The 559,013-nt window shown below is 52.3% G+C and overlaps 4 protein-coding genes and 3 long non-coding RNA genes across 10 annotated transcripts; 3 read left to right on the forward strand and 4 right to left on the reverse strand.

Annotated features, from left to right (window-relative positions):
- The first annotated feature begins 1,579 nt into the window (after positions 1 to 1,579).
- LOC142821010 (uncharacterized) lies at positions 1,580 to 14,024 on the forward strand. The gene is made up of 2 exons (XR_012898057.1): positions 1,580 to 2,064; positions 13,387 to 14,024. It is a non-coding gene; the product is annotated as an uncharacterized LOC142821010 (long non-coding RNA).
- An 11,138-nt stretch (positions 14,025 to 25,162) lies between these two features.
- Positions 25,163 to 42,012, forward strand: LOC106732308 (uncharacterized). The gene is made up of 3 exons (XR_001368588.3): positions 25,163 to 25,330; positions 37,589 to 37,672; positions 38,886 to 42,012. It is a non-coding gene; the product is annotated as an uncharacterized LOC106732308 (long non-coding RNA).
- A 39,698-nt stretch (positions 42,013 to 81,710) lies between these two features.
- On the reverse strand, positions 81,711 to 82,279 carry LOC142821003 (uncharacterized). Its single transcript, XR_012898051.1, has 2 exons — positions 82,155 to 82,279; positions 81,711 to 81,819 (listed from the first exon to the last, which is right to left on the reverse strand). It is a non-coding gene; the product is annotated as an uncharacterized LOC142821003 (long non-coding RNA).
- Positions 82,280 to 83,482: 1,203 nt separating this feature from the next.
- MYO1D (myosin ID) lies at positions 83,483 to 385,400 on the forward strand. Of its 3 annotated transcripts, XM_075911435.1 has the most exons (23): positions 83,483 to 83,650; positions 153,741 to 153,949; positions 155,648 to 155,741; positions 157,616 to 157,781; positions 167,503 to 167,556; positions 168,560 to 168,655; positions 175,094 to 175,210; positions 175,660 to 175,863; positions 178,894 to 179,039; positions 179,129 to 179,243; positions 181,244 to 181,414; positions 191,776 to 191,846; positions 196,968 to 197,042; positions 201,933 to 202,065; positions 214,004 to 214,170; positions 226,042 to 226,249; positions 259,162 to 259,385; positions 262,339 to 262,483; positions 263,146 to 263,250; positions 280,390 to 280,503; positions 290,671 to 290,825; positions 371,995 to 372,113; positions 383,417 to 383,555. In XM_075911435.1, the coding sequence occupies exons 1-22, from the start codon at positions 83,556 to 83,558 to the stop codon at positions 372,104 to 372,106; spliced, it is 2,976 nt and encodes a 991-aa protein (XP_075767550.1). In that variant the 5' UTR covers positions 83,483 to 83,555; the 3' UTR covers positions 372,107 to 372,113; positions 383,417 to 383,555. The 3 variants fall into 3 exon arrangements, with proteins under 3 accessions (XP_075767550.1, XP_075767551.1, XP_075767549.1); XM_075911436.1 differs by lacking the exons at positions 371,995 to 372,113; positions 383,417 to 383,555 and adding an exon at positions 326,006 to 326,242; XM_075911434.1 differs by lacking the exon at positions 371,995 to 372,113 and having other exon boundaries at positions 83,485 to 83,650; positions 383,417 to 385,400.
- An 840-nt stretch (positions 385,401 to 386,240) lies between these two features.
- Positions 386,241 to 390,643, reverse strand: CDK5R1 (cyclin dependent kinase 5 regulatory subunit 1). Of its 2 annotated transcripts, none has more exons than XM_075911439.1 (2): positions 390,346 to 390,643; positions 386,241 to 389,814 (listed from the first exon to the last, which is right to left on the reverse strand). In XM_075911439.1, exon 2 carries the CDS (start codon positions 389,782 to 389,784, stop codon positions 388,927 to 388,929), a length of 858 nt encoding a protein of 285 aa, XP_075767554.1. In that variant the 5' UTR covers positions 389,785 to 389,814; positions 390,346 to 390,643; the 3' UTR covers positions 386,241 to 388,926. The 2 variants fall into 2 exon arrangements, with proteins under 2 accessions (XP_075767554.1, XP_075767553.1); XM_075911438.1 differs by having other exon boundaries at positions 390,374 to 390,642.
- Positions 390,644 to 403,311: 12,668 nt separating this feature from the next.
- PSMD11 (proteasome 26S subunit, non-ATPase 11) lies at positions 403,312 to 430,069 on the reverse strand. The gene is made up of 14 exons (XM_075911722.1): positions 429,910 to 430,069; positions 427,379 to 427,480; positions 420,815 to 420,939; positions 415,176 to 415,247; positions 413,283 to 413,340; positions 412,501 to 412,695; positions 411,161 to 411,305; positions 410,742 to 410,802; positions 409,165 to 409,227; positions 407,624 to 407,749; positions 407,131 to 407,166; positions 405,822 to 405,873; positions 404,737 to 404,879; positions 403,312 to 404,607 (listed from the first exon to the last, which is right to left on the reverse strand). The coding sequence occupies exons 1-13, from the start codon at positions 429,998 to 430,000 to the stop codon at positions 404,737 to 404,739; spliced, it is 1,269 nt and encodes a 422-aa protein (XP_075767837.1). The 5' UTR covers positions 430,001 to 430,069; the 3' UTR covers positions 403,312 to 404,607.
- Positions 430,070 to 489,757: 59,688 nt separating this feature from the next.
- Positions 489,758 to 493,052, reverse strand: FZD2 (frizzled class receptor 2). Its single transcript, XM_075911223.1, has one exon. It carries the CDS (start codon positions 492,928 to 492,930, stop codon positions 491,260 to 491,262), a length of 1,671 nt encoding a protein of 556 aa, XP_075767338.1. The 5' UTR covers positions 492,931 to 493,052; the 3' UTR covers positions 489,758 to 491,259.
- Positions 493,053 to 559,013: the final 65,961 nt, after the last annotated feature.

A 559,013-nucleotide genomic window follows, 5' to 3' on the forward strand; every position in this document is an offset into this window, starting at 1 on the left:
GTTAGCCCGGCGGTGGCCTCGAGCTTCCCGCCATTATCCTCTCAGGCGCGTCCGGCCTGTGCCGCCCTGCCCAGCAACTGCTGCTTGCGCCGGCGGGGCGCCTCGCTAGTCGCTCCCCCATCTGTCAGAAAGAGGCGGGGGGGCCGGGGTCGCCCCCTTGGAAGCTACACAGCCCTGGGGTTCTCCAGAGCAGCAGCGCCCGCCTCCCCTCAGGCAGGCTTAACGCCCCTAGTCCGGCCAGGCAGGCTCGGGCCAGGGGCTGCGCAGGGTGGGCGGGGGGCCGAGCCCTCAGGGCGTGGTGTTCCTCCCGCTGGCGAGCTGCCCTTCGGGGGCCTGCCCGCCCAGGCCCATGTGCCCCGTTCGGCTTCACAGCGTCGCCCGGCCCCTAAGTAGGGACACGCCGTCAACGTGCTTCGCGGCGTCGCCCGGCCCCTAAGTAGGGACACGCCGTCAACGGGCTTCGCGGCGTCGCCCGGCCCCTAAATAGGGACACGCCGTCAACGTGCTTCGCGGCGTCGCCCGGCCCCTAAGTAGGGACACGCCGTCAACGGGCTTCGCGGCGTCGCCCGGCCGCTAAGTAGGGACGCGCCGTCAACGGGCTTCGCGGCGTCGCCCGGCCCCTAAGTAGGGACGCGCCGTCAACGTGCTTCGCGGCGTCGCCCGGCCCCTAAGTAGGGACACGCCGTCAACGTGCTTCGCGGCGTCGCCCGGCCCCTAAGTAGGGACGCGCCGTCAACGTGCTACGCGGCGTCGCCCGGCCGCTAAGTAGGGACGCGCCGTCAACGTGCTTCGTGGCGTCGCCCGGCCGCTAAGTAGGGACGCGCCGTCAACGTGCTTCGCGGCGTCGCCCGGCCGCTAAGTAGGGACGCGCCGTCAACGTGCTTCGCGGCGTCGCCCGGCCGCTAAGTAGGGACGCGCCGTCATCGTGCTTCGCGGCGTCGCCCGGCCGCTAAGTAGGGACGCGCCGTCAACGTGCTTCGCGGCGTCGCCCGGCCGCTAAGTAGGGACGCGCCGTCAACGTGCTTCGCGGCGTCGCCCGGCCGCTAAGTAGGGACGCGCCGTCAACGTGCTTCGCGGCGTCGCCCGGCCGCTAAGTAGGGACGCGCCGTCAACGTGCTTCGCGGCGTCGCCCGGCCGCTAAGTAGGGACGCGCCGTCAACGTGCTTCGCGGCGTCGCCCGGCCGCTAAGTAGGGACGCGCCGTCAACGTGCTTCGCGGCGTCGCCCGGCCGCTAAGTAGGGACGCGCCGTCAACGTGCTTCGCGGCGTCGCCCGGCCGCTAAGTAGGGACGCGCCGTCAACGTGCTTCGCGGCGTCGCCCGGCCGCTAAGTAGGGACGCGCCTTCAACGTGCTACGCGGCGTCGCCCGGCCGCTAAGTAGGGACGCGCCTTCAACGTGCTTCGCGGCGTCGCCCGGCCGCTAAGTAGGGACGCGCCGTCAACGTGCTACGCGGCGTCGCCCGGCCGCTAAGTAGGGACGCGCCGTCAACGTGCTTCGCGGCGTCGCCCGGCCGCTAAGTAGGGACGCGCCGTCAACGTGCTTCGCGGCGTCGCCCGGCCGCTAAGTAGGGACGCGCCGTCAACGGGCTTCGCGGCGTCGCCCGGCCGCTAAGTAGGGACGCGCCGTCAACGGGCTTCGCGGCGTCGCCCGGCCGCTAAGTAGGGACACGCCTTCAACGGGCTTCGCGGCGTCGCCCGGCCGCTAAGTAGGGACACGCCGTCAACGGGCTTCGCGGCGTCGCCCGGCCGCTAAGTAGGGACACGCCGTCAACGGGCTTCGCGGCGTCGCCCGGCCGCTAAGTAGGGACACGCCGTCAACGTGCTTCGTGGCGTCGCCCGGCCGCTAAGTAGGGACACGCCGTCAACGTGCTTCGCGGCGTTGCCTGGCCGCAAAGTAGGGACACACCGTTAATGTGCTTCTACGCACCCAGTAATGGGTGGACCGGAGTGCCTCGTTGCAAAGGAGGATATTGATATAACAGGCATCACAGAAACTTGGAACAAGACAAGCAACGTGACCGTCATACCAGGGAACAACATCTATCGGACACAACACGTCGTGTGGGTGAGGGAGTGGTATTATACGTGAAAGAAAATGTAGAATCAAATGAGGGATAAATCTGAAATGAGCCTAAATGTTCCATAGAATCGCTATAGGAAGTAATTCCATGCTCTGATGAGAAGAATATAGCAATATGGATATATTACTGACCACCTCACCAGTAGGGTTGCCAGGTGTCCGGTTTTCAACCAGACAGTCCAGTATTTGAGCTTTCTGTTCAGGAAACAAATTGAGAAAATAGAAATGTCGGGTATTTTCTAAATAAGATGTAATGTAGATTGTGATGTAATGTCAAGTGTATCCAGTATTTTTGTTGAAACCATCTGGCAACCCTACTGACCAGGAAGTGATAGTGACTATCACTGTCCTGGTCAGGTGGTCGGTAATATATCCCCACTGCTATATTCTTTTGCTAAGGGAAATTAGAGAGGCTGTAAAAATAAAAATAATAGTGCGGGATTTCATCTATCCCATATTGACTGGGTACACATTGCCTAAGGACGGGATGCAGAGAGAAAATTTGTTGACACCTTCAATGACGGCTTCTTGAAGCAGCTGTTTCTGGAACCCACAAGAGAAGAGGCAATTCTTGATTTAGCCCTAAGTGGAGCACAGGATTTGATCCAAACAGGTGGATCTCTTGGAAATAGTGACCATAATGTAATAAAATGTAACATCCCTGTGGGGTAAGAAACACCTCAGCAGCCCAACACTGTAGCATTTAATTTCCGAAAGGGAAACTACACAAAAATGAGGAGGTTAGTTAAACAGAAATTAAAAAGGTCCAATGCCAAAAGTAGAATCCCTGCAAACTTTGCACGGAGACTTTTCAAAGACACCGAAATAGTCTCTCAACTTAAATTTATACCTCAAATTAAAAACACAATAAGAGAACCAAGTGTCGCTATGGCTTAAGAACCAAGTAAAAAAAGCAGTGAGAGATAAAAAGACATTGTTTAAAAAGTGGAAATTAAATCCTAGCGAGGAAAATAAAAAGGAACAAAAACTCTGCCAAATTAATAAGGAAATCCAAAAAGGAGTTTGAAGAACAGCTAGCCAAAATCTCAATAAGTAATAGCAAAATGTTTTTAAGTACATCAGAAGCAAGAAGCTCGGTAAACAACCAGGCTGTGTCTAGACTGCAAGTTTTTCCACAAAATCATCTGTTTTTGTGGAAAAACTTGCCAGCTGTCTACACTGGCCGCTTGAATTTCCGGAAAAGCACTGACGACCTCTTGTAAAATCATCAGTGCTTTTCCGGAAATACTATGCTGCTCCCGTTCGGGCAAAAGTCTTTTTCCGAAAGACTTCTGCGCAAAAGAGCCAGTGTAGACATCACAGAACTGTTTTCCACAAAAAAGCCCCAATCACGAAAATGGCGATCGGGGCTTTTTTGCGGAAAACCACGTCTAGATTGGCCACGGACGCTTTTCTACAAAAAGTGTTTTTGCGGAAAAGCATCCTGCCAATCTAGATGTGCTTTTCCAAAAATGCTTTTAACAGAAAACTTTTCCGTTAAAAGCATTTTCGGAAATTCATGCCAGTGTAGACGTAGCCCCAGTGAAACCACTGGACGATCAAGTTGCTAAAGGAGCACTCAAAGACAATAAGGTCCTTGCGGAGAAACTAAATGAATCCTTTGGTTTGGTCTTCACAAATGAGGCTGTTAGGGAGATTCCCAAACCTGAGCCATTCTTTTTAGGTGACAAATCTGAGGAATTGTCCCAGTTTAAGGTATCATTAGAATAGGTTTTGGAACAAATCGATAAACTTAACAGTGACAAGTCACCAGGCCCAGATGGCATTCACCCAAGAGTTCTGAAAGAACTCAAATGTGAAATTGCAGAACTATTAACTATGGTTTGTAACCTATCCTTTAAATCAGGGCTACTCAACTTTGGAAGCCCTGGGGGCCACAGTGATACTCATAGCACATGGCAAGGGCTGCAACTTAAATGTGGTTGCATATCCATGCAAATATATGCAAATAGCTTCTTTCACACTGTCGGGTATGAATAGAAAGATTAAGGCAAGACTACACAACACTTAAGTCATTAAGCCCCATTTAAGTCAGTTCTGCTGATATTAATAAAATGCATATTTACCCAATTTCGACCCATATGAGAGCACTTTTAAGGAGCAATGACAGGTCAGGAATTTTACTACTAAAACGCATTTCAACAGAAGACCATTATATTAACTACTTTTTTGTTTTGGCTTCATAATTTTAACAAATCAAACAAAAACTGCCAGTACAGTACTGGAATTTACTGGAGTATAAGTACAATCAGGCTATGTCTATACTGGCAAGATTTTGCGCAAATACTTTTAACGGAAGAGTTTTTCCATTAAAAGTATTTGCGCAAGAGAGCGTCTACACTGGCACGTGCTTTTGCGCAAGAGATGTGCTTTTGCGCAAAAGCATCCGTGCCAGTGTAGATGCTATCTTGCGCAAGAAAGCTCCGATGGCCATTTTAGCCATCGGGCTTTCTTGCGCAAGAAATTAATGTTGCCTGTCTACACTGGCCTCTTGTGCAAGAGGGCTTATCCCTGAGCAGGAGCAGCAGAGTATTTGCGCAAGAAGCACTCATTTTGTACATTACAACGCCAGTGTTCTTGCGCAAATACTCGTGGCCAGTGTAGACAGGCGGCAAGATTTTGCGCAAAAGCACTTGCTTTTGCGCAAAATCTTGCCAATGTAGACACAGCCTGAATGTGAAGACTGTGTCTGCAAACTTTTCATCAGCTGTTTCACATCAGGCTTGTATTCCATTGTAGCAGCACGGAGACAGTTGGTCAGATGTCTGTCAGTAAGAGAGGTGTGCAGTTTTGACTTGATGATTCCCATAGAGGAAAATGAACTTTCACAGACATATTTAGACCCACAGCAAGTTAGCACTTTTCTGGCATATTTCAGTAATGCAGGGTACATGTCTTCCTATACATAGGACATCCAAAATATTCCAGTGTCCTCTTTCTTATGCCTAGCTGTTAGAATACTATTGTTTTGCAGTTCTATCATCTCTTCTTCAAATATAGCCCTCTCAACACCAAATCTCACTGCTGAAGGTGAGACTGCCTTTATGTCAACTGAAAATAGAGTCCGTCGCTCCGTGCGGGATGGAGGCAGGGTTGCCCAGCTGTGGCGCCAGATCCAAACATGCAGAGCTGGCTGAAGATATGGACTGACTGGGCTACCGCCCCCATTGTAGGGGGTGCCGGGCGGGGGCGGGCTCCTGGGGTCCAGGGTGCACAAATGGCTCAGGCTGGCCCTGCAAACATGGTCAGTGTGAGCTAATCAGCTCTCAGGCTCTGCCCACAAGGCTAAGCAGCCAGCACTTCCCACAATGCCTTGGCACTTCCAGCACCTCCTCCCTGGGGGCTAGAAACACTGACACCCTGTATCCGTCTGTTCCAGCCAGCCCATCCGCTTGCATCTTTCAATGCTCACAATACCTGGGAGACGCCTCACCATTGTGGAGTGTGTTCCCAGTGGAGGCCATGTTCAAAGGATCCCACCCACAGGCCATGTGTTGAGCCCCACGTAAACCCAAACCCCGCTGCAGGCCGCAAACAAATGCGCAGCAGGCCCTGTGTTGAGTAGCCCTGCTTTAAATCAACTTTTTTACCTAATGACTGGAAGATAACTAATGTGATGTAAATATTTTAAGAGGGCTCTAGTTACAGACCAGTATATCTAATGTCAGCACCAGGCAAATTAGTTGAAACTATAGTAAAGAATAAAATCGTCAGACGCATGGATGTACATAATTTGTTGGGGGAAAGTCAACATGGTTTCTGTAAAGAGAAATCCTGCCCTACTGACCTACTAGGGCTCTTTAAGGGGGTCAACAAACAGGTGGAAAGGGAAATCGAGTAGATGCAGTGTACAGGCAGTCCCCGACATAAGTCGGATCCGCAGTTACGAACGGGGCTGCCCCGGAGGACACAGACTGCGGGACCTCGCGGTCCTGCCGCCCGTGTACTCCGGGGCTTTCTCCGCGTCTCCCTGGTCTGCAGACCAGGAAGACGTGGAGCAAAGCCGCGGGGGGGCTCGGGCAGCGAGGCAGCCCAGGCACGCCTGGGCTGCTCCGCTGCCGGCTTCCCCGAAGCTTTGCAAAGCCGCGGGGGGGCTCGGGCAGCGAGGCAGCCCAGGCACCCTGGCCTGCTCCGCTGCCGGCTTCCCCGAGGCTTTGCAAAGCCGCGGGGGGGCTCGGGCAGCGAGGCAGCCCAGGCGCCCTGGCCTGCTCCGCTGCCGGCTTCCCCGAGGCTTTGCAAAGCCTCGGGGAAGCCGGCAGCGGAGCAGCCCAGGGCGCCTGGGCTGCCTCGCTGCCCGAGCCCCCCCGCGGCTTTGCAAAGCCTCGGGGAAGCCGGCAGCGGGACGGCCCAGACGCCCCGCAGCTGTCCCGCTGCTGGCGTCCTCAGAGGCTTTGCTCCCTGTCTCCCTGACAGACCAGGGAGACTGGGAGCAAAGCCGCGGAGGACCCAGGTGGCGGGACTGCGGTGCGTCTCGGTCCGCCGCCCATGTCTTCCTGGTCTGCTGGGGTGGGGGGGGGGACGCAGCTAGTACGCCCCCGCCCTCCCAGCAGACTAGGCTTTTCTCCAGACGCCTGTGGCAGAGCAGCTGGGGCGCTGCTGGTTGGTCCCGCAGCGCCGCTCAGCAGCTGACTCAGGACGCCTGGGGCAGAGCAGCTGGGGTGCTGCTGGGTTGCTCCAGTAGCGCCGAGGAGCAGCGCTACTGGAGCAACCCAGCAGCACCCCAGCTGCTCTGCCCCAGGCGTCCCCAAGTCAGCTTCTGCTGAAACTGACCAGCGCTGACTACAGGAAGCCCGAGGCAGAGTTGCTCTGCCCCAGGCTTCCTGGAATCAGCTGCTGATCAGTTTCAGCAGCAGCTGACTTGGGGACGCCTGGGGTTCTTAAATTGATTCTGTATGTAAGTCAGAACTGGCGGTTAGTTTCAGCAGTGGCTGAATCTGGACGCCAGTTCCAACTTACATACAGATTCAACTTAAGAACAAACCTACAGTCCCTATCTTGTACGTAACCCGGGGACTGCCTGTACTTAGATTTCCAGAAAGCCTTTGACAAGGTTCCTCACCAAAGGCTCTTAAATAAAGTAAGTTGTCATAGGATAAGAGGGAAGGTCCATTTATGGATTGATAATTAGTTAAAAGACAGGAAACAAAGGGTAGAAAGAAATTATTTGTTTTCAGAATAGAGAGAGGTAACTAGTGATGTCCCTCAAGGGTCTGTATTAGAACCAATCCTATTTAACATATTTATAAATGATCTGGAGAAAGGGGTAAACAGTGAAGTGGCAAAATTTGCAGATGATACTAAACCGCTCAAGATAGTTCAGACCAAAGCAGACTCTGAAGAGCTTCAAAAGGATCTCACAAATCAAGGTGACTGGTCAACAAAATGGCAAATGAATTTTGATGTTGATAAATGTAAAGTAATGCACATTGGAAAAAAATAATCTCAACTATACATACAAAATGATGGAGACAAATTTAGCTGTAAGCACTCAAGAGAGATATCTGAGGGTATGTCTACACTACAAAGTTAGTTCGAACTAACATCCGTTAGTTTGAACTAACTTTCCTAGGCGCTACACTAGCGCTCCGTTAATTCGAACTTAATTCGAACTAACGGAGCGCTTAGTTCGAACTAGGTAATCCTCATTTTACGAGGATTAAGCCTAGTTCGAACTAACTAGTTCGAATTAAGGGCTGTGTAGACCCTTAATTCGAACTAGTGGGAGGCTAAGGCTTCCCAGGTTTCCCTGGTGGCCACTCTGGCCAACACCAGGGAAACTCTATTGCCCCCCTCCCGGCCCCGGAGCCCTTAAAGGGCCACGGGCTGGCTACACACTTTGTGCCAGTTGCAAGGCTGCAAGCACCCGTGCCTGCACAGCCTGCACCTGCCACACAATGAGCCAGCCATCCAAGGGCTCCCAGCCCTCCACTGCTCCCCAGGACCAGCCTGGCGGCTCCCAGGAGCCTGCCCGGGGGCGCAAAAGGCGGCCACCCGCCTGGTCAAGTGCGGAGATCGTGGACCTCATCGAGGTTTGGGGGGAAGCCTCCAATGTCCACGATCTCCGCACTAGCCACCGGAACGCGGCCGTCTACGGCCGCATGGCTGCCAGCCTGGCCGCCAGGGGCCACCAGCGCAGCCGGGAGCAGGTGCGCTGGAAAATTAAGGACTTGCGGCAGTCCTACTCCCGGGCCTGCCTGCCAGGGGCCGACCCGGAGGCCTGCCCCCACTTCCATGCCCTGGACCACCTCCTGGGGGCTTATGCCGTCCCTGCCCCCCGGGACGTGATTGACCCCGGGGCAGAGGGACCGCTCCTGGACACAGAGGAGGAGGAAGAGGGCTCTGAGAGCCAGGAGCCTGCCGCCAGCCTGCCCAGGACCCGGGACTCCCGAGGCACGCCACAGAGCCGCTCACCTGCGTCGTCTGAGGTCAGGGAGGCATCCACCTGTGAGTACCCTCGTGTTCCCCTTATGTGTACGGGGGGCTGGGGCAAGAGGGAGCCCCGGGACCGTGCGCCTGGGCCTTGCCCACCACGGAGCAGCAGCTGGGGATCCTGCAGGGGCCCTGGCCTTGCAGAGGGGAGCTGGGTTTCACACACCTGGGCCCCTGGGGTAATTGACCGCTGGTCTTCTTGCACCACAGCCGCAGCACCTGGGACTGCAGGGCACACCACCCCGCCTGCAGCAGCCGCCCGCGCCTGGGCAAGCAGGACAGCCAGGAACCAGGACTACCACCAGAGGCAGCACGTCCGGTTCCTGGATCGACAGCTCCGTCTCCAGGACCACTGGGTCCAGGAGGACCTCAGGCTGCGCCAGAGGAGTCTGGAGGCCCTGGAGGAGCAGGGCCGTGCCCTGCGAGGCCACCTCCAGAGCCTGCTGGACCGCTTCCCATTTCCTCCTCCCCCTGCTCCCCCTCTTGCTCTCCCTCTTGCTCCCCCTGCTCCCCCCGCTCCCGCTCCTGCTTCCGCTCCTGCTTCCACTCCTGCTTCCTCCACACCCCCTGTCCCTCCTGCCCCCCCCTCCACAACCATTTCCCACCGACGCCCCCGGACCCGCAGTGTGGCGAGACGGGAGAGGCAGCCGGACTCCCACCCCTGAGCTTTCCTTTCCCTTCCTCCCTTCCCTCCCCTTCCCTTTCAGCTCCCTCGTCCCAGGTTTCCCCCTCCCCTCTTCCACCCTCATTCCTCCCTTCCCGCACCCAGTTATGTTCAATAAACAGACGTTTTTGTTTCAAAAACAGGTGTCTTTATTGTACAGTAGGTAGGGAGAGGAAAGGGGAAGGGGGCTAGGGTGGAAGAAGGCCCCAGTGGGGCATGCAAGGGAGAGGTCAGTCCTCCTCCTCCTCCACCAGGAAGCTCTCCCGCAGGGCTTCCCGGATCCGGACAGCCCCCCGCTGGGCTTCCCGGATGGCGGTGGTGCGGGGCTGACCGTAGTGTCCAGCCATGCGGTCAGTCTCAGCCATCCAGGCTGGCAGGAAAGCCTCCCCCTTCCGCTCACACAAATTGTGGAGCACACAACATGCCGCCACCACGGGAGGGATGTTGTGCTCGGCCAGGTCCAGACGGGTGAGGAGGCATCGAAAGCGGGCTTTCAGTCGCCCGAAGGCCCCCTCCACCACGATGCGGGCCCTGGTCAGCCTGGCATTGAAGGCCTGGCGGGAGGGATTGAGGTGCCCCGTGTAGGGCTTCATGAACCAGGGCTGCAGTGGGTAGGCGGCATCCCCCACCAGGCACACGGGCATGTCCACATCCCCGACCCTGATGTGGCGGTCGGGGAAGAAGGTCCCGTCCTGCAGCCGCTGGCACACGGAGGAGTTGCGGTACACCCGGGCGTCGTGTGCTTTGCCGGACCAGCCCACATTAATGTCCGTGAACTGGCCCCGGTGGTCACACACGGCCTGCAGGATCACGGAGACGTACCCCTTTCTGTTGACGTACCGGGACGCCTGGTGTTCCGGGGCACGGATGGGGATGTGCGTCCCGTCGATGGCCCCCCCCGCAGTTGGGGAAGCCGAGGGCACCGAATCCCCGGATGACGGTGTCCGGGTCGGCGAGGCGGACCACCCTGCGGAGCAGCACCCGGTTGATGGCCTTGACCACCTGCGGAGAGAGACCCAGCAAAGCGCCAATCAGTGGGGCGCCCGGGTGGCTGGGAGCGTGCGTGCCCTGGCAGTGCCCCGCGCCCCACTCCCAGAAGCAACCCCCCCGGCGGCGTGTAGTACGGCCGGGACAGCCCGACCCCTCCGGTGCGGGGCGCTTTCGCCTCCTCCCGCCCCCTCTTTGTCCCTTGGGTGGCCCATCCCCTCCTTGCAGCCCTCCTCCCCCCCGGCTCGGTGGCCGACGAGCGCCGTACCTGCATGAGCACCGCTCCGACGGTGGATCTCCCCACGCCGAACTGGTTCCCGACGGATCAGTAGCTGTCCGGCGTGGAGAGCTTCCAGTGGGCGATGGCCACCCGCTTCTGGAGGGGGATGGCGGGTCTCATGCGAGTGTCCCTTCTGCGCAGGGCAGGGGCGAGCCACTCGCAGAGCTCCAGGAAGGTGTCCCTCCTCATCCTGAAGTTCTGGGTCCACTGTCGGTCCTCCCAGTGCTCCAGGACGATGCGGTCCCACCAGTCGGTGCTGGTGTCCAGACGCCAGACGCGGCGGGGCACGCCGGTGCCGGGGCGCCGCCGCAGCTCCTCCACGGCCCCCAGGGCAGCCAGGCGGAGAGGCAGGGGGCTGACGTTCACCAGGTGGTACCAGGCAGCCTCGTGCCATTGCTGGCAGGCTTGCAGCAGCAAGTCCAGAATGTGCACCAGAAGGTGCAGGGCGAGCCGTGGCTCCATGTTGCCACCTGCGGCGGCCCCCCCGAAGGGAAGCACCGACACAGACGGGCACAGAGACCAACGCTTTGCTGTCCCTCGGCGAGGTTGGCAAGCAAGCAGGAAAGCTGAGAACCGGCTGTCCAGGGGGGGTCCCTTTAAGCTCGAGCCTCAGATAGCCTCAGACAGCAGCCACACAAAGCAACTACTGACCTGATGCCCTGCCAGAACCGGTTTCAGCTGCTCTTAAATGCCCCCCTGCGTCCAATCAGTGTGGACGCGCTAGTTCGAATTAGCAAAACGCTAATTCGAACTAGTTTTTAGTTCTAGACGCGCTAGTTCGAATTAGCTTAGTTCGAATTAACTAATTCGAACTAAGTTAGTTCGAATTAGCGCTGTAGTGTAGACGTACCCTTAGAGTCATTGTGGACAATTCTCTGCAAACATCCACTCAGTGTGCAGCGGCAGTCAAAAAAGCAAACAGAATGTTAGGAATCATTAAAAAAAGGATAGGGAATAAGACAGAGAATATCTTATTGGCTCTCTGTAAATCCATGGTACACCCACATCTTGAATACTGCATGCAGATGTGGTTGCCTCATCTCAAAAAAGATCTCTTGGCATTGGAAAAGGTTCAGAAAAGGGCAACAAAAATGATTAGGGGTTTGGAACAGGTCCCATATGAAGAGAAATTAAAAAATTTGGACTTTTCAGCTTAGAAAAGAGGAGACGAAGGGTGATATGACAGAGGTCTATGAAATCATGACTGGTGTGGAAAAAGTGAATAAGGAAAAGTTATTTACTTATTCCCACAAAAAAAGAACTAGGGACCATCAAATGAAATTAATGGGCAGCAGGTTTAAAACACATAAAAGGAAGTTATTCTTCACACAATGCACAGTCAACCTGTGGAACTCCTTGCCAGAGGATGTGAAGGCTAGGACTTTAACAGGGTTCAAAAAAGAGCTAGATAGATTCATGGAGGTTAGGTCCATAAATGGCTATTAGGCAGGATGGGTAGGAATGGTATCCATCTCCGGAGGTGGGTGACAGGGGAGGGATCACCTGAGGATTCCCTGTTGTGATCCCTCCCTCTGGGGCACCTGGCATTGGCCACTGTTGAAAGACGAGCTGCTGGGCTAGATGGGCCTTTGATCTGACCCAGTATGGCCATTCTTTTGTTCTTATGTTCCTCAGGTGCAGGTCAATTTTCCTTCCCACACCTACATGTGCCTTCTGTCAGCAACCTGAGCGGCGTGTCCCAGTGAAAGGGGCCTGTTGGCCCCTCACTAGAACTCAGTGAAGGGGAGTTGGTTGGCTGTCCCCAGTACAAAAAGGAAGGGATAGGGTTGATGGGAAATCAGGACCCTGAGACTGAGTGCACAGGAGCAATGGGGAGAGGCCAGTGCTCCAGGTTAGCTTCATGGCCAGTGAAGGAATCCAGAGGTGCGGGGAATCCCATTCTCTCTGTGAGCTGGAATTGCCTGGATCAGACAGAGTGGGGCTGAGCTAAGGAGAGACCAGGGGCCCGAGCTAAGCTGGGGAGCAGAGCGGTGCCAGACAGAGAGACAGCTCAGAGAGCAGGTCCCATGCTGGGAGGGGAACTGCAGCCACTAGAGCCAGAGGGGCCAGAGAAGGAGCTGGAGGCAGGGCAGCAGAGGATGAGGCTGGAGGAATCTGAAGCTGGATGTGGTGAGCAGCTGGGGAGAGCCAGTGGGACTCTGGGCAGAAGCCCAGCACAGGAAACACCACCAGCCAAAAGGCCTTGCAGGCCAGACTTGGAAGAGGATTGTAACCTTGACACGGGTGAGGGAAGCTAACTCTGGGGATAAGTGTCCTGCCACCTAGAGCCTGAAGGTGTGTGGCCAGTGCCAGAGCAAGTGCTTGACCCTCAGCATCCCTGTGGCACTGCCAAGGCCTGAGAAGGAGGCCTGGGAAGTGTGAGGAGCAGACTGTGAACTGCGCGTCACAGAAAAAAAGTTTGTAGTGGGGACGGGGTGCCGGCTCTGCGTGTTCTGGTACCAAAAACATTTGTGCAAACCTGGTGCCCCTGGCTCTTTGTGGTTTCCCCTTGCCACAGAGTGAGGTCATGTGTTTTCTTTTGACCTTTCCCATTTTTCCTTATGCTTTTTCAAAATTGGTTGCTGTTTAATACATTATATTTGCTTTGCATGGTATGATCAGTGTGTCAAGAAGTCACCCATTGCAGAGAGAGCACCCCAGAGTGGGGACACCCTAACTATGCACTAAGTGACAACAACAAGGTTGGGGGTTGTGCAGCCCAGAAATCTTTGGCTTAGTTTTGTTGGGATTGCAAGAACTCTGCCACACAGGAGAGTGGAAGGGAGGCTTCTGGGTAAAGGAAGTGGAAGCGGGGACTCAGATCCTTTCCCTAGCCCATTTCACCGGGGTCATGGAGAAGCCAGGAAAGTTCCCCACAATAGCAAAACCATTCCTCCACTGATACAAGAATATTTTTTCTCCTCAGCAAAGCACTGAAGCTACTAAAGAAATTCACAGCTAAGGAATGAATCAACACATCTACCAGCACCTGCGTCCTGTGGACGCAGTTCAGCGCTTGCAAGGCAGCGCTTGCAAGGCAGCACCTCTTACGCACCTCAATGTCCCTTTTCCCTGTTTAAGAACAATAAACTAATCTCAGCCCTTTTCCCCGCAAGGCACTTTGGAATGACAGGAACTCTACTGCTCTCCTCCCACGCTGCAGCTGACTTCCAGGGCTGTGATGCTACATTGCTGGCTGTTTACCAGGTCTGAGGGTTTGGCAGAAGTACCTTCCTAACACAGTGCTGCAAGTTTCTCCCTGAAGGCCAAGGCCAGTGAAAAGAAACATAAAAAGGGCTGTATTTAAGACAATTTTTTTCTGCTCTCTTTTTGGTTTACTTAGCAAATCCTGTCACTCTTCAGTGCTAGCATTCTGTACAGAATACTTTGCATATCAGGGACACCAAAGCTCTGACCATTAGCTGCCATGCATGCCCTGGGCATTTCGTCTGGTCTCTTTTATTTATAGCCAGTAAGCCATATCATTGTGATTCTTATAGCTACCAGCAGTTCCTCCCTGCTTACTATTGCTCAATCTTGTAATTAAAACCTAAGGCATTTAAATGAAGTTTTTCTACATTTCTTTCTTAAACCACGGAATTTTAATTTGTCCATAAGTGCAAAGGAAAAGTAGTTCTGCAAGTTGTTATCGTTACAATGTGTGTGTAAATTATTATTATAATTCTATATATTATTTTTTTATTAAATACCCAACTGTTCCATGGGCCAAAATCCAAGGTCCTTAGTCCTGCATATTCCCATTGACTTTGTGGGATTTCTGCTCCTGTGGTTTTGCTGGTCCTCCACCAGTTTTGATGTAGGTGATATCATTTTAAAGATAGCAAGCTGTAGCTCCATAAGATCTTTTTGAAATTCAGATTTGATTTTAGAAATCATTGCCAAATATACTATTAGACAACTGTAATCCCTTTTGTGTAGGATTGATATGTGTACACCACTGTCAGCTATTGGAAGTGAGGTCACACTTTTTCAAGTGTGAGTGTCATAAGCCTTACTTAGTACAGTAAACTTCCGATAATCTGCACCTTTAGGACCCAGGGGGTGCCGGATTATCAGATATGCCGGACTATCAGAAGGGGGGGCTATGAGGGGTCTGGAGTGGGGTGGGAGGGGATGCCACCCCAGACCCATCATAGCCCCCCCTTACGATAGTCAGGCTCTGCCCCAGGAGTCACTGATTCAGCCACTGCTGGTCAGTTTCAGCAGCAGCTGAATCAGGGATGCCTGCAATAGAGCAGTTGGGGTGCTGCCGGGTTGGTCCCGTAGCGCTGCCCCTCGGGGCTGCGGGACCAACCCAGCAGCACCCCAGCTGCTCTTGGGGACGCCTGGGACAGAGCAGCTGGGGTACTGCCTGGTTGGTCCTGTAGCGCTGCCCCTCGGGGCTGCGGGACCAACCCGGCAGCACCCCAGCTGCTCTTGGGGATGCCTGGGGCAGAGCAGCTGGAGTGCTGCTGGGTTGGTCCCACAGTGCCAAAGGATGGCGCTGCGGGACCATCCCAGCAGGACCCCAGCTGCTCTGCCCCAGGGGTCCCCGATTCAGCCGCTGCTGAAACAGATCAGCAGCTGATTCCAGGAAGCCCGGGGCAGAGCTGCTCTGCCCCGGGCTTTGCTCTGCCCCGGGCTTCCTGGAATCAGCCGCTGATCTGTTTCAGCAGCGGCTGACTTGGGGACCCCTGGGGCAGAGCAGCTGGGGTCCTGCCGGGTTGGTCCCGCAGCGCCGAGGGGCGGCGCTACCAGACCAACCCCGCAGCACCCCAGCTGCTCTGCCCCAGGCATCCGGATTCAGCCTGCTGGTGAAACTGATGCTGCTGGTGTTGCAGGACCAACCCGGCAGCACTCCAGCTGCTCTGCTCCCGGCTTCCCCGATTCAGCTGCTGGTCAGTTTCAGCAGCAGCTGAATGGGGGAAGCCTGTCCGGCTGCCCCAGCACTTCCGGGTTCCTGATGGTGCCGGACCATCAGGAGTCCCGGAGCATTGGATGCTGGACTAATGGAGTTTTACTGTAAAAGCCAAAAAAAGGAAGTTGTCCTTTAGTTAAGGTCTTGAAATTTAGGATGATTTGAGAAGGAGGAACCTAGTTCTCACCCTTTCTAAATTGCAAAGTCCTTGGTGGCCACTGTTCTCTCACAGTCCTATCACTCAACAATTGGCTATTCATACAGCAACTAAGAATGTTAAAAAACATTTATTCGGATAAACGTGGAACCACTGAAATTTTCAGCAGTTACATGTTTATATATGGGGGGGGGGCAACTCCTACAGAGTCACCTGCCATCCCCCTGCTGTATCAGAGGCGGGAGAGGGGAGGGAGGCAGGAGCCAGTGTTTACTTCCCCTCTGCTGCTGCCTCTGTATCAGGAGCAGCAGCATGGGGTGGGAGAGTGGGAATATGCAGCTCTGGTAGAGCCAGTGTCCATGGGGAGCCTGCTTAAAACCCAGCTTCCTGGGAGCACTGGCTCTTGCCTGCTTCTCCCCGTCCCCCACCCCCACCCCCTGCAGTGCAGCCTCTGATATAGAGGCTGCAGGAGGGGTATGCAGCTCCGTGTGAGCCAGTACGGGTAACCCCACTAATACCGGCTCCTGCCTGCCCTCCCCAGGAGCCAGTACTCATAAGGAGCTGGCTTAAACACAGAGGCAGCAAAGTGCTGCGTGTAACCATGAAGCTTAAACGACGTTAACTGTTTTGATGTTTACACATTCACATCCGTGTAGCATGTGAGCAAAATGTGGAAAAGAGTGAAATGGGGGAGCTATGCCGTGAAAGCTCCATCAACATGTACAGCGTCTCCTCAAGCATCAGGCCGTGTTTGCCTACAATAGTATCAAGTAAGTCAGAAAAGGAGAGGAGAATGAGCATGGCCGCACCGAGATACTGAGCTCTGCTGAATGTTTCTGCGCTCACCAGCAGCTGCTGGGCAAGGTGAAGTAGTAACATTTACAAGGCTCTCTCTTCATTAGTGTTTATGGGCGGGGCGGAAAGCCTCTGTTATCACAGATCCACTTAAGACAGATCCACTTGAAGGCAGACCAAATTAAACCTTTTCAAGAATTAGAACTGGCCCCACTGGTATGTGACCACCTTGCAATAGTCAGCAATGAGGTTTTCAGAAGTTGATCTAGATAGCCTTTCCCCTTCTTAGTTCAGCCTCTTCTCATCTGGGAACGGCTGCTTACATGGTATCATATGCTGCTGCTGCTCAAGAGTCTTTAATCGTTATATATTTCCCACCGTGACCAGACAGCGAGTGTGAAAAATTTGTATGGGAGTGGGGGGATAAGACCCTAAGACAAGGTCATAAATAGCAGGACTGTTCCTATCAAACCATGATATTTGATCACCGTACGCAACTGATTTGTTTTCAGCTTCTGTTTTACATGGATAGATGACTGTATTCATGGTTTCAATACGAGAAATAAGGATTTGCCCATGAGATTTCAGGTCTTCTCTCTAGGACAGATACAAGTTAAATGTAAACGAGACCATAGATTGTAAGAAGTTTTGAGGGAAAGGAGTTTGTTTAGAAACTGTGGCCTGGTGTTCCCTCTGCATTTGTGCAGCATCTGGCCACCCACTCACTCCCTTTGGATTGGCTGTGGGCGGCAGACTTCTTGTGGCCTTTGTAAGTGACATGCTGTATGTCTTGCGGGAGGATGACTAATACAGTCTGCAGCAAGGAAGCTTCAAACAAAAACCACCAGGGACGATGCTCTGAGCAATCTTGAAACTTTAGCTGTAGCAGGATCCTGTTTTTTCTGGTTAAAGATACTCTGTCAGTTCCCTCCACTTCAAGCGCATGCTGTCTGAATGCAACCATGTGCCCAGCCTTCCCTCTTGTCACTGGGCCATTATGCCCTTAGGGTAGCATTCCTCAGCCTTCAACTGGAATAAGAGTCTTTCATAAAGAAATGGAACTGCAGCAAGCCACAAGACAATCTCATTGTAATATGCAAATTGGGTTATAATCACCAAAGTATTATACTTTGCAGTTAGCTGGCCTTTCCGTGACTACTTAGTCCAAGTCAGCACACAAGGAGACCCTGAATAGTGACCCCAGGCATCACCAGTCATTTCTGAGTGCTCAAGAACCACAGGATCTGATATGTTTTCATCAATTCCTTTCTACTGACTGTACCAACCTCAGGAATGCTCAGTGGAGATAGTGTTGCAGTGCTTTAGACTATTATCGTGTCAAGTCTCTTCTACCTCTTAGGTCCATGGTAACCTTCCCTCCACAGATGAATGTGGAACTATAACTGCCACAAAGAGGAGGAAGATTGAAAAATGTCACAGCCATAAAAAAACATTTCTGAGTATTGGAAGATTTTATTAAGGTTCAGTCATGGAGCTTCTGATTGTTTCTTCGCCAGATTATCTTTGCTAGAGTAGTAGAGTTTGCACCAAGCAGAAAAGGCCTTAATGGTTCTTGTAGGCTTTCGTCTCACTGGGATTAAATATGGTTAGAGCAGTGGGAAAGAGACACTAGTCCCAACCTTTGACAAAACAACAGAAACTGGAAATGAGTTGCTAACTAGTCAAGCCACATTTTCTTCCTCGACAGAGCCTTAAGTGTGGTATTCTGATTCACAATCCTTCATGTCCAACCCTACTATAAACATGTACTCTTCCAACATATTGCCCAAAACAAAATGAATACTTCACTTTGGTTTTTGGTACCGATAACAACGGGGAACATCTGCATGCAGACAGTACAACTAATGGAAATGAGCAAGTAGAAATGGAAATTACCATGTCTGAGGTGGAAGAAAAACTTAAAGATAATGAGCTCAGATTGGAGGAGGACCAGATAATTTCCAGCCCAGAATACTGAAAGAATTGACATTTGAGATTGCTAGTCTAGTAGCAAGGATTTTTAATACTTTTATCTATTCAGGGATCGTACCATATGACTGGAGAATAGCTAATGCAAATATATTTAAGAAAGGGGAAAAAGTGATCTGGATAATTAAAACCTGCTAGTCTGACCTCAATAGTATGCAATGCTTTAGAACAAATTGTGAAGGAAGAATAACTGCATTAGTGGAGGGTAAGTTGTAAGGGGATGCAATGCTATATGGGTTTATGAAAGGTCCTTTAATAAAGGAATGGATCGACACCAATCATGGAATCCTGGGGCTGGAAGAGACCTCAGGAGGTCATCGAGTCCAGCCACAAGATAAGCCATGCCAAGCTAACTGGTGTTTAGATAAGGGAAATGCATTAGCTCTGATGTTCTTGGACTTCATAGTGTTGCAAGGGAAATGATTAGGGAAGATGAGGCTCAGTCAGGAATTGTCAGGTGGATAAGGAACTGGCTAATGAGCAGGAGGCAACAAATGCTGAAAGGTGAATTATCAGACTGGAGAGGTAATTAGTGGAGTTACTCAAAGACTGGCCATTGAACCAATCTTATCTAATATTTTTATTAATGACCTTGGCACAAAAAGTAGGAGTGTGTTAATGAAATTTGCTGATAATTAAAAGTTGGGAGGCATCGTCATTACAAAGGAGAACCAGAATATTATACAGGATGATCTGTATGACCTTGAAGATTGGAATGAAAGAAAATATAAAGTACAGGATCATGCCTGTAGTGTCTAACAATAAGAATTTCTGCTACACTACAAGCATCAGTCAGAAGTGACAGAGAAGGAGAGAGACCTGAGTGTGTGGGTTGATCATAGGATGACTGAGCCACGAATGTGATGCAACATGAAAAGGGCAAATGTGATCTAGGATGTATTAGGCGAGGCATTTCCAGTAGAGACAGAGGAGCACTCAGGCACCTATGAGACACTGCTGTAACCTCATTTGGAATACTGGGGGCAATTCTGGATGACTTTTAATTGTGAAAGATGCTGCAAAGAGCTCCCAAGATGATTTGGAGAATGGAAGGAAACTAGAAGAGCTTGGTTTAGTCTAGCAAAAGAAGGCTTGTTTAGTTGAGAAAAAAAAGTCTTGCGAAAGAGAGGATCTGGTTGCTCTCTATAAATACATCAGGGGGTAAATACCAGGGAGGAAGAAGAACTATTTAAGATAAAGGACACTGTTGGCATGAGAATAAATGGATATAAACTGGCCCTGAACAAATTCAGGCTGGACATTAAAAGTTTTCTAGCCATTAGAAAGGTGAGGTTCTGGATGTTAGGAGTGAACTCCTTCAACGGAGCTTGAGGGCTAGCTAATCCAGGCAGTTTAATGGGCTGATATGGGGGTTGTGATAAGTCTGCCCAATTGACTGGCTCACCTGATTGTTGAAGGGAGCTGCAGGCCAGCTTGTAAACTTGGTGGCGCCAGCAGCAGGTTGCTAACTGCTCAGTGTTTATACCAGCACAGTAGGTTGGTCATGTTTCAAAAAGGGAAAACAGGACAGCATGTGGTGCTGGCCCAAGCCCTCCCCTTGCCCTGTGTGTGGGCTGGCCTGAGTTGCTCAACTGAGTCCCCTCACATACCTGCAGGGCTGGACAGAGCCACCCACCTAATCCCTGGCTAGACTGTCGGGCCCAACGGGTAGTGATCAATGGCTCGATGTCAGGTTGGCAGTCGGTTTCTAGCCGAGTGCCCCAAGGATCTGTTCTAGGGCTGGTTTTGTTCAAAATCTTTATTAATGACCTGGATGAGGGGATGGATTGCACCCTCAGCAAGTTTGCAGATGACACTAAACTAGGGGGAGAGGTAGATATGCTGGAGGGCAGTGGAGCAAAAACCCCTAGTCTGAATCCGGTTAAGCCCGGCCTTGCCTGTTTACTCTTGCTTTCGCTTGTTCTAGCCAGTATGCCCTGGGTTTTTGATCAAAGTTCAAACTCTGGCCCAGGTCTCTCACTCTGGAATTGCCACTCGTCAGTGTCAGCGGACGTGGTGCCGACTCTCTGGCCCCTCAGAGTCTCTGGGGTTTCACCCCCTTGTCACGGCACCTGGGGAGAGGGAAAGCAGGACTTCCTAGTCCACCCCGAAGCCTCTTTCTTCCCGCTGCTCCTCTGGGCTCCAACTCCCCTTTTAAACCACCTGCCCTTACCTGGGTCAGCCCCTGGAGATGATGTCTGCCCTCCCTCGCCCCTCCTGCGGGGAGGCGCCCGGGGATGATGTCAGCCTGCCGTGACTGCCTACTCCCGGAGACGCCCCACCCCCACCTCCCGCGCAGGTGCTGGCCTCTTCCTCAGGGCGCGGATGGCCGCCGGGTCGCCAGGTCTCCGGCCGTGGGGCCACCAATGCGCATGTGCGGCAAGCCCGCAATGGCTAGAGACGGCCGGATGGCGGCTGCTCACACTGCGCAGATGATCACGAGGCATACCTGTGCCAGTCGACAAAGGCTTCCTTGTCAACAGCGGTGCGTCCAGACTGCCCCGATCTGCCGACAAACAGCTGATCATCAGCTGGTCGGCAGAGCGCAGCAGCCATTTAAATTTAAATGAAGCCCCGATTATTTAAATCACGGCTTCATTTCCCTCTGCCGATCAGCCTAATCTACATGGCTCCATCGACAGAGCCATGTAGTTTAGCACACCCTAACAGCTGAAGTCACTGGTTTGTCCTGGAGCCAGACTCATTGCGGCCAGCAGAGCGGCTGGTGGGAATGAGTGGCAGGCGGCCGGTATGCGCAGCGGCAGGCAGCCAGCAGAACGGCTGGCAGAAACAAGTGGTGGGCGGCCGGTAGGAGCAGCAGCAGGCGGCCAGCAGAGCGGCTGGTGGGAACGAGTGGTGGGTGGCCAGCAGAGCGGCTAGCGGGAACGCCTGGTGGGCGGCCGGTAGGGGAAGCAGCAGGCAGCCAGTAGGGGGCTGGCAGGAGTGACCAGCCAGCAGGGGCAGCACACAGGTGGCATCACATCAGGTTCTATGATGGAAGTCATCAGAGTGATGTGTCTGGGTCCGCACTGACTGGACAGAGCTGTAAGTGGGGGTACGTCTACACTACAGCGCTAGTTCGAACTAACTTAGTTCGAATTAGTTAATTCGAACTAAGCTAGTTCGAACTAACGCATCTAGAACTAAAAACTAGTTCGAACTAGCGTTTTGCTAGTTCGAACTAGCAAGTCCACATTGAGTGGACTCTGAACAGGGCTTAAGGATGGCCGGAAGCAGTGCCGGCAGGGCATAAAAGGAGGACTTAGAGCATGGAGATGCTGTCTCAGGCTAGCCGAGGGCTGCGCTTAAAGGGTCCCGACCCCCACCCCGGACACACAGTTCTAAGGGGTGCCCTGCTTGCAAAGAAGTTCTGGCTTGGAGTGCCCTGAGTGCCCACACTGGGCACATCACACAACTCGGCCATCAGCCCGGCTGCACTTGCCGCAGGCTGCCATCTGGGGAGAGGGAGTAATTGGGGGGCTGCAGGAGAGCTTCCACCCCCAGAAGCCCGCAGAGCCAGCCCAGTCCTCCCCATCGGGGGCTCGTACCGCATTCCTCCCTCACCTCCTTCCACTTACCCTTCCCTAGCCCCCCTTCTTATTGATGTACAAAATAAAGATAACGTTTCTTCCAACATTGACTCTGTCTTTATTGAACAAAACTGGGGGAGACTGGGAAAAGGAGGTGGGAGAGGGGAAGAAAAAGGCTGGGAGAGGGGAGGGCAACTAACATGATCAGGGGTTGGGAACAGGTCCCAGATGAAGAGAGGCTACAGAGACTGGGACTGTTCAGCTTAGAAAAGAGGAGACGGAGCGGGGACAGGATAGAGGTCTCTAAAAGCAGGGGTTGGGTGGAGAGGGTGCATTCATAAAAGTTCTTCCTGAGTTCCCATAAAGAAGGACTAGAGGACACCAAAGGAAAGGAATGGGTAGCAGGCTTGAAACTAGTAAGAGAAAGTTGTTGTTCTTCACAAAGCAAATAGTTAACCTGTGGAACTCCTTGCTGCAGGAGGCTGTGAAGGCTACAACTAGAACAGAGTTGAAAGGGAAGTGAGATCAAGTCATGGAGGTTGGGTCCATGGAGTCCTATTAGCCAGGGGGTAGGAGTGGTGTCCCTGCCCAAGGTTTGTGGAAGGCTGGAGAGGGATGGCACGAGACAAATGGCTTGGTCACTGTCTTCGGTCCATCTCCTCCAGGGTCCCTAGGGTTGGCCGCTGTTGGCAGACAGGCTACTGGGCTAGATGGACCTTTGGTCTGACCCAGGACGGACATTCTAAGCTCAGGGCTCAGGGGTCTCACTGGACCACTCTGATTTTCATGCACTCCTGCTCCTGGGTGTCCAGGCTGGCAGCTCTCCTGCCCTAGACGGCCACTTTCCTGTGCCTAGTGCGGAGATCGTGGACGAGGTCCACGATGTCCGCACTAGCCCAGGCGAGTGCCCGCCTCTTGCGGTCCCGGGCAAGCTCCCGGGAGCTGCCAGCCTGGTCCCGGGAAAAGGGGGAGGGCTGGGGGGCATCAGGTGGGTGGCTCAAGCTGTGCCAGGTGCAGGGTCTGCTGGCTGGGTGCTGGCAGGCTTGCACCTGGCACGGGCACCGTAGCCAGCCCGTGCCCCTTTAAGGGGTCCGGGGCCGGGAGGGGGGCATAGAGTTTCCCTGGTGTTGGCCAGAGTGGCCACCAGGGAAACCTGGGGAGGGCTAGCCTCCCACTAGTTCGAACTAAAGGGCTACACAGCCCTTAGTTCGAACTAGCTAGTTCGAACTAGGCGTTAGTCCTCGTAAAATGAGGTTTACCTAGTTCGAACTAAGCGCTCCGCTAGTTCGATTCAAATTCGAACTAGCGGAGCGCTAGTGTAGCACCTATTAAAGTTAGTTCGAACTAACGTCCGTTAGTTCGAACTAACTTTGTAGTGTAGACATACCCTGGGGCTTTAGAAGTGGGGTACAGAGAAAGTTTGGGTATGTGAATGGGACCCTTACATTGTTGAACTAGTGAGCCTGAGAGGCAAGGGACATTGCTCAATGCATTTAAGCTGGGATGGCCACTCATGGGTTGGTTATGAACTATGGTTATGGTATTTTCCCAAGCTAATGCCATGTGACTTCTCTCTCTTTCATAAAAGTTCTTTTCTACGCTCTGACTCTGTGCTTGTGAGTGCGGAAGCATTGCCGCTCAGAGGCACCCAGGGTTGTGTGAATTTCCCAGGCTGCTGGGTGGGGGCTTGAGCCGGTTGTGTGTGAGATGGATGAAAAGGGACCCCTAGATATTGAACCTGGCTCCGGCTGCTGCTGGCACTACCTGGCAGAAGGGTTACATAAGTATGATTTGATTGGAATAAGAGAGAATTGGTAGGGTGACTCACTTGACTGGAGCACTGTCATGGAAGGATATAAATTGTTCAGGAAGGACAGGTAGAAGAGAAAAGGAGGAGGAGTTGCACTGTATGTCAGAGAGCAGTACAATTGCTCAGAGCTCCAGTAAAATTGGGAGAAAATCCTGTTGAGAGTCTTTGGTTAAGTTTAGAGGTGGGAGCAACGGGTGATGTCATGGTTGGTGTCTGCTAAACCCTAATTGGTAATAGGCTCAGGTGTAGAACAGTAATTGATACTGGGCATTAGTTGAAAGCACATGGTACCAGCAGCTCATTAAAAAAGACCTTGGTACCCACTCCCCACAGATACCGACCCAGGTTCAGAAAAGGGTCTAAACTGACAGTATGATGGATAGAGATGATCTAATCCAGGCCTGGGCAAAATACAGCCCATGGGCCGCATTCGGCCCACGGAGGCAGTGGGGAACCCCAGGCAGGCTCCCTAGCTTGCCCCACAGCCCCAGCCGGGCAGAAATGCAGCTGCAGGGCTCTATTTCTGTTTTAAAACTGAGGAGGAAGGGGGAAGTTTTAGGATCTGCCCCGCCCCCAGCACATTCCCATTGGCCAGTTTTAGGCAGACCCCAGCCAATGGGAGCTGCTTGTTGGAGTAACAGGCATCTAAGAAGAACCAAGCCCCCTCTCCTTGGCTCACTTATTCATGAAGCACATGGCCAGGCAGGCTGGCTGGGAAACATTTTAAGCTCTACAGGCAGGTGGGCTAGTTTGGCAGCTGACAAGTCTCTCTCTTGGCCACAGCCTGCTTCTGGCACCGCAGCCCTTTCCTGCCCCAACTCTCTGCCCCACCCCCCAACATACCCAAACCCTCTGTCCCCCTCTGACACCCACACCCCCTCCCAGATCTGGCACCCCAATCTCCTCCCCCAGATCACAATCCCCTCCTACCCTAGGTCACATCCCAAACGCCTGCACTCCAGTCTCCTGCTCTACCTCACAACTGCCTGCCTCATCCCAACTCCCTCTCAGACTCCAGTCTCCCCCCTTCACCCCAGACCATTACCCCAAGCTCCCCTGTGCACCCAACCTCCACCCAAGACCCTGCATCTCCATTAATAGCATGGAAGAACGCAGCCCTCAATCACTTTCCAAAATCTTGGAGTGGCCCCTGTCAAAAATTATTGCCCACCTTGATCTAATCAAACCACAAGGTACAGGGTGATGTGGTATCTAAGTAGCATCAGAGGGTGGCAATCTGACATGTCAGCAGTGATGTGTAACTGGTTTGTACCTGTATATACAGTCATAGGCGGCGAGTTGTATGGGCTCGTGGTGCCCGTGCTCCAGCAATACTCAGAGCCGGGGGCCCTGCTCCACCAATATGGAGCGAGGTCTCTCCCCCGGCTCTGCCTGGAGAGTGTCCCAGCCCCCACTGCTCAGGAGGCTGTGACGAGTGGGGCAAGTTGGACTCCTTGCTTCCGGGAGGCTCCTTTGCCTCCTGGGGGCGGGGGGTCGAGCTGCTTTGTGTGTGAGCTGCTCAGCCACATACCTGCATACCTGCGGGGGAGCGTGGTGGAGTTAGAGTAGACTCACCACTCGCTGCTGGCTGCCATGACCCCAGCGATTTCCCAGCCACTCCAGGTTATTTGCCGCCTCTCATCTCCTGATAAGACTCTGTCTCCCCGAGAGGTTAGTTCCCCTGCCCCCTCATTGCTGCTTCTGCTCAGTGTTCTTCCTTCCCTGAGGAATTATCTCCCCTCCCTGTTGCAATCCGCATTGAGATGGGGGGTCGGTGTTGGTGCAAGAGGGTGGGTTGTATTAGCTACAGAGCTGTCACCTCACTAGGTTTTGTATTCATTACAGGCTGAGGGAAATCTGGGAATGGAGGGAAAGTAGGGGGATACATGGCAGGAGTAAGGCTGCAGTGTGTGTGCCAGGAAGAACTATATACCTTAATGCTCTTGGTGCTGCTGGTGAGAGAGAAGCCAGCTGTCTGGCATTATGGCTCCATATGTGCACACACATACCTTCTTTTGGGGGAGCCTCCTCTTTTGTCCTTTATTTTTGGTTAATGTCTTTAGAGAAAAAGGAATTGGAGAGGGGCTGATTGGCTATTAATAGATGTCTAGAGAAGGCTTTGAACAATCTTGGTGTGTTAGTTATGAACACACAGTGTCAAACTGCTTGGTTGTCAGTAGTGTAATAATGTTTCTTTTTATTTCCACTGTAGTGGTTGGCTTTTAACACTGTTACCAAGCTCTGTTTAGAAATGCCATAGAGGAACTGGATATTTTTTGGTACCTGGTTTCTGAATACTGTGTGGCTGCGTCTAGATTGGCATGATTTTCCGGAAATGCTTTTAACGGAAAAGTTTTCCATTAAAAGCATTTTCGGAACAGAGCGTCTAGATTGGCACGGACACTTTTCCGCAAAAGCACTTTTTGCAGAAAAGTGTCCGTGCCAATCTAGACGCGCTTTTCCGCAAAAAAGCCCCGATCGCCATTTTCGCAATCGGGGCTTTTTTGCGGAAAACAATTCTGAGCTGTCTACACTGGCCCTTTTGGGCAAAGGGGCATGAGGGGAATGGAAGCAGAGGGTGGTGAGGGGGTGGACATCGGGGAAAAAGAGGGCAAAGGGGGCAGGATAGTGAGGAAGGGGGAGGCACCAGGATGGTGCAGGAGTAAGGGAAGGTGCAGGTGCCAGGGGATTCTGGGAGTGAAGCAGAAGGGCAGACACCTGCAGGGGAGGGATCAGCACCAGAGGAGAGAGGCAGGGCAGGTGTGTAGAGGGAGGTGTTAGGAGAGGGGATGAGGAGGGGTAGCTCACATGATCAGAATAGGGCTACTGGAAGAGTGGGCACAGGGGGGAGAGAAGGGCTGGTGGAGGGGGGCAGGTTGCAGGAGGGCTGAGGGCAGTGAGAAGGGCAGGAGTCAGAACAGCAGGGGAGGGTGAGGAGTTGAGGGGCAGAAGGCACCAGGGGAGCTGACGGAGCAAGGGGACGAGACATGGCAGCAGAGAGAAAAGGTAGAGGTTTATAAGATATTTATTAATAACTTGGGTGCCATGGTGGCACATCCAAAGAAGCCACATGAACTCAGTACTGGTGCACAACACAAAATTCATTCTGCTCATGAGAGGAAACTCTTAGGCTATGTCTACACTGGCGGCTTCTTGTGCAAGAAAAGTCTTGCGCAAGAACATGTCCACACTGCCATGTGCGAGCTGTGCTTTTGCGCAAGAGCATCCATGGCAGTGTGGATGCTCTCTTGAGCAAGAAAGCTCCGATGGCCATTTTAGCCATCGGGGTTTCTTGTGCAAGAAATCCCTGCTGAGTGTCTATGCTGCCCTCTTGCGCAAGAGCTTACACCTGTTAGAAAAGAGCGTAGCTCTTGTGCAAGATGCCCTCTCTTACCACGCCATACTGTAAATTTGGCGGAAGGGCAAGGAAGGGCAGTGTGGATGCTCTGTGAGTTCTTGTGCAAGAATGGCTGTACTTGTGCAAGAAGCCATGAGTGTAGACATAGCCTTAGAGGGAACACATCCCCCAGCCTCTCTGCCCCTGAGTTAATGTCACACACGTTGGGTTAAATGCAATTTCAGGATAGTTGCATGAGGGGGGTTTATTGGGGGCCAAACTAATCCCTGTTGGTAGGAGGATGGTGGGAAAAGTCCTTTGAGAGGGGTGACATGACACCTTTTACTTCTGGTCATGTCTCCATCTTGCCCCAAGCGTATTACCTCCAGAGGTCTGACTAACATGGGTCGGGGGCGTGGCTAATGGGGGTCAGGGGTGTGACCACCGGGGGTCAGGGGCATGGTTAACAGCAGTCAGGGGGTGTGGCTAATGGGGCACCACCAAAAATTATACAAACCTGCCGCCCATGTATACAGTGGTGTGTTGGATGGGGGGGAGGGGCGGGGGAGGCAGTCTTTGTCCAGCCAGGAGGAAGTGGGAGTTTCCCACTGTTTGTGCTGAGGCCATTGTTGTAAATACTTGTGTGTAGTGATTCGGTAGAGTTGACTGACAGCTATGACTGTACTTCACTTAACAATAAACCTGACTGGGCACCTTTGATCCTTATCTGATTTGTGGTCTTTGGGGTGCTCTCTTGGGGTCTGCGGTGGTCATGGGGCCCACATCACTGAGAACACACACAAGCTGCCTTCTGGTTATTATTATCAACAGAGCCAGAGACCCATCTGGACACCACGGCAGAAAATCTCCTGACTACAAGAGGTAGATATGCTGGAGGGCAGGGATAGAGTCCAGAGTGACCTGGACAGATAAGATTGGGCCAAAGGAAATCTGATGAGGTTCAACAAGGACAAGTGTAGAGTCCTGCACTTGGGACGGAAGAATCCCAAGCATTGGTACAGGCTGGGGACCAACCAGCTAAGTAGTAGTTCTTCAGAAAAGGACCAGGGGGTTACAGTGGATGAGAAGCTGAATAGGAGTCAACAGTGTGCCTTTGTTTCCCAAGAAGGCAAATGGCATATTAGGTTGGGCATTGCCAGCAGATCTAGAGACGTGATTATTCCCCTTTATTCGGCTCTGGTGAGGCCACATCTGGGCTATGTCTATACTGTGCATTGTTGCACAAGATGATATGCAAATGAGACACGGGGATGAATATCGCCGTGCCTCATTTGCATACCTAATGAGCCGCCATTTTGCAGAATGGGGTTTTGCGCAAGAAGGAGCTGTCTACACTGCTCCTTCTTGTGCAAAAGCCCCCTCTTGCGCAGGAGCTGTTCTGTCGCTTATTTTCAGGAAGAATGGCTCTGCGCAAGAGGGGTTTTTTTTGTGCAAGAAGGAGCAGTGTAGACAGCTCCTGCTTGTGCAAAAGCCCATGCTGCAAAAATGGCGGTTCATTAGGTATGCAAATGAGGCACGGTGATATTCATCCCTGCGCCTCATTTGCATCTTTTATTGCGCAACAGTGCGCAGTGTAGACATAGCCCTGGAGTATTGTGTCCCGTTCCGGTCCCCCCACCACAAAAAGGATGTGGACGCATTGCAGAGGGTCCAGCGGAGGGCAATAAAAATGATTCGAGGGCTGGATCACATGACCGACAAGGAGAGGCTGAGGGATTTGGGCTTGTTTAGTCTGCAGAAGTGAAGAATGAGGGGGGATTTGATCAGAAGCGCTTTCTAAAATGGGATGTTGTGATCCAGGGACTTCTCAGTGCAAACTGGAAGAGAATACCAGGGAGAGCCCAGGGTTTTAGAGGGATCCCCTTTCAGATATGTGCATAACAGTTCACAGAAGAGTGCAGGTGAGTTCTCTACCGAGAGCCGGTAATCAGCCCACTGGCCACTGTCATCATTGCAAAATGTAAGTAAGAAGTTATGTTTCTATAGTACAATGTGTGTTCTTATGGTCTTGGAGTTAAGGCAGCTCTCAGGCAGTTACATGCACTGGAAATGTTCTTTTCAGGCAAGAGGGCACTTTCTGGTATCGGACACCTCTCTCCCTGTCTGGTCATGTGATGTATGTCTCAGAATGGGTGCCCATGTGCATTGAGTCACAGGTAAACAAGAGTGTGGACAGGACAAAACACACAGCAGGGGAATGTCTGGCTTTTGAAAAACACAAAGGCATGTCTAGGTGTATCTTGAACTCCAGGGTTGCTTGGCTCTCCACCTGGAGCCATGGAAGGAGAATCACAGCCAGTTTGGCTGTGAAATGTTGCTAGGTGTCTGGGGGAGCAATGTTCTCCAAGACATGAGAATATCCTGTTAATTAAATCCAGGCCCTATAATGCGTATTATGATTCTGTTTGATATACAACCATTGATTTCTACTTGCCCTTACTTGACTCTATAGGCTTTATAAAATCAGTCTGTGCTGGAGTTCACATAAGCACATGTAAGTGCTGCATGTTAAGCAGAATGGGGCTCTCCAGTGGGATTGGTGAGTTGTTTGTTTCTCTGGATGCAGCGACTCTGTTAATCTGGATAGAGATGCAGCCGTGTTAGTCTGGTGTAGCTGAAACAAAAGACAGGACTATGTAGCACTTTAAAAGACTAACAAGATGGTTTATTAGGTGATGAGCTTTCGTGGGCCAGACCCACTTCCTCAGATCAATATGTGGAAGAAAATCAGCACAACCATATATACCAAAGTGATACAATCAAAAAAATGAATTCATGTGAAATTGAAATTTGATTTCTCCACTTGGAAATCCATTGCACAGACATGGCTGTTCCATTGTGGGGACTGGACCAAGAGATGAAGAGTCTGTCTGAGTTCCTCGTCTCCTGGGTTCTCGCTAAGTAAAAAGTGAGGGCTCATCTGGCATCTAGGCAGGGGTGGGCAATACATTTTGAAGGGGGGCCACTTCACAAATTTCAGAAGTGGCTGTGGGCCTCGGGTAGAAGGGGCGGGGTTGAAAGCTACCCTACTGGGAGCTTTGTTTGTCCTGGGGTCCCTGCCCCCTGACTTCTGACCAATGGAAGTGACCTGGAGAAAGTGGGAGGGTCCTGGGAGCTAGCCTCCTCCCAGAGTTGTCTGGGGTAGAGGCTTAGAATTCACATAACAGGCTGACAGCTCCTGGCCCCACTGCTAACCTGTTGCCTGGCAGCTGCCAGGCAGGTACAAGTCCTTTGAATAGAAGCACTTCAGAGTCCTCGTGTCTCCCAAGCAATGGGCCAGTGGGACCGAGAGCTGCGAGCCCTTTCAATTGTTTCTGTTTAAAGGACTTGCACCTGCTGGGTGGCTGTCAGGCAATGCAGCCACCCAGGAGATGCGAGCCCTTTAAAGAGAAGCAATTAAAAGGGTTTGCACGTCTGCGGCTCCCAGGCAACGCACCAAGGGGCGGGGCATGGAACTGCCTCACGGACCACATCAAACCCCTAGGCGGGCAGAATCCGGCCCACTTGAGAGGCTTTTGCCCACCCCTGATCTAGGGTGTGAACATGGATTAGTAAAGTATGTGTGGGTATGTCTACACTACCCTCCTAGTCCGAACTAGGAGGGTAATGTAGGCATACCGCACTTGCAAATGAAGCCCGGGATTTGAATTTCCCGGGCTTCATTTGCATAAGCGGGGAGCTGCCATTTTTAAAACCCCGCTGGTTCGAACCCCGTGCAGCGCGGCTACATGGGGCACGAACTAGGTAGTTCACGAGGAGTAACGGTAGTTCGAACTAGGAAGCCTAGTTCGAACTACCTAGTTCGTGCCCCGTGTAGCCGCACTGCACGGGGTTCGAACCAGCGGGGTTTTAAAAATGGCGGCTCCCCGCTTATGCAAATGAAGCCCGGGAAATTCAAATCCCGGGCTTCATTTGCAAGTGCGGTATGCCTACATTACCGCGCTAGTTCGAACTAGCGGGGTAGTGTAGACATACCCTGAGTAAGTGTATGGGTTCATTCAGGTGCAAGTCTGACATAACTTTGGGGAGGAACGTGGGATGAGGCCTGAGCATGACCCTGTCCTTAGTGATGGTAGTGTACGGTGGGTGGGCTATGAGGGCTGCCATTTTGCAGATGTTATTGCCAGTATGAAAGTCACTTGTGGTGAGACCATGGCTAGTGGTTCAAAGGGTGGAGAGTTGGGGGAGCCAGTCCAGCAAATGGTGACGGTGTCTCCCTCTGATCTCTTACCCTGACCTGCTTGGGAACAGAACCGGTGTCACTTGTGGTTGGTTGCTGTGGCAAATAGCTCTATGATTGGGAATCCCAATTGTCGGAAAATCGTGAGGAGAACATTGAGACTGAGTTCCCATTCACATTGTTCGGAGAAGTGTCTGCTCAGTTTGTCGGCCCTGGTGTTCTGTTGGCCTGGTAAGTAAGTGGCAGTTGGGGTTATCAGGTTCTTGTGGCACCAGTTCCAAAATCTGATTGCTTCTGCACATAGTGAGCGTGATTGGGCACCCCTCTGTCGACTGATGTAGAACGTATAGGGTGTGTTATCCATGAGGACACGAATGATGCTCCCCTTTATCGGGGAGGAAGTGAATACAAGCTTTGCAGATGGCCCTGAGCTCCAGGATGTTGATATGGAGATGCATCTCGAGTTGAGACCATCTGCCCTGTACCGTTTTTGTGCCACAGTGGGTGCCCCAGCCCAGAAGTGATGCATCGGTTCTGATCACTACTGATGGGTCTGGGTGATGGAAAGGTACTCCGGCAAGCAGATTGCTTGGAGAGGTCCACCAGTCAAGAGATTGTAGGACTACTTCTGGGAGTGTGAGGCACTTTGCAAGGCTGTGTTGGTTGGGAATGTAGACGGTTGCAAACCAGGACAGCAGTCTCCCAAATAAGGTGACGAAGGTTGTGGCTGCCATGTGTCCCAGAATTTGAAGACATGTGCGTGCTGTGGTGAAGGGAGCATGTTTGACTCTCTCAATAAGGTTGCATAACGTTTCGAATCATTGCAGTTGGAGGTAGGCTTTGGCTGTCACTGCTTCTAGGAGTGCCTCAGTGAATTCTATCTTTTGGGTAGATTGTAATGTAGATTTCTGGATATTTATAAGGAGGCCCAGTTGGGAGAAGCAATCTCTGGTAGTGTTTGTCATGGTTATTGTTTGTTGACATGTGGGTCCCCTGATTAGGCAGTTGTCGAGGTAAGGAAAAATAATAATGCCCTGCCTGCTGAGGAAGGCCAACACCATGGCTAAAGTCTTGGAAAATATTCAAAAGGCCATGGACAGACCAAAAGGAAGGACTTGACATCGGTAGCATTCTTGTCCTACCACAAACCTGAGAAATCTCCTGTGGGCAGCATGTATGGTCAGGGCTCGACAAATGCACTTGCCCGCTCGCCCGTGGCGAGTAGATTTTTCCAGCTAGTGAGTGCAGGGGCGGACTGGCCCGGTGGGCCGTTATGACGGGCTGGCCGAAGCCCCCACTACAGTCGGCGTGGCCCCATCCGATCTGCCGGACGGCAGAGGAGTACAGCACCGCTGGGAAGGGAGAAGTGCGGTGATACTTCCCACCGGGTTACCTGCGTGCAGCTCTGGCGTGAGGAGGTGGGGCGGGATGCCAGGATGCTGGCGTGACCTGGCCCCGCTGATTTTAAAGGGCCACGGCAGCTTGGCTCTGGCCACGTGTCCCTGGGAGCTGGCTGTGCATGCGGCACAGCCAGGGCCCGCCCCACCAGCTCCCGTCTTGCCCTGGCCTCAGCCCCCCTTTGTCTCCGTGCCACCCGTTCCCCATGCCTCCCCTGCACCCCAGACCCCCTGCTCTCCCTCTTCCCTGCGACCCTTTGGCTCTGCGCCACCCTTACACCCCGCACACTGCTCCCCCCGATCCCTGCCCCCCCAGCTCTGTGCTGCCCGTTCCCTGCACTGCCCCTAGACCCCAATCTCTCTGCCCCTCCTGTTCCCCGCGTCCCATTCCCTGTGCCTCCACTGCACCCTGCTACCCCCGATCTCTGCATCCCTCTGGCTCTGTGCCTCCCATTCCCCGTGCCACCCCCGTACTCCCCCACTGTTCCCAGCACCCCTCTGGCTCTGTGCTGTCCCTGTGGGTCGGGAGTGAAGGGTGCTTGCCCATAGGGAGGGGCTGGACAGGGCAGGGAAAAGGCTGCTGTGACCCAGCAGCGAGTGAAAGGGGGAGTTCACTTGAAGCGCCTTTGCCTTTATGGAAAAAAAGAATGAAAATGCTATTTGCTATTTATAGGGCTAAAATGCGGGGACAAAAAAGAAAACAAACAAAAAAAAAAACCCATTGCAAAATGCAAACGTGTAAAAGACAACAACAAAGGAGGGGGGGCAGCAAACAATGTTTTTCTTGGGGCAGCAAAAAACCTAGAGCTGGCCCCTGGGGAGGGGCAGGGGCTGGCCTGGGCTGGGCTGTGGGGAGGAGAGGGGAGAGGAAACATATGGGGAAGGGGCTCGTGCTGAGGGGAGGAGGTTAGGAGAAGAAGAAGAAGAAGAAGAAAGGGGCAGGCACCAAGGGACAGGGGTGAGAAGAGACAAATGCCAGGGGGCCAAGTGCAGACAATGAGGAAAAGGGCAGGAGGGGAGGTGTCAGTGGGAGGGGGACAGGGTGATGCTGGGAGAGGAGAGGGTAAGGGCACTGGGGGCTAGAGGGCGGATGGGTAGTGCTGGGAGAAGGCTTGAAAGAAGAGGTGGGCATGAGGAAGGTGGGGATGGAGCAAGGCATCTGTGAGGGCACAGAGGCATGAGGGAAATGGGGGCAGAGGGTGGTGAGGGGGTGGGTATCAGGGAAAAAGAAAGCAAAGGGGGCAGGGGCAGAGAGGGAAGGGGGAGGCACCAGGAGGGTGCAGGTGCCAAGGGATTCTGGGGGTGAAGCAGAAGGGCAGACACCTGCAGGGGAGGGAGCAGCACCAGAGGAGAGAGGTAGGGCAGGTGTGTAGAGAGAGGTTTTAGGAGAGGGGATGAGGAGGAGTAGCTCACACGATCAGAGTGGGGCTACTAGAGGAGTGGGCATAGGGCGGAGAGAAGGGCTGGAGAAGGGGGGCAGGTCTTAGGAAGGCTGAGGGCAGTGAGAAGGGCAGGAGTCAGGACAGCAGAAGGTGAGGGGCTGGGGGGCAGCAGGCACCAGGGGAGCTGATGGAGCAAGGGGAGGAGACATGGCAGCAGAGAGAAAAGGTAGAGGTTTATAAGATATTTATTAATAACCTGGGTGATATTTATTATTAACTTATTAGTAATTACTGTTCTTATTCTTATTAGGAATTTATGCCATTAAAAAAACACTTTTTGTGGGGGAGGGTGGCGAGTCCCTTTTTTGTCTGATGAGTAGGATTTTCCATAATTTGTTTACCCCTGAGTATGGTTATATGAAAATATGTGTCTTGAAGGTCAAGGGCTAAGAACCAGTCCCCTGTGTCCAGTGCTGGTATAATAGTTGCAAGAGTCACCATTCTGAATTTGCTATTGCGGACAAACTTGTTGCACTTTCTGAGATCAAAAATTGGCTTCTGACTGCCTGTTTTCTTGGCAGTTAGGAAATAGTTAGAACTTGATATTCTGTGGGAACTAGTTCTATTGCCCCTAGGCCAGGGTTTCCCAAGCTATGGGTCGGGACCCAAATATGGGTCACCATTACATTTCAAAAGGGTCCCCAAGTGTCTCCGCAGGTGGCTCTGCCCCCTCTCCTTTCCCCACTTTTGAATTGCCTTGGGTCACCAAATCTTCCTGAATTGTCAAAATGGGTCCCCATCTGGAAAAAGTTGGGAACTGCTGGCTGAGCAGCTTTTGTGCCTCTGCTTGTAACAGGGGCTCATGAGAGAGGTCCCTGAAAAGGGACGGGGAAGGGGGTTGGTAGAGGGTATAGACATAAAAGGGATTGTGTAGCCCGATTTGATGATCTCAAGAACCCATTTGTCCTTAGTAAGAAGGGCCTGTTGTTGGTTAAAGGGTTTCAAATAGTGATGGAAAATTGTCTGGGGATGCACTGGCTCTTTGGGGTGGTTGCTCAGACCCCTGACCAAAACTTCAAACCCCCTCTGAAGCTTTCAAATCTGCTGTTTGTTTGAAGTGGGTTGAGTATTGGAGGATGGGTTGTGTTGAGCCCCCCTTCTATTGGGATGTTGCTTGGGCCCGTTGTCATATGGCCTCTGCTGTTGCCTGTGATAATTCAAGTTTCTTGGTCTTTGGTATGCAGCGTATCTGCGTCTTTTATTAGATGGGGTGTACATGACGAAAGTGTGCCGTGTGGTACAGGAATCTTTCACTGAGTGTAACACCTCATCCGTTTTTGTAGTGAAGAGCTGGTTCCTATCAAAGAAGAGGTCCTCTACCTTTGTAATTCTTTTTGGACTCCTGATGATTGTAACCATGACGCCCTGTGAATTACTATTGCTGTACTTGTGGTCCTAGCTGCTGTGTCCATTGCAGCCTGGAGAGCTGTTTTTGGCCCTCTTTGATGATGGACTGGAGATGGGGTCTCTTGTTTTCAGGAAGATCCTGTAAGAGGTCTTGTAATCTGGAGTAACTGGCATGATCGTAGTCAGCCAGAAGGACTGGGGGTATGTCTACACTACAGCGCTAATTCGAACTAAGCTAATTCGAACTAACGCATCCAGACTAAAAAACTAGTTCGAATTAGCGTTTTGCTAATTCGAACTAGCATGTCCACACAGAGTGGACCCTGAAACGGGGTTAAGGATGGCCGGAAGCAGTGCCGGCAGGGCATCAGATGAGGACTTAGAGCGTGGAGCTGCTGTCTCAGGCTAGCCGAGGGCTGCGCTTAAAGGGACCCGACCCCTACCCCGGACAGACAGTTCTCAGGGGTGCCCCGCTTGCAAAGCAGTCCTGGCTTGGATTGCCCGGAGTACCCACACTGGACACATCAGAGCACTCGGCCATCAGACCGGCTGCACTTGCCGCAGGCTGCCATCTGGGGAGAGGGGGCAATCGGGGGGCTGCAGGAGAGCTTCCACCCCCAGAAGCCCGCAGAGCCAGCCCAGTCCTCCCCATCGGGGGCTCGTACCCCATTCCTCCCTCACCTCCTTCCACTTACCCTTCCCTAGCCCCCCTTCTTGATGTACAAAATAAAGGACAATTGTGTTCAAAAATAGAATCTCTCTTTATTGAACAAAACTGGGGGAGACTGGGAAAAGGAGGTGGGAGAGGGGAAGAGAGAGGCTGGGAGAGGGGAGGGCAACTACAATGATCAGGGGTTTGGAACAGGTCCCATATGAAGAGAGGCTAAAGAGACTGGGACTTTTCAGCTTAGAAAAGAGCAGATGGAGGGGGGATATGATAGAGGTCTATAAAAGCACGAGTGGGGCGGAGAGGGTGCATACAGAAAAGTTCTTCATTAGTTCCCATAATAGAAGGACTAGAGGACACCAAAGGAAAGGAATGGGTAGCAGGCTTCAAACTAATAACAGAAAGTTCTTCTTCACAAAACAAATAGTCAACCTGTGGAACTCCTTGCTGCAGGAGGCTGTGAAGGCTAGAACTAGAACAGAGTTTAAAGAGAAGTGAGATCAATTCATGGAGGTTGGGTCCATGGAGTGGTATTAGCCAGGGGGTAGGAGTGGTGTCCCTGCCCAAAGTTTGTGGAAGGCTGGAGAGGGATGGCACGAGACAAATGGCTTGGTCACTGTCTTTGGTCCATCCCCTCCAGGGTCCCTAGGGTTGGCCGCTGTCAGCAGACAGGCTACTGGGCTAGATGGACCTATGGTCTGACCCAGTACGGCCATTCTAAGCTTAGGGCTCAGGGTCGGGGGTCTCAGTGGACCACCTTGATTTTCATGCAAACCTGCTCCTGGGTGGCCAGGCTGGCAGCTCTCCTGCCCTAGACGGCCACTTTCCTGTGCCTAGTGCGGAAAGTGGGAATAAGAGATCCTCTGGAAAAGAGCTTATTTTCCGGAGGATCGCGTCCAGACTGGCGCTTTTCTCCGGCTTATCTACAAGCCGGAAAAAAGCGGCAGCCATGAAAATGCAAATCCCGCGGGGGATATTTAAATCCCCCGCGGATTTGCCTATTCCCAAGTGCTACATTAGCATCCCTATTACGGAATAGGGGCCAATGTAGACACAGCCTTGAGGTGCAGACTTACATTGAAGGTGTTTTGATCTGTGATAAAAAGAGTCCACAACCAATTAATCCCTTTCGCCAGGACAAAGTACTTTCTATCCGCTCTCCAGTTGGTGGAAGGGATAGAGGCCAGCCTCTGCCAGAGTAATAATATATGGAGATATACCTATCTCAGAGAATTGGAAGGGACCTTGAGAGGTCATCAAGTCCAGCCCCCCACCCTCACAGCAGGACCAAGTACCATCCCTGACAGATTTGCCCTAGATCCCTAAGTGGCCTCCTCAGGGATTGAACGCACAACCCTGGGTTTAGCAGGCCAATGGTGCACATAGCCTCATTGATGGGTAATGCTATCCTGGAGGATGTAGCCAGTTGGAGTACTTTGAGTAGCTTGTATGTTTGTCTTGCACTTCTTGGTGTGTGATGTCCTAAGATTGAGCCACTCGTTGGAATAATTCCTGGAATTGTTTCATGTCGTCTGTAGGTGGAGAGGACAATGGTTGGAAAACAGCCTCGTCTGGAGAAGAAGACAGTGGGGCCTGTGAGGAGCTCTCTGATTTAGATTGAGGTAAATTCTCGTCATCTACTGGATCCGCCTGAGTTATTATCAAAGGAGTGGGGTGAGACGGTGAAGAATGTGCTGTGGTGGCCGGAGACTGTGTAGCTGTATGCGCTGGTGTAGAGGCTGGTGTATCTCATGAGCGGTGGCGATGGGAGGAGCAGGGGCGATATTGGTGCCATGGCTCTCACAGAGGCCACTGAGGTTGAAACTGTTGTGGTGGATACAGCCATGGATGGTTAAACCACGGAAGTTACGGAGGTTGTTGAAAGGATTGGTGTCGAGTGGAGCGCCATGAAGCCACTGATCCCATTGGTGATGAGTACCATAATGCAAATCTACTTTCCTGCACGCTGCCATGTTCAGGTCGCAGTGACAATGGCGTGGGGGAGTAAGAAAGAATTTCTGCAGTTTGTCTATGCGGGCTAGAGTGAGGTAATATTGGAGAGCATGGTGAAGCTGTTCTCTGCACCACTGGAGATGGTGTGTCCAGGGCAGGGCTTTTTTTACGTGACGTGTCTTGTTAGCTGCCTTCTTATGCTCCAGTGCTGGAGTGTTCTTTATTCCGGCTGTCGGTGCCGGGTTGCCTGTGGGTGCCAGTGGTGGCAGCATGTCCAGTACCGGTTGGTCAACCTCATTGGCAGGTGCCAAAGGGGTTTTGCCATTTTGGTTCCGACTCAGCTCTCTTAGCTGAGGTCGTTTTTTGCTTCTCTGCGGTGCCGGAAGTTGACACCGAGCGGCCTAGGACGTAGCTGACAGTGATAATGCCAGGGAAGCCCGCAGCACTCAAGAGCCTCTGTCGGGTGATAAACTAGCCCTCTCATGGGGCGTTGAGTGCACCTGTGTCTCCGGGGACTTATCCCCTGGTGGCTGGAGGGATTTGTCCCATAGGAGAGTCTTCAGCTTCATTTGACGGTCTTTCCTCGCTCTGGCCATGCAGATTGTGACAATGCGGGCATTTTTGCGCTATGTGGCTTTTGCCTAAGCATTTAATACAGAACGAGCGTCCGTCAGAAACCGGTACTGAGTCCCGACATGAATCACATTTCTTGAAGCCGGGGAGCCTGGCATGTTGAACGAATGTGAGGAATCAGAACTTGGAGAAAAATGGAGTAGGGAGGAAAGAAACAGGGAAGCTTATTTTTAGCATAAAAGAAAGAACCCAACTCAAACTATTCACACGTAAATTAACCATGCTATTTTTCAATTTTCTGTCACAAAGGAGAGTGCTGCTGTGACTCCGTCTTCAGCCAAGGACGGTAGAAAAGGAATGGAGGGAGGCTCGTACCGCGCGCGCACCTAACTGACGAAACCAGCACGAGTTGGGGACTGCGCAGGCGCGGGGCGGAAAGGCACTGCTGAGCAAAACTCTGATCAGCGGAGCGAGGACGCACTGAGACCTGAGTGGAGCACCCACAGGGATACCACTCAAAGGAGAAATCATCTCCCCCCACCCGCCCAGCTGCTATTGGGTATAGGGGCACCAGTTGAATAGTATTGAGTAGGGCCCCATAAAACCCAAGGACAGCCCGGCCCCCACTATTAAAAGGGTTCCAGCTCCATTGATGAGGTTTCCTTATGCTAAAAGCAGGTAGGGGCGATGTGTCTTACAACCCTGGCTACCCCGGAAGTGTCACATGCCTATTTCCTCTTCCCCCAACCCGACTTGATTGTTTTCTATGATTCTCTTGGTTGACTTACATTTCTCTAACTTAATGGTCAGAGTCTCCTCATGGGCCCTTGAGTAATTCCATTGATTTCCAGGGGGTTGGGCCAGACGTACACCAGTTTTACTGAGGTTGGAATTTGGCCCTTAGTTTGTTCCAGACAGCAGTTCCATCTGACAGGCTGTTTGCCCTGCACTGGCCCTTGAAGGGCAAAACTCCAGCCCTAAGAGAGGGCTGAGAGTGAGGGCCCAGCTGGGGGCTGTATAAAGAAGGACTCCTGGAGGGAGGGAGGGAGAGAGGACTGACGGCTGCTCTGGCTGGAGAGCAGGAGGGACCTTACTGCTAGGGAAGCAGGAGGCTTCCTGGAGGTAGAGCAGTGCTGGGGAGGCTCTGGCCTAGTAAGCCCCAAGGCTGCAAGGCCTGAAGCTGCTGGGGCTGCGGGAAGCAGCCATGGCAGGGAGGGGCAGCAGGTCCACACCTTTGCCAGTGATGAGTGGCCGTGACAGGCTGCAGTCTGCCCCAGAGGCAGGGGCTAGATGAAGGCTGGCAGTGGGTCACTAGGCAAGGTGGGTACAGAGGATGGGGTGTTCCCTTAGAGAAGAACTGGGGGTGCCCTCGGAGAAGGGAGGACCCCGGAGTCTGCAGTGGAGTAAACAACATCCCCCCCGCCCCCGAAGGGGGTTCAGAGAGACTGGAGGGGGCACTGCCGGAGGGCAGTGTCCTGAAGAGGACTCTGGGGTTAAAGGAGGACATGGGGAGATACCAGCTGGAGCAGTGGTCCCCAACACAGTGCCTGCGGGCACCATGGCGCCCGCTGGGCCATTTCTGTGCACCCGCTGACTGATCGGGGCCGGCCCCGGGCACGTGGCACAGGAGCAGCGCTGGCCCCAGGTGCGCGGCACATGGGCGCTGCCAGCTCCTGGGCATGCAGCACAGGAGTGGCACCAGCCCCGGACACATGGCATACAAGCAGCTCCACCCCTGGGCGTGTGGCACAGGAGTGGCGCTGGCCCCGGGAGTGTGGCGCATGGGTGGCACCGGCACTGAGCATGCAGTGTGTGCGCAGCCTCGCTCCTAGGCCACTGAGCTGGAGGAAGGCGCCCAACAAAACAACAAGCTAATTCCCCAAGGCAACCAGCTGGAAGCGCCATGCTGGTGAGTCTGCCCCGTGACACCACCTGTTCGTATTTTCATTCAGAGAAACCAAGTCTTGTAGCTTTAACTCTTTTCTCTACCTTCTTTCCCTCCCACAGCCACTCAGTTCAGTAGCCCTCCGGACTGCTGCCTCCAGGACTCCTCCAGGAAGCTCTTTTTCAGTGCCCTGTGCAATGAGCGACGCTGGAGATCGAAACAACTGAACCGAAACCTGAAGCAGCTAGTTGAAAACTTCGCCATTAAGAAGTTTCACTTCCCAAATAGAGCTGTGCTATAAATAGGCTGTGCACTGGGATATGACATTTACTCCCACGCATGAGACAAACAGTGCTTGTTGTAAACAGGGTGTGACAGGCCCTAACCCATGAGTTACCTGAGGGCAGAAAAGGGCCAGAGACCACCTCTTCCCTGGGAAACTGTACCCAAGTCAGCGGGGATTGCGCTGGTGAGGTCAAGACAAAACTGGACCCAGGTTTACAGCATCCACACACAGGAAAACTCTTCTGGTGTCATTTCCAACTGTCAGATCATTTAACGTAGCTTCTGCCTCGGGTCTTACTAGACTTGGCACTTCTATAGGGGCAGTGGACTTACATTGCCCCTCCTGTGCATCATTCCTTGTGAACTATGTGCACGTGCAAGAGGGTGAATGCAAGAGCAGGACCCAGGATTTGGCCACGGCGCAGGTAGGCACCTCACCCGGACCCTGCCAAATCTCAGTTCCCCTCACTCCCCGTGTGCCCTCCTATCCCTGACATCCCAACTTCCCCACTCTGCCCCATTGCCCCTGACTCCCACCTGCTCCCCCTGCACAGCTGGCTTCCTCTGCATAACACTTCTGTGGTACCTTTCATCTGAGGAACTAGAAGCACATCACTTCAAAGAGAGCAAGGATGATTAAACCAAAGCAGCTGGTGGCACTCAGGAAAACGTTATTAAATTCCTGGCTCTGCTGCAGACTGCGTGTGTGACCGTAAGCACCTCACAATCGCTCTGCCTCAGGCCACATCAAGAATTACCACGCCGGAGATCAGTAACCCTCAGCAACAGCTGGATTTCTGAGCACAGAAAATGGCTCAGTGGTGGAAACCTACAGATGGGAATGACAAAACCTTGAAATCAGAAGTAACGTGGAGCTTCCTGACCGTGCCGAGATGTGTGGAGAGTAATTGAAGTCTGAGGAGTGATGACACCATGATCGAAAGGCAGACTTGGTAGTGAAATCCTCAAGCTAAAGAATCCACCAAAAAAAAAAAAAAGTTTAAAAAATGGAAAGGCCAGTGGATTCAGTGGTGATAGCATGGCTTATATGGAGGCAAAAAAGGACCCAAGGCATCAAATTATTTTACAAATCTGTTCAATTATATTCCTATGAAAGAGGAAAAGCCATATGAATGTCGTATAAGCTATGTTGTGCCGTGAAAAAAAAGACGATATTACACTGGGAGCTGATTATCACCCGGTTAAGCTGATGTCACTGTGTATGAGAAGAGATTGTTGAAAAGCATCGGCATGGAAAAGTGGAAATTCGGAAGAGCCAGGATGGATTTATGCCAGGAAGTACAGTTGATAGTGTATGAATCCTCATGGAGATATTCAAAGAAGAGATGGAGTGTGTGAACTTGGAGAAGGTGTACAGTCACGTACAAAGAATTAGTTTAGTGTAGTTTGCTATTGAGTGGTGAGCCAGTAGGATGTGTCCATTTTTTCGGGATACATATGATGGAGTGACTATTGTAACCAACACCAAATGTTGCTACCACAGAGAATTTCCAGTAAATGCTGGCCTGTACCAGGGGTCAGAGTTGAGCTTTGTGTTTGCTGAGCATTGTCTTGGACATAGAATTATAGAACATTAGAACTGGAAGGGACCTCAAGGGGTCATCAAGTCCAGTCCCCTGCCCTCCTGGCAGCACTCAGTACCGTCTAGACCAGGTGTGTATCTAACATGATACAAAAGGGGATGCCTTGGAACATGTAACATCACTGATGACTTAGTGATATGTGCCAAAAATTGAGAGAGACCCTACAAGAAGCAACACAGTTTTTAGCAGAAGAGATTTAGTCAGAACACTGGTGAGACTTAGGCTGTGAAAGCTGAGGGAGAAGGACCCACATAAAGGATATCACAGGCACAGACCTTATAGTGAAAGAATTGACCTACCCTAGGGTCAGTGGTTGCTGACAATGGTGCCCTCCTGAATGCTGCCCTCCTGAATGCTGCCCCGCATTGTACCATGGCCACTTGGTGCAACTGCTGGGAGTTGACTCCAGTTCTCTGCCATAAGGATGCCAATGAAGTTAAAAGGTGGAGGGTATAAACCTGCAAATCAATCCATCCAAATGCACAGACCAGAGACGTGGCCAGCACCAAGCAAAGAAACAAGCATGCTTCCCCATCAAAATGAAGATTTTGAGATGACGTTGGATGGTCCAGGAAAGGAAAGGAGCAAGGCAAGGCAAGGCTGTGTGGGGTTCAATGCACTCCAACCTAAGACAAGTTGAGGGAAAGGCAGCTACATTGGTATGGGCACGTCTCATTGAGACATGGGAGTTCTTTTGGCAGGAGGTTCTTATAATGATCATGAATGGGCGATGACCGAGAGGGAGGCCAAAGACTCAGTACATGGACTGAATATCAACAGGTTTTAGAGCAATTAGCACAGCAGCCGGGCATACAATCCAATGTGTGAAAGTAGGCTGCAAAGGCTGCTGACCCTGAATAGGGAAGTGGCAAAAAAGCAGAAGAGTAGGAAGCAGAACCCAGAAATCAAGGTTCCCAGCCCTGTGATTTAGACACAAAACCATCCTTCTTGGGTGCAACAGGAATATTGAAGGCTACGTTTTGTGGGCTCCTTACGGCACAAGGAATGCAGGGTTTATCCACTCCGATCAGGAATAGATAAAAGAGGGAGGGAAAAAATCAATAGGTGTTTGCCATAAACGGAGTTGAATCTAAGTAGCATGGGCTTGGTTCTGATCTAACTTAGTCCAATTTTACACCAATGTAAATCTTTTGATTTCACTGGAATTACTCCTGATTCACGCTAGTGTGAAATCAGTCAGGCTCATTGTGTTCCAAAGCTTTTCCTTGGCTTTTTAAACATTTATCAGAGTGCAGTTATCAGAGTTTGCCCTTGCGGTGAATCTGCTTCTGCAAGGCTTCCTCTTATCTGTGCCAAATTATGATCAAATTAGTTGTCTTTCTGCAGAAGTTCTGCTTTTGGCTCTGCTTTATTGTCAGGAAACACATGTAATTGTTTCAACAGCTGTGTGTCCTGTTCCATGCGAGCTCTCAGTCTGAGTTGCATGTGGGAGAGGACAGTGAGTGGTCCTGGCTTTCATTTAGGCCTGAGGAAACATAACTACATTTGGCCTCTTTGTTGCACATCTGAGCATGTCAGGGGTCTGCAAACCAACCCCAGTCAAGCTGAAGCTTCCCGTTTACCTTGCGAGAGAAGTGTCCTTACCCCAGTGGACAGCAAACTGGGGCGCAGAGCAGCTAACGCCAGGATTTCTAAAAATAGCCTCTGATTTTGGGGCCCAATATTCCCTTCCAGAGCCCATCACTCCAGTTGGAGCTGTGTGCCCAGCAGTGCTGAAAATCAGGGCAAAGGCCTTTCAAGCCAGGCACTCAAATACTGAGACTGTCAAAATCAGCCCTCAGGGAGTTGCCCAAGCACATTAGAAGTAGAACCAAAACCCAGACCCTGGACCTCTGATCCCCCAGCCCTACAGAGTCTCCCTGCACCGAGCACTCACGTACTTGGGACAGAGCTGAGAGCATAGGGGGAGGCAGACCTTGCACCTAGCATGGGGAAGGCCCAGTGTGTTAGGAACTGACAAGACACCACCTGGGTGAGACAGGGAAGAGAGAGGAGACAAAAGCTGCAGCAGGAAGAAAAGGCTTCTCCTGGGTGGAAGGCTGGAAAACCAGCCCAGGAGCAGCTGCTTGGGGATGGGCAAGTGACCAGGAGCCGGCATCCTAAGGCTACGCCCGGCAGGGGAAGGTATTTCTGTCTGCGTGGTAAGTTTGATTCCTTTCATTGTGCTTAAGAGAACTGGTTGGGCCTGCCGAGTAACCCTGAAAAAGAACCCAGAGTGAAGAATAAAACCCCTGTGGAATAGGCCTGATTGGCTGCCGGAAGGAGAACAGCCTCAGATTGACTGAGGAAGGAAAGGAGGTGCCTTAGCACAGGACACAGACATGCGAATATGTAGCAAGAGGCTTCTCCTCCTACCCTTCCAGTGATGCCAAAAGGGACTGAAGACTAGGGTAGAAAATAACACCTCAGACGTTTCCTCGGGAGTCCTCATTTTAAGAAACGCCTGGCCCTCCCAGCTGCAGATTCAGTCTGAGCATGTGCAGCTTCCACCCAAAGCGCAAATAAATAACCCCTCACTCATTTCAAGTTTCCTTATTTCAGGGAGGGACCTCGCCCAGGCTTTCGAACTCTAGTGCAGCTGGACTTTGCACTGCCCACATGGGAGGCAGAGAGACACACCAGCTGCTTGTGGCTGTCAGATGCTTGACGCTGCAGCTAAGATCCAACTTCCAGCTGCTCGCCAGGCTGGGGCAGTGCATCATCACAGCCCCTCGGAAACGCAGCAGGACCTTAGCGTGAGTCCTGGGACGAATGGTCCTTGCAAATCCACCGGAGCCATGGACTTTCCTGCCAAAAAGGCCATGCCAAGGGCTGAAGCGTCCAAGCAGAGCAAGGTCTTGTTTGCTTTGCTCGGGGTGAATTTTCAGGGTAGGGCTGAGGCATAGGGGAGGAGCTGGAACTGCCCTTTCCCACGATGGCTTTGCTATGTAGAGAAAGACTTTGGTCTCCCTCAGGCTGTCGGTCTAGTGCCTTTCCTCAGGCGCTTTGAGTCCTTCTGGAACACGGACGAGCTGTTCACCTGTTTGGATACCTGGGAATGACTGTGCCACCAAGTGAGGGACAGAGCCTACGCTTCACTAAGTGCAGCCAGTGGCAGCCAGAGGCCAGGATTTCCACTGGACACGGTAGCTTCCCATAGTTACAATTGTTCCGAGGTATGAAAATACTCCCATTATGCTGATGCAGCTACGAGTTTGCTTAGATCCTCCCAGGGTCCTTTGGAAGCCGCAGTCGTGTGTGCTGTGTGCCGTTAGGTCTGGGGCACCGGCACATTCACGTGGAAAAGTTTCCCCCTAATTGCTGGGAATCGCCCATAAAAATGGGCTGAACAGATTTGTTGCTCCTTATTTTGAAGGGTGTCAGCATTGTTCCTGAGTACGGTTGTGTAAGAGGCCTTTTTTGGTTCCCTTCCCTCTGATCTGCTGATCTTCCCTTCCTCAGGCACTCCAGACAGGCTCAAAACTCGGGCCCGTGGGGGGCAGTGGTTTTGGAACCCAACTATTAAATGAAGTAAGATGGGCCTGAGCAAAACCCAGCTGCAAAGACCTGAACTGTGGGGGAATCTGAAACCCAGACGGACAAGGCATGGCATGAGCCTATCACTACTCAACAGTGGCTCTCCTCTAGCAGAGCTGAATGTCAGCCAATGGGGTGCAAAGCCTCCTTTGGCAGCTGCCCAATATTGTAACATCAGAACGATCGGCTCCAACATCTTAGGCGGGGCCGAAGCCTTCAGAGTCATTTGAGAGCTCTCACCCGTTTCCTGTGCAAACCCGAGCAAGAGAGAACCAGCGTGCGGTGGGGGAGTGAAGAGGAAATCTGGAGAAGGTTCCATTTCTGCCAAATGCGAAACTTCTCTGCAGCAGCAAGACGCTTGGCTGCGGGCCTGCTGCCAGCCAGGTTTTATCTGAGGCTTTGTCCTCTGCTTGAGTCCAGGAACTGAGCATTGATGAGCCTCTTACAGACCTGCACGTGGCTTGAATTGAAAGCCGGGAGCTGCTCCCTGTGGATTTGTGCAAAGGGCCACACGAGGGCTGCGTGACTGCACGCCTGCTTGGCCTGGAGGGACATGCTCACACCTCCTGCCCCTCACCCCCAGGACTATCATGATGCTGCGCAGGGTCCGTCTCTTCTTCACCCGGTCCACCTACTTCCCTGTGGCCTCCCTGGCCCGCCGCTGTCCTGGTATCTATTGACTCTGGGACAGTAGGCTTTGTAGGATTAGGCCCCTGGGGGGAGAAAGAAACACAGGTCCCCAGATGAGACTCCCTGGTTATTTCTAAGCCAGAAAAAAGATTTAAATGAAGAAAGAGAAAAATGTGTTTACAAAAGCATCAAATGCTTGAAATAGGCGAGGGACTCTGATTGCCGAGGAGCGTTTATCACCCGAGCGTCTAACCCTGCCAGCGTTAGCACAGGAGTGACGCAGCAGAGTGCCCCACTGACCCAAAAAAAGTCTGCTAGGCCCCAAGAGCCTGGCTTGCACGCTCAGCAGCTTGTGTCTCCTGCGATGCTTGCAGGGGTGTGAGCTGGGGCCTTTCCCAGGGAGCCCCAGACACCGCCCACGCACTTTGTAATGTGGAAACTCGGCCCCATGCGCTGTCAGAGACCAGCTCAGCCCTTTCCTATGGGCTCAAGTGCTCCCACGAGCACAGCTCAGCCCCCTGGTGCCTCAGTTCCCCAGGGCCGCTCAAACCTTGGTAACAAGCCCCCTGTCTGAGAGAGTCGGCAGAACCCACCTGGCCCTGCCTAACAGGCTTAGCACCTGGGGGCAGCCAGGTTGGGTGTTTCAGGCAAACTCTGCTGCCTGGTGCAAGGTGCTTGTTCCCGGCGCCCATGCCTGAAGCAGGGGGGGCAAGTTTATAGAAATTTTGGTGGTGCCCAAAAAGCTCAAAGCTTACACTCCTCTCCCACCCAAACTCCCTACTCCCCACCCCGCCTATGGGAGGGAGTTTGGGTGGAGAAGAGGGTCTAGGCTGCAGGCTCAGGGCAGGAGCAGCATCTGGAAACTCAGCCCCCTCCCCCCAGCCCAGAGGACACAGAGACGTGCCAGCAGCCACGTGGAGCGAGTGGCTGGAAGTTGCTCTAGCCAGCAGGGCTCTCAGGCCAGAACTATTCCTGGAGCCCGGGCACCAGGGCCCATAGAATTCGCTGGCCCTGGCCCTGGCCCAAAGCCCGGCCTAGAACTTTTGTTTCAGTGCTAGCCTGGCTTCCCTGCCTCCAGGGGCGCTGGGCCAAACCCATAGTGAAACCATGCATACGAGTTACTGTATTTCTCTGACTAGGGGGTGCCACCAAACTGTCACTTTTTCAAAGGACAATACAGGGCAAATCACGAGAGACGTAAAAGAGCAGGCTCAAGAGTTAAAAACGACTCTCTGCCCACACAAAACACCCACTCCCAAAGGGAAACCGCAGGAGCAGTAGCTGGGTCTGGCAGTGCAGACTCAGACCGAATCCCACCGCACTGTCATCCCAAGGGGTGCCTGGCCCCATTCCCACGAGCGAGCCACTGGGGAGACAGCAGCACCTAGCACAGCAGTGACCACGCCGCATGCTTCATGCAGCCCCCGGGCCTATTTCCCAGGGAGCCTGTGGGGATGAGGGCTTGGGGCAAACCGAAAACCAGTGTTTCCATGTAGCTTGAGACCCCTGCTGAAGTCATGGGTTGCCCTACACCTGCCTGCACGTTTCCCCATGTGCCCACCCACCATCCGTGAAAGGCTGTGTCTTGTTGTGCACCATGTTCAAGGCGCGACACTCAGAAGGCTCAAATAAAAGCCCTTCCCGTGGCCACTTGGGGGCTGTCCACACTGCAGAGAGGAGTGACCCATTGAGCCCCAGGGCCAGATCATGCTAGTCCAATCAGGGGAGCTCAGGCTCTCAAGCCCACCTGCCATGGTGTACGTCAGAGCCGGCGCTCCCGCCTGGACCAGAACCACCTCCCATTGGTATTTTTGCATGCTAGTTCGAACCCTCCCAGCGCTAGTCTCAGGAGTCTCTCTCCCAGGCTGGGAGGTCAATTCCAGGGCTGTCCTCACCCATTCACAGAATGTGCAGCTGCATGGGGCACCTGAAAATTTGGGGCACCGCTAGGTCTTAATGTCCTCCCACCTGCCTCTTCCCATCCCTGCTCTATGGCTCTGCCTCCTCCGGAGAGGATCTAGGTCATATGAAAGTGACAAACCCTGCCAGAGCGGTTAGCAGCCACTGACGAATGACATCCATTTGCAAACCCCAGGTACAGACCATCAGGTTCTGAGTTTACTGGGTGAGTCACCGGGGCCTGCGTTTAACATGTTCTTTAAAAACATTTCATTGGTTTGTTGCTGAGGGTTATAAAATTGCTTCTCTACAAAATCATCCCTCCCGTGGCCATGGGGCATAGTGCTGCGTAAGGCCCCAGACATCCTAAAGACAGCCCTGGTTGGCTCCCAGCTGGCACTAGCCTGCGTCCATGCTGCAGAGGGCCATGTTACAGCTGTCAGACGGGGCTCGCTAAAACTAGCCCACTAGCGGCACCACGCAGGTGTCTGTGTGTGGACAGGACTCGGGTGGGCAGCATCGCTCTAGTGATAACTTCCGTGAACTGACAGCACAGACAGGCCCCCAAGCACCGAGGAGACCAGCTGGGCATGTGCCCTTGATACACAGGAACCATCCATCCCAAAGCCAGCACCTTGCACCAGCCTTCCAAAGCCCGAGGGAGGGGAAGGTTCTGGGCGTGGCCACGCTGGGCTCGGCGGGTGGGCTGCGAGGGGAGTGACCAGGGCGTGACTGTGGCTCCAGAGGCTTGTTCCCAGGCGAAGGTGGGGAGCTGCCGTGGGCAGAGCGGTGCAGTAGCAATTGGCTGCACGGGAGACTCTTCCCTGACTGATGCTGAAGCCGGGTGCAGCAGCCACCAGTGGGCCTGGGAAACGAAACATGAGCTCCACAAGAAATAAGCTGCATGGGAAAGTCTGCTCGGCTCCCACTGCTGCACATGTGTGCCCGTTTTCACGCTCCATTTGCTGCCAGCGGCCCTCCTCTCCCTGGGATCTCCAGCCATGGGGCACCCCTGCCACTGCTGGGAAGGGGGCGTGCTGCGGGCAGGGAGCCCGCGGGCTCTGGCCAGCCGTCCACCTCGCTCCTGGTCTGTGTCTTTGCGGGATGGGGGTTGGGTTAGTTCTAAAGCTTCCGAGGGGGAGCCGAATGTCACGTTGCTGAATTGGAGGGAAGCAGCCAGATCGCTGCTGCACCCCTAGGTGGGGGTGTTGGCCCCAGAAATTGGTGTGGGGGGAGCCATGTGGGGTATTGAATGGGAGATTATTGTTTGTTGATCTTATGTACACTATTTATGTGAGTGTATAATGTCTGTGTGTGTAGGTAGGAATCTGTAATCTGTGTGGAAGCTGAATATTTCTGTGAATGTGGTTGAGCATTGCTATGGACAGGCTGAGTAGTGAAGCCCTGTGGAACAATGGCCCTTGATGGCCCAAAGACACACCTAAAGCAGGAGGGCGGAGATCCAAGAGCTGGCAGCAGAGAGAGGCTGAGGACCAGGTGACCTGCTACATACTAGAAGAGGCGAGGAAGGAGGTATAAAGAGGCCATGTGGTCGATGCCATTTTGTTCTCAGCTCAGCACTTCATCCCAGAGGCAGCACTGCAGGGATTGAAGAGCCCGGAAGACCTGTGAACCCATCCTGATCGTAGGATGTGCAATAAGAACTTTTAAACCAGCAGCTGCAACATCTCTGCTAGAGCCTGCATCGAGGATTGGGAGATTCGGTGCATGTAACGTACTGTACTTTAATAACCTTACTCTCATGCTTTTCTTTCCTGTAATAATAAACCTTTAGATATAGATTCTAAAGGATTGGCCCAGCGTGATTTGTGGGTAAGGTCCAGAGGATAAATTGACCAGGGATCTGTGGCTGGTTTCTTGGAACCGGACAGAACTTGTTCGGGGTAGGTGGGATTGGGTGCTAGGACCCCCCACCTGTGTATGAGGCCCGGGGCCATCTGGGGCACGGATATTGCTGGGGTGTCGGAGGGGTTTTGCTCGGGAGGCTTCAGGCAGGCAGCTGAAGCGCTCTGTGACTGGTTTGTGGCCTGTTTGGAGAGGTCACCAGTCAGGGGGGGCTGTAAGGAGCCCCGGATTCGAGCAATTCGCCCTGAGCGGACGCCCTCAGCTGTGCCCAGACACGGCCCGGTCCGTCACACCAAGTTCGTCTGTAACTGGACAAACTTAAAAAACAACGTAGGCCTGTCCCTGGCTGAACGCAGCAGCCTGCCCTGGCCGCTTGCCATGTGCCTGCCAGGGCCAGGAGCAGACGGGAGGGGCAGACGTGTCATCTGAAGAAGTGGGCTGTGCCCACAGAAGCTCTTGATCCCATCGACATGTTTTGTTGGTCTCTAAGGTGCTGCCAGACTATATTTTTAGCTGTAAAGTCGACTTTTCTGCAATTGTCGTTTTGAAGCTGCAGTTACGTCAGCATTGGAGCCGGCAAGCATGTGATTTCCCAGTGCCTGGAAATGAAAGTAGGTCTGTTCCGGGTGTGGGGGAGGTGGAGAAGGCCAACATGGATTCAAGGAAGGAAAAGGCTTTTCATGGCTTCTGCGAAGGTCGCTGCCCAAAGGGCCTTCCGTCTGCCCCTGGCCCTGGCAGGCACATGGCAAGCGGCCAGGGCAGGCCGCTGTGTTCCGCCAGGGACAGGCCTACATTGGAGCCCTCCAGGAACGTGGCAGAAGGGGGAAATCACAGCCCATGATGAAGGACGCTCAGGCCAGAAGTGCAGCTCCTGGGAACGGCTCGTGTCTGGCTGAGCCAGGCAGACCAACAGTCAACGTGCACCTAAGGCTGGCCCCTGGGCCCAGCAGTGCAGAGGGCCGGGGTGTGAGAGGCTGCTCGCGGGTCCCATGTGACAGCAGGTGCATGCCAGGAAGGAGGCCTGGGAGGGGAGCATGTGGCTAAGTGCCTCCGTGGCAGGAGAGGCTCTCAGTAGCATCCACGACATCTCTGCCCCGTTCTCCTGCGCCTTGAAAGTAAGAGAATGGGTGGGCAGGGAGCTCAGTGCAGAGAAAGACCGAGTGATGAACCTTCTCGCCCAGCAGAACCCCCCCTTGTGCTCTTTGCTGCACATAATTGGGGGAGCGTACAGGGCCCAGGTGTGCGTGCAGGGCCCAGGTGTGAACGCGGGATGTAGTTGTGCCTGCAGGGCCTAGGTGTAAGCGCAGGGCCTAGATGTGCCTGCAGGGCGTAGGTGTGTGTGCAGGGCCTAGGTGTGCATGCTCTGTGCTGCACACACCCGAGGGGCTGAGGGCCACATGCAGGGAAGCCAGGTAAGTGCCTGCTGGTTTATGACCAGAGATCTGCCTGAGGGCTAGTGATTCTGAATCCTGAGCTTCAGTGCACTCCTGCCTCCTCAGAGCAAGGCTGCAGGGGTCTGCAGAGAGGCCAGGATCAGGAGTTTGTAAGTTGCAGATGAGTCAGGAGAGGATTTCCTGAAAGCTCCGTTCTCAGGGTCGTGGCCCCTTGCCAGCCCTTACGGCACACCCTGGGCATGGAGAACCGGCCTGCACAGTGGGGAGGCTGGCGAGGGAGCTTCAGTTTGCGTCTCCTGGTGGCGGTTCAGTTGTTTTCTGACAGGGACATTTAACTGAAAACTCCAAAATGTTTGGCAGGTGCGATAGCTGCAGAAAGCGAAACCCCCTCGCGCGCCGGGAGTCCGGGACCGGAACCCTTGTCTCTAGAGCAGCAGGCACCGACCCCCCTGCACGCCAAGCAGGGAGTGGGACACGTCCCGTTCCTGGGCCCACTCCTGCACAAAGCTCCTGCCCCGCTGTTGCCCTCGCGGGGGGCAGTGCCCCTGCTCCCGTCACACAGCAGCAGCTGCTGGCGCCGGGGGCCAGGCAGCAAAGGTGACGAGACCCCGCGAGAAGCGGGTGAAAATGTAACCCTGGAGCGAGCAAATGGAGCGGCTCTTGAATGGGTCTCCGACCCGGCCCCGGCTGGTGGGACTGGTGACTCAGAGTCACGCTCTGTTGGGCGGCCGTGTCGACTCGGGGCCACATCTCACTGCGCTGGGGGGCCTGGTGAACCCCGGCTGAAGCAGGCAGATGCAGCCACAGCACTGCCCTTCCTCCAGGCTGAATGGGAGGGACAATATAGCTTCTCCTGGAGCAGAGCTACAAGAGCAGGATCCTCCCTCCCAAGCACTCACCTGGCCCAGGCTGGAGCAGGCGCTGACCCACATGCCCCAAAGGGTTTTCTGGGGGCTGGCACAGCCAAGGCAGGCGGGGCTCTGATTGCTGGCGCTGTGTCTCCGGCGGGGCTCTGCCCCTTTCTGCGCCAGAGAGGCCGGCGCTGCCTGGCTGCAGCAGTAGACGGCTATAATGAACGGCATGTCAGCTCCCGTCTGATCCTCAAGAGACCCAGTGACCTGCCCTGGCAGCAGCCTGGGGAAGGGGCTGGCTGAGGGGTGCAGCAGGACGGTGAGGGAGAAGCCTGTGCTGCAATGTGACGGCCTGTGCTGCTGTGTGACAGCCGGTGCTGCCATTGCCTGTGCTGCCATTGCCTGTGCTGCCGTGTGACAGCCGGTGCTGCCGTTGCCTGTGCTGCCGTGTGACAGCCGGTGCTACCGTGTGACAGCCGGTGCTACCATTGCCTGCGCTGCCGTGTGACAGCCGGTGCTGCTGTTGCCTGTGCTGCCATTGCCTGTGCTGCCATTTTCTGTGCTGCCATTGCCTGTGCTGCCGTGTGACAGCCGGTGCTGCCATTGCCTGTGCTGCCGTGTGACAGCCGGTGCTACCATTGCCTGCGCTGCCGTGTGACAGCCGGTGCTGCCATTGCCTGTGCTGCCGTGTGACAGCCGGTGCTACCATTGCCTGTGCTGCCGTGTGACAGCCGGTGCTACCATTGCCTGTGCTGCCGTGTGCCGGCCTGTGCTGCTGTTGCCTGTGCTGCCGTTGCCTGTGCTGCCGTGTGCCGGCCTGTGCTGCTGTTGCCTGTGCTGCCGTTGCCTGTGCTGCCCTGTGCCGGCCTGTGCTGCTGTTGCCTGTGCTGCCGTTGCCTGTGCTGCCGTGTGCCGGCCTGTGCTGCTGTTGCCTGTGCTGCCGTTGCCTGTGCTGCCCTGTGCCGGCCTGTGCTGCTGTTGCCGGTGCTGCCGTTGCCTGTGCTGCCGTGTGCCGGCCTGTGCTGCTGTTGCCTGTGCTGCCGTTGCCTGTGCTGCCCTGTGCCGGCCTGTGCTGCCGTGTGGGCAGAGCCTGTCAGCCTCCAGCATCCAGCGGATCAGGCTTCCCAGGCCCCTTGAATTGCAGGCCTCAGATAGGCGGCCGCACTCTCCGGGTCCCCCCCTTAGCTGGACCTGAGAACGTGGTGCTGAATTTGTGACCGAACAGCCCCACCTACTGGTGTTTTCCAGCTTCTGCAGTGACACCCCATGACCCTCACAGCCTCACTGCTCATCACAGTGGTTAGGGGCCAGACCCTGAGTTGGTGCAAGCCCATGGAGCTGCAGCTGCATGCAAGTCAATGAGGCCATAACTGATTGGCACCAATGGGGATCTGGCCCTGTGATTCTTAATCTAGGACTGGAGTGAAGTGGCAAACCAGTTCCTGTGTTCCAGTTCCAAAAGGGCACTTTGGGGGTCACTGGAGCTTTGCTGTGACACCCAGCAGCCAGGAAACTGCTGCATTGAACCTCCCAGCTGTGCGATGGCGTTAAGGTTACTGGTGAAAAACAGGACTGTGCCCTTCACTGCACTCCAGCGCTGGGGAACCAGGAAATGCAGAATGACTCCAGGCCCCTCAGTCGTTTCTGGGGCAAAGGGCTTAGAGGTTCAAAGAGGAGTGTAACTAGCAATGGGCGGGACTGTGAGGTGGGGGGAATCGTTCTTTGGCGTAGGTCCCATTGTGCCAGGTGCTTTCCAAATGCCCAAGGACGGTTCCGCTCTGGCAAGCTCACAGCCTAAGGACAAAGGTTACGAGAGCCAGAGTCGTCTGTGTGCGGTTTATACACAGTGGGGCTAGAATCACTGCAGAAGGGCAGGCGAAGGCAGGGCTGAGCTTGCAGGGGGTTGGGATCACAGTCACAGGGGAGGGGCTATGGTAAGACAACAATAATGGGGCACTTTGGTGCTTGGCGGGAGAAGATGGGCAGGGCTCTACAGCTCCAGGAATCTCCAAGCTCCTGAACTTCTCCTGCAGTCGGCTTTCTCCTCATCCACTTGCCATCCCCTCTCCTCCCGCGCCCGTCATGGCAACGTCTCGGCGAAGTACATTAGTCCCTGACGAGTGTTCCTGTGTCCTTCGAAGGCCTGTCTCAGCTGGACTCACTGCACGGGGTTCCCAGTGGCATTGGGAGTCTGGCCTGCTGAAGGGATGTCTGCAGGACTCTGTTCTAAGGCTGGAGCCATGGTCTGATGCTGTGGGTCTGTCACACACTGAACTCAAAGTAGCTGGGTGGGCGTGAAGCCCATAGCAAACAACTGTGCTTCACAGAGATCCAGCGCAGCCTCTGTCCAGGGCAGGCCCTGAGAAGGCAGATTACTTGGGTATCGTCCAAGCATTACCCGGAACAGGCTCTTAGTAGAAGCAAACAGCTCTTTCTATCCAGCCTGCTAGTATCCGATCGGTCTCTGCCTGTTCCTGGCCCCTCTTCATGCTGGAGGACCAGATCACAGAAAGCCTCTCCAGGCAACCCCAGGAGGTCTGAACTCTCTCTCTTCCCATCTGCCAGGACACCTTGAAGGCAGTAGAGCCTCTGGTAGGGCAGCAAATACCAGCTATACCCCCTTGCGCTATCACTATCCCTGTTGGTCAGCAACAGTGTAGGTCATAATCAGGCACAGTCAGTCTATCAACAGAGCTGTAATGGCAGGAACTTTTGAAGTATCTATTCCTATAAAATCCTTTGACACTTTCAACAAACTTTCTTCCCAACTACTCTTAGCAAAGAATCAGACGTGTTGAATCTCACACCTCAGCCTGCTCTTCTAGTTGTTTTAAAAAGGGATGGAAAAAGTTAGATGCTGGGAAAATTGTAGCTAAATGGCACCTTTAGGAACAGTCATAAGTCATTTTCGGCTTTGCCCTTTAAGATGCCCTAATCCAAGCCATTCATAACATTAAGCCTTTGAAACTGATCCCCTAAACACAGAGATTTTAGACAATGTTTTTGGTCCTGCCTGCCCAAATGAAAATCTGGGCGCAGTCTTGACAACCATGTTGTGACTTCTCTGCTCTGTTACATCATGTCACTGTGATACTGTCAAGTACATTAAGCCCCATGTCTGAATTTTACAGACTCTCATACAATCATTGTTCCATTGCACCATTTTTATTGCTTCAGTGAAAATCATTTCATGTTGTAAAGCAGGGCTACTCAACTTTGGAAGCCCTGGGGGCCACAATGATACCTCACAGCACATGCCGAGGGCTGCAACTTAAGTGTGGTTGCATATGCACATAGCTTATTTCACACTGATGGGCATGAATACAAAGATGAAGGCAAGACTACACAACACACAGGCCCCATTGAAGTCAGTTCTGCTGATATTAATAAAATGCAATAGTTACCCCATTTCCACCCATATGACAGCACTTTTAATGAGCAATGGCAGTCCAGGAATTTGACTACTAAAATGCATTTCAACAGAGTACCGTTATATTGACTACTTTTTTTGTTTTGGCCTCCACCCATGGGCCGAGTGTTGAGCCCTGCGTAAATCCAAACTGCACCACGGGCCGCAAACAAATGGGCCACGTGTTGAGTAGCCCTGTTGTAAATGTCTTCGGCAATGAGCAATGGACACACAGTGGCATGCCCAGGCAGTGAAACGGACGGGAAACGGTCAGAACTTCAAGAATACTTCCCCACTCTTTATGTTTTGGAGGGATAGTGACATAGCCAGAATGGCTTCATAGAATCATAGAATATTAGGACTGGAAAGGACCTCAAGAGGTCATCGAGTCCAGGGCCAAACACTGTCTAGACCATGGCAGGGCCAAACACTGTCTAGACCATCCCTGATAGACGTTTATCTAACCTACTCTTAAATATCTCCAGAGAGGGAGATTCCATAACCTCCCTAAGCAATTTATTCCAGTGTTTAACCACCCTGGCAGTTAGGAACTTTTTTCTAATGTCCAACCTAAACCTCCCTGGCTACAGTTTAAGCCCGTCACTTCTTGTCCTATCCTCAGAGGCCAGGAAGAACAATTTTTCTCCCTCTTTCTTGTGACACACTTTAAATACCTGAAAACCGCTATCATGTCCCCTCTCAGTCTTCTCTTTTCCAAACTAAACAAGGCCAATTCTTTCAGTCTTCCTTCACAGGTCATGCTCTCTAGACCTTTAATCATTCTTGTTGCTCTTCTCTGGGCCCTCTCCAATTTCTCCACATCCTTCTTGAAATGTGATGCCCAGAACTGGACACAATACTCCAGGGCTGTGTCTACACTGCACCCCTTTTCCGGAAAAGGGATGCAGATGAGACAAATCGGAATTGCTAATGAAGCGGGGGATTTAAATATCCCCCGCTTCATTTGTATAAACATGGCTGCCGCTTTTTTCCGGCTCAGGGCTTTGCCGGAGAAAAGCGCCAGGCTTTATTTTCCGAAAGATCCCGTCTAGACTGGCGCTTTTCTCCGGCAAAGCCCCGAGCTGGAAAAAAGTGGCAGCCATGTTTATACAAATGAAACGGGGGATATTTAAATCCCCTGCTGCATTTGCAATTCCGACTTGTCTCATCTGCATCCCTTTTCTGGAAAAGGGGTGCAGTGTAGACACAGCCCAGTTGAGGCCTGATCAGTGCAGAGTAGAGCAGAAGAATGGCTTCTCATGTCTTGCTCACAACACACCTGTTAATGCATCCTAGAGTCATGTTTGCTTTTTTGTGTAAGCAGGGGCTGAACTGCTGCTTGCTATCAGCCAGCTAAAAGGAGGGGTGAGTGTGCCCACTACAGTTGTTTAGCTCTGCAAGGTAATTAACTGTTAACTGTTGATATGTAAATACAGCTCTGGAGAGAATACGAGGTGTGGCTATGTAAATCCCATTCAGCCAGGGCTGATGGAGGGTCAGTGTTGGAATGGAATGTGGAGACTTGTAAAGAACTTGGGAGTGTTGTAGGGGTCACTAATCATGATACCCCTAAATGTAGGAACTGTGAAACATGCCACCAGTGCTTGCAGGAGAGACACCACCGTCATGGTAAGAGGTCTCTGAGGACAAGCCTCCCCCCTTCCAGAGATGAGTGAACTAAGCTGGGGCGAAGGGCTAAAGGGCTTGAGTCAGCCTGTTTCACACCTGCCAGGTGTGAGCTATAAGAGTGGCCCAACCTGCCCCTTTCCCCCTTTGTTTTAAGGACAGACCTAAAGCAGACTGGATGGCTGTGTCTACACTTGCGGTTTCTTGCGCAAGTATGGCCATTCTTGTGCAAGAATCCGCAGAGTGTCTACACTGCCCGCCTACTCTTGCGCAAGTACATTTACAGTACGGCGTGGTAAGAGGGGGCTCCTTGTGCAAGAGCTGCGCTCTTTTTTGACAGGTGTAAGCCCTCTTGTGCAGGAGCTCTTGTGCAAGAGGGCAGTGTGGACGCTCGGCAGGGATTTCTTGCACAAGAAAGCCTTATGACTAAAATGCCTGTTGGAGCTTTCTTGCGCAAGAGAGCGTCCACACTGCCATGGGAGCTCTTGCGCAAAAGCACAGCGCGCACATGGCAGTGTGGACGTTTTCTTGTGCAAGACTTCTTGCACAAGAACCCTTGCGCAAGATGTTCTTGTGCAAGAAGCCACGAGTATAGAAATAGCCCCTGAGGGCTGTGTCTAGACTGGCCAGTATTTCTGGAAAATCAGCCACTTTTCTGGAAAAACTTGCCCGCTGTCTACACTGGCTGCTTGAATTTCCGCAAAAGCACTGACTTCCTACTGTAAGAAATCAGTGCTTTTGGCAGAAATACTATGCTGCTCCCGTTTGGGCAAAAGTCCCCTTTGCAGAAAACTTTTGCGCAAAAGGGCCAGTGTAGACAGCACAGATTTGTTTTCCGCAAAAAAGCCCTGATCGCGAAAATGGTGATCGGGGCTTTTTTGCACAAAAGCGCGTCTAGATTGGCTTTTGCGGAAAAGCATCCGTGCCAATCTAGATGCTCTTTTCCGCAAATGCTTTTAACAGAAAACTTTTCCGTTAAAAGCATTTGCGGAAAATCATGCCAGTCTTGACGTAGCCAAGGAGTCTTTTCTTTTGCTAGTCTAGTGGAAGCTTGATTCCTTTGCCAGCTGGTGGCTAAAGAGTTGAAATCACTGAGAGCTGAAATCACTGGTTTGGCTGAGAGCCAGACCCATTGCAGCCAGTGAAGCGGTAGTGGCCAGCAGAGTGGCTGGTGGGAATTGCTGGCTAGTGGCGTAACATGGCCGGTAGGAGTGGTGGCAGGCGAGGCGCAGCGACCAGGGGCGTGGTGTAGAGCGGTGGCAGGCAAGGTGCGGTGGCAGGCAAGGAGCAGCGACCAGGGGCGTGGTGTAGAGCGGTGGCAGGTGAAGAGCGGAGCTGAGACAGCTGGTGGAGCATGGCGGAGTGTTGTAAGGTGCCTCCTCTCTATCCCCCCACCCCCATTTCTACCCAGGGTGGGAGATGAAACCCTGCGGGTGAACTTGGGGACTCTGGGTGGCACAGACCAGGGACAGAGACTTTTGGGGTGTCGAACTCTTTGGACTTCAGGTGATTCTTGGCTGGGGGAGGCTTAGCTCATGTTTGGGTTATGAACTCTGTTTGTGGTGTTTTCCCCAAGTTAATGCCGTATGACTTCTCTCTCTGTTTCATTAAGGCTATGTCTAGACTGGCATGATTTTCTGCAGATGCTTTTAATGGAAAAGTTTTTCCGTTAAAAGCATTTGCGGAAAAGAGCGTCTAGATTGGCACGGACGCTTTTCCGCAAAAAGTGCTTTTGCGCAAAAGCGTCTGTGCCAATCTAGACGTGGTTTTGCGCAAGAAAGCCCCGATCGCCATTTTCGCCATCAGGGCTTTTTTGCACAAAACAGTCCTGAGCTGTCTACACTGGCCCTGAGGGCTTTTTCCCGAACTAGAGCATCATAGTATTTGCGGAAGAACACTGACAATCTTACATCAGATCGTCATTGTTCTTGTGCAAATTCAAGCGGCCAGTGTAGACAGCTGGCAAGTTTTTTTTGTGGAAAAACTTGCCAGTCTAGACGCAGCCTAAATGTTTCTTTCCTACACTTAGACTCAGTGCTTGCGAGTGGGGAAGCATTGCCTCTCAGAGGCACCCAGAGGCGTGTGAATTTCCCAGATTACTGGGTGGGGGCTCAATCTGGTTCTGTGTGAGATGGACCCCAAGATATTGAACCCGGCCCTGGTTACTGCCAGGCCTCCTGGCAGAAGGGTTACATTTGCAACAGGGTCACACTGTTGACCCATAGAATCAGAGAATACTAGGACTGGAAGTGATCTTGAGAGGTCATCGAGTCCAGTCCCCTACCCTCATGGCAGGACCAAATACTGTCTAGACCATCCCTGATAGACATTTATCCAACCTACTCTTAAATATCTCCAGAGATGGGGATTCCACAACCTCCTTGGGCAATTTATTCCAGTGTTTCACCCCCCTGACAGTTAGGAACTTTTTCCTAATGTCCAATCTAAACTTCCCTTGCTGCAATTTAAGCCCATTGCTTCTTGTTCTATCCTCAGAGGCCAAGATGAACAAGTTTTCTCCCTCCTCCTTATTACATCCTTTAGATACCTGAAAACGGCTCTCATGTCCCCCCTCAGTCTGCTCTTTTCTAAACTAAACAAACCGGCTGTGTCTACATTGGCGTGATCTTGTGCCAAAGCGACCGCTTTTCCGCAAAAACATGCTGCCTGTCTACACTGGCGGGGAGTTCTCGCGCAAGAACACTGATGTTCTAATGTGTGAAATCAGTACTTCTTGCGCTAGAACTATGACGCTCCCGCTCAGGAATAAGCCCTCTTGCACAACTGTCCTTGCGCAAGAGGCCAGTGAATACAGGCAACATGAATTTTTTGCACAAGAAAGCCCGATGGTTAAAATGGTCATCAGAGCTTTCTCGTGCAAGAGAGCTTCTACACTGGCACGGATGCTCTTGCCCAAAAACACATCTCTTGCGCAAAGGCACATGCCAATGTAGACGCTCTCTTGCGCAAATACTTTAACGCAAGAACTCTTGCATTAAAGAGTATTTGCGGAAGATCATGCCAATGTAGACGTAGCCACCCAATTCTTTCAGCCTTCCTTCATAGGTCATGTTCTCTAGACCATTAATCATTCTTGTTGCTCTTCTCTGGACCCTCTCCAATTTCTCCACATCTTTCTTGAAATGCGATGCCCAGAACTGGACACTGGACTCCAACTGAGGCCTAACCAGCGCAGAGTAGAGCGGAAGAATGACTTCTCAGCTATGTCTAGACTGGCATGATTTTCCGCAAAAAAAAGTTTTCCGTTAAAAGCATTGGCGGCAAAGAGCATCTAGATTGGCATGGACGCTTTTCCGCAAAAGCACTTTTTGCGGAAAAGTGTCCGTGCCAATCTAGATGTGCTTTTCCACAAAAAAGCCCTGATCGCCATTTTCGCGATTGGGGCCTTTTTGCGGAAAACAAATCTGAGCTGTCTACTCTGGCCCTTTGGGCAAAACTTTTGCACAAAAGGGACTTTTGCCCAAACGGGAGCAGCATAGTATTTCTGCAAGAAGCACTGATTTCAGACAGTAGGAAGTCAGTGTTCTTGTGGAAATTCAAGCGGCCAGTGTAGACAGTGCAGACAGTCTAGACACAACCCTCATGTTTTTCTCACAAAACACCTGTTAATGCATCCCAGAATCATGTTTGCTTTTTTTGCAACAACATCACACTGCTGGCTCATATTCAGCTTGTGGTCCACTATAACCCCTAGATCCCTTTCTGCAGTACTCCATCCTAGACAGTCGCTTCCCATTCTGTATATGTGAAACTGATTGTTCCTTCCTAAGTGGAGCACTTTACATTTTCTTTATTAAACTTCATCGGCTACATTTAGACTGGCATGATTTTGCGGAAATACTTTTAACGGAAAAGTTTTTCTGTTAAATGTATTTCCGCAAAAGAGCATCTATATTGGCACAGATGCTTTTGCGCAAAAGCATCCGTGGCCAGTCTAGACGCGATTTTGCACAAGAAAGCCCTAGATTTTAGCCATCTGGGCTTTTTTGCGCAAAACAGTTCTTCCCTGTCTACACTGGCCCTCTTGTGCAAGTATTCTTGCGCAAGAGGGATTTTTCCCGAGCGGGAGCGTGAAAGTATTTGCACAAGAAGCACTGATTTTGTACATTACAAAGTCAGTGCTCTTGCACAAATTCAAGCGGCCAGTGTAGACAGCTGGCAAGTTTTTGCCAGTCTAGACACACCCGATCCTGTTTACCTCAGACCATTTCTCCAGTTTGTCCAGATCATTTTGAATTATGACCGTATCCTCCAGAGCAGTTGCAACCTCTCCCAGCTTGGTATCATCTGCAAAATTAATAAGCGTACTTTCTATGCCAATATCTAAATCATTGATGAAGATATTGAAGAGAGCTGGTCCCAAAACAGACCCCTGCGGAACCCCACTTGTTATACCTTTCCAGCAGTATTGTGAACCATTAATAACTACTCTCTGAGAATGGTTATCCAGCCAGTTATTCACCCACCTTATAGTAGCCCCATCTAAGTTGTATTTGCCTAGTTTATTGATAAGAATATCATGCAAGACCGTATCAAATGCCTTACTAAAGTGTAGGTATACCACATCCACTGCTTCTCCCTTATCCACAAGACTTGTTATTCTTTCAAAGAATTGTATTTCTCTAGTTTATTGATAAGAAGGTCTGATGAGAGAGTGTGTCAAATACCTCACTAAAGTCTAGGTATCCCACGTCCACCGCTTCTCCCTTCTCCACAAGACTCGTTATCCTATCACAGAAAGCTATCCGATTGGTTTGACATGATTTATTCTTTACAAATCCATACTGGCTGTTCCCTATCACCTTGACACCTTCCAAGTGTTTACAGATGATTTCCTTGATTACTTGCTCCATTATCTTCCCTGGCACAGAAGTTAAACTGACTGGTCTGTAGTTTCCTGGGTTCTTATTTCCCTTTTTATAAATGGGCACTATATTTGCCCTTTTCCAGGCTTCTGGAATCTCTCCTGTCTCCCATGACTTTCCAAAGATGATAGCTAGAGGCTCAGATACCTCCTCTATCAGCTCCTTGAGTATTCTAGGATGCATTTCATCAGGCCCTGGTGACTTGCAGACATCTAACTTTTCTAGGTGATTTTTAACTTGTTCTTTTTTTATTTTATTTTCTAAACCTCCCCCCTTCCCAGTAGCATTCACTATGGGTACGTCTACACTACAGCGCTAGTTCGAACTAACTTAGTTCGAATTAGTTAATTTGAACTAAGCTAATTCGAACTAACGCATCTAGAACTAAAAACTAGTTCGAACTAGCGTTTTGCTAATTCGAACTAGCAAGTCCACATTGAGTGGACTCTGAACAGGGCTTAAGGATGGCCGGAAGCAGTGCCGGCAGGGCATAAAAGGAGGACTTAGAGCATGGACTTCGAACTAACGGAGCGCTAGTGTAGCGCCTAGGAAAGTTAGTTCGAACTAACGGACGTTAGTTCGAACTAACTTTGTAGTGTAGACATACCCTATGTTAGGCATTCCTTCAGACTTCTCGGTGAAGACCGAAACAAAGAAGTCATTAAGCATCTCTGCGATTTCCAAGTTTCCTGTTACTGTTTCTCCCTCCTCACTGACCAGTGGGCCTACCCTGTCCTTGGTCTTCCTCTTGCTTCTAATGTATTTATAAAAAGTCTTCTTGTTTCCCTTTATTCCCATAGCTAGTTTGAGCTCATTTTGTGCCTTTGCATTCCTGTATTGTTTGCCTATGTTCATCCTTTGTAATTCGTCCTAGTTTCCATTTTTTATATGACTCCTTTTTTATTTTATATGACTCCTTTCAGTGGAGAACTGCTCAGAGCCTGGCACTGGCACTTCGGTATCCGCCAAGAGATTGTTGTTGCACATCAAGAGGCATTTCCTACCCTTTGGACAAATCTCACTTTCACTAGGACTCCCGGCACTTTCAGGAAAGCCCAAAGGATGCAGGTCACTAAGGGGCATATGATGTCATTGGCACAAACCCAGCTGAGGCATTTCCTTCTGGGTAAGCCAGGGCCGGAGTAAGATCTTTAGAGGCCCTAAGCACTAAAAAGATTATGGTGCCCCCCATATGTAATTCAAAATAAAAACAATACTTTACCATCAAATCTCATTTTTTTGGTGCCCCTGCTTTGCTGGTGCCCTAAGCATGTGCTTAGTCTGCCTATTGGGTAATCCAGCCCTGGGGTAAGCCCATGCCCCCCTAAAGGTTGCAGGATGAAATCAGGACATTTGGGCCTGTTGGGAGAAATGTGGGGTTCTCCACCCAAGTGCATTGGGCTGGAATTTGGGGAAAGCTTGCAGGTAGGATGACATGTGTAGTCAATTCCTTTTTATCAAGGTACAGATTTCTTGGTCAAGGAATAGTCCAGGTCCAGACTCCATAGAAAACAATGATAACAACAATAAGTAAACTCAAAGATTGGGGTCTGTTCAAAAGCATATGGTGATCCAGATTTGGCCCGTGGTCCACCTACTGGCTACTCCTGCCCCACAATAACTCAGCTTGCCCACAGTAATGACAAAGCATCATCTGCAAAGGAGGCACTTCAGACTACTCCAGGAACCTGGTCCAAATCTCTGAGATGTAGTAAGAACTTTGCCTGCCCTTAGCAATGATAATGGGATCACTGAGCAGGAGCTGCCAAGGAACCATCTAACCAGCCTGCAGAAGGGATGTAGATTGTAATGTGGTTTTCACTGTTAGCCCTTTTGGTACGATGTTCATTTGTTTGCGCTTGGATAGGCAGATGATGCCTGTTTGGATCTGTGCGAGTTTTCTTGCGCAGTTGATGGATTTCCACTTCATTCTGCTGAATGCAATGCCTTGCATGTTTAAAAATCTCAGAGGGGTGGCCATGTTAGTCTGTAACTTTAAAGACAGCAAGTAGTCCAGTGGCACCTTAGAGAGTAACAAAAATACATCTATCGTACCATGAGCTTTCGTGGGAAGATGAGCTTGAGTAAAAAAAGGGGGGGAAACCTCGCAATTTATAACAGAGAAAGAAGGAGAAGGAGGGGGAAGAGGTGCCCTTCAGTTTCAGTGCTAGTGCTCCTGAGGCTAATTGAGTGGGGTGGAAGTGTCCCATACTTAGCTTTTGATGTCAATTGGGTGTTGAACGTAAGGAGAGCTGGAGTTATAATGGGCCATCCAGATCTAGTCTTTGTGCCTAATTTGCATATGAAGGTCAATTCCGGGAGCCGCCAGCCTGGTCCCGGCAAGAGGGGGTGGGCTGGGGGGCATCGGGTGGGTGGCTCTGTGCCGTGCCAGGTGCAGGGTCTGCTAGCTAGGTGCTGGCAGGCTTGCACCTGGCACGGGCACCGTAGCCAGCCCGTGCCCCTTTAAGGAGTCCGGGGCCGGGAGGGGGGCATAGAGTTTCCCTGGTGTTGGCCAGAGTGGTCACCAGGGAAACCGGGGGCGGGCTAGCCTCCTACTAATTCGAACTAAAGGGCTACACAGCCCTTAGTTCGAACTAGCTAGTTCGAACTAGGCGTTAGTCCTCGTAAAATGAGGTTTACCTAGTTCGAACTAAGCGCTCCGCTAGTTCGATTCAAATTCGAACTAGCAGAGCGCTAGTGTAGCGCCTATTAAAGTTAGTTCGAACTAACGTCTGTTAGTTCGAACTAACTTTGTAGTGTAGACATACCCTAAGCGTGTCTCTCTTGGACCAATGTTACCTAAGCCACCTTCTCTCTCTAGTGTCCAGGAACCAACACGGCTGCAGCAGCACTCCCTACTAAATGCTTTCCATTTTCTCCGTGAAATATTCCAGTTTTTCAAGTCAAAATGACTTTTTGTTTCAACATTTCTTTCAATTGTATTTGTTTGCTTAAACATTAAAAAAACCAAAAGTCTAAATATTTTATTTGACTTGAAACAATTGAATTGATTTATTTTTCAATTCAATAGATTTAAAAAATAATTATCTGTGAGTGACCTGAAGTGAATTTAAAACATATTTTCAGAACTGTCAGAAAACGAAAAGAAAAACAAACAAACCCTGCCACCCAAAAAACAAAAAAACCCTCACAAAAACCCACTGTTATTCAGCCAACTCTAGAGGTGATAGCTTAGCATTAGGCTACTCTTAAAGTTGTGCTTGAATTTCTATTTCAACAGGAGTAGGAAAATGCAATTCAAAAGTCAGTTTTGAGTCAGAGAGTCAATTTCAAATTATTGTAATTTCTTTTAATGGCTTGAATTTTCTACAGCAGTTTCTGTTGAAAAACATAAAGTCAATTATGATTGTCATGTGATTCCAATTTTTCTGTTTTCTTATTTTCATTTCAGATCCCTTTTCAAAAATGTACCAGTGCAGTCTGAGGTATGAAATTCAAAATGTGTGATTCTTTGTCATAAGTAGATGGGAAAAAAGTCTGTTAAAAGCCCCCTCTCCCCACTTTGTAGAGCTAGCCATTGAAGGTTTCCAGGGGTCCTGTTCTGAAAGCTGACATGAATGCACTGTTGCTGCTCAGTCCACATGGATCTTGACGCCAGTAAGGGATAATAGCAGCTGGTTTATGGTACAATTATGCAGCTGAATTCCCAGGCTGTAATGAGAACATTTACGTTATCTCGACATAGTGACTGAGGATTTAATGAGACAGTCCATCATCAGACTGTCTGCTGCTTGCTGCCTTGGCAGCAGGACTTCAGAAGATGCCTCTGTACCCCACCCTCCAGTAGTGCAGGAACATTTTTAGGAGTGGGGGGGGGGGAGGCTAGCACAACCCCCTTACTTCTGTCCTGCCTGCCCCACTGAGGTCTGGAGCAAAGCCAGATGTGAGGCAGCAGCTAGATCCCGGGGCTGAAGCAGACATCCCCAATGCACAGAACTGGCCCAGAGCCAGCAGCTGAGCCCCGGGTGCACGGGGGAGCAGCAGGAACTCCAAGTGCAGAGCTGGTAGCAGAGCCCCCATATTGCTCTGGGCACCCCTAATTCCCACGCCTGTGCCATCTTTTATCCCAGTGGAGATCACTGTCCCTTGCAGGGCTAGATAGACCCCAGAGAGTGGTTTGTAAATCGGGTGCTGCCTTTGATATGGTGATTGAGTTCAGGCAGTAACGACTCCTCTTGTAGAGGGTCAGGACCTGCGGATGCACATGGAGATTTGAGCTACTCTGCATCCCTGCACTTTAGGACAAGCTGCCGTGCCCGGAGGCTGACAACATGCTCAGACTGTGGATTTTTTTGTCCCCTGCTCGGCTCTTGCCCGTTAATAGATCTTAAGGCCGGGAGGGACCCTGATCATCACCTTGACTGGCCTCATGAATGAAACAGGCCAGAGAATCGAACTCATTGCTACTTCAAGCACGTAACTGCTCTCTGAAGGACACCATCTTTCCTAGTTTGTGCCATGATGCCCCTAGACTCAAGGCTACCGGGCCGGGCTCCACATGGCCCTCCCACCATGCAGCAAAGTGCACTTCCATGTCCGGCAAGAGACCCCGCCCTGCCCGGTGCTGGTTAATTTTAGAGAAAAGAAACTGCCCCCCAGTAAAAAATTTGGCCAGGCCGCTCTTGACTCCTTGAGAGAAACCGGCTGCACCCTTCCTGCATACCATTGCGGGAAGGTGTGAAAAGGGGAAAATAGCCTGACTCTCCCACCCGTCACCTTGGCGTGAGAACTACGGGGCTTACCTGGTCGCATGAAACCTGCACAGTTTCGGCCCAACCCCTGGGACACCGACCCCTCCACTTGGTGACCATTGGGCCATATATGGTAATATGTAAGCGCAGGAAAGCGATGTGCAGATTTCGGGATAAATACCCATGGCACAGTTCGCTCTAGGAGGTCTTCGCAACACACATACCACTGTGCATGTGCCTTCTTGTATACTTCAAAGTGCTGCCGGCCTGATCAACCGACCAGCCACCTCCCCCGACTCTCGGGCGTAACCAAGGCCTTCGCACCCGAACCGATATCTGTGAAATGTTCCGTGTGCTGTGTAAGTTGGTATGTATGATTTGATTTTTTCTTGTTGTATAAGCTTAGTGTTGTAGTTGTTTGTGGGAAGTACATAAGAGTTTGTAGTTATCACTGTTATTTTATTACTGTAGCTGGATATTTTAAGATTAGAGACTATTCCCCTTGCCATTCCCATCCCTATATCTCTGACACGTTTTACTAGAAACCATAGAATAAATATAATAAATACTGTAAATTCATTATTAACACGGTCTATTAAAAATCTTAGAATAATACTATAAATTCACCACTGTCATAAATAAATATTTTTTATTTGATAAAACTGTCCACCTGGTTCTGTCCTTCCCCCCTTGGGTATTCATCATCAGACCTGTGATTCTCGCGACAGTTAGCTGAGAGTCAGGGCAGACTCTCCCAACAGCTGTGGCGGGAGTGGTGTATTCCAGCTCTGGCCCCCAGAGCCGCCACCGCGGCCCAGCAGCCAGAGGTCTGTGGACCAGCAGCAGGCCATGGACCGGCGGTTGGAAACCGCTGCCCTAGAGGGTCATCCACAGAGGAACAAACCCATGGCCTCTGGCTTTAGAAGCTCAAGGTGCTCTTGTTTGAACTAAAAGAGGGGCTAAGGCAGGAACAGAGTCCAGAACTTCAGTAGGTGGGAGAGCTACAGCAAGAGGCCACAGAGCAGCACTGGGCTAGTGTAGACGTGGCATAGGAGTCACAGTCCAGGGCATGTTGGGACAAGCGTGTTGTACTCAACCATTGTACAATGGGGTCTGTATTGAACATCGCCAATAGCAGCTGTCATCTCTGCCATCACTCATGCCGAGGCCTCATTGTTGGCAGAGGGGAAAGAAGCTTGTTTCCCCGTTCATGTGCCCCAGCCCCATTAACTCTCCCTCAAAGCTCAGTTCTGGTGCCACGTGCTCCCATCGCTGCATCCCACAACAGACTGGTAAGATAATTAACTCATTTCGAGAGGTGAGTGCACAGCTGATCTCTGGCTTGCTGCACTTCTGGGGGCAAAGTGTGGACTTTTCCAAATAAAAGGAGGCAGCAAACTCCTCTATTTGAGAAAAACACAAGGGTCCGTTTGCTTTTTTCAAGCTATCCAAAGGAAGTTAAGAGTTACTTTCACAAAAATAGCAAGATTAAAAGGGATGGATATAAGCAAACATCACAGGTGTGTAGGGGGAAGATCAGAAAGGTAATGGCACAAAACAAGCTCAATCTAGCTAGTTCAGTGTTTCCTAATTTTATTTGTCCACGGAACCCTTTTAAACTCGAAAGAATTTTGCGGAACCCTTAATAACAGTCTAATATATAGAGCTGAAAAAGTAGACCACAAATAAGTAAGGATAATAATAAACAAATGCTAAACAAGGTCATGAGATCAACATTTAGTTTAATTGCACATATTTAAAAACAAAAATCACATAGTATTATTTATTATTATTTTTTAATCATAAAATGTTATTTTAATGGAATTTTTTCACAAAACCCTTATTTTCACTTTTAGGAACCCTGGCATTAGGAAACACTGAGTTAGAAACATAAAGGGGAATAAGAAGACCTTCTATAAATATATGAGAAGCGAGAGGAAGACTAAGGACAGGGGAGGCCCATTGCTCAGTGAAGAGAGAGGCAACGTCTAGACTGCACTACTAAATTGGAAAAAGAGTATTTTTTTTATTAATTTTCAAAAGAGGCTCTTTCAAAATTTGGCACGTCCATACAGCGCCAAATTGCGAAAGAAAGTGCTCTTTAGGCACATCCCTTATTCCTCATAGGTTTTCAGGGATGGCAAAAGAGCACGTCCATTCTTTTGAATTTTTTTTTGAAAAAGTGTACACATTCCTTTATCTCTAGTATCCCGAAAAAGCAGTGCAGTCTAGGTGTAGCCAGAGAAACAATAACAGGAACCTTGGAAATAGCAGAAGTGTTTAACGACTTCTTTGTTTTGGTGTTCACCAAGGAGTTTGATAATAAAGGAATGCCTAACATGGTGAATGCTAGTGGAAATGAGGTAGGTTTAGAAGTTAAAATAAAAAAATTAAAAGTTAAAAATTACTTTAAAAAGTTAGATGTCTGCATGTCACCAGGGCATCCTAGAATACTCAAACGAGACCATTCAGTTTAACTTCTGTGCCAGGAAAGATAATGGAGCAAGTAATTAAGAATTTATCTGCAAACATCTGGAAGAAAATAAGGTGATGGGTAACAGCCGGCATGGATTTGTAAAGAACAAATCATGTCAAACCAATCTGATAGCTTTCTTTGATAGGATAACAAGTCTTGTAGATAGAGGAGAAGCGGTGGACATGGTATACCTAGACTTTAGTAAGGCATTTGTTACAGTTTCACATGACCTTCTTATCACTAAACTAGGCAAAAACAGCTTAGGGTATGTATAGACTACATGGCTCCGTCAACGGAGCCATGTAGATGAGTTTACTAGACATAGGAAAATGAAGCGGCAATTTAAATAATCGCCGCTTCATTTACATCAAAATGGCCACTGCGCTGAGCCGATCAGCTGTTTGGCGGCACAGCTCGGTAATCTGGATGCTCCACTGTTGACAATGGAAGCCTTTGTCGACTGCTCCATTATGCCTCGTGGAATGAGGTTTACCGGAGCGGTCAACAAAGGCTTCCGCTGTCGACTGCGGACCATCCAGACTGCCCCGCTGTGCCACCAAACAGCTGATCGGCACAGCGTGGTGGCCATTTTGATGTAAATGAAGTGGTGATTATTTAAATCGCCACTTCATTTTCCTATGTCTAGTAAACTCATCTACATGGCTCTGGCAACGGAGCCATGTAGTCTCGACACACCCTTAGATGGGGCTACTGTAAGGTGGGTGCATAACTGGCTGGATAACCGTTCTCAGAGAGTAGTTATTAATGGTTCACAATCCTACTGGAAAGGTATAACAAGTGGGGTTCCGCAGGGGTCTGTTTTGGGACCGGTTCTGTGCAATATCTTCATCAACGATTTAGATATTGGCATAGAGAGGATGCTTATTAAGTTTGCAGATGATCCCAAACTGGGAGGGGTTGCAAGAGCTTTGGAGGATAGGGTCAGAATTCAAACTGATCTGGACAAACTGGAGAAATGGTCTGAGGTCAATAGGATGAAGTTTAATAAGGACAAATGCAAAGTGCTCCACTTTGGAAGGAACAATCAGTCTCACACATACAGAATGGGAAGCGACTGTCTAGGAAGGAGTCCTGCAGAAAGGGATCTAGGAATTATAGTGGACCACAAGCTAAATATGAGTCAACAGTGTGATGCTGTTGCAAAAAAAGCAAACATGATTCTGGGATGCATTAACAGGCATGTTGTGAGCAAGACACAAGAAGTCATTCTTCTGCTGTACTCTACACTGATTATGCCTTAATTGGCATATTGTGTCCAGTTCTAGGCACCACATTTCAGGAACGATGTGGAGAAATTGGAGAAGGTCCAGAGAAGAGCAAAAAAAATGATGAATGATCTAGAGAACATGAGCTATGAGGGAAGACTGAAAGAATTGGGCTTGTTTAGTTTGGAAAGGAGAAGACTGAGAGGGGACATGATAACGGCTTTCAAGTATCTAAAAGGGTGTCATGGAGGAGGGGGGAAAATTGTTCTCCTTGGCCTCAGAAGCTAGGATAAGAAGCAATGGACTTAAACTGCAGCTGCAGCAAGGGAGGTTTAGGTTGGACATTAGGAAAAAGTTCCTAACTGTCAGGGTGGTTAAACACTGGAATAAATTGCTGAGGGAGGTTGTGCAATCTCCGTCCCTGGAGATATTTTAGAGCAGTTTGGATAGACACCTGGAAGGTGCTTGGTTCTGCTGTGAGGGCAGGGGACTGGACTTGATGTTTCTTGAGGTCCCTTGCAGTTCTAGTGTCCTAGTAGTCTATAACAGGGGTGGGAAAAAGGGCCTCCCCTCCCAAGTTGGTTCATCCGGACCACAGAGGTCCTGCTATTCCCTCGCCCCCAGGCTAATCAGGGTCTGGGGGGAAGCACACAGAGCTTCCTCTGCCCTGCCAGGAGCGCATAGTGCTTAGAAGCACCTGGCAGAGTGGGAGGAGACTTTGCATGCTCCCCCGCCCCCAAGCTCTGATTGCCAGGGGCATGGGTGCCTAGGGGGAACCTGGTGAGGGCAAAGACTTCACCTACTCCCCCACCCCGAGACCAATCATGGTCTGTGGGGAGGGAAGCATTCTGGCCCCGCTCCTTCTGGTGCAGTCCCGGGCTACTTCAAAAATTTCGGAAGTGGCTCCCAGCAAAAAATTATTGCCCACCCTTGCTCTCTAAGATGATAGCAGCAGCGCCCCTTAATAGGCCAGTGGTTAGGGTTCTCCCCTAGGATTTAGGGGAGCCAGTCCTCCACTTGGCTGGGGTGGATTCCTCTTCTCAAAGCTCTTCCCCTTTGTGCACAATACTCAGCTAGTCACTGAGCCAGAGAACGAACATGTCTCTATAGGCTGGTGGGGGGTACCCGGCTTCCAGCCTCTGTGCCCTTTATTTATACAAAGTGGAACAGCTTCCCGAGGAGAGATTTAGAGCTGAGAGTTTGGACCCGCCCACATGCTGGGAAACCTAGCAGGGCCTGGTCCCCAGCAGGGATCTGAACCTGAGTTTTCCCCACCTCAGGTGAATACCTGATCCCCGGGATATTGGGCATAAAGGGGCCAGGGCAGCTCCCTCTCCTGCAGGTTTGTAATCAGTCACCTAAATCCCACTATTAATCGAGCCCCCCAGAACAATTTTGACAGCTTCAGATTTAGTGTGTCCATCCCAAGCTACATCTCCAGCAAATTAACTGAACAGCCCCACACTGCATGGCTCCCTGGGTGGGCGGCGAGCCAGAGCCAAGACTCTGGTGTCGAGAGAAGGGGGTACAGCCGGGTTGTCAAAGTTCTAGTAATGGCGTTTCGATCGGGGTGGGCAATAAGCCGCCTGTGGGTGTGTCGCTTGGCTCCAGGTGGGCCAGCAGCTGCTCTCCTCACCCACCACCGTGGCATCCCACCAGCCATGGCTCACCACTCCTGGCCCTTGGGAGCTGCGAGAGGGGGCACAGGCTGGGCCACCCTTTCCCATAGCTCCCAGTGGCCAGGGATGGTGAACTGGGGCCAGTGGGGGCCACGAGAGGCCATACCTGCAGGCATGCAGGTAAATAAAGCATCTGGTGGCCTGCCAGGAGCAGAGTTAAATGCACCTGGCTCGCAGCCCACTTACTGTCCGTTCCAATTTAGACTGCAGCTACGGGCCACAAGCAGGTGGTAGGACCCCCTAAGGAACTGCACAGGGTATAAGTGTCTCCGGCATCGGCCGTCAGCAGACAAGGCTGCGGGTGGAGGGGCGCTTCTCCACTCCCTGCCAGCGCCCCGGCTCAGCCACTGTGGCGTGCACTCGTGCGTGCGGCTGCTGTGCCCACTCCACTGGATCCCGTTTCCACCCCAGACCAGGGCTCCTTTGAGGAAGCAAGTGACAGACTGCGGAGGGACGCTCCCTCCTGCTGACAGGCTGGCGTCACTCCTAGCTGCTGCACTCCTGGTAGAGCCACTGCCCGTAACTTTGCAGGAGCGAGCGTGGTGGAAGGAGCTGGCGGCGTCCTGCCTTTCCAGGAGGGTTGGGACAATTAGGAGCAGCACAAGGGTTCCCTGTGGAACGGCCCCAGGGCCCAGCGCAGCTCTGCAGCCCGTGGGGAGTTGGAGGCTTTTATAGAGCAGCTACAAGCTCAGCCACCAACTGCCGTGATCACTGGCAGCTAAAGGCGCCTGTGGGCATCCTTCCATGCTAGGAAGGGAAGTTTATGGTGGAGGCTTCCTCTGCTGTGGCTACAGGCTCCCTGCCTGTGGCTTTCACGCCCAAGGCTCCTGAAAAACCCACTTTCCCCGCTTCACGCAAAGCCTGGGCACAGCAGCAACATTAAGGCCGAGCGACTTCCCAGCGAAGGGACGCTTGACTCGGCAGCTGCTGCCCGAGTAGGGTGCTGGGAGCAGAGTTCCACGTGGCCAAGCAAGTTGGCTGCCGTTAGGGTGCGTGGGTTAGACCAAAGGAGTGGCTGATGCTCAGCAGACTGTGAGAAAGGTTCCACGTGCTGGATAAAAGCCACCATTAGTACTCGCACACCTAGCAAAGGCCAATATTGAATGGCCCCCTACCCCGGCCACAGCCACCCCTGCTAGAGGAGGCATCAGACAGGAAGCATGCTGTGCAGCCCTGTAAGCTGACCCCATGCACCACTGCAGGCACTGCCCAGCATCTAGGCATCTGCTTCACGTCACACCTTGGAGGCCGAGGCTCTAGCCCAGGGTGCTAGGTGCGGTGTGGACAACACAGCCACTCCATGCTCCAGGGAGCTTTCAGTCCAAGGGCAGGTTGGACACCTAGGCTATGTCTACACTCGCGGCTTCTCATGCAAGTAATATGCAAATGAGGCTAAGCATGGAATATTGCTGAGCCTCATTTGCATACCTGATGAGCCACCATTTTTGCAGAAGAGGCTCTTGTGCAAGGAGCAGCATCTACACTGCCCCCTCTTGCGCAAGAAAAACCCTCTTGCTCAACGCCGGTCTTCCTGAAAAGTAATGTGTAACGGCATTGCACAAGAGGGCTTTTCTGGCACAAGAAGGGGCAGTGTAGACGCTCCATCTCGTGCAAGAGCCTCTTCTGGGGGGGAAAAAAAAAAGTGGCTCACTAGGTATGCAAATGAGGCTCGGCAATATTCCACACTTACCCTCATTTGCATATTACTTGCACAAGAAGCTGCAAGTGTAGACACAGCCCTATAGTGGGTGGCACCAGAGCACCTGCTCCAGCAGGACTGACTACCGGGGGCTCAAGCTTAGGGAGATCCCATGTTTCCAGGCCTGGTCTACAGAGCTTGGAGCGGCCCCAATGGCGATTGAAGGATGAAAGTTGGGCACAGCCCCTTCCTCCAAGTGGCCCCAGGCAAGCTGACTCCACAATGACTTGAGCAGTTTGGAGTCACAATCCCTTATTCTGGAGAGGCTGCCTGCTGGAGCAAGTCCTCAGTCGACCTTCACAACGCACTTGAAGCCAGGGCTGGCCCTACCATGAGGCCAACTGAGGCAGCCGCCTCCGGTGCCAGACTGTGTGTGAGGTGGTGGGGGGGGGGGGGGGGGGGGGGGGGGGGGGGAGAGGTGCCAGTAGGACCCAAAGTGTAGAAAGTTGTTCTGCTGCTGGTGCATCTATATCCGTGGTCCCCAACCCGGTGCCCGCGGGCGCCATGGCGCCCGCCGGGCTCTTTACATGCGCCCGCGGAGCAATCTGGGCTGGCAGGTGCCAGCCCCGGGCGCATGGCCGGTCCCGGCCCCGGGGGCGCCGCACGTGCCCCGGCCCTGCGGCGCTTACGGGGGGGCGCGCCGCGCTTGCCAGGGGCACCTTCCCTGGGCGTGTGGCTATGGAGGGGGCCCTGCCCCCTGGCGGGTGAACAGCCACGCCCCCTGCTGCCTGCCAACCTGAAAAGGTTGGGGACCACTGATCTATATTGTCTCTGCTCTAGGTGCACAGGGATGGTGCTGTGCTGGAGGGCACAGGAGACCTTTTAAACTCTTGGCCCAAGTGAGGGGGCATCATTTGAGCTCCCTGCCTCAGGTGCCAAAATATTGTGGGCCAGCCCTGCTAGAACCCTTCAGCCTTAGAGCAGCTAGAGATGTGATGACTAGTTGCTGCCCTGTCCCCTTCCTACCTCCATCAGAAGGAGGCAGCAGGAGAGGGAGGGAGAAGAGAAGGGAGTGCTTCAAAGCAGCAGAGCTGTGTGGAGCTTGGGGTCAGCTGGGGACCCCCCAGCTCACCCTGTGGTGCTGCTGTGGGACCACAGGGCCAGCAAGGCCCCTGGTGGCCCCATGCTCCCCAACCATTTGGAGCTGCCAGGCACCAGGGGGCAGGGCCATTTGCCTACCAGGCACCAGAGGGTGGGGACACATGCGCACCTAGGGGCGGGGCTGCACATACACCACACCCCCATGAGCCACATGCCTGGGACTAGCAACCCCAAGCACCACGTGGCCACAGTGAAGCCACCCATTCGCTGCAAGGCTGGGGCTGGCACCTTCCAGAACTGTGTGCTGGGGGCTGGCACCCCCCCATAGCTGCACACGCGGGGCGGGGAAGCCAATTTGCTACACAGCTGGGGCCAGCACTCCCCCCAGCTGCGTGCCCAGGGCCTGCACACACCCCCACCCCTCCTCCTCATGTGCCCAGGGCCATGTATGCGCAGCACACCTGGGGCTGGCACCGCGCATGCACCTGGGGCGGGACTAGCCCTGAGCACTTGGCAGGGGCACACAAATGCCCCGTGGGCACCATGTTAGGAGACCACTGCCTTAACACTGTCACCTTTGACATGTAGCAAGGGGGACTGTTTACACTTCAAAGGCAGAAGCTCCCTTATCAGTTAAGGCAATAAGTAATACAATTTGCCTTGACTATTGATTAGTTATTTGGCTAAAGTTTTCCATCCCCCCAGCAGTGAGTCCTCATGCAGTTCCCAGGGCTGCAAAGCAACAGCTGCCTCCTCTCAGCAGTGACAAACCTAAGCAGCGGGATTTCTCCAAGTTGCTTGGACAGGCAGCTGCCAACAGTGAGTGAGGAAGTTCCTCTGCTGACTCCTTCACCCTATTTAGAGCCACTCAGGATTTTCCACTTCACTTGCCTCACCATGTCAGGTTGCTAGAATGGCAAGGGGCAGGCCCAGCATACTGCCAGGAAAGCCAGTGGCATGTCCTCTCCTGGACAGCAGAGTGGATCTTGCATGGACGGGGCAAGTGTTATTTGTTGCTGGATGCCAGAGGTGGAGGGCACACATGGCACCTCTGCAGCTTTCCTGGTGCCTAGGCCTGGGGAGGCTGGTAAAGCAGCCTCCCTACCTTCCCCCTCCCCCCCCCCAATAGAGGCAGCAAAGGGGGCACAGGCAGAAGTGGCTTCTGGTCCTGCCCCCACCCTCATAGAGGCAGCAGGGAAGTAAGGTAGCAGGGAGTTCTTGACTACTTGTTCCATTTGGCTACCTGATGAGCTTATGCTTGTGAGGAGTGACTACCCAACTAGCATCCCCAGTACTGGAATACCTCCTGCCTCAACTGAAGAAACAGTTCAGTAACTGACCCTCACAAAGCAGCCAGAGTTCCAATACTTTATTATATGTTCATCCTTCACAAGCATTAAAAGTCATACAATATAAAAGTTCATTTACAGCCAACAGACTTGGCGACAGCTTTGATGGTCTCACACCTGTCTTGCTTGGAGAGCTCATGCAGAAGCACCAACTTCATTGCAGCATGGACCTCCCTGCAGGTCATGAGGCTTCTCTTGTTGTAGAGAGACAACCTGGCAGCTTCCAAGGCAACTTTCCCGAACAGTTGTGGTTTGTCCAGAGAATTTAAGACATCAGCAACCCAGCAGGAGACCCCTGAGACTTGAGGAGTCTGGCAGAGAAGGAACAGCCGTGACAGGTCATTTATTCAGAAGTGCACCAATTCACTGCATGTTCAGCAATGCACCACTAGCCCTAAGACATCTTGCTGCTAGTGCAGGCTAACAGGAACCGGGGATTCTGAACACCTGGCTTCCACACACCAACAGAGCTGCCGTACATGCAAATGAAGGGTGTTCGCCACTGGCTGATACTCCTCCAGAGTATAAAAGTAAGGCTTGAGTGCACGAAAGCCTACAGCACACAACTTGGCCATGAAAATCATAACCCTCCAAGGCACAGCAGCTTTGTTAGGGAAACTAGTTTTGAGAACTTCCATAGATTTTGGTAGCCATAGGGGATCACTGCAGTGAGTCTGATCTCCTGCATGAGATGGCAGATAAGTTTTTACAGCCTGATTCCTGACTGCACAGGAAGTGGCAGGGTTTCCAAGCTATGGAAAAGGGTTTGTAGTATTTACGAGGCCTGTTGCCACCTCCATGTGGAGTTAGGCCATGAAATGGAAAGTTAAGGTGTGTGCTTTAATTTTGATACCCTTCCAGAGAAAGGAAATGAAGCAACATTCAGCAACCTTCTTAACTTTAACAAAGCAGCTCTTGGAGTTATGGATAGTTAATTCAGGTGACCCACCCAAACTGGTGTTGGAGCACAGGATCTGGTTCAAGTATAACTGTAACTGGACTGCTTGGAAATAGTCATAATGTAATAAAATTTAACATCCCTGCGGTGGGAAACCCCAGCAGCCCAACACTCAATTTCAGAAACGAAACAAATTAAAAGGTACAGCGACAAAAGTAAAATTTCAGCAAGCTCCATGGAAACTTTTCAAAGACAGAGGGGCCCAACTTAAATGTATACCCCAAATTTAGTACAGTAAGAGAACCAAAAAAGTGCCACTGTGGCTTAACCAGGTACAAGCAGCAGAGACATATGTTTTAAAAAGTAGAAGTCAAATCCTATGCTGTGTCTAATTTACATCCCTCTGAAAGAGGGATGTAGTCTAGACACTTCAAAATTGCAAATGAAGCAGGGATTTAAATATCCCATGCTTCATTTACATAATTGTGTAATGGCACTTTCAAAAAGCACCATTTCAAAAGTAAAACTGGTCTAGACACAGTTCTGTCGAAGATGGCAGGCTTTTGAAAGCTCCTGTACTCAAAAAAGAGTGAGGAAAAAGCCTGCTGTTTGACAGAACTGTGTCTAGACAACACTATTTTGAAAGAATCGGTGTTCGAAAGAGCGGCATTATGCAAATGAAGCCCAGTATATTTAAACCCCTGCTTCATTTGCGATTTCAAAGTAACTAATTTACATCCCTCTGTTGAAAGAGGGATGTAGTCTAGACAGCCCTAGTGAGGAAAATAGAAAGCAAACTTGGTCAAATTAAGTGTACAAATATTAGAAAAGCCAAAAAGGAATTTGAAGAACAGCTAGCCAAAACCTCAAAGAGTAATAGTAAAATGTTTAAGTACATCAGAAGCAGGCTAATCAACCAGTGGGGGCCTTGGATGATCGAGATGCTACAGGAGCCCTCAGACAATAAGGTCATTGCGGAGAAGCTAAATGAATTCTTTGCTTCAGTCTTCATGGCTGAAGATATTGGGGGAGATTGTCAAACCTAAGCCATTCTTTTGGTGACAGATCTGAGGAATTGTCCCAGATTGAGGTGTCATTAGAGGAGGTTTTGGAACAAATTGATAAACTTCCCAGTTACTTGTTACTGTTACCAGATGGCATTCACCCAAGAGTTCTGAAAACTCAAATGGGAAATTGTGGAATGGTTGTTTGAAACTTATCCTTTAAATCAGCTTCCATACCTAATGGCTAGAAGATCGCTAATGTGATGCCAATCTTTAAAAAAGGCTCTAGAAGTGATCCTGGCAATTACAGAGTGTTAAATCTGACATCAGTACCTGGCAAATTAGTTGACGCTATAGTAGAGAATAAAATTGACATATGGATGAATAAAATTGGTTAGGGACATCAACATGGTTTCTGTAAGGGGAAAAATCATGCCTTACTAATCTGCTAGAGTTCTTTGGGAGGGGTTTAAACATGTGGACAAGGGGGAATCCAGTGGCTATCGTATACTTAGATTTCCAGGAAGCCTTTGACAGGGTCCCTCACCAAAGGCTCTTAAGTGGTAGGTGTCACCCCACCTAGGCTACATCTACATTGGTGTGATCTTGCACAAAACCTCTTTAGCACAAGAGTTCTTGCATTAAAGTAGTTGCACAGGAAAGTCTACACTGGCAAGGATGCTCTTGCACAAAAGCATCCTTGCCAGTGTAGATGCTCTCTTGAGCAAGAAAGCTCTGATGACCATTTTAACCATAGGGCTTTCTTGTGCAAGAAATTCATGTTGCCTGTCTACACAGGCCTCCTACGCAAGAAGAGTTGCACAAAAGGGCTTATTCCTGAGCAGGAATGTCAGAGTTCTGGTGCAAGCAGCCCTGATTTCATACGTTAGAATGTCAGTTTACTTGCACAAGAACATGCAGCCAGCATAGCCAGGCAGCAAGTTTTTGCACAAGATCGCACCAGTTTAGACACAGCCCTACTGTGAGGGGTGGCAGCCCAGTGAATGCTGCATGGACAATGGCTCTTAAGTGTTGCCCATTTACACCTGAGGAGCACACAATGATCCCTTGCCTAAGGAGGGCACATCTGGTACCCCAGGTCTCCTTGCCTGAAAAAGACATGATGAATCAGCTCCATTTGAGGCAGCATCTCAGGAGAACAATGGATTTCCCTTCACATGGGCAAGGTTATAAGAATACTGGGGTGCCTCCATTTTGGGCTTCACTCCTGCTCTGACTTCAGAAACACCTTGGCTATGGACAAAGGCAGGAAGGAGCGTTGACCCATCCCAACTCAGGATGTACACTAGAGACATTCAAGCTGGCAATTTGTTCCATCTCTGCTAACAGCCTGCATCATGAGCTTGGTGACTGAAGTATGTAACATGCTTTAACAACCCTACTCACAACCTTCTCTTTTTTATTAAAAACCTTTAGATTCTAGAGGATTGGCCCAGCAGGCTCTTTTGGGCAAGACCTAAGGTATAAGTTGACCTGGGACTATGGCTGGTCCTTTGTAACCAGGAGAACCTGTTCAGAGTTGGTAAGATGGGTTATAACCTCTCACCTGTGTAAGATAGGGCACAGGAAGTGCTGGGGTTTCTGAAGGGAGGTGGGTTATTGTGGCTAAACCCCTATAATATTCTCTCATATCTTGTCCTTTTAGATATATCTTTGTTAAGAGTTCTCATGGAATCTAACATTTCTCCTATAACTTTGTATTAAGGGAAACTTTCCTTTTTATATATAAATCTTGTAAGAAAAATGTCTTTAGCTCTCCCGTTCCCTTGATTGTCCTGTTGAAATGAATGAGGTGTGAATGGAGAATGGAAGGTGAGCACCTCCAGCAGCAGTTGCAAGGGTGGAGAAGGTCTGGGAGCCAGATCTAAGACAATACCTGTAAAGTGATCTCATTAAGAAGACTGGACAGAGACACCTTGGGAGTCAAGCAACAAGTACCTGCCCTTGGAAGAACTTTCATGCAGCCAATTAGTCATCACCTTGCCTTTAAGGCTGCTTCAGAGGGATAAATGAGAGGCATATTGCAGAGGGACCCTGGGTTTGTGTGTTTTCAACATGGGAGCATTGATCCTGATTGGCAGAAGCCCAGCTCCAGCCCTCCCCCATCTAACTCACCTGGCCCGTGCAGTTAGGGAGAGCAACTTTTGGTAACAACAAGATAGTTTGTGCTTGTATGAGAGCATGAGTGTAATGTATCATGCATGTAGTAAGTATTGATCGATCTAGGTATGTTTAATAAATTCAGCATGTTGCCTTATCCCCCTGAAAGAGAGCCTAGGTGCTTCTTTTAAGCACATTATAACCTCTCACTTGTTAGGTGGGGCACATGAAACACTGGGGGGATTTGCTTGTGAGGCTTCTTGTTGGCCAGGGTAGCAGCTGAAGTGCTGGGTGTGTCTGGTTTGGTGCCTTACAGCCCCGGACTAGGGTCCTCTGTAAGTAGCCCTGGTTCTAAACAATTTGCCCTGATTGGACCCTCACAGCGGTGTACCCAGATCTCCTGTCACATTACAAAGACTGAGCAAGATGCTGTGCTCCCCACCTCCCAGCATTGGTTGGGTGCCCCTGGAAGTAAGCAGCAACATCATATCCAGACACAGGCCACTGACATGTTTTAGACACAAGGGTTACAGTCTTTTAAGGGAAAGCAGCAGCACAAGTAGCTGGTAATGGCTTTGTGCTCCCCAGAAGGAGGGACTCTGGTGTATTATGGGTAGGACAATTAACACAGCCAGGCAAATATGACAGTCACTCCTACATTTCTCCAGCTGCCTGCTGCTTAGGAAGCATGTCTTAGAGGCTAAGTAACCATAACAGGTCATATTATCAGGATCCTAGCCAAAACCTTCCTTACACTGCAGCAATGCAAAGACAATCATAAGTGGCATTGGAGCCCTGGTACAGAGAAAGCTCCTGCAGCTTGTTAAAGGAGAGGTCAAAAATACTGTTACCCTGCTCCGAGCAGGTCTCAGTCACACAGCTGTAACCACTAGTGCCTAACATAGGCCAGCCATGCTTGCCAAGAACACTGAGCAGCTAAAGTGGGAGGGACTGTTTGAATTATCACACTAAGCACCAAGGCAACATTTTGCTTTAAGCACTTACTGTAGCACAAGTAGAATCAGGACTTACTTGCTTTAGGACTTTATATATGTAGGTGGAGTAACCCACCTTCCTTTTACTACTGTAGAGCCTGACAGCCAGAGCATCTCCCCAGGCACAGTTTGGCTTCCTTGGGCAGGGAACAGGAGGAAGCTGCATCTCAGCTGTTGTGTTAAAGATCACAAAGAGGAAGAAGGGCATTTACAAGCTTATTGACAGACTCAAGGCCCCCTCAATCCTGCCAGCAAAGTGACAAGTGGGCAGCTGGGACAGCACAGTTGACTGAGCTCTTTGTGGAGCCTTTTTATACAGGTTTACACTTCCACATAGACCTAGTAGTTAAAAAGGTACACCTCCCCCCCCCAGAGTTTCAGATCTTTAGAAAGACAACAAATAGCAAGTCACATTACTAGGTAGGCTCTGGGAAAGCACTCATCCTACAGATAAAAATTATAACACAATTGCAAACAGGACATTTTGTATAACTACCATGCCTTACCTGACAGGCCCAGCACTGGTTTTTTTTAAAAAAAGTAGAACTAGTACTACTAAAGGCACTCCTAGCCCTTGCCAGGGCACTGCACTGCTTATAATGGAACAGATACCTCTACAGAGACCAATGAGATAGCATAGCTTGTCTTATTGGCTCATTGGCTTCACCTGCAGATTTCATGCCAGCCTAAAGACCCTGATTTCAATTAAAGAGATGGTAGCTCCAATATCAGATTTACACACGTTTAACTTTTCATGAGTAAAAAACAACAAATGGTCTGGTAGCACTTTATAGACTAACAAAACAGGTCGATGGGATCATGAGCTTTTGTGGGCACAGCCCACTTCTTCAGGTGACTGAAGAAGTGGGCTGTGCCCATGAAAGCTCATGATCCCATCTACACATTTTGTTAGTCTATAAAGTGCTGCCAGACCATTTGTTGTTTTTTCCTGTACAGACTAACTCAGCCACCTCCAAAGTTTTCATGAGCAGTCATGCTAAAATCAATAGGTAAACAAGTCTTTGCTGGCTTCTTAGAATTTCTGGACATGTCTCCAAAGTATGTTGGAGGTGGGGGTCCTCTGAGTCACCGGGATTCACATAAGTACATAAGAACAGCAGCACTGGGTCAGACCAAAGGTCCATCTAGCCCAGTATCCCATCTTCTGACAGTAGCCAATGCCAGATGCCCCAGAGGGAGTGAACAGAACAGGGAATCATCAAATGAGCCCACTCCTGTTGCCCATTTCCAGCCTCTGACAAACAGGCTAGGGACACCATTGCTATCCATCCTGGCTAATAGCCATTGATGGACCTAATCTCTGTGAATTTACCTAGCTCTTTTTTAAACCCTATTAAAGTCCTGGTCTTCACAACCTCCTCTGGCAAGGAGTTCCACAGGTTGACTGTACACTGAGTGAAGAAAAACTTCCTTTGGTTTTAAACCTGCTACCTATTAATTTCATTTGCTGACCCCTAGCTCTTATGTTTTGGGAACAAGTAAATAACTTTTCCTTATTCACGGACTGTAGGATTCAGCTCTCTGATGTGGGGCTCTGGAATGGGGTTCTCCTGGGGCTGAGGGATCCAGTTTCCCAATGCAGGGTGCTGGGGTCCCCTGTGGGCTGTGGGATCTAGCACCCTACTGTGGGGTCCTGAGTATGGGTCCCCCCAGCACTGTGGGCGCTGGGATGGGGGACCCCGTGAGGGGCGCTGGGGCCCAGGCCGGGGAGCGCGGGAGCCGCAGCCTGCAGGGGGCGCTGCGGGGCCGTGGCGGACCGGCGGGGCGGGGCGTGGCGCGCGAGGGGCGGGGCGCGCGCCGCTCCACCCCGGGCAGGCCCCGCCCGCTCCTGGCGGGCTCCGCGCGCCCCAGGTGAGGCGGGGCGGCGGCAAGGATCGCGCGGCGCCATGGCGGAGCAGGAGAGCCTGGAGTTCGGCAAGGCGGACTTCGTGCTGCTGGACTCGGTCTCCATGCCCGACTTCATGGCCAACCTGCGGCTGCGGTAGGGGGGGGCCCGGGGGGGTCCCGGCCTCAGCGCCCGCCCCGGGACGCCGCTGTGTGGGGGTGGGGGACTGGTGCTGGGGGGGTCAGTAGCCGGGGGGGGCGCTGTGTGGGGCCCGGGGGGGTCAGTAGTCGGGGGGGCGCTGTGTGGGGGCCGGGGGGGGTCAGTAGCCGGGGGGGGGCGCTGTGTGGGGGCCGGGGGGGGCCAGTAGCCGGGGGGGTCAGTAGTCGGGGGGGCGCTGTGTGGGGGCCGGGGGGGGCCAGTAGCCGGGGGGGTCAGTAGCCGGGGGGGCCGCCGTGTGGGGGCTGGGGGGGGGGTCAGTAGCCGCGGGGGGCGCTGTGTGGGGGCCGGGGGGGGTCAGTAGCCGGGGGGGTCAGTAGCCGCGGGGGGTGCTGTGTGGGGGCCGGGGGGGGTCAGTAGCCGGGGGGGCGCTGTGTGGGGGCCGGGGGGGGTCAGTAGCCGGGGGGGGGCGCTGTGTGGGGGCCGGGGGGGTCAGTAGCCGGGGGGGGCGCTGTGTGGGGGCCGGGGGGGTCAGTAGCCGGGGGGTCAGTAGCCGGGGGGGGCGCTGTGTGGGGGCCGGGGGGGTCAGTAGCCGGGGGGGGGCGCTGTGTGGGGGCCGGGGGGGTCAGTAGCCGGGGGGGCGCTGTGTGGGGGCCGGGGGGGTCAGTAGCCGGGGGGGCGCTGTGTGGGGGCCGGGGGGGGTCAGTAGCCGGGGGGGGGCGCTGTGTGGGGGCCGGGGGGGTCAGTAGCCGGGGGGGGCGCTGTGTGGGGGCCGGGGGGGGTCAGTAGCCGGGGGGGGCGCTGTGTGGGGGCCGGGGGGGTCAGTAGCCGGGGGGGCGCTGTGTGGGGGCCGGGGGGGGTCAGTAGCCGGGGGGGGTCAGTAGCCGGGGGGGCGCTGTGTGGGGGCCTTGGGGGGGCGGCCCGTGAGTCTCCCGCCCTCAGCATCTGCCTGTCAGTGCCCGCCCCGGGACGCGCCCCCCCCCGCCGGGCCCCGCGTGCAGGTGTCCGAGCTGCCGGCCCGCCCCGCCCCGCCCCGGGTCCGCGAGCCTGGGGAGCGAGTCTGCCCCCCCCCTCCCCCGCACGCGACTTCAGAGCGCTTCGCTTTCGCTTTGCAAACGCAGCCCGCTCGCTGCTCCCCGTGCGCAGGCAGAGCGCGCCCCGGTCCGCAGGGGCAGGAATCCCGGTGGGAAGCGACTAGGACTCGCCCCTAGTCCCAGCAGGACACTGTCAAAGCCACCATTAAGGAAATTCCTGACTCCGAAGCCAGTGCTCCAAGAGTTGCGCCCCACTGGGTTTCCGTGGGTCAGTGTCAAACTAAAGTTGTCTCTTCTCTGGTGTTCAACTCACATTTGTGGCTGCTCACAGCTCTCCTCCGGCAGCTGCAGAATGAGTTGACAGGGCCTTTGTTAATAAAGCTGTTAAGAATCCTGCTGGCAACAGCATACTCGATCAGTGTCAGCATCCTAAGCAGTAGCAGAATTAAATTATCTGCAGAACCACTGGATGTGTTGGAGTAGAGGAGCACCCAAAATGAGACTGTGGGAGGAGCAGTGTTGCAAAGACCCTCTGTGAAAGTCAGGAAGAGACTTTGTGAAGTTAGAACTCATCTCTGCAGCTAGGGGGATATTGGGAGACATTTCAGATTTGTTGCACCTTCTAAACATAATGGAGTCTAGAGTAGGGATGTTAAATCCTGTTTGTTTGGTTAACACCTTAAACATGATGTTTAATCCCTTAACTGATTAAAGAGGAAGGGGGTGGGAGGCCACTCCAGCCTGGCTGGAGCAACCCCTGCCTGTGAAGCACCCAGGGCTGCTGCTGATGGGCTGATCCAGGTGTTGGGGCTATGAACTGCGGTCCCTGCGCAGCTAGAGCAGCACGCTGACTGGAGCTAGAGCAGCGCGCTGCCTGCGCCCGCCGGGTGAGGAGCTGCTTCAGCTCTCACTGGTTAACCAGAATTGGTAAGCATCATCCATTAAAGGTGTTAATTACTGGTTAACCTTTCACATCCCTAGTCTAGACAGAGACAGCTTTGGGGTGGGAATGCACCTTACTCCTTTCCATGAATTTGAGTGAGGTTTGCTTCTGTCCTGGTTGTCATCTCACCAACAAGTTCCAGAGATTCACAGGGCCACCTTAGATCTCTCTTCTGGATCTTGGGACATGGTAGTGCAACTTATGCACCCACCATCTTGCACTAAGTCTTCTGCTCTGCCAGCTAACATAGTAAGTGCTGGCATACAAGTGGTAACTGTCTGTGATGTTATGCTGAAGGTTCAGAGTTCCAACCTTATGAACACCTGAAGATGTGGCTACATGACACACAACATTCATTTTTTACTTATAAAATTTTAGTTTTTTTAAAATATGCAAACTACACTAAAATAGCTTTAATTGCAAAATTCAGCCCTCAAAAGATAGGAAATACAGGCAGTCCCCGGGTTACGTACAAGATAGGGACTGTAGGTTTGTTCTTAAGTTGAATTTGTATGTAAGTCGGAACTGGTACATATTGTAGGAGAAACTGTAGCCAAACATTTCTCCAGAGCTCAGTTTTATTCTCCCACACCTCACTTCCCTCAGTCCTTTTATTCTCAAGCTGAGGTGTCTGCTGAGAAAAGCCACTCCGCGTCTCCCTAGTCTGCTGGGGGAGGGGGGGGGGGGAAGTGTGTGCTAGCTTTGCGTCTCCCTGGTCTGCTGGGGGGAAGCATCTAGTGCGGGGTTGCCTCACCCTGTTTGTAAGTAGGGATCTGATGTAAGTTGGGTCCATGTAACCCGGGGACTGCCTGTATCAGGTTTGAGTTTGGCCTTCCAACCATTCTGTATGAATCATGATCATCTTTTATACATTATCTCTGAGAAACTTTATATAAAACAGGGAGGTTAAGTAATTTTGTTTAAGATAATTTCTTGCAGTTCTTGAGATCTGAACTCTGTTCCTTAAAGTGCAGTCTGGAGAAATAGAATTTAAAGTCAATAAGAGGCCAAAAGACAAAATAAAGGTGGTTAAATAATAGTGTTTCAAAGTGCTTCACAAAGGAGGAGAGGTGAAGGGATTTGCTGAAGATCAAGGAAAAGGTTAGTAGCAGAGTGAGAGGTAGAAACCCAGATCTTCTCCCAGTTCAGTGCTCTGACTACTACACCATTTTACTGTTTGGTTCAATACCAGTAGTTTTAGTTACTACTGGTGAAGTACAAAATAGTTAATCCCAGTCTATACCAAACTTGATTATGCCCTTCCTCTTAGAAGAAGGTAGGTTACAGTTGGTGTCAGCAAATAGAAATGAACAGTGGATCAGGCCGATTGGTCATTTAGGCCTTTCAATATTTTGATAAGTTTCATCTTAAATGTTTTCACTGTGCATTTGCAATGCATGTTGTCATACTAGCCTCTATCTTATTTAATATAGAACAAATACCTTAAGCTTTTATTTGACATCTCACATGGCCCACTTTGCACCAAATTTGGGGCAAACACACACTAGCTGGTGCAACAATGATCTGCCTACTCACATTAAAACCCAACAACGTGACATAGGTCCTACTCCTTGGCCCCGCAGCAGCCATGTGGTCCTGCCACTAGCTTCACCATTACTGGGGGCCTACCACCCAGCCCTTTGCGCCCATCATGGCCAGCTGTCACTGGTGTTAACTGGCAAGGGCTGGGTAACCAGTAAGCATACCAGTAAACTTCCTGCTTACTGGTTAACATTACTAATACCAGGACAATAAGATGAGCCCAGCGAGGAGTACTGTATCTGTGAGAGGCTTTGTAAACCTGTTTCCATAATGAGCCACAGTAAGGTGTGCCACTTATTTGCATTGTGCCTTCTCATACTATCTTCTCTGTTGCAGCAGTTTCCCTGTACCTCCCCCCACCTCCAATACCTCCTGCATGGAATAAACAGAACATTTCATTCTTAAAAGAAACTGAAAGAACTGAAACGGAAAGAACAAGAATATAGTTTAACTTGAGGCAGAAGGTATCATTAAATTGGGAGGGGAGAAGCCAAGTCAGCTTGTCTGAAAGCACAGAAGTCTTGCATCAGAGGTTTTGTGAATGGCCCCCTTTTGTTTTAGTACCTTTTTGTAGTATGGATTGGATGGGATACTGTGTATTCCCCCCCCCCCCCCACACTTCTTGAAATGTTGGAAATAGGGTAATATTTGTGGGCTGCTCTATAGAGGCTGCAGAGGGAGTCTAGTAAGCTATTTTCTTGACATTCAACCAGACACCAACATGTCTGTCTGGTCCTTCATAATTCACCGCATATTATCCTGCATGTTATGCTTGTACTTCTGGGATGCTCTCCATGTCCAGTTTTCAGATTATGAAACCCTCCAGACTCTTGAGTTCGCTAGCACCTGTACCTGAGGCATTCCTTATCTCAGTGAATGTGTTATCATTCAGCCTTTTTTCAATCTTCTAATCTCTCCATTAGTGTGGATGTGCCGAAGGTCAAGCTTTCCACTGTAAGGCATACAAAACACAAGGCATCGATTGTCTCTGCATATCTGGGGTCCAGTAAAAAAAGCCAGAAAATAATCAGAATCCCTGTCCATTCATTGAACAAGTTTGCTGTTCTAGCCATGGTGAGAATGGCCCAGCAGAATGGGTGATGGTCATTGTATGCTGCTTGTAGACTGGGCACCAGCGTTGTCTCCCCAAGTCCAGTCCAAAGTGGCTTCAGGAGGAGGAGGGTGTTTGCAGCCATGACCGAATACAAGAAGCCTACTCCTCCCTTACCATAATGCTGCTGGTGGTATTGCAGATTCTGAGGTAAACACCAAAACCTGCTGTCCAAACCACCAGCATGTTAGGGAAACCATGGTAGAGGGACCTGAAAATCGCCATGAGCGGTGGATCACATCTTGTATTATTTGCGGGACAAGCTCTTTTAATGAGACCTACATCATGTACCCTACGTGATATCAATCTCCTGAGGGTGACAGGCTGAAAGGGAGCAGATGCTGCAAGCATCTAGGTACCCACCTTGTTCTTATGCTACTATTCTGTACATCACAATGCCGCCAGCTGAGTTAATACTAGAGAGCTGTGTGAAAGTGTCCTACTGTGGTGGGAAAAAATAAGGCAGCTTTCCCCAGAAACCTTTGAGATGTTTGTCCAATGTACATAGCAGACGGACACTTTCGGCACATGATAGCATAAATTATATTTCTGGATGCGCAGGAATATGTGTTCTTGGTCTTATAACTCACTTGGTTAGGTCCAATAATGGTATCAGCAGAATGAATATGTGGACAAATGGATTTCCTGCCGAAAGTGTCCGTCTGCTATGTACATTGGACAAACATCTCAGACACTTCGCCAAAGGATTAATGCCCACAAAACAGATATCAGACAAGATCACAAAGAAAAAACAGTTTCTTGCCATTTTAACCACAAAGGGGACACTCTCTCAATGACTTAACCACCTGCATTCTGCTACAAAGACCTTTTACATCTGCCCTTGAAAGGGAATCCTCTGAACTGTCATTTATGTTAAAATTCGACACTCTCCGAGAAGGAATGAACAAATACTCAAACTATCTTACCCATTACCAAGATAGCTTCCCCAATTATCACCTCTAATACCATTAGCTCACAGACATCCCACTCTCCCCACCTCTAATATAATCAATTCACAGACACTTACCTTCCTTCCCCCCCCCCCCCCCCCGCATCCCCCTCCTGTTCTGAAATGTGATTTGTCCTTTTCATATGTGTTCATTTTTTTAATTGTATCCTTTGGTATATATGGTTGTGACTATTTTCTTCCACTATTTGATCTGAGGAAGTGGGTCTGGCCCACGAAAGCTCATCATCTAATAAACCATCTTGTTAGTCTTTAAAGTGCTACATTGTCCTGCATTTTGCTTCAGCTACCCCCAGACTAACACGGCTACATTTCTATCACTATTACCAGAGGTGTCTTTCCTCGAAGCATGCTTGGCTGCCAAGCTGTCCTGCAACTGACTGAGCTGCTCTGGGGTTAAAAATAGCCCCTGGATCTTGAGGGGAATGGATTTCCTGCCTCCCATTCTTCTCTTGTTGCCTGAGATGGCCTGGGACTCAGACTCCTGGGAGGTATCCATGCCCTGTTTGGGGAGCTATTGATGGAGTTGCTGCTGATAATCCCATGCAACTCATTGTAGAAGTGGCATGTCTGTAGTGCAGAACCAAAATGATTGTTTGCTTCCCCGCATGAAATTGTTTGATTTTCATGCAGTACTGTTGTATGTCCCTGGTGTAGCCTGTCTCGGCTATGCCCTGCTTGATCTTTTTGTAGATGCCTGCATTTTTTTTGTCTGGATCGAGTTGTGCCTGATCCAGACTATGCTCCTTGCAGACCAATAAAATCCAAACTTCCTGTGTACTCGAGACTGGAGTACGTCTGGGTCATTGAGTTGCTATTATCAGCTGGCCTGATGAACTCTGCTGATCAAACAGGAAATGGGAATTCCAAAACTCCTGGGGCTTTTACAGGAAAGGGGCTGTTTCCTGTGTATTTGGCTGCTATACAGTGGAGTTGAAAACAATCTCCAGAGCAGTCATAGCAGAGAATTGTGGGACACTTGGAGGCCAGTGGGTTGACTTGCACAACTCTGCATCTACACTGCCTCTCTGTTGCTCCATCGACATCAAATGAAGTGCTACAACTGTCACAGAGGTGGAGTAATGAATTTGATGTTACAGATGAGTTAGGTTGATGGCAGGCATAGTGTAGATGCATGCATGACATGACATGAGGCGGCTTCTGTTAATCTAAGTTTGTAGTGTAGACCTGGCTTTTTTGCCTTCCTCTGCAGCATGGGGCATGCGTCATTTGCAGCTTTAAATTACTGTATATTCTGGATTCTCTTTAACATGAAGTCTGTAAATTATTAATTGAGCACTTCAGTAATCCATCCAGATGTTATGGGTCTATTTCAGGAGTGGGTGAGTGGAGTTCTATGGCTTGCAATGTACAGGTCAGGCAGATGATCATGATGGTCTCTTCTGGACCATATGAGGCTAAATAATAGCTTGATCTATTATGTATGTGTTTTTTGAACTTACAAGACTATAAAACATGTAATCCAAACCAATAGGCACTTCATCTCTCTTTAAGTGGATGGATGCATGTGGAGGTAGAGTTAATACTGCCCAAGCAGCCTTAAATCTGGCATTCCATAACTTTTGAGTGTTTGAGTTTGCAATCTACAAGTTTTATGAAGTTTTCTGTATGTAATATTAAGGGTACGTCTAGACTACATGCCTCTGGCGACATCCCAGGAGGCATACCTGGGAGGTCGACAAATGCCTTTGATGTCGACCACGGAACATCCAGACTACCGCGCTGAGCCGACAAACAGCTGACCGGCTCAGCGCGGCAGCCATGTAAATTTAAATGAAGCGGCGATTATTTAAATCGCCGCTTCATTTTCCTATGCCGGGTAGCCTAATCTACATGCCTCTGTTGCCAGAGGCATGTAGTCTAGACGTACCCTAACAGATTCCTGCTGATTTTGAAGAACACCCATTTTGTCTATTTTTAATGTACAAAACAAGTAAAATATTATAAAAATTACAAAAGTATCTCAAAGTATTTTGTGGTCTGAATCGAATACGATCAGATACAAACACTAATTTAGGGAATACTTAGCATAGAGAAAATGTGTTAAATATTTAGTTTGTATATTTTATGCACTACTAAACAGACTTTTTCCTTTCGTCCTATAAATATCCTTTGTCTTAATCGAAGAACTGATAGATTCTTCTCTTGCTCTTATCCTTTGTGTGATTTGTCTAGCAGTGAGATCAATAGCCAAATAGCTAAGTATGGTATGATCAGCTCTAAGTTCTTATGGTTTTATGTTTGGCTTTGAAAGTTGCTATGTGTAGCTCCTTGAAGGCTTTGCAGAAGGTTTAGATGCCATTGGATTTGTCTGTGCTTGTGGCATGTGTTTACCTCAAACTGGGAATATTTTTTCCATTCCGTCTGGTTACACTCATACTAATTTGAAATTGTGGGTTTCTTTAGAACTCATACTTGGACTGGGTCCACTTTGTGCCGTAATTCTGGCTTCTCCAGGACTATTTTTGTTCAGGGTCATTGGTTAACACAGGCAGGTTGTGTTCAATTTAGTTCCCAGAAAAGCCAGATGTGGGTGGAGTGGAAACCATATCAGCTTCAGTGCCTACAACAACATCTCCCAAGGGATATCTTCAGTGGTAGAAAGACAAATGGTTTAGTTCAGTGGTTCTGAACTCGTTTCAGTCCATGGAACACCAGGCCAATCAAAAAATTTTCGTGGACCACCTCCTTTTTGAGATCTGATAGAAAAGAGCAGACAACGAACATTTTGGTTTGAAATTTATTTTACTAACACATTCTTGGATTCTCTTCTCTCTGACAAGCTTTTCAGTGTTTGGAGTGGTACTTGATAATGCACAACGAATATCGCTTTCCACTGCAAGCCGATTCCTCTGTTTGGACTTAATATGCAAAAAACAAGAAAATCCAGTCTCTCTCATGAGAATTGATGCAAATGGCAAAAGAAATCTGACTGCGTGTGCTGACAGATTTGGGTAACTCCCGGTCACGCTGGCCCAAAATTTCTCTATGGTAGACTGCTGGTACATGTCTTGAGCCACAAAATCATTTTTCAGATCCAAGAATTCCTCCTGTGGATCGATCCTCTGGAATACTATTAACATCTGTTGTAAATGGATTCCTGATGAAAGATAATCCATCCTTTGTCCTGTCCACTTCCGGAAAGCATAGTTGGAATTCATCTCATAGTTTCCATAAGTGATCGAGAATTTGCGTCCGAATGGCTTCCTTTTCCCTGAGCATGGCATCCACATATGGAAATTGAACCAAATTATTGCCTTCGACTCTTCCGATCCAGTTCCAATTTGTCAAGAAAAGCCTTGATGATGCTTTGGTGAGAGAACAGATTTGCACCTTTCCCTTGCAGCTGAAGATGTAGTTGGTTCAAGATTCCAAAAATATCGACAAGATACGCAAGTTCTAAATTTGACTGCGTCAGCACATTTCGGGATTCCTCTTTCCCTTGAGCCTGGAGAAATAAATCTAACTCCTGTCTCAATTGAAAAACTCTGAGTACGTTCCCTGCTGACAACCACCATACAGAAGTGAAAAACAGCAACACATCAAAGTCAGAACCCATATCCAGGCAAAATCTTTTGAACAGTCTGGTGTTCAGAACTGATGATTTGAGGTGAAAGTGGTGAATCACCAACCCTTTGAAAACTGCATTCATTTGATCAGGCAATGTTTTTGATGCCAAAGCTTCCCTATGAATGAAGCAATGAACTCCGGTTACCATTGGAGCGCGCTGTTTCACCAGCGCTTGGAAGTCTGATCTTGAGCCCAGCATGGCAGGTGCACCATCAGTGGTAACATCCACAAGATTTACCCAATCCAGACCATGTACTTCAAAGAAATTGTTAACAATTTCCATCACATCCTGAACCTTTGTGGTGGTATCAAGAGCCTTACAAATAAGAAACTCGTCTTTTAAGGTCTCCCTCAACCATGTATCGTGCGAACACCAATAGCTGAGAACACAATGCGACATCGGTCGATTCATCCAATTGTATGGCAAACAATAGAAACTTCTTTATTTCATCCACAACTTGTTCACTGATGTTCTGTGATATATCATTTATCCGTCTCGATACTGTGTTGGTAGAGACAGATATACCGTTCAGCTTCCTTGCTGCTTCCTCACCAAGAACAAGCCACACCGTCTCTTTTGCACAGGGGAGCACAAGTTGCTCTACAGTGATAAGAGGCTTCTTGGTCTGTGCAACTTTGTATGCAACAATCAATGTAGGAAGCACACACTGCATTGCTTGTCTTATTGTAGAATGCACTTGTTGAGTCAAGGCGCTGCCATTTCAGACCTGATAACTGCCACTAAGAATAATCTTCATCCTTTTGCAACAAGTTGGGGTGACACTTTTCTAGATGGAGTTTCAACTTAGCTGGCTTCAGTGAGTCATTCCCCAAGACTTTGAAACAAATAACACATTGTGGCAAATCCACGCCTTCTTTTTCTTGACAAGTGAAGCTGAATTTGATGTAGTCCTTCGAATACTTGTGCTTGACGTTTCTTCCTGTCATTGCCATTATTAACAAACTACACCACACCTGTAAAACAGTACATGTAGCACAGGACGAACGACACAGCAACTGGTCAGCACGATGGTGGCAGCTACATTGACGCTCAGAGCCTCAGATGGAAGTTACTGGCAACACAACGTGGTTGCCTCCAAGGTGATGCTATGGATGACGCGCCGCGTGCTTGTGAATGCGGCGTAAAACAGCCTAATGGTGGCACCTGCTCATGCCATGTGACTTTGGACAATGTTCCTGTGGACCACCAAAAAAATCTCCATGGATCACCAGTGGTTCATGGACCACTAGTTGAGAACCACAGGTTTAGTCGCCCTGTTCAGCTTTTAAATACGTGGGTTAGCTGGATATATACAACTTGTTGCTAGCATGGATAGCTGCAGTATATGCTTGCCCATGTGCTTTATCTGACCGGTGGACTGTTTTTAGGAATTACGTTAGATACCATATCATTTCACTTCTTCTTTTGTGAGCCAATTGGTTTCCAGTGCATGACTTTTTTTGTGATGTGGATATCTCTCAATTAGGTATTGAAATAGTAATTTCACTTAAGCCACCCACCAACTACGGAATGTTCGCTTCTGGTTACTATAGTTTAGGCTGTATTGGACTATTCAAGATAGAGTGCTGCACTTCTACCTGCACAACCATTTCAAGAAATAAGCTAGGAGCTTAAGTTCATTGCTTTGCTAGATACCAGAAAATATGGACTAAACAGAGACCCTGAATTTATGGCTTATTTACAATGATTTGTAACATCTTGTCCTATGACTGCAGTCATGGATAGCAGGTATCACAGGGATAGGGGCGGTGTGCCTCTCAGAACAGCCTGGTGTGATACCAGACCCCCCTCTGCTGTTCCTGGTGCTCGGCCCAGGCTGGCTGGCCTGCCTCCCACAGAGACATGGGGCTGCTGCTGATGGGGCTGCACTATCCACCCATCTCTTGGACTACACCATCCAGCACTGGTGGCACTGTGGCTGTGCTGTCTGGGCATCAGGCTGGAGGTACTGCGGCTGTGCCAGCTGGGAGAGTGGACGGCCAGAGCACTGAGTCTAGGAGGCTGGGGGACACTGCGGCCACATTGCTCAGCACTGGGGGTGGGGGCTGCGGGAATGTGTGCATCCTCCAAGCTCCTACAGAGGAGGGGGCAAAAGGGGAGGGACAAGAGTGGCACATCGGGCACAAAGGGGAAGGGCTTTTGTCCTCCGGGGGGCTAGTGTCCTCTAGCGGCTGGGTCACGGGCTACCCATGGCTGCAGATACTCCTTCACGCACCTTGTGACTAATATCCTGGGACTGACAGTCTTGTTGTAATGGGCTACTATTTTCTTGTTGGTCAGAAAGAAAGTAATGGATGCCTCTCCTGTCTCACTGTGATAGTATCATTGGTGACACGGAGGGGGAGAGCACATGGCCCCTCAGACTTCCTCAACACAAGCAGGAGGGCAAGGAGCCCGAGCATCTGGATGGCCAGAGGACCGGGGGCGGGAGGCTGGTCCTGCAGCAGGGTTGGGCCCACTGACCGCTGGGGTAAGCAGAGCAATGTGGCTGCCAGTGCGTCACGTGGGGCGATGCAGCTAGAGAGTGGAGTCATGTTACTCAGCTTCCCCCCGCTGCCACCACCAGTGTGTGTGGGGGGGGGGACTGGGCCACTGCTGCGGATGCTGAGACCTGGGCCCCGCCCCCTCATCCCTCGTGTGCATCTTCACCAATCACCTGTGGATTAGGGATGCTAGCAAATGTTTATTTTTGTGAACATGTAACTGCTGATTTTTTCAGTGGCTGCATATTTACATGAAGGGGGCCAGGCGGGAGCCAGTGCTTGGGGGAAGCCGGTTTTTAATACAGCTCCCTGTGAACAGCAGCTCCTGCCTGTCCCCCCTGCCACTCCTTTGCTGCTGCCTCTGGAGGTGACTCCATGGGAGCCGGTATGCACAGGGAGCTGGCTTGAAAGCCAGCTACCTATGTGTACTGGCTCCCATCTGCCCCCCTCACACTCTGTGCTGCTGCTGCCTCTCTGTCAGAGGCAGCTGTGTGAGGCAGGGGAGGAAGGTGGCTTCATGGGTGCTGGCATGTGGGAGGTGCTAGCTTAAGCTGACTCTTCACCAGCACTGACCTCCTCCCCCCCCCGTGGGGTGCACGAATGTAGTCATTAGGATTAACCGATGAACCCAGGCTTATTGGTTACCCTGGATAGCATTCATCAGCTTTGGAGAAGTGGAAGATTCCTAATAAAATGTCTGGGAGTGGGGGTATGGTGCTGTTGACAGAGTGCTAATTTACATTTGTTGCTCCCAGTCATGTACTTGAGTTCCCAAACATGCCTGTGTTTGCATAGGGTGTTTCCCGTTGCTTGATGACGTATCTGTAATACAGTTCTACCTTTTAAATATTTCCTTGTAGGGAATATAGGCTGTAAATTCCCATTCTACAAACCTAAACACTGGTGAAAGAGTATATAAAGGACTGCTACTTTGCCTGTTTTTTTGGTTCTTTTCTTCAGCTTTGTGCCTTGCTGATTTTTAGTTGATAGTTTTAATAGTGTATTTTAGAAACTTAATTGGGTTGGCTAGATTGCTTGGACCTGCCATCCTGATGACTTTTTTTATATTTGACCATGCATGAGTGTCAATCTTTTTGTGTAGAGGGCCCAAATTCTCTGTTTAAGCCCTGTGGACCTGGTTTTACATTTAGGACTAGATAGTCCCTCAATCCACAGTGATCATCTAGTGGTGATATCACTGGGAGAGTCCCAGAAAAATCAAGTGAGAGAACCTGTTCGTTATGTAGTATATAAACTTTTAGGGATGGTTTACATATCTTTATGGTCACATTTTCTTCCTTATTCTCTTTTCCTTTTTCTCTCCCTCTTCCTTGCATGTCTCCTTGCAGCAACTCTCGATTCCTATCTGGCGTGTTTCATTCACTGCAGAAATGATCAGCAAAATAGCAATTAATGTTGATTCTGGGAGTGAAGCACGCACATGACCTGGGCATGAAGCCACCACCCCTTACGAAACTCCCAAGTAGTGGAGAATTTGTAGCACTGCTTCCTTGTCAACATAAACCACAATCAGTTAATTAGACTCGTATGTTATCTATGCTGGCTTACTTTAGGGATGTGAACTTATAGTCGTTTACATGATTAACCGATGAGCCCACTCAAGGAGGTGCTCTGTATAGACGCTATATTGTTTGTGCCTGTCTCCAATGAAAACAAACTCTTGCTTCTTTTCCTGGATGAAGTGTTGAAGACTGAGGCCAAGGATGTTTTCACATTGGTCCAGAGTACCTTAAACTGATGCTCTCTGTAGCTAGGCTGTTTTGGATCTGAGGAACTCAGACTATGTAGGGTTAATCACAGTGGCTTTCAATCTGTGGTCTGGAGATTAAGGGGTACACTAATGATTTTCATTACCATAGAACAGCAGTTTTCAACCTGTGTTCTGTGACTCCATGGGAGTCTGCAAGACAAGATTTCCGAAGGCATCCACGCCTCTATTCAAAAATTTTGTAGGGGTCTGCAAATGAAAAAGGTTTCAAACTTTTGGTCTATCTGACATAATCTCCCTGTTGAAGTATTTTTTTATTCAAAAAGCTATAAGAATGAAGGATTTAGAAAAGACATGTCAAACTCGAAGCCTACTGAGAGCTGCACAAGCAAAAACTGATAGAAGTAAATTTTCTTTGGTAGCCCTGAAAGCTATCAGAAAGTCATAATTATTTATTATAATAGTTTGTTTTAGTTATATTTTATATTATTTCAGGACTTGTTTTAATATAATACAATAATTTCATGTGTAAAATTGTTGTTTGCCCATATAAAAATTTTTAATTTAAATATAAATTTAAGGTACTTTTTAATTTTTTATGATACATATCTTGTTTTGTTGAAATCAAAACAATAAAAACAAGTATAGTGGTTAATCAAATAGAACAGCCTTCTGTGAAAATTTCAGATACTTTGTAAGTTTGAGATTTTGCATAAACATATAATAATCATGCAGTTGCAAAAAATTGAAATATTTATTGATCTAAAATTAATATACATTTTGTGATTTTTATTTGGGAATAAATAGATAAATAACAAAATGTTAACAAAATATCCCTCTCCTCTAGAACCAGGCACTTCTATACCCCTGTTCTAACCCAATCCTCCTGTGTTCCCTCAGAGCTCCCCTGATCTAACCCAATGCCTCATCCCTCCCCCAGAACTAGCCCCCCCCCCAACCTAATGCCTCCCACCTCCCCTAGAGCCAGGCACTCCCAGCCACCCCTGCCCTCACTTAACGCCTGGGTCCCGGAGTCACTGCCACACATTTCTTCCACAGGCATTGGGGCAGCATGAGCATAGTGACTAGCTGTGAGCAGGTACTTGATGCCTGTGCAGAGTGGCCCGGCTGGCAGTGAGCAGTCACTGTGGTGCTGTGCGCAGAGTGGCCGGCCGGATGTCTGTGATCTGCACTTGGCCACATGCGCCGAGTGGCCAGTGGGCCGCACTCTGTTTTATAAAAACGTAGTGGCGGGCCACAAAAAATTTCGATCTGGCCACATGCAGCCCTCCAGAGGCCTGTTTGAGATACCAGGTTTAGAAGATGCCTGCATTCCATAGTTGGCCATCCTGAAAGGAAGGAATAAGCATGGTTTCCAGAGGTTGACTATGATGTCCTGTAAATACTGTTGGAGACATGGATCAGATATGAAGAACTGCACTACTGTTCCCTCACTTGATGTCCTCAGAATTTCCTAGCTTTTGGCCCTGGGTGGTATGGATCAGGTGTCAGCTAGGAAGTCTAACCCCAGCCTTGGTGACCCCATTAAAAAGGGTCCGTAATCCACTTTGGGGTCCCAATCCACAGTTTGAGAACCGCTGGACTATTCTAATTGTAGGTGGGATTTGAATCAATCTTATTACAGGATCATAGAGTTGGAAGAGACCTCAGGAGTCATTGAGTCCAGCCCCCTGCCCAAAGCCGGACCAATCCCAACTAAATCAGCTTTGTCAAGTTGGAACTTAAAAACCTCTAGGGATTGAGATTCCACCCCCTCCCTAGGGAACCCATCCTGGTGCTTCACACCCTCCTAAGGGAAATAGTTTTTCCTAATATCCAACCTAGATTTGCCTCGCTGCAACTTGAGACCTTTGCTCCTCATTCTGACATCCATCACTACTGAGAACAGCCTCTCTCTATCCTCTTTGATCCCCCCCCCCCCCGATTCAGGTAGTTACAGGCTATCAAATCCCCCCTCACTTTTCTCTGCTGTAGACTAAATAAGCCCACATCCTCAGCCTCTCGTAAGTCATATGCTCCAGTCATATATGCACTTTCTTTGGTGCATCCACATCCTTTCTGTAATGGGGAGCCCAGAGTTGGATGCAGTGCTACAGATGTGGCCTCACCAGTGCTGAATAAAGGGCTCTTCCCCTCTAATCTTTTGTATGTGCACCAAAAGATGTGCAAACGTGTAAAGTGCTCCACTTAGGAAGGAACAATCAGTTTCACACATACAGAATGGGAAGCGACTGTCTAGGAAGGACAACAGCAGTAAGGGATCTAGGGATTATAGTGGACCACAAGCTGAATATGAGTCAGCAGTGTGATGCTGTTGCAAAAAAAGCAAACATGATTCTGGAATGCATTAGCAGGTGTGTTGTGAGCAAGACATGAGAAGTCATTCTTCCGCTACTCTGCGCTGGTTAGGCCTCAGTTGGAGTGTTGTGTCCACTTCTGGGCACCGCATTTCAAGAAATATGTGGAGAAATTGGAGAGGGTCCAGAGAAGAGCAACAAGAATGATTAAAGGTCTAGAGCAGTGGTCCCCAGCGTGGTGCCTGCGGGCGCCATGGTGCCCGCCGGGGTATTTGTGCGTGCCCGCTGACAGCCTGGGCCGGCCCCAGGCGCTTTGCGCCAGCCCTGGGCCCGCGGCACAAGGCGCTTGGATGGCCCCAACCCCGGCCCTGGGGCACAGGCCGGCACCGGGTGCAAGGGCATCCCCGTCCCCTGGCGTGCCCCCGGATGCACGAGTGGCCCCGCCCCCTGGGAGCCTGGGAGCCTCTAAAGGTTGGGGACCACTGGTCTAGAGAACATGACCTATGAAGGAAGGCTGAAAGAATTGGGTTTGTTTTGTTTAGAAAAGAAGACGGGGGGGGGGGGGAAATGAGAGCCATTTTCAGGTATCTAAAAGGGTGTCATAAGGAGGAGGGAGAAAACTTGTTCATCTTGGCCTTTGAGGATAGAACAAGAAGCAATGGGTTTAAACTGCAGCAGGAGAGTTTTAGGTTGGACATTAGGAAAAGGTTCCTAACTGTTAGGGTAGTTAAACATAGGAATAAATTGCCCAGGGAGGTTGTAGAATCCCCATCTCTGGAGATATTTAAGAGTAGGTTAGATAAATGTCTATCAGGGATGGTCTAGACAGTATTTGGTCCTGAAATGAGGGCAGGGGACTGGACTTGATGACCTCTGGAGGTCCCTTCAAGTCTTGGTATTCTATGATTATGTTGACCAATAGAAGCACAAAACTGATCTGTGAGCACTCTTCTAATTAGCTGAGCAGCATTTGAATTTCTGCTGAGTGGCTGCACAAGCACCCTGCTTACAGGAAACACTGATTTCAGTGTTTGCTTGCAATGTGGAATAGTGTGTTGCTCATATAATGATGGAGTCTGGATCTTCAGACTTTAGATTTTGTTTGAGAGAGGTGGTGTTACAGGTATCTCTGCCTCCTGGAGAGGCATGCTGCCACTCTTTGGCCCTCCTCTTTACTCAAACAGTCTGAGGGGTAGCCATGTTAGTTTGTGCCTTTAAAAACGACGAGAAGTCCTGTTGCATCTTAGAGTCTTAACAGTTGTATTGGGTCATGAGCTTTAAGTCTTATCAGTGTCTCTTGGCTTCCTTAGAGTAATTTAGTTTTGGAAGAGCTGTCTTGTTGTCAGCATTTGGACTGAATGGAATGAAAACCCCTTCCAGTCAGTCACAATGAAGCTTCTGAGCTTGGGCAGGTTCCACTTGAATCTGTGCTAGTGGAAAGGGGCATAAATCTTATTTAAATAGGAAGTATCTACCGGACAAGTAAGAAATAGGAGTATGTAGGTCTGACTTTTCAATTTTCTTAAGTGTATTTTAGCTTAGTTTTTGGAAACTGATGTGACAGGAGGGCTTTGAGCAAAATCCACATGAACAAATCTTTAGACAAAGATGTTTAAAGTAAAATTTGTCTGAATGCAAGCTTAGCTTAACTGTAACCTCACAGAATCTTTCACACATCTGTTTTGCCTCTCCATTTCATGAATATCTCCTTTTCTTAGCATAACATTTTGCAATAGTTTGTTTATAGTAGCGTGAGTGAGGTGGTGATTAATGAAGTGTTCTAATGCTTGTCACGTGAGGAAGTTGTGTGATGTAATATGCTAGATACAAAATTATCCCTTAAAGAGAAATTTTGAATCTCATCTCAAGCTGGTAGTGACATCCTAACTAATGCATAGCCATGTATGTGATGGATACTTTCAAGAGAGAGCAGTGAACAAAATTAAATAGTAGACAGCTAGCAACAAATTAGGGAGTGACTCTTCCGTAAACTTAGTGAGACATGAGAGAGAAATCCCATGCAGAAAAATATTACTGTAATTTCAGAGTTAATTTGTGCTAGATTACCTTCCCGTGTGCATCCTTTAAGACTCATTTCTTCTGCTTTATCTTTTTAAATTCAACCAGAGTTGGAAATCTGTATAAACTTGGAATCTCATTTGCCCTATTCCTTGTCTGTCCTTCACATCCTCTCTGAGGCCATACTTTTATAAGATGGGAGACTCTGTCCTAGGAAAGCATAACTCTGAATAAGATTTGGGGGTTGTGGCACTGCAGATAAATAGATGAATGCGAGCTCCCATGTCTGGCAGTGGCTGAATAGGTTAATTCAATCCTTGGATGCATAAGGGGAATCTCGAATAGGAGCAGAGAGTTTTTACCTCTGTATTTGGCAGTGGTGTGATCATTGATGGAATATGGTCTAGTTGCAGTGTTTGTCAACATCCCTTTGGAACTGTAAATTAAAAAGCTTTCAGAGAAGAGACATGAAGAATAATTAAGGGATTAGAAAATATGCTTTATGACTAAACTCCTGAGAAGATTAATGGGTGACTTGATCGCAGTCTGTAATTGTGTACATAAGAACGGCCATACTGGGTCAGACCAGCGGTCCAGCCCAGTATCCTGTCTGCTGACAGTGGCCAATACCAGATGCCCCGGAGAGAGGGAACATGACAGGGAATGCTCACGTGATCCCTCCGCTGTCAACCACCTCCAGAGAAAGAGGCTAGGGACACCATTGATGGACCTAACCTCCATTAATCTATCTAGTTTTTCTCTGAATCCTCTTAAAGTCCTAGCCTTTACCACCTCCTCTGGCAAGGAGTTCCACAGATTGACTGTGTGCTGAATGAAGAAAAACTTTTTTTTAAACCTGCTGCCTATTGATTTAATTTAGTGACCCTCTAATTCTTATATTGTAGCAATGAGTAAATAACATTTTTTGTTCACTTTTTCTACACCAGTCATGATTTTATAGACCTCTATCATATCCCCCCTTAGTCTCCTCCTTTCTAAGCTGAGAAGTGCAAGTCTTTTTAATCTCGCTTCACATGGGACCTGTTCCAAACCCCTCATCATTTTTGTTGCCCTTTTCTGAACCTTTTCCAATGCCAATATATCTTTTTTGAGATGAGGCGATCATATCTGTATGCAGTATTCAAGGTGTGGGCGTACCATAGTTTTATATAGAGGCACTAAAATATTTTCTGTCTTGTTCTCTAGCCCTTTTTAAATGATTCCTAACATTCTATTTGCTTTTTTGACTGTCGCTGCACACTGGATGTTTTCAGAGAACTATCCACTATGACTCCAAGATGTCTCTCTTGAGTAGTTGTAGCAAAATTAGTCCCCATCATATTGTATGTATAGTTGGGATTTTTTTCAAATATGCATTACTTTACATTTATCAACATTAAATTTCTTTTGCCATTTAGTTTCCCAGTCACTTCTTTTGAGATCTTTTTGAAGCTCTTCACAGTCTGCTTTAGTCTTAACTGTCTTGAGCAGTTTGGTCTCATTGGCAAATGTTGCCACCTCACTGTTTACCCCTTTCTCTAGATCATTTATAAATAAGTTGAATAGGATTGGTCCCAGTAATGACCTTGGGGGGGACCCCACTAGTTACCTTTCTCCACTTCGAAAACTTACCATTTATTCCTACTCTTTTTTCCTGTCTTTTAATCAGTTACCTTTTAACATGAGAAGTCATTCTTCCGCTCTACTCTGCGCGGATTAGGCCTCAATTGGAGTACTGTATTGTATCCAGTTCTGGGCACCACATTTCAGGAAAGATGTGGAGAATTTGGAGACGGTTCAGAGAAGAGCAACAAGAATTATTAAAGAACATGTTCTAGAGAATATGATCTATGAAGGAAGGGTGAAAGAATTGGGCTTGTTTAATTTGGAAAGGAGAAGACTGAGGGGACATGATAGCGGTTTTTCAGGTATCTAATGTCACAGGGAGGAGGGGGAAATGGTTCTCCTTGGCCTCTGAGGATAGGACAAGAAACAATGGGCTTAAACTGCAGCGAGGGAGGTTTAGGTTGGACATTATGAAAAAGTTCCTACCTGTCAGGGTGGTTACACACTGGAGTAAGTTGCCTAGGGAGGTTGTGGAATCTTCATCTCTGGAGATATTCAAGGGTAGGTTAGATAGACACCTGTCTGGGATGGTCTTAGAGATGGTATGGGTCCTGTCGTGAGAGCAGGGGACTGGACTTGATTTTCTTGAGGTCCGTTCCAGTTCTAGTGTTCTGTGATTGTATGATCAGTCCATGAGAGGACCTTCCCTCTTATTCCGTAACAACTTACTTAAGAGCCTTTGGTGAGGGACCTTGTCAAAGGCTTCCTGGAAAAACTGGGGGGCACATACAGCTAGAAAATGGGGGGCACATACAGGTTGAACCTCTGGACATACAGTAGGACCATGGATGTTCCAGGACCAAGAGAGTCCCAGTGGAGGGCTGATGCTGCATCTGGGCTGCTAGGTACAACGCAGCGGGGTGCCCAGTAGGTCCAGGACCCTGGTGGGGTCAGTAGCCCAGGGTGCAGGGAGCTGGGCTGCCTGAAGTAGCAGAGGCAGCAGTATGGAGTGGCAGGGGGCAATTCGGGAGTGGGGCTGGAGCTGCCAGCCCCACCCCTGGGGGCTATAGAATAGTCGAGTAACTGATAAGACTTCATGAGGTTAGCGACTATTCAATTAACCAATATTTAATATCCCTATTCCCTTCTTCCCTTTATATAAGTTCATTGAGATGTCAGATACTTCCTCTATTCTGCAAAATATGTCCATCTGGATTTCTCATTTGGTACTTTCCAACAAGCACTTTCACACTTTCTCTCATGCTGTTCCTCTTGCAAGGAATTGTATCCTCCTCCTTCTTTTAAATCCATCCTTAAGCCTCTCCTCATTTGAGAGTTACAAAAACTTGATGGTGGTTAGGCAGGTGGTGAACGGTGTTTACTCCGTACTGTGCTGATCAGTATTTTCATTGCTTTCTTGTGCTCCCCATCTGTCTGTATCCACCTGTTGCCTCATTTTACACTTAGCTGTTATTGGCATGGGCTGTCTTGTTCAGTGCCTAGCACAATGGAACCTTAGTTGCTTTGCAGAACAGTAATAAAAATAAAGAATAGCTTCCTATAGTGATTATTTCTGTGGCTCCTCCCATTTGAATTATTTTTGTTACTATGATCACCTACATGAATGTCTCTGCAGGCTTGGTTACATCTTCCTGCAAAGCAAAATGTTAGTCAAAACTGTATGATTAGGGTGACCATGCTCCCCCCAGCCACTCACCCAAGGTTCCTTGTCCACTCCCCCATATGAGGCTGTTGTCCTTAGCTGGAACCCTGCAGGGGGTACATGCTGGAATGCTGCTCCTTCCCTCCTGCCCCCCCCCCCCGTCTGACTCCACCCCTGCAGAGGGCTGTCATCTCTGCTTTCTCCCCACATGTTTCTCCTCACCACACTTTGCTTTTTTGACAAAAGTGGCCATTTATCCCATTTGTTCTTGCCAACTTATCAAACCTTGAAGAAAAAAAGTGGGGTGGCTGGCACAGAACTTAAAGGGGCTGTCCTGGCCAAAACAGGGATATAATATATGGAGATATACCTATCTCATAGAACTGGAAGGGACCTTGAAAGGTCATTGAGTCCAGTCCCCTGCCTTCATGGCAGGATCAAGTACCATCCCTGACAGATTTGCCCCAAATCCCTAAATGGCCCCCTCAAGGATTGAACTCTCAATCCTGGGTTTAGCTGTCCGATGCTCAAACCACTGAGCTATCCTCCCCCTTAGCACCATAGCAATCAGCTTATAATATTATGAGCGCTCCTAAACGAAGCCTTAAAATGATCACTGTCTCTCTCTACCTCCACTTACATGCATATGTAAAGTTTTAAATTTGCATGTGTGAAGTGTGCCTAACCTAAGATATGGGATTAATTTTTTAATGCTTTAAAATTCTTGGTGGACTGAGAAAATATACTTTTTCTATTTCAAAGTTAGTATACTGGAATTTCTTCTGTGCCATTGATCAAACTTCTGAGATTCCTAATGATGAAAAGATTACAACAGTTGGTTTGATTGTTTTGCGCACAGTTTCAGCTGTTTTCCAAAAGATTAATTAGTAATACCCGTTTCATTGCCTTATTCTGGCTGCTAAACTAGCATTGCCTTTACCAATAATTCTTCTGTTTTACTTGCCTTTAGAATGAACTCAAAACCTGGAGGTTTAAAAAAGCCCCATGAGCAATCCAATTTGTGACATTTAAGAACATAGGAATGGCCATACTGGGTCAGACCAAAGGTCCATCTAGCCCAGTATCCTGTCTTCCAGTAGTGGCCAATGCCAGATGTATTGAACATTTCTCTGTAGCAGGACAGACTGTTTAATTTGTTTAGCAGGTTAAGGTGTGACTTCTCTCAACCGAGGAGCTGGACTTCTTTCCCTTTTCCAGTAGCTAATAAATCACTTTCCCCTCCCACTATAGTCATCACAGCCCCCTTCATTGGAACAGTCCTCTGTATTACACTCACACAGTGAAATCTGGCATTATTAGCCTATGGAAATGCTGATAGTTGTACAAACTTAGTGCCTATCCTTATCTCAATAAAAATGGGGCTATGACCTGGATTTTTCACTTTTAGGTACTACAGTGATACCAATAATAAAATGGAATGACTTTTTTTTTTTGCTTGATTAAATAAAAATTACACTTGTTTACAAGAAATAAAAACAAAAGTATTCATTTGTCCTCTCTTTCTAGAGATAACCTTTGTCCTTCATGCATAGCAAAACACACTGTAACTGAGCTTTCTAGGTTATGAGTACAAGTAGTCCTGTGGCACCCTAGAGACTAACAAATCTATATGTAGTGTCGTGAGCTTTCGTGGGCAAACCCTACTTCTTCAGATGAGCTTGAGAGACAGACTAACACTGCTGCCCCATTGAGACTTTTAGATTATGAAAAGCTAGGAAGTAGTGTCATAAAGCTGTTGTCTATATTAGTTTGTTTGAGATTTATTTCTTAAATATAGATTTATTTCTTAAATATAGATGTAAAGCCTAAAGGAACCTGCAAAAGGCAGTTTTAGATGTAACTTATATTGTTGGGGTCCTAGAACATTGGCGCTTGAACACAGGCAAAATTTTGTCTTCGCTTTCTTCGAAAAATCTCATTATAGCTTCTGACTTGTATGGAAGGCTCTCTTGTTTCAGCTGACTTTAAAAAAAGTTGGAAGAAATAAGTGCTTTGTTCTGAGACGATCAACTAACACTTATTTTCCAGTTCCCTGCAAAAGCAGAAATAGCACTGGTATTCTTCTAAAGCCGGATGTAAACAGCTTAGTGGGACAGTAGCTATTAACCTTCACTGAAAATTGTTCAGGAATGATGAAAAAAATGTTATTTCCAAAAGGGTTTCTGTAGCATTGAGTTCTTTTGCAAATGAAAGCCCAAATTCACCACAAAAATGTCCTTGTAACCTCTCATAATTCAAAACACGTTACTTACTTTTCCAAAGCACAGGCAAATTAGTAGGGAGAGTTGCTAAAATAAGATCAAGGGTTAGACCTATAATTTGTGGGCAATAGACCTTGATAGGAAAGTTTCTTTTTCAGTTTGATCTGCATCACATCAAGATAGCAACAATGTTTAATGCAGCCAGTTTACAGATGTTTTACAAATGAGCAGTGCGTATAAATTATGTCCATGTGTAAGTGTGTAGAGAGTATGAATCTTCTTTCACATCCCCTGCACTGATGGCATGATGATCTCTAGCCAGACATAAATGTTAGGGATCTTTACTCCATTCTTTCTGTGTGATGGCTTTGGTTTGTTTATGGTTATATGGAATTTCTTTCAAAGAAGCATTCTCTTCAGAAGTAAGACATCTCAGGCATCTCTTGTCTGTTGGTAGGTAATTCTTTGAAACTTAATGAGCTGTACTAAACTGCATCCTCTGAAGATATGTCAAGAGTACCGTAGGTCTGAATTACCCTTCTAAAACTTATATGCAGTTTAAAGTTGATTGGGAAAATAAGTATTTACTATACAAATATTTTGAAAGCATTGAAAAGAATCTTTAAATTTTTGACAGAAATATTCCAGCTTTTGATAAAAATCTTTGTTTTATCAAACTTGAAATTATTCAGAAAAACAACTTTAACAGCTCTACTATACACAGAACTGACCATTATTTTTGTTGTAGCATTTCACCCCTGAAGTAGGCACTACATAACCAACAGTCACACTTAATCCCCCTCTCCTGAAGTATAAAAGCTTTGCTGCAGCAAGTACTAGTGTAAACAGTACTTTCGTTTTTTGTCAGCAAAAGTGCCAACAGGGTTTACACAGCCTAACTTAATGACCTACCTTTATATCTCAGTGGCCAAGTTACATTTTCCCTTTCAGTAGTATTGACAGATATTGACTTAGTCAGTGTTGCCAGTGTCTACTTTTAGGAATAGCAGCTGCTCACTTTTTTTTTTTAACTGCTGCTATATGTTGGGAACTGTTCATGGCTTAGATCTTGATAGCTGATATCTTTGTATAAACATTGTGCAGTTTCTTTCTAGATGGGTTTACATAAAACACTATTAATCCGGCAGCTCTCCCGAAAGCATTTCTGCTAAGATGACCTCAGCTGCACCATGGTCTATCTTCTTAGTGTTCACACTTATTATAAAAGCTATAACTAAGGTGCTGTAAAATTATATTGCAAGTAAAAAAGATAAGAGTTTTCTTTTGAAGCATGAGTGAATGTGATATTTAACCTTGATCTCTTCCCTTCCTATACTGCGCCCATCTCTACAAAGTTTATTTTGAAATTTTGCTTCAAGTAACTTCTCTCTTTCTCTTCAATTTAAAGGCAAATTCCTGTGCTCTTGTAACCCACACACTGCATGAATGTAGCTCACTCTCCCATATAATGACACTTAGACCACTTACAGAAAGAGAATGAGTTTGCTCCACCTACAGCCTTAGCTGAGAGCCAACTAGCTCAAGTGGTAGATGCTCATGCACTATGCTTCAGAAATACCTGGTTCTGTCCCACCGGTTGGTGTTACGCTGGGACTCTTAAATTTGCATACACAAGGCATTTCAGGAATGCTACATCTGTGCCATCAATAATAGGCCACAATAAATTGCAGGATAGCAAACAGACAGGGATAATAAGAGTGGGTATGCAACAGTGTCAGTATGAGTGTTTAGAAGAAGAAAGGGGAAAAACCTGTTGGAGATCTCAAATAACCAGCAGTGGTATACATAGCAGCCCTATTAGGTAATTGGCACCTCCAAATGCCTCTTCTGGTATCTTAGACTTTAGCATGTGCTAGCATCCAGTTAAATATACTTCGCTGTGCTATACTCTTGTGAAGGTGGTTATTACAGCATGGCTGTCAAAATAGTTCTCCATTGTAACTTTTCTTTCTACACCCTCCCCTTTCAGTGGGGTGACAAAGTACTTCTGCGCTACAATTGCTGGACTTGGGTTTGGACTAAACGGCTGCTGAATCCTGATGTGGATGTTTGTGTAGGAGGATCCCGGAGGTTAGGCTGTGTCTTGAGCCTGAACATCTACGCCATGATTAAATGGCCTTTTTGCTTGCGCCCTGTGAACCTATGTCAGCCGGCACAGGCCAGCATGGATGTCTAATTGCAATGTAGACATAATCACACAGAGTTTTTCTACATCGAGTGTCAACTTCTTGCCACTTCACTATGGGGACTAGATAAAAGGCACAGATTTGGAAAGTTTTCATCTAAAAAAATTCACTTAACTTTCCATATGAAAAGACAGGTAGGCCTGTTTTATCCTTGAAGCACTCTAAAGTAAGTGAATTATCCCAACCTCTCCATAATGTGTCTAATTCAAGAGCCTATTGGTGACACTAATGGCCACCTTTTAAAATAGGTTGGGTGTTTGACTTGTGTGTCACATAATTAACACAAACATGCTCACTAATCTAGATACACATGCAGATGGACAAAGACAAATACAGTAGCAGTCTTCCATGTACCCTGCATCATTTTTTATCCGTCACTGAGGAGTACAGAATGCAACACACATTTTTCTAATAACCAAGTTGCTGCAAAAGATTGTCAGCTTTGTTCCTGTCTGTATGAGTAATACCAAGCACATTGTGAGGACTAAAATGCCAAGTACCCTTTTCATCAGATTATATGACCATGGAAGCTCACGATACTATATATATTTTGTGGTCTCTAAGGTGCCACAGGGCTACTTGTTTTTAAAGTTCAGATTAACACAGGTAACTCTGAGACTTAAAAAAAAAAAAAAAAAAAAAAAAAACCAACCACCCAACCACTCTTAACTTTCGTGGAATGCTTCCATTTCAGTAACAGCATCCGCTTGTGATTTGAGGGGGGAATATTCAGAATAGTAGGCCCTGTGCTTTCAAAAGTCCAAAAGTATGAGGGGTTTTTATTTACAACTTTTTTTTTTTGCCCTTTGCTTTTGGGCCTTAAGGGTACACTGGGGTCAAGGCTTTCTCGAGACCCATGGGACTAGAAACCTTTTTAAAATAAAAGATGAGATTCTCACACAATTGCATTATTCTAGGAGATGCATCTTTAAGAATACTGAATGCCCTTAGACTTATAATATAATTATAGCTGCATACAGTAATTATAGAGTCTAGCTTTGTAGTCTTGACCTGGAGATCATAATCCAATGCAGTGTGCTCCTAACCATGTTATTAGAGATATCTTTGTTTCTTGTCAAGTTATTATTGCATTGCACACGTTGTGTGTTGTTTAAGCACTATGTATTTGGGAAGAGGCTACTTTGGGGTGACCTCTTTCACACAGGGACCTGAAGGGCATAGCTAGTCAGTTGCAGTAGTGTAAAGAATATTGGGAATAGCAGAACTTGGATGACCAGGTAGCATCAGTTCCTCAAAATACTGCCTTTTGGCTTGCTAAGAGGCTCTCCTTTTGCTGCCTATGGTAACCTATGCCTTTGTCATCACTGGGCTGTTACCATAATGTCTCTGAAGCTGAATGGGAAGAACTGCACAAGCAGAATGTTGTTGTATGCCTTCTACATGGTTTAAACCACTGTGATAACATCAGGCCCATGCTTGTGTCCCTCTAGTGCAGTGTTTCCCACTTTTATTTGGCCACAGAATCCTTTTAATCTCGAAAGAATTTTGTGGAACCCCTAATAACAGTCTTGTATATGGAGCTGAAAAAGTAGGCCACAAGCAAGGAAGGATAATATTAAACAAATGCTAAACAAGGTCATGAGATTAGTTTAATTGCATATATTTAATAACAAAAATCACATTTACTGTGTACAATTTTTTTTAATCATAAAATGTACCGTATTTTCTGGTGTATAGGGCAACTGGGCGTATAAGACGACCCCCTATCTTTTTAATTAAAAGATAGGGTTTCATCTTATACCCCAGCGCCCCTCCGCCTCCTTTGCTCCCGGTGTCCCTGGTCTGCTGGAGATGGTCCCCAGCAGACCAGAGGCACCGGGAGCAAAGCCGCCAGGAGCGCCTGGGCTTCCCTCCCCCCCCCCCGCCGGAGCCCCTCCGCGGCTTTGAAAGCCTCGGGGGAAGCCGGCGGCGGGGCATCCCAGGCGCGCATGGGCTGCCCCCCCGCCGGAGCCCCTCCGCGGCTTTGAAAGCCTCGGGGGAAGCCGGCGGGGGGCATCCCAGGTGCGCCTGGGCTGCCCCCCCGCCGGCTTCCCCCGAGGCTTTCAAAGCCGCGGAGGGGCTCCGGCGGGGGGGCAGCCCATGCGCGCCTGGGATGCCCCCCCCCCCGCCGGCTTCCCCCGAGGCTTTCAAAGCCGCGGAGGGGCTCCGGCGGCGGGGCATCCGGCGTACAAGACGACCCCCGATTTTTGGGGGATGTTTTTTAACTTCAGAGGTCGTCTTGTACGCCGGAATATACGGTAATGGAATTTTCTCACGGAACCCTTATTTTCACTTCGTGGATCCCTGAGGTTCTGTGGAACACCATTTGGGAAACACTGCTCTCGTGGCTTTAGATGGGCTTCTGATGCCAGTTGAAAGCATTGGCTCTAATTTTTAAAGCAATTAATAGATCACACCTCAGCTACTATGGATCAAAGACTGAATTTTGATCTGTGAATCGCTGTGGTACGTGTGCTTTTTTGGGGCAATTCAGATCACAAATCCCAGGAAGAAGCATGCAGGAATAGAAGACTTCTATGATGAGGTTAACTGGCTTAGTGGATATGGGAAAGTCAGTGGACGTGATATACCTTGATTTTAGCAAGGCTTTTGATACGGTCTCCCACAATATTCTTACCAGCAAGTTAAGGGAGTATGGATTGGATAAATGGACTGTAAGATGGATAGAAAGCTGGCTAGACTGTTGGGCCCAGTGGATACTAATCAATGGCTTGATGTCAGGTTGGTGGTCAGTTTCTAGTAGAGTGCCCCAAGGATTGGTTCTATTGCCGGTTTTGTTCAACATCTTTATTAATGACCCGGATGAGGGGATGGATTTTACCCTTAGCAAGTTTGAAGATGACATTAAGCTAGGAGGAGAGGTAGATATGCTGGAGGGCAGGGACAGGGTCCAGAGTGACCTAGACAGATTAGAGGATGGCGCCAAAAGAAATCGGATGAGGTTCAACAAGGACAAGTGTAGAGTCCTGCACTTGGACGGAAGAATCCCAAACTTTGTTACAGGCTGAGGACTGACTGGCTAAATAGCAGTTCTGCAGAAAAGGACCTGGGGATAAGTGGATGAGAAGCTGGATCTGAGTCAAGAGTGTGTCCTTGTAGCCAAGAAGGCTAATGGCATATTAGGTTGCATTAGTAGGAGCTTTGCCATCAAATCTAGAGAAGTTCTAAGGCAAAGGGCAGGAGATGCGCAGCAGTAGGGGGAGGGACAGCTGAAGTGCTGCCACTTGACAGCCTCTTGGCCTAACCAGTCAGGATCACTTGTCAGAGGCTCCAAAATCTACCAGTGGAACCCGATCTACTGATTGGTGACCAATGTCCTACACTTAATGAAGGACTCTCATGCCACACTGCACTCTGGATGTACACTCCACCTAATAAGAGACACTAATATACCCCCTACCAAAGGTCAAGGGACTATAATTATAAAGATTACAGACAACAGAGACCATATGACAACAGGCCCAAGCAATGCTCCAACAGGAGGACACAGCAAAACCAGTCCTCCAACACTGTCGACTTCACAAGAAACAAATTTGAAGCCTTGGTCGGGGGTCTGAGTGACTACTCCATAGATCCAGTGCATTCAAATGACACCTTCCATCACCGCCTGAGACCCTTCTACCAACAATGGGCCCAAATTTATAAACAAGTACATCCTGGAAATTGTCAAATCGGATTACACAATCCCCTTCTCATCCATGCCCCCTACACAGCCCCCTACCCTGTCCCTCTTCAGGGACCCATCTCATGAGCTCCTATTACAAGCAGATGTACAAAAGTTACTAACCCTAGGAGCAATAAAACCCGTTCCCACAGAATACCGAGGAAGAGGTGTCTACTCCAATTATTTCCTAACAACCAAAAAACCAGGGGGATGGAGACCAATCTTGGATCTCAGGAAACTCAACATGTTCATCCTCAACACAATTCAGAATGGTGATCGTTGCACCTATCATACCCGCACTGGACAAAGGGGACTGGTTCTCAGCCCTCGACCTTCAGGATGCATATTTCTACGTAACTATCCACCCTGCCCATAGGAGATTTCTCAGATTCGTCGCAGGTTAAGACCATTCCCAATACTGGGTCCTCCCCTTTGGTTTTTCTATGGCCCCTGAAGTGTTCTCAAAGGCGCTAGCCATAGTCACAGCCTTTCTCATAAGACAGAATGTCATCATCTTCCCCTACCTCGATGATTGTCTTATTAAATGATCCACATGTCAATAAACTATAGCGGTGACACCAGGGATTGTTTCTCCTTAATTGGCCTGCTGATCAATATATGTAAGACCACCATACAGCCCACACATGAGAGAATTTATTGGAGCACTCCTACATTCCGTGACAGCAAGAGCCTACCTGCCACCACAAAGAATCAAGGCACTTTGCGACCTTATTCGGGGGATCAAGCATATTCACTTTTCCACAGCCCAGATGTGCCTCCAATTATTGGGGCACGTGGCAGCCCCAACCTTTGTGGTCCAATTCGCAAGGATACACATGCGCTGCCAACAGTATTTGCTCACAACCACCTATATTCTAATGCAACACACCTCTGGGTGAGGTGTCTTACACTTCCTCTGCCAGTACTACAGTCTCTCAGCTGGTGGACTTCTCCAACCAACCTACTTGCCGGTATACCCTTCCACCACCCAGATCCGTCAGTAACTATAATGACAGACTCATCACTTATGGACTGGGGCGCCCATTGTGGCGCAAGGGCAATTCAGGGCACGTGGTCCCAATGGGGGAGAGACCTTCATATCAACATCCTGGAGCTCAAGGCCATTGGTAAGGCATGCACCCACTTCCTTCCCCGATAAAGGGCAGAACCATTCGTGTCCTCATGGACAACACATCCTCTGTGTTTTACATCAATTGACAGGGAGGTGCCCGATCACCCTCACTATGTGCAGAAGCAATCGGATTTTGGAACTGGTATATCAGGAACTCCAACCGCCACATATATATCAGGACAGCAGAATGTGAGGGCTGACAAACTGAGCAGACACTTCTCAGAACATCATGTGGGAGATCAACACCAATGTTCTCCTCCGTCTTTTGCAAGTGAGATTTCCCAGCTATAGACCTTTTTGCAACAGCACTCAACCACAAATACCACAAGTTCTGCTCTCGAGCAGGACTGGGCAAGAGATTGGAGGGGGATGCCTTCACCATCTGCTGGACGACTACCCTACTCTATGCCTTTCCACCAATCCCTCAACTTGCCAGAGTGATCAACAAGATTTGTTCTGACCAGGCCACAGTAATTCTGATAGGCCCTTCCTGGGCAAGACAACCTCAGTTCCCTTACCTGTGCTACCTCTCAGTAGATCAGCCCATTCCTCTCCCCACAGTGCTGAACCTCTTCATGCAGCACCACGGCAGGACATGCCATCTTAACATTAAAAACTCTGAAACTCACATGGCTTCTGCATGGTTCCAGAATGAAGAACTTACCTGTTTGGACAAGGTCAAACACATCCTACTGAACAGTCAACAGCCCTCCACAAGAAGCACCTACCAGAACAAATGGACACGTTTTCAACAATGATGCACAACTTGCCACCTACACCCCAATACCGCCCCTATCCCTACCATGCTGGAGTATCTTATGGACCTTAGTGATACAGGTCTCTCTATCAGCTTGATCTGTGCCCACTTTGTGGAATGCCATGACTGCCACCAACTTGTGGACCACTTCTCTCTCTTTGCACATCTGATGGTGAAGTGATTCCTCACAGACCTGCAGAAAACGTGCCCAAACCTGCATCTCCCGGTGTCACTGAAGGACTTGAATTTGGTTCTTGACATGCTCACCAGGCCACCCTTTGAACTGCTAGCCACTACATCAACACAATCCCTGTCCATGAAGATGGCCTTCGTAGTGGCAATAACATCAGCAAGACATGTAGGTGAAATTGCAGCCCTCATGGCCGACTCACCTTTCACTACCTTTATGAAAGATAGCTATACTCAGGCCTCACCCAAAGTTCCTCCCAAAGATCATATCCGACTTCTACCTAAACGAATACATTTACTTACCTGGATATTTTCCTAAACCTCATACCTCCTCCAAGGAGGCAGTCTTGCACACATTAGATGCGAGATGAGAGATTGTGTTCTACCTGGAGAGACCTAGAGGAATCAGAGAATTGGATAGACTCTGTTGCTTGGTCTGGGCCACACACAGGAACAGCCGTCTCGGCAAAATGTCTATCCAAATGGATTGCCAGCTGCACATACACAGCTTATGAACTTCCTGAGAAGCAGCCACCACAGATTATCAGGGATCATCATGGATGTGATGGCCACAACAGCAGCCTTCCTAAATAATGCAGCACCACGGCAAGACATGCCATCTTAACATTAAAAACTCTGAAACTCACATGGCTTCTCCATGGTTCCAGAATGAAGAACCTACAAGGTCCATTGGTGGACATTTGTAGAGCTGCTACATGGTCCTCCCATCAAACCTCGCACAACATTACATCCTACAGAAAGAGCTAATACCCTCCACATCTCTGGCAGATGCAGTCCTTCCTTCCTCTACATAATGATTCCAATGCCCACCACTATCTGATGGGTACTGCTACTGAGTCACCTGAGTGGAGCACCCACAAGGACACCACTTGATGAAGAAGTTACCCTATGCAGTAACGATGGTTCTTTGAGATGTCTCCCTGTGGATGCTCCACTACCCCTCTTTCCCCTCTGCTTGGAGTCTTTAAGGGACTTCAGGTAGAAAAGGAACTGAGGGGGCTCGCACTGTGTGCACACTAAGCAAGCAGCAGGAGTGAGAGATGCTGGTTGTGCCGGTGCGGTGCAAGGAGCACTGCTCACCAAAAACCTCCAATGAGTGGCATGAGGACTCACCGAGACCTGAGTGGAGCATCCACAGGGACACACATCTCAAAGAACCATTGTTACTGCACAGGGTGAGTAACTTCTTCCTGTTGCTTGGCCTGCCAGTAAATGTGAAGTGTTCCTTCCTCTCTCCCTTTCTCCTAATTCTTTCCTAATGTCTTTTTCCCCCTCTGCATCTTTTCTTGCTAAACTTGGATTGTACCCATGTCTCATTTGTTCAACATAAAGCACAATATAGATAGTGTCTCTCTTGAAGTTGCTGCGGGAATACTGAACAGAAGGCTGTTTACCTTGAGGTCATTATAAAGACTAAATTGGTGTATTGTAGATGGTTAGGCATCAGGGACTGAGGAAGTGACTTTGAAAATTACACTTTAGACAGGAATGTTCAGAGCCTATGGGAGCAACATAGAGACACTAATGATTGTTTGCTCCCTAAAGAAACTACAGTAAAGACTATAATCGCAATATAGGTCTTGTTTAATCTTGAATAAGGGAGGGTGTTAACTATTCCTGATTAACTTAATGCATGGCTGTGCTTATTCTGAATTAGCTTATTTGGAATAAGACTGTTTCATTGTGGAATAAAAATGTATTTACATGAGGTTAATTGGTGCTATTCAGTTGCCTCTCTTCTTAGTCTTGCTTCCCATGGGACCTTACCTACCAGTTATCTGAATTTACTAAAATCTGCTTTCATGAAATTCATTGTCTCTCTCTATTTTGCTGGTCTACCGTTTGCCATTTGTTAGAATCATGAACTCTATGATTTCATGATCACTTTCACCTAAGCTGCCTTCCACTTTGAAATTTTCAACCAGTTGCTAGTTTTTCAAGGGGACATTATTAAGGGTCCAAAAGCAAACTACTCCACTGTGTAGAAAAGATAGAAAAAATGGCAAGACACACCTTGGCATAACCAGGAGATTTTACATGATCTAAAAAACAAAACAGAGTCTTATAAAAAGTGGAAACAAGGTCAAATTACAAAGGATGAATATAAGCAAATAACGCAAGTATGTAGGGGCAAGATTAGGAAGGTGAAGGCACAAGCTCAGTCTAGAGATGTAAGCGACAGTCAACTGGTTGATTAATCTGATAAGCAAAAGTTTATTGGATAGTTGACACACTAGTTGCTTCACCCCCTTGCTGCATCTATCAGAGAGCGGCAGCAAGGCGGGGGGTGGGGAGAGAGAAGAGGAGGGGTTTCTGAGGGGAACAGCGGCAGCATGAAAGAGCCCCTGCTGGGCTCCTGTACATTTCCACTGGCCCTGGGCTCCATGCAGCATTTCAGACTTTGAAATGAACAAGAGTCCCCACTGGGGATCTTCTACATTTCAAAGGCGGAAGGCTGTGCTCTCAGCCAGCTCCTTGAGTGACAGATGGGCCAGCCAGGGGGGTGGTGATGTAGGCTTCCAAGGCCTTGGCTATGTGGCCTGAAGGGGCAGCCTGTCCCTCGGTTGTAGGCAGAGGCTCTGCTCATGCTGTGGCAGCTTGGCCAGCTGCGAGCCATTTGGCTCCATGCTAGCTGCTCCACTCACCAGCAACTCTAACGTGCGGAGGTCCCCTTAGCAACGGCAGTGGCCAGGAGGAAGAGGTGGCAGCGTGGCTGGACTGGAGGCTCCACATGATAGAGGCAGTCCTGCGGGGGGAGCGAGGAAGCTGCATGGTGCACAGTGGTGGGGCAGTGGGTGGCAGACTGGCCAGAAACGGCACGTTACCGGAAGCTGGCAGGGGAAGGCAGGAGGCTGCTGTGCCGCACAAGGAGCAGTGTCAGTGCACGGAGCCATTTCTCAGTCACTTCCTATTAAGTAGTGAAATGTCTGGCAGGGCTTTCGAGGGCGCATGGTCAGAGTAGATCCGGTGGGGAGGCTCGTGTGCCGTAGGTTGCTAACCCTTGGTCCTGCCATGAGGGCAGGGGATTGGACTTGATGATCTCTCAAGGTCCTTTCCAGGTCTAGCGTTCTATGTTTCTATTCAAAAGCTTCTATGAGTAGGTGTCCAATAGTGGAAACCACCTAAAGATGGGAAATTAGTACAAGTTGTTTTCTTTCATTGGAATGGGACTAGCTTTTGGGTAATGTTTTTAGCATTATGTCTCTTGCTAAATGATGGGGCTTGTTGATGGTTTCACAATGGTTATGTCATGGGGATGGGTACTGCTTTTTAGTCCTATTATTACAAGCCATACTCTGCCTTTAAAAGGTCCCAACTTTTTCTACCACTTTGCTTTACCCTACATGATTGGCACATGCTCCTGTAACTGCAGACTGTCTGAATGGCCTAAGGTTGCACAACAGCATAATGCTGTGGGTTAGCCAGCTTCAGCAAAGCAGTCATGTTGGGCAGATGTTTCAGTGAAACAGTGATTAACTAGGGAAGAATGTTAACAACCTTAAATGGTACTAAATTCATTCTTAGCAAATGGAGGAACTATGTAAGTCATTGTTACTGTTGAATGCATAAATGCTTTGAAGAATCATAAGAATAAAGTTTTACTTCCCATAATATTTTTATATATTGTATTTAAGAAACTTTCCCCAAAACGTGCTGCAACATTGAAAATTTCTTTTATACAAAACCCTGTTATTTCTTTGTGCAGGTATAGTCTGGTCTATCCAGTTGGGGATAGACAGCGAGAGTCTGACAAATATCAGGGCACTGAGAAGGTGTTCTGTCTGCTCAGTATCGCAATGTGTAGGTTTGTGGACAAGGGGTAAGATGTATAAAGGCTCTCTTTTTTTAAAAAAACAAACAAAAAAACCCCCAGAAATCCTGTTGGTAGTTCTAACTTAGGGTCTACTGGCCTTCAGTGTTGTCCTCCTTAAACGTGTATGTATATGATACTCATTGAGTTATAGCCTGTTCTCCATCACTCCTGTAGCCCCACAGGTGGGGCTAAGCCTCGGGTGACCATATTTCCCTTTGCTAAATATAGGGCATTTGATACAATTACTCATATTCAAGTGAGTTCAATAGCAAACAAATGTACAAACATTCAAGTGAACGTTAAGTTGGCTGAGCCCCTATTAAAAAGAAATCTTGCCCAGCTGAGCCCTTTATGGTGTTAAGGCTTTGGGGTTCAGGCAGGGAGGTTTTACACACACATACTCCCATACCCTTCTCACATGCAGAGTGACTGACTGACCCAGCCCTCTTTGCCTGGAGCTCTCTGCCCTCCTTGCCTGTCTGGGATCTGAAGCTCTCCTGGTAATTGACAGTGTCTTCCTCGGGTAATGCGTGGGGGGCACAATGGGTCATGTCCCTCTCTAATTTCTGCCAGGGATCACATACCATGTGGCCAGCAAAAGTCTTTCAGCACTGTGTGGGAAGAAAGGGATGGGAGCTGCAGGGGAGGGGGGTTTGAAAGATGATATAGGGGAGCTCATTTCTCTCCCTTCCCCCCCCACCGCTGCTCCCATGGAGCTGGAAGCAGCTTGTCCCTTCTTTTTGCACAGTGTGAAAAAGAAGCTCGCACCTGCAGGCTGCTGCTGGCCACCAGCAGAACCCAGCCAGCTCCTGCTCCTTGGCTACAGTGCGAGCAGGAAGAGGTTAAGCCCTAAGGACGCATTATACCTCGGGAACCTGACTGCAGGGGCTTCAGCAAACCCAGCCAGAGAGGCTTCAGCAAACCCAGCCAGCAAACCCAGCAGAACCCAGCCAGCCAGAGAGGCTCCGCATAGGAGAGTGCTCCTGGGACAGAGCAGCCCCACACTCCCCGGGGCAGAGCACAGGGCCAGGGGGCAGGTGAAGAAGATGCTAAATCCCTGGCCTGGGGGCTGCTGTGGAGCCTATGGGCTTTGGGTGTGAACAGGATGGAATTGCTTAGCTGAGGGGCAAGGAGGCTTCCCCATGCCACTGCTCTGGGGAGGGTTTGGCGTTTCCGGGCTAGCACCCTGGGCTTGGAGGAGCAGCGGGGCTGGGGGGTGGGAAAGGGACAAAGCAGGCAGAGGACAGTGCAGGGAGGGGGGAGGGCACATAAGGCAGGTGGGCGAGTGGCAGTGGTGATGTGTAACAGGCTGCGGCCTGGCACCTGCCCGCACTCACCAAGCACCGCAGCCAATGCCTGCTGGAAACAGTGGGGGCGGGGCCCTGCTGGCTGGAGCGGGGGCTGCTCTGACAGACCGGCAGGAGGGGCAAGTGGCCCTATACACTTTGCCCCCCCCCCCCCACCTGCCTTACTCTGATGATCTGATCAGCTTTCTATCCACCTTACAGTCCATTTATCCAAACCATACTAATTTAACTTGCTGGCAAGAATATTGTGGGAGACGGTATCAAAAACTTTGCTGAAGTCAAGGTATATTATGCTCATCATCTTCCCATGCCCACAGGATCAATTACCTCATCATAGAAGGCAATCAGGTTGGTCAAGCATGACTTGCCCTTGGTGAATCCATGTTGATTATTTCTGGTCATTTTCCTCTCTTCCAAGTGCTTCACAATGGATTCCTTGAGAATACCCTGCACGATCTTTCTGGGGACTGAGGTGAGGCTGGCCGGTCTGTAGTAGGAATGTTAAATTTAGTTTAATCAACTAGTCCACTAGTTCAGTGGTCCCCAACACTGTGCCCGTGGGCGCCATGGTGCCCGCGGTGCCATTTGTGTGCGCCCGCCAAGTGCTCGGGGCTGGCCTGGCCCTGGGCACGTGGCGCATGCATGGTGCCGGAGTCAGCCCGGGCGCATGGCGCACGGTGAGTGCTGGCCCCGGGAACGCCGCGAATTAGCCGCCCGCACTCTGGATGCGCGGTGCTTGGGGGGGGGGGACGCCGGCCCCGGGCGCTTGGAGGGGGGGCCGGCCCCGGGCACATGGCACTTGGGCGGGGGGGGGAGGGGCGGCTCTGGGCGTGCGGTGCTTGGCGGGGGGGCGGCTCTGGGCGCGCGGCGCTTGGCGGGGGGGGGGCCGTCCCCGGGCGTGAATTAGCCGCCCGTGCTCTGGGCGCGCAGCGCTTGGGGGGGGGGGCGGTGCAGCACTGGGGGGCGCCAGCCCCAGGCGCGCGGCTATGGGGGGAGCCCCGCCCCTGGGCGCCCAAGTGTCCCCGCCCTCTGGCGCCTGGCAGGCGAATGGCCACTCCCCCTGGAGCCCGGCAGCCTCAGATGGTTGGGGACCACTGCACTAGTTGATAGATTTTCCATTGTTTAGTTGATAAGTGGGGGAGCAGCAGTGGCCAGGAGCTAACCCCGTTGCGGCTCGGCATTCTAAATGTATTAGGGTCCCATCAGCTCTTAATACATTTAAAGGCTGGTGTGCTGCAAGGGGGACCCGGCAAGAGCCGGGAATCCGCAGTCCCAGCTCGCCCTGGGTCCCTCCTGCTGCGCTTCTGATTTTAAATGTGTTAAGAGCTGGCAGGCTATTAATACATTTAAAAAGCAGTGGTGCAGTGTCCCTGCTACCGCCCTGCCTCCTCGTCCCCACTGTGGAGACAGTGCTGGGGGAAATGACTTGTTTAATCATCTCACCCTAGAACCGGCTCCTGCTCCCCACCCCTTTGCTGCCTCTGGTGGGGGCACTTACGTCCCTAGTCTGTAGTTGCCCAGATTCTACTTCCTGTTTTAAAAATGGGCACTGGGATGCAACAGGGTAATCATTTACATGGTTAACCGATAAACATTGTGGCTACGTCTAGACTGGCATGATTTTCCACAAATGCTTTTAACGGAAAAATTTTCTGTTAAAAGCATTTGCGGAAAACAGCGTCTAGATTGGCACAGACGCTTTAATGCAAAAGCACTTTTTGTGGAAAAGTGTTCGTGCCAATCTAGATGCACTTTTGCGCAAACAAATTAAAAGCTGCATGGAAAAACAGAAATTAAAAGGCACAGTGACTAGAGCCAAATCCCTGAAAGCTGCATGGAAACTTTTTAAAGACACCACAATAGAGGCCCAACTTAAATGTATACCCCAAATTAAAAAACATAGCAAGAGACCTAAAAAAGAGTCGCCGTAGCTTAACCACCATGTAAAAGAAGCAGTGAGGGACAAAAAGGTATCTTTTAAGAAGTGGAAGTCCAATCCTAGTGAGATAAATAGAAAGGAACATAAACACTGTCAAATCAAGTGTAAACATGTAATAAGAAAAGCAAAAAAAGATTTTGAGGAACAGCTAGCCAGAAACTCAAAAAGAAATAACAAAATGTTTTTTAAGTACATTAGAAGCAGGAAGCCTGCTAAAAAATCCTGTGGGTCCCCTAGATGATCGAGCTATAAAATGAGCAATCAAGGACGATAAAGCCATTGCGGAGAAACTAAATGATTTCTTTGCTTCAGTCTTTACGGCTGAGGACGTTGGGGAGATTCCTGACTCCGCACCGTCCTTTGTGGGTGATGAATCTGAGGAACTGTCCCGGATTGAAGTGTCATAAGAGGAGGTTTTGGAACAAATAGAAAAACTTAATGTTAACAAATCTCCGGGACCGGATTGCATTCATCCAAGGGTTCTAAAAGAACGTAAATGGGAAATTGCGGAGCTATTATCTGTGGTTTGTAACCTATCCTTTAAATCGGCTTCCGTACCTAATGACTGGGAGGTAGCCAACGTGACACCAATATTTAAAAAGGGCTCTAGAGGCGATCCTGGCAATTACAGAAGTCTAACTTCAGTACCGGGCAAATTAGTCGAAACAATAGTAAAGAATAAAATTGTGAATCATGTAGAAGAACATAATTTGTTGGACAAAAGTCAACATGGCTTCTGTAAAGGGAAATCCTCTCTTACTAATCTATTAGAGTTCTTTGAAGGGGTTAACAAACATGTGGACAAGGGGGATCCAGTAGATATAGTATACTTGGATTTTCAGAAAGCCTTTGACAAGGTCCTTCACCAAAGGCTCTTGTGTAAATTACATGGCCATGGGATAAGACTCATAGACTCATAGACTTTAAGGTCAGAAGGGACCATTATGATCATCTAGTCTGACCCCCTGCACAGTGCAGGCCACAGAATCTCACCCACCCCTCTTAGAATAATCCTCTCACCTATGTCTCAGATATTGAAGCCTTCCAATACTTTGAAGGCCCCAACATGCAGAGAGTCCTTCAGCTGTGATCTGTGCCCAATGCTACAGAGGAAGGCGAAAAACCTCCAGGGCCTCTGCCAATCTACCCTGGAGGAAAATTCCTTCCTGACCCCAAATATGGCGATCAGCTAAACCCTGAGCATGTGGGCAAGACTCACCAGCCAGACACCCAGACACCCAGAAAGTTCCCTATAGCAACTCCTATCATCCCTCCATTGACCTATTTCCAACTGGAAATGAATGGTCAATTAGTTACCAAGATCATGTTATTTCATCCAACCATCCCCTTATCATAGAATCAGAACTGGAAGAGACCTCAGAAGGTCGTCAAGTCCAGCCCTCCGCTCTAGGCAGGACCAATCCCATCTAAATCAACCCGGCCAGGGCTTTGTCAAGCCGAGACTTAAACACCTCTAGGGATGGAGACTCCACTACTTCCCTAGGTAACCCATTCCAATGCTTCACTACCCTCCTAGTAAAATAGTTTTTCCTAATATCCAATCTGGACCTCTCCCACCACAACTTGAGACCATTGCTCCTTGTTCTGCCATCTGTCACTACTGAGAACAGCCTCTCTCCATCCTCTTTGGAACCTCCCTTCAGGAAGTTAAAGGCTGCTATCAAGTCCCCCCTCACTCTTCGCTTCTGCAGACTAAACAGACCCAAGTCCTTCAGCCTCTCCTCGTAGGTCATATGCCCCAGACCCCTAATCATTTTGGTTGCCCTCCGCTGGACCCTCTCCAATGCGTCCGCATCCTTTTTGTAGTGGGGGGCCCAGAACTGGACACAGTACTCCAGATGTGGCCTCACCAAAGCCGAATAAAGGGGAATAATGACATCTCTGGATCTGCTGGCAATGCTCCTCTTAATGCATCCTAATATGCCATTAGCCTTCTTGGCTACAAGGGCACACTGTTGACTTATATCTAGCTTCTCATCCACTGTAACCCCCAGGTCCTTTTCTGCAGAACTACTACTTAACTGGTTGGTCCCCAGCCTGTAACTATGCTTGGGATTCTTCCGTCCCAAGTGCAGGACTCTACACTTGTCTTTGTTGAATCTCATGAGATTTCTAGTGGCCCAATCCTCCAATTTGTCTAAGTCACTCTGGACCCTATCTCTGCCCTTAAGCGTATCTACCTCTCCCCCTAGCTTAGTGTCATCTGCAAACTTGCTGAGGGTGCAATCTATCCCCTCATCCAGGTCATTAATAAAGATATTGAACAAAACCGGTCCTAGAACCGAACCTTGGGGCACTCCACTAGAAACCGACCGCCATCCTGACATCGAACCGTTGATCACTACCCGCTGGGCCCGGCCTTCTAGCCATCTTTCTATCCATCTTACCGTCCATTTATCCAATCCGCATTCCCTTAACTTGCTGGCAAGAATATTGTGGGAGACGGTATCAAAAGCCTTGCTAAAGTCAAGGTATATAACATCCACTGACTTTCCCATGTCCACTGAGCCAGTTACCTCATCATAGAAGCTAATCAGATTGGTCAGGCACGACTTGCCCTTTGTGAATCCATGCTGACTATTCCTGATCACTTTCCTCTCATTCAAGTGTCTCAAAATGGATTCCTTTAGGATCCCTTCCATGATTTTTCCAGGAACCGAGGTAAGACTGACCGGCCTATAGTTCCCTGGATCGTCCTTCTTCCCTTTTTTGAAGATGGGCACTACATTTGCCTTTTTCCAATCATCCGGGATTTCGCCCGATCTCCACGACTTTTCAAAGATAATGGCCAAAGGCTCCTCAATGACGTTTGCCAACTCCTTCAGTACCCTTGGGTGCATTAAGTCTGGACCCATGGATTTGTGTACGTTTAGTTTTTCTAAATAGTTCCTAACCTGTTCTTTACCCACCAAGGGCTGTCCATCTTCTTCCCATCTTGTGTCGCTTAGCACAGGAGTCCAGGAGCCGACCTTGTCCGTGAATACAGAGGCAAAGAAAGCCTTGAGTACTTCAGCTTTCCCCACATCCTCTGTCACTAGGTTACCTCCTTCATCCATTAGGGACTGCACACCCTCTCTGATCACCTTCTTTTTGTTGACATGCCTGTAGAAACCTTTCTTGTTATCCTTCACATCCTTAGCCAGTCGCAACTCCATTTGCGCTTTCGCCTTCCTGATAACCCCCCGGCATTCTCGAACTATACATTTAAGCTCCTCCCTAGTCATTTGTCCAAGTTTCCACTTTCTGTAAGTTTCCTTTTTGTGCTTAAGTACACCAAGGATTTCCCCTGTAAGCCAATCCGGTCTCCTACCAGGTTTGCCTCTCTTGCTATGTGTCGGGATGGTTTCTTTCTGTGCCTTCAATAAGGCTTCTTTAAAATACTGCCAGCTCTCCTGGACTCCTTTCCCCTTCATGTTAGCATCCCAGGGGATTCTTTCCATCAGATCTCTGAGGGAGTCAAAATCTGCTTTTTTGAAGTCCAAGGTGTGTATTTTACTACTCTCTTTTCTTCCTTTGGTCAGGATCCTGAAATCTACCATCTCATGATCACTGCTTCCCAGGTTGCCACCCACCTCTACGTCCCCTATTAGTTCCTCCCTGTTTGTGAGGAGAAGGTCAAGCTGTGCACGGCCCCTGGTCGGATCCTTCAGCACTTGTACCAAGAAGTTATCCCCAACATTCTCCAAAAACTTCCTGGATTGCCTGTGTACTGCCGTATTGGTTTCCCAACGGATGTCAGGGTGATTAAAGTCCCCCATGAGAACCAGGGCCTGCGATCTGGAAGCTTCGCTCAGTTGTCCGAAGAAAGCCTCATCTACCTCATCCACCTGGTTCGGTGGCCTGTAGCAGACACCAACCACAACATCACTGCTGTTTGCTCCTTTAAACCTGACCCATAGACTTTCAACAAGTTTTTCTCCCTCTTTATACTGGAGTTCAGAGCAATCATAGTGCTCTCTTACATATAGTGCAACTCCTCCTCCTTTTCTCCCCTGCCTATTCTTCCTGAACAATCTATACCCTTCCATGACAGCGCTCCAGTCATGCGAGTCATCCCACCAAGTCTCTGTTATCCCAATTAAATCATATTTCTTGGCCTGGGCCAGGGCCTCCAGTTCTTCCTGCTTGTTGCCCAGGCTCCTCGCATTAGTGTACAAACACTTCAGGTAACCAGTTGATTGCACTATCTTCTCCATTCGAAACTGGGGTCCTCCTTTCTCGCTCCTTGCTCTATGCATTTCTTCCCGGTATCTGACTTTCCCACTCCCCTCAGGGTTTTGGTCACCGTCCCCCGACGAACCTAGTTTAAAGCCCTCCTCACTAGGTTCGCAAGCCTGCCCGCGAAGATGCTCCTTCCTCTCTTCGTTAGGTGGATCCCATCTCTTCCTAACAATCCTTCCGCCCGGAACAGAGTCCCATGGTCGAAGAAACCAAAGCCCTCTCTGCGACACCACCTGCGCAACCACGCATTTACGTCTTCAATTCGACGATCCCTGCCCAGTCCTTTCCCTTCAACAGGGAGGATGGACGAGAACACCACTTGCGCTCCAAAGTCTTGGATCCTTCTTCCCAGTGCTACATAATCCGCAGCAACCCGCTCAAGGTCATTCTTGGCCGTATCATTCGTTCCTACATGGAGAAGCAGGAAGGGGTAGCGATCTGAAGGTTTGATCAGCTTGCTAAGCCTCTCAGTGACATCCCGAATGCGAGCTCCCGGTAAGCAGCACACCTCTCGAGATTCCAGGTCCGGACGGCAGAGGGATGGCTCAGTCCCTCTTAGGAGGGAGTCCCCGACCACCACCACCCGTCGTTTCCTTTTGGGGGTGGTGGCCGTGGAACCCCCAGCCCTAGGACTACGCATCCCATGCCTTTCAGTAGATGGTGCTCCCTTCTGGTTTCTACCTTGTGAGGTCCCTTCCAGAGCATTCAGCACTGCAGAGCCTGTGGAGAGAGCTTGAAAGCGATTGCTTACCTCTATAGCATCGGGGGAATCCCGTGCTGGCCTTTTTCCCCTTCTAGAAGTTACATGCTGCCAGTTCTCCTCTTGGTCGCGTACTGCCCTCACTGGCTCCTCTGCCTGCCGTGCTTGAAGGATCAATTGCTGCCTTCTATCGAGGAAGTCTTCATCCTCTCTGATCAAGCGTAAGGTCGACACTTGGGCCTCCAGTCCTCTAATTTTTTCTTCCAAAATCTCGACCAGCTTGCACTTGGTGCAGATGAAATCCGTTCTTTCTTCCGGGAGGAAGACAAACATGGCACACGCCGTGCAGGTAACAACAGCAGCAGACGCATCATCAACCATCGCTGCTGTCCTGGAGAAGGGATTTAAAAAGAAAGACAAGAGAACCTCCCGCCCTTCCCAACTCCCTCTCAAAACTCCCTGTTAGCAATCACCTGTTCGCAAGCTCCTTGGTCGCTTGCCCACTGCCTTATAAAGCCCCTCCCCCTACCAAGGCTCAGCCAATCAGCAGAGGCTTCTACAATTCAAACTTTAATTAGAAGCCAACAGTTTCCACCTGCCAATCACAGCCCCTACCAATCACAGCACAAACTCTATCAAGGGGAGGGGGGAAGGGGAAAAAAAAAAAAAAAAAACCTCACTCTCAAACACAGGGGAAAATAAATAAATAAATAAATAAACAAAAAAGAACACACACAACCCTCACTCACAAACACAAGCTCAGCATACAGCAAGAAAGCCCCAAGCACAACACCCACTTCTCCCAAGACTCCTGTATCTACTTCTCCTCTACCTGGAGAACTCTCCCTCTAAAGCCTCACTCAAACAGGGGGGGAGGAGGGAAGAAGAAGAAGAAAAAAAAAAAAAAACACACAAACCACCACACACCAAACAAACACAAGCTCTGCACACACTGAGAAAGCCCCAATAACAAAACACACTTCCCTCAAGAGTCCTGTATCTGCTTCTCCTTCACCTGGAGAACTCCCTCTCAAAACTCCCTGTTAGCAATCACCTGTTCGCGAGGGAAGGTCCTTTCTTGGATTGAGAACTGGTTAAAAGACAGGAAACAAAGGGTGTAGAAATAAATGGTACATTTTCAGAATGGAGAGGGGTAACTAGTGGTGTCCCCCAAGGGTCAGTCCTGGGACCAATCCTATTCAACTTATTCATAAGTGATCTAGAGAACGGGGCAAACAGTGAGGTAGTAAAATTTGCAGATGATACCAAATTGTTTAGGATAGTCAAGACAGAAGCAGACTGTGAGGGACTCCAAGAAGATCTCGCCAAACTGAGTGATTGGGCAACAAAATGGCAAATGAAATTTAATGTGGATAAGTGTAAAGAAATGCACATCGGGAAAAATAACCCCAACTAGACGTGCAGTATGCCCATCAGGAAAATCAGGAAAGAGATCAGGAAAGAGATCTTGGAGTTATCGTGGACAGTTCTACTTCCACACAGAGTGCAGCGGCGGTCAAAAAGGCAAATAGGATGCTAGGAATTATTAGGAAAGGGATAGAAAATAAGACCCAAAATATCTTACTGCCCCTGTATAAAACTATGGTATGCCCACATCTTGAATACTGTGTACAGATGTGGTCTCCTCACCTCAAAAAAGATATTTTGGCCTTGGAAAGGGTTCAGAAAAGGGCAACTAAAATGATTAGGGGTTTGGAACGGGTCCCATATGAGGAGAGGTTAAAGTGACTGAGACTTTTCAGTTTAGAAAAGAGGAGACTGAGGGGGGATATGATAGAGGTCTATAAAATCATGAGTGGTGTGGAGAGGGCGGATAAAGAAAAGTTATTGATTAGTTCCCATAATAGAAGAACTAGAGGACACCAAATGAAATTAATGGGGAGCAGGTTTAAAACTAATAAAAGAAAGTTCTTCTTCACACAGCGTGTAGTCAACCTGTGGAACTCCTTTCCAGAGGAGGCTGTGAGGGCTAGGCCTATAATAGAGTTTAAAGAGAAGCTGGATAAATTCATGGAGGTTAGGTCCATAAAAGGCTATTAGCCAGGGGATAAAATGGTGTCCTTGGCCTCTGTTTGTCAGAGGCTGGAGAGGGATGGCAGGAGACAAATCACTTGATCATTGTCTTCGGTCCACCCTTTCTGGGGCACCTGGTGCTGGCCACTGTCGGTAGACAGGATAGTGGGCTAGATGGACCTTTGGTCTGACCCAGTACGGCCGTTCTTATGTTCTTAAGCCCCGATTGCCATTTTCGTGATCCGGGCTTTTTTGCGCAAAACCAATCTGAGCTGTCTACACTGGCCCTTTTGCGCAACAGCTTTTGTGCAAAAGGACTTTTGCCTGAACGGGAGCAGCACAGTATTTCCGCAAGAAGCACTCATTTCTTACATGATATCGGCAGTGTTCTTGCAGTAATTCTAATGGCCAGAGTAGACAGCTGGCAAGTTTTTCCACAAAAGCAACTGCTTTTGCGGAAAAACTTGCCAGTCTAGACACAGCCCGTCTGTGTGGATACAGACTCCCACTCCACTCCTGGGGAGCTGTCTGCTACCCTGTGGTGCTGGCTCTGTAATGTGGTGCAGGTGCATTTAACAGCTGAAAATTTCAGCAGTTACATGGTTATCTGCTTTAACATTCCCAATGGGGTCTACGTTTGTTTTTTTCTCAATTGTCTAGGACCTCCCCCCGATTGCCACAAATTTTCAAAGATAATGGCCACGGGCTCTGCAGTTACATCAGCCAACTCCCTCAGCACCCTCGGATGCATTTTATCTGGCTCCATGGAATTGTGTATGTCCAGTTTTTCTAAATCGTTCTTAACCTGTTTTTCCTGCTGATCTCCTCCCTGTACTGTGCTGTTGAGTGCAGCCTTCTGGGAGCTGACCTTTGAAAAGAGGGAAAAAAATGAGTACTTCAGCTTTTCTCACATCATCTATCACGAGGTTACCTACCCCATTCAGTAAGGGTCCTGCTCCCTCCTTCCTCCCCCAGATCTCCCTCTTATTGCTAACATGTCAGTAAAAACCTTTCTTATTACCTTTCCCTCCCAAGTCCCAGCCTGCAGTGAACTCTAGCTGGGGTTGAACTCCCTGAATTTTCAAGGAGTCCTGTTGACTTCACTGGGGCTCCATCAGTACAGGAATTTACCTGCATAGAGCTCATTGCAGCATGGTGGCCTAGATTTGTATGTCTTATTCAATTTTAGTACAAGAAACTAGGGAGAAATTGATTTCAATACATTTTTAGATGTGTTTAAACAGTTACAAATGTAAGCAAGAGGAAAAATAGAAGTGATTGGATGATGCTGTAGTTCAAAGAGGAATTACTATGGAGAAGTCTTGCGGTGCATAATACAGGAAATTATACTGAATGTTCACAGTGCCCTTTTGGCTCTCTACTCTGTGAATCTATCTGGCAAAATGCTGTTCGCTGTCATGGAATTTTCTTGTCTGCTCTGTGCTGCTAAAATTGTTCTGTCTGTCTGTGTGCACAAGCTCTTCCTACAGAAGTCAGCAATCCTTGGCCCATCAGTGTAATCCACTGGTGGGCTGTGAGATATTTTGCTCTGACTGCAGCTCCTGGTGGCCACAGTTTGCTGTTCACAGCAGTAATTCCATTTCCACTGGATGTTGGCAATTTGCATCTACCACAGAGGAATCCAGATCAGACTGAATATAATTCCCATATTTTTTATAATTTTATTATAATTCCCTTTTTCCCTGAGTCTGAGCTAAACTGGCATGTTTCTGATGAAGAAAGATATTTAGCAGGCAGGAATTTTGTTTACTTTGGTCCATAATGCCACATATACTGCAAAATATTGCTGAACTAATAGCCAGAGTTTAGTATTGTTGTGAAGAGAGGTTATCTAACACAGTTGCTCCATTTAAATAATCCGAAGTTAAAACTTTTTTGGGAAAAAAATGTAGACAAAGCCCGTATTATGGAAAGGTAGCTTTGTAGTATCAACTTCAGCGTCTCCTCCACGGGCAGATACAACTGTGCCAGTGATACAGTTTGGAATTTTGGCATAGTTTGTCTTCTGTTATGATTCATATTTGCCAGTATTATGTTCATTCTTAAAGAGAATAAGACACTGATGGGATGCAGCCATTAGGAACCATTCTAATTTATTTAAGTTATTTAGAATTTTGTCTAATAGCCCCTGAATTCAACTGGTGTCTATGATCCCCAGTTTTCTTTCACAGTATGTCTCCATTACGGGTGTAAGTGGTTAACCAGTTACTTACTGGTTCTGGTTAACTGGTAGGGGATGGAGCATACCCCCACTGGACCCGGGTAGGGGGCTGTGCCAGTCCCTTGGGACCCACTGGAGCAACCCCTGTCTGTGGCAGGCCGAGCCTGCAGGTCACACGCTGCTGGCATGCTCCTGGGGAGCTGGCTGGCAAACCTTCAGCGAAGCCTCCCTGAAAGCGGGACAGGCAGGCCTCTGGGGAGGCTTCGCTGCATACTGCAGAGCCTAGTGGAGCCTTCCTGGGGGGCGTCTTTGCTGCAGGCTCTGTAGTATGACATTTATTAAAGCTTTGTGCTGCAGAGCCCACAGTGCACGTAACTAGGGATGTGAAAGGTTAAATGGTTAGCTGATAAGGTCTGTAACAGCGCTCTGCCTGCAGCAGGCAGGGACTGCTCTAGGAGCGTGGGGCCTGCCACGGACAGGCACTGCTCTGGACAGCCAGAACAGCCCTGTCTGTGGTGGGCCCAGCCACGTTGCAGGCGGGGCCGTTCCAGCCCAGTTGCGGTGGACGGGGGGGTTGCTCCCACCCTGCTCCTTAATTGATTAACCATTTAAAATGTTTAACCGGTTAACCAGTATTTTACATCCCTAGCTATAACATTAGCTAGCGAAGTGAGCCATTATGGCCGACCCTCTCTCTAGTCTCTAGCAAATGTTGTTTTTTATCCTCTCTCCCGGCGATTTGCTTAAAATAGGAACAGACCCAAACAGTGACTCTCAGTCTTCTTTCCCAGACCTCTTATTCTGGGGAGGTGAGGTTACAGATGTTTGGCACTATTTTTTTTAAAGTACCTTTTACTTTAATGGATCAAAAGAATGTAGGAAAGCTCCTAATCCATTTGTAGAATATGGTGATCATACAGATAAGGCTATCGCTGGACAATATCTGTCCAAATGGATCAGACTTTGTATTGCATGTTAAAGGAAAGTCAACATCTATAAGGCTTTTGAGGGACATTAGCTAGTGCCAAAATGACATCTGTGGCTTGTCTTAGCTGTAGTCCCAGACTGAGTGTATATTATGATAAAACAACTGTTGACCATCACAATACATTATAATAATTTGAAGTGAAAGCTGATCAGTGTCCATTCATGCCTTTCATTCACACACCAGCTCTTCACCTCAATAGGAATGTTTTGTGTGGATTGGGGATAGGATTGTAAAGTAGCAGCCGGTGTATAAAACTTTGAATTTCAACCTCTTTCAAGTAGGAATGTAATACCCAATCTACTTTGGCTACGTGTTACGAGTATTGTCAGGGAATGTAAATTATAGTGGTTCTGTGAATACTGTATATCAATTTTGAAAACTCAGTAATGTACCAATGAGTCTTCTAACTCCTCACCAAAGTTTCTACAGCTTATGCAGACCCATCTTTGGGAAATGTTTAAATAATTTTTCTACTTTAAGTAAAGTCAGCTTAGTGGGGCAAGTCTGTTCAACTTTGGCATGAAAACTCATTATGTATACTTTCATTGACTTTTTTTGTGTGTTGTGACTATTGAAACTTCATGCTGGTAGAGCTTGATGTGACTCTCTTCTGCTTTCAAGCACTGTCAACAACATCAAAGTTATGTGGACTGAAATTGTAGTTACTTTAAAAAGAAGGGGTTGCTTTCAGGACCTGTTAGAAATGTGGTAATGTTTGTTTTTACAAAGACATATTTTCCCTATTAGCCTTGCATTAGTTTTTCTTAGAAGGAAACATTTCATTTTTTTCCTCTGTCATGCTTTTGCGAAGCCTGAAATAATATTTACCGTTGTGAATGAAAGAAGGGCTTTACTTCTGAACTACAGTTTTGGTGAAATCACCCAGCCAGGGGTATGTGATAAATGGCGGCTTAATGGCTTGGAGCAAATTGTGAAGAATATGTAAAAAAATTACCGTGCTGTTGTCACTAGTAAGTATTTTATTCTATGGTAGTGACCAAAAGCCTTAGTTGGGATTGGGGCCCATTGTGAAATGTAAATAAGATATTCTTGCACCCAGAGGACATAGAATCTAAAAGACAAAATGGAGAAAGGTTAGGAGTTGCATCTATAAAAATAGATAAACTTAAAAAAACGAATAGTCTGGTAACACTTTATAGACTAACAAAACATGTACAGGCAGTCCCCGGGTTACGTACAAGATAGGGACTGTAGGTTTGTTCTTAAGTTGAATCTGTATGTAAGTCGGAACTGGCGTCAGCCGCTGCTGAAACTGATCAGTTTCAACCACGGCTGAATCTGGATGCCAGTTCTGACTTACATACAGATTAAACTTAAGAAACCCAGGCGTCCCCAAGTCAGTTGCTGCTGAAACTGATCAGCGGCTGATTCCAGGAAGCCTGGGGCAGAGCAATTCTGCCTCGGGCTTCCTGTAGTCAGCCTCTGGTCAGTTTCAGCAGTGGCTGACTTGGGGACGCCTGGGGCAGAGCAGCTGGGGTGCTGCTGGGTTGCTTCAGTAGCGCAGCTCCTCGGTGCTACTGGAGCAACCCAGCAGCACCCCAGCTGCTCTGCCCCAGGCGTCCTGATTCAGCCGCTGCTGAAACTGACGAGCAGCGGCCGAATCAGGACCCCTGGGGCAGAGCAGCTGGGGTGCTGCCGGGTTGGTCTCGAGCGGTGCTGTGGGACCAACCTGGCAGCCCCCAGCTGCTCTACCCCAGGTGTAGGCAAGAAAAGCCTGGTCTGCTGGGGGGAGGGGGCACTAGCTGAACCCCCCCCCCCCCCAGCAGACCAGGGACACAGGAGCAAAGCCGCGGAGCACACCCGCAGCGGCTTTGCTCTGGTGTCCCTGGTCTGCTGGGGGGGGTCCAGCGGCTTTGCTGGACCCCCCCAGCAGACCAGGGACACCAGAGCAAAGCCGCTGAGCACGCCTGCAGCGGGACAGCCCGGGCGCGCCTGGGCTGTCCCACTGCGAGCATGCTCCGCGGCTTTGCTCTCCATCTCCCTGGTCTGCAGGGAGACGGGGAGCAAAGCCGCTGAGCACGCCCGCAGCGGGCGGCTTTGCTTGTTTGCCCGGGAGCAAAGCCGCCCAGGGTGCGGCTTTGCTCCGGTTTCCCTGGTCTGCTGGGGGGGGAGGGGTCCAGCGGCCTTGCTGGACCCCCCCAGCAGACCAGGGGGACAGGAGCAAAGCCGCCAAGGCGGCGGGAGTCCCGCTGCCTGGGCGGCTTTGCTCCGGGGCAAACGAGCAAAGCCGCCCAGGCAGCGGGACTCGCGCCGCCTGGGCAGCTTTGCTTGGGTGTCCCTGGTCTGCTTGGGGGGGGGGGGGGCGGGTCCAGTGGCTTTGCTGGACCCCCCCAGTAGACCAGGGAGACCGGAAGAAGCTTTTCTTGCCCCAGAGGACACGGGTGGTGACCCGCCGCCCGTGAGCTCCGGGGCGAGAAAAGTCCCGTTTGTAAGTGCGGATCCGACATAAGTTGGATCCGCGTAAGTCAGGGACTGCCTGTAGATGGCATCATGAGCTTTCACTGCCCACTAACTCAGCTACCCCTCTGAAGCTATAAAAATAAAGCAAATGAATATAGTGAACAATTGGCATAGCTTTGTTAGCTGAAACCAGTCTTGAATAGAGTATGGTAGAGTTTATGGGATTTGAGAAAAATGAGGCCCTGTTGAACCAAGTTTTTAGTTTTTAATGATTGCAGATTATGGTAAATTAGAAGGTAAAGACAAGCCATTTGATTAGTCTGAATTAATAAGGCTTAAGAAAAATAAACATTGCAAGGCCCAGGACTAGAACCCACAACCCTGTCCTTCCCAGGTGAGCACCCTAGGCCATGTGGGAACCCACCCTACTACCAGGGTGCCCCTTATCTCTCCAGCCCTGGGGCTGACCAGACCCAAGCCTACCTGGGGGAGGTGTGACCAGAACCCATGACCCTGTCCTTCTTAGGCAAGTGCCCAAGCTGCTAGGCCATGCAGGAACCCAGGAACCTGCCTCACCACTTACTGTCAGGGTGCCCCTTATCTCTCCAGCCCTGGGGCCCACCGATTTTGGTTGTCCCGACCTGACCTGCGGGAAGTCAGGTCGGGACAGCAAAATATTAAATATTTAAATTATGTTAAATAATTAAAAAAATACACTTCTCAAAAAGCCCATTAATAAAATTGAGAGTTTGTACAACTCATTTGAAATTTTGTACTGTTAAAAGTTTAAAATAAATAACTATCAATAGTATGTTTTTTTTAAATACCACTTCTGGTAGGTATATTTGAGTTTTATAATCTAGTAAAGAAAATGAAGGCCCTAATCCTGAAAACAGTGAAGCAGATATGTAATTTTGCTCATCTGAATAACCCCATTGAATTCAAGCATACAAATACAGGCAGTCCCCGGGTTACATACAAGATAGGGACTGTAGGTTTGTTCTTAAGTTGAATCTGTATGTAAGTCGGAACTGGCGTCCAGATTCAGACACTGCTGAAACTGACCACCAGTTCTGACTTACATACAGAATCAACTTAAGAACCCCAGGCGTCCCCAAGTCAGCTGCTGATCAGTTTCAGCAGCAGCTGATTCCAGGAAGCCCGGGGCAGAGCAACTCTGCCTCGGGCTTCCTGTAGTCAGCGCTGGTCAGTGTCAGCAGAAGCTGATTTGGGGACGCCTGGGGCAGAGCAGCTGGGGTGCTGCCGGGTTGGTCCAGTAGTGCCCAGAGCGGGCGCTGCAGGACCAATCGGCAGCGCCCCAGCTGCTCTGCCCCAGAGTCCAAAACAAAAGCCTGGTCTGCTGGGGGGGGGCGGGGGGGAGCACACTAGCTGCGCCCCCCTCCCCCAGCAGACCAGGGACACGGGGAGCAGAGCCGCAGACCCCCCCGCGGCTGCGGCTTCAGTCCGGGAGCCTGTGGTCTGCTGGGGACCGTCCCCAGCAGACCACAGGCACCCAGACTGAAGCGGCAGCAGCGGCGGTTCCCCGCGCCTCTGAGGCTTTGCTCTGGCAAAGCCTCAGAAGCGCGGGAACCCGCCCGGTGCCCCTGGTCTGCTGGAGACGGTCTCCAGCAGACCAGGGGCACCGGAGCAGCTTACGAACGGGGCTTTCTCGCCCCGACCTCCGGGGCGGGAAAGCCCCGTTCGTAAGTGCGGATCCGACATAAGTCGGGGACTGCCTGTAGTCCTACTGAGGTTTAAGATGAGTGTTAGAGTTTGTAGCATCTAGTGCTCAAATTAGGGATGCTAGCAAATGTGTTTCTTGGTACATTTTTCAGTGGTTATATGTTTTTAAGCCAGCTTCCCATGAGCACTGGCTCCCACCTGTCCTCCCCCACTTCCTCCTGCTGCCTCTTGATACAGAGACAGCAGTGCAGAGTTAGGGAGGCAGCTCTACAGCAGCCAGTACGCTCAGGGAGCCATCATGAAAGCTGGCTTCCTGCATATACTGCTCTTGCCGGACCCCTCACTCCCCCCGCTGCTGCCTATCTGAGGCAGTGGTGCAGAAGTGGGGTAGGCAGCTTCACAGGAGCCGGTTCTTGTGGGACAAGCTGGCTTTTAAGCTGGTTCTCCCCAGGGTCCCGCTCCCGCCTGTCCCCTCATGCAGCTGTCTTTGTGGGAAATAGCAGGGGAAGGGGCAGGCAGGTAGCTCTTTGGGGGCTGGCACACATGGGGAGCTTGTTTAAAATCCAGCTTCCCAAGGGCACCAGCTCCTGCCTCCTCCCTTTCCTGCCTCTAATAGGCAGAAAGGGGTGGCAGAAGGGTGCGTGTAGTTAGGATAAACTGATGAGCTCAGGCTTATCGATTAATTGTATAAACTACACACTGACATCCCTAGCTCAAACTGTAATTTTCATGGAATCATAGGGTTGGAAGAGTTCATCAAGGAGGTCATCAAGTCCAGCCCCTTGCCCAAAGCAGGACCAACCCCAACTAAATGGTCTCAGCCAGGGCTTTGTCAAGCTGTGACTTAAACCTCTTGGGGGATGGAGATTCCAACCCCTCCCTAAGGAACCCATCCCAGTGCTTCACCACCTTCCTAGGAAAATAGTTTTTCCTAATATCCAACCTAGATCTCCCCCACTGCAACTTGAGACCATTGCTCCTTGTTCTGCCATCCATCACCACTGAGAACAGCCTCTCGCCATCCTCTTTGGAACCTCCCTTCAGGAAGTTGACGGCTGCTACCAAATCCCCCCATCACTCTGCTCTTCTGTAGATTAAATAAGCCCAAATCCCTCAGCCTCTTCTTGTAAGTCATGTGCTTCAGCCCCCTCATCATTTTCGTTGCTCTCTGCTGGACTTTCTCCAATGTGTTCACCTCCTTTCTGTAATGGAGCCCCCAGAATTGGGACACAAGACTCCAGATGTAGCCTCACCAGTGCTGAATAAAGGGGAATAATCACTTCTCTGGATCTGCTGGCAATGCTCCTCTTAATGCACCCTAATATGCCATTAGCCTTCTTGGTTCCTAGGGCATACTGTTAACTCATATCCAGCTTCTCATCCACTGGAATCTGGAAAGACAGCTGTGGGAGATGGGCCCATCCCTCACTTTGAAAGCTAAGAACCTTAAAGGGTCACATCCGGAGTCAGCACCTTTTGAAGAAAGCCGCCCATACAGCGCCGTTGGCTCCAGTGCCACTGCTGGACCCTTCGAGTCGAATACAGCTGGACTCCTTATCCTTGGAGAGTCCAGATGGGGGATGTGAATATGCCATCCACCCCTGAGACCTATGAGGTGGCCCAGGACCTCATTCTGTTGACATTGGGCTAATCTGTAACGCCAAGAGACTCCCCTTGGGGCCCCTCCGACACTGTGAGGGGTGGCAGGACACTGCCTGGTAGTGGGGCAGAGCATGCTGGCTGACAGCCCCGCCCCCGGGGACTATAGAATAGTCGACTAAACGCTTAGTATTCATGCAGTTAATTGACATTTCTGTTACCTGCTATCTAAAACCCCTACCTGGCAGGGTTCCTATATTCCACGGTGCTGCTCCAGCTTGGTCTCTGCGTCGGGAGGGCTGGTTCTGGGCTCTTGGAAGGAGTGGGGCCGGGGCAGTCAGCCCTCACCACTGCCTGGAGTGTGCTGTGCCACCCCCTTCTCAACTCTGAGTCATCTGGGGGCAATTTAAAGGGCCTGGGCAAAGCAGGACCAGTGGCCAGGCACACCAGGCCACCAGCTGGCGGACCGGCTCGACATCAAATTGTAAAGGAGTCTCCTTACCCCAGGCAACAAAACCTGCGGGAGTTTCCCTGTGTTGGAATGCGGCCCAGTCTTGTTTGTACAAAGAAGATTTCTAGAGCTGCCCTAAACGTGCCGGAGGGGCAGCTCATGCTGCCCGTTGATGCAAACAGAAATGGAAGTATTCAGTGTCTCCTCTGTTCAGTGGTTTAGCTCACCCGTCACCACTACAAGGTTAGTATCTTGTAGCTTTTTAAGGAAAGGGCTTTATTAAATATTCAAGCGTCTAGTTTGACAAAGGGAATCTGTCCATAATCTGTGATTATCACTTGATAGGTCTCAGAACTTCAGTTTGTTGTGAAAACTCTAATTCGAGTTAGAAGAGGCTCAACAGGTTGATATTTCTCTTTATTGCTAGCTACCGTAACCATCTCTCTATGGCTTGCAAAGTTGGTTACAGGCAGTCCCCGACTTATGCGGATCCGACTTATGTCAGATCCGCACTTGCGAACGGGGCTTTCTCGCCCCGGAGGTCAAGGTGGCGGATTGCTACCTGCGAGCTCCGGGCCGAGAGCCCTGTTCGTAAGCTGCTCCGGTGCCCCTGGACTGCTGGAGACCGTCCCCAGCAGACCACAGGCACCGGGACTGAAGCCGCAGCCGCGGCGGGGTCCCGCGCCTCTGAGACTTTGCCAGAGCAAAGCCTCAGAGGCGCGGCACCCCGCTGCCGCTGCGGCTCTGCTCCCCGTGTCCCTGGTCTGCTGGGGGGGAGCGCAGCTAGTGTGCCCCCCCCCCCAGCAGACGAGGCTTTTGTTTTGGACCCTGGGGCAGAGCAGCTGGGGCGCTGCCGATTGGTCCTGCAGCGCTGCTCTGGGCACTACTGGACCAACCCGGCAGCACCCCAGCTGCTCTGCCCCAGGTCGTGATTCAGCCGCTGCTGGTCAGTTTCAGCAGTGGCTGAATCAGGACGCCTGGGGCAGAGCAGCTGTGGTGCTGCTGGGTTGGTCCAGTAGCGCCGAGGAGCGGTGCTACTGTAGCAACCCAGCAGCACCCCAGCTGCTCTGCCCCAGGCGTCCCCAAGTCAGCCGCTGCTGAAACTGACCAGTGCTGACTACAGGAAGCCCGAGGCAGAGTTGCTCTGCCCCAGGCTTCCTGGAATCAGCCGCTGATCAGTTTCAGCAGCAGCTGACTTGGGGACGCTTGGGGTTCTTAAATTGAATCTGTATGTAAGTCAGAACTGGCGGTCAGTTTCAGCAGCGGCTGAATCTGGACGCCAGTTCCGACTTACATACAGATTCAACTTAAGAACAAACCTACTCTTGTACGTAACCCGGGGACTGCCTGTATATAAAACAAGAGTTGTGGTGTCTAAACTGAGTCAGCCTTGTAAAATGAATCTTTGCTGTAATATGACTGACTGAATGATGATGAAAAGGCTGTGGCACTGCTGTTTAGTTGATTTCCTGTGGGAGTCAGTGTTATAGTTTCCTATGCTCATAGCCTTCCCAGTGTATAGCCTTGAAAGGAGACTTTACCCTGTTTCTTAGCAGGTCATTGTGAAAGTTGCTGATGAATGAATTACTTATTTCTTGCCCTGCCCTTTCTGTTCCATCCCATACAGGAAAGGAGTGGTGCAGAATGCACAGTGAATGGCATTTCCTATTTTATTAAATTGGCAACATTTTAACTAGGAGTTCAGAACAGTGCGATGAAATACTTTTTTTCTAGAGCACAGTCCACCAGCGAAAACTAGATTTGAAATTTGATTCATGGCACAAATGAAAACATTTGGTGACATACTAAGAATTCTGTGAGGACTTGGACTGTGGGGGTTTTTTTTTTTTATAGGGGCAAAAGGGGTAATAATGACTTGACTGGATGTTCTTTATTCTAAGTGTAGTAAGGAGAAAGTATTGGCTGAACATTTCCCCATCCCTGTTTCAATCTTAGTTCTTTTGGTTTGGGGATTATTTGCTTTCACATGATTTATGAACAATTTATTGTAAGACTTTAACTTAATTCTTCTGTGCCTGAAAGACAAATACGCATTTTTAATGTAAATCTTTAAATAGTGCTTAATATTGATGAAAGAAGATTGGAGTTGCATATAAAAAAATTGCAGTTGTAACAGAGAAGCACACAGAAGGCCATTTGACCAGAGCAATTCAATTTCTTCAGAAGCATGCGGTAACCATCTGTTGCTGATTTGTGTCCAGAGAGGAAGCTATACATGTCTAACTTATTAAAATTAGTGTGTGTGTGTGCAACTTCACTGTCAAAGTGGAGTTTAATAAATCAGTTTTCTCTATTAATAACATCCTATTCTGTCCTCAGTTAGCTAACGTGCTAACATCAAGCTTGCACAAGCTACAGTAGAGTTTTAATCAGTTGATGTTAGCTAGCATGTTTTAAAAAACCCTAAACTGTTTGAGGTTAAGTATTTGAAAAATAATTTTATGAACAACCATCTATAGCAGTGATCCCCCAACGCGCTGCCCGCTGGGGCATTTATGCGTGCCCGCTGAGCGATCAGGGCTGGCCCAAGCCATTCTTGCGCCCCGGGCGCGGGGCGTGTCCCCGGCCCCGGGTGCCCAGCAGCCCCAAAAGGTTGGGGACCACTGATCTACAGAGATCCTTTCTCTAATAATACATAGCAGTTAGAGCTTGAACATATCAAGCATTCTTATCTGAAAACTAATTTTCCTAGCTTCGTTTGGATTGTCCCAGCAGGGAGAGAATCTGTTATTTTCAATGAATTTATGTCAACCTACATGTATATTCTATAACTTCAATGCTCTGTTAGTGCATGGTTCTAAAAGTGTAGGGTAATAATGACTTAATGATTTTTTTTCATTTCCCCCCCTGCAAGCTAAATATGGCATTTAGTAGGAATTTCTCTGCTGTGGTGAAAGTAATAGTCTCTAATGTATGTATCAATGGTTATAGTTATCTGTTTTCATAGGGTCGGCCTATGTCACAATCTTTTGCATGTATCTTTGTTTATAAACTCCCCCTCCCTTCCCCTTCAGTGTAGAGTATGAAGGTACTGTTCTCCCCTTTGTGCAGATCAGGACAGGAGGCACCCGACTTTGTCAAGTCCAAGGCCATGCAGGAAGTCTGTGGCAGAGCAGGGAATTGAACCTTGATCTCCTGAGTTTCATAGTAGTGCTCTAAGCCTCTGGCGCTCTTTTTCCCCCATGCATTTGTATGGTAAGGAGAAAGGGGGAAATAAGTGATATTAAATGTTCCGTTTATTGTTTATAAACTGTTACTGATTAATGTTTTAATCAAATGTGAGCACAACATCTAGTCTTTAACAACCTATACAGTCTTCTACTGATGTACTTATAGGACAAGGTTGGGGGTACCCCATCCAATGTAGGGGGGAGTGTGGTCAGTTTTCCTTGCAATGTAGAGCATTTATGTCTTTGTAGCCACAATCAATATACAGTAAAACTCCATTAGTCCGGCATCCAATGCTCCGGGACTCCTGATGGTCTGGCACTATCAGGAACCCGGAAGTGCTGGGGCAGCCGGACAGGCTTCCCCCATTCAGCTGCTGCTGAAACTGACCAGCAGCTGAATCTGGGAAGCTGGGAGCAGAGCAGCTGGGGTGTTGCAGGGTTGGTCTGGTAGCACTGCCCCTCGGGGCTGCGGGACCAACCCGGCAGCACCCCAGCTACTCTTGGGGACCCCTGGGGCAGAGCAGCTGGAGTGCTGCCGGGTTGATCCCGCAGCGCCAAAGGATGGCGCTGCGGGACCAACCCGGCAGCACCCCAGCTGCTCTGCCCCAGGGGTCCCCAAGTCAGCCGCTGCTGAAACAGATCAGCGGCTGATTCCAGGAAGCCCCGGGCTGAGCAGCTCTGCCCCAGGCTTCCTGGAATCAGCCGCTGATCTGTTTCAGCAGTGGCTGAATCGGGGACCCCTGGGGCAGAGCAGCTGGGGTCCTGCCGGGTTGGTCCCGCAGCGCCGTCCTTTGGTGCTGCGGGACCAACCCGGCAGCACTCCAGCTGCTCTATTGCAGGCATCGTAAGGGGGGGCTATGAGAGGTCTGGGGTGGCATCCCCTCCCACCCCACTCCAGACCCCTCATAGCCCACCCTTCTGATAGTCCGGCATATCTGATAATCCGGCACCCCCTGGGTCCTAAAGGTGCCGGGTTATCGGAAGTTTACTGTATTTGCCACCAGGTAGCAAGGCCTACTAGCCAGAGTTAGTAGATTTGCCCTAATCTGCAAGGCAGTAAGGTTTAGTGGCCAAAGTCAATGGCTTTGTTTGTGTTAGCAGGGCGGTAATGCCTAGCAGCCAAGTGCTCTGTTAGGGGAGGGAGTGACCCTCTCAAAAAGGGAGTAGGGGGTCCTTTCTCTACACTGGGCACTAGCCTAGCACCCTGGTAGTGGCGAGAGCATGTGCCGCTGTGTCAGCAGGAATTTGATCGAAACGTGCAGATTCAGTCCTGGTTCACTAGCTGGGCCACTATCTAATTTCTCTGAGCTGCTTCCTGCCATTGTTCCCACTGCTGTGGTCTGAGCATCTCGGGAATAAGACCTACAGTGCACAGATGAGTAATGAACGTGTACCAAACCAGACAGCCTTCCTCCCACAAATGGCTAGTAATGTCTTTGCTTATCAGTTCTTTTAAGATGTGTTCCAATGAGATTTTCTGGTGGCTTTATTCTGGAATGCTTTTCTTAGTCATAAAAACGAAGTCCTCACCCCAAAATACTGGACAGTTAGCTGGAAGGGACTTAAAATATTCATTTATCAATTGAAGTTTTGTTAATACTTATGCAATAGTGAGAAGAATCTAGCTCTGACACATCAGTAAGTTTATAAAGTTATTCTCTGTATTCACTATCTCAGAAAGTAAACTGAATTGTATACACAGTAGTCCTGCAGAGTGAGCTTATCACTTGATGGTCCCAACTATGCATGTTGCTTTCAGTGCAGGGGAGCAGTGTTGATAATTGCTGCTCTTAACTGGCACATTTGGAGTGGGAGTTGCATGGTAGGGTGCCTTTAACAGCATGTATTCTGCAGATGTTTTGAAGTATGGGTTCCAACTCTTGCCAAGTAACTTTTTCTTTATTTGTACTTAGTGCGTTTGAAGTTGCATCATTTCCTCAATAAGAACAATGTTTTATTTTTGATGTTCGCATTTGTGAGGTGGGAGGAATTCTAGCTTTCAACTAGAGAGAGCTAAATATTAGCGCACTTTGGCAGTGGGTCTCAGTAGCTTTCTGATTTTTGTAGTGCCTCTTTCTATGGCAGCTAGATTTATTGAATCCTTAACTTTGGGGGTGAAGTGAGTTTCACTATTCTTTGGTCAAGTTACTCTGACTTATAAAAAGTTGCCATGCACTACCCTGTAAAATGTCCTTTCTTTCAAGTACTAAGGACCTCTCAGAAAACTGACTGCTAAAATAGCTTTACATGTGCTCTGTGTCTGGTATTCCTTCATTGTATTAAGGACACTATATTGCCTTTTTTTTTTTTTTTTTTTTTTGTGAACTTGAACTAAAATAGTCAAACTAATGGGTTTCTCTCCCCCCTCCTGTCATACAATCATAATGCTGGAAGAGACCTCAAGTGGTCATCCCCCTGCCCAAAGCAAGACCAATCCCAACTAAATCAATCCAGCCAGGGCTTTGTCAAGCCGAGACTTCAAAACCTCTAGGGATGGAGATTCCACCCCCTCCCTAGGTAACCCCTTCCAGTGCTTCACCACCCTCCCAGTGAAATAGTTTTTCCTAATATCCAACCTGGACCTCTCCCACTGTAACTTGAGATCATTGCTCCTTGTTCTGCATCCGTCACTACTGAGAACAGCCTCTCTCCATCCTCTTTGGAACCTCCCTTCAGGAAGTTGAAGGCTGCTATCAAATTCCCCCTCACTTTTCACTTCTGCAGACTAAACAAACCCAAATCCCTCAGTCTGTCCTCATAGGTCATATGCTCCAGCCCCGTAATCATTTTGGTTGGCCTCCACTGCACCCTCTCCAATGCGTCCACATCCTTTCTATAGTGTGTGTGGGGGGCGGGAGGGGGGGTCCAGAATTGGACACCATACTCCAGATGTGGCCTCACCAGAGCTGAATACAGGGGAATAATCACTTCTCTAGATCTGCTGGCAATGTCCCTCCTAATGCAATCTAATACGCCATTATCCTTCTTGGCTACAAGGGCACACTGTTGACTCATAGCCAGCTTCTCATCCACTGTAATCCCCAGGTCCTTTTCTACAGAACTGCTATCTAGCCAGTCGGTCCCCAGCCTGTAACCATGCTTTGGATTCTTCCGTCCCAAGTGCAGGATTCTGCACTTGTCCTTGTTGAACCTCATCAGATTTCTTTTGGCCCAATCCTCTAATCTGTCCAGGTCGCTCTGGATCCTGTCCCTGCCCTCCAGCGTATCTACCTCTCCCCCATCTTAGTGTCAACTGCAAACTTGCTGAGGGTGCAAGATGTTGAACAAAACTGGCCTTAGATCTGATCCTTGGGGCACTCTGCTAGAAACCAACCGCCAGCTTGACATCGAGCTATTAAACACTACCAGTTGGGCCCGACAGTCTCTCGCCAGCTTTCTATCCATCTTACAGTCCATTTATCCAATCCATACTTCCTTAACTTGCTGGCAAGAATGTTGTGGGAGATCATATCAAAAGCTTTGCTACAGTCAAGGTATATCACATCCACTGACTTTTCCATGTCCACAGAGCCAGTTACCTCATCATAGAAGATAATCAGATTGGTCAGGCATGACTTGCACTTGGTGAATCCATGTTGACTATTTCTGATCACTTCCCCTTTTCAAGTGCTTCAAAAAGGATTCCTTGAGGATCCCCTCCATGATTTTTCCAGGGACTGAGGTGAGGCTGATTTACCTGTAGTTCCTTTGGTGGTTGTTCTTCCCCTTTTTAAAGATGGGCACTACATTTGCCTTTTTCCAGTCATCCGGAATCTCTCCCAATCTCCACGAGTTTTCAAAGATAATGGCCAAAGGCTCCACAATGACATTTGCCAACTCCCTCAGTACCCTCAGATGCATTAAATCCAGCCTCATGGAATTGGGTATGTCTAGTTTTTCTAAATAGTTCCTAACCTGTTCTTTTCCCACCAAGGGCTGCCCACCGCCTCCCCATACTGCATTGTCTGGTGCAGTAGTCTGGGAGCTGACCTTGTCTGTGAAGATGGAGGCAAAGAAAGCATTGAATACTTGTTTTTCCCACGTCATCTGTCACTGTTATCTCCTTCATCCAGTAGGGGCCGCACACCCTCTCTGATCACCTTCTTCTTGCTAACATGCCTGTAGAAACCTTTCTTGTTATCCTTCACATCATTTGCCAGTCGCAATTCCAATTGTACTTTTGCCTTCCTGATAACTCCCCTGCATTCTCGAGCAGTATATGTATATTCCTCCCTAGTCATGTGTCCAAGTTTCCATTTCTTGTAAACTTCCTTTTTGTGTTTAAGCTCACCAAGGATTTCCCAATCTGGTCGCCTATCATATTTGCTTTTTTTTTTAAATTTTTTTTTACTGTGCCTTTAATAAGGCTTCTTTAAAATACTGTCACGCTCCTCTCCTATACCTTTGTTTCTGTTGTTGTGGCTTATCTGTTTGTATTCACTTCTTGTCGTTGTTTGTAACAATTCTGAATTGTAAAGACTTAATTTAAAAAATAAACCCAGCATTCCTGACCCTTACTGCAAATGATTTATATAGGGGTTAAATATTGTGACTTCCCTTAATGGTGACTAGATCTCAAAAGTAGCAAACCATGAACCCCGGAACAATGTAGAGTGTAATTGTAGTTGTGTTGGTTCCAGGATATTAGAGAGATCCAGAAAATAATGGCGATACTAGATGTAGTTATTCTTTATGGCAACATAATCTCTACAATAAAATGCTACATCTTTTAGGTGAGATCAGAGCTGCTTGTTACTGGAAATGTAAACTTTTAGGGAAAGGGCATGCCTATGGAAGTGTCACTGATATATGCAGGTATGGACAGTGGTTTGTCTACTGTTCTCCTGGCTTTTAATGAAAAATCCACTACTGTTCTAAACACAGAATTGAATTATTTAATACAACATGTGTGTTGACATGCATCTGGTTGGCAGAGGATCTTTCCCATTGAGTTTTGTAATAATTTTGAATGGATCTGGAACCTGGATTTTGTGTAACCTTGCAATACAGCAGATTAGGAGTTTCAGAGGGGTAGTTGTGTTAGTCTGTAAGGGCAAGTCTACACAGCAACATTATTTTGAAATAACTTAGTCTGCATCTACATAGCAGGCAGTTATTTTGAAATAACGTTGAAATACTGTCAAGCTGGAGGATTTCTTACTCCCAACTCCTGTAACCCTCTTTGTATGAGGAGTAAGGGAAGTTGGAGGAAGAGTGCTCTATTTCAAAATAAGTGCTGTGTAGATGCTCCCAATTTCAAAATAAGCTACGCAATTGATGTAACTCAATTTGCATAGCTTAGTTAAACCCTGCTGTGTAGACACACCCTAACCAAATAAACTTAAAAACGACATAATCCACTTCCTTGCCGTTACAGTAAGATTACACAGCCACATTTCCACCCCTTATACACCTATCTACATGCTTTTAACTTCCATCCAACACACATTTCACAGACAGGCCCTACGATACTACGGGATTTGTTCCAATTCCACAAAGACAAACACCTACAGGATCTATATCAGGCATTCTTAAAACTGAAATACCCACCCGGAGACATTCAGATTGATAGAGCCAGACGAGTACCCAGGTATCAGCTTTTTCAAGATAGGCCCAACAAAGAAAACTGAACCCCACTGGTCATCACAGCCCCCCTCCAGTGCATTATCAACAATATGTACAACCTAGCCTGGAAAATGACCTCTCACTCTCATAGGCCTTGGGGGACAGGCCAATCCATAGACAACTCCCTAACATCAAACACATTCTTTCCAGAAACTATGCAGCACACCTCCATCATACTCACCTAGGAATCCAACCCTGCAATCAGCCCTTGGTGCCAACTCTGTTCACATAGCAACACAAGCGACATCACAGGATGTAACCACATCAGAGGCTCATATAACTGCACATCCACCAATGTGAGAGATGCTATCAGATGCCAGCAATGCCCCTCTGCCATGGATATTGGCCAAATTGGACAGTCTCTACAACAAAGGATGAATGGACACAAATCAAATATTCAAAATGGTAACACACAGAAGCCTGCTGGGTAACGTTTTAACTTACCCGGGCACTCACTACTGCTTCTAAAGTAGGGCTGTTAAATAACTGTTAATATTATAGTTGAGTAACCTCACAAATTCTTATTGGTTAGTCGACTATTCTATAGTCCCCGGGGACTGGGACAGCGGCCAGTGCGTTCTGGCCCCACTCCGGAGGAGTCCCCTGCCACTCCGTGCTGCAGCCTTTGTATCAGAGGCAGCTGCATGGGATGCCAGGTGGGAGCTGGTCCTCTCAGGACCTGGTGCAGGCTGGAGCAGAGCTGGGCTGCATGCACGCCCAGCTCCTAATACACTTTAAATTCAGAGCTGCAGCAGGGGTAGGTCCTGGACCCAGTGTGAGCCAACCTGCTGGCCAGCCTGCTAAAATATTTACTGACAAGGGGAGGGAGGAGGAGGAAATGCATGTAGTCTATAGCATTAACCTATAAGCTTTTGCTTACCAATCAATTGACTACACTAGTACATCCCTACTCTAAAGGTGTCCATATTATTTCAAGGCATTTTCAAAAACCAGCCAGAGAGAGAAGCTGCAGAGTTTGATACCTGCACTAGAGATTTAAACAAAGACGGTAACTGGATGACTCCTGACATTCCACACCCTAATGACACAAAAAGCCAAGCACCTGGTACTTAGCATACTTAGAATCTACTTTGCCAGCCTCATTTACCATGGACACTCTAATTGACCATTTTTTCCCCTTTCTCTTTCCCTCCCCATCCCCTTTCTTTCTCTATTTATTTGTCTCCTGGGCACCTTAATTCCATTCATCTGAAGAGGCTTGTGCCCACAAAAGTTCATGATACCGTCTACATTGTTAATCTCTAAGGTGCTTCAAGACTATTTGTTGTGTTTTTTTTTTTTTTTTTAAGTTTGTTCAGTGGATATGGGGAATCTCATATTTGCTGAACCTTCCAGTTTGGACTGTAGTCATTACAGGCTATTTTTTACTTTCATTAGTTCTTATTTTTCCTTACTCGAGAAGAATCATAGCCAAAATGTAGCTAGGAAAACAGCCATTGCTGTTCTTGGCCTGCAGCAGGGCAGCCCTCCACTGCCTGATGAAAAGAGGCTTTATCAACAAGGAGGGTGAGGGAGAAAAGCTCAGAATTTAGGAACATCTGAGCCGGGGCAGTGGATGAAGATTGGGCTTGGGGGGGGGAGAAGAGGAGAGGGAGGCAAGTCCTCAGCCTAGCCCATCTGCCCAGGACCTGCTCCCATGGGAGCAAACCCAAGTTCCCAGCCCCACAGGGAGGTGGGGCAGCGTGCGGCAACAGTCTTCCCAGCCCTGGACCATGGGGAAGGCGGGCGGCATGTGGCCCCAGCCTTGGAACGTGGGAAGTCAGGCGACACGCAGCCCCAGCTTTCCTGGCCCGGAGCAGTAGGCCTTCCACGGGCAGAGTATGGGTGGGGCCAGGCTGACGGTTTGGGAAGGCAATACCTTCTCCCGTCCATTATACCCTCCGCCCATGAACTCAGCACAGCTCTGTGCAGTACTTAGTAGAATTTTAACTAGGTGTGGTGGGCCCCTCCCGCCTGAGTCCAAAACGCAGTTTGTCTGGCCCTTTAAGGCAAGGCCCTTCGGCCTTAGTCCGAAACACAGTTTAGGGTTGTAGCGATGATGCACCCCAGGTAGGGAGACCTGTGCCTACCCTACTCCACCAGGTCCTGGCCCAGGGCCCTGTGAGTGACCGGATAGCGGGTCACTCCCTCGGTGGGGCAATCGAGCCGAAATGCGCCGAGGTTCTCGGGGCTGGAGAGGCGGTTTCCGCTCCTGCCCTGGGCCACTTCCTACCTGGTTCACTGGGGTTCCTTCCCATGTACTCGTCCAGCTTGCCGCGGCCTCCGGGCTGGTGTCTCCTTGGCGGGCAGTCTCTGGGGTGCACCAGCTTGCCCCTGCATCCCCACCAGCCTCTTCTGGAGTCTCTGACCGCTGTGCAGGAGCCCCCTTCACCGGTCCTTCTCCTCCGGCTGCCACCCCAGACTGAGTTCTTCCCCAGGCTTTTATGGTGGAGCTACATCCCGGGCATGCTTGGTAGGGCTGCGGAGAAGGGGCCTCTGCAGCCAGGTAACCCTGGCTGGGCCCTGCAGGCTCAGTGCGGGGCTGCCTCGCCCCATCACACTAGGGTACTAAAAATCTAAACTTTGGACAGAAGCACCCATGATCCACAAATTCAGAGCCCCTTAGAGACAAATTTGTTATGGTGAGACATGTTTCCTTGTTATACCTCAGAGGGAAAACCTCTTCCTCTTCCTCCTCTACATAATTGATCCAGAATCCTGGGAGCTCTTCCAGCCTTGGCATCGCCTGGGAAATAGCAAATGTGTGACTCTGTTGTATGACAAAGTATTACCATGTTAACCGTTTACAAGTAGAAAATTGCTTTATCAGCAGGCGTGTCTCAGATTTCCTTAAATTTTTGACAAACAGGGAGGCTTCTGAAGCAGATCAGTAGATGGTTGGCTATCATCAGCCTGTACCAAGTAGGGATGTCAGTGTGTAGACTCCATGATCAACCAGTAAGCCTAGGATTATCAGTTAATCCTGCCAACTACATGCATTCCTCTCTCCCCCCCCCCGCCCCCCCCACGCTGCTGCCTCTGGTAGAGAGGCAGCAGCATCGAGGGTGAGAGGGGCAGGCAGAAGCTGATACACGCAGGGACCTGTGCGTTCCAGCTCTGCAGACCTGCCTCTCCCCCCACCACTGTCTCCTGCAGCGATGGGGTGGCAGGCAGGAGCCGTTGCTTCGGGAGCCAGCTTAAAAGCCTGGGCCCGCTGTGGACAGGTTAGGGTAGTGGTCTCCAACCTTTTAAAGCATGATCACTTTTTGAATTTAAGTGCAATCCAAGATCTACCTCACACCCAAATACCCTGGCCCCGCCTCCTTTGTGCCTGTTATCCAAGGCCCCACCCCTGCTCTCTCCATCCTCCCTCCCCCATCCTTTCTCACTTTCACCAGGCAAGGGCAGCGGGTTGGGGTGCAGGCTCTGATCTTGGATTAAGGGATCTGGAGTGTGAGGGGCTCTGAACTGAACCTGGGGCAGGCTGTTGGGGGGGCCGGAGGGAGTTCTAGGTGCAGGCTCGGGGAGGGTGTTTGAATGCAGGGGTGGTCCCGACTAGGGCAGGGTTTGGGATGAACCAGGGGGTTCACGACTGGGGTGGGGGTTCAGGATGTGGACTCCGAGCACTGCTCACCTCGGGGGGCTCCTGGGTGGGGGCGCAGTGGGGCTGAGGCAGGCTCACCCCTGCCCTGGCCCTGCACCACTCCCAAAAGCAGCCTGCACACTCCATCCCAGGTCCTGTTGTGCCCCCTCTCTGCTCTGTGGGGAAAGGGTACAGAGTGGGAGAGGGGGCACCTTGACATCAGCACCCTCCCCTTCCGCCCCTGCCCTGCACAGCAAGCGGGAGGCAGATCCAAGGCAAAGGGCAGGAGGTGCGCAGCTGTAGGGGGAGGGGCAGTTGAAGTGCTGGCACTTGATAGCTTCTTGGCCAAACCCGTCAGGATCACCTGTCAGAGGCTCCAAGATCTGCCACTAGATCCCCATCTACTGGTTGGTGACCGCTGGGTTAGGAAAAACATTAAAATATGGTAATGAGTTGCAAAACTTTGCTTTGGATTTTCAGCTCTCTAATGAGCAGGATGTTCATCAGGACCATGTGCAGTTCAGTTGTCCTGGTGTGACCAAAACTACTTTTGGTGATGCAAGCCGATCTTTTTGGAAACTGATCTGCTGAATCACGTGCTCTAACAGGTGTGCCACAAAGCTCACCAAGCCTCCACACGGGGACTGCAGTGTGTACTGTAATTACTACTGTACTCCATTCATCATTCTTCTTTGTAATAAGCAATGGAAGAACCAGAGTTCTCCATTGTGGTGAACAAGGCATTTCGAAAGCGATTTCAGAACTGTTCCTTATTCCATGGGCAATCTTGAAATCTCTTGCTTTGTTTTTTATAAAAGTGTTATGGTGCCACCTAATGTTACAGAGTTGTATCACCAATTAGATACTGTTACATAGTGGACCACAAGCAAGGACCATATAGTTAAGTTTGTAAATAGATGGGTTAACTTCCGCAGTTTCATTCTTTCCAAAACAAACACCCCCCCTAAAATTTCCTTAAATAATGATCTGAAACTATTCACGTGAGTTCTATTTGGCTAAGAGAACCACTTTTTCAAAACGAGGCGTCTTATTCTGAATAGATTTTTAGGGGTTTTGAATTGTATTTATAATTTTTTATATTAATATAGAGGGGGGCTAGGGGCCTGTCTCTGGGGAAAGGGAGGGGGATTGGGTTGGGGTGTGTGTGTGCCTGGCTCTGGGGAAGGGGAGGGGGATTGGGTTGGGGTGTGTGTGTGCCTGGCTCTGGGGAAGGGGAGGGGGATTGGGTTGGGGTGTGTGTGTGTGTGCCTGGCTCTGGGGAAGGGGAAGGGGATTGGGTTCGAACAGGGGGAGGTACCTGGGGGAGGGAAGGGGAAGACCAGCTAGCATGCTTCCTGAGACCCGGGATCCCCAGGTACTGGCCCCAGCTGTCTGTCCCCTTCTCCTGGCCAGACCCCCCTCCCCTCCACAAGTACCCTGACCCAACACTCACAAGCACCCTGCCCCAGCACCTTGTCCTCTGCCCCCACCAGCACAGTTGGGGCCACATTTTTGCATCTCGCTTGTGTGGCCCCGACTGACTTTTCTGTGGGTTCCCTGCCCCTCTCATAAATAAAGACAAGGCTGAAACATTTTGTGTTTGACACAATATTTTATTTAAAAATGAAGCCTGGCCAACAAGCCCTCATCTGGCCACAGCATCATAACACTCCTGCACCCCCCCCCCCCCGACTCCAAACCTGAGCCTGTCATATACTGGAACCCTGTGTCCTGAGCCTCTCATATCCCCAAACTCCTGCACCCCCACATCCCCAGTCTTCTGCCACAACACTCCTGCACCATCCACACACTGCAAATCTGTGTCCTGAGCCCATCATACTCCCAGCCTCCCTACCCTGAGCCCCTCATGCACCCCAGCCCAAACTCCTGCACCCTCACAGCCACAAGTCTGCAGCTTGCTCAGCACCCCAACGCTCCACCTGACCCCAACACTCTCCAGGCTGGAACCCCATTCTCTGAATCAGCAGCCTCTTCTCTACTTCCTCCTGCACCCAAATTCCCTCCCAGAGCTTGCACCTCTCACCCCTTCCCAGTGCTTTTTTTTGAGAGCCACAATAGCAGTGAAGACAGTGTAAAGAGCCGAGGCAAAGTTGTTGAGCCCTCCTTCCCTTCCTCCCCACCCCCCCCCCCCCCAAAAAAAGAAGGGCAGGGCTGCGAAGACCTGGTGAAAAATTGTTTTTTAAAAAAAAGCAAGCCGTGCCCTGGGATGGATGTACCAGCACCTCTTTGCCCCCAGCGCGGTGGGTTTTTTCTTCTCCCCTTCCCTCAACAACTTTGCTGTGTCCACTGCTATGGTGGCTCTTCGTCTGCAATGGGTTGTCCACCTCTGCCCCTAAGGACTTTAGAACTTAACATCTGATAGCAGACTTCTCTGGTTTAATTAGGCAGGTGGATTAGAAACACCAGTGGTTTTTTATACATCTTTGTATTACTGAATTCAAAAAACGATTTAATATTTACTCCAAACAAGTAAAATAATGTGTACAGCATATTCAGCATCTTGGTAGGGCTCAAGCTGTAATAGAAATATCTCAAAAGAATGCGGAATGGCTGGTGGGGTGGTATATGCAGAGCAAAGGTGTAATGTGTGATTCTAAACTATCTTTGCACTGTTGCTGTAACCATGGTGGTCCCAGGATAGGAAATAAGGTAGGTGAAGTAATATCTTTTGTTGGACCCACTTTTATTAGTCCCTTTCACTAACTATCCAGCTTTACAGAGCTCTTCTTCAGGTCACCTGTGAAGCTTAAAAGCTTGTCCCTTTCACCAACAGAAGTGAGTCCAATAAAAGGTATTGCTTCACTTGTTATAGACTTAATCAGTTTTGCAGTCGTCCTCATCAGGCAAAATTTTATCAAACATTTTCAAGTGAAACATTAATGGCGGTAATTTCTATAAGCAGATTTGATTCAAAATCGGTCTTGATTCATAGTCCCGTTACCTGAATACCTAGAGTGACACATGGATGTGCCATGTGTGCTGAATAGAGAGCTTTTTTGTAGCAGTATTTTTATTATATTGCAAAAAAGTAAAAAGTACTTGGATGCAGAGTACAAATTCTGAATGATTACGTTTGACTAACCTCTCCTCTCTGGCTTTCCCTGCATAGGTTTGAGAGAGGACGGATCTACACATTTATTGGGGAAGTGGTGGTTTCTGTGAACCCTTACAAAAACTTGAACATTTATGGTCGTGACATGATTGATCAGTACAAAGGCCGTGAGCTATATGAGAGGCCCCCTCACCTCTTTGCAATTGCTGATGCTGCTTATAAGGCCATGAAGAGACGCTCAAAAGACACCTGCATTGTAATATCAGGTAAGGTGGAAAAGCCTGTTCTCACTACCTGAGGATTATTTGACCCTCCTTATGAAATTCAAGCAAGCAAGAATGTAGAACAGCTTGGCTACTGATACATTTGCTAACCGGAGAACTTTGCTCAGTTCATCATTTAATTAACATATATCTGTATCATTCAAATACAGTTGTCTAATTCAAGAACTTGTAGATTGATTTAAGTATCCATACATGTTATGCTCCTGAGGGAACTGTGCTCCAAAAAGTAAACTTGGCGTGCACAAAAACATTCTGTATGCTGTTTCACAATTGTGCAAATTGTATTTGTCAGTAAATATACGTAGAGATTGCAACATGGCAGTGGGAAGCACAGGCCACTGACTGCTTGGGAGTGGGGTAAGCCAACACCCGGCCTTGACACAGCATAAACGTTGGGCCTTCCCCAGAAACATCGGCCCCTTTGCATCAAACACACCAGGTGTGGTCAGACAGGCTCAGCCCTGGAGGGGCTCACTGTGTGGGGATCCATATGTGGAGCAAGTGGGTTCTGTGTGGGACATTCTGAGTATTAGGGGCTTAGTGGCGGGCCCAGGTGCAGGTGTTCTCTCGATGCACAGGGGCTTTCTGGGACAACGCCATGTGCAGGAGCAATGGGACACTGCAGGGAAGTTCAGTTAAGGTAGTTAGGGCTCTGCAGAGGGGGAGGGGACTGTCTGTGCATGTTTTAGCAGGGGATGATTTGGATCCAGAGGTGGAGGTGTGGATGCTAGGGGATAGGGCTCGTTTGGGATCCAGATGCAAGATTGCATGGGGCTTGGCAGGAAGGACTGGGTATGATGGAGTGGGGCTTGGCAAGGGGGATTGAGGCTTGGAAGGGTGCGGGTCCAGATGCAAGGGGCTTGGATGGATGTGAAGTGGGGTGCTATCCTGGCATTGGCTAGTGTGTCCCTACTGCCTGCAATGACTTACACCTCTGCCAGCTGCTGTGGATGCCTGAAAACACATGCCCATGCTGCTGTGGAGCAAGTCCTGAAGCTTCCCTTTGCTTACCTCTCCAATTAATTTTTGTGCTGGAAAGCAAAGGCAGCTATAAATTCTGCTTGTGCATAGTGCCATAGAATTCCTCCAGGAGCAATGGCATTGTGTGGTGGTAATTTGAGCATGAGTTCCTTCCATGTAACACTCAGTCTGGTTGAAGAAATGGTTGGGAAGAAACCTGCTGTCTTTTCTTCAAGGACTCTCTCTTCCACCCAGATGACTGTGCTTGATGTTTGTCTTCTGTTTTGATGGCTGAAGCTAATTGCTTGCCATGGCTGTAAATAGTGGGGGAGATGCTTATATAGTGAACTGTTGCCATTCAGATCCTGGCACGTAGTTTCCATGGTATCCATATGCTCTAGCAGCCTGCGGAGCAAAAGACCCAAGATAGCTGCTGAACAGTAGTCTCTTGTATTACAGCTCACAGCATTGTTGCCAGGAAGCCGCTTCATGCCAACCTTTTCCCTCTAACAATATCCCCTTTGATCCTCTGCCAACCTGTGAAATCTTTTCTCATTATTAGTTTAAAGTTAGCACAGTAACTTGATTAGGCAAGGTTACATTGGTATCAGACACCTCCTATCTCAAAATGTAGAGAAGCAGAATGACATGATTAATGTTTTGATTGGTTTTTTTTTAATCTCTCCTTGGCTTATGGTACTTTGCTGTTTGCGTCCTCAGGTGAAAGTGGGGCTGGAAAAACTGAGGCCAGTAAATACATTATGCAATATATAGCAGCCATCACAAATCCCAGTCAGAGAGCAGAGGTGGAAAGGTAAGGACTTTACAGAAATGTACGGGTGAAAAAATAGCTCTATGTTCTTATACCATGATATTGGTAACTCCTGATGTATATTTCTGCATTTATAATTGCGTGAAGTTTTCATGTCCATTCATCGTTTCTTGAAGGTAGTTTTGACTTGAGGAACATTTTGAAAAATAGATAATATAATTCAAGCCTTTGCACTTTCCATTTGCAAACAATGCCCTGAAATTAAGTTTTTAGCTAAGGTATCAGATAAACTTCATGGAACTAAATGTACATTCAGTTCATGACAAATAAGATGTTGAACAGAAAGAATACACTCTTAATTTTAGTCCAGCATTTTATGTTCATGCACTTCTAAATATGCCCATCAGGCAACACTTCAATTCTTCTGATGACATGAGTTTTTTTATGCATTAAAATGTATTTTGAATGCAGCTAAGTGTAAACTTATAAATCTAGGATCAACTAATGTAGGTCGTACTTGCAGGATGGGAATATATCCTGGTAAGCAATGACTCTGGAAAATATTTGCGGTAAATGGTGCATAATCTGCTGAACATGAGATCCTGGTGTAATGCTGAGGCTAAAACAGAGAACACAGTCCTAAGGTGTATAAATATGGGAATCTTCAGTAGGAGTAGAGAAGTTATTTTGGCTGGTGCTGATGTGACTGCTGCAGGAATACCGTGTCCAGTTCTGGTGTCCGTAATTCAAGGATGTTGAAAAATTGGAGAGGGTTCGTAGAAGAGCCACAAGAATGATGAAGGATTAGCAAACATACCTTAGACATAGATTGAGCTATTTGATTCTAGCTTAACAAGAAGAAGTCTGAGGCAACTTGATTACAGTGTTGATTACAGGATCTACATAGGGAACAAGTATTTAACAATTGGCTATCCAGTCTAGCAGAGAGGTCTAACATGGTCCAGTGATTGGAAGCTGATGCTAGATACACTGAGACTTGAATGTCTATTAATGTTTATTAAACCATTGGAAAAAATTTCTGAGGCTCATGGTCTATTCTCCCTCTTTCTTTTGGAAAATTATTTTGGAAAAGTTTTCTGGCCAGAGTTTATACAGGAGTCAGACTAGATGATCCCTGTACTCCCTTCTGGCTCAATCAGGACACACATTTGAATGTAATACAACTTTGCTGCTACTAATGCCCTCCCAAAGGCATAGAATACTAGGACTGGAAGGGATCTCGAGAGGTCGAGTCCAGTCCCCTGCCCTCATGGCAGGATCCAGTACTGTCTAGACCATCCCTGATAGACATTTATCTAACCTACTCTGTGGAATCTCCATCTCTGGGCAATTTATTCCAGTGTTTAACCACCCTGACAGGCAGGAACTTTTTCCTATGTCCAACCTAAACCTCCCTTGCTGCACTTTAAGCCCATTGCTTCTTGTTCTGTCCTTAGAGGACAGGAGGAACAAATTTTCTCCCTCCTCCTTGTGACACCCTTTTAGATACTTGAGAACCGCTATCATGTCCTCTCTGTCTTCTCTTTTCCAAACTAAACAAGCCCAATTCTTTCAGTCTTCCTTCATAGGTTATGTTTACTCATTCTTGTTGCTCTTCTCTGGATCTTCTCCAATTTCTCCACATCTTTCTTGAAATGCGGTGCTCAGAACTGGACACAAGACTCCAACTGAGGCCTCATCAGTGCAGAGTAGAGTGAAAGAATGACTTCTCATGTCTTGCTCACAACACACCTGTTAATGAATGCTAGAATCATGTTGGCTTTTTTTGCAACAGTGTCACACTGTTGACTCATATTTAGCATGATTTATGTCTGCAAAAAGATTGCACTTAACATCTAGGAACACACTACCTACACTTGTACTGTTCTCTTGCCTTTTCTGATTATTTCTCCTAGAGTGAAAAACATCTTGTTGAAGTCCAACTGTGTATTGGAGGCCTTCGGCAATGCCAAAACCAATCGTAATGACAACTCCAGCAGATTTGGAAAATACATGGATATCAACTTTGATTTCAAAGGAGACCCAATAGGTGGGCATATCAATAACTACTTACTAGAAAAGGTAAGCTGAGTTTGACTGCACAGAGCTAGGCTTTCTTCCCAAGCATGATGATTATATGAAATATTGAACGGCTATACTGGGTCAGACCAAAGGTCCATCTAGCCCTGTGTCCTGTCTGCTGGCAGTGCCAGATGCCCCAGAGGGAATGAACAGAACAGGGAATCAAGTGAATCCTCCCATCACATTCATTTCCAGCCCCTAACAAACAGAGGCTAGAGGCACCATTCCTACCCATTCTCATTAAGAAGTATTGGTGGACCTAACCTCCATGAATTTATCTAGTTCTCTTTTGAACCCAGTTAAAGTCCTGGTCTTCACAACCTCCTCTGGCAAGGAGTTCCACAGGTTGACTGTGAGCTGAGTGAAGAAAAACTTCCTTTTGTTTTAAACTTGCTACCTATTAATTTCATTTGGTGACTCCTAGTTCTTATGTTATGGGAACAAGTAAATAACTTTTCCTTATTCACTTTTTCCACACCAGTCATGGTTTTATAGACCACTATCCTGTCCCCTTTAGTCTCTCTTCTGAGGTGAAAAGTCCCAGTCTTTATAATCTCTGTTCATATGGGAGCCATTCCAAACCCCTAATTGTTGTTGCCCTTTTCTGAACCTTTCCCAATGCTAATATTGTTTTTAGATGAGGTGATACATCTGTACACGGTATTCAAGATGTGGGCATACCATGGTTTTATATTGAGGCAATAAGATGTTTTCTGTCTTATTCTCTATTCCTTTTAAAATTATTCCTAACGTTCTGTTTGGTTTTTTTGACTGCCACTGCACATTGCTAGCCACAATGACTCCAAGAGCTGTCTCTTGAGCAGTTATAGCTAAATTAGTCCCCATCACATTATATGTACAGTTGGGATTATTTTTTCCAATTTGTTACTTTACATTTAACAACATAACATTTTGTTGCCCAATCACTTAGTTTTGTGAGATATTTTTGAAGCTCTTCACAGTCTGCTTTGGTCTTAACTATCTTGAACAGTTTAGTACCATCTGCAAATTTTGCCACCTCACTGTTAACCCCTTTCCCCAGATCATTTATAAATAAGTTGAATAGGATTGGTCCCAGTATGGACCCTGGGATAATACCTCTAGTTACCTCTCTCCATTCTGAAAACTTAATGTTCGTTCCTACTTGTTGTTTCCTGTCTTTTAACCAGTTACCAATCCATGAGAGGACCATCCCTGTTATCCCATGACAACTTACTTTTACTTAGAACTTTGTTCAAAAGCTTCAAGGGGTAGCCGAGTTAGTCTATAACAAGAAAAACTTAAAAAACAACTAATAGTCTAGTAGCACCTTAAAGACTAAATAGTTACAAGAGGCTGATGAGAACCACTAGCACCTTCCTTGGTTGGCTGGTTAAGTTAAGAAGTGGAACATAATATGTGAGCCAGCTGACATGCCAATTCATACCATGTTGGAAATTAAATTCCAACCCTTCTCTGTGTATTTGGCTTGCGGAATTGGTCTGAAACGAAACAGTGACTTGGAGATCCGTTAATGAGCGTCCAAGACGATTAAAGTGTTCTCCAACAGGTTTTTGTGTATTGCCTTTTCGGATATCGGTTGTGGGTGGCAACCTGGAAAGCAGCGATCATGAGATGGTAGATTTCAGGATCCTGACCAAAGGAAGAAAGGAGAGCAGCAAAATACACACCTTGGGCTACAGAAAAGCAGATTTTGACTCCCTCAGAAAACTGATGGGCAGGATCCTCTGGGATGCTAACATGAAGGGGAAAGGAATCCAGGAGAGCTGTCTGTGTTTTAAATAAACCTTATTAAAGGCACAAGAAGAAACCATCCCGATGCACAGTAAGAAAAGTAAATATGGTAGGAGACCAGATTGGCTTACCGGAGAAATCCTTGGTGAGCTTAAACACAAAAAGGAAGCTTACAAGAAGTGGAAACTTGGGCAGATGACTAGAGAGGAGTATAAATATATTGCTCAAGAATGCAGGGGAGTTATCATGAAGGCAAAAGCACAATTGGAATTGCAGCTAGCAGGGGATGTGAAGGATAATGAAAGGTTTCTACAGGCATGTTAGCAATAAGAGGGTGATCAGGGAGGGTGTGGGGCTCTTACTCAATGTTTTTTTTTTTTTTTGCCTCTGTCTTCATAGACAAGGTCAGCTCCCAGACTAGTGCACAAGGTGGAATCTCCATCCCTAGAGGATGTGGGCAGGCAGAGGTGGAGAAAACAAGTTAAGAACTATTTAGAAAAACTTAGACATACAAAAATACATGGGCCCAGATTTAATGCATCCGAGGGTACTGAGGGAGTTGGCAAATGTCATTGCAGAACCTTTGGCCATTATCTTTGTAAACCCAGAGAGATCGAGAGAGATCCCAGATGATTGGAAAAAGGCAAATGTAGTGCCCATCTTTTTAAAAAAAGGAAGGACGACAACCCAGGGAACTACAGACCCGTCAGCCTTACCTCAGTCCCCGTAAAAATCATGGAGGGGATCTTCAAGGAATCCATTCTGAAGCACTTGGAAGAGAGGAATATAATCAGCAGGGCTCGACAAATTATACCATCTACTCGCCCATGGCGAGTAGATTGTAACCTGGAAGAGCTGGGTTTGGGCAATCTGTGCATGTGCAGAACGATTTGCGCACGTGCAGATCGCCGGACAGCGCGGCTGGCGAGCGGGGCTCACCACGGTTCGGCGAGCCCTGATGATCAGGAATAGTCAACATGGAGTCTTTGGTTTCTTCGACCATGGGACTCTGTTCCGGGCGGAAGGATTGTTAGGAAGAGATGGGATCCACCTAACGAAGAGAGGAAGGAGCATCTTCGCGGGCAGGCTTGCGAACCTAGTGAGGAGGGCTTTAAACTAGGTTCGTCGGGGGACGGTGACCAAAACCGTGAGGGGAGTGGGAAAGTCAGATACCGGGAAGAAATGCATAGAGCAAGGAGCGAGAAAGGAGGACCCCAGTTTCGAATGGAGAAGATAGTGCAATCAACTGGTTACCTGAAGTGTTTGTACACTAATGCGAGAAGCCTGGGCAACAAGCAGGAAGAACTGGAGGCCCTGGCCCAGACCAAGAAATATGATTTAATTGGGATAACAGAGACTTGGTGGGATGACTCGCATGACTGGAGCGCTGTCATGGAAGGGTATAGATTGTTCAGGAAGAATAGGCAGGGGAGAAAAGGAGGAGGAGTTGCACTATATGTAAGAGAGCACTATGATTGCTCTGAACTCCAGTATAAAGAGGGAGAAAAACTTGTTGAAAGTCTATGGGTCAGGTTTAAAGGAGCAAACAGCAGTGATGTTGTGGTTGGTGTCTGCTACAGGCCACCGAACCAGGTGGATGAGGTAGATGAGGCTTTCTTCGGACAACTGAGCGAAGCTTCCAGATCGCAGGCCCTGGTTCTCATGGGGGACTTTAATCACCCTGACATCTGTTGGGAAACCAATATGGCAGTACACAGGCAATCCTGGAAGTTTTTGGAGAATGTTGGGGATAACTTCTTGGTACAAGTGCTGAAGGATCCGACCAGGGGCCGTGCACAGCTTGACCTTCTCCTCACAAACAGGGAGGAACTAATAGGGGACGTAGAGGTGGGTGACAACCTGGGAAGCAGTGATCATGAGATGGTAGATTTCAGGATCCTGACCAAAGGAAGGAAAGAGAGTAGTAAAATACACACCTTGGACTTCAAAAAAGCAGATTTTGACTCCCTCAGAGATCTGATGGAAAGAATCCCCTGGGATGTTAACATGAAGGGGAAAGGAGTCCAGGACAGCTGGCAGTATTTTAAAGAAGCCTTATTGAAGGCACAGAAAGAAACCATCCCGACGCGTAGCAAGAGAGGCAAACCTGGTAGGAGACCGGATTGGCTTACAGGGGAAATCCTTGGTGTACTTAAGCACAAAAAGGAAGCTTACAGAAAGTGGAAACTTGGACAAATGACTAGGGAGGAGTTTAAATGTATAGTTCGAGAATGCCGGGGGGTTATCAGGAAGGCGAAAGCGCAAATGGAGTTGCGACTAGCTAAGGGTGTAAAGGATAACAAGAAAGGTTTCTACAGGCATGTTAACAAGAAGGTGATCAGAGAGGGTGTGCAGTCCCTAATGGATGAAGGAGGTAACCTAGTGACAGAGGATGTGGGGAAAGCTGAAGTACTCAATGCTTTCTTTGCCTCTGTATTCACGGACAAGGTCGGCTCCTGGACTTCTGTGCTAAGTGACGCAAGATGGGAAGAAGATGGACAGCCCTTGGTGGGTAAAGAACAGGTTAGGAAATATTTAGAAAAACTAAACGTACACAAATCCATGGGTCCGGACTTAATGCACCCGAGGGTACTGAAGGAGTTGGCAAATGTCATTGAGGAGCCTTTGGCCATTATCTTTGAAAAGTCGTGGAGATCGGGCGAAATCCCGGATGATTGAAAAAAGGCAAATGTAGTGCCCATCTTCAAAAAAGGGAAGAAGGACGATCCAGGGAACTATAGGCCGGTCAGTCTTACCTCGGTTCCTGGAAAAATCATGGAAGGGATCCTAAAGGAATCCATTTTGAGACACTTGAATGAGAGGAAAGTGATCAGGAATAGTCAGCATGGATTCACAAAGGGCAAGTCGTGCTTGACCAATCTGATTAGCTTCTATGATGAGGTAACTGGCTCAGTGGACATGGGAAAGTCAGTGGATGTTATATACCTTGACTTTAGCAAGGCTTTTGATACGGTCTCCCACAATATTCTTGCCAGCAAGTTAAGGGAATGCGGATTGGATAAATGGACGGTAAGATGGATAGAAAGCTGGCTAGAAGGCCGGGCCCAGCGGGTAGTGATCAATGGCTCGATGTCAGGATGGCGGTCGGTTTCTAGTGGAGTACCCCAAGGTTCGGTTCTAGGACCGGTTTTGTTCAATATCTTTATTAATGACCTGGATGAGGGGATAGATTGCACCCTCAGCAAGTTTGCAGATGACACTAAGCTAGGGGGAGAGGTAGATACGCTTAAGGGCAGAGATAGGGTCCAGAGTGACTTAGACAAATTGGAGGATTGGGCCACTAGAAATCTCATGAGATTCAACAAAGACAAGTGTAGAGTCCTGCACTTGGGACGGAAGAATCCCAAGCATAGTTACAGGCTGGGGACCAACCAGTTAAGTAGTAGTTCTGCAGAAAAGGACCTGAGGGTTACAGTGGATGAGAAGCTAGATATGAGTCAACAGTGTGCCCTTGTAGCCAAGAAGGCTAATGGCATATTAGGATGCATTAAGAGGAGCATTGCCAGCAGATCCAGAGATGTCATTATTCCCCTTTATTCGGCTTTGGTGAGGCCACATCTGGAGTACTGTGTCCAGTTCTGGGCCCCCCACTACAAAAAGGATGCGGACGCATTGGAGAGGGTCCAGCGGAGGGCAACCAAAATGATTAGGGGTCTGGAGCATATGACCTACGAGGAGAGGCTGAGGGACTTGGGTCTGTTTAGTCTGCAGAAGCGAAGAGTAAGGGGGGACTTGATAGCAGCCTTCAACTTCCTGAAGGGAGGTTCCAAAGAGGATGGAGAGAGGCTGTTCTCAGTAGTGACAGATGGCAGAACAAGGAGCAATGGTCTCAAGTTGTGGTGGGAGAGGTCCAGATTGGATATTAGGAAAAACTATTTTACTAGGAGGGTAGTGAAGCATTGGAATGGGTTACCTAGGGAAGTAGTGGAGTCTCCATCCCTAGAGGTGTTTAAGTCTCGGCTTGACAAAACCCTGGCCGGGTTGATTTAGATGGGATTGGTCCTGCCTAGAGCGGAGGGCTGGACTTGACGACCTTCTGAGGTCTCTTCCAGTTCTATGATTCTATGATAAGGGGATGGTTGGATGAAATAACATGATCTTGGTAACTAATTGACCATTCATTATAGGGAACTTTCTGGGTGTCTGGCTGGTGAGTCTTACCCACATGCTCAGGGCTTAGCTGATCGCCATATTTGGGGTCAGGAAGGAATTTTCCTCCAGGGTAGATTGGCAGAGGCCCTGGAGGTTTTTCGCCTTCCTCTGTAGCATTGGGCACAGATCACAGCTGAAGGACTCTCTACATGTTGGGGCCTTCAAAGTATTTGAAGGCTTCAATATCTGAGACATAGGTGAGAGGATTATTCTGAGAGGGGTGGGCGAGATTCTGTGGCCTGCGCTGTGCAGGGGGTCAGACTAGATGATCATAATGGTCCCTTCTGACCTTAAAGTCTATGAGTCTATGAGTCACCAAGGGCAAGTCATGCTTGACCAATCTGATTAGCTTCTATGATGAGGTAACTGGCTCATGTGGTCAGTGGATGATATATGCTTTGACTTTAGCAAAGTATTTGATACAGTCTCCCACAATATTCTTGCCGGCAACTTAAGGAAGTATGGATTGGATAAATGGACGGTAAGATGGATAGAAAGCTGTCTAGATTGTTGGACCCAACGGGTAGTGATCAATGGCTCGATGTCAGGTTGGCGGTCGGTTTCAAGTAGAGTGCCCCAAGAATCGGTTCTGGGGCAGGTTTTATTCAACATCTTAATTAATTACCTGGATGAGGGGATGGATTGCACCCTCAGCAAATTTGTTGGAGGCAGGGATAGGGTCCAGAGTGAGCTGGACAGATTAGGAGATTGGGTCAAAAGAAATCTGATGAGTTTCAACAAGGACAAGTGCAGAGTCCTGCACTTGGAATAGAAGAATCCAAAGCATGGTTACAGGCCGGGGACCGACTGGCTAGGTAGCAGTTCTGTAGAAAAAGACCTGGGAATTACAGTGGATGAGAAGCTGGATCTGAGTGTGCCCTTGTAGCCAAGAAGGCTAATGGCATATTAGGGGTGCATTAGGAGGGACATTGCCAGCAGATCCAGAGAAGTGATAATTCCCCTTTATTTGGCGTTAGTGAGGCCACATCTGGGGTATTGTGTCCAGCTCTTCCCCCTCTCCTTCCCGAAAGGATGTGCACGCCTTGGAGAGGGTCCAGTGGAGGGCAACCAAAATGATTAGGGGGCTGGAGCGTATGACCTACAAGGGGAGGCTGAGGGATTTGGGTTTGTTTAGTCTGCAGAAGAGAAGAGTGAGGGGGGATTTGAGAGCAGCGTTCAACTTCCGGAAGGGAGGTTCCAAAGAGGATGGAGAGAGGCTGTTCTCAGTAGTGGCAGAACAAGGAGCAATGGTCTCAAGTTATGGTGGGGAGGGGTCTAGGTTGGATATTGGGGGGGAAAAACTCTTTACCTAAGAGCGTGGTGAAGCACTGAAATGGGTTACCTAGGAGGGAGGTGGAATCTCCATCCCTAGAGGTTTTTAAATCTTGGCTTGACCAAACCTGGCTGGGTTGATTTAGTTGGGGTTGGTCCTGCTTTGGGAAGGGTGCTGGACTCTGACTCCTGAGGTCTCTTCCAGCCCTACGATTCTATGATATCTGATGTGTGTCCGTTAATTCTTTCCTGTAGATACTGTCTAGTTTGTCTATTATACATGGCAGAGGGGCATTGCTGGGACGTCATGGCATAGAACACATTAATGGAAGTGCAGTTAAATGAGCCTGTGATTTGTGGCTGATGTGGTTGGCTCCAGTGATGAAATCGCTGGTGTAGATGTGTGGGCAGTGTTGGCACTAGGCCTGATTGCATGGATGGATTCCTGGATGATGATGATGGAGATGTGTTGGGTGGTGACTGGAAAGAAGTTGTTCATGGTTAGGGGGTTGTCTGTAAGTGAGAATTGGCCTTCCTCCAAGGCCTGTAAGAGTGAGGGGTCATTTTCCAGGATAGGTTGTAGATTGTTGATAATGCGTTGGAGGAGTTTAAGTTGTGGACTGGAGGTGATGACAATTGGAATTCTGTTTTCTCTTTTGGGTCTGTCTTGAAGTAGTTCCTATCTGGGTACTTTCTGGCAATCTAAGTTGATCCTATCCACTGGACCCCCTTGTCCACATGTTTGTTGACCCTCAAAGAACTCTAGTAGGTTAGGAAGGCAGGATTTCCCTTTATGGAATCCATGTTGACTTTCCCCATCAAATTCTGTTCATCCATGTGTCTGACGATTTTATTCTTTACTATAGTTTCGACCAATTTGCCTGGTACTGATGTTAGACTTACTGGTCTGTAACTGCCAGGATCACCTCTAGAACCCTTTTAAAATATTGGTGTCGCATTAGCTATCTACCAGTCATTAGGTACAGAATGTAAAGCATTTTTGCCCCCAGAATAAAGTTATAATAGCTAAAGTTAAGAAGCTGTCAGAGTTCTGCATCTCATTTGTTGCCACACAGACACCTTAAAACCATTGTTTTCAGAGCTCATTCCATCATAGAATTTGAGAGATAAATAAAAAGGTTTTGGAATGTTTTGTACTCAGAGTAAAATCTGAGATTAATTTAACATGTATAAAATTGCTTTTCACTGAAATTCTTGCACTGAAATCTCACTGAAGCATAAATCATAAAGATTTCTGTGTGTCTGCAAGTAGTGATGGTGTGGTTTTAGAAATATTACATTGAGTTGATACCATAGTTTTACATGATTGTCTGTTAACTTTTGTTACATGTTCTATGAGATTGAGGGAAAGTGTCTTTTGTGTCATTTTAGACTGTACAGATTTGACAGCATCTGGCAGCATTTTTAAATTTCTATCTCTTTCTTTTAAACCTAGTTCCAGAAGAAACATTTTCTTGTATTTAGTTTTAAAATGTATTGCGTTGACCCTAGCAACACACTAAGGGAACATGTGTACAGCTGCAATGGCGTTTAATCCAAAGGCTTTTTATAAAAAGTGTTTGTTTGCACTCTACTTAATTCTGGTTTCTTTTTTAAAAACATATTATTTTGACAGTTTAATATTATCCCAATTGGCTGACGAGAGCAGGTAATGATTTTCCATAGCTGCATAGAGAGATCTGATTTTAAGTCACCTAAACTTCCATGATCATACAAATCATATTTACAGCAGTCACCTCACTAATTCTCACTGAGTTTTTTGCTAACCCATAATATAATAGTAGTAATTCTCAAAGGAAAACCCCAGTTGTTTCACTCTACTTCTCAGCAAAGGTTTAATAGCAAGAGGTGGCTCTTTATTACTAAGACTTTATTGCTGCAAAATATTCTATGCTTCACCAGCTGGTTAAGGATTTAAGCAAAACTACATTATTCCAGTCAAAGTTTTGCCATGTGCTATGGGTGGCTTCTGCCTTTTAATCATTAAGTAAAAGCAAAAGTTTGTAGCTGACAGTGGTTCTGTGTCACTACTGAAGTTAATTGCATTCTCCTACATCTTACATTGGTCTGGGACAAAGATTCTGTGGTGATCTTGCTCCTACCAGTATTGGTCTCGGATTAAAGATAAGCATCACTTGAACTGTGGCTTGGTGCAACTGCTTTACCTGTTCTGGTTTGTAGAAGAAGAGTTTGCCAAAGGGTGCCCCAACTGGTGCCTGGAGGACTTGCAGGTGATCACGTGGTTCTGTTTCCAATTTCCAACTGGTAAATCATATTAATTTAAAAATAATTTGTGAGCTTTGCATGTAAACAGTTACCATGGTCACCACTGGGGGTGTCGTATTTAAAAACAGCCTGTTTAATTGTCTTGGCTGTGCACTCCATGGGACAGAGATTACTTATCATACACATTTGTAAAAAGTGCTAGAGGGATTTTGGGAATGATAGTTTTTTGCATTGGCAGTCTGTGGTAAGAAGCACACTACCAGTGTAATATATGTCTTTTTGTCTTTCCCCCCAGTCCCGAGTGATAGTGCAGCAGCCAGGAGAACGAAGTTTTCACTCATTTTATCAGGTTAGTATTTGCCTACGCGAACACATGGAAATTAGCTGACTCATTCCCCTCTCACAGGACATACAAGCAAGCAACCAATGCATTCTCTTACATGCGTTTTGTAAGCGGATGCTCTGTTATCTCACACTGGGCCAATTTTCTACCTTGAACTTTTTTTCAGTTGGCTGAAGTTGCCTAATTTTGGAGAGGAGGCCATGGGAAGGTGAAATATTCCCACTCCTCTTCCTATTCTTTAACTCATTTGTAAATGTATTAGTCCTTCAGAGCATATAATACTATCCCTGGGCTCTAGATTAGTGCTTGATTTGCCGTACAGCTAATGTCCTCCTTTTTCATGAGGTTTCTGTAATTTGGGTGGCGCTAGTTTTGTGGCACTGAGTATGTTTATAGCTTACCTTTTATTTCTGTGCCTTCACTATTTTTTTGGTAGTCTCATGCCTCTGTAGGCTCTTCTGGGACGGAAATGCCCTTTACCATAACTCTTTATAAGGAAAATCATCAACATACTTGCCATACTTTGTTCAGCACAGTTGCTGATATTTGCCAAGTGTATATACAGCACTTTATTTCCAGCATGTGGCAATTTGACAATATTTCATTGCGGAAATTACATATGTTCTCTCCTGCATGCTAACCTGAAACCATCTGTATGATATTGCCCCTGTTGAGACGTTTTGACTTGTTTTCAGGGTTGTTGCTTTAATATCCTTAAAGGAAACCACATGAAAGGTGTTTTTGGCTCTGTCATGATGGAAATGTGTATATCACAACTGCATCATTTACACAGCCTTTCCCTATAATTGGAAAATTCATTGCATGATGCCCACTAACGTCAGGTGCCACGACTGTTTGCTTGTTAGTAATGTATGTGGAAAGTTGTGGTCATGCCTCACTATGCGTAAGGAGGAAGGATCAAAGCATATTCAATGTGTCAATAAATGACGCCAACTATGAAGATGGTGGTTTTTTTGAATGTTTGTTTTGTAAAATCCTATTTGTGCAGCTTCTCCAGGGAGGTCCTGATAAAATACTACGCTCTCTACATCTTCAGAAAGATTTCTCTGCATACAGCTATATCCGGGCTGGAGGACAGTTAAAGGTGAGGATATAGACCGTTAGTTTCAGGTAACTTGTTCTAAAGTTGTACGTATATCTGAAAGTGGCACATTGACATCCATGCTCATTATCAGGGGAAGATATTGTAAAAAATGGATCATTCCTGCCACAATCTAAAAGACTGGGCAACTGCCAGGCTGTCACCCTAGCTGCTGTGGTGGATTGCTGGAACTTTTTGCTGCTTTCTCCCTGCAGTAGCTGCTGGTGTGGTAATGAGAGCAAACCGCGTGGGTGTGATGTACTTAGCGTAGTGGTCATGGACCAGAAGATCTTGAAGCCTCTGACAGGTGATCCTGACTGATTTGGCCAGGAAGCTATCAACTACTGGTGCTTCAGTTGCCCCTCCATCTACCATCATGTTGCTCCTGCCCTCTGCCTTGGAGCTGCCCCTGAGAGCCTCCTGCTTGCTGTGCAGGGTGTGGGAGGAGAGGGGGGCTCTGATGTCAGGGTGTCCCTCCTGCACCCACTTCTCTACCCTGTCTCCACACAGAGAGAAGGGGATGAAAGGAGCTTGGCAAGGCAAATCTCTCTCTCTGTCTCTCAACACACATGGGGGGGTGATGGTTGCTGCTTTTACTGCTTGCAAAATGTGTTATGTCCCCCCTGGTCCCCCAGGAGCAGGCAGGATGAAGGGCGCCCTGAGAGTAAGGAGGTGGGGTGGGTTCCGGTGTGGCCTGGAGGATAGGGCATTCGCCTGGGGAGGGCAGGGTGGCAGGCACGAGTCCCGGGTCCCCCGCCCCATGGAGAGGAAGGATAAAGGGCACCCTGGGTATGTCTACACTGCAAAGTTAATTCAAACTAACAGACGTTAGTTCGAATTAACTTTGATAGGCGCTACACTAGCGCTCAGCTAGTTCAAACTTAATTCAAACTAGCGGAGCGCTTAGTTCGAACTAGGTAAACCTCATTCCATGAGGACTAAGCCTAGTTTGAACTTACTAGTTCGAATTAAGGGGTGTGTAGCCCCTTAATTCAAACTAGTGGGAGGCTAGCCCTGCCCAGCTTTCCCTGGTGGCCACTCTGGCCAACACCAGGGAAACTCTACTGCCCCCCTCCCGGCCCCGGACCCCCCAAAGGGGCACGGTCTGGCTACAGTGCCCGTGCCAGGTGCAAGCCTGCCAGCACCCAGCCAGCAGACTCTCCACCTGGCACTGCTCGAGCCAGCCACCCGATGCCCTCCAGCCCTCCCCCTTTTCCCAGGACCAGGCTGGCGGCTCCCTCTTCCCAGGACCAGGCTGGCCGCTCCCAGGAGCCTGCCCTGGTCCACAAGAGGCGGGCACCCGCCTGGTCCAGTGCAGACAGCATGGACCTCATCCACGACCTTTGCACTAGGCACAGGAAAGTGGCCGGCTAGGGCAGGAGAGCTGCCAGCCTGGCCACCCAGGAGCAGGTTTGCATGAAAATCAAGGTGGTCCAGTGAGAACCCCGACCCTGAGCTTACAATGGCTGTACTGGGTCAGGCCAAAGGTCCTTCTAGCCCAGTAGCCTGTCTGCCGACAGTGGCCAACCCTAGGGACCCTGGAGGGGATGGACCAAAGACAGTGACCAAACCATTTGTCTTGTGCCATCCCTCTCCAGCCTTCCACAAACTTTGGCCAGGGACACCATTCCTACCCCCTGGCTAATAGCACTCCGTGGACCCAACCTCCATGACTTTCTGTAAGTTCCCTTTAAACTCTGTTCTAGTTCTAGCCTTCACAGCCTCCTGCAGCAAGGAGTTCCACAGGTTGACTCTTTGCTTTGTGAAGAACAACTTTCTGTTATTAGTTTGAAGCCTGCTACCCATTCCTTTCCTTTGGTGTCCTCTAGTCCTTTTATTATGGGAACTAATGAAGAACTTTTCTGTATGCACCCTCTCCACACCACTCTTGCTTTTATAGACCTCTATCATATCCCCCCCTCCGTCTCCTCTTTTCTAAGCTGAAAAGTCCCAGTCTCTTTAGCCTCTCTTCATATGGGACCTGTTCCAAACCCCTGGTCATTGTAGTTGCCCTCCCCTCTCCTACCCTCTCTCTTCCCCTCTCCCACTTCCTTTTCCCAGTCTCCCCCAGTTTTGTTCAATAAAGAGAGATTCTATTTTTGACCACACGTTTTCTTTATTTTGTACATCAGGAAGGGGGGCTAGGGAACGGTAAGTGGAAGGAGGTGAGGGAGGAATGGGGTACGAGCCCCCGATGGGGAGGACTGGGCTGGCTCTGCGGGCTTCTGGGGGTGGAAGCTCTCCTGCAGCCCCCCAATTGCCTCCTCTCCCCAGATGGCAGCCTGCGGCAAGTGCAGCCGGGCTGATGGCCGAGTGCTGTGATGTGCCAAGTGTGATGTGCAAGTGGGGCACCCCTGAGAACTATCTGTCTGGGGTGGGGTTTGGGACCCTTTAAACACAGCCCTCGGCTAGCCTGAGACAGCAGCTCCACGCTCTAAGTCCTCATCTGATGCCCTGCCGGCACTGCTTCCGGCCATCCTTAACCTCTGTTCTGGGTCCACTCTGTGTGGACATGCTAGTTCGAATTAGCAAAACGCTAATTCTACCTAGTTTTTAAGTCTAGCTGCGCTAATTCGAATTAGCTTAGTTCGAATTAACTAATTCGAACTAAGTTAGTTCGAATTAGCGCTGTAGTGTAGACATACCCCCTGAGAGTAAGGCGGTGGGGCAGGTTCCAGCATGACCTAGGGAATAGGGCATCAACTAGTCTTTGTATTTCATAATTTTTATTTCTCTTACACTTAAATTTAATTCTTTGAGTAGTGAGTTCTAAAATTCCTAATCTGTCGTGGCAGGAGTCATTATCCCATTGGTAATTGCTGTTTCTGGAAGTGGCTGGCATGTCCCTGCACGTCATGAGAGGCAGAGCAGGGGATCTCCACATGCTGTCCTTGCCTGCAGACACCTCTCCTGCGTCTCTCAATAATGGGGAACTGTGGCCAGTAGAAGCTGTAGGCTCAGTGCCTGTAGATGAGGGGCAGCATGTGGCACCATGGTTGTACCTGCCAGCTGCTTCCAGGAGTGGTACAGGGCCCAGGTCAGGAGTAGCTCCACTGCTCAGCCACCTGGAAGCCATCTCAAACAGTGCTCAGCCAGTGCCTGCTTCCTGAACCCCTGTCCCAGCTCTGAACCACCTCCTACACCTAACCTCCTGCCCCAGATTTGAGTCCCCCTGCACCCAAACTCCTTCCCAGAGCTTGCACCCTGAAATCCCTTCTGGACCCCAGTCCTCTGCCCTGGGCTAAGCTCCTCCGACACTCCAAACCCCTTGACCCAAGACCACAACCTGTACCCCAACCCCTTACTCCAGTCTGGTGAAAGTGAGTGCAGATGGTGGAGGAAGTGTGATGGAGTGAGCAAGGTGAGGCCTTGGAGAAGGGGTGGAGCAGGGGCTAGGTCTCTAAAAGGGTGTGGGAAGGAAGTGGGGCAAGGGTATTTGTGTTTGAGGTAGGTCTTACATTGCACTTGAACATAAGAACAGCCATACTGGGTCAGACCAAAGGTCCATCTAGCCCAGTATCCTGTCTGCCAACAGTGGTCAATACCAGATTTCCCAGAGAGAGGAATCACAACAGGCAATCTTCATGTGATCCCTCTCCTGTTGTCATTTCCAGAGAAACAGAGGCTAGGGACACCATTCCTACCCATCCTGGCCAATAGCCATTGATGGACCAAACCTCCATGAATCTATCTAGCTCTTTTTTGAGCCCTGTTAATGTCCTAATCTTCACCACATCCTCTGGCAAGGAGTTCCACAGGTTGACTGTGCACTGAGTGAAGAAAAACTTCCTTTTGTTTGTTTTACACCTATTAATTATACCTATTAATTTCATTTGGTGACCCGTAGTTCTTATATTGTGGGAGTAAGTAAATAACTTTCTTATTCACTTTTTTCACACCAGTCACGACTTTATAGACCTCTATTGTTTCCCCTCTTTGGTCTCCTCTTTTCTAGGATGAAAAGTCCCAGTCTTTATAATTTCTCTTCATATGGGGTCTGTTCCAAACCCCTAGTCATTTTTATTGCCCTTTTCTGAACCTTTTCCAATGGCAGTATATCTTTTTTGAGATGAGGCGCCCACATCTGTACGCCGTATTCAAGATGTGGGTGTACCATGGTTTTATATACAGGCAATAAGCTATTCTCTCATTCTGTATTCCTTTTTTAAGGATTCCTAACAATCTGTTTGCTTTCTTGACTGCCGCTGCACACTGAGTGAAGCTTTTCAGAGAACTATCCGCAACGACCCCAAGATTTCTTTCTTGAATAGTCATAGCTAAATTAGTCCCCATCATATTGTATGTATAATTGGGATTATTTTTTCCAGTGTGCACTACTTTAAATTTACCGACATAAAATTTCATTTGCCATTTTGTTGGCCAATCACTTAGTTTGGTGAGATCTTTTTGAAGTTCTTCGCTGTCACAGTTTAAATTGAAAAAGTGATCTCGTGGTTAAAAATTTTGGAGACCACTGTACTAGGAGGTGGTAATGGGGCCCTAAGAATCAACCTCAACAGTTCGTGGTCTAAGTAGCTTCACAAAAATTGTATCGGAGCCTCCAGTACAGGGCGGCAGTCGGGGCTGCAGGCAGCAATTGGTGTATGCAAATACCTGGCATAAGAGACAGCAGCATGGGGTGGCAGCCGGCTCCCGCCCTGTGTTGCCAGTGTGTGTAACCACTGAACACTTTAGCAGTTAGACGGTGACCCAATTACCTGCTTTTTAACACCTCTAATTATAACTAACAGCAAAGTTTGGCCATTAGTTCCATCAGGATCCACGTATCAGTAGCTTTCCAACCTCTGATTCTCTTTTTTACCAATATCATGTCAATCAGATTTTTGAAGTGTCTGGACTGGTTATTTCCTTATAGCGGATCCTGTTTACACCTGGGAGCTTAAATCTAGTATTGACAAAGCTAGGCTGGTATTGATGAAGCCAGGCTCACAAAGTTCATAATGGACACACTGAGGGAGAACTCTCCAATAACTATGCATTGGGCATGAGCACACACCTGAAGTGGACTAGACATGTACATTGTTTCTTGTAGACCCGTTGTAGAATAGGGTAACCCTTTTGTCTTCATCAAAGGCTGTATGTATGTCACTAAATTCTAGCTTCAGCAAAGTAGAACAAACAGAGCAGGTCTGTCTGTCTGAAGGTGAGGCTCTGCAAGTGACTTTAAAAATGCCTTGCCACTAAAGGCTTGTGTTAAAACTCCCTAAGGTCACAGATTTCCTGGCCTTGGATGGGTATTGTTGCAAAAATCCCTTTGAAAACCCAGGAAGGCGCATTTGGGAATTCCTTCCTGTGAGGTACCCTTAAGCTCTCTAACCCTCCCTCTGGAGAGAGCTTGAAAACTGTAATTTCTTTTAGCAGTCTGGCTTTGCAGCACTAGGTATGTGCACATGGAAACTCCCACCTTCTAGGACACAGGAACCAGATCATGGTCTTAAAAGGGGGATTTTTATTAACAAAGAAGAAACACTTGATGAAACATTACTTGGTTGCTAGGTAATACAGAGCAACTAAAGAAAGAATTAAAACACAGAGAATTGCTTCTCTGGGATTGAGTTTAGAAAGTTAGTGTAGGGGTTAGTTATATGTGCTCAGCACAGAGAAGTCCAGAGAAACCCAAAAATAATCTGATTGCATTTGACTAAACATTCCCTGTTCTACTTACATATCTATAGTTTCAAGATTTAATCCTTCCCTTGGCATGGATGTTGCAGGATTCTCCATGCCTGGCTCCCTGCTTATTCATGTCCTCCCAGACTGCTCTGGTTATACAACAGGCACAGGAAGGTCGCTGCTTCCAATTCAGAAGCCCCCATAGTATTTCCCTTGGTTCTCCTGGATTTCTGCCAACTCACTTCCAGCTTCCCTAGCATTCCTGGGGACTCTCTAGGATTCACTGTCTATTGTTTTAGCACTTGCAGGCAAGACAATTTGCGTTTGATAATCAGAGAATCCTAGGGCTAGAAGACACTTCAGGAGGTCCAGTCCAGCCTCCTGCCCAAAGCAGGACCAATCCCAACTAAATCTCAAGAGTTAACCACTGTGAAAAGACTTTGGTTAATTAAAGGGCAGGAATGTACAGAAAAGGGCATCATCCCTCATTCAGAACACCCAGTTTTTCAGATGATAGGATTTTTGTACAAAGGAGGCAGGATTAAATTGTATGGGTACCTGTGAAATTGGCATTTCTTAACTTTTGACTGGTTGACTGAAGGTTTTTTATGTGATAAATAGAATAAAAAGTGGCTGTGACCTACTATTGTGAGCAATATTCACTTTTTTCACATCTGATTCTGTGGCCGTTGCATAATGGCTGCCACATCAAGTCCCTGAAGCCATACAATGGTGATGCTTTGTATTCTACAGTGTCTGTCCAGAGTGTGAAAGGTACTGAATCAGAAATATCTCCATTCTCTTCAGTGTTCCATCAGTGATGGTGCGGAGTTCAAAGCCGTGGCCGATGCCATGAAAGTGATAGGCTTCAAACAAGAGGAGGTTCAAACTGTCTACAAAATTTTGGCTGCTATTCTTCACTTGGTGAGTTCTCTGCATGTGGACTTGTGCAAGCTATTCTTCCAAGATGGCAATGACAGGGCGGCCAGGCTGTATTACTGTGGGTATTGAGATGTTCTTCTATCCAGATGCAGATAGAAGTGCTGTTTGGTTGGAAAAGTACACACTATTCCTGCCTGCCAGCAGTGGGTCAGATTTCCCTGTGGGGCAATTTTGATTTTCTAGTCTGACCTTCTGTACAACACGGGACATAGAATTTCCTCACAACAATTCAGACTAAGTTGGGAGTGGAGCATAAGGACAATTCAGTCTGAATTAAGAAGTGTGTTAATTTCTTAGAAATGTGGGGTTTTGTTTGTTAATGAACTGAACAGCAGATCACTCCCTAGAAATGAAGTGCTCACTTCAGTATGGCTGGCAGTGCTCTCAGCAGAAACACACTGAACAGTCTTGTCTTTCACCACTTGCTACAGGGGAACTTGAAGTTTTCAGTGGATGGCGACACGCCTGTGATTGAAAACAGCAAGCTTGTGTCCATCATTGCAGACTTGCTGTCAACAAAGTCTGACATGGTGGAGAAGGCTCTGCTTTTTCGAACGGTAGCTACAGGCCGGGATGTCATTGACAAGCAGCACACAGAGCAGGAAGCCACCTACGGCAGAGATGCTTTTGCGAAGGTGAGTCTGAATTCTCTTTCTACAAGTTGGTGCTAGTTTGTCATGCAACCGTTTCCCAAATCCCTGTCAGTTTTTGCTCTAATTTCACAAATGGTAGGAGCCTATGGATGAATGAAAGTATTGCAGAGTCCGAAATCTCTAGGGAAAGGTGCAGCAAAGAGAGAAGTTGTCCAATGAAATTGTAAGAAGATCGATCGCAAGGTTTTGGGGCTGTTAATCTGGATGCTTCTTTTTCAATATGTAGTTTTAGAATGTTCAAATAGTGAAATACTTGAATGCAGCAGAGTTCAAATATTATCTGAACTAGGGCAATCATAGAACCATAGAGCTGGAAGAGACTGCAGAAGGTCATCAAGTCCAGCCCCCTACTCTAGGCAGGACCAATCCCAACTAAATCAACCCAGCCAGGGCTTTGTCCAGCTGAGACTTAAAAACCTCTTGGGATGGAGACTCTGCTACGTCCCTAGGGAACCCATTCCAGTGCTTCACCACCCTCCTAGTGAAATAGTTTTTCCTGATATCCAACCTGGACCTCTCCCACCACAACTTGAGACCATTGCTCCTTGTTTTGCCATCTGTCACTACTGAGAACAGCCTCTCTCCATCCTCTTTGGAAACTTCCTTCAGGAAGTTGAAGGCTGCTATCAAATCCCCCCTCACTCTTCTCTTCTGCAGACTAAAAAGACCCAACTCCCTCGGCCTCTCCTCGTAGGTCATATGCTCCAGCCCCCTAATCATTTTGGTTGCCCTCTGCTGGACCCTCTCCAATGGGTCCACATCCTTTTTGTAGTGGGGGGCCCAGAACTGGACACAGTACTCCAGATGTGGCCTCACCAGAGCTGAATAAAGGGGAATAATGACATCTCTGGATCTGCTGGCAGTGCTCCTCTTAATGCAACCTAATATGCCATTAGTCTTCTTGGCTACAAGGGCACACTGTTGACTCATATCCAGCTTCTCATCCACTGTTACCCCCAGGTCCTTTTCTGCAGAACTACTACTTAGCTGGCTGGTCCCCAACCTGTAACAATGCTTGGGATTCTTCCATTCCAAGTGCAGAACTCATCAGATTTCTTGTGGCCCAATCCTCCAATTTGTCTAAGTGACTTTGGACCCTATCTCTGCCCTCGCGCGTATCTACCTCTCCCACTAGTTTAGTGTCATCTACAAACTTGCTGAGGGTGCAATCCATCCCCTCATCCAGGTCATTAATAAGGATGTTGAACAAAACCGGTCCTAGAACTGAACCTTGGGGCTCTCTGCTAGGAACTGACCACAAACCTGACATCGAGCCGTTGATCACCTGTTGGGCCCTACCTTCTAGCCATCTTTCTATCCATCTTACCGTCCATTTATCCAATCCACATTCCCTTAACTTGTTGGCAAGAATATTGTGGGAGACTGTATCAAAAGCCTTGCTAAAGTCAAGGTATATCACGTCCACTGACTTTCCCATGTCCAAAGAGCCAGTTACCTCATCATAGAAGCTAATCAGATTGGTCAGGCACGACTTGCCCTTTATGAATCCATGCTGACTATTCCTGATCACTGTCCTCTCTTCCAAGTGCCTCAAAATGGATTCCTTAAGGATCCCTTCCATGATTTTTCCAGGAATCGAGGTAAGACCGGCCTATAGTTCCCTGGATCATCCTTCTTCCCTTTTTTGAAGATGGGCACTACATTTGCCTTTTTCCACTCATCCGGAATCTCTCCCGATCTCCGCGGCTTTTCAAAGATAATGGCCAAAGGCTCTGCAATGACATTTGCCAACTCCCTCAGTACCCTCGGACCCATAGATTTGTATATGTTTAGCTTTTCTAAATAGTTCCTAACCTGTTCTTTCCCCACCAAGGGTTGTCCACCTTCGTCCCATACTGTGTCACTTAGTGCATTAGTCTGGGAGCTGACCTTGTCCGTGAATACAGAGGCAAAAAAAAACATTGAGTACTTCAGCTTTCCCCACATCATCTGTCACAAGGTTACCTCCTTAATCCAGTAGGGGCCCTACATCCTCTCTGATCACCTTCTTCTTGTTAACTTGCCTGTAGAAACCTTTCTTGTTATACTTCACATTGTTTGCCAGTCGCAATTCCAATTGCACTTTTGCCTTCCTGATAACCCCCTGGCATTCATGAGCTACAAATCCACAAAACAAGTTTAGCCACAGGGCTTAGCCAGATGTTGGAAGTCTCTCCTTTGTTGGCTCATGTATTTATTCAATGGAAATGCAATTAATGAGATTGAACTGTCAAATATCTGTGTTCTCAAGCACAGCCGAGAGTGGTAGGATATCCTTAAATGCAGTTTAAAGATTGACATGCTACACCTTTGGTTTTTTGCCAACAGTAGCAGCCTCATTTGGAAGAATGATGGTGACAGACTATTGGAGGCATGCTTACCTACTCATTTATTTTAATTGCGGGAAGGATGAATGGGGGGCGTTGAACAGTGGCATTGGGAAAGGACTAACATTTGGGCCTGTCAACGAGAATGTCCTTTTAAGGTGGTTATACTGCCACAGTTACACATTACAAGTTTCGCTAATTTAAATTACTAGATTCTGAAGACAGAAAATAGCCTTACTTGTGACTACTTCTTGAAAAGTTAATGATAGTAAAATTTCATAGTACTGTATTTTGTGCTGTTTAAGTGCTCAGTAACCGTGGATAAAAATCTTATCCTGCATTCATCTGTTCTCCTATATATTTTCCATATTTATGCAATTCTTTGATGTGGAGACAAGTTGCAATATGGACTGCAGCTTTAATTGGGAGACGTTGGTAGAAGAATTGGTAGAGCTGTTTAAGATTCTGTTCCCATATAAACAAATTTAGAAAGAACAGCAGTTATTTGAAAAGAATAGAGGGCTTCTTAAACAGACTTTTGATCTAATTTTAGCAGTGAATATGGGTTTAATCAGAAAACCAGCTTGAACTAAACTATTACAGACACTAGTATAGAGACTTGGCAGAAATTCAGTTAAATCAGTTAGAGATTGGACATTAAGCTCAATGTTTGTTATCCTTCCAGGCTATATATGAGCGCCTTTTCTGTTGGATTGTTACACACATCAATGACATCATTGAAGTGAAGGACTATGATACCACAATCCATGGGAAAAACACAGTCATTGGAGTCCTAGATATCTATGGTTTTGAGATTTTCGACAACAACAGGCAAGCTGCATTGCTAAATAAGGAAACTGATGTTTCATTTTTCCTCAAATGAAAAACTAATCATTTCTCTCTCAACTTTATTTTTGCAGTTTTGAACAGTTCTGCATTAATTACTGCAATGAAAAGCTGCAGCAGCTTTTTATTCAGCTAGTTCTAAAGCAAGAACAGGAGGAGTATCAGCGAGAGGGCATTCCCTGGAAGCATGTGAGTGAATTGGCAGCAGAGCTTTGGTTGAATCCAGTGTAACAGTATAGGGCCCAGTCCTGAAGTTGCTTCTCACCTGGACTTCAGTTAGTCAGTGAGAGCTCTGTACTCAGAACACATACAGCGTCTCTCCTGTTAAGAAGTCAGACTCTAGAGTCTAGCTGAAGCAAAATGGAAAGTACATAAGACACCATTTGTATACAGTGTTTGGCCTCTGTGTGGCCTCTTTGACTGCTAGTGTAAAATGCCTCTTGGCCTTGTGGCTAAGATCATTGTTTTGTCCAGTTCAACAGGTGTTCAAGTAGACAGGGTTTTTTTATTGATCCTTTCTAACAGGTAGGATTTTGGTTAGGAGATGCTGGTTCAGAGTAAGGATATAAAGGACTAGTTGACTATCCAGTAAGTAAATGTAACCTGCAAATGTCCAGGAAAATTGTGCAATATCTTGTATAAGAACAACCGAACTGGGTCAGATCAAAGGTCCATCCAGCCTAGTATCCTGTCTGCCCACGGTGGCTAATGCCAGATGCCCCAGAGGGAGGGAACATAACAGGGAATCCTCACGTGATCCCTCCCCTGTCACCCATTTCCAGACAGAGGCCAGACACACCATTCCTACCCATCCTGGCCAATAGCCATTAATGGACCTAACCTCCATGAACTCATCTAGCTCTTTTTTGAACCCTGTTAAAGTCGACATAGCACTGGTATAAAGGTATACCACTACCTTGCGGTCACAACTTTTAAATTAAATTAATAGAGATTGCCTATCTCCTAGAACTGGAAGGGACCTTGAAAGGTCATCGAGTCCAGTCTCCTGCCTTCACAGCAGGACCAAGTACCATCCCTGACAAACTTTTGCCCCAGATCCCTAAATGGCCTCCATAAGGATTGAACTCTCAACCCTGGGTTTAGCAGGCCAATGCTCAAACCACTGAGCTATCCCTCCCCCAGCTTCTTCTGCCATAAGTGTATGTCTCATTAAGCGCATTCATGAAAGATTCTGTAGTTGGATATGGGATTGGTGCAGTTGTAATCTGAAACGTGAAAGGACACCCGTCTCCTCTGTGCCTCTTAGTGCTGCAAATATGTCTTCTATAGCTACCCCCTTCTTTTAAAATAAAGCTCTTCAGAGCTGTATAGGAAAGAGGATTAACTATAGACACACACATGGGGTACGTAGTGGATCACGTTAAAGCTGCCTGGCCAAATAGTCAAGAGATGAACCCCTTCCACTAGTTTGTTTTGTGTTAGAACTTCTGTGCTCTAAAAGGAAGAACAGATATTGGGCCAGATTCTCATCTGTTATGTTTGTTCCCAACTGGACCAGGGGGATAACTTCACAAAGTTAAACCTATTGTTTAATGCTAGTTAATGACTAGGTGGGTTGTGTGTGTGTGTGTGTGTGTGGGGGGGGGGGGGGGGGGGGTGTTTTTGCTGGCTTTAGTACAATCTAATCCTGATTCAACTACTCTGCTTTTGGTCACTAAAGTCCAAGTAAGGGATGAAGTTTGGATACGAGCACTCAACACCTGCTACAAGTACACTTCTCTTAGAGCAGAGAGTCTCTGCTCTGCATGGTCTGCAGTCCAGGATATTTTCAGATTGTCTGGAAAGCAGTAATTTTCATTATAATTTATATGTATATTATTTCCACTACCTCACTGGATCTCAAATCCTGGTCATGGCACATCAGTAGCCCACAGATTGGCATGCTTTGAAAAGCAAGAAGTGGGATATTTTGAGGATGTTGAGGCCTAGGAGGAAAAAATGGTCTACGTGGTCAATAGAATGAGACTGTTGAGCACGGCATTACTACTTCATAATGAGCTTAGTGCTTCTTAGTTTAGTTTCTTTATTTCACATTTAATACAACTGTATTGCACATAATTCCCCCTGTCTGGTTGCTGGTGTGTGCATAGATATGGGCACTAATTGTATATCTGCTTCTTTCTTACTCAGATGACTTCTACAAATACTTGTTCTTTTGTGTTCTGTAGATTGATTATTTCAACAACCAGATCATTGTGGACCTTGTGGAACAGCAGCACAAAGGGATCATTGCCATTTTGGATGATGCCTGTATGAATGTTGGAAAAGTCACTGATGAGATGTTCCTTGAGGCACTGAATAACAAACTGGGGAGACATGCTCATTTCTCCAGCAGAAAGGTAGCCAGTTCCTATGTACTCAAAAGCCACCTCCTTTCACATGCAGCACATGCTGTAACATTCTAATTGGGGTAAGGAAAAGGATTTACACAGTGACTTGGATAGAGGAAGGCCTCCTTAATAAAACTTCAGTGTCTGCTGCTGTACATAGTATTTCTGTAATTACATGGCCAATCAGGTTCTCTAGTTTAGAATGAGCTAATGAATGTTATAATGGTTTGTATCCAGAAGAGGGAGCTAAAGTATGGTCAATGCAGTCAATTTTATTTCAAGGGGAAAAATGGGGAAGTGTGAACTTGTCTTGACATATGATGTCATGTATAACCAATGGATGCACAGTTCCATTCATGTGACTGTTCCCTATTCAAGCAGCTTTAATATGCTGTGGCAGTGAAAATGTCTCACATTTCTTCATTACTGTATAATCTTAATCCTCAGTAACTACAATACGTGCTTATCTTAAATTGTGCCCATAACCCTCCAGGCCCTTTGATTTGCTTTGTTTTTGTATGACTGCCATTTGAGACTTTCACACCTTAATATTTTAAAAATACAGGGACTAGCCTGATAAATTTGAGAACCATTCACACAGAATAATCCAATATAGGCAGTCCCCGGGTTACGTACAAGATAGGGACTATAGGTTTGTTCTTAAGTTGAATTTGTATGTAAGTCGAAACTGGCTCCAGATTCAGCCGCTGCTGAAACTGATCAGCGGCTGACTACAGGAAGCCCTAGGCAGAGTTGCTTTGCCCCCGGCTTCCTGGAATCAGCCGCTGATCAGTTTCAACAGCGGCTGAATTTGGACTCCTGGGACAGAACAGCTGGGCACTGCCGGGTAGCTCCGCGCAGGACCAACCCGGCAGCACCCCAGCTGCTCTACCGCAGGCGTCCTGCAACAAAGGCCTGGTCTGCTGGGGGGAGGGAGGGGAATGGTTGCGCCCACTCCCCCCCCCCCCCCCCCCCAGCAGACCAGGGAGACCCGAGCAAAGCTGCGGAGGCGCAGAGGTCCTGCCGCCTCTGTGGCTTTGCTCCTGTCTCCCTGCTGTGCTGGGGGAGTCCCCCCCCCCCCCCCCAGCACAGCACGGAGACCCCAGCAAAGCCGCACAGGCGGTGGGGTCCCCCGCCTCTGCGGCTTTGCTCCGGTCTCCCTGCTGTGCTGGGGGGGGGGCAAAGGAGCAAAGCCGCACGGGCAGCGGGGTCCCACCGCCCGTGCGGCTTTGCTCGGGTCTCCCTGCTGTGCTGGGGGGGAGTCCCCGCCAGCACACCAGGGAGACCCGGAGCAGCTTTTCTCGCCCCGGAGGATGCGGTGGCGGGACTGCTGCGCTGTGGGCGGTCCCGCCGCCCGCGAGCTCCGGGGCGAGAAAAGCCCTGTTCGTAAGTGCGGATCCGCGTAAGTTGGGGACTGCCTGTAATGTCCTTTAAAACTGATGTCTTTTCATTGAGAAATAGTATTTGACATCTGTTCATTAGAATACTATTTTCTCCACTGCCAAGTGTTCTAGGTAGGGCACGAATATCACCTTAGCATACTTGTATAAGCAATGTGCATGAGACGGTCTTAAGAGCCCCAACTTCTGTACTAATCTGATTTCAGTTTAATAATGTGTTCACTTTTTTCATTGCATTCCCTTGGTATATATGGTCATGCCAATTCTCTTCTAGAATATGATCTGAGGAAGTGGGTCTGGCCCAGGAAAGCTCATTAAACCATCTTATTAATCTTTAAAGAGCTACATAGTTTTTCCTTTTGTTTTAAGAGTCTCTGAATTCAAACAATAGAAAGAGCTGGGTCTGGCTTGTTTTAGTGAGGAATAAAATAGGTTTTCATTTGGCTCTGGGTTGTCCTTAAGAACATTTCACTTGAAGTATAACCTGTCAGCTAAACTGCCATATACCATTATTTGGTAAAGAGCAAACAGTACTCTTGCTGTTAGCACTAAACTGCAGGGTTGCTGTGTAGTTAAGGTAGGTGCATATGTTATTGAATAGTTCAAATGTTATGAGTAAATAGCTGCGTCTTTACTCTGTATGGAAGTGTTATGTCTGTCATGCATAATTTGGGGCTAGGGGATTTGGATGCAAATTCTTTCCTTTTTTGATGATGATGCGTGTCCCAGGGACATGGGGAATGAACTCCATTTTCAGCACAGGAATAGCAAGGGCAACAATAGTCCAGATTCCCAATGTGACCCTACCAATATACTCCTAGGGCCTGTTCATTTGTAGGTCTCTTCTCTGCTTCTCAGGAAGTACAATGTGGTGGTGTGGGGAAAGTGAATCTGATGATGAGTGAGGGGCTATAAATGGGAAAACCACAACTGACTGAACCATTTCCTTCGGGAGCTTGTTTCTTCTATAGGACACATTCCACAGTATGGTGTAGTGCCAATACCAGTGTTCCTCAGCAGGGAGCAGCATCTTCAAGAAATCCTGTATTGGCACAGACTGAATGAGAAAACAAGGAAAGCAAAAACAAATGAGCACTTCCTTGTGTGTAGCCAATATTAATTACGGGGTGGGGGGACCAGTCCTATCAGCTAGTGTAAATCAATATTACCTTGAAGGTTTTGACCCATATAATCATCAGCATCTTGCTGCTTCTTCTGACCTTTTACTCCGCTGCAAACATCATTCTTCTCACTAATACCGAAGATATCTTGCTTACTGGTTGTTGCTTCCTCCAGTTACTGGCCAATACGTGTCTGAGTTGTTTCCATCTTCATATTTTAAATTACAATAAAGATCTGGCTTCATTTTGCTTCCACTTAGTTACTTAGCTTTATGGACAGCAATTAAAATTCGATGGTGTCTGTCGGGTAAAGTCTTAGCTTAAAGAAATTGAGGAAGCTGTTCTTGAAAGAGTTAAAATACATGTGCTAGTATGTTCTGGGAATAGCTGCTGTTTTCAAGGCTTGCAGTTGCATCACCCCCTCCCTCCCAATGCAGTATGTTGCACTCCACATCAGTGTGGATAAGCTCTAAGGGGCTGCTGTGCCCTAAATAGTCGTGTCCTAGTTTATATACTGCATATTTAATCTATTGCTTTCTGCGTGGTTGTCCTGCTTATTCTCGTGAAACCTAGACAATCTAGGATAAATACAGAATTTTCTCTGTGGGAATAAATAGCAAAAATGTATTATCTATAGAGCAGAATAGTAGATCTTTGAGACTGTTGTCCAAATCACCTGGTAACATAGTTCTGTATGCAACTTAACGCTTGGTCACAGCACCTGTTATGTAAGTAGCAAAGGATTATCAAAGCTCAAGACTTGTCTTACATTGAGTTTTCTAATTGATTCATCTGATGGGGGTAAGACTCAAGTGCACTGAATTGTTTGTATCTAAACTAGCAAGGTTTAGTATGCTCAGATGTAAACATTCCCTATTTATATCTCTCATCTAATATACCAAGGAAATAACACATGCATACACCTGTCATTAACAGATTCAGACATACTTCTGCTATGAATCACTGAATGCAGTGATTCTCAGCATTAATATTGACATGTGACTAATGTCCATTGCTTTAGAGTGAAACGTGTTCATTTCATAAAGCCCATATTTATTGGCGTCGCTCTCAAACTCATGCTTGTGAGAGTCCACATTGAGAGAACTAAAGCCAGTGTTAGAATATGAACAACATTCTCAGCAAACTAGTTAGATCAGAATGTGGTGGAGACCTGTCTGCTCCATAATCAGAAGCCCAGACACTTGGCTATTCCTCTGCTGTTTTTGCCTATGCTGTGTGAACAAAATCCCCTCACACAAAGAAACTAGACCCTGTATTTACTGCAGCCTGCCATTATATTATGGGATGCCTTAGACTTAGAGGCTGAGGGCATGACTAGCCAATGCTCCTGCAGCTATTGCTCCTCCTACTGCACATTGGCAAACAGTTTTCTTACCACCATTAAACATTGTTGCCCAAATAAGGTGTCAGTTATGGTAAATGGGAGGCTTCAGGGTTGTTCTCTGCTCATCAGTGGAGCACCTGCCATCCGATGAAGATCAGCTCTAGGGTACGCAGCATTTGTGTTAATCAACTTTGCTGTGATATCTGCCAGTCTAGCGATGCAGTGATGAAGTGGGGCTGTGACTGGATCCAGTGGCTGGCAGCTCCTTGACCATGAATGCTCTGCAAGTGAGCGGACATAGTATAACGATCAGGCAATCACATGTGTGTAGATGTGGCAGGAAAATGGTAGGCGGTCAGAAGAGGAAGCTCTCATAGTTAATCAGCTGAGCAGTGTATGGTGCTTATCACAGTGGTTCCAGTTCAAGACTGTGCGTTTCACATAGTTGATGTATTTGGTTTCCTAGCAGGATGGGTGCTGTTTAACATCTGTCAAACCATGAAGTAACATTAGCACTACTTGTCGGAGCGGATGTCTGCATTACAAAATTATGTTGACCTGTTACATTAAGGTATAGTCACCACAGTAATGAAATCACTTTTTCATGCCCATACTTTGCTCCTGGTGTCAGCAGTGCGTTTCATCCTCAGGAGCATTGGCGCTAATTTAACTGTCAACGTGAAGTGTTATGGAACAGCTTCTGAAAGGCAACCGTAGATGTAAGCAACAAGTGTCTACCCTGAAACTGCGGCAGTGTAAGTGCTGTGACCCTCATGGAAGTGGAGTAAAGTCACTACCTTTTTAGAGTCGACGCAGAGTGAGGCCAGTGTCACGTGTCTTGCACCAGTCTGAGATGTTTAGTTGTCATCTTCCATGTATTTTGAAAGCAAAATAGCAAGCACAAATGGCTGAGACGTGAATTGGAAGATGTTTGTAAAAGAAGAAAACTGGCTTTCTGCAGTCCTGTACTGTCAGTCATTTCACAGCTTCTTCGAGTCCTGGCTCATGTCAGTTCCAAGTAGTGTGTGCATGCCCTGCCTACGTGGCTCTTGGAGGATTTTCCACAGCAGCTGCGCTGGAGCAGTGCCAGCATGGCGCTTTCTATGTGATGCTGCCGACCCAGCCCCCCTTCAGTTCCTTTTCACTTCCCATGACAGTGGTTGGAACAGTGATATTCTTGCTTCAGGTGTCCCACTTGTCCCTAGTATTGGTAATTGTCGATTCTTACTGTTTTTGTAGGCTGGATAGTTACAGTTCTAGTGTTGGTTTGTATTCCCTCTGGGACTTGGGGCATGAAGCCTGTACCCATGAGCGACCCCCCATGACTCCTGCCTATGGCCTCACCTTCATTCTTTCCCAGTGAGGTGGTGGCAGGGACCTTGGTGTTGGGACCACCTCCTATGGACTGCAGAGCCTTGCCGCACCACCTCTGTCTGGGGCCAAAAATATGAACCTCCAAATTCAGGAATTCCTCGAACAGGAAAATCTGAGTGGATATTTTGGCACAAAAAGGCTACTCCAGAGTGGCACTCCCAGTAATTAAAATCATACAGGCTAACACCAAAAGCACCTGGCAAACACTTGCCTCCATTCTCCCAACTGCCAAAGAGGTTGAGTGTAAATATTTTGTACCCACAAAAGGGTCTGAATATACCTTCACCCACCCTCAACTCTGCTCAGTGGTGATTGAGACAGTGAATGAGTCACCAGGCCCGCATCCAAGTCAATCGATGCCAAATGCCTCTGACCTGTTTGGCTGCGAAATTTATTCCACCATGGGTTTGCTGCTTGGGATCACAAATCAACAAGCAGTGTTGAGCAAATAAATTGTAAGGAGTTTCTACCACCTGTCCCCCACTCTGAGTTTGGTGCCTTTACCAAGGTTGGTAAAGTGGCTGCTCCAGGTTTCCCTCCGCACCATAGATGTGACGTGTTCTGTCTTCTGAGAGAGCCAACACATGGCTCCAGCTGTCGAGTATCAGAGGGGCAGCAGTGTTAGTCTGAATCTGCAAAAGCGACGAGGAGTCCTGTGGCACCTGTAGACTAACAGATTATGCAAGTTTATGCTCCAGTAAATCTGTTAGTCTATAAGGTGCCACAGGACTCGCGGCTCCAGCTTTTTGGTCTACTTCCAGAGGTTCGGCCAACTATTCCAGACCTCCTGTTTGATGGGACTGGGTTCTTCACTGAACAAACAAACTCGAGACTTCCACAGCTTGAAGGACTCCCACGCTATCGAAGTCCCTGGGCATGCATACCCTGACTACTCAGCAAAAGCTATTTAAGCTGCAGGCCACTCAGCAGCGGTTGTAGGCCCCCCCAGACCCAGGCAGCATTTTTCTAGATACTACTGGCATAAGCTGTCCTGTTCCCACACGTTTAAAGGGACAGTTCAAACTCAAAGAATCATGTAACTGGAATTGATATGAGCAAGCACTTGAAGAAAAAAAGTTACTCGCCTTCTCATAGTGGGTTATTTTTCAAGGTGTTGCTCATATCTACTCCACACCCATTTACTTTCCACTCCAGCAGAAAAGCTGGGGGGCGGGGTCAGGTCTAAGCTGAATTTTATCTCTAGGGAAGACTAGAAGATTTATCCAGTGTTGCTCCGGTAGAGAGGGGTGTGTGGGGGCAGAGAAGCTGGTAACTGATCATTGGGGCCAGGTCAGGGCGGGGGTTGAGCTGACAGTCCAGTGGCTACCCCCTGGGGATTAGAGCGCTTGCTTGCCTCGTGTGGTCATTCAGGAGTATAACTGTCCCTGCTATCAGTCATTCCACGCACATCCCACTGTCCTGGCACAACCAAACCCTGGCCTTGCTTTGTTGGGATATGAGGAAGCTGCCTACCAAATTTGGAGGTCCTAGCTCTTACCATTTAGGAGCAATTCTTGACCAAATGGCCTCGCAGATGGACAGACGGACTCACACATTCTCAGACATACAGTTGATGGGGTCAAGTGGCTCTGGTGTTAGGGACCATCCTTTCAATTCTCACCGAGCTGAGCTGGTCCCCATCAGGTCACTTTCCTCACAAGTTCTAGGAGTGAGCAAGATGCTAGGGGCTCAGTTCCACTTTCCATGGCTGGCGAGAAGGGACTGAAGGGGGATCAGGTTGGCAGGGTCCTAGAGCACCCTACTAGTGCCGTTCCAGAGGGCTCCATAGCCCATCCCACAGGTAGCTGCTAGGGAATGCCATGCACACATGCCTATGAGGAACACATCTCGAAGAACAACAGGCTTGGGCTGTGCCCACAAAAGCTCCTGATCCCATCTACATGTTTTGCTAGTCTCTACATTGCTACCAGGCCATTTGTTGTGTTTTAAGTCATGAGAGGGTGCGTAACCATTCACTTTCTTGGCCAGGTTTGACTCTCTAAATATTTCTCTTGGCAAACACTGTGGCTGTGTCTACATTGGCCCCTATTCCGTAATAGGGATGCAAATGTAGCACTTTGGAATAGGCTCTTTTCTGGAGGATCTCTTGAAAGTAGGAATAAGAGATCCTCCTGAAAAGAGCTTATTTTCTGGAGGATCGCGTCCAGACTGGTGCTTTTCTCCGGCTTATCTACAAGCCAGAAAAAAGCGGCAGCCATGTTAATGCAAATGCCACGGGGGATATTTAAATCCCCCGCGGATTTGCCTATTCCAAAGTGCTACATTTGCATCCCTATTACGGAATAGGGGCCAATGTAGACACAGCCTATTAGATTGGCAGGGATGCAAAAAGCCCAGCTTGTGTTTATAAGGAAATAGGAAGAAAAGACATAACACTAAATAAGGGTTTGAGGTGGACCTTAAGTCCTTCCAGAAGAGCCCAAACAAACCTGTCAAAAAGCACCCTAAAATTGAAGCCAGTGCACCATCTTAAAGGTATAATCAGATTGGCTTTTCCTACACATGTGCAGTCACTTGCATTTTTTGCTCATTCCAGCTTTTCTAGGAGGACTCCCCTAAACCTATTTTGTTTTCTTTTCAATGCTAGTGACTCCTGTGTTGTGTGCTGTTGATATATCATCTTTGCAACACAGCATTCTAACATCATATTGGGAACATTCTGTGGCAACAAGGGTAGGACTATAGCTTTGGTCTCCATTCACTGACTAGCAGAGCAGTGAAAGTTCTAGTTTGTATGCTTATTGGCTGCCAGTTAATGGTGGGACCCCATCCCCAGAGGAAATCTGCACAACACTTTCAAAAGATGAGCTTGAGCTCATAACTTCACTAGATACTGAAAATCACGGACCAAATAGGCACTAGGTTTGACTTAATTACAATAATTTATTGCCCACTAACAATCCCCCAATTGCTTTCTCCCCGTCCCTCCACTCCTCTCCCTCCCGCCCTCTTGACTGGAGAAGTGTTAACAGGCCATTTCACCTTGAATGGTCTCTTTAAATATGTATTAAACTACTTACGCTAAACAATCTGTTCTACCTTGTAGTTAGCTGGGATGTTCTGAGTTTCTGACATTTCCCAGATATGAAAAAGAGCTCCCGTGTAAGCTCAAAAGCCAGTTTTTCACCAAGAGATGCTAGTCCAATAAGTCATTGCATTATCCATGTTATCTCTCTAATTACTAGAGTCTGAATGGATACAAAATTTGTATCCTCTTCTGTATCAGTAAAAAGGAGCTTGTAGATATCTACATGACTGTGGATGCGGAAACCTGCAGATATAAAGTGGATATCCACAGATTTGCAGGATTCCAAGTATTAAATGTGTATCCACATCCATATCTGCAAAAAATGTTCCAGATATCCGCATCCACGTCGGCAGATAAAGTGGATATCCTTGGATTTGCAGGGCTCTATTCATTATTGGTGGGACAGATTAACCCATGCTTTATAAATACCTTACACTTCATTCAGTCATCCTGAGTTAGTGATACCATGATATAGAATCATAGAATACTAAGACTGGAAGGGACCTCAAGAGGTCATCGAGTCCAGTCTCCTACCCCCATGGCAGGACCAAATACTGTCTAGACCATCCCTGATAGACATTTATTTAACCTACTCTTAAATATCTCCAGAGATGGAGATTCCACAACCTCCTTGGGCAATTTATTCCAGTGTTTAACCACCCTGACAGTTAGGAACTTTTTCCTAAAGTCCAACCTAAACCTCCCTTGCTGCAGTTTAAGCCCATTGCTTCTTGTTCTATCCCCAGAGGCCAAGATGAACAAGTTTTCTCCCTCCTCCTTATGACACCCTTTTAGATACCTGAAAACTGCTATCATGTCCCCCCTCAATCTTCCCTCTTCTAAACTAAACAAACCCAGTTCCTTCAGCCTTCCCTCATAGGTCATGTTCTCTAGACCTTTCATCATTCTTGTCGCTCTTCTCTGGACCCTCTCCAATTTCTCCACATATTTCTTGAAATGCGGCACCCAGAACTGAACACAATACTCCAATTGAGGCCTAGCTAGCGCAGAGTAGAGCGGAAGAATGACTTCTTGTGTCTTGCTCACAACACACCTGTTAATGTATCCCAGAATCATATTTGCTTTCTTTGCAACAGCATCACACTGCTGACTCATATTCAGCTTGTGGTCCACTATGACCCTTAGATCCCTTTCTGTCGTACTCCTTCCCAGACAGTCGCTTCTCATTCTGTATGTATGAAACTGATTGTTCCTTCCTAAGTGGAGCACTTTGCAGTTGTCTTTATTAAACTTCATCCTATTTACCTCAGACCATTTCTCCAATTTGTCCAGGTCATTTTGAATTGTGACCCTATCCTCCAGATTAGTTGCAATCCCTCCCAGCTTGGTATCATCTGGAAACTTAATAAGCATACTTTCTATACCAATATCTACATTGTTGATGAAAATATTGAACAGAGCCGGTCTCAAAACAGACCCCTGCGAAACCCCACTTGTTATGCCTTTCCAGCAGGATTGTGAACCATTAATAACTACTCTGAGTATGGTTATCCAACCAGTTATGCACCCACTTTATAGTAGCCCCATCTACCTAGTTTATTGATAAGAATATCATGCCAGACCGTATCAAACGCCTTACTAAAGTCTTAAGTACACCACATCCACCGCTTCTCCCTTATCCACAAGACTCGTTATCCTATTAAAGAAAGCTATCAGATTGGTTTGACATGATTGTTCTTGACAAATCCTTTATGTTGATTTGGAGGTGATTACGATGCCATGAAGGAATAGGAGCAGATGGAAACAGAAGGCAAACTGTTCAGTTTCCACGCACATATTCTTAATAAAAAAGGAACAATTTTTGGAGGTGTCAGTGTCTACTTACTTTTAAAAAAATCTGGATCCTGAGACATGGTTTATTTTTGTCTGTTTTAATTATCTCAAAAAAAATCTAGATAAAAGTACATGGTGTTTTGTGTCTGCTGAAAATAGAATAACTTTACAGTTCATTTGTTGTAATACAAGGTGCAACTAAAAGCTCCTCTGCCCTGAAAATTTTTGAATTTCAATGCTCACGCTTCGTGCCCTTCTTTAACAAACATGTGATTGATTTATTTTAGGTTTGTGCGGCAGACAAGATCTTGGAGTTTGATAGAGACTTTCGGATTAAGCACTATGCAGGAGATGTTATGTGAGTGTTGCCTTTTTGTGTTAGAAGATTACTTTTTTTGAGAGAGAGAGAGAGAGAGAGCAGAGTAAGATGCATCTTCTACTTGTTCTTGTCCAGCTTTAACCTGTATTGTGTTCTGATTTCTGTGGTAAATAAAAGAGATTTAACATAAAATTCAGTATAAAACTTGTTCTTGCTACATGCTATACTGTCATCTTCTAGGAAGTTAGAGGGAATATGAAGGGAGGAGGATGAAAAATGAAGTTTCCCAAGAGACTCTTAGGTCTTGTCTACACAAGAAAGCTGTACTGACCTAAGAAATCTGTTCAGTGCTATATCAATGTAGTTTAAATGGATAAAGAATCAAATTCTGTTTTAAGGGTGCTTTCTTTCAATTCAGTTAATCTTAAACAAGAGTGTTCTCACAAGACCCATACATTAATCTAACTATTTAAGGATTTTTCTGTACTTAAAATTAGTTTTGAAATAATTATTTTGGATGTGGATTCAATTAAATTGGACAAGAGCACCAGAATAAGAGTGTTGACATAGAGAATGAATCCAGAATAACTATTCTGGTATATTGAATGGTTCTGTAGCACCTTAGAGACTTATATGACGGACACGGACACGAGCTTCTGTGGGCAAAACACACGTTTTTGGGTGAATCATCTGAAGAACTGTGTTATGCCCACGAAAGCTCATGGTTCTATCTAAAATTTGTTAGTCTCTAAGATGCTACAGACCACTTGTTGTTTAAGTTCAGACTAACAAGCTACTCTGCTGAGACTTTTATTTTGGTATTTTTTTAATGTAAAAGAATCATTTAATCAGTTCAGTTTTCTTTTATAGACAGTACTTGGAGCATGTTAATGGTAGGACAATTTGGGACATTGTATAGATAACCAGTCCAGCCTTTATTGAGTCCATTAAGGGAAGCTGGATTTCTTGTGGAGTCTCTGCTAAATATAGCTTCATTCAGAGACACAGCTTACTCTGAAGTAGCCAAATTTCTCTGAGAGCTTAGGGAAAAAGAACGAGGAGGTAACTCTTTGGCTGACCTTAGCTGCTAAGAGCTTGCAAATTGAAGAGGACAGAAGTGAATTGTGAAAGCACCTGCAGACAGTATTAGTGCCCACAATTTGTTGGTTTAAATAATTCTTACGGTCTCTCATCTGCAGATTTAAAAGTGCCTTCAAGTTAGGGAAGCATTATTTCCAGGGGTCAACAAATTCTGGAAAACCCTACTCGCCAGCCAAAAAAGGGACTCGCCACCCTCCCCCACTAAAAGTGGGGTTTTTTTTTAATGGCATAAATTCCTATAAGAATAAGAACAGTAATTATTAATAAGTTATTAATAAATATCTTACAAAACTCTACCTTTTCTCTCTGCTGCCATGTCTCCTCCCCTTGCTCCATCAGCTCCCCTGGTGCCTGCTGCCCCCAACCCCTCACCTGACTCCTGCCCTTCTCACTGCCCTCAGCCTTCCTGAGACCTGCCCCCCTCCACCAGCCCTTCTCTCCGCCCTGTGCCCACTCCTCCAGTAGCCCCACTCTGATCGTGTGAGCTACTCCTCCTCATCCCCTCTCCTAAAACCTGCCTCTACACACCTGCCCTGCCTCTCTCCTCTGGTGCTGGTCCCTCCCCTGCAGGTGTCTGCCCTTCTGCTTCACCCCCAGAATCCCTTGGCACCTGCACCATCACTGCCCCTGCCCCCTTTGCTCTCTTTTTCCCTGATACCCACCCCCTCACCACCCTCTGCCCTCATTCATAGAATCATAGAACTGGAAGAGACCTCAGAAGGTCATCAAGTCCAGCCCCCTGCTCTAGGCAGGACCAATTCCAACTAAATCAACCCGGCCTGGGCTTTGTCAAGCCGAGACTTAAACACCTCTAGGGATGGAGACTCCACTACTTCCCTAGGTAACCCATTCCAGTGCTTCACCACCCTCCTAGTGAAATAGTTTTTCCTAATATCCAACCTGGACCTCTCCCACCACAACTTGAGATCATTGCTCCTTGTTCTGCCATCTGCTACCACTGAGAACAGCCTCTCTCCATCCTCTTTGGAACCTCCCTTCAGGAAGTTGAAGGCTGCTCTCAAATCCCCCCTCGCTCTTCGCTTCTGCAGACTAAACAGACCCAAGTCCCTCAGCCTCTCCTCATAAGTCATATGCTCCAGCCCTCTAATCATTTTGGTTGCCCTCCGCTGGACCCTCTCCAATGCGTCCACATCCTTTTTGTAGTGGGGGGCCCAGAACTGGACACAATACTCCAGATGCGGCCTCACCAAAGCCGAATAAAGGGGAATGATGACATCTCTGGATCTGCTGGCAGTGCTCCTCTTAATGCAACCTAATATGCCATTAGCCTTCTTGGCTACAAGGGCACACTGTTGACTCATATCTAGCTTCTCATCCACTGTTACCCCCAGGTCCTTTTCTGCAGAACTACTACTTAACCGGTTGGTCCCCAGCTTGTAACTATGCTTGGGATTCTTCCGTCCCAAGTGCAGGACTCTACACTTGTCCTTGTTGAACCTCATCAGATTTCTTGTGGCCCAATCCTCCAATTTGTCTAAGTCATTCTGTACCCTTTCTCTGCCCTTGAGTGTGTCTACCTCTCCCCCCAGCTTAGTGTCATCCGCAAACTTGCTGAGGGTGCAATCCATCCCCTCATCCAGATCATTAATAAAGATATTGAACAAAACCGGTCCTAGAACCAAACCTTGGGGCACTCCGCTAGAAACCGACTGCCATCGATCACTACCCACTGGGCCCGGCCTTCTAGCCAGCTTTCTATCCATCTTACCGTCCATTTATCCAAACCGCATTCCCTTAACTTGCTGGCAAGAATATTGTGGGAGAACGTATCAAAAGCCTTGCTAAAGTCAAGGTATAGAACATCCACTGACTTCCCCATGTCCACCGAGCCAGTTACCTCATCATAGAAGCTAATCAGATTGGTCAGGCATGACTTGCCCTTCGTGAATCCATGCTGACTATTCCTAATCACTTTCCTCTCATCCAAGTGCCTCAATATGGATTCCTTAAGGATCCCTTCCATGATTTTTCCAGGAACTGAGGTAAGACTGACCGGCCTATAGTTCCCTGGATCATCCTTCTTCCCTTTTTTGAAGATGGGCACTACATTTGCCTTTTTCCAGTCATCCGGGATTTCTCCCGATCTCCACGACTTTTCAAAGATAATAGCCAAAGGCTCCTCAATGACATTTGCCAACTCCCTCAGTACCCTCGGATGCATTAAGTCTGGACCCATGGATTTGCGTACGTTTAGCTTTTCTAAATAGTTCCTAACCTGTTCTTTACCCACCACGTGCTGTCCATCTTCATCCCATCTTGCGTCACTTGGCGCAGAAGTCCAGGAGCCGACCTTGTCCGTGAATACATTCCCCTGTGCCCTCACAGATGCCTTGTTCCATCCCCGCCTTCCTCATGCCCACCCCTTCTTTCAAGCCTTCTCCCAGCACCTCCTCCTCCCCCTCTACCCCCCAGTGCCCTTATCCTCTCCTCTCCCAGCATCATCCTGTCCCCCTCCCACTGACACCTCCCCTCCTGCCCTTTTCCTCATTGTCTGCACTTGGCCCCCTGGCATTTGTCTCTTCTTCACCCCTGTCCCTTGGTGCCTTCCTCTTTCTTCTTATTCGTCTCCTGACCTCCTCCCCTCAGCACAAGCCTCTTCCCCATATTTTTCCCCTCCCCTCCCCAGGGGCCAGCTCTAGGTTTTTTGCTGCCCCCAAGCAAAACATTTTTTGCTTTTGTTGTTGTCTTTTACATGTTTGCATTTTGCAATGGGTTTTGTTTGTTTGTTTTCTTTTTTGTCCCCGCATTTTAGCCCTATAAATAGCAAATAGCATTTTCATTCTTTTTTTCCATAAAGGCAAAGGCGCTTCAAGTGAACTCCCCCTTTCACTTGCTGCTGGGTCACAGCAGCCTTTTCCCTGCCCTGTCCAGCCCCTCCCTATGGGCAAGCACCCTTCACTCCCGACCCACAGGGGGAGCAGGGTGCAGGAACAGCACAGAACCAGCACAGGGACAGGGGAACGGGAGGCATGGAGCCAGAGGGATGCAGGGATCGGGAGTAGCAGGGTGCAGTGGAGGCACAGGGAATGGGATACGGGGAACAGGAGGGGCAGAGGGATTGAGGTCTAGGGGCAGTGCAGGGAACGGTCAGCACAGAGCTGGTGGGGGGGAGCAGGGTGCGGGGGTGTGGTGGAGGCACGGGGAATGGGATGCGGGGAACAGGAGGGGCAGAGGGATCGGGGTCTGGGGGCAGTGTAGGGAATGGGAAGCACAGAGCTGGGGGGGCAGGGATCGGGGGGGGGAGCAGGGTGCGTGGTGTAAGGGCAGCGCAGAGCCAAAGGGTTGCAGGGAAGAGGGAGAGCAGGGGGTCCGGGGTGCAGGGGCGAGGTGGGGGAACGGGTGGTGCAGAGACAAAGGGGAGCTGGGGCGGGACGCCAGGACGCTGGTGTGACCTGGCCCTGCTGATTTTAAAGGGCCGCGGCAGCTTGGCTCTGGCCGCATGTCCCTGGGAGCTAGCTGCGGCGCGCGGCGCAGCCAGGGCCTGTCCCGCCAGCTCCAGTTCTGCCATGGCCCCAGCCCCCCTTTTTCTCTGCGCTGCCCCTGCTCCCCGGACCTCCTGCTCTCCCTCTTCCCTGTGACCCTTTGGCTCTGTGCCACCCCTGCACCCCGCTCCCCCCGTTCCCTGCCCCCCCAGGCTCTGTGCTGCCCATTCCCTGCACTGCCCCTAGATGGGGCTGCGCCGCCCGTAGTGGGGCTTTGGCCAGCCCGTCACAACGGCCCACCGGGCCAGTCCGCCTCTGCACCCGCCAGCGGGTAAAATCTACTTGCCGCGAGCGAGTGCATTTGTCGAGCCCTGATTATTTCCATTTTAAAGAGGGAGAAATTGAGGTACATGAAGTGATTTTTTTCAGAAGGTTACAAAGCAAGTTAGTCGCAGATCTGAGAGTGAACCTGTCCCTCGATTCCCGGTCCCGTGCGTTTGCCACTTTTTTCTTTCCTTGTATGTCACTCATGTTGGTGAACACGGGCTCTTTCTACCATGTACCAGAAGCTGGCCGTGATACGTGACCTCTGTGCAACTGTTTTTCTCTTTCATAGATATTCAGTCACAGGATTTATTGACAAAAACAAGGACACTTTATTCCAAGACTTCAAACGCCTAATGTATAACAGGTAAGAACAAAGCTTTGATCAGACAACCTGATTTCTGAGCTATTTTACAGTACAGCAAAATATTTACTTATAGTCTAGGTCCGTGGTGCTCAACCTTTTTTAATTCGCAACCCCCAGAGCCAGGAAAATGTTTGTGAAGTGCGCGCAAAAAAAAAAGTCCCAGGAACATTTTGTTGCAACTCCTTTAATTTGAAGCACCGGTCTGCTCCCCCGCCGCTTGTCCGTCGGGCGGCGAGCTGGGAAAACAAAATGGCAGCCGGCCCGGATTGAAGCGCTGCAATCCCCCAGGAAGATGGCCACGACCCATGGGTTGTGCACTGCTGGTCTTAGGTCAGTGATCGCCAACCAGTAGATTGCGGAGGCACTGCCAGTTGATCTTCCTGTGGCAGCTGGGCATTGGGGGGGAAGGAGGAGAGAGTCCCATGACTCCACACCAGACCCAGCTTCTCAGGAAGTGCATGCACGCGGCTCCTCCCCTCTCCACAGCAACGTGCGCGTTTTCTTGTCTTGCCTTCCTCCCCCCCGCCCCCCAGCACCCTGCCCAGACACCCACCAGCACCCTGCTCCTGCCCCTACCCCTGCCCAGACACCCACCAGCACCCTACCCCTGCCCAGACACCCACCAGCACCCTACTCCTGCCCCTATCCCTGCCCAGACACCCACCAGCACCCTACTCCTGCCTCCTTCCCCCTGGCCAGACACCCACCAGCACCCTGCTCCTGCCTCCTTCCCCCTGGCCAGACACCCACCAGCACCCTACTCCTGCCTCCTTCCCCCTGGCCAGACACCCACTAGCACCCTACTCCTGCCCCATCCCTGCCCAGACACTCACCAGCACCCTGCTCCTGCCCCCCTTCTCCTGGCCAGATACCTAACCCCAGCTTGCTCCTGTACCCTACTTCCTGCCCAGATTCTGCAACCTCCCCCCCCCCCCCCCAATCCCAGTCACTGGTAGCTCTGTTCCACACATTGGATCCCACACTGGGAGATTTTTGGCCTCATCCCAGAAGGTAGATGGGCCCTAAAAGCCATTAACCCTGGAACCCCAGAAGAGTTGATCTGGCCTGAGGCCTTGAACCTCAGTCCTTCCTTCTCTCCCCTCTCCTTCCCCCCAGGGAACTGGAGTGTCAGGAGAGGGAGGTGTCCCAGCTGGTGCCTCATCAGTGAGTGTTGGTTTTTTTGGAGGGGTTGTGTTTTTTGGTTTCTCTGCATCTCACTTGTGTGGTCCCTGACTGATCTTTCTGTGGGTCAGTGGCCCCTGACCCAAAACAGGTTCCCCGACCCTCCCATAAATAAAGACAACGTTGAAATGTTTTTTTGTTGGACATAATATTTTATTTAAAAATGAAGCCTGGCCAGCAAGCTCCCATTGGGGCCAAGTCCCCATCTGACTGAGTGTAAAAAAGTTGGAGACCACTGGTCTAGGTCATAGATGATCAAGAGGCTTCCCATAGTCTTAAAAATCTATCATATCATGAACACACAGGCTAGAGAATTTCACCCAATATTTCAGCATAAAGCCTTTCTGGATAAGCTAGAGCACATCTTTTCTAGGATGACAGATGATCTTGGTTTAAATATTTCAAGTGATTGAAAATCCACTAGATTGCCAGGCAAACTATTTCATTGGTTAATCACCTTCTCTGTAAACTAATTGCATGTCTAGTCTGAATTTATCTAATTTCAACTTCTAGCCATTAAATTCTTATGCCCACATCCGTTGGATTAATGAATCCTTTATAATAGGAAATCTTTCCTCTGTGTAGACCCTAATCAAATTACTACTTAAATGTCTCTTGGCTGAGCTATCTGTATTGAGTTCCGTTAGTCTCTTGCTTGTAAGGCAGTTTTTCTAGACCTCACAGCATTCTTGTAGCTTGTTTTTTAAACCTTTCCTAATTTGTCAGCATTCATTTTGAAGTGCGGCACCAGCAGAGAGCCAGTATGCCAGTAACTGTGTCACTGTTTTCTACAGCAGTATAGCTCCTTCTTACTTGTCCATTTTCCCCCGGCCTACACATCAAAGGATCACATTAGCTACCTCAACTGCCACACTACAAGGGGGAGTTCATGCTCAGTGGATTATTCACTGTGACCTTGTAGAGGGGCTGCTTTCCAAGGTCCAGTTCCCCATCCCATCTATCTGGCTGTATTAAAATGCATGAGTGGCCCCAACTTAGCAGTTATCCCGGTCACTCTGTACAGCAGACGTGTTCTCATCTTCACGTGCTCTTCCCCCGGTCTGTGTCATTTACTAGCTTGTCAGAAATGGTTGAGTATTTTCTTTTGAGTCACTGATAAATATTGAATATGGGCCCAGAACAGACCTGGTGGGACTCTACTGGAAGCAGCCCCATAGATGAAGGATTCCCCATTTATAGTTTTTCTGGCATCTGCCAGTTGGTTTTAATTAAATATGCTACATTGATTCTGTATTGTCCGTTTTTAATCTGAATGTCATATGTATGTCAACCTTTGTTTGCCAAAGTTGTAATCGTGTCAGACCATGATGCCATGTTAGTTTCACAAGAGTTCTTTACACAATAATCCTAGGGCTGGAAGAGACCTCAGGAGGTCATCAGGTCCAGCTCCTTGCCCAAAGCTGGACCAGCCTCAACTCAATCATCCCAACCAGGGCTTTGTCAAACTGGGACTTAAATTCCTTACAGATGTGTGGTTCAAGTAATCAGGTCTTGCAGACTGAAAATGTTTAACTTTGGTATGTGCTGTTTAGCATTCTTCCTATTTACTGTTAAAATAGAAAGCCTTTCATTATCGCTTAGATGTGGCTCCATCTTCTATTTTCTTTCCAAGCACAGGACAGAAATATTAATGAGCATATTTGCTTTTTCTACATATTGACAACTGAATCATTCTTATCTAATAACGGACCTATACTACTGCATGGTTGGTTTTTTTTGTTTTGTTCCTGATATTTTAAAATATCTCTACTAGCAACAGTACCTTTTCTTCCTTTATGAATTCCCTGCATTTTATGATTAATTATTTATAGTCATTGCTGTCAGCTTCTCCTTTTCTATTTTTATGAATATTTTAATAGGATGTTTTTTTACTGAAGAAGGCTTTCATGTCTGGAATTGAGCATTTTTAGCATCCAAGTCAGCAGTTGCCTAAGAATATTTTATTGCTCAACTGTGTTTGTTCTACCCACACAATATTTCTTGTTTTATAGTTTTGAGAGATTGGCCCTTTTTATAGTCGCAAATAGGTTTGGGCTGTATTCTGTTGGCACATGTATGTAATTGATCATTGCATATAAACAATAACTAATTTTTACTTCAGTGATCAGTCATCTTTATCTATTTGAAAGAGGTTGTAATACAGAGTTACCTTTAGATGGGTGTAATGCTGCTTGTGCTAGAGCAGTGGTCACCAACCAGTAGATCGGCATCTACTGGTAGATCTTGGAGCCTCTGACAGGTGATCCTGACTGGTTTGGCCAAGAGGCTATCAAGTGCCTACGCTTCGGCTGCCCTTTACCCCCACTGCTGCGCATCTCCTGCCCCTCCCCCTGGGAGTCTCCTGCTTTCTGTGCAGTGCAGGAGAGGGAAAAGAGGGGTGCTGATGTCAGGATTCCCCCTCTCCCATTCTGTATCCTTTCTCTACAGAGCAGAGAGGGGGCACAACAGGACCAGGGATGGAGTTTGCTGGAGCCCAGGCTAGTAGATTTTGTGTGCTCCGGCCCCGGAGGGCATGGCCGGGGGAGGGGAGGCTGGAATGCCAGCGCAGGAAGGAAGGAATGTTGGGGGCGGGGAAGCCCTGAGCCTTGGGGGGTGGATGCAGGTAAGCTGGGGGCCACATCCAGCCACTGGGCCTTAGGTTTTCCACCCCTGCTTTAACAGCTTCTCTTCTTGCTAGTTTAATGCCTAGCCAGCTAGCCAAGCTAGTCTGTCATGAGGCGTATTGCTTCTCCTGCTAAGATGGAAGCTTCATCTCCCCAAAGAGAGGGGAGCGATGTTCCACCAACCCAGATCTTCTACTTTATTTCACCTTGCAGCAGCTCATATCCATTATCTCCTGTTCATCTTGTCTTGCTTGTGAGGCAGGAAAGATCTTTCCTCTCCTGCAGCTCCCCCTTCTGTAGTTGAAGCAAAATGCAGGACAATGTAGCACTTTAAAGACTAACAAGATGGTTTATTAGATGATGAGCTTTCGTGGGCCAGACCCACTTCCTCAGATCAAATAGTGGAAGAAAGTAGTCACAACCATATATACCAAAGGATACAATTAAAAAAAATGAACAAATATGAAAAGGACAAATCACATTGCAGAACAGAAGTGTCCCTGATGGATCAGCTTATGTACTGCCTTGTTAAAGGCATGAATTTAACTGCAACTCTTTATTTTTACCCTGCATTTCTGACTGAGTAATGTAGGTTAAAGCTTAAAATTGGTTTGGGTTGGCTTTTGGCTTTATTTTAATAAAATTGCCACTTGTGCAGGATATATTAGTTTGGATAAACATTTTAAAGGGAGAGGTAGGTTGTGTGGTGTTTCATATTAATTTCTTAGGCTACTGATCTTAATTTTGGGCCCCTTTTTAAGCATGCATTTGTGCTGGCTAGACTAATGACTATAAAGAAATCTCTCAGCCACTTTCCGTTCTACCTTTATCTAGCTAAAACTGTGTGTTGCCATGCTACCAGTATATTCAGTAATAACCTTACATTGCAAGTTAATTAACAAACAGAGTTTCTTAGTACCAACCTGATGTATTGGCTTTGTTGGTCATGTCAAAAGAACTGGGCTCACCATCAGTCTGACCCAGAATTGCCTAATTTAGAGCACGGTAAAATTAGTTACTGCCACTGCCACTTGTTAGAATCTTTATAAGTAAACAAATTGCTTCCTTTAACTCTGGCTTGTAGCTCCAATCCTGTGTTGAAGAAGATGTGGCCTGAAGGTAAATTGAGTATCACAGAAGTGACCAAGCGACCCCTGACTGCTGCCACCCTTTTTAAGAACTCCATGATTGCACTAGTAGACAACCTGGCATCTAAGGTAATAATTTGACTGTCTGAAAATCAGTTCTGACTTTGGATTATAGAGTGGTGTGGATCTTAAAATTCCAAGTTTATCAATGTCATATTATTTTTGCCTCCAGGTGAAGTTCCATTATTGAGGCCATCAGTCATAAGTAGTTCTTAATATGCTAAGCAAATACTCCATTCCTTTAGCAAAGCTGTTGAAGATTGTGGAGTGTAGTGCTGAGAAGTATCCGCTCTGTGTGGGGGGGGGGGGGGGGTTTGGTTGTTTGGGGGTTTTTTTTGGTCTTTCAGTACAAGGCATGACTTGTGTGGAAGCCAACTAAAGAAAAATTGGTGTGTGAGTTTCCTCTGTGATGTGAGGGAAGGGGAGGTTGTCCGAGGTAGAGAAATTTAGGCTATGGCTGGAAGTCAGCATGAGAACTCTGCAGTGCAGCACACTTGAGCAGCTGGACAATGCTAAGTTACATAGTCGTGAAAGCATTTAGTAATTATAGGTGTCTGGCAATTATTGATACCAGGCAGATTAATAGAATATTGATAGGAATAGTAAAGGGTGACCTTGGAAGCTGCTAAAATATATTAACACACTTAGAATAATTAAGCAATAATGATCAAGCCTCTTGATATTTTCTCAGGATTAATGGCTGCTTGGGAGTAGTTGATGGCCCAAAGTACAGAGGAGAGCTATGTTGTTAACCCCAGAGAGAAGCATTGTACTACATCTTTACTGCTATAATTAAGAGGAACAAATGAAAATAATTTTTGAAATGCTATTTTCATTTTTTTGCTCCTCTGGCAACCACATCACACTTGGTGTCTAAGTTAATGTTGTTTTCTGTTTATCTGGCTTTTCTAGCGTATTAATAGCTGTTATAACTATTCTAATGACCAGCTTATTGCAATGTCAGCGCACATGGGAAAAGCGAAACCAGTTTTACTTCAAATATGTTATAGGAAATAGTGTATTAAAATGAGCAATATGGATAACTTGCATGAGAGGATTGGGTGGCTCGTGTTCATAATGGAAGGCGGAGTCTAACTGAGGTCATCCTTTGAAATCCATCCCAAGTCAGAATTCATTATCCTTTGAAGGCTAAAGCACACAGTACTCAGCTGAGGTCTTCCCCGCACTGAGCAGAGCCATCTCACAGGGGTAGCCATGTTAGTCTGTAACTTGAAAAATGAGTAGTCCTGCGGCACCTTAGAGACTAGCAAAAGTCTAGGTCTAGGATCATGAACTTTCGCGGGTAAAACCCACTTCATCACATCCAACTCATCTGAAGTGGATTTTAGCCATGGAAGCTCATGATCTTAGACCTAGACCTTTGCTAGTCTCTGAGGTGCCACAGGACTACTTGCTTTTGAGTAGAGCAGGACACTTACCTCCTGTGTCTTATGTACAACTCTATGGTTAGCCTGACGATTAGCCTGTTTTGCAGCTGTATCACATGGTTCACGCCTGTTCAGTTCGTGATCCACTATAACCCCCAGACCCTTTCCAGCAGTATTTCCATCTAGCCAGTTATTCCCATTCTATAGTTGTGGTTTAACTTTTCCTTTCCTTGTGAAGTACTTTGTCCTTTATTGAATTGCATCTTATTGCTTTCAAACCAATTCTCTAAGTTGTCAAGGATGTTTTGAATTTGAATCCTGTGTTCCAAATAGGGATGCAAAATCCTGATTAATCAGTTAACCGACTAAGTGGGATCCTGGGCAGGGGACCATGAAAACCTGGCTGGAGCAGCCCCCAACCCACGTGGTTCCCGCTTTCAGCACTGTGCGGGGCCGGCTGCCAGGGCTGGAGCAGCCTTCCAGCTGCCATGGGCAGGGGGCCACTTCTGGGGAACTGGTTAACCAGTTTACATCTCTAGTTCCAAAGAGCATACAATCCCTCCCAGGTGGGTGCTCATAGTACTGGACCCAGGGCTGACCTCTGTGGGACACCCCTCCCCCATACTCTTTCCCAGTTTGACAGTGAATCGTTGATGACTACTTCCTGAGTGTGGATTTTAACCAGTTATAGTTCATAGTAGTTTCATCTATTCCACATTTCCCTGGTTTGAGACTGTCTGGGGCCTTACTAAAATGAGATTCACAAACCTTTCATTTTAATTGTATTACGTTCACATTTGGCTAGTTTTTAGAAGTGGCTCTGGCTTTTAGTCTTTGAAACACATAACGGCTTTGCTCCCCAGCAATAAGAATGATTAGCTGCACCACTAGAACGCCTCAGCCGTGAAGATACAATTCCTTGGCAAGTCAGTTTGAGAACTGTAAAGCACCAGTGCGTCTGACCTCGGGAACTGAAGTACAAATGGCTGCCAGTGCTTACTCCGTCACTCTAATCCTTCCTCGTTATGGAAAAGGCTGGTCAGAAAACTTAGCAGGATCAAGATAGTCTTTGTTCCATGTTGCACAGCATGGCACCGACTAATGTTTTTCAGTTATGGCACCTCCTTGAATGTATTTGCTGCACTGTATTTCAGTTTAAAATATTTTTTGTTTCTCCATTTACCGTTTTTGGTGAAGACTTGACCACGTCTGAGTGCTGTTGTACCATGCCTTCGTTAAATATCCAAGTCTTTGTTCTAGGTCTTTCCAAAGCAGTTTAAAAGGATCCGGTATCATACCTGACTTGTGCAAGCATTAGCATTGTTTGTTAGGCGTAGTGTGTACTGTGTACCATTTTGGTACCAGCAGATCGATATGGAGAGCTTTGCACAGAGTTAGCTCAGTCATCTAAGGACTTGTTCACACAGTGGGATAATATGCCCTTTGGGGGTGTGATTTCTACGTACAGGGCTTGTTCAGTCTTCAGGAAATGTTGAGCACTGCTCTAAGGAGAGTGGTTATCCATTGTCCTACCTACCAGTGAGCATGAAGAACAAAAAGTACTGTAATGGACTTAATCTGTAGTAAGGAAGGCTTAGTTTAGATACTAAACTTTGAAGGGAAGATGAGGAATTGCCATCATTGCAAGTTTTTAAGAATAGGTTGGGCAGACTCCTGTCAAGAATGGTCTAGATCAGTGTTTCTTAAACTATGCTCCATGGAACACTGGTGTTCTGTGAACAACTCATAGGTATGCCCTAACCTCTTCTTTGTTTTTGCCTTTTTTTGTCTAACAGTTTTTTTTTTTTTTAAATAAAATGTTCATAGGTGTTCTTCATAAAAAAAATTATTTGGTGTTCCATGGTCTCAAAAAGTTGAAGAAACACTGGTCTAGATGGTCCTGTCTCAGTGTAGGAGGGAGAACTTGATCATTTATCAGGCTGTCAAAAGTCAGGTCCTGCATCAAAGCCAGTCACCTGGCACACTGGATGCAGCTGACCTGTAATAGGCTTCCTGATGGGTTGGAAAAGTCAGCAGACTGGCTCTTCAGCCTCTCTGTAGCAGCAGTTCAGTCATTGCCCACAGATAGCTCCTGCAGGTTCCTGCCTTGCCCCCTCACTCCAGGTAACCCTTCCGCTTGGATCAACTACTGACTCAGGCTCCGACTGTTGGTTCTAGCAGCTGGCTCCGAGGCATGACTACCCATGGCCCAGTCACTGAGAGGAGGACTTGAGCCCCCTGTTTCTATGATTTTTATGGAACTGTGGCTTTTCAGGTGCAGAAGGGACATGCCTCTTTATTCAGGGTTTCATACAAGATCATCGAGCACAGTGACAAGATTGAGAACTTACAGCCTGCTACTGTTGGTGTTCTCTGCTAAGTAGGCGGGTTATTGTTGGCACACAAGATGTGGGCATATGATGACTTTGATCTGAATAAGAAAGTGGATTCTGGGCAGTGTATTCACTGGCTAGAACGCTCTATCCTTAGAGGTACTTAGTGTGTGCTCCACATAGTGATGGTGCATGGGATTCAGCAGCAAACAGGACAGCTGTGGGGGTAGGGGGAGCCGCCACTGAGGCTGGCAGGACCGGTTCAGATCTGGGGAAAGGCTTGATTCCCTGACCCATTGACTCTGTAGGGGTCTCAAATTCAATTTACCTTTTGGGCCAGCGCCAGTCCTCAAATCCTCCTAGTGGGCCTGCAGACACCCCCTCTGGTAACGCTTGGGGAGGCGGGGTCTCAGTACATTTCCTGCAGACGCTCATTTCCAGGCCTGGGTATGAGAACTAAGCCAGCTCTGGGAGGTTTACTACCTGACGTCTCATTCGCTGCTGTCAGCTGTGATTGCTCTGATGTAGTTGACTAAGCTTGTTGCTTGGTGCAGGGTGATAGAAGAGGATCCCAGCTGCCTTCTTCTCTCCCCTGCCCCCTTAAAAAAAAAAAAGGCAGATTTTAGGTCTCATGGTTTGTGGACAAAAGCTAGTAAATGTGCCCCAAGTTCAGCCAAGCACCTCAAACTCCAGATGCCAAATAAAACTATCTCCAGGGGCATTTTTATTTGTGATTTCAAGAAGCCTTTGCTCTCTTGGGGTTGGCAGCATAGTACAAACAAGTTGAAAATCTCTCCCACTGGGTCCAGGAGCCCAGCCAGAGACCCGGATCCTACAAAAGCCTGGAACAGAGTCCTCACCCATGTCTGTGCACTGAGATGCCCATTCACCCCTCCCGCTGGGATCCTGCATTTCACCCCACTAACATCCACATCCTCACTCTGGGATCTTGCATCTCCCACATCCTCACTCTGGGATCCCCTGCCTCTGTCCAGGGTAACTGAAAGCAAAACCCACTGGCTGCATCCTGCTGGCTGCAGGAGGGTGTCAGCTTGGGCGACACCCTGGTTTGTGACTTTGTGGAAGCAGCAGATGCGGCTTCCTGGACTGAGTGGTGCTCTCTGCTGCCAGGACTAGGGGAAGGTGGGGGCCTGGGTGGTGTTGGGTGAGCCCTTGCAGGCTGCCCCCACCCAGGCCGGCAACCCTGTGGACCTGATTAAGTAACTTTTTCCAACTATTTAGTGGGTCAGATTGTCTAAGTACTTGGGCATAATTGACCCTGGGCCAGGAGTTTGAGACCCCTGCTCTAGAGGGACGTTTATCTTCGAACCTTGGCTTCAGTACTTAAATTGCCATTTTTCTGACTTGAAGAAACGTCCTCCTATGCTGTGGTTTTACAGGTCTGCAGGCACTGTTGTGGTTGTACCAGTCCTGAGCTTTTTGAGAAAAGCCTCTTGGTGTGCACTGCTTGCTGTCTACCTGGCCTTCTGCCCACTCAAGCCTGACTGATGGTGACTAGAGGACAAAAAGAGAAGGGTAAAATCCCAGAGCAAAGTTCTAGAAGGTGCTTGTCTTTCACTCAGTGATTGCTAATTAATGTGATAAATAATTTGGACAGTTTTCTTGCAGCAGTGAAAATAAACAAGAAAACAAAACTGAATGGGCAAAAGTGTGTTCAAGTGTATTACGCTTGTTAGTAATGACTAACCTTGTATGATTATTTGAGAGAGAAAACTTGAATCGGTTCAACAAAGTCTTGGGCCAGAAGTCTAGGATTATTAAATTGCACTGGAAAAATGAAATGAAGACTACGGAGAGGTGCCTCCAAGTGCATCTTTTCAAAATGTGCATAGGCTCATTTATGGAGCGGCACATAAAGGTGTGTGCTTGACAGATGTTATCTTCTCATCCTCACCTCTTGAGAATTTGGTCTTTGACTGATCACTTGGGTTCTTCCTTACCTTCTAAAAACACTAGAACTTGTACTGCTCTGGCTGACTTTACAGTGACTGATGAGCTGTTTGGGTCTTACTGCTCTTTAGGGACCGTTCCTTTGTTCTAGCCTCTCCATCGCTTCCTCTGAATTTTTTTCTTCCTCTCCACTCCTGGCTTTCCCTTGAATCCTCTTTGACAGGCTTCCTTTCTAGTATGTTTATAATTCCATCACAGCGACTAATGTAATGCAAGTGTTTCCTGTATGCATCTTTTTCAGAGGGACTAAGCATGTGTAAAACTGTAATAAGTGTAAAATTAAGCGTAAAACTGTAATAAGAAAAGCAAAAAAAGATTTTGAGAAACAGCTAGCCAAAAACTCAAAAAAAAAAATAGCAAAATGTTTAAGTTCATTAGAAGCAGGAAGCCTGCTAAAAAACCAGTGGGTCCCCTAGACAATTGAGATACAAAAGGAGCAATCAAGGACGATAAAGCCATTGCGGAGAAGCTAAATGATTTCTTTGCATCAGTCTTCACGGCTGAGAATGTTGAGGAGATTCCCAAACCTGCACTGTCCTTTGTGGGAGATGAATCTGAGGAACTGTCCTGGATTGAAGTGTCATTAGAGGAGGTTTTGAGCAAATAGAAAAACTTAACGTGAACAAATCACCGGGACCGGATGGCATTCACCAAAGGGTTCTAAAAGAACTCAAATGGGAAATTGCAGAACTGTTAACTGTGGTTTGTAACCTATCCCTTAAATCGGCTTCCGTACCTACTGACTGGAAGGTAGCCAACGTGACACCAATATTTAAAAAGAGCTCTAGAGGTGATCCCAGCAATTATAGACCAGTAAGTCTAACTTCAGTACCGGGCAAATTAATCAAAACAATAGTTAAGAATAAAATTGTTAGGCACATAGAAGAACATAATTTGTTGGGCAAAAGTCAACATGGTTTCTGTAAAGGGAAATCCTGTCTTACTAATCTATTAGAGTTCTTTGAAGGGGTTAACAAATGTGGACAAGGGGGATCCAGTAGATATAGTGTACTTAGATTTTCAGAAAGCCTTTGACGAAGTCCCTCACCAAAGGCTCTTGTGTAAATTATGTTGTCATGGGATAAGAGGGAAGGTACTTTCATGGATTGAGAACTGGTTAAAAGACAGGAAACAAAGGGTAGAAATAAATGGTACATTTTCAGAATGGAGAGGGGTAACCAGTGGTGTCCCCAAGAGTCAGTCCTGGGACCAATCCTATTCAACTTATTCATAAGTGATCTAGAGAACGGGGCAAACAGTGACGTAGTAAAGTTTGTGGATGATACTAAACTGTTCAAAATAGTCCAGACAGAAGCAGACTGTGAAGCACTTCAGAAAGATCTCACAAAACTGAGTGATTGGGCAACAAAATGGAAAATGAAGGTTAACGTGGATAAGTGTAAAGTAATGCACATTGGAAAAAATAACCCCAACTATACATATAATATGATGGGGGCTAATTTGGCTATGACAAATCAGAAAAGAGATCTTGACGTTATCGTGGATAGTTCTCTGAAAACGTCCACACAGTGTGCTGCGGCGGTCAAAAAGGCAAATAGAACGTTAGGAATTATTAAGAAAGGGATAGAAAGTAAGACACAGAATATCGTACTGCCCCTGTATATAACTGTGGTATGTCCACAACTTGAGTACTGTGTACAGATGTGGTCTCCTCACCTCAAAAAATATATTTTGGCCTTGGAAAGGGTTCAGAAAAGGGCAACTAAAAGGATCAGGGGTTTGGAACAGGTCCCATATGAAGAGAGGTTAAAGCGACTGGGACTTTTCAGTTTGGAAAAGAGGCAACTGAGGGGGGATCTGATAGAGGTATATGAAATTGAGTGCTGTGGAGAGGTGATTAAAGAAAAGTTCTTCATTAGTTCCCATAATATAAGGATTAGAGGACACCAAATGAAATTAATGGGTAGCAGGTTTAAAACTAATAAGCGAAAGTTCTTTTTCACACAGCGTGTAGTCAACCTGTGGAACTCCTTGCCAGAGGAGGCTGTGAAGGCTAGAACTATAATAGTTTAACGAGAAGCTAGATAATTTCATGGATTATCCATAAAAGGCCAGGGGCTAGGAATGGTGTCCCTGGCCTCTGTTTGTCAGAGGCTGGAGACGGGTGGCATTAGACAAATCTCTTGATCATTGTCTTTGGTCCACCCTTTCTGGGGCACCTGGTGCTGGGCAGTCGGTAGACAGGATACTGGGCTAGATGGACCTTTGGTCTGACCCAGTACAGCCATTCTTATGTTCTTACTAGCCAATTAGCCCGTCATAAGACGGGATTTACAGGTCTTCTCTCCTGAGCGAGCGTGCGCTCTCTTTCTCTCTCTCTCTCAGCTCTCCTCCGCCTCCTGCCTCTCTCTCTCTCTCTTCCTTTCTCTTCTCCCCCTCCTGCCTCTCTCCCCTCCGTCTCTCCCCACCCCCCTTCTCCTTCCCCTTCCCTCCCGCCGTGGCGCTTGGCTGAGTGCTGCCTGCTCAGCCGGGCTGCCGCGAGGGAGGGGGGGCGGGGCGGTGATGTACACGGCCCCGCCCCCCGGCCGTGTACATCACCACCCCGCCCCTCTTCCTGTCCCACCGGGGCTCAGCTGAGTGGTGGCAAGCGGCTGTTTGCGGTCCGGCTGCGGCCAGTGGCTACACACCCCTCCCCCTCGCCAGGTCTGCTTCCAGCGCCACGGCCCCCCGGACACCCCTTTCTCCCCCTCTCCAGTGCTGCTTCTCTCCCCCCTTCCTCCGGGCCCCCCATCCTCCCCTGCAGCCCCACAGCCCCCGATCCCCCCCAGCTCTGCTTCCTGCCACCCTTCCGGCCAACTCCGTCCCCCTTCCCCTTCCTCCGTGGCGCACTGCGCTGCTCAGCTGAGCGGCGCTCCCAGCGGGGGAGCAAGTGGCAGCAAACGGCCATTTGGGGTCCATGCTGCACCCCCCCCTTGCCAGGTCTGCTTCCCGCCCCCCTCCTCCCATACAGCCCCCCGATCCACCCCCTCAGCTCTGCTTCCCGCCCCCTCTTTCTGCTGGCCAGTCCCACGGCCCCCCGGACACTCTCCGCCAGTGCTGCTTCCCTCCCCCCTTCCTCTGGGCCTCCCTTCAAGCCCCACAGGCCCCAATCCCCCCCAGCTCTGCTTCCCACCCCCTTCCAGCCAGTCCCCCCCTCCCCCCCTCACCCTCAACGTGATCCACCTGTGCGGCTAAGTGGACCCTTTTCTCTGTGTGGGCACAGCAAGGGTGGGTGGTTCCGACCGAGGCCTCCCTTCAGGAGATCCTGGACTATCTGCTGTCCCTGAAGCAGCAGGGCCTGGCCTTGGCCACCTTCAAGGGCCGCTTGATGACTGTCTCCGCCATTCACTCACCACTGCAAGATTGCTCGGTTTTCTCCCAAGGGGTCACCTCTCCCTTCCTACAGGACCTGGAGAGGCTTTACCCCCAGATCAGGGACCTGAACCTGGTCCTGGCAAGGCTCACTATAACATTGAGCTTTCAAGTGCTTGTCCTCCTAATACGTGGAAAGGGATCACTCCATGGGTGCAGTCACACAACAGGCACCTTCATGGCTTCATTTTTAAGGCGTGGGTCTGCTCTCGGGAACACATCAAGTGAGGACATTAACTCATTTAAAGGATGCTGTATTTTTTGTTCAAAGGGCTACAGAGGCTAGTCCCCACCCCTTCCATGAGCCAGCCCATGATCATATAGCAAAATTCATCAAGTTGTGTCTGTTTCTCTCCCCCCCCCGCCCCCCCCCCCCCCCGTGCAAAAATATTGCCTATCCTGATCTAGCCCATGGTCTTGTCTTCCAACTGTGGCCAATGCCAGGTGCTTCAGGGGGAATGAACAGGACAATTTATTTGAGTGATCGTCCAGTGCCAGCTTCTCTGTTCTCCCTCATGGCAGTTCTTGTGAAGGGAGACTTGAACCAAAAGGCAGACTGGCTCAGCAGGCATAAAGTGAAGAACTGAGTGGTGTCTGAATCGGGAAGTTATCTGCCTTTACCAACCCATCTGCAATCCACATGAACTTGAAGGACCAAAGTACTGAAGCAGAGAGGTAGATTCTGGGTGCATGGGACAGATGCCCCATCTCACAGAATGCCCCACGGCCTCCTCTTTGCATTTCCATGATTAAGAATAGTGGTCCAAAAGATACAGTGAGCAGGTGACAGTAATATTGGTATCCCAACATTGGTTGAGGACAGCATGATGTTCAGACCTGAGAGCTAAAATTAGTCCTGCCACTACAGCATCCAGTGAAGCAGGGCTTCTCACAAGGTCCTCTTTTTCATCTCAGCCCACCTGGCTGCACAGAACTACCTGGCTATTGAAAGAGAAGCTCAAATGTCATTAGATTTTGTCTTTCAGAGTCATCAAGCCACTTTCTTCTAGAAAACATATTTCAGTCTGGACCAAGTTCTGGCAAGGGTTTTTCCACAGTTACTCTTGTCTACTTCACTCGTGTGTTCAACAGAATAAAATATTCCTATTTTAAGGGGTATAGTGTTAGCGCTCTGTCTTTTCTTCGCACAGGCAGAACACTTCCATTGTTCCTCTAGTGAAAAAGGAAAATGCACAGTTCAGAGTTAATGTTGATCCAGTGGTTGAATGAATGGGCAAACATTTGACCTTTTGTTGACAATTCTCTTCAGTCTCCTATTGCATGTATGGGTTCTCTAAATTTCCTTAATGAAGCTCTTAAATCTTGTTCACCCTGGATATCTCTTTTTTGTTCAGCACTAGTATTTTGCTTGGTGCTGCGCATAAACACATATGAATATAATCCTTACCCTGCATACTTTGCAGATTTAAAGAGATGCTAGAGGAATACACAACTCTGCAGAGATTTGGGTAACTGTGTGTTTAATTATAAATTGGCTTTTTGGGGACTTGCAGAAATGGGATTTTAAGAATGAGAATTGTGGCTTGACATACTGGGAAGGGGGTTGCATTCCATGGTTAGGGGCAACATGAGAAAAGGCACAGATCAGGGTGGCAGGTAGGAGCCAAAGAAAAATCAAAACTCACTTTGCATAGCAAAGGGGTCAGATGGGAATGTGCTGGGAGGAACAGTCTTTGATGTTTTATAGTGATAGAGATGTAGCCGTGTTAGTCTGGGGTAGCTGAAGCAAAATGCAGGACAATGTAGCACTTTAAAGACTAACAAGATGGTTTATTAGATGATGAGCTTTCGTGGGCCAGACCCACTTCCTCAGATCAAATAGATCTATTTGATCTGAGGAAGTGGGTCTGGCCCACGAAAGCTCATCATCTAATAAACCATCTTGTTAGTCTTTAAAGTGCTACATTGTCCTGCACTTTGATGTCTTAGGTTGCTTAGGAGGATTCAGTGGAGGGATTCTGAGTTGGGGAAAAGGGATTCTGTGTTGTGCTCGCAGGAAAAGCAACACAGGAGAACTGCCTGGCAATAGTCATTTAAAGCTACCTTCGGGCTGCTTCGATTCTGGGTATTCTGAAGACTGGCTGCAGCTACCAGGGTAACGTGGAGCAGCCCAGAGGCTTCCCTAATTGGCAGCAGCCTTGTTCAAGAAGCCTATGGCTCTGGTACAGTCCAGCGTCATTTAGCGTTTCCATGGAACTCAGCCCTACCGAAGCTCCCCTTCCAGTATGCCCTCTACCAGGTGGGACCAGTGTAAGTTGACTCCTGGTATTTTCTGTTCTAGAAGAATTCTTCCCTGGCCTGTTGTGGAACCTATATGGTCCCTATATGCTGCTTGACTAGCTTATATGGGACTGCATTAGAATTAACCATGGGCTCTTGAGATGTGGTCCAACCAAATTATGGGCAAGCAGGCTCAGAACCTATTAGAGAAAAGTTATGGCTGTGCAAGGTAACCTTTTGAAAAGTAGATTGTGAAGCAGCCTCGTTTGGTGGGACTCTGGTTGGCTTGTGTGCTCCCCTAGTGGGATCTTTGAATGTGAGTGGTGAAACACAGCTCTCTCACTTTGCCTCTGGAGCACAGATGGTCCATTTGCAGCTCTTTGCACCAGTTGGGGGAATCTGATTCCATGCTTGTAAAGGAACCATGTCTGTGCCAGTGACTCAGTATTGGGACCCCTTCGTTTGCCCCACAAGGTCATTTTATTATCCCAAATGCCAATGACAGTTTCTTTGTTTTGTTTCTTTTCTGTAACTGAAGAGAAAAATTCAGCTAATATGTTAGATCATGTTCATAGTCAAAGGCAAACAGTTGAGGAGATTGCAGACGTACTTGAATTGTGCATTCATGTGTTTTATTTAGCAAGTTGTATCCTTCACCAAGTTCTTATGCTGTATAAGGCATTGTTTGATTTATCCCCATAGGAGCCATATTATGTCCGATGCATTAAGCCCAATGAAAAGAAGTCACCACAGCTGTTCGAAGAAGAGCGCTGCAGGCATCAAGTGGAATACCTTGGCCTTTTAGAGAATGTCAGGGTCCGACGGGCAGGATTTGCCTACCGCCAAACATATGAAAAGTTTCTTCACAGGTGAGAAGGGGATTAGTGCATGCTGCTTTGTGTGATGCCTTTCTGAGCTACTGGGTGAGGTGCACTATCTAATGATCTGCCTTCACTGTAGTCTGGAAATAGAGAATCTTTTAGCTTGGTGAGGGTTAGTCATGGATGGTATACAGCAGTGGTCCCCAACGCAGTGCCCGTGGGCACCATGGCACCCGCTGGGGCATGTATGTGCGCCCGCTGAGTGACCAGGGCCGGCCCAAGCCATTCTTGCACCCCGAGCCCCGCTCGCAGCAGGGCCAGCTCGAGCCATTCCTACACCCCGGGCAGTGGGCGTGCGACGCATGCGCAGCTTTGCCCCCAGGTGCGCGGCACACCTTACAGCTGCAATCGGGCGTGTGGCGCCTGACTGCAGCTCTAAGGGGCGCTGTGCGGCCCCCGGCGCTGGGCGCGTGGCACCTGATGGCAGCTTTAAGGGGTGCTGCGCAGCCGGGTGCAAGGCGCCCCTTAGAGCTGCCATCAGGTGCCCCCCATAGGTTGACGCCCCGGGCAGCTGCCCGGCTAGTGCCCCCTCCCCCGTAATCCGGCCCTGCGCACAGTGCATGCGCGGCCTCACCCCCGACATGCGGTGCACGTGCCACCCTGCCCCCTGCATGCATGGCACGTGAATGGCCCTGCCCCCGGGCGGCCGGCAGCCCCAAAAGGTTGGGGACCACTGGTATACAGACACTTTTTCTTTCTTGATTGCCACTAGCGGCTTGGGTAAAACACTGTTGGTCATGGAAGGGTGCTGGCTGCCTCAACCTGACAGTCCTCACAGTTTGACAAAAATGAACTTTTCAATAGCTTACAATTTTAAGCTTGATTCTGCCCTCAATCACGTTTGGCCACGTCATCAGGAATCCGTTAAAATCTGCTCCTATGCTTGTACAAACAGCTACTGTTTAGTGGATACGCGATAAGGGCCTGCATGTCTGAGAGCAGAATGAAGCTAATAGCTGGAAAACTAAATTCATGCATCACTACTGCTCTTATTTTCATTTCCTCCTGTAGTTTAAGAATGAAGGGGAGAGAAGAACAAAGGAGTGCAAAGGGGGATGTTAAATGTCTGGATGGCCTTGAAGACTCTTGCGAGCTTTAGGCACGAGGGGGGTTATTCTCGAGGCAGCAGACTTATTAGCAGTTCATTATAATTAGCAGTAAGGTTTTGGGGCTTTGACTTGCTAGGGGATCGGGGTCGTGCTCTTTGCCTCAGGAAAGGAAATAGTGACCTTGCACTGCACATGCAGGGTTCTGATAATGTCAATACTACCAGTTGTAGCAGCCGCCTGAAAGAATGAGCGTAAAACTGGGCTGCATTAAATGGCTACGTGTAACGTTGTCTACATTTTTATCTCTTTTGTTGAAACACCCTTGTCTCTTCTGGGTGTGTTGATTTCTCTCCATCTCTTTCATGAAATGTTCCTCCACATAGTGGTTAGGTTTTAGATCTGACATTTTATTCCTCTTGTCTGGCCCCATCAGGTCTGCTTAATAAAAGGCGGATTTGCTCTGTCACCCTGATTGTCTCTTTCTCCTAATGTGAAATGTCTCGAGGTGAAAGATTTTTCCATTTCATATCCCAGTGAATTAATTACAGCAGAAGCATTTTTCCACTGGGAATAGAGAGCAGAGATCTGAAACCAAGTGAAAATGTTTTGGTATGTGTGTATAAAATATTTATGTACTGAATGTAGATTTATTTGAGAGTGAGAGCTCTGAGCCTATCCAAATATAAAAGCAAAAACTCTTCATTCTGAGACCATAAGGGATTTTTTAAAAATTTCAGCTTTTTTATGCTTCAGCGTACTCTTAATAAAAAAAAATCTTATTGAGCTTTCCATTAGTCTCTGGCACTGATATACTGGGGCCCGCTTCAAACCATGTGCTACAGCAGGTTTTTTGCTGTCAGATTTGTTCAGCAGTTAATTTTAATAGTGACAGTACCGTGTATATTTTGTATAGAATTGTTGTCAGTTTAGAACCCTCTTTTTAATTACAGAATGAACCCCACAACTTCCATTAGACCCTATTTCCTACAGAAAGATTGTCTAAGGTTGTGACACTGGACTTGTGGTTGTCCAGATAACATTTATTTTTGAACTAGCTTGCTGACTTATCCGTACCTAGAAAATTGGGATTGAATTCTGACTTCTCAGGTTATGGGTTTTTTAATGGACATATAGTTAAAACTGTTGAATGCATTTCCTTTAGAACATGAACATGGATAATGTTATAGTGAAATTTCCTATTGCGTTGATTGTCTGTAAATCATATGCAGAAAATTCATTGAATCTCCATTGCAGAAACCTATTTATTCAATCCGTACTTCTCAAATACAGCATGCCTTATGGCTGAGGAGTCAGATCTGATTATTTTCCCATTTGATCCATAGTTGTTTAATGCTGAACAGTTTTTCTGCTTTTCTTTATGAGAGAGTTTGGAAGAGTGAGTAATTAAATGCCTAATAAAGAAGGCTGGTTCTTGCACCCACCTGCTTGGATTAGCTTGTGATGGGTTCCCTGGGATGCAGCCAGGAACAGGGGTACTGCTGAGCCCTATGGCTTACCAACCTGGGCCCCCTCTCACACTGAGCAATGCGGTTGCTAAGCCGCAGATGTCTCCAGGTAATGCTCCTATACGAATATCCACAGGCAGGGATGCACCTAACTGAATTACATGAATGCTTTTGCAACCCTCAGATGAACTAACAATAGAGAGGTTCCAACCAGTTCCCTCAGCTCTCCAACCTAGGACACTAGGTCTGTACCACCTTGCCCTGGTCAGAGCCTGGCGGGTGTTGCTTTATTACCCAGTCTGCCCCTCCCTTCACGTTGAGGGGACATGCACCAGCTGTTGTGCACTGAGCAGATTCCACAAACCCTTTGACAAAACCTCACTGTTTTAAGTAAAGGATAAAATAGATTTGCTAACTGCAGACAAAAATGAGGAGTCCTGTGGTACCTTACAGACTAACAGATTCATCAAAGAATTCGGAGTGCAAGTGGTGTTCTTGTCCATCCTCCCTGTGGAAGGGAAAGGACTGGGCAGGGATCATCGACTTGAGGACGTAAATGCGTGGTTGCGCAGGTGGTGTCGCAGAGAGGGCTTTGGTTTCTTTGACCATGGGAGACTGTTCTGTGCACAAGGATTGTTAGGAAGAGATGGGATCCACCTAACCAAAAGAGGAAGGAGCATCTTCGCAGGCGGGCTTGCAAACCTAGTGAGAAGGGCTTTAAACTAGGTTCACTGGGGGACAATAACCAAAACCCTGAGTGGAGTGGAGAAGTCGGATACTGGGAAGAAATGTAAAGAGGAACGAGCAACAAAGGTGGACCCCTGATTTGAATGCAGGGGATAGGGCGATCAACTGGTTATCTGAGGTGTTTGTATACCAGTGTGAGAAGCCTGCGTAATAAACAGGAAGAATTGGAGATCCTGGTCCAGTCCAAGAACTACGATTTGATTGGGATAACAGAGACTTGGTGGGATGACTCACATGACTGGAGCGCGGTCATGGAAGGGAATAGACTGTTCAGGAAGAACAGGCAGGGGAGAAAAGGAGGTGGAGTTGCACTGTATGTAAGAGAACACTATGATTGCTCAGAACTCCAGTATATAGAGGGGAAAAAAGCCAGTTGAGAGTCTATGGGTCCAGTTTAGAGATGTAAGCAACAGCAGTGATGTGGTTAGCGTCTGCTACAGGTCGCAGAATCAGGTGGATGAGGTATACGAGGCTTTCTTCCAACAACTGACAGAAGTTTCCAGATTGCAGGCCCTGGTTCTCATGGGGGACTTGAATCACCCTGACATCTGTTGGGAGACCAATATGGCAGTACACAGATAATCCAGGAAGTTTTTGGAGAATGTTGGGGATAACTTCTTGGTACAAATCCTGCAGGACCCTACCAGGGGCCGTGCGCAGCTTGACCTACTGCTCACAAACAGGAAGGAGCTAATAGGGGAAGTAGAGGTGGGTGACAACCTGGGAAGCAGAGATCATGAGATGGTAGATTTCAGGATCCTGATCAAAGGAAGAAAAGAGACTAGTAAAATACACACCTTGGACTTCAGAAAAGCAGACTTGGACGTCCTCAGAGACCAGATGGGCAGACTCCCCTGGGATGCTAACCTGAAGGGGGACGGAGTCCAGGACAGCTGGCAGTATTTTAAAGAAGCCTTATTGAAGGCACAGAAAGAAACAATTCCAATGCATAGCAAGAGAAGCAAATATGGTAGGAGACCGGATTGGCTTACGGGGGAAATCCTTGGTGAGCTTACAAAAAGTGGAAACTTGGACAGATGACTAGGGAGGGGGATAAATGTATAGCTCGAGAATGCAGGGGAGTTATCAGGAAGGGGAAAGCAAAATTGAAATTGCAACTCGCAAGGGATGTGAAGGATAACAAGAAAAGTTTCTACAGGCATGTTAACAAGAAGTAGGTGATCGGAGAGGGGGTGGGGCCCCTACTGGATGAAGGAGGTAACCTTGTGACAGATGATGTGGGGAAAGCTGAAGTACTCAATGCTTTCTTTGCCTCTGTCTTCACGGACAAGGTCAGCTCCCAGACTAATGCGCTAAGTGACACAGTATGGGACGAAGGTGGACAACCCTTGGTGGGGAAAGAACAGGTGTGGAACTATTTAAAAAAGGTAAAGGTACATAAATCCATGGGTCTGGACTTAATACATCTTAGGCTACTGAGGGAGTTGGTAAATGTCATTGAGGAGCCTTTGGCCATTATCTTTGAAAAGTCGTGGAGATCGGGACTTCCTCAAGGAATCCATTTTGAAGCACTTGGAAGAGGGGAATATGATCAGGAATAGTCAACATGGAGTCACCAAGAGCAGGTCGTGCCTGACCAATCTGATTAGCTTTATGATCAGGTAACTGGCTCTGTGGATATGGGGGAGTCAGTGGATGTGATAGACCTTGACTTTAGCAAGGCTTTTGATATGGTCTCCCACAATAGCAAGTTAAGGGAATGTGGATTGGACAAATGGACGGTAAGATGGATAGAAAGCTAGCTGGAAGGTCGGGCCCAGCGGGTAGTGATCAACGGCTCGATGTCAGCATGGTGGTTGGTTTCTAGCGGAGTGCCCCAGGGTTCGGTTCTGGGACCAGTTTTGTTTAACATCTTTATTAATGACCTGGCTGAGGGGATGGATTGCACCCTCAGCAAGTTTGCGGATGACACTAAGGTTGGGGGAGAGCTAGATACGCTGGAGGGCAGGGACAGGGTCCAGAGTGATCTGGACAGATTAGAGGATTAGGCCAAAAGAAATCTGATGAGGTTCAACAAGGACAAGTGTGGAGTCCTGCACTTGGGACGGAAGAATCCCAAGCATTGTTACAGGCTGGGGACTGAATGGCTAAGTAGCAGTTCTGCAGAAAAGGACCTGGGGATTACAATGGATGAGAAGCTGGATATGAGTCAACAGTGTGCCCTTGTAGCCAAGAAGGCTAATGGCATATTAGGTTGCATTAAGAGGAGCATTGCCAGCAGATCCAGAGATGTCATTATTCCCCTTTATTCAGCTCTGGTGAGGTCACATCCAGAGTATCGTGTCCAGTTCTGGGCCCCCCACTACAAAAAGGATGTGGACTCATTGGAGAGGGTCCAGCGGAGGGCAACGAAAATGATTAGGGGGCTGGAGCATATGACCTACGAGGAGAGGCTGAGGGACTTGGGTCTGTTTAGTCTGCAGAAGCGAAGAGTGAGGGCGGATTTGATAGCAGCCTTCAACTTCCTGAAGGGAGGTTCCAAAGAGGATGGAGAGAGGCTGTTCTCAGTAGTGACGGATGGCAGAACAAGGAGCAATGGTCTCAAGTTGCAGTGGGAGAGGTCCAGGTTGGATATTTGGAAAAACAATTTCACTAGGAGAGTGGTGAAGCACTGGAATGGGTTACCTAGGGGAGTAGTGGAGTCTCCATCCCTAGAGGTGTTTAGCCTCAGCTTGACAAAGCCCTGGCTGGGTTGGTTTAATTGTGATTGGTCCTGCCTTGGGTAGGGGGCTGTACTTGATGGCCTTCCGAGGTCTTTCAGCTCTATGGTTCTATGATTTAGGCATAAGCTTTCGTGGGCAAAAACCCACTTTGTCAGATAAAAGCTTATGCTCAGTTAAATCCATTAGTCTCTAAGGTTCCACTGGACTCCTAAATTGTATTTGCAGATACAGACTAACATGGCTTTGCCTCTGATACTTAACTACAGGCAGATTTTAAGTGATTGAAAAGTAATAAGCATAAAGCTCAAAGTTACCTGAGAAATAAAAGTGAAATTTCAATCTGAGTTGTGCACACTAGAGAGGATTTGAATCAATCAGTGTTTTGACCTAGTAGATGATATAGTTCATGGGATTCCTCTTTCCAGCTTGGGTTCGACTCCCCTGTTCAATCTGTGTCCTCCAGATGTTTCCAGGTGTTTAGTTGTAGGGGGCGAGAGAGCCCACGTGATTGTCGCTTCCTCTTTTTTAATAGCTTCTTCCAGAAGAACCAGAGGGTAGGACATGGGTTTTGCCCACGAAAGCTCATGATCTGTTTCTGTATCTAGAATCCAGAGACTGAGATCTGCGTAATATTTGTTAGTCTCTAAGGACTAACTACAGGACTACTTGTTGTCTTTTTCCAGAAGAGCCTTTGCTGTGACATGAGTTAAGGAGTCTCCTCTGTCTATCTGAGAAGCCTCCATTGTATTCAGTTTTAGGATAGTTTGAGAGTGTGGACTCCATTTAATGATATCCCTTTGTTATGCCTGCAGTGTTGTTGGTGGGTGTTTCCAAGAATATATTTCAGTAACACACACACAGCAACGCTTCATAACTCTCCATGCAATGATAACACCTACAATCCAACAGGATATTACCGTTTGCCTTTTAAAGTGATACCTCAAGGTATACTTGGCACAAACATACTTTGATTATATTGCTGTGGAAAATATGGTGATGCCAGAGGGCTGCTTTGGAATGCAGAGTGCCATGCAGCTGCCTGCCACTTTTTAGCATCAACTAGTCTGGGAGTGGTTCAGAAATGATGGGCAGAAGAGTGCAGAATTTAAAAAGGGTGCAGTCCTTCTTAGAGTCATGTGCATTCCAAGCTAGGGGTGTGCTCAGTTGTCGAAGGTTTTCCCCTAGCAGAATCCATAGGTCAACTATGGAAACACCTAGAGTGGTGCTGATGTGGTCAAGTGTATACTCCACCCAGAACCCTCTCTCACTCAGTTCCTCCTTACTGCCAGTGACAAGTTGGAGTGTACCTTCTCTTGCCTCCAGCAAAGTGTTCCCTAGCGTTAGAATGTAAATAGTTCAGGTAGTTTCAATTAGTTTTGATAGTTCAGGCTCATCTGAAGAAGTGGATTTTGCACTTCATGAGAGAGCTCATGATACGGTCTGTCCTGGCCTGTCTGCCTGTCATTTTTGTTAGTCTCTAAGGTGCCACAAGACGACTTGTTTTTAAAGTTCTAAACTAACACGACTACCCCTCTGAATAGTTAGCAGAGTGTAAATAGTTCTTGGGAGGTGGGAGGCAGGGGCATGCGTAGGTTACATGGCTTTAAGCCTGGTATGAAGCGCAAGAAGTTTATGCCTATAGGAGGCTCCCATAGCTCTTGCCTTAAGTGTCTGGGGGTAGTCCACCTTGCAGACATGTGCAAGATCTATCTACAAGAGATTTCAACTAAGAATTCAGAGGGACAGAGTTTATTTAGACTCAGAACTCTTCATGGAGACCTCTCTGCATCCCCATCTGGTGTCACAGGCCTCTGGGCTGAAGCAAACTGCCTCACTACATAGTGCACCATCATTGGTGCAGAGCACTATAGCACCGCAGAATAACTTGGTGCTAAAAATGCCAAGGCGCTGCCATTCACTGGTGCTGAAGATGTTGGCACCAGTCTCCTGGCACTGATTGCACCCACTGATCCCATGTAAGTGCCCAGAGACAGGTCACCTACTCCAAAGCAACAAAATCTAAAATGGGTGCATCCCATTGCAGGCACACCTTTCGGAGCCCAAGGACCAGCTGGTACCATTGACTGGTGCTGCAACCAGCCATGTCAAGTCCAGTTCAGTGGGCTACCCTGTCAAGGAAAGGGATGTGGCCATGCCGTCCAGCCCCGAAATTGTATGAAGTGGCCAGGGACTTGATTGAACTAACATCAGGCCATTGGCTTCCCCCAGAGGCTCTCTGGTGCAGCATTCGGCACCGTGTCTAATTCTGGACTTGGTATAGTCACCTGTCAAACCGGTATGATGTGGCGGTCGCCCTCTCCTGAGTACTGGTCATCCTGGGACTGGTCACACAACAGCTCTCCGTGCCAGTCACCCCGGGGACCTGATGCCTGCTCAGCACTCACCTGCACCGGCCGGCGTGGCACCGTCCTGGTCGTCTTGTTCTGGCTTATCTTCAAATCAGAGCTGGAGTCATATAGGTCCTGCAGGAGCCAGTGCCTGTCACCTCACTGGTGGGGCGATAGACAGAACATTCTGGTGTATCCTGGCCTCTGTCGTGGCAAGCGCCACCTGAGTGGCCCTTCTGGATCTTGAGTGTACCACCAAGCCCAGGCTGTGGTTCCAGAACGGTGTCCGACAGGAGAGGCACTCCATCGGCATCTCTGGGGAGGGACCCAACTAGAACTGTGGAGCATCCTGCCCTGGCTCACAAGAGCGTAGCTATGCCGCAGATGAGCCCGGTGGGTTCCATCAGAGGCTACTCCGGCATGCTTTGTCCGGTGCTGCGTTGTAGTACGGCACAGCACTCGAGCCCAGTGGGAGTGGGACACACTGCATTTCTTAACTGATGAATCAGCCTGACACCATTGGTCACCACTACCCTGCACCGTGGTGTAGGGATGGGGGAGCAAGCTGGCACTGGGGCTCAGACTGAGGTGCATCTGGCACCGGTGGAGTGTCTGCTGCTAGCAGCCCCAGAGGGCATGGACTTGCCTGGTCCCTCCTCTTTGTCTCTAGACCAGTTAGTGGTGGGATCATGTACACCTCTGCCACCTGTGGACAGCAGGGTCCACCAAGAGCTGCTTTGGCCTTCTGCGGAGCAGACAGACTCCAGGCTTCACAGCCTTAAGGATACAAGGGCCACTTTGAAATTTCTGGGCCTCTATACTCCGTCCACTCAGTGGAAGCATTTCAAGTCCTCACCCCTGCCATGCTAGTATCTGCCGCAGCAGAGGCAGGACTTTAGCAGAAGGGAAAGCCGTAGAAACCGCCAACAGCCCCCTAATGCAAACAGTAATAATAACCAGGGCGGTCCTCCTCGAGGCAGTCCCCAGGTGACAGGAAAATCTTTTGGAGCTGTGTTGGAGGACGGCATTCTGGTTTTACTCCTTGATCCAGTTTCTAAGTTTGGGCACCTCTTTCCCAGTCTTTATCGCACCTGGATGCAAACTGCCACTGACAGATGGGTGTTCAATATGGTGCAACTGGCGTATTCAAAGGGTGCTGCTCAAAGACAAGGCAGCACCAGCATGGGCCAGGCAGTACTGGTACACAGTGCTGCTGGACATGTCAGCAGACGGACCCCTCTCTCTGCTGATAGTCCTGAACTTGTGCTCACAAGATCATAGCTTGCTTCAGCATCCCAGTCTCCAGGCTCTCCATCTCGCTGCCTGGATGCTGCCTGCTAAACCCGGTAGAGCTGGCATGCTCGGAGGAAGTCGGAAATGTCCTTCTTGGCAGTTGGAAGCCATCCAGGCAAATGACTTGCCTGGCAAAGGGGAAGCGCTTCTCTGTCTGGTCCACGCAAAAGAATGTTGAGCCCTTGCAGACACCAGTTCCCTTAATTTTGGACCTGAAGCAGCAGGTTCTCGCGATTCCATTCAGGGTTGGGAGACCCACCAGTTTTTGTGGGTCAGCTGGTCACTTGTTTCCTTTAAGGGCTGGACTGATTCTACCCAGTGCTGCAATGTGACCTAAATCTAGTGCTAACGCTAGCGAGGTGTTCCCTGCTGCATAGGTCTCTGACGGTGGCCTTCCTCGGCCAGGAAGGTCTCAAGGCTCTAATGTCTGATCTGCTTTGTACAGTATTCTTTAAAGGCAAGGTGCACCTCAGGCCACACCCAGTGTTCCTGCAAAAAGTGATATCCCAATTCCATATCACCTGGGACATCCTTTTCCCCGTCTTTCATCTGAAACCTCATACCACTTCCAGAGACTGCTCCCCACACACCTAGGAAGTCAGGTGTGCGCTAGTGTTACCTAGAGCTCACCAAACCTTCAGGAAATCCGCTCAGCTGTCCATTGCAGTGGGTGATAGAATGACTGGAGACCTCCCAGACGATCTCCCCTTGGATCGCTTCATGTATCCATACGTGCTATGACATGGCGAAGCTTCCAACTGCTCTGCTGTGTGTTCGTTCTAGCTGGACTCAGGCCTCTTCACTGGTTGTCCTTGCTCGTGTCCCTACCCAAGACACTTGTGGAGTGGCTTTCTCATTGTCTGTGCACACTTTTACATCTCATTACACTATTCAACAGCAAGTGAGAGCACAGCTGCACAACAGTGCACACCTGACTTCCTAGGTGTGTGGGGAGCAGTCTCTGGAAGTGGTATGAGGTTTCAGATGAAAGTCTGGGAAAAGGATGTTCCGGGTGATATGGAATTGGGATATCACTTGTGGCAGGAACACTGCTGCTTTTGGAAGCAGTGTTGCAATAAGCAGACTTACTCGTCCACCATATAGAGGCTGAGAATCACCTGGCTTGGAATGCACATGAGCAATCACTCAAAGAAAAAATAGTTCTGTATCTTTCGTAACTGTGTTTTGAGATGTTGCTCATGTCCAATCCAAGACCCTCCCACCTCCCCTCTGTTGGAGTAACTCCAGCAAGAAGGAACTGTGAGTGAGGGGAGGGGATGCAGTGGTCTATATTCTTCAGTGTATCGGGGGCACTCTAGGGGTCTCCATAATCGACCTTTGGATACTGCTAGAGGAAAAGCCTTACAGTGACGGTACACGGGGCGCACACATCTAGCCTGGAATGGACGTGAGCAACACCTCTCAAAGAGCAACAGTTACAAAAGGTTTTTAAAAAGTGAATAGCTCAATGACATCTGACTTCTGCAAAGAAGTTGAAATGAAGGTTTTGTCCTTAGAAAATATTTTAAAACTGTTAAAACGAGGTCTACAGGTTGAACCTCTGTGGTCCAGGACTCTTTGGTCCAGCAATATCCACTGCCAGCCCCAACCAGGAGAGGAACCAGAAGCCCGGAGCCGGGGCTGGCAGTGGAGCCAGCCTGGGAACACAGAGCTGGCAGCGCAGAGGACATGGAGCCGGCAGTGCAGAACCTGGTGAGTGGGGCCAACAGCAGAGCCCGATTGGCTCTGTCTTGGCCCCCCTGATCCCTGGCTGCACTCTACACTCCCAGAGGAGCCAGGCAGGGATATGGAGCCTGGATGGGTCCGCTGATGGACCCCAGGAGAGCCAGGAGCCATCAGCAGAGGGGCTGGAATTGATCTTCCCTCGTTTGGCAAAATCCCTCTTCGGGGACTGGTCAGGTTCTGAGCGTTCCGAACCAGGGATGTCCAACCTGTAGTAGTTGAGTAGAGGATCTGCTCATCCAGCAAGCATCTTCAGGTGAGTTCTGCTACATTGTATCTGTTCTTATTTGGGTGACCTGAAGCCCTCACTGTGGTAGTTTTTACTGGTGGCATTCCACAAATCATCCATCCTCAGCTCTACTGCTCCTATTCCTTTTTGTCCTATTCCATCCACAAAATATCTGAGCTCTTATAGCCATCAGTGAACAGAAACCTTAATCTACAAGGTAAACTCTAAAATGTGTTTAAGGCCGGCTTGGGAGCATGAATGGGAAACTGATGATAGATTTAATTCTTTGTGTTTATCCAGGTACAAGATGATCTCAGAATTTACTTGGCCAAACCACGACCTCTCTTCAGACAAAGAAGCTGTGAAGAAACTGATTGAGTGCTGTGGGTTTCAGCATGATGTAGCCTATGGGAAGACCAAGATTTTCATCCGGACACCACGGACGCTCTTCACCTTGGAGGATCTGCATGCCAAGATGCTTGTTAGAATTGTCCTCTTCCTACAGAAGGTAAAGTTAGCTTTAGTGCACGGATAGACCTCAGTTTAGAGTTCCTCAGTCGCCACCTCATGGTAATCTCGCAAAGGTGATGATTCTTCACAAAGCTTTAACAGAGTCGTTGTGTGTTCCTGGGTTTTTGAAAGCTCTGTTCAGCTCTTCCTGTACTTTGCTACATGAAATGAGCCTAAAGTCCAGTGAGACCTGTTGTGTTCTAACGTGCACTCTGTCGAACCTCTAAACGTGCTATGTACTCATGCAGAATGTGAGCTCGCCAACAAAATTAGATCTTTTTGAGATCTAGAACATCATAATGGGTAAATGTAAAGCACCTTTCCAAAGGGTTCACACAGTTTGTGGTTTGACATGGGGCGGGAGGGGAGGCTGTGTGTTTATCCTTAAGGTAAATAGTTTGGTATTCTGTTACTGCTAAGTCAAAGTACACGGGCTCTGGGTATATCCGATTAATACACTGGCAAGGTCTGACCAAGGAGGGAAGGGCCAGAGATGCATGATGTTTTTAGTAATGGAAGATGTTCCTCTAAGCAATAGAAATTTGTAATCTTTCTAATTAAAAGATTCATTGGTTACTGAATTCTTTTCAGGAGTTTCTGGGACTGCTCCAATAGAAAGTATCTAGCTTTGTAACATCATAGGCAATGGGAATCACAAAAAAGAGCTCCAGTGCTTTCTGGAAGATCTGGGTTGTTGTCAGATCCTGGTTTCCTGCATCCCAGATGAGCATGTGTTGGCGTGCACATGGCACCCTTCTCCATGCCTAGTGGGGCACATTTTCTTTCTTGGAAGTGCTGCGTGCGTGTGTCTCTCGATGTCCTGTTAATTTGAAAAATCAGGGACTTAGTAATATTAATTCTGCTTCCCTAAGTCAACTGACGCCTGCCAGCCAGCCTGGAGTGTAGACATAACTGTAACATCAGGATGTTGCAGGCTTCTGTGGCCAACTGCCAACCTGGCTTTGCATTAAGATATAAAACCACATCTGTTATAAATATCCACATATATGTGTGTACCTCTAGTATGTGCTTCTGAAACAGGACTGGAGCACGGTATTTTTTCTTCATATTTGGCACAAGTGCATGAAAAACTCGGGGGGCATAATTTTAATTTGCTTGATAAGTTACAAACATTGAAATCTGGGGGAAATACAAGCTTCTTGAATGACCCGCGCGCTCTACAGTATCAAGGTATCCTTAAGAGGTGTGAAGGAATCTATACAGTTGTGGATGATCCAAGTTCCATGTCTGTAACTCCTGCTCTAGGCTAATTTGCCCCTCTTCTTACTTGTTTATTCAAACGGCCTCCAGAAGAGATGAGATTTTTTTTTTTCTTGTAAAGTGCTGAGAAGCAGCATCTGTTTTAGAATCGTGGCTCTTGCAGCTAAAGGCAAGAAATGCTAATGAATCAATAATGCCTACTGTCAGCACCGTCACTAAAAGAACAGATGCTAGCTTGATGTTTATTGTAAGAAATGTAACTAAATACTTCGTACAGTGTGAAATCTGTCTAGAAGGTCCTTGTTTCTTATAACTTGTTTTTGTTTCCCTTTATTTGGTCTTCAAATTCATTCTCTTATGTTTGCAATTCAAACAGCTCTTGTCATCTCTGTGTGTCAATCCTGTGTGTTCACCAGCAGATGGGGCTCTTGCAGGTTGGCAGAGAAGGATTAATCAGCATAACGGACTTACAGATGCACTGAACCCTCATTGACAGCTCAGAAAAATGAGGCAGTTAGAATCCTAGTGTTGGAAGAGACCTCAGGAGGTCATCGAGTCCAGCCCCTTACTTTGGTGTCCTCATTCCTATGTTTCTCCTCCAGCTTTTCGTTGCATAGGATACTTTCATGAAGATTTGATTCTTGTTGCAAACGCCTTACCTGAAACCATCATCTCTTTTTAACATGGTAGAGTAAAGAGCAGTAGCCAGGGGACACAAACTGATTGATTGTATTTTCATGGGGAGAGAGGAAAACTCAGTTGGAGAGGATATAGGAACTAGATTATTTCTAAATAGAATTTTGTTATTTAAATTAGCCTATTTCGTGTACTAGATGCTTTCAAATGTTTGAGTCCTGTAAGTGAAAATGTTTTACCTTGTCATTATTCAAACTACACAAGAGCAAAACTCAAACCAAAGATAGAAGCTTAAAGCTTGCCATTATTATAGGCACTTCTGAATATTCGGAAAAACAACAACCCAAAAGTTGATTTAAAATGAGACAGTTAGTCTAGAAGTTTTAATGTTCATACTCATGCACTTGTAGTAAAACTTTTCATCCTTGCTTTAAGGCAAGTTGTAGTTTGTTTATGATGCTCTATCTTTTTAAATGGAAGGGGCTTGTTTGCAAAAACAATTCCACATTGTGTGTAGTATTTTTGCTTCCTGTTTTCTTTAAATGTTTATCATAGTCTCTTTCCATTTATGTTAAATGGTTTTATAGTACAATAGGTGTGCAACAGGCTGGTTGTCATTACTACACAAACCTCTGAAGTGCATGACTTCTCAACCTTAAAATAATGCTATTTTGCATTTTAAAAAAGGTTAAGAATGTGCTAGTGAGGAATTCATTTTCAATTGGATGGTGAAGACAATGTGGCCAACAGTAATGATGAATGGAATATTTTGCTTTCGTTGTTACTATCTAGTGCCTTCTATCCTTCAGAAACTTTTTTGTCTTCATTGCTTAGTTTAACATGGGGTAACTAACACAGATTAACTGTCATATTGTAAAATCTTAATGGAGGCATGATACCTGTAGTGTTTACTGAGATGTAGCTAGGCAAGGTCACTTGTGAGCAGGGGGTCTAGTGTTGACCTCATGGTAAAAACTACAGGTTTTGTAGTTCTGGAATCAGTGATGTTGCAACAGTTTTTAGAGTAGGGATGCTGAAAGCCATCGAACAAAGTCATTAATCCTATTTATGATGGAACCCAGTTCCAGCTGGGTGTGCTAGTTCCAGTGACCTGACCAGGATGATACAGAGAGATAGATATTTTAAAAATAACAAATCCTGCAGCACCTTCGAGACTAACAAAAATGTAGATGGTATTGTGAGCTTTTGTGGGCACAACCCACTTCTAAAGCTCATGATCTCATCTTCATTTTTTGTAAGGTGCTGCAGGACCATTCATTTAAGTTTTTTTTTTTTCTTCAGTTATAGACTGCCCTCTCTGAGAGAGATTGTGTTAGTCATATCTGTTTGAAAACAAAACAATGAATTTGTGACACCACTTGAGTGGTGATTTCATTAACCAGGAAGCTTATCAGGAAGTGCGTTTTAAGGTTATTTACTACACTTATGATTTTTCTGTCACTGATTAGCCTTTTGGGAAATGCAAAAGTAGTTGTACTGTAACGAGGGCTGTTTTCACGAGGGCTGTATCTTTGGGTATTCCCCCTCAGCAGCATTTTCCCAATGGGCTAGCTGGTGGATTTTTTTTCAATAGACACCTGTCCCAGAAGTATGCGTGATAGATCAATAATTTCCAAAGCCAGAAGGGACCATTGTGATCATTTAGTTTGAGCACATGTATAACACAGACTACAGAACTTCCCCAAAAGATTTAAAAACTTTCAGTGATGGAGAATCCACAACCACCCTTTGTAAGATGTTTCAATGGTTAGTTAACCTCACTGTCAAAATCTTATGCCTTGTTTCTGGGCTGAATTTGTCTAGCTTCAACTTCCAGCCATTGGTCCGTGTTATACTTTCTCTGCCAAACTGAAAAGTCCATTGTAAAATATTTGTACCCCATGGAGGTAGCTGCAGACTGTAATCAAGTCACTCCTTAACCTTCTCTTTGTTACGATACATCGAGCTCTTTGAGTCGATCACTACAAGGAATATTTTCTAATCCCTTGATCATTCTTGAGGCTTTTCTCTGAACCTTCTCCACTTTATCAGCTGCCTCCTGGAATTGTGAGCACTAGAACTGGGCACAGGATTCCAGCTGCAGTCGCACCAGTGCAAATACAGAGATAACATAACGTTTCTGCTCCTCCTCAAGATCCCCTATTCATACATTGCATTTTGGCACAGCCTAGCACTGGGAGCTCATGTGTGGCTGTTTTTCCACCACAACCTGCCTCTGTTCTTTGTTCCTAGATGTAGACGTTCACGTTACTCATGTTAAAATGCATATTGTTTGTTTGGTGCCCAGTTTACCCAGCCATCCATTTCACTGTATCAGTGACTGTTTCTTCTTCATTATTTGCCAATTTTTCTGTCATCTGCAAACGTTCAGTGATTTTTCTCTATTCTTCCAGATCATTGATAAAAATGTTAAATAATGTAGGACTAAGAACCCATCCTTATGGCACCCAATTAAAAACACGTCTTCAATGATTCCCATTTACAGTCACATTTTGAGACCTATCAGCTGATTTGTAATCAATTTGCCATGTTAATTTTATATCATTCCAGTTTTTAGTCAAAATGCGTAATATTTATATTGCACTAAATTGCATTGTTCTATTTCTATGCCACTCTGAGTATTATACCTGCACAAAATCTTTCTGGTTTAATGCTGGGGAAGGAGGAGTTGGTCTTGAATTATAACCTAGCATCTGCTGTTCCCCCTCAATTCTTTAAGATACTTATGAATAAGGTGGTCTTGTACAATTGTCAGGAAAATGTACGAGTCTATGGACAAGGCCTTCTTACACTGCCTTTGATGTCAGGGGAACTGTGGGTGTTTGCTTATTTTCTTAAAAACAAAAAAGGGTGGGCAAATAGAATTGAGCAAGGCTGGGATAATGCCAAGATAATTTATCATCTTAACTCTCAATCAGCTTTCCTCCTTGAATTCACCCTCTGCTCATCCCACATCCTATTTAATTGCTGACAAGTGTACAGTTGGGTTCTCTTCTTGGCCTCTTTTTTATTTTTTGTTCTTAAAAGCAGATCTAACCCTTCCCTCTCTCCCCACTCCCAAATCAAGTGGAGAGGCTGGTGATTTATGCTCTTGGAAGCAGGTTTGTTGCCCTGGTGATATGTGATTACCGAGGCAGTACATTTTATGCATCAACATGACAGCCATTGCTAAAATGAAATGGTCTGAGGTTTAAGACCCCCTAAATTTAACCTTTGCTAAAGGAAGCCCCAGTGCTTTAGGAAGGAATGTCTTCAGTTGCATGGTTTAGAACAGTGGTCCCCAACCTTTTGGGGCTGCCGGGGGTGGGGCCACCCATATGCTGCATGCCCAGTGCCGGTGCCACCCATGTGCTGCACTCCCGGGGCCAGCTCATACGCCATGCACCCGGGGCCGACAGCCCATGTACCATGCACCGGGGGGCGTGGCTGCCCATGTGCTGTGCACCCAGGGGCCAGCACCGCCCATATGCCGCGTGCCTGGGACCGGCACAGCCCTTGCACCGTTCACCCGGGGGCGGGGTCACCCATACGTTGTGCACCCAGGGGCTGGCACTGCCCATGCCCCACGTGCCTGGGGGCGGGGCTGGCCCCAATCACTTGATGGGCGCACAGAAATGGCCCAGCGGGCGCCATAGCACCCATGGGCACTACGTTGGGGACCACTGGCTTAGAAGCTGAGGAGTGTGTTACCACTTCTTCCTAATGCACAGAGCTGTAGCCTTCATAGTCTCCTTGCCTGTGTATTTTCTAGCAGCTTGTACTGGCAGCATTGTTTTCACTTCAGACATTCTGGTTCCCAGACAACCCTCTCAGGAGATCTGTCACTCACAGCCCTGCAGCTGTTGTCACCATGGCAACGTTTCCTGGGCTCAGTGGGGGAGTATAGGCAAGAGAACCATGGCTGACTTGTCATAATTTAATGTTTCACCTTCCCTTTCTTCAGTCCCCAGGAGTCCTTAAGCAAAGCGTGCTAGGAACCATTAACCACATAGGGAAGCTTTCATTCTGACACAGGCGGCATTTTCATGTCAGATTGCGGATCGGCAGTGGTAATCTGACAAGGGCTTCAGCTCACTGACCCAAATAAAAGGTGATGTAACGGGTTTACCATCTACAGCCTCAACACAATTAGCATCTTATGAGAGAGAATGTGAGTTCAGGAAGACTGAATATAGATGGAAATACGTACATCATAATTCATAGGCTTATTGCACTTGTCTTCTACTTCATACTGTGAGCTCTTAGGCAGCAGGGGACAGGTGACGCTGGATGGTCTTGCTGTGAGTAGGGCCAAATAAAAATTGGGCTTAAAAACATTGTGGTAAAAATTCCAGGAGCTGCCAGAGCCTTGTCTATATTAAGGCTCCTGCCATATCAATTGATGTCGTTTTGTAATGTCTCTAGTGTGAGCAAGACACAGGAATCTCGTAGAACGACTCATGGCAGCTAATTCACTGGCCTGGCTGCTACTCTACAGGGTGTCTGTTAGCCAAAGTGAATCCTTGATGCCTCCGTTCTCAGATTGGAAACCCGTTGGGGGAAGTGGTAGCTGGAAACACAGACAAGCCGGAGCTCTCATGTCACAGAATTCCAAGACTGAGTCCACCAGGGCAACCTGAAGAGATGAGAAGCATCGAACTGTCCAAAAAGAAAACCTCTCCAAGAGCTGCTGGAAGCAGCTAGAACTCATCTGTCAAATTTAACGTCCAGGGCTCAACTCCGTATTTTTAGAGTTAAGGAAGAGGTGAGGAGGCATCCTCGAGGCTGAACAGGCTGATGAAATTCAGACTCAAGACTCTAACTGCCATCTCTCCAGGAGCCGGTCAAGAGCTTATTGACCTATACCCGTCATTGACAACTACTTCTGACTTGCTTAAGGAGACTGCTATGAACATCAAAATATATCCCCCTTTGATCCATTCTCCTCTCCCAGACTTTGCATGGTATCAGTAGTGATAACAGCTTGCATGAGGAGTTTGGGATACTTCTCCATATTTAGAGAATACAGAGCATCAGCACAGGCTGCCCAGGGAACAACCTCCATGCTTCAGGCCATGAATTTGATAAACATATTCCTCCCTGGTCCTCTGTCAAATGACAATCCAGAGAGGATGGAGAGAGGCTGTTCTCAGTAGTGACAGGTGGCAGAACAAGAAGCAATGTTCTCAGGTTGCAGTGGGGGAGGTCTAGGTTGAATATTAGGAAAGCTATTTCCCTAGGAGGGTGGGGAAGCCCTGGGTTGGGTTCCCTAGGGAGGGGGTGGAATCTCCATCCCTAGAGGTGTTTAAGTCCCGGCTTGACACAGTCTTGGTGGGGATGATTTAGCTGGGGTTGGCCCTGCTTTGGGCAAGGGGTTGGACTTGATGACCCTGGAGGGCTCTTCCAGCCCTAGAATTCGGTGTAGGATTTGAGAGAACAGCAACACTATTTTCTTAATGCAGAAATGGTGTGATCAGATCTAGGCACTGATTTTTTTTTAATGGTCATGCAACAAATTTGTCATTCATCCTGTGGCATCTAGGTTTTCTAGCTTTACACAGGTTATGCCCTGAGTAACACTAGATGTGTGTCAGGGGTTCCTTAAAAGGACCTGGGCCCATTCCTAAGGAGATGAAAATAATTAGTCATTCAGTTTTGGATAATGGAAGCCTGTATGCTAAGACAGTGATCTCTGAACACTAAAATGCCAGCCGTGCCTCTCTGAATTGGCAGCACAACCAAGGCACCATGTTTGAATTCTCCCCCAATCCTGTCCATTCCACCCACAGATTTGTCTTGTAATAGTGAGATCATCTGTTTCAACAAAATGTAAGGAATCGAGCTAGCTGCTTTGATACGAGGGCTGGTCAGAAATTTTCCATCAAAGCTTTTCTGATGGAAAATTGTCTTTGACTAAATAATGTTTTTTGTGTCTAGTCTGACTTTTGCTGAAATGTTCATTTTTTTCATGAAAAATGGCCAAAGCACAAAATACCTGGATTTGGGTATATTGTTGCCATTCCCCATCACGTCCTTGTTTTATTTCCCATATTGCAATACCTTCCCTCTCCAAGAGGAGAGACCATTGTGCACCATCAGGAGACATTGTCTGAGCGGGGTTTCTAGCCTGTCGAGGAGAAGAGAGATGCACAGACATCAGGCTGCAATGTGGCAGTGTTTCTGAATCAAACTATGGTTTTCCCAAATATTTTGCTAAAAGCGTATTGTTTCATGTGAGGCGGAGGGACGTGTTCTGATCAGCTCTATTTACCAATGTAAATGAGGACAGGCAGTATTCATCATGGGCAGTGAGGCAGGAGTGGGGGTTGCTGGGACCAGGAGAAAAGTGCAGCCACCTGACTCTGCTGACCTTTGTCTTTGGTAAAATGATCAAAAGCGCCCAAGTAACTTAAGCTCTTCCGGCCAGATCTACCCAACCTCCATGTGCACTATTGGTTAGTAGCGTGACCTCTTTTGACATTGCTACACTATCAAAAGCCCACATGCAGATGCAGTTATACTGGCATGAATCCTTTTGCCTGGAGAGCTTATTTTGCTCCAGGAACTAGCATAAGCTATGCGAATAACAAATGTGTTTGTCAGTGGTAGCTGCATTTACAGTAGGCATGTTTGCTGGGATAGCTAGACAAACCCTTTCTAGGGTAGATCTGGCCCACGTCTGTCGCTTCTGAAAATGGGTGTTAGGTTCCCCTAAGTCGTCATGGCATTCTTGAAACTTTTACCTCTTGTTTATATGGATCAGTTGAGCCAGCCAGAGACTGTTGGGAGGAGCAGAAGCAACCAAAACAGGGAATGCTGTACGGTGGGAGTGGGGGTGAAAGAAGGACCCAACTATCACCATTTCTCCTGCCCAATGTCCCCTGGAGTCAATTGTTCAGGGGAGACCATGCACCCCCTATAAGGAGACATTAGGACCCATGTGGCCTCAGGGAAAACTGTAGCAAAGAGGCGAGGCAGCCAGAGACTCCAGCTGATAGGCGCAAATGTAGCCCAAGGATGGACTTCTGGATATTCAGAGACCTTCCTACAGTTTTGACTGGACACTTTGCACTGAGCTGTTTGTTTCACTCCTCTCCCTCCAACAGTTTCACAGTCCTTTCATCGCAGCATCAGTCCACGCTGGTCCTTGGCCACCTCCTCCCCTGCCCTATTTCCTTCTTAACAACTTGCACAACAGGGTCTTAGATCCCACTGTAATAGACATGACTGTTGATAACCATATTCAACTGCTTACAGCATTGCTTAATTTCCACTCCAATTGTTTATTGAAGACAAACTCCAGGAAAAACTGTTGAGAGAGATGTGCAATGGACTTGAGCATGGAGTCAGTCCAGGACATCATACAGATGGAGCTACTGGGGAGCACTCTTACATATGCAGAGGGATTCCTTTTTATAGCTGCTTACTGAATACTAAGCATTAGATATCATTACTTTGAACTTCAGGTGGTGCCAGTCGACGGTCAGGGCAGTGTGTGTGGGTATGTTTCCGAGAAAAGGTTTAACGTCTGTGTCTTTACTGGTAGGACCGGGGTCCCGTCGCAGAGGGTGGCCAGCAGGCCAACAGACGCCTTGTTATATAGGAAGAGCTTATTACACCTTAGATTTTAACTGCTAGAACACAAAGTTCCTTCGCAGTGGGCAGCCTGGGAAAGGCTGGAAAGGTGCCTTAACGGATCTTGTCACCTGGTAGTGACTCAGATCCAAACGCCCAAGCTCTCCCTATGTCTGTCCCTTTATGACCGGCTGAAGTTCTTTTAAATTGTGCTTGGTTCTATTACAGCAACTGAAGGAGTCAGGTTAAAACTTAAACAGTTACAGGTTTATTAAAGGAACTTATAAATCATATGGTTACAATGGCTATTGCTCTATTTCATAATTATTAGCAAAATATAGATCTTAAAATGGTTACAGGAAAAAGATAAAGATAGAAAATAGAAATAATGGTACTAAATGACAGCTTAATCTTTAAAGAGCTCTAACACTATGTATATATACTTAAACAAAGGACCACATCCAGGTACAATTTTTACCCTTTTATGTGCCTCTCGACTCCAGCATGTCAGGCCAGGGCTGGTCTCTCAATTCCTCAGAAAGACGAATACGAGGTGGGCGTCCCCTCTGGAACCTCGAGAGGTCAAACACCAAACCCGACCAGCAGATAGATGGTAGATTGACACACAAAGCAAGTGTGCTGCTGTACCTATCTTTATACCCTTGGGGGGCTCGTATTCTCTTTCTTATCTTAAGAAGCCAAATTTTACTGGTCCGTTTTGTGGCGCCAGTTCTTACAAGCAAGTTTCAAGTTAATTTACACTTGTAAGAGAGGAAGATAGCTAAATTAGGACTGCCGGATGTTCTTGTTGGGCGGGAGATTCCTCCCCCTGCGGACGGTTATGTGTTCGTATCGATATGGGTTAAGTCAAGGGCACGATGTACAGCCTCTTGGTCAACAATTAGTTTGACCACCCTCCTATCTCTGCTTACAGTTCGTCACGGTCACTGAGCCAGCATATCTAAACCTCCTGCTCTAAGGTTTTCAAAGAATATGCTGTTTTCCTGCTCTTATGTGCCCTGCATGGTTTCAAGCAGACAAAGATGGATGTTAAAATGGGGGTTCACGTCTGGCTACAGGTGGTCAGGAACTATCTGTCAAAATATTTTTTCATTGGAAAAATGCAGACTCATCAAAGCTGGTTGGTAACAGGTCAGTTTTGACAAATTTTTCAACTTGTTGAAGTTAACCAACAATTTCAGTTTTTTAAAGGCGATTATAGTAAATAAAATTGTCAAAATTGAAACCACATGTTTTCATTGCACTGAATCTTTTTTGAATTTTTTGTTTATAAAATTAAGATTTTGACTTGTATCTTTATTTGGAAACTTTATGCTCTCATGGAAATGTTGGCAGGATGGGGAAATAATTTCACTCCCAGGTCTTTAAAACAGGAGCTTGGAGGAAAATTGACACATTCAGAAGATTGAAAATGCTCTGGTCACTGAATCATAGAATCATAGAAAACTAGAACTGGAAGGAACCTTGAAAGGTCATTGAGTCCAGTCCTCTGCCCTCACGGCAGCACCAAGCATCATCTAGATCTTCCCTGACAGGTGTCTGTCTAACCTGCTCTTAAATGTCTCCAGTGATGGAGATTCCACAACTCCCCTCGGCAATTTATTCCAGTGCTTAGCTACCCTGCCAGGCAGGAATTTTTTCCTAATGTCCAACCTAAGCCCCTCTTGCTGCAGTTGAAGCCCATTGCTTCTTTTCCTATCCTCAGAAGCCAAGGAGAACTATTTTTCTCCCACCCTTTTAGATACTTGAAAATTGCTATCATGTCCCTTCTCAGTCTTCTCTTTTCCAAACTAAACAAGTCCAATTCTTTCAGCCTTCCTTCATAGCTCATGTTCTCTACACCTTTACTCATTCATTCTTGTTGCTCTTCTCTGGACCTTCTCCAATTTCTCCACATCTCTCCTGAAATGTGGTGCCCAGAACTGGACACAATACTCCAATTGAGGCCTAATCAGCACAGAGTTAGGGTGGAAGAATGACTTCTCGTGTCTTGCTCACAACACTCCTCTTAATGCCTCCCAAAATCATGCAGGAAATGCGCTCCCGGGGATTTCCTTATTATCAGGGGCAAAACATTCTGCAGAAACAGTACAAACTGCAGTCATAGGTGGGAATGTTTTTCACGAAAGTGCCCCATTTACAGGGGGACCCGAAGAGTCCCAGTAAGAATGTGTAATAAGCTTGGCATGGAATGGAAAGATCTCGTTTGAGTAAATATTACAATCAAGATGCTGTTTGAACCCTGAAACCTTGGCTTCTTTGCTGGGTATATGTGCTGAGAAGCAGAGCACTCATGTTGCCATGGATTTTAATGCTCTCAACTCCATATTTCACACGCAGCATGATGGATATTATTCATGTAACCAAACTAAATGATTTGCTCTATGTATGGTACATGTAAGAGGGAACCAGTTTATCATAGGATGCAGTAGCAGAAAATAACCAAATTAATCTCCCGCAAGTGACCTTTCCATTCAGTTTATTTCTCTAGCGAAATTTTCTTTTCCATAAAAATAAATATAGAATATAGAATGCCCCCTTGTTGTATAGCAGGTGATTTCCCACTTACTGCTTACAAGTCCTCATCCTCTAATTGAGATGAGCTATTAGAATTTTGGACACTGAAACACAGGCATAAACATTAATACCATAATGTACCTCCTTGGTTTATAAATTTGGACTCCAGGAATTTATCACAAATTGTGCATGCTAGTGGTTCAGTGGGCTCACTGTTGGACCATTGTCCACCATATCCTTTGTAAAAAGATGATTTCCTTGAAGCACAATTGGAAGTTACGTAATTAAAACCTGGCTTCATGTCTGAGCATTTATTCAGGAGCATTTATTCAGGAGCACGTGGTGTTCAGAGACGCTAGATGCAGCCCTCCATGCGATTTATGTGCCACATTTTTTACTTAAATGTTTAATAGCATCTCCCATTTTGAGAGAAGCTGTGCAGCAAGGTTCACTTCTATGTCTAGGGTTCTCTTATTCTTAGTTTGGATGCCTTGAGGGCAACTATCCACGGCAGCATGAAATATTGATCATGAAGCAATTCAGGCACGTAGGAAATAGGTTAGCGGGAGGAGGTGTGTTAAGTTATAGCAAGCATAAATTGCTTTTTCCAAGGTCCATGAACCTTCAGCATCATGAAACTGGCATTAATTTATAAAGGCTTGGTTTGTTTTTTGAATTTAAACTGTACTTTGTGCTTGTTTGTGTGTTTGGATATCATCATTTCATGGGCTTAATAAATCATTTTGTCTGAAATCGTGCAGTGTCCGTTCAAATCTAGATCTTAGTTTTCTAGGAAAGGTCCACAACTGAGATGCTGTTGCCCGCCCCTCTCCCCCATTCAAAATAACCTAATGTGTGGCCTAACAGGCCTGTCTATTTTCTGGGTTCAGTGGGGAAGATGGAGAGGTTGGAGTCCATAGAATAATTTTCATGTTAGCTTTGGTTTTTTGGTGACTGAGAAGGTGAGGTTAATGTGGATTAGAGTTATTTTAGTTGTGTGAGTTTTGTTAGAGATTGGCTGAATTTCAGTTTAAATGTTGAATATGTGCCTGCACATCCCTGTTAACTTGCTGGCTAGAACTGAGAAGACTGCCACGCCTATCGGCATGCGTTTTAACGTGTCCATATCTTACATAGAAATATGATTGTGCCCATAAGTAAAACGTACGAGTATAGAGTCCATAAGATTCTTGTAATTTTATGCGAGTTGTATATTTTAATTTGTGTGTAAGTGCCGACAGCTTTTGGATAAGCTCTTCAATTTTACAAAGTCTGAGTGTAATTATATTTATCTAAAAATATTTGCTTTGAGACCGAACCAGAAGTGACGATTACTTTTAAATGATCAAAACTGTAACTAAGAATGTACCTGTTAACAGCTGCTAGTAAGAACTGTTGCATATCTATTGATTTGTTCAGATATTTATGCTCTGTACCCTCAAATTCTGTCAGATTCAGGTGTTGAAATTCCAACTCGGGTAGCCAGAAGCCTGGACCCTGTACGAGGCAGAAACTGCTCAATAAATCATAGCAGGTGCCGAAAGAAGCTGCATTATTGAATCTTTTAACCATACACACAGAATGAATTACAGCAGCTGTTGTGGCTTCAGAGTTCCATTTTTTCACTTGATTATGCTGGCAGCATACCGTTAGAATATAAATGTGGAGTCCCGTGCATATTAGATTATCCGTTTTCTGCACAGCACAACTATCTACAAGCTGACCTTGATGTATTTTATTGCTGAATATATCTGGGTAAGAATCAACTCTGATTCAATACAGTTTGTGAGGACTCCTGCCACAGTATCTCATAGAAGAAAAATGGTTCATCACCCATGTCATAGCCAACGTACCTTGGAGCAATAGATTCCACAGCCAGACGGTAGAGCCCTGTGCAGATACAAAAATGTATCCGCATCTGTATCCATAAAAACAAGCCGCCACATCTTTGGATATCTGCTGCCTCATCTGTAGATAATAAGTGGCTATTCACTGATTTGCAGGGCTCTACAGTAGGGACCATCTAGCCCAGGGGCGGGCAATAATTTTTGATGGGGGGGCACTCCAAGGATTTGGAAAGTGGTCGAGGGCCGCACTCTTCCATGATATTAATGGAGGAGGTGCAGGGGTCTGGGATGGAGGTTGGGTGCAGAAGGGAGCTTGGGGTAAGTGAGGGAGTTTGGAGGAAGGAGGCAGCTGTGACCTGGGGCACTGGACTGGGGTACTGGACTTGGGTACAGGGGGTTGAATTGTGACCTAGGGCAGGGAATTGGGGTAAAGGAGGGGGTGCAGGGATTTGGGTTGTGAGCTAGGGCAGGAGGGGACTGTGATCTGGGGTAGGGCATTGGGGTGCCAGATCTGGGAGGGGATATGGGTGCAGGAGGGGGGCAGAGGATTTGGGTATGTGGAGTGGGGGCCAGAGGTTTAGGGAAGGGAGGGACTGGGGTGCCAAAGACAAGCTCTGGCCAGGAGACTTACTGTTCCTGAATCAGCCCCCCTGCCTGGCAGTGTTCCCTCTACGCTGCACAGCAATACAACGTCACAGGTGATGAATCAGGCCTGCCCAGTCAGCTCTGTGCGCAGAGCCCTGAGCCTCTGACTGGGCAGGACTGATTCATCACCTGTGAATCTGTGCTGCCATGCAGCTTAGAGCAGCGGTTCCCAAACTTTTCCAGATGGGGGCCCATTTTGACAATTCAGGAAGACTTGGGGACCCAAGGCAATTCAAAAACGGGGGGGGAGGGAGGGGGGAGGAAAGGAGGCAGAGCCACCTGGGGAGACACTTGGCGACCCTTTTAAAATTTAACGGCAACCCATATTTGGGTCCCGACCCATAGGCTGAGAAACCCTGGCTTAGAGGGACCATTGCTGCCTGCCCTGTCCCCACACAGGCTACAGCCATGTGCTCTGGAGCCACTTGTGCTTTGTGGCTGCCTGTTATTGAAACAGGCAGCTCCCATTGGCCAGTGTCTGGCCAGAAACCAGCCAAAGGAATTGTGCTGGGGACGGGAGCAGCTCTTAAAGATTTCCCCCCTTCCTGTTCAGGCTCACAGTTTTTAAAGAAAAACCACCCCACAGCCATGTTTCTGAGTGGCATGCGGGTGGGGTGAGGCAAGCGGGGAGCCTGCCTGGGACTCCCTGCAGTGTCTATGGGCTGGATCTGGTGCTCTGGTGGGCTGGATGTAGCTCGCAGGCCGTATTTTGCCCAGGGCTGATCTAGCCTGGCCTCGTGCATGACACAGGCAGAACATGTCTTCAAATATCATCCTAGAGCAGTTACTTTAGAAAAATATTAAATATCAATATAATAACGGTCCGTGATGGACAATGTGGCAAAACTGGTTTGTAGTTTTAAGGGTTAATTATCCTAGCTGATAGAGATTTATTCCTTATTTGTAATCTGATTCTGTCTAGCATCTGCTTATCACTTGGATCCTGTTATACCTTTGCTAGATTGAAGAACCTAGCTAATTGAAGAACCTAGATAATTTCATGGAGGTTAGGTCCATAAAAGGCTATTAGCCAGGGGATAAAATGGTGTCCTTGGCCTCTGTCTGTCAGAGGCTGGAGAGGGATGGCAGGAGACAAATCGCTTGATCATTGTCTTCGGTCCACCCTCTCTGGGGCACCTGGTGCTGGCCACTGTTGGTAGACAGGATACTGGGCTAGACGGACTTTTGGTCTGACCCAGTAGGGCCGTTCTTATGTTCTTATGTTCATTATTAAATATCTGTTCCCCCTCCAGGTATTAAGTGTAGTCAGCTCCCCCCAATATCCTTCTTTTTGTTAAACTATATAAATTGAGCTCCTAGGGTCTATCACTGTAAAACAGGTTTCTAATTCTTTTATCCTTCTCATGGCTCTTCCTTGCACCTTCCCGGCATCCTTCCTAAACTGTGGACACCTAAACTGGACACAAGATTCTGGCAGCAATCGCACCAGTGCCAAATTCATAGATAAAATAACCTCTCTACTCCTACTGGAGATTGCCCTCTTTATGTATCTTGTTACCTCTTTTGGTCACAGAATCTCATTGGGAGCTCATGTGTTCATCTTATCCACCACAACTGCCCAAAACTTACTCAGTGTCATTACTTCCCAGGATAGAGTCCTCCATCCTGTAAGTATGGCCAACATTCTAGGTTCCTGTATGTGTGTGTCTACATTTAGCCATATTTAGATTCATATTGTTTTCTAGTACCCAGCTTGAGAGATCCACAGTGTTATGTATCAGTGACCTGTTCTTCATTATTCAGTTCTTGTGTCATCAGAGTTTGTGATCATCTTCTTCTTCTTCCAAGTCATTGATAGACCTGTTAAATAATGAATGTAGGACCAGATCCCTGAGGGACCCCTCTAGAAACTCAGTCAACAATGATTCCTCATTTACAATTAGGTTTTGAGACCCATCGGCCAATTTTTAATCTGTTTAATGTGCGCCGTGTTAATTTTGTATACTAGTTTTTCATCAAAACCTCATGTACCAGTCAAACCTCTTACAAAAGTCTATTACATTAAAACTGTTACATTGTCAACTAAACTTGTAATCTAATTCAAAGGTTACTGTGAAAACTGTATATTTTCCATAAACCCATTTGATATTAAGTATAATACCCTCCTTAATTCTTTTAGTTGAGTCTCCTATTAACCACTCCATTATCTTGCCTGACATTGATGTCAGATTGACAAGCCTGTAATTACTTGTCATCTTTCACCCTTTTAAAATATCACATTAGCTTTCCTCCAGTCTTCTGGAGCTTCCCCAGTTTTTCAAGACTTAATGAAAATCAACATTAATGGTCCAGTGAACTCTTGAACCAGCTACTTTAAAACTCTTAGGCTTCTGGACTGGTTGATTTAAGAATGTCTCGTTTTAGTAGCTGGTGTTTAATATCCTGCTACTTAATGTTGGATTGGAAAGTATTTCTGCACCATCATATGACCATATCTGTTTTTTCCAGTTACAGACCAGAAACATTTATTGAACAATTCTGCTTCCTTCTGGTGGTGGTGGTGGTGGTGGTTCTCCTTCTCCTTCTCCTTCTCCTTCTCCTTCTCCTTCTTCATCATCACATCCAGTAATGGACCATTTTCAGTATTAGGGATTCTTTTTTCCCTAATAATATTAAACTCCTCCTTGTTGACCTTCTCTTAGCTGGCCATCTCTTCCCATGTCCCTTTGATAAGGGAAACAATTTTCTGTAATTCTAGCTCCTAATTTATATTCATTACTATTATCTTTCCCCATCTTTCCATTTGTTAATATTATTTTTAGATGTTTAGAGCGCTTTCACTTCTCAAACCATGTTGCTTTTAATCAGTACAGCCTTATTCCTTGATTGTGGCTTTTTGGCATCTAATAAAGTGCTCTTAAGCAATTCCCAATTATGATCCACATTTTTCTAATTAAACTATATCTCTCTGTTGACTTGCTCTTAAGTATTTTCAGCTTTGTGAAATTTACCCTTTTAAAGAGTACTCCTCATCTGCTTCCCATTATCCATTAAACACCATAATGGATAGCTGGTGGTCAACCAGATTTTCAAAGACTGGAGCGCCTATCCAGGCAAACTAAAGTTTGGAGAAGAATGGAGGTGGGGAGTTCACGTTTTTTGCTCTGTTGTTTTTCCATATTTTTGTATAATGCCTAAGTAAACTCACAAGTTAAGCTCCACCAGGATGCAGGAGAACCATAATTTGCTTTGGTCATAAATATGGACTCCGACTATGTAGATACAGAACGCGCTTGCCTGGAGGATTTCAGTACAAAGTAGATACAACACTGCAATAAAAGCTTGTTAGTGTCGGGTTGGCATGAGAGGGAGGCCAAGGCATAGAGGAAGGTTTCTTGTGTACCTGCTTTCTCCCTGTACTAAGGATCATGTCACAAGTGTTTTGCTTTGAAGAAAGCCAAACTGAGCTTTAACTCACTAATTCATTTTTTGATTATCCCTCTGGGTGTTAGAGCAAAGCTGACTGAGTCTGAATAGTGTTTTGCACTGCAGTGTTTTAACCTACCTGGGTTTCAGTAAAGCATTAGGTACCGTTCCATGTTGGAAAAATTAACCAGTTCCTTATGCATCTGTCAAATGGGAAACTACTGAGAGTCATACTGAACTGTCAGGATGGAGAGAGGTTACTTGAGGAGTTCCTCAGAGACCAGTCTTGGGGCCAATCCTGTTTAACACTTTTATTAATGATTTTGGCACAAAAAGGGGCACGGGCTAATAAAATTTGCAGGTGACACAAAGTTGGGAGGCTTTGCCAATATGGAGGAGGACCAGGATATCATGCCAGAAGAGCTGGGTGACCTTGTAAACTGGAATAGAAATGGGATGAAATTTAATTGTGCAAAGTGCAATGTCATGCATTTAGGGGCTAATCAGAATTTGTGATGTTCTGGTCTCCTGTTTAAGAAAGGTGAATTCAGACTGGAACAGGTACAGAGACCGGTGATCCAGGGAATGGAAAACCTACATTATGAGAGGAGACTCAAAGACCTTGGCTTCTTTTGCCTAACCAAAGGAAGGCCAAGGCAAGAGCGGATTGATTTCTGCGTACATCAGAGTGATAAGTAGCAGGGCGGAAGAGGAGTTACTTAAGGTGAGCCCCAGTGTGGACACATGAAGAAATGGATATAAACTGGCTATCAACAAGTTTAGATTTGAAATTAGACCCCGGTTTCTAACTATCAGAAGAATGAAGTGTAGAACAGCCTTTAAGGGGAAAGTTGGGGGCAAAAATTCCTAACTGTGTTAAGTTTATGGGGGGGTTGGCATGATGGGAGAGTCTACAAAATGCAACTGCTAACATCAGATCTCTCCAGCCATCAATGATGAGAACTAGATGGGGAGGGCTCTGAGGTACTACAGAGAATGATTTCTCAGGTGTCAGGCAGATGAGTCTTGCCCGCATGCTCAGTGGCTAACTGATCACCATATTTGTAGTCATGAAGGAATTTCCCCTGAGATCAGATTGGCAGAGACCCTGGGTTTTTTCACCTGCCTTGCCTGTGTGGGGCACGGGTCACTTGTAGGTTTAAATTATTGTGAATGGAGAATTCTCTGTAACTTGAAGATTTTAAATCATGAGGACTTCTGGCTGGTTACTGGTGTCTTACAGGAGTGGGTGGGTGAGGTTCTGTGGCCTGTGATGTGTGGAAGTCAGACAAGGTCACATTGGTTCCTTGTGGTCTTAAAGTCTGGATCTTTGCTTTGGAATGAGGAATTATGGGGGGGACAGTAGAGATCATGTAGTGCGTGGGCTGTGAATCTCAAGTCTCAGACAGCATGAGGTACTTGTTGGTAGGAAGCACTGAGCATCCTCAAGTGACTTGCAGATACGTAGGTTGTGATGTGTTGTCACCCTACCCCCTGGTGCTGAGTGTGCATAAGCTGGCTGCTGAACAAGAAAAGTGTGCCTGCAAAGCCAAATCTCTCTGTGTGTCTGGTGTTAAAGCCCATTTTTATGGAGTAGGCTGCTGCTGCTTCTACTCGATTGCCGTGACATTTGCTAGTATTTAGAGCTCTGGCATAAGTGTTGCAAGCTCCCCTTAAGCAGCTCCACTGCTCCCCAAAATTAATCAGAGGTATAGTCATGTAAAAATGCTGTCCTGCTCACTAAGAGTAGCTTTTCTCTCATCTTGACCCTTGCTGACAGTACTGCGGAGAAGCTATAGGTTTGCCAATTTAAAGGTCTTTAGTAGGGGTGAATTCTTGTAGACTTGACTCAGGGACGTGTTCTCCATTGATAGTTGTCTGTGAGTACAACCCTGGGATGTGCCTCATCTGGGGCGTAATTAGATTAGGAAGGCTGCTGCTTGTTACCGCTTTGTGGTACTGCTTGCTGTGAAGTCAGCCTTTGCAGTGATGCAGCCTCCAGGCAACAGCAAGGGTAGGCCATTCCGTTTTTTCTTCACATCCCATGGATATGACTGATTACAATTAATACAGCAAACAAAACTCTGACATCCATATACTAAGGCTGGAAAGCTGTACTCGAGCCATCTAATTTTAATAATTTAATATAAAATTGAGAAATACTAATAAGAATACAAGTGATGTTGTTTGAAACCTTTGTAGCCTTCACAAATGGCATTGTCAAATCCCTGTGCTGCATAGACAGTGTTCCCTGGACATATTCCTTAGATTTGCATGTCCTTTTATAATGTTCAGAAAGCTTTCTAGGTGAGTCCTTTTGTTCTTAATTTCTGCTCCCTCCTTATTTCTCAGGAGGATAAGAAGTTGATAGTAGAATTGTGCTTAGTTTTTCTTTATCGTATATTTTATATCTCTAATTCCCAAGTGTTCCATGCAAAAGACACACATTCCCTTTCAGCAAGGTCACTCCCACCAATACACAAAATACACAGCCAGGTAGGGCACCACAGATTTTGGGGCACCAAATTGCTCTAGCTTCCATGGTGCCCTATGCAGTTGTGTATGGGGCACCAGCTCCAGTGGCCAGCCCCCTCCCCCATCTGGAAGGGGCGGGGGAAAGGGGGCTGTGTTTAGTGGGATCATCTTGGGGGAGTGCAGGGCCTGAGACAGGCCCCCCCACACACACACTCCTTCCACCACCCCACCTCTTCCTGCTGCTCCTCTGCCACGCTCCCATTCCACACACACACCCCAAGCCGCCTCCTCGGATCACTGTGACTCTGGCATTAATGGAGTGCCTGGCATCGGCAGCAGGGGTCGGGCCTGGCCACGTGCTTACTGGCAGCAGCAGGAAGTGGAGTGACCCAGCCCACTCTGCTGCCTCCCAGCTGCACTGCTCCACCTCCTACTGCTGCTGGTGAATGTGGGGGCATGCCCATTCCCTGCTGTTCCCTCACAATTTCTGCCCCGCAGCCCTGAGTGCAGCCCCCTCTTTCCTCCCTGCGTGCAGGTGCCAACCCCCTCCGCCATAAGCCGAGGGTTACTAGATTTCAAAAAAATACTGGACACGCTTGATCTCAGATGGGATGGGGGGTGGGCGGCTGGGAGGGGATTGGTGGGGAAGCGGGGCTGGCCGGGTGGGAACCGGCCAGTGAGGACCAGGGCTGGTTGGGGGGAGCAGGGCTGGCTGGGGAAGATCGGGGGGGGGGGGGGGAAAGGGAAACCGGCTGGTGGGAAGCAGGGCTGGCTGGGAGGGAGAGGGGAACCGGCCGGCGGGGCTGGCCCAGGCACGTGCAGATCCCGGGGTGCTGCCCGTCCCACTCAGTCCCGGTGCAGTACACAGGCGAGTCCAGCTCCGGCCCCCTGTTCTCTACGGTGTAGTTGAGTACTGCCTCGCTGGTAGACATGCTCATGCAGTGTGAGCGTGAGTGTGTCTACCAGCCAGGCAGTGCGCAGCTATGTTCTGATACTCATGCTATTAAAACTTACTGAGAAAATACCGGACATTTATGTGTCTGGGGCATTCTCATTTTGTTTCCTGGACAGAAAGCTCAAATACCAGACGGTCTGGTTTTGAACCGGGCACCTGGCAACCATACATAAGCCTCTTCCTTCTGTGGGGGGGGGCTGCACAGGGCACCAGAACTAGTAGGGAGGCCTGCATTTCAGTATTAAGTTGTCTGTTTCCTCCTTTGGCCTGCCCAAGTATGTCCCCTTTGTTCAGTCTGCATTTAAATGTCTGTCATGAGCAAGAGGCTTTCTGCGCCTCCTTTATTAGAGGGAGGACGATACAAATTCATCTGTTGTAAGTTACGCAGATCCGTGGATTTCCATCTACTTCCAATTCTGTCAAATGTTAGGCTGTTTCTCAGTCTGATGTGGTGTAATCAGTAGACATAATGGAGCTCAAGGCAGAGCTCCAAACTGACTCATATCTAAGGTGATCTCCTGGTCCTGCAAAGTCAATTGCAGTTTTTCTTTTGCTTTCAAAGGGGCCAGGATTTCACCATAGAACTCTTGATATTACTACCCCGAGGAAATACGGTTAACAATGAACTTTGCTTGAATTTGAAAGGGCTCTATATATTAAAAAAAATCTGCCTAATAGCAGGACTGTTTCATTTGCTTTGTGTTCCTGTAGATTACATATATAGTATATCAACAAGTTGACTATAACAATTGAAAATATTGACAAGGGCTCTTATGAATAGCATACTTTGCTCATATGTTGTCCAGTGTTTAAAACCAGACATCCCCTAACTGGGCTCGTATGCTCCTGAGTGGATTTGAGGGGAAGGACAGTGCTGCTTTTTACACTCTCTCAACCTAAAGGTGTCATTATTTGGAGTGGACAGATTGTCACCAAGGTGTGGGGGACTCCTTGGGCCCAGCACCCCCATCCGCAGCCAGATGTGACTCCCAGTCAGCAGGGAGAACAGAAGGTTTATTAGTTGACAGGTGCATGGATTTGTCAGCACAGGAATCAGGAGCAGTTAGTACAATTCGTATTTTGGGGAGGGTTCCCAGAGCTATGGCCTGGCTCTGGTCTTGCATCCCAAGCCAGTCCAGACTGCCCCATTCCTAATAGCCTCACCTCCCCCAAATGCTTCTCCTCTGGCCTTGGTTCTGCTTCCCAGGCAAAAAGTGTCACTTGGTTGCACCACCTCCTGGGTGAGGTTACAGCGCCATTGTGCACGGGAGGCCAGCACACCTGAAATTCCCACCACCATCTAGGGATTGGAACAGTGCCCAGGGAAGCTGAGGCGCACACACACAGGGTTACTATAGCATAGTAGAACTCACATGCTACATAACAAGGTGAATACAATCCCAGTTTGTGTATCAGACATGTGTAAACCCCAAGGAGACAATTCTCACCTTTACATATCTTGACTTGTAACTAAGCTTTCTGACTTACAAGATTTTATCAGAAGGGCTTTTTCCATATTAGCCACTTTTATTTTCCAGGTTTGGTTCTTATACACAGTATAGCTCAGTCTGCACTCCAGTTCTCTCTGGACTTTACAAGGGAATTCATTTACCATAAGGTTCATTTTGAAGGCATGCTGCCAAAATGCACCTATTAGACAAATCTGTTTACTCCGCATTCTCTAGAACCGTCTGACTTGCAACCCCAGATTCCTTGTTTTGAGTTTGACAAGCCTGGGAGTTTCCCTTCTGGTCTAACCTAGAAGATACATGAAAGATTTACAGTTGCCTCATAAGAGCAAGGATTGAAGCAGTATAGATACAGCATCTATAAAATAAGCCTGTGACAATTGGTGCATCACTAGAATTTTTCTCTAATGCCACCTTATTTGCAGAGATTTCCGTGAGACTGCATGCTCATGTGATTTGGGATTAGGGAGCCAAAATCCCATTTCATTAGTTAACTGGTTAAACATTAAGTTTAATTGGTTAACCGAATAAACTGAGGCAAGCAGGGCAGAGGCTGCTCTAGCCCTGCTGTGCTGGAGTGCCTCCCCCCAACCCCCACACACCTGTTGCCTCTCTGCTGCTGCAGCTGGTTTTGAGTGCGCCTCCCCCCATCATGCCATGGCAGGAAGCTGCTCTGAGTTCCCCCCTCCCACAGTAGGCCCCGTGGGGCTAGAGCGGCCTCCTGCCCATGGTGCGTGGGGGGCTGCTCCAGTTGCCACCAGTTATGCATTAGCATCCCGACTTGGGATGTGACCAAATTGCACTAAACTGGAAATCTAATCAAATGGATTGGGCTGTACCTTAAAACTGTTTGGGTTTGCTCTGCTTTAGTGTGTGTCTGTAGATTATCAGTAGTAATTATGTTCCAGGGGTTAAGAACATTTTTTGAAATTAGATTAATGATTTTTATTTTGCGGTAGCATTTAAATAAAAAGCAGGGTTGCTTTTGTACTTACTGTTAGGCTGCATGTATCCAATAGTGAAGGCAGCCTTGGAAAAGATTAGTGTGTTTTCAAGATGGTCCCTTAAGGCTTATTTTCTCTGTGTCTAACTGCTTTACCTCATTTTAATGGTCGCTTAGATACTGAAATGTATTTTTTCCTCCTATGTTTTATAAGAATGAATGTGTATGAGAGCAAGAATGAGGCACTGTCTGGATCAAAAGACTGCTAATAGTATAGAACCTTCCACCTCTAGGTCACCAGTTCAGATCCAGTCTGGGTCAGACTTAATGCTGTTGCTCTTGGAGGGATATCGGGTACTTGATTATTTTAAGTGTTAACTATGTGCTCACTGTGGCACAAAACAGCCAAAGAAAGTCAAAGGGACCCCAGGAGTTTGCCAAATAAAGGAAAAAGCAGAGAAAAGAATAATATGGGGGTTAATTATAGATGGGGCTGGTAGCTCTCACACTTCCCTCTACAAGCTTGTGATTTCAGTTGTAGATTGCCACACGTTAACAGTCGTGCCAGATGTCTGGTTAGGGTTGAATTGTTTTGGAAAGTTTCCACCAAATTGGCGTAGCTGTTTGAGACTGCGGCTCTGTCTACAGTAGCACTTTTGTCAGTCAGAGATGTGACAGAGGCCGGGGGAGGGGAGGGAGGGAGGAGCGACTAGTTGAGGGATTATGTTTTCCAGGGTGCATTACTTTACATATGTCAGTATTGAATTGTATCTGCCATTTTGCTGCCTGCTTACTGAGGTTTTGTGAGAGCCTTTTGTAACTCTTCACTTTCTACTTTGTAGTGAACTGTCCCAAGTGACTTCGTATCATCTGCCAGCTTTGTCCCTTCGCTCTTCCGTTTTTTCCAGATGACTTATGAATATGTTGAGCAGCCCTGTTCCAGGACAGATTGTTGGGGGACCCCACTAGCTACCTCTCTCCATTCCCACCCTTTGCTTCCTGTCTTTTAACCAGCTACTGATCTGTGAGGGCACCTTCCCTTGTATCCCAGGGCTGCCTATTCTGCTTAAGCCTTTGGTAAGGGACCCTCTCAAAGGGTTTCTGAAAGTCCAGGTGCACTATATCCACTGGATCACCCTTGCCCACGTGTTAGTTGATCCCCCTTTGAAGAACTACTGTACAGCGGTGTTCAGACTGCAGACTGCTGCAGCCCTTTCAGGAATTGGATACATCTCGGGTACTCTGTTGCTCCCACTTAAACTACTTGCTTACAAAAACACAAAAATGTCACAGCAGACTTACTGAAAATGTTCTTCCTTTCTCATTTATAACATATAATTATCAAATAAATATTATACTTCCATTTCAGTGTTACAGTGCAGAGAGCAGTATTTTGTACTGACTTCACTAAGCACTTTTTATGTAGCCTCTTGTAAAACTAGGGAAATATCTACATGAGATGATGTACTCCCTGGAAGACCTATTCATATGCACAGGAGAACATAACCCCTTGAGAACCACCGCGTTAATAGATTTGTAAACAGAAATCATGTCTCACCAAAGCACTGTTGACTCTTCTCCAGCAAATTGTGTTCATCCATGGCCTGATATACCCTAAACAGTTAGGTCAATGTAAGGCCTGCTTGTGAATGTGTCCATACTTAAACTATGGACCTCCACGGTAAGCATCCCTCCACCCCATAGGAACACACATCCCCACACAGCATAGAGCCACTATTGATGTGCAGAGGTTGGTGGAGTGTAGACATTGCACTACTTATGTGAACTCTAATTCTCTTCCGGCAGCTGCCCCACAATGTTCCACGCTGACCGACCTGGTCATCAGTGAGCTCTGCTGCCCAGGGATCATGGAGATGAGAAGCCCGCCCTCCCCTCTAAAGCCCTGCACGTTTGTGAAACTCCTTGTCGTGGTGCTCAGCTTGGTGAGCGTACCTAGCAGCTCTCTCAAGAGGATTTAAGGGCTACACATTTGTCCATAATCTGTTCCATGTGGCCATCCTAATCTAACCCTAACGGGGACTGAAAAGCAGATAGCAATTCTACCTCGCTTGGCTGTACCACTGCCTTTTTTAGCACAAGCATCATTAATGAAGAGTCAATAGAGGTCTCCTGCTACTTTGGGAGGCCATCCCTGTAACTGAAAAGTTCTCTAAAATCATATCTGGGATTCCTTCCCCTGCATCACGCTTGCCCATGCCAAACTGACAGGATTATGGAGGAGTCAAAAACAGGTTCTAGCTTGCTGTGCAGCTGGGTCTCCTGCCTTTTATCCTCCTCCTCTTCATCACTGTTCACAGCAGGAGTCTGTGACTCAGGCTCCTCATAGGCACTACGGGATAGGTGTCTCCACCTAGTACAGATTGCAGCTTTTCAAAAGAAAAGTGGCAGGTCTCTGGTTCAGCAGCAGATGTGCTGCGGGAAGTGATCTAGGGGACGCAGTAGACCGCAAGCTAAATAGGAGTCAACAGTGTGATGCTGTTGTACAAAAAGCAAACATGATTCTGGGCTGCGTTAACAGGAGTGTTGTGAGCAAGACATGAGAAGTCATTCTACCCCTTTACTCTGCGCCAATTAGGCCTCAATTGGAGTATTGTGTCCAGTTCTGGGCACCACGTTTCAAGAAGGATATGAAGAAATTGGAGAAGTTCCAGAGAACAACAAAAAATATGATTAAAGGTCTAGAAGACATAACCTATAAAGGAAGACTGAAAGAACTGGGCTTTAGTGTGGAAAAGAGAAGACTGAGAGGGGAGATGATAGCTGTTTTCAAGTATCTAAAAGGCTGTCACAGGGAGGAAAATTGTTCTCCTTGGCCTCTGAGGACAGGACAAGAAGCAATGGGCTTAAACTGCAGCCAGGGAGGTTTAGGTTGGACGTTAGGAAAAACTTCCTGCCTGTCAGGGTGGTTAAAAACTGGCATAAATTGCCTAGGGAGGCTGTGGAATCTCCATCCCTGGAAATACTTAAGAGCAGGTTAAACAGGCATCTGTCAGGGATGATCTAGACCAGTGTTTCTCAACTTTTTTTTATAAAGTACCCCTTTAAAAATAAATACATTATAAATACCCCCAGTACCTACAGTTTTCAGACACACAACTTTCTACCATTGTAACACATTTGTTTAAACAACTTAATCATAGCTGGGCGGGAGATGAAATTTTTGGGTGTAAAAAGTACAAAAAGAATAAAGCACTGTAAAACTTAAAACAAATTCAGTTTAAGCCCAATTTCAGTTGTTGACACACCCCCGCCCAGACTTCTGTCGAGTACCCCTAAGGGTACTCTTACCACTGGTTGAGAAACACTGGTCTAGACAGTGCTTGGTCCTGCCTTGGGGACAGGGGTTTGGACTTGATCTCTCAAGGTTCTGTTTGATTCGATTCTGCTACTAGAATTATGCAGCCAAGCTATTCCTACCTCTTTTTTTCCAACTCTCTGCAGATCATTTGCACGGTGCTGGTGCCATGATGGGTGCTGTGCACAAGCAATCCGGCGCAGAAGTGAGAATGTATTGGAGTGCAAGTGGAGTGAGTTAAGATGTGTTTTCAGTGGGGTCCTGTTCTTGGCTGTGCTATTTAACATTGGTATCAATAACCAAAAGGAAATCCTAAAATCATCACTAGTAAAGTTTGCAGATGATACAAAAATTGGAGGAGTGGTAAAGAGGACAGGATGCTGTCAGCGTGATTGGGATCTCTTGTTAAGCTGGGTGTGTGTCTGAATATAGCTAAACATAAATGCACACATCTAGGACGAAAGAATTTAGGCCAGACTTCCACGATGTAGGACACTCTCCTGGGATGCAGTGACTCTTTGGGTAGAAAGCTGAACCCAGTGTGATGCTATGGCCAGTAGGGCTAATGGGATCCTTTGATGCATAAACAAGGGAATCTCAAGTAGAGTAGCGAGATTATTTTACCTCTGTCTGGCTCTCATTTGACTGTTGCTAGAGTCCTGTGTTCAGTTTTGGTGCCCACAGTTCCAGAATGATACATTGGACAGGGGTCAGAGAAGAGCCATGAGAGTGATTAAACGATTGGAAATCATGTCTTAGTGATTGCGCTCCTTGAGTCAATCCATTTAGCATAATAAAGAGAAGGTTAAGATTGGAGTTTATTGGTCCATAAGTATCTACATGTGTGACGGAGTGGCGCCCCGCCACCTCCGTTCGACTTTTAAAGTTCCCCGCTGTCGCTGCCGCACCGAGGTAACTGCGGATTCAATCTCCCGTACTGACCGGGGAGATAAGGGGGTCCGGGCCCTCCCTCTCTCCCGGACCCCAGCCCAGGGCCCTAGGGTCAGGATCAATTTATCCTGCCCTGCTGGGGGGGGGTGCTGGCCCGCAACTCACCAGCACTCCGGCTCCTTGCCCTGCCCTGGGCTACTTCCTATCCCCCTCCCTGCCTAACCCTTCCTAAGTCTCTCTGCCTAACCCTCGGTGTCCCCTGCTCCCGCGCCCCCAGTCTCCGACTCGTCTGGGGTTGCCCGGGCCTCCCAGCGCCCACCGCCTCCTCTCCGCTCTGCTCTCTGCCTCCTCCCTGCCGGTGACAGCCGGCATTTTGAACTGCCCGCCTCCGGCGTGTGGGCGTGGTGACGTCCCACGCCACGTACCCGGGCTCCTTCTCCTTCCCCTCTCCCCAGCTTACGGCCAATGGGGAGTCCCTGGCGCCGCTGCTCAGCTGAGCGGCGGTGACTGAGCACACGGCGCACGTCCCCCCCGGGAGATGAGTCACCCTGAAGACGGTCAGGGCGACCGCGGGTTTAGTGTGGGGCGGGCTCGCCTCCCAAGTGGGGGGCGGACCCGCTCCATCACAACATGGGAAACAGATATTTGACAATGGACTGAAGAGTCCAGTAGAGAAAGGTATAACATGAACAACGGCTGGAAATTGAAGCCAGACTAATTCAGACAGGAAATAAGACATACGTTTTTGACAGGGTGATTGACCAGTGGAACAAAGGGTGCAGTGGATTCTCCATCGCTGACAATTTTTAAATCAAGATTGAAATTTAAAAAAAAAATCTGCTCTAGGGATTATTTTGGGGAAGTTCTGTGGCCTGTTGTAGTGGATATCAGTCTGGATAATGACAATGGACCCTTACTGCCTTGAAATCTAGCAATCATATTTCTGGGGGCTTGGTTCATGAAAGGAAGGTCTTAGCGAGTGTGTAACAATATGTTTCCAGCCACCTGGAACATAATCCCCTCTGGTTATGCTGTCGGCCATAGTGTATAGTGTTGAATGCTTCCTTAAAAGGTTGACGTTATTAAGAGTTTAAAGCCTGGCTTTTTTGCAGAAAGGCGTAGAGAATGGTCTCTGACCTAGTGTACCCTAAGGACTGTCTTCCTCTCTGGGCTATGTTTGGTGGGCAAGTTGACTTACAATCAGCTAACAAAAAAAGCCGCAAATGCTAGGGAATAAGTAGAGAGAATTGTGTTGGCCTGGAAGTCATGGGCTTAGGCAGTGCTTTGTAGGAGGTCAGATTTCTCCTTAGTTCTTGGCATGCTAAAGGATGAGAACATTGCTATAGAGACAGCATGTTCTAATTCTTAAGGGATCAGCCTGTCTGTTTCAGGAAGACGTCTAGTCTCATGAGAGTGAGGTGTCCACCCTTAGTTGGAGACGTTTGATACTACACAAGAGCCTTGAGTTAAAAGGGGAAATGAGGAGAGGGTCATTCTGAGAAAATATTACTGTGCCTTTTAGGCCTCATGAGCTACAGTGTCTCTGTGTATTTTAGCTCTGCAGTGAAGAGCATCTGTAACTGGTTCTGCTCTGTCAGTTCTCCTGAATCTCCTAGTGCGTCTAGGAAGGTGATTAGTAAAGCTTGCAAGAGAGAACTTCTGCCACCAGCTTCAGACGACAAATAAATGCTGCATGGGAAATTACCATAGGTAATTAATCCTTGTGTAAATAAGAGGCTTGATGTGCATCTGTGGGTCTGTAGGGTGCATCTCAAGAATTAAATTATCTGAGTGAGCTGAGAAATGCTCCTTTCATGGGAGGAAGCTCATTTATCTTTCCAGCGTAACCCTGTGAGGAAACATACAAGCCTTCATCTTGGTACATGATACTAAAGTGGAAGTGCAGCTGCTTGCTGATTTCTCAGGAGTGCATGTTTGATGGAGGGCACTCAGATGAGAACATTAAAATTATCTGCCTACCAGGTATGAACAGTGCTACCCGCTCAGCTAGAGTGATGCATTTTTGAGCTACACAGAGCTTGTCTCTTTCACCAAAAGAAGTTGGTCCACTAAACAATGGACTTCTCACACCACCTCCTTCTTGAAAGCAATAGAGAGGTAGCTGTGTTAGTCTGATCTTGCTAAAGCAAAAAGGAAAAACTGTGTAGCACTTTAAAGACTAATAAGATGGTTTAATAGGTGATGAGCTTTCGTGGGCCAGACCCACAAAGCTCATCATCTATTAAACCATCTTGTTAGCAAACACTCTGGGGTTTGCCTTTTTATTTGCATGATGTGTCTGAAAGGAAGTCTGAAATGATACAATTTCTTCTGCTGTAGGGCTTTCTGTTGGAGTTTTGTGGTCCATTCTAGGACATATGCCATGGGGAATCCTGGGAGTGTTTTGAACTGGCAGACCAGAGGTCACCATATATATTGCTGTCATTCTTCCTTTCCTCCAGCCCTGTAATGCAGGGAGGTGGCACAGTATACTACTAAGGGTCAGGGGTTTGGTGTTATCACTCAAGCCAAAGATTTTCTTAATTCAGTAGAAGGGTGATGGCTGAAATCAATTATTCTTTTGCTCAATTTTTTTTATTTATTTTAGCTGATATGGAGCTAATATTCTGCTTCCCAAAAAGATAGAAATCAAAGCAGCTCTGGGATTAGTTAATTAGAAGGAAAGGAGCATAAGAATGGCCAAACTGTGTCATACCAAAAGTCCGTCCAGCTCAATGTCCGGTCTGCTGACAGTAGCCAAAGCCTGGTGCTCCAGAGGGAATGAGCAGAACAGGGAATCTTCAAGAGATCCCTCCCCTGTCATCCATTCCCAGCCTCTGACAAACAGTAAATTGCCATGAATTTATCTAGTTCTTTTTTTGAATCCTGTTAGTCTTGATCTTCACAACATCCACTGGCAAGGAGTTCCACAGGTTGACTGTGTTGCATGAAGAAATACTTCCTTTTGTTTGTTGTAAAACAGATACCTATTAATTTCATTTGGTTATGGGAAGGAGTAAATAACTCTTCTTGATTCACTTTCTCCCTACCAGTCATGATTTTATAGACCTCTGTCATATCCCCCTTAGTCTCCTCTTTTTTCCCAGTCTTTTTTTATCTGTCTCCATACGGTAGCCATTCCAAACGCCTCACCATTTTGTTGCCCTTTTCTGAATTTTTTTCCAATGCTAAGATATCTCTTTTGAGATGAGACAACCACATCCATGGCAGTATTCAAGATGTGGACGTGCCATGGATTTATACTGAGGCAATAAGTGTATGTCTACACTACAAAGTTAATTGGAAATAACAGCAATTATTTCTAATTAACTTTAATAGCATCTACACAGGCAAATCGCTATTTGGAAATAAATTCTAAGTAGTGGAGCCCTTATTTTGAATTTGGTAAACCTCATTCTACAAGGAGTAATGCCAAATTCGAAATAATTCGAAATAGCTAAGTGCTGTGTAGACACTTAATTCGAAATAGGGGGCCTCCAGCCCTTTCCAGAGAGCCCTGGAGGAAATCTTACAATCAGGAAAACTTACTCTCCTCTCTCCCAGCCCTGGAGACATTAAAGGGGTAGACCCTGGCCACAGTGCCTGTGCCAGCTCCAAGCCTGCCAACCCAGAGTCAGCAGTGGCCACAAGGGCCCCTGACCCAGTGGCCCAAAACATGAGCCAGCAAGGCACTGGCAGCCAGCCCTCCACCGCTCCCCAGGAGCAGTCTGCCAGCTCCCAGGAGCCTGACAGGGGCTGGTTAGACGGGCGCCTTCCCGGTCCAGGGTGGAGATCATGGACCTTATTCAGGTTGGGGGGGGATGCCCCAACTTCCATGATCTCAGCCCTAGACAGAGAAACACAGCCATCTATGGCAGGATAGCTGCCAGCCTGGCCTCCAAAGGCCATATGCGAACCCAGACCCCCAAGATTCCCCTCCCCCTTCTTCCCCTTGCTTCCCCCTTCCAGCTCCCTCCTTCCAGGTTTCCCCCCATCCTCTCTCTTCCCCTCTCCCACCTCCTTTTCCCAGTCTCCACAGAGGTCCACCCCCCCCTCCAGTTTTGTTCAATAAACCCAGTTTCTATTTTTGAACATGTGTCTTTTATTTGATGTCAGGAAGGGGAGCTAGGGAGGGGTAAGTGGAAGGACGTGAGGGAGGAATGGGGCACAAGCCCCCGGTGGGGAGGACCGGGGAGGCTCTGATGGGTGGATGCTCTCCCTCAGGGCCTCCTGGATCCTGACAGCCTCCCGATGGACCCCCTGAATGGCAGCCTGCAGCAAGTGCAGCCGGTCTGATGGCAACGACTCCACAAGACGCACTGGTGTGCCCAGGGGCAGCTCTGGCTCCATGTAGCCGAGTGCTGTAGTGTCCCGAGTGTGGGCACTCAGGGCACTCCAAGACAGGACTGTTTTGCTGTCCCTCATGGAGGTAGACAAGCAAGCGGGGAACCCTGAGAACTGTCTGTCTGGGGTGGAGGTAGGGTCCCTTTAAGCACGGGGTTCAGTTAGTCTCAGGCAGCCGCCCCGCACACTATGTCCCAGTCTGATGCCCTGCCGGCACTGGTTCCGGCCAGCCTTAACTTTGGTCCGGGGTCCACTCAGTGTGGACATGGTATTTCGAAATACCAAGACGCTATTTTGAAATAGTTTCTGTGTATAGATGTGTTATTTTGAATTAGCTTAAGTTAATTTGAAATAGTGCTGTAGGGTAGACGTACCCTAAGATATTCTTGGGTCTTATCCCTTATCCCTTTTTTAATGATTCCCAACATTGTGTTTCCCTTTTTGACTGCTGCTACTGCACGCTGGTTGGATGTTTTCAGAGAAGTATCCACAATGATGCCAAGATCTCTCCCTGGAGTGGTAATAGCTAATTTAGTCCTCCTCATTGCATATGTAAACTTGGTACTGTGTCTTCCAATATGCATTTCTTTGCATTTATCAACATTAAAATTCATTTGCCATGATTTCACTGCTTTCTATTAAAAATCTCAACCTCTCTTCTCCTCTAGGTCTGGAGGGGCACACTAGCCCGCCTTCGATATAAGAGGACAAGGGCTGCTCTCACCATAATCAAGTACTACCGCCGCTACAAGGTGAAGTCCTACATCCACGAGGTCACGCAGCGCTTCCGCAATGTGAAGTCCATGAAGGATTATGGCAAGCATGTGAAGTGGCCCCGCCCTCCAAAAGTGCTGCGCCAATTCGAAGAAAAACTGCAGGCAATTTATCACAGGTACAAAATGGGGAAGTAAGCGACTAATCGACCAAATAGGATCCCAAATGTAATTGAAGCTCAGAAGCATTACTCTAATACAAATAGTCAGGGCTCGACAAATGCGCTCGCCCATGGCGAGTAGATTTTATCAGCTGGTGAGTGCAGGGGCGGACCGGCCTGGTGGGCGGTTGTGACGGGCTGGCCAAAGCCCTCACTATGGGCGGCATGGCCCCATCTGGTCCACTGGCAGGGCGGAGGAGTTGAGCGCCGCCAGGAAAGAGGAAGCGCGGTGATTCTCAGCGCTGAGCTGCCTGTGTGCAGCTCCGGTGCAAGGAGGTGGGGTACAAGCCAGAGGGCGGGATGGCGGCAGACGCCAGGACGCTGGCGTGACATGGCCCTGTTGATTTTAAAGGGCCGCGGCAGCTCAGCTCTGGCTGCGTGGCCCCGGGAGCTAGCTGGCTGCAGCACAGCCAGGTCCCGCCCCGCTGGCTCCAGTCCTGCCATGGCCCCAACCCCCTCACTGGTGAGAGACTGCTCCCGGCCGACCACCTGGCTCGCTGTACCTGCCCCACGCCGCTTTGTCTCCGCGCTGCCCGTTCCCCCGTCACCTCTGCTCCCCTGTACCCCGGACTTCCCGCTCTCCCTCTTCCCTGCGACTTTCTGGCTCTGCGCCACCCTTGCACCCTGCCCCCCTCCGATCCCTGCCCCCCAGCGATCCCTGCCCCCCAGCTCTGTGCTACTCCTAGACCCCGATCCCTCTGCCCCTCCCGTTCCCCGTGTCCCATTCCCCGTGCCCTCCCCCCACCACACACACACACACTGTTCCCTGCACCCTCTGGCTCTGTGCTGTCCCTGCACCCTGTTTCCCCTGTGGGTCGGGAGTGAGGGGTGCTTGTCCATAGGGAGGGGCTGGACAGGCCAGGGAAAAGGCTGCTGTGACCTAATAGTGAGTGAAAGGGGGAGTTCACTTGAAGCGCCTTTGCCTTTATGGAAAAAAACAAATGAAAATGCTATTTGCTATTTCTAGGGCTAAAATGCTGGGACAAAAATGAAAACAAACAAAAAAAAACCCATTGCAAAATGCAAACGTGTAAAAGACAACAAAATGGGGGGGGGGGGGAGCAAAAATGCTTTGCTTGGGGCAGCAAAAAACCTAGAGCTGGTCCTGGGGGAGGGGAAGGGGCTGGGCTGGACTGGACTGTGGGGAGGGGAGGGGAAAAATATGGGGAAGGGGCTTCTGTGGAAGGGAGGGGGGGAGGTCAGGAGAAGAAGAAAGGGGCAGGCACCAAGAGACAGGGGGTGAAGAAGAGACAAATGCCAGGGGGCCAAGTGCAGACAATGAGGAAAAGGGCAGGAGGGGAGGTGTCAGTGAGAGGGGGACAGGGTGATGCTGGGAGAGGAGAGGGTAAGGGCACTGGGAGCTAGAGGGGGGATGGGGAGGTGCTGGGAGAAGGCTAGAAAGAAGGGGTGGGCATGAGGAAGGTGGGGATGGAGCAAGTCATGTGTGAGGGCACGGGCATGAGGGGAACGGAGGTAGAGGGTGGTGAGGGGGTGGGTATCAGGTGAAAAGAGAGCAAAGGAGGTAGGGGCAGTGAGGGAAGGGGGAGGCCCCAGGAGGGTGCAGGTGCCAGGGGATTCTGGGGGTGAAGCAGAAGGTCAGACACCTGCAGAGGAGGGACCAGCACCAGAGGAGAGCGGTAGGGCAGGTGTATAGAGGGAGGTTTTAGAAGAGGGGATGAGGATCAGATCAGAGTGGGGCTACTGGAGGAGTGGGCACAGGAGGGAGAGAAGGGCTGGTGGAGGGGGGGCAGGTCTCAGGAAGGCTGAGGGTAGTGAGAAGGGCAGGAGTCAGGACAGCAGGGGAAGGTGAGGGGTTGGGGGGCAGCAGGCACCAGGGGAGCTGATGGAGCAAGGGGAGGAGACATGGCAGCAGAGGGAAAAGGTAGAGGATTATAAGATATTTATTAATAACTTGGGTGAAATTTATTAATAACATATTAGTAATTACTGTTCTTCTTATTAGGAATTTATGCTATTAAAAACACTTTTTGTGGGGAAGGGTGGCAAGTCCCTTTTTTGTCTGGCGAGTAGGGTTTTCCAGAATTTGTCAAGCCCTGCAAATAGTAAATAACACAGATAGTAAGAGTGGAGTAAGCTATGTTCCTGAATTCCAGTTGCTGTGTCAGTTCTGTTGTGGGGAAATGGGGTAGCTGGATCAAGAATTTGGCTTGCAGAACCTTTATTACTGGTGATATGCCACTAGGCCAGCATGTTTCTTTCATGCCAGGACATGTTTACGGGACTGGCAGATGGGAAAACATCTTATTCTGCAATTGGAGACAGTACACATGGGATGCCATCTCTTACAAAAGAGTTATTACTTATTGCCACAATATAAGAACTAGGGGTCACCAAATGAAATTAATAGGCAGCAGGTTTAAAACAAACAAAAGGAAGTTTTTTGTCACTCAATGCACAGTCAACCTGTGGAACTCCTTGCCAGTGGATGTGGTGAAGGCTAGGACTTTAACAGGGTTCAAAAAAGAGCTTGATAGATTCATGGAGGTTAGGTCCATCAATGGCTGTTAGCCAGGATGGGTAGGACTGGTGTCCCTAGCCTCTGATTCTCTGGAGGTGGATGACGGGAGGGATCGTGTGAGGATTGCCTGTTGTGTTCCCTCCCTCAGGGGCATCTTCTGTTGGCCACTGTCAGCAGACAGGGTACTGGACTGGATGGATCGTTGGTCTGACTCAGTATGGCCGTTCTTATGTTCTTACAAAGTCCCTTGCTTGAAAAACGACTTGTCTTGTATAACGGCAGTTAGAAAGGTCTGTTTGCCCCAATCCTCCCAGTGTAAATCAGGCAGGGTCCAGATTTGTCTCCTTGTTAAGTTGTTGCGGGAAGCAGGACGTCTTATGGCGGGGGGGGGGGCATAGAAACTTTGGAATTGATTAGATCTTCTTTTTGCAGATGGAGAGCAAACGTGCTTATCAAGAGCATCCCGCCAGAAGATCTGCCTCAGCTCAGGGCTAAGGTTGCAGCCATGGAATTGCTGAGAGGTCACAGAGCAGATATTGGACTACAGAGAGCCTGGGAGGGAGACTATATTGCATTGGTGAGTGCTGTGGTGGAAGTGTTCAATCTTTAGTGAGTGGAGATGAATAGGGAACATTTACTTCCTTGGTTAGGCCTAAGGGAATCAAGAGAGGAGAGTTTGAAAACAGTGCGTGTTCTAAAAATTAAATGCATCCCAACTCCTCCACTGAGTAGTCTATAAATCATTTGAAAAAGGTTCCAACTTTTGCTATGCTAAGAACTGTGTTTTTGTACATGCTACACCTTGTTCTCGTTATTCTTGGGAGTACCAGTTGGTATAAAGATACCATTAATACCATCATTTGACTCTCTTCCAGTGACTGAGATAGGACAGGAAATGCAAAATGAGAATAAAATTGCAGCTAGAAAATAATGAACTGAAAGACTAGGCAGAGAAAAATTCTTAACTGCCTGCCAGGGCACAGTGGAAATCTACTGTGTCTTCTTCAATGGTAGCTCCAACTTACTACCTCGCTTCTTTTCCCCTTGAGCCCTTTCCCTAAAGGGTGTTTGAGAAAAGCATGTTGAACTCAGGATGCCTTTTTACACCGCAAAGAAATGACTGATAAGGTCTGCTGAGAGAGTGTATTACAGGCATTCTGTCAGGCCCGGCTTGACAAAACATGGTTGCTCTGTTCGCTGATTAAGAAAAATTGCCTGCCTCTTTGTTTGCTTTTTCAGAAACCAGATAACCCTCAGAGCACAAGCTCTTTCATCTCTATTGCCAATGAGTTGAAGAGGAAGGACAAGTACATGAACGTGCTCTTCTCATGTCACGTCCGCAAGGTAAACTGAACGAGGGGTTAGAGGAGGAGGAGAGAAGTCTACAGAGCGTCCAGAGCTAGGCTGGAAATGGAAATGCACAGACTAATTTTCTTGTGGCTGAAGTGAAGTGTTCTGATGCTAAGAAAAGAGTTGAGTTCTGACCCGCTCTGTCATCTGATTTTTGTCCCTTTGGGGAGACTGATTTGGGAGTAGATGTTTTATCTTTTCTAATGTATCCGGTGGAGTTCAAAGCAGCAGCCCAAACAGAAGTGACATTATTGAAGTTGCTTTCCTCTCAAGCTTACGGGTGTTGGGTAACCATTTTCCGAATTACTTTGTTGTGCGTAAAAATTTAAAAAGCTGAAAATGGCTGAATTGAAGGGTCCCAGTGAGGATTGAACCTGGTAATACTAGACCTAGAGCTCTCACCAGGCTTATAGCTGAAACAACAGCTACAGCAGACTAACACGGCTGCATCTCTATCACTTTTCTACAGGCTGATAGCTGTTCCTGTTGCTTTGCTCTCACTCACCAGCCGTTCTGGGCTTCAGAGTAATGCTTGGTGTGTGTGCTGAGTGGTGTGTTTGGATCGCGCTGTGTGTGTCCAGGGGGGTTGTGCTGAGAGATTGTTGATTTGTGTAGGTGAGTGGCCAGTTAATCCACCATTGTTGTAGTTGTCCTTATACAGCCAATTAAATTGTTGCATGCAAATTAGGTGTGCAGTAAAGTGGTGATTTGTTACAACTTCAGATCTAATGGCCGAAGACTCTTCACGTTGCAGGGATACATGCTTTACTGTAGCTATACGCTGCGCAAGTGCGATTCATAAAATTAGGCTCACGGATGCCGGGAGGGGGAGAAACGGGCACTTGCCCAGGGGTCTGGGCAATTTAAAAGAGCCGGGGGGGGGGTCCAGACACCGCTACTATCAGCGCACAGGGATTAAGGCAGGCTTCCTTCCTACCCTTGGAAGTATCTGGCCCCATCCCTGCAGCCCCTTGAGGCAGGAAGGAGGTCTTCGCATGCTGCCCTGGGAGCTGCTAGGGGTGGTGCCTGCAGGCCGGGATGTGCAGGGAGAGCAGTCGCTCCTGTCTGGGAGTCATTGCCAGAGGGGAGTTCTTATTGCTTTCAGGAGCCCCCCAAGGCAAGTGCCACACTCCTCCCCAATCACCCCCTGAGCCCACTCCTCAATCCCGTGCCCAACAGGTGAGGGGGCATGGAAGGGAGCGAGTGGGGGCAAGGCCCTGGAGAAGGGACAGGACAGGCTTGTCTTCCGAGGCAGAGCAAGGGTCTTTAGCACCACGAGAGGGGAGGGAGAAGTTCCGTTTTGATGTTGCAAACCGATGAAAGAGAGCCTCTTGCCTCATTGCGGGGGGAGAGGCTGCACCTTGTATAGGAGGCAGTGTGCTTTGCTTCCCAAGGGATCTTGCTGTCTGCAGGCAAGGAGGAAATCTGAAGACTTCACCTGCATCTTCGATGAACCCACCCGTGTGTGTGCCTGCTGTGTGATGTGATTAGCTGGATTTGTTTGTAGTATGTGCCAGCTCAGTTGTTTGGGGGTTCTCTGAGTCTTTGAACCTCCTTCTAGAGTCTTGTGGCAGAGAAGTCCTTTCCTCTTTTCCTTATGCAAAGGGCACTAAATGACCATTTTGCGCCTAGCTTTTATTTTTCTGATTGTGCTGAAAATAAAGAAATAGGAATATTGTAATTTTGGGAAAGGGTTTTCCTCTACTGTGTTCAGGTGAATATGGGATTTAGAGTATAATCTCTGATCCCATTGCTACTGAAAATTGCTATTGTTTTAATGTTTGTGCTGCTTTACAATGTGTGGGTTAGTGTAATAGGACTAACTTCTTTACTAGGAGTTTTCAGCTACAGTAGTGGAATTAAACTTTTTTTGCTTTTTTATCTTTTTAACTATAAAAGTACCATATAAATATTTCGGACAATGATTTTGAGTAGAAGGAGAATGAATATTAGTGGTGACACTTTTGCAGTATGTTTGTGCATTGGTGGGGGTTTTGCAGAATATAATTTTCCTCACAGTTATGCAATTTTTAAGCTTTTCGATTTCTCCCTCCCCCCCCCCATTTTTTTTCCACACACACTCTCCTGATTCAACTTTCGGCAACAATTTAACATATAAGAACAGAAATTTGTACCTCCTTCTATTTAGTTATTACAGGCAGGCAAAGAGACATTTAAAAACTCAAATGAATAGGATAACTTTTGAAATATTTATGAAGGGACAGGTTCCTTTTGGTTGTGGTATGTGAAAAGAATTCATAGGAGTAAACACATAGACCTGTTGACTCTTCATTCCTACCACTAAGTTCCTGATGCCACAAATTTTAAAGGATGGCTGTTTTTCGGTTAACTTGAGAGACTGATCACTTCAATAATATTTAATGCAGTCCTAGAAATGCAGGGAGACAGAGTAGCCAAAGACACTGCTGTTGCCTATCTGAATGCAAATGCATTACCTTCACCCAGAAGCTGACAGTTGTTGCAATGTGTCAGTGATGGAGAAAACTGCCACTTACTAAGTACAGTAAACTTCCGATAATCCGGCTCCTTTAGGACCCAGGGGGTGCCGGATTATCAGATATGCCGGACAATCGGAAAGGGGCTCTATGAGGGGTCTGGGGTGGGGGGGATGCCACCCCAGACCCCTCATAGCCTCCCCTTCCGATAGTCCGGCTCTGCCCCAGGCGTTCCTGATTCAGCTGCTGCTGAAACTGACCAGCAGCGGCTGAATCAGAGATGCCTGGGGCAGAGCAGCTGGAGTGCTGCCGGGTTGGTCTGGTAGCGCCGACCCTTGGCGTGGCGAGACCAACCCGGCAGCACCCCAGCTGCTCTTGGGGATGACTGGGGCAGAGCAGCTGGGGTGCTGCTGGGTTGGTCCCGCAGCGCCACTCCTCGGCGCTACTGGACCAATCCGGCACCACCCCAGCTGCTCTGCCCCAGGGGTCCCCAAGTCAGCCACTGCTGATACTGATCAGCGGCTGACCCCAGGAAGCCCAGGGCAGAACTGCTCTGCTCTGGGCTTCCTGGAGTCAGCCGCTGATCAGTTTCAACAGCAGCTGAATCTGGACGCCTGGGACACAGAGCAGCTGGGGGGCTGCCGGGTTGGTCCCCGCAGCGCCGCACCTCGGTGCTGCGGGGACCAACCCGGCAGCCCCCCCAGCTGCTCTACCCCAAGTGTCCCCAAGTCAGCTGCTGCTGAAACTGATCAGCGGCTAATTCCAGGAAGCCGGGGCAGAGCAGCTCTGCCTCGGGCTTCCTGGAGTCAGCCGCTGGTCAGTTTCAGCAGCGGCTGAATTGGGGACAGCTGGGGTGCTGCTGGGTTGGTCCCGTAGCCCTGAGGGGCAGCGCTAGGGGACCAACCCAGCAGCACTCCAGCTGCTCTGCCTCTGGCTTCCCCGATTCAGCCTCTGGTCAGTTTTAGCAGTGGCTGAATCGGGGAAGCTGGGGGCAGAGCAGCTCCAATGGTCTGGCTGCCCGGAGCACTTCTGGGTCCCTGACGGTGCCAGACCATCAGATGCCGGACCATCGGAGTTTCACTGTACTTGAAAGCAACCCCAAGCTGTCACTGTAATTAGTTGAGGGAAGCATGGATTTACAGAAATGAAGTACTCGGATTCCACTTCATAGTTTTAATAGTTTCAGTGACTTTTTGGTCATTTTTTGAAGGTTAAATTGTTGAAGACTTAATTTAATGGGGTTTAGGTCAGACTTTATTCTCCATGCAGAGGGTCAGTTGAGAAATGTTGTGTTAGAATTCTTGAAACTATCAGCAGTGAAAGCCCATGGGTGGAAGAATTTCTATAAAGTCCTAGGGTTACATTCTCAGAGCCCAGCAAATCTGTGGATATCTGCTTGATTTCTGCAGAATGTCTCTGCGGGTCACAGACGGGGCGTAGATTGAAATTTTGTATCTGTGCAGGGCTCCGCACGCTCTCTCATATCCTTGTCCCCATTCTTGAGGCTCTGTCAGACATGGGCAAAGTCACCTAGTTGACAAGTGCAGGCACTCTAGTAGGAGTCTGTAGCCCTACACCGCACCTGGGAGCGTGCCCCCTGGCCTGGGTAAACACTCATGGGAGCTCAGCTGGACCAAGTGTGCTGTGAAGATCCACCTGGATGATGAAGTAGTAGCAGAGGCTTAGGGTAGTCACCTGCTACTGTACCTAAGGGAGTATACGAATTCTAGCTTGGATGGCGACCCTAAGCCTCTGCTGGCGCTGCAGTGTCCTCACTGCTATTGTTTGCACTAGCCTGAGCCAATCAGCATGAGTGGTCCTTGGCGAGGAGGCAGGCTCTCAGCTGCTGTGCAGACACAGCCAGAGACACTTCCTGCAGGTTGAACCAGCACAGAAGTTTGACCACAGATGAGACAAAACTGTTAATAGCACAGTTTCAGAAAGTGTGATTGAAACTCGGCTCTCAGGCTGTCATGGTTCTGTTGAATACAGACTTGCCCTGCCTGCGCCGTTACTGACAGCGTGACAGTGTGCAAACGAGGCTTCATTCATGCTTTTAAAATTGTACTGATAACAGCTTTGCCCCATCTATTTTAGGGCTCTAACTGTGATTAAAACTGGTTGGGAATTTGGTGGAGCAGAAGTGTTGCTTCCTAATGGCAAAACTGTTATTAATATGAGGCTTCTCTATCTAAGGGAACAAGCTGGGAATTGAATCAAAGTGCAGATCGCTTTTACTGGATCTTAGGCTTCCTTTTCGCAGTAAAAGTTACCCAGACTTCAGTTGTCTAGGGGTCTGGGATGTGAATAATTGTAAAATGTTCATTCTGAAAGCAGTGCTAGGTGGGTATAATGGTTTTAACACCTTTGTTTCTCTGGTGATAAAAAGTTCCTGCTGACAATGTTTTTTGTGTGTTCATTCACTTAAAGGAACCAACAGCAGTTTTCATTTCTGCCTAACTTGTCTAATTTGTAAATTGAAAGTTAAATTTAAGAAGTTGTGCAGTGGACTAGCTAAGAAACCCCTCAGCTGGAAATGTGAAATGGATTCTTAGTTGTCTTGATGGGCACTACTTCTGCCTCGTTGAATAATAAAGAGGAATTCATCAATTGGAGGTTGCCTTCCTGTTGTTTGGATCCAGGACCTCATTCTTCAAAGTTTTTAATTTCTTATTGATGTTATGGAATTCCCATGAATATAATTCTGCCTCTCCCATCTCAGTAAATGCCAATCCTGGAGAATGAACCCATAGCAGGAGCTCTTAATATATGAATTACTTGCTAGCAATGCCAATTGTCTTTACCACACTGTAGCTTTTTTATTTCTCATTGCAAACCATCACAGCTACTTCCATGAAGAAGGTTGGGAAATACTTTTCCCAAACAACATGTCCAGGGAATATTTTCATCTAACTAACAGTGTGAGAGGGAGCCAGTCCCATAGAGAATGAGTAAGAAGGGAAGCAGAGGAAGACAAATCATGTTTTTAAAAAGCAGCATTTCCACAGCAGGCTCCATTTGTAATCAAGTCCATGAGAAGTGAGTCAGGAAGCAGCATTTTGATCATGTTGTTATGTAGACTGGGATAATCCCTGGGATTTTTTCCCACTCCATGTAGCACTTTGATTCCTGTGTGTGTTTGTCCAGGTTAGAGTTACCAGGTTTATGATCAATAGTGCTGTCTTAAGCCCACAGAAGTGATTATTTTATGGAAGTATGTTTGATGTGACTTTTAACTTGAACAGCTGCACTTGATAATTAAATAATGTTCTTGCATCTGTTGGTGTTTTTTTCCTTTCTTGCCAGAACATGAACTGTTGAAAGGTCACCTTAGACTAATCCCTTAAACCTTTTAGGACTCAATAGGGCTAGATTTCAGAGTCCAAGATTTCTGTTTGCAACAGTGACATTTCCTGCTTCCCTCACTCTGAGAATTCAGCCTCCAAAATTATTAAATTATTGGGATCACATCTGAACTGCAGGTCACTTTGTGATTTTTCTGAAACATGGAACTGCATTCATTTTAGCTAGACCACTGACTGTTCTGCAGGTGGTGATCATTTTCACTCCCGCTTGACTTGGTGTAGAAAAGACAACTTACTACAGAGGCAAAGGGCTCTGTATCCCATTAGCAATCACCTGAGGCAGTTCCACCATTGCACTAACTACCCAGTTGATAAGCAAGAAGAGATAAGTGCAGAACTGTATGTGTGCTGTTTCTCACACATAGAACCATAGAACTGGAAGACACCTCAGGAGGTCATCAAGTCCAGCCCCCTGCTCTAGGCAGGACCAATCCCAACTAAATCAACCCAGCCAGGGCTTTGTCAAGCCGAGACTTAAACATCTCTAGGGATGGAGACTCCACTACTTCCCTAGGTAACCCATTCCAGTGCTTCACCACCCGCCTAGGGAAATAGTTTTTCCTAATATCCAACCTGGACCTCTCCCACTGTAACTTGAGACCATTGCTCCTTGTTCTGCCATCTGTCACTACTGAGAACAGCCTTTCTCCATCCTCTTTGGAACCTCCATTCAGGAAGTTGAAGGCTGCTATCAAATCCCCCCTCACTCTTCACTTCTGCAGACCAAAAAAACAGACCCAAGTCCCTCAGCCTCTCCTCATAAGTCATATGCTCCAGCCCCCTAATCATTTTGGTTGCCCTCTGCCAGACCCTCTCCAGTGCGTCCACATCCTTTTTGTAGTGGGGAGGCCCAGAACTAGACACAATACTCCAGATGTAGCCTCACCAAAGCCGAATAAAGGGGAATAATGACATCTCTGGATCTGCTGGCAATGCTCCTCTTAATGCAACCTAATATGCCATTAGCCTTCTTGGCTACAAGGACATACTGTTGACTCATATCCAGTTTCTCATCCACTGTAACCCCCAGGTCCTTTTCTGCAGAACTACTACTTAACTGGTTGGTCCCCAGCCTGTAACAATGCTTGGGATTCTTCCATCCCAAGTGCAGAACTCTACACTTGTCCTTGTTGAACCTCATCCGATTTCTTGTGGCCCAATTCTCCAATTTGTCAAAGTCATTCTGGACCCTATCTCTGCCCTTAAGTGTATCTACCTCTTCCCCCAGCTTAGTGTCATCCGCAAACTTGCTGAGGGTACAATCCCCTCATCCAGGTCATTAATAAAGATATTGAACAAAACCGGTCCTAGAACCGAACCTTGGGGCACTCTGCTAGAAACCAACCGCCATCCTAACATCGAGCAGTTGATCGCTACCCGCTGGGCCCGGCCTTCTAGCCATCTTTCTATCCATCTTACCGTCCATTTATCCAATCCGCATTCCCTTAACTTGCTGGCAAGGATATTGTGGGAGACCGTATCAAAAACCTTGCTAAAGTCAAGGTATATCACGTCCACTGACTTTCCCATGTCCACTGAGCCAGTTACCTCATCATAGAAGCTAATCAGATTGGTCAGGCACGACTTGTCCTTCGTGAATCCATGCTGACTATTCCTAATCACTTTCCTCTCATCCAAGTGTCTCAAAATGGATTCCTTAAGGATCCCTTCCATGCTTTTTCCAGGAACCGAGGTAAGACTGACCGGCCTATAGTTCCCTGGATTGTCCTTCTTCCCTTTTTTGAAGATAGGCACTACATTTCCCTTTTTCCAATCATCCGGGATTTCTCCCGATCTCCAAATCTAGCACACACAACCATTTCTCAGGCAGCAGTGACAGATCCCTGTCCAGGCTGAAAATTTCAAAACCAAGGAGGCTCCCAGATCTAGTATGTGAACTCTCAGGAGTCTGTGCTCCCCAAAAGGAATGGGACGTGTCTGCAGTCAGAGGACAGATTTCCTTCATTGTCCACCATGAAAAGGTTTTCATTTTCTACTGCTGAACAGTTGTATAGAAACATGAATTATAAAATTCTTTCTAACTTGTTTTACTCTTTAACTGTCCATAAACACGTTATTCCCACTATCTTGTTAGTCTTTAAAGTGCTGCATAGTCCTGTCGTTTGTTTCAGCAAGACCAGACGAACACGACTGGATCTTTATTATGATCTTTAGAGTGTTCTTATGGGACATGTAGTCTACACCTAGGTTTTAGATCAGCCTAAATGTTGCTCAGTGATGTGAAAAATCACATTCCCTGAGAATCGGTTAGTTACCCAAGTTCCAGTATTGACTCCACTAGGTTAATGGACGAAATCTTCTGTCGACTCAGGTCACCCCTCTCAAGGAGGGGATTAATCACAATGATGGAAAAACCCCTTCCTCTGCTATAGCAAGTGTCTTGCCTCTGATAATACATGGCAGGATGGGAAGTACTTTTGGAGTCCAGTTAATTGTATTAATAATGATCTCAAAAGGCTTTTAGGAGCCAATGACCGGCAATTCCAGCTAATATTTATAGTGCCTACGAGATCAAAAACTAAACAGACTTGACCCACTGAGCATATTTGGCTGCAAGGCAGTACTGTGGATAGCTAATCCTTTTTACAGTTCTTTAGGGTGGTTTCTCATCTGGTCTCAGGTGTCATAGCAAAGGAGCGATGGCAGTTTACACCAGTGAAGGGGCTGTCTACTGGATTCATTGTCGCTGTGGTGTAACAGATACACGCCTGTGCTCCTTTTAGTATTTCCTCGGCGTGTGCGCATGTAGTAGTCATTTCATCAACTCGGTACGAATCGCCTTGAGTGTAATTGGCATGGGCTGTAGTTTTGATAGCTGTTGATTTAGAATGCCTATCTAGGGAATGGGGATGTCAGTGTGTAGTTGACTACACGATTAACTGATAAGCCTTATCAGTTAATCCTATTGACTACACACATCCCCCCCCCCCCCCCCCCCCCACTGCCCGCTGCCTCTGAAGGAAGCAGGAGCACTGGATCCCTCAGAGCTGCCTATCAGAGGCAGCAGCATGGGGGCAGGGGAGGTGCAGCGCAGCCTCTGTCCTCAGTGGGCCAGGGCTTGCCATGGGGTACTGGCACAGTCTGTGTCTGCGGGGAGCTTGGGCCCCCTGCAGATGGAGGATGCTGCTGTCCTCAGACCAGCACCTCCTGCCACCCTGTGCTTCTGCCTCTGATATAGGGGTGGCAGAGGGCTCCCCGGGAGTGGGGCTAGCAGCACACGGGCTGCCAGTCCTGCCCCTGGGAGCTGTCAAATAATTGTGTAACCACTACGTTTTGATGAAGTTACACGACTATTAAATTGATCGATATCTAACATCCCTGGCAGGGAAGTACTTGGAAGTTTAATAATTGCTGCATTAGTGAGCTACTTGGTATTTCGGAAGCTGTTTATTTTTGCATATGGAAAACAAGTGAGTCTTTCCTGAACATGAAAGACTAGGATTTGGAGGAGCCGCATCTGCTGAGGATTCAGGAAGAGGTGGGCTCATGATAGAAGACAAGATGCAGGTGAAGTCCTCCATTTTCCTCGTTGCCTGCAGAGAGCAAGATCATTTGGGAAGCAAAGCGCAGCTCTCCACTCACCCTCAATTGGGGCAAGAGGCTCTCCTACCGAGGCTACTTTCATCAGGTGGCAACACCGAAGTGGAACTCCTCTTTTCTCGTGGTGCTGTTGCACTTGTCGTGGTGAACTAGAGAGCTCTCTGGGTTCTCGGTTGTGAAATCAGGAAGTCAAACCATCTCCTCGAATTGAAACTCGAGATAGCAAAATTGTAACCATGAACAAGAGCAAGTCTTGATTCTCGTTTGAATCAGTGAAAATATCAGAAATGCCCGGTGTGGTGCAGGGAAGGAATGCACAGTCTGGGCTGAGAGTGTAAGAGACCAACCTTTACTCCATTGCAGAACTCACAAAGCACCAGGGTTGTCGTTAATGCTGCAGCATGTTATATACTGTCTAAAGTTTGAAGAAAACTTTCCAAAATACAGTGTTCTTTAGGGAGTGTTTAAAACAAAACCGCCTTATGCCTGAGGCTGTTGAATCTCCATAAACATGGCGAAGCTAAGGACAGAAATAACTTACTGAGTGCTTACTTCCAGAACACGCATTAATTTTAAGAAAAGCAAAACCTTGCTCTCCCTGTGGGACAAGCCACCTATCTGGACATCTGTGCGTGTTACAGCTGGGCTTATTGTTAAGTGTGAAGTTAGAAACTACATGTACCGCACTCATGGGATGGAATCGGTGGCATTCTTTGATTTGTTGTTGTTCTGTGCAGCCCTGAAAGACCTGCGCACACTTCCCAGTCCCAGCTAACAGCTGCTGGAATTGCTACAGAGGGGCTATAGAAAGTGCCATGGTGGCTCAGACCCATGGTCCATGTAGTTCAGTCATGTGACTCTCAGTGGCCAGCTTCAGAGAGCAAAGCAAGAAAACCTAATCCCAAGCAGTGTGGCTTAAATAGGGATGTAAAATCCTGTTTGTTTAGTTAACCGGTTACATGTTGTGTATCACCTTGCTAAATTCTTTGCCTCAACGTCCCATGATAATGAGCTGCACAGTTCATACGTTACATGGAAAAACTATCTTTTGAATTTCTCAGTTCCATTCAGTGAAACTTTCGTTTAATTGAATCTCCCCTTGAGCCTGTGTTACCGATATGTAGAGCAGAAGCTCGCAAGCTACCTTTTCTAGACTGTTCAGTATGACGTATCCTTTTTATGTGCCCTTTTATTCATCACTTTTCTGAAGAAAATAATCTTATTTATTCTTTTCACATCAGAGTGTTTTCTAGATTATTTTGGTTATATTCTCTGTACCACCTCCAATCTGCAGTGTCCTTTTTCTAAGATGGAATGACCAATATAGCATATAGTAACTGGAAGAGGTTGCCTCAGTGATTTACGTGGCAAGTCCTTCAGGGTATCTTCCACCCCATTCCAGATGTATCCAAACACTTTGTTTGCTAGAACACAGCTAAATTTTGACCTCACTGAAAACGTTAGCTCAATGCATAGCTGAGGTCAGTTTTTCTGAGTAGTTGATTTAGAACTCTCTAAACTGTGCAGATATTTTCATTTCCCCCTCCAGGATGCATTCCTTTGTGTTTACCAATATTGAACTTTGTTTGCTTTTGTGCTGCCCATTTTATCTAGTGTGGTTACATCCCTCAAATGCTTCATGGAGAAGGTCATGAGGCCCCAATGGAACCCAGGCCAGGGAAAACCCATTACATTGACCTGATTTAAGGAATGTGCCCCTTGTTATGAAGTCAGACTCTGGTGCAGGAGCATCTCTTTTCCCCATGCATCCTAGTGTGATCGTGTTCGATTCCCATGAAGCACTGTCATAATCATGAGACTGTCTTCCCCTAAATCTATTTCAGAGAAGTTGGATTCAGCTGAAAGCAAGCCCCTCAGCTCAGCCTATGAACCTTTGTTCATCCTGAGTCCCAGAAGCATGACAAAAAAGCCCATCAGCATTGGGCTACATTGGTACTAGACTGGATCCATCAGTACTGGTATCTTCTGCAGCTTTGAGACTCCAGGATCCATTGGCCCCGACGAAGACCAGTCATTGTCAACTTTAGGTGCAGTGTTCCTTACCAGCTCCAGTAGGCTCTACTTGTTTGAGCCATCTCAGCTGGGAAGATCTGAAGCTGTTGCTGCTTCATGGGACGTTTACGCTCTCCAGGATCCAGAATTCCTTCCTCTATCTCCAGAGAAGAAATGTCATCTCTGAAGGAGTCCAATTGCTGGAAAGAGTTTCTCTTGCTCCATATACATAATACAGTTCCCCTCCAAAAGCACTAACGCTACTACCACTAGAATCTGAATTTGTATTCTGCTCCTCAGGAGATTTTGAACCCTCCAGTGAACCTTTCCCCTTTCCTTCATATTCCCTGTCACTCTAAGTACCCTGATTTCAGACCAGTCTCCACCTCATCAGCTCAGAGTCTTTGATGCCCCATGCCAGGGGGACTCTCAGGGCCACCTGTTCAGGTCGTGTTGGTGGCCTTCAGACAAGTACACCCCCTGCAGAGTCGATCTGCTAGGGAAACATCTGTTGCCTCCTGTCTAAACGAGCAGCTCAGATCTGCCCCCAGAATTGACAGATGAGGAAGACCATTTAAGCACCAGATCTGGCAGTCCTACTGGAACCATTAATATTGTCATATTATTTCTGTACGAAGCAGTGACTCCTACATTTCCCCCATCTCCACTTGCTGCCATCCCAGGACTTCAGACAGTCCCAGGCCCACCATTGCAGAGTTTCTGAAGACCTTCAGATACCTCTTGAAGTCGAAGACTTCCAGGGCAAATGCTGAGGAGAGAGAGGTCTTTTCAATCAGAGGCCCTATGAACTACCGTTAAAAACAGCAGATTCAGAAGTCCTGCTTCCCGCCATCCCCTTTGCAATAGTGTGCGTCAGTCTCAGCCCCACAGCTTGATGTTATTTTTGATGGGAACACATGAGCCATGAAACACTAAGTCTACCAAATGCCCCCAATCCCCCTTCCACACTATTTACAGCCCCTGGAGTGCACTAGCACTGGACTGTGAGAGATGCACACTGCCACCTTCAGACCCCCTCCCTGAAAGGGCCACTCATGGAAATATCCTCAAACAGGGGGTGAGCTCCTTTTTGCAAGGAGGCGCAATAACACATGTCCCGCCACATTACCGAGGAAGGAGGGTTTTATTCAACATACTTCCTGGTGCCCAAAACGCATTTAGAGACTGTGCTCAACTCTGCCCTCTCAGCCTCTTTCTTCACAAGCTCAGATTTGGCATGGTGTCACATCATCATCTCTAGTTCCCTCCTTGGAAAAGGGCCTGTACTTTAACATGAGACTCCTGCTTTCACGCAGACATTCATCCGACTCCAGACTTTTCCTCAGATTTATGGTGAGCTCTGACCATTTTCAGCATAGGGCGTTTCCTTTGGGACTAGTGAGGTCTTTCTACTGTTCGTCCTTGCTAACCATGTCCTCCTAATGTCAGCCATTACAATTGTCTTCTATTGCAACCAGGAGGGAAGGGTGAGGTCCACCTCTCTGTGTGAGAAGCAATCAGCCTATGGATCCAAGATCAGCGGTTGAATCACCTGTTGGAAGCCTGCCTTCTGGGAAGGGAAAGTGCTTGAAGATTCCCTCAGCAGAAGTTATGGTACTGAAGTGTGGTCTCTCTGGGGAACCCCAACCCAGGATGTAGTCGCTTCTCAGGCAGACAGGAAATGCGCCACATGCTGCTCCAGAGGAGCCGTCAGACAGAGCATAGGTCATCCTCATCTCCCCCTTCTGGCCCAGACAGTTTTGGATTCCCTATCTCCAGTGCACGTGATCTCAACCATCAATTGTTCTTCCAGTGCTCCTGACCAGCTCTTTGAACTGCAGAATCAAGCATCACAATCTGTGTCTGGCCCAACTCAGGCCTTTGTATATGTATGGGCATTGTCCTTAGGAAGTTCATGTTTCATAGCCGTGCAATTCATCCTTACAAGAGCAGGAAGAACTCTAGTAGAAGTGACCTTAGAAGTTTGGGGTGGGTTGGGGGAAACCAGGCCCACCCACTACTCCAGGTTCTGGCCCAACAGATGGTAGTGGCAACAGATGAGGTTTGTTCTACTTCTAGTCTGGCAGCTACTTTCCTGGGCCACTTCCCCAAACGACCCCTCCCGGTACCTTTCCTCTGGTTCGTGAGCAACCTATCCTGCTCCTCCAGCACACTCTGCCTGACTTGCAGCTCCCAGCTCTCACCCAGACTCCTCTCACTCTCAGATCTTTGGCTCCTTCCCGCCTCTTGTGCCTGTCAACTAACAGAAGAGCCCTTTTAAAGCACTTTCAACTTTTTCTTGATTGGCCCCAGGTGATTAGCCTGACTCCCTTGACTTGGGAAGGCTCCTAATTGGAGTTTCAACTAGCCTGATTGTCCAGATTGACTCTGGAAAGCTTCAGCCAGTTCTAGGCCAGCTCCTGCCAATTTACCAGGCACCAGAGACCTGCTTAATCTAGGCCTCCCACAGCTCCCGGGGGCCACTCTCCTGTAGCCCTCTGGCCAGGCCCTGTCACATGAGGTACGCTGACCCTCCTTCCACCCTTCACTATAGTAGCTACTTGTAACGGGTCGCACACACAGGCGAGTGGCTCGCTGGAGATGGTTTGATTTCAGTAACAAGCCCTGTGGCTGACTCAGATGCACTGTGCTGGAGGGATGCTAGTTGGGATCACATGATACTTGGCTGTTGATTAAAAGTGAATGCAGAAAAGAGAATACTCAGAACTGGGGGAAACAAAATAACCATAAAATTGTTGTTTAGCCTGCTGGTAAATTACACCTTTTACCCTTAATGTATTAGATTAGTTGGCCCTTTTATTAATAGTCTATTTTCCTCTTGCTGTGATGGCATGGAAACAAGAAATTTCCCCTGATTAAAGTAACATACATGAACTAACACACAGTACTAGCAGGCATAAACAGGACGCTGTCTGTCTGGACAATATTCCAGATAGACAGCAGACACCACTAGTTTGGGAAGACTGAGAGTTCATTCAGTCAGAGCATTGGTGCCCTTAATTCCATCATGTTTGGAATGGTGAGAAATTCAGTGTTATAACGGACAGGGAGCGGAAGTGAAGTTTAGCACTGGTTAGCACAAGGGAAATATAATGTAGCAACTTCAGAAAAATGCTTTTGATCAATATATACAGGGCACAGATGATCCAGTAAGTTCTTGGACTGCATTGGCGACAGTTTTTTATTTCAGAAGGTTGAGAGCGCTACTGGGGGTAGGGATATTAAATTTAGATTAATCGGCTAATCGAATAGTTGATACAATTTGCATCAACTATTCAATTAGTTGATAAGGGTGCCTCCGCCTTTGAAGTGTAGCAACAGCCCTAGAGCTGTTGCACAAGTTCAAAGACGAAAGCCCAGTGGGGAGCATGGGGCCAGCAGGGGACTCAAGCAGTCCCCCAGCTGGCCCCATGCTCCCTGCGGTGTTTCAAAGCAGCAGTGCTTCATGGAGCTCGGGGTTAGCAGGGGGTCCCCAGCTGATCCCGGGCTCCATGCAACGCTGCCACTTTGAAATGCCACGTGCAGCCCAGGGCCAGTTGGGAACTCCAGCTGGCTGCATGCTGCATTTCAAAGTAGCAGACCCCGGGCTGCACACAGTGTTTCAAAACGGCAGTTCTGCATGGAGCCCAGGGTCTGGTGCCAGACTCCACTCAGCGCTGCCGCTTTGAAGCACTCCCTTCTCTTCCTCCACCCCTTGCTGCCTCTTTCTGATAGAGGCAGCAAGGGGTGGGGGAAGTGACTAGTTGTTCACATCCCTACTGAGGGGAAGCTGTTCTTGATTTAATTTTAACAAATAGGGAGGAACTGGTTGAGAATTTGAAAGTGGAAGGCAGCTAGGGTGAAAATGAGTCAAATTACAGAGGATGAAAATAAACAAACACCACAGGTATGCAGGGGAAAGATTGGAAAGGCAAAGGTACAAAGTGAGCTCAGTCTAGCTAGAGGCATAAAGGGAAACAAGAAGACATTCTACAAATATATTAGAAGCAAGAGGAAGACCAAGGGTAGGGTAGGCACATTGCTCAGTGAAGAGGGAGAAACAATAACAAGAAACTTGGACATGACAGAGGTGCTTAATGACTTCTTTGTTTCAGTTTTCACCAAAAAGTTTGTTGGTGATAGGATGTGTAACATAGTGAATGCTAGTGGACATGGGGTAGGTTTAGAAGTTAAAATTAAAAAAGGAAAAGTTAAAAATTCCTTAGAAAAGTTAATGTCTGCACGTCGGCAGGGCCTGATAAAATCCATCCTAGAATTCTCAAGAAGCTGATAGGAGGTATCTGAGCCTTTAGCTGTCATCTCTGAAAAGTCATGGAAGTCGGGAGAGATTCCAGAAGACTGGAAAATAGCAAATCTAGTCCCTGTCTATAAAAAGTGGAATAAGAAACTACGGACCCGTCCAGGGAAGATAATGGAGCAAGTAATGACGAAATTCAGCTACAAACAACTGGAAGAAAATAGGTGATGGGTGACAACCTGCATGGATTTTTAAATACTAAATCATGTCAAATCAATCTGATAGCTTTCTTTGATAGGATAATGAGTCTTGTGGATAAGGGAGAAGTGATATATCTAGACTTTAGTAAGGCATTTGACACAGTCTCGCATGACCTTATCAATAAACTAGGGAAATGCAACATAGATAAGGTGGGTGCATAACTGGCTGGATAGCCATTTTCAGAGAGTTGTTGTTAATGGTTCGCAATCCTGCTGGAAGGACATAATAAGTGGAGTTCCACAGGGGTCTGTTCTGGGATCGTTTCTGTTTAATATCTTCAGCAATTTAGATGATGGCATAGAGAGGATGCTTATTAAGTTTGCAAATGACACTGAGGTGGGCGGGGTTGCAAGTGTTTTGGAGGATAGGGTCAAAATTTAAAATGATCTGGACAAACTGGAGAAATGCTCTGAGGCAAACAGGATGAAATATAATAAGGACAAATGCAAAGTGCTCCACTTAGGAAGGAACAATCAGTTTCACATTTACAGAATGGGAAGTAATTGCCTAGGAAGGAGTACTGTAGAAAGAGATCTAGGGGTGAGAGTGGACCACAAGCTAAATATGAGTCAACAGTGTGATGCTGTTGCAAAAAAAGCAAACATGATTCTGGGATGCATGAACAGGAGTGTTGTGAGCAAGAGGTGAAAAGTCATTCTTCCGCTCTACTCTGTACTGATTAGGCATCAGTTGGAGAATTATGTCCAGATCTGGGCACCACATTTCAAGAAAGATGTGGAGAAATTGGAGACGGTCACAGAAGAGCAACAAAAATGATGAAAGGTCTAGAGAACATGAGCTATGAGGGAAGACTGAAAGAATTGGGCTTGTTTAGTTTAGAAAACAGAAGACTGAGAGGGGACATGATGGCAGTTTTCAAGTATCTAAAAGGGTGTTACAAGGAGGAGGGAGAAAATTTGTTCTCCTTGGCCTCTGAGGATAGGATGAGAAGCAATGGGCTTAAATTACAGCAAGGGAGATTTAGGTTGGACATTAGGAAAAACTTCTTAATTGTCAGTGATTAAACACTGGACTAAATTGCTGAGGGAGATATTGAAGAGCAGGTTAGACAGACATCTATCAGGGATGATCTAGATGGTTCTTGGTCCTGCTACAAGCCCAGGAGACTGGACTCGATGACCTCTTCCAGTTCTATGATTCTATGCAACATGAAACAATTAGTGTGACTTAACAGCTACGGGGATTTGCTTTTTTCCAGGTAAATCGCTTTAATAAGGTGGAAGACCGAGCAATTTTTATTACTGATCGCCACCTTTATAAAATGGATCCTATGAAGCAGTACAAGGTGATGAAGACCATCCCCCTTTACAATGTAAGTATGAAAGCTGGAATCAAGTGACTTCAGAGTTCTAATTTTGGGGCCCCCTGATCCTGGGAAAGGCACTTGATTGACTCAGTTTCCCCTTCTGTAAAATTGGTGATACCTAGATTTGCATGACTCATATGTTTAATATTTGTAAAGCTCTATTTAAATGCTAAGTACCTTTGAGATTGCTAGAGAACGTTCCTTTTCATTCCAATACATAAAATCGGTAGAATTGGCAAGGGAAAAAGTAGGTGACAACCTGGATAGCGGTGACCATGATACAGTCAAGTTCAGTGTCCTGACAAATGGAAGAAAGGAGAGAGCAAGAGATCTAGGCCACGTCTAGGCTCCAAGCCTCTTTCGAAAGAGAACGTCTACACTGCAGCCTTTTCTTTCGATAAAGCAAATCACTTTTTCGAAAGAGTGCACCCAGGCAGTCTGGATGGCCTCTTTTGAAAAAGCCCTGTTTGCATTCAAGAATGCCTTTTTTCAAAAGAGTACTTTCAAAAAAAGGAGTTCTTCCTCGTAAAATGCAGTTTACCGCGTTCGAAAAAACCGTCACATTCTTTCAATTTAATTTAGAAAGAATGGGGCGGCAGTCTAGATGCAGGGGAAGTTTTAGGCCACTTTTTTCCGGGAAGTGGGAGGGGGGACGACCTGTAGTCTAGACACACCCCTAATGGGTAACTGCGAGCTATGCTATTCGGTTGCCTCAAACAAAATCATTAGATCAATACAAGTCGCTTGCTACATTGGTAACTGAAGTAAGTCCCCTGTCATCCTGATTTTCAGAAGTGTTTGATGTTAAACCTTTATGGAAAATAAATACTGAAGGTTGAACTTTGCCTCTTCATTCATCTTGGGGAGGGGAGGGCATATTATTCTCTAACAGTGTTCTGTGTGTCAGTGATGACACCTAGTAGCCTGAGTGTATTATGGCTTGCTTGAAAACATAACGTTTTAAAAATTGAAGGTTACAAATAAGTCAGATGTACAGTCTTGTGCCAGTAGCCTGGAAAAATGCATTTGTGGTTGGAAATAGCTTGTTCTTTCAGTTCTTCACAAAATGTGTGTTTAAAATAAAACGTCCATGCACATGAATGGAGTGAGGACTTCCTGGTAGTGCTAAGTGCACTGTCTACTCTTAGTTTGCATCTTATCCAGCACCAAAGCAGGTAATGTTTCTGTGAAACTGGGTATTGCGCGTTTATGAATACTTAGAAATTCAGTACATAGAAACCAGTTTTTCTAGTAAATCCGCAGCCACTGGGGAGGACTCCTGAATTGAACAATCTCCTCAGTCTGAACATTTGTGAAGAGATCTTGGAATATTTTGTGAGGGGGGGGAATAGGGCAAAATGAAAATGTTCTGTGAAGTGTCGAGACCTCAGGATATTACTCTTCTACACTGAAATTGCTTTATATGAACAAAACCATGATTTGATTGGAATAACGGAGACTTGGTGGGATGACTCGCATGACTGGAGCACTGTCATGGAAGAGTATAAATTGTTCAGGAAGAACAGGCAGGGGAGAAAAGGAGGAGGAGTTGCATTGTATGTAAGAGAGCAGTATGATTGCTCAGAGATCCAGTATCTAGAGGGAGGAAAGCCAGTTGAGAGTCTATGGGTTAAGTTTAGAGGTGAAAGAAACAGGGGTGGTGATCTGGTTCGTGTCTGCAATAGACCACCGGATCAGGTGGATAAGGTAGACGAAGCTTTCTTTGGACAATTGAGGGAAGCTTCCAGATCACAGGCCCTGGTTCTCGTGGGGGACTTGAATTACCTGGACATGTGTTGGGAGACCAATACGGCAGTAAACAGGCAATCCAGGAAATTTTTGGAGAATGTTGGGGATAACTTCTTGGTACAAGTGCTGAAGGAACCGACCAGAGGCCATGCACAGTTTGACCTGCTGCTCATAAACACGGAGGAACTAGTAGGGGAAGTGGAGGTGGGTGACAACCTGGGAAGCAGTGCTCATGAGATGGTAGATTTCAGGATCCTGACCAAAGGAAGAAAGGAGAGTAGCAAAATACATACCCTGGACTTCAGAAGAGCAGACTTTGACTCTCTGAGAACTTATAGGCAGGATTCCCTGGGATTCTAACATGAAGGGGAAAGGAGTCCAGGAGAGCTGGCAGTATTTTCAAGAAGCCTTATTAAAGGTACAAGAAGAAACCATCCCGATGCACAGCAAGAAAAGCAAATATGGTAGGCGACCAGACTGGCTTACTGGGGACATCTTTGGTGAGATTAAACACAAAAAGGAAGCTTACAAGAAGTTGAAACTTGGACAGATGACTAGGGAGGAGTATAAATATATTGCTCGAGAATGCAGGGGAGTTATCAGGAAGGCGAAAGCACAATTGGAATTACAGCTGGCAAGGGATATGAGAGGTAACAAGAGGTTTCTACAGGCATGTTAGCAATAAGAGGGTGATCAGAGAGGGTGTGGATCCCCTGCTGGATGAGAGAGGTAACTTAGTGACAGATGATGTGGGAAAAGCTGAAGTACTCGATGCTTTCTTTGTTTCTGTCTTCACACACAAGGTCAGCTCCCAGACAAAAGCACTACACGAAGCAGTAGGAGGAGGAGGTGGACAGCACTTGGTGGGGAAAGAAGTTAGGAACTATTTAGAGAAGCTAACCATACACAAATCCATGTGTCCGGATTTAATGCATCCGAGGGTACTGAGGGAGTTAGCAAATGTCATTGCGGAGCCTTTGGCCATTATCTTTGAAAACTTGTGGAGATCGGGAGAGATCCTGGATGATTGGAAAAAGACAAATGTAATGCCCATCTTGAAAGAAGGACAATCCAGGGAACTACAGACCCGACAGCCTTACCTCAGTCCCTGAAAAAATCATGGAGGGGATCCTCAAGGAATCCATTTTCAGGCAAGTGGAAGAAGGGAAAGTGATCAGGAATAGTCAATATGGATTCACAAAGGGCAAGTCATGCCTGACCAAACTGATTAGCTTCTACATTGAGGTAACTGGCTCTGTGGATATGGGAAAGTCAGTGGACGTGATATACTTTGACCTTAGCAAAGCTTTTGATACGGTCTCCCACAATTCTTGCCAGCAAGCTAAGGGAATGTGGATTGGATAAATGGACAATACGATGAATAGAAAGATGGCTGGAAGGTCGGGCCTATCAGGTAGCAATCAACGGCTCGATGTCAGGTTGGCGGTCGGTTTCTAGCGGAGTACTCCAAGGGTCTGTTCTAGGGCCGGTTTTGTTCAACATTTTTGTTAATGACCTGGATGAGGGGATGGATTGCACCCTGAGTAACTTCTCAGATGACACTAAGCTAGGGGGAGAGGTAGATACGCTGAAGGGCAGGGATAGGGTCCAGAGTGACCTGGACAAATTAGGGGATTGGGCCAAAAGAAATCAGATGAGGTTCAACAAGGACAACTGCAGAGTCCTGCACTTGGGACGGAAGAATCCCAAGCATTGTTACAGGCTGGGGACCGAATGGCTAAGTAGCAGTTCTGCAGAAAAGGACCTGGGGATTACAGTGGAGAAGAAGCTGGATATGAGTCAACAGTGTGCCCTTGTAGCCAAGAAGGCGAATGGCATATTAAGGTGCATTAAAAGGAGCATTGCCAGCAGATCTAGAGAAGTGATTATTCCCCTTTATTCGGCTCAGGCGAGGCCACATCTGGAGTATTGTGTCCAATTCTGGGGCCCCCACTATAGAAAAGATGTGAACGCATTGGAGAGGGTCCAGTGGAGGGTGACTAAAATGATTAGGGGGCTGGAGCGCATGACCTATAAGGAGAGGCTGAGGGATTTGGGTTTGTTTAGTCTTCAGAAGAGAAGAGTGAGGGGGGATTTGAGAGCAGCGTTCAACTTCCTGAAGGGAGGTTCCAAAGAGGACGGAGAGAGGCTGTTCTCAGTGGTGACAGATGGCAGAACAAGGAGCAATGGTCTCAAGTTACAGCAGGGGAGGACTGGGTTGGATATTAGAAAAAACTATTTCAGTGGGAGGGCGGTGAAGCACTGGAATGGGTTCCCTAGGGAAGGCAGGGAGTCTCCATCCCTAGAGGTTTTTAAGTCTCGGTTTGACAAAGCCCTGGCTGGGTTGATTTAGTTGGGATTGGTCCTGCCTTGGGTAGGGGGCTGGACTTGATGACTCCTGAGGTCTCTTCCAGCTCTATGATTCTAACATGTCTTCTTGAAACCCTATAATAGTAAACCAGGGCTTTGCAATCTGTGGTCATCTTCGCATTTGTTTTTATTACAGGATGTGACCCTTGGCAATAGTGGAAAAAGGCCAAAGAAATTGTATCATAGCGCTGAGGCAGACTGCCTGAATCCTGGTCATACTGATGGACAGTTGACTTAGTGGCATCAAGCAGAAATGGGCAGCCCAGAGGAGAGAATACAAAGTTCAGATTATTTAGACCAGTGTTTCTTAAACTTTTTAAGTTAGAGGTACACCAAACAATTTTTTTTTATGAGGAACACCAAGGATTTTCTTGTTGAGCAAAAAAAGAAAGAGAAATAGAGTCGAGGGAAAGTTATTGAGGAGGGAATGGGGAAAGGCTGCCTGCCCCGTTAAGGGTGGCCATTTTGAACTCTTTTGTTCTTCGTGGCACACCTCCAACTGCCTCACAGCATACCAGTGTGCTGCACAACACAGTTTAAGAAACACTGATTTTAACACAATATAAAGTGTTCTGGCTTTTTGGTTTACTGGGCTCCCTGAATTAAACCCAAGTGGTGAAGCGCATCCATCGTTTCTCTCTGTTTTGTACCTTATCTAGTGATCTGAACGTTTGCGGTTTGTCTCTTCCCATTTGAACTGCCTAGTGTAGTTCTCATTTTTCAGCACACCTGGTCTCTTCAGTAATAGGACTTTTCTAGATTGATGCATTCTTTGATGAGGGGGCTGCTAAAAGCAGACAATGTTATAGGACTTATTTGATTAAAACACACTGCTCTTTGCATTGATGTGGATGTTTTAAAGACATAAATGGATAATTATTACCTCCAGCCCCTGTGCTTTCTCTATTGGATGTTCTTTGCTAGAAAGATACATGTTCATCTGGAAGATGGATCGCCCTTTTAATGTGTACAAGGGTGAACCTGGCTGAAATTCATCTGCTTGCCAGCAATACTCACTATCAACATTGCTAAAGCACCCTATCAACATGGCAACATCCCTAGGGATGGTGTTTCCATGGAAATCACATTGGAGACAGTCAGCTGATGTCTGGTGCTACTCGGGCACTTGTTTTTAACTGAAGAAGCTCTCCTGTAATTTCCTATCTCCCTTAACTGCTTATTGCTCATATTTAGTAGCAAAGACTGTCCCTTTTTGCATGACTGATTAGTGCAATTCAGATCCTGGCATTTGCACTGTTTCCTTGTCTCTTTACAAAGGAGTCTTTGATTTCGTGTATGGAATTACAAACCCTATTTGCTTGAACATGCTACACACATTGAGGAATCTGACATTAGTTAGTCTGGAAACTTACTTATGTCACACTTAGGTCATGATTTTTTTTAATCCAGGCAGGGGGAAAAAAAGTCAAAGCTCTCTGGAAAAGGCGAAAATTCAAGGGACTTTGGTATTTTTGTTTGAGATGTCATTCCTTACCCCCAACCTTTTACAGCCTTGATTGGATTAATGTTTTTCTATTCTCAGATTCTCCTATAAACCAAATGTGTTGGGAGTAGTTTTAATGCAGCATTCATTTTAGTTTCCCGTTCGGGGGGGGGGACTTATTTTTTTTTTTTTTTTTTAAGATGGCAGAGGGCAGTTTAAAGGTTACTGACAAAGGAGTGGGAAGAATCTCGGATTTGGCTACCTTTTTATAATATGTATATATATTTATGATTTTTTAAAAAGGACAGATGTTCAGAGTTTTGAGTTTTTCTGATCTTCTCAGTTAACACCCTGGAAAACTGAATGATTACCATTCTCTGTATATAATGAGACCATTATCTTTCCTTTTATGGGTTATGTTCATGATTTGGTTGTAATTTTTTAAGTCTGAAATAGAAAAAACACAAGAATTCTTTGTTTAAGGGCTGTTGGCCTCCTAAAGCAGCTCAGTTAATTATTAATTTTTAAATAGGCTTTTAAAATTCATTGATTTCCATTCATTCCTTCCCCCCCGACCCCCCCCCCCCCCCCCCCCACTCCCCGGTAGATGCACATTTAAAGCCTGGATAGCACTAATTCATGGGGGTCTATTGTGAGCGGTGGCATGATATTTAAACATGCAAATTAATTTTAAGAGACACTGAACACTCAGCTGGCTGACAATTTCTATGCATAAAGAGTAACTTGTTTTTAAAATTTGCTTTTAAGTATTGTGGATAGTGGAGAGTAAAACCCTATTGCATGCAGGACATCACTGCTGGGTGTTTGACATATGAAAATGGGTCTGTATAATTTGTCTGAAGGCTTAGTCCAGAAGCAGTGAGCTGCTGTCAGACCAGTACAGCATGGCCACCTCTGAATAGGAGAATAGTCCAGGGCTCCCTTGTGTCTATAGCAGCGGTTCCCAACCTTTTCCAGATGGAGACCCATTTTGACAATTCAGGAAGACTGGGTGACCCAAGGCAATTCAAACACAGGGGGAGGGAAAGCGGGGGTGGGGGTGGCAGAGCCACCTGGGGAGACACTTGGCAGCCCTTTTGAAATGTCATGGTGGCCCATATTTGGGTTGTGACCCATAGGTTGGGAAACCTTGGTCTGTAGTATCTCCAAATTTTGGTGGTGCTCCTGTGGTGTTGGTTGCAAGTGCTTCCGGTAGCGCCACAATAGTGTTAAAGATTTTTTTTATTGTCCTTGTGAGAGACAGTGAGGAGCTAAGCTTCAGAGGGGTAAACCAGTGAGTCTGTAACAGGAAAAACTTTTACAAACAACAGTCTAGTACCATCTCAAAGACTACATAGGTAAAACACGGCTTCCTTTCTATCACTATTCTACATAGTTAAAAGAGACTGATAAGAACCATTAGTTTGCACTTGGAAAGGAAGATAACGAACACCAGATTCTACACAGACATCAAGAACCATTAGCACCTTCATTGTTTGGTTGGGTGATAATGTGCGAGCCATCCGATAACCCATTCAAACCATTAGTATAAGAATTAAACTTGTGAATGAAGTTAAGCTCCAGTCCTTCTCTGTGTATTTGGCTTCTGGAATTGGTCTGAAACAAAACAGTGACTTGGAGATCCATGAGTCTGTTTCTAGCAGCATGCCCCAAAGATTGGTTTTAGGACCTGTTTTGTTCAACATCTTTAGTAATAATCTGGATGAGGGGATGGATTGCACCCTCAGCAACTTCTCAGATGACACTAAGCTGGGGGGCAGGTAGATAAGCTAGAGGGTAGGGACAGGGTCCAGAGTGACCCAGACAGATTAGAAGATTGGGCCAAAAGAAATCTGACGAGGTTCAACAAGGACAAGTGTAGAGTCCTGCCCTTGGGACGGAAGAATCCCAAGCACTGCTACAGGCTGGGGACCGAATGGCTAAGTAGGAATTCTGCAGAAAAGGACCTGGGGGTTACAGTGGATGAGAAGCTGGATAAGAGTCAACAGTGCGCCCTTGTAGCCAAGAAGGTGAGTGGCATATTAGGGTGCTTTAGGAGGAGCATTGCCAGCAGATCTAGAGAAGTGATTATTCCCCTTTATTCGGCTCTGCTGAGGCCGCATCTGGAGTATTGTGTCCAGTTCTGGGCCCCTCACTATAGAAAGGATGTGGACGCATTGGAGAGGGTCCAGTGGAGGGCAACCCAAATGATTAGGTAGCTGGAGCATATGACCTTTGAGGAGAGACTGAGGGATTTGGGTTTGTTTAGTCTGCAGAAGCGAAGAGTGAGGGGGGATTTGATAGCAGCCTTCAACTTCCTGAAGGAGGTTCCAAAGAGGATGGAGAGAGGCTGTTCTCAGTAGTGACAGGTGGCAGAACAAGGAGCAGTGGTCTCAAGTTACAGTGGGAGAGGTCTAGGTTGGATATTAGGAAAAAACTATTTCCCTAGTTGGGTAGTGAAGCACTGGAATGGGTTACCTGGGGAGGTGGTGGAATCTCCATCTCTAGAGGTTTTTAAATCTTGGCTTGACAAACCCCTGGCTGGATAGTTGGGATTGGTCCTGCCTTGGGCAGGGGGCTGGACTTGATGACTTCCTGAGGTCTCTTCCAGCTCTATGATTCTGTGATTGATCAATGAGTATACAGGAAGATTTAAGTGTTCTCCAACACATTTTTGTGTGTTGCCTTTTCGGATATCTGATTTATGTCCATTAATTCGTTCCCGTAGAGACTGTCTAGTTTGGCCGATATACATTTCAGTGGGGCATTTGATGACATAGATCGCACGTTAGTTTATATGCAGTTAAATGAGCCTCTGATTTGATGGCTGATGTGGTTGGGTCCATTGTTGATAACGCTTGTGTAGATGTGTGGGCAGAGTTGGCACTGGGGCTGATTGCAGGGTTGGGTTCCTGGATGCTTATGATGGAGATGTGTTGAGTGGTTACCGGGAAGAATTTTTCAGGGTAGGGGGTTGTCTGTAAGCAAGAATTGGTTTATCCCCCAAGGCTTCTGAGAGTGACTGGTCATTTTCCAGGATAGATTGTTGATAATGTGTTGGACGGGTTTAAATAGTGGACTGTAGGGCTACCTCCAGACTGCATCCCTCTGCTGGCAGAGGGATGCAAATCAAGCACTTAGAGTAAATGAGCCCAGGATTTAAATATCCCGGGCTTCATTTGCATACTCACGTTCGGGCGCTGTGCTGATCATGCGCCCTTTCAAAAGTGAAAATAGTCATTTTTTAAGGAGTACAGGATCTGCCGAAAAAGCTCCCCCGTGTCAGGAGAGTTGCGGCTAGACTTTACTTTCACTTTCGAAAGGGCATGTCATCGGCACAACGCCCAAACGTGAGCATGCAAATGAAGCCCGGGATATTTAAATCCAGGGCTCATTTGCACTTTCGAAGTGCCTAATCTACATCCCTCTGTCGGCAGAGGGGTGTAGTTTAGACACACCCTAGGTGATGACAAGTGGAATTCTGTTGTTTTCTCTTTTGGGCCTGTTTTGAAGGAGTTCTTATCTGGGTACTTTTTTGGCTCTGTCAGTTTGTTTTTTCACTTCTCCAGGTGGGTATTTCAGATTTAAGAATGCTCTATTTAAATCCTGTAGGTTTTTGTGTCTGTCTGTGGAATTGGAGCAAATCCAGTTGTATGTTAGAGCTTGGCTGTATACAATATGTGTCTGGGATAGAAGCTAGAGGCATGAAAGTAAGTGTAGCTGTTGTCAGTGGTTTTCTGGTATAGGGTGGTGGAAACTTGTCCGTTTAATCGTACTATAGTGTCAAGGAATTGGATTTCTTTTGTGGACTGATCCAGGCTGAAGTTGATGTTTGGGTGGAAGTTTTTGAAATCCCTGTGAAATTTTTCAAGGGTTTCTTTCCCACGGGTCCATATGATGAAGATGTCATCGATGTAACGTAAATAGAGTAAAGGTGCCAGAGGGTGAGAGCTGAGGAAATGTTGTTTAAGGTCAGCGGTAAAGATGTTGGCGTATTGTGGTGCCAAGCAGGTGCCCATGGCTGTGCCACTGTCTTGAAGATACAAATTGGGTCCAAATCAGAAGTAGTTGTGGTTGAGGACAAAGTCGCAGAGCTCTGTAATCAGGTGTGCAGTGCTGTCATCAGGGATGACATCAGCCTGTAATCTGTCTTCATGTGGAATGTTGGTGTAAGAGCTTCTACGTCCATGGTGGCCAGGATGGTGTTTTCAGGTAAATGACTGATGATTTGTTGTTTCCTCAGGAAGTCAGTGGCATCATAAAGGTAGCTGGGGGGCTGGTGGCATAGGGTCTGAGGAGAGAGTCAGTCTAGCCAGATAGTTCTGATTGTTGGCTTCCTGGTTATGGTGTGGTTTCAATCTTCCTTCCCTGCCTTGTGTTTTCCTAGGGTTTCTGGGCAAGCGTTGAAAGAGCCATTCATGCTAAACTTTCTCATGGAAAATTTAGTTCTGTGAGTCTTTCAAAGCCAAAAACTGAAAAGATGGTGTACTGAAGTAGGAGATGGAAATTCAAGGTGGAAAAGATGCATTAGATTTAGTCCTTTCCTCTAGTAGTGAAAGTTTGTTACTGAGGTATTTGCCATAAGACTCTTCTGTCCTTTCTCTTTGCAGTTGATGGGACTGAGTGTCTCCAATGGAAAGGATGAGCTTGTGGTCTTCCACACAAAGGATAATAAAGACCTCATTGTCTGCCTCTTCAGCAGACAGCCAACCAACGAAAGCAGAATTGGAGAACTGGTGGGAGTCCTGGCAAACCACTTTAAGAGGTCAGTTTTTCTGTGAAAATTCGGAGTCCAGCTCATTAGATCTGTGACAGCCCTTAAAGCTGTTTGATGAACTTGCTTTGTCAGTGTTGACTAATTATGCTCTCTGTGTAGAGAAGCAGCAATTCAAGTAGATCCGGCTGTGTATTCCACTTAGCTTTGTGTGCACCCAGTGTGCCAGAGCCAGAGGTTTTGCCTAGCAGTACCCATAGAGGGGCAGAGCTTGTAACTGATCCCTCCTGATTTGTTGTCATAGTACTAGGTGCTTCCCTGACCCCCTCAGTTCCTTTGCACAACCTCGCAGATGGTCTTAATCTAGTTTCTTATTGTATACACTTAGTAGTTAGTGTGAATAGTCTGTCCCCACCCAGCACTGGTCTTACCGGGGGTTAAGCATTGTCCATCCTGTGGAACAGCGATGCCCAACAGAGCCAGCCCCACATTTGGGTCTCAGTCTCAGCAAGGCCTACCTCCAGGAGCATGGCCCAGTTTGCAAATTATCCAGACTTGTGCCCCACACGGCCTGCTTGAACAGATGCTGAAGCTGTCATCAAGCTGGAGCATCCTTGCTGCCACTTTACGTCCAGGAGTGTTGCTTGTGCCAAGGAAAAGCGCTGAGATGACCAATTGAAACAGCTCCAGGTCTTGGGGTGATTCTGTCTCCCCTAAGAAAAGTGAGGACCAGCATGAAGCTGGCACTGACATGTGGGTACCTCTGACTTTTCCCTGGCACTCAGCAGCGAGGTTAGAAACCACGAGCTGTTGACTCCAGTTCCAGCCTCCATCCCATCTGCTGCCATGGAGAGAGGTTCCAGGACTCACTGTATCCAGCATATCCGGGCACAACAGATGTCCTCTGCCTTTTGGTTCCTGTTTCACCATTGGCCCAGGACTTTCCTAGGGCTGTGTCATCTCCAGCTGAACGAGCTGCTGAATCCTTGCCCGTGAACGCAGCAGCCCGATACTTCTCTTCCGGTTGTGGGAACAGAGCCAGTATTGGCTTGCTATGGCAGATCTTGTGCTGGGAACCTTTTTGGCACCACTGCAGTGGAAAGCCATTACAGAAGTGTGCAGTACCACCCCATGTGTGTGTGTCTCTCACACACACACACACACACACACACACACAGACACCGACACCCCCCCCGTCCGGTGTCACATCAGGACTGACACCGCTTCCATCACTGGCATGTTTGGTACTGACAGTTCTGCCTCCCTCTGCATTGCTGCTTCCTGCGTTATTTGGGCAACAGACCAGTCACACCGCTTGTTCCTTCCGGTGCTTTGAGCCTGTTTGTTGTGCCTTCTGGGACCATATCAGACACTCACCGGTTCATATTCTTACAGCGATATGACTGAGATACTATGGGATCATTTAAGACGTTCACATAATCAATGGGAAATGTCATCTGTTGTGATCCAGAGGAAACTTAAGTCCAGGTTTCTTCTCTGATACATTCCACTGCGGTTGGCCGTCAACTCTCTTCTGTGTCTTTCCTCCTATCCTCATTCCACAGACCATCAAGGTGGATCAGGCCAAAATTCACTTTCATTTCTCAATGTGGCCAGGTCAGTGCTGATTCTATGACCCCTTCACACTGTCAATTTGACCAACCAACACAGCTCTCCGTCTGTCTCTTCTACTCTGAGAGCCAGTCCCTTGTGGGACCAGAGAACTGCTCTGGTAGTTCTAATGGGTCCTCTCTTCGAGCCCCTAGCGCCTTGTCCATGGAGCCTCTTTTGTCTGAAAATTGTCTTCCTAATAGCAGTTACATCTGTAAGAAGGATCTCTGATGTCAGGGCCTCCTTACACACAGTTGTCTAGAGATACGGTAGCTGTATGACCCCACACACAGATCTTGTCCCCGCTGCTCTGTTCCATTTGAACAAGGTGGTATATTTTACCAGTCTTCTCCTAAGCTGTATTCATCTCTGGAGCAGCCATATCTGTGTTACGAATGTTAAGGACTAGACAGAATAGTCGACTAGTCGCTTCCCCCCCTCTTCCGCCCCTTCCCCCCTTGCTGCCTCTGTCAGATAGAGCAGTGGTCACCAGCCAGTGAATCGGGATCTACCAGTAGATCTTGGAGCCTCTGACAGGTGATCCTGACAGGTTTGGCCCCTGACTATCAAGTGCCAGCACTTAAGCTGCTGCTCCTCCTCCTGCTGTGCATCTCTGGCCCTTTGCCTTGGAGCTGTTCCCCCAGGACCTTCCCACTTGCTGAGCAGGGCAGGGGAGGAAGAAGGGCACTGATGTCAAAGTGCCCCCTTTCCCACCCTGTATCCTGTCTCCACAGAGCAGAGAGGGGGCACAACAGGACTAGGGATAGAGCAAGTTTGCTGACGACTTTTGGGAGTGATGCAGGCCCAGACAGGGGTGAGCCTGCCTTAGCCCCACTGCGCCCCCACCCAGGAGCCACCTGATATAAGCAGGGCCCAGTTGGAGCCCACATCCTGAAACCCCAGCCCAGTCGTGAACCCGCTTCTGAACCCCCAAGATCTTGCCTTAGTCCGGACCACTCCTGCATCCAAACGCCATCCCAGAGCCTGCTCCTAGAACTCCCCCCAGCACCCCGACGGCCTGCCCCAAGCTCAGCTCAGAGCCCCTCGCACTCCAGATCCCTTAGTCCAAGACCAGAGCCTGTGCCCCAAGTGCAGCCTCAGTGAGGATGGGGCAGGGAGGGACAATTGAGTGAGCAGGGGCAGGGCCTCAGAGAGGCAGGGCAAGACGCACAAAGGAGGCGGGGCCAAGGTATTTGGGTGTGAGGTAGATCTTGGATTGCACTTAAATTCAGAATGATCTCATGCTAAAAAAAGGTTGGAGACCCCTGGGAGAGAAGCAGCGAGAGGAGGAGGAGAGGGAAGTACTTCAAAGCGGCCGCGCTGCGCAGAGGTCCCGGGGTCAGTTCTGCGGCGCTGCTGCTTTGAAACGCCGCGGTGCCGTTCCAGAGGGGCAGCGCCGCAGGAAGCCCAGGCTCCAAGCCTCTTTGAAATGCCGCGCAGAGCCCAGGGTCGGCGGGGAACTCCCCAGCTGATTCTGGGCTCGCGTTTCACCGTGGCAGGGCTGCTGGGACTACCCCGCTGACCCCAGGCTCCATGCGGTGTGCCAGCTCTGAAATGGACAGCTGCTGGCCCTGAGCTGGGACTCCCCCGCTGGCCTATGCCGGGAATTAGTTCAGCCCTCAGAAGGGGGCCCCCTGCTAGCCAGTGTCTCCCCTGTCGTCGCTCTCTGTGCTGGACCTGCATTGCTCCAAGGGTTTGGGGGTCCTCTTCAGTCCTCGGTCTCACTGTCTGCCAACCTGGCCAACTGCAGCCCCGTTCTAGCTCCTCACGTGAGGGGCAAGCCACTCTGGGTCCCTCTGGCACCCTTGACCTTTCCTCCCCCTCTCCCATTTCCTGGCTCTCTTCCCTGTGACCCCTTGCTCTTTCTTGGCCCTTGTCTGGGCCCTGTATCCGAGAGGGATCAGGCTGGAGCCTCCCTCCTAGCTCCCCCGAGCCTGCCAAGCACTGCTCTGTCCAAGATGCCTCTCCTTCACTGGGAGTCTGTCCTGCACCCTCACTGGTCGGGAGCCTTCTGCTCTCTGCTCTGCTGAGCAGCTCCTTATAACAGGGTTGCTCCAGCAGGCCACCCTCAGCTTCTTACAAATCTCTTCCTGATTGGCCAGGGCTCTGTGCAGCTTTCTCCAGCCGTGTCCCCACTGTGACACCTTCTGGCCAGAGTGGAGCAGCCGCCCCACACAGTCTGGATAAGTCTGAACCATTTTGTGCTTCACCGTACCTGTTGCTGCCCTGGGAAGGGTTAGGTGATCCCTGGAGAGATGGGCAACGGCTGCGTTTTGGGGACAGGTTGATCTAAGCCGTGCAATTAGCATTATGTTAGTAACTTACTTAGATCAACTTACTGCAGGGTCTGCATCATGCTGGGTTGACAAAAATCTCCCCTGTTGGTTCCCCTTATTCTTCTCGTTCTGGTGGAGTGTTGGCGCCCACAGGAGAGCAATCGGTGGTCAGTTGGTGTCTGTACCACATGCGATTAAATCGCTCCCTGCTGGATTGATCACTGCCCCATCAATCTGGCCCATAGTGAAGACCTGTCCCAAGACTTCAGCTGTCGCCTCAGTGGATTTGAGCTCATTTGACAAGAATGAAAGCAACGTTAGCAGTGTTTCTGAGTAACATTTCCTTACTAGATATTTGCAAGGCTGCCACGTTGGCCATCCATATGTCCATTTACATGCCATTATGCTGTCACCACATCTTCCAGAGCCAATAGAAACTTTGTAAAGGTGGTCGTGTGAACCTCATTTAGGTAGACCTCAAACCTCACTTCCTGAGAACGTGTCACCGAGGTGGGGGAATCACCACGCCCGGCACCCGCATAAGCAGTAAGATGTGACTTGCAGGTGGCACAGGTTTATTAGTGACAGGGACACGGCATAGGAACCAGAAGCAGCCAGCACCATCCATCTTGGGGAGAGGCCAGGGAAACACTCAAAGCACTCAGCCCTGCAGCCAGCCCTGCCTCCAGCCTTTGTCCAGGTTCCCAGGCAAAAGTTGTCACCTGATCACCCCCTGTCCCTGCCCCCCCCCCCCGGTTCAGGGTACAGAAAGCATCAGCCAGTGTGTACGGGAGGAAGACTCGCACAAGAATTGCCATTGCCATCGCCATCTAGGTTTTGGTGCAGTGCCCAGGGAAACTGAGGTACACACAAGGTATACTGCAGGACAGTAGGAACCACATGCAACATGAAGTGAACAGAGCGAATACAATCCCCCACTTCATCACCGCTTGTGAGTCCCCTGCCTCTCACCTGGTGTCGATGTACCTTGCATTGATTTTTGGTGGCTGCCCTACTGCGGGAGGGCAACAGGAGAAATGCTCCTGTCAACTTCCCTTACACCTCATGACAGTGAGGAGTCCCGGCGCCGACAGGGTGCCCTCAGCGTTCGAGTTAACAGATCTTTATTAGACCGTGATCGCTAGAGTGTCGAACCTCCGGCAAGTGGTGACAAGGCCTCAAAGTCAAATAACACCCAAGATACTGCACTAAGCACCTGGGTTTCACTGAGTTTCTGCCTGCCAAAGGATATGTATTCAGCCCTGGAACATGCATTGAACCGAACGGGAGTTGCGAATGGTCTGCAATTTTCAAAACTTGGTTTTTATTTGTTTCATTTTTATTTCTCTAAGTTATTCAACTTTCTCTTTCATCATGTCTAAAAATCACTTTCGGCTTGACATGTAAAGTGTTACCTTGATATTTTCTTGCAAAATGTTTTCTCCCCCACAGAAGAATCTAGTCAGGAGAACTGACTGGATTAACCTCATCCCAACATCCCTAGTTAGCCCATCAGTCTGTCTCTAGACTAGAGGATTCCTTTGTTAGGTAAAGATACATCTGCAGTAAATTTGTGTATCTGTTTTCTAACATTAGTCAATTTCATTGGCTTACACTAGTCCTTAGTGTGGTAATAACTTAGTAACTGTGCTGCATGTACTAGTCAGTGTTCTGAAGTCTTACGTTACATGACTTCAGGAGATATGCTCTGAAGGTGAACCCAGGGGTAAGTGTGAGTCCTTTGAATCTGGAATGTTTTTACTTGTTTGGTTCACCAAATATGTGATGTTTTGTCCTGGTCAGTGTTCTAGGCTTAGATTTGACATTATTTTCCCCCTCTTATTTCCAAATCAGTTTTGGATTTGCTTTCTGGGTTGTGTAGTAGATTATTCTGGGACTGTGCATTCTTTCCTGCTTGCCATGTATCATGAAGTGTGATGTAACATTTTGGGGGTGCAACCTAGACCATTGCAGGGTTGTCACTGCCTGCCCTGTGGCCCTGGGTGCTTTAAGTACTCTGCTGCTGTGATTCCCAATCGGCACCAACAACCCTCAGTCCAATTTGTTGAGTTTGTGTGCTGTGCAGCCCTGGTTCAGAACTCTGACCCTACCAATCTGAGTCTGCCTACCACAGAACAGCCCCACCGGCCTTGTTTGCTACTTGCAGGGTGTCCCAAATACACCCCAGTCCCTAGTTTCAGCAAAATCATCTGTCCTGAAGTGTCCAGCTCTTTCCTGGAACAGTTAGAAAATAAATAAGGTTCCTTCCTCCTCTGAAGAGACTAAAGTGTGGCTTATTGCTTCTGTTGAAACACCGCATGGAATTGCGTAGATGAAAGATAAGGCAAGTATATTTAATCAAAAAATCAAAAAGAGGGTTGAAGTGAGTTCACGCACAAGGGAAAAGGCAAAACACTTACAAGTGAATAAAAATAACACGTGTGTTCTAAGCTACAACCTTGGTTCAGGGTAGATTTCTGAGTAGTCTTTTTCTTTTCTACCGTAGCTTACTTTCTCTCAGCCAGGACCTTCCACAGTAGTGTACGTGGCTGTTTTCCCTTGCCTCCCTAGCTGAGGGTATGTCTACACTACAACGTTAATTCGAACTAACTTAGTTCGAATTAGTTAATTCGAACTAAGCTAATTCGAACTAACAGATCCAGACTAAAAAACTAGTTCAAATTAGCGTTTGCTAATTCGAACTAGCATGTCCACATTAAGTGGACCCTGAACCGAGGTTAAGGATGGCCGGAAGCAGTGCCGGCAGGGCATCAGAGGAGGACTTAGAGCGTGGAGCTTCTGCCTCAGGCTAGCCGAGGGCTGTGCTTAAAGGGACCCGACCCCCACCCCGGACAGACAGTTCTCAAGGGTGCCCCGCTTGCAAAGCAGTCCTGGCTTGGAGTGCCCGGACTACCCACACTGGGCATATCACACCACTCGGCCATCAGCCCGGCTGCACTTGCCGCAGGCTGCCATCTTGGGAGGGGGGGTAATTGGGGGGCTGCAGGAGAGCTTCCACCCCCAGAAGCCCGCAGAGCCAGCCCAGTCCTCCCCATCGGGGGCTCGTACCCCATTCCTCCCTCACCTCCTTCCACTTACCCTTCCCTAACCCCTCTTCTTGATGTACAAAATAAAGATAACGTGTCTTCCAAAATGGAATCTGTCTTTATTGAACAAAACTGGGGGAGACTGGGAAAAGGAGGTGGGAGAGGGGAAGAGAGAGGCTGGGAGAGGGGAGGGCAACTAAAATGATCAGGGGTTGGGAACAGGTCCCATATGAAGAGAGGCTAAAGAGACTGGGACTTTTCAGCTTAGAAAAGAGGAGACGGAGGGGGGACAGGCTAGAGGTCTCTAAAAGCATGAGTGGGGTGGAGAGGGTGCATACAGAAAAGTTCTTCATTAGTTCCCATAAAGAAGGACTAGAGGACACCAAAGGAAAGGAATGGGTAGCAGGCTTCAAACTAGTAACAGAAAGTTGTTCTTCACAAAGCAAAGAGTCAACCTGTGGAACTCCTTGCTTCAGGAGGCTGTGAAGGCTAGAACTAGAACAGAGTTTAAAGGGAAGTGAGATCAAGTCATGGAGGCTAGGTCCATGGAGTGGTATTAGCCAGGGGGTAGGAGTGGTGTCCCTGCCCAAGGTTTGTGGAAGGCTGGAGAGGGATGGCACGAGACAAATGGCTTGGTCACTGTCTTCGGTCCATCCCCTCCAGGGTCCCTAGGGTTGGCCGCTGTCGGCAGACAGGCTACTGGGCTAGATGGACCTTTGGTCTGACCCAGGACGGCCATTGTAAGCTCAGGGTCGGGGGTCTCAGTGGACCCCCTTGATTCTCTTGCACACCTGCTCCTGGGTGGCCAGGCTGGCAGCTCTCCTGCCCTAGACGGCCACTTTCCTGTGCCTAGTGCGGAGATCGTGGACGAGGTCCATGATGTCTGCACTAGCCCAGGCGGGTGCCCGCCTCTTGCGGTCCCGGGCAAGCTCCCGGGAGCTGCCAGCCTGGTCCCGGGAAGAGGGGGAGGGCTGGGGGGCATCGGGTGGCTGGCTCGATCCGTGCCAAGTGCAGGGTCTGCTGGCTGGGTGCTGGCAGGCTTGCACCTGGCACGGGCACCGTAGCCAGCCCGTTCCCCTTTAAGGGGTCCGGGGCCGAGAGGGGGGCAGAAGAGTTTCCCTGGTGTTGGCCAGAGTGGCCACCAGGGAAAGCTGGGGAGGGCTAGCCTCCCACTAGTTTGAATTAAGGGGCTACACACCCCTTAATTCGAACTAGCTAGTTCGAACTAGGCTTAATCCTCATAAAATGAGGTTTTTCTAGTTCGAACTAAGCGCTCCGTTAGTTCGAATTAAATTCAAACTAACGGAGCGCTAGTGTAGCGCCTATGAAAGTTAGTTCGAACTAACGTCCGTTAGTTCGAACTAACTTTGTAGTGTAGACATACCCTGAAAGATCTTTGCCTATGCGGGTTTCTCACCCGTAGTCAATTCCCAAAGACTTCAAGGACCCATCTTTCTCAGCTTGCAAGAGCCTGTGACCCCTTGTGTGTGTCTAGAATCATAGAAACATAGAGCTGGAAAAGACTTCAGGAGGTCATCAAGTCCAGCCCCCTGCCCAAGGTAGGACCAGTCCCAATTAAATCAACCCAGCCAGGGCTTTGTCAAGCCGAGACTAGTGATGGACAAGTCGGTGTCTTCTCTCTCCTTACGCCTTTCTAAACTCATTGTCTTGTCCCCAGATGCAGGATGGGTTTCTCTTGTTCTCACCTTATTTGGACTTCCCATCCTCTTTTTGCTTCGAATGTAAATGAGATTTCTATTGTTTTGCTTCCACCAGGTTTAATTCACATAGGAAATATCTGCCTTCCCTCCTGTCTGCTTCTCTCCCTTTGTCTGGTTATGTTAAAACACAATATTAGTGATTATCCATCTTTTCTTACATAGTATTAATACATCAATTTCACAAGGATACCGTGTGATGGGTTTCATAAAAGACCTTACTTAATATGCTTTTGCACTACAGTAAGATTGAATATAATCAGTTCATTCAATTGCTTATTGTTTGAGGTACAGATTCTCTAGTTTTTCTAACCCAGTAAACCACTGAAATATATTTTCAGAGAAGCTTTTTTATTCTTCTGGGAAGACGCACTAGGCAGTCTGGCAAAGTCTTTATGCTGGTTCCTCCCCTGCTGGGGTGATAGCAGAGTCATTACTACTTTCCCTTGATAGCTGGATGGTTTTGTTTAACTTTTATGTAAATACACCTTCATTGTTGCTGCCAGACGAGCAGGCTGGTCAGCCAAGCAAATGCACATTCCATTGTGTAGAAAAGAGTGACTTAATGCCTTGTTTGCCAAACACATTTTAGGAACATAATTCATATGAATAACTCTCTACATACATCATACCTGTGTTTCGCAGTAATATTGATTTAGTTCATTTTCTAATGGTATCTTACCTGATGTGTTTTAAATACCGATTATGGCAGCAGTGTGTTAGGTGCACTGATTGTCAGGCCAGACTAAAAGCTGCTACCCCATTCCCATGGGCCTCTGTTTCTCAGATGAATTGCAGTACATCATCACTGTCTCATGACAAACCACGTCCCTAACTCTAGTTTGGCATTTTCAGCCTCCTGCAAATTAATTCTGTGTGACTGCACAGAGTTTCAGTGCAGGTAGTAGCCCTATTTGGGATGTGTTTGATAAAAATCCTGGCTCCTATAACAGATAATTATAGTATATGAAAATAAAATATGGGTAATATTTCGACTACTTTTGCTCTCTGAGCCAGTCCGTTCTTGTTCTAATAAATGCCTTCGTTTGTTTGGCCCGGGCTTATCTTTTACAAAAGAACTTTAGAAAGGTCTCGTCTCTTCTAGCAGGAACCATGTTCCATGGACAGACCTTCCAAAATTGTTCTGTCTAATCCAGAACTTCATAATCTTCCTGGAGTGAGTAAGAGCGCACAAGTTACTTTCTCTTCAGCATTGTCTCTTTAGTGCATTCTGCTCACAGCTCTATCTCCATAATTCCCTGTTCCCATGAATATCCATGAGGAGGAAAAATGCAAAATGCTTCCAATTCTTCCAGTCTCCTAAAGAAGAATTCAAGCAAAAAACTTGTCAGTCTTGCGCCTCGGCTGCTCTCTTGCTTCAGATACACAAAGGTATTGATGGATTTGGAGACAGCAGGAAGTGTCTCTTTGGCTGGCGTTGACTGGCATCAGCTATTGGTGTGTGGAACTACGGGGTAAGAGGAGCAGAGCATTGGAACTTGTGTGAGTAGCACAGTTGACCATTTGCATGAATCCATGTTGGGCCTCAAGGAATCCAGCACTGACTCTTGCCTTTTGAGAACGAGATATTTTGCTTGCTCAGGTTTCTGATCAATAAACATGTTTCCTATCAAATTTGTGTACAGTGTGAGGAAGGGAGTGGCACAGAATTCAGGTTTTCATTTTGCCAGTGAATTACCATGTTAGGCTCACTCTGAAGAGTGAATTTTTTTCAGCATTTGAATTAAAAGTTAAGCTTTAATTAGGTTATCCGAGAGATGAAACCGCTCGTTTGACAGGCATTTGAGCATAATATAAATTCAGAATGAAGCATCAGACTTGTGAAAAGCTGCCACAAAGACTCAGTCTGCCTTGATGGATTAGAGATGGCAGACTACCTGAGAGATGTTGGGGTACTCTCCATCCACCACGTGCTGGCGGTGTCACTGCATCGCAGGAATGGAGCACAGAGAGCCCCCGCAGTTGTGGGATGTGAGAGAAGACCTGAAGTCAAATATGTTTATAAAAAGTATCAACCAAGTTACTTGTGGTGGAATTTGTGTGGCTTTTAATGCGCTGTTCACTGTCTTAATTTAAAAAACAACTAATGGTCTGGTAGCACTTTATATAGATTAACAAAACATGTAGATGGTATCCTGAGCCCTCGAGAGTTCATACCACCATCTACATGTTTTGTTAGTCCAAGTGCTACCAGACCATTGGTTGTTTTTTAAGTTTATCCTGTACAGTGAGCCCTCGCTACTTCGCGGTTCGACCATCGCGGATCCTTTAGACTGAGCACTGAGTCCCAATGGCTAGATAGATTATTTGGTTAATCTTTCTATACAGAAGCCTCTGGAACCCCATAAGACTGGGTCCCTAATCCATGAACTACTGGAACTCATTTACAAGACTTTTCTTAAAAATGACATGAATATAATGTCTCATACTATAGAATTAGACTTTATAATCCCTAGTCCATTATGAGATACATTATGAGAAAGAGAGCTCATGAGCTTTCATGGTCAGATTATCTTGAGTGGATCTTTAGATACCTTTTTTCCTCAAAGTATTTTATCCAGAAATCTAGGATTCCAGCGTGGAATCGTAGGACTGGAGGGACTCAAGAGGTCATGTAGTGCAGTCCCCTGCACTAGTGGCAGAGCTAAGTTTTATCTAACCTGCTCTTAATCTCCCGTGATGGAGATTCTATGATCTCCCCAGGCAATTTATTCTAGTGTTTAACCACCTTGATAGGAAGAAAGTTTTTCCTAACGTCCAACCTAAACTGCCTTTGCTGCAATTAGGGATGTAAATGCCCATTTTAAAAGTTATCCTGTTAATAATATGTTTAAGCAGTTAACTGTAGAGTTCTAGAGCCCTGTGGCGGAGGGGGCTGCTCCAGCTAGCTTACACCGCAGGCGTGGGAGAGGTTGCTCTGACTTAGCCCAGCCCTCCAGTTAACCAGTTACTTAATAAGCATGCTGGTAAGGCTAAAGCTTACCAGGTAGCTGATTAACCTTTTACATCCCTAACTGCAATTTAAGCCCATTGCTCCTCATCCTATTCTCAGATGTTTAAAAGAGCCATTTTCCCTCCTTGTAACAGCCTTGTATGTACTGGAAAACAGTTAGCTCCCCTCTTTTTTTCTTTTCTAAAATAAACTTTTTTTCGGTCTTCCCTCATAAGTCATATTTCCTTGACCTTTAATCATTTGTGTTGCTCTTCGCAGGGCTTCCTCCAATTTGTCCACCTCTTTCCTGAAATGTGGCACCCAGAAGGGCACCCCATACTTTAGTCGAGGCCTATCAGCCCACGGAGTAGAGTGGAAGAATGACTTCTCATGTCTTGTTTGCAATATTCTTCCTTATACATCCCAGAAGGATGTTTGCTTTTGTTGCAATAGTGTTATACCATTGACTAGTATATAGCTTGTGATCCACTATGACCCCTAGATCTGTTTCTGCAGTACTCCTTCCTAGACAGTCACTTCCCATGTTGTGTGTGTGCAACTGGTTGTTCTTTCCTAAGTGGAGCACTTTGCATTTGTCCTTATTGTATTTCATCCTGTTTGTCTCAGACCATTTCTCCAGTTTGTCCAGATCAGTTTGAATGCTGACTCTATCCTCCAAAGCACTTGCAAACCCCTCCCAGCTTGGCATCATCGGCAAACTTTAGAAATGTGTTCTGTATCTCGTCTAAAATGTTGAAGATACTGAGCAAAACTGGATCCAGAACTGATCCCTCAGACTCCCACTTGATATGCCCTTCCAGCTTAATTGTGAACCACTGATAATTCCTCTTTGGGAATGTTTTTTCACCCAGTTATGTACTCGCCAGATAGTAGTTGCATCTGGATTGTATCATCCTAGTTTATTTGAGAAGGTCATGCTAGACTGTATCAAAAGCCTTGCTTAAGTCGAGAGAGACCACATCTATGGCTTCCTCCCCATCCACAAGACTTACCACAGATAGCCATTTCCCAGCTAGGCCTAGCCATGTTCAATGCATTACACAGCCACATGATTTAAAATTTTCTAATCTTGGGAACTTTTGAGAGCAGGTGATTTGTTGATTACATTCTGTGCCCTTACGGGCTTCGGCATTCAAATAATCCCCTTTGGTGTTCTCTTTGTACCAGCCATGCTGTAAGGCAGATGCTTGGCTGCCCCAAGTTGTGCTGGTTGCCCTATATCCAGCATACCTATACGTGTGGTAGATGTTTCCTTAGATAACGATCCAGCTTTTTTTGCTTATACAGTTCTCGTTGATATAACCTGGAAAGCGGCTAAATCTAAAAGTAACCCACGTCTTGGCTTCCTGTTACCCAGATGATTCTCCCAATGTCCAGATTGGTACCAAATACTTGCCTTCTGGTCTTCCTTGGATACACAGTGACGGGGTGCAGTCACAGAAGACCCCTTGGGATTGCTGAACATTCCACTGAAACCAGCTTTCTTGCTCTATGGGGCTCCCCACCGCCCTGTCCCAATAGGTGGTCTCCCCCAAACAAGGCACAGAGTTGGGATTGCTGCCCCTCTGAAGAGCTGTGTAGACACTGAACCACTTCAGCTCTGGGAGAATGCAGAACCCCCAAAAGGAATCAAAATGGCAAATAAATCTCTTAATATGTGTAAAAGATTTACACAAGGAAAGCTCATGAGGATGTTCATTCAGTGAAAGAGAACTATGCACACTGGCTGTGTCCCCTCCCCAGGCGGTAAGTTATTTACACTGGGACAGATAAGAAAAACACTTGTGTTTCCTAAATACAGACAGTAGGATTTAAGTGAAAACAGATCACAGTAAGTTACTAAATGAAAAGAGAATGCATAGCCAGTGCTAATTCACTAAACAACTTATTGCAGGCAGATTCTTACCCTAGTGAGCTGCTCTTGTTCTAGGCGTAATCTTCAGTTCAAAGACTCTCACCCTGATGGGGGTTCCCAGCCCTTGGTATCCTTTATGGGTTTTCCAGACACTTGGTGTTTCAAAAGGCACCTGTCTGCACTGCCAGTGAAACAGCACAGCTGGGTCCCCAACCATCCCTTTTCTGACAAGCCAATAAAACTAGTTCATAGTGATGATTTCTCAAAGGGGAGCAATACAAGTTTCAGTCCCTAAATATCTATCACAAAGTCAGGCTTCCCCTCTCACAGCAAAGCCTACAAATCAAAACAAAGAAAAGGAAATATCAGCTCTCAGCTGCCTTCCGTTTGCTCGAAGTAAAATGCTCTCGGTGCGAGGGATTAGTTGACCCATTGCTTCAGAGACTTTGAAAGTCCCTCAAACTCTTACTAGCTGAAAACTGCTCCATGCAGATGGCAAGTGCTCAGTCGCTTTGTGGTGCCATTCAAGGGGTGGCCATGAAAAGAAGTAGATCCTGCAGTAAATGCTCCCCTTTGATAGTGATCCTGGAATGTGACTTCAGAGATGGGCTTTCACACCCGTACGCTCACTCCAGTGGTGGCTGAGGGTGTTTTCACTGGTTGTGGAAGGGGTGTCTGTCAGGAATAGAAGGAAAGCTCATTTAGTGACAGTTCCTCTGAAGTGTGCTTCTAGCATTTAGTTTATATGCGGGCTTTCTTAATTACTATGTTCATTCTTCTGCTTACTCAAGTCTATGGCCGTAAATGAACAGTGGATTTGTAACTCGCACAGTGTGTTCATAATCACTAAACTACACTCTCTTAATATGGTAGATTTATTCATATGCATATTATACGCAGAACTGGCAGTTACAGTTGCCTGATGCTTTTCCTTGTGAGACTTTGTTTTTATTTTCTTTCAAGTGAAATTTTCCCTGCTGGCATTTATCTGGCTGAAAATTTTTCTTCCCAAAAACGGTTCAGCTGTTTCAGAAAATGAGGTTGGGGAAAGGTTTGGCTGTATTAAATTCTTGCAGCTCTTCTGTTTAAGTTTTAATTTCTCTGTGCTTTGGAGCAGTGACTTCAAATTTGGGAGAGGGAGACAGCCTCTGTCAGCAAGTGTCTCTTTTGCTTTCTCTGTAAAACAAAACACAAAAAAGTGGGTCAGCTACAAGCCTCTGAAAATCACACTGCATGTGTTAAAAGCTGCCAAGATGGGCTGGACGCCATAGGGGGAGGGGAGCCTGTCTCTCTTGTGCTCTCAGTGAGCCCCTGGGGGCAGCCAGGGGGAGGGATCTGCCTTGAGTGTTGCAGAAGGGACAAGAACCCGGAGTAGTCTGGGACCAGGAGCTGGTGAGGAGACAGCTCTGGGAAAAGGGAGCTGCGACTAACTGGGCAAGTCTCCTGATCTCTTGGCACCTGAGGGTGATGATTGGTGGCGAGGAGGCTGGGACATTGGAGCCTGAGAGGTTAGACTAGGCCTGTAACAGTGTAGCCGTTCAGACAGTTAACAGACAACCGTGAGCTTATCGGTTGCTGTAACAGGTACACGCTGGCTCCTGGTCCTGCTGTATCAGAGCACACAGCCTGGGGCAGCAGTCGGCTCCCTGGGAGCAGGGCCAGCAGCCCGGACACACTGGCTTCAAGGGAGCCGGCTGCTGCCCTAGGGCTCTGCAGGATAAAGCTTGTACTGCAGACCCCGCAGCATGTAACTACCCACTGGGATTTTCAGCAGTTACGTGGTTACCTAGTGAACTGCTTTGTAACTTGTGGCTGGGAGAGAAATGGGAGCAGAAAAGTGCTCATGGACTTTAAGGTCAGAGGGAGCCACTGTAATCTCCTAGTTCAGCAGTTCTGAAATGTTAGCACCCAAACACCCCCCTTTTCACAGACCCTCAAGCTGGCTTCTGATCTTCCCTGGGGGTGCTCAACCTCCACTTCATCCCTTCCCCATGGCTCCACCCCCCTTCCCACCCTCATTCCTCCTGCTCCTCTTCCCCGCATTTCTGCCCCTTCCCTGTGCACCCATCTTCCCCCCGCTTCCCCTCCGGGGCCTCGTGCACCTTGCTGAACGGCTGTTGCACAGCATGTCAGAGATACTGGGAAGGAGGAGGAGGGGTGATCAGCAGACATGACTCGTGGACTCCTTGGAGGTCCAGTTTGAGAACTGCTCTTGTTGATCACCTGCACAGTGCAGGTAACAGAACCTCTCCCAGCCCACTCCGGCATTAGTGCCAGAACCCCTGGCTCAGTTACTCGAGTCCTTGATGATGACTTGGACTTCAAGTTACAGACAGTCCAGTATGTCCTAGTTTTAACCTATGAGTGACCAATGCTCCATTCTGTAGAGGAAGGCAAAAAACAAGCCTCTGTCAATCTTACCCAGGGAAATGTTCCTTTCCAGTTCCAGATATAGTGAACTGTACAGCCTTGAGCACATGGGTGAGACCCACCAGACTGCTGCCTGGGAAAGACTTCACTGAGTAACTCAGAGCCCTCCCAGTCTAGGGCCCTGTCTCTGGCTGTTGGAGTATTTGCTGCATCATGGAATTTGTTGTTCCAGTTTGTTTTACGTTGCTGTTTCTGTGTCTGATTTCTCCCGTGCATACGACATTATCCAGCTGAGAGAACTCAGCTTCCATAACGATTTTTCAATCCTTCAGGTTTCTTGTTTGAAGTTCACACTCAGCAAAATGTTTGTCATTAATGTGGCATAAAACTAGCATGGTGCATATCCAGGTTAAAGAACAATCATAAAGTTTTGAAATGGAAACCTTGTTAACTTGGTAAGACATTGAGTGGTTCATCTAGGTTAGGGGTCTGCATGATTAATGCAGGCGGTTTTACCCTCTCGAGGTTTTCCTTTTTAAATGACATGGCCATTAAGTGAGCCTACTTGGTTTCTCAGTAGAAGTGGGGGGGAGCCAGCTGAGGTTCTCCAGGGCTGTGGTTGTATGGCCCCCAGCCCATCAAATGACTGAAGGCATCCCACCATATTTGCAGGTGCAAAGAAATGTGAGGTTTGAATTGCAGAACACCTTTTCTGCCATGCTGTTATTTTGTGGAGAAGCCCATCTGGGCACAGATGTTTCTTTCTCCTGTGCCCACTCAAGGCAGGGGAAAGGCTCCTCTGAGAGGCCACAGCATTGTCTGTATCTGAGCCCTCTCTGGGGACGGGGAGGAGGGACCAAGGAGCTGCCTCAGGAGTGGGCAATACACATGAGGGGTGGGGAGAGCAACAGCAGGGGACAAGTCATTTGTTCCTCCTACTGTCACTGTCACTAGATCCTGCTGATTTTTCAGCTTCTGGGTGCTGGGAATGACTGATGCACCTCTCGTGGATCACCCCTCACTCGCAAAGAGCTGCTCCCCAGACTCGGCTTCCAGTGAGTCCCTTCAAATACCAGGAATCCGTCCCCCTCTTCCTGCCTCTCCTGGTTTTACTATTTCCTTCTCATGCATCTTCCCCTGTCCCTCAAACTGCACTGTGGGGTGTGCACCTTCTGCCTGGGGTAAGGAAGCAGCCCCCAGGTACCATTGGCCCCAGTCTATGCTGGTATCAGACCAAGATGCTTTGCTTGTCGGGATTTGTGATTGTCTCCCTCTCCAACTCACCCCTTCCTCCAAAAAATCCCTATGCCGCTGCTGGTGAGTGTGGGGGGCAGACCCCTGCTGCTGACACCTGCTGCTGCCCCCGAGAGTTCCCTGAGCTGCACTGCTTGGGAGGAAGGGAAGAGGCAGGGAGGGGCTGTCCCGGCTCTTCTCTGGGCCTCTGCCACCCTTCACCAGTCGCCTCTGGCATGTGACACATCCTCAAAACTTCAGAAGCAATGCATGGCGATGGGCAAGAGTTTGCTTTGATGTGATTTGCCGTGCTGGTCATCGTAAATGAAGATCCACACATGGAATACGAGTGACCATTTCCAAAGAGTGGAGGTTACAGCTCTGCTCACTGCTCAGCGGCTTAACTTAGGTTCTGTCTACACTGCCCTGCAGCTCAGACTCTGGGGCTGTGACTAGCAGTGTGCACCAAAGTGCTGTTCAGTACCTCCCCCGTGCACTCTGCGGGCAGAAACGCAAATCTTCTACGTAATGTGACCTAGAAACCTTTTTGCGGGCGCACACATAGCAGCCATACGCAGGAGGTACAGTGCACATCCATAGTCCAAATTGCCGTGTGGGAGGGAGACAACCTCATTTCAACCGCATCTGTTAAAACGTAATTCATTGCCTTTCTGGACGTCGCTGTTTTAGGCTACAGTCTAGACACACAGAAAGACTAAAGGTAACTTGTGTTCGCATTAAACCTGCCCTAGCCTTTGTAACAATCACAGTAAACCTTTCTGGGCTGGAGTCCCTAATGTGAAAGTAATCGCTTACATGCCAGCTTTAATGCAAACCGGTCTTTCCCTTCCTTCTCTGAGCCCGACTCCTCCCCCTTTTTGGAGTCCACCTCTTCTGAGGCTGGGCGCTTTGCTCATTGTACATGCTGGTGGAGTTTGGAGTTAGCAGTTAGCACTGGGTCTCATTTGGTGCATCTCCAGTCTGCCATCACTGTCCTGAACTGGAGAGGGAATTTTCAGAAATGTTTGGATTGTGAAAGATGCTGCCGAAAACTATCAGGAACTTTGTCTTTAGTTCTAAGAAAGCGGTTCCTAAATCATGGGCTTGAGCTGTTTTGTTTCAGTCCTGACACATGGCCGTTGCCTTCCTAGAGAAGCATTGGAAGGCTGCACAAGCCGGTTAGAAGTGATCTGTAACTGATGTTCGACTGCATTCCTCACCTTGACATGGACGTTGAAGTGCTTAGCAGAAGTCAGTGAAAACACTCTCTCCCTCTTATGGGCAGGTAATTTATTATCAGCCCTTACTATTAATAAGCTGTACCTACTTACGATGGATAGGCCAAGGCACACAGGATGGTGGTAATGTTTACATCGCAGTAGCATATGGTGGACCAATTACAGATCAGGGTTTCACGTTAGCATGTACTCTGTGCATGTAAGAAAAGGACAGTTCTGCCCTGGAGAGCTTTCAGTTAAAATATAACACAAGTTATGACATTTTTGGTCCTTGAGGGACATGTATCGTGGTCACTCTTACATCTCTGAGGGTACGTCTACACTACAGCGCTAATTCGAACTAACTTAGTTCGAATTAGTTAATTCGAACTAAGCTAATTCGAACTAACGCGTCTAGAACTAAAAACTAGTTCGAATTAGTGTTTTGCTAATTCGAACTAGCAAGTCCACATTGAGTGGACCCTGAACAGGGCTTAAGGATGGCCGGAAGCAGTGCCGGCAGGGCATCAGAGGAGGACTTAGAGCGTGGAGATGCTGTCTCAGGCTAGCCGAGGGCTGCGCTTAAAGGGTCCCGACCCCCACCCCGGACAGACAGTTCTAAGGGGTGCCCCGCTTGCAAAGCAGTCCTGGCTTGGATTGCCCGGAGTACCCACACTGGGCACATCACACCACTCGGCCATCAGACCGGCTGCACTTGCCGCAGGCTGCCATCTGGGGAGAGGGGGCAATCGGGGGGCTGCAGGAGAGCTTCCACCCCCAGAAGCCCGCAGAGCCAGCCCAGTCCTCCCCATCGGGGGCTCGTACCCCATTCCTCCCTCACCTCCTTCCACTTACCCTTCCCTAGCCCCCCTTCTTATTGATGTACAAAATAAAGATAACGTTTCTTCCAACATTGACTCTGTCTTTATTGAACAAAACTGGGGGAGACTGGGAAAAGGAGGTGGGAGAGGGGAAGAGAAAGGCTGGGAGAGGGGAGGGCAACTAACATGATCAGGGGTTGGGAACAGGTCCCAGATGAAGAGAGGCTACAGAGACTGGGACTGTTCAGCTTAGAAAAGAGGAGATGGAGCGGGGACAGGATAGAGGTCTCTAAAAACAGGGGTTGGGTGGAGAGGGTGCATTCAGAAAAGTTCTTCATGAGTTCCCCTAAAGAAGGACTAGAGGACACCAAAGGAAAGGAATGGGTAGCAGGCTTCAAACTAGTAAGAGAAAGTTGTTGTTGTTGACAAAGCAAATAGTTAACCTGTGGAACTCCTTGCTGCAGGAGGCTGTGAAGGCTACAACTAGAACAGAGTTGAAAGGGAAGTGAGATCAAGTCATGGAGGTTGGGTCCATGGAGTAGTCTTAGCCAGGGGGTAGGAGTGGTGTCCCTGCCCAAAGTTTGTGGAAGGCTGGAGAGGGATGGCACGAGACAAATGGCTTGGTCACGGTCTTCGGTCCATCCCCTCCAGGGTTCCTAGGGTTGGCCGCTGTCGGCAGACAGACTACTGGGCTAGATGGACCTTTGGTCTGACCCAGGACGGCCATTGTAAGCTCAGGGCTCAGGGTCGGGGGTCTCACTGGACCCCCTTGATTCTCTTGCACACCTGCTCTTGGGTGGCCAGGCTGGCAGCTCTCCTGCCCTAGCCGGCCACTTTCCTGTGCCTAGTGCAGAGATCGTGAACGAGGTCCACGATGTCCGCACTAGCCCAGGAAGGTGCCCGCCTCTTGCAGTCCAGGGCAAGCTCCCGGGAGCCACCAGCCTGGTCCCGGGAAGAGGGGATGGGCTGGGGGACATCAGGCGGGTGGCTCTGTGCCGTGCCAGGTGCAGGGTCTGCTGGCTGGGTGCTGGCAGGCTTGCACCTGGCATGGGCACCGTAGCCAGCCCGTGCCCCTTTAAGGGATCTGGGGCCGGGAGGGGGGCATAGAGTTTCCCTGGTGTTGGCCAGAGTGGCCACCAGGGAAACCTGGGGAGGGCTAGCCTCCCACTAGTTCGAATTAAGGGGCTACACACCCCTTAATTCGAACTAGTAAGTTCGAACTAGGCTTAATCCTCGTAAAATGAGGTTTTCCTAGTTCGAACTAAGCGCTCCGCTAGTTTGTTTCAAATTCGAACTAGCGGAGCGCTAGTGTAGCGGCTATGAATGTTAGTTCGAACTAACCTCCGTTAGTTCGAACTAACATTGTAGTGTAGACATACCCTGAGACACAAGTTCCTGAGCTATGAGACCTTGATTGAGAAAATCCACCGCCCACTTCAGTGCCACCCTTATTAGTGGGAGTGCCTTGTCTAGGGTGAGCGTAGCTTTCGATGTTTTTGACCAACCTGCTATGGCAGCCAAGGCGTACTTGGGATGTTCCCAGTGTTCAGTGCAATTGTGGCTTGCCATGATTAGCCGACAGGTCGACTGTTGGCTACATAAATAGCAAAAGAATTTTGATTTATGGCCCCTTATTGCAGGAATGGTTTTACTTGTTTAAAAGATTGTGAAACGTTTCCTAGGCCTTGCTGTAAAGAAGGGGCAGCAGGTGATTAACCAGCCCTGTGCATGAAGCCCTGAGCCCCTGATGGGGTGGGGCTGATGAATCACCTGGGAAGCTCTGAGCCGTGCAGCTTCGAGGGAACACTGGTCTACACTGGGAGCACTAATGCGGGGCACATGGCAGTTGTGCCACTGTAGCACATCTGGCGGAGACGCTCTTTGCCAGTGGGAGAAAGCTCCCCTGTTTGCATCAGAATCCCCCTGTGCAAGAGGCAACAGCTTTGTCTGCTGGAGACGCTCTCTTCCCATCATAGCAGCATGCATGCTAACGCGTAGGTCATTGTAACTTACATCGCTCGGGGGCGGCTCGTGCACACACCTGAGCCACAAGTTATACCGACGAGAGTGACAGCTTGTGGGCAACACCCAAAGTGTCAGGTAGTGTGATTCACTTTGAAGTGCCCGGTAGGAGCAGAGTCAGTGTGTCACAGATGAGTCAAATCTTGAGTCAGAGCTTTAGGCCACGTCCTCGCTTCCCGGGAGAGTGGCTCTGCGGTGGTGGATTTTGATTTAAAGCGTCTGATAAAGACTCTGAATCAAATGTTGATGCTGAGACTCCTGCGGAATAAGGGAAATCGATAGGGAGCGTTTCTCCCGTTGCCCTCCCCCTGCGAGGAGAGTACCAAAGCTTGGCTTGAGGTACGTCGACTCCAGCCACAAACTGCATACCTTTAGCCGAGCTTCGGCTGCGGCGTGGGCCTGGCCATCGATACATAGCAAGTTCCAGCTGCAGCTTCCTGCGGAGCGGGAAAGGGAGCCCCAAGCCTCCCTGCTGGATCCAGCCTGCGGGAAGAAGCAGAGCCAGAAGCGGCTCCACGCGCTGCTGCTTCTCTTCCCACCCCCGGCTGGGGGAACAGCAGCTCAGGAACGCGCTTCCTGGAGGCTTTCCCCAGTGCCGGGCACTAGGGGCGCCAGGAGGCCGTGCATGGGATGCAGTGCTGGCAGCGAGGTGCGAAGTGCCACCCCACCCCCTCATGCCCACTGAGACCACGCACTCCCAGCCTGCTCCTGCCCCCCTCACCAGCATCCTAGTCCCAGCCTCCCCCCTGCACCTGACCTCCTGCCCAGATCTTGCACCCCCGGCTCTACCCCACTCACTGGCAGCCCTGTCCTGCACACTTAGAATCACAGAGCTGGAAGAGACCTCAGGAGGTCATCAAGTCCAGCCCCCTGCCCAAGGCAGGACCACTTAACCCCTCATTTTTGGCCTTACCACAGAACTAGGTGGGCCCACAAACTCCACTAATCCCGGAGCCCCTGAAGAGAATATCAGGCCCAAAGCCTTGAACCACAGGCCTACCTACCCTCCCCCCTCATGGGGCCGGAGCACCAGAGGAGTGTGGCGTTTCAGTTGGGGGCCACATCCGTGATGGTTGGGGAGTTTGGGGGTTTTTTTTGCTTTGCACTTGTGTGGTCCCCAACTGATTTTTCTCTGGGTCAGTGGCCCCCAAACCAAAAAAGCTTCAGCCCTGCCATAGATAATGACAATGTTGAAACCTTTTGTGCTGGACATAATATTATACTTGATTTAAAATGAAACCTGGGAATATGACCGCAGAATACGGTCCCCAGCCCTGATCCTGGGGTAGGCCCCGCAGTCCAGCCCCCATCTGGCTGCAGGAAGGCTGGTGGTCCCCTCCTCCCCCACTGTGACATGGGTAGGAGGGGAGGTCACGATGTGGCTCTGGGGATCTTGCCCCAGCCCCTCATCCAGCTGCTGCCACCCAGGTGTAGCAGCCCAGCCCCAGCCAGGTAAGGTAATCCAGCCCCCAGGTTCCCCTGCATACTCAATTTCCCACCCCCAGCACCCTCCCCTGCCTCCTGAATCTCCCACCCCCAGCATCCTAACCCCCTGCCCTGAGCCCCTCACACCTCAGCCCTGACTCCTGCACCCCCACATCCACAGACTGCACCCCAGCACCAGAAGTCCCTTGAAATAGTCTGTTGTGAGTTCAGTGTTTCATTTATGCTGCTATTAATCGTGTCAATGAGCAGTAATAGTACGCTGTTTATTTTCAGTCCTGTAAATAGGCATTCTTACACGGCTCTTTGCTGACCACTTGTTCTGAATTGTGATGTAGTTTGGCTCTGTGGTTTGAAGAGGTTGCGAGGCCCTGCTCTAAACTGACAAGCCGAGGGATGAGAAGGTTCTGTCTCTTCAGAGAAGGGATCTGAGAGCCGTGGGTTGTCCCAAAGTCACAGTAAGTTTGACAGTCAGATATTGATCTCCAGCCTCCATCTCAGTCTCTCTCTTAACCAAGAGGCCATCATGCCTCTTCCTGTGATCTCTGCTTCAAAGGATTCAGAAAACCATCTAGTTATGAAGGCCTCGTACATTTCCAATTGACCATTTCAACTTGCATGTTTCCACTGTCAAGTCAGAAAGTTGGTTAAAAGGATTCTGAAAATAATTCTTCCAGATACCTTTGGTAATAGCCTAGCCTTGAAGATTTTTAAGCAACATTAACAGTGATGACACAATGGTTAGTTGAAAGTGTAAAAGTACTGCATGTGTAGTGTAGAAATCATCATGATATAAATAAAATGTAGAATAAAATTGTCTGCAGTGCTGACTGTTCTTCCTGTGTTCAAGGCTTCCTTTGTTAATTTATAATTGTTTAAAACATTGGTGGGTGGGCATAGACTTAACCATAACAACTCACATTAATTGCTACTTAAAAGTAAAGAAAAATTAGAATCGCAGGCAGTTGCAGGAGATAAAACATGTTTGATGTAAACAAAGGACTTGACAAATGTTCTTTGCTGTCCCTAGGTATATAGATGACACATAGTTACTGCAAACAAAGACTCGAGAGATTTTAAAGCCAGTCCCTGGAGCAGAATGAAGTTTGCTATCTGAATAAAGGATGAGGAGTCCAGGCTACTGAATGATTCTTAACGTAATGGTTTGGGCATTTGCCAGATTGAAAGGATTGCCGTGCATTTTTATAACTAGACACATTTCCATCCTGCAAATGGGAATATTACATAATGGAGACCATAACCCTGGATTTTAACCAAAGTGAGGAGCAAATAGTTTTTACTGAAAATGCATTTTTCAGGCCTTTGGAACTATGTACATTTTGGTGAAATTCAATTAATTCTGGCAGAACTTTTTTTAAAAAATTCAAAATATTTTGTTTTGTAATAGCATTTCATTTTCAAATTTGGCCTATATATTTAAAACATAAAATAAAATAGTTAAAATCAACCAAGATATTTTAGTTGACTAGAAACAAATCAAAAGAAACAGTCCTTTAGAGACAATCCGAAACAGTTGGATCAACTCAAAATTATTTTAAAATGTTTTTTGAGAAGAGTTAAGTTGAATTAAGCCATGTTTTCGGTTTCGCCTCAGAATGGAGAAATCTAGTATTTACTGAGTTGTAATCTTAACTATTTTGTTTTTCAAGCCACCTTCATTTAAAAATCCTGCCCACAGTTATCACTGACAAGGAGGTCCTAGATTTACTTTTTAATTAATTCTGTTGGGTGTCTGGTTTTCAGTGTCTGCTTTTTTTCCTCATTTTTATGACTGTTGCCCCCTCCTCCCCCCCCCCCCCCCCCCCCGCAATTTCCAGATGTTGCTCAGGTGATGTGTTGAGACATTTTGGAATTAGCATCTTGTCCACATGAGTTAGGCAGATTTGTTTGGGCTGTTTGAAGTTACCTCTTTTGTTAAAACGGCACAACTTGCTTGTGTTGACAAGAATGATAGATTAAGGTGTGCAAACCCTTTAGGGGTGAAACGTGACACTTCCATTGCCCCTGCACCCCACTGGAAATGGTTTGGAAGGAGAATTTTAAGTGGGGCTGGTAATGTTGCTTGGAAAGGTCTCTTAACATTTCCCATAAAACCCTGTTTTCAGTGACTTACCGTTTTGCTGGACTTTATCTGTGTGGGCTGAAAATCCACAGTGGGCACCTTTTTAGTCTGATTTCCCTCAGCACCCTCCCCCAAATATTTCAGTCAAAATGGTTCAGCAGTTTCCAAGAACAAGGTTTGGCATCCAGAAAACGAATAAACGTTTAGCAACCACCTCGGCAGTTTGGCTTCAGTGAGTTGACTAACTCCCAGAGGAACTTGGGAACAGAGACAGGGGTAGTACACAGTTCTCTAGCCTGTCATTCAAGTGCTTAACCATGAGACCATCTTTTCTCTTCCTGCCACTCCTGCATTGCTCAAACTTATCTTCCCATTTCCTCAACAAAAGACAAAGGCATCCTACAGACCAATCTTCTTCAGTACGCAACCCTGACTCGTCCCCTTAGCAATGTAATCATATGCACTGAATAGCACAGGATAGTGTGGAAAAAATAGCACATGAACATGTAAATAAAGACTTGTTTATTTACTGCATATGCACAAAGAAGCCATAAAGTTGCACAGACAGGATTTAAGGCCAACTTTTAAGTACTTTACAGCCTTAATATTCTTCTAATGTAGTTTTTTGTGTATAATATTGATTAATGTTTGTCTCATTGGGGCAGAAAGAAATATTAGCTCACATTGACTAAAAATGAAATGGTGTTGTCATGTTAATGCACAATCATCACTCCAAGGAAATAACTGTCTTGTGTAATGGCAGAAAATCTCCACACAAAAGGAAGGGCCTTAGAGCTGGTGGTGTCAAATTAATCTGTCACTTAAGCTTTGTGTGCACTAGGAAAATTACCCATTACTGACAAAGACTGTTGGATGCATGCAGCCTCACCAGTGCTTATTTCTGTGTAACTGCAAGGTCCTGTGTGAACTAGGGATGTTACTGGCATAGACAAGGACAAATGGAATTCAGCAGTGCTTCAGCAAATGCTAGTTAAAATTCAATCAATAACACTCAATTATTAAAAACCCTTTTTTGCATTTCCTTTATTACTGAGAATGGAGTAAGACTCCCGTGTTTCACTTCTGATGAGAATCAATTTCACTTTCAAGTTCTCGGGTGCCCTGCATAATACAGTTTTTAGAGTTTCTAACACTGCAAGTGACTCTTAAATATTTTTAGTTATAAAACATTTATATTAGGGCTGTCAAGTGATTAAAAAAAATTAATCGCAATTAATTGCATGATTAAAAAATGTAATTGCGATTAATCGCATGTGCTGCCCCTTTGAAATGCTGTGGCGGTGTTTCAAAGGGGCAGCGCAAGCCCATGATCAGATGGAGTCCTCAGCTGACCCCAAGCTCAGTGCAGCTGCTCCTTTGAAATACCGCCCCAGGGCGGCATGGCAGGAGCCCATGATCAGCTGAAGTCCCCAGCTGATCCCAAGCCCTGCTCACGCTGTCCCCTTTGAAACATAGCAGCAGCATTTCAAAGAGGCAGCACTGCATGGAGCCCGGGATCGTCTGGAGTCCCCAGCTGACCCCAGGCAGCATTGCACTACCCCTTTGAAATGCCAGGGCGATGCTTCAAAGCGGCAGCGCTGCATGCTGACCACAGGTGCTGGCCCTTTGAAATGAAGTGGCAGCGTTTCAAAAGGACAGCACTGCTGAAATTCCTGCGATTAATATGTTAAAAAAAATTAACACACTAATTGTGATCTGCATTAATCACAGGTGTTAATGCACGTTAATTGACAGCCTTAATTTCTATTGATATGAGAACTTAAAAAACAATTAATGGTCCTTGCAGCACCTTTGAGACTAACAAAACATGTAGATGGGATCATGAGCTTTCGTGGGCACAACATAAGAACAGCCGTACTGGGTCAGACCAAAGGTCCATCTAGCCCAGTATCCTGTCTGCTGACAGTGGCCAGCGCCAGATGCCCCAGAAGAAGTGAATAGGGAATCCTCAAGCAATTCCTCTCCCGTCACCCATTCCCAGCCTCTCAGGGTATGTCTATACTACCCCACTAGTTCGAACTAGCGGGGGTAATATAGTCATCCGCAGTTGCAAATGAAGCCCGGGATTTGAATTTCCCTGGCTTCATTTGCATGAAGCCGGCCGGCGCCATTTTTAAATGCTGGCTAATTCGAACCCCGTGCCGTGCGGCTACACGCGGCACGGAGTAGCTAGTTCGGATTAGGTTCTAATCCGAACTAGCTGTACTCCTCGTTCCAAGAGAAGCCTAATCCGAACTAGCTACTCCGTGCCGCGTGTAGCCACGCGGCACGGGGTTCGAATTAGCCGGCATTTAAAAATGGCGCCAGCCAGCTTCATGCAAATGAAGCCCGGGAAATTCAAATCCCGGGCTTCATTTGCAACTGCGGATGACTATATTACCCCCGCTAGTTCGAACTAGTGGGGTAGTGTAGACATACCCTCACAGAGGCTAGGGACACCATTCCTACCAATCCTCGCTAATACCCATTGATGGACCTCACCCCCTTGAAAGTATCTAGCTCTTTCTTGAACCCTGTTAAAGTCCTGGTCTTCACCACATCCTCTGGCAAGAAGTTCCACAGGTTGACTGTGTGCTGTGCGAAGAAAAACTTCCTTTGGTTTGTTTTAAACCTGCTGCCTATTAATTTCATTTGGTGACCCCTAGTTCTTATATTGTGGGAATAAGTAAATAACTTTTCCTTATTCACTTTTCCACACCAGTCATGATTTTATAGGCCTCTATCATATTCCCCCCTTGTCTCCTCTTCTCTAAGCTGAAAAGTCCAATTCTTTTTAATCTCTCTTCATATGGGACCTGTTCCAAACCCCTAGTCACTTCTGTTGTCCTTTTCTGAACCTTTTCCAATGTCAGTATATCTTTTTTGAGATGAGGCGACCACATCTGTACGCAGTATTCAAGATGTGGGTGTACCATGGTTTTATATAGAGGCAGCAAGAGATTCTCTATCCCATTTTTAATTATTCCTAACATTCTGCTTGCTTGTTTGACTGCTGCTGCACTTTGAGTTGATGTTTTCAGAGAACTATCCACAGTGACTCCAAGAAAAAAGACTGGTTCCTGCAGCACCGTAGAGACCAGCAAAACGTGGATGGGATCATGACCTTTCGTGGGCACAGCCCAAATCTTCGGCTGAATGGGGTAAGGGGTCCAGGGTACAAATAAATGGCAGAAAGGAGATGAAGGAAGAAAAATCTTGTCAGAGTGTCTGTGCTAAAAGAGGCTAATAGAGTGGGCTGTAAGTGCCCCATACTTAGCTTTTGATGTCATTTGGGTGTTAAAAGCTAAGAATGGGGCACTTACAGCCCACTCTATTAGCCTCATTTAGCACGGACGCTCTGACAAGATTTTTCTTCCTTCTCTTTCCTTCTCCATCTCCTTTCTGCCATTTATTTGTACCCTGGACCCCTTTATCCCATTCATCCAAAGATTTGGGCTGTGCCCATGAAAGCTCATGATCCACATTTTTTGTTGGCCTCTAAGGTGCTGCAGGGCCATTCATTGTTTGTTACAGACTAACAAGGTTCCCCCTCTGAGACTATTGATCTGAGATTTGTAAAGGTCTCTTCCTTCTCTTTGTAACAAATTCAAAACTGGGAGCCTGAACTCTACCTAGGTTTTACTGCAGCCTTCCCAAGACCAGTTATCCAACCTAAGGATGTTAAATATTGGTTACTTTGCTAGTCGAAGGAATTTCCATCAACTACTCAATTAGCCAATAGGCACTTCTGCATTCCACCTTTGAAATGTAGAAGAGCCCCAGCGGGGGCTCTTGTGCATTTCAAAGTGGAAGCACGCATGTGGAGGCTGGGGTCAACAGGGTACTCTGAGTCCCCTGCTGACCCCAGGCTCCATGTGGAGCTGCTTCTTTGAAATGCCACGTGAAGTCGGGGTCAGCTCAAGACTGATCCCGGGTTCCGTGGAAGTGCCCCGCAGAGCCCTGGGATCAGCTGGAGACTCTCCAGCTGACTCCGGGCTCTGCAGAAATGCCGCATGGAGCCCAGGGTCAGATAGGGAGTCCCCAGCTGACCCCGGGCTCCATCTGGCACTGCCACTTTGAATGCCTAGGCGGTGTTTCAAAGGGGCAGTGCTGCACAACTGATCCTGGGCTGTGCGCAATGCTGCCCCCTTTGAAATGCTGCCATGGCGTTTCAAAGGGGCAGCTCCACACGGAGTCCAGGGGCAGCTCTGAGTGATGCTGCCACTCTCAATTCCCCCTTCTTCTCCCCCCTCCCGCCCCCTTGTGGCCTGTATCTGATAGAGGCAGTGGGGAGGGGGAGCGACTTGTTGGATGGACTATTCGATAAGCATTTGCGTATAGGATAGTCGACTAGTCCTTAACATCCTTAATCCAACCTTCTGTCCTACAGAAGTTACTGAGAGTGGAGGGATAGTAGGAATAAATTACAGTGTGTGTGTGTGTGTGTGTGTGTGTGTGTGTGTGTGTGTACACAAATAGTCTGGACGGCCCATATACAACTGGCAAAACTGATCTAACAATTGGATTAATATTTTAGGTTGGTTTAGATATTTGTCTGGGGGGAAAAAAATTCTTGTGTAATCTGAGTTTCACTTTCAGAGGCTGATGGAGAAATTGAACAGGAGCAGTTCCAGGAAGTGACAATTCTTAACATGCTATTTACTATCATCCCTTTTAGCTTGTTTTTCAACCACTGATGCTATCTGCTATTCTAAGGAAACCACTCATGAAAACTAGTTCAGAAAACAGATAGAGGATCGTTTCATCTCTTTAAATTTAGCACCCGTAGAAGGTGGTAGAATGTAGCCAGTTTTCATAGAGACCGACATGGCTCCTCTTGCCATCCATAAGCTCCATGAGTTAGTCTGTAACTGGAAACATTTTAAAAACAACAAGTAGTCTTGCAGCACCTTAAAGACCTGTGTCCATATTGGTCATGGAGAAAATGAGCTAACTTTTTAACTTACTTCAGTGGAAACATTTTAGCAGAAGCTGTGTTAAGAGCAAAAAAACCAAATTACTAGACTTGGCAAAAGTTGGTTTTTTTAATTTAATTTTGATGGATAATATTGGTCTAGTTTTAAACATTTTTAGATTTTTATCAATTTAAATTTTGATGGTTTCAGGAAATTGAGTGGGAGTTGGACAATAATTATTCAGACAGTAGATGTCGAGATTCAAAAAAATTAAACCTTTATAATCACTAAAATACAAACTGCCAGCATCACATTAAACTATTGCAAATATTCTTAAATCAAGCCAACAAGTTCTCAAGCCCCACTTTCTTACTTTGCCCATCTCTAAATTTCTGTTGTTGATAGAGATATTTGTTCCTCAATTTGTGTGCATGTTCGATGAACTAGATATTTATCAGCTCTTGCCAATAAAAATCTAGTCGTTCCAAGTTGCGAGTTTCCATAGAGCGGTGTTAATTTTCTCTCAACTCAGTTCATAACTGTATGACCTATGTGGTTCTTGTCTGCAAGCGAGCCCTGGTTGTTCTTCGAGGGATGATTTCTATTTGTATTCAGCTGAGGGCAATGTCCATGTACCCAGAGCTTTTCAAAATAGCACTGTTTGTCGCTCCATGCATGCACCCTTGCATTGCCTCTATTATGCTTATAAGAAGCACACGATATTCTTAGGGGAAAAGGCAATGCACTTTTTTTATTTAGAATATAAACTAAAAGGCATATGCATTTAGACACATCGTCCTGGTGCTGTTACCAGTATGTTGCTTGCATCAAACTAGTGGCCGATTAGGATGAGTGCAAGGGAGGAGTGTGGCTCTTTTGGTCTGGATCTTGGCAGGATGGAACCCCAAAACCATGGCAAAGCAGTCCCTTTTCATAGTAGTTTTCCTTCATTGGGATCAGTAAGTTTTGTGCCATCATGCTGTAATCATTTGCCATTTGGTAAGTACTTGTTTTCTCATGTTTTTCTTCTCATATCACAGCTATCTTGTCCTAAGGGATAGGTGCTTGCCATCAGTCCACCCTTCATCTGCCACCAAATACTCAGGGCACATTCGATAGACCCTTTGCACCCCCAAGTCTTCGTCCCCTCCTCTGACCATCTGAATGCTGTGCAGGCCTTCAGACTACAGCCACTCCCCAACTTACAAACACAACGACTTATGACCATCCGTACCTACTATCAACCTCCCATTATAATATTTTCGAGCTGAGAATCATGTATGTCAAGTTTTTCCAACAGCCCAGGCAGCGCGTTTAAGGGTATTTCTGACTTAACGATCAGATGTTCGGAACGTAACCCATTCGTATGTCGGGGACTGCCTGTAATCTCTTTTGAAACAAGCACATTCTTCACTCTCACAGACAGAAATTACATAGTTGCTTCACACAAGCAAGGAGCTCAGAGTTGCTTTTGTAAAACCAGATCTAGTACAAAGTATTCTAAGATGAAAGTAACTACCGCCATTGCAAATTCATCCATAAACCAGCCCCACCCCCGTCTGACACTCTTAAATTAAAGGACAAAACAATCTTAAGAGTAGACGGTAACAACAGTGAATCACAAGGACCCTTCTGCTCTGTTTCTGTTTTAACATTAATAACAAACAGCTACTAATGCATCTTCACTGACAGCACGACGCTGTTCCTTTCTGCTAGTCAGGCTGACTGGCAAGGTTTGCTCCATATTACCTTGCATGAGACTACACTTTAACTACATGGCTACACCTCATGGTTTCGCCTGAGGCGATACATGGACCAAGCTCGTTTTTAGTCCCTTCTTGCTGCCATATGGTCCAAGTCGAAGGTTCAACTGTCCATTATTCTTGGTGATGCATTTTTCAAATTTTTATCGAAAAACTTTTTCTATTCTTTATTTGGTCAGGATGTTATTTTCTATACTGGTTAGCTTGTTTCTGCAAACGTTGTAGGATTGGGGCACCTGCCAAAACATTCACAACAGTCCTTGCATTATTAATGAACCCCATCCTTCAGCTCTCTTGGCTCCTGCTCTTTCTCTTCTAAGAAAGTAGCTTTCCTAGTCAGTTACCTCTGCAAGGCGGTTTGGAGAATGGGGGCAAGGAGATATTAAGATAGGAGACCCTCCTTTTGCTACACTGCAGAAGGACAAGGTATCGTGACCCCTGCACCCCAAGGTTCTACTAAAGGTGGTTTCCTGTTTCCACCTCCCTCAATCCATCTGTCAGCTTTCGTTCCCAAACCACACTCCCCCAGTGAGGACCAGTGGGCAAAGGGCTCTGAAGTTTTACATATGGGGGGGAACAGCATTTTGAAAGTTTCGCAGACTCTTTGCAGCCATAGCAGAGAGAATTAAGGGGCAGGCCACCTCCGCCCAGAGAACCTCAAAGTTATTAACTATCAAAATGGTCCCCACCAGCTGGGATATGGGGTCATTATATCCAGTGAAATACAGATAGGTCCTACACATCAAGAACTCCAGTTACAGGTAAGTAACTCCCCTTTTGTGATCTGCAGGACAAAAGCCAAATTCCATGGCAGCAGGATTTGCTCCAGTTCAGAAGACGAGACTTTCAAACTACTGTATTGAAGTAGTTCCGTTAATGTTTGTAAGCAGCACCTACCTGTTACAGCTATAAGGGCGGAAGTTTGTATTATCCTTTTCACAAAACTTAGAGTCCCAGATGGTGCTTCAAAAACGAGTATTGTCAAAGGTAACAAATGATTTTGGGACTCCAAATTGAGACTCCTTAGTGGGTCCTAATTTTTCAGGGAGCAGATGCTCAGAACTTTCTAAAACTCTCCCTGTAAAGTCTCAAATGGGCCCCCCAAAATCACTTGAGAAAATGTAGGCCTGCATATCAATACTTAGCTTTCAGCAGCCCAAGTGGAAATCCCTCAGAAATGGGCTCTCTCCTAAATGCCATTCCAGCTCTTCACCAGATGCTCCTAATACTTCCAGTGGAAGTTTTCTTTTGCTGGCCTACCAGAAAGGGAACTATCTGGGTTGAATGGGACCAGTTCTCTCCCTGTGTGCAGCTGGCGAATGCTTTCATCCCAAGACATTGGAGCATTCCATTCATATGCAGCAGTTACAGATGCGTGGCATTATTTTGCTATGGCATGGGGAGAGATGCAGCATGTGTGACGGCGCGTTGGGGGTCCCCCATCTCCTGCAGCCCGAAATGGCGCAAACAGACTCCACCAGCCAGTAGAATTGAGGGTGGTTTATTGCTCCTCCAGGATACAGCATAGCACAGATGTAATCTGGTTACAGGAACTGGGGCTAAGAGGCCTCAGTGGCCCCTTTGAGATGGGAGGATCCCAGCCCCCTCCCCAGTTCCTTCTTCCCTGCTTTCCAGCCAGGAACTAATTCACTCTCCTCCAGCCCTGCCCCCCAGCCAGGGCAGCATCCACCTTCCTTTGTTTCTCTCCATGGGGGTCAGCTGGCCAAACCAGTTGGGATACCCTCTTTGCATAGTGACTCATCGCTTGTCTGCTCGGTGGTGCTACAGACAGCAGCCAGAGAGTTAGCAGGTTACCCCCCCACTACGTCACACATGTGACTATCAGGGCTGTGTTACTAAAGGTTATTTCTGTCACTTGCCTTTTCCTGTCATGTTTCTACCTGCTTTGTCCGCCATTTCATTCCCTGTTATCCCAATTTGCCCTGGGATCCAAGCGACTGCTACATGTGTCCCCATCTGCACTAACTCTGGTGTTAGAAATACAATTTAATTGATTAAATCACTGCTGCATCCGAGAGATCCTTTGTATTGCCATAAGGGCTGAGACTGAATCTAAAAAAACCTGCTAATTGGCATGCATCCCAGAGCCAATTTATGCAAACGTTATTGCTACTAGCTTGTCTGTCTTGACAGCTAGTAATCAGATATTCTTTCAGATGTACGAATTCCCAGTGTTGATGTTCAGTATGCCCTCCCCAGGCTTCCCATTTTGTCTGGTTTGGACCCATCTGCAGATATATTTGATAAAACCGACTCCACTTTTCATCTGTCTCTTGGTTAGAATGCTTCTGTCTCTTTTCTACCTTTATATTTTTATAAAATCGAAATCCATGTTTGACTTTGACGGCAACTTTCTGGCCGTAGCTAATTTCCCCATGATTGTAAAAGATTTTTTATCATTCACCTTTTCCTTGTCTTTCAACTCCTGCGTCCACACACTAGCTCAGATGGCACATTGAGTTCTGACATCGTGTGCTGTAGTTTGCCTATCCAATTCCCAACAGTCCTCAGGTACTTTTATCACCACAGTTCCCATTAACAGTGGCCTAGAAAGTTAAGTTGTTTAGTGCCACTGGCATTTTGCTAGAAGCTGTCTGTAGCATGCGTGAAGGTATTGTAACAAGTGCACAGTGTGAAATTCATAGTGCCTGGCTTGTATTAAATCTAATTTTTTTAAGTCTTGATTTTGATGCTGACCCAAAAGTTTGGGAGCCGTAGACGGTAACTGGGCTCTTTATATGAAATGCAGTGTTTTCTTATTTACCCCTGAACCAGTCCCAGCAAGATTTTTAAGCAAGTTAATCCTTCCTGTATGTTTATATTTAACATAGTTTATATGATTTTTCCAAGCAGATACTTTAGTATCAGATATTACCCCTAAGAATTTAAACCTTTCAACTAGATCTCTTTGTTCTCCATACAGGTACCAGTCCCCTTCTGTTCTCCCCTTCATCCCTTTATACAGACCCAACCTGCTATGCCCAATTGAACTTCAACTTCCATTAGACTTTATTGATCCCTGACCCTCCTCCAGGTGCAACAGTAAGATTAATTGGCCTAATGTAACATACCCTGCCTCATGTGTGATGGACAACTCATCAAATGCCATTCCAGGGACTCAGATACTCACTGTCCCTGAAGAATTTACATTTCAAAAGCATCCATAAAAATCCCAGCCAGCTTGAGTAGTTAATGCAGTTAACACAATGACATGGAGTTATTTATTTCCACAATTCGCACAGCCAGCTTCCTGCTCAGGGTGCCTTTCTGTGCCACAGAATGGCACGTACTGCATGGAGAGCTCCCTCCGGGGGTGGTGTTCATAGATTGGAAACAGTCTATACCACAGCTGTACAAATCCCAAATCCCATTGGAAATAAAATGCAAACCTGTTGTATGTTTTGCCAACTGTATTCACTAGCTCTCAAGCAAAGGTTAGAAATACTGCTGCTCTTGCTGTTGGTTTATTTCTCAGTCAGAGCAGTGGCTACCTGCTGCTGCAGGAACCTTTCCTCTCCAGCAAACAGATGGTCCTACATTGGCTGTCCTAGATTTACCAGCAAGTCAGCATTATCAGGCTGTCAAAGAACCCATCTGCCCTGCGCAGCTGTCCTGGCATTTGCCTGTCTGTATGCTGGGAACCTCAGCATTTCACCAACCTCCGACATAGAAAACACCCTTTTCTGTGTTGTTTGTGGGTTACAATTGACACCATCTGGCTCTTGACTTTGATCAAATGCACATTAAAGATTTGCGGTGGAAGTTATTGGACAGAAGAACTGACTTTTTAGATCCTGACCTAGTTTGTAGATCTTACCTCAGGCTTTCAAAACGTTTGATTTTTTTTTTTTTTTTTTGCAGCGTTTTAAAAAAAAGATGTAAGCAGCATCTGAGAGGAGGGGGAGCACACAGGGTATGGAATGAGCACAGAACCTGAGAGCAAGGAGCTTGGCTTTTTGTAATTACTGTTCTTCCACCTTCTGTTGTAAGTCTCTGGGCCATCTCTGTGCTACAACTTACCTGCCTTTAAAATGGAAATGATACTAACTGGTGTAAAGTTTGCAAGACTTTTGAAGATTAAAAGTACTTTATAGCTGATGTTAAGTATTAATATAACATGGAGACACCTTCTCCTTTTTGTTTATAGTGAGAGACATTATATAGGGTTCCTTCCCTGTCATCTTACAATTACCAACCAAAAAAACCTTAATTGGACCCTGTTCCTGAAGTGTATGGACCAGCAATCCCATTTGCAAACTCAAGTTTCAACACTTCAGGTCTCTCGATGATAAATTTCCTCAGTTAAGAGGAATTTGTTAAATATGAAACGAGAGGCACCTTTTCAAAAGGCTACAAAAAAATTCTCAAGATTTTTACTTGAAAATGGTGAAGGATTTACCATAAAATCATAGGGGCACCGAGCCTATGATGCCTGAATACTTTTCCACTGGTTCAAGCTTCCTGTTGAAATGTTATGGTATTGGATAAACTCTGGGAGGGTATGTCTACACTACAAAGTTAGTTCGAACTAACGGACGTTAGTTCGAACTAACTTTAATAGGTGCTACACTAGCGCTCCGCTAGTTCGAATTTGAATCGAACTAGCGGAGCGCTTAGTTCGAACTAGGTAAACCTCATTTTACGAGGACTAACGCCTAGTTCGAACTAGCTAGTTCGAACTAAGGGCTGTGTAGCCCTTTAGTTCGATCTAGTGGGAGGCTAGCCCTCCCCAGGTTTCCCTGGTGGCCACTCTGGCCAACACCAGGGAAACTCTATGCCCCCCTCCCAGCCCCGGACCCCTTAAAGGGGCACGGGCTGGCTACGGTGCCCGTGCCAGGTGCAAGCCTGCCAGCACCCAGCTAGCAGACCCTGCACCTGGCACGGCACAGAGCCACCCACCCGATGCCCCCCAGCCCACCCCCTCTTGCCGGGACCAGGCTGGCGGCTCCCGGGAGCTTGCCCTGGACCGCAAGAGGCGGGCACCTTCCTGGGCTAGTGCGGACATCGTGGACCTCGTCCACGATCTCCGCACTAGGCACAGAAAAGTGGCCGTCTAGGGCAGGAGAGCTGCCAGCCTGGCCACCCAGGACCAGGTGTGCATGAAAATGAAGGGGGTCCACTGAGACCCCCGACACTGAGCCCTGAGCTTACAATGGCCGTCCTGGGTCAGACCAAAGGTCCATCTAGCCCAGTAGCCTGTCTGCCGACAGCGGCCAACCCTAGGGACCCTGGAGGGGATGGACCGAAGACAATGACCAAGCCATTTGTCTCGTGCCATCCCTCTCCAGCCTTCCACAAACTTTGGGCAGGGACACCACTCCTACCCTCTGGCTAATAGGACTCCATTGACCCAACCTCCATGACTTGATCTCACTTCCCTTTAAACTCTGTTCTAGTTCTAGCCTTCACAGCCTCCTGCAGCAAGGAGTTCCACAGGTTAACTATTTGCTTTGTGAAGAACAACTTTCTCTTACTAGTTTCAAGCCTGCTACCCATTCCTTTCCTTTGGTGTCCTCTAGTCCTTCTTGATGGGAACTCAGGAAGAACTTTTCTGAATGCACCCTCTCCACCCAACCCCTGCTTTTAGAGACCTCTATCCTGTCCCCCCTCCGTCTCCTCTTTTCTAAGCTGAACAGTCCCAGTCTCTGTAGCCTTTCTTCATCTGGGACCTGTTCCCAACCCCTGATCATGTTAGTTGCCCTCCCCTCTTCCAGCCTTTCTCTTCCCCTCTCCCACCTCCTTTTCCCAGTCTCCCCCAGTTTTGTTCAATAAAGACAGAGTCAATGTTGGAAGAAACGTTATCTTTATTTTGTACATCAATAAGAAGGGGGGCTAGGGAAGGGTAAGTGGAAGGAGGTGAGGGAGGAATGGGGTACGAGCCCCCGATGGGGAGGACTGGGCTGGCTCTGCGGGCTTCTGGGGGTGGAAGCTCTCCTGCAGCCCCCCAATTACTCCCTCTCCCCAGATGGCAGCCTGCGGCAAGTGCAGCCGGGCTGATGGCCGAGTGGTGTGATGTGCCCAGTGTGGGCACTCAGGGCACTCCAAGCCAGAACTTCTTTGCAAGCGGGGCACCCCTTAGAACTGTGTGTCCGGGGTGGGGGTCGGGACCCTTTAAGCGCAGCCCTCGGCTAGCCTGAGACAGCATCTCCATGCTCTAAGTCCTCCTTTTATGCCCTGCCGGCACTGCTTCCGGCCATCCTTAAGCCCTGTTCAGAGTCCACTCAATGTGGACTTACTAGTTCGAACTAGCAAAACGCTAGTTCGAACTAGTTTTTAGTTCTAGATGCGTTAGTTCGAACTAGCTTAGTTCGAATTAACTAATTCGAACTAAGTTAGTTCGAACTAACTTTGTAGTGTAGACATACCCGGAGATACTTCTATTACTTCTTACATAGTATGCATGGGAAAACAGCGAGTGTAATGAAAAAGTGGAAATACTATAAACATAATGCATCTTGGACATTTGTTTTCCTGTAGTTCATACCTGTGCAGCTTTTGCTGCCAGCTCCTTTCACTTTTTCAAAAATAGTTACCAAAAGTTATAATTCCAATGCTTCTGTTTTCAATGCTGCTGAGTGATTTTGGGTGCCTCGCTTTGAGAAGGTCCAATTGAACCCTTGAAAGCTTTGCAGATGGGGTACTGAGAATCGCTAGTCACCCTCTGGCAGATGAAGGCCACAAATGCTTTATTAGGTGTCATTGTTCAAGCCCGCTTCACCCATTCCAGGCCCCGAGCCCCTCAGTTGTCCCTCGGAGCGAAAGTAACTTCGATTTCATACAAGTACGGCCAATCGCAGCCCCACTGAGGAGGGTTCTCCTCGGGGCAGAGTCAGGGAAGGTACGATATGACAGTACCTGTAAAAAATTGTGGGTGGGGGAGGGGACTCAGGGCTGCAATTTGGGGGGGGGGAGTGTAAAGGAGACAGAGCTGGGCATGGGGATGTCAGGGGGTGCAAAAGTCAGGGCAGGAGGTTGGGGGCAGGGTGCTCTGGGCTGGGAGTGCAGCCACTGTGTTGCCTGAGCACTAGAGCTAAACTCAGGCACCTTATTCCAAAGTTCTTTCTTTGATGGTTGGTCTGTGAAGAATCCGGTACATGTGAGTCTCTCTCCAGGTGGCAGCACCTCTCTCTAAAGGCCTCCCAACCTAATTCCTGGAAGCCTGCAGTGTCCCTTCCCTATGGAATTTTGTACAGTCTCTGCCCCGTAATGATACAGAAACTTAATGCAGTAAGACCTCCCAGATATCACTAGTCATGTCGGAAAGCATAAGGCCACAAGATCTTTGGTGGGCACTAAAATACATGCACACAACAGTTCTCACTGAAGACAGGGTCCTATCACTCATTTAGGTGCCTGAATACAGATTTAGGAGCCTGGTTTTAGAGAGGCTTTTTATAATATTGACACTAGTAGTTTTTCTTTCTTAAGCAAGATTAATTTAAAATTCTATGTAAAAGTCTGTACCGAAATTTTCAACCTTTTGTTTAAAAAATGTTGGCTAGAAAAAAGCCTGTTTCTATTTATATCTGAGTGAACCTAATATATTGGCTTCCTTCAACATGCTCCTCTTCAGGTAATTGCTTGTAAAGTAGAAGCGAGGGAGTTTTCAGAGGTGATGGCACAAGCTAAATCACAAGTAGTTTATTTCCTGGCTCGGGCCCACCTGAGCCTGAGAACTAAGCAGTGGGAGCTTGGTGATAGAATTCTGAAAGCCCCCTTAAGAAAGACACATGGTGGTGGCCCACCCAAACAGAGGCATTTGTTTCTCCTCCGTTCCAGTTGACCCATCAGCTGTTTCCTCCTTTATAGTTCTGCTGATCTGTGCAGCGTGTTAAGTTCTTTTGAAAGTGACCAATGATTTTGGCTGTTAGTTGGGGGGAGGGAGCACAATTTGAGATGCTCTGAAGATTCCTGACTTTTCAGCAGCTGGGTTCTCAGCTTTTGATGTGCAGAGCTCTTTAAAATCTCAAGTTGGGCAAACAAAATAACGAGGCATTTGAGAAAATTTAGGGCAAACGTATTGTTATAATGTTCACAGGGCATGCAGCAGAGCGTGTCTTTAGACCACGTACTGCAGTGGAGGAGCTACTGGGATGCGTTGCCTGGAGCAGGGTTTGGAGAGATTGGGGAGAGCTTGCCAACAGCATGTTGCAGACAAGTGCATTTTGTTCTATTCCTTTACATTTTTCCACAAGCATGAATTATACCAGAGCAGGGGGCTGGACTTGACCTTCTGAGATCTCTTCCAGCCCTATAGTTCTATGATAACCATAATCACAAATGTGAAGCTGTTTCACGTACGCTGGTGGGATTTGCACTGCCATGTCCTTTGTGAAATCCTTCCTGTGAGTGCTTGCAGACTGATGAACCCCTGTGCTCCTCAGCGGTTTGTGCTGGGGATGATGTGGTATCCTCTGCTCTCGTGTCTCTTGGCTGGCCCTACCGTAACTTTTTACAACAGTGTAGTAACATTTTTAAGTAAGTGTTTTGGGTATAACACAAAAGCGTCATCCCAGTGCCCACTCACAGTTTGGGTCAGTGTGTGTTGGCTTCATTGTAGTCCCTCAGCTCTCCCTGTGAGTCATTAATCCCAGGAAAATTGACGCTAGGCCTTGATCATTACTACCTGGTGCTGAATAGATGGATGGGCGCACTCATTTCTCCCCTGTTGGTGCGCTCCTCCATGCAGGTCTTCTCAAAACTAGTTTCACTAGCTAATATGCCTCTTTCGTTTGCAAACCCCCTTCATTTTAAACAACGAGGAGTCCAGCGGCAGATTTTTCAGGTCATGAGCTTTTGTGGGGAAAACCCGGGAATGAAACCGTTCCTTTGAGGAAGTGGGGTTTTCCGACGGAAACTGATGCCCTAATAAATCTGCTTAGTCTCTACTATGCTGCTGGACTCCTCGTTGTTTTTGGAGATCCAGACTCTCTGAGAACCTTCATTTTACATGGGGGGGCGTCAGATTTGGGATTTGTGTCTCAAGCACAGCGACTGCCGATGGGTGATGAGCTACTGTCTGGGACACTTACTGCTGTATCACTGAAGGTTAAAGCCAACAGAGAAGGGAAGCAACTCTGTGTTACCCTGGAAATCCCCATTTGACAATTCACAGCCAGAAATCTGACTCAGACTGTCTCCAGCATATGAGCTGGTGGTGGAGGCTTGCCCCTCAGTCCCCTATTTAGCTGGCATGTGTTCGGGAATCTCTCACGGCTTATGTAGCAGAGCTCAGGACAAGCTCTTGTTTGGACAGGCCTCTCCTTCCTCTCTCCAATTAAGAACTGGAAATTCTTGCTGTAGTAAATCCCCGCCGATTGGCAAGGATGCGACTGCTTCTGGACAAGCCAGTGCCAGAGGAGAGGGCCAGGGCGCGCGTTGGATTGTGAGAGGGAGTTTGTTCTGCGCGCTGTCCAGTGTTTAACACACTCGTCCAGCCCCCATTCAACATGCTGAGCAACTCTCTTTCTGGCCCGTCTGCCGACAGCTTAGGAGTTATTGCAGCCTGGTCCTTAGCACATATACAGCCTCTCAGCCATTAGTCCCTGTGAGGCAGGCAAGTGTTATCCCTGTTTTTCAAGTGGGAGTGCTGGGGTATTAAGCGATTGGTCCGTGTTGAAATCACCGCTAAAACTCCGATTGATTCATTGGAGTCAAGATTCCCACAGGCACCTTTCAGAGTCAAGGTTAGCCCAGGAATTCCTGGCGCTCAGTTCAGAGTTCTGATTGCTAGACGATGCCTCTCTATAAAACGTGCACTGGAGATCAGCTTACAGGGTAGGTGCTGTTTCCAGTTTCTTTTCCAGCCATGCCATGATGCAACACAAACTGCACTATCGTTTCAAGAGGGCTTTGTCCAGTGTCACCACACCCCTTTGTAAATCGAGTCTTCACTAAACACTGCTCACTGCTGAAATCAAGCTAATGAAGCAGCTCGTGTTTTAAGCTTCAGTAGCTTAGAAACTTTAATAAGATAACCTACTATTTGGCCTTCCAAACCCAGCTCGGGAAGGGTAGCCCCTCAGAAATCAAGGCACATGTGGCGGCCTCTTCCCTTTGGAGGAACTAAATGATTGCGCCCCAAAGTGCACAGTGGGGAATTCTTTTCCAAGAGGTGTCTAGCGTAACCGCTCCAGTCAGTGGCTAGACACTTAGCTTGCCAGCTAGCCAAAGCTGCGTCTCATTGCAGCTTATTTTTTCAGCTGCTCTCACCTGGCCTATCACTACTCTTCAGGCAGCTGTGCCAACCTACCCTTTTATGGCAGCTTGGGCTGGGTGTCTGTACGTTCTCATGTAGCTGGTGTTCGCACACCACTTGGGAACCAGTCTCCACAGCAAGGCAGTGTCTCAACATGGCCTCCTTTTCCTTTGATAAGTAGTTTGCATGGCGCACCGTGCACTTGGGGGTCGTTGCACCCATCTGACTTACAGCCAGTGTGATGCGCTTCTCCTCCCTCGCTTTTCAACCTTTGCGGCAGTCTGCAACTTGAAGCAACGTGCTGGGTGGAGGGCGCTGCCCTTTCCTTCTCTGGCTGATAGGAACTGAGCCCCGTGATTCAGAAGTTCACGGCGTGACTCCAGCATTGGCAGAAGAGCCTGACCTATGGGACATGAAACCGAATGCAGAAAAATATGTTGCTCAGACCACGCTTTCCCTTTTATTAGTACCTTACTGTGCTGCAATGGGGGAGCCTGTTCTCTCTGATGAGAAAATTGCAAGCTAGGGCCCAGTCAGTGCTCAGCAGCCAGAGTGGAAATTGGATTTTCGAAACAGCCCAGTGAATGGGAGCTACAGGGACCTGGGCCCTCTTGGAAATCTGGCCTTTTATTCAAGTCCTGAAATGAGTGCAGCGTGCACTCGAAAATCTGACCCAGGTGCCTTGCCCAAAAGAGCATGGGGAAGCTGGAGCTAGTACACTGAGGTTCCTGCCTCACACCACTCGCCCTGGCCTCCTTTGCTTCCCAGAAAGGAGGACGCGAATAATTCAAACCTTGGGTCATATCCTAGACAGCGTGTTGTAAGGTACCAGGGAACACTCTAGAATTCAGAGCAATGTGTGTGACCACCCCACCCCCAACATGTGAACAGCTCCATGTGGAATTGTCTTAGGCTAATGTGAAGTGCTGCTTGTACTTCCCCCGCCCTTGCTTTCTGACCGGTCTTCCTTTCAAGAGACGAGCACAGTGAGAGACTTCCCTCGACACACGTGGGTGCCCCTCCAGATACTAACCCTGAGGTTAAGCACCACGAGTGCTGGGCACATTTCTGTACAAGGGGTAGCACCAGGCAGAAGAACAACAGCCGGTGACCCACCGCTAATGCGCACTCCCTGCTTTCCAGCCTTGCAATCTGCCTGTGGCCGGACGTACAGGGTCAGTGTAACAACCTGGAAAACGCAAGGCCCGGGTGCCGTTTTGGGGGAGGAGGGGCCTGATCAGGAATGCCTGTTCTGAGAGCTGGTGAGCCCTCCCCCAGACCGAGGGGCAAGAGCAAGGCTCCACACAAGGAGCTCCATACTGCGTGGCTTCTGTAGGGACAAGTGGGGAGAACCTCGGTAGCTGACTTCAGTGTCCAGCTGTGTGTACAGCCATGCTTTGTAGAGCTTGGGAACGGCGATCGCGTCCAGAAATGGGACGTCCCTTCCTTGCTCTTGTCCCCCTTCTGCAGCCGGGGGAAGCCATTCTTCCTGCCTTGCCTCTGCCATTACCTGCCCTCCTGCTGCTCACGGGTCTCCCTGTTGCTGGCTGTGATTCAGCTTCTGGACAGAGAGCAGCTGGGAGACGATGACAACGAGGAGGAGGCAACCAGTGGCACCCTCACCTCCCTCTGGTGCTCCCCAGCCATCCCACGCTCTCTGGGATCCAGCCTCTGCTCTCACGGCTGTGGCCTGAGGGGAGCTGGTCTTTCAGGAATGGGAGGGGAGAGGCGAGACCGCGAGCGAGGGCCCCACCGGGCAGGAGGCGTATGGGTGCATGAGGAAATGTCCTTGTGACTGTTGATTTCCCCTGAATCGAAGGGGGCCCTGAGGCAAACACGTGGAGGGGAGGACTGCAAATGGGAGAGGCCTTTGCTCCAGACTTGTTACTTCAAATCCGCTAGCTGCTCTTCAGGGGCTGGGTGTCTCTCACTAGCCTGCTCTGGGGCGGGCTGACTCTCCCTCTTTCCCCCACATCAGCTCTCCGTGCACTTGCTCTATGTCTGCATTAGCCATATGAAGAAGTTGACAATCCCAGAGTTGCTGGTCTGGCAGGTGTTTCAGTCGGCTGTTGTGTGGGTTTCTGAGTCCTACTGCCACTGCTGGGCTAATGCTGATGCTGGCTGAGAGAACTAAAATGTCTGGCTGGATAAGGTCGTGGGGACAGGGGCTGTCACTTTACTGCCTATCTTACTTTGTATGCCCCGTGGTGTTTTCCAGCCAGACCGTTCCTTTCCGATACAAGCTCCAGTGGCTGCCAACAAACAAAAACAGCCCAGAAGAGCTGCTGTGATCATATGTACTGGTGACCTACGTAAACCCCTCTTTCCTCGGTCTCTTTTATCGTGAGCTCCGGTACTGGCCGGCGGCCTGTGGGATTGTTAGCAGAGTAATAAACCTTCAGCCTGGCCCTCGTTTAACGGCCCTTGATGAACGTCGGGCCTGTTTTCTTTTTTATTACAGCGCTGAGACTTTGTGGCCATGGTACCTTGTTCTGTTCCCTTTGTCTCACTGCTCAGATGCCCGTGTGCTCTCACTGCAGACGGGGCTGATGCTTCAGGAGAAACAGTTCATCTCAGAGCTGACGGATACAAGGGGCTCCAACGTGTTCCCAGTTAGCAGAGAATGTCTCTACCCCAGTGGCTGAGAGCCAGGCTGTGGAATTTTACGGAGCATGCTACAGGGGAACTGGTTGTGCTGTGGGGGCTTCTGTTTGTAAGAAAACAGGACTGTATAAAAGGTGCCAGTTGGGGGGAGGGTTGTCAAAAATCTAGCTGCCCACCCCCCGGCAGTCAATGCCTGTGAAATGCAGATTGCATGTATGTTTCTTCTCTCTATCTCCACCCCCCTGAAAAACACCGATTTCTCACTGGGCAAATCCACTCAGAAGAGAGGAGAATTCTCCCATCTTTTGATGGCCCACATTCATGAGCAAAGGGGACAGGCGCAGCGAAGGAGCTAATTCTGTACATGCTTCCACGGCCTGGGCCTGCGAGCGCTGATCAGAGTGGATACACAGTCATCAACAATACTGGAATGTTGCCTTTTTGCATAAATTGGTGTTGCCTTTAAAATAAATAAGTAAAAGATCTCAGCAGACGACTATAAACATCTACACACCAATCCTCAAGGTAGTTCAGTTACAAAAATGGCAATTTCTCATCAAGTATACATAAAATATTCCTGTTTCTTCAATGACTGTAGAATTGTACTTTCCATGAGCTGAGTTCAATAAAGAATAAATTGCATTTGACTAGGCCAGTCACAATTCCCAAAACAGTGATCAAAACACAGAGTCGAAGCAGGTGTTTTAAAAATGCAATGTCAAAAAATTGCCGCTGTTTGGCTTCCCATCTCTTGGCAACCAACAGTGACTAAGGCCTGGACGTGCATGTAATAAAAATAACACCAATGTGACCCCGATACTTTTGGGTTTCTTACCAAGCCAGAGTTTTCGTTTCTTCACCACCTCCTCAGACATCTTTGAGAAGAGGGCAACTCTTCCTCTCCCTCCCGCACGTAGCCCTGCATTACTGCACCCTAGATGACAAGTTGTTTCTTTCATTGACCAGCTGTAGGCTTCTGTAACCATAGAGAAAAATGGGTAAATTGTATATCCATAACTCAACTGAGTAGCTTTAATATACCGGTAAAAGAACAGTGGGTCACATCTAGGGAAGCCTATTCACTTTCTGACTCGGGTGCAGGCTTAAAATGGAACCTGCTGTAGGTAATTTTCTGTTTCCCAACCATGAAGCCCTGAGGAAAAGTTGGCAGGGAAAGCACAAATGCAAAATCAATGAAATGCCGTTGTTGCATGCTACTGATTCAGTGGGGAGACGAAAAGCTGCCCATTCTGCCGCTGCCTGTGGCTGTTGCATGCTGTAGGAAACCAGTGGGGTGGGATGGAGATTGCACGTGATTGGTTGTGCCTTTAATGCAGATGAGTAGTGTCAAGAGTGCCATTGCCAGGGTAGTAGAGGCAGGTGCATACGCGAGTTCCCATGGCCAGTGGTACATACTGTTCCGTATTTCCCTGGAGTGCTATTGATGTGGCTTCTGCGCAGCGGGACAGGATGTGAAATGGAGGTTTTATCCCACCACAGTGTTTCAAAGCAACAAATTATCCTTCCTTCCAAGAGAAGGGAAGCTTCTAAGAACTGTGTGTGCTGCACGTCTTGTTAGATTGGTGCAGGGTATTGGCATTTGGACTGCGTAGAGCTATGTCCTTGGGAGGGAATTTGCACAGGACTAGATTAAGCATTATCCTTTACAAATCTACAGCACAGACTGGAATCGATACTGTGGAAAAGGAGCCACTTCAGGTTTATTTACCACATAAATCTCTCCCTCGTGCTGACGGGCACTCCTGGTGCTGGTACCCATTAGCATGAGCGATCTTGGCTATAACACATGACCTCACAGCTGTGCATTTTCTGGTGACTGTGTGTGGCTTATTTGGCACCGATCAGCAGAAATGTCTCTTGTCCCCATTGTCTTCAGTATCATCAGTCTTCTAAAGCACCCGGTGTAAATTAACATTTTCCAGTCCACAGGTGCCTTGCATAAAGTGTTTTTACATGTCAGTGGCAAAAATGCATAGTTTAGCACAGGTATGAGCCAGAGGCCAGTAGATGTTTGATTTCTTAGGTGGAAAGTCCAGTTAACAGATTAGTTAATACAAAATAATTAACTTCCCAATTAAGTGCACAAAAGATTTTTCCCGTTTGCTCTCCTCTATGTCTGTGCACCGAAGACAAGCTTGTGTTGGGGGAGGGGAAGTGTTCCTAATTTCCAGTCGATTGCACATGTGCGATGGATCTCTCTCAAAGCAAGTCAGGGAAGTTTTGAAATGGTTCTGATTCCTCACTCGGGATCTTGGGCCATCAAGATAAACTTGCTCAGAAATGAAATCATTAGCAGTGTGTGTACCATGTAGATCATTTTCAGTGATGTAGTGTTCAGAGGAGGTGTTAGATTGACAGCCCTCGTGAGTAAAATAATATGGCTGGTACCGAATAGCCAAAGACAGTGAAAGTCTCTCTCTCTCTCTCTCTCTCTCACACGCACACACACAAAAATATTCCTCGTCAGCGTGCTCAGTCCTGACCTAAAGGGACTTCTCCCTGCAAGAGGAGTTGAGTTCGGTCCCTACGATAATCTCAGGGTACGTCTAGATTACATGCCTCTTTCGACAGAGGGATGTAAATTAGGCACTTCGAAATTGCAAATGAAGCCATCTTCAAGTTGGACCAGGTTTGAACCCTCTAGCTGCAGGCAATTAGCTTAGATCAGTCCCCTGAACCATTTTGTTTTTTGGGTAGAAAGTTCAGCTGTGGGATATGCTTTTTCAAGTGTTTTTCCAGAATTTCTTTGCATAGGCCAGTTAGGAAGAGCTGACAACTCTTCGCACACACAGGGAGAGGTGAGGAAAAGACTAATGTCAGTTAGGAGCAATAGACAAACTCAGCCACCCTGGATTGCTGCAGACTTTCCAGTTACATGGGAATTTTCAGCTCTGGCCATAGGAACCAAGTCTCACTGACACTGAGCCTCAGCAATGTCACTTCCTCTCGCTAGCAAGTGGAAAAGGAAAAAGTCACCGTCTGCGCAAGATTTAGTCACTGAGCTACTGCACTGAGAGCTGCAGAATGTTCGATTGGGCCTTGCTGGGCCTGTGGCGATTTCAGGGTGCGAGTGTGCATGATAGTCACCAGGTCGTTGTGAAACACCAACCCTGCCTGGAACCTGGGCTCACGTCCCAGTAACGTTCATTCAGACCTACATCCTTTGGCGCACCGTGCTACTTGCTGCATGTGCAGGCATCCAAAGGAGAGTGGGAATCTGGGCTCACAGGCTCTGGCACAAAGAGGACAATTGCACAGGCGTTCCCAGCCACCACCTGGGCAGTGGGGGCCCTGCAGCCCTGGGTCCCTTTAAACTGCCTGGTGATGTTAGATCACGTTAGCTGACTTGAGAGAACACCCTGGAACAGTCAAGGCCAGGCTCCCCCTTCAGCATTAACTCTGCCCACTCAGCAGGTGCTGAAGTGCAGCTTGTCTAGACGAGACGAGAGCTTTTGAAGGTGCTGGCTTGTGCGAGTGAGGGAATCTCCTTTATTGGACTCACTTGTCCCCAGTCTGCGAAGGCATGGGCTGCTTGGTGGGGACCCCTGGCCACCACCTAGCCAAGGACTTGTGAGAGGACACGAAATGTACAGCAATTCGGAGCACAACTCAGCCACGTAGCAGCCCGGCAGCGTGTGCAGAGCTACAGGGTCGCAGCCACCAGTGCAACTGCTCATTGGCTGTGCCCTTCGCTGCCACCACTTCCCAGCCTGTGAAATGGGACTAATACTTGTCAGGATTCTCAGGTGACAGGTGCAGTAGGAACACCTACATACCCCTCCCGTTGGTGGAGGGAGGGAGTGTCTTCTACACTGAAGCGCTACACTGGGCAGTGGCAACAGCATGTCAAGTATTGACAAGCCACGAGCTTCCCTGCACGGTGGCTGAACCAGGAATTGAACCCACATCTTTCGAGACCCAAGTTAGGGTGCTAGCCACTAGTCAGCTGTTGGAAGCCAGAGTGGACATTTGATTCATAGCTATAGTCCAGAAGCAAGTAGCAAGACTGCCTTTAGTATTAGGGGTGTTAATTAGGCCCACAAGAGCCAGGAAATTTATATTCTAATGCACACACCTAAGTCCCTCAAAGTGCAGCTGATGCAGCATATGGGACGGTTTCAGCTCACTGACCATAACATCTAATTCCCTGGGACACTGCAGACTTAAATACACCTCTGCAGCAAACAGCACTGTTTGAGTTTGTGCTAATGGAGCTCCACGTGTCAATTTAGACTCTCATGCATGGCGTAGCTAATAGCTACACATTCACTTTGTAGCGTGTTAGTAATCAGAGCTAAGTGCAGGGCGTGAAACTAGGGCAGGAGAGTGCCCAAACGCTGGCCTAGATTTTTTTGGATGGCTTCCTAATGGGAGATCTATATAAAAACTACCTCTGAACCAGGTTTCTAATTGCTGTTTCTGTTCAGGGGAGGTCTTCCCCTGACATATTGGCTCCTTCTTGGATCCCCCATCCTGACCATGTAATTAAAACAATAGCAGTAAATTAAGAGGTCTAGTCTCATTTAGGAAAGTAACCAAATTTTAGCTTGAAGAGAATGTTTACTGCGAAGTTCAAATAAATTCTTGAGAACAAATGTCTATTAGGAAATCTGTCTAAACTGTAATGTTCAGAGCTGAAGGTGGTTTGTTTCCTTGCGTCTCAGAGAGGGAGCCGTGTCAGTCTGTAACTTTCAAAACAGTAAGCAGTCCTGGCACCTCAGAGACAAACAGATATTAATCATTCGTGTCTGTGGGTAAAACCCACTTCATCAGATGAAAGCTCTTGGTATCTAGTCTCGAAGGGCGCATCTACACTAGGAAATTATTCTGAAATAACTTATTTTGTAAGAACATAAGAAGGACCAGACTGGGTCAGACCAAATCTCCATCTAGCCCAGGATCCTGGCTGCCAGCAGTGCCACGTGCCCCAGAGGGAGGGAACAGAACAGGAAATCAAGTGATCCCTCCCTTGTCGCCCATTTCCAGCCTCTAACAAACAGAGGCTAGGGACACCATCCCTGTCCAGCCTGGCTAATAGCCACTGATGGACCTAACCTCCGTGAATCTAGCTCGTTCTTTTTTGAGCCCTGTTAAAGTCCTGGTCTTCACAACACCATTCAAAATACTATTTGCAACATCACAACATTTCGGAATAGTAACTCCCAAAATAACTGTTTTGAAAGAAGAGCTGTTCCCCATGGAAAGCAAGAGCTGTTATTGCAAAATAACCGACCCCTTATTGCAAAATAACAGGCGTGGTAGTGTGGATGCTCCACGTGTTAGTTCAAAATAACTCCCTAATGTCGTCCAGGGCTAAGGTGCCCCCGGACTGCTCTTTGCTTCCTTTAGGCCACGTCTATGCTACAGAGAAGATGGAAGCTGCTGCAGTCAATCTTCCATAGTTCAAATTAGCGGTGAAGACACGCAGACAAACTGAGAGGGTGCTCCCCAGCACTATTGCAACACCGATAGTCCTGCTGCTACGAAGAGTAAGGGACGTGGAAGGGAGAGTGTGCTCCCTTAGACTTCCCCCAGTGTGCACGGTGCCAAAATTCAATGGAGGGTACTTCGACCCACGTTATGCAATTAACCCAGCTGGACTTGCCTATCTCAATTTGAACTTATCCCCTAGCGGATACCCAGCCTTCGTTTTCTCAATATTTAAGTCAGTAAGCTTAACATATCTGTGGGTGCTGTAGCAGCTCCTGTGTTAAGGTTGTATTAAGATTTCCATTTGAAGCAGGGTTTCATACTTGAAATGTGAAAATCTACATGCCCATCTCAAAGATGAGCTATGTCAGAGGACACACTAATTTTCTAGGTAATTTTAAATTTTCTCCAAGAGTCTGGTATTTGCAGGTTCCTATGATATCTCAGTATCAACAGTGACAAACTCCAGATTTCTCCCTGTGGTTCAGCCTTTTTCAACTGTCAGCACAGTGTAATTGAGCAGGTTAAAACATCACACATATATAAGTCATTGGGCTTCTTAACCAATACTTTTAGCCGCAGAGGCTGACAGAGCACAGATTCTATGTTGTCCGTTTCATTTACATGGGAGGGGGGAATATCGGCCCACAGGCCGGATCCGTTCTGCCAGGGGTAGCCCCTAGCAGGCTCACACACCACCGTGTTTACCTGTTCCTCCGCAGGTACAGGCGATCACAGCTCCCGCTGGCTGTGGATCGCTATTCCTGGCCCATGGGAGCTGCGATCGCTTGTACCTGCAGAGTGCAGGAAATCTAGTGGCACCGGCCTACCAGAGGCTATCCCTGGTGAACCGCTGCCGTTTTATTGCCCACGCCTGCTTCACACGATGCCTGCTCCTCCCCCAGACAGTCCCTGGTACAAACCTCAGCCACACTTGGGCCTTGCTTCCAGTCAGCAGCTTCTTGCCAATCTCACTGTAGCTCCCTGCCCATGTGCAACGCATTGTTTCTCCTCCCCCTTTCACCCAGCCTTCTGTTGACCGGGAGTTCGCCGTACGCACACACCCTGTTTATCAACGTCACACAATGCACAACTGCTTCTAGGACCTCAGACTGCTTTTGGTAGAAATACAGTTTAGAAGCAGACTCTCTGCTGAGAAAGTATTTAAACCTTGCTGAGGGTTTTGCTTTTCACTGCTTTTGGGGAATTGGGTATATGCTTTGTAGATGATAGTGGGAATGAAGTTTGTGGAGCAGAGGGGTCACATATTGTGGTGATAACAGCCATGCCAAGTGTTTAGGTATGTAAATGTGTACATGGAGCGTCACTGCTTCATTTTCCTATGTCTAGTAAACTCATCTACATGGCTCCGTCGACGGAGCCATGTGGTCTAGACACACCCTAACACTGTAGGTAGAATGGCCACAGGGGGCAGCAAACACAGGACAGTTATACCCCAGAGTGACTACAGGGTGGCAGCAAGTGCCCCAGCCACAGGGAGCTGCTGCCCCAACCACCCCAGGGGAACAGCCGCTGACTGGTCCATGCAGCCTCCACTGCCCTGGAGCAGGAGCCAGCGAGCAGGCCACACAGCCTCAGCAGGTCATGCGACCCACACTGGGCCATGGGCTACTCAGCCCCTGCCGGCCTGTGGGCTGCATGGCCCCTGCTGCCCCAGGTTGGCCCAGGGAACAGCTGCTGGCCACCCCACTCCCTGACTACTGCATCCTCCACCCTGAGCCCCCCAGCCCCCTGTTGTGATTCCTGCACCTGGACTCCCTGCCCAGAGCCCCCCTCACACACACCTCTCACCCCCCTGCCCTGTGTAATGCTGGACAGAACTGAGGAGGAAGGGTGGAATTGCCTCCAATTCTAGCAGTGCAGAGTGAAAAAGCACCAATGAGAAACAAAAATGTCAACGCATTAGTATTAATGTACGAGCCAAATGCTATGTGAGCCCAGCAGTCTAGGGATTCTTTACCACCTCCACTAGAGATGGTGAAATATGAAAGTTGGTGTAATGCCACTAGAAGACTTACCCAGCATTGCTTGGGTCCTTCTGGGCAGGAGGCTGGGACTGCGGGGGGTGCAGGAGTCAAGGTTGAGGGTAAGGAGGGGATCAGGGTAGCGGGGCTGGATGCAGGAGTCAGAGCAGCTCAGGGCAGGGAATGGGAGGGTGCAGGAGTCAGGGCAGTGGGGTGAGAGAATCCCTTGTCACTCACCTGCACCAGGGGTGTATCCCTTCGAGGCTAGGGTGCACACCTGAAAACAGACTCCACACAGGGCCGATGGAAACCCATCTTCGCATAAACAACAGACATGCAGAAGCAGGATCACACTGTCTCTGTGTGGAAGCCACGCACCTCCGGCAATGGTGAATCAACCACTATGTCCATATCACAGCATCACACCTCCCTGGTTGTCGGAATACCACAACGGGTACCCTGGGCAGGAATTTCCATTAGGGCCATGAGTGGGAGTTGAATCCATGTGTGCTGCACCAAAGAGCAAATGCCCCAATTTTGCTCTTGGGCAGGACCTGGTTCTCACTCTGAGCAGTGCCTTCCTCATTAAAGGGAATGCTTTCCTCCCCTCCTACCCCGCATGATCACGAGATCAGATACGATGGATCCAAAGTGATCGTAAAAGCCCCAATGGTCATGACAAACATGGTTTCCTTACTTGCTCCACATGGCGCTATGTCCATCACGCATGTTGCTGCTTCGGCCTCGGCTGCTATGACAGGACTCCGGAGGATTCACCCTTCTGGATCCCTAAAAATCCCCAAAGATCCATCTCAAAGTGTGGTTAATGCCTGGCTCTCGGGGTCGGAGGGGACCTGTTCCACAGACGTGCAGAGCATCTTGTTGAACAGTCTGAGGGCAACTACCCGGCTTGAGACCTGTCTGATCCACCTCACACAAGCCCTTACACCGCATCCCAAGCTTTTACCTAAAGTTGCTTCGTCCTTTTACCTCAACCAACCAATCCACTTCCCAACGTTTTCCCAAACCACATGTGACTAGACAACAGTCCAGATTATACTCCGTGGGTGTCTGCAGGGCTGTCGCCTTCTCCACTGAGAGAGCAAAATCTTTTCACTAGTCTCCATGCTGTTTGCTTCAGTTGCCAAGCAATCAAAAGGCAACATCGTATCCAAACGCCTCCCCAAATGGATATTGGACTGCATAGAACTTGGTTATCTCCATCATGACCTGTTACCCCCAAGGGAATCCTCAAACATTCTACCAGAGCGCTGGCAGCCTCCCTGGCTTTTCTTAACAATGTTCCCATCATGGAAATCTGTAAGGCCACAGCGTGGGCCTCACCCCACACATTTACCCAGCATTGTGCTTTTCACCAGCGTGCATCTTCTGGAATCCTGTTCGGTTCCACTGTACCCTCCCCCACTACGACTTCAGTTCTTCCACCGTAGGGCACTGCTCTGAAGTCACCCGCATGGAGCTCCGATAGGCATGCCGCTTGAAGAAGAAAAGAAAGTGGCTCACTTTGTAGCCTAAGAAAGGTTCTTCAAGATGCGTGTCCCCGTAGGGCTCCGCTGCTCTCCCTCCTCCCCTCTGGACTCCAGAGAGTGTAGAACTGGGCTCTGCAATGGAGGGGAACAGGAGGGATTGGTCACACAGCGCTAGTTAACCCTGGAAGCAGCGCAAGACAGGGCCCATGCATGTGCAGCCTCTCAGAAATCTGGTTTAGAGTAGCGGGGTGCACAGGCAGAGTGCCCACAGAGTCCAAATCTCAAAGAGCCTCCGTTACTACACAACATTCTCTTTTGGTGACCCCGGCATTACAACACCGTGTGGGAAACCAGTGGAAATTGGAGGAAAAGAATCTCTCCTTCCAAACGAGTGGAAAATCATTGTCTGAGGAAAACAGACTAATCGGTGGTTCCTAAGGGAAGCTTCGTGTGTAGATCCTGAGAGATTGTAACATCCTGAAACCTTTGGGTACCATCAGCAGAGCAGTGACGTGAAATCTGTCAAAGAGGAGCGGTGGCTTGGGAGAACTCCTGTGAAGGGCAGTTAAATCATAAGTAATTGTAATTGACAGCTGTAGGTTTCATGCCAGTGAGCAGAGTTCTGAATTGGAGCACCCAGGAGATGCCTTTTTTCAACCTAGCTGGTTCAGTCAAGTGCGGGGAGTCTCTGAGGTATCCAATTTACGGCAACTGAGAAGAGAAGCGCTGACTTCTCTCAGTCCATGCCATTCAGCTGCTGTTGCTGGAAGTATGGAAGACATCCTAGGCATTTTGAATAGTAAACAGTGAGCTGCTGCTGGAATACCATCAGATACAGGATGCGGGGTTGAATTTAGAATGAATCTGCCCATTTGAACACCAGCTGAAACCTACATTTTCTTAAGAGTGTCTTCGTGTGAGAGGCAGGTGTATCGGGGCAGATCAGATGTGTCCCAGGAGAGCAGCCAGTGACAGCCAAAGAGGTTTGCCTGGGGCTTTACCATGGCTTTACTGTGAGCAGTGCCCTGTGTGTTCCTGGGAAGGAGTGCCATTCACAATGCCAGAAGACTGCGGATAAGGAAAGTAAGGGTGCTTCAACACAGCGCTGGTTCTGTGCAGTAGTGTCAGTCCATGTAAGGCATGGTGCCATGGTCCAGGCACTTGTACCGAGTTTTAAATGGTTACTATACACGAGTTTGCAAATGTATCTCTACCCAGAAATCTGTGACAAAATGCCTGTGTGTCTTTCAGGCTCTGGCCTATTTCCACCACCCCAACCTTCCGCTTTGCTGCACACCTTGTCAACTGAATCTTGGCGGATTGGCAGGAACCATTGGCTGACAGTAGAGGGTTTCATTGGTAAAATGTTAGCTCATGCAAATGTCTCACTTCTCATGACAGTTTCAATTTACCTCCTGTGCCTGGGACTATTTTCTACTATCCCTGTGTTATAACCATAACTCCATGATTGATCCAGACATATCTAAAAGTCTCAGTGGGGTAGCCATGTTAGTCTGTATGTATGTATGTAAACATGGCATCTTCTACTAGCAGCTGTATTGATACTGACAGATGTCCTGGATACATTCCACCTCATTAACAAGTATATTAAATGGACTCTATTTTAATTGCCACATACTAAGTGAAGCTTGAGCCTTCAGAGTGTGAACTCAAATTTCATTTTAAATAATTTTAACATGTCATTGTTTAAATCCTCAGTTTGTATCCCTTTTGGACTGGAGGTCTATAGCTACAGTATGAGTCAATTAGTGCTAGTGAAACCTCAGGAGAGGGACACGTCTTCAGGTGTTTCATTCAGCGCTCTGGTGGGTCAGAGTAGAGCTATTGCCTCAGACATTGCTTTACAAGCTTGGTGGCAGGACCAGAATTACGTTTGGGTCAAAGCCACTAGAAGCTGAGCATCCTTTGGGAGCACCTGAACACCGAGTGCAGACAGAATAGTGATCCAGAGAGAGCATCCTCGTTCCAGGTCCAAGGAGCATCTTTCTAGGAAACCTTCTGGAAACCAGCCAGTGTAGAAGGGTTAGCAGGCGATGGGTGGAATTGCAAGTATTAGCTAAAGACACTTTCACAACAAAGGCATGTCTGCTTGAAACAAAATGGCGTTCCATTGTGTGCCAGCCTCCAGAGGGTGCATGCACGGAGCTGCAGCTTCTCTACATGCGATTTGGCATGACAGTAATTATGGGGCTGTTTCACTCCTGAGGCAGAGAGGATCTCCTGAGCAGAGGAAGGTTTCCATGGCAACAGCATCAGCAGCCGAATGACTTCCTGTCACACCGCGTTGGTGATATAATGAGTTCATTACTGAATTCCAAAGGAAAACATGAAAGTGGGTGAGCTGCTGCTGCTGCAACCCCAGCGAGGCAGCAGTCAGTGCAGAAGGAGCCATTTATAAATCCTGCCGTGTTTGGATGAAGGCTTCAGCGGAAGTGAAGGGACGGGGTAACCAGTCATATTTACTGCAGCTCAGTAGAAAGGGAGAGGGAGAACTGCGTATGTAGCTGGTCTGTTTTCCTCGCCGGGTGGTAGCAGCACCATTATTTTCTTATTTTTAGAATATGAGCTTCAGTACATTGCACGAAAGAGGAACCCTTAGCATGGAAATTACTCAGTGCTCCAAAAACTCCCCCTCAGCACACGCAGCTGCAGAGAGATGACAGGATCTTCAGATTGCATAGAAAGTAACACACACACAAAGGTTATCCCTGGGGACCATTACCAAGGCGCTTCAGCGGTTGCTTTTCTAACTTGATTTAAAATCCAAAGGGTTTTTTTTCTTTTAAAATTGTCTGGGCGAGTCTCAGGAACAACTATAAATATGTAAGCGGTTGTGGTACACCTGTGATTTCTGTACTGAACCTTCTCTTTCTGTCAGAAACAATATATTTACTGATTGTGGCTCTTCAGAGAAGCAGCTGGAGGGTACAAAAAAGCATTTATCACCATGTCTGAAGGTCATATAGGTTATTTATAATGCATCTTGTATCAAGATTATTGAGAAGTAGGCAGAGAGGATAATGTCTTTCAGAAAAAAGCAAGTAAACTACCTCACCTTAGGTGTACAGTAATTACAGAAAGTGGGAGTGACTAATTGTAATTTTTACTTTACTGCTACATATTTTATTCTGTGTGATTTCAAACTCCCATGTTATCCATTGTCTAGTTTTCTCGTAATATTTTCATGCTGAGATAGAAGCTGACTTCACTGGCCTCTTCACATTAGCTCAGTGAGTAAATTTCTGAGTTCCTAAGTCTAGTTTTATTATCCTAGCGGCAGGGCAGGGGAATGTGGTTTCAATACAATGAATGAAGATGTGCACATTTGTTTTATCCATATACTGCTATTGCATTACCTTAGCTGTCTTCTTTTGGCTCTTTACATAGACTCATAGACTCATAGACTTTAAGGTCAGAAGGGACCATTATGATCATCTAGTCTGACCCCCTGCACAGTGCAGGCCACAGAATCTCAACCACCCCTCTTAGAATAATCCTCTCACCTATATCAAAGATATTGAAGCATTCAAATACTTTGAAGGACCCAACATGCAGAGAGTCTTTCAGCTGTAATCTGTGCCCAATGCTACAGAGGAAGGCGAAAAACCTCCAGGGCCTCTGCCAATCTACCCTGGAGGAAAATTCCTTCCCGACCCCAAATATGGCGATCAGCTAAACCCTGAGCATGTGGGCGAGACTCACCAGCCAGACACCCAGAAAGTTCCCTATAGCAACTCCTATCATCCCTCCATTGACCTATTTCCAACTGATAATGAATGGTCAATTAGTTACCAAGATCATGTTATTTCATCCAACCATCCCCTTATAGAATCATAGAACTGGAAGAGACCCCAGAAGGTCGTCAAGTCCAGCCCCCCGCTCTAGGCAGGACCAATCCCATCTAAATCAACCCGGCCAAGGCTTTGTCAAGCCGAGACTTAAATACCTCTAGGGATGGAGACTCCACTACTTCCCTAGGTAACCCATTCCAATGCTTCACTACCCTTCTAGTAAAATAGTTTTTCCTAATATCCAATCTGGACCTCTCCCACCACAACTTGAGACCATTGCTCCTTGTTCTGCCATCTGTCACTACTGAGAACAGCCTCTCTCCATCCTCTTTGGAACCTCCCTTCAGGAAGTTGAAGGCTGCTATCAAATCCCCCCTCACTCTTCGCTTCTGCAGACTAAACAGACCCAAGTCCCTCAGCCTCTCCTCGTAGGTCATATGCTCCAGCCCCCTAATCATTTTGGTTGCCCTCCGCTGGACCCTCTCCAATGCTTCCGCATCCTTTTTGTAGTGGGGGGCCCAGAACTGGACACAGTACTCCAGATGTGGCCTCACCAAAGCCGAATAAAGGGGAATAATGACATCTCTGGATCTGCTGGCAATGCTCCTCTTAATGCATCCTAATATGCCATTAGCCTTCTTGGCTACAAGGGCGCCTGTTGACTAATATCTAGCTTCTCATCCACTGTAACCCCCAGGTCCTTTTCTGCAGAACTACTACTTAACTGGTTGGTCCCCAGCCTGTAACTATGCTTGGGATTCTTCCGTCCCAAGTGCAGGACTCTACACTTGTCTTTGTTGAATCTCATGAGATTTCTAGTGGCCCAATCCTCCAATTTGTCTAAGTCACTCTGGATCCTATCTCTGCCCTTAAGCGTATCTACCTCTCCCCCCAGCTTAGTGTCATCTGCAAACTTGCTGAGGGTGCAATCCATCCCCTCATCCAGGTCATTAATAAAGATATTGAACAAAACCGGTCCTAGAACCGAACCTTGGGGCACTCCACTAGAAACCAACCGCCATCCTGACATCGAACCGTTGATCACTACCCGCTGGGCCCGGCCTTCTAGCCATCTTTCTATCCATCTTACCGTCCATTTATCCAATCCACATTCCCTTAACTTGCTGGCAAGAATATTGTGGGAGACCGTATCAAAAGCCTTGCTAAAGTCAAGGTATATAACATCCACTGACTTTCCCATGTCCACCGAGCCAGTTACCTCATCATAGAAGCTAATCAGATTGGTCAGGCACGACTTGCCCTTTGTGAATCCATGCTGACTATTCCTGATCACTTTCCTCTCATCCAAGTGTCTCATGCCCGTTCATCCTCAGTCTAACCTCAAGTGCATGGTTTTTGTGTGCTCGCTCCACATGGGCAATGTTTCTGTTTTAACTACACAGCATTTTTGCCTTCATAGTAGCTTAGCATGTCTAATTTGACCAGTAAGTAAAGCTCACCATCCTCTGTAAGAGAGAGTAGTCGGATGCTTATCACAGAGGAAGTGAATACACCTTAGATTCATCATAACTCTTCTTTGAAACTATGAGCTACAAGTTCGAACATGTCGCGTGCCATTCAGATCAACATGATTCAGGTTGTGCCGGACTTACCGGGCCTAATAAATGAATATAGCCGCCTTTCAAACATGCCTGTGTCAAGAAGCTGTTCTTGCTCTGCACTCAGCGTGCGTTCCCAGCAGAGGACACACCCCATTGCCTGAGCCTTGTGCTAAACCCTTCTTTCTGGACTACTTGACTGTTTTACTTGCCCCTGCTCCCTTAGCACTCTGTCTGCATAGCGGAGGTTTTCAGTGAAGCATTTCAACAAGTCTTGCACCTGTGCTCTACAGATAGTTTAAAAGAAAAGGCTTCTTCATATGGCTGTCTGGAACTCTGCATTGATCTTTCTTCCACTAATTTTGCTTTGGCATCAAATTTTTACTTCAGTATTTCTTGTGACTTTTATGAAACAGTCAACTTCAGCCTGACTTCCCTATGCTTTGTGCCTGAAAATCTCTTTGAGGGTAGAGGGTTTTTTGTTTGGTTTTTGAAGATCAGGCTAGAGCAATGCCAGGTCAGGTTCTAAAATGTGGCATGTCAGTTCTTCATGGCTGATGCTTGCTTGGTTACAAACTAGATTTTGTTTAATTGCAAATTACTCTTAGTGCGTGAAGAGTTGATTATTTTCCATTGGACAAGGAGGTGCATGTTTAACAATGCCCTGCGTGAATATGTGCGATTGGCTAACGGCGCATTTGTTGACTCAATAAACGTATAATGCCTATGGGTAGAGCCAGAGGATCTTATAAGCTACCCAAGTTGGAGGAGGAGGAGGAGGCTGCGGAGCACCAGAGGCCCTGTGGGACAGGGGCCATCCTGCGGGCTGGGGAGGAGGGGAGGCAGCCACAGCGGGAGTGTCTACGGGCTCTGCAGGGAGCAGGGGAGCAGAATTTTTTCTGTTCTCTCTGCGGCACACTGGTGTGCCACGGAACACACTTTAAGAAACGCTGCTCTAGCCAGTCACTTTCATTTGCCTGGTGATTCTCTCTCTTTTTTGTATGGTTTTATGCATCCCCATACAAATCACAGGGGTTGGGTGTATCCGTATTTTCTTAAGACTTAAATATGACAAACCAGGGTTACAAAAAATCAACCGTTAAGGTTCCGCATTGCTCATCTTTTAGATGTTGTGGTTTACATCCATAATTAAAAGAAAAATATGTAAAGAAAACGCTGTTGCAGGTGTGTGGGAGATGTGTAACGTAAAGTTGCTCTGGTTGCATTAACTTAGCCACATAACATGTGCCAGTATTTTGGGGGGGTGGGTTACTTCATCCCTTGTCAAATGTAGCATTTACAGATTATTCTGTCTATTATTGTGCTATTAAATGCCAAGATTTTTCAATGTCTATTGCCACAGTATCTTTGACTCTTTCTGTTTCCTGATCTGAGAGTTAGAACCGTCAAGTACAACATTGGACTGCCTCTAGTTTTGTGCATTTAATATAATGAACATTAAGGCTGATGGTCAAGCTATGGAAATGAAAACAGTCTGTCTTCCCCAAAGAAGAACTCAGGTGCCTAATGAATGCCAGTGGCTTCAACATGCCATGGAAACCAGTCTCTTTGCACTGTTGCTCTGCATGCAAACTATTCAGGTAATTAAATGGCACCTTCTAGTAATGTGGACTGAAATGGAGAGAGTTCTAGCTTTGGAAGATAGAGCAGGCAGTCCTTAATCACAGAATGAATGACAGAGCCATACAATCAATTGAGCCATAAATAATATAAGAAACTTTCTAGCAAAAGATGAGTGAATGCAAAAAATAGCAGCTGGTAGATGGGCTAGATAGATGGTTTCTTGCTCTTGCTGTTTTGCAGCAAATGCCAAAACTTAAATCTAGTTTTCCCATTTCCTTCTGCCCTTCCTCCCCTGCACCTCTCTCAGAAGTGGTAAAAGTCCATGTGAGTGTGATTGAACACTCAAACACATGGTTAATGGGGGTGGAGGATGTACACAAACGGAAATGAAATTGTATAAGTTAAGGATAGTTTATTGAACTCCACTGCCCAGCTGTTGGTCTGCAGTCAGAAAGGGAACAGCAGGTGTTGTGGCAGATCTGTGCAAGTTTAAAAATAAAGCAACTGGAAATAAAAAGTACCCTTTTGCAAATCTCCATGTGCTAGGAAGTGTCCAACCATTGCAGCAGATCAAAGTAGCCTCCTCTATATAGGACATTGTTGTGTGGCAGCATCATCTGTGGAATGAAACCTAGTCGAAACGGATTTGGTTACATCTAGGGAGGAGAGGGCTTACATTGACAAAAGATGTGCTTTCTCCATGTCATTATTTCCAGTGGTTGTTCCCTGTCTCCAAAGCAACAGGGGCAGAGCAGAGTTTGGATTTGAGCCTAGTTTTAGGCCCATCTGTGGAAGAATTCTCCAGCAGTGTCTGTCTCAATGACGGCACAGGCAGCAGCCTCTTCTTCTCCCTTTCCTGGGATTTGTAAAGACTAAAGCACATTTGTTTCTATTTCTTTATCGGCTCTGCTAGCCTTCTGCTTAGAATTACTAAACTCACTGTTTGGTTTCTTTGGCTTCTTGAAGGTATCTCCTCGCTCTGCTCAAATGGCCAGCAGACAGCAAGTGGAGACATTGTCCATCTCTTGCACCTGCACCCACTGGCAAGGTGGGGGCTAAGGCAGTGGAGCAGGCTGGAGGGGAACTCTGCTTTCGTTTGGCAAGATCCATGCTGAGACAGTCAAAAGTTGCAGATCCTCCCCCACCCCAAACTTCAGTGCCGCAGCTGTTCTGAAATGTGCCAGCTGCTCCTTCAGTCAGTTGGTTCAAGTTCTTTTTTCTAACGTCTCTGGCTTCCTCCGTCTACGCACTCGCCCTCCGCTCTGCTAGGGAACATGAAGTGACATCATTCAGAAAAAGGAGCCACTGACACCACAAACAATGGAATAAAGTCCGTCCGTCCATCCTGCCTTCCTTCCGTCCTTCCTTCCTTCCTTCCTCCCTTCCCTTCCCTCTCTCTCTCTCTCTCTCTCTCTCTCTCTCCTTCCTTCCTTCCTTCCATCCTCCCTTCCTTCCTTACAGTCAGAATCATCAGGCTGGCATTAATAATAAACCATCAGAAGAACTTTACTAGGAATGTGATGGATTCTCTCTCTCATTTAAGGTCCATAAATCAGCATTTGATGCCTTTCTAAAAGATACTCTTGCTCATCCAGAAGTTTGAACATGTGGTGACATTCTGGGACCTATTTTGTGCAGATGGTCAGCCTAGATTACCATAATGGTCCCTTCAATCCTTACCATCTAAGGGTATGTCTACACTACCCCGCTAGTTCGAACTAGCGGGGTAATGTAGGCATATCGCACTTGCAAATGAAGCCCGGGATTTGAATTTCTGGGCTTCATTTGCATAAACTGGGCGCCGCCATTTTTAAATCCCTGCTCGTTCAAACCCCGTGCCGCGCGGCTACACGCGGCACGAACTAGGTAGTTTGGACTAGGCTTCCTAGTTTTTTCCAGGAGTCATTTCTAAATAAGTTATTTTGTAATGATTTCCTAGAGTAGACATGCCCTTACAGATTTAATCATGATGTCTTAAAATCATGATTTAAGGACTTCAGTAACTCAACCAGAGGTTAGGGGTCTGTTATAGGACAAGGTGGGTGAAGTTCTGTGGCCTGCAAAGTGCAGGGGGTCAGACTAGATGATCGCGGTGGCCCCTCTGACCTGAACATCTGTGTGTCTGTGAGGAACCCATTGTGCAAGGTGCTGTACAGACAGAACATGAAAGATGGTTGTTCCAAGGAATTTACAGTCTAAATAGACCCATTTTCCAAGGAATAGCAAAACTTCTGTCAATTTGCTGACTATGATCAAACTTACACATGACCAAATATTTGAGAATCAAAGTCTGTTTTCCCTTTCCCCTGATGTTGATTCTACCTGGCAGGAAAATGAAGCAAAAATTGATTTGTTTTTTAAACTGTAGTTGTTGTTTTAAAATGGCAAGTACGGCTGCTGATCAGCAGTCACTCTCAAGGGGCATTGCAGGGTGGTGGCCGGCCTGGCAGTAAAGCGGGATGCAGAGCGGTGCAGAACAGCCGTCATACGAGCGCCTGACAGCTGAGTGCACTCTCAGGGTTGCCCACCCGTGTGACGTGGTCTGGAGGCAGAACTGTGCTCCCCGAGTTTTCTCTCAGGAGCTGACTTTCTATCTGTGATAAACCAGATTAAACACCGAGTTAGGTGTGGGCTTTGCCTTTAAAATCTCCCCGGAGGGAGATTGAGGAGGAACAGGAGACTTGCCAAACATGCTGCCCAGGGAGGGGGAAGAAGAACCGGAAGGAATGTTTTAGAACCAAATGCTCGCTGTAAGCTCAGGTTGTCTTTGAAGGACGGCCTGACAGCTGCCCTTTGTTTTCTCTTTATAGTGATGATGAGCACTTTCTAATTAGCTCAAATGCAAATTAAATGTAATTGGCTGGTTAACGAGGCATTCGGGCTGGAGAATTTTCCCATGTTGGTTGGGCAACACTGAGCAGCAGAAGCTAATTTTAGTGCCGCCATATCCTACCACAGCCCTTTGTGGCACCTCATCCCCCTTCGCTCTCCTTGAACCCCCTCCAGCTTATTCAGGGAGAGTCCTGCTCCATCCCTCCCCTCAGTCTTCCTGCCACACCTCGTCATAGAATCATAGAACCACAGAGCTGGAGGAGACCTCAGGAGCCATCAAGTCCAGCCCCCTGCCCACGGCAGGACCAATCCCAACTAAATCAACCCGGCCAGGGCTTTGTCAAGCCGAGACTTAAACACCTCTAGGGATGGAGACTCCACTACTCCCCTAGGGAACCCATTCCAGTGCTTCACCACCCGCCTAGGGAAATAGTTTTTCCTAATGTCCAACCTGGACCTCTCCCACCTCAACTTGAGCCCATTGCTCCTTGTTCTGTCATCTGCTACCACTGAGAACAGCCTCTCTCCAGCCTCTTTGGAACCTCCCTTCAGGAAGTTGAAGGCTGCTCTCAAATCCCCCCTCCCTCTTCGCTTCTGCAGACTAAATAGACCCAAGTCCCTCAGCCTCTCCTCATAGGTCATGTGCTCCAATCCCCTCATCATTTTGGTTGCCCTCCGCTGGACCCTCTCCAATGTGTCCACATCCTTCCTGTAATTGAGGGCCCAGAACTGGACACAATACTCCAGATGTGGCCTCACCAGAGCCAAATAAAGGGGAATAATGACATCTCTGGATCTGCTGGCAATGCTCCTCCTAATGCAGCCTAATATGCCATTAGCCTTCTTGGCTACAAGGGCACCCTGCTGACTCATATCCAGCTACTCTTCCACTGTAACCCCCAGGTCCTTTTCTGCAGAACTACTACTTAAGTGGTTGGTCCCCAGCTTGTAACAATACCCTCCTGCCTTGCTCTTTGTCAGGGCTGGTCCCCACTCTGGCACTCTGAGTGCAGAAGGGGGGGGGGGGCGCAAGAAACCTAAATGTATCTATCTATATCTTGCCTCTACAGGCTTTGCTCACAAAACAAAACTCCCCAGAGTCACAAATGCACAGACTTTGGGGAGTAGCCACCACCACCAAGTGATTTGATCCCTAAAAACAGGGGCAAACACTTGAATTCTCCCCCAGGGGTGCTCCAAGCTCTTTTGCCCCAAAAGAGCTTGAAAAAAGAAAAGAGAAAAACAAGCTGCAGTCTCTTGTAGCTGACCCCCTCAGTCTGAGGCCTGCCGACCCACACAGACTGACAGACAGACAGACCTCCTGTACTTTCCAGGACACACAAATCAAATCATCATCTTAAAAAAAGTAATATTTATTACGAAACAAAAGACATACTTGATAAAACAGACTTAGTTGCTAGATGTTACAGAGCAACTAAGGAAAACAAATTAAAACACGGAGAAAATCTCTGGGAACAATTCTTAGATGGAAATGGGGAGGGGAGACGTAGATTCGCACAGAGCAGTTTAAACCAAACCACAAAATAAAGAAAATACCCTGATCGTGACTAGATCCACTTTGTCCTTTTATTTACTCACGATCTTCTCTTGGTTCAATCCACTTCCATGCCCGGAATTCCTCGGAGGCGTGGCAGTCCTGCCTGGGTTTAAATTATTCTGTGTCACCCACTGGGATGGGTTCCCTAGGGAGGGGGTGGAATCTCCATCCCTAGAGGTTTTAAAGTCCCGGCTTGACAAAGCCCTGGCTGGGGTGATTGAGTTGGGGTTAGTCCTGCTTTGGGCAGGGGCTGGACTTGATGACTCCTGAGGACTCTGCCAGCCCTGGGATTCTAGGAAATGTCCATGTGCTGTAATATGGCTAGTGCTCAAGGAATGGTGCGTGACCCTAGCTAGAGAGGGTGAGAAGCAGTGTGGGTTTGGTTCAGGGTTTCAGTGAAGGAGAAAGGTGCATGGAGCCTGTAGCAGTCATGATTCCTGTACGGAATTTCTCATTCATTCCCCACGTGCCTTTAGCAGCTACTCGCACTGAAATCACTGAAACATAGTAGCCGAAGCTCTAGATCGTCTGAAAATGGGCTACTAGATGCTGTTTGTCTACAGCACTAGCTCTGCCTCTGGTGATTTGAGATCCGCTGCTAATGAGTACTGCAGGAAAACCTGGTAGTGCTGAAGGACTGGCAGACCGGCCCTAGCACAAATCATTTCAGGACTAGTTACTTCGCAAACAGTGGTTCTGCACCCCTCTGAGTCCTCTAGAGCTGGAAAACCAGCCTGGAGTCTTCAGTGAAAGTGAGGGAGAGAACAAGAGAGCGTAGAGAAAAATCTCAAACCTTTTTGCCCCTCCTTTCTCAAACCGATAACAGAGATTTGGAGAACACTAAACTCTGCTGTTCCCAGGACATGGCACTCTCTCCAGGAGCAATCACCTCATGCTCTCTCCTCCTGGATGGCTCTGCTCTTTGCCTCTAGCCAGGGAAGTGAAATTGTGAAGAATCCTTTTCCCTGAAAGCTGCTACTACACGTGGCAACAGATCACTCCTGCCTTTGGACCTCCCTGTAAATACAAATAGGCAGAGGTCTAAACACGTGAATGCCCAAGTGCATCAGATAATGAATTCCTGCATTGCTCCTCACTGGCAGAAGTGTCCGAAGCATGCAGTGTTCTTTGAAACGATGCTGGCTTTTTACTCTTGTGCATGGTGAGGTGCAGTCTATGCACAAGGCAGGCTTGGTTTGTGGCTTCTTTTCTGAATGTAGCTTGAAGCAAGATGTAGGAGGAGTGAGTGCAGGGGAGGAGACAACCCCCCCGTTCAAATGGGCTCACTCCTGTTGAATTCCCCCAAATGGTAACACCGACACACCCGTGCAGAGTGGGAGAGCATTTCTGCTACTCTACAAACCCAAATGGGACGAAGGGTAGATGGAGGCTTTGTGCAGGGAAGGGGATGTGGCTCTCCCTTTGACAGGAAGAGAACCTGCACAGACTAACTGAACCTGCACAGACTAACTGAACCTGCACAGACTATCTGCAGGTGTTACAGCTCAGAACTTGCCCAAAGTGGTTGTGAGCCTAAACTGAAACTTGTCCATTCTACACAGAGCTGTGTGACGCTTCAGATGCACCATAATGTCCCGCTGCAGAGCAGATAAAGGTAGTTTCTAATTATTCCACAGTACTCTTTCACTGTTCATATTGAGCCGGGGCTTTTGCAGCCAGTTCCGAAGAGCAGCTGGCCTCTCTCAACTTCAAGTTGAAGTCAATGAAGTTTTCTCTTCTCTTTGAGCAAACTGATAGCTAGTCCTGCACGATGCTTCTTTGTGGTACCTGTATGTGTGTGTGACATTTCTTTATGTGTCTCTTAGCGGGGGTGAGGGGAACAAGCTGGGTGAGCCACTGTCAAAGCCACTGATGTTATTTTAGGATAAATTCTACAAATTATCCTGACTGAATAAAGCACCGAATAAAGGGGACTAATCACTCCCCTAGATCTGCTGGCCATGCTCCTCCTAGTGCCCCCCAATCTGCCATTAGCCTTCTTGGCTACAAGGGCACCTTATTGACTCAGATCCAGCTTCTCATCCACTGGAATCCCCAGGCCCTTTTCTGACAAACTGCCGCTTAGCCAGTCGGTCCCCGGCCTGTCACAATTCTTGGGATTCTTCCGTCCCAAGGGCAGGACTCTGCACTTGTCCTTCTTGCACCTCATCAGATTTCTTGTGGCCCAGCCCTCCACGTCCTCTAGGTCACTCTGGGCCCTTGGATGCATTCGATCCAGCCCATGGATTTGTGTGTGTCGAGCTTTTCTAAATAGTTCTTAACCTGTTCTTTCTCCACCGAGGGCTGCCTTCTCCTTCCCTTACTGCGTTGCCTAGTGCATTAGTCTGGGAGCTGACCTTGTCTGTGAAGACAGAGGCAAAAAAGCTTTGAGTCCTTCAGCTTTTCCCACATCATCTGTCACTAGGTTACCTCCCCCATCCAGTAAGGGCCCCAGACCTTCTCTGATCCCCTCCCTTATTGCTAGCATGCCTTAGAAACCTTTCTGGTTCCCCTTCACACCCCTTGCTACTGCAACTCCAATGGGAAAGGGAGTTGTCAGAAACTACTTCCCATTAGGAAAAGCTTCCAATTCCCCTGCGAGCCTTCAGCAAGCGCCCGGGGCACCTCCGCAGCCCAAAGAAACCCTTTCTCCCTTCGCAGGTCTCCATGGCAGTGTCCCAAGCCAAAGGGGCCGCACGCCCTGACTTCCCCTGCGGACAGGCCACCGACATTACCGGCACCCGCGCCCTGCGCCCTGCAGCCAAACGGAGCCCAGAGTGCCCCTGCCCACACAGTGGCCACTGCTGGAGAAGGATACAAGGGAGACACCTGCCACGTGCCTGCCCCCCACGTGATTCCTCTCTGCGCTACCCCCAGCCTGAGGGAGGGCCGCACCTCTTCCTGCCCCGCCCCCTGCTCTGCCCCTTCCCCAAGCCCCACGGCCCAAGGGACTAGCTGGGGGAACTGATTCTGCCAGCAGGGGTCAGCCCCACCGCCCCCCACGCTCAGCAGTAGAAGTAGCCGAGTGACCCAACCTGCTCCCCTCCCTCCACTCCCAGACACGTTACTCTGCATCCTGCCGCCGGGGAGGGCAGGCACAGTTCCACCCTGCCCCCTCCCCGAGATTTGCAGCTGGGGCCAGATCATTCGGCTTCCGCCACTGGTCAACCTGGGGCAAGTCCGGCTCTAGGCCTGCCCGCTAGTCCCCTGGACCCCAGAGAGCGAGCGCTGAGTGTCTCCCCAGCCAGTGTGCAGAGCGAGGGCTTTCTGCTGCAGGTCAGTCTTCAGAAAGGAAGTTTGCTTAAATATTTAAAAATGCACCGAGCGACTTCCTGGCAGATATTTCTGTAAGCAGAGTCTGGAGAGGAGCGGCATTGCCCTTTGGGTAAGTCTGCAGCCGGGCGCCGCATGGAGACTGTGCCGCTTTTCCCAGGGATTATTTCACAGATTGGTGGCGTCTTATCTTGCCCCTGCAATGGCTCTTCCCAAAACACAGAGCGGTTTCCAGGGAGCCCTGGCTGTGCTGCGATAGCCTTGGAACAAAGTACATCTGCTATTGGGGGAGGCTTTTGCTTTGCAATTCGGTTTTCCAGTTCACAGCTCGATTTTTCAGCGTATCACAGAAGCAGTGTGGAAGGGTTCTCCGGTAAGCCCGCCGGAGTGGGGAGCTCATTAGAAACAAGAGGGGGCTTTCCTCAGCTGGAATGGGATTTATACCGAATGCTTGAGACTGACAGAGCGTGGGTTGGCAAGTGGCTCTAGCTGTGGTGGCATTTAGTGGATCTAGCGAACTCTCCCATACGCCTGGTGGAAATCCACCGCCTCCTGCCCACACACTGATACTTTGGATTTCTAGAGCACCTCCCGTCCACACGTGGCTATTAATGGTGAATGTGGCCCTGCTGGACAGCTCTGACCAGCGAGAGGTGTAACATCAGGGCTGTGCCTTTGGCCCTCTCCCGTGTGAACAGTTCAAGTCTGGCTGAAGTCGGCTTGCGATATTCCTGTGTGGGAGGCAGCGACCCCCTTTACAGATGGAGCGGAGCACCTGCCCAGCTCACCTTAGGTCTGTAGCAAAGAAGGACTAAATCCCAGATGTGCCAGATCTTTGCAGCGCAGGACTGGAAAAACTGGTCACTTCCAATCCCAAATACCGGCTTCTCGTCTGTAGGGGAACAAACTGACTCGTCTGGTTTTTTAGATCAACCGTGGTGCCACCGAAGAGTTTGTGTTTAGAGAGGGGCCTGTCTGGGACAGAGGGAGATGGTACAATTCACAAGAATGGTGGATCCAAATCAGCCGTGCAGTGGCAGGCAAGTAGAGGAGCCTTGCTGCAGAGAAACCAGCAGCGGTGCCGTCTCTCAATGCCAGTAATTACAGCTTTTGGCATCGATTCCAATCTACATTAAACAGAAGGTTGGGGGTGGCTGGGGGGGAGGCTCATGAGCAGAAATAGCATTTAGCTAAAACCTCTCCCTTGCACTGCAGGTGGAGATAGGAGGAAGGATCAATTCTTTCCGCTTCACATACAAACTGTGCCAGATGATAGTTAAAGGCATTTTACTGTGCCTCCTAAGCTTGCATCCTGAAGCCTGTTACCTCTGTTGCAGTGAGGTACACAAGCAACAACGCACAGCTTAATGAAGGAGCTACACACCTAAAGGTTCCTTTTTCCTCTGTACAACTTGTCTCTTAATTCGGTTTGGTTAATGCCTGTCTCTCTCTTTTTGATCTGAGGAAGTGGGTCTGACCCACGAAAGCTCATCATCTAATAAACCATCTTGTTAGTCTTTAAAGTGCTACATTGTCCTGCATTTTGCTTCAGCTACCCCAGACTAACATGGCTACATCTCTATCACTGTCTCTCTCCCTTTCAGTAACTCAGGCTACAGCTATGCTGCCATTCTTTTGCAGAAGAAGATATGCAAATCATGCTCGCATTTGCATATCTTCCAATTCTTTTTGCAGAAGAGGTTTTGCTGCTATTTGGCCCGTGTAGACAGGACCAAATGTCAGGGAAACCCCCTCTTTTGCAAGACCCTGTAAACATTGATTTATGAGGGGTCTTGCGAAAGAGGGGGTTTTCTGACTTTTGGCCCTGTCTACACAGGGCCAAAACAGCAGTGTACCTGTAGCCACAGTCTGCTAGAGACCAGTGGAAAGTCTGACCAGAGAGCAGAAGCAAAACTAAAGTAAATATAAACTTCTTGTTCGATAGGAACCCTCCTGCACACCGAAGAGGAAGCAGAGTTGCAAACAGCAGGAAGCAGTCATGTGACTTTTTCCAGGTCACTTACCAATGTTCACACATGCAGAAATTGTAACACCCTCAGGTATATTCCCATGAACACTGAAATAAAAAATGCCCCTCGCACTGCTGTTGCGCAGGAACATTGGCTACTGCTCTTGTTCTAATCCTGCAAAACTAAACAATGTAAACGGATCTCACGTCATAGACTCAGAACCCGGGGGCTGGCAGAGACCAGGGGGCATCGAGTCCAGCCCCCTGCCCATGGCAGGACCAACCCAGCTAACTCAGCATTTGATTGGAAGGGGCAGATTTTACTCATTCATTCTCAGACTTCTCTTTTTATCTTTAAATCTCTGTGAAATTGCCAGGTTGGCTGGGCCGTGCTTTATTTAGTATTTTGGCTGTTTACATGGGCCCAAGCCAAACCTATATACTGTGGGGAACTCAGGGGCTATGGACACATGGAACCAGGGCGTCAGCCTCTCAGTCAGCACCCAGGTGCCAAGCCCACATCAATAATTAGCTTGAGTCTTTGTAAAATGACAGTTCCCCCCCCGCCAGCAAGTTCTTCCATGTTGAGAAAAGGCGTCTGGCCCCCTGTGCATGCGGTTCTGTGTTGGCTCTGCCACTGGTGAGTGTTTACATGGGAGCAAGGCAGCCTGCTTCTCAGACATTTCTGCAAAGCCAAATCTCTTGTTGAGCAAATTAGGCAGAGCAATAGCAGAAATAGGTCAGTGATTTAAATAGTTGTTTCTTCGCAGCAAGCTGCCTTTCTTCTGTCTTTGTGAATTGTGTGAATGTATCAGCGAGGAAGGCAGAGAGAACAACTGGAGCAGAAATGCCAGGATTTTATTCTGGGACTACGGCTTTTTTTAGTCAGTGTCAGTGATGTTGGGATCAACATGGAGCATCTCAGCAACCCCTGCTGGAAATCAAACTCGCTCATTCGTCCTCCATTGTGGAATCATGCACAGATCTCTTTGGGCAGCCCAGAGACTCCCCTCATTTCCAGTAATCCCATCTGTGCGCTCTTTCAGGTGTTTAAAGATGCAGTGAGAAGACTGTCCATCAACTGCAGAAATAAGTGGATCTTTGTGATTGACAAATTAAAACAGTCCTTTATACCTCTGCTCTGGTTTCCCCCTACACTTCATGTTGAGTGTTTTTCCCTGTAGGGACCATTTACAGTCTTGGCCATAATTTTGCTAACACCCACAGATCAGTTCACCAGTCTACATAATATCAGCATTTAATGTCTCTCCAAGGTAGCTAGCTAGGGTCCCCAAGAGCTTGCTTGTAGCTCTTGTAGGTTGGGGGCAGGGGCAGATGATCATTTTGCGGGGTCCAGGGCAGCCCAGTTTCGCGGGGCTCCCCTTTGCCACGGCGCATGCGCAGGGCTTCTTGAAGCACAGGGCCCGGGGCAGCCGCCTCACTCGCCCTGCCCTATATCCGCCCCTGGTTGGGGGAAGGAGTAGGAATGGCGTCTCTAACCATGATCAGTGTGCTGTAGTCAGCTGTATATTTGTGAGATTCATCTGAGGAAATACGTAGAAGCACATTCAGTGTCCCAGGGGTCCTGTGGCCTGGAAGTCGGTCGTCTTGAATGATTTAGTTATAATATTGAGATTTTAAAATGCTTGTTGTTGTTGTTTAGCGAGCCCAGGGCTGATGCCAAACACCTTGAGTGCCAGCTGTCACTTTGCTTTAATATCGTCTGGCTGTGAAAATCCCTTGGCCATAAAGAGTTCCAGCTGTTATTCCGGTTTTACACAAACTATTTTTCTCGTGTTCCCTCCCCTGGCGGCCTTGCACTGTGGAAGACTGTTTTGTACCTGCTCTCTCTGCTACTGGATTTTCCTTAAAAGGGGAGGGGGGCAGGGTCTGCAGAGGAACCTTTCTGCACGGCCTCCATCCAACCCATTGTTCTTCTACAGAAAGTGAATCGATTACCTCTGTGTTGCTTAGAATCTGCTCCAGTTTAACCCTTTCTGTTTTCCCCAGCCCCTGCCGTGGGAATGGATTGCAGAACGCTTCCTTCGTTAGGCCCTGAATGCTCCAATACAGTTGTGGTGGGGATCACGAGTCCCTTGTAGGTGATTTCCTGTGGCTGGCCAGGGGAGTGGACACGGGGACTAGAGAGCTTCCGTCAGCTCGTGCTGCCACATGGCGCTGGGCCAATGCATCCACATTCTGTGCAGTCTACCTCCAAAACAAACCAGTGCATGCAAATTAGCTGTAGAGTAGGGGTGGTGATTGGGTGTTGCCTCTTTCTCACCATGGTCTAGAAATGTCATTCATAATCCAACTGGTTGAGAAGATCACAGCTGGATAGGAACCGGGTGTGACTCCAGTGACGCTGTTGTAAACACACAGAGCTCTCGGCCTGGCCTGCAGCTTGTTCCCAGACTGACTCAGCAGACGTTCCAGCCTTTGAGTGAGACGCACGGACAGTCCTGGACTCCTCAGACAAGTGGGCACATCACTTCCAGTCAAGTTAGGCCAAGTCTTGTTGCATCTTTCTTGACAACGTTTCTGAACCTGTGCCATACACACACACACACACACACACACACACACACATACTCACACTCTCTTCCATATTGCTTGTCCACGTCCTGATCTGCCTCAATTCCTGGTATTTCCCTTCACCCTCTAAATCCATCCCAAATTGTCTTGCTCATTGGTCTCTGACCATGACGCTCGTGGCTTTGACCTAATTTCTCAGGAGGAAGTTGTTGCTAAAATTTCTCATTGGTACTTCGGGGTTGCTCCACAGTCGTTGTTCCTGGTGGTGGAACTTGGTGTAGACAGGGTGCTAGCAGCAACTGGTACTAGAAACAGTGCTCAAACCTGCCCTGAGCATGTTTAACCTTGGTTCTGAAAACACTGGCAGCCAGGTGGATCCCTGTCTACTCTAGCACTCTCGCAAAATAATTCAACAGAAAACACACCTACCAGTCACGTCACTGGCTTCCCCATTGCTCTGTGTGGTCCTTCCTTCCAAGGCCCTGGGCTCTCTTTGTGTTCCTCCCCCCTGTGCACCCCCTTTCTCCTCGGTCAGTTACACCCTCGCTCCTTTTCTCATAAATCAGTACCCCGTCACTGCCTGTGCTTCCCCTAAGCTTAGAACCCCCCGAATCCTCCTGCCCGAGCACTTTCCTCCTGCTAGGAAGCTGCCTCCGAAAGATCCTTTCTATGTGGTCACCTCCAAAGAGGACGAGTGGAGGGAAAGTGGCCATTGTTTAAAAGCAAAAACCCAAGCGGAATGGAACGCTCGCCATGTCCAAGCCTGGAGTGGCCGTGTGACGCTTATTGTCACTTTCCTCCCCCTCCCTCGGTCATCATCCCCTTCTCCCTTGACCCTCCCCTGGCCTTGTTATGTCAGTGTTACCCGCTGCCGTTCAGAGAGGCACCATTGGGAGCACGCAGGGCGGCCTACCCGCTTGGGGATGCTTTCTGCGCCTGCCCTGCGCGGCGGTAGCTCTGTGGATGGGAGAAGCCGGAGTCCTGTGTCTCCCAGGGGTTGGGTCAATACGATACGTCGCTCTGAGGGGTTTCCACATGCAGTATGTTCCCAGGGTAGACCAAGCCACAGAGAATTGGACCAGACACTAGGGCCCGGAGCGTAATCACAGTATCTTTGTGCCGGCAAGACTGAGCTCCTGGCAAACCTGAGAAATCATGAGCTGAACAATCTTTGTCTTCACGACATGGTTATTTGGGTCAAACAGGAACGTCTTCGGGGGGCGGGGGGGACAGCAGTGACACTTGGTGACATTCAGTAGGGGTGATGCGGGTGTGCAGGCTGAGGGCAAGTAGTAATGAGACTCCGAGGAAAAGGGACTGTCTCACGCCCCCTGCACATGGTGCAATATAACCCTGTAAAGGCCCAGGCCCCTCACCCGCCGGCCCCGGCCTTTGCTCACACCACATTCAGGTTTCAGAAATGACTTCTTAGTTCTCCACAGCCAAACAGCTGCTCCCCGGCTCTCCTGAGTCGTCAGGGCAAACCCGCATCTGCCCTTAACTTCCTCAGTCTCCGTTAACCTGTGACTGTGAGATTCCTATTCCCCATAACAGAACGTGTGATCTCCTCTTCTCCAAGGAGCACGCTGGGGTCAAACCGAACCTCATTGCGGCAGGCAGAAGGCAGTCCCCGGGCGTCTGCCTGCGCGTTCTCTCCAGAGATTTTCCCTGGGCGCTGTAACCAGTTCAGCGTCACCACTGGGCAACTCGTGCAGCTAGGGCATGGCTGCTCCAGCTAGGGGCGTGAGCTCCCATGTACACTAACTGGGTAAACGATGGGCGCACCCACTTAGCCGCCTGCTGCCCCGGGCGAAGCGCGCTAGAGCAGCCCTCCGCCCGGCTGGGCCGGAGCAGCCCGCCCGCGGGCAGAGGGCTGTTCAGCGGGGCTGAGCACCAGTTAAGCAGTAGCGTCCTCTGCACTAGTGGTGCTATGTTGCTGCTGTAAATGGCGACAGTTAGTTTGGGTAGCAATGCCGGTGTAGGCAGGGCCTCTGGAGGGAGGCGGGGGAGGGTAATTTCAGAATCCGAGTGTACGGTTGCACGGGGATGCATCAGTAATGCAGCCGTCTCTGTAGTGGCTTGTTTTTCCCAGCATCTCAGTCCTGTCCTCTGGCTGGCTGGCAGAAATGAAGCAGCAGATGTAATAATTAATATCCAGGTTGCTATAGTGACCGAGCGAGCGGTAGTGCTACACGCCGTCGGTTCTCCATTCGAGCCCCCCTCCCCCGTGCGCGCATTCTCACGTTACTTAACGGGAGCGTCTGCCCCTTCCTAGCCGAAGGAAGTTGTGTGGCCGAGCAAGCTCGACTGGCCGCAGGTGCTCTGCAGGGCGCAGGACTCGCCCGTTGAACTGTCTTCGTCAGCTCTCTAGCGAGCCCCCCGAGGTGAGCGCAGAAGACCATGGGGGCAGCTCTGTGCAGCCCACAAAGCCGCTTGACAGCTCAGTGGCTGCAGGGTGGGAGCGCAACCAGAAGCGGAAGCGGTGGCCGTAGGCCGTGGAAGAAGGGCCCACAGCAGAACAGCTCCAGAGCCGGAGTCCACATCGTTCACTGCAGCCTGCAAGAGTGCGACGACTGGTGTGGGGGTGCAGTGCGCCTGCGCGCCTTTCCACCGTCGTGCGGTGCACGTGTGCGAGAAAAGGGCTCTAGTCCTGCAGCTCTGCTGGCGTTGCCCCAACACCCCCCTCTGGCCGTCGCTCCACTCAACACCAACAGGCAGCGCGGACAGAAACCCAGCGCTTGGGCCTCAGCAGTTTGCCAGCGGCGTAGCGCACGTGCGCCATGGATTTCCTACAGAGCCGTGGAGCAGAGGCGGATACAAAGCAGGCACGGCAGAAACCATTAGTCCAGTTTGCACTAGCGTGCAGTTAGCACAAGCCCGGTCCAAGGCCTCCCCAGGGGGAATGCAACAGGCTGCGGGCAGCACTTTATTTTGGGTGTGGCGGGCCCAGGTCCGTGGAAGTGCTGCGTTCACTTCCACCCGAGAGCTGGGACGCTGGTTAGTATCATTCAGAAGGGCCATGCGTCAGCAGGAAGTCATCTGCGAAGGTGCCGTGACACAGACACTTGTGCGGTGCGGCTGCCACGCGTCAGGTGCCCGGAGAGTGCACTCAGCTGCTGCTGCTGCTGGATGCCTGCTTGTGGAAACGCACTGACCCGCGTGTGTTCTGTGAGTGACCCTGTATTCCTGAGACCTTGGAAAGCAAAACCCAGTGTCTGCAATGCAGCCAGGGGCTGCACGACACAGCCCAGGGGAAGTCAAAGGGTTCTGGGTTCCCTGTGTGGCAGCAAAGCATATTCCCGGGTGTTTGCAGTCATCTTTCAGAATGTCATGCTGTAGATTCCTTGGCCCTCTTGTAAATCCCTGCTGCTGCCTGTTTCATAAGCATCCTGTGAGCAGGCTGCCAGCCTCATGTCCGAAGGTCATTCCCAGTCTGGCCTATATATTAATCAGGGTTTATGACTTCACAGCCTGGGAACATGCCTTCCTTTGTCATCTCAGGCGGCTTTATTCTATGTATCCGGGTATGCATCTATAGTCCAGGGTCCCTGGCATGCTAGTGAAATGAGTTAATGCTCTGATCTCAGTCCTTCTATGGAAGAGCCTTGGTGCACAGGTCCCTGGCGGAGCTGGCCGGCTGGCCGAGCAGGCTTGGTGCACAGGTCCCTGGTGGAGCTGGCCGGCTGGCCGAGCAGGCTTGGTGCACAGGTCCCTGGTGGAGCTGGCCGGCTGGCCGAGCAGGCTTGTGTACAGGTCCCTGGCGGAGCTGGCCGGCTGGCCGAGCAGGCTTGGTGTACAGGTCCCTGGCGGAGCTGGCCGGCTGGCCGAGCAGGCTTGGTGTACAGGTCCCTGGTGGAGCTGGCCGGCTGGCTGAGCAGGCTTGGTGCACAGGTCCCTGGTGGAGCTGGCCGGCTGGCCGAGCAGGCTTGTGTACAGGTCCCTGACGGAGCTGGCCGGCTGGCCGAGCAGGCTTGTGTACAGGTCCCTGGCGGAGCTGGCCGGCTGGCCGAGCAGGCTTGCGCGCACGTCCCTGGCGGAGCTGGCCGGCTGGCCGAGCAGGTTTGGCGCGCACGTCCCTGGCGGAGCTGGCCGGCTGGCCGAGCAGGCTTGGTGCACAGGTCCCTGGTGGAGCTGGCCGGCTGGCCGAGCAGGCTTGGTGTACAGGTCCCTGGCGGGGCTGGCCGGCTGGCCAAGCAGGCTTGGTGTACAGGTCCCTGGCGGAGCTGGCCGGCTGGCCGAGCAGGCTTGGCGCGCACGTCCCTGGCGGAGCTGGCCGGCTGGCCGAGCAGGCTTGGTGTACAGGTCCCTGGCGGAGCTGGCCGGCTGGCCGAGCAGGCTTGGCGCGCACGTCCCTGGTGGGGCTGGCCGGCTGGCCGAGCAGGCTTGGCGCGCACGTCCCTGGTGGGGCTGGCCGGCTGGCCGAGCAGGCTTGGCGCGCACGTCCCTGGCGGAGCTGGCCGGCTGACCGAGCAGGCTTGGCGCGCACGTCCCTGGCGGAGCTGGCCGGCTGGCCGAGCAGGCTTGGCGCGCACGTCCCTGGCGGAGCTGGCCGGCTGGCCGAGCAGGCTTGCGCGCACGTCCCTGGCGGAGCTGGCCGGCTGACCGAGCAGGCTTGGCGCGCACGTCCCTGGCGGGGCTGGCCGGCTGGCCGAGCAGGCTTGGTGTACAGGTCCCTGGCGGAGCTGGCCGGCTGGCCGAGCAGGCTTGGCGCGCACGTCCCTGGCGGAGCTGGCCGGCTGGCCGAGCAGGCTTGGCGCGCACGTCCCTGGCGGAGCTGGCCGGCTGGCCGAGCAGGCTTGGTGTACAGGTCCCTGGCGGAGCTGGCCGGCTGGCCGAGCAGGCTTGGCGCGCACGTCCCTGGTGGGGCTGGCCGGCTGGCCGAGCAGGCTTGGCGCGCACGTCCCTGGCGGAGCTGGCCGGCTGACCGAGCAGGCTTGGCGCGCACGTCCCTGGCGGAGCTGGCCGGCTGGCCGAGCAGGCTTGGCGCGCACGTCCCTGGCGGAGCTGGCCGGCTGGCCGAGCAGGCTTGCGCGCACGTCCCTGGCTGAGCTGGCCGGCTGACCGAGCAGGCTTGGCGCGCACGTCCCTGGCAGAGCTGGCCGGCTGGCCGAGCAGGCTTGGTGCACAGGTCCCTGGCGGGGCTGGCCGGCTGGCCGAGCAGGTTTGGTGCGCACGTCCCTGGCGGAGCTGGCCGGCTGGCCGAGCAGGCTTGCGCGCACGTCCCTGGCGGAGCTGGCCGGCTGACCGAGCAGGCTTGTGTACAGGTCCCTGACGGAGCTGGCCGGCTGGCCGAGCAGGCTTGTGTACAGGTCCCTGGCGGAGCTGGCCGGCTGGCCGAGCAGGCTTGGCGCGCACGTCCCTGGCGGAGCTGGCCGGCTGGCCGAGCAGGCTTGGTGTACAGGTCCCTGGCGGAGCTGGCCGGCTGGCCGAGCAGGCTTGGCGCGCACGTCCCTGGTGGGGCTGGCCGGCTGGCCGAGCAGGCTTGGCGCGCACGTCCCTGGTGGGGCTGGCCGGCTGGCCGAGCAGGCTTGGCGCGCACGTCCCTGGCGGAGCTGGCCGGCTGACCGAGCAGGCTTGGCGCGCACGTCCCTGGCGGAGCTGGCCGGCTGGCCGAGCAGGCTTGGCGCGCACGTCCCTGGCGGAGCTGGCCGGCTGGCCGAGCAGGCTTGCGCGCACGTCCCTGGCGGAGCTGGCCGGCTGACCGAGCAGGCTTGGCGCGCACGTCCCTGGCGGAGCTGGCCGGCTGGCCGAGCAGGCTTGGTGCACAGGTCCCTGGCGGGGCTGGCCGGCTGGCCGAGCAGGTTTGGTGCGCACGTCCCTGGCGGAGCTGGCCGGCTGGCCGAGCAGGCTTGGTGTACAGGTCCCTGGCGGAGCTGGCCGGCTGGCCGAGCAGGCTTGGCGCGCACGTCCCTGGCGGAGCTGGCCGGCTGGCCGAGCAGGCTTGGCGCGCACGTCCCTGGCGGAGCTGGCCGGCTGGCCGAGCAGGCTTGGTGTACAGGTCCCTGGCGGAGCTGGCCGGCTGGCCGAGCAGGCTTGGCGCGCACGTCCCTGGTGGGGCTGGCCGGCTGGCCGAGCAGGCTTGGCGCGCACGTCCCTGGCGGAGCTGGCCGGCTGGCCGAGCAGGCTTGGCGCGCACGTCCCTGGCGGAGCTGGCCGGCTGGCCGAGCAGGCTTGCGCGCACGTCCCTGGCGGAGCTGGCCGGCTGACCGAGCAGGCTTGGCGCGCACGTCCCTGGCAGAGCTGGCCGGCTGGCCGAGCAGGCTTGGTGCACAGGTCCCTGGCGGGGCTGGCCGGCTGGCCGAGCAGGTTTGGTGCGCACGTCCCTGGCGGAGCTGGCCGGCTGGCCGAGCAGGCTTGCGCGCACGTCCCTGGCGGAGCTGGCCGGCTGACCGAGCAGGCTTGGCGCGCACGTCCCTGGCGGAGCTGGCCGGCTGGCCGAGCAGGCTTGGTGCACAGGTCCCTGGCGGGGCTGGCCGAGCAGGTTTGGTGCGCACGTCCCTGGCGGAGCTGGCCGGCTGGCCGAGCAGGCTTGGCGCGCACGTCCCTGGCGGAGCTGGCCGGCTGACCGAGCAGGCTTGGTGCACAGGTCCCTGGCGGAGCTGGCCAGCTGACCAATCAGGTTTGGCGCACACGTCGCCATTCAAATTCCTTCCCACACGTTGGGGGCCAGAAGCCTCCGTTGTTCAGGGGCGTCGCTCTCTCAGCCTCCGGCTTCCCCACAGCAGGTGTCACACGTGGTTTGCTCCTTTTCCGTACACTAAGCTCCAGGCCATGGGCAGCCTTTGACGTTAGGGGGAGCACAAAATAAATTGAATTTAGTAGCACGTGAAATAAAGAAGGGATCAGACTGCGGGGGCAAGGAGTGGCGGCTGTTCCACCGAACTGTAGTGCGCCTGGGACAAGGGGCACTGCTCACAGGTCTCACTTGCGGTGGCAACACCCACTCCATCGCCATCGGTCTCGTTCCTGCTGCCCACTGGGTGTGAGCGCTCGGCAGGCTCTGGGTGTGAGCGCTAGAGCTCGCTGGGAATGAGAATTTCCATTCCCGGGGAAACTGACATTTTACGTTTTGTTTTCGTGCCAAATTGGAACCAAAAGCTGCAGCTTTCTCCAGAGCAGACTTTTTTCCAAAAATGTGAGTGGGGTCAATTGAAGCCTTTTGTTTCAATTTATTTATATTGCAAAGGAGGAGATTTAGCTGATGTTGCGCGGGTCCTTAATTATTTTTTGTTTTTCGTCATTGAAATCAGCGCTCTGGGGTGGGGCTGGGGAGGAGGGTTCAGGTGCCGGCTGCCCCGGGCAGAGAGGACAGGCCCAGCCCTCTCACTGCCGCAGCTTGAGGGCAGGTGAGACCTGCCTCTCATGGTCGGCACAGCTAGGGGAGGGGCGCATGTCCCCCAGCTGGGACAGATCCAGGTTCCTCTGCCCCCTGCACTTCCCTGCCAGAGTGAGGAATGCAGCAAACGGGGCACTTTCTCCTTACTCTCTGAGGAAGGGAAACAGCCAGCAATGGAGGGGGCTGCATCCCCCTCTAGCCAGCCCCTTTGACCTGACTGGTGATTCTGTCTCTTTTCTGTGTGGCTTTATGTCCCCCCATATGATTCGGGGGGGAGGGGTCTTCAGCTTCCCTCTCGCCCACAACCAAGCCCTGACCTTGCTTTAAGTTATGATAAGAGGACGCTGCATCCCACATCTGGTGACCCTAGGTCTTCCCATTCCGAAGCTCTTGAACAGACAGACGGACGGACTCACTCACGAGCAAACAAGCTCTCAAATATATAGTAAGTAGATTGTATTTCAACAGTGATAATTTCACAATGAAAAATCAAAACCTACCATCCCGGCAAGGCCACAATAGAACATTTCAACTTGGGCTTTTTAAAAAAATTGTAAACAAAACCTCAAAATCAAAGTGTTCCCAAGGAGCCTGTCAACTTCAATGAAATGACATTTTCCAACAGAAAAATATTCTGTCAGAAAATGTTTGACCAGCTCCAGTGAGCACTTGTCTGTTAGGAACAAAATTATTCCTTTTTTGGGTGTGCTGAAGACACTCCAGGAAACTGGAATCTCTAGAGGATGCTTCATCTTCGGTGTATGGCTGAACGTTCGGCTCTGCGGGAGCAGCACGCAGGGTCTGAAAAGGCTTGTTGTGTTTTCAAAGTGTCTCAGCATAACACTGCCTTTATGTTCTGCAGATGTGGAACAGACCAGCTGAAATTCCTCCTCCTGTGGTACCCAGCATGCATGGGTGCCCTTGGGGTAGGAAAGAAGCACTTTCTATTAATAGCCAAAAGGTGGTAATGAGATGAGAGTAAATTTCCTCCCTCTGATCGTGCCTCTCTCGGCTGCCAGCCAGATTAGAGACAGTGGTGAGGATAGGTCCTTGCTTCATGTTAAATGTTGGCAGTTTAGCAAAGGAAGCATTTAACTCAGTTTAATGATGGAGTGAGGCTTTATCTAGGCTCTTTGTGACCCTCTCCTGAGTTTTCCACAATCCAGTTTGGTCGTGTTCTCTTTTGATTCTATATCAGAGCTTACAGGATTCCTTGTTCCCTCTGCTTGCAGTCCAGTATTCGTCAAATCATAGACTTATAGGGTTGGAAGAGACTTCAGGAGGTCTTCTAGTCCAACCCCAGCTAAATCATCTCAGCCAGGGCTTTGGAAACCTCTAGGGATGGAGATTCCCCCCCTCCCTAGGGAACCCATCCCAGTGCTTCCCCACCCTCCTAGGGAAATCGTTTTTCCCAATAGCCAACCTAGACCTGCCCCACTGCAACTTGGGACCATTGCTAGTGGGTGTGGTTCAAACCAAACAGAGTGAGGTTTTGAACTTAGGGCTCTCATCGTAGGAGAGTGAGCTAACCACGGGGCAGCTGGGCACAAGCAGCCGTGGATTGCCTGGAAACAAAATGCCTCCTCCAAATATAGTGACGTTTTTTCCCACTCCTGTGCTCTCCTGTAACTGTGTGACTGACACGTCTGTACTCCTGCTCTCAGGGCTCTCCGAAGCACTCGCAGAACTCCGTGGGCACCGCAGTGCGAGCTCTGTCCCAGCTGGGCTAGGAACGGAAGCCTTACTGCGCCGCCCGTTTTCCCTCTTCCCAGCTGATTCAAATGTAAATAGACGAGACCGTTTTCTGCCCTACTGCCATTTTCTGCCACTTTCCTGGCCAGACGGGGGCGGCTAGTCTTGTGGCCATGCCTCTGGCTGTGCCGGTCCCTGGGCCTTCCGACAGAGGGGAACTGCCCAGGCTAATGGGAAGGGGGTGACCCGTGGTGGGAGGTGAATCATGGTCAGCCTTGGAATAGCTGCAAGGATTTGACAGCGCGGTGGCTTCAGGGTGTGCTTGGCTGCTGGCTCTCGGATCACAGCACGTCACGTCTCCCTTTATCAAGCACTTGTGTCTGTTCCATTTGGTTCGGGGGCCACCGACACCAAGTTCCAGCAGATAAAACTGCTGGCTCTACCACAGAGATTGCAAACCTGTGGCAGCGGCTGGCTTCAGCATCCTCAGACACACATATCCAGCACTGCCTCTAAGACATGGCTACTCGACTGTGGAAGCCCCGGGGGCCACAGTGATACTCACAGCACATGCCGAGGGCCACAACTTAAGTGTGGTTGCATTGACATGCAAATATACATGCAAATATATGCAAATAGCTTCTTTCACACTGATGGGCAAGAATACAAAGCACTTCCCACAGTGCCCCGGGACTCCCGGCCCCTCCTCGCTGGGGGCTAGAAACGCCAACACCCTGCACCCGTCTGTTCCCGCCAGCCCGTCCACTTGTGTCTTTCAGTGCTCACCCCGCCTAGGAGACACCTCGCCGCTCTGGGGCGTGTTCCCAGTGGAGGCCGCGAACAGACGGGCCTTGGGCCACATGAGGCTTGCAGACCACGTATTCAGTAGCCCTGCTCTAAAATGAACGCATGGTGGAGCTCTGGGTTTCCGGTAGCCACCATGATAAATTGGGCACCACTGGCTGAACCAGAAATAGCTTCATAGTTCTGTGCTAGCAGGGAGAGCATGCTACATACGGAACAAGTGACTTTTGGAGGAAAGAGCCTTGTGGTAAAGGCCTTGTGTGGGAGTAACAGACGGGTGTTCTAGTTACTTGCTCTGCTGTTGCATTGCTGTGTGACTTTGGGCAAGCCACTTAAATGCTCTGTGCCGACTGAATTCACAAATACTTGCAGCATGCTTTGAAATCCTCCGATAGCAGGTGATTTGTCCAAAGCGTAAGGTCAGGACATGCTGTATCACGTAGCCACATGGTGGAAGTCAGTGTGCAATGACCACCTGCTGCTAGATCACTCAAAATCCACTTCCAGTGATGCTGAGCTGACTTGGCCTGATCACGGGACATTTGGGTGAAAAACCAGATTGGAAACAGTTTCTCTGCAGTTTCCAAAGACAGAAGGGAATTCCACCACTTCCAGCACTGCTTGGCTCCAGCTAGAAAACCTCACACCATGTAGAAGGACCCATTAGGGTCGCTTTGAACCCAGCTGATCTTAGCATTAAAATGCCTGAAAGGATCCACAGTGGAAATTGAGCTCCCGTGTGTGGGTTTCCCTTTCTTCAGATACAGTCCCCTTTTTTACTCTTGGATCCATTTCTCAGCGTTCACTTACATTAAGGCCAAATGTCAGCTCCGATTGTTTTATGGAACAAGGCATTAAAATGCAAATCTGATCTCTATAATCCAGTAATTTTTTGTTAAAACATCCTGTTTCTTTCTGTGTGAGAGAGAGAGAGAGAGCACAAAGCAGCATTTCACAAGACAGATTTTGAAAGCTCTCTGTGGTTTAGGCTGTCCACATAACCCCTTGTGTGAACTTGTGTTCAACCCTGTGTGTGCTTTCAGGGTAGGCAAAATGCTACATACGCAATGTGAGTCAAAAACAAATATGGCTGCCAAGTTGCATTTAAAATGGAGTGGAGAAAAGTGGTTTGGACCAGAAAACTTAACGCCAATTGGTTCATTCTTATCTACAGCTTCTTGCTGCTTCTCTTTCTCACTGGGCAGGGAAGGGGAGACGTTAAGAATGACACAAAGCCCAGTTCCGGCTGGGTGCTGGTGGTTCGGTTCGGGGGTGCGCCAAAGCCAGGGACTAGAGCCTTTTCCCGGGTTGAGTCCCTGGTTCTGACTTGCATGTTTGCGTAAAAAGAGGCGTTGAGTTATCTGTCAAGGTAGTTGGCTGCCAGTCAGTCCCTCTTTGGCCGCATGGGGCTGGCGAGCCGCCTTGTGCGGCCCAGTGTGTTTTAGCAGGAGCGGCAGGAAGGAAATATTCCATCTGATGGAGGGTTTCACGCCTTTGACATTTGGTTTCATTCTGATTTGGAACAAAGCCAGAACCCGTTGAAAGGTCTGACGGAGCCCGAGCTCAGGGGTGGTCCACCTGGCAGGCAGCTGCAGACGCTGGACCTCTTGGCATCCCACTTGCCTATAAAAGCCACTAATGGGACATTTCACCGTTTACTTCTTTGCTGCCTGCTGAAATCCCAGTGACCAAAGACTGTCTCCGTCCCACTGACGACCAGAGCCAGCCACGGAGCCTTAGAAGTTCTCACTCTCGACGGCTTGCCCCGGAAAGAACAGAGAGAGAGACGTTTGCACCATGCTAAGGGCTTTTGGGAATCTGCCACCTCTGGCTTCTGGTGCGCTTGTGTGAGCTCCCTTATGTCCATGCAGCACAGCTGGGTGTCCCTGCCGTGCCCGTTTCCCACCCTGCCCCGTGCGATTTGGCACAGATCAGCCTCTCGTCTGCTGGTTCAGAGGCCTGGCTCCCCACACAGCCGTCAGGTCCAGGCTCCATGCTAGAGCCTGTTGGCAGCCCTGGGCATTCATGGCAGCTGAGTGCTGGGCTCACTTCACTGGCCAAACAGGGAGAGAAATGCAAAAGTTCCTGGGGTTTGTCTATGTGCCCAGGAGTGGGGCCGAGTCACCATCCATCCGTCTGCTGCTTGAAAGAACAAACCCACCAAACCAGAGTGGCAAACGAAAGCTGCCCAGGAGCCGGGCGTTAAATCAGCAGATTCCCTGTTCACACAAGTCACAATTTGGAGCCAGCGACACTGACCCTCATTCAGACCGGTCTCGCGGAGCGTCCGGGCACCAGCGCTGAATGCTAACGGCGCGCCATCTCGTACAGGGCCCCGGCCCGCTCCGCGTCTCTGGGCAGCGCCCACAGGGGGGCCTCGCTCACTCACTGGCACTCTGCGTCTGCCTGGAACCAGCCGTGGGGTCCTCTCCACTCGGAGTGTTCATCGGCCAGATTCTGTCAAATCCTTTGGACCCGGCCCCATCGCTGTGGCGCATCAGCCCCTCCTGCATAGCTGATAGGCAGAAGTTACAATCGCTCCGATTTCTGTTATTCCGCCGTGTTTCCGTAATGCCTGTTCTGTCCGCCAAGATCCCCATTCACTGCCAGGCATTCTAGATAACCTAGTCGTGCTTTTGAGCGTCTCACATTCATATAGAGACGTTTTACCCTGTTCCTGTTTTTATTTAACTCAGTCTGACACCGCGCTGTTCTTACAGAAATTTACTCTGATCTCTTCCCATCCCTGCTATTGCTCACTTTTGTTTCATGCCATTTACTGGATATCTTTGTATTATTATCACCAGGGCTCGACAAATTATGGAAAACCCTACTCACCAGACAAAAAAGGGACTCGCCACCCCCCCAAGTGTTTTTTAATGGCATGAATTCCAAATAAGAATAAGAACAGTAATTACTAATAAGTTATTAATAAATATCTTATAAGCCTCTACCTTTTCCCTCTGCTGCCATGTCTCCTCCCCTTGTTCCATCAGCTCCCCTGGTGCCTGCTGCCCCCCAACCCCTCACCTTCCCCTCCTGTCCTGACTCCTGCCCTTCTCACTGCCCTCAGCCCTCCTGCAACCTGCCCCCCTCCACCAGCCCTTCTCTCCGCCCTATGCCCACTCCTCCAGTAGCCCTACTCTGATCGTGTGAGCTACCCCTCCTCATCCCCTTTCCTAACACCTCCCCTACACACCTGCCCTGCCTCTCTCCTCTGGTGCTGGTCCCTCCCCTGCAGGTGTCTGCCCTTCTGCTTCACTCCCAGAATCTCCTGGCACCTCTACCCTCCTGGTGCCTCCCCCTTCCCTCTCTGCCCCTACCTCTTTTGCTCTCTTTTTCCCTGATACCCACCCCCTCACCATCCTCTGCCCCCATTCCCCTCATGCCTCTGTGCCCTCACACATGCCTTGCTCCATCCCCACCTTCCTCATGCCCACCCCTTCTTTCAAGCCTTTTCCCAGCACCTCCTCCTCCCCCTCTAGCCCCCAGTGCCCTTACCCTCTCCTCTCCCAGCATCACCCTGTCCCCCTCCCACTGACATCTCCCCTCCTGTCCTTTTCCTCATTGTCTGCACTTGGCCCCCTGGCATTTGTCTCTCCTGCATCCCTGTCCCTTGGTGCCTTCCCCTTTCTTCTTCTTCTCCTGACCTCCTCCTCTCCCCTGCCCTCAGCACAAGCCCCTTCCCCATATTTTTCCTCTCTCCTCCCCTTTCCTCCCCTCTCCTACCTGGCTTCTGCCTTCCACTTTTCGAGGTTGCTGGAGCCTTTTTGAATCCGGCGGTCGCCAGCCGTGACGTCAGGATGCCACGTCCTGGCGTCTGCCAGCGTCCCGCCCTCTGGCTTGCACCCCACCTCCTCACGCCGGAGCTGCACACAGGCAGCCGGGCACTGAGAATCGCCGCACTTCCCCCTCCCCAGCGGTGCTCTGCTTCTTCACCGGCCGGCGGCTCAAATGGGGCCGCGCCACCCTTAGTGCGGGCTTCGGCCAGCCCGTCATGCCCCTGCACTTGCCAGCTGGTAAAATCTACTCACCACGGGCAAGCGGGCGAGTGTATTTGTCGAGCCCTGATTATCACTGTTGCAGGCACCTCTGTCTGGTTTCTGTGTTCTCTGCCTCATCTCTGTTTTCTCCCCAGCTCCCAGTTTGAACCCGCAGTCAAAACTTTAGTTCCATGGGCCAGCCAGTTTCCCTTTCATTAAGGGAGAGCCCTGTCCCTTCCATGTAGGCTCCCTCTTCCCCAAAATATTCCAAGACACTCACTACTCTCAACCACACATTGAATTAAGAATCTGATCTTTAAATGCACATACAGCTACAGCTCACAAGGTACTTGTATGTGCTTTCACCCAGAGAGCAATTGACTGTGTTTGCAATCAACTTCTCTAAGGGACAAAAGGCAGCAGAAGCCAGAGCACAGATGAGGGGAAGTTACTGGTAAAGGCACTTTGTATGCAGGTGAAGGAAAAGTCACTGAATCCTGCAGAGTTCACTGAGCCATTAAATTCAAATGGAAACAAGAAAGCCCCCCCCATCCGCCAGCCGAGATCAGTAGCTGCCACTTGTACTGCCAAGATGTGACGAGAAGGAGCATCTCTGTCCAAAAATGCTGTTTGCCATTGTACAGAAGGGCCTCAGTGTTTTCGCAAGACACCAAGGCCTTCGTCCGACTCCAGAGATAAAATTTATCTTGTGGCCTTCTTGGCAAGGCTAGAACGTTGCTGGTTTTGTTCCCTGGTGCCCATGAGAGCTCGCTTTCTTCCTCCACGCTCCCGCGGGATTACTTCCTGCCGGGATCGCAAGGAACGTCACCTTCTCCAATCACCAGATCATGTTTATTCCCCAAAGGGCGAAAGCTGCACAGCAGCCACATCCTTCCCTTCTCCCTCATGGCGGTGAAAGGCCATGGTGTGAGTTCCATTCGCAGGCAGGTTAAACCTCCCAGTGTATGGCCCAGCCGACCGTAACCAGCCACGCTGGCTGAGCTAATTCCGCAACGGTGGAGCAGAATTCTTCTAGTGGTGTTTGGGGACATTTGGGGGCAACATTGTGTCCCAGTGTGGGGGTTAGTAAGGGACCCACTGTGTATTGAAAGTGAAGGACCTGATGGTGAATGGGGTGCACAGGGGTAACCGGTTATCCGGTTGGCATCAGCAAGCTTTCCAGGGTAACTGGTTAACCAGCATCTGGCCAGGCCGGAGCAGCCTGTGGTGCACCGTGGGCGGGGGTCATCCAGCCCAGCCAGGCCCAGTGCACTGCGGGCAGGCCAGTCAGTTAATCAGATAGTTTAACCATGTAGTCTGGATGTTCTAGACGGTGCTTGGTCCTGCCATGAGGGCAGGGGACTGGACTCAGAGACCTCGCGAGGTCCTGTCCAGGTCTAGTGTTCTATGAGTCTATGCTCGTTTAACTGGTTAACACTTTAAACAGGATTTTACATCCCTACTGGTGAAATGGTCCCAGAGGCCCATAGAAGGGCTAGTGACTCCGGAAGGTGCTTTGGCGCGATCTTTCCCTGACCAGCAGGGAATGGTCAGCCCACGTGTGGCGCCGACGTCCGCCGCTCACGCTGCTCTGACCTCGGGGAAGATGCTGTTGAGGCACGTTCAGAAACCAGGGGGGAGGGGCAGAACCAGTTGCAGACTGGCTGTAAGGCAGAGAGAGGAGCTGAGGAAGGGGTAGCTTGAAGCCAGCTGTAGGTTGCACCAGCTTTACCGTTCCCCTTGAGAACGCATGGGGCACGTTAATTCAGTTACTAGCGCACAGAGGGTCTGAGCTTTGAAGTCCTTATATGTGACATGTTTTAGTCCAGTGGCCTCACCCGAAGCAGATACAACAGAGACTAGGCATTAGCGCCCGCCTAGCACAATACAATTAGAAACCAAGGTTTGGGCCCTAGTGAGTGTGAGTCATTCACTGGCCACGGAGGACCCTTGGTTAGGGCCCCGCCTGGAGCCAAGAGCAGGTCCAGTTTCTGACTTGTGTGAGCTTGGGCAGGGCGCTTGCCTTGCCCCGTGGCACCTGTGTCCCAGGGGAGGGGGTGGGGGGGCATTCCTCCATGAGTGAAGACGCTGCTACCGCGTGAGAACTGAACCAAGGGGGGGGGAGACGGGATTCCCAACATTCTGTTGCTTTTTTGAGGGCTACTGCACGTTCAGTGGATGTTTGCAGAGAACTCTCCGTGATGACTCCAAGGTCTCTCTCTTGAGCAGTTGTAGCCAAATTTGTCCCCATCATATTGTACGTAGAGTTGGGTTATTTTTCCCAATGTGCATCACTTTACACTTATCCACATTACATTTCATTTGCCATTTTGTTGCCCAGTCACTTCCTTTGGTGAGACCTTTTTGAAGCTCTTCCCAGTCTGCTTTGGTCTTCACTATCTTGAGCAGTTTGGCCTCATCTGCTAATTTTGCCACCTCCCTTTCTCCAGATCATTTGTAAATAGGTTGAATAGGATTGGTCCCAGGACAGATCCCTGGGGGACCCCACTAGTTACCTCTCTCCACTCTGAAAACTGACTATTTGTTCCTGCCCTTTGTTTCCTGTCTTTTAACCAGTTACCGATGCATGAAAGGACCTTCCCTCTTATCCCACGACAACTTACTTTACTTCAGAGCCTTTGGTGAGGGACCTTGTCAAAGGCTTTCTGGAAATCTAAGTACACTGCATCCACTGGATCCCCCTTGTCCCTTGTTTGTTGACCCCCTCAAAGGACTCTAGCAGATAAGTAAGGCAGGATTTCCCTATGTCTGACAATTCTATTCTTTACTATAGTTTCAACTAATTTGCCTGGTAATGGTGTTAGATTTACCGGTGTGTAATTGCCAGGATCACCTTTAGAGCCCTTTTTAAATATTGGCATCATGTTAGCTATCTTCCAATCATTAGGTACGGAAGCCGATTTAAAGGATAGGTACAAACCATAGTTAATAGTTCTGCAATTTTCCATTTGCGTTCTTTCAGAACTCTTCGGTGAATGCCAACTGGTCCCAGTGATTTGTTACTGTTAAGTTTATAAATTTGTTCCAAAACCTCAGTCTGGGACAATTCCTCAGTTTTGTCACCTTAGAATTATGGCTCAGGTTTGGGAATCTCCCCAATATCCTCAGCCATGAAGACTGAAGCAAAGAATTCATTTAGCTTCTCCGTTATGACATTATATCAGCTTTGAGTGCAGTCTGGCTCCATTTTGGCTTAGATGGAGCCCATCCTTGCTGTATAGGCTCCCCCATCCCAAAAGTTTCCCCCGTTCCTAATAAATCTAACCCCCTCCTCTCTGGGAGGAAGGTCCCGACTACGGGATCATTTCCCTCTGCTCCAGTTGAATGTTTCTGCCAGTGCCGTAACAGGCGTGCTACTGCTGATCAGCGTCTCTTTCACCCGCTGACTCGTCAGTATTGGGGTGTTATCTGCGCGCCGCGGTCCCTTGGCACACTGACCGGTCCTGCTACTTGCAGGGCTTCTCGGCCGCTTTGCCCAGAAGGGAGGCCGAGGGTGGGTTTGGACAACCCCTCTCTGAGCGGTACCCTCCTCCAACACACGCGTCTCCCGGGAAGCCATCCAAGGCCAAAGACGGACTCATCACCACGAGGCCACATTGATCCGGGAGGAAACGCTCGCCATGCAAGGGGCGCTCTGCGACGGCGGGGAGCAGAGCAGGTTGGATCCCCGGCAGGGAAACATTTACTGGACAACAAAAACCTCGCGACCAACGGCTCCGAGCTCGCCTTGGGAAAGCGGCTCAGGTCAGCGTCTCTCATCCGAGCAGAGCAACGCGCTGTGAACCACTGGCCGCCGGCTGTGAAATCCGCTGTGCTCGCACCTTATACGATTCCGGTTTCACAGGGGAGCTCTTCGGGCGCTGCACTCAAAAGGGCGTTGCCAGGCTCTTTTAGGGGGTCACAGTCTCGCCCTCCCTTACTTCTGCACTGCTGCCTGGAGAGCTGGGTGTTGGGAGGGTGGCGACCCTTAGCCAGGCACCCGGTTTTGGAGGTGGCCCCTGCCAGCCGCAGCGCATAGGGGAGGGGGGCAAAGCAATCCCGGGCCATCCTAATTTCTGCGCTGAGCGGCTCTGCCCTCAGACCGGGCCCCCGGCCAGCAGCTGCCGCTCTCTGCCTGCTGGCTCTGAAGGCAGCGCTGCCGCCAGCAGCAGCACAGAAGTGAGTGTAGCAATGCCACAAGCCCCTCCCAACTCCTTTTCGGGGCTGGCGCCGTACAATTGCAGCCCCGGGAGGGTTCAGATTTAAATAGGTGAAATCAACAACGTTGTGATTTTTTAAAATCCTATGACTATTAAGTTGACCAGACTGCCCTGTGAATTTGGAAGGGCCTTGGAGCTAGGTGTCACTATCCTTGTGTTCCATAGAGGGAAACTGAGGCACGGGACAATTCCGTCTCTTTCCAAAGGTCATTCGGGAAGTTTGATGGAGTTTGGAATAACGCCCAGGTCTTCGGACTCCCAGGCCTGGGGCCCTGGTCACAAAACCTCCCTCCCTTCCTCACGAGAGGAGCACTAATGGGACCCCTTTTGCCCCCTTTGAGGTAGGTTGCCCCTCTGTGAGGGTCAGCAGAGTTGGAAGCCAAGCTGTTTGGTAGCTGGCAATAGCCTGTCTTACCTACGGGCCTGAGACGGATGCTGCCGAGAGTGACAGACAGTGGCTATCTACAGCTGCTTCCTGCTTCCTTTGGCACGCACGCTGGCGAGACCATTGGCACCTCTGGTGGCTTTCCCCGGTGCCCGGCTGGTTCTGCTAAGCCAGGGTAAAAATAGCAAACTAAGCAGGGATTTTAGCTGCGTCTCACTGAGGCAAGAAGAAATAAGTTTTAAGTACCTGGGTCAAGGTGAGGGCGGCTGCTCCTGCGAATGCCCCTCCCCCTAAGCAATGCCATTATTTGACAAAGTCATTCACATTCCACCCACGGGTGCTTTCTGGCGCAGGCAGCTCCTGGAGCACGGCGCTCTGTCAGGTGCGTGCGGGAAACCATCTCTGAGTAGAACTTGGGACAGCAAAGTGGTTCCTAGCCCGCGTCAGGGCCCTGTGGTCCAGCAGCCAGGTCCACGGCTTTCCAGGGCCTGGGAGCTTAGACCAAAATGCTCAGAGAGGACACGAGGCCCAAGGCTCTAAATGGAGACCTAACATCAGAGCAGCCAGACCAAAGGTCCATCTAGCCTCATGTCCTGGCTGCCAACAGTGGCCAATGCCAAATGCTCCAGAGGGAGGTAACAGAAGAGGGAATCATCAAGTGATCCCTCCCCTGTCACCCATTTCCAGCCCTGGCAAACAGAGGCTATGGGCACCATCCCTGCCCATTCTGGTCTTCACAGCATCCTCTGGCAAGGAGTTCCACAGGTTGTGCATTGTGTGAAAAATACTTCCTTTTGTTTTAAACCTGCTGGGCCAGCACATGGGTCCCCTTGCAGCGGGATTGCATATAAGGTTAGAGGCACAGCACTGCCTCTCGCTCTGTGACACGGAGCGAGGGGTTAAGAGCACGCACTGCAGGGGGCTTGTGAGGCCTCAGGCAGAGCCACCTCTCTGCAAGGGGCTCAGCCACCTCCGGCCAGTGAGTGCGGGACAGGAGCCTGGGCGGCACAGTCCCTGTGCTCAGAGCAGGGCCGTGTGGAGCGGCTTCCTTAGGGATGTTGTTGGGAGCCGCCTCCCCCACCAGGCATGAGCGGCTCTGTGTGGCCCACGGCTCTGGTTACCAGGCCCAGAGGAGAACTAGGCCTGCGCGCCCTCCGCGTGCCCGTCTGCCCTGCCCGAGGGAGTGTGTTTTGCTTGGCGGCTCCATGCGCGCGTCCTGTATTGGCTGTGTCCCTGAGAGCTGGTCAGCAAGGCTGTCTGGTCAGTGGGACATGCTCACCTCTCCGGGGACAGCATCAGCTTTGCAAGCCAATGAGCAGGAGGCCGTGGGCTGGGCTTGCAAAGTACTTTCCGAGGGAGGGGGATGTCATTTCCCCAGTGTTATAAATGAGGAAACTGAGGCATGGCCAGGCGCATGACTTGCCCAAGGCCATCGGGCAGGCAGTGACAGAGCCAGGCGTCACTGCCCTGTGCTCTAACCAGTATGCCAGTGTTCCCAGCGCAGTGGTTCATTGCTGGCCCCTCTGCTGAATGGCCCAACAAAAGCTGGTGGGTTTTGTGATGCAGTCGCTCGTCTGGGCCGGGCTCCCTGCAGCACCCCCTGAACGGGCTGGCGCCCTGTGATGGTCTGGCAGGCTTCTGTGGAAGTGCTGCCTTTTGTCCCGCTACGCCCTGCAGGCGCGCTCCTGCCCACAAGGGAGATGTAGGGGTGAGTTAAAGCAGAAGTCACATGGGCTGGGTGGGGGGAGGTGCTGCCCCCCAAGGGAGCCAGGGTCAGACGTGGAGATCAGCTCCGGGCCAGGCCCTACACAGCTGGCCTGAGTAGGGGGCCGCCAAGTGGTGCCAGGACACCTGGGCAGGGCTGCGTCGGAGGGTGACGAAGGTGCTAACAGGCCTGTTGCCACTCGTCACCCCAGGGCAGCCCCCGCAAAGGCGCGTGAGCGGGTCCCCTAGTCCAGTGCCAGCGCCAGCGCTCAATGCTCCTTTGCTTTTCGCCCCACAGTGAGAGACGCCGGCTGCAGGTCAGCGTGACCAACCCCGTCCCATGCAGCGTGCATGGGCGGAAATGCACTGTCGCCGTGGAGACCAGGATCAACCAGACACAGCCAGACTTCACCAAGAACCGGTCCGGCTTCGTCCTGTGCGTGCCAGGAAACTAGCACCCCTGGAGCAGAGGCTGGCGGGCTGCCACCCAGGGGCCCTCCCGACGCCTGGAGCCTGTCAAGGGAAGTCAGACCCGCTCGGCTCTGCGTTGCCGTGTGCGCGGTTCCTCCAGCCCAGAGTCACGCCCACGCTCCTCGGCCACCTCCGCTAGAGCGTAACCGAGCCCGCAGCTGGGCCGCAGGAACCAGCTTCTGGGCGCTGCTGTGCCCGGCGTCCTCGCTTCCCCCACCCCAGCCTCTCCCATGGGCCCCACTCGCCGCAGGGGCAGCCGCCGGCGGGGTGGGGGGGGTGCAGGAAAGGAGTCCTGCCGGAACCGACTAGAACTGGACAGACCAAAGCTCCGCTGCAAAGGGCTGGGGTCCTGCGAGGAAGGGCCCGGCCGACCCCTCTGTCAGCGCCCGTGCGGGCGGGGCAGGTACTGGTAAATGCGGCGCGCCAGTCAGCCTGCTGCTTTGCCTGGCACCTGCGAGCTGCCAGGGGCGACGCGGCCTGCACGCCCGAGGGCCGAGCCGGTGCCTTTCCTGGGCAGTAACTGCTGCCGAACCCTCCGGCCCCGCCGGAGCCATGGGGCTTGTGCCCAGGCACAGCGAGGGCGGCGGTGCTGGGGGCTGGTCTCTGCCCGGCCAGGCAGGAGCGGAGTCTGCCCCTGGGGGGGGCGGAGACGTTTCATTGCTCCCAAAACCTTGGCGCTCAGGCCACAGCACTGAGCCTCGCACTGTATTTAATAGCTGCCGTGCGGGGGGGGGGCAGGGCCCCGGGGCTGCTGACCGTACCCCCTGCTCACCCCCGGCACTGCCAGCGAGGCCGGGCTTCAGCCTGCCTGGGGAGCCAGCCCCATAGGCCCATCCCAGGGCCCCGCAGTCCTGGCTTCCTTGGAGCTGCTGGTCAGTTCTCAGACTTTGGCGGGGGGGGCTCTGTTGCAAGTCTGGGTCACACCTGCCTTTCTCCCAGCCCCACTGGGGGCTCGAGACCCATTGGTAGCTTGAGACCCGCTGCAGAGCTGTGGTCCGGTGGCACACGCTGCCTTTCCGGGTTGTGTTGCCAGTCTGGTGGCAAAGCCCCATCCTGTGGCTGCTCCGGCCCTTCCCGATTGCAGAGCTTGGCCTCCAGCCAAGCCCTACCTGAGCAGCCCCCGTTCCCCGGGCCGCCCTGACACCCGCTCACACACCGTTGGCTCTGCTGGAGGCAGGGGGAGACTCCGGCACGGCTCAGACCCCCGCTAGCCCCCCCAATGCAGGGTAACCACCGGGGGCTGCGTCACCAGCACCTGACCACTCCCCACCCCCACAATAAAGACCATGGAAGTGCCTGTCCAGCCGAGCGCCTACATATGCCATGTGCACGCACAGCTAGGTTAGCAATACGGGGCCTTTACTCCCTCCCCCTCTGAGCTGGGCATGCACCCTCCAGCGGAGGCCGGAAGCAGCCGCCCGCAGCCTTTCCATTTGCACTTTCTGCTTTTTTGTGTGATGCCCAAGTGCCTCCCCCTCAGTCGCGGCGCCAGGTTCGTGGGAAGCGTTTTAATTCGCACTTTGGCCGAGGAAGGGGGCGTGGAATCCTGCTGGAACCAGTGACCACACGTCTGGGGATCCTGCACACGGTGAAGTGTGTCTCTTTATTAATGAAATACTAATTGTGCCTGTTCTAGGTTAGATCTACAACCGTTTCCCATAAATTAAGTATTTCTAAATTGTGTTCTGATTTGAAGCCTGGGGCAATAATGCAATGAACCTGTTTAAAGTCGCTGATACTGTAGAAAGTCCTGCTAGGAGGGAATGGGGGGCGTTTACATAATTCAATAAATAAAAGCGCTTTTATTTGCACCTGTTGTTTCTGGCCTCCCTTGGTTAGTGGCAACAGACCCCGCGGGGGGGGGGGGGAGAGCGCATTTCTTTGCCTGGAGGGGGGCTCTAAACCATTTATTAAGGGAGAGGCTGGACGAGCTATCCGCGGCGCATCAATAACCCAGCCCACCCCCCGTCTCCCACAGACCTGGGCAGGCCTCCACTCCCAAGTAAGTTCAAATACTTCTAGCCCAGGGGAGGGGGGGCAGCCTGGGGTAGGACTGGATGTTACAGAAGCTGTTTTGGGGGTACAAAGGCCTCTTGGGGTTTATATAAACTGAGATGTGACTGACCCAGCCAGAGCCCACAGGCCCAGCCACCATTGGCAGAGCGCATCACGCGGCAGGGAAGGGGAGGGCTCCCACGTGTGACCCGCCCTCATCCGACTCTGTCTGAGGCGCCAAACCAAGTCAGCGTCTTGCTTTCTCCTGCGGGGTGACGAGCCCAGAGGCCCTAGCGCACTTGCAGGGGGGCAGCCAGACGTGCAGGCCAGACTTGCTGTACAGGCTGCAGCCTGGCTTAGCCCCAGATGCGCATGAAGCAGCAAGGCGCATCCTTGCCTGGCTCCTGCTAGGCCGACTCAGGAGGCCATCTCTCGCCTCAGGCTAATTCCCTTCAGACGAGCGAGCTCTCCATCTCCTCGCCTCACGGCAGCACCGCCGCAACCCCTGTGACTTTAACACGATTAAGACTCCAGCATGGCCACCACGTTAAGCCCTCCCTCGTTAAAGCAAATCCAATTATTTTTCAAAGGCATGAATCATTTAGGAAAGGTGTCTCCCACACGGCTGCTGCATAAACCACTCTGCTACAAAAGGCTTCCATGTAATGGATGGTCAGTGCGTTTTATTTCATCAGCACAGTACAAAAATAAATAAAAATAAGGGGAGGGGCTAAATTACAGGCACACTGAGCTTCATGACCGTCTGTCAGATTAGAAACCACACATACTTACCAACACACTGTACACATACATACAAAATGAGACAAGTATAAATTAATAAGGAACTATACCCACCAGTTTGGTCAAAGATCTACAGAAGAGATTGCACTAAAAAAAACCAACATACAGATACATGTATAATCAGGCGTTTCAAATGTACATCTATGAAGAATTTCAAGTGAAAAAAATGGCACATTATTTTCTTCTTTTCATTTGCAATTTTAACAATGGTTGGAACAGAACTAAACTAAGAACTGTGCACAGTAAGAAGAATCTATCAATCCCCAGCTCTGAGGAGAAAATGCCAACTCAAATATTGAACTGTTTTTGTGTTTGTTTTTGTGAATGGGTGTAATTTTTACAGTCATCAGTTGTAAGATTGTTTCAGTTTGCTGAAGACACACAATGCTTCTGTTCGCATGCACAATATCACTGTCAAAGCAATGATGAAAGAATAAAGAAGGGGGTTTTGTAGGTTAGTTTTTTTTGTTCTAGACATTTTCCTTATAGCAGCATGTAAATTTCTTTCATTGCTTGCACACTCAAGTATATCGGTTGATCCTTAACACAATACTTATGATCAGTGCACAATGGGAACAATACGTTTCACACTGATGTCATGATACAGTAGCATTTATTTCCCTTACTCCAGAACACTCAGGAAACTGGAATCTCCTTTTTCAAAATAAATAAGGGGGAGGGGAATCTTTCCCAGACACAAAGCTGGAATTCAGTCAGTCCATGCCTCAAGAGACACACAGGGCCTGGCATTCCGCCCCCCTTAGGAACAAGGTGACGTCACATTGCCACAGTGACACCATCCATTTAGAACAGCAACTCTGCGTGGAAGGAGCAGAGACCAATATGGACCAAGAGCAAGAGACTGTATTTCTCCTCCCTTTCCCCTCCCACCTGGCACTAAGCAAGGGGCTGCGGATTTCTTTTCTGTCCAGCTCCGTGTCTGAAGAAGCAGTAGCTTGTGGTGGATGAATGGCTCAGATTTGGGCCTAGCAGTAGAGGCAATACAGGCTCTCCCTTCCATTTGCAAGTCCAGCAGCCTTCAGTGTTGCAAGACCAGCTCGTCTCAAGTCCAGACCTTTCGTTTCACAGCTTTCTGTTCCTCTACAGTTCAAAATGTGCTTGCTGCTAATTTGAGACGCAAGCACAATCTGTTCTAATCTCGTTAAATACAAAGTCGTCCACCCCCGTCCCCTCCCTGCTACCAGGATGCCAGCATCTTTAAACCTAGTGCTGGATTTGAAGCAGCCCTAGAGACTTCTAACCAGTCTGTATCTGCAGCCATATTACATGCAGTGAAACACTAGTCTTGGTTTTCCTCAACATGTGGCACTAGACAAGCTACAAAGCCAGAGGATACGTCAACCCAGAAGTGAATTCGCTTTTCAGTGTTTGCATCTAGAGCCAGGGACTTCGGTCTTTTAAATGACTCAAACTCAAATCAGCAGGATGCCACCGTAGAGAAATGCACTAGAGTCTCCTGTGCTCACCTGGGGATGAGATTTTTCCTTTCTGACATTTTAACACCCTCTTTCTCCCCCCGGTTTCAATAAACATGCTGCAGGCGCCCGCTAACACCGGAGCTTGGCCATGCCAGCGCTGCAGTAGGCCCCATCCCACGGACTGAGCAGGCAGACTGGGGAAACCAACTGGTGTTGCCATGAAACCCTGCGGTGCAAGCACATGGCTACAGGCTGCAGCCGAGAACCTACCACTGGGCTAGTATCCACGGCACTGTGACCCCATCAGAGTGGCTGCAGATGGCCCGTTACTGCCGTCACAAAGCAATGGCCAAGCACCCACAGATGCAGTCTCACACCAGTCCCCACCTGCCCAGCTCACCTCCTGGGTGCTCTGGCTGGTGAGGCCGCTTTCCAGATTCGCCTTGGCCCACAAATGTGCAGGAGATTTCCATGCCTGAAGGAGCTGGTTGGCCAGCCCAAAGGCAGGACACCCTGAATCTGGGCGTTTTGAGGAGCCGGGCAAGCCACCGATGCAGGGACGAAGGCGTGTGCACCTCTCCTCCACGCACCGCCCAGCTCCTGCGGGCTACATGCAAAACGGCCAGTTTGGAGTCCAGACTGATTGGTTTGAAGGTTCATTTTCTTAGTTTTGTGCAGCACTGGCCCCCCCGGGAAACGCCATATGCTCAGGGCTCCACTGGATTATCCCATTTCCAGGCCCGGTCCTTTGAGAAGGCAAACCCCAGCGTTTCCTTCAAGTTGTTTCTTGAAGCCGCCTGCTCCCAAGCACAAAGCCTTTGGCGTGGACAACCCCCTGGGCAGGTACTGTCTGGGCAAAGGGACGGCCAGGCCCAGGGGGCGGCGGGAGCGATGCATCTCCAGGCAGTTACAGAAACCAAACAGAGACTGGCAAAAACAAGAGCGTCAAACCCACCCAAGGCTGCAGCGCTGCTGGGGGAGTTCCAAGGTCAGTGCTGCCAGCTGAGGCGCCACTGCCCCTTCCAAGGTCCACCCAACCTCCGCCTGCGTCTGACAAATCAAAGCCCCATGCCGGGGCCCCGGTCCCAGCGGCGGGGGGTGCTCACCGGTCCAGCCCAATGAGGAGCCGGCTCTTCTCCTCGGGGCCACACTCGTTCTTCAGGTCGGCAAAGACCTGGGTGAAGTAGTGCGGGTCGGCGTTGATCTGCAGCATCTTGGGGCTCATGAGGTTGATGATGGAGAGGCAGCGGTCCCAGAAGGCCTCCTTGCAGCTCTCCACCAGGAAGGGCTTGAGCGGGTAGGAGATCTCGTTGCCCATGTAGGAGTAGGAGAGGTACAGGCAGGTGAGCAGGCCGGCCTGCAGGTCGTGGTCGCTGGCCACCTCGGCCGAGATGACGTCCCTGCACAGCATGTAGAGGAAGACCACGTTGGCCGGGGTGATGAAGCCCTGGTCCTGCCAGCCCTGCAGCAGCAGCGACCGGTCCACGCTGCGCAGCCACAGCACCGGCTCGGTGGGCGACAGGTGCTTGAGGCGGTAGCAGCGGCGGCACAGGAACTCGCCCAGGCAGCGCAGCAGCTCGCTGGTGGAGGCCTGCACGATGACCCGCTTGGGGGTGCCGGGGGCGGCCGCCTTGGAGCCCGAGAGCGGGGGCGGGGCGGGGGCGCTGGGTGGGGCCGGGGGCTGCGCGAAGGTGGCGAGGTTGGCGCAGGACAGAGACTTCTTCAGGTTCTCGCTGTTGAGGTGGGCGACGCTGCTGTGGTAGCCGGGCTGCACCTTCTTGGAGTGCTTCTTCTTGGCCGAGACGGCCGCGATGCGCTTCCAGGGCAGCGCCGCCAGCAGCGGGTGGCGCCGCAGGCTGCGCTCCCGGGCGCCCTTGCCGGGGGGCCCCACGCCAGCCGCCCCATCCTCACACAGCGGCGCCTTGCGATAGCTGGGGGAGAGCGACAGCACCGTGCCCATGGTGCTGCGGGGCGCCCGCCACCTCCGGCCCTGCAGCAGGGACACAAGGATGCCATGGGTCCCTGGGGGCAGCCACCCGCCGTGCAGAGCACCCTCTGCCCCGTCCCCTGCCCCTGCCCGCAGCCCGCTTCCCCCCAGCACCCCGCCGCCCGCTTCCCCCCCAGCACCCCCTTCCTGCAGCCCGGTTCCCCCCCCCCGCGCCCCCTTCCCCCGCCCGTAGCCGGTTCCCCCCAGCACCACCCGCCCGCAGCCCGGTTCCCCCCCCCAGCACTCCCCTCCCCCCGCCCGCGGCCCGCTTCCCCCCCCCAGCACCCCCTTCCTGCAGCCCGGTTCCCCCCCCAACCCCCCTCCCCCCACCCGTAGCTCGGTTCCCCCCCCTTCCCCCCGCCCGTAGCCGGTTCCCCCCAGCACCACCCGCCCGCGGCCCGGTTCCCCCCCCAAATCCCCTCCCCCCGCCCGTAGCCGGTTCCCCCCCAGCAGCCCGGTTCCCGCCCGTAGCCCGGTCCCCCCAGCCGCTCCGCCAAGCGCCCCCTTAACCCCCCCCGCGCCGAGCGCCCGCACCTGCTCCCCCCGCGGCTCCCGCTCCTACCCGGGGCCGGTGCGCGGGGCGCTGCGCTCAGCTCCGCACTGCGCGACCCTGCAGCAGCGGCGGCTCCTCCGGCCGCATCCGAGGCGCAGGTGGCGGCTCCGCTGCGCTCCCGGGCCGGGCCGGTTCCTGCGCCGCCTCGCGGCCCGGCCGGGGCGAGCGGGGGCCGGACCCGCCCTGCGGCAGCGCCCGCCCGGCAGCAGCGGGGTCGGCCCGCGGGAGGCTCCGTCCGGCGGCTGCTGCGCTCGCTGTCGCGGCGGCGGAGGCTGCAGCTGGAGCAGCCACGCGCGGCGCCCGCCCCGGGCCCGCCCCCGCCGCGGCCCCGCCCCGCCCGGGCCGAGCCGAGCCGAGCCGCGCGGCGGGGGGGCGCGGGATGCTCCGGCCGCGCTCGGCTTTGTCCTGCGGGGTCCTGGAGCCGGGTCCTGCCGCTGCTGGAGGAGCGTGGTTAGCTGGTTAGCTGGTTAGGTGGCTGGTTAGCTGGTTAGGTGGCTGGTTAGCTGGTTCGCTGGCTGGTTAGCTGGTTAGCTGGCTGGTTAGTTACCCACCCAGGGCATCAAGATGCCCCAGCCCCGCTCCTCCCATCTAGGCCCAGGTGGAGACACGGGAAAGGGCCCCAGGACTGGCTGGAGCCGGCAGCTCCTGGGCCAGAGGGTGCCCAGCCAAGGGACTGGCCTGGCCTCGGCGGTACCTGGGGGCGGGGGAGCACCCCGGGATCCAGAGCCTGGCTCGCGTCACTTGCCCGTAATTCAGCTGAAGGCAAAGTCTGGGGCTCAGGGCAGGGCCCTGATGCAGAACGTCCCGGTGTGGGCAAGGACCGCGGCTGTGCTGCCCTCTAAGGTGGCCTCCTCCCAAAAGATGGCTTTCCCAGAGGGGCAGGGCCTACAAGGGGAGCGATTCCAGAGCAACTCCACTGAATCCACCTGTGGGCGCAGCCAGTCTGGGGCAGCCAGAGAATTAACATATAGACGGGCCCCACTGACCAAGCATGTGGTCAGAAGAGGGCAGGCGGGGGGTTAGCAGCAATCACCACGGACTGTTACTGGCTAGTAGGCAGTGGCCTCTCCCCCCTCAGGCTCCACCAGTTCCAAACCCCCTCCCCCCGCCTCTCTCCCCACTTTTTACTTCTACAAAACTCCACCCAATCAGCATGCTATCTTGCAATGACCTCATCCCTCTTCACCAATGCTGGGCATGGCCACGGCCGTGGCCTGGTCCCGTCGTTCCCGTGACATCACGTGGAACAGACTAGGCAAGAGAGCTGCATGCGGAGCCTGACTGCAGCCGGAACCCCGTTCCCAGCCAATACCCCCCCTTGTGTGATGTCACCAGCTCGGCGCCTGTACAGGTACACCGCGTCCACCCGTATGGCTGTCCTGCGAGGAAACTTGCTCATTATGAAACCAGCCCTCCAATGTGAATGGGACGAGCTGCTCGTGTGCCCTGCAAAATCCCAAGGCCTGGCCGTGGCGATGGCTCAGGCAGGCTGCTGACTCATGCCATGTTGTCAGAAGCGGATTTGGCTCCTGCGACAGCTGCCCGGCCACGGGGGACGTTCGGGGCTTTCTATACAGCAGCCTGGATGGAGAATGGCAGAGGGCAGGTTGACAAGAAAAATCCCCCCCTCTTTCTAAAGCATCAGTCTCCCGGTCGGAGCGCAACACCGAACTGGAACGACAGCGGAGGAGGGACAGGGCGGCCCGGCACTCGGCCCAGTTACTGCAGATCAACACGGCCTCCAGTGCCGGCAGCGCACCCTGGTTTTTCTAAGGGCACCGTCCCACAGCAAAGCCAGGCTGGTACAGTCGAGGCGTCGCCCTGGCGCCGGGTTGAGCCACTCACACTTTAGCTGAGCTGCCTGGGGGAGTCCAAGAGCAGCAGAGCCCCTTCTTCCACAGCTGGTTGGGAACTGTGGGGCCAGCGCGGCGCTAGACACCGTTGGCACCTGAGAGGCAGCCTGGCAGCAAAAGCTGAGCCGGGTTCCCACAGGCAATAAGCCAGCCCTGCAGAGGACTTTGTGGCACTTTAGCGACTGTCCTGGGCCTTTGCTGGGGCAGCAGCCCCCAAACTGACCTTCGGCCACTGAGAGCAGACTCCAGTGGCACCCTGACCTTGGTGACACGGGCTGAGGAACCAGCCACGGACAACGTGCCCAGCCTCACTGGCACCAAGAGCAATGAGGCCTTAGCTCTGTCCCCGTGGCGACCGTGGTAGGGGCAGGCCACCTGGCATGGAGCCTGCCCCTGGCTGCCAGTGCGCCCGGCGGAGAGCCCTGCCGGTCGGCGAGGGGGGAGCTGGGCTGTACCACAGCCTCTTCTGCAGCCACCCCGTGACGCCGGAGGCGGAGAGAAGCCGGCCTTGGTGTCGCTAGCGGGCTGTTCCCCTCACCTTGTGCCTAGGTCAGCGCCGCTCTGACCAGGCAAGAGCACGAGGCCAGTGGGAAATGGGAAGCGGGCGGAGGGGCCAGGCCGTTGAATGGCAGCAGGGAAGTTACTGCAAATGTCACCCAGCCACAAGCCCCGAGTTACACAAGTGTTGCACAAACCATCCTTGAGACACGGTTTCCGGCCTGCGCGTCTGGCGGGGGCTGGCCGGGGCCGGGGCTGCTGCGCTTTGGGCCTTTGGGTCGCTTGCTGGGGGCAGCGGCTTCCTTTGGGAGGAGACGACAGGCCCCAGCCCCGGCGTTTCAGAAACACATTCAACAAAACCCTTGGGGCTGAGAAGCAGCTTCCGCCAGCCCCTGCAGAGGCCAGAGGGGCCACGAGGCCAGCGGGCCCCAGAGGGAGGGTTTGAAACCACTGGGGCTGGGCTCATTGCAGCCAGCACTGCCCTCTGGTTTCCCCCCTGGAGGGGGGGGGGACTGTCTAGGCTCCTTTTGGCAGGCCTGGTACTGGGGCGGCTTTCCACGAGACAGGTCCAGCAGGGCACAAGCCCAAGGCCAGAGGTGATGATCGCAACAGAAACGCCCTTTTGCTGGGCTTGCTTGTTTCCTCCAGGGCCCTGCTAGTGCTTGGGCCAGCACGGCCCATCCCAGCGCCCCAGAAACGCAAGCAAAAGGCAGCGTGTGCCTGTAGAACAGCTGGGCGACGGTAGGCCTGCCTGTGGAGTGACCGCCTGCCCGCCTGGCAACCAGCCTGCTTGTATAGTGACGGGCCTGCCCGTGTGGTAACCAGCCTGCCCACGTTAAGACTGGCCTGCCCACATAACGACCGGCCTGCCCGTGTGGTAACCAGCCTGCCCACGTTAAGACTGGCCTGCCCACATAACGACCGGCCTGCCCGTGTGGTAACCAGCCTGCCCACGTTAAGACTGGCCTGCCCACATAACGACCGGCCTGCCTGTGTGGTAACCAGCCTGCCCACGTTAAGACTGGCCTGCCCACATAGCGACCGGCCTGCCCACGTTAACGACTGGCCTGCCTGCATAGCGACCGGCCTGCCCGTGTGGTAACCAGCCTGCCCGCATAGCGACCGGCCTGCCCGCATAGTGACCGGCCTGCCCGTGTGGTAACCAGCCTGCCCACGTTAACGACTGGCCTGCCCACATAGCGACCGGCCTGCCCGTGTGGTAACCAGCCTGCCCACGTTAACGACTGGCCTGCCCACATAATGACCGGCCTGCCCGCATAGCAACCAGCCTGCTTGTATAGTGATGGGCCTGCCCGTGTGGTAACCAGCCTGCCCACATAACGACCAGCCTGCCCGCATAGCGACCAGCCTGCCCATATGGTAACCAGCCTGCCCGCATAGCAACCGGCCTGCCCGTATAACAACCGGCCTGCCTGCGTAATGACCGGCCTGCCCACATAACGACCGGCCTGCCCGCATAGCAACCAGCCTGCCCATATGGTAACCAGCCTGCCCGCATAGCAACCAGCCTGCCTGTATAACAACCGGCCTGCCTGCGTAATGACCAGCCTGCCCGCATAGCAATGGGCCTACCCATGTGGAGTGCCCGAAGGTTTGGTGCTAGGACCGGTTTTGTTCAATGTCTTATTAATGACCTGGATGAGGGGATGGATTGCACCCTCAGCAAGGTTGCGGATGACACTAAGCTGGGGGAGAGGTAGATACGCTGGAGGGCAGAGATAGGGTCCAGAGTGACACAGACAAATTGGAGGATTGGGCCACAAGAAATCGGATGAGGTTCAATAGGGACAAGTGCAGAGTCCTGCCCTTGGGACGGAAGAATCCCAAACATTGGTACAGGCTGGAGACCAACCAGCTAAGTAGCAGTTCTGCAGAAAAGGACCTGGGGGTTACAGTGGAGGCTAAGATCATCTGGGGACTAGTTAGCTGACTATCTGGACCATGAGGGCTATTCAACTGACTTAGGCCATTGGGCTGCACTGCCCTTCTGTACATGTGCACTTAGGATGGAAGAATCCCATGCATTGCTGCCAGCTGCAGCCAAGCTGGATATGAGTCAACAGTGTGCCCTTGTAGCCAAGAAGGCTAATGGCATATTAGGTGCATTAAGAGGAGCATTGCCAGCAGATCCAGAGATGTCATTATTCCCCTTTAGTCGGCTCTGGTGAGGCCTCATCTGGAGTATTGTGTCTGGTTCCAGGCCCCCCAATTACAGGAAGGATGTGGACGCACTGGAGAGGGTCCAGCGGAGGCAACCAAAATGATTAGGGGTCTGGAGCATATGACCTACGAGGAGAGGCTGAGGGACTTGGGTCTGTTTAGTCTGCAGAAGCGAAGAGTGAGGGGGGATTTGAGAGCAGCCTTCAACTCCCTGAAGGGAGGTTCCAAAGAGGATGGAGAGAGGCTGTTCTCAGTAGTGACAGATGGCAGAACAAGGAGCAATGGGCTCAAGTTGCAGTGGGAGAGGTCCAGGTTGGATATTAGGAAAAACTATTTCACTAGGAGGGTAGTGAAGCCCTGGGCTGGGTTCCCTAGGGAAGTAGTGGAGTCTCCATCCCCAGAGGGGTTTAAGTCTCGGCTTGACAAAGCCCTGGCCGGGTTGATTTAGTTGGGATTGGCCCTGCCTAGAGCAGGGGGCTGGACTTGATGGCTCCTGAGGTCTCTTCCAGCTCTATGTTCTATGTGGTACCAGCCTGCCCGCGTAACGACCGGTCTGTAGGGGGCCTGAGTCCAAACAGGCTCTCTAACCCCAGCGCACACCCTGTGCAGCACAAGCGAGGCCTGCGTGGAAGAGGCCCGGCTGGCAGTGGGAACTGGGGGCAGGCCCTGCACAGCCCTGGGGCTGCCTCTCTGGCTTAGGCCCCACAGATCGCTGACTGCTGCAATGTTCGTACCGGGGCCGGCGCAGGCTGCAGCCGAGCTCTGACCCAGCTGCCAGGCGGGAACGGGCTGAGCCGGGTTCAGAACGTGGCCTGGCTCCTCTGGCAGAGGTGGGTTGACATTAAATCTCAGGGTTACCAGCCCCCCCTTCCGAGGGTTTGCCCGGCCGTGCTCAGCTTTAGCCCCTGCCGGGCCGGCGCCAGCCCCACTTGCACCAGGGAGCTGGTGTGAACGCTCCTGGGCGGCTCGAGGAGCAGGGGGCCCTGCCTGGCACAGCTGGGAAGCAGCCCCGTGAGCAGCAAGCGTCTTCCGCCCTCCCTGCAGCCAGCCCGGCCCAGGCGCCAGCAGCAGGAATGGCCCCCCCAGCAGAGCATGGACCAGCAGAGCCAGCAGCTCCCGGAGACATTCGGCTCCAGCCTTACTTGCCTTGGATGGCAGCGACATCGCGCGGCCGCTCCCAGCACTGCAGCTTGTGGAACCGGCTACAGCCCTTCGCGTGGGCCAGGCCCTGCCTTGCTGAGCTTTGCCAGCCAACCCCCCTGCCCCCCGTGGCCTCTGCCCCCTCCACATTTCCTGCTGTGGGGCAGCTTCACGCGCCGCTTCCTGCACACGAGCAAGCGCTGCTGGCAGCCGGAGGACGATGCTGCAGGGGAAGCTTGAAATCCTTCCTGGGCCCACCTTGCCCGCCTCCTGCTCCAGCCAGGCTGGCTGGGCCTGGGGACCAGGGAAAATGGGGGATGGGCAGGACTCATCGCTCTGGCACCCGGGGCCAGGCTGCAGGGGCATGGCAGGTCGGCAGGGGTGGAACCTGCCCCATCCAGCTCACTGGTGCTGTCCCTGTGCTTCAGGGATGCGCCCCAGGGCAGGGCCCAGACCCCTCCTGTCCTGCCAGGGCCGTCAGCGCACCTCCCCCAGCACAGAAACCTTCCCCTGGGTGGGGCACCCAGCTCGGTCTCGCCCTGGCAAAGGGGGTCACGTCCCCTCCGGAGCAGCCCCGTGCGCCTCGGCCCCATTGCCCAGAGACTGGAGGGAACTGCGGCCACCACTTGCTCCCCCGAGGGCCGGCAGGGAGCGAGTCCCGCGGGCACCGCTGGTGAAAAGGGGCTTCCTCGGCCGCGGATGACCCTAGGGAGGGAGGGGAGCCTTCTTCATGCACAGCAAGGAGCACACGCACCAGGGCCCCTCCCCCCCGCCCGCCGGCTGCAGGAAGGGACGGGGGAGTTGTGGGGGCAGAGAGGCTGTGGCATGCGGCTCCAGTGCAAAGGCTGAAATGCCCGTCCAGGGTTAGGGAGCGCAGGGAACACACAGGCGGCAGCAGTAATGGTCCATGCACTGGCCGGCTGCCCAGCAAGACAGGCCCAGCCTGCGTCTCGCCCTAGAAAACATCTGGAGCAGTTTTGCTAAATGTGGACCTCTCCCTCGAGTTACAGAACATTAGAACTGGAAGGGACCTCGAGAGGCCAGCAAGGACAGGCAGGAACTTTTTCCTAATGTCCAACCTCAACCTCCCTGGCTGCAGTTTAAGCCCCTTGCTGCTTGTTCTGTCCTCAGAGGCCAAACAGAACAATTTTTCTCCCTCCTCCTTGTGACACCCTGTTAAATAGCTGAGAACTACTACGTCCCCTCTCAATCCTCTCCTTTCCAAACTAAACAAGCCCAATTCTTTCAGTCTGCCCTCAAGACCTTTCATTATTTTTGTTGCTCTTCTTTTGTAACCCTAACCCTCTCCAGTTTCTCCACATCTTTCTTGAAATGCGGTGCCCAGACCTGGACACAATACTCCAATGGAGGCCAAATCAGTGCAGAGTAGAGCGGAAGAACGATTTCTCGTGTCTTGCTCACAACACACTTGTTAATGCAGCACAGAATCAGGTTTGCTTTTTTTGGCAACAGCGTCAGACTGTCGACTCATTTAGCGTGTGGCCCACTCTGACCCCTAGATCCCTTTCTGCAGGACTCCTTCCTAGACAATCACTTCCCGTTCTGTATGTGTGAAACAGGTTGTTCCTTCCTAGTGGAGTAAAACTCTTTGGCCGCATCTAGACCGGCATGATTTCACATAAATACTTTTAACTGAAAAGTTTTTCCGTTAAAAGTATTTGCGCAAGAGAGTGTCTTGACTGGCATGTGCCTTTGCGCAAAAGATTTGTTTTTGCACATAAGCATCCGTGCCAGTGTAGCCACTTTCGTGCACAAGAAATTAACGTTCCTCTTGCGCAAGAGGGCGTACGCCTGAGCAGGAGCATCAAAGTATTGCACAAGCAGCGCTGATTTTGTACATTAAAGTCAGTGTTCTTGAGCAAAGCCTTGCGGCCGAAGTAGACAGGCGGCAAGTAATTGTGCAAAAGCAGTATCTTTTGTGCAAAATCTTGCCAGTCTAGATGCACCCTTTCTGAAAAAGTGAAGATTTTTTGGAAGGTTTTTCAAACAAAAACTGTAGCTCTGAAACCATTTCACGGAGACACGTGGCTAGGACAAGGCTTTTTCATTTAAGAAAGTTACAGAGTCCAGCCAAGCACTCAGTTGCACTGTCAATCCCTCTCGCTCAGCCTAGTAGGTTAATTGTTATGCGCTGGGACTTAGAAGCCAACAGCTTTCTTGAAAAACTTCAGAAAACTCAAGCTTACCCTACCTTCTGCACCAGCACTTGGGACACAAGCTCGGAGCTTCTCTCAACAGCCCAGCCCTCAGCAGATGAGCTGCTTGTGTGCAAACCAGAAAGGAGCGTTCCCACCGCATGGGTGCTGCCAGGGTGCGTCACTTACTCTACCTTCTGAGCCTCCCGCGGCAGATGCATCTCTTGTTCTGCTAGTCCAGGGCTGGGCAATCGTTTTGGATGTGGGGGCTGGCACGAGTCCTGAGCAGGCCTGGGATGGAAGTTTCCATCCCTGCTGTACCCAGCTTAGCAGAGCGCAAACCGCAGCTGAGCGTTATCAGCTCTAACCCGGGCCTTGAGCTGGGGAACCCCTGAGCAGGAACAAGTCTGACCTCGGCCTGAGCCCGTAGGAGTGATAAGAACGGGGCTGAGCCAGGGACGTGCACACCCAGTAAAAAGCTGTAGTAGAACTTGTGTAGGGAGACCCATGCCCATTGAGTTCCACCTTCTCCCTCGCCGGGTGTGCCGACCCCCCCAGCTGGTCCACCACGGCCGGGTGCGAGGTGAGCGGACCGGGACGTCCCGCAGACCAAACAGGCGCAAACGTTTCCAAGTGCCTGTTTCTCTCTATGCATCGCTCTGCCTGTGCCCACTTGTAGTGCGGTGCAGGAGCTGAGCCAGCTGGCAGCATTAAGCCTGTAACACTAGGGACGTGGTGAGTAATAAAAGCAACTTTCCCTAAGCCACTGTCTTGAAGCGGCTCCACAGCCCTGTTGGGCCCTGCTCCTGGGGTGTCAGGGGCCACTCCAAGAACGTGGTAGGTGGTCAAGAATGGCACTCTTCCATGACAGCGGGGGGGGGGGGGTACAGAAAGGAGCTCGGGGGGTGGGATCTGAGAGGGAGTTTGGGTGAAGGAGGTTGTGACTTGGAGCAGGAGACTGGGATGGGGGTGGGTGGGTGCAAGAGAGGATTGTGGCCTGGAGAAGGGGTGCAGGGGCTGGGAGAGGGTTGTGACCAAGGGCAGGAGTCCAGGGATCTAGGTTGAGACTAGGCGTAAGGGATGCAAGGTCTGGGAAGGGTTTGGGAGCTGGAGAAGGGGTGTAGGAGGGAGGGCAGTACCTAGGAGGGGATATGGGTGTTGGGATTCGGGAAGAGGGTTGGGGGGGAAGTGAGGGGCTGGGGTGCTAGAGGCAGGCTCTGGCAAGATACTTACCTGGGTGGTTCCCAGCCAGCAGCCCAGCTAGTTCCTCAGCCAGGCTCCCTGCCTCTCCTGCCCCACTTGCAGGGGCCATGGTGTTGCTCTGAACACTGCAAGCTTGGAGGGGTACTTCGGGTGTTGCCTTTCCTGCAAACAGGCAGCTCCCATTGGCCAGAAACCAGCCAAAGGGAGCTGTGAGATATTCCTGGGGGTGGAGGCAGCACGACCCCACCTCCCCATGGTACTGGGAGCGAGGGCTTGGCTCCTGTGGAGGTGGGGCATGGGCAGAAGTGGCAGGGCTGGGGGCTTGATTTACGTACTGTCTCAGAACTGCTGTTCCCCACCAGTTCCTCACCGTGGTGGCAAGGAGCCATCTGAAACTTCCAGGCTACGTGTGCATGTACGGACGTGGTGCGGTTCGCCAGGCTCCGGCTCAGACCACTACAGCGCGGGCTAGCGTCCATCTTCCGCCCACCAGGGACACCTTAGACATGGTCAGGTCCGAGACACCGGCCTGGGGGTTATGCTGTCTGGAAATCTGTGCTGAGGCTCCCTTCGCGTGGCCACAACCATCGATAAGGCTAGTTACCGACGCGCCGGATCTGGGACGAGGCCCCAGCTAGGCAAGCTCCAAACTCAGGGCTTGGTCTGCAGAGAACGTGACACTACACACCAACCCGCAACAAGGAGCTGCGTCTCGCGGCGGTGCCTGGCGCCCTGACCCCACTGGCCACATCGGCATCCAGTGCAGCCCGTCAAGGCCTGGACACGAGCCTCCCTTCTCCCGCTAATGCGGAAATTCGGTCTCGGACTCCAACGGGAAAAGTTCCGCAAACGTAAGCGAGGCGCATGCATTGGAGGCCACCTGCTGAGTAGAGCCCGCTGATTTGCGATGCACCGTTGCAACCCTGCCTGCTAAATAGACCTATCAGCCATGCAAGTCTGGCATTTGCCTCCCTGTTCTTGGGTGAGGGTCCCTGGTCCCCTGGTGGGCCATCCACACGGGAGTCCGGCTGTGGGTGGGTAGGACTGTACTCAATCCCCAGCAGAAACAAAGCCGCATGTTTAGTTCTTTGGAGCAGTGGGCTGCAGAGATGCTGGAGTCTGCAATACAGTTCTGGTCGTACCTGGCACACCGGAGGGGGCTGAAATGTCCACCATAGGGTCAGCCTCATCCTGTACCTCCTGGCTTTGCATGCCCAGTCTGGGGATAACTCTGCAGCAATTGCTGAAGGGCCAGAGGGTCTTCCAGGGTGGGAGCCACTGAGGACCATGCTACAGCCTCATTGGGCAAAGAGGAGGCCACTCCACTGACCATGGTGACATGAAGGACCATGAAGATGGCTCCTCCCCTGAGCCTGAAAGGCCCAGAGGCTCCAGAAAAGCCACTGGGGCAGCCGGTGGGCAGGATGGGGTCTCTGTGGTGCCAGGAGGAAGACAGTCTGCTGCCTTGAATCCAGATCTGCAGGAGTCTGAGGGAGCAAGAGGAGCACAGCGGGGCTGGACGCCTCTCACCGATGCCAGAGTGCGGCTGCGATCTCTACAGCACTGGTGAGCAGTTCTGGCCCGGACTTGGCTGCCCAGGGTGGGCAGGAGTCGACGGGCCTCCCCCAGGCTTCTGCATCAGGGAGCGATTGTGGAGTCAGCTGGTCAGTGGTCTTTGCAGGAGGCATGTGCCCACGATCCCTCTTCCTTCTCTGGCCCAGGGACTGCGACCGTTGCCAGGACGATGTCTGGCCACGAGAAGTGGGATGGTGAGGTGCATGTCCCCCCGCCTCCTTCGTAGGCACCGTGTCCTCCACACCGAGGAAGACGAACTAGGCGTCGCCTTGGATGCAGGGTCAGACTGGGGCCATGGAGCCACTGTCCGGAGTTCAAGGCCTGAACTCGCTGCAGATATCGCACTGGTCTGATGAGCCTCGCGGATCACTCCTTGGCATGCACAACCGGCAGGCCTCGAACCCTGGGGAATGAGGCGTGCCACGGGAAGGGCTTGAGCATTTGGGAGGGGTCCCCCCAACCACACTAACTGCTAACTAGGAGCTAGCAATGACTAAACTATCTACAATTGAAGGTGGACACAACCGGCTGGAGAACCGTTCCCGGAGAGCAGTTAACGGTTCACAATCCTGCTGGAAGGGCAGAACAAGGGGGTTCCGCAGGGGTCTGTTCTGGGACTGGTTCTGTTCAATATCTTCATCCATGAGCTACATGATGGCACACAGAGGACACTTCAGTTTGCAGATGATCCCAAGCTGGGAGAGTTGCGAGTGCTTTGGAGGATGGGCCATCATTCAAACTGATCTGGACACACTGGAGAAGTGGTCTGCGGTAAACAGGATGCAGTTTAATAAGGACAAATGCAAAGTGCTGCACTTAGGAGGGAACAATCCGTTTCTCACACACAGAATGGGAAGCGACTGTTTAGGAAAGAGTCCTGCAGAAAGGGATCTAGGGGTCAGAGGAGCTAAATAGGAGTTAATAGTGCGACACTGTTGCAAAAAAAGCAAACGTGATTCTGGGCTGCATTAACAGGTGAGCTATGAGTGAAGGCTGAAAGAACTGGGCTTGTTTAGTTTGGAAAAGAGAAGAAAGAGGGGACATGAGAGCAGTTTTCAAATATCTAAAAGGGTGTCACAGGGAGGAGGTGGGAAAAACATTCTGCCTGGCCTCTGAGGATAGGACAAGAAGCAAGGGGCTTAAATTGCAGCCAGGGAGGTTGAGGTTGGACATTAGGAAAAGCTTCCTGTCAGAGTCAAACACTGGAATAAACTGCCTAGCGAGTTTGTGGAATCTCCCCCACTGGAGATATTGAAGAGCAGGTTGGACAGAAATCTATCGGGGATGATCTAGACGGCGCTTGGTCCTGCCATGAGGGCAGGGGACTGGACTTGACTTTGCGAGGCCCCTTCCAGTTCTAGGTTCTATGATAACCAGAGAGAGAAGTGCTGATCTACTGAAGAAGCCAGAGACGAGCATGGGGAAGTTCCAGCTAACCTCATGGGCGGTAAGAAGGAACTGAGGGGGCAGGTCAGCAGGGCCTTATATTGGGCACCATTTTGGCATCACTTGAGGGGCGCCAAGGCTGGCCCTACAGCTAGCTGCAGGGGAAAAGCCTTCCGGCCACTGTGCACGCGCCTGATTGGACTGTGCATGAACAAGCACTCGAAGAGCTTTGATTCCTGGAGACCCTGAAGTCCAGAAAAAGTTGCCTCAGTGAGACTTAGGAGCCTCAAGCTATTTAGTTTATTCATGAGAAGATGAAGAGGATTTGATCACAGTTTGGAAGTACAGGCCCAAGAAGATGCAGTGGTAGCATAGTTGTGAATCAGGCAGACGGAGGTGTAACAGGAGCCAAAGATGGGAAGCTGGGATTCAGACAAGACACATTTTTAACAATTAGGCTAATGACAACTTACTGCTGGAGGTGGTGGATCCTCCATCAGCTGAAGTCTTTAAATCAAGACTGCATGTCTCTTCCTAAAAGAAATGCTCTAGTTCAACCAGATGGGATGGGCTTGATGCAAGTATTTCACCTGTAAATCCGTGCTGCATTATGCAGATCACATGAGATCAGAGAGATCACGTCTGGTCTTCAAAGAACCCTTGGAACCACAGCCTGATGCTTTCCAAAGTTCGACTCAGTTTCTTTAAACCTGCGAGGTGCTGGAGCACTTTCCCGGAAGATTAAAAAAAATCATGGTTGATAATTCCAGGTAGAGAAAGGAATTCTGCTTTGCAGACCTGGGTGGTGTGTTTAGAAAGTAACAGTCTCCTGTCACCTAATGTCGTGCACTTCGGAAGGCAATGCAGCTTGCTTTGTAGGCTGTACTCCCCATTGGCCAAAAGAAACACCCAATACCCATGTTCTTTGCCTAAACAGCCGAAGACAGGAGACAGGTTTTGAAAAAAAAATTACTTTATTGGAACTCATCTGAACATCAGATATACCTGGTGTTGGTTAGCAAGAACCGTTTGTACATTTGATATTGATGGTGCCAAAAACCCAAACAGTGACTGACTGAATGAGATGGAGAGTTTAAAAAAAAAATCAGAGAAAGTTAAAACATGGACAGAAAGCAGAAAAAAAAATCAGCCAGTCTAAGATTTAGTGTGAAGGCAAAATCTCTTGATAAAACAGAACCCTTTTACAAAATATAAATTTAGTAAGAAAACGTGGAGGGGGAAAGAGAAAGGGAGACGGGGAAAGGAAAATAAAGATCAACATGACAGAGATGCAGACGCTTACACTGCCCAAATGGCATTAAAACCTTGCCAGGAGACGCACCATAAAATGAAACATGTTGGAAAACACAGTGCTCCACCTCCTCTACCTAGCAAGTGCCTCGCAAGCTCCTTTCACAGGGGCCGGTTTGTCTTGCATCAGGTGTTAAAGGAAACCGACTCTAGAGCAGAGGTGAGTGAGGACATCGGACCAGCGCCTATGCTAGGAGACTGCCTTCCCGCTTGGATGTTTGGCTCTCACAGGGAGACACCGGCTCGTGTTCCTCCTAGCAATGCGGGGGCGGGGGACAGTGAGGGTCAACACATTTAAACAATAGCATGCGAGACAGGCCTCGGGGGAAACCTGCACTGTTCCCTTGGTTAGAAATGGCCTAACGATCTAGTCAGTTGCAGCTGTTACTTCTACACTGAGCTGACTTAGCACAGCAGCAATTCTGAATGGGCTCCTGTGTGGGCTTCTAGGAGTCCATCTGGAGTTGCTTTGGGGGGATTAAAAGTCTTAGTAAGATTTAAACATAAACCAGCCGTCTGTATGGAAGAGGTGTTTGGGTCAGTACAAATGGAATAAAACTTGGCTTTTATACAGTCAGTAAGTCTCGGATTTTGGAGGAGAGGGAAGAAAGTTTCCTTAGCAGCCAGGTTGCTATTGATGAGCAAACCTTGCCCCTGCCTCAGGAAGTGGAAAGCACGTTTAGGTAGTGTAAGCCTTCTTCCTTTTATTCAGAATCCCTCTTTTAAACAATGCCCCCCGCCCCCAATACAAAGTTTGGCCAGGAAACGTTACATGGAAACTGGAACACGCATCGTATGGAATACAAGATGCACTGGATGAGGACGTTTAAAAACTTTCCGAGCGAAAAGTAGAACAAAGAAAAAAGTCTGCTAGCATTTTCCCAAAGGTTTCACTCTCCTGTCACACACACACTTCCCAGGACAGCTCCCAGCGCCAACTCTGCAAAGGAAAGAGCCTGTGTCAGTCAAGGGGAAGGAAGCCAGACACGTAGGCACATGCCGTACCCGGGCACGGAGCCCCGGGAAGGGAACCCCAGCAGTTGTGTTCTCTGGCCCATCACACACTCACCTATGTTAGCTTCTTGGCTTTGTTGTAGAGCGAGTCCACGACTTTACTCATGTTCTGAATAGTCTCCAGGGCAGCTTCGTACGTTTTGTCTACGGGCGGTTCGTCAAAGATAATCAGGACGCCCTCCCCCTGGTCGAGGATCCCTACGAACACAAAGCTCTGGTTACCCAGCACTGCATGAGAACAGGAGGGTCTCAGCTCCGCCTCTGGACTGCCCAGGCCCGGCCAGCACGCTCTTTCCAACCTGCTCCCATCAGTCATGGGGATGTGGCACAGGGAACCTGAAGGGAGCACTTTGGAAACTGGCTTCACGCAAGAGCAGCCTGCAGAGATCTCACTTTGGGGGCTCGCCAGCCACCGGCACCAGGGGCTGGAGGCTCGGACGGGCCCAGCAGCCAAGGGGATCTCTACCGCTCATCTTCTTCATCCCTTCACCAATGGAGGTATTTCCGATCCCTTCTGTAGTCGGCTTCCACCGCTCTCTAGCCAGCACGGCTGCCCCACTGGCCTAGCCCAGGGTCCTTCTGCCCAGTAAGGCAGGAGGCCTGGTTCTCTGGGTGGGGCACTGTGGAAAGGCGGACACAGCTGCACTCCAGCGGCGGAAGTACAGTCGCCTCTAGGGCCCTGGGCCCCCTCTGTTCCCTGCTGCACACACACAGGGAGATAAGGGAGGGGGACACTGCTGGGGTACAGACAGGGACTGGGGTCTCGTGAACTGTCGAAGAACCAAAGAGGATTTCTGACTGCGCGGGCGCTCCCCTCCCTCCGCCATACGGCCGCCAGAAAGCACGACCCTCAGCTCGCTGCCAGGAGCTCTGCTTGCGAGCGGAAGCCGCCACCCTGAGCATGTTGTGCGCCAGCGGACGCTCTCCCACGGCGTCACAAGATCAGGGAGACTGAACAGCCAGAGCTCCCACCGCAGCAGGTGCATGGGCCCGCCAGGATCCAGCCATAACCCGTTTTCTCCCCGCGTGCCTCTTTGCTTTCCGAGACGGAGGGACCGCGCTTACAATGGGAGCGCGCAGCTCAGAGAGCCCTAGAAAGGAGCGGGAGACGGTGCAGCCAAGGGGGGGGCAGAGACTCACCATGAAATTTCTTGTCCAGGATCATCTGAGAGAGTTTCCTTTCCACGTCGGCCTGAAATTGGAACCACCTCTTGAAGCTACATGCAGAGCAAAGGTTTCACCCACAGCCCCGGCCCGACAGAGGCGCGCTCCCGAGCAATGTCTGTGCAGCCAGCTCTCAGACAGACCAGCCTGGATATTACAGGGCGCTTCAGGCAAGGCACGATGGCAGCAGTGCGACCGGAACCACCTTGTACCTGCTGCCTTCCCGTTTCACGAGAGCGTGCAGCCTTCACTTGGGGCCTGCAGGAGTTGCAGGGTGGGGCATGCCTGCTTGACTCAATCACCTACTTGACCAAGCTCCATCGCACGCCAGCCCGATGGCCTGCCCCAGCCAGCCCGGCCTCTGGGAGCCAGCCCTCGGTTCCGCTCACTGCCATGTGGCTGGAACTCCCACGGACGCGGCAGGGATCTCTGCTCCCCATGGGTGCTCGCGGCCAAGGGCAGAGTTAGACAGTGCCCATTCGGAAGGGGGTTGTACGGTGGGAGCCAACTCAGGGCTGTAAGATTCCCCCCCCCCCCCCCCCCGCCAGCTCTGTGACCTGGGAGCACGAGGAGCATTTTCACTAAGACTCGACCCAGCTGTCCCCTTTGCGCACGGCAGGAGGTGGCCAGTGGGCCTCTGGACAGCCCCGGGGCCGCTCACCCCTGTGAAACGCCAGCCAAGGGAAACTGGCTCGGCCACTGTCGCTAAGAGCTTTTCCAGCCCAGGCGCCTTCTAGGCGGCGGCAGCCCAGCTGGTTCATGGGCACTGTGCCCTGGGCTGCCCGCCGGGATTCCGAAGGGCTAAGCTGGATTCAGCGAGGGATCACCTACAGGAGGCGCCTGCGGACCCTTCGGATGTGGAGGTCGGCCAGTGGAAGGGTTTGTGGGGAGGGACACGTACACTGCATCTCGCAGGAACCCTGCCCCCCGGGGGGCAGAGAAGGCCCTAAGAGGCCTCTTGCAGCCAAGCAGCTGCAGGGCCTGGCAGCCCAGTCCCTGGCTGGGGCCAAAGGTGCCCCACGCGGGCCTGGGTTGGGGAGGGAGAGCCAGGGAAGACAGCCTGAGGGGCAGGCTGCGTGGCCTGGCCGCAGGGCTGAGCCGACGGGGCCCCAGGAGCAAAGGAAGATGGGACGAAGCGAGTGCTCCCCTCGGGGGCTGCCCACCAGAGGACCCTGCTCCGCTGCTGCTCCTGCCGCACCTGGAGCTTGATGCGCCGAGTTATTTCCTGGTGACTGCGTGACCCCCTGTGTGTCCCCACCCTGCGCGGGTCGAGCCAGGGCCTTACCTTGGAGAGCTTGATGAGGCTGGATATGTGCTCCATCTGCAAAGGGAGAGAAAGAGCAACACAGACACGGGGAGGCAGGCTTCGCCTTGCCTTTACAACAGAACTACCACGCCTGGGTCCACACTCCACTCCTGCCCCAGGTGGCGCCTTTGCCTCCTCTCAGTCAGCGCTCAGGCCACGGTCCCGATTCCAACTCGGGGTGCACGAGCCGAACGGCCGAGTCGCCAGCTCCCTGCCCCAGCCAGTCCATCCTGATGGAACCGTGGCGCCGGGCAAGGCGCACACGCCCCTCCCGAGGGGAATGGCAACAGCACAGAGCCGGAGCCTTGAACAGCCGGCCATTTCGAGCTGCAGAGGATGCTTACGGGCTCCGGCGCCAGCCCAACCCATCCCAGGGAGGAAGAGCCCCATCAGTGCTGCTTGCGCCACGCAGCAGCCTCCTGCACACAGCGAAGAGACGAAGAGCCAGGACGAAGGGAGGAGACGCACTTACCTGTACTCTGGAAAAGGGTTCGATGACTCGGATCAGGTTCTGTTCCAGTAAGTTATCATAGAGTTTAGCCAAATGAGTGTTGATGATGGGGTCGTCCCTGAGCTCCACCTTATAATCTGTCAGCGCCTGCAGGAGACAGGTTGGGGACAAGTCATAAGGCTTGAGATCAGCCTGGCTGGGCCAAGTCCAACACCTCTCAGGGCAGCCTGCAGCCTTGTTAGCTGCTCTCACCCATTCCCTTAGCCAAGGCCTGCGCATGGCACCTCAGCCCCAGGATCACCGAGCACCTTGCGGGCGAGTATTTCTCGTCACATTCGCTATAACCAAGTGCCCCAGCAGCTCGCTGTAAGAGGGGAGCTTCCTGCTCCTCTCCACCACTTTGGTTTCCTTCCCGGAGAATCTTTAGAAAGGCTTCAGTCCAGGAAGTCTGCTTTTTAAAAAAGCAATGGAAGTACCCAGATGGGAAAGCATTTCGAGCGCCAGTGCACTTCTCCAGGCTTACGGGAGAGCAATACTGAATGCAGGAATGAGGAGGGTACTTGCCCCAGAATTCACTCCTGGGGGACTTCTGCACCACTGCGCAAGTGCAGAATTCATGCGCTCTGCAGATTTTACTTTCTCCATGGAGAAAAAATTATTCATGTATCCATCGCAGTCAGTGGGCAGGGGGAATATCCTGCCAGGGCATCTGGAGCAGCTAGGGGAGACTCAATCTGTTTGTCAAAAAAAGTTCCCTGACTCTTTGCTGTCGGGGTTGTTACACACGTATTTGCTAAGTATTAAAGTAAGTTACCAAAATGATTGATAATTGGGTGATAATATTGTGTTATTTGGACACAGAATATGCAAAATTATTGCCATTTTAAAGTACTGTGCACAGAATTTTTGGGGCACAGAATTCCCTCAGGAAAAGGCAGAGCTCTTTTTGGAGTACTAGTGACTTGAGTCTGCAGGTGTCAGCTTCATCGCCTGGGAACACAAGTTCTCATCCAAACACTTCCATCACTTAGTGGCTTGCTGCTCCACGCCCAGCTGCTGAGTAACAATGGCCAGGTTAGGATGTGCCTCTCTCCGCTGCAGAAGGGAGCACAGGCCAACTGCTCTATCCCTCCGCACAGGAACCGGCTGTTCTGCTCCACCGTGAGCTCTGCACTTCTGCAGGTCAGTTCCACAGAACGCAAAGTTCAAGTGTTTCCAAACTTCCTCCCTTTTCATGTAAAGAGCAAATGGCTTGGTCAGAGTATTCAGGCTTCAAAATTCATGTTGTTATGTAAATGATGTGGTATTGAGCCAGAACCGCACAAATGCTCCAATCAACTATACAATTTAAAGCAAACACTTCAGCTTCAATTTCTGTCCCACAAAACATGGGCTGGAAGAACCAGACCATTTAGGAGAGTGGATACGGTCCAAAGGAAGTCAAAACTCAAGCAAATACCACAGGAAGAGTCTGCCTGCTCTTGCTTGGCTCCACCATGAGCACCGAACGTCCAGCTTTTCACACCGTGCCTCCCCCATCTGGCCTCGCCCTGGTCACTCACCTTCTCAAAGTCTGCCAGCGAGCGATTCTTACTGGCTTGTGCCACACACTTGAGGGCTTCTGTCTGCAGAGAAAAACGGAGCAGGTGTTAGTATTCGGCATCTGAAAAAAGCGTGATGCCGCACGGGACATAGAAAAAGTTCTTAGTAGGCCCTTTGCAACCAAGCCTCGGCTCAGTTTCCTTCCAGACACACAGAACAAGATCATCAGCTGACCGCAGAAGGAGGGAAAACCCAGCAGTTGCCAGTATCAGAACAGCTTCATGCTAAAAAAGACTGAAGCTCTGTCATGTCTGCAACAGCAGCAAGAGGCTACATTTTCTGTCAAGCTTGCATGTCGGGAGTCACTGTGTGGTCTAGTGGTTAGGGCAGTGGTTGGGAGGTGGAGTCACGGGACTGTGTTCTCACATCTTCTGCTAGCTAAGAGTGTGACCTTGGGCAATTCATTTCCCCATCATTGAACGGAGATAACACCCCTCTGAGGCAAGGAAGTGATTTCTGAAGACTAGGGCTTATTTAGCAATATGGAAGACACATGACACGTCATCCATTCACTCCTCTATCCTCCCTGGAAGGTACTCCATCTTAATCCTTACCACAATCCTTTTATTAGCTAGCCCTCATAACCCCCCATGCTTTAGTTTCCTTTCACAGACGGGGAAAATGAACTAGAAAATCTGCACAATCCAGGCCACAGAAGGCATCAACAGTGAAGGCTGAATCACTCTTTACTACTTCCTGGCTTCGGCCCATGTTCAGCCAACACCTCATTAAAACGAGCTGGTTTGTTATTGCAAGATCACCCTCATGTAGCACAGAGGGGTTCGTTGTGCTAAGTCTAAGCCAGAGCACGGAGATCACTTGCTTTGAAATTGCAAGCGGTTTCCAGAAACAGCCCTGTTTGCCTAAGATGCTAGGCTCCCCGACACGGATTCTCTCAAGACCTGCTCAGCTATCTCCATGTGAAGAGGGGTTTTCAAAGCGAGCCAAGCCAAGCCAACGTTACACGATTCCCACACCTACGCTAGGCCCCAGCCTCCAAGCAGCTACGTCCATGAGCCGAGTACCCTCGAGGCCTGATCCTGCAATGGAAGTTAGCAGCAGCCCAAGCCAGTGGGGAAAGCCAGGATGAGAAACACGGAGCTAACTAAACTAACAAAGGCCTGGAGACTCCGCTGAGGTAAATCTGTGTCTTCCCATCAAAATCAATGGAGTTGTATGGACTTTACCAATGTTGAGCCAACCCCAAGCCTGCCGATGGGAGGCGGGGGGAGGGGAGAGGCAGCAGCACACTGCCCCGTAGGGAGCCTCAGCCCCTTTGAACTGCTGCAGCTCGGAGGGATTTTGGGGGGGGTGCACTGCAGTCCAACCACCCTCATTCTCCCCCCCCCCCCCCCGCGGTGGCTGACGGCCCCACTGGCCAGTCATAAGCGCTATGGGATGTTAATCTGAAATGTTACTACTTGTGTGCTTGCAAACAGACTAGGTAACAAGTTTCAAGTATCAACATAATTCTGTCCCGTGATCAGCTTGTTTTATCCAAGAGACGCAAGGGAGGAAAAGGGAGAGATTTCCATACCTGCCTTCCTGCATACCGCAAAGCGAGCTTCCCGCTCACCAATGCCTGCACGTCCTCCGGGCTGCAGAGAGAGGGAAGGGAAAGAACAGTCACTCAAGTCTCTGTGCTTCACAGCGACCTCCTCCATCGGAGCCACACAATTCCTGGCTCACATGCCCTCAAGTATTTAGCAAGATCATCTCACTCAAATTCTATTATAAAATTTAAATGTCTTGGACAAAGTTCCTAAGAAGAATGCTGAGCATCCCCGGAGCACTTACGAGATTACTGAGGCTCAAATCTTAAAGCAGCAGCCACAATGAATAGATTGTTTAAAGCATGCTGGCTGAACGTGGCTGCTTCGGTTCTGCAGTTGGTTAAGAGATCTGGATAGACCCGCCCTGTCCCGTCTAAATGGAATTATTCTTCCTGCCACCTACGTGTTGAGCATGATTTTGCACAGCAACATGTATTTCAAAGCAGTGATGGCTTTGGGGCTGTCGATTGAATCGTATCCCTCAAACGCCTCATAAAAATAGGAGTAGGCTGTTTTCCAGTCCTTTTCTTCTGCGGCATGGATAATACCTGTCGAGGGGGGAAACAGGCAGAAGTCAAACTCAGTTTTGGAGGCAGATCAAGTGGTTGTTAACACTGCCTGTGGCACTCGACTGCAAGGGAGCCTTTTCCTTGAAGCTCACTTCTCCCTGAAGTCCTATAAACCCCAATTCTCTTCCAAGTAGAGCAAACAACTAGGCAGCAAACCCAGAAACCCCACACAAGTTGTGGCTCCAGCAAGATAAAACAAGCAGTGAAATGCAGAAACGTGTGTTGCGCCTCCTCCATCTGCTTAGAGAACGTCTACAGTACCAGCCTCTCCAAAGGACACATGTTATGGGACCGCAGGACTGGCAGGTCCCAGGCAGCTTCCCAAGCTCATGATTACCAATGTTTGCTTAATGAGTTTCGCCTGGTCAGAGATTGTGAGCAACCTGTTTCATCAATTTCCCACCCACTGAAACAGGGAAAGCTGCAGCTGCAACAAGCGATCCTTTGCTCTTCCCCCTAGCTGCAGAGCTAGTCCTTTCACTGCTGCCAACTTGCGAGACATTCTGAAGCCCGGGATATTCTGGGGCGTTCTTGAAGTTCTGGCTCCTGCAGTCCTACGAGCATGTGACAATCTACACTTTCATTCAAGGACTTTCTAGACCCTACAGCTGCAGCGGAAAGCCTGAAAATAGGATCTAATTGCAGCCAGGAAGCTTACGAGCAAAGAAAGAACTCCCAATTTAGTTTTAAAAGTCAAATGACCAGGTTCAACGTGTACGCGGGGTCACTGCTCACACAAACATCGCAGCAGTGCCAGTGGTTTAAGAAAGCAGGAGTCTCCCGCTCCACGTGCCAAGTGTACAGCAGAGCGTTGAGGAATAGTTACCTAGATCCATTCTGAGCACCTCCAACTGGAACACAGTGATAGTGTGGACAGAGGAGCCATATCACAGCTTACTGCCGCTGGACCTCCCCTTCTATTCACAGACTAGTAGGAGGGCATCGAGTCCAGTCCCCTGCCCTCACGGCAGGACCAAGCACCATCTACACTGGGGTGGGGGCTGCTGACCCAAGAACAATCAGTTGGAGGCCGCACACAAGTGAGAAACCCCCGACTGAGGAGAAAGACACTAGAGCTTAAGGGGCCCCGAGCTAGTAGATTGTGTGCAAGTTAAGCCCATTGCGTAAGGGCCTCGGTTGCAGCATGGGAGGCTTAGGGCTGGGACAGCTTTACCTGACTGCATGTCCAGGGCTGCCTGCAGTTTGGGTGGGCAGTAGATTGCATTGGCTGTAGTTCGTGCTGAGGTTAAAGCTGCTCGTGCTTTTGGCAGATTGCTCAGGGCGTGGTACGTCTTGCTTTCTAACAGCTGCACTTCAACCAGCAGAGCCTTGTCATCCATCTTTTTCAACTCCCGCAAGAGCTGAGATCCTGGCAAGAGACATGAACAGCAGCATCTGTAACTCTTCATTTGGGCAGCAGGAGCAAATCAAGATCAGCGTGGACAACAGGCCCATCCCCTGAACCATCCTGCTTTTGAGACATGGCTTGAGTCCTCCAAGATACAGGGCAGTGGTTCTCGACTCATTACACAACGTGGGCCGCATACCCAGACCCCTCCATGCCAGGCGGCTGAGAACCTGGCAGGTCTTTACATACAGCTGAGCAGAGCTGCAGCTCTTTGTGCTAATTGGGCCGCGTGGGGCCCCTGGGTTGAGAACCACTGATCCGGGGGTTCGTGTCCACATTCTGTGGTTCGGGGGGGGGGGGGATGCATAACAGTTTGAATGAAGAGTACAGCAGTCTTGGCTCAAACACGGATATGAAAGAACTAGAGTAGTTTGCAGTACAGACAGAAGACTAGTTCAGATGGCAAATTTGATACAGCACAGAGCAGAGTATGTGGGTCCCTACTAAACACGTCAAAACGTCCTTGTACATAATACAACTTCTTTCCCTGCGTAAGCCTCAGGTTTATTTTGGAAGCAGGGAACTACTGCCACCTTGTGGCGACTTACCGAGCTGCAGCGCTTCTTGGTACCTCTTTGTATCGAAGTACAAAGACACCAGCCTAGCCTGGAGAAGAGAGAAAAATTGCTGAGGAACCAGAGGAAGCAGCAGGATTTTGCAAAATGAAACTTGCTGTTCTCATTAGTTTGCACTCGGTCCAAACACTGCTTGGAAACGGCTGGATCTAAATGCAACGGGCAGAAAACCCTCCCCCAAGGCAAGTCTCTGACCAAGCCGCCCCACAAAGGGCAACAAAACTTAGAATAATCCTGCTGCCTGGTCGCTTGTGCAGCTCTGGGCCACACAGCAAGGAGTCCAGTGGAAGATCCAGCCTGGGGGTGTTAAAAAGGGGTTCATTAGACAATCATGTAACTGCTGGAAACAATCTTTGCGGGTTCCACGCTGGGGGTTCTGCAGTACAAGCTTTATAGTGCAGGGCCTGGATGTAGGGTGGTAGCTGGCTGCCCAGGGACCAGTGCGTGCCCAGGGGCCAGCTGCCACCCTGCGCTGCTGCCTCTGATAGGCTACGTCTACTCCAGGGCTACTTAACTTTGGAAGTCCTGAGGCCCACAGTGATACTCACAGCACATGCCGAGGGCCGGAACTTAAGTGCGGTGGTATATACATGCAAATATATATGCAAATATATGCAAACAGCTTCCTTCACACTGATGGGCATGAATACAAAGATTAAGCCTCAAGCCACAGCACCGGACCCAAACGTGGCCAGTGAGAGCCACTCAGCACCTCTCAGGCTCCGCCCACAAGGCTAAGCAGCCAGCACTTCCCACAATGCCCCAGCACTCCCGGCACCTCCTCCCTGGGGGCTAGAAACACCGGCCCCCATACCTGTCTGTTCCCGCCAGCCCATCCACTTGCATCTCTCAGTGCTCACCCCGCCAAGGAGATGCTTCGCCGCTGTGGGGCGTGTTCCCAGTGGATTCTACCCCCAGGCCACGTGTTGCACCCCACGTGAACCCAAACAAATGGGCCGCGTGTTGAGTAGCCCTGGTCTACACTGCGGAGCTATTTCGGGAGACCTCCAGTATCCTGAAATAGCTATTCTGCATCTTAAGAACCAGCCCGTTATATCGCAATGTAACAGGCCTGCTATTCCAATAGCCCTGCAAACCTCATTGCACGAGGGAGAACGGACGTTTTGCTAGAATGCTTTATTTCAGGGTAAGGGTGCTGGGTAGATGAACCCATTCAGAGCCAGCAGCATGGGATGGCAGCCGGCTCCTGGCTTCCAGCCCCACTCCCAGGAAGCGGGGCTGGGAGCCAGCGGATCACCATTCTGGTGACCATTTAAACCAGGGGTGCCCAAACTTTTTTCAAAGAGGGCCAGATTTGATGAAGTGAACATGCGTGAGGGCCGACCATTTTGCCTGACATTCTTTGAACCATTAAAATTAAATGTAAATTAACTATTTTATGCAAAGTTTATTGCAAACGGCATACTTTTCATTTCGTCACATGGATGACAAATCTAAACAGGTGTTAAATCACTCTGCCTTTCATATCTGAAGGCCAGATGAAAAAAAATCCAGGAAGCTGAAATATATGTCAGGAACATTGTAAAGTACATTACATATTATTGGTAATAAAGGTTGTCTGTCAACTTTTAAGTTAAAAAATTATGAACAGGAACATAACACCAAGTATACATGTTGTGTCCAAATATATTTATAACTGATTTAGACCAACTGACATTAACTGAGATTTTACAATGTATTCATCTCAATACATATGGATTCGTTGGGGGCCATAAAAGATAGATATTGCCAAATTACCTGTGGGGCCGTATTAAACCGGAACACGGGCCGCAATTGGCCCCCGGGCCGGACTTTGGACATGCCTGATTTAAACGGTTACACCATTACATCAACCAGACATCATACCTCTAGGGCCTGGCGTAGGAAAGTCCTCTTCTCCGATTTGGCCCATTCAATACACTCTAAGCACAGGTCGACCTTAGGGAAACAAAAGGACATTTTAACACCTTCTCCCTGACAGAATGGGAGAAGAGGGTTCAACTCAAACAACTCAATTACCGTTCTATACGCAGCAGAGACCAAAACAAAAATGGGAAGACGTTAGTACCGACTCTCAGCACCATTTAGGCCAATAAGGTGAGTTTTACTATACAAGATTCATTTAGCCTGGGCAAATATCAGTTATCTGTCATAGACCATGAGGTGTGGGTTTAAGTCAGTGGCCTCCGAGGCAGAGCATTTCACAGCATAGGCAGCTCCGACACACGATCTCCGGCTACACATTCCAGCCAACACTGCCCTCAGATCGTACACATAAAGCAGCCCCGCATGAGGTACAGCTCACTGCACGTCCCACCTAAGGCCATGTGGCGCCTGTAAAACGAGGGCTCGTGGGACCCAAGCCGAAGGCGTGTGTATCAGTCGGCGGTTAGAACCGCATGGGAACGTGACGAGAAGGGAGATGAAAGGGCTGTTTAGAACAAGCTACTTTAATATTAATCACTAAGTGTCTCGTGAGCAGCCATCCCGGTTCCTGTGTATTATGTGGATTTAAAACCTCTAACGAAAGGCTCTAGTAGTGTCAGAACCAAAACGGGTCATCCTCACTGCTGCGATAAGGGCGCCTCTCCTCGAGAGCACGATGCACTTGTTCCCACAGGCAAGCCCACCGCTGAGGGGTGACCCTTTGATTTACACTCTACTTATACTGATGCAAACAGCATTTGAGGGCACAAACAGCACAGTGTCATCCTGTCAGAGCCAGTGAGAACGAACTCCCCAACAGCAGAAAACAGCATCTAGATCTCATGGTTATGAAGAAATCCGCAGGTGTGAACATGGCCCTGGCTATTTCTCTCAAGGAACCATAGCATGAAATCAAGACTACTCTGGGCAATTTCAGTCCTGCAATTCAAGAGCAGCTGTGAAACTGACAATATGGTCATACCCGCCGCTGGAGACAGCTATGATCAGCAGCAGATAGAGGCCTGGGAGGCATACAGGGGCAAGAATCAATTACAAATGGAGACTAAAGAAGGGCAGAAGCCACCTGAGCAGCCAGGAGGCGCTCTCACGTGAGGAAGCAAGTTCTCTCTTCCAACAGCCCAGTTCAATCACACACAGATGAAACTAGTGACAAATGATGCAGCCTCTGAGCAGTAGCCAAGATCAGCAACTCCGGCCTTTTGGAACAGTTGGGATTTGGGTCACTGGGTTTCTCTCTAAGGCATCACAACAGGCCACTGCTGATAGTGCCCCAAATGATATGGGCCTCTGGCCTGTAGTGGTTTTTCAATCCCTTAGTTATACTCGAGTTACCCAAGACCAGAGGAGGATAAAGTATCACAGCCAGAACTTCAACTAGACAATGCACCTGCCCCACCAAATCCCCTGACAATTAGCTCTGCAGCAGCAATGCATTTGCCAAAATCCATCAAGGTGGCCGGGCTTCGGTAGTTCTGAAGTGATCTCTGCAGTACTTAGTAGAATACCTCAGAATTCACCGCACGTGGACAGCTCCTGCCACCCAAGAGTACTTCATCAACAACCCTTTCAACATCCCGACCTCAGAGAGAAAGGACACGGAGGCAGAGAGGTGACATTGTCAGTCACAGAGGCGCTGTGACATTCTGTCTGTCAGTCTGCTGAGGTGCTGGCAGCAGAATCGAGATTTCATAGAATCAAAGAGCTGGAAGAGACCTCAGAAGGCCATAAAGTCCAGCCCCCTGCCCAAGGCAGGACCAACCCCAATTAAGTCAACCCGGCCAGGGCTTTGTCAAGCCGAGACTTAAACCCCTCTGGGGATGGAGACTCCACTACTTCCCTAGGTAACCCATTCCAGTGCTTCACCACCCTCCTAGGGAAATAGTTTTTTCTAATATCCAACCTGGACCTCTCCCACTGCAACTTGAGACCATTGCTCCTTGTTCTGCCACCTGCCACCACTGAGAACAGCCTCTCTCCATCCTCTTTGGAACCTCCCTTCAGGAAGTTGAAGGCTGCTCTCAAATCCCCCCTCGCTCTTCTCTTCTGCAGACTAAATAGACCCAACTCCCTCAGCCTCTCCTCATAGGTCCTGTGCTCCAGCCCCCTCATCATTTTAGCTGCCCTCCGCTGGACCCTCTCCAATGCATCCACATCCTTCCTGTAATTGGGGGGCCTGGAACCAGACACAATATTCCAGATGTGGCCTCACCAGAACTGACTAAAGAGGAATAATCACATCTCTGGATCTGCTGGCAATGCTCCTCTTGATGCAACCCAATATGCCATTAGCCTTCTTGGCTACAAGAACACACTGACTCGTACCCAGCTTTGCATCCACTGTAACCCCCAGGTCCTTTTCTGCTGAACTGATACTTAGCCATTCGGTCCCCAGCCTGTAACAATACTTGGGATTCTTCCGTCCCAAGGGCAGGACTCTGCACTTGTCCTTGTTGAACCTCATCAGATTTCTTATGGCCCAATCCTCTAATCTGTCCAGGTCACTCTGGACTCTATCCCTGCCCTCCAGTGTATCTACCTCTCCCACTAGCTTAGTGTCATCTACAAACTTGCTGAGGGTGCAATCCAGCCCCTCATCCAGGTCATTAATAAGGATGTTGAACAAAACCGGCCCTAGAACCAAACGTTGGGGCACTTGGCTAGAAACCAGCCGCCAACCTGACATCGAGCCGTTGATCACTACCCATTGGGTCCGACAGTCTAGTCAGCTTTCCATCCATCTTATAGTCCATTTATCCAATCCATACTCCCTTAACTTGTATACTGTGGGAGACCGTATCAAAAGCCTTGCTCAAGTCAAGGTATGTTACATCCACTGACTTTCTCAATCCACAGAGCCAGTTACCTCATCATAGAAGCTAATCAGATTGGTCAGGCACCACTTGTCCTTTGTGAATCCATGCTGACTATTCCTGATCACTTACCCCCCTTCCAAGCGTTATCCTTCATATCCCTTGCGAGTTGCAATTCCAACTGCCCTTCTCCAATGGCGAGGAGGAATGCATCTAGTCTACAGCATTAACCGATACACTTTTGCTTATCGGTTAATCGACTACACTATTACATCCCTAGAGACAGCAGCTGCCGAACAGAGCACAGCCACACTGCACGCCTGGAACCTTCCGCAAGCGCAGTAACAGTTGGCCCTCACTTCAGCTCGAGTAGGGAAGTTCGTGCAGAGCCAGTATAAGGCAGTAGTTCACTTTCCTGGAACAATGCATCGGAGGCAGCAGGGGGCTCCCCGGGAGTGGGGCCGGGATCACACTGGCTGCTGGCCCCACCCCTGGGGACTACCCAATAACCGTGGAACCACTAAGTGTTGATGTGATTACACAATTATTAAATGAATCACTATCTAACATCCCTAGTTTATGCTGGGGGTGGGAAGCGCTGGGCTGGGCTCCCTAGGGAGGGGGTGGAGTCTCCATCCCTAGGTGGATAAATCCCAGCTTGACAAAGCCCTGGCTGGGTTTATTTAGTTGGGACTGGTCCTGCCGTGGCCGGGGGCAGGACTTGAGGACTCCTGAGGTCTCCTCCAGCTCTAGGATTCTATGACATACTGGTGCCAAGTGTCTAACAAGTTGCCACAGGCATCTAGTAGATCTGAGAAGAAACACTTGGCTAAACTGCTGCGGTTTGCCTCCCAGCAGTGCGTAATCTGCCCTGGCTCCTCTAGCCACAGCAGTTCGCAGCCCCTGGACCTCTGGGTTTGCTGAGTCAGACACGAACACAAGCGTGCTTGACTCCCCCCCCCCCCCCCCCGCCCCCGCCCCCAACAAAAAGCACTGTCGGAGTTGTCAGGAGTCAGGATGTTGGATATTGATCAACTGACTAGTCGATAGGGCGATTCCGCCTTTGAAATGTAGCAACAGCTCCAGGCCTCTTGCTACACTTCAAAGGCGAAAGCGCCATGTGGAGCCCAGGATGAGCTGGGGACTCCCCCACTGATCCCAGGCTCCATGCGGCGTGGCCGCTTTGAAACGCCGCATGCAGCCTGGGGACACCCCAGCTGGTCCTGGGCTGCATGGGGTGTTTCAAAGTGGCAACGCCACACGGAGCCCAGGGTCAGGCTCCAGGCTTCAAGCAGCGCTGCCACTTTGAAGTACCCCCTGCAGCACCCCCCCTTGCTGCCTGAGGAAGCAAGGGGAGGGAAGCGACTAGTCAACTAACATGTCGACTATCCAATAAGCACGGGCTTGTTGGATAATTGACTAGTCCTTCACATCCCTAGTTGGGAGCTGGGTATGTTGACTAAAGTGGGTGATGCCTCCCCAGGCCTTACTCAGAGATGCTGCTCATCTTGCCGGAATACGCCACCTGTTGGGATCGCAAACTAAAGACAAACAGTCGCAAACCCATTCAGAAATGGAACTCTGAAAAGTCCCTCCATTTTCTCCTGCCCCTTTGGAAGATCCGTTCCTTCCACTGTTAAGTTGGAAGTGGGCTCATCTGGTCAACCACCATTTGGCACAATACACACGGGCAGGCCAGCAAACAACAAATGCTTGTGGAAACAGCTACATTTGGATGGCAGTGCTGCACTGGCTTAATCAGTGAGGAGACATCTGCCTCTCAGCGTGCCTCCTTTCCGGGCTTATTCCTCTGCTATCTGCACTCATACGAGGCCTTTCCGTACAAGCCCCCCTCAACCTCACTTCCTCTCCAGCCCATGCCAGCCCCACCCTGGGGACTATCCAGTCAGCTTTCACCTAGCTTGGGGCTTCTCAAACTGGTGGCACCCTCTCCCCAGCCAGCCTGAATCAGCTACTTAGCCCAAAGAACCCAACCTAGGGAGTCAAGGCAAATGGGATGAAACTTAACCAACGGCTTAGTTGTGCACCCTTTCCTACTGGTGAGATTTGGCTGAGGCAATCTCCTCAGGTGAAAGATGAAAACTACATTACTAGTTAATTGTCTGTGTTCCAGGGAGTCATCCATCGATTAGAGCGCAAGACATACAGGACCCCTGGCTCCACCCCTTGCTCTGCCATTGTGGCCACGTTGCCAGGCCTCAATGGAGTATGGAGCAGCGCTTGCCTGAATGGGGCTTTGAGATCACTTGCTGAAACACGCACCAAGCCCCACCCACCTTTTTAGAACTCTAACACCCCAAGTTTTGGATCAACCATTCCAGTCTTAAGGCAATCTCCACCCACGTCATGTGCTGTGACATACTGCGCCTTCTAAGCCTATGGACTGAGCTCCTCAGAGCAGGCATATCGCCCCCCCACAGCACCCTGAGCACCCTCCACAAAATACTGGAACTGCACATTTAAGAGCAAGCAGCATGATTCTCAGACAGTCCAAGCTAAGAACCTACTCCATTCCAGCATGGCAAGGGTTCCAGCTCAAGTCAGTGCTTTCAGGTTACATGATGATGTGTGAATTAGAGTAGCCACTGTGGTACTACTGGAATATGATCAGATGCATGATACAATGAGCATGCTGAGACACATTACAAATGATTCTCCACTGTACAGATCAGGCTGCGGTGCAGTGAGCATTTGAGCAATGAGCTTTTTTAATTGGAAGAGTCTCACCTCCTGTCCTGTTGCTGCCTCCATATCGAGGAACAGATCGAGGAGAGAGCGGACTAAACGGGCTGCCTTTGCTTTGCTGATGGAATTCAAGAAGGGTCGAACATACTTCAGAAGTCCTCCAAGTTCTGCATTCAGGGCAAACAGTTGGATTCAAAATACAAGACACAACAGTAATGTTACAATGCAATCTGGGTACTCGGGTGTACACACAGCAATATTTATTATCCTAAATTCTTGAAGCAGTATTTCCTATAAGTCAGTGGTAAATGACTCCGAAGGAAGCGCGTACAGTAGTTGAAACTGGAAGCCAAGATTTCTGGGTTCTATTAGTGGCTCTGATGCTCACGGATTATGGGATAGTTTGCCTATTTATAAAAGCATATAACAATACTTCTCAGGTGTGTTTTAAGGCTCTTAACATCTGAAAAGTTCTTACAGATTTTTGGTAAGAGGGGCAATGGAGTATAAAATGGAAGTGAAATCTTTGCTTTTGTTTACTATTTTAACGTACCCACCTTCACAAGAGACGGGTCAAATTCACAATAGAATATACATTCTTGACAGGAAGAATAGTTAAACGTGACATTTTCCAAGCGTTTTCCATCATGTGCATTATTTTAGATTTTATTTTTCAGTAAACTGATTTTCTGCACCACTAATTAGTTTGTATCTTAATTTACACTTACCCAAGCGCATCTCAGCTTGGTGTAGTAAGCCTAAAAGATGTGGGTCATATAATACAGGTGATTTAACCCTTTGCTGGGATAGACCGGGCAGGAAGAGTATTCAGTGAGCACAGAACACCACAGCTGTTTAAGAAAGGAAGAGGCAACAACACCCCTAGTAGAATGCAAAAGCACTGGCTTACCACTCAAGGAAGGGGTCCTTATTTCCTGTGCAATCTCAACTCAAGCATCCAAATGTTGACCACACCGCATTCTGCTTGGCTTACACAATCTCACAGAATAGTTCTGTGGCACCTTGGAGACTAACAAAAATACATAGAGCATCATGAGCTTTCGTGGGCACGACCCTCTTCCTCAGATGGGACGATCTAGAACTGTGGCGTCCAATGTGCTAGCCACTAGCTACATGTGGCTATTTGGCAAGTTGAGTGTGCCTAGTTTGCTATAGCAGTAGCCACTACAGTCTCAGATCATCCTATCTAAGCTCATGATACTATATATTTGTTAGTCTCCAAGGTGCCACAGGACTACTCCTTTTTAAAGTTATCAAGTAACATGGCTACCCCCTGAGAATCTCACCGAAAGACTGTACAAAAAGAGCACAGCTCTTGACTATGCAATTATTGTGCTATTGAAAATTTGCTTAAGACACCTGATAATCCCTTTACGAGTCTTAATTCTTACTTTAAACTGAACAAGGCAAAACCAGAAATGGTCAGGAACAAATATCTACTTTGCTTTATTGCATAAATATTCTCCCAGCTCTATAAGAATGGGCAGGTTGCTTCCTCAGACTTTTGGAGGAATTAACATCTCTTCATTTTTAAACCCTTAGTCAATAATCACATCACAAGTTAGCATATTGAAGTCTATCCTATTTGAATTTTAGTGCTGTGTCACCGTTTCTATGCACAGGGAAGTGATTGCAATTTGCATCGACTGTTTGATTAGTCAATAAGGGCACTTCTTGCAAGCATAGCTACACTGCAAAGGCGAAAGCACTGTGGGGACCATGGGGCCAGTGAGGGACTCAAGCAGTCCCTTGCTGGCCCTGCGCTCCCCGCGGCGTTTCAAAGCAGCAGTGTTGCATGGAGCCCAGAGTCAGCTGGGGACTTCCCGCTGACCCTGGGCTCCACACGGCGCTGCTGCTTTGAAGGAGCCTCTTTCTGATAGAGGCAGCAAAGGGGGAAGACGACTAGTCAACTAGCCTGTCGACTATCCGATAAGCTTTTGCTTATCGGATAGTCGACTAGCCAGTCACATCCCTACAGGAAAGAGCTCATTGTAGCATGAATGAAACCTATTAATCTGATGTGTCCTTCAAGATCAGCACAGAGTTTGTTTTCTCTATCTTTGTAATAATAGCTGAGCATCACAATGCACTGCTAGGATTTACATGGGGAGCATGGCAAGCAGCTGTTAATGTCATAATCTCACCCTGCCTGAGATCACTTTGCTCAAGATGTGAGTTTTTATGCACAAAGTCTTTGGAATCCTTCCAATTTAGGAGTTTTTACTGACCAAATTTCTTTTAAATTTCAATCTGCAATGACCAGGAATTGTCATGTGTGTCCTAGCCTTTGCTATTTCTACTTCGCAGGCCAGCAGGGGATGTAACAAGAGACTGTAGCTTTAACAGACCATGAATCTGGCAGCATTCCTTCTTAAAATACTCATCCCACTGCAAAGTCCTGTATAAACTACCCAAAAGAGGTGAAAGTGCTTGGCGTTATAGGGAAAAGACAACGACTTCTCTTCAATGGCTTGTCTCCCAATGAATACAGCCAGTGCTTTTTAAAAAAAAAAGGTGCCGCTACTCCAGGGGAAAGTTGTTGAGCTCTGACTGGAGGTGCCGGTACTGCGTACCGTGTGACTGACTGACTGACACACACAGCACTGAATACAACCCATCATGACAGCAACAAGTTAACAATGGCCTTTTCTCCCAAGGCCACAACAAATGAGATGTTTGCCAGTTGCAGAATAATAAATCCTCTAACATCAATGTTTTCCTGCTGAACACATTGAGCAAGTCCCATTTCCACCCAGACATGACCATGCATGCTCCAATTTGTCCCACGTGACTAACTTAGCTAGTCATTTCTTGTCTTAAGCCCCCACCCCTTCGAAAGCCATCAATTTCATCTCCTAGGCACAATGTCTCTGCAGCATCCCCTGCTGGTCAGGACCAACTCAAATCTAGGTGCAGAACGCTAATGGGCCAACATTCCAAGCAAGCAACAGGATTTTCAAATTAAACGGTCAGAATATTGAACCTGATTGAAATAGTCCTACCCCTACCTGGTAATTCATCACGTTGTGTGTCACTAGAGAACTGATTCTAAAGGAGACCTGGAATGCTGAGTCACTCGGAGCAAGACAAATCCATACACTTTACTCACTTGTGGCTGCAGGATTATAAATTCAAGCCATCCTTGCTGTAAGTAGGTTTACGGTTCTCACTAGTGGGCATCTGGTACATAAAATCCTGACTTTCTATCAAGCACCAATTGCTTTGGTGGTAATTCATTCAACAGCCAGCCTCAGAGGTTACCCAAAGTGCATTGCGTTGTTTGTAAAGTTTCCTGTTCAAACTTTTATGAATCAGCAGCTCCTAGAACAGTTTATTCAATTTCTCTACAACCAACTCGGCTATATTTTTAAAAGGAGGGTACTAATTTGGCGTGGATGTTGTTTTCAGCCACCAGTTCAGAAAGAAGCAGGTTCTCTTCATTTAGGGCAATGCGGGAAGCAATCAATTCTTCCACAAACTGTGTTCATCAGGATGTAGCAAAGTGTCCAGAATATTCAGACATAACTAATTTAGTACCAACATATAAATGCCAAAGCCAAAATACAAACGTATTTATTAGGGCTGTCAATTGATATACGTTAACGCCTGCAATTACCAGTCCACGATTAACATTAATGCTGCGCTGCCCCTTTGAAGTGTCACTGCGGCACTTCAAAGGGGATGTGCAACATGGAGCCCAGGATCAGCTGGGGAGTCCCCAGCTGACCCCGGGCTCCACTGCCCATTTGAAATGCGCAGAGGTGGCATTTCAAAGGAGCAGCTACCTCACAGCTGAGCCGAAGATCAGCTGTGTGGCAGCCGCCCCTTAGAAACACCGCCTCCACATGTTTCAAAGGGGCAGTGGAGCCCAGAGTCAGCTGGGGACTCATCAGCTGACCCCAGGTTCCGGGGAAGTGCTGCGTGGCACCTGGGGTCAACCAGGGACTCCCCAGCTGATCCCGGGTTCTGGGGAAATGCTGTGCAGACTCCCCAGCTGACCCTGGGCTTTGCGTGGCAATGGAACCTGGAGTCAGCAGTCTCCAGCTGACCCCAGGTTAAGCTGGGAGCCCCCTGCTGACCCCAGGTTAAGCTGGGAGCCCCCTGCTGACCCCAGGTTCCGCTGCTGCGCAGAACCCAGGATTAGCTGCGCAGTCCCTAGCTGACTCCAGTCTCCACAGCAGCTGCCCCTTTGAAACGCCAAAGGCAGCGTTTTAAAGGGGCAGCATTGCATGGAGCCCAGGGTCAGCTAGGGACTCTAGCTGATCCCAGGCTCCACGCAGAGCTGCTCCATAGAAACGCTGCGACGGAATTTCAAAGGGGAGGTGTACACGATTAGTCGTGTGATGAATCGCTTGACAGCCCTTGTATTTATGGAAGCAGGGAATAACAGACCTAAAACTGAAAATTGGATCACTTATTACTGAAATCCCTCAGCACTTTTAATGTCATCACAACCACGTTACACATACAATTCAATACTCCTCCCAATGACTTAATGGCTCTAGTCTGTCCGGTCTAACTACTAACTCGTCCCTCTCGAAAACTCTGGGCTTTCCGTTCCTGACTGTCAGCAGACTAAGTCGTAACATGTGCAAAGACAGACACGAGCTGAACCAGATTGTTTTTGTTTTGTGCTTATGTAGTGGTGGACCTGAGCCAAGCATGACAGGAGTCAGTTAAGACATGGTCTTAGACAGTCGACAGGAAAGGATGAAGGCAGCATAGAAAGGAACTGTGGGATGCACTGGAAAGGAAAAGGGAAGATTTTCAGCACACAGAACGTTCTATATTCTCCCCCCGCACTTCTATAATGGAAAACCTGCCCTTGCTTCTGGGCGCAAGAGAGAACCTACCTAGGAATATTTTGAAGAAATTCATTCCCTGAGTAAAAAAGGAAAATGTGCCAAGTGTAAGCAGGACAAGATGATACAGGGCCCAGTTACAAAAATAAAACAGCAGTTATTTACTTGTTCCCGTAACACAAGAACTAGGGGTCACCAAATGAAACTAATAGGTAGCAGGTTTAAAACAAACAAAAAGCTTTTCTTCACGCAGTGCACAGTCAACCTGTGGAACTCCTTGCTAGAGGATGTTGTGAAGAACAGGACTTTAACAGAATTAAAAAAACCAAAATAACTAGATAAATTCATGGAGGTTAGGTCCATCAATGGCTATTAGCCAGGATGGGCAGGAAAGGTGTCCCTAGCCTGTGTTTCTCTGGAAATGGATGACAGGAGAGGAATCACTGGATGGTTCCCTGTTCTGTTCACTCCCTCTGGGACACCTGGCACTGGTCACTGTCGGCAGACAGGACACTGGGCTAGATGGACCTGAGGTCTGACCCACTCTGGCCGTTCTTACGTATCACAAGGAAAACTGCTTATTGGAAGAACGTGATGTGAATGAATCTGTGGCTATGGCTGAGTGAATCAACTGGTTAGCAGTGTAACTAATTCACTTTGCATTCATCATTCTTCTCTCTGCCTGTCAGCACAAGTGTGATTTGACAAGTGAATTCCCAAAATGTTTATGGCGTTGGATGTTGCTAGAAAAACCCATGTAGCTTTGCTAATCCGTATGGCTTGTTTAATGAGTTCAGTAGGTTTCGAATCTCTCATTCAAGTCTACAATTCAGAAAGCTGCAGTAAGAGCTCGAGTTGCTAGTTGCCACTGAGTGTCAATTTCTTATTATAGAATATATGGCCCTTATTTTGGAAACTCATGGCCGCAGACTAATGGGGATGCCACAAATCTGTTCTCTAATTTATATCAGCATAACTCAGCTTTTCCAAGGGAGCCCCATTCCAAACACAGACGTGCCAGGGAGTCCAACGGGGCTTACTCCAGGCTGAGTGGGCGCTAAGCACAGTCAGTCTGAGCTTCTTTAGTAAGTTGATTTAAATCAATCTACCCTGATGGAGAGATGTTTGTCTGAAGTTGCTATATCCATTTGTAAAATCCTTTTGGACTCAAAAAATGCAAGGTAATTATTCTTGAACAAGCGACTGCAGATCTAACCATGACAAGCATGCTATCTTAGAACTTCCCAGGGAAAGTAAAGATGGGACTATAACTGAACCAAACAATCACTGATTAGAAATGCTTCACCCATTCCTCTCCTTTCAGATACAGTTCTAAATAAGTTTTCCTTTTGTGGGTATGGAAATTCTCTTTATATTATTTGTCAAATCACTCTCTCAATTCAAAAGCTTTGGAAAACAATTTCAATTGTTGGTGTCCCATTTCAACATTTTCTTCACTGAAAAGTTTTGTTTTCTGATTCGAACCAACATTTCAAAGTTAAACTCAGTGTGGACTAGGTGTAATTTTCTCTTTAAAAAGGTTAAAATGCCCAGTATGAAGGGAGAGCTAGGGGAGAGGAGGAGTATAACATTAATTGATTTGCAATAATTTCAATCTACTTCAAAACAGGAAAAGAGTTTCAGAATCTCAGAAGACTCCAAAGATCACATGTAGTTTTCTTCACCTGATCTCTACTCTTATGTTTGCATCTCCCTACAGACTCCCGAACTTGTGTGTACATGTATGTTATAAGAATTCCAATTAGTCAGAACTAGGGCTTACCTTCCGCCTGTCCAGTCTTAGCAAGAAGTGACCCCAGTTCCAGGATGCTCTGCTCTTTAACTTGCACGGCCTCCTCATCATTTTCCTGGACATCTCGCTTCACTAGAAGAAAGTGGAACAATACCATTTCAATCAAAACACAGAATCTACACACTAGCTTCTGGGAAGAAGCGAAAAACTGAAATGAACTAGTGTGTCATGTAACAGTGGAGTCAATCTGGCTGGAATATTTAAAACTTAAAAACAGTTATTTATATAAACTTTAAAATAGTTGCATTCAGCTGCCAAAATTTCTCGTGCCCTAAAAACAGGTCAGATTTCAGATTCACTAAGTGTGTAACTAAGACCCTTCCAGCTGTTCAAGAAAGACTGATCTAAAACAATTGTTGCCCCATAAGGTGGAATCTAATAAATTATATCTTCTAAATAGTGACATCTCAAGCGAAGAATCTGCAAGCTGGATAAAAAATAAAATAAAAAAACCCCATGCACCCCTACTGTTGTTTTTACTGCTATTGTGCGCCATGCTTAAACGCTTGGCCAAAGCTTGACAACAAAAGTAATGCTAGATTATGAGACACTGTGAAATTAATCTTTGTTTGCTTGCATGTAAGATACTGCACACGCATTACAGGCTCTCAAAAGTCAGAGCTGATTCTCCTCAAAGTTTTCCACAGATTTTGCTACTACTTGGTGCTTTGTAAATAATAAAAATGTCCAATAACTGTGAAACAAGCAAGTATTCCCATCTTACCGATGAAGCAACAGAATAGAAGTGTGAAGAGATTTACTGACTGAAACTACAGAGCTGGGATTCCTTCCTCAGTTGTCCACTACTACAGGTCTGATTAGTATTCAAAAGTTCATAGTTCACACTTGATGGGACAACTTATGTCCCAGTAACTTACTATGTGAAGTATCATAAGCAAAATAATGTTTTTCTCCGCAGTAAGGAAGGTCTATTTATAGTAAAAAAAAACAAACAAAAATACCCACTGCCTTAAAAAAGTCTACTATAGATTATGAGCTGAGAGATGTGACTCTGTGTGGTATCTTTTCCCTGTTACTTTTGATGAGGACCAGCCTGACACAAAGACACAGGTATGTTTGACAGACTGGGTCTAACTAGGTTAACTAGTGTGTCACATCTCTAGTTAACCTCACAGGATAAACAAGCTTCTCAGGACACCCTACAATGTGCACCTCATTTTCACCTCAGGCAGCAGTCGGACATATTTTTCTCATATATTTCATATCACACGGTCTTTTTAAATACATAGTTCAGCACCTACACAATAGCCATCTGAAAGACCTATTTTGAGACTATACAGTAGCCAAGGGGACATTTAGCTCCCAAACACATAACATCAGCAATTGTTCAAAGCATACCCTCAGAAATAAGTCACCTATTACAAAGGATCCAGAATTACTACAGCTGTTCGCTTCTATAGCGTCTTCTCTTCCCATCCCATCATCTACTAGGGATATGAATGTTTAACCAGTTAACCAGTGGGGGCTGGAGCAGCTCCCTTCAGAACCACCATAGACCCGGGCTGCTCTGGGGCCTCCCTTTAATCTGTTAGATGGTTAACCAATGTTTCACCTGTTAGGATTGTACATCCCTATCATCTATATTACAGATACATTCTGGGGACCCAAATTAAATTAGGAATGCTAAAACAGTGAACTGGATATGTGAGAGTGTGTATCCAATTAACTGTTTTAACTAAGCTAACTGTTTTCTCCCCACCTGGCCCACCACTGCAGCATTCCCTCATAGCCATGGAGTCCTGCTGCCCAGCACATCCTAGCCAGGGCTCCTCTGGCCTGGCGCAACTGCCCGTCCGCAGTTAACTGGCAAGGGCATCATGCTCACCAGTTACCACCCCTAAATTAAACATGGCTGTCCCCTGATGGAACTAGACCACTGTTCCATGTTCTGCTTTGGGCTCGTCCCCAACACTGCTAAATCCTTAAGACAGTCCCCCTGGCAGCTGTGGGCGCAGCCCTTGCAGACGGAGATGACCTCTCCGGGAAGGAAGCAGAAATAAAAACACGGAGGATTCCCGAAACGCAACAGAATCTCCCCGCCAGAACCGAGGTGTCCAGTTCAGCGGTTGCGCGCGCTGCCCCGAGCCCACTGCGGCTACGCACGGACCCCAGGGGGCAAAGGAGGGGACAGATCTGAAAGGTACAAAACCACCGCGCCCCGCCAGAGCCGGGAGAGCCGGGGGGCAGCGACACCGGCCCCCCCCCCCGGCAGGAGCGACGAGTCATCCGGGTGCCACGGGGCAGCGAGAACCCGCCGGGGGCTCGTCCCGGCTCCGCCCCTCCCGCCGAGACCCCCGGGCCGCAGCGATGCCCCCCCACGTGCACGCGACGGAAGCGGCCCGGCCCGGCCCGGCCCGGCCGAGCGGCCCCTCCCCCCGCGGGCCCGGCGTGATTCAGCAGGCGCGGGGCCCGGGCGGCTCCCCCCGCGCTGCGGCCCGGCGGGCGGGCGGGCGGGCGGGCCGGGGGGCGCGGCCGCTCACCGATGGAGTGCAGGATCCCGATGGAGGCCTCGCGGTCGGTGGAGAGCAGGGACTGGGCGCGCTGGAACTCCAACACCGCCGCCGCCGCCATCTTAGCCGCTCGCTCCGCGCTCCTCCTCACGCCGAGCCCGGCCGGAAGCAGCCGGCCCGCGAGCCCCGCCCCTTCCGGCAGCAGGGCATGCCGGGAGCCGTAGGCCGGGCACGCCGCTCGGAGACGGGGAGCGCGGGACGGCGCTGCGTGGGGGCGGGGCTCTGCGGGGGGAGGAGCCGGAGGGAAGCTCTGCGGGTTGGGAGGGGCGGCGAGGGGAGGAGCTCTGGGGGGGCGGGGCTTGAGAGGCTGGGCGTGATACAGCTACGAAGGGCTGCAGGGACACGTGGCCAGGGCTGGGGGGAGCCTAGGTGCCCCCCCTGCTCCCTGCACCCCCCTCAGCCCAGAGCCTGCACCCCGACACCCTCCTGCACCCCGCCCCTGCCTCAGCCCAGAGCCTGCACCCCGACACCCTCCTGCACCCCGCCCCTGCCTCAACCCAGAGCCTGCACCCCGACACCCTCCTGCACCCCCGCCCCTGCCTCAGCCCAGAGCCTGCACCCCGACACCCTTCTGCACCCCCGCCCCTGCCTCAGCCCAGAGCCTGCACCCCGACACCCTCCTGCACCCCCGCCCCTGCCTCAGCCCAGAGCCTGCACCCCGACACCCTCCTGCACCCCGCCCCTGCCTCAGCCCAGAGCCTGCACCCCGACACCCTCCTGCACCCCCGCCCCTGCCTCAGCCCAGAGCCTGCACCCCGACACCCTCCTGCACCCCCGCCCCTGCCTCAGCCCAGAGCCTGCACCCCGACACCCTCCTGCACCCCGCCCCTGCCTCAGCCCAGAGCCTGCACCCCGACACCCTCCTGCACCCCCGCCCCTGCCTCAGCCCAGAGCCTGCACCCCGACACCCTCCTGCACCCCCGCCCCTGCCTCAGCCCAGAGCCTGCACCCCGACACCCTCCTGCACCCCCGCCCCTGCCTCAGCCCAGAGCCTGCACCCCGACACCCTCCTGCACCCCCGCCCCTGCCTCAGCCCAGAGCCTGCACCCCGACACCCTCCTGCACCCCCGCCCCTGCCTCAGCCCAGAGCCTGCACCCCGACACCCTCCTGCACCCCCGCCTCTGCCTCAGCCCAGAGCCTGCACCCCGACACCCTCCTGCACCCCCGCCCCTGCCTCAGCCCAGAGCCTGCACCCCGACACCCTCCTGCACCCCGCCCCTGCCTCAGCCCAGAGCCTGCACCCCGACACCCTCCTGCACCCCGCCCCGCCTCAGCCCAGAGCCTGCACCCCGACACCCTCCTGCACCCCGCCCCTGCCTCAGCCCAGAACCTGCACCCCGACACCCTCCTGCACCCCCGCCCCTGCCTCAGCCCAGAGCCTGCACCCCGACACCCTCCTGCACCCCGCCCCTGCCTCAGCCCAGAGCCTGCACCCCGACACCCTCCTGCACCCCCGCCCCTGCCTCAGCCCAGAGCCTGCACCCCGACACCCTCCTGCACCCTGACACCCTTCCAGAGTCTTTGGCGGGGGGGGGGGGTGAGGAACTTGGGACCTGGCCTGTGCACCACCAGAAAGCTTACAAACCTGCTGCCACCCTCTAAGGAGAGGAGGGTATTCGCCTAAGAGTTCGGAAAGAACTAAAATATGAAATTGAAGAACTTTGAACCTCTCCCTCCCTCCGAGCCCCAGGCCGCGTCCTGCATCTCCCACCCCGCCGCACCCTGCACGCCTGCCCGGAGCTCTTCTGTTATTATTACAAAATGCAAACTCACTTTTCCTCCGTTGTTGCAAAATGCAACCGTTTAAATAGAGCATGGCCGTTTTCAACACCTCCCCCACATCACTGCACTTCCAGACCTGAGCCAGGCCGGTAGATCTGCTCAGACCCAATACAATGGGGCAGGTTTAGCTAAGCAGACTGATAGTTTCACTGTATAAATTGGCAGGGCTTTCCCGGGGGGGGGGATGAGGGCTGGGGTAACCCCCTCCCCACAGTGCCCCGGGCATGGGGCCCAAGGACATTTCTTCCTGCTGCAGGGACCCTGCCCCACTTCTGCCCTGTTCCACCCCAGCTCTGCCCCCTGAACACGCTGGTGCCTGGGCTCCAGGAATATTCCAGAGCTGGGGGTCCAGCTCCACCAGTGGAGCCAGGTCTGTCCCCTTTGCATCCCTTGCTCACAGTGCGTTCCCCCTCCCCCCGGCAGCTATGCCACCCTGGACATGATCTGGGGGCCTGATGTGGGGCGGAATCAGGGGTCAGCCCCCCCCCCACACACAGCGACAGTGATTGGTGAGACCCAGCAGCCCCCTGCCCACTTCCCAGCCCCTGCACTCAGCTTCACCATGGTGGGGGGACGCGGCGCACCCAGCCCCACCCGGCGCTTCACTCCCTGCCGCCGCGGTGAAGCGCAGTGCAGGGGGGCCGATGCGGAACGGGCAGGGGAAGGGGGGCCCAGAACGTGGCAGATGCAGAGGGGGCAGAGGGGAAGGGGGGCCCAGAACGTGGCCGATGCGGAGGGGGCAGAGGGGAAGGGGGGCCCAGAACGTGGCCGATGCGGAGGGGGCAGAGGGGAAGGGGGGCCCAGAACATGGCAGATGCAGAGGGGGCAGGGGAAGGGGGGCCCAGAACGTGGCAGATGCAGAGGGGGCAGGGGAATGGGGGCCCAGATCGTGGACGATGCGGAGGAGGCAGGGGAAGGGGGGCGCAGAACGTGGCCAATGCAGAGGGGGCAGGGGAAGGGGGGCCCAGATCGTGGACGATGCGGAGGGGGCAGGGGAAGGGGGGCGCAGAACGTGGCCAATGCAGAGGGGGCAGGGGAAGGGGGGCCCAGATCGTGGACGATGAGGAGGGGGCAGGGGAAGGGGGGCGCAGAACGTGGCCAATGCAGAGGGGGCAGAGGGGAAGGGGGGCCCAGAACGTGGCCGATGCGGAGGGGGCAGAGGGGAAGGGGGGCCTAGAACGTGGCAGATGCAGAGGGGGCAGGGGAAGGGGGGCCCAGATCGTGGCCAATGCGGAGGGGGCAGGGGAAGGGGGGCGCAGAACGTGGCCAATGCAGAGGGGGCAGGGGAAGGGGGGCCCAGAACGTGGCCGATGCGGAGGGGGCAGGGGAAGGGGGCCCAGAACGTGGCCAATGCGGAGGGGGCAGGGGAAGGGGGGCCCAGAACGTGGCCGATGTGGAGGGGGCAGAGGAAGGGGGGCCCAGAACGTGGCCGATGCGGAGGGGGCAGGGGAAGGGGGGCCCAGAACGTGGCCGATGCGGAGGGGGCAGGGGAAGGGGGGCCCAGAACGTGGCCGATGCGGAGGGGGCAGGGGAAGGGGGGCCCAGAACGTGGCAGATGCAGAGGGGACAGGGGGGAAGGGGGGCCCAGAACGTGGCCAATGCGGAGGGGGCAGGGGAAGGGGGGCCCAGAACGTGGCCAATGCGGAGGGGGCAGGGGGGAAGGGGGGCCCAGAACGTGGCCGATGCGGAGGGGGCAGGGGAAGGGGGGCCCAGAACGTGGCAGATGCAGAGGGGGCAGGGGAAGGGGGGCCCAGATCGTGGATGATGCGGAGGGGGCAGAGGGGAAGGGGGGCCCAGAACGTGGCAGATGCAGAGGGGGCAGGGGAAGGGGGGCCCAGATCGTGGCCAATGCAGAGGGGGCAGGGGAAGGGGGGCGCAGAACGTGGCCAATGCAGAGGGGGCAGGGGAAGGGGGGCCCAGAACGTGGCCGATGCGGAGGGGGCAGGGGAAGGGGGCCCAGAACGTGGCCGATGCGGAGGGGGCAGGGGAAGGGGGGCCCAGAACGTGGCCGATGCGGAGGGGGCAGGGGAAGGGGGGCCCAGAACGTGGCCGATGCGGAGGGGGCAGGGGAAGGGGGGCCCAGAACGTGGCCGATGCGGAGGGGGCAGGGGAAGGGGGGCCCAGAACGTGGCCAATGCGGAGGGGGCAGGGGGGAAGGGGGGCCCAGAACGTGGCCGATGCGGAGGGGGCAGGGGAAGGGGGGCCCAGAACGTGGCAGATGCAGAGGGGACAGGGGGGAAGGGGGGCCCAGAACGTGGCCGATGCGGAGCGGGCAGGGGAAGGGGGGCCCAGAACGTGGCCAATGCGGAGGGGGCAGGGGGAAGGGGGGCCCAGAACGTGGCAGATGCAGAGCGGGCAGGGGAAGGGGGGCCCAGAACGTGGCCGATGAGGAGGGGGCAGGGGAAGGGGGGCCCAGAACGTGGCCGATGAGGAGGGGGCAGGGGAAGGGGGGCCCAGAACGTGGCCAATGCGGAGGGGGCAGGGGGAAGGGGGGCCCAGAACGTGGCTGATGCGGAGGGGGCAGGGGAAGGGGGGCCCAGAACGTGGCCGATGCGGAGGGGGCAGGGGTAGGGGGGCCCAGAACGTGGCCGATGCGGAGGGGGCAGGGGAAGGGGGGCCCAGAACGTGGCCAATGCGGAGGGGGCAGGGGAAGGGGGGTGACCTTGCTGCTCAGGAAGTGACCCTGCGTACCTGTAAGAGGCTGTGAAACGGGGGGATGGGACCGACGGTGAAAACGGGGGGTGAGCTGGCTGCTCCGGCTGGGGAGCTTGAGCAGACACCGGCCTCTGCTGCAAGCGAGCCACAGGCAGGGGGTTCGAGGCACCTGGCTCATCCCGGGGAAGGAGGAGGGAGGCGGGCTGGGCGGCGGGCTGGGCGGCGGGCTGGGCGGCGGGCACTGGCTTCCCAGAGCCACCTCGGTCCCCACGCTCGGCACACACGGGACCTCGGCAGGTGCCTCGATGCTGCGCAGCCTGACAAGCCCCACGCGGCGGCTCAGGGCTTCGCCCACGGAAGAGACGTGCCCCTCTGGGCCCAGCAGCGGGGCCGGGTTCAGAAAGGGGTTTTTGGGCTGTACCCCAGGGCCCCAGGCTGAGGGGGTCTCCTCACTTCAGGGCCCTGGTCTGCAGCTCCCAAGCCCCATGTTCTGGGCCAGCCCTTCCTGGCCCGGGCGGCCGGGCGCAGCTCGTCCTTTCCCAGAGGCGAGAGCCGTGTGGTCAGGAGGAAAGAGCGAGACGCCCACCGGCTGTTCCATCCAGCCCCTCTCCCAGCGACCTTGCTCCCCGCGTCTCCCCGGCACGTTCCCACCCGCCAGCCTTTCTTGCCAGGGCTTCTCTCCGCAGGACTGGGAGTCATCACGGAGCGTTGTGCGCCCCCGCCCCAGGCTAGACAAGTCTCCTGGCCAATATGAATGCAACTAGCCGACTAGTTCACTCGCAGGAGGCTTTTCGAGAAACGACTTCTCTGGGGCTCGCCGTGGGAGTCCAGGTTTCTATTCTCCAGCTAGGAATCTCGCTCAGAGTAACACGAAACTGCCTGATTCCAGGCCTCCTTGGAGGCTTGGTGCACAAAGCATTGGACGTCCGGCGCTGGCCTGCGCGGCTTGTGGAACACACACGTCGACCTGCTGGAGGGCTGACGTAACAAGATGTTTCTCTTGGGATGATCGGAAATCCCCACCGAGCGGCTCCATTTCCAAAGCTGAGTTTTAATAAGCAAGCGTGGCTGGTTTATAGGGGTTTCGCCATGAAAATATGAACCGGAAAAGGTCATTTGAGGCCGATGAGATCAGAGGAATGGCAGAGGCTCCGCAAGGCACAGGGCTGACACAGGGCTGTATTTCGCTGCGGAGCAGAGCGCCTGTGCGCGTTCGCTGGCTGGATTTCCACACGGTGTGCGGTTGGGAGGGTTTTAGTTCTCCCCACTCTCCCTTTTCCTTTGGCCCTTGCGCTGCGCTCCCCGTGGAAACGTCTCCAGTGGCAGAAGGACACCCGAGTGCTGGGTGTGGTTCACTATCCCATGGAGGGGGGGGGGGGATCATTTTTGACCGGGGGCTACTTCAGAAATTTTTGAAGTGGCTCCAGGCTCCCCAGAAGGGGTGGGGCCTCAGGTGGAAGGGGCGGGGCCAGGACACTTCCATGCTTCCCCCTCCCACCCCAGATTGATCTGGAGGGGGGAGAGTGTGCAAAGTCCCCCCCCCCCCCCACCAAGAGAACCACCAGCTGTTCTGAACTGCTGCTGGTTCCCTCTAGGTACCCGCGCCCCTGGCGGTGGGAGCAGGGCCGGACGGAGGCATGGGCGAGCCGGGCAGCTGCCCAGGGCGCCAACCCACGGGGGGTGCCTGATGGCAGCTGTAAGGGGCGCGCGGTGTCCCTTCCAGCTGTCATGAGGCGCCGCGCACCCGGCTCCCGCAGCACCGGACAGCCCCCACGGCTGCAGGGCCCTGCACAGCCTGGCGAGTGCACGGACTGGGCAGCGCATGCGCCCGGTGGGTGGACCCCAGGCTGCGCGCCAACAGCCGTGACCGGCCCACGCATGCGCCGAGAGTCCCAGGGGCAGGCCCCAGGCTGCGCGCCAACAGCCGTGACCGGCGCACACATGCGCCATGTGCCCAGGGGGCGGGCCCGTGCCCCACGGGCGGGCCTGCGTATGCGCCCTGCGCCCGGGGGCAACGCCGCACGCCTGGGCCCAGGGCGCCAAAAGGGCTCGGGCCGGCCCTGGGTGGGAGGAGACTTCACAGGCTCCCCCCTGCTGTCCTCCCTCCCCCCTGCTGTCCCCCCCCCCCACGTGAAGTCTCTCGCCCCCTGCCCCCGCCCTGCACGGGAGCCGCGTAGCCACCTGCCAGCCGAGCAGCAGTAGGTGGTTGACTTCAAGTGCTGAGCCCCTGGCAGGGCAGGAGGAGATTTTGCCCTTCCCCCCACCCCCACACTCCCCTCCCCCTCCTCCCATCCCCACCCCCACACTCCCCTCCCCCTCCTCCCATCCCCACCCCCACACTCCCCTCCCCCGCCCCCAGGCCAATCAGGGCTTCTAAGAGCCACATGCTCCTTGCAGGGCGGGAGGAGCCTTCACTGGCTTCCCTGCTCCAGGCCCTGATTGGCTGGGGCGGGGAAGCGGCAGGGCCTTCGTGGGCCAGATCCACCCGCTTGGCGGGCTGGATGCAGCACACGGAGGCCCTTTTGCCCACCCCTGCCGTGAAGTGGCACTTGGACCACGGACAGGGCCCACGCCAGAGCCCATTTTTGTAACTGTCATCTGGGATAAGAGCATCAGTCATGTCAGTTCCACCTTTATTGCCACTTTCACTGCCAGCCCCGGCTGTCTGGGCTGCCAGCCACGCTGGGGAGCTGCATTTTCCTACAAGCAAGTGCTCCCGTGGCACCTGTGGGCCCTGGCTGTGCGGGCTCGAAAGGCCGCGCTGAGCAGTGCAGCAGATGGAGCTGCCCGTGGGGACCGGCTGTGCCCAGTGTTATTCCTCAGTCGTCCTGGGGAGGCGGGGGCGGCGCACCCCATCTAGGGCCTCCCCTTCCCCCGGGGAGGAGGGCTCCTGTCAGCTGCTCGTCTGTTCTTAGCAGGCAGGCCAGAGACCCAGGCCGGATTCCCCAGCCCCCACGGGCAAAGAACGGCCTTTTGGGTAAACAGCCCGAGTTGCAGTCGATCTGGGCCTTCTTCCTGATCCAGCAAATGGGCAGGACCCAACCTTAGGGAAAGGTGGGTAGCACGTGGCCTGCAGGGTCTGCACAGAGGGTCTGAGGATACTCGTGTCAAGTCAGGCAAATAACTTAGGGTCTGTCTACACTACCCCCCTCGTTCCACGAGGCGTACAGATAGTTCGGATTAGAAGCCTAATCCGAACTATCTAGTCCGTGCCGCGTGTAGCCGCGCGGCACGGGGTTCGCACTAGCTGGCTTTTAAAAATGGCACCGGCCGGCTTTATGCTAATGAAGCCTGGGAAATTCAAATCCCGGGCTTCATTAGCAAGTTCGGTATGCATACATTACTCCCCTAGTTCGAACTAGGGGGGTAGTGTAGACATACCCTCAGGGTCTGTCTACACTACAGCACTAATTAGAACTAAGCTAATTCGAACTAGTGCATCTAGACCTAAAAACTAGTTCGAATTAGCGTTTTGCTAATTCGAACTAGCACGTCCACACTGAGTGGACCCTGAACCGGGGTTAAGGATGGCCGGAAGCAGTGCCGGCAGGGCATCAGGTTAGGACTTAGAGCGTGGAGCTGCTGTCTCAGGCTAGCCCAGGGCTGTGCTTAAAGGGACCCGACCCCCACCCCGGACAGACAGTTCTCAGGGTTCCCCACTCGCTTGTCTACCTCGATGAGGGACAGCAAAGCAGTCCTGGCTTGGATTGCCCTGAGTGCCCACACTCGGCACATCACAGCACTCAGCCATCAGCCCGGCTGCACTTGCCGCAGGCTGCCATCCGGGGACGGGGGTCAATCGGGGGGCTGCAGAAGAGCTTCACCCCAAGGATCCTGCAGAGCCACCCCAGTCCTCCCCATCGGGGGCTCGTACCCCATTCCTCCCTCACCTCCTTCCACTTACCCCTCCCTAGACCCCCTTCCTGATGTACAAAATAAAGGACACGTGTGTTCAAAAATAGAAACTCTCTTTACTGAACAAAACTCGGGGAGACTGGGAAAAGGAGGTGGGAGAGGGGAAGAGAGAGGCTGGGAGAGGGGAGGGCAACTACAATGATCAGGGGTTTGGAACATGTCCCATATGAAGAGAGGCTAAAGAGACTGGGACTTTTCAGCTTAGAAAAGAGGAGACTGAGGAGGAGAACGATAGGTGCAGTCCCTGGCTAATTATTCCAAGATTGCTCCAGCTAGCTCCTGCTGACTTGGATACGTCGAGCCCCTCAAACTATTCTTGAATCTGGTTTCCCTGCCTGGCTTGTGTCCTTCTGCCCGGATCAAAGAAAGCATCTGGCCACAATGAACTTTCTTCAGCAGAGACTGAAGCAAAATGGGCCCTTCTTGGCCTTCTCTGTTCTTAGCTCGCCTTCCCCGCTGAGAGCAGCTCTGCACATGCCTTTGTCCTTCTCCTGCGCCTCCTAATGCATTCATAGACCCTCTTCTTCCTGCCTCGGCTGCCCCTGGCCGGGCGTAACGCACCGTGTGCCGCAGCCTGTCTTGCCGTGTCCCTGCGCACTTGTGCTGTTCTTTTCCACGCCTCCGTAGCAACTCACCTGTGTTCACACTGTCTGTCGGATGCCTCCACGTTCCCTTCATTAGCGCTCCGGAGGGCGCGCAGCTGCTCTTCCACTCGGCCGCGGCTGGCTGTTCGGTGTCTCTGAGCTTCTCTTCCCATGCAGGATACGTTGTGCTGAAAACAGGGGTGGACAATCATTTTTTGCCAGGGGCCACTTCAAAAATGTCTTAAGTGCCCCGGGCTGCTGGGGGGGGGGGGGGGCGATACTTCCGGGTTCCCCACCCCCAGACCATGATTGGTTTGGGGCTGGGGGAGCGCCTTTGCCCCCCTCCCCTCGTTCCACCTACGTGCCCATGCCCCTGGCTGGGAGGAGACTTCCCACGCTCTCCCCCCCCCCAGGACAGTCAGGGCCTGGGGGTGGGGAGCACACAAAGTCTTCTCCAGCCTGCTAGGAGTGCGCGGCACTTGTAAGCGATCGGCGGGGCAGGACAGAGGAAGCTTCGCGTGCTCCTCCCAGGCCCTGATTGGCCTGAGGGCGGGGGAGTGGCAGGGCCTCCGTGGGCCTGATTCACCCGCGTGGCGGGCCAGATCCAGCCCGCGAGGCCCTTTTGCTCACCCCGGTCTAAACCATTGAAGATAGATGGCTTATCGCTGCATAAACTTAAAAAAACCTGCTCTGGTAGACCAGACTTTATAGACCCACAAAACATGCAGATGGGATCATGAGCTTTCGTGGGCACAGCCCACTTCTTCAGAGGACCGGAGTGTTGAGTTTAGGGTGTGCAGACCCAAAGTAAATAGGGGAGGGGGGGGAGGAAAAAAAGGAGGGGGACAGGAAACAAGGAGCAGAGGTTATGTACATTCGCGTTCACCCAGGTTCCCTTCTCCTTTCAGATTCGCAACCAATTGCCCCTTCTTAGTCAGAAGATAAAAGGGTGGTGCTGTCCAGTGGTTACTGCCTCCGCCATTGGAAACAAGGTCTCAGAGGGGCAGCTGTGCTAGTCTGGTGCTCCCCCCCCATCTCATCTGACTAAGTGGGTTTTACCCACAAAAGCTGATGCCCCAATAAAGCCGTTGGTCTCTAGGGGTGTGTCTAGACTACAGGGGTTTGGCGACAAAAGTGGACTTACACTGCGTCTACACGACCGTCGAATTCTGTCGCCAGAACTTGGCAGTTTTGTCAACGCCAGTAAACCTCATTCTAGGAGGACTAACGCCTTTTGCTGACAGAGTTCTGTCACCAGAAGGCGTTACTGCATCTACGCTGTCCTTTGCGTCTACACTCGCATGTCCACAAAGCGGCTTGCTTTGTCGACAGAACTGGATGTAGTGTAGACACTCTTTGTCAACAAAGCCTCTGTCGACAAAAGCCCGTAGTCTAGACGTACCCCAGGTGCCACAGGACTCCTTGTGGTTATTGCAATAACTGGTTGAGATCTTGTGGCTTTTCCAACAGGTGGCTGAGTAGTGAACGTCCCCTATAATCACCACGTGGCCTTTTGTTTCTGATGCTTCTGGTATTTGCTCTAGAAATGCGTCAGCCTCTCCTGCTGCTGTTTTGTTATTGTGGAAACATTTTGTTTGGCCTTCGGGTTCGTTCGCCTTTCTGCTCCAGCGACAGCCTACGGTGTGACCACGCGGGCGGCAGAGGGCGCTGCAGGCCAAGCCAGAGGTGCACCCGCAGGACTGGCGGCAGATGCCTTTTGCAATTTGGGTTTCATTTCCAAGGCTCCTTGGCATCCTCGGCAGATGCTCGCGATGCCCTGAACACACGGAGCCTTGAAACACCCTGGATGTGACATTGAGTTTCAACGTGGTACCCTCCCTCCCATACGCAGCCTCCACGGCGCGCCGGCTTGCGTGGCCTGTGCTCCCACGGCCCAGCCATCCAAGCCAGGACCCTTCAGCTACAGGAGTCACTGCGGAGACTGCGCTGCGGTGAGTCCTGGCGGACGCTCGCCCGCCACCTCCGCTGCCGCTGCCCGTTCTGGTGGGGCACGGGAGTGCTCGGCAATCGACGCAGCTTGTCTGTGCTAGACTCCCGCTGGATCGCTCGCTGCCCATGGGCCCAGGGGTAGTGTAGACATGCTCCCTCTTGCAGGCTCCTACTAACGCCTTGATTTCAATGGGTGTTTCACCTGAGCGCACTTGGGGCCTGGTTGCACCCCGACATAGAATCCTAGAACACTAGGACTGGGAGGGACCTCGAGAGGCCATCGAGTCCAGCCCCCCGCCCTCACGGCAGGGCCCAGCTCCGTCTAAGATCATCCCTGACAGATCTTGTCTAACCTGCTCTGAAATATCTCCAGGGACGGGGATTCCACAACCTCCCTGGGCAACTTACTCCAGTGTTTGACCCCCCTGACAGGCAGGAACTTTTTCCTAATGTCCAACCTCAACCTCCCTGGCTGCAGTTTAAGTCCCTTGCTGCTTGTCCTGTCCTCAGAGGCCAGGAAGAGCAAGTTTTCTCCCTCCTGCTTGTGACACCCTTGTGACATGGTCCCCTCCATGCTCAGATCTCCCTGCGGGGCTCTGCTGTTTCCCCATCACCATCCCCCTATAAGGTTCTTCTGGGAGCATCGCCCCCTGCTGGCTCGTGGAGAACAGCCTCCCCCTCCTGCCCGCGATGGTGGAGATCTCCTTTAAAGGAGGTTTTGACGCAAGTGCAGGCAGGAGAGTCCCAGGGAGCATGTCCCTGGGGCCAGGGCGCCAAGGAGAGGCTGAGCTGCTGCAGAGACCAGATGCCTCCCAATTCATAGAGCCTAAGGCCAGAAGGGACCATTGTGATCGCCTGGCCTCCTGTACAGCGCAGGCCGGAGGGTTTCCCTGAACTGAGTCCTGCTGGAACGACAGCAGATCTCACCCAATCCTGAAAACGGCCGGGGGTGGAGACTCCACCACAGCCCGTAGGATCCCGTCCCCGTGGCTGATCGCTCTCCCTCTTGAACCACGAGTCTCATTTCCATTGGCCGTCCCAGGGCCCCGGCCTGGCACTTCCTCGATGGAGCCCGTGGGCGATTCCATCCCTCTCGACTGTGGGAGGGGCAGTCACACTGGTCCCTATGTCAGTAATCGCCACCAGCTGCTGCTCAGAGCCTGCGTCCTCCCGCCTCGCAGGTCACCCCTCCTATCTCTGATCTGCGCGCTTCGGCCTGCCTTCCCGCCACGCTCCAGGCCCTAATGCATTCCAGGCGTTTTCCACTCGCTCGTCTCCTGGGGCTTTTTTGATGTTGCTCTTTGCGTCTCCTTCCAAATGGGCGAGCCGAGGATCTGTGACTCAGGCTCCCCCCAGCACACCAGCCCCGCCTCATCTCTTCACTCCTGCATGGCCTCACAAATCTCCAAGGAAGGGGCCGTGCTGAAAACTTCCCCCCAACCCTAACGAGCAGTTTCCCGTCGATTCGCTTCGAGCGCCAACTTCCTCCTTCGCTCGCTTTGTGGCCAAGCGAGATCTGCTCGTGTCTCGTGCCTGCACCCTCCAAGTCTGCTCAGGTCCAACTTCCACGGCTTGGCTTGGCCCGGGGGGAAGCGGATCACAAACACACTTGGATTCCCGTGGGAGCCGTTACTTGCCAGCTGTTCTGGGCTTCGCTATTTCAAACAAATATTTAACTCGGGTAAACATTTCACAAAGTGCTGTTCTAAATCAGGCCTGTGGAACGATGTTCCCCGCCCCGGCTGGGGGCCCGTCAAGAACCCGCTCCTCGAGAGAATCCGAAAAGGGCTGCAGAATTTCCAGGACACGCACAGACACACATGCTCGCGGGCGCATGCTCTCTGGGGCGGCTCCACGCCTCAGTTAGCAGAGCGGTAGTGAGGGTGCAATGAAGGCACTCGGAAGTTGGGAAAAACATTTCTTGTTGTGCGTGAAACCTTAATCCCCCTGGTGCAGCTGGCGGGTGGGGCACTGAAAGAGGCCAGGGTCCCGCGGATATTTAGTTATTTATTTAAAATATTTGTACCCGTCTCTATTTCAAAATATTCGAGGCGTCTTACAAAATGTTTTCAATACAATCAGTATCTATATTTCTATACAAGTAAAATACAGGCCCCCAAAGGGGGGACATAAAACCTGCTAAAACACACACACAACTGACACCAAATCGCATGCAATCAGGTAAGCAAGACAGTATCATGATGCACATGCAGAAGGGAGCTGAATTAAGGGTGAACGGGACTCCCTGTAGTGCCCCTCCCAGGAGAGGCTGGGCCTGGAATAGCTGGGAGCCCCCCCAACCCCCCACCAGTTCTCTGCCCTGCTTCCCCCAGCTGGGAGTCCCCCATGGCTAAGCCCCATTCCCCCTGGCACCAGCTGTTGCTTATAGAGACTGTGACAGCAGAATGCAAATTCACTAACTAAAACAATAACAAAGGGCGTCCCTTTAACCCCCCCCCCCCCCGCAGTCCTGCCTTTCTGCCCCACGGGCCTGGCGCTGCCCTCCTGCTCCCATGTCTAGCGGCCAGTTTCGCTAGGAGGAGCACCCGTCTAGCACCCGGAAGCAAAGGCCGCGGCCGGTGTTCCCACCAGCCAGGCACACGCCAGCCTGAATTTCCTGTTGCTTGTCGTGCAGCCTGGGTAATTGGAACCAGCTCTTCGGGCCTGGGCGGGGAGAGGCAGCCGGCGTCCCCCGTCCGGGGCCTTTGTGCTCCTGCCTGCCACAGACCCAGCAAACCCTGCGAGCGTCTCCCGCTCGGCACCCAGCGCTTAAGGACAAACCACAGCAGCAGCCCAGCGGGGGGGGGGAGGGGGGGGGGGTGCTCCCTGGGGTAGGGCTTTGCACATGGGCTGTGTGGCTGTGGACTCCCCCAAGCCTGGCCCCGCTCACCTGGGCTCGGCCCCTCCGCACGCAGGGGAAGGGCCGGTGCAGCGCGTGGGCAAAGGGCCTGGCCTCGGGGGCAGCCGGGCTCGTCTACGGCTGGTCCTTAGCGCCCGACCATGCGGGTGGGCTCGTGGGCGCAGCAAGGGGCCCAGGGGGCGCATGGGGGCCTGGTGCCCACATTCCAGCCTGGTCCATAGAGAGCCCCCTGGGCCCGTGGGCAGCCTCCGGGCCATGGCGAGAGTCTGCGGCAGCAGGGGTGCTGCGTGGACAGCGGGGTGGATGGCCTTCAGCCTGGAGCGGTGGCCGTGGGAGGAATGGAGCCGTGCAGCGGGCAAGGTGTGACGGTGTGTTGGGGTCCCCCGTCTCCTGCACCCCCGAAATGGCACGAACAGACTCCACTAGCCAGTAGAATGGAGGGAGTTTATTGCTTCTCCCAGATACAGCACAGCACAGATGTCATCTGGTTACAGGAACTGGGGCTAGGAGGCCTCAGTGCCCCCCCTTGAGATGGGGGATCCCAGCCCCCCTCCCCAGCTCCTTCTCCCCTGCTTTCCAGACAGGAACTAACCACCTCTCCTCCAGCCCTGCCCCCAGCCAGGGCAGCATCCACCTTCCTTTGTTTCTCCCCATGGGGGGTGGCTGGTCAGACCGGTTTGGAGCCACCTTTGCATAATGACTCCCCCTTCCCTGCTGGGTCTTGCTACAGACAGCAGGGGTTGCCACAGCCCTAGCAAGGCCCCCCCACTACGTCACACAAGGTCTCCGGGTCGGGTCCCAGGCCCTGCTCAAGTCTGGGCACTCCCGGGTCTGAAGCAACGGCAGGGGACAGAGCCTGGGGGGGTGATCATGGGACGACTACGAGCCCCCAAGGCCATCGGCCACCAGGCAGGCAGAGACCGGCCATGTCAGGCGCGCTGAGTCCAGCATGGCCAGGCATGGGGGCAGCTGCCGAAGGGGGGCGACTGGCACCTGAACCCTGGCTCCTCCCATTCCCCGAGGCCCCCCGCTCGCTCCTCCCGGCCCGCCCGTGGCCAGTGCAGAGCGGGAGGTCCCGAGCGTGGATCGCGGAGGCGCTGAGCAGCGCGGGGCGGGGGAGCCTGGCGCCGACCTCGGGGGAAGAGCTGGGCCCGCTCTGGCCGCGGGAGGCGCGTCTGAGCCCCGAGCTGCTGGAGGCCGACGCTGCCCCGGGGCCAATGGGGATGAGCTGGCCCTGAACCGACGCGGAGGCCCCTCGCCGCCAGAGCGCCCGGGGAGCACGCGAAGGGGGGGCGAAGAGGCAGCTTAGGAAGGGGCCGTGGGAATGGGCAGGGCCAGGGATCGAGCTCAGCACGTTCCCGACTGCGGGTGCTACAGGCTCAGCCGGCGGGGGCCAGGAAGGGATCCCCCCCCAGACACAGGGGCTCGGGGGCTGGGCGGTTTGCTCTGACGCACCGAAGGTGGCCCCGGCTGGAGACAGGCGGCTGAAGGGGGGGCCCTGGGCCCCGTCTAAGAGGCAGGGGAAGGCAAAGGCTTCCCAGACTGCCAGGCGTGGCCCTGCCCACACTCTGCCCCAGCCCCCCTCCCCCAGGGCTGCCCAGGCGTCAGCTGAGCCAAGGCTGGGGCCGCCCTCCCTGTGCTCGGGGCTATGCACCGCCCTGCCCTGCCCTAGGGAGTCTTGGCTCCCATGGGGGGCGGAGCCTCAGGCAGAAGGGGCGGGGCTGGGGCCATGCCTCCCCCTGCCCTCGGGTCCCCATGCCCAGGGGAGGGCAGGGCTAGGCCCTGAGAGGTCTCAGGTCTAATGGCTCTTCAGCCACAGACTCTCTTCCAAGGCCAGCGGCCCCCTGAGCAGCTCGACCCAGACCCCCAGTAATCCCAGGGCAGAGCGGTCGGGGCCCAGCCCAGAGGACAACTCAGCATCCACAGCCCGGCTTGTGTCCTGCAGCGTCTCCCACCCTGGAGGGGGCCAGCCGGCCACGGCCGCCCGAGGCTGGGACCCGCCAACAGGAGGAGCAGCTGTGATCTGGGGAATCGCTGGAGCGAGCCGGGGGCAGGCGGGTTGCACAAAGCCGGCCTGAGTCTGCGGCGCCCCGCTGCGGTGGCAGCTCCAGGCATGCCACAAGCAAGCTCCCACGGGGCAGATTAACGTGGACCCCCCTTCTTCGCCTAGGGGTCGGGGGGTGACTCAGCTGCCAGGCCGGACGGCTCAGCGAGGCCCCGGTCGGACTCCATTCCCGCCGGCCGAGGCAGCAGAGCCAGGGAAGGATGGTGCCACATGTGGGTGGACGCGCAGGGCTTGCTGGGACATGAAGCAATGCATCATGGGGTATGGGGACAGGACCCAGGATGACTCTCCCGCCAGCCCCCATCCCACAAGGCTCAGTGGCCGAAGAGGAAGCCGTGCACCGTGGGCAAGCTGCTGGGTGCACCCTCTGCACGTGCTCACACTCCACCCGGCTCCGTCCCCCCACCAGTGGCACCGAGGGCTCACGCTCTGCCCGGCTCCGTCCCCCTGCCAGTGGTACCGAGGGCTCACGCTCTGCCCGGCTCCATCCCCCCGCCAGTGGTACCGAGGGCTCACGCTCCGCCCGGCTCCATCCCCCCACCAGTGGTGCCGAGGGCTCGCGCTCCACCCGGCTCCGTCCCCCCACCAGTGGTGCCGAGGGCTCGCGCTCCACCCAGCTCCGTCCCCCCACCAGTGGTGCCGAGGGCTCGCGCTCCGTCCGGCTCCATCCCCCCGCCAGTGGTACCGAGGGCTCGCGCTCCACCCGGCTCCGTCCCCCCGCCAGTGGCGCCGAGGGCTCACACTCCGCCCGGCTCCGTCACCCCGTCAGTGGCGCCGAGGGCTCACGCTCCGCCCGGCTCCATCCCCCCACCAGTGGCGCCGAGGGCTTGCGCTCCGCCTGGCTCCGTCCACCCGCCAGTGGTACCGAGGGCTCGCGCTCTGCCCGGCTCCGTCACCCTGCCAGTGGTACCGAGGGCTCGCGCTCTGCCCGGCTCCGTCACCCCGTCAGTGGTACCGAGGGCTCGCGCTCCGCCCGGCTCCGTCCCCCCGCCAGTGGTACCGAGGGCTCGCGCTCCGCCCGGCTCCATCCCCCCACCAGTGGCGCCGAGGGCTGCGCTCCGGCCGGCTCCGTTCCCCCGCCAGTGGTGCCGAGGGCTCACGCTCTGCCCGGCTCCGTCCCCCTGCCAGTGGTACCGAGGGCTCGTGCTCCGCCCGGCTCCGTCCCCCCGCCAGTGGTACCGAGGGCTCGCGCTCCGCCCGGCTCCGTCCCCCCGCCAGTGGTGCCGAGGGCTCGCGCTCCGTCCGGCTCCGTCCCCCCACCAGTGGCGCCGAGGGCTCGCGCTCCACCCGGCTCCGTCCCCCCGCCAGTGGCGCTGAGGGCTCGCGCTCCGCCCGGCTCCGTCCCCCCGCCAGTGGCGCCGAGGGCTCACACTCCGCCCGGCTCCGTCACCCCGCCAGTGGCGCCGAGGGCTCGCGCTCCGCCCGGCTCCATCCCCCCACCAGTGGCGCCGAGGGCTCGCGCTCCGCCTGGCTCCGTCCACCCGCCAGTGGTACCGAGGGCTCGCGCTCCGCCTGGCTCCGTCCACCCGCCAGTGGTACCGAGGGCTTGCGCTCCGCCCGGCTCCATCCCCCCACCAGTGGTACCGAGGGCTCGCGCTCCGCCCGGCTCCGTCCCCCCGCCAGTGGCGCCGAGGGCTCACGCTCTGCCCGGCTCCATCCCCCCGCCAGTGGCGCCGAGGGCTCACACCTGCAGCCCAAGGGGCCAGTGTCCACAGCCAAACGCCTGGCGACGCTGACTCGCTGCAGGCTGCCGCACTGAGACCCCAGCACTTTCTTTGGCGCACGTGAGCTGAAATGGCCAGCAGGGGGCACTGCCCAGGCAACGCTGAGACTGGCCCCCCAGCAAGGGCAGGGAGTGGGGCTCTCGCCCCTGCTGCCCTGGGAAGGGGCCGGTTCGAAACCCGTGGCGGGGGGACAAGCTGTCGCTTGGCGTGTCCAGGCCGCGGCTGCTCCGGCCTGCAGGCCAGGGAGCTGAGAGGGAGGCCCAGGGAGGCCACGAGTCCTCAGGAAGCCGGCCCGGAGCGGGGGGTGGCGCTGGGAGCGGCCCAGCTTTGCTCTCGGCCTTGCGGCTCTTGCATGTTGTTATTCTGAAACCATGGCCGGCAGAGCGCGGCGCCCACCCGACATCCCCGCTGGGAGCCCACTCACCCCGAAGGAGCCCACCGGCCGAGTGCTTGGGCAGTGCAGCCACCTCTGGGGTGAGGCCTGGCAGCCATGTAACACCGCCCAGGCCTTGGGGCTGCCACGCCCACTCTCGCCACTCAGCCTCCCCGGGGCCGGGGCCTGCAGCCTCTGTGCCCACGTGGCCGCCTGCGTCTCGCCCCACGGACAGCTCTCCAGCAGCACCAGGGCCCCGGGCCAATGCTGAGTCAGCAGGGCATTGGGGCTGAGGGTCGGGGGAGGGGGAGCAGGTACCTTGCCCTTGCCTGGGGCGGGGGAGCCCAGTGCTGGCTCTGAGCGCTCGGGGGCAGAGAGGATGGAAGGGCCAGGCCTGCACCAGCCCAGTCTCCTGCTCGCAGCCCCCAGCCCTGTGCTGTGGGGGGGGCCAGCGCTGGGCTAACACAGCCGCCCTGGGCACGTTGCGCCTGGCCCCCATGTGCGGGGGTTACCCGGCACACACGCCTGGTGTGCAAGGGGCCGAGCTGACGGTAGCTCACGCAGCCTTGGCAAACCAGTGCCAGGACGCAACGCCCCCGGCTCACCCTCGTGCCTCTGATCTCGCAGGCAAATGAAGCTGCTTTTGATTAGCAGTGGCAGGAAATGGCTCCAGTGTTTCCTCTTTGAAACATGCCATTCTGGCCATGCTGAGCAGCGAGTGTGCGCTGGGGACGTGCGAGCCAGCGAGTGTGCATGACGAGATCAGCGAGTGTGCGCTGGGGACGTGCGAGCCAGCGAGTGTGCGTGACGAGATCAGCGAGTGTGCGCTGGGGACGTGCGAGCCAGCGAGTGTGTGTGACGAGATCAGCAAGTGTGCGCTGGGGACGTGCGAGCCAGCGAGTGTGCGTGACGAGATCAGCGAGTGTGCGTGACGAGATCAGCGTCGGGGAGGGCGCGCTGTGGGCGTGACGAGATCAGCAAGTGTGCGCTGGGGACGTGCGAACCAGCGAGTGTGCGTGACGAGATCAGCAAGTGTGCGCTGGGGACGTGCGAGCCAGCGAGTGTGCGTGACGAGATCAACAAGTGTGCGCTGGGGACGTGCGAGCCAGCGAGTGTGTGTGATGAGATCAGCGAGTGTGCGTGACGAGATCAGCATCGGGAAGGGCGCGCTGTGGGCGTGCGAGCCAGCGAGTGTGCGTGACGAGATCAGCGTCGGGGAGGGCGCGCTGTGGGCGTGACGAGATCAGCGAGTGTGCGTGACGAGATCAGCGTCGGGGAGGGCGCGCTGTGGGCATGCGAGCCAGCGAGTGTGCGTGATGAGATCAGCGAATGTGCGTGACGAGATCAGCGTCGGGGAGGGCGCGCTGTGGGCGTGCGAGCCAGCGAGTGTGCGTGATGAGATCAGCGAGTGTGCGTGACGAGATCAGCGTCGGGAAGGGCGCGCTGTGGGCGTGCGAGCCAGTGAGTGTGCGTGACGAGATCAGCGTCGGGGAGGGCATGCTGTGGGCGTGCAAGCCAGTGAGTGTGCGTGACGAGATCAGTGTCGGGGAGGTCACGCTGTGGGCGTGCGAGCCAGTGAGTGTGCGTGACGAGATCAGCGTCGGGGAGGGCGCGCTGTGGGCGTGCGAGCCAGTGAGTGTGCGTGACGAGATCAGCGTCGGGGAGGGCGCGCTGTGGGTGTGCGAGCCAGCGAGTGTGCGTGATGAGATCAGCGAGTGTGCGTGACGAGATCAGCGTCGGGGAGGGCGCGCTGTGGGCGTGCGAGCCAGCGAGTGTGCGTGATGAGATCAGCGAGTGTGCGTGACGAGATCAGCGTCGGGGAGGGCACACTGTGGGCGTGCGAGCCAGTGAGTGTGCGTGACGAGATCAGCGTCGGGGAGGGCGCGCTGTGGGCGTGCGAGCAGTGGTTGTGTGCACTGGGCAGAGCGGGGTCACTGGGTGTGTATGTGGCTGCGGGGGAACCGGGCTGGGCTCCTGGCTGCGGGTGCAAGGGGCGGTTGTGGGGCCGTGAGGGGCACGTGTCTGTTTGCAGAGACCCTGCAAGGGGGCAGCCGATTGTCCCGTGTCGCCGCCCGGGCCAGTGACCCGACGGCCGGGCCCACGCCCAGCGGAAGGGCTGGGGGCCTTGCAGTGGCATGTGGGCCCTTGGTTCACCCTCTGCTCCCCAAGCACCCCGCCCTTCTCCCCAGCCCAGCCCTGCCCCGGGCGTGCCCACGGCTGACGGGCCCTGCCCAGCTAGCTCCCTCGGGGGCTTTTGGGCGGAGATGAGCCAAGGCCGGGCCCCTGCGTTTGGTTCTGCCAGTGAGCGAGCCCAGGGTGCTGCCCACACGGCACCAACCAAAGACCCAAGGGGGGGTTGTTTCTGGGTGGGCTGCATGTGGCACCGGGGGTAACACGCTGGCTAACAGTAGAGTGTGCAGAACAGGGCTGGGATGGCAGGGGCTGCGGGTCGGGGCTGGGGGGCACCGGCAGGGCGAGGGGGGGAGAGCCCAGGGTTGGGGTAGCAGGGGCTGTGGGTCGGGGCTGGGGGGGCACTGGCAGGGCAAGGGGGGGGAGCCCAGGGCTGGGGTAGCAGGGGCTGTGGGTCGGGGCTGGGGGGGCACTGGCAGGGCGAGGGGGGGGAGCCCAGGGCTGGGTTAGTAGGGGCTGTGGGTCGGGGCTGGGGGGGCACCAGCAGGGCGAGGGGGGGAGCCCAGGGCTAGGTTAGTAGGGGCTGTGGGTCGGGGCTGGGGGGGCACCGGCAGGGCGAGGGGGGGAGCCCAGGGCTGGGTTAGTAGGGGCTGTGGGTCGGGGCTGGGGGGCACCGTCAGGGCGAGGGGGGGAGCCCAGGGCTGGGTTAGTAGGGGCTGTGGGTCGGGGCTGGGGGGGGCACTGGCAGGGCGAGGGGGGGAGCCCAGGGTTGGGTTAGCAGGGGCTGTGGGTCGGGGCTGGGGGGCACTGGCAGGGCGAGAAGGGGAGAGCCCAGGGTTGGGGTAGCAGGGGCTGTGGGTCGGGGCTGGGGGGCACTGGCAGGGCGAGGGGGGGAGAGCCCAGGGTTGGGGTAGCAGGGGCTGTGAGTCGGGGCTGGGGGGCACTGGCAGGGTGAGGGGGGGAGAGCCCAGGGCTGGGGTAGCAGGGGCTGTGGGTCGGGGCTGGGGGGGCACCGGCAGGGCGAGGGGGGGAGCCCAGGGCTGGGTTAGTAGGGGCTGTGGGTCGGGGCTGGGGGGCACCGGCAGGGCGAGGGGGGGAGCCCAGGGTTGGGTTAGCAGGGGCTGTGGGTCAGGGCTGGGGGGCACTGGCAGGGCGAGGGGGGAGCCCAGGGCTGGGCTGGCAGGGGCTGAGGCTGGGGGGCACCGGCAGGGCGAGAGGGACCCAGGGCTGGGCTGGCAGGGGCTGAGGCTGGGGGGCACTGGCAGGGCGAGGGGGGAGCCCAGGGCTGGGCTGGCAGGGGCTGAGGCTGGGGGGCACTGGCAGGGCGAGAGGGGAACCCAGGGCTGGGCTGGCAGGGGCTGAGGCTGGGGGGCACCGGCAGGGCGAGGGGGGAGCCCAGGGCTGGGCTGGCAGGGGCTGAGGCTGGGGGGCACCGGCAGGGCGAGGGGGGGAGCCCAGGGCTGGGGTAGCAGGGGCTGTGGGTCGGGGCTGGGGGGCACTGGCAGGGCGAGGGGGGAGCCCAGGGCTGGGCTGGCAGGGGCTGAGGCTGGGGGGCACCGGCAGGGCGAAGGGGGAGCCCAGGGCTGGGTTAGTAGGGGCTGTGGGTCGGGGCTGGGGGGCACCGGCAGGGCGAGGGGGGGGAGCCCAGGGCTGTGCTGGCAGGGGCTGAGGCTGGGGGGCACCGGCAGGGCGAAGGGGGAGCCCAGGGCTGGGCTGGCAGGGGCTGAGGCTGGGGGGCACCGGCAGGGCGAGGGGGGAGCCCAGGGCTGGGCTGGCAGGGGCTGAGGCTGGGGGGCACCGGCAGGGCGAAGGGGGAGCCCAGGGCTGGGCTGGCAGGGGCTGAGGCTGGGGGGCACCGGCAGGGCGAAGGGGGAGCCCAGGGCTGGGTTAGTAGGGGCTGTGGGTCGGGGCTGGGGGGCACCGGCAGGGCGAGGGGGGAGCCCAGGGCTGGGCTGGCAGGGGCTGAGGCTGGGGGGCACCGGCAGGGCGAAGGGGGAGCCCAGGGCTGGGCTGGCAGGGGCTGAGGCTGGGGGGCACTGGCAGGGCGAAGGGGGAGCCCAGGGCTGGGTTAGTAGGGGCTGTGGGTCGGGGCTGGGGGGCACCGGCAGGGCGAGGGGGGAGCCCAGGGCTGGGCTGGCAGGGGCTGAGGCTGGGGGGCACCGGCAGGGCGAAGGGGGAGCCCAGGGCTGGGCTGGCAGGGGCTGAGGCTGGGGGGCACCGGCAGGGCGAGGGGGGAGCCCAGGGCTGGGCTGGCAGGGGCTGAGGCTGGGGGGCACCGGCAGGGCGAGAGGGACCCAGGGCCGGGCTAGCAGGTCGGGAGTGGGGGGGGGGGTCCTATCCCCGTGTCTGTCAGAATTGTCCTGGCGTGGGGGGGGCTGTTTCCTGCTCCTGCCCAGATGCTAAGGAGGAGCAGCCGGGGGTGGGGGCTTGTCCAGGTGTCTGTGGCCTGCCCTGGCCTAGCCCGGTCACTGCCCCACCCCCTCCTGCCCCTCCGAGCTGCCTCCCTGGGCAGGAGACCCCCAGCCCTCCCCCGCCAGTGCCCGGCTGCCACGCAGGCACAGAGCTGCGGTGAGTGTTGCCGAGCCGGGGGCTGGGCCAGGCAGCTACGCAGGACCCGTCTGCGCTGCAGGTAGCCCCTGCCCAGGCTCCGGAGCTGGCTAAGTGCAACGGAGACGTGGACCCTCCTGCCCTTTTTCATAGGCAGCAGGTTTAAACCAAACCAAAGGAAGTTTTTCTTCACTCAGCTCACAGTCAACCTGTGGAACTCCTCGCCAGGGGATGTGGTGAAGGCCAGGACTTTACCAGGGTTCAAAAAAGAGCTTGATAGATTCATGGAGGTTAGGTCCATCAGTGGCTATTGGCCAGGTTGGGTAGGACTGGGGTCCCAGGCCTCTGTCTGTCTGGAAATGGGTGACGGGACGGGTCACAGGAGGGTTCCCTGTTGTGTCCCCTCCCTCTGGGGCACTGGCCACTGTGGGCGGACAGGACACTGGGCTGGCTGGGCCTTTGGTCTGACCCAGCCTGGCTGCTCTGATGTTCACCCTCAGGGCCCTAGTGCCTTGCTACAGCCCGTCGTGCATGCCCCTGGGCCCCACTGCCTCCCTCCTGGGGCAGGCCGGGGCCGCTGTGCCAGAGCCCCCGCAGGAGACGAAAAACCGAGAGCCTCAGGGCTGGGGCACGACAGGCTCCAGGGGCCTGGGCGTCGGCTCCTGCGTCCTGGCTGCCCCCAGCTCGGGCCCCGGCTCTCTGACCCCTGCACTCGGTACCGGCGCCTCTCGGGCTCCTCCCTTCCGTGCCGCCTGTGCTGGGTCGGCCCCGGGGCAGGGCGTGAGTGACCGGGGACGTGGCCTTCCGACTGGATCGACAGCTGCTGGGCGCGAGTCACAGGCCGGGGGCCCTGGCGCCAGGCGCTGCACAAACAGAACAAAAAGCAGCGGCCAGGTCGAGTCTCCGCCCCGTGACGGGCTGGAACACCGGCGTCCCCTTGCAGCTGGCACCCGACGGGCGGATCCTACCCCGCCCCCCGTCCTGCGGGGCTGGTCTCAGGCGGCGGCTGGCAGGTGGGGGCTCGGCTTCGCTTGTCTGAACTCCAGGTGGGGCAGGACCCGAGCTCACCCCAGCTCAGCGCAGGCCAAGCCCAGTCACCTGCCACGGGCCACGGGCCACGGGCCACGGGCCTGTCTCCGCCCAGCGCGAAGGAGAAGCAGCCCGACGCAGAGCCCGATCCTGCATTGCTGGCCCGGCCTGGCCCAGGGCTCTCATGGGGCGTCCAGTTGCTGGAGCACAGGGGGGCCGGTTACCACTGGTGGCCCAGTGGTGAGCGTCCCGGCCGGCCACGGGGGAGACCAGGGGGCTGGGGCCTGGGGCGAGTCCAGGCTCGGGTGTCTCCTCCCCAGGTCGGCTCCCTGGGCCGTGCTCAGAGCCCGCGCTGGTCCTGCCGGCACCTTGGCTGACACTGGGCTGCAGAGGAATGTTCCAGAAGAAGCAATTTGTAAACAAGCTGCGTCCCGCCCTTGCCTGGGCTGCTGCTCCAGGACCCCCAGGACCCCCCCCCGCCTGCCGGCGCCAAGACACGACGCTCCCCTCACCCCAGGCAGGAGCCAGACAAAAGTTCAGGCAGCCCCCAGAGGCTGGCCCACGAGCCCCAGGCCCGGCTGCATCCGGCCACCTGCCTCTCCTCGCGGCGCAGGGGCTGGGGGGTCCTGGCTGGAGCGGAAGTGGGGGGCAGCCACTCAGACCCACCACAGCGAGCCGATGTTCCAGCTTCCTCCCCCAGCCTGGCCTGGCCAGAGGAGCTGCTCAGTCAGGGCCAGGGAGTTTCTCCTCTTGGCCCCCCCACCCCCTCATCTGGCTGCCTCCACCCCTGGGAGCACTGCCTCTGCTTTACAGATGGGGAAACTGAGGCCCCATCCCCCCTCACCCGGACCAACATCCCAGGTTTCTATAGCACCCATGGACCCATGGCCTCCTGAAGACACAATCCCTCTGAAATGCAGCCACTTCTGGGCTGGCATGGCAGGCGTCCAACAGCCAACAGCAACACCATAGACACAGCAGTACAGGCTGCTGAGGCTGTGACAGCAGGGGACTTGGTCACCGGGCAGGCACCCAGCGCCCATGTCGGTGCCCGGGAACGGCCGGCAGCTCCCCGGCGAGGGCGGCTGCTCTGACGTCACAGCGCCCCCTGGAGCTGCCCAGCGGCGGAAGCGCCCCAAGGATCCTGTGCACACACGGTGCAGGATCCTCTGGCTGCGGCGGCGCAGAGCGGGGCTGGCGACTGCGCCCGGCTCCACAGCTCCAAGCCCAGCTCGGCCCATGACCCTGGGGGGAGCAGGGCCCTTCACAACTGGCCATTGATCGGAGGCATGTGGCTACAAGTGTCCTGTGAGGACAGATTTACCCCGAGTGACACGGAGTCTGCTTCCCTGCCACGGTGTGTGAGCTCCCCCTGCCCGCTGTGCGGAGCAGTGACACCGACACACACTGTGTCAGCTCCCCCCACCGGCTGTGCGGAGCAGTGACACCGACACACACTGTGTCAGCCCCCCCCACCGGCTGTGCGGAGCAGTGACACCGACACACACTGTGTCAGCTCCCCCCACCGGCTGTGCGGAGCAGTGACACCGACACACACTGTGTCAGCCCCCCCCACCGGCTGTGCAGAGCAGTGACACCGACACACACTGTGTCAGCTCCCCCCACCGGCTGTGCGAAGCAGTGACACCGACACACACTGTGTCAGCTCCCCCCACCGGCTGTGCGAAGCAGTGACACCGACACACACTGTGTCAGCCCCCCCCACCGGCTGTGCAAAGCAGTTCCCTAAACAGAGAACTAGAGGACACCAAATGAAATTAATGGGTAGCAGGTTTAAAACTAATAAGCGAAAGTTCTTCTTCACACAGCGTGTAGTCAACCTGTGGAACTCCTTGCCAGAGGAGGCTGTGAAGGCTAGGACTATAATAGGGTATGTCTACACTACCCTCCTAGTTCGAACTAGGAGGGTAATGTATGCATACCGCACTTGCTAATGAAGCCCGGGATTTGAATTTCCCGGGCTTCATTAGCATAAGCGGGGAGCCGCCATTTTTAAATCCCCGCTGCTTTGAACCCCGTGTAGCGCGGCTACACGGGGCTCAAACTAGGTAGTTCGGACTAGGGTGCCTATTCCGAACTACCGGTACACCTCGTTTCACAGTGCAGGGCGGTGACACGGGCGGTGTGAGCCCCCTGCTGGCAGTGCAGGGCGGTGACACGGGCGGTGTGAGCCCCCTGCTGGCAGTGCAGGGTGGTGACACGGGCGGTGTGAGCTCCCTGCTGGCAGTGCAGGGCGGTGACACGGGCGGTGTGAGCCCCCTGCTGGCAGTGCAGGGCGGTGACACGGGCGGTGTGAGCCCCCTGCTGGCAGTGCAGGGCGGTGACACGGGCGGTGTGAGCTCCCTGCTGGCAGTGCAGGGCGGTGACACGGGCGGTGTGAGCCCCCTGCTGGCAGTGCAGGGCGGTGACACGGGCGGTGTGAGCCCCCTGCTGGCAGTGCAGGGCGGTGACACGGGTGGTGTGAGCTCCCTTCTGGCAGTGCAGGGCGGTGACACGGGTGGTGTGAGCCCCCTGCTGGCAGTGCAGGGCGGTGACACGGGTGGTGTGAGCTCCCTGCTGGCAGTGCAGACACGGCTGTGTACCGGCAATGTGTGGGTGTTGTGTACGGTGCTGGCAATGTGAGTCTATCACAGATTATCCCCTTTGCGTTCCTGGGTTGCGAGGAGGAGGCAGCCCTGTGCTGAGTCCCGAGGCCGGCTCTGCACTGCCCCTCGATCTGCCGGGCGGGGTGGAGCGTGTGCCCGGGGCCGCGGCGGGAGGAGCCCCACTGGGCACAGCGTTATCACTGTTCATGGGGCTTTCTTTCGGTCGATTTCCTCTGGTGCCTCCTGTTGGCGGCAGCCCCAGTGCTGGTCTCCCGGCCAGGCGGCTCTTGCTGGGGGCTTGCAGAGTTCCAGCGCTAGGCCAGCAGCCCAGGAAGCCCCAGGGCGGGAAGCCCAGCCCAGCCCAGCTGGACAAGGAGACACCTGCTAAGGGCAGAAACATTATTTCTGCAGCCAAGAAATGTAGCCAGGACACTGCAGGAGCAAAGAGCCCGGCGCACAAGCCGCACGGAGCCCGGCAAGCGTGAGGAGTTTGCGTACGGTGGAATCATCCTGCCGCCGGCCCGGCTCAGAGCTAGTCCTGCTCACTGGCAGCCAGACGACGTTTCTGGAAACCTGGATTCTGTCTGGATTTGTCGTTAGTTCGAATTAACTTTCATAGGCGCTACACAGGCAAACCGCTAGTTCTAACTTAATTTGAACTAGGTAAACCTCATTCTACGAGGACTAACGCCTGGTTCGAATTAACTAGTTTGAATTAAGGGCTGTGTAGCCCCTTAATTCGAACTAGCGGGAGGCTAGCCCTCCCCAGCTTGCCCTGTGGCCACTCTGGGCACCACCAGGGAAACTCGTCTGCCCCCCTCCCGGCCCCGGAGCCCTTAAAGGGGCACGGGCTGGCTACGGTGCCCGTGCCAGGTGCAAGCCTGCCAGCACCCAGCCAGCAGACCCTGCACCTGGCACGGCTCGAGCCACTCACCCGATGCCCCCCAGCCCTCCCACTCTTCCCGGGACCAGGCTGGCGGCTCCCGGGAGCCTGCCCAGGTCCGCAAGAGGCGGGCGCCCGCCTGGGCTAGTGCAGACATCGTGGACCTCATCCACGATCTCCGCACTAGGCACAGGAAGGTGGCCGGCTAGGGCAGGAGAGCTGCCAGCCTGGCCACCCAGGAGCAGGTTTGCATGAAAATCAGGGTGGTCCAGTGACACCCTCGACCCTGAGCCCTGAGCTTACAATGGCCGTCCTGGGTCAGACCAAAGGTCCATCTAGCCCAGTAGCCTGTCTGCCGACAGCGGCCAACACTAGGTACCCTGGAGGGGATGGACCAAAGACAATGACCAAGCCATTTGTCTCGTGCCATCCATCTCCAGCCTTCCACAAACAGAGGCCAGGGACACCATTTCTACCCCCTGGAACCAAACCTGGGACCTCGGGAGCCTGGTGCCTGAGTCTGCAGCAGGAGCTAAAAGCCAGGTTGTTACAGGGAGGAGGGAGAAGATGGTTCTCCTTGGCCTGCAAGGACAGGACAGGCAGCCATGGCTGAAACGGCAGCCAGGGAGTCTCAGGTTGGACATGACAGAAAACTTCCTGCCTGTTCGGGTGCTAAACGCTGGCCTACGGAGCCGGGGGTTGTGGAATCTCCGTCACGGAGCAGGCTGCACACACGCCCGTCAGGCCTGGCCTACGGAGCCGGGGGTTGTGGAATCTCCGTCACGAAGCAGGTTGCACACACGCCCGTCAGGCCTGGCCTACGGAGCCGGGGGTTGTGGAATCTCCGTCACGGAGCAGGCTGCACACACGCCCGTCAGAGCTGGTCTACGGAGCCGGGGGGTTGTGGAATCTCCGTCACGGAGCAGGCTGCACACACGCCCGTCAGGGCTGGCCTACGGAGCCGGGGGTTGTGGAATCTCCGTCACGGAGCAGGCTGCACACATGCCCGTCAGGCCTGGCCTACGGAGCTGGGGGGTTGTGGAATCTCCGTCACGGAGCAGGCTGCACACACGCCCGTCAGGCCTGGCCTACGGAGCTGGGGGGTTGTGGAATCTCCGTCACGGAGCAGGCTGCACACACGCCCGTCAGGCCTGGCCTACGGAGCTGGGGGGTTGTGGAATCTCCGTCACGGAGCAGGCTGTACACACGCCCGTCAGGGCTGGCCTACGGAGCCGGGGGTTGTGGAATCTCCGTCACGGAGCAGGCTGCACACTCGCCCGTCAGGCCTGGCCTACGGAGCCGGGGGTTGTGGAATCTCCGTCACGGAGCAGGCTGCACACTCGCCCGTCAGGGCTGGCCTACGGAGCCGGGGGTTGTGGAATCTCTGTCACGGAACAGGCTGCACACTCGCCCGTCAGGGCTGGCCTACGGAGCCGGGGGGTTGTGGAATCTCCGTCACGGAGCAGGCTGCACACACGCCCGTCAGGGCTGGCCTACGGAGCCGGGGGGTTGTGGAATCTCCGTCATGGAGCAGGCTGCACACACGCCCGTCAGGGCTGGCCTACGGAGCCAGGGGTTGTGGAATCTCCGTCACGGAGCAGGCTGCACACACGCCCGTCAGGGCTGGCCTACGGAGCCGGGGGGTTGTGGAATCTCCGTCACGGAGCAGGCTGCACACACGCCCGTCAGGGCTGGCCTACGGAGCTGGGGGGTTGTGGAATCTCCGTCATGGAGCAGGCTGCACACACGCCCGTCAGGGCTGGCCTACGGAGCCGGGGGTTGTGGAATCTCCGTCACGGAGCAGGCTGCACACACGCCCGTCAGGGCTGGCCTACGGAGCTGGGGGGTTGTGGAATCTCCGTCACGGAGCAGGCTGCACACACGCCCGTCAGGGCTGGCCTACGGAGCTGGGGGTTGTGGAATCTCCGTCACGGAGCAGGCTGCACACACGCCCGTCAGGCCTGGCCTACGGAGCCGGGGGTTGTGGAATCTCCGTCACGGAGCAGGCTGCACACTCGCCCGTCAGGCCTGGCCTACGGAGCTGGGGGGTTGTGGAATCTCCGTCACGGAGCAGGCTGCACACACGCCCGTCAGGGCTGGCCTACGGAGCCGGGGGTTGTGGAATCTCCGTCACGGAGCAGGCTGCACACACGCCCGTCAGGCCTGGCCTACGGAGCTGGGGGGTTGTGGAATCTCCGTCACGGAGCAGGCTGCACACTCGCCCGTCAGGGCTGGCCTACGGAGCTGGGGGGTTGTGGAATCTCCGTCACGGAGCAGGCTGCACACACGCCCGTCAGGCCTGGCCTACGGAGCCGGGGGTTGTGGAATCTCCGTCACGGAGCAGGCTGCACACACGCCCGTCAGGGCTGGCCTACGGAGCCGGGGGTTGTGGAATCTCCGTCACGGAGCAGGCTGCACACACGCCCGTCAGGGTTGGCCTACGGAGCTGGGTCCTGCCGGGAGGGCAGGGGACTGGGCTGGATTCCTCTTGCGGCCCCTTCCAGCCCTTGGTCTCCAAGCAGAGAGTTCAGCCTGGGGTCTGTGCCCCGGCTGGTCGCAGCCTGCCTGCATGGCCCCACACGCCTCAGCCGCTCGGCCGGCACGGCCCACCGGTGCCGTGTCAGCGCCTCTCCCGCTGCAGGGCGCAGCCCCGGAGTTGACAGAGTCATTCAACCCGTGTAGTGAAACGGGCCAGCTCCTTCTGTGCTCTGGGATGGTCTGACTCTGGCCTCCGGCGTGGCCGTTTCTAGTTCCAGCTCCTCGTTCCCGCCAGCCGCCCCGCTGCTGTCCACTTCCAAACTGAGCAAAGTCTCGCTTACGCTCTGATCCCTCCTCCCCGTCCGCAGCTCCCAGCAGCCCCACGGCTTCTGTAAGGGCCCAACTCTGCGGGGTTCCGGGCGTTCTTTGACCTCCAGGTGTAGCTTTCCTTGCGGATCTATCCCTTCTTCCACTCCTTACAAGCTTCCTGCTCTCTCCTCGGCCATGTCTTCACTGCAGGGAAGTCTGACGATGCAGAGTTTGATTTAGTTGGTCTAGTAAGGACCCACTAAATCAAACTCAGAGGGTGCCTTGGTACTCCTGCTCCTTTCGTACTTCCCCTTCCTGTCCATCCCTCTGCTTCTGGTGAGGTGGGTGTGGCCTCACATGGGGCGGGTTGTGATACCCCCTTGTCAGTCTCCCAGGGAGGCCACGCCTCCTAGCTACAACTAGCAACACTGGAGCCTGGGGACGTTTCACTGGCCAGCTCTTTGCTGTGTTGTGGCTCAGGCCGCATTAACCACAGGGCAGCTTTGTCACTTTCAATGTTTGAAGAGAAAAAGAATTCACCCCAATTTCCGTGTCCCACCGCCGACTGCCCACTGCCCAGCCAGCTTCACTCCTCACCGGAGAGTGAATTCTCCTCTGTGCAGAGCACCAGAGGCGTGACCAGGACCACCGCTGGCAGCCATGGCCCACGTGCATTGTTCACGCCTGGGCCATTTCCAGCTCCACGGTCTGTGGAGCCCCGGAGGCTGGTGCCCGCGCTGGCTCTGGTTCCACGGGTGGCTCCGTCCTTAGACGTGACGAGGGGGAGTGTCCCCCGCAGCCGTGGCCAAGCGTCAATGTGGAGAATTCCATTCAGCTGCCCTGAGTCCTGCCGGCAGCACAGCACCCGCCGCTGAGTAGCTGCCACGTCCCTCCACAGGGCTGAAAGCATTTTGGGGAGCCCCCTGCGTCCAGGGAACCCACTGCCCCTTTTTCTGGAGACGCTTCTATTGTGGCCAGTGAACTGTTGGGGCAAGCGGGGGTAAGAACATTGGAACGTAAGAACAGCCAGGCGGGGTCAGGCCAACGGTCCACCCGGCCCAGCGTCCTGTCTGCCCACAGTGGCCAATGCCAGGTGCCCCAGAGGGAGGGAACACAACAGGGAATCCGCACGGGATCCCTCCCCTGTCACCCACCTCCGGAGAAACAGAAGCTAGGGACACCATTCTACCCATCCTGGCCAATAGTCATTGATGGACCTAACCTCCATGAATCCATCTAGCTCTTTTTTGAATCTTGTTACAGTCCTGGCCTTCACCACATCCTCTGGCAAGGAGTTCCACAGGTTGACTTTGTGCTGAGTGAAGAAAAACTTCATTTTGTTTGTTTTAAACCTGGTGCTTATTCCTTTCATTTGGTGACCCCTAGTTCTTATTTATATTGTGGGAATAAATAAATAACTTTTCCTTATTCACTTTTTCCACACCAGTCATGGTTTTATAGATCTCTATCCTATCCCCCTTAGTCTCTTTTCTAAGCTGAAAAGTCCAAGTCTTTTTAATCTCTCTTCGTGTGGGAACCGTTCCAAACCCCCAATCATTTCTGTTGCCCATTTCTGAATCTTTTCAAATGCCAAGAGATCTTTTTGGAGATGAAGCTCCACGTCTGTGCGCAGGATTCACGCTGGGGGTGTCCCATGATTTTATATAGAGGCAGTAAGAGATTTTCTGTTTTATTCTCTGTCCCATTTGTAATGGTTCCTCCCATTCTGTTTGCTGTTTTGCTGCCGCCGCACGCTGAGGGGCTGTTTGCAGAGAACTCTCCACAGTGACTCCAAGATCTTTCTTGAGCAGCTGTAGCCAAATCAAGCCCATCATATTGCCTGCGTAGCTGGGTTGCAGGAATAGGGCTGGAGGTTGGGGGGGCTTGGGGCTCTTCTGGGCCTGCCTGGGTGAGGTGGGGCCAAGGCGCTGAGATGTGTGGGGAGGGAAGGAGGCAGGGCGGCTGCGGTGAATATCAGGGAGGTTCAGTATTAGGGATGCTGGGCGGAGACAGGCTCTGTGGTCCCCTCTGGTCCCGAGCGCCCCTCGTGTGCTGTTCCATGTCCCTGAGGGCGGTTCCCAGGCCTTGGCCTGGCCTGCTCGGTTAGGAAAGGGCTGGCGGCTGCAGAGCCCGGGACCAGCTGGAGGAGGAGGAGGAGGAAGGCTCTCTAGCCCTCGCCCCTGCTGTCATGGGAGGTCTTGTTCTTGGACTCCAAGCTGGAGCAGTTCTGGGCCAGCACGTGGCAGATGGCAGGGCCTGGCACGCCGGGGCTGCCCATGCACCTCCAGCTCCCTGGCAGCCCGTCTGGCTGGCGCAGGCCAAATCTGGAGGCACTGAGACCCGCTGTGCCAGCTGAAGTCCCCAGCCAGGCCGCACTCGGGCACCGCAGGAAGGTGCCAGAGCCAGAAGCTCCCACCTGGCCGGCTGGATAGGCTCCGCGGCGTCCTGCGCCGAGCTGGGGGGGACAGGCAGGTTTCGGTTTAAGGACCCCGGCCTGGGCTGGGCAGCAGCTGGCCGGGGCGCTGGGAGTCGGGGGCCCGTCTCCTGCAGACTGCTGGGGTTTGCGCCGCGGCTCAGCAGCTGCTGCAGGCTGGGCGCGATGCCGCTGGGCCGCAGTGGCTGGCACGTTTTGGGCGTAGCACCAGCAGGGCCCTGCACCTGGCGTAGCAGGAGCCCGTCACCGGGCCGCCGGCGTTTGGCTCCTTCCCCGGCAGGCAGCGCATACGGGACGTGCCCTCCGCAGGGGGGCCCTTCGCTCCCCCTTTCCCCACGCAAATGTTGCTGCCTGCAATCTGCGCCCCAAGAAGGGAGGGTACGTCTACACTACAACGTTAATTTGAACTAACGGATCCAGACTAAAAAACTAGTTCGAATTAGCGTTTTGCTAATTCGAGCTAGCATGTCCACATTAAGTGGACCCTGAACCGGGGTTAAGGATGGCCGGAAGCAGTGCCGGCAGGGCATCAGAGGAGGACTTAGAGCGTGGAGATGCTGTCTCAGGCTAGCCGAGGGCTGTGCTTAAAGGGTCCCGACCCCCACCCCGGACAGACAGTTCTCAGGGGTGCCCCGCTTGCAAAGCAGTCCTGGCTTGGAGTGCCCGGAGGGCCCACACTGGGCACATCACAGCACTCGGCCATCAGCCCGGCTGTACTTGCCGCAGGCTGCCATCTGGGGAGAGGGGGCAATCGGGGGGCTGCAGGAGAGCTTCCACCCCCAGTAGCCCGCAGAGCCAGCCCAGTCCTCCCCATCAGGGGCTCGTGCCCCATTCCTCCCTCACCTCCTTCCACTTACCCTTCCCTAGCCCCTCTTCTTGATGTACAGAATAAAGGACACGTGTGTTCAAAAATGGAATCTGTCTTTATTGAACAAAACTGGGGGAGACTGGGAAAAGGAGGTGGGAGAGGGGAAGAGAGAGGCTGGGAGAGGGGAGGGCAACTACAATGATGAGGGATTGGGAACAGGTGCCATATGAAGAGAGGCTAAAGAGACTGGGACTGTTCAGCTTAGAAAAGAGGAGACGGAGGGGGGACAGGACAGAAGTCTCTAAAAGCAGGAGTGGGGTGGAGAGGGTGCATACAGAAAAGTTCTTCATTAGTTCCCATAAAGAAGGACTAGAGGACACCAAAGGAAAGGAATGGGTAGCAGGCTTCAAACTAGTAACAGAAAGTTGTTATTCACAAAGCAAAGAGTCAACCTGTGGAACTCCTTGCTGCAGGAGGCTGTGTAGGCTAGAACTGGAACAGAGTTTAAAGGGAAGTGAGATCAAGTCATGGAGGTTGGGTCCATGGAGTGCTATTAGCCAGGGGGTATGAGTGGTGTCCCTGCCCAAGGTTTGTGGAAGGCTGGAGAGGGATGGCACGAGACAAATGGCTTGGTCACTGTCTTCGGTCCATCCCCTCCAGGGTCCCTAGGGTTGGCCGCTGTCAGCAGACAGGCTACTGGGCTAGATGGACCTTTGGTCTGACCCAGGACGGCCATTGTAAGCTCAGGGCTCAGGGTCGGGGGTCTCAGTGGACCCCCTTGATTCTCTTGCACACCTGCTCCTGGGTGGCCAGGCTGGCAGCTCTCCTGCCCTAGCCGGCCACTTTCCTGTGCCTAGTGCGGAGATCGTGGACAAGGTCCACGATGTCTGCACTAGCCCAGGTGGGTGCCCGCCTCTTGTGGTCCCGGGCAAGCGCCTGGGAGCTGCCAGCCTGGTCCCGGGAAGAGGGGGAGGGCTGGGGGGCATCGGGTGGGTGGCTCAAGCCGTGCCAGGTGCAGGGTCTGCTGGCTGGGTGCTGGCAGGCTTGCACCTGGCACGGGCACCGTAGCCAGCCCGTGGCCCTTTAAGGGGTCTGGGGCCGAGAGGGGGGCAGAAGAGTTTCCCTGGTGGTGCCCAGAGTGGCCACCAGGCAAACCTGGGGAGGGCTAGCCTCCCACTAGTTCGAATTAAGCGGCTACACAGCCCTTAATTCGAACTAGCTAGTTCGAACTAGGCTTAGTCCTCGTAAAATGAGGTTTTCCTAGTTCGAACTAAGCGCTCTGTTAGTTGGAATTAAGTTCGAACTAGCGGAGCGCTAGTGTAGCGCCTAGGAATGTTAGTTTGAACTAACTCTGTAGTGTAGACGTACCCGGAGGGACACACACAGCCTGGACACACAGCAAGGGACCAGCGTGGGGCCGGGGCCAGGGCCGGGCTTGCCCCAGGCTTCCGAGCCAGCTGATCCCACTGGGCCCGGGGGGGGGGTAGTGGGTGTGGGGGGGTCTCCCCCTGCGGCTGCAGCCCACAGAGCATGCAATCCCCCCCAGCCACGGCTGACGGCCATTCCCCCCACTTCAGGAAGGGCCGTGGGCCGGGCGCAGCCTGGGGCACGGAAGGGGGGTGAGTATTTCAGCCCGGCCAGTAGAGACATTTCCATTGCCCTGCCGAGCCGGAGGGGCGTGAGGCAGAGGCACCTTCCCTGGCAGCCCGGTCAGAGGCGGGGGGGGCTCGGGCGCGGGGGCTGCTGGGCCGGACCCGGGCGTGGGTGTTCTGAGCCCCGCGGCTCTGCCATGCGCTGGCCGGACCCAGCTGGGTGACCTCCGGCCCCATCTCACCCCGGTGGGGGAACCGCCCGGCGGCCCACAGGCCCTGGGGCAGCGGAGCATCCCCGGACCATGCGCCTTCCATGCAGCGTCCCGGCCACACAGGGGCGCCGCCGGGAGCAGGGGGGTTATCTGCCCCCGGTGCCAGGGCCATTCACCCCCAGACAGGGGCACCCCCGGTAGCGTTGGGGAGCCCAGAGCAAAGCAGCGAGCCGTAATCCCCCTGGTAGCCGCTCAGCGAGGCCTGCAAAGCGGGGGGGACTCCCTGCACGAGAAGGTGCCCGTTCTCGTCTCACCTCCCGGCACAGAGGACGGGGCCTGGCGTGGCACAAAGCCGCCGTCACCGCCACAGGGCCCCGGCCCCGGCTAACCGCTCAGCACGGCTGCAGCTCCACCCCCTGCACCCCGGGTCCTGCCGCCCCGGGACCCGCAGGACTCCAGGCCCCGGATTCCTCCGACTGGCAGCAGCGCAGCTGCCGCTCCTGGCCTAGCGCCAAGCGCTCGGAGGGTCCGGAGCCCGACGCCCCGGGAGTTCCCCGGCAACAAGCCACTGTGGGCTCCCACGCCGGGCCCGGCCCGGCCCATCCCGCTCAGCAGGCCGGAGCGGCGAGGGCCCAACCCACCAGCTCCTCAGCAATTAGGGAACGAACACGTGCTAACTGGTCCAGCGGCTCCGGCTGCCCGGCCCAGCGCCTCACTGGGTCCGGCCCGCTGGTCCCCAGAGCGAGCACGGGCCGGGCTGAGCGGGGAGCCGGGCAGGGTTGGGGACGGTCCCGGGGGCAGGCGGGAACAGGAGCCGTCCCGACCCCGCTACAAAACCCTGGGCCGGGTCCCAAGCCACAAAGCGCGTCCTCCGTGACCACGAGAAGGAAGGCGCCGGCCCCGCCCGTCTGGAGCTGCTGGGGAGGAGCCGGGTTAAGCAGCTGCAGCCTCTGGCTCACGTTTGGACACTTGCTGGCAGCCCCAGCAACCGCCCAGGCTCCAGGGCCTGCCCATGGCACTAGGCCAAGCCCTCCTCTCCTCCCCACTGCCTCCAGCTGAGGTGGGGCGCAGGGCCTGTGTGGGACTGGGCTCAGCCACTTGCTGCCCCGGGCCAGGGTAAAGGGCGACTCGGTGGCTGGTGTCTGCACCAAACGCCGGGGGCTGGGCACAGAGCCCTCGTGCAGCTCAACAGCCGTTTGCTTCCTGGCGGGCTGGGAACGGAGCCGGCAGCAGCAGGGCCAGCAGCTCCGTTCTCACTCAGCCCCCAGCGTCCTGCCCCGTGGCCCTCGGAGCTGAGAGCCGGGCGCTCTGCACGGGCAGCACTGGAAGCGGCAGGATGCGTTCCCAGTTCTAATGCACTGCGTGGTTTGGGCAAGTCCCACCTGCTCCCTGTGCCTCAGTTTCCCTGTCCGCACCCCGGGGAAGCCCACTTTGCGATCTCCCAGGAGAGCTGGGAGGGTGGGGCGGGGGCTGGAGGAGGGTCAGTAGCAACAGACGCCGTATCCAGGGCCCTTCAACTCTGGGGGAGCCGGAGGGGCCCAAGGTCCATGAGGCCGGGCCCGGGGGCAGGAACGGAGACTCGGGAGCTGCTGCCATCGCTCTTTGCCCAGCTCTGCCAACGCCCCCATCAGGCCGAGCTGGGCGCTGAGAGTGCCCTGTGCCAGGCAGCTCTGCCCTGTGGCGCCCCCAGCAGCGCCTCTTGCTGGTCCCCAGAGCACTGCGCCTCTCTCCCCGCTGGCCCCAAGCCGGCTCTGCCGCCGGGACAGAAAACCGACACCAGGGAATTTCCGTGTCTAGCCACGAAACGCCTCTTTCCCCGGTGGCAGTGGGCAGCCCTGTCCTCAGTTCTCCCTCCCTGCACTGCACCGTGGCTCCCAAGCCCTTCGCTTGCCAGCGGGGCTTGTGGGGCTTCCGCTCCCACCCACTCACCTCAGCCGGGTGTGACACTGCAGGGACCCACTGCTGGGGACCTGCCACCACAGCGAGGAAGTCATGAGGGGTCCTGGGGACTTTAGAGGCCGCCCTGCAGGGTGTGAGGCTTGGGGCAGGGGTGCTGGGCACGCGAGCGAGGGGGCAGAAGTGGGGTGAAGCAGAGGCCATGCAGCTATGCGAGCTCCACCCAGCGGAGATGCGGGCTGTGCTGATGGCAGGGGGTTGCCTCCTCTTGGGAACATCAGCTCCCCTAGCGCTGGCTGCTCCGTGGACACGAGTTCTGCCGTGGCCTGTCCGACGTGGGGCCGCCGGAGCAGAGTGAGGGACAGACTGCCGAGGGAGGGGGGAGGGGACGGGGAGTGAGTCATTTCAGCTCCCAAGAGGAAGAACAGGACGTCAGCTGGACCTGAGCCGCGTTCCGGGCGAGCCCTCGCCAGCCTGGCCTTGCGTGTCACCCCCGTGCCCCCAGCTGGCACCTGGGCACCCCACAGTGCGGGGCATCCCCCAAGAAGTGTCCCCTCAGACAGTGGCTTGGCTGTCCGGCTCCTTGCTCGTGGCGGTGGCTTCGGTGCAGGCTGCCAAAGGAGCCCAGCAGTACGGCTCCCCAGCCACGCATGGACGGGGGCAGAGTGGGCGGGCTGGGGTGGGAGTGGCCTGGGTGACAGAGTGGGCGGGGCTGGGTGTGGCCAGAGGGTGACCGAGTGAGCGGGGATGGGGTGGGCGTGGCCTGGGTGACAGAGTGGGCAGGGCTGGGTGTGGCCAGAGGGTGACCGAGTGAGCGGGGATGGGGTGGGCGTGGCCTGGGTGAAAGAGTGGGCGGGCTGGGGTGGGCGTGCCCTGGATGACAGAGTGGGCGGGGCTGGGCAGTGGGGACGTGGCATGTGGGAGTGGCCAGGTGGCAGCATGCACAGGGCAGCAGGGGCTGGGGTGTGGAAGGGGTGTGGATGGCTGCATGGGCTGGGGGTGGGGAGTGGGAGGACAAGGTGGGGCTGGGTGGGGAGCAGGGGACTTGGTGCCAGTGTGAGGAACCAGGGGTGCGGCTGGCCATATACTGGGGCCAGTCCCCGTGTTTGGGGGAGAATTTCTTTTGTTCCCTGGACATGGATTCCCCGGCCCTGACTGAAAGTGGGGCGGCTGGCGCCCAGAGCTCTGCGGGAAATGGGGAGCTCTCAGGGCTGTGGGCTTGGCATTAAACTGGGGTCTAAACTTAGCAGTGGGGCCTGCATGGCATGGGGGATGGGTGCCTGAGCTTCCCCAGACTTGGCTGCTCACGGCACAGCACAGACAGAGCCCGCTGGCTGACTGGGAGAAGGGGGTGAGTCCCTGATGTGCCCTGTGCCTCAGTTTCCCCTTGTGACTGGCATGACTATTTGGCCCCAGCTCCCAGTTGTGTTGTCACAGACACGTCAGAAGTGGGGGGCTGAATGCAGCCTGCCACTTCCAAGCATCGAGCAGCTCAGAGCTCCCTGCAAGCCGAGGGCCTGTGCGGCCATGCAGGAGAGCGTCAAGTGCTGCCCAGCTGATTGGCAGAGCGCCCACAGCTGGCAGCAGGTGTTTCTACTGGTGGTGCACATCCACACATGCCTCAGTGCACAGAACAACATTTATTCCCCACATGGCCGGAAAAAAACGAAAGGGACCATTGTCTAGCATTCCGCCTTCCAGACAGTTTGCCCCTCCCTGCTGTAGATCAACAGCAACATTGTCTCTAGAGCAGACGCCACCGCTGAACCTCCAGGCGCCCTACAGCAATACTAGGTGCAAGCCAGCCGCCCCAATCCCATGGCTGACGCCCCAGACCCTGGCTTAGCTCGTGTGCAGGCTGGTCTCCCAGGAAGGTCCTTAGCAGTGCCAGAGCATTCAGCTGGGTTAACGTCCCACGCTGAGAACCAAAACAGACCAGTCAGCTGCAGGCCGCCTGAGGCTAGGTCTACACTGCAGGAATTTGTCCCCATTTCTCGCGCTCTCATTTGCATAGTCTCTTCCGAGCCGTTTTGCAGAAGAGCTTTTTGTGGGAAAAAACCGCAGTGTAGCCGGAGCAAAAACCCTTTTGTGCGAGATCCCGTATTCCTGCTTTTTGAGGACTAAGGGTTCTTGTGCAAAAGGAGGAGGGTTGCACAAAATGGCCCCGTCCACGCTGCGTTTTTGTGTGCAAAAGCCTCTTCCGCAAAACAGATCGGAAGAGACTATGCAAATGAGAGGGCAAGGAATGCTAATGAGCGCTTCATTTGCATTGCCTCTGCCGACACATTCCTGCAGTGTAGACTATCCTAAGAGCTGGCTGAGGTCTGACGGTACCTCTAGCCGCTTTCTCTCCACTGGGACGGGCCAGTGTTGGACTCGGAGGAGAGGGGCTTTGTGCCCGTGTCCACAAGGGAGAGAGGCCAGTGGCGTGGGAGGCTCGCGACGTCGTGACGGCTCTTGTGACAGTTGGTATTTGTCCCAAACCTCCGGGTCTGGGAGTCAAGGGATTCAGTCGGAGTCTTCATGTTCAGCGGGTTTTAAAAAAGGAAACGTCTCGCCTGCCTGGCTGGAGAGATGCAACCTGATTCAGCCGCGCGTTGAAACCACAAACCAGAGAAACAGAGCCCGAGACTTTTAAAAATCGCCTGATTGTTGAGGCCTGACTTGCAACTTCTTAATGCTTGAAAGGAAGGAGGGAGGGCGGCAGGGAGGAGAGAGGAAGGAAGGTGGGAGGGAGGGAGGAAGGGAAGGACAGAGGGGAAGGAAGGAGAGAGGGAGGGAAGGACAGAGAGAGGGAGAAGGAAGGAGAGAGGGAGGAGGAAGGAAGGAGGGAGGGAGGGAAGGACAGGGAGAAGGAAGGAAGGAAGGAAGGAAGGAAGGAAGGAAGGAAGGATACGTTTGATAGCCCTAAGGGGCCACGGCCTCCATGTTACTTGCAATCCCGGCCCGGCCAGGCACTGGAACCCGGGGCGACGCTCTGGCTCCGGCTCTCCCCTGCTGCCCTGCGCCTGATGAGCGCCGGGCTGTGGCCCGGCTGCCGAGTGGCGGGACACAGGGAGAGTTTGGTGGCTGGTTGGGCGAGGCCCCTTGGCGCTAGCCCGGAGCCTGGGGTCATGTCGCCTTTTCCCGGGGACGCTCCCTGGGCTGAGGGAGGCGTCTGGGGAAATCCATGGGGTGCTCAGGCCAGGCTGCCAATTCTGGGGGCACTGCCGGGGAGGTGGCAGCCTCCCTGTGCCTCCAGCTTCCGCCCTGAGCTCCAAGTGCCGTGGCACCGGGCCATGGCCGCCCGCGGGTCTGGCAGGGCCTTGGCCTCTAAGCCGGGAGGAGAAACGCCCGCTTCCTTCCAGCAGAGGGAGCCGCCGGGGCGGGAGCCTCAGCTCCAAGGAGCCGGAGCCGAGGCTGCGGGTGACGGGTCCCCGCCTGGCGCCTCCAGCCCCACGTGGCAGGGCCAGCTCACCCCCCAGTGTGCGGCCTGCGCCGTGTCCCTGGGCGGTCGGGCTGGGCGTGTCCAGGGGCTGTCGAGCGACTCATTGGGGCTGGAGCAGGAAGATGGAGCCCTGCTGCCCCCACACCAGGGCCGGAGCCGGAGCCGGAGCCGGAGCCTGAGCAGCTTCGCTTTGAGGGGCCCGCCGACCCGCCCTGCCTGCCCCCCACGCCGGGCCTGGCTCCCACGTGCAGGAAAACAGCGGCCGTGTCCCTGGGGCCCGGCCCTCGACGGCGTGCGGGGGGCTCCAGAGAGAGAGGCTGAGAGCCCCTGTGCCTGGAACAGGCGGGCGAGCCGGACGGCGACCCAGCGGCAGAGAGGCCTGGAGCCTCCCCCGTGTCCCTGAGCCTGCTCTCCCGGAGAGCGGGGCCTGCCGCGGGGTGTCCCGCCGGCCCTGCTCTGGGGAAGATCCCCACGGGGGGGGGCAGGGACAGGTGGAAGCAGCTGAGAGACCTCGGAGGGTGCGGTGAGACCACGGCGCCACGCGCTGCCCAGCTGGTCCAGCTCTGGCCACGGGGGGAGGAAACGCCCGACGGTCGCGGCCGTGGTGCTGGCCTGGTGCCTGGCGCCTCCCAGAGGGGACGCTGGCGGCCGTGCCTGGGGGGTCACTGCATCGCCCCCGTCCGGCAGGCAGGGCCTGCGGCAGCTCAGCCAGCCTCACAGAGGGGCCGGGCTGATGGGCCGGGATTCCCACCTCCTGCGCTAGCCGGCCAGAGACCCAGCGGCTCCTTGGAGCGCCCCCTTGGGGTGTCCCGTCGCTCGGGTCCGCGTGTTACAGCTGGCGTCTCGGCCAGACGCCGGCTCCGGGGGCAGAGGGGAGGGGCGCGGGCAGAGGCGAGGTGGAGTGGGGGGTGCGGGCAGAGGGGAGGGGCGCAGGCAGAGGCGAGGTGGAGTGGGGGGTGCGGGCAGAGGGGAGGGGCGCAGGCAGAGGCGAGGTGGAGTGGGGGGTGCGGGCAGAGGGGAGGGGCGCAGGCAGAGGCGAGGTGGAGTGGGGGGTGCGGGCAGAGGGGAGGGGCGCAGGCAGAGGCGAGGTGGAGTGGGTGGTGCGGGCAGAGGGGAGGGGCGCGGGCAGAGGCAAGGTGGAGTGGGGGGTGCGGGCAGAGGGGAGGTGGAGTGGGGAGTGCGGGCAGAGGGGAGGGGCGCAGGCAGAGGCGAGGTGGAGTGGGGAGTGCGGGCAGAGGGGAGGGGCGCAGGCAGAGGCGAGGTGGAGTGGGGAGTGCGGGCAGAGGGGAGGGGCGCGGGCAGAGGCGAGGTGGAGTGGGTGGTGCGGGCAGAGGGGAGGGGCGCGGGCAGAGGCGAGGTGGAGTGGGGGGTGCGGGCAGAGGGGAGGGGCGCGGGCAGAGGCGAGGTGGAGTGGGGGGTGCGGGCAGAGGGGAGGGGCGCGGGCAGAGGCGAGGTGGAGTGGGTGGTGCGGGCAGAGGGGAGGGGCGCAGGCAGAGGCGAGGTGGAGTGGGGGGTGCGGGCAGAGGGGAGGGGCGCGGGCAGAGGGGAGGGGCGCGGGCAGAGGCGAGGTGGAGTGGGTGGTGCGGGCAGAGGGGAGGGGCGCAGGCAGAGGCGAGGTGGAGTGGGGGGTGCGGGCAGAGGGGAGGGGCGCGGGCAGAGGCGAGGTGGAGTGGGGGGTGCGGGCAGAGGGGAGGGGCGTGGGCAGAGGCGAGGTGGAGTGGGGGGTGCGGGCAGAGGGAAGGGGCGCGGGCGGAGGCGAGGTGGAGTGGGGGGTGCGGGCAGAGGGGAGGGGCGCGGGCAGAGGCGAGGTGGAGTGGGGGGTGCGGGCAGAGGGGAGGGGCGTGGGCAGAGGCGAGGTGGAGTGGGGGGCGCGGGCAGAGGGGAGGGGCGCGGGCGGAGGTGAGGTGGAGTGGGGGGTGCGGGCAGAGGGGAGGGGCATGGGCGGAGGTGAGGAGGAGTGGGGGGCATGGGCAGAGGGGAGGGGCGCGGGCAGAGGCGAGGTGGAGTGGGGGGCGCGGGCAGAGGGGAGGGGCGCGGGCAGAGGCGAGGTGGAGTGGGGGGCGCGGGCAGAGGGGAGGGGCGCGGGCAGAGGCGAGGTGGAGTGGGGGGCGCGGGCAGAGGGGAGGGGCGCGGGCAGAGTCGCGGTGGAGTGGGGGGTGCGGGCAGAGGGGAGGGGCGCGGGCAGAGGCGAGGTGGAGTGGGGGGCACGGGCAGAGGGGAGGGGCGCGGGCAGAGGGGAGGGGAGGGGCGCGGGAGGAGGCGAGGTGGAGTGGGGGGCGCGGGCAGAGGGGAGGGGCGCGGGCAGAGGCGAGGTGGAGTGGGGGGCACGGGCAGAGGGGAGGGGCGCGGGCAGAGGGGAGGGGAGGGGCGCGGGAGGAGGCGAGGTGGAGTGGGGGGCGCGGGCAGAGGGGAGGGGCGCGGGCAGAGGGGAGGGGAGGGGCGCGGGCAGAGGGGAGGGGAGGGGCGCGGGCGGAGGGGAGGGGAGGGGCGCGGGCAGAGGGGAGGGGAGGGGCGCGGGCAGAGGCGAGGTGGAGTGGGGGGCGCGGGCAGAGGGGAGGGGCGCGGGCAGAGGGGAGGGGAGGGGCGCGGGCGGAGGCGAGGTGGAGTGGGGGGCGTGGGCAGAGGGGAGGGGCGCGGGCAGAGGGGAGGGGAGGGGAGGGGCGCGGGCGGAGGGGAGGGGAGGGGCGCGGGTGGAGGCGAGGTGGAGTGGGGGGGCGCGGGCAGAGGGGAGGGGGGAATCCAGGCCAGGCCCCGGCTATGCCTGGCGGGGTGCGACACAGCAGCCCAGGGGCCTTCTAGCCATAAGCAAGCCCTGTCCGGGGTCAATGGGTTCCCGGGAGCAGGGGGCTGTCTGGGAAATCCGGGATGGGCAGCGGGGGAGGAGCTGCTCTGGGCTCCTGCCCCTCCCTGGGGGCGCGTGGGAGGGCAGCCGGCGGGGCAGGGCCGGAGCGCGCTGCCTGCTGCTCTGGCCGTGACTCCAGACACGTCTGGGTCACCGTTAAACTAACGTTCCCTGCTGCCTGCCGGCCGGCCTGGCTGCACGCACTGCCGCGGCCGAGCCCCCGAGCCCTGTGTGGGTGGAGCAGCGCAGGCCCCGCTGTCTGCACACACGACTCACACAGGCACACTCCCACGGAGCCTGTTGCACACAACATGCCCAGGCTGCACGCACACGCAGGGTCCCCAGCACACTCACTGGGACACACCCACACCGCACCATTCCTGCACGGCCTCACACGCTGCCTGAGGTTCTACATTGTGCTCCTTGCCGACACATGCATGGTCTTGCACGGACTCACACTTGCATGTGAACGCCCCTGCACTCATCCCAAGGGGCTTGCACGAGCACTCGTGCACACACGCCTCTGGAGAGAAACATCGGCTGCCCGTGAAATGACCAGGGCCCGGAGGGGAGACAATGGACAAAGAGGCCACTGGCAAGACTGTCCAGTTCCAATGCGGGGGTGACCCCCCAGCTCTCTGAGCAATCACTGGTGGGAGTAGGGGGGGAGGCAGGGAGCAGAGGTCCCCAGACACTCTGGTCCTTCCTGCCCTGGGCAGTGGGGCGGGGCAGCCCTGCACACACTGCGCCCCCAGCCCCCCACCTCGCCTGTGCACTGGGCTGCAGGGCTGGGCCATGCTGCTGCCTGGTGGTGCTTTGTGCTCCAGGGTTGGGGCTGCAGGCACTAGGCAGCCTGGGCGGGCACCAGCGGCCATGGGGGGGCGGGGAGCTCTGGGTTCCCGGGGCGTCCTGTCCCTGGCTGCCAGGGCCTTTGTCACTCGCAAGATGCACAAGGGGCGAGGGAACCCTCCGGGGCCGGCAGCATGTGTGCATGGGCAGGAGCAGCCACCCTGGCTCCTTGCAGCAGGGCCGTGGCCACGGGCCACGCCCAGACCCCTCCATAGGCCTCCCGGAGCGGGGCAGGGACTGGAGAAACCCTGCCAGGATCGGGGCTGCTGGAATGTACCTGTCTGTGTGTGCAGGCCCCACAGCGAGAGGGGTGTGCCGTGGTTGGGCTTACGCATCCGCGTGTGTGCTTGTGAGCACACAGGAGCACGTGTGGGCGTCCTTGTGTGCATGCACGGAGGTGAGCGTTTGCGCCTGGGGCGCTGGGTATGCCCAGGAAGGCGTCCGGACGGGTGGGCAGGCGGGTCTGGCCTGGGAGAGTGGCTGGGCTCATTCAGCCCTACTGGGGCTGGATCCCGCGCTGCCCCCAGTGAGCACACAGCCGCCTCCCCTGCCGGGCTGGCAAGCCCTCTCTGCCCCGGCCAGGTCCCTCCCCTCCGGACACGCCCCCGGGCACCATGCCCACTTGTGCGCACACGCTGCGCCGCACGCGCCACACGCCGACGCCTCCCACTTGGCTGCCCCTCCATCTGCTCTGCTGCCCCGGTTTCCCCTCCCCCACGTGGCGCGTCCCCGTTTCCCTGCCCCTGCCATGGCCCCAGCGATCGGCCACTCCCGCCCGCCCGGCCTGCAACCCTGGACCAGGCATCTTCTGGGGGGCTGCGCTGGCCGGCGCCACGTGCAAATAAAGAGCTGGGGAAGAGCGACTCCAACCCGCAGCCACCCAGCCTCGGCCCCACAAGCACCAGCAAGCGTGTCGCCGGGCGCTGGAGGCACTCGGGACTGGGGGAGGCTTTGGGCCCAGTCTCTGCTCGGGCTGCCTGGGTTCTAGTCCTGGTACCCAGGAAACCAGAATGGAGCCCCTGCCATGCAGGTTGGGAGCAGGGTTTCCTCCAGCCATTTGGGGAATACGCTGTGCACCGAGGCATGTGCGGCCGTGCACCACCAGTAGAAACACCTGCCGCCAGCTGCACGTGCTCTGCTAATCAGCTGGGCGGCCCCTGAATCTCCCTGGGTGCCCCCAAGTGCGCAGCTCACAGGGAAGGCCGGTGGGAGGCGCATTCGTGCTCTCGCGCTGCCTGGCCGCTGCGAAGGGAAAAGATGGCGATCCGACAAGAGCCTGGTCCAAGAATCCCCAGCAAGCGTTAAACTCTGGGGCGGGGGCTGGCGCGGGGGCTGGCGCCTCCCCGCCACCTTTGCTCGCTCATGCGTTTCCCTGTGCCCCGAGAGAAGGTGAAACAGGGACTCACAGAATCATGGAGCCCTAGAATTGGAAGGGTCCTCGAGAGGCATCGCGCCCAGTCTCTGCCCTCCCGGCAGGACCCAGCACCCTCTAGACCAGCCCTGCCAGGTGTGTGTCCAACCTGCTCCAGCGATGGAGATTCCACCGTCTCTCCACCTCCCAACCTCGTCTCAGACTAGGGGAAGAGCTTGTTCTGGGTCATTTTATCAGGCTACTGTGCCTGGATCCCTGGGGGGCCTGGGCCTCACACCCTCCCCGGGTGACGGAGGACCCCGGTGCAGCGCCTGTCAGCTGCGGCGCCCCATTGCAGGGTGGTGCACGGGGAGCGTTTGAACCAGCTCTGGGGTGGAGCACGGGACGGGACCAGCTCTGGGGGGAGCACCCACGTCTGTGCCCAGGCGCACACCCACACACGCATGTGCACGCCTGCCCCCCCAGTGTGAGTGGCACAGGCGCCCCACCCGCGTCCGTGCCCAGGCGCACGCCCACACACGCATGTGCACGCCTGCCCCCCCCAGTGTGAGTGGCACAGGCGCCCCACCCGCGTCCGTGCCCAGGCGCACGCTCACACACGCATGTGCACGCCTGCCCCCCCAGTGTGAGTGGCACAGGCGCCCCACCCGCGTCCGTGCCCAGGCGCACGCCCACACACGCATGTGCACGCCTGCCCCCCCAGTGTGAGTGGCACAGGCGCCCCACCCGCGTCCGTGCCCAGGCGCACGCCCACACACGCATGTGCACGCCTGCCCCCCCCAGTGTGAGTGGCACAGGCGCCCCACCCGCGTCCGTGCCCAGGCGCACGCCCACACACGCATGTGCACGCCTGCCCCCCCCAGTGTGAGTGGCACAGGCGCCCCACCCGCGTCCGTGCCCAGGCGCACGCCCACACACGCATGCGCCTGCACGGGGGGCTCCCGCCCACTGAAGGACCAGGGCTGGGATTAATAAAAGCCAAGGAGACCTCCCCTAATAGACTCCAGCTGCAAAAACATTCCCAGAATTCAGAGCCTGCTCTGTCTCCGGGAGCTGCCTCTCGCCTGCACAGTCCGGGCCTCGGCCCAAGCCGAATTCCACCCCTCCCCCACGGCCCCTCGCCCCCTCCCCCGCTCCCCGTGACAGCTGCGCCGGAACTGCAGCAACTGATCCCCGAGCCCGGAGAGGGGCGCCTGCCATTTGAACATTGTTTTCCTTAAGGTGAGAGCCCAGGGCAGGAAGCAGTGCATGCTGGGAAAGGCCCTGGCCTCGCCTGCCAAATCACCGTCTGCGGGCTCATTGGGCAGCGAGTTTCCCCCTTAAGTTGGGGGGGCGAGGGGGGGTCCTTCGCTGCTTCCAAGAACCGCAAACGAGAAGGAAACTCGCGCCAGGTTCAAACTGCAACGGCCCCGGCTGGGGAGCTCCCTGCTGCCCGGCCTGGCCCAGCAGGGGGCGCTGTGGGGTCTAGGGCAGGGGCAGTGACCCTGGGGGTGGCGGGAGCATCCTGCTGCTCAGCCCCAGCCTGGCCCAGCAGGGGGCGCTGTGGGACACGGGGAGGGGCAGTGACCCTGGAGGGGGGCTCCCTGTTGCCCAGCCCCAACCTGGCCCAGCAGGGGGCGCTGTGGAGCACAGGGAGGGGCAGTGACCCTGGTGGCAGCTCCCTGTTGCCCAGCCCCAGTCTGGCCCAGCAGGGGGCGCTGTGGAGCGCAGGGAGGGGCAGTGACCCTGGTGGCAGCTCCCTGTTGCCCAGCCCCAGTCTGGCCCAGCAGGGGGCGCTGTGGGGCACGGGGAGGGGCAGTGACCCTGGAGGGGGGCTCCCTGTTGCCCAGCCCCAACCTGGCCCAGCAGGGGGCGCTGTGGAGCACAGGGAGGGGCAGTGACCCTGGTGGCAGCTCCCTGTTGCCCAGCCCCAGCCTGGCCCAGCAGGGGGCGCTGTGGGGCACGGGGAGGGGCAGTGACCCTGGAGGGGGGCTCCCTGTTGCCCAGCCCCAGCCTGGCCCAGCAGGGGGCGCTGTGGGGCACAGGGAGGGGCAGTGACCCTGGTGGCAGCTCCCTGTTGCCCAGCCCCAGCCTGGCCCAGCAGGGGGCGCTGTGGAGCACAGGGAGGGGCAGTGACCCTGGTGGCAGCTCCCTGTTGCCCAGCCCCAGTCTGGCCCAGCAGGGGGCGCTGTGGAGCACAGGGAGGGGCAGTGACCCTGGTGGCAGCTCCCTGTTGCCCAGCCCCAGTCTGGCCCAGCAGGGGGCGCTGTGGGGCACGGGGAGGGGCAGTGACCCTGGAGGGGGGCTCCCTGTTGCCCAGCCCCAGCCTGGCCCAGCAGGGGGCGCTGTGGGGCACAGGGAGGGGCAGTGACCCTGGTGGCAGCTCCCTGTTGCCCAGCCCCAGCCTGGCCCAGCAGGGGGCGCTGCGGGGCACTGGCTGGGGGTGAGCCTGCCAGCTAGTCCAGCCCAGCCCCTGCAGCACACGACCCAGAATGTGGCTTTGGGGGGCGGGTGACGTTTCCCAGGGGAGCAGGCAGGTGCGGGTCCCAGCCGTGGCCGCCATGTGGAGGGGCCGGCGGCTCCCCCTTGTAAACATGGCCGTCCATAGGGGAGAATCCCTGGGTCCCGGCGGGGCGGGGGCGGGGGCAGTCTGGTGCTGGCGAGGGCGGAGGCGGCTTTCCCTTTAAGAGCCGTACAGGCAGGATCCGAATTTAGCCCGCGCGCCTGCACGTCTCCTTTGGCATGTGTCCAGGGGCTTGAACAGCCTTCAAACAGATCCTTATCGAGCGCTAACAAACGTGTGTGAGCTGCCGGGGGGCGGGGGGCAGGGCGCTCACAGGGCCGCTCTGTTCCCTCGCCGGGGCCTGCGCCGGGAGCCTGCCGCAGCGTCCCTCGCGCTGCCAGGGAGGGCACGTGAGCGGGGCCGGGGGGCCGAGCCCCAAGCCAGCCTGCAGCGGGGCCGCGTCCTGCGCTGGGTGCTGTCCTCCACAGGCCGGTGCTGTCGCCGTGCAGCGCGCAGAGCGCCCCCTCCCCTGCGCTGCACAACTGCCACCCCAGGCACGCGTGGGCCGGAGCCAGCTCTGCCCCTGGCCTGCTGGGCGAACACGGGCAAGTCCTGTCCCTCGCCGGGCCCCTGGCTGCCCTCCAGGGGGGAGGGCTGAGTCTCTATGCATGTACGAACAGCACCTTGCGCAGCAGGGCTGCACTGTCAGACAGAGCCTCTAGCAATGAGCGTGCCATCTCACCAGCACCGCTACGGCTGCTACAGGACCCCCCCGGGTAGGGCTTCAGCCCTTCGGTACGAGGTAGGGGAACAGGAACTTCATGTTACACATGGGGAAACTGAGGCAGCGGCAATGCCTGAGGTCGCCGGTGGCAAAGCAGGGATTACAGCCCCAGCTCCCGATCCCCAGGCCAGTATCCTGCCCACAAGCCCTGGAGACGCTGGCCTGCTGGCGTGGGGTCTCGTGCTCCAAGCAGTCAGGCGTCACGTGGAATTGGTTCCAGGCACTGACTGGAGGGAGAAGCATCCCGTGCCAGAGCTGCGGGGGAGGGGGCTGTGCCGTTCGGGGGGCGGGAGCAGCGATGTCAGATCAAGGGGGCCCTTTGCCAGGCTGGGCCCCAAGAACCAGCCCTAGAAGAGCTGAACCCTGGGGCCTCGCTAGCCCTGCCCTGCCCGGAGCTGCGTGTTCCTGCAGACCGGAGAACCCAGCCGGCAGGCCCAGCCCCACCTCCCCGTCAGACCTGCCCCGGAGCCCCGGGCTGCGGCGGGCTCTGCGTCCCTGGGCCTGTCCCTGATCGGCTCCCCAGTCCCCTTCCCTGGCCATTGTGCCCCAGCAGCCACCGGCCGGGGTCCGCACGGGGCCTGGAGAATCCCTTCCGCCTTCCTGCCCGTTGCCCCGGGCGTCCCTGGAGGAGGCCGCTGTTCGGGCGGCCAGGCCTTGGGGGCAACGGGCCTGCAGAGCCGAGTAGCCACGGGCCCAGATAGGCTCAGGCGCCCGTCCCCAGCCACCCCTCCCGCGGCCAGGCGGGATCAGAGCCTGGCAGTGCCCAGCCAGAGGACCCTGCCACAGCTTGGAAGAGAGCCCAGGCCCCCCAGCTCTCAGGCCACAGCGCGCCACAGCCTGGCCAGCCAGCGCACGGCTTCCACTGGGCCTTTCCCTGGCCCTGCTCCAGCGCCCTGGACAGGGGGCATGACCCAGCCAGCTGCACGGAGGAGAGGGCCCAGGGGGGAAGCGGGCTGGAGCCCAGGACCCAGAGCCCAGCCTGCGTTTCCCAGAGCGGAGTCGGCAGCGCAACTCGAACTCGGGTCGGGCGCGAGCCTGCCCCCTCTGCTCTGCCAGGCGGGGCAGCCTTCCCCTGCAGCGTGGGGGGGCCCGAGTGCCCGCTGGCAAGGGAGGGCTGGCCTGGGGGTAGCGCGGGCGGGGGGGGGGGGGGCCTGTCAGCAGACCTGGGTTGTGTGTGGCGACCGGGTGCAAGTTTGGGCATGTGCATGCGGGTGTCTGTCGCAGGGCACGTCCCTGCCTGGGCGGGTGCCTCTCAGGGCTCGGCTTGTGTCTCGCTCCCTTCCAAGGTAACCGTGTTGGAGAGGTGTGTCTGCGAGTTGTGTGTCTGGGTGCACACGTGTGCGGCACTGTGCGTTTTGTGTCCCTGTGTGTGTGGGTATCTGTGAGTTGTGTGTCTGGGTGTGGCGGTGTCTCTGTGAAGGGTGTAGGTGGGTCTGTGTCTCTGTGAGTTGTGTGTCTGGGTGTGGCGGTGTCTCTGTGAAGGGTGTAGGTGGGTCTGTGTCTCTGTGAGTTGTGTGTCTGGGTGTGGCGGTGTCTCTGTGAAGGGTGTAGGTGGGTCTGTGTCTCTGTGAGTTGTGTGTCTGGGTGTGGCGGTGTCTCTGTGAAGGGTGTAGGTGGGTATGTGTCGCTGTGAGTTGTGTGTCCGGGTGTGGTGGTGTCTCTGTGAAGGGTGTAGGTGGGTATGTGTCGCTGTGAGTTGTGTGTCCGGGTGTGGTGGTGTCTCTGTGAAGGGTGTAGGTGGGTATGTGTCTCTGTGAGTTGTGTGTCCGGGTGTGGTGGTGTCTCTGTGAAGGGTGTAGGTGGGTATGTGTCGCTGTGAGTTGTGTGTCCGGGTGTGGCGGTGTCTCTGTGAAGGGTGTAGGTGGGTATGTGTCGCTGTGAGTTGTGTGTCCGGGTGTGGTGGTGTCTCTGTGAAGGGTGTAGGTGGGTATGTGTCTCTGTGAGTTGTGTGTCTGGGTGTGGTAGTGTCTCTGTGAAGGGTGTAGGTGGGTATGTGTTCCTGTGAGTTGTGTGTCTGGGTGTGGCGGTGTCTCTGTGAAGGGTGTAGGTGGGTCTGTGTCTCTGTGAGTTGTGTGTCTGGGTGTGGTGGTGTCTCTGTGAAGGGTGTAGGTGGGTATGTGTCTCTGTGAATTGTGTGTCTGGGTGTGGCGGTGTCTCTGTGAAGGGTGTAGGTGGGTCTGTGTCTCTGTGAGTTGTGTGTCTGGGTGTGGTGGTGTCTCTGTGAAGGGTGTAGGTGGGTCTGTGTCTCTGTGAGTTGTGTGTCCGGGTGTGGCGGTGTCTCTGTGAAGGGTGTAGGTGGGTATGTGTCTCTGTGAAAGGTGTAGGTGGGTATGTGTCTCTGTGAGTTGTGTGTCCGGGTGTGGCGGTGTCTCTGTGAAGGGTGTAGGTGGGTATGTGTCTCTGTGAGTTGTGTGTCCGGGTGTGGCGGTGTCTCTGTGAAGGGTGTAGGTGGGTATGTGTCGCTGTGAGTTGTGTGTCCGGGTGTGGCGGTGTCTCTGTGAAGGGTGTAGGTGGGTATGTGTCTCTGTGAGTTGTGTGTCCGGGTGTGGCGGTGTCTCTGTGAAGGGTGTAGGTGGGTATGTGTCGCTGTGAGTTGTGTGTCCGGGTGTGGCGGTGTCTCTGTGAAGGGTGTAGGTGGGTATGTGTCTCTGTGAGTTGTGTGTCCGGGTGTGGCGGTGTCTCTGTGAAGGGTGTAGGTGGGTATGTGTCTCTGTGAGTTGTGTGTCCGGGTGTGGCGGTGTCTCTGTGAAGGGTGTAGGTGGGTATGTGTCTCTGTGAGTTGTGTGTCCGGGTGTGGCGGTGTCTCTGTGAAGGGTGTAGGTGGGTATGTGTCTCTGTGAGTTGTGTGTCCGGGTGTGGCGGTGCCTCTGTGAAGGGTGTAGGTGGGTATGTGTCGCTGTGAGTTGTGTGTCCGGGTGTGGCGGTGTCTCTGTGAAGGGTGTAGGTGGGTATGTGTCTCTGTGAGTTGTGTGTCCGGGTGTGGCGGTGTCTCTGTGAAGGGTGTAGGTGGGTATGTGTCTCTGTGAGTTGTGTGTCTGGGTGTGGCGGTGTCTCTGTGAAGGGTGTAGGTGGGTATGTGTCTCTGTGAGTTGTGTGTCTGGGTGTGGCGGTGTCTCTGTGAAGGGTGTAGGTGGGTATGTGTCTCTGTGAGTTGTGTGTCTGGGTGTGGCGGTGTCTCTGTGAAGGGTGTAGGTGGGTATGTGTCTCTGTGAGTTGTGTGTCCGGGTGTGGCGGTGTCTCTGTGAAGGGTGTAGGTGGGTATGTGTCTCTGTGAGTTGTGTGTCCGGGTGTGGCGGTGTCTCTGTGAAGGGTGTAGGTGGGTATGTGTCTCTGTGAGTTGTGTGTCCGGGTGTGTATCTAAAGTATGTGCGTCTGAAACTGAAAAACCTTAAAAAACGACTGGTCACCTTAGAGACTGACAACGTGGATGGGACCCGGAGTGTTCGTGGGCATCACCACTTGTTCGGCATCCCCGTGTGCCGCGTGTCCGCATGTCTGTGTGTCTGTGCGTGCCGCTCTGCACAAACACACTAACTGTGCTACTGATGCCTGTTGCTCTGGGAACACAATCCGCAGCGTCCACGCAGCCTGGTGCTGCGCCCTGGTGCTCAGCCCTTCAACGCCTGGACCCCCCCCGCCCCCGTTTCCCCTCCCTGGGCCTTCCCCTCGTCTCGTGCAGCCTCTGCCCGGCGTGGACCCACACGCCCCTCCCCGCCGCTCCCCAGGCCTGGCTGCGGCTGCCCGGTGAAGCCGCGCAGATCGAGGGCGACTGGCGTCTGGAGACGCTTGAGGAACCGTCCCCCCCAAACGGCTTTTTCTCAGTCGCCCCGCCCCAGCCCTCGGGGCTCCTGGAGATGGGGGACCCCTGGGAAGGGACTTGGGAGACACGTGGGGGGAGGCGAGGAGGGCGAATGAGGCGCTGGAAGAGGAGGGGAATTCGGGGCGAGGAATTGGAGCCCAGGCGCCCCGCTAAGGCAGTGAGCCCTTGGGGCCTGGCAGCCTCCCTATGGCCGGGCGGGACAGGCCCTGCCCCCCACAGGAGCCCTTTCCGACGTGGGCGTGGGCCCCTCCCTAGAACAGGGCTGGGTCGACATGGGCTCCGTGTGGAGCCGAGGCGGGTTCTGTCCCCAGCTCCGCCACTGGCTGACATGTGGCATCTGGCAAGTCGCTCCCCCCGCCCGGTCTGGGTTGGGGGGGGGTTGCTTTCCCTTGCTGTCCGTCTGTCCGTCCCAGGCCCGGTACCAAGAAGCCCTGACGGCCGCCAGGGACTCCAGGCACTACTGTGGTGCATGGCTCACGTTCCCAGTGCGGCCACCCACTCACCGCGTGGCCTAGGGCAAGCCTGTGCCCTGCCTCAGTTTCCCCACATGTAGATCAGCAATCAGGGCTGCAAGGCTGAGTTAATGCTAATCACACCCAGGGGCCTCGGGACGCCATGGGGGGCAGCTAGGCAGGGAGCCGCCCTCCGCTCCACAGAGCTGCACTGCCGGTGACAGGCAAGCTGACCCAACGGAGCGTCAGGCTGGGGGGGCCTCGCCCACTTCGCCCAGGCTCAGGCAACTCCGCTCCCCTGCCCCCTGCTGTCCAGCCACTGGCACCTCTGCCAGGCCAGGTCGCTGCACTGTGCACTCGACATCACACACAGCTTGCTAGGCCAGTTCGAAATGTGCTGCTGCCTACACGGCCCCGCTTGGAACGCAGCGCTAGTGCGAGACGGGTGGGCACTTCCTGTCTGCGCCGGGGGTATTGCTGGAGCGTGGGGGCCTTGTCAAAAGGGCAGCCCCTCACCTGTGGGGACTGGAGGGACCCGCCCCGCTCCAGGGGAGACAGCGGCCGCGCCCACCCGAGGCTCGCAGAGCAATGTACAATGGGGTGCTGCCGGCCGCCAGCCGGGTCTCCAGGGAGCCGCTGAAGACCCTGGAAACAAGACAGCCTGAGCTAGGAGGCTGGAACTCAGCCCTCGCGCACACAGGATGGGACCCGGAGGGGAGCAGGTTTTAATCCTGCCCCCATGCAGGGTGAAAGCAAGGCAGCTTGCCGGCAAGAGGGGGCAGGGGAGAGGCTCGGGGGAGGGGTGATGTGGAATTTAAAGTGCACCTGACCCCAAAGCCCTCGAGTCTCTTCCCACCTTCCCCACCATCCCAGCCCCTCCGCAGAGCCCTGCCAGCCGCGGGCAGCTCCCAGCCGGACCAGGGCCAGGGCCAACCAGCTTGTGCAGGGCCCGGTCCTGCCAGCCTCAGTTTCCTCCCTGCAACAAGCTGACCCCGGGCTCCAGCGCCCGGGAACAGCCACTCGGTGGCTGGGGCCAGGGGAGGCTCTGGTCTCCCTCGCTGCAAAGGCAGCTGGGGGGCGAGTTCCCAAGGAACACGTATTGCCCCCCACTCGCCCCCTGGCCGGGCTGCCCTCCCGGTGCCTCCTGGCCCTGTCCTCACCGGCACTTACACGGGTGGCAATGAACCCACCAGAGCAGTCGCATGGCGCCCTGCGCTGGGGTGGGAGCAGGATGCTGGCAGTGGGAGGGGCAGGAGGGGTCGCTACTGATAACAAGGGGCAAAAGGGCAGCCCCATTCCATGGGCTTCTCAGCCAGGGGCTTTCTCCCCCGCCCCCCATTGCCTAGGAACAATCAGTCACTGCCCGGCTGTGTCAACAAACCCTCAGCAGGGGCTGATAAGGCCAGGAGCCGGGGAGCTGCCCGGACCAGTCTAGCCTGGGTCTCCCACAAAGGCTAAGACAAGAGCCCCACCCCCGCCCCCGCGCGCTGGAAGAATTAAGCGGAGAGCGCGCAGCGCCGAGCGCAGACACAGCACCAGGCTGTGAGCCTGCCCAGACCGGCAACTCTGGAATGGTGGGGGGGCAGAGCGCTCGTCTGCAGTAAGAGCTGGGCTGAGTCCGGGCCTGTGGCGAGGACGGTGATGGCAAGAGTCTCGCCCGGCCAGTCCTACCTGGGCAGGATGCTACACAGCAGCTCTGAACGTCAACCCTTTGCAAATCCGCGGGGCCCAGCAAGAGTTTTCAAAGAGCTGGCCAAGGAGCTGGCTGGCCCATTCGTGCTGATTATCGGCAAGTCTTGGAAGCCTGGGGACGTGCCAGAGGCCTGGAAGCCAACGTCACACCAACGTTAAAAAGGGACAATGGGACGAGCCGGGTCATTACGGGCCAGAGCACGGAGCTGCTGTTCCGGGTCTTGCTGACGAAAGCAGAGTCCGGGAACAAATGCCGCTCCGCACAGTGGTACGGAAACGGACCCTCCGCCTCGCCCGAGCTCTGACGAGATTCCACGATTGGTTGACAAGGGAGAAGGTGCCGCTTGTCTGCAGCGAGCGCGGGATCGCTGGCTCTCCCCCCGCGTCGGGACGTCTCCTCCCCGGGAGAGGTCGCCTGTCCGCCTAGTGCTGGTGACACCAGAGGTCAGGGCAGTCGCGCTGCGGAACCACCTGATTTCCTGGCAGGGCAGCTGACTTGGTACCAGGCAACGTGTTGATTAGAAAGTCGCAGAAGGTCACTGTAACCAGGGAATTGCCAGCAGGCGGCCGTGCCCTTCGCCCGCCCGAGTTACCGCTGGTACTAGTGGCCTGGCGGGAAACCCAGAACCCCAGTGACCAAGCGGGGCCGGGGGAGCGATGGGGACGGCACAGTGCTGACGGAGGGGCCGGATCACGGGGTGAAAGCAAACCAGGTGCCTCAAGGGACACATCCTGGAACAAACACGGGCTGAACCGACAGCTCCCTTGTGTGGGAGGAAGCCGCGGCCCCGGGCGCCCAGCGAGGGACGCGACCAGGGACAACCGCTTTGCAGAAGCTGCTTCCCCTCGGAACTTGGCCCGTGGTGATGAGGGCCGGGCCGTGGCACCCGAGTCCGGTACCCGGGACTGAAGGCGACAAACAGCAGCGAGTGGGCCCTGAGGCTCAGCCAGGAGACCTGGGGCAAGAACCTGGGGGTCAGGGGCCTCCAATTCGCTCACGCCGGAGCTGGGAGGGAGCCTGGGTAGCAGTAGCTGCCCAGCACCGGGCTAACAGGACACTAGACAAGGCCTCAGCTGTTTGCAGGGAGCAAGTCGCCCTTGGCACAACCACCCAAGGCCCACGGCGTATTCTCCCTGGCTGGCTGGGGCAGGTCTCCGGCGCGGAGCGTTGGACTCGCGGGGCCGGAATGGCCCAAGCCCCGGGCAGCGATGGACGCCGAGGGCCAGGCCTTGCCCCCGTGCCTGGCGTGGCGGGGGCTGGTTGCACACACAGGACACGCCTGCAAATCGTGCGCACGACCAGCACCTTGCGCGCAGGCTGGGGGGACGCCCAGGCACACGGCGCCAGGCTGGCTGCACAGGGCACAAGAAGGATCCAAGCTACACCCGCAGGCCAGCCCTGGCAGCCCGTCCCCCAGCACGGCTCAGCCCTGCAGCTCTGGCCGCTCACAGGAGCAGCCCTGCAATGCCCCCGCCTGCTGAAGGGGCTGTGGGCTTGGGGCTCTTCCGGTCACTGCTGCCGATGGGCAGCTTGGTACAGCCCGCAGCCTTGGGCGGCCAAGCACGAAAGCACCCTGCGCACGACCCTGGTGAACATGTTTGTTTGAACACACGCTTGTGCAACTGAGTGACAATCATACCTAAGCCCAGCCCTCGTGCAAAGGCTCGAGTCGGTGGGCGCCCGTGCCGGCTTGTTCCCAGGGGTCCTGAGCACCGGACACAGAGACGTCTCCGCTCCGCCCCATGCTGGGGGGCAGGCCCGGCTCCCCTGCTCTGAGCCCAGCGCGGCCCAGCTCGGGATCAGATAAAAGGTTACGATTTCCATGCAGCAGCTGGAGTCAGAGTCAGTCCTGGCAAAGCCTTCCGGGCCCTTCCTCCCCAGCGCTCACCTCTCATCACAGGCCCCCTGCGAGGAGGGGGAGGGGCTCTGGGCTCTGCGGGGGGCTTGATTGGGGAAGGTGGGGGGCAGAGGCGCACTTGATTGACTTCCCCAGAGCCCAGCCACACTAAGCCAGCTGTGAAAACATCACAGGCCTAATTGGTTCACATCAAAGGGACCCACCTCTACGGGGGGGCAGCACCCCCGTGCTGCATTACTCACAGGGCATGGAGCAGCCAAGAGCCCCCTGCCCCTCCCCTCGCCAGCCCAGGGCTGCTTGTTAAAGCACCAACAGGGGGGCAATTCCTGCCTCAGGGCCACCTCTTCCTTTCAGGTCTGAAATCAACTTAAAAGACCAATGCGCCCACTAGGCCGCACGCCTGCTCCACAGCCTGAGCACCGGGGGGGGGGGAGCTCGCAGGCTCGGAGCCCCATGGGAGTCAGAGGTCAGCAGCTGCCATCTAGGCCCTCCACTGCTGCGACGGCGGCACCCCACATCCTGGGCAGGCAGTGGAGTCCCCCTGCCCCCTTTCCAGCTGCTTCCGTCACTGCCCAAGGCCCGTTGGGGGCTGACTGCTGCCTGGAAAAAGCCAAAGCTGGGTGTTTCCTGAGCCACCCCGCTCGCCCCACCACCCTGAGCAGCTTCCTAACCGAGTCCTGTAAAGGGCTCTTTGTCTGCACCCCTGGGCCGTCTCGGCTGCTGCGACGGAATCTATTTATTTATTTATTTTAAATCATTCCTGGCCCGTGATGCGCGTTCGGAGCCGAGAGAAGCACCCGCTCCCGGCGGGGCCTGGGGTGGCTCATGACGAAACTTTCTGCTCTTTTCCTTCTCGGCAGCAGCTGGGCTCTTGAATGCATTAAGCAGACTCCTGTGCTGCTGGAGTTTAAGGGGGAAAATCTCCATTTCAAAGCCAGGCTGTCAACTTTCCACACTTAACTGGGAACAAACCCCTCCCCCCATTCCCATTCAAAAAGCAGCTTCCAATTCAACTGGACTCTTAACCGCCCCCCAGCCCGGGAAAGGCCCTTGTATCGAGTCCCAAGGTGGGTCCAGGGCAAACGATGAAACTCGGTTCCAAGGAGCCGGCGAGCCCAGAACAAGGGTCGTTTACAGAACAGGGGGACGCACGGACTGAAGCTGCTTCCTTCTCAGCCCCTCGCTCTGTGGGTTTCCCACAGGGCCTAGCCGCCCCCCGGGAACAAGGGGGTGGAGAGCTGGTCGCTGTGGGGCCCGTGAATCCAGGCCCCCGTCCAGCCCAGCCCCAGGGAAGGCAGCAGGGGCTGGCGCAGTCACACTCAACGGCAGCAGCACAAGGCGACGTTTGGAAGCAAGAGCCCCTCCACGCCAAACCCCCGCACCCGGATCCTGCAGCCCGTGGGGGCCAGCCCGCACCTCCCCCAGCACGCAGCCCGGGACGGGCTGGCCATGGAGAGACAAAGGCTGTCGCAGCGGGGGGGGGGGGGGCTCTAGCTTCCCTGGGGAACCAAAATGCCTTCCTGCAGCAGCCTAACGGGGCCCAGCTGCTGGGGAGCTCAGCTGAGGAGCCAGGCTGCGTTCAGAGGGCACAAACCCAGGCGCCTTCAAAGAGCCAACGGGAAGGCTCCGCATCTGTCAGCTCCGGCCAGGCCCAGGGGTGCTGCCTTCCCCTCCCGTGGGGTGGGGGGCCAGCCCTGGGGGGGTCAGGCCTCCCTTTTAGCTGGCACTTGCCCCTTTCAAGGCTCAGGGCAGCGCTGAGAAGCAGCAGGAGGGTCGGGGGCACGGGCAGAAGACACCAGCCAGGTATTTCCAGAGCATGGCCCCCGGGGGGCAAGACCCCCCCAGCCCCCTGGGAACGCCCTGGCCAGGCTCGGGGCTTGGATGGACGCGTGCGGGCCCCAGAGCGCGAGTTGCTGCAGGTTCGTGCGGCCCCAGGAGCGACCCAGCCGCCCCGACGCAGCCGGCTGCATGTCGCCTGTGGCACGGCCCCGCTCAGACAGGACACTCGCTCGCAGCTCCCCACTGCCAGTGGGTTCCCCGTAGCCAGGCCAGGCTTTGGAACCAAGCGCACAGGCACTTACAGCATGTTCCCGGGCTCCCTTGGGGGGGGGGGTTACATAGGTTGAAAATCAAGTACTGGATGGTGCATTTTAACCCCTCACGCACCTTCTTTGGCCTCCCCGCCCTGCCCGCAAGGCAGCCAGCGGCTCCCTGGGCTCCCCCCTTGCAGGAACCCCAGTGACTCACAACTGCTTGATTTAAACGGTTCCAATCCTACCAGAGATTTAAGGGCGGGGGGGAGGGGTCAACGCCCCACAAGGGGAAGGTGGGGCAGTGGCTGCGGCAGGCAAGCAAGAGGCAAAGATCTTAATTCTTTACATAGTGGTTCAAATACTTGACCCACCTCTTCAGAGCCATTTTCTAAACCCGTGTTTCTCAATCTTTATAAAAGAATACTCCCTTTAAAAAAAAATAAAAAAATTATAAAGTACCCCCCCCCCCCCACCAGTACCTGCAGTTTTCAGACATTTTTTTCTACCATTGCAACACATTTGTTTAAATAACTTAATCCTAGCCAGGCAAGCAATGCAATTTTGGGATGTAAAACGTACAAAAATAATAAAGCTCTGTAAAACTTCACTGGATTTGTTTTTTCCTCCAAATTTCAGTTGTGTTGACATAGCCGCCCCTCCCCAACTTCTCTCAAGTACCCCTAAAGGTACTCTTACCACTGGTTGAGAAACACTCGCCTCAACCACCAAGGAGGGAAAATAACAATAATAAGAGAGATATTGGCCTCTCCGTTTGTCACTAGAAAAATGAGACCAGATTCCAGGGGTGCTTCCCCCCCCCCCCCTCCCCACACACACTATCTGTAGCAGAGACAAATTGCAAAACTCATGCAACTTTTGTACCCTACCCCAGCTCTCAGTGGGTTTAGCCCGGGGCTTCTAGACCTACAGATGCTTACAGGGAAGCGGATGGCATTTTCCCCTCAGTTTTGGGCTAGCCTTACAGACTCTGAAGTGCAGGGAACTGGTTGATTTTGATCAGACCAAATCTGAGCCCTTAGGATCTGAAGCTGATCAGTGAAATTAAGCAGAGTTTGAGTTCGGAGCTGGAGCCAATTATTTCTAGCATTCCTGAGGTGGGTTTTTTAAAAATAGTCCTCATCACTCAGTACAATCCATTAGAATTTCTTCTGACTGCCCCCTTTCCACTCCAAAACCCAGGGAAACTGTCCAACAATATAGCTGATGTGGTGGCAAAGAATCAATGCAAGCCGCTTCCCCTGAAATATTGTAAGAAGATAGAATATTAAAAGCCTTACAAATAGATAAATTTATATATTCTCCACTTAATTCAAACCGACAGCAGCGTTCATTGACGGGGCAGAGTCTGTACATTTAATTTTAGTGCATTTCTCTTTTTTAATACTGGAGTTAAGGAAAGTTAACAGTACGCAGTGGCAGAAGGTTGTCATTTTTTAAAAATCTAGTTGTCGATATTCTACTCCCTGGTTCACCATTTGTGCTGTAGGACACAAACTTTTTTTAAAAATTGCAAAAATCTAACGTTGGCAAACCCTGGACATTTTAAAAAAGTGTAAGCAGGAAGGGAAGCGATTGAGAATTCGGCACTGCCCAGGGCTCCAAGAGAGTCTTCACCTCTACTTCACAAAAACCTGCCAGACTTCCTAGTTTTTCAGATATAGGAGAATCAACAAACACTGGAAGTTACAAAAGCTTCAGCGGGGAGCCGAGTTCGGCTGGAACTGGAAAACCAAGGACTAGTCCTGCAGCGCCTTAAAGACTCACACCACATGGAGGTGGGCTCGGGAGCTTTGCAGGCGCAGTAACCCCTCCAGTGGGCTTTGGTTTTGCAAGCTCCGGCTTTCAAACCAGCTTGCTCCCTGTCTTCCCTGCAGGGAGTAAAAAGATCCTTCCCAACCCACTTTCTGCTGAACACCATGCCTACCAGGAGACAGCTTGGCTGCCCCTGCCAAGGGCTTATCCTTTGGATTGCAGCTCTCCAGTTAGGAATAAGCCCCCAGAAGTAGGGGGGCCCTTTTAAACTCTGGGCTTTGCTAGTGCCCCAGAGGGCTAGCTGAGGACGCGTGGTGTAGGGAGGCACGTCTGTGCCCAGCATTTCAGGCTAAGGACACGTCCAAGGCCAGAGAAGGCGCTTTAAGGCACAAGGGAGGTAGAGGGGCCGAGATACGCTGATTCGGGGGGTGTTTTCTTCGCCAGTCAATCCCAGCTGCCCTCCAGGGCAGTCTAGTCGGGCAGGAGAGCTTAGCAAAAGCCGCTGGAGACCCTCACAGCCAGGCCACCCCTCTCAGGGCTGCTGCTGGGGGAAGAGCGAGGCGCCCCCCTCAATAAGTCTCTTCATATAGAAAAGAAAGTTTCTCGATAAAACTTCCAAAAGAAGGAAAGGAGGGAGCGCTTTTTTTTTTTTTTTTTTTTTTTAAAGAATCCAAGTCTGCCTTGAACACAGACCAGCTCCAGGGCCTGCCAGCCAGACGGAAGCCATCACAGCTCTGGCTTTTCTGGAAGTCCAACCGAAAACGCTCCCCCACGGCCAACACAAACAGAAACTCCGTCTCTGTGGCTCCAGGGAGAGGGGAGCCATTTGCCAGGGCAGAGAAAGGGGAAAAACCCAACTCTGGTACCAGAGCCAGGGAGAGCCAGGCCTCCCCCGCAGGAGAGTGGGGGGGGGGGGATCTCTGCGTGGTTCCTTTTGTTTTTAAATAGAAATATATAATTCCATTTACAAAGGCTATTTACAGGTTTAATTACAAGACACCCTTCAAGGACGGCAACAGCCCTCCCCCTCCCCCGATGGAGGAAGAGAGCCGATTTGAAACGAGCTCTTGCCCCCGCCCCGCACCCGTCCCGCCTGGGCCCCTCACACCGTGGTCTCGCCGTGGCGGCTGTGGGCCAGGCGGCTGTAGAACTTGCGCCAGGAGTGCAGCGTCTTGCCGGACCAGATCCAGAAGCCGGAGGTGATGCCCACGATGAGGGTCATGAGGTACTTGATCATGTAGACGGTGAAGTCGGGGCTCATGCGGGGGGCGTAGTGCAGGGGGCAGGGGATGGCCAGGCTCTTGCAGTGCTGACTCAGCCAGCTGCGCTGCCAGTGCTCGCGGAAGGCCTGCTCGTAGAAGTAGCAGGCGATGACGATGGTGGCGGGCACGGTGTAGAGCACGCTGAAGACGCCGATGCGCACCATGAGCCGCTCCAGCTTCTCGGTCTTGGTGCCGCCGTGCTTCATGATGGTGCGGATGCGGAAGAGCGAGACGAAGCCGGCCAGCAGGAAGGAGGTGCCGATGAAGAGGTAGACGAAGAGCGGGGCCAGCACGAAGCCGCGCAGCGGGTCCAGGCTGTGCAGCCCCACGAAGCAGACCCCGCTCAGCACGTCCCCGTCCACCTGGCCCAGCGCCAGGATGGTGATGGTCTTGACGGCCGGCACGGCCCAGGCGGCCAGGTGGAAGTACTGCGAGTTGGCCTCGATGGCCTCGTGGCCCCACTTCATGCCGGCCGCCAGGAACCAGGTGAGCGAGAGGATGACCCACCAGATGGAGCTGGCCATGCTGAAGAAGTAGAGCATCATGAAGAGGATGGTGCAGCCCTCCTTCTTGGTGCCCTGCACCACGGTGCGGTAGCCGTCCTCGGCGAAGCGCTCGTTGCACACCACGCGCTCCTGCAGCACGAAGCCGGCGATGTAGGCCACCGACACCATGGTGTAGCAGCCCGAGAGGAAGATGATGGGCCGCTCCGGGTAGCGGAACCGCTGCATGTCCACCAGGTAGGTGGTGACGGTGAAGAAGGTGGAGGCGCAGCAGAGCACGGACCAGACCAGGATCCAGAGGCGGGCGAAGCGCACCTCCTCCTGGCTGAAGAACATGTGGCCGTCGCCGCGGGCCGGCTCGCAGGGCGCCGCGCAGTCCTTCTCGCCCAGGAACTGGTAGTTGAGGTAGCTGGGCACCTGCAGCGCCCGCGGGCAGTGGAAGGGGTGCTCGGGGCTGGCGTAGCGCGGGGCGCCCGGGGTGCCCTGCCCCGCCAGGGGGGCGGCGCTGGTCAGCAGCCCCGGGGAGCCGCCCTCCTCCGAGTGGTTCTGCCCCACGCAGATCTGCTCGGCGCCGTGGCGGGGGAAGTTCTCGCAGCGCAGGCGCTCGGGCCACTGGAAGCCGAACTTGTTCATGAGCGCCTCGCAGCCCTGGCGCGCCCGCTCGCAGATGGAGCGGCAGGGCGGGATGGCCTGCTCCAGCACCGTGCACACCGGCGCGTACATGGAGCACAGGAAGAACTTGAGCTCGGGCGAGCACTGCACCTTGACCAGCGGGTAGAACTGATGCACCTCCAGCCCCGCGTCCTCCTGGCTCGTGTGGCCCAGCAGGTTGGGCAGGATGGTCTGGTTGTAGGCGATGTCGGTGCACAGCGGGATGGAGATGGGCTGGCAGAAGCCGTGCTCCGGCACCGAGATGCCCTTCTCGCCCTGGCCCCGGCCCCGGCCCGGCGCGCTCAGCCACAGCAGCAGCAGCGGGGCCAGGCGGGGCAGGACGCGGGACGGGCGCATGGTGCGCGGAGGAGGCGCTGGAGTCCCGGGACAGCCGCCGGGCGCCCTGCCCCCAGCCAGACCGGCCCCGTCCCGCGGCTCCCTCCTTTGTGCGGCTCCGGCCCCAATTAGCCGCTTTCAAGGCGCGGCCCGGCCCCTCCGCCCCCGGGGAGCGCGGCCCGGCCCGGCCCCTGCCCAAAACTTCCGCGCGGCCAATGGGAGTCGAACCCGGGCCCGGCCCGCGGGCGGGATTGGCCAAGCGCCGCCTAAGGAGCGCGGGGAGCCGCCCACGGGCCGCCCCTCGCCCGGCCCCGACGCCCCGCCCGCGGGCCCCAGCGAGGGGCGCCCGGACACCGCCGCGGGCCGGGCGCGCTCGACACAGCCCCCCCCCCCCCGCGGACACACTCGACACAGCCCCCCCCGCGGACACCCACAACTCCCCCCCCGCAGACACACTCGACACAGCCCCCCCGCGGACACCCACAACTCCCCCCCCGCGGACACACTCGACACAGCCCCCCCCGCGGACACACTCGACACAGCCCCCCCCGCGGACACCCACAACTCCCCCCCCGCGGACACACTCGACACAGCCCCCCCGCGGACACCCACAACTCCCCCCCGCGGACACACTCGACACAGCCCCCCCCGCGGACACACTCGACACAGCCCCCCCCGCGGACACCCACAACTCCCCCCCCGCGGACACACTCGACACAGCCCCCCCGCGGACACCCACAACTCCCCCCCCGCGGACACACTCGACACAGCCCCCCCCGCGGACACACTCGACACAGCCCCCCCCGCGGACACCCACAACTCCCCCCCCGCGGACACACTCGACACAGCCCCCCCGCGGACACCCACAACTCCCCCCCGCGGACACACTCGACACAGCCCCCCCCGCGGACACACTCGACACAGCCCCCCCCGCGGACACCCACAACTCCCCCCCCGCGGACACACTCGACACAGCCCCCCCGCGGACACCCACAACTCCCCCCCGCGGACACACTCGACAGCCCCCCCCCGCGGGGACCCACAACTCCCCCCCCGCGGACACACTCGACAGAGCCCCCCCCGCGGGGACCCACAACTTCCCCCCCCGCGGACACACTCGACACAGCCCCCCCCGCGGACACACTCGACACAGCCCCCCCCCGCGGACACCCACAACTCGCCCCCCCCCGCGGACACACTCGACACAGCCCCCCCGCGGACACCCACAACTCCCCCCCCGCGGACACACTCGACAGAGCCCCCCCCCCGCGGGGACCCACAACTCCCCCCCCCCGCGGACACACTCGACACAGCCCCCCCCGCAGACACACTCGACAGAGCCCCCCCCGCGGACACCCACAACTCCCCCCCCGCGGACACACTCGACACAGCCCCCCCCCGCGGACACCCACAACTCCCCCCCCGCGGACACCCACAACTCCCCCCCCGCGGACACACTCGACAGAGCCCCCCCGCGGACACACTCAACACAGCCCCCCCCGCGGACACCCACAACTCCCCCCCTCGCGGACACACTCGACACAGCCCCCCCCGCGGACACCCACAACTCCCCCCCCCGCGGACACACTCGACAGAGCCCCCCCGCGGACACACTCGACACAGCCCCCCCGCGGACACCCATAACTCCCCCCTGCGGACACACTCGACAGAGCCCCCGCGGACACACTCGACACAGGCCCCCCCCCCCGCGGACACACACAACTCCCCCCTTCACGGACACACACAACTCCCCCCCCCGCGGACACACACAACTCCTCCTACCCCCCGCAGACACACAACTCCTCCCCCCCCCCCGCGGACACACACGACACCTTCCCCCGCGGACACACACAACTGCCTCCCCCCGTGGACACACAACTCCCTCCCCATGGACACACTCAACACAGCCCCCCCCCAACAGGCACACATACAACACCCCTCCCACAGACACCCGCAGTCAACACACCCCCGCAGACGCACATATACAACACCCCTCCCACAGACACCCGCACTCAATACATCCCCACGGACACACTCAACACAGCACACCCCCCCCACGGACACACACACAACACCCCTCCCACGGACACCCGCACTCAACACCCTCCGTGGACACACTCAACACAACCCCTCCCATGGGCAAACACACAACACCCCCCCATGGACAGACACACCACCCCCGGACACCCGCACTCAACACCTCCCCCCACGGACACACACACAACACCCCCCCTACGGACACACTCAACACAATCCCCCCACGGGCAAACACACAACATCCCCCCCACGGACACCCACACACAACACACACCCCCGCGGACACACTCGATACAGCCCTCCCACGGACACACACACAACCCCCCCATGGACACACACAACACAGCCTCCCACGGACACACACACAACACCCCTCCCACGGGCATCCGCACTCAACACATCCCCGCGGACACACACACAACACACCTCTCACGGACACCCACACTCAACACCCCCCCCCCCACGGACAAACACACACCACCACCACCCCCACAGACAAACACAGAGCACCACCCCACAGACACCTTTCTATGGACACTCACACATACACACACACTCAACCCCGCCCCCCATGGACACCCTGACAGACACACACACTCATCACACCCCCACCGACACCCGCACTCAACACCCCCCCACGGACACACACAACACACCACAACACACACATCCATGGACACACACACTTAACAGCTGCCCCCCACGGACACCCACACTGAACACACCCCCAGACTCACATGGACACTCCTACGGGGACATACACTCAACATACTCCCCCACAGACACACACATTCTCATGGACACCCACATGGACACCCAGACTCAACACACGCACTCGGAGACTCACACCGCCAGAGACACACTTGCACATACTCCTAGACACACACACACACACACCCCTACACCTTCCTGAGCGCCTGGACACACACCCAGCACCAGCGCCGGGCAGCTGGAGTTTGGGTGTTTTCCAGCCGGCCCAACTAGCTTCGCCCCCCGGCTGCAAACTCCCTGCCCGACACACTGGCCCCCAGGCTGCGTGAAAGCCCCACCCACCAGCCCCCCAAGCACCCAACCCCCAGTGTGTCCCGCTGCACCCGGCGCTGCGCGGGAATCGGGCTGCGGGCACGAGTCGGGTTGTCAGAAACCGCCTGCGCCTCCCACAGCCATAGGCCCCGATTCTGCAGGGCCTGGGCACGTGCTGCCCTGGGAGGTGCGGAAGGGATGTGAAGCGCAGGTCTTCGGAGAGCCGGGACCAGCGTGGTAGGGGGCAAAGACCAAGGATTGCGCCCTGGGCGGCCGAAGAGCGGAGGGAGGGAATTCCCGCCTGCAGAGCTCCCAGCCGCGTTGGCCCGCAGGCCGAGGCCTGTGAACCGGGTTTCTCCCCGCCGCCGCCCGAGGGGCGCTCTGTCTCCGGGACGCCTGGCTGCCCCCGGCGGATCCTCAGCTGGCAAAGCGGCCGCCCCTGGGCAGCTCGGGCCGGGGGCTCCTGCAGAGACGAATTGAATCCGGCGTGCGGGGCTGCGGCCAATCCAGGTCGGGCTCCGTGTGAACCAGCGGAGCAGGAGCTCGGCCGGGTCCCCGCATGGCTCCTGTTACCTCTGCCTGGAAACGCTTCTCACGTCCACGGCCCTGGGCCCCGGGCCCTGGCTTTCCAGGAGCTGCCTGGCCTGGCCTCACAGCGCTGGGGAGCCCCCTGGGCAAACAGGCGCCTCCCCCCCAGCTGCTTCCTTGCTCTGGGGCAGATGTCTCCTGACCTGGGCCAAGGCGTGCTGGGCAGCCCCCTCCCCGAGTTGCTGGGGGCTGTAGCCGAGCCGTGGCCCCTGCCGGCTGGCCCAGGATGGCCGGGGCTGCCAGGGAGTCACTGGGCACTTTAAAGTTTTACTCGCTTTGGTGGGAAGTGTCACCCCTCCCCCAGCAGAACCAGGCAGCTGTGCTGGAGGAGGGTGCCCGGGTGTCCAGCTGGTCCCCGTGACAGGTCCCTAGTGCCAGGGCATGTCCCCAGGTCACGGCTAGAGGCTGGACTGGTTTGCCGCGACCCCCCAAAGGGGCTGTGGGCCTGGAGCCGCCTCCCCCCGAAGCACCACTGCCGGGACCACTTCGGCTCCTTTCCTTCCAAACTGCCCCTTGTCGCCCCGGGGCAGGACGGGGCCTTTCACATCGCGCCCTGTTTCCTGCGCTTCCGCCACGCCGGGCCCTGGCCCCGGCTCCTGCCCTTCTCGGGGCTGCTCTGATCTGCAGGCTCCTCTGCCGCTCGCTCGCCAGCCCGGGACGTGGGGTCTCTGTGCCCGTGGCAGAGAGCCAGGGCCAGGCTTCAGAGCCTGCCACGGGGCCATCGGCTCCTTGGCACGACTGGCCCCAGGCAGGGCCTAGCTGGGAGCTGCGCTCTCCTAACTCAGGGCGGGCAGGCTGAGCTCCTTTGGAAATTTGGCCTTGTCTTTAGTGCCCAGGCTCACCGGGGGGCTGGTTCGGAGCTGGGCCTGCAGCCCGGTGGTCTGAGGCTCACGCTAGACTCACCAGCCCATCCTGCTTCCCTGTCTGCCAAGTCTGGGCAAGTGCCCCCTTGGAGCCAAGGGTCTCAGACCCACTTCTCAGTCCTTACGTAGCCTGTCAGCCCTGCTGTGATAGGCCCTGTGTCCCCCGGTGGGGGATCCTCTGGCTCTCAGAGTCCAGCCCTCAGCCACTTGAGCTAAAGGCGAATCTCTGTTAACCGTATAGAGTCTATGACACACAGCTCTGGTTGCAGCTAATAAAAGAGCCTGGAATTTCCTGGATTCCAGGGCTATATCTAGTCTGCTAGACCAGAGGTTTGCACATTTACCGTACTGGCCTGGGCTCCATCCTGTTCCCTTCCCATCCCGCCGGCTCCCCCCGCCCCCAGCGATCTGGCAAGACCAGGGTATTTATGGCCTCCAGGTGCAGAGCTGGACTAGCCCATGCAGGCTCCTATCAGCCATGCTGTGGGCTCCACACACGACCTCTCTGGGAGGTGTGAAAGTGCCCGTGTGGCGGGACAGCAGCTGGAGCCTGGGTCCCAGCCACTGCTTTGCCCTGCAGCTGCTCTGCCTACATGGCGGCAGCTCGTAGACTTTCCTTCCAGCCCCGTTAGCCCAGCCCCTTGGCACTGTGCCCGAGTGCAGCCGCAATCTGCCCCGTTCCGCGGGCTCAGGAGGCCTTGGCCATGCACGGGTCTCACCTGCGGGGTCCCGGGACCCAGAGGAACTGAGACCTTAACCCCAGAGATGTGCACAAACCTCTGCAGGCCGAGGGCATTAGTTGTGTAGGACATGCCCTGCTCTGCCGGGCGGCTGCACACGGGGCCCAGGAGCCGGCTGTGCCGTGCCGGTGAGGGGCGGGTGTTTCAGATGATGCTGGCTGCACACCAGGCCCAGGAGCCGGCTGTGCCGTGCCGGTGAGGGGCGGGTGTTTCAGATGATGCTGGCTGCACACCGGGCCCAGGAGCCGGCTGTGCCGTGCCGGTGAGGGGCAGGTGTTTCAGATGATGCCGGCTGCACACGGGGCCCAGGAGCCGGCCGTGCCGTGCCGGTGAGGGGTGGGTGTTTCAGATGATGCCGGCTGCACACGGGGCCCAGGAGCCGGCCGTGCCGTGCCGGTGAGGGGTGGGTGTTTCAGATGATGCCGGCTGCACACGGGGCCCAGGAGCCGGCCGTGCCGTGCCGGTGAGGGGCGGGTGTTTCAGATGATGCTGGCTGCACACCGGGCCCAGGAGCCGGCCGTGCCGTGCCGGTGAGGGGCGGGTGTTTCAGATGATGCTGGCTGCACACCGGGCACAGGAGCTGGCCGTGCCGTGCCGGTGAGGGGCGGGTGTTTCAGGTGATGCCGGCTGCACACCGGGCACAGGAGCTGGCCGTGCCGTGCCGGTGAGGGGCGGGTGTTTCAGGTGATGCCGGCTGCACACCGGGCACAAGAGCCGGCCGTGCCGTGCCGGTGAGGGGCGGGTGTTTCAGATGATGCTGGCTGCACACGGGGCTCAGGAGCTGGCCGTGCCGTGCCGGTGAGGGGCGGGTGTTTCAGGTGATGCTGGCTGCACACCGGGCACAGGAGCTGGCTGTGCCGTGCCGGTGAGGGGCGGGTGTTTCAGGTGATGCTGGCTGCACACCGGGCCCAGGAGCTGGCCGTGCCGTGCCAGTGAGGGGCGGGTATTTCAGATGATGCCGGCTGCACACCGGGCCCAGGAGCTGGCTGTGCCGTGCCGGTGAGGGGCGGGTGTTTCAGGTGATGCCAGCTGCACACCGGGCACAGGAGCCGGCCGTGCCGTGCCGGTGAGGGGCGGGTATTTCAGATGATGCCGGCTGCACACGGGGCCCAGGAGCTGGCCGTGCCGTGCCGGTGAGGGGCGGGTATTTCAGATGATGCTGGCTGCACACAGGGCCCAGGAGCTGGCCGTGCCGTGCCGGTGAGGGGCGGGTGTTTCAGATGATGCTGGCTGCACACCGGGCCCAGGAGCTGGCTGTGCCGTGCCGGTGAGGGGCGGGTGTTTCAGATGATGCTGGCTGCACACCGGGCCCAGGAGCTGGCCGTGCCGTGCCGGTGAGGGGCGGGTATTTCAGATGATGCTGGCTGCACACGGGGCCCAGGAGCTGGCCGTGCCGTGCCGGTGAGGGGCGGGTATTTCAGATGATGCTGGCTGCACACGGGGCCCAGGAGCTGGCCGTGCCGTGCCGGTGAGGGGCGGGTGTTTCAGATGATGCTGGCTGCACACCGGGCCCAGGAGCTGGCTGTGCCGTGCCGGTGAGGGGCGGGTGTTTCAGATGATGCCGGCTGCACACGGGGCCCAGGAGCTGGCTGTGCCGTGCCGGTGAGGGGCGGGTATTTCAGATGATGCTGGCTGCACACCGGGCCCAGGAGCTGGCCGTGCCGTGCCGGTGAGGGGCGGGTATTTCAGATTATGCCGGCTGCACACGGGGCCCAGGAGCTGGCCGTGCCGTGCCGGTGAGGGGCGGGTGTTTCAGGTGATGCCGGTGGATGTTGCGATGACCAGGGCTTGCCGGCTACGTCTACCCAGCGGCGTATTAACCTGGGCCGTGTCTACACAGCAGGCAGTTGTCGAGCTGGAGGGCTTCTTGCTCCGACTCCTGTAATCTCCATTGACGAGGCGGAAGGGGACGCGGGGGGGGGGGGGGCAGTGCCAAAAGCCGAATTGAGCCGTTTCGACTCAGGCCGCGCGGTTGGTGGAGCTCAGGCGGCGGCGCTGATTTCGGCCTTGGCCCGGCTGTGTAGACGCCCTAACGGTTCCAAAACGGGCCAGCTGCTTCCCTGGAGGATCCGTCCGTCAATGGCGGGAGCCAGGCTGGGCAGGGCTGGTGTCCCTGGCCTCTGTCAGGCTGCGAATGGGCAACGGGGGGGCTCGCTGGATGGCTCCCTGTGGGCAGACGGGACCCTTAGCTGGACGGAGCTCTGGGCTGACCCAGCCTGGCCGCTCTCCCCTTAGTGCCGGAGGGGAATTCCTTCCAGACGTGTGTGCTGTTCTGTGGCTTGCCCCAGGCTGCCTTGTGAGGGGCCTCTCGGAAAGGCCCCGCCCCCAGCCCCGGTTCAACTCCCCTCTTGGTCCCGGAGAGCCCCCCCATTCCCACAGGCCACGCTCGGGCCCCCGTCTAGCACAGGACAGCCCGGCCCAGGCGTCTCCGTGCAACTCGGGACGAGAGCCAGGCCTGCGCTGGGTGGGGGAGGCGGGTGCCATGGCACGGTGGGCCCAGCTGGGCTGGAGGGCCCCCGGCCTGCGGTGTGGTGAGCCCGGCGAGGCAGGACCAGGGCAGCTGTTCCTAGTCCAGGGCTCAGTGCTGGCAGGTTACTAGGAGCCCCCGGGCCAGGGCTCTGCTGCGCCAGGCGCTGCACAAACGCAGAGCATAGCCCGCCCTGCCCCAAAGGGCTTCCAGGCTACGTGCCACTGCTGGCCAGGAGGCTGGGGGGCGGGGCAGGCCAGGGCCGTGGCGGGGCACAGCAGTCACCAGAGGTTCAAGGCTGGCTCGGGGCAGCGCTGGACGTCAGGACAGGAGCTGGCGTCGGTGGCACGGGAAGACCTGAGCAGTGAGCTCAGCCCTGGCCAGGGTGCTAGTTGGATTTGCCCACGGGCTGCCTGCCACGCCGCCTCCTGCTCCCCGGCACAGCCTGTGGCAGGGGGTGGCCGAGGGGCTGCGCGGGACCCAGTTCTGCCAGTGGGGGTGATGGGCAGAGAAATGAGGGGCCCCGTGGTTTTCCCAACTGCCGGGCTGGTGGGGGAGGGGGGGCTGGAGCTCCCAGGGTGCAGCTGCCCCAGACAGGTGCATCCCTCGTGCCGTGCGGGGCTGCGTGGGCTCGGGGGGCTGCGTGGGCCCGGGGGCTACGTGGGCTCGAGGGGCTGCGTGGGCTCGGGGGGCTGCGTGGGCCCGGGGGCTACGTGGGCTCGGGGGGCTGCGTGGGCCCGGGGGCTACGTGGGCCCGGGGGCTGCGTGGGCTCGGGGGGCTGCGTGGGCTCGGGGGCTACGTGGGCCCGGGGGCTGCGTGGGCTCGGGGGGCTGCGTGGGCTCGGGGGGCTGCGTGGGCCCGGGGGCTACGTGGGCCCGGGGGCTGCGTGGGCTCGGGGGGCTGCGTGGGCCCGGGGGCTGCGTGGGCCCGGGGGGCTGCGTGAGCCCGGGGGCTGCGTGGGCTCGGGGGGCTGCGTGGGCCCGGGGGCTGCGTGGACCCGGGGGGCTACGTGGGCTCGGGGGGCTGCGTGGGCTCGGGGGGCTGCGTGGGCCCGGGGGGCTACGTGGGCTCGGGGGCTGCGTGGGCTCGGGGGGCTGCGTGGACCCGGGGGGCTACGTGGGCTCGGGGGCTGCGTGGGCTCGGGGGGCTGCGTGGGCCTGGGGGGCTGCGTGGGCCCGGGGGGCTGCGTGGGCTCGGGGGCTACGTGGGCCCGGGGGCTGCGTGGGCCCGGGGGCTGCGTGGGCCCGGGGGGCTGCGTGGGCTCGGGGGGCTGCGTGGGCCCGGGGGCTGCGTGGGCCCGGGGGCTGCGTGGGCTCGGGGGCTGCGTGGGCCCGGGGGGCTGCGTCGGCTCGGGGGGCTGCGTCGGCCCGGGGGGCTGCATGGGCCCGGGGGCTGCGTGGGCCCGGGGGGCTGCGTGGGCCCGGGGGCTGCGTGGGCCCGGGGGCTGCGTGGGCTCGGGGGGCTGCGTGGGCTCGGGGGCTACGTGGGCCCGGGGGGCTGTGTGGGCCCGGGGGGCTGTGTGGGCTCGGGGGCTGCGTGGGCCCGGGGGCTGCGTGGGCCCGGGGGCTGCGTGGGCTCGGGGGCTGCGTGGGCCCGGGGGGCTGCGTGGGCCCGGGGGGCTGCGTGGGCCCGGGGGCTGCGTGGGCCCGGGGGGCTGTGTGGGCTCGGGGGGCTGCGTGGGCCCGGGGGGCTGCGTGGGCTCGGGGGCTGCGTGGGCTCGGGGGGCTGCGTGGGCTCGGGGGGCTGCGTGGGCCCGGGGGCTGCGTGGGCCCGGGGGCTGCGTGGGCCCGGGGGCTGCGTGGGCCAGGGGGCTGCGTGGGCCCGGGGGCTGCGTGGGCTCGGGGGGCTGCGTGGGCTCGGGGGGCTGCGTGGGCCCGGGGGCTGCGTGGGCCAGGGGGCTGCGTGGGCCCGGGGGCTGCGTGGGCCAGGGGGCTGCGTGGGCTCGGGGGGCTGCGTGGGCTCGGGGGCTGCGTGGGCCCGGGGGGGCTGCGTGGGCTCGGGGGCTGCGTGGGCTCGGGGGGCTGCGTGGGCCCGGGGGCTGCGTGGGCCTGGGGGGCTGCGTGGGCCCGGGGGCTGCGTGGGCCCGGGGGGCTGTGTGGGCTCGGGGGCTGCGTGGGCCTGGGGGCTGCGTGGGCTCGGGGGCTGCGTGGGCCCGGGGGGGCTGCGTGGGCTCGGGGGCTGCGTGGGCCCGGGGGGCTGTGTGGGCCCGGGGGCTGCGTGGGCTCGGGGGCTGCGTGGGCCCGGGGGCTGCGTGGGCTCGGGGGGCTGCGTGGGCCCGGGGGCTGCGTGGGCCTGGGGGGCTGCGTGGGCTCGGGGGCTGCGTGGGGGGGCTGCGTGGGCCCGGGGGCTGCGTGGGCTCGGGGGGCTGCGTGGGCCTGGGGGCTGCGTGGGCCTGGGGGGCTGCGTGGGCTCGGGGGCTGCGTGGGGGGGCTGCGTGGGCCCGGGGGCTGCGTGGGCTCGGGGGGCTGCGTGGGCCTGGGGGCTGCGTGGGCCTGGGGGGCTGCGTGGGCTCGGGGGCTGCGTGGGGGGGCTGCGTGGGCCCGGGGGCTGCTTGCTGCTGCCTTGGGGCTGTTCCAAGGCCGGGTGCTCGCTGGTGCTTTGCCCCCCCTCTCCCCGCGCGGCTGCCTGTCCCTGCGGGGGGCCGGGGCCCGTCTGGCTCTTTCTCCCGCCTCGCTCCCTTTCCTGTAACTTAAGCTTTTGTTGGGAGCCGGAGCCGCCCGCCGGCCTGAGAGGGGCCCCGCTGCCTTTCCAGGGTAATTGAAACCAGGGTCCTGCTCCTCCGCGGGGGGAGGGGCGGGGGCTCCAGAAATCAAAGAGGCGGGAACCGGACTCGGCCCTTCGAGACTCTGATTTACGGCTGGAGCCGCGCGCCCGCCGGCCTGCTCCCATCCACGGCCCCTCACACCGGGGGGAGCGGGCAGGGGCTGCAGGCCGGGCGCTGCGCTGGCGCACCAGCCCCTCAAGCTCGCCACACCTGCGGGCGGGAAAGCCAGCGAGTGTGGCACGAGGGCCGGGGGGGCATTAACCCCCCGTGTTACTCGAGTGTGGCACGAGGGCCGGGGGGGCATTAACCCCCCGTGTTACTCGAGTGTGGCACGAGGGCCGGGGGGGCATTAACCCCCCGTGTTACTCGAGTGTGGCACGAGGGCCGGGGGGGCATTAACCCCCCGTGTTACTCGAGTGTGGCACGAGGGCCGGGGGGGGCATTAACCCCCCGTGTTACTCGAGTGTGGCACGAGGGCCGGGGGGGGGCATTAACCCCCCGTGTTACTCGAGTGTGGCACGAGGGCCGGGGGGGCATTAACCCCCCGTGTTACTCGAGTGTGGCACGAGGGCCGGGGGGGCATTAACCCCCCGTGTTACTCGAGTGTGGCACGAGGGCCAGGGGGGGCATTAACCCCCCGTGTTACTCGAGTGTGGCACGAGGGCCGGGGGGGCATTAACCCCCCGTGTTACTCGAGTGTGGCACGAGGGCCGGGGGGGCATTAACCCCCCGTGTTACTCGAGTGTGGCACGAGGGCCGGGGGGGAAGATCTCCTCTCCAGATTTCCTGGATTATGGTGCGAAGGGCATAGAGCCGGTGGATTAGGGACCTGCGGGCACGCGCGGGTCCGGGGCCTGCCTGCTGCGGGGGAGGGGCGGGCCCGTCGTTTTCTCCCGCGGCCTCGGGCCCCAGCGGCACCGCCCGCGTTTCCGCAGGAGCCTGGGACTCTGCTCCCATCCCCACTCCCGGGCAGAGGGGCCCCTTCCTGCTTTCAGGCCGGCCCGGGGCTGCGCCTGGCGTGTGCGGATCGGTCGGTGCCTGGGAGGCCAGCCCGGGCCCAGGCCGAGGTGCCAACGCCCGGGGCCGCGAAGCCCGTCAGCCAACGTGCAGCTCCCTCAGCACCTTCCGATCGGTGTTCAGCGTCTCCCGCTGCTCCCAGCTCTTCCAAGGGCCCTGGGCTGCCTTGCCCGAGTCTCAGCGCCAGGGGGCGACCTGCCTGCACCCCAGCTGTGCCTGCAGCGTCAGCCGGACACCAGACTCTGGACCCTGCTTTCCAGAAGGGCTGAGCACCTGGCCTCCGAAAACCAGGCCCCTCGGGCTGGGCACCAGTCGGCAGCCGTCCTGAAACACCAGCACCAGGGGGAGCTTGGAGTTTTCAAAGGAATCCAAAGGCGCCAGGGATCCAATCGCCCTTGTGTTTCTCTGGGCTCTGGACCATTAACTGCCGTGGAATCGCCAGCCTTAAGCGGCTGCACAGCAGAGCTTGCGAACAGGGGCGTGGGGACGCGAGGGGGGGGCTTTCTGCTTCCTTTCGACACATGACTAAGACCAGAAGTATTTTGTTGTTTTACATGAGAAACCTGAGCCCTGTTTTTCCTGGCAGACTCTGTGGACAACTGGAGAACTGGTGGGTTTAGACCCTCCTGGGTTCCCAGGAAGAGAAACCCGATAACTGGGCTGGGGGAGATTTTCTCGTTTGCTGTCTGAAATGTTCTCTGGCTTTGACACATCTGTAACTCAAACGCCTAGGAAACACTTGGAAGAAGAGTTCTCGGTGTGAAAACCCAAAGCGCCCTGTCACGGGCCGACTCCCCACCCTGGCGCCTCCAGCTGGCTGCTCTGGGAACTGGCTGGCTTGACTCGCCGGACGCCTCCCTCTCACGGGGGTCCCCCCGTTCTCGCTGCCCTGCTAGTCCAGACGCGTGTCATTCATGGACCTCGGCGTCCTCTTCAGGACATGGCTCCCCAGCAGTGCCCACGCCGTGTCTGACCTCCCCTTCCAGGGGTGGGTGTTTATCCGGCCTGCACTCCAAGGTCCTCCCCTCCCCAGGGCACCTCGTTCTCCTCCCAGGGATCACCCAGTTCCCCTGCCCCCACCTTGCCTCAGTGACCCACTGCCAGTCTCCATCGAGCCCCTGCCTCCGGGGCAAACTGCCGCCTGCAATGGCCAGGGGCTGACCCTGGGGAACGGGCTGGGCGGGTCTCGGGTGCTCGCTCAGCGCATGGGGCTCCCCACCCCTCGACCGCCCTGCGCGTGCTCCAGGAGGTGAAGGCCTGTCACAGGCTGCTCTTGATCTCCTGCAGCGAGCCCTGCGAGAGGGCACGTCCCTCTCCCCCAGCCCTCTCTCTCGGCCCCCTTGGCGAAGAGCACCGGCTGTGGGGCTCACTTTGGGCAGCCCCGCTGAGCCTGCGCCCCTGAGAGAAGGGCAGCAGCGTCAGGCGGCTCGGCGAGCAGTTTGGGGGAGGCTGCCCCTTTACTTGGATGCTTCAGATGTTCATGAGGCAAAACTCCAGCTCAGCAGGGACCAGGAGAGCCGGGATGGTTCCCCCGCAGCTGGAAGGGGAAGGATGCTCCGAGCCTTCTGCTGGCAGCTCCCACACGCTGGGATGACGGAGCAGCTGGCCACAGAGCTCCCCTGGCAAACCAGCCGGCAGTTAGGTGCTGACATGGGCACCAGGCCCTGGGCGTGCGGGCACCGGGCGGTGGAGCAGACGGCAGGCGCTGGAGCCTGGGGAATTCCCACTCGCGCCTGGGGGTGAGAGTCACGTGTTCGAAAGAGTTAGAGCCGTGTGACAGCGGGAGGGACTTTGTTATGGCCACAAGGAAGTGGCAGGGCTGCTGAAAGCTGGGACGGGAAGGGTAGTGGGTGGAGCCATTTGGTGATTGGCGAGACCTGCATGTCTGGGGGTGGGGTCACCTGTCATGGACGTCTGAGGGAAGGGGGTGAATGGACTGACGAGCTGTTGGAGGGACGGGGCTTCAAACGTAGACGCGCGGGAGAGCGTTAGAGGACTTCGGGGAGGCGTTTGACACGGTCTCGCATCATCTTCTCCATACACTAGGGAAATGCAACGTAGCTGGGGCTCCTGGAAGGGGGTGTGTAACCGGCTGGAGAACCGTTCCCAGAGAGTTGTTAACGGTTCACAATCCTGCTGGAAGGGCAGAACAAGGGGGTTTCGCAAGGGTCTGTTCTGGGACCGGCTCTGTTCAATATCTTCATCAACGATTTAGATATCGGCATAGAAAGTACGTTTATTAAGTTTGCAGATGCTCCCAGCTGGGAGGGGTTGCAACTGCTCTGTAGGGGTACGTCTACACTAGAGTTAGTTCAAACTAACTTTCATAGGCGCTACACTAGCGCTCCGCTAGTTCGAACTTAATTCGATCTAACGGAGCACTTAGTTCAAACTAGGAAAACCTCATTTTACGAGGATTAAGTCTAGTTCGAACTAGCTAGTTCGAATTAAGGGGTGTGTAGCCCCTTAATTCGAACTAGTGGGAGGCTAGCCCTCCCCAGCTTTCCCTGGTGGCCACTCTGGCCAACACCAGGGAAACTCTATTGCCCCCCTCCCGGCCCCGGATCCCTTAAAGGGGCACGGGCTGGCTACGGTGCCCGTGCCAGGTGCAAGCCTGCCAGCACCCAGCCAGCAGACCCTGCACCTGGCACGGCTCGAGCCAGCCACCCGCTGCCCCCCAGCCCTCCCCCTCTTCCTGGGACCAGGCTGGCGGATCCCAGGAGCTTGCCCGGGACCGCAAGAGGCGGGCACCCGCCTGGGCTAGTGAGGACATCGTGGACTTTGTCCACGATCTCTGCACTAGGCACAGGAAAGTGGCCGTCTAGGGCAGGAGAGCTGCCAACCTGGCCACCCAGGAGCAGGTGTGCATGAAAATCAAGGGGGTCCACGGAGACCCCCGACCCTGAGCCCTGAGCTTACAATGGCCGTCCTGGGTCAGACCAAAGGTCCATCTAGCCCAGTAGCCTGTCTGCCGACAGCGGCCAACCCTAGGGACCCTGGAGGGGATGGACCGAAGACAGTGACCAAGCAATTTGTCTCGTGCCATCCCTCTCCAGCCTTCCACAAACCGTGGGCAGGGACACCACTCCTACCCCCTGGCTAATACCACTCCATGGACCCAACCTCCATGACTTGATCTCACGTCCCTTTAAACTCTGTTCCAGTTGTAGCCTTCACAGCCTCCTGCAGCAAGGAGTTCCACAGGTTGACTCTTTGCTTTGTGAAGAACAACTTTCTGTTACTAGTTTGAAGCCTGCTACCCATTCCTTTCCTTTGGTGTCCTCTAGTCCTTCTTTATGGGAACTAATGAAGAACTTTTCTGTATGCACCCTCTCCACCCCACTCCTGCTTTTAGAGACCTCTATCCTGTCCCCCCTCCGTCTCCTCTTTTCTAAGCTGAAAAGTCCCAGTCTCTTTAGCCTCTCTTCATATGGGACCTGTTCCCAACCCCTGATCATTGTAGTTGCCCTCCCCTCTCCCAGCCTCTCTCTTCCCCTCTCCCACCTCCTTTTCCCAGTCTCCCCCAGTTTTGTTCAATAAAGACAGATTCCATTTTTGAACACAATTGTCCTTTATTTTGTACATCAAGAAAAGGGGCTAGGGAAGGGTAAGTGGAAGGAGGTGAGGGAGGAATGGGGTACGAGCCCCCGATGGGGAGGACTGGGCTGGCTCTGCAGGCTTCTGGGGGTGGGAGCTCTCCTGCAGCCCCCCAATTGCCCCCTCTCCCCAGATGGCAGCCTGCGGCAAGTGCAGCCGGGCTGATGGCCGAGTGCTGTGATGTGCCCAGAGTGGGCACTCCGGGCAATCCAAGCCAGGACTGCTTTGCAAGCAGGGCACCCCTGAGAACTGTCTGTCTGGGGTGGGGGTCGGGTCCCTTTAAGCGCAGCCCTCGGCTAGCCTGAGACAGCATCTCCACGCTCTAAGTCCTCCTCTGATGCCCTGCCGGCACTGCTTCCGGCCATCCTTAAGCCCGGTTCAGGGTCCACTTAATGTGAACATGCTAGTTCGAATTAGCAAAACACTAATTCAAACTAGTTTTTAGTTCTAGACGCGTTAGTTCGAATTAGCTTAGTTTGAATTAAGTAATTAATTAACTAAGTTAGTTCGACTTAGCGCTGTAGTGTAGACGTACCCTAGGACAGGGTCAGAATTCAAAATGATCCGGACAAACTGGAGAAACGGTCTGAGGTAAATGGGATGAAGTTTAATAAGGACAAATGCAAAGTGCTCCACTTGGGAAGGAACAATCCATCTCACACACACAGCCTGGGAAGCGACTGTCTAGGAAGGACGACTAGAGAAAGGGATCTAGGGGTTATAGTGGACCACAAGCTGAATATGAGTCAGCAGTGTGATGCTGTTGCAAAAAAAAGCAAACGTGATTCTGGGATACATTAACAGGCGTGTTGTGAGCAAGACACGAGGAGTCGTTCTTCCGCTCTACTCTGCGCTGATCAGGCCTCAGTTGGAGTGTTGTGTCCAGTTCTGGGCACCGCATTTGAAGACAGAGGTGGAGAAATTGGAGAGGATCCAGAGAAGAGCAACAAGAATGATGACAGGTCTCGCGAACAGACCTAAAGAAAGGGAGAAAAAATGTTCTTCTTGGCCTCTGACGACAGAACAAGCAGCAATGGGCTTAAACTGCAGCCAGGGAGGTTGAGGTTGGACATTAGGAAAAAGTTCCTGCCTGTCAGGGGGGTGAAACACTGGGATAAACTGCCCAGGGGGGTTGTGGACTCCCCATCTGTGGAGATATTGGACAGCAGGTTGGACAAACATCTATCAGGGATAGTCTGGGCAGTGCTGGTCCGGCCGTGAGGGCAGGGACTGGACTCGATGACTCTCGAGGCCCCTTCAAGTTCTAGTCTTCTAGGATTCTATGAATCTGGCCTCAAGTCTGGGCGGTAAGCCCTGGGGGCGGGGCCTGGTTTGGGGTCTGAGCCCTGGGGACTGAGCCCTGGGGACGGGGCCTGGTTTGGGGTCTGAGCCCTGGGGACTGAGCCCTGGGGACGGGGCCTGGTTTGGGGTCTGAGCCCTGGGGACTGAGCCCTGGGGACGGGGCCTGGTTTGGGGTCTGAGCCCTGGGGACGGGGGCTGGTTTGGGGTCTGAGCCCTGGGGACGGGGCCTGGTTTGGGGTCTGAGCCCTGGGGACTGAGCCCTGGGGACGGGGCCTGGTTTGGGGTCTGAGCCCTGGGGACGGGGCCTGGTTTGGGGTCTGAGCCCTGGGGACGGGGCCTGGTTTGGGGTCTGAGCCCTGGGGACTGAGCCCTGGGGACGGGGCCTGGTTTGGGGTCTGAGCCCTGGGGACGGGGCCTGGTTTGGGGGACTGAGCCCTGGGAACGGGGCCTGGTTTGGGGGACTGAGCCCTGGGAACGGGGGCTGGTTTGGGGACTGAGCCCGGGGGACGGGGCCTGGTTTGGGGACTGAGCCCTGGGAACGGAGCCTGGTTTGGGGGACTGAGCCCTGGGAACGGGGCCTGGTTTGGGGGACTGAGCCCTGGGAATGGGGGCTGGTTTGGGGACTGAGCCCTGGGAACGGGGGCTGGTTTGGGGACTGAGCCCTGGGAACGGGGTTTGGGGGACTGAGCCCTGGGGACGGGGGCCCGGTTTGGGGTCTGAGCCCTGGGAACGGGGGCCCGGTTTGGGGGACTGAGCCCTGGGAACGGGGGCTGGTTTGGGGACTGAGCCCTGGGAACGGGGGCTGGTTTGGGGTTTGAGCCCTGGGGACGGGGGCTGGTTTGAGGACTGAGCCCTGGGAACGGGGGCTGGTTTGGGGACTGAGCCCTGGGGACGGGGCCTGGTTTGGGGTCTGAGCCCTGGGAACGGGGGCTGGTTTGGGGACTGAGCCCTGGGAACGGGGTTTGGGGGACTGAGCCCTGGGGACGGGGGCCCGGTTTGGGGGACTGAGCCCTGGGAACGGGGGCTGGTTTGGGGACTGAGCCCTGGGAACGGGGGCTGGTTTGGGGTTTGAGCCCTAGGGACGGGGGCTGGTTTGAGGACTGAGCCCTGGGAACAGGGGCTGGTTTGGGGACTGAGCCCTGGGAACGGGGGCTGGTTTGGGGTCTGAGCCCTGGGAACAGGGCCTGGTTTGGGGACTGAGCCCTGGGAACGGGGCCTGGTTTGGGAACTGAGCCCTGGGAACGGGGCCTGGTTTGGGGGACTGAGCCCTGGGGCGGGGGCTGGTTTGGGGGACTGAGCCCTGGAGACGGGGGCTGGTTTGGGGACTGAGCCCTGGGAATGGGGGCTGGTTCGGGGGACTGAGCCCTGGGAACGGGGCCCGGTTTGGGGGACTGGGCCCTGGGAACGGGGCCTGGTTTGGGGGACTGAGCTCTGGGGTGGGGGCTGGTTTGGGGGACTGAGCCCTGGAGACGGGGGCTGGTTTGGGGACTGAGCCCTGGGAATGGAGGCTGGTTCGGGGGACTGAGCCCTGGGGACGGGGCCTGGTTTGGGAACTGAGCCCTGGGAACGGGGCCTGGTTTGGGGGACTGAGCCCTGGGGCGGGGGCTGGTTTGGGGGACTGAGCCCTGGAGACGGGGGCTGGTTTGGGGACTGAGCCCTGGGAATGGGGGCTGGTTCGGGGGACTGAGCCCTGGGAACGGGGCCCGGTTTGGGGGACTGGGCCCTGGGAACGGGGCCTGGTTTGGGGGACTGAGCTCTGGGGTGGGGGCTGGTTTGGGGGACTGAGCCCTGGAGACGGGGGCTGGTTTGGGGACTGAGCCCTGGGAATGGAGGCTGGTTCGGGGGACTGAGCCCTGGGGACGGGGCCTGGTTTGGGGACTGAACCCTGGGAACGGGGCCTGGTTTGGGGGACTGGGCCCTGGGGACGGGGCCTGGTTTGGGGACTGAGCCCTGGGAACGGGGCCTGGTTTGGGGGACTGAGCCCTGGGAACGGGGCCTGGTTTGGGGGACTGAGCCCTGGGAACGGGGCCCGGTTTGGGGGACTGAGCCCTGGGAACGGGGCCTGGTTTGGGGACTGAGCCCTGGGGACGGGGGCTGGTTCGGGGGACTGAGCCCTGGGGACGGGGGCCCGGTTTGGGGGACTGAGCCCTGGGAATGGGGCCCGGTTTGGGGGACTGGGGACGGGGGCCCTTGGGCATTGAAGGCAGGGAGCCTGTAGCCCCCACCCGAGTCAGGGACCCACTTTGGCTGTTCTGCTCTGGATCCCCTCCCCCCCCGAGTCTTGGGACCATTTGGCCCCGGGGATCGGGGCGTGGGCCACGTCTCCTAACCACAGCGCCACAGCTGGGTCGGTGGCGAGACGAGGGTCCATGTGATTGGTCAGTGAAAGTCGCGGGCTGTGCCCTGCCCCAGTTGCTGCCCTGGCTCAGCACAACAGCTGAAGGGCCTCACATGACCGGGGCGGGGGGCGGACAGAAAGCGAACGCCAAGCTGTGGGCAGCAGCTGCCCTTGTCCGGCTGGGCCCTGGAATTCTCCCCCGCTGCCAGCCGGGAGCTCCGGGGAGCGGACACGTCTGCTTTGGGGGAGGGGGGCTCAGCCTGGGATGACGGGAAATGGGGGGAGGGGACTGGAGAGCCTAATTAAAGGAGTTAGTCAGCTCTGCATCCTCCCTGCCGAGATCACATTTGCTCAGCTGAGCCATAAAGAGCCAAAACCTTCAATAAGCACCTGCAGCATGTGACTCTGCTTTGTGCCCTGGGCTCAGGCTGTCACAGCCACTCAAACTGCAACAGCCCTGGGACGTGTGCGCCTGGGCCTGGGGGGGATGCGGGGCAGCTACTGCAGGGTAGAACCATTCTAGGGCAGATGCATGCGGGGCTGGTGCTGATGGAGTGGAACCGCCTTGGGGCACGTGTACATGAGGCTGGTGTGGGTCAGATGCTGGTTAAGAACCTAAGAAAGGCCAGACGGGGTCAGACCAACGGTCCTTGCAGCCCAGTGTCCTGTCTGCCCACAGTGGCCAGCGCCAGAGGGAGGGGACACAACAGCTAATCCTCATGTGATTCCCTCCCCCCGCCACCCACCTCTGGAGAAACAGAGGCCAGGGACACCAGTCCTACCCATCATGGCTAATAGCCATTGATGGACCCAACCTCCATGAATTTATCTAGCTCCCCTTTGAACCCCATCAAAGTCCTAGCCCTCACCACATCCTCTGGCGAGGAGTTCCACAGGTTGACTGTGCGCTGAGTAAAGAAAAACTTCCTTTGGTTTCTTTTAAACCTGCTGCCTGTTCATTTCATTTGGTGACCCCTAGTTCTTATATTGTGGGAAAAAGTAAATCGCTTTTCCTTATTCACTTTTCCCCACCCGTTATGATTTTATAGACCTCTATTCTAGCCCCCCTCAGTCTCCTCTTTTCTAAGCTGAAAAGTCCCCGTCATTGTAATCTCTCTTCATATGGAACCCGTTCCAAACCCCTCAGCATTTTTGTTGCCCTTCTCTGAACCTTTTCCAATGCAAAGAGATCTTCTTTGAGATGAGGTGACCACATCTGTACGCCGTATTCAAGATGTGGGTGTACCATGGTTTTATAGAGAGGCCTTAAGATATTTTCTGTCTTATTCTCTGTCCCTTTGTAAATTATTCCTAACACCCTATTGCTTTTTTGACTGCCGCTGCACACTGTGTGGATGTTTGCAGAGAACTATCCCCAATGACTCCGAGATCTCTCTCTTGAGTAGCTGTAGCTAAATTAGTCCCCATCATACTGTACGTCTAGTTGGGGTTATTTTCCCCGATGTGCATTACTTTACACTTATCCACATTACACTTCATTTGCCATTTTGTTGCCCAATCACTTCGTTTGGTGAGACCTTTTTGAAGCTCTTCCCAGTCTGCTTCAGTCTTGAGCAGTTTGGTCTTATCTGCAAATTTTGCCACCTCCCTGTTTACCCCTTTCTCTGGATCATTTATAAACAGGTTGAATAGGATGGGTCCCAGGACAGATCCCTGGGGGACCCCACTAGTTACCTCTCTCCACTCTGAAAACTGACCATTTATTCCTGCCCTTTGTTTCCTGTCTTTTAACCAGTTACCGATGCATGAAAGGACCTTCCCTCTTATCCCTCCACAACTTGCTTTACTTGAGAGCCTTTGGTGAGGGACCTTGTGTGGCGGCGGCGGGTACCTCCCGGCCCTGTGCCCCGTCTGCAGCAAGATGAGTCTCCGCCAGCCAGTCGAACAGGGGAGTTTATTGCTGCTCCAGGACACAGCCCAGCCCAGACATAGGAGTCAGGCCAGGCAGCCTCAGACCCCTTGGGGGAGGGTCCACTGGCCCCTCAACACCCAGCACTCGGCTCAGTCTGTCCTTGTCATGGTTTTCCAGTAAAGACTGCCCTTCTCCCAGGCACCCCCCCCCTCCGTTCAGAACCCTTCCCTCCTCAGGTGAGAACCGGCTGGGCCATGGACTAGTGACCTGAGTGTCCTCAGGGCGCCCCCCCGCTGGGCAGTGCTACTGATGCAGGCCAGTAGGGGTCGCCCCCAGCCCATACAGCAGCCAGTGACTGCCCAGCCAGAGCGGGCCAGGGCCACTAGAGTAAACAGCCCCCCCCCCGTCCCACCCTGTCAAAGGCTTCCTGGAAATCGACGTTGACTCTGTCCACTGGACCCCCCCCCATGTCTGTTGGCTCCTCAGAGAACTCTGGCAGAGTTTCTTTCCTGGTGTTCAGGGAGCTCTGGGAGGGCAGGGAGGAGGGTGGGGCATGCTTGGGGAAGGAGGCGGGGCTTGGGAGAAGCTGGTGGAAAGGGGAGGAGCTAAGGCAGGAAGAGGCAGGGAAGGGGTGGGGCTTGAGAAAGGGGGGCTGGGGTGGAATGGGGGTTGAGCATGCCCTGACTGGTTGGCAGCTGGTGTCTAGTTGCCCCAGGCAGGGAATCTGACAGACTTGGGCAAGGTGTGTGTGGGGGGGCGTCTCTGTGGCCATGGAAGGGGCGGGGTTCTCAGCTGGAAGCAGCCAGCCTCAGCACCGCCCGGACTGCACTGTGCCGCTCCCCTCCCCTCCCCCTCCAGGCCTCAGAGCCGCCTGGAGCACCTCGTGGGGCTCCAGCGGCAATTTAAAGGGCCCAGGGCTCCAGCTGTCTCAGCTGCTGCAGGAGGGGCAGTCTTGGCTGGGAGCCCAGGCCCGTTTCAATTGCCCCTTAACCCCCCAGCCTCAGAGGTCAGTCCTGGGCCCGGTTTTGTTCAACATCTTTAGAATGACCTGGAGGAGGGGCTGGGCTGCACCCTCAGCACGTCACAGATGGCACCAGGTTAGGGGAGAGGTAGACACGCTGCAGGGCAGGGACACGGCCCGGAAAGACCTAGAGAAATTGGAGGGCTGGGCCAAAGGCAATCCCATGAGGTTCAGCAAGGACAAGCGCGGAGTCCTGCCCTTGGGCGGAAGAATCCCGCACGCTGCTACTGCTGGGCTTCAAAGAAGCACCCGGGATCTTTCAGGGGGATAAGGCAACACGCCGCCTTTATTGACAATAGAACAAAGTAGCATTTACACGCACACGCGCACACGCGCACACACACGCACACGTACACGCGCACACGCGCATACGCACATGCACATACGCACACGCGCATACGCACACACACACGTACACGCGCACACGTACACGCGCATACGCACATACGCACACACGCACACACACGCACACGTACACGCACACGCGCGCCTACGCACACGCACATACGCACGTACACGCGCACACGTACACACGCACACGCGCATACGCATACACGCACACGCATACACGCATACACGCACATACGCACACGTACACGCACACACGCGCATACGCATACGCACACACGCATACGCATACACACACGCGCATACGCACACACACACGCACACGTACACGCGCATACGCATACACGTACACGCACACGCGTACACGCACACACGCACACGCACGCGCGCTGATGGAATAGTTACCAGTCTGTTGCGCGGCCCAACCTACTGGCCAGCGTGGTCAGATGCGAGGAAGGGTTCATGTCAGTCCGGACTGATGCTCGTCTTGGTCTTGATCTTAACAGGACAGAACCCGAGGAACCGTACAAGACACCCCATCTTTTATAGGCTTTTCCTTCCATGCAAGTCGATGCATTCTGCCTTGTCAGACCTTAAGCAGCCATTCAGCATCACAATCAATCTTATGCTTGATGCTTCTTGGGAAGACATTCTCACAGTTGTCTAGTGATAGAGATGTAGCCGTGTTAGTCTGGGGTAGCTGAAGCAAAATGCAGGACAATGTAGCACTTTAAAGACTAACAAGATGGTTGATTAGATGATGAGCTTTCGTGGGCCAGACCCACTTCCTCAGATCAAATAGTGGAAGAAAATAGTCACAACCATATATACCAAAGGATACAATTAAAAAAATGAACACATCTGAAAAGGACAAATCACATTGCAGAACAGGAGGGGGATGCAGGGGGGGGAGGAAGGAAGGTAAGTGTCTGTGAATTGATGATGTTAGAGGTGGGGAGAGTGGGATGTTTGTGAGCTAATGGTATTAGAGGTGATAATTGGGGAAGCTATCTTGGTAATGGGTAAGATAGTTTGATCCTTTGTTCATTCCTTTTTGGAAAGTGTTGAATTTTAACATGAATGACAGTTCAGAGGATTCCCTTTCAAGTGCAGATGTAAAAGGTCTTTGTAGCAGAATGCAAGTGGCTAAGTCATTGAGAGAGTGTCCTTTCTGGTTAAAGTGGCAAGAAACTGTTTTCTCTTTGTGATCTTGTCTGATATCTGTTTTGTGGGCATTAATCCTTTGGCGAAGTGTCTGAGATGTTTGTCCAATGTACATAGCAGACGGACACTTTCGGCACATGATAGCATAGATTATATTTCTGGATGCGCAGGAATATGTGTTCTTGATCTTATAACTCACTTGGTTAGGTCCAATAATGGTGTCAGCAGAATGAATATGTGGACAAAGCTGGCAACGGGGTTTGTTGCAAGGGAAGGTACCAGTGTTGGTATTAGTGTGGTATGTCCTGTGGTGGTTGGTAAGAATCATCTTGAGGTTAGGTGGTTGTCTATAGGAGACTATGGGTCTGTCTCCCAGAGCCTCTTGGAGTATGGTATCCTGTTCCAGAATAGGCTGTAGTTTATTGATAATGTGTTGGACACCTACAACCCCCAACTTAAACCTGTCCAGGCCTGCACAGCCGGGTGAGTGCACAGTTGACTAGACAGCAGTTCGGCAGAAAAGGGCTGGGTGGGTCCAGCCCTCTCTCTGTCTCTCTCTCTCTCAGGCTATGTCTAGACTGCAAGCCTCTTTCGAAAAAGCGCATCTAGATTACAGACAGTGTTTTTGAAAAAGGAAGCCGCTTTTTTTAAAGAGCGTCCAGGCAGTCTGGATGCTCTTTCAAAAAAGCACACTTTGCATTACATAGCGCTTTTGTTCGAAAGCACTTTGGAACCAAGGCGTTCTTCCTCGTAAAACAAGGTTTTCCACTGTCGAAAAAACTGCCGCGTTCTTTCGATTTACTTTTGAAAGAATGTGGCAGCAGTCTAGATGCAGGGGAAGTTTTTTCGAAAACCCCGGTAAGTCTAGACACACCCTCAGTCACTGGCCTGGACTTTATGCTGTTGGCACATTAGAAATGGGAGCAAGTCATGAGCCCCTGTACCTAGCAGTGTTCCCAGCGCTGTACACCCCAAACCTGTCAGTGTTCCCAGCGCTGTACACCCCAAACCTGTCAGTGTTCCCAGTGCTGTACACCCCGAACCTGTCAGTGTTCCCAGCGCTGTACACCCTGTACCTGTCAGTGTTCCCAGCTCTGTACACCCGAACCTGTCAGTGTTCCCAGCGCTGTACACCCCAAACCTGTCAGTGTTCCCAGTGCTGTACACCCCGAACCTGTCAGTGTTCCCAGCGCTGTACACCCTGTACCTGTCAGTGTTCCCAGCGCTGTACACCCGAACCTGTCAGTGTTCCCAGCGCTGTACACCCTGAACCTGTCAGTGTTCCCAGCGCTGTACACCCGAACCTGTCAGTGTTCCCAGCGCTGTACACCCTGAACCTGTCAGTGTTCCCAGCGCTGTACACCCTGTACCTGTCAGTGTTCCCAGCGCTGTACACCCGAACCTGTCAGTGTTCCCAGCGCTGTACACCCTGTACCTGTCAGTGTTCCCAGCGCTGTACACCCGAACCTGTCAGTGTTCCCAGCGCTGTACACCCTGTACCTGTCAGTGTTCCCAGCGCTGTACACCTGAACCTGTCAGTGTTCCCAGCGCTGTACACCCTGTACCTGTCAGTATTCCCAGCGCTGTACACCCGAACCTGTCAGTGTTCCCAGCGCTGTACACCCTGAACCTGTCAGTGTTCCCAGCGCTGTACACCCGAACCTGTCAGTGTTCATTTCTAGGTCTGTGATCAGTTTGCCTGTCCCGTCCAGATGAGCGGATGTTTAGAAATTCCCGGGGGCTGTGGGACTGGCAGCAGGAGACTCCAGCAAGTGTCCCTCAAATTGAAGTCCCCTGGATCACGCCGCTTCTGTTCCCTTCTCAGTGTAGACAGGAGCTGTTCCCTGCTCGGGAGCGGGTGCTTGGGCCAGTCTGTGCCAGATGCACCAAGCGGCGCGGCTGCGTCTGTCACGCGGGTGCTGGAGGGGCTCCAAGGTGGCGGGAGGGAGCTGGCTCCGGCCTCCCAAGCGGCAGTAGCGGGGCTGGTGCAGACGCGCTCCCCGTGACACAGAGCGGTTTGCACCAGCGCTGACTGACGGGCACTCCCAGCCGGCGGCCCTGTGCCACAGGACTGCGGCCCGAGCAGCACAGACAAGGCAGGGCGGCAGGAGAGGGCACACGCTGCCAGCGACCCACGAACCGCGCCGCAGGCCTGGGCTCAGAGGCTCCTGGTGATTGCAGGGACTCAGCCATAGATGCAGGCTCTGCTCAGCCCGATTTCTGGCCGGGAGCAGAGTTTTGAATGGGAGGCAAGTGACTCCAGGGCCGGGGGGCCTGGCCAGCCTGGGTTGGGAGCCAGCAGTCGCAGTGGGGAGGCTGTGGGTTCTGGGGCACGGAGGAGGTGGGAGGGATGGGGCTGGGGCAGCCTCCCCAGCCAGTGGCTCATGCCGCCGGGTTGTGTGGGTCCCTGCGAGGACGAGGCCGGCTGGCCAGTTGCAGAGCGAGCCCCCGGGGGCGGGGTGTCCCCTCGGCAGTCCTGCTCCTGGGTGAGGCTGTCCCAGAGCATGGTGCCCAGGAAGAGGCACCGCACGTGCTGTGGTCCATGGCAGGACTCGTGGCTCTGGAAAGGCGGGGGGCTGTTGATCGGATGCTGTGGGGCCAGGCCTGGGGCTGCGCTGGTGTCCTGCTGTGTCGGGAGGCTGCCGGTGCTGCGCTTGGAGATGCTGGGGGGTTGCTCGAGGCCCGGAGGGGGGTTCAGGGGAGAGTTCCTTGAGGAGGGGTCACAGCTGGTGACTGATGATCCTGCCTAGCGGCTCGGGGGACCCTCCGAGGGGGTTTAGTTCGGTCCTGACACAGGTTCTCTCAGGACATTTGTCTCTCGCCCACAGACGACACCCCCCCCCCCCCCCCCAGCTCGTCTCTCTGGTACCCTGGGCCGACGTGGCCGCACCCCACAGCCCGGAACCACGGCTGGTCCTGTCCCACTCCCGGGAATCGTCCCACCGGTTCCAGTCCGACAAGCAGCTTGTATTATGCTCAGCCAGGAGCAATTCCAGCTCCTCCGGGTTGGGAGGCAGGCTCTGGCTTACAGACAGCTCAGGAATTTCGGGGAGGCAGGGCGCAGCAGGCTGGGAGGGGCCATGGGTGGGCTGGAGCGAGCTGCCGGTTGCTCAGGCCCCCTGCGCCGCAGTGTGTGTGGGAAGGGGGCAGCCCCTGTTGCTACCCTGCCCCAGGCCCCAGCAATCCCCCAGCTCCTGTTGCTCGGGGCAGGGAGCTTCAGGCAAGGGGCAGAGTAGGGGCGAGGCTGGGGGGCACGGCCGGAGTGGAGTGGAGCCAGGGTGGGAAGCGGGGTCTGCAGCAGAGGGGAGTTGCTTCCAGCCCCACACCTGGGGGGAGAGTTGCCCCAGGCCGCAGGCCCCGCTAAGGAGGGCCCTGTCTGCATCCAGAGGCACAGCTGCGGATACCCACGGATGACAAGCCAAACTCCGTAGACTCCCAGGGTTCTAGCGACGGACGGCTCAAAGCTCCGTTCTAGGGAAATCGCTACGGGCTGGGCTGTTCACTTGTCACTCGGGTACGTCTACACTACAGAGTTAGTTCGAACTAACTTTCCTAGGCGCTACACTAGCGCTCCGCTAGTTCGAACTTAATTCAAACTAGCGGAGCGCTTAGTTCGAACTAGGAAAACCTCATTTTACGAGGACTAAGCCTAGTTCGAACTAGCTAGTTCGAATTAAGGGGTGTGTAGCCCCTTAATTCGTACTAGTGGGAGGCTAGCCCTGCCCAGCTTGCCCTGGTGGCCACTCTGGCCAACACCAGGGAAACTTGTCAGCCCCCCTCCTGGCCCCGAACCTCTTAAAGGGGCACGGGCTGGCTACAGTGCCCATGCCAGGTGCAAGCCTGCCAGCACCCAGCCAGCAGACTCTGCACCTGGCGCGGATCGAGCCACCCACCTGATGCCCCCCAGCCCTCCCCCTCTTCCCGGGACCAGGCTGGCGGCTCCCGGGAGCTTGCCCAGGACTGCAAGAGGCGGGCACCCGCCTGGGCTAGTGCGGACATCGTGGACCTTGTCCACGATCTCCGCACTAGACACAGGAAAGTGGCCGGCTAGGGCAGGAGAGCTGCCAGCCTGGCCACCCAGGAGCAGGAGTGCATGAAAATCAAGGGGGTCCACGGAGACCCCCGACCCTGAGCCCTGAGCTTACAATGGCCGTCCTGGGTAGGACCAAAGGTCCATCTAGCCCAGTAGCCTGTCTGCCGACAGTGGCCAACCCTAGGGACCCTGGAGGGGATGGACCGAAGACAGTGACCAAGCCATTTGTCTCGTGCCATCCCTCTCCAGCCTTCCACAAACCTTGGGCAGGGACACCACTCCTACCCCCTGGCTAATACCACTCCATGGACCCAACCTCCATGACTTGATCTCAAATCCCTTTAAACTCTGTTCTAGTTCTAGCCTTCACAGCCCCCTGCAGCAAGGAGTTCCACAGGTTGACTATTTGCTTTGTGAAGAACAACTTTCTGTTATTAGTTTGAAGCCTGCTACCCATTCCTTTCCTTTGGTGTCCTCTAGTCCTTCTTTATGGGAACTAATGCATAGAGTTTCCCTGGTCTTGGCCAGAGTGGCCACCAGGGAAACCTGGGAAGGGCTAGCCTCCCACTAGTTTGAATTAAGGGGCTACACAGCCCTTAATTCGAACTAGCTAGTTCGAACTAGGCTTAATCCTCGTAAAATGAGGTTTACCTAGTTCGAACTAAGCGCTCCGCTAGTTCGAATTAAGTTCGAACTAGCGGAGTGCTAATGTAGCGCCTATGAAAGTTAGTTCGATGGACGTTAGTTCGAACTAACTCTGTAGTGTAGACATACCCTAAGTCGTCCTCTGATGCCCTGCCGGCACTGCTTCCAGCCAGGCTTAAGCCCGGTTCAGGGACCACTTAATGTGGACATGCTAGTTCGAATTAGAAAAACGCTAATTCGAACTAGTTTTTTAGTCTGGATCCGTTAGTTCGAATTAGCGCTGTAGTGTAGACATACCCTCAGACACTGATGAACTGTGGAATCAGCCAGAGATAGAGCCCCAGGGTGCCCTCACAGCGGTATCCGCTCTAGAGCCACGGTACCTTCGCGCCGGTATCCGCTCTAGAGCCACAGTACCTTCGCGCCGGTATCCGCTCTACAGCCACGGGTACCTTCACGCTGGGATCCACTCTACAGCCACGGGTACCTTCACGCTGGGATCCGCTCTAGAGCCACGGGTACCTTCACGCTGGGATCCGCTCTAGAGCCACGGTACCTTCACGCTGGGATCCGCTCTAGAGCCACGGTACCTTCATGCCGGTATCCACTCTAGAGCCACGGTACCTTCGCGCCGGTATCCGTTCTAGAGCCACGGGTACCTTCACGCTGGGATCCGCTCTAGAGCCACGGTACCTTCATGCCGGTATCCGTTCTAGAGCCACGGTACCTTCACGCTGGGATCCGCTCTAGAGCCACGGGTACCTTCACGCCGGTATCCACTCCAGAGCCAGGGCAGCCCGTGAGCCTAGGCACGCTAGGCAGTTGCCTAGGGCGCCGCTGCCCCGAGCGCCTGATGATGACGGTGGCCGTGCAGGCAGGGGCGGCGATTGCGCCTTTTCTTTAGGGCACCAGCTGCTGCAACCGGCCTTGGGCCACTCCTGTTTAGAGCCATGGGTGCCCTCCCTCCGGTATCTGCTCTATAGCCACGTGCGCCCTCACGCCAGTATCTGCTCTAGAGCCATGGTACCTTCACGCCGGTATCTGCTCTAGAGCCACGGGTACCTTCACGCCGGTATTCGTTCTAGAGCCACGGTACCTTCACGCCGGGATCCCCTCTAGAGCCACGGGTACCTTCACGCCAGTATTCGTTGTAGAGCCACGGTACCTTCACGCCGGTATCCGCTCTAGAGCCACAGGTACCTTCACGCCGGGATCCGCTCTAGAGCCACGGGTACTTTCACGCCAGTATCTGCTCTAGAGCCACGGGTACCTTCACGCCGGGATCCGCTCTAGAGCCACGGGTACTTTCACGCCAGTATCTGCTCTAGAGCCCTGGGTACCTTCACGCCGGTATTCGCTCTGGAGCCATGGGTGCCCTCACGCCGGTATCCGCTCTAGAGCCACAGGTACCTTCACGCCGGGATCCGCTCTAGAGCCACGGGTACTTTCACGCCAGTATCTGCTCTAGAGCCCTGGGTACCTTCACGCCGGTATTCGCTCTGGAGCCATGGGTGCCCTCACGCCGGTATCCGCTCTAGAGCCACAGGTACCTTCATGCCGGGATCTGCTCTAGAGCTAGGGTACCTTCATGCCGGTATCCACTCTAGAGCCACGGGTACCTTCACGCCGGTATCCGCTCTAGAGCCACGGGTACCTTCACGCTGGTATCCGCTCTAGAGCCACGGGTACCTTCACGCTGGTATTTGCTCTAGAGCCATGGGTGCCCTCACGCTGGTATCCGCTCTAGAGCCACGCCGGTATCCGCTCTAGAGCCAGGGTACCTTCATGCCGGTATCCGCTCTAGAGCCATGGTATCTTCGCGCCAGTATCCGCTCTAGAGCCACGGTACCTTCACGCCGGTATCCACTCTAGAGCCACGGGTACCTTCACGCCGGTATCCGCTCTAGAGCCACGGGTACCTTCACGCCGGTATCCGCTCTAGAGCCACGGGTACCTTCACGCCGGGATCCTCTCTAGAGCCACGGGTACCTTCACGCCGGTATCCGCTCTAGAGCCACGGGTACCTTCACGCTGGTATTCACTCTAGAGCCACAGGTACCTTCATGCCGGTATTCGTTCTAGAGCCACGGTACCTTCATGCCGGTATCTGCTATAGAACCACAGGTACCTTCACGCTGGTATTCGCTCTAGAGCCATGGGTGCCCTCACGCTGGTATCCGCTCTAGAGCCACGGGTACCTTCATGCCGGTATTCATTCTAGAGCCACGGTACCTTCACGCCGGGATCCTCTCTAGAGCCACGGGTACCTTCACGCCGGTATCCGCTCTAGAGCCACGGGTACCTTCACGCTGGTATTTGCTCTAGAGCCATGAGTGCCCTCACGCTGGTATCCGCTCTAGAGCCACGCCGGTATCCGCTCTAGAGCCAGGGTACCTTCATGCCGGTATCCGCTCTAGAGCCACGGTACCTTCACGCCGGTATCCACTCTAGAGCCACGGGTACCTTCATGCCGGTATCCGCTCTAGAGCCACGGGTACCTTCACGCCGGTATCCGCTCTAGAGCCACGGGTACCTTCACGCTGGTATTCACTCTAGAGCCACAGGTACCTTCATGCCGGTATTCGTTCTAGAGCCACGGTACCTTCATGCCGGTATCTGCTATAGAACCACGGGTACCTTCACGCTGGTATTCGCTCTAGAGCCATGGGTGCCCTCACGCTGGTATCCGCTCTAGAGCCACGGGTACCTTCATGCCGGTATTCATTCTAGAGCCACGGTACCTTCACGCCGGGATCCTCTCTAGAGCCACGGGTACCTTCACGCCGGTATCCGCTCTAGAGCCACGGGTACCTTCACGCTGGTATTTGCTCTAGAGCCATGAGTGCCCTCACGCTGGTATCCGCTCTAGAGCCACGCCGGTATCCGCTCTAGAGCCAGGGTACCTTCATGCCGGTATCCGTTCTAGAGCCACGGTACCTTCACGCCGGTATCCACTCTAGAGCCACGGGTACCTTCATGCCGGTATCCGCTCTAGAGCCACGGGTACCTTCACGCCGGTATCCGCTCTAGAGCCACGGGTACCTTCATGCCGGTATTCATTCTAGAGCCACGGTACCTTCACGCCGGGATCCTCTCTAGAGCCACGGGTACCTTCACGCCGGTATCCGCTCTAGAGCCACGGGTACCTTCATGCTGGTATTCACTCTAGAGCCACAGGTACCTTCATGCCGGTATTCGTTCTAGAGCCACGGTACCTTCATGCCGGTATCTGCTATAGAACCACGCGTACCTTCACGCTGGTATTCGCTCTAGAGCCATGGGTGCCCTCACGCTGGTATCCGCTCTAGAGCCACGCCGGTATCCGCTCTAGAGCCATGGTATCTTCGCGCCGGTATCCGCTCTAGAGCCATGGTACCTTCACGCCGGTATCCACTCTAGAGCCACGGGTACCTTCATGCCGGTATCCGCTCTAGAGCCACGGGTACCTTCACGCCAGTATTCGCTCTAGAGCCACGGGTACCTTCACGCCACGATCCGCTCCAGAGCCACGCCGGTATCCGCTCTAGAGCCACGGGTACCTTCACGCCAGTATTCGCTCTACAGCCACGGGTTCCTTCATGCCGGGATCTGCTCTACAGCCACGGGTACCTTCACGTCGGGATCTGCTCTAGAGCCATGGTATCTTCGCGCCGGTATCCACTCTAGAGCCACGGGTGCCCTCACTCCGGTATTCGCTCTCGAGCCACGGGTACCTTCACGCTGGTATCCGCTCTAGAGCCACGGGTACCTTCATGCCGGTATCCGCTCTAGAGCCACGGGTACCTTCACGCCGGTATTCGCTCTAGAGCCACGGGTACCTTCATGCCGGTATCCGCTCTAGAGCCACGGGTACCTTCACGCCGGTATTCGCTCTAGAGCCACGGGTACCTTCATGCCGGTATTCGCTCTAGATCCATGGGTGCCCTCACGCTGGTATCCACTCTAGAGCCACGGGTACCTTCACGCCGGGATCCACTCTACAGCCACGGTACCTTCACGCCAGTATTCGCTCTCGAGCCACGGGTACCTTCACGCTGGTATCCGCTCTAGAGCCACGGGTACCTTCATGACGGTATTCGTTCTAGAGCCATGGTACCTTCACGCCGGGATCCTCTCTAGAGCCACGGGTACCTTCACGCCGGTATCCGCTCTAGAGCCACGGGTACCTTCACGCCGGTATTCACTCTAGAGCCACGGGTACCTTCATGCCGGTATTCATTCTAGAGCCACGGTACCTTCATGCCGGGATGCACTCTAGAGCCACGGGTACCTTCATGCCGGTATCCGCTATAGAACCACGGGTACCTTCATGCTGGTATTCGCTCTAGAGCCATGGGTGCCCTCACGCTGGTATCCGCTCTAGAGCCACGCCGGTATCCGTTCTACAGCCACGGGTACCTTCATGCCGGTATCCGTTCTAGAGCCACGTTTACCTTCACGCCGGTATTCAATCTAGAGCCACGGGTACCTTCACGCCGCGATCCGCTCCAGAGCCACGCCGGTATCCGCTCTAGAGCCACGGGTACCTTCATGCCGGTATCCGCTCTAGAGCCACGGGTACCTTCACGCCGGTATTCGCTCTACAGCCACGGGTACCTTCAAGCTGGGATCTGCTCTAGAGCCACGGTACCGTCACGCCGGTATCCACTCTAGAGCCACGGGTGCCCTCACTCCGGTATTCGCTCTCGAGCCACGGGTACCTTCATGCCGGTATTCGCTCTAGAGCCATGGGTGCCCTCATGCCGGTATCCACTCTGGAGCCACGGGTACCTTCACGCCGGAATCCGCTCTACAGCCACTGTACCTTCACGCCGGTATCCACTCTAGAGCCACGGGTGCCGTCACTCCGGTACCCGCTCTATAGCCACGTGCGCCCTCACTCTGGTACCCACTCTATAGCCACGGGCGCCCTCACTCTGGTACCCACTCTATAGCCACGGGCGCCCTCACTCTGGTACCCACTCTATAGCCACGGGCGCCCTCACTCTGGTACCCGCTCTATAGCCACGGGCGCCCTCACTTTGGTACCCGCTCTATAGCCACGGGCGCCTTCACTCTGGTACCCGCTCTATAGCCACAGGCGCCCTCACTCTGGTACCCGCTCTATAGCCACAGGCGCCCTCACTCTGGTACCCGCTCTATAGCCATGGGCGCCCTCAGACCGGCAGACCGGTATCCGTGGATCGTTAGTGTAGATGAGGGTACCAATTTTGTGTGCACACATGGCTCTCTTCAGAAGCTCTCCCTAGCTGCCCACGACATGCTTTGTGTGCAAGATGGCGGCTCGCTGCCGAGGAGGAAGACGGGTACAGGGCGCTCCACCAGGCGCAGACTTGAGGCTGTTCGGGGAGGAGTTGCAGGAACCATCACAGGGCTGGGCAAGGGCGCGACCGGAGAATTTCTTCCCATCCCCAGCGCTCCCGCTCGCTGCCGATCGCCCTGGAACACTCCTGCCAGCTGGGGGCTCTTTAGCTGAGCAGGCAAAGGAGCGCAGGGCCCTGCAGCTGGACGAGCTCAGCCTGGGAACGAGGCGGTTGTGCGGGAGGGAGGAGAATCAACTCGCACAAGAGGGGGCCTTGTTGGGGGGAGACTCCCCTGGGAGTCCGGCTGATTGGAAGGGACCGTTGGCCGAGCGGTGCGTGAGAGGGGCCGTGGCGGCGCACAGCGACTGGAGTGCTCCGTGCCCCAGGGAGGGGCCTTGTGCCGGGGGGTGAAGACCACGTGGCCAGGGCACCTTTATCCCTGGCCGGCTGCCGCCCATGGGATTGGGCCCCGTGCCGCAGGCTCAGGGAGAGACAAGGCCCCTGCCTGGCAGCTGTGGGCCGGGCAGAGAGCCCCCTTGCCCGGGGCTGGGCCATGCCAGGAAGTGACCCCAGCCCGTTGGGCCAGCCAGGGTCCCGTGGAGGCGCCGCTCTGGTGCTGGGCCCCTCAAGCCTCTGAGTCTGAGCAGCCGGGCTGGGGCTTGTCAGAGCTGCCTGGGCGACGCAGGCCGGAGCGTGAGGAGCTCTGGGGACAGGGCCCCCTGCAGCCCTGGGGCGTCTGAGCCTGCCCGGAGCCCCTCCCTGAGCAGGACTGCGCCAGGGAGCCCGGAGCCCCTGCCAGCCACCCCCTGGGGGCCCGGCCTTTGCTGGCACAGGGGAGGGAGCCACGCGTGCACCCTCGCTGAGCCCTTCTCCTGCGCCCGCCGGGCCCAGGCCCGGAGAGGAAGGGACTTGCCCAGGGCCCTGGGCAGGGCAGTGGCAGAGCGGGCTCTGGAGCTCAGCTCTCCAGCCTCCCAGGCCAAGGCCAGTCCACTAGCCCAGGTCATCGCCTGGGCAGGCCAGTGCCCGAGCTGCAGGGGGCTGGTGCCGGAGGGGCCCGGCCCAGCGTTGGCACCAGGCAGGGTCCAGGGGAGCCGTGGTTGCACGTTCACACCCGCTGCAGCTGGTGCCCTCAGAGCTGGGGGCACCTCCTCCCCCGCCCCTCCCCGCGGCTCTGGAATGAGAAGCATCCGGACTGCACCCGAGCCACCCGCCTGGCTCCCGGCCCCGCTGCCTGCATGGATCAGACACAGGCAGCGCGGGGCAGGGCAGGGGTCCGGCCCCCAGGGGGAGGGGCAATGGAGCCAAGCTCCACTGGCAGCAGGCGCTGGGGGGGCCAGGGGGCCCCGGGACCAACGACTCCAGCGCTGCGGGGGCCTGCCCCGGGGCGAGGGCTCCAATGACCCTTTGTCCTGCCCCCAGGCCCGGCCGGTCACCCCCAGAGCCAGGGCGGGGCCCAGGAGCTCAGCTAGCACGGAGGCCCCGCCCCAGGCCCCTTGCTCCGACCCCCTCGAAGTCAGGAGTCCAGGCTCTGGCTGCGGGGACCGCGACCCTGGGAGTCCAGACCCCCCCCCCCCGCTCTGGTCACAGCAGACCTGCCCCCTGGCAAAGCTGGGGAGGGAGCCCGGGGGCACGACGCCCGCCCCGAGTGCTCCCTGCCGGGCGGGAGGCAACACCCCACAGCAAGTGCGCTCGGCTTGGCTTGGCGCTCCAGCCCTCCACCCTGGGGCACACGCACAATGGGGCCCAGCCGAGGCCAGGCCACGAAAAGCCACCACCCCTATAGGGACACGTGGGCCCCTCTGCAGGGAGGTCTAGAACAGAGCAGGCCACGGAGCCCAGCCCCCGACCTGGGGGGACAGGCCATGGAGCCCAGCCCCCGACCCCGGGGAAATAGGCCACGGAGCCCAGCCCCCAACCTGGGGGAACAGGCCACAGAGCCCAGCCCCCAACCCCGGGGGAACAGGCCATTGAGTCCAGTTTCTGACCCCCAGCCAGTGTGCCTGGCCCTCTCCCCGCTGGGTGCTAGATGGACCCAGATCTGTGCCTAGGGGCCTCTCTACACGGCCCTTGAGCCATTGCTGTGTCCTGGGGTAGTGAGTTATGGGCCCTTGGTGCCCGGGCTCCAGGACTATTCGTGGCCTGGGGGCCCTGCTCCAGCAGAGTTCAGCCCCGGGACTCTCCCCCGGCCCCACCTGCTGCCCCCAGGTGATTGAAAAGGGCCCAGGGCCCCCTGCCACTGGCAGCACAGTGGGGCTAGAGCGACATCCAGCGCGTCTCTGCAGCCCCGGGGGCGTCTCCGCGCTTCCTCCACCTCAAGCTCCCATCGGCCAATGGGAAATGCGGGGGCCGTGTACAGGGACCCCCGGCCGCCCTCCCCTAGAAGCCACTGCCGGGGGGGGGGGCCAGGTAAGTACTGCACGCCCAGCCCCATCCTTTCCTAGAGCCTGACACTTACCCCCAAAATCCCACCCAGAGCCCGCACCCCCCACGGCCTCCCCCCACACCCCTGTGCAGCTGTGGGGCTGGGCTGGAGGATACCACAGTGGGGGTTCGACACCCTTGCCACAGCCTGGGTCACCCCTTCCCCCAGCAGACACTGGGGGATGAGAGCAGCCAGGGCAAGCCGCTGTGCAGGGAGATGGAAACGGCGGGGATGAGACGCACGCGAGGGGACGTGAGGCCCAGGGACTGGGGGTCTGTCTACACTACCCTCCTAGTTCGAACTAGCGGGGTAATGTAGGCATACCGCACTTGCTAATGAAGCCCGGGATTTGAATTTCCCGGGCTTCATTTGCATAAGCGGGGAGCCGCCATTTTTAAATCCTGGCTAGTTCGAACCCCGTGCAGCGCGGCTACACATGGCACGGAGTAGCTAGTTCGGATTAGGCTTCCTCATTCCACGAGGAGTACAGCTAGTTCGAATAGGAACCCTAATCCGAACTAGCTACTCCGTGCCGCGTGTAGCCGCGCTGCACGGGGTTCGAACTAGCCAGGATTTAAAAATGGCGGCTCCCCGCTTATGCAAATGAAGCCCGGGAAATTCAAATCCCTGGCTTCATTTGCAAGTGCGGTATGCCTACATTACCCCGCTAGTTCGAATTAGGAGGGTAGTGTAGACAGACCCTGGACTAGAGGCCCCTTCCCCAAGGACAAAGGGACATTGGATCTGGGACAGCCAAAGCCCAGGCAAGGCAACATTAGTTCATACCGAATGTATCAATCTGTGGAACTCACTGCTGCTGGAAGTCCCCAAGGCTAAGAGCAAAGCGAGATTCAGAAAGCGATCCCCTGCCCCCGGTTCTATTTGAAGGGCTATTAAACCTCCTGCTTCATGGTTTAAACGGATCTTTTAAGACCAGGATTAGGCCTGTTGTGGGGAGCAGGTTAGCCCACAAATGCCCAGTGGATTCCTGCACCCTCCTTTGAAACAGCTACGGCTGCCCACTGCCAGGGCAGGGCCTGGGAGAACCTCAGGCAATTCTTGTGTCCTGGGCTGGACATCAGAGGCAGAGCTCTGCTCCCCCCGCAATACCCACCCACCCGCACACCCACTCCAAACTCACACGCACGTGCACACCCCCCACTCAGGCACGTGCCCATTCAAACTTCACGTGCTCACAAACACGTCCCCCACAAGAGAGGAGTCCTTTCCTGAGGGTCTCACACTCACCGGGATTACTGTGTGACGCGCCTCACACACGCACACGCCCGGCCCCATTCCCCCTGGGCTCAGTGGGGGCAGCAGGGGGAGGGTTCACGCTCCCTGCGGCTGGGGGAGCCGGCATCCATCGCAGGCTGGGCTGGCTCTTCATTTCCATAGCAATGAGCCCCGCACACCGAGCGCCAGGCCTTCTGTGAGGGCTTCCATTACAGGCTCTTAAGTGTGAGACAAGGGGGGCTGCCCTGCACCAGAAATGTGGGGAACCGCCCAGCTCCGGCCCAGCCCCACAGCCCGGCCCAGCCCCACAGCCCAGCCCAGCCCCCTGCCCAGGGCAGCGCAGTACGGGGGCAAGGGAGCAATGGGCAGGGGCAGAGTGAGAGGGGCCCACCCGAGCGCTCCCGGCCAGCTGCCCACCTTGCAGCCCAAGTGCCAAGCTGGTCTGGGGTCTCTGGCTCCCCACGGCCCAGCCGGCGGCTCTGCTGAACGACAAAGTCCAGCCCCGGCCAGGGCCCAAAGCTGGAACCCGGGAGCCAAACCCCACAGCTCTGGCTCTGCCCTGCATGCCCCACATGGGGCCAGCTGGCCCCAACCCAGCCTCCTGACACCCCACCCTGGGCTTGGGGGTCTGAGCTGCCCCCCTGCAAGGTCTGCTGCCACGTTGGCCTTCGGTGGGCTGCCAGTCGCTCCAGCTCCTGCTGCCGTGTGTGCGGGGGGGGGGGACCCCCGCTGCTGCCCAGTGCCAGTCCCCGGCAAGCCCCAGCTTGTGTGCACACACACGCACAAGCACAGACACACATAGGTGTGCACACACATGTATTTACACACACTTATATGCACATACACGCACTCACATACACATGGACACATGCACGCACAAGTGCACATGTACGCACACACACAGAGACACGTGCGCACATATACGCACACGCACACAGAGGCATGTGCGCACACGTATGCACACATGCACAGACACACGCATGTGCGCGCACGTATGCACACACACACGCACATACGCACACGTATGCACACACGCACAGACAGACACACGCGCGCACACGTATGCACACACACACAGACACACGCACGTGCGCACACATATGCACACACACACAGACACACGCACGTGCGCACACATATGCACACATGCACAGACACACGCACGTGCGCACACGTATGCACACACGCACACGCAGAGTCCCAAGGCCAATGGACACAGTGCTACGTGTCACTGAGGTTTTACACGGGGGATGCTGGGCCTCAGGGATGGGGGGTTGCAGGGCCTCCTTTCCACACCCCTTCGGGCTGCCCCATGGCAGAGCTCGCCGGTGCCCTTGCCACAGCTCACAGAGGAGCGGTGACCCCCCCCTCGCCGGGGCTCCTCTCGGCATGCCCCCTGCCCAGCCTGGGGTGGGTGAGGGCCCAGAGAGCCCAGCCCCAAGGTGGCCCCGGGCGCTGGCTGGCTCCTCTCCAGCCCGCCGGGAAGGCAGGGAGCAGAGCGGCCGTTTGTCCGTCCCGCCGAGGGGCTGGCGTGGGGCCGGCTCACGCTCACCGTGACCCTCCCGGCGGGGGGGGGGGGGGCCCTGCAGCTTGTCGGACACGTCCCCTGCCAGGGAGGCCTTTGAAGCGCCGAGCGGGCGGCTTAGCCGCCTCCTGCTGCGAGCAGGGATTAGGGGCCTCTGGGGGCGAGGGAGGCTGCCGCCGAGTCCGATGGGCCCGTGCTGGGAGCTCTGCTGGGCACGGCCAGACCCCTCGTGCCACTCCCCGGGGATGGGGGACCCCTGGCTGGGCCTGGCCCCGTTTGCACGAGGGGGGAGGTGTGGGGCGAGCTGGGCCAGCTCTGTCACCCCGGCCTGGCAGGGATCCCTGGAAATGGCCGCAGAGCGCTACCGAGTGGGCGGCGGAGCCAGCAAAGCCTTCGGCTCCGGGCAGGCCCGGCCTGGCTCCCTCACCCCACCTCCCGGGGGTGCCCGGAGCAATTCCCGCTGCCCTGCGCCCCTCCGGGCAGGCCCAGGGCTGTGGCCTCTCCCGGTCCTGTCACTGGGGACCCCTGGGCCAGGCGGGGGGGGACGGTCTGGTTCTACCCTGGTCCTGGCACTGGGGACCCCTGGGCCAGGCTGGGGGGGGACGGTCTGGTTCTACCCTGGTCCTGTCACTGGGGACCCCTGGGCCAGGCTGGGGGGGGACGGTCTGGTTCTACCCTGGTCCTGTCACTGGGGACCCCTGGGCCAGGCTGGGGGGGGACGGTCTGGTTCTACCCCGGTCCTGGCACTGGGGACCCCTGGGCCCGGCTGGGGGGGACGGTCTGGTTCTACCCCGGTCCTGTCACTGGGGACCCCTGGGCCCGGCTGGGGGGGGACGGTCTGGTTCTACCCTGGTCCTGGCACTGGGGACCCCTGGGCCTGGCTGGGGGGGGACGGTCTGGTTCTACCCTGGTCCTGTCACTGGGAACCCCTGGGCCCAGCTGGGGGGGGACGGTCTGGTTCTACCCCGGTCCTGTCACTGGGAACCCCTGGGCCCGGCTGGGGGGGGACGGTCTGGTTCTACCCCGGTCCTGTCACTGGGGACCCCTGGGCCCAGCTGGGGGGGGACGGTCTGGTTCTACCCTGGTCCTGTCACTGGGGACCCCTGGGCCCAGCTGGGGGGGGACGGTCTGGTTCTACCCCGGTCCTGGCACTGGGGACCCCTGGGCCCGGCTGGGGGGGGCGGTCTGGTTCTACCCCGGTCCTGTCACTGGGAACCCCTGGGCCCAGCTGGGGGGGGGGCGGTCTGGTTCTACCCCGGTCCTGTCACTGGGGACCCCTGGGCCAGGCTGGGGGGGGACGGTCTGGTTCTACCCCGGTCCTGTCACTGGGAACCCCTGGGCCCAGCTGGGGGGGGACGGTCTGGTTCTACCCCGGTCCTGTCACTGGGGACCCCTGGGCCAGGCTGGGGGGGGACGGTCTGGTTCTACCCTGGTCCTGTCACTGGGGACCCCTGGGCCCGGCTGGGGGGGGCGGTCTGGTTCTACCCCGGTCCTGTCACTGGGGACCCCTGGGCCCGGCTGGGGGGGGCGGTCTGGTTCTACCCCGGTCCTGTCACTGGGGACCCCTGGGCCCGGCTGGGGGGGGACGGTCTGGTTCTACCCTGGTCCTGGCACTGGGGACCCCTGGGCCAGGCTGGGGGGGGGACGGTCTGGTTCTACCCCGGTCCTGTCACTGGGGACCTCTGGGCCCGGCTGGGGGGGGACGGTCTGGTTCTACCCTGGTCCTGGCACTGGAGACCCCTGGGCCAGGCTGGGGGGGACGGTCTGGTTCTACCCCGGTCCTGTCACTGGAGACCCCTGGGCCAGGCTGGGGGGGGACGGTCTGGTTCTACCCTGGTCCTGGCACTGGGGACCCCTGGGCCCGGCTGGGGGGGGACGGTCTGGTTCTACCCTGGTCCTGTCACTGGGGACCCCTGGGCCAGGCTGGGGGGGGACGGTCTGGTTCTACCCTGGTCCTGGCACTGGGGACCCCTGGGCCCGGCTGGGGGGGACGGTCTGGTTCTACCCCGGTCCTGGCACTGGAGACCCCTGGGCAACACTGCCAGCTCCTCGGGAGCCGGATGTCCTGGGAGCGAAGCGGCGCCTCCGGCTTGGGAAGTGCTGGGAGCCCAGGACTGGGCTGGGGTCACTGAGCGCGGATGCTCTGGGGCCTGGGGCAAGTCTCCGGGGGCCCCAGGGACCAGCAGGGGGGATCAAGCCTCACGTGACCCAGGCCCCGCGGTTGCCACGTCAGGGCTGATGGACGAGCGGGCGGGTGGGCTGGGGGGGCTCCCCCTGCTGCTGTCTTTTCTAGAACAAATGGACCCTAACCCCCCCGCGCCCCCCCGCAGCCAGACGGGACTCCGCCAGCCAGCGGCAAGAGGGTCAGTGCTGCGCCGAGGTGCAGCAGCATGAGAGGAAGGGCCGACGGCCATAGTTCCCTGGGGGGAGGGGTCACAGGCCCCTGAACCCCCCACGGGTTAGTCTGCTCCCTCCATGCCCCCCACGCTCTGACTGCCCCTCCCCCAGCCACCCCCCCCCTCTGTCCAGCCCCTTCCCGGCTCAGGTGAGAACCCTCAGGGCCCCCCCTCTGGGCAGTGCTACAGGCCGGTAGGGTCGCCCCAGCCCACCCAGAGCAGGCCCAGGCCACTAGAGCAGACAGCCCCCACGACGTCCCACCGGGCACCCGCGGGAGGCAGATAAACGGGGCAGCCCCGGCCGGGCGATGGGACACGGGCAGTGCTGCAGGCGCCGCGCGGCCCGAGGTGACAGTGATGGGCTGGTGGACAGGCGGTTGGTGGGTGTGTGGGTGGCTCAGGAGGGAGATGGGGCTGGCTGGGGTTGGGAGCTGGTGTCATGTCCTGCACTGAGCAGTCAGGTGCCACCAGAGAGCTGGGCACGGCCCCTCCCTGTGCCCGGGCCGGCAGGGGGCCAGGGCCAGCTGAGCTGCCAGTGCCGGACCAAGCCAAACCGGCGCCCCAGGTTGGGGGAGGGTGCATGCGTGGCCCCGTCCCTGCCCGTGGGGGAGGGCGTGCAGAGCTGGCAGCGGCAGGACGCACGTGCCCGGCCTGGCCCAGCCCGGCTACCGCTACTGGTGCGCAGCCCAGGGCCACTCAGGGCAGGCCGAGCCTGGCCGTGCAGGGCCCCACAGCTGCGGGGGGAAGGGTGCTGCTGGCTGGTGCTGCAGGGGTTAACGCGGCCCCCGCCCCGGGCAGCCACTGCAGGGTGGCCGTTGGGAGCTGCTGCAGCCCGGAGCTATAACTGCCTGGCTAGCCCATGCCTGGTCCCTGCCGCCGAGACAGGGCCGTGCAGAGAGCAAGGCAGTGGCAGCTAGTGGTCAGGGCTGGGGCTGGGCGGCAGGACGCCTGGGAGGTCGGTGCTGTCTGGAGTTCAGAGACATTGAGGTAAGTGGGTGAGTGTCTGTGCCTCAGTTTCTCCTCGGCATGGGGGGGGCACGCTGCCCCTGCCCTGGGGCAAGGCTACGATGCGCTTGCCTTGCCTGCCTGGGAAGTGTCATGAGCTGTCTGGACAGGCAGCTGCAACTCCTTGGCCCCATGCGCCCCCCGCAACCCCCCACCTGGGCCTGCAGCCCTGGGAGCAGCTGTGGCCAGGCTGGGGCAGAGCTGGAGCCCTGAAAGCAGCAGGGAGGGACGGGAAAGGGGGTGGGGAGGAGAGGGGAGGGGAGAGGGAGGGGGGAGGGAGGCCCTTCGTTCTGCAGCCTGGCCCAGCCCCCTGGCCCTCCCCTCGGGCTGCCCCACACAAAGGCGTTTCCTGCGAAGAGAGGCCTAGGGAGGCCTGACAGACACGGCCTGGCCAAAGCCGCTGACAGCTGGGCTCTGGCTGCCCCGCGCCCGGCAAAGGGGCCTCATTTCCTCACAATTAGCGATTCTCTGCAGCCCCCCGAGCGGCCCTTCCCTCGCCCCCGCGCCCAGCCCCCCGCAGGGAGAGCAGCCAGCCCCGACCAGCCCTTCCTCCTGAGCGCCACCCCCGGCAGGGCCAGACGGCTGCCTAAAGCCGGCCGCAGCGCCAGCGAGAGGCGCCCTCCAGCTAGGGCTAGCCGGGTGGGCACAGGGACAGCCAGCTAGAGAGGAGGGTGTGTGGGCGGGTGACACGGACAGAGACAGGCGGGCAGATGAGTGTGTAGGGAGGGGGCAGGGGAGTGTTCACGGACAGAGACAGGAGGGCAGGCGGGTGCGTATGGAGAGAGACAGGCGGTTGGGGGGGGTGTACATGAGAAACCCTTTCCTGCTGAGTCCTATCTTAATAGACAGGGATGTACCAAGTGCCCACACACGCATGCACACAGGCACACCCTCACACACACACACGGTATGCACACGCATGCACACAGGCACACGCTCATGCACACACACGGTATGCACACAGGCACACGCTCACACACACACGGTATGCACACGCATGCACACAGGCACACGCTCACGCACACACACGGTATGCACACAGGCACATGCTCTCACACACACACGGTGTGCACGCGCATGCACACAGGCATGCGCACGCACACACATGGTGTGCACACGCATGCACACAGGCACACGCTCACGCACGGTATGAACAGGCAGGCACGCAGGCACACACTCACGCACACACACGGTATGCACACGCATGCACACAGGCACACGCTCACACACACACGGTATGCACACGCATGCACACAGGCACACGCTCACACACACACGGTATGCACACGCATGCACACAGGCACACGCTCACGCACACACACGGTGTGCACACGCATGCACACAGGCACACGCTCACGCACACACACGGTGTGCACACGCATGCACACAGGCACACGCTCACGCACACACACGGTATGCACACGCATGCACACAGGCACACGCTCACGCACACACACGGTGTGCACACGCATGCTCGCAGGGTAAAGGTGACTGTGTGTGGAAGGTCCGGGATGGGGCAGGGTGGCTTTGTTGTGCAAAAGGGGGCAGCAGCTGGGTGCCCTGTCCCGGGGGGTCCCAGTTGTTGCCATCACGCTCCCCTCAGGGGCCCTGAGCTCCAGCTGCTCCTGCCCTCCCAGTGCTGACAAGCTGAGCAGGCTCACCCGGCCAGCCCCTGGGGCCAGGACTCGGGGGCTGAGCTGGCCCAGGGATGCTGCACCACCCTCCGCCGGGGCTGGCTTCGGGCTAGGCCCTCAGTGCTCAGTGCCAGGGCTGCAAGCGGGGAGGGGGCAGCTCCATTGTCTGGACCAACTTCCCACTTGGCCTCCACAGCCCCTGCTGGCCCAGGCCCAAGTCACTCTCTGCACGGGGGCTGGGGGCGCTGGCAGAGCCTGGCATGGGGGCTGGGAGGACTGGGGGTGCTGGCACGGGGGGCTGGGGGCGCTGGCAGAGCCTGGCATGGGGGCTGGGAGGACTGGGGGTGCTGGCACGGGGGGGCTGGGGGCGCTGGCAGAGCCTGGCATGGGGGCTGGGAGGACTGGGGGTGCTGGCACGGGGGGCTGGGGGCGCTGGCAGAGCCTGGCATGGGGGCTGGGAGGACTGGGGGTGCTGGCACGGGGGGCTGGGGGTGCTGGCAGAGCCTGGCATGGGGGCTGGGAGGACTGGGGGTGCTGGCACGGGGGGCTGGGGGCGCTGGCAGAGCTTGGCATGGGGGCTGGGAGGACTGGGGGTGCTGGCACGGGGGCTGGGGGTGCTGGCAGAGCCTGGCATGGGGGCTGGGAGGACTGGGGGTGCTGGCACGGGGGGCTGGGGGCGCTGGCAGAGCTTGGCATGGGGGCTGGGAGGACTGGGGGTGCTGGCACGGGGGCTGGGGGCGCTGGCAGAGCCTGGCATGGGGGCTGGGAGGACTGGGGGTGCTGGCACGGGGGGCTGGGGGCACTGGCAGAGCTTGGCATGGGGGCTGGGAGGACTGGGGGTGCTGGCACGGGGGCTGGGGGCGCTGGCAGAGCCTGGCATGGGGGCTGGGAGGACTGGGGGTGCTGGCACGGGGGCTGGGGGCGCTGGCAGAGCCTGGCATGGGGGCTGGGAGGACTGGGGGTGCTGGCACGGGGGCTGGGGGCGCTGGCAGAGCCTGGCATGGGGGCTGGGAGGACTGGGGGTGCTGGCACGGGGGGCTGGGGGCGCTGGCAGAGCCTGGCATGGGGGCTGGGAGGACAGGGGGTGCTGGCACGGAGGCTGGGGGGGCTGGCAGAACCTGGCATGGGGGCTGGGCACAGGGGCGCTGGCCAGGGCCCTAATAGCGACAGGCACGTCGGTGTGATGGTCTCCCCTGTGTACCCAATGGCTGATGGAGGAGCCCGGCTGGGGGTCTGGGACGAGGAGCGGGTCAGGCTGGGGGGCAGGAGGAGGCAAGCTGGGTGGTGCTGGTTGCCCCTGGTGTCTGGGCCAGGCCCGTGTCGCCTCAGCCCCCTGCTGGTCTCGCTTCTGGCGGAGTGTCCCAGTGGGGTGAGGGGTGGGGGGGCCGGCCCAGAGACTCCCCCACCTCGGTGCCACTGGCCCGTTTGCAGCTCTTCTCAGCGCCACGGGGCTTGGAGTTAAATGAAGCCAACCCCCCCCGTGTCCTGGCTCTGGGCGCTTGGGGCCAGCACCAGGAGGGCAAGAAGCTGACGTGGGCCCATCCATCAGCCTCTGGGCCACGACCAGCCAGAACCGGCAGGGCACTGGCAGGCAGGGGGCACTATGGTGCACCAACAGCGCCCTCTGGTGGCCAAGGCCTCTCGGTGCTGGGAATGGCCAGCTGAACAGAAGCACAGGTGGGGACTGGGTCGGACCAAAGGTCCATGTAGCCCAGGGCCCTGTCTGCCGGCTGTGGCCAGTGCCAGGTGCCCCAGAGGGAATGAACAGAGCAGGGAACCCTCCCCTCCCTTGCTGCCCATTCCCAGCCCCCGGCAAAGAGAAGCTAGGGATACCATTCCTACCAGTCCTGGCCAATAGCCATTGACGGACCGAACCTCCATGGATCTATCTCGCTCTCTCCTGAACCCTGTTAGGGTACGTCTACACTTGCTCCCTCGTTCGAACTAGGGATGCAAATGCAGCCGACTGAAATTGCTAATGAAGTGGGGATTTAAATATCCCACACTTCATTAGCATAATCTCCCCCACGTGTTATTCCACTCAACAGCTGATTCAAACCAGGAAGTGCGCTCTGGGATGCATTAGTGGGAATCAAACCCCTTGGTTTGAACTAACATTACTCCCAGAGGGAGGGGACACAACAGCTAATCCTCATGTGATTCCCTCCCCCCACCTCTGGAGAAACAGAGGCTAGGGACACCAGTCCTACCCATCATGGCTAATAGCCATTGATTGACCCAACCTCCATGAATTTATCTAGCTCCCCTTTGAACCCCATCAAAGTCCTAGCCCTCACCACATCCTCTGGCAAGGAGTTCCACAGGTTGACTGTGCGCTGAGTAAAGAAAAACTTCCTTTGGTTTCTTTTAAACCTGCTGCCTGTTCATTTCATTTGGTGACCCCTAGTTCTTATATTGTGGGAAAAAGTAAATCGCTTTTCCTTATTCCCACACCCATTATGATTTTATAGCTCTGTATCTCATCCCCCCTCAGTCTCCTCTTTTCTAAGCTGAAAAGTCCCAGTCTTTTTAATTTCTCTTGATATGGAACCCATTCCAAACTCCTCATCATTTTTGTTGCCCTTCTCTGAACCTTTTCCAATGCAAAGAGATCTTCTTTGAGATGAGGCGACCACATCTGTACGCCGTATTCAAGATGTGGGTGTACCATGGTTTTATAGAGAGGCCTTAAGATATTTTCTGTCTTATTCTCTGTCCCTTTGTAAATTATTCCTAACACCCTATTGCTTTTTTGACTGCCGCTGCACACTGTGTGGATGTTTGCAGAGAACTATCCCCAATGACTCCGAGATCTCTCTCTTGAGTAGCTGTAGCTAAATTAGTCTCCATCATTTTGTATGTCTAGTTGGGATTATGTTTTCCAATGTGCATTACTTTACACTTACCCACATTACATTTCATTTGCCATTTTGTTGCCCAAGCACTTAGTTTGGTGAGATCTTTTTGAAGCTCTTCACAGTCGCTTTGGTATTAACTATCTTGAGCAATTTGGGCTCATCTGCAAATGTTGCCACATCCCTGTTTACCCCTTCTCTGGATCATTTATAAATAGGTTGAATAGGATGTATCCCAGGGCAGACCCTTGGGAGACCTCACTAGTTACCTTTCTCCACTCTGAAAACTGACCATTTATTCCTACCCTTTGTTTCCTGTCTTTTAACCAGTTACCAATGCATGAAAGGACCTTCCCTCTTATCCCACGACAACTTACTTTACTTCAGAGCCTTTGGTGAGGGACCCTGGGTATAATCCGAACTAGCTAGTCCGTGCCGTGTGTAGCCGCGCGGCACGGGTCCGAACTAGCCGGCATTTAAAAATGGCGCCGGCCGGCTTTATGCAAATGAAGCCCGGGAAATTCAAATCCCAGGCTTCATTTGCAACTCCATATAACTACATTACCCCCCCCCCCCAGTTCGAACTCGGGGGGTAGTGTAGACATACCCCCTGTCAAAGGCTTTCTGGAAATCTAAGTACACTATATCCACTGGATGCGCTTTGGTCACATGTTTGTTGACCCCCTCAGAGAACTCTCGTAGATTAGTAAGGCAGGATTTCCCTTTATAGAAACCATGGTGACTTTCCTCCAACAAATTCTGTTCATCCATGTGTCTGACAACTTTATTCTTTACTATAGTTTTAACTATTTTGCCCAGTACTAACGCTGTCTTACCGATCTCTAATTGCCAGGATCACCTCGAGGGTCCTTTTTAAATATTGGCGTCACGTTAGCTACCTTCCAGTCATTAGCTATGGAACCAGATTCAAAGGGCAAGTTACAAATCACAGTTAATGGTTCCGCAATTTCACATCTGAGCCCTTTCAGAACTCTTGGCTGAACGCCAGCTGGGCCCGGTGACTTGCTACTGTTCAGTTTATCAGTTTGTTCCAAAACCTCCTCTAATGACCCCTCGACAATTCCTCAAATTTGTCACCTACAGAGAATGGCTCAGGTTTGGGAATCTCCCTCAGCCCTGAAGACCAAAGCAAAGAATTGGTTGAGTTTTTCCACATCGACCTTATTGGACTCTCGGCAGCCCAGGGCCTCCCGCTGGTTCTTTAGCAGCTTCCTGCTTGCGATGGACTTTCAAATGTTTTGCTGTTACTGCTCTCGGGGTGCCACCCGGCTGGTGCCGTGGAACCCACAAAGCACGGTTGGTTCTGAGCATGCTCAGTAACACCTGCCTTCCCCCTCTGGGGGTTACAATCTGCTGCCCGCTGCTCATGGGCTGGCAGGGCCCAGGGGCACATCTGAGGGGAAGGCTGAGCAGAGTCTGCACAGGGAGGAGTCTGATGCCCAGGCAACCGCTAGGGGCGGGGAGGGGAGAGAGGCAGAGAGGGGACAGGAAGAGAGGGGGCAGGGAGGAGACTGGGGCGGGGGAGAGGGGGGTAAGTGAAGGGCAGGGGAGAGTGAGGGCAGGGAGAGAGGGGGCAGAAGGGTTAGAGCAGCGGGGGTAGGGGGAGCCAGGGAGAGGCAGAGGCAAGAGGGGGCAGGGAAGAGTGAGGGAAAGGAAGGGGCAGGGGGAGCCAGGGAGGGGCAGGGGGAGAAGAGGGCGTCAGGGCTGGGGAGGGAGCAGCAGCCCGAGGTGGCCACGGGGGAACTGAGGGGCAGAGCTCCCAGCTGTGGCAAGTGGGAGGGGCCCGGGGACTCAGGGCTGCATGGAGCTTTGTCCCAGCTGCAGCATTTCCCTCACGGTCACTGGCCCCGTGGCCGCAATGCAGACGTCTGACTGCACACAGCAAAGCCACAAGGGTTCCGGATGGGAAGCGAAGCAGGAAACAACATTTGCAGCTAAAACTGCAGGAGGAATTAGGGAAGCAGCAATCAATGTTCCTGCCCACGTGCGTTATAAATGTTGTTCCGTGCACCGAGGCATGTGTGGATGTGCACCGCCAGTAGACACACCTGCCGCTGGCTGTGTGCACTCTGCTAGTGAGCTGGGCAGCATGTGAATCTCTCCTGGGGGCCGCCAGAGGGCTCAGCTCACAGGGAGCCCTGCCTGGAATCCATCGGCTCTCAGGGAAAGCGTCATGGCAAGCGGCCGGGGCCGGGCGGCCCTCGGAGAGCAGAGCGCCAGTGCCAAGGAAGAGCTGAGCCGGAGGGAACAAGAGGGAGAGTGTGAACAGAGAGTGCACAAGGGGGAGCTATGGGCATAAGGAGCTAACAGGCCAAGAGCAGCAGAGGTATTTGACCCAATACCACTGGCGCTGTGCGTGGTTTGCCTGCTCTCCCGGCTGGAGAAGAGAGGGGCATGTGACACACTGCACCAACCATGCAGTCCCTGGGCTCCTGTGCGGCTCTCAGCGGGGCCCTCCAGCTCACTAGGTGAGACCCTGCGGCTTTGGGTTGCAGGAAAGCGTGATAATGCCAACCCCCACTACCCATTGAGTGCTGAAGGCCAAGGGGCAGAGCTCCATGGCCAGTCCAGAGCCACAGGCATGGCCTGGAGACAGTGGCTAGGAAGGTGTTATTTACCCCTTTGCAAACACCCAAACCCAGGGGCACCTAATGAAATTAACAAGCAGCATCTTTAAACAAAGCAAAGGAACCAAACACTATGCACAACCAGTGGAACTCCCTGCCAGAGGATGTTGTGAAGGCCAAAAACGATAGCAGTGTTTAAAAAGGAAGGTTACTCACCTGGTGCAATAACTGGAGTTCTCTGAGATGGTGTCCCTGACCTTGCGGTGTGCCAGCACCGCTGCACCTCTTGTCGGAGACTTGCCAGCAGTGCCCGGTCGGCTGCGCACGTGGATTGCTGGTGCACGACATTGGACACAGCCATCCCCCTCCATGCCTGCTCTGACCCAAGGGTAGTTGGATCTGAAGCAGAGGGGAGGAGGGTGGGTCGTGGAGCACCCACGGGAACAACCATCTTGAAGAACGCCAGCTACTGCACTGGGTGAGTCACCTCCCTTCTTCGAGCTGCTCCACCTCGAGGTGATCACGAAGCAGTGGCCGTGCTCGGTGGAGGTGCCCCGGTGCATCCGACTCGGTGACTGTGAGCATCGTTTGGCTGAAACGAGGGACGGGCAGCGCGGCGTGAAGGGGTGTGCCGACCCCGGATGGCAGCTTTGCAGATTTCTTCTGTTGGCGCGCCCTGGAGGGACGCTGTTGATGCTGCCGTTGGGTTCCGTGCGTTGTAAGAAGGCGAATGTCAAGGGTGGGTGGTGCCTTTCCTCTGTGGCCCTTGTGGGGTGATGGGTAGGTTTAGGGGCTCATTACCGTGGACGGAGGTAAGTACTTTGGGGAGACATTTGGGGCAAGTACAGAGGAGCAGCCAGTCCTTATGAAAGACGGGGCACAGGGGTTCTGCTGCGAGTGCCCCCGCTCGCCCGCTCTTGCGGAAAGGCGGCTTCCTTGCTGGATGCAGAAGGGACCAGGTAGCTAGCGGTGTGAAGGGCTTGCCTATCGGCGCCCTGAGCACAAGGTTATGGTCCCATGGGGGACCTGGGTCTCTTCATGGTGGAAACATATTGTGTAGGCCCCGGAGGAACCTCAATGGATGAGTGAGTGGAAATGGAATAACCCTGCAGGGGAGGGAGACGTAACTTCATCAACTTAATGACAGTCCAGTCTGACGTCGATGTAGCAGGTAAGTCAGTGACACCGCGGTTCCTAAAGGAGTGCAGCTCTGTTCTGAGCACCAAACTGAAACGGGGCCATGTCTGCTCGCAGCTTTTCCTGGTTGCAGGTGCGGCAGTTCACACGGATTTGCTGCACTTCCTCGGGGTCAGCCGATCACCATCCCCGCGTGGAGAGGGAGTGTGTGTGTGACGTAGTGGGGGTACCTGGCTGGTTTCTATGCTGCTGGCTCTGGGGTAACCCCACTGGCTGCAGTTGGTACCACGGCCCAGCAAAACAGGATGAGTCATTATGCAAAGGGTGTGTCAACCTGTCTGACCAGCCACCCCCCATGGAGAGGAACAAAGGAAGGTGGGTGCTGCCCTGGCTGGGGGGCAGGGCTGGAGGAGAGTGAGTTAGTTTCTGTCTGGGAGCATGGAGGAAGCAGCCTCAGCAAAGGCTGGGGGGTTTAGAAGCCGAAACCCCTGCCCCATATCAAGGGGGGCTGAGGCATCCTAGACCTGCCAGGAGCGCATCGCCCAAGGCAACGCAGCTACTGCCGCCCATACCAGCTAACTGGCTGTCCTGGGATCCGTGGGCGGCACACAGAACACAACTAGCACAGCAGCCGCAGCAGTTACCGCATGCTCCTCGAGCGGTCCCCCTGCCCGGTTGCTGGATCTGTCTTGCATCTCAGAGGAGGAAGCGGGGGTGGGCGTCACAGGAGCAGAGCAAACAACAGATTGGCCCCCACCTACACACCTGTCACCCTCATCTCCGGACGAGACAATCATGTCCCCCCCCCCACCAGATACAGGGTGCTTCCTAATCATTTCAGAAACTTCGTAAGCGTGTTAGACACACTAGAGATCTCCCTGTCTGCTGTGCCTGAGACCCACCGTTCACTGAGGAATACCGGGCACACCTCTCCTCGTGCCACACCAGCAATCCCCATGAATGAAGTCCTCCTGGACCCTGCCAAAACCTTATGGCAGATGCCAGCAACAATTCCCCCAACTTGCCAACCATCGGCCTGCAAGTACCACGTGGCCCCGAAAGGCTCCGACTTCTTATTCTCACCCTTCTCCCCCACCAAACTCCCTGGTTGTGGATACGGTCAGTCAGAGGGGCAAGCAGGAGGCTACACGCACGGCCCCCTATGACAAGGACCGGAAATGGCTGGATCTGATGGTCAGGAAGGGGGACGCGTCAGCCAGCCTTCAGCTCCGAATCGCCAGCTCCGTCGCCCACCTTGCAGAATGCACACACCGCGTATCTGAGGCAACAAAAAAAGAACAGTCCCAGGCAAACCTCAGTGAAGGAGCATTGATCACCGGGCCGCTCTAGATTCGGCAGACACAGCCTCGAGGCCTTAGCCTCGGCAGTTGCAATGAGCGTGCCCCGTGGCTGCAGCCGTCTGGTTTTCCGAGGGGCACGCAAGCCACGCTCAAGGACCTCCCCTTCAAGGGCACAAAACTTTGCAGAATCCACGAACGCACTGTTCCACCCATTGAAGGATTCCTGAGCCTCCGAGAAACCTGGGCATTTGTGTACCTGCGAGCCAAAGAAACAGGGAAGGTCCGATACGCAGAGCTACAAGCCAACTCCATTTAACCAACAGCCAAGGCATTATGATAACACGCCGCCCACGGCAGACCAGGCGCAGGCAGACTTCCAACCAGCCAGAGGCACAGCCACCAACCCTGCGTCCGGTGTTTTTGAAGGTCTGGTCGAGGGTCAGACAGCACCGATATTTCCACATCCTGTGGACCGGCTGCGTTCTATCCGGCGTGGCGCGCCATCACACCGATCGGTGGGTGCTGGAAATGATCAAAACAGGCCACTGCGTCCCATTCCGTACCATCCCCTCCCCGCCCCCCTTCAGGGACCCCTCGCACGAGCAGGTACAAGGGGCACGACACCTCTTAGAGCTAGGAGCCATAGACGAGGTCCCATCTGGACACGGGGAGGGAATTCTGCTTCCTCACCACCAAGAAGACAGGGGCTCGGGGGCTGATTTTAGACCTTCGAAAGCTCAATCACATTGTTCGCTCTCAGCGTTTCAGGATGGCAACCCTCGCCTCCATCAGCCCAGCTGTGGAAAGGGAGCCTGGCTGTCCCCACTCCACCTCCATACTTCAATACACCCCTCCCACAGACCATCCTCCCAGGCCGCGATAAGGGACCTCCACTTCCAGTACAAGGCGCTACCCTTCGGACTCTCAGCAGCCCCAAGGGTCTTCTCGAAGGTATGAGGGGCATAACCATATGCCCATACATCGACGTCCGTCTGCTAAATGCCCCACAGCGCGCGACACAACAGGCAGCAGCAACCACCAGAGCACCGTCCGACACTCGGGGGCCCAGGTAAATGTAGCAAGGTGCGTGCTGGCTCCGACACAGGCGTTAGAATTGAGAGGGGCGCACCTGGACAGCGAGAAAGCAATAGCATCCCTGCCAGAACACAGCTCAGCAATCGAGGACCTGCTATCCCTGGCACAGACCAGCCCCCACATAATGGCCCACCATTGCCTTGTGGATGGGAGAAGCGGTGGATGTCATATACCTAGACTTTAGTAAGGCATTTGATACGGTCTCGCATGATATTCTTATTGATAAACTAGGCAAATATAACTTAGATAGGGCCATGATAAGGTGGGTGCATAATTGGCTGGATAACCGTAGTCAGAGAGTTGTTGTTAACGGTTCTAAATCCTGCTGGAAAGGGATAACAAGTGGAGTTCCGCAAGGGTCTGTTTTGGGACCCGTACTGTTCAATATCTTCATCAATGACTTAGATATTGGGATAGAGAGTACACTTATTAAGTTTGCAGATGATACCAAACTGGGTGGGGTTGCGACTTCTTTGGAGGATAGGGACATAATTCAAAATGACCTTAGCAAGTTAGAGAAATGGTCAGAGGTAAACAGGATGAGGTTTAATAAAGAGAAATGCAAAGTGCTCCACTTAGGAAGGAACAATCAGTTCCATACATACAAGATGGGAAGCGACTGTCTAGGAGGGAGCATGGCGGAAAGGGATCTAGGGGTCATAGTGGACCACAAGCTGAATATGAGTCAACAGTGTGATGCTGTTGCAAAAAAAAGCAAATATGATTCTAGGTTGTATCAACAGGTGTGTTGTAAGCAAAACTCGTGAAGTCATTCTGCCGCTCTACTCTGCACTAGTTAGGCCTCAGCTGGAGTACTGTGTCCAGTTCTGGGCGCCACATTTCAAGAAAGATGTGGAGAAATTGGAAAGGGTACAGAGAAGAGCGACAAGAATGATTAAAGGTTTAGAGAACATGACCTATGAAGCCAGGCTTCATGAACTGGGCTTGTTTAGTTTGGAAAAAAGAAGATTAAGGGGGGACATGATAGCGGTTTTCAAATATCTAAAAGGGTGTCGCAAGGAAGAAGGAGAAAATTTGTTCCTCTTGGTTACTGAGGACAGGACAAGGAGTAATGGGCTTAAAGTGCAGCAGGGGAGGTTTAGATTGGACATTAGGAAAAAATTCCTAACTGTCAGGGTGGTCAAATATTGGAATAAATTGCCAAGGGAGGTGGTGGAATCTCCCTCTCTGGAGATATTTAAGAACAGGTTAGATAGACATCTGTCAGGGATGGTGTAGACGGAGCTTGGTCCTGCCTTGAGGGCGGGGGGCTGGACTCGATGACCTCTCGAGGTCCCTTCCAGTCCTATGATTCTATGATTGCCTACCACTCCTGGGCTATATGGCCGCAGCCACATTTGCGGTGCCACACGCCCGGCTTCATAGGAGGCCACAGCTGGCCTAGCTAGGGACAGTGTACAGGCCACGCGTGCCCAATATGAACACGTCTCACCACGCCAAGCAAAATTTAGTGGACACTACGTCACAGCGGCTGCAGGGGGGGTCTCTTTCCAGCAACCCCAGCAACGCTGGCAGTCACCATGGACGCCCCGCTAATGGGGTGGGGAGCTCAAAGCACCATTGTCCAAGCCCAGTGGGGCCAGGACAAGGCCAGAAACACACCAGCTTGCTGGAACTCAGGGCAGCCCACAATGCGTGCACGTTTCCTCCCGCTGGTTCCGAGCAAGCCGCACAAATACTGGCGGGCAATGGATTCTGTCCGTCGGCAGGGGGGGGGGCGCTCTTACCAGCCCTGTTGGGAAGCGGGACGGTTGTGGGAATGGCGCGTTCCACAGACCATACTCCCAGGCCAAGACAACGTCCCGGCAGACAGCCTCAGCAGAAAGTTCTCATCGAACCACGAGCAGGCGATCAACCCCACCGTACTGACCATCTGCTTCAGAAGCAGGGGTTCCTGGTGGTGGAGCCGTTTGGCACCCACAACAGTCCTCGGTGCCCATGCTACCGCTCCAGAGCGCCACTCCTTAGGGGACGCGATCGGCATACAATGGGAAGCATTCCTGCCTTTCCCACTGTCATGATCATGAGGGTTAGTCAGCAGCCTGGGGACCACCCTCGTAATCTCAACACCCACTGATCCAACGCACCATCCTGGAAGCCAAGCGGGACAGAGCCAGAGTCCCAGCTGGCCCAGACAGACCTGGGATCCTTGCCTGGTGCAGGAGTGTTCACCCACCCCGGGCCTCCTCCAGCCTGATCCCTGCTCACACAGCCGTCCACAGTGTGACGGCGCGTTGGGGTCCCCCGTCTCCTGCACCCCCGAAATGGCACGAACAGACTCCACCAGCCAGTAGAATAGAGGTGGTTTATTGCTTCCCCAGTATACAGCCCAGCACAAATGTCATCAGGTTATATGCGTCTGAATCGGTTCCTTGTCATCATCACTCAGTAAAGGTAGTGCTGAAGCAGGTGTTGCACAGAAACAACCCTGAGGCACTGGGGGTGCCATAGGCCCAAAGAGTGTTATTCCTGGTACCAGTGTTACAGCTCCACGGTGGCATATGAGCCCTTTCCTGGTCCCAACCGGGAGGGAGCCCCTCCATCAGATTCCGTCCCCGCGGAGTCATGTCTGGGTGGCATGTTATGAGGTGGGTCTGAGGCAGACTGGAATGATTTCTCCAGCTGGATCATCTTACGCTGGAGATCGCTAGCTTTCCCTGTTCTGCTGGTTTGCTTTGGTCAGTGAGTCACGGTTCGGTATCGTGCTCCTGGCCAAAGCAGCAGACACACGCCGAGTGTCCATCCGATATGGAAATTGACAGCGTACAGCTCTTGCACTTTTGAAATCCCGGAGAGCCAGGCATGTCCCAGACACAGTCTGATCAAGGCAATCACTGAAGAGCGGGACTGCAACTCTCTGCAGGCGGTGTAATAAGCCGCGCCTTAGCAATGAAAACACAGAATCATAGAACACAGAGCTGGAAGAGACCTCAGAAGGTCATCAAGTCCAGCCCCCTGCTCTAGGCAGGACCAATGCCAAGAGAAGAGGGGTCCAGGCGACCCTCTTACCTGGGAGAAGACAATGGCCGGGGGAGGGGCTGTTGCGGGGGTGTTGCAGGCTCTTCTGGGAGACTGGTGGTTGTTTTTTGGCGACTGAGGGCAGAGCAGGCAGGACTCAGCTGGCTGCAGGGGAGACTGACGTTCAGGGCTGGGGGGGAGGGAGGCCAGGCCGACTGGCCAGAGGGATCCGTTGCTGTTCAAAGCTCAATAGACCCTCCTGTTTGGGGCTGACTGGGAGTCACTCTGGTCTAGAGAACAGGGGGGCGCTGTTCCCTCTGGGAGGGGAGGCCCCGGGGGTCCGGAAGGAGGGGAACCCCCAAAGGGGCTCATGGCGCAGGCAGGCGGCTGAGGCCCTGAGAGGCGCCATGCCAGAGGCGGGGGGGCGGACCCCCCAGGTGAGAGGAGCCCCCCAAGAGAGGGTCACCACCCCTGGGAAAGGTCTGTCTCACTGTCGCTGGGCTGGAGGGGCTCCCCGAGAAGGGGCTGCCGCACTGGAGAGGGGGGTCCTGCCCGGGGACAGACGGGCTGAGCATGGGCACCACCTGAGAGCCGTGACACCATGTACACCTGTTTCCACTGGACTGCTGCTCCAGTCAGCGGCCAGAGCAGAAGTGAGCACTACCTACTCTGTGCTGCGTGTAGCCGCGGGCACGGAGTCCGCACTAAGGGGGATTTAAAAAATGGTGGCACCCGGCAAGATGCAAATGAAGCCCGGGATATTTAAATCCCGGGCTTCATTTGTAACTTTGAATGCCGACATTAGCCACCCTAGTTCGAACTAGGGTGGCAGTGTAGACAGACCCTAGCAGATTAGTAAGGCAGGATTTCCCTTTACAGAAACCATGGTGACTTTCCCCAACAAATTCCGATCATCCATGTGTCTGACAACTTTATTCTTTACTATTGTTTCAGTTTAGCAGCACCTGCGCTCTGCACAACCACTGTAACCACACGTGAAAGTGGAGAAACTGCAGATGCAAATGGCCACACATAGACTAATAGAGCTGGAAGAGACCTCAGGAGGTCATCAAGGCAGGACCGATCCCAACTAAGCAAAGGGCAGAGTAACCAGCTCCTAAGATTACCCCAGCCTCTCACTGCGCACACGCAGACATGCCAAACGACACCAGGACTTGTGGCTGAAGACTGAGGGCCTGGTATTCGGAAGAGCTGAGCTCCTCAGGTTCCAGAGACACCCGTCAAAATCAGACTGTGGCTGTGTTCTGCACTGGCCCTTGGCCCCGGCCTCCCTGGGGGTGGGGGAGCCCCAAGCATAGCAGATGAAGGGGGTTCAGCCTGTGCCCCAAAGGGAAAGCTACAGGCTCGTTTGGGGTCCTTGGGGCATGTCACTCAACAGTGAAGCCCCTGCTCTGGGGTGCTGCTTTGGAGAGGCGGCAGGGCAGACAGGAGAAAAGCAGCAATGGAGAGAAACGGCTGGCCACAGGGACCCGAGGTGCCAGCCCCGCGGCTTTCAGCTAGGCCTAGGCACCAGTAAGTCCCAGGAGAGGAGCCTGGTGCAAACTGGTGGAGTGGGCGGCGGGAGGAGAGTTGGGTGCAGGTTCAGCGCAGGAAGCTGGAAACTGTTCCCAAAAGTGTGCAGGGGCTCGCAAGTTATTGGAGCCCAGTGGGCTGATCCTGCCGAGCCAGATCCCAGGGAAGGCGGTGATGGGCCACTGCACACCCCAGCCGGCCCGCTCGGCACTGGCGTTTGGGCAGACACTGTGCGCCACCCACCTGCGCTCGCTGGAAGCAGGCAAGGCTCGGGTAGGGCAAGAGGAAAAAGGCACCAGATCCAGCCTCCAGGAGGAAGCAGCCGACTCAGGGATGGACACGGGCTCAAGCCAGCTCACCCGGCCCAGCGGGAAACCTGCGCTGGGCACAAAGGCCATGTGGAACCATGGGGGTCATGCTGATTTCAGCTGTTGCCCACGTAAGCAGCGGGCAGGCCACATGCCACGTGAACGGGCGCTGCTCCCCGAGACAGGCCCTGGAGGAATGGCCCCCAGACACTGCAGAGCAGCAGGCCGATTTCGAGCCGCCCTGTTGGAGCACAGCCCTGGTGAGGGGACGCAGAGCACGCGGGCTGCCAGCTGATGCACCGAGCGGCAGCAGCACAAGCGCCCGTTGCCCAGGAGAGCCGAGTTCTCTTCCCACTTTTGCCCCAAACACAGGGCATGACCCAGGCAAGTCCCTCCCCCGGGCTTTGGGCCTCCCACCTGTAAAAGGGCCAATTGTATTTCCTCCCCTTTGTCACGTGCTTAGATGTGCGTAGGCAGAGGGCCAGCCTGCACTCAGATGCAGGGATCCGGTGATCCCATTTGGCTGAGGAGGGAGGAGAGAGTAGAGCGCGTGAGACCCAGGGAGCTGGGGGTCGGTATCTGAGCTGACTGGGCTGGGCGGCTCTTCTCACTGTTAGCACAGGCCTGTCTTTTCTCTAGCACCGTGCAGCCAAGGGTCTCGCAGGGCCTTTCATGCATCTCTAGACCCGCACAGCCAGCGTGGGCTGGGGATCCCTCTCCCCAGCTAACACAGCCAGGAGCGGAGGTCACAGGCCAGAGTTTCCCAAGCTGGCCACGGTCTCATTCAGCACCAGCAAGGTCAGGCCTTCCTGAAGCTCTGTGCATGCCCAGCACAGCAGCCTGCCTGGCCAGAGGGGCTCAGCATTTCTGAAATGCAAGTCTCTCCGGCTAAGCGCCCCAAATCAAGGCTATTTGTTGCCCAAGTGACTTGCTCATGGTTACAGTGTGAGTTAGTGGCAGAGGTGGCAAGAGAACCCAGCCCCCTTGACAATCCCCGTGATGACGCAGTCGGGATCCCCCCGACCCTGCACCCCCGTAGCAGCAAGAACAGCCTCCGCCAGCCAGTAAAATAAAGGGGGGTTATTGCTTCTCCAGGACACAGCACAGCACAGATGTCATGTGTCTAGAGGAGTCTGGGCCAGGATCCCTCAGACCCCTTGAGATGGGGTCCCTGGATTCCAGCCCTCTCCTTAGACTGGTCCCTCCATGATCCAGCCCAAGACTGACCCTCCCCCCAGCACACACTCCCTTTGTCCCCTCTCCTCCCTTAACAGGTAGAACCCGTCTGGCCCCTGTCCTGAGGCCCCTCTTGCTGGGCCCAAGCCAGCAACCAGCAGGGTACTGACAGTACATCACAACATGTGGGCGAGTCAACGGGAACCACATCGCAACACAGGGGGACCCTGGAATACAGAGCAGACAGCACCACTATGCCACACCCCTCACAAGGGACAGCAGCTGGCTTAGATTTCAGGTCAGAGTCTGGTACATATTAGGGCACAATCCAGAGTAGAGGGGGGCAGCGTCACCCCTGCCATTGCTTGGTTGCACAGACACCCTGGACCGACAAGCAATAAAACCGGTTTAACAACCGTCGAGAGAGATTTGAAACAAGTGCGAGCGCTGAGGCCTGCAAGTCAGAAATGGGTACAAGAAAGATACGGATCAGACCCTTCTCAGCACCTGCGTAAGAAACTGAGCTACAAAGGCTACGTCCTCATCTCCCGCTCCCGCAGACGGCCGACCACTCAGGTAAAGACTCCACCAGCATCCAACGGCTGCTCCCTTTTGCCTTCACCGGTGCAGAGCAAGTGCAGTGTCTCGGGGTGACTGCAGTTCCTGGCCAACGGGAACTACGGAGCCAGCGTCAGGGCAGGGGCAGCACCCGGAACCTCCCTGGCCCCCATGCACTTAGGGGCTGCAGAGACATGCCGGCTGCTTCCGGGAGCCATCCAAGTTCCTGGCAGCAGGCAGCCATAGCCCCACTAAACCACCAATCAGACGTTTATTGGCGCCGCTGGGGCCCCTTTTCCACCAGGTGTTGCAGTCGAAAACCACGTACTTGGCCCCCTGACCAGGTGGGAAAGTCGGGGTTCTTCCCTCCCCTAAGTGCCACAGGATGACCTTTGACCTCCCTTAGAGTCCCAGGGCGGTTCCTTCCGATACACAAAACAGGCAGCAGCATAGGGCACCAAATTGCCCGAAATGCCATGGTGCCCTGTGTAGCTGGATGCTGCAAATGGGCTCTGGCAGCCAGCCCTATCCCCTGGCCCCCAAGGCTCAGTGCCAGCTCAGGAAACCCCCTGCTCACGGGAGCTGAGCCAGCTCTGGCCCCTTAGCCCCATTCCCTGGCTGCTTCCCCCAGCCAGCTGTACCTAGCCTTGCTCACAAGGCGGCGGTGAGCAGCGTGAGCCTGGGCTGGGACTCCAAAGGTGCAGGGGCATCTGCAAAGCCAGGAAAAGCAGCGGTTTCCCCTTCAAAGTGCTCATCCCGAGTCCTCTGGCCTGCGCTCGCTGCCTCCCACGCCTCCTCCCCCTCTCCCCCGGAGGCTGCAGGCGAGCTCCCCACCCTGCTCCTGCTAGGGTGGCCAACTCTCTGGACCAGATGCCATTTGCTACAACGTCCAATCTGGGAGAACAGCCTGCCCATCCAAGTGGCTTATTGGGTGGTGTGGGCAAGTGCACCCCTGTGCACAATGCCTCTACACCTGGCATGGAAAACAACAGGGGGCACTCTCTTTAGGTGAGGGCAAGTAAACCAGTTTCTCTCTAGCTCCTCTCTGCACCATAGGATGGTGTCATCTGTCGGTGCAGTGGGCCAACGTCAAGAGCTGGGTGCAGCACTTTAGGATTCTATGGGACTAAACTTGGGTCAAATTGTGCCTCTCTCTGTTTGAATCCCAGAGTCGCCCACTTTTGCTGAAAATCACGTGTGCTCCCACTAGAGGCTAAGGCAGGCTCAGTGTTAGCCTCCTGAGCAGGGGTGAGCAATAATTTTTGGTGGGGGGCAGCTCCAAGATTTTGGAATGTGGTCAAGGGCTGCACTTTTCTGTGGAGGATGTACAGGGTCTAGGATGGAGGTTGGGCACAGAACAGCGCACAGGGTAAGGGACTGGGGTGCAGGGCACTATGTGAGGTCTGAGAGGAAGTTTGGGCAAAAAAGGGGGTTGTGACCTGGGTCAGGGGATAGGGGTATAGGGTCAGGGAGGGGGCATGGGTGCGGGAGAGGGAGCTGAGCTATGACCTGGGAAAAGGGGCTGCAGACTACAGAGTGGTGACGTGGGGTAGGGGCATGGGGTGCAGGGTCTGGGAGGGTGTTTGGGTGCAAGAGAGGATTCTGGCCTGGGGGAGGGAGGGCACAGGGTCTGGGTGGGAGTTATGACCTGGGACAAGGAGGCGCAGAGGGTCTGGATGGTTACCTGGGGAGGGAATTGGGGTGTAGCACGGGCTGGGGTGCCAGAGGCAGGCTCTGGCTGGGAGGCGGTTACCTAAGCCAGCAGCCCTGCAGCACCCCCAACCAGGTTGGGCTCCCTGCCTGCTGTAGCCACAAATCACTTAAAACTGCAGGCTTGTTCCCTCCACCTGGCTCTCAGCTCCAGGACGGGGAAAGACTGCTCCCATTCTGCAGGCCAATTTCTCAGATCTTACTGGCTGGCTGTTTCCAGCCAATAGGAGCTGAGAGGCTGACTGGGTTCAGTTCCTATTGGCCAGCTGTTTCTGACCCCTAGGAGCTGAGGGTTGGGCTGGGGAGATGGCACGAAGGCCCCCTCCCTGCACAGCAGAGACACACCGAGGCTGGGTTTTAAACCACGGCTGCTGCGTGTCTGAGGGTCCCAGCAGGGTGGTTCATGGGCTGGATCTGGTGGCTTGCAGTGCTGTGTCCAGCCCTCGCACCGTGTTTTGCCCAGTCCTGCTCTTGAGAGTTGTTTTTCAGGGGCTAAGCAGACCTGAGAGAGCACGGGAGGGGGGGGCAGGTTATCACATCTGCCCAGTGCAGGGTTCTTGGCCCTTCCTTTGGCATATCTGGTGCGGGCAACTGCCAGAGCGGACGCTGGATTGAATCCACAAGTCTGATCCAATCTGGCAACTCCCGTGTTCCACGGGACATCCTTAACCAGGCAGAGATGAGGGTTTCAGGGCCTCTGAACTACAAAGGCACACTAAGATAGCATTGCACTTTTCACGCCCAGGGAGCAGGAATGTATTCTCTTCTACGCAGCATTTAGCCCCCAGCTTAAACCCCTCCAATGCATTATCAATAACCTACAGCCTATCCTGGAACAGGACACTACACCCTGAGAAGCTCTGGGGGACAGATTCATAGTCTCCTATAGACAACCACCTAACCTCAGGAAGATTCTTACCAACAACCACAGGACATACCACATTACCACCTACCCTGGAACGCTCTCTTGCAACAAATCTCATTGCCAACTTTGTCCACATATTTACAATGGTGACACCTTCACTGGACCTACCCATGTCAGTTATATGATCAAGAACACATATTCCTGTTCATCCGGAAATATAATTTATGCCATCATGTGCCAACAGTGTCCTTCTGCTATGTATATTGGACAGACTTCTCAGACACTTCGCCAAAGAATTAATGCCCACAAATAAAGACATCTTCACAAGGAAAAACCAGTTGCTTTTCATTTCAACCTACCTGGACATAGTCTTAATGACCTTACTACATGCATCTTACTTCAAAGAGACTTTAACACCAGATTACAGAGGGAAACTTCAGAACTTTCTTTCATGCTTAAATTTGACACTTTACAAATGGGACTTAACAAAGATGCTAATTACCTTAAACCTTACAAAGATCGCTTCCCTACTAATTACCCCAATTAGACTCAAATAGCTATTCCCTCCCTCCCCCTCACCCCACCTTCTATATTAAATCTGATTTGTCAGTTTAATAATGTGTTCAATTTTTCATTGTATTCCTTTGGTATATATGGTCCTGCCAATTCTCTTCCAGAATATGATCTGAGGAAGCAGGTCTGGCCCAGGAAAGCTCATCACCTATTAAACCATCCTGTTAGTCTTTAAAGTGCTACATAGTTTTTCCTTCCATTTTAGCAAGATCAGACTAACACGGCCACCTCTCTATTACTGTGCAGCATTTAGTGGTACTGCAGTGGAGCAGTTAATTCAGCGCTGTCATCTACTGTGTATTGGAGAGTTTGTCTGAGCAAGAACTCTTCTGCAACGGTAAGAGCTGGGACCACTCAATTCGGTGTGCAGCTTCCTTGTCTCAAGAGGCAAGGAACGGTTCTGCAGCTCCTCAGAGACTAACACAAACTGTAGATGATGCATTGATGCAGCACCTTTGTTAAGTGTTTTTCAGCTACAGACCAACGCAGCTCCGCCTTGGAGACTTAAATCAAGCAAGGGTCTGGCTGTGCCAGGAAAATGGGATGTGCCTGTGTCACGGGGTGGGACTCACCACCACAGCGCCTCCTGCTGGTAGCTCTGGAGAATTAGCTCTTTAGTCCACAGCAAGCCTCCTTCTGCCTGGTCCCTTCCCCCGTCCTCACACGCTCCAGTTCTGGACCCACACCACTCCCCAAGCACGGCATCCTCTTCAGGACACTGCCCTTCAGCAGTGCCCACTCCAGTGACCTCTCAACCCCCTGCCGGGGGGTTATCAGCAGTCCTCTGGCTCTGCTGCCACTGTGGTCTCCAAGCCTAGTGCCTCTGTCTCAGGAGCAAGCCACAGTCTGTGTGGGCCACACCTTGGTGGCAAGAGGGAAGATGGGGGCCCTCTGGCAGCAGCCTTGTCCTGCCCTCCTCTACTCCCCTTCACAGTGGCCTTCTGTTCCCTGGGCCCCTTGGCATCCTCCTGGCCCTAGTGGCAAGACCAGCAGCATGGCACATACCAGGCCTGAGCTTCCCTCTCTAGCCACTGCCCCTCCCCTGTGCCAAGGCATGCCTGCCCTAACAAAGCCGACCCAACCAGACCAGACCAAGGTGCTTCTCCAAGAATCAGCCCTGGTACCTTCCCCGCTGAGGACCTAACTAAGGAAGGTACCTCTGCTGGGCAGCTCCTTATATACAGGGCTGCCCCCAACAAACTACACTCTGATTGGTTACTTAAAAGCCTCTCCCTCATTGGCCAGGGCTCTGCACAGGCTCTCTGCAATCACCCCACCGCAGCGTGGGATGGGCTTGCTTCTCATAAAACCAAACAGAAAGGAGACAATCCTCAAAGCAAGTACAAGTTCTAAAAGTGACGTAACAGAGCGAACGTTCCCAGCTCCTACTGCCTCTTAAATTGAGGAGCCGCAGCAGGGTTTGTGCCAGGACTGAGCCTGGGCAGCCCCTGTCCATGTGGGGGGAGGGGTCCCAGCGGGGAGTCTGGACCCACCCCGCAGAGAGGGGCTGCTGCTGGTCCAGCCTAGGCCTGCTGCAAGCACATGCTGCTTCACGGCAGCCTCCCCTGGTCCCCTGCCCCACGCTGCTGCTTCTGATAGAGGCAGCACTGAGGGGGGAGCAGGCGGCACTGCGGAGATGGTGCTGGGGGAACTGGCTTTTAAGCTGGCACCCCCCAGCACTGGCTCCTTGCTCTCCTCCCCCCACCTCTGATACAGAGGCAGCAAGGTGCAGAGGGGGAGGGGGGAAATTGACTTGACTACCCAATAAGCCTAGGCTGACTGGGCCGTGGACTACTCGCTTAAATCCCTAATTTGGAGCAGTGCTCTGTTTTGGAACAGCTACATCAATGCTGAAGGTTTGCAAGCTACAAGAAAATGTTACTGGAAATTAAACTGAAAATGTTACTGGAAACTATGTTTTTGTTTACGAAGATGAAGAAACAAAATACGCCTGATGAAACTCCCAAATTACAAACCTGAGCAATGCTGGGTAAATCCAGTGGCATAGATCTGCAGGAGCTGCATGCCTCATACCCCTCCCATCTCTCTCCTTCTGGCCCCACCCCCATCAGGGTTCCCTCTAAGGTGTGTGCCTGTGCAGGTGGGCACTAAACATTTGAGCCCACCCACCTCTGCAGAAGAGCTGTGCAGTGGCTGCCATATGGTGAGTGGCTGCCCCACTCCAGAAGCAGCAGGGCAGCCACCATGTGGCCCTGGCCCTGTCTTTAGCCCTCTCCAAGGGCTGGAGCTGCAGGCTGTGTGGCAGGTGGAGGCTGCTTTGACGGCCCCAGCCAGGGACAGAGACAGCACATGTGGCAGGTGGCCCTGCTTGGGGCCAGAACGAGAACATGGGGCCAGAACATGTGGTGTGGAGGCCCAGGGCTGCTCCTCTGGTCAGGGCATCCCTGGGACCAGGAACAACTTCACTGCAGCCCTGGCAGCCACCTGCCACATGGCCCACCCTGGGAGCAGCCAGCTGGAGCTGGGGCCAGGGCGACGTGGTGGCTGCCCAGCTGCTCCTGGGGTGGGCAGTGTGGTGGCTGTCAGAGTTGGAGCTGCAGCTGGGGGCACGCTGCTCCAGGGTTGGGGGTGTGCGGCCAGGGTGTCAGGTGTGGAGTGGCCACTGGAGGAGTTGCATTCTCCCCACCCCCCATGTGGAAGGACAAACAAGGCGTTGATGGTGGTGGAGGGCTGGCCAGTGAATCGGGCAGGGGCTGCAGCGCAGAACAGGGAGAACGAGGCCAAGAGCTGGCAGGGCCCTGCAGAGTGCAGCAGGGAGGTGGCCCAGCTCAATTTGGTCACCTATAGCAGGGGTGGCCAACCTGTGGCTCCAGAGCCACATGCGGCTCTGCAGAAGTTAATATGCGGCTCCTTGCATAAGTACCAAATCCAGGCCTGGAGCTACAGGTGCCAACTTTCCACTGGGCCAGAGGGTGCTCACTGTTCAACCCCCAGCTCTGCCTTAGGCGCTGCCCCTCCATCCTTCCCCCTAGGATCCTGCCACTTCCCAACTTCTCCACTGAGCCTGTCACACCCATGCTTCCCTTCTCCCGTGTCCCCCACTGAGAAAGAGCTGATCGCAGGAGGCAGGCGGAAGAGGAGGAGGCGGCACTGCCCGTGGGTGGGGTGTGCTGAGAGCGGCCATGGAGAGATGATCAGGGCTGGTGACCGAACTGTGGCTCTTCGGCAATGTGCATTGGTAAATTCTGGCTCCTTCTCAGGTTTAGGTTGCCCATGACCTACAGCATGTGCAGGCAGCACATCCAGAGCCAGTGGCCCAAGCTGCTGCCCTGCCTGCACTACTTGACCGCTACCTCATGCTGCCCCCCCCCACTCTCCCATCGCCTTGCCTGAGCACCACCAAGGAACTACAGCCTCCTGCGTCCCCTCCTCGCTGGTCCCTTGGCCGACCTCACCCCTGCACTGCACTCTGGGTAAGTTGTCTGTAATGGCATGTGCTTTTTATTGTACAGATCTATCTGATCTCTCTAGTACTATGCCAGTAATTTATCCAAAAAATGGGGAAGACAGTTTAAAAATTGTACAAGTTTTTTTTTTTAAAGTGTAAAAAAATAAGCCATTCTGTAATAACGTTGGTAGGCCCCTTATTGGTATTTTTGTTCTATGAATATACTGAGTTTGATAGGTGATTAGATAGTGCTGGAAATAGGGGAAGCAGGAAGCCATCCCTCAGCAAATTAGGATTGGTAAGGGACAGTGTCACAGCTATTTCCTCTGAATATTTTACTTCCTCCTTGCCAACCTGCAAAACTACACTGACCCACAAGAAAGCGGGTGCTGTGACTGAAGGGCAGAGATTGTGTGAGTTTAATGAAAGGTGTATCCCCCCAATAGCACCTTATCAGGAACTAGCCCTTAGAGACCTTTGTTGTCACTGACTTGGTTACATATTAAGTTCCTTCTAGGCTGCAGCAGCAGCCGGGCTCGGTGTGCCTGCTCCTGGGGCCAGGGCCACCTGCATCCCGCAACCGTCTTTCCTCCCCTCTCCGCCCTCTGGCCCTGAGCCTCCCGCCCCCTTCCACGTCCTGCCCCCTTCTACCCCTCAAGCCCCCCCACCAACTGC

The sequence above is a fragment of the Pelodiscus sinensis genome, chromosome 29 (genome assembly GCF_049634645.1).
Source record: "Pelodiscus sinensis isolate JC-2024 chromosome 29, ASM4963464v1, whole genome shotgun sequence".
Lineage (NCBI taxonomy): Eukaryota > Metazoa > Chordata > Testudines > Trionychidae > Pelodiscus > Pelodiscus sinensis.

What these genes read in the sequence shown, in the direction of transcription:
- MYO1D (XM_075911434.1), top strand. Translation starts at nt 83,556, where the DNA reads ATGGCGGAGCAGGAGAGCCTGGAGTTCGGCAAGGCGGACTTCGTGCTG. An exon ending in ATGGCCAACCTGCGGCTGCG is followed by an intron (nt 83,651 to 153,740) that starts GTAGGGGGGGGC and finishes TTCCCTGCATAG; the next exon opens with GTTTGAGAGAGGACGGATCT. An exon ending in CAGAGAGCAGAGGTGGAAAG is followed by an intron (nt 155,742 to 157,615) that starts GTAAGGACTTTA and finishes TATTTCTCCTAG; the next exon opens with AGTGAAAAACATCTTGTTGA.
- CDK5R1 (XM_075911439.1), bottom strand. Translation starts at nt 389,784, where the DNA reads ATGGGCACGGTGCTGTCGCTCTCCCCCAGCTATCGCAAGGCGCCGCTG.
- PSMD11 (XM_075911722.1), bottom strand. Translation starts at nt 430,000, where the DNA reads ATGGCGGCGGCGGCGGTGTTGGAGTTCCAGCGCGCCCAGTCCCTGCTC. An exon ending in CGGGATCCTGCACTCCATCG is followed by an intron (nt 427,481 to 429,909) that starts GTGAGCGGCCGC and finishes ACTTTCTTCTAG; the next exon opens with TGAAGCGAGATGTCCAGGAA. An exon ending in TAAGACTGGACAGGCGGAAG is followed by an intron (nt 420,940 to 427,378) that starts GTAAGCCCTAGT and finishes CCCTGAATGCAG; the next exon opens with AACTTGGAGGACTTCTGAAG.
- FZD2 (XM_075911223.1), bottom strand. Translation starts at nt 492,930, where the DNA reads ATGCGCCCGTCCCGCGTCCTGCCCCGCCTGGCCCCGCTGCTGCTGCTG.